This window comes from Abramis brama (assembly GCF_963993115.1).
Source record: "Abramis brama genome assembly, chromosome: 14".
Taxonomy (NCBI): Eukaryota; Metazoa; Chordata; class Actinopteri; order Cypriniformes; family Leuciscidae; genus Abramis; species Abramis brama.
In genome coordinates, this window is record NC_139976.1 from 3,638,457 (window position 1) to 4,215,172 (window position 576,716).

Genomic DNA, 576,716 nt, shown 5'->3' on the forward strand with positions numbered 1-576,716 from the left:
TTTTACAAAATACCCCTGGTATTGATAAACCACACTTGTGAGTGACTGACCACAGCAAAAATATATCTCTGTCTAAAACATCTTTTCAAATTATGTTTTCTGAAAAATGGTACTTTCACCCCTGCTCTCCTCTCTACTTGAATAGAGCAGATATTTATTTATTTATTGTTTATATATTTATAATCTTATAAGCTTGTTTCCGCCACAGAATAAAACATTTTAAAAGATAATTGCGACTTTTTATCTCACAATTGCGAGTTTACATTGAGATGTAAACTCGCAATTGTGAGTAAAAAAAGTCAGAATTGTGAGATTAAAAAGTCGCAATTACCTTTTTTATTTTTCACTCTGTGGCGGAAACAAGCTTCCATATAGCCAGGATAATGAGCGTTCGTTAGCCGCACTCAAGCACACGACCGCACGCGGAAGCTTGCCACAAAGAACCTGTAAAAGTAATGATTATGAATGTCTAAAATAGCAAGGAGACATTTAATTGTTTATTAATAAACTAGTGTTTTCTGTGTCGCTGCTAAGATGAAGTTGACGATGCGGATTCGTCATGAACGCCAGAGAGAAATGCACATTTCATATGGATTAGGGCTACATAATAAGAGAGTAGGCTAGCCTATTTTGGGGGTTTTTGAATATTTTCGTTTAAAAGTAGACATTTCAAGCTTTCTATAATTATAATAGATAGCCTATTTCTCAAATCTGTGAGGCACAAACTGAGTTTCGGCGCCCTCCAGTTCACGTGCAATGCAAGTGATCGTGCCAGCGCCTTATTACATTGTCTGCTATATATTTGCTTCTTATTTATTAAATACAGGCAATTGGTTGATAAAACATTGATCAAAATTAAGATACAATTTATACAAAACGAAAATCTTTTAAAAAGAGTCTTTCTACAAAACAAAACTCAATGAAGTGGTCAAAATAATGTTTTACCCACTCCATGTCTCCAGACAAATTAAAAAACATAATGACGTCACATATTTTGCAACTCAGCCCTCAGCCCCCGCCGCATTCCAGTGCTTATCGTTAGCTTGTGAAAGTGTGAAAATAATTCCCAGTAAAGGACAATGTTGCAACAGTCGTTGTTTAGGTACCTTAAACGCGCACGTACAGTCTCTGAGTCATCGCTGCAACCAGGAGATGAAGGAGAGCTGAGATCCACAACACCTAGCACATCTTCGTCTCTGCCACCGCAGGATGCTAGTGCGACTAGCGCAGCTAGCGCGACCAGCGCAGTTGCTATGAGGGCGCCAGCGCCTCTACCTCTCAGCGCCTCTGCATCGCGAGTGGATGATAGCCCAGTCGATCTGTCTTCCGTGGATGAGCCCGCAACTCAACCAGTGCTAAAGTATCCGGTCACAGTGATAGGTGAGAAAGCAAGGAGTTTCTCCACAAACTGGTATAGCAGATACAATTTCCTTGAGTACAGCATTAGGAAGGATGCAGTCTTCTGTAAGATGTGCAGGCACTTTGGTGAGCGGGGCAGGGAGGAGAAGTTTAGCCAGACTGGATACCGGGACTGGAAGCACCTCAGTCACGCTAGTTTAAAGCACCAGAATAGCAAATCGCACACATTTGCTCTGGATAAATTTAACAATTACAGGCTGTAAATGTCTGAGCGCGGCTCTGTCATCCATCAACTGAACAACACAGATGGTAGACAGGGTGAAATCATATAGAGAGGAATCGGGAGCACATCAAAGTAATTCTGGACGTTCTGATCACTTGTGCCAAACAAGAAGTACCCCTGCGTGGCAACCGGGAGAATGATGAGGTCAAAAACGCAGGTAATTTCCTGGAATTTTATAGACTTGCTGGATGCTTCTACTTTTTTTGACACTCTCAACACCTTGCACACCTTCATGTGCGGCAGCGAACGTCATGCCCGTTTCCTTAATGCGCAAAGAGAGATGCGGCCCGATCAGAGGTCATTGGAATTGGAGCGAGGGTGTGACACCAGGTGGGATTCAAGATCGGCCGCAGTGACAAAAGTTTTCACTCTGTATGTATGATGTTATCGTGGAGGTGCTGGCACAGTATGCGGAAGAGGGGGGGCAGAGTGAGATTGAGGCACAGTCACTCCTTCAGCAGATCAGAACAAAAAAGTTCATATTCCTCCTTGTACTTTTCAAACAGTTGTTCAGTAAATCAGACTTCACGTCTAAAAGCCTCCAGTCCATCAACACATCAGTGACAGACACGGTTGATTTGATTGAGAACCTCAAACAAGAACTGACAGACATTCGCTCCGGTGACTCTGCGTTCTCAAATATGTTGGCAACAACAAATAAGATGATGGAGGATCTTGATGTCGAGAACTGGGATGTACCCAGTTTGCCCCGCTCAAGAAAGCTCCCAGGCCGATTTGAGGAAAGTATTGTCACGTGCACATTGGGGAAATCAACAAGGGTGAGGAGTGATAGTGACCTGCGCAACATTTCCAACACGCTAATAGACTGCCAGCTTAATGAACTGAACACTCGATTCCACAGTGACACCTATGGCCTCATGGCATCTGCGGCAATCCTGATGTCCCCTAGCCTATGCAGCTTCAGTCCAACTACAGCAGTAATGGGAGAATTCAGATTCTTTTTGCAAACAAATTGTGGAAGTAAAAGAACAGAATTCACTGTGGATATAACAGGTACAGTATATAATACTGTTAAAATTCAATAAATGTTTGCAACTGTACTTTTATTTTCAATCTACTAACTGGTTTAAAATCTGTTTTAGAAACTGTCACTGAAGATCCTGGAAAGAAAGGTAATATATTGTATTATACCACAGGACTGTTGAATGCTTGATACTGATTGGTTGACGAATGTCAAGGTGTGAAATTATTTTAATTGACCGCATTACAGTTCCATATAAATGTCTTGAAATAAAAGACCTGTGATAAGATTCAATAAATGTTTGAAACTTTCATTTTCAATGTACTAACAGTGGTTTAAAATCTGTTAACAGAGACCAGTAAATCTGGACCTGTCACTGAAGATCCTGGAAAGAAAGGTAATATATTGTATTATACCACGGGACTGTTGAATGATTGGTTGACGAATGTCAAGGTGTGAAATTGTTTTCCAGTAAACGCACTCAGTTATTTCATTCAAAGACACTGACCACAACAAATATGACAAACAAAAGGATAAAAATGACAAACATCTTCAATGTTTTCCCTTCTAAATGACCTTTTATTATCTATGTAAATCACGCTGTTGTTCTTCAGCTCTGTCTCTGCACACACACACAGATGAGATGTTCACACGTATTGAATCTTGTCAGTGCTGGCCGCAAATTATCAATAAAATAGTCTAGCGACTGAAAAGATACATGACATTTCTTAGTTGTGAGTTGGTAACATCACTGTTTTTGAAGTAGTTAAACAGCTTTAAATGGCTCAACTGGTATGAAAGTAGTTCTACACGCAAGAGCATTTTAAGGACAAAAACTCAACAAATGTCTTGAAGTAAAAGACCTGTGATAAGATTCAATAAATGTTTGAAACTTTCATTTTCAATGTACTAACAGTGGTTTAAAATCTGTTAACAGAGCCCAGTAAATCTGGACCTGACACTGAAGATCCTGGTAAGAAATTACATATGCCGTTAGATATTATTACATATGCCTAGTATAGATATTGATTATTGAGCTCCAGGTTAATTATGAAAACTGCTCGTTAGTCTCTTTTCAGCATATTTAGCATTTTAAATCACCTGTGAATAAATGGTTTTAAACAATGTCATGAAACATTTTAAATGTACTTTTCCAGAAGAATCTGTCTTGGGTCAATCAGGAACATCTCAACATGAAAAAGATCGTGGATTTAAAGTTGCTGTCATCGCTGCTGCTGTAAGCTGTTTTATCATCGTCATTATGCCAATCATTTACAAAATTAAACAATACTACAAACAGAAGAGGATGTTTCCGGACAACAATACAGAAAATGTGATCAATGTCACTGACTCAGCCGTATGAAAACATTGAGTTTTGTTTGACTTTTAATGAAAGACACAAACTTTATAGGAACTCCATAAACTATATTTGTACATGCATTACTATCCAGGCACGTGCACACATAGACATAAAAGGGGGCTTGAGCACCTGCCCTTTTTATTTCTGGAGAGAAAGTGCCCTTTTTTCTGGGGTGCTTTTTTTTTATTTTTGAAAAATAATATATATTTCTGTTTGCGCACAGCTTCCCTGTCAAACAAATATATTTTTTGAAGAATAGTATATCTAAATATCAGGTCAGGAGTTCTGAAGCGCTCCCTCTCCCTCTCCCCCGATTGTTAAACCCGATTGTATTGCTTCCGCTAAAGAAAATAGTACGCTCCGTCTCTACGGTTAGAATCCTGTGAGTCCATAGCAACGCTCTGTTTTTCATGGCAACGGTCTGTTATACTCCGCACAGCGGTCTGTTATCAAGAAATAACAGACCATGGAATTCAACCAAGCCATGTAATAAAATAAGTTAATAAAATAAGCATATATCACCACCAGGTGATATGCTTTAGTTATTTTGTTTATCCTATTTACCTGCATTGCCCTGTTAATTAGATGCAAATGTGCGCATTTTAACTAGTTGACGCCTAATTTGCATACAGAACGTCCCCAGTTAATGACTTACATCAAGAGTCTTTCCCCCTGAAATTTAGAAATCTAAATTGGTGAATTTAGAAGAAATCTACAGATGCAAACAGATGGAGGATACACTCTAAAAAATGTAGTAAATCTGAGTAACTGCATCTGGTACATTAATAAATAAAACTGAGTAGAAATAAGTAAACATTAAACATTCAAAATAACAATATTTATAAATTAACTTTTTATTTATGAGTAATTTAACTTTTTTTATTTCCTCTAAACCTTTATAAAATAGTATTCCATACAACCACAAATACATACTTGACATTGGCTTTTATTGAATTTTTACTCAATTATTTTGGGAAGTTTAATTTTAAAGTGTTATGTATTCTGATAACACCAAAATAATTAAAACGATGTAGTGCCTTGTGCAAAAATAAACAAATTATTAGTAAAACACGCCCCTCTGCTTGATGCAGTTATTTAGGTTATTCTAAATATGAAGAGTTCAGATGAAAAAGCCTCTAAGTGCCATCTGAAATTTCCTTATAATTATCATTTTTTATCAAGCTTGTATGTTTATGTTCACTTATTTCACATTACTGGCAATGAAAATTACCTATTAATTGTCATTTAAGTTAAATTACTGAACTTGAAAAAAAATGCTCAGTTTAGAAGAAAATTTCAGATGGCACTTAGAGGCTTTTGCATCTGAACTATTCATATATACTTGAAACTAGTAGCATAGAAAATGTTTTCAAAACATGCACATTGTGGAATGGTTTGCTTTGCTGCTCTATAAACCTAGTGAATACTAAGGAGACCATGGTTTCTGTGTGAAATGATTATTTTGTAGACATCTTTTGAAAATGAAACAATTGCGTGAGTTTGAGGAAGATAAAATTAATTAACTTTTTTAATTAATTTTTTAAAAAGGAAGTCAGAGTTGCGTTAATATATATACTTTTTTGTTTAAAAAAATAAAAAAAATACGTAATTATGAGAAGTGCCCTTTATTTCACTTGAGCCCCTGCCCCTCAAAATGTCTGTGCACGTCCTGTCACAGTGTGAGACTGTGTTTTGTGTTTATTGTATTGTATTAGTGTTGTTCCCTGAGTTGCCACCAGATGTCTCTTCCCCTCACTGTCATATGTATCATGAACTGCATTTCCCATACTCCTGTCTGTTAATCATTGATCATTTGTCACCAGCTGTTTCCCATTAACCTGCATATATAAGCTGCGTCTTTGTGTGTGTCTTTTGCTGGTTCATTGTTTGATGTCACTGGTTGTTCTGTTGCCTTCTCTGTGTCACCTGTTTGGATTATCACTTTGAGTACGGCTGTGAGTCTTATGTTTTTATTAAACACCGTTAACCTGCAAATCCTTCTCCTCATTTGATACCGTGACAGAATGAACCAGCCATTAAGGAAGGAGCGGGTTATCAGCCACAGGAGTTATTTGTAGCCGGAGTTATTTTTGTATCACTGCTATGGATCTGACACAGGAGAGCAACTTGGAGCGGGTGAGAGAGGCACTGAGTACCAGGGTGGCGGATTTGCAACAACAGCTCCTGTTGTTGCAGAGTGGTTCCGTGTCGCCCACACCATCCATTTCCCCCAACCCCACGGAGTCGAGTGGTCAGCCGGAGCCTAGCACGGACTTCCCTGAGAGATACGCTGGTGAGCCTAAGTTATGTGAAAACTTTATTAATCAGTGTTCTCTGCATCTAGATATGCATCACAGGACTTTCGAAACTGAGGAATCGAAAGTAGCGTTCGTGCTACTGCTGCTGACCGGTCCAGCAGCCATATGGGGAACAGAGGTGTGGGAGAGACGGGACCCATGCTGTGCCTCTTTCAAGGCACTTACCGGGGAGATGATTCGGGTCTTTTCCAAGACTAAGGTGAATTCTTCTCGGAGGTCAGGGAGGAGACCCCGTCCAAGCAATTTTTTGAGGGGAGGTAGTGCGCACCGGTCGTTGTGTGTTGGGACTCTGGGCCTGCGGGAATGCACACCCGAGTCATATCACAAGATGGCTGCCACACCTGAGCCTCTTCACAAGATGGCTGCCACACCTGAGCCTCTTCACAAGATGGCTGCCACACCCGAGCCAATTATGGATGTAGCGAGTGCTAGAGACATGATTGTTTCACTCTTTCCCGAGCGTCGGCCACGAGAGAGGGAGATGGAGAGGAGACCCAAGCCACTTCACAAGATGGCTGCCGCACCAGAGCCACTTCACAAGATGGCTGCCGCATCAGAGCCACTTCACAGGATGGCTGCCTCACCTTTCTCTCCTATCCATGCCAGAACCCAGCGTCTGAGGTCTAGTCTGGCAGAGACTCCATTAAGGTCAGTGCGGAGGGCTGGCCTTCCAACCCCGATGCCGGTTTTCACGAGGGCCACTGCCAAGCCTGCACCCGTCCTCAAAATGGCCGCCGCCAAGCCAGCAGCAGTACCCAAGATGGCTGTCACTATGCCTGCACCTATTTTTGAGACTGCTGGGGTTATACCTGCCCCTACACTCCAGATGGCTGTTGTCTCAGCGTCACCTGTTCTAAGGAGGGCTATCATCATGCCTGCACCTGTTCTCAGGAAGGCACCAGAGGTATGTTCATTGGACTCAGTATTTCCTGTGTTTACCATGGCTCTGTGGTGTGTGTGGTCTGCTTTCTGCTCTTCTGTTCAGCAAGATGTCTCTCAAGCCCATGAACCTGAATCGGCCGTTAAGTCTGAATCGGAGTCTCTTGAACTTCCTGTCACGGCTGAGGAAGATGAACCTGAGTCTCTTGCACTTCCTGTCACGGCTGAGGAATATGAACCTGAATCTCTTGCACTTTCTGTCACGGCAGAGAGGTCTGAACCTGAGTCTACTGCACTTCCTGTCACAGCTGAGAGGTTTGAACATGAGTCTACTGCACTTCCTGTCACGACTGAAAGTCTCTCCGTCCTGCCCAAGATGGATGATCCTGAGCTCCCTGAACTCTCTGCCCGGCCCAAGATGGCCGTCCCTGAGCTCCTTGAACTCTCTGCCCGGCCCAAGATGGCCGTCCCCGAGCTCCTTGAACTCTCTGCCTGGTCCAAGATGGCCGACCCCAAGCTAGTTGAACTGTCTGCCCTAGCTAACCTGGCCCATAGGGCCTCTTGTGCTTCTTTGCCCAGGTTCCTGTTACCGCCAGCACCACCATGGGTTGCAGCTCGGCTCTGGTGTCTGGAGATGCCTGCAGCACCACCCTGGTCTCCAGCGCCGTTCTGGTCTCTGGTCCCGCCTGCGGCCCCGCCCTGGCTCCCTGCACCGCCTGCGGCCCCGCCCTGGCTCCCTGCACCGCCTGCGGCCCCGCCCTGGCTCCCGGCCCCGCCCTGGCTCCCTGCACCGCCTGCGGCCCCGCCCTGGCTCCCTGCACCGCCTGCGGCCCCGCCCTGGCTCCCGGCCCCGCCCTGGCTCCCGGCCCCGCCCTGGCTCCCTGCACCGCCTGCGGCCCCGCCCTGGCTCCCTGCACCGCCTGCGGCCCCGCCCTGGGGTTCTAGACCCTCCATCCCTCCCCCAGATCCACCCCCGTTCCTCCACCCACCTGAACTTTTGTGCTTGGTCTTATGGAGTGTCTGGAAGCCACTCCTTTTAGGGGGGAGTACTGTCACAGTGTGAGACTGTGTTTTGTGTTTATTGTATTGTATTAGTGTTGTTCCCTGAGTTGCCACCAGATGTCTCTTCCCCTCACTGTCATATGTATCATGAACTGCATTTCCCATACTCCTGTCTGTTAATCATTGATCATTTGTCACCAGCTGTTTCCCATTAACCTGCATATATAAGCTGCGTCTTTGTGTGTGTCTTTTGCTGGTTCATTGTTTGATGTCACTGGTTGTTCTGTTGCCTTCTCTGTGTCACCTGTTTGGATTATCACTTTGAGTACGGCTGTGAGTCTTATGTTTTTATTAAACACCGTTAACCTGCAAATCCTTCTCCTCATTTGATACCGTGACACGTCCCTGTTACTATCTGTTAAACCTCAAACTACTGAACTATATAACTCTGATTTCTGTGAAGTATTGGTATATTATTGATCTCTTTGATCAGTGTGTGTGTGTGTGTGGCTTTAATGAACTTAAGCCTGTGTGAACATTTAACATGGGGTAAAGAAGCAAAAACCAAACTGCGTTTTTTTTGTGTTTTTTTTGCTCTTTTTTTATTATTATTCTGACATTCAAAGATTCATTGTATATAATGAATGTTAATTTTGTATTTGGTACATATATATGGAAATGATTTTTTACTTTTATTATTCTTCACATGCAATTTTGATGTATGATGTAAACGGTGTTGTATTGCACAGCATGTTTTATTGTTTTAAACGCAATGAAATGAGGAAACATTTGTGTTTTATACAAACACAAATGGACAAGTTGTACCAGTGAGTGGGTGAGATTCATTTTCTGAGAAATGAATTACTGTTCTGAGAAAGTGAGAAAAAGAAAGACTTTACACAAAACTTAAATTAAATTCCAGTGTGTAGCAGTCAGTTATTTGAATATAACAGAACTGTTGCAATGCATTATAGCAGAGTCATATATATATTGTTATATAATATGGCATTATTCTATTATAATTATGCCTTTTTGTGTATGAAGCAGGGGTGTCAGACAGGGGGTAAAAGTGGAACTGAGTAACAGGGGCCCTCGGCGAAGGCGGGGGGCCACAAAGATATAATGATATATATTGTGGTGTTGTGATGAGCCCACCCCTGGTTCTGTAAAACCTAACACTGAAAGTCACTAAACGGAATGAGTACATTTAATTTATCTTTTTAAAAAAAGTTAATTTAACTTAATAAAAAATGTGATATGAACTCAAAAACTGCAATGCATTAAGCATAACTTAAACTTAAAGGGGACCTATTATGCAAAATTCACTTTTGTATGGTGTTTGGACATAAATGTGTGTTGGCAGTGTGTGTACACAACCACCCTACAGTGATAAAAATCCACTCACTCCTTTTTTTTTAATCCCCATAAATCATAAGCAGTCACTCCAAACGACCCGTTTTCAGAGTGTGGCTTTAGTGACATCACTAAAGCCACAGGCCCCGCCCACGAGTGTTGACTGACACTGCCGTTATAACTTAGACCCGCCCTGATCGAGTTCACTGCGAGTTGTACACGTCAGCCATTGCTGCAGCAATGCACTCACGAGAAGCGTCGAAGCATCTCCCAAGCGTTGAAGGTGTTGTAGCTGGATGTATTCATTCACATAGCTCTCTCTATTTACTCTTGAAATCTGCCAGCCACTGAAGACGAGGTGGATTTATTTTGTTTTCAAAGAAAATGCTCCCTCAACTCTACAGAAAGTTACTTATGCAGTTCTTATACTGTTTACTCAGCTCTAACAGTGATTTTCTGAAGAAAAACTGATGCTTCATCTTTTGTGTGACATACAGTAAACTTTATTAAACTCATCAGTATATTTTGTGTCATCATTCAGACAATTCAGATCGTCAGACGGAGTCCTACAGCAGGCTTGCATTAATAGTGTATACAAGCAATGCCAAATAGGTTATAATCGTAATTAAACTAAACTATACCTGTTCCAACATATATTCTCTGACTCTGTAGGCATTTTTATGGTCGAAATGAACACCATTACTGTGACTGTCTGTTTTATTATTATCATCTTCCCTGTTCTGGCTCTGATCGCGGCTGCTTAGGCTCCGCCCCCTGTGACGTGAACCAGCAGTCCATTAGCATTAAAGGGGAAGCACTAAAACAGTGCGTTTTTCACAGACCCCAAAAATGATGATTTAAACGTGCTGTAAATAAAATTCTGTTGGGTATTTTAAGCTAAAACTTCACATACACACTCTGGGGACATCAGAGACTTATTTTACATCTTGTGAAAAGGGGCATAATAGGTCCCCTTTAAGTTATGAAAAACCTATTTGTTATTTTAGCTCCATTTAAGTTGAATTCAATTAATTTTAATGTAGTATACGTTTATGTTTGAAAATAAAAATAATATTAAAAGTAAACTAGAAACTAGAGGGTGGGTTTACAATTTGTACTTTTTTTGGGGGGGGGGGGGGGGGGGTCTATCTAAAATATAGACACACTGCATTCATATTTTGACATGGTTTAAGGATTGCATGTAGAGGTAAACTATTAAAAACCCTGTTTACCTTTGATGAGGGAGAGATTTTGCAGTGGTAGGTTCTCATGGGTGGATAAGGGTTACTCAAATGAATATGATTGTTTTAAATATCACTTTGTTGTTCAAAAGCAGCTTTACTAAACAATGTGCTTCACTAAGAAAAAAAAATGTGTTCAAGTTTACAAAATAAGCAACACCACCTCCTTGATCAGGGGGTTCTGCATTGTACAACCATCAAATACTGTATATTCATCTAGGCTACATATATTAATTTATTAAAAAAAATATTTACATTTCATATTAAATAGTGTAACACATCGATGACATTGGTAGCTGAACAGAAAGGGAAACTAGAATGGTAAACAAACAATAGGCTATGATCTTTTTCTTTTTTTTTTTTTTGTAAAGTAATACATTTGAACTATTTGTAAATATCTTTTCATTTTAAAATATATAATATTACCGTAATAACATATAATAGCCTATATAACATATAATAATATATAAAATATTAAATGTTTAGCCCCTTCATTCATTAAACGTCGCGCTGGAATTCACGTTCGGTCTCTGATAATATGTGAACACTTAAGAAGCCTTCTTTGATTTGATTGGTCATCTAAATTGGTCAATCACAATTGTTGAAAATTTTAAAACTTGTTGTGTTCCTGCAACAAACAGAGAGGCTATACGACCCTGTCGGTATCTCCACTATTATTTGATATTGCGTCATGAAGGGGAGATTTGCAAGTCGTGAGTGACAGCACCGACTGCTGACTCGAAATGACTTTAATTTTGAAAGTGAAATTTGAGTAGCCTGTATTTAATACACTAGTGAGCTGTAGAGAGAGTCATTCTGAATGAACTCACGCGCTGAAGACACACAGACCAGAGGTGAGCAATAACTCTCTCTTCAACAGGGAAATAATCTCCTTTAGATTTACTGATCCATAACCAGCCACAGGAAAATCTTCAGCACATGCATGGTATCTTTGTATTATGTGATTTACACATTTTGCAGATTTTTCAATATGTCTTTTAAATAGACTATATAGAAAACATTTTTTTCTGCGTGTTTGTGATCATTTTGTCTGATTAATGTTGCAGTGTTGGTTCTATTTGTTTTTGCGTTCAGCCAGGGAAGACAATGCAATAGAACATTATTTCATCACGTTCAATTTCTGTCGTGGCTCTGTAGATTCAGCAGCAATATTATCATGAATGGATGTGTTTCGTTGTTTTCTCTGTGCTTTATTGTACACGGTTCTGGTTTTGTGGTTGTAGTTTACACTCGTGAGTCTCTTCAGCCCCTCTAAATTAATGCATGATTCATTATATTGTGTGAAACTTCGCAAAATGATTTAATTAAATTCTGATATCTCTGCTGAGCTTACAGTAAATCATCTCTACTAATCTCTAGCACTTATTTGTCCTAGTTGTTTAAGTTTCACGTTTAAGTTATGCAACTTTCTGTTGTCATTTTTTTCTATTGCAGAATCAAAAGCATGAATGCTGTAAATGCAGTGCAACTGTTCATTCTGGTTTGGACTTTTACTGCTGTCTGTCAAGCTGATGGTAAGAGAATAAACTTTCCCCTAGAAATTGTGAGGAGGGACTAAATCTAAGGCAATAACAAGGCAAGGCAAGGCAAGTTTATTTATATAGCACATTTCATACACAATGGCAATTCAAAGTGCTTTATATAGAAGAAATTAAAATAATAAAAAGAAATAAGAATAATTAAAACGGTTTAGAAACATAAAATAAAATACAGTACAAACAGTCGGACGAACAGTGGCACAGTGCTCATTCATTAAATGCATAGCTAAACAGAAGTGTTTTGAGTCTGGATTTGAAAGTGACTACAGTAGGAGCACATCTGATCTCTTCTGGAAGCTGGTTCCAGCATAATAGCTAAAAGCGGACTCGCCATACTTAGAGTGAACCCTTGGTATTTCTAGCTGATATGATCCTAATGATCTGAGTGATCTGTTGGGTTTATATTCAGTGAGCATATCTGCAATGTATTGAGGTCCTAGGCCATTGAATGATTTATATACCAGTAATAATACTTTAAAATCAATCAAATTTAACTGGGAGCCAGTGTAAAGACCTGAGGACTGGTGTGATGTGTTCATATTTTCTGGTTCTGCTCAGAATCCTGGCAGCAGCAACAAAAAAAAAAGTCAAATCTTGTGTTTCTCTACTGACTCTATCTGATGTTCATGATTGAAAGAAACAGCCAGGGTGTTGCATGCAGAGACTGTAGTGTATTTATTACTATTGAATATATAAGCTATAATTAATTTTAAATAATAAAATATGTGACCATCCCATTACCACAGATTAAATCCTGTTCAAACTATAACGTACAAAAACATATAAAGTCTGATATGTAAAAAGTTTACTGAGATGTAAAGTAAAAAATAAAATAAAATAAAAATTATTATTCAGTTGCTGTATTATATGAAATACATTGTTATTTTTCAGATCACATCAGTGTAAGCTGTGAGGATGTGACTGGAGCTGTGGGTGAAGAAGTAACTTTCTCCTGCAGCGTCTCTCTGAATAACTCTGGATGCTGCATTACAGTGTATAAGTTTCAATACCCTGAGAAATATACTGACCCCGAAATCTGTAGAGAAAAGTTTCCTCCTGACCCCTGTGAACAGAGAAACAACTTCACATGCAGCTTCAGTCCAACTACAGTAATGACGGGAGAATTCAGATTCTTTATCCAAATAAATCAAGGACCGGGATCAGCTAAATTCACTGTGAACATAACAGGTACCATATAATACTGTTGTTTATAATTCAATAAATGTTTGCAACTGTACTTTTATTTTCCATCTACTAACAGTGGTTTAAAATCTGTTAACAGAGCCCAGTAAACCTGAACCTGTCACTGAAGATCCTGGTAAGAAAGATATTACTTTCTATTATAATTATTTTTACTGAGTATGAATTCAGGTTACTTACACAACACAGAAAGATGCTATATAGTTGTTTTATTTTATGTACATTTAGATATGTGTACAAAATCTAACAGCAGCAGAAATATATTGTGAAGTCTGTGATGTTACAAACAGCAACAGTGTGAACAGTGTTGTTACTGAATATTGCTGAATATTCTTAATTTTATTATAAATCATATTAAACAGGTCGTGGATCTACAGCTCTTATCGTCACTGGTGCTGTTGTAGGCTGTTCCATCGTCATCGTGATGGCAATCTTTTGCGTAAAGAGGTTCAAAACGCAACAACCCTTCTGGATTCCAGATGAAATATGAAAGATGTGCTTCTGCAGAACCAACAATGATGAGTGAAACTAAATGAAAGCAGAGAGTTTTGTTTTGTTTGTCATGTAAAGATCATGCAAGTGATAATGTTCAGTTTAAAGCTGCTCTATAAGCGATGTTGGCTGACGTCACTTCTTGTTGACGTTTGAAGTATTGTCAAACAAAACGGAGGCTAGCTCGACCCTCCCTCCTCCTCCACCCGTCCCCTCCCTTCCACGCGTTCCTTCTCCTTTTCCCTCTTCTTTGCAATTTGTTCATCGGAACGTCGTCTCTTTGGTCATGTGTCGGCCATATCAAAATTCAAGAGAATATAATTCTAAAGTTAGTCGTTGTCTAGGACATCTCTACTCTAGCTAACTTCATGCTTCTCTCTTCTCTTCTCCACTCCCCCCTTCATGTGCACGTGCACTAACCCCACCCTACCCCCCCTCCCCTAAAACTCATGTACTTGTTATTTTACAATGATAGATCAATATTGATCAGACCAATTATTTCGCCAGTATTTGGCCATGTTGAGATAATCTGCATCAGATAATAATTCTGCTTTTGTGTTTTCACAGACTTTAATAATTTGAGTAAAATATTGTTTTTATTTTAGCAGTTTTGAGTGTCATATATCCACATTGTATATGCCATTGATGATCTTTTATTTTAAAGTTAACATTATAATTGTATTTATTAAATGATTAAAGTCTCATGATACTCTCAATATTGTCCAAAGTCTCTTTTTAGAATTTTTGATGAACTTTAATGTCTGTGAAGGGAAAACTATACTAGTGACAATAACAAGTTAGTTTGTGGTAATTGGTGATGTAGGAATATAAAGTCAGAAAGCCGATGTTATACTGTATGAATATAATGTTTTAGGAAGATGCCTCTCTTAAGAACAATGTGGATTTACTTTTAATCTGTAACATATTTAAATATAAGTTTAGCATGTGCTGGATGATGATGATGCGTCAGCCAATGTGTTTTTATAGGAAATAACTAGAAACATTTGCTAATCTTTTATAGCACAAAATGACAAATATTAAATTAGGGGTAAGATGGTCCCTACTGGATAAACTTTTACAGAGTTTATACTTTACTTTTGATATATTTCTTATTAATATTTATATATTGTTTAAATGGCATTAATGTAAAATAATAAATCAGCTATTGTATTTAAAATTTTATTTGACATTTAGTTAAATAATTGAATAACCAATGACTATGAGACTATAACCAATGAGAATCCCAGTAACAGAGATTAATCTGAAAGGTAAACCCATATTTTAATTGAAGATATGTCATAATAGAAACACTGAAAGCGAATTGAATGATTTTATTCAATTAACCGATAGGTTTTAATAAAAGCAAAGATGTCTGAAATGTACATCTAATAAACCAAAAAATAAATAACCCCATAATTAGAGTTATAGTCTAAACATAATTACACAAGTAACAACATGACACTTTTTTATCTTTTTACATTAAAATATAAACTATAACTTTTACTCCACAAATCCAAAAAATCACCAAAAAATTGTATCCAAATGCAGCCCACATGAAGGGGAACTTCACCAAAAACCTCCTCCTACCTTATTCCCTTCATGGAATGTCAAATAAGAAAGATAGACCTATGTAAAATTATAATACTTTTTTTTTTTTTTTTTTTTTTTTTGTATTCTATTAGAATTTTCTTAGAGTGACCAAATGTAATTAATTTATTTTCTAAAAAAAATCTATCAAACGATACATACCTTTTGGCTCTCCTTGCTGTAGTTTTTGAGATATGAGTCTTTACTGTTTTTGTATGTCACTCAGAAAAAAAAAAGAAAAAAAATGTCTTCGGGGTTTAAGGGGTTAATCCATTCCCTGATCAGCAGTGCTAATTACTTCTGTCTGTCTCGCTCATCTTAATCCATTCGGTTCTCCAGCACTGAGATCAAACCTTCAGTTTCACGCGACAGGGAATCAGTTCAAGCATTAAAGCCTGACAAACACTGCGAGTATGATCATGAGAATCTGGTGGTCTTTTGCAGCTCCTCTGCTGATATAAGGAGGCAATGGCACGCTCTCCACAGAATAACAAAATAAGAGTCCTTTTTTAAATTCTGTCCATGTGAATCAATACACACTTTTTATACACTTTTTGATACTTAATAAAACAGTCGAGAACATCACGCGGGAATTTTGGTGCATTTCATTATAGTTTATTTATTTATGTATTCTCTAGTCAGTTAAAAAGAGAGGCTGTGCAAAGTAAACACGCTCCTTACAGAACTTTTTACAAGTGAACCACATACTGTATGAAAGACCAGGAGCAAAGTGAAAGAATAAAATAAACTTCAAAGAAAAAAAGTTGTTGTTCCTTCACTTTCAGTCTATATAACAGTGGTCTCATGCATATAAAGTAGTAGGCTAATCAAAAGTATTATTTTTAATTGGGGACGGGGGGTGAGTTTTACAATGCATATTTGTTAACTATGGTAACTATGCAGGTTTAAGGGTTAACCATGGATAACATGACCCCCCTTTAGAGTTTAGACAAATCCATGTCCAGGTCACAATCGTCCCGCAGCGAATATATTACAAAACAATGATTCCATAGCCATTTCAAATGCATGTTTACTGTGAAAGTCTCCCTTATGGAAGTAGGGGAGCGCGGGGCACAACCGCGGGGTTAGTTGTAACACACTTGTTTTAAATACTTCCGCACATGCGTGGATGACGAAACTTTGTGTATTTACTAGTTGCCATATCAACACTAGATAGAAAAAAAAATTCTGCCAAATTTTTTTTTTTTTGGGAAGATATCCATAGACATTTATTAAACCATATAGCAAAAGTAAATTTCTTACTTAAAGGGATACTTCACCTCTGGGAAGATGAATGTGTATTTAAAATAGGTCATTTAAGTAGAAGAAATGTGGAGAAATTTTTGAATTTGGAGCTTTCTAGACTGAGAAAAGCCAGAAAATGTATTTTTGGCTTATGTGGATGAAAGACAACAACTCCCAGAATGCACTTGCTTCGCTGCCTTAGGAGGCCACGCCTACCGGTTAGAGAGCACAGTTGAAAACAACAAGGCTAGCCTCAGTAAGTGATGAGTTTGCCAGGGATTTAGAGACCCAAAATGTCCGGGATTCGGCTTTTGCGTTCTACAGTCGCCATTCATCATGTTTACTGTGGCGAGCAGGACGAGGCTGACGGCCGCGGGAGAACGGCGCGAGGCCGGTGGCGTCATTACTGAGACGCGCCGGGTCTCGCATCTCTCACGGAGGAGCGGAAATTTTCTTAGCAAGGGTAAAGCGCACATCAACCGATCACTTGTTTAGCGTTCATGTAAACACTACAGTCAGATTCACCAATCGGAATGAATTCAGTTAGATTGAAACGAGAGGTGTGAGATCACCGGCGCCACCAGTCCGCCCCCAGCTCGAGCCAGTCTGGGCTTCTCGTCCGCGACAGGCAGGTCTTCTGCCTCGGCTGCTCTTCGCTATGCGACTTGTAAAGGTAGCCACAAACACCTGATTCAAGCATCAGACTTCCGAAATCCTCTTCCTCTATATCATATTGAGCACTCTCCTCCGCTATTGTCATATCTTCACATCTGTCTCCACAGCGCCTGTTAGCTTAGCTTCCAAACAAGATGGAGGATATTGCTTTCAGTTTCAGAAAGTGAAGTCCCACCCACTGATCTGTAATAGGCCTGTAGCGTGAGCGGGTCCCTCCCCCTGGAATAATGAGGAGCCAGTGTTTGTAGTCTCTACACTTTTCAATGAAATGTGACTTCCTGCTTATTATGACGCAAAATGATGATTTTTACGTCATAATAAGCAGGAAGTAAAACACTTAAATCCTTATTTCTCCCATCTCAGGGAAAAATGAATGAAAAATCCACGTTTATTATAATATATGACTGGGTTTCTAACAATACAAAGCTTAATGCAAATGGGTGAAGTGTTAATTTTTGATCTCTATTTTTTGTGTTTATTTAAAATAAGACAAATCTGATATTATTTTAATCTCCAATATGTTATTTAACAGTTGAGATAGTTATTTAATGCTTCGCTAACTAGCAGAAGACACTAGCAGGGTTTAAATCCCAGTTGTGCAGGCGGGGGCATGTTGTAACACTGCATTACAATGTGCCCCTATTAGAAATATGCTATTATATTCTATAATTTTATTAATTTTATTGAGAAAACGTGAGAAAAAGGTGAATAAAGACTGAGAGTCAATGTTCAGAAATTACTAATTATTTATTTGTTTTGAACTATGTTGTATAGCTGTGTTTTCATGTGTTCGTAGTCAAAACTCAAAAATTACTTTATATTTAATTATTAAAAATTGCCATTATTTTATATGAAAAGAGTTTTTTAATTGTATTTTATTTAGAAAATATTTTAGTTTGTTCTGTATTTTTTTTTATTAGATCAGATAACATTTTAAGCTGTCATATGTTATGTTACAATGTGCCCCACACATGTTACAATGTACCCCACCTATGGGGCATGTTGTCACATTTCACTTCCATTCTTTCGGGGTATATCAAGAAAAATGTATATACTGTATTAATAAAACAAAAACACATAATTGTACTAGACATGTGGGAAATTAATGTGGGAAAAACTAAATACTCTGAACCATAAGTAGATTTACACAAACTGAGAAAGTCAAAAAGCGTTACTTTGTGCCCCGCTCTCCCCTACCTCGCTCAAGGCACAACAGTTGTGTCTTGAATTGATTGTAATGATGGAAAATATTAGACAAACTGCATGCATTCATTCTTTGACACATGGTTTAACGACTTCATGTGATGCAATTTATTAAAAACCTGTTTAACTTTGATGAGGGAGAGATTGACAGGTTCTTTATTGGTGGATAAGGTTTCCTCCATTGAGTTTAATGCCTTACAAAGAAGAAAAATCTCCCTGTTGTTTGTTCATTTGTGCAATAGTAAAGGGAAACAACAACACCGCCTTGACTCTTTGAATGGCAGTCATGCATATTACTATTGTAATATCTGTTTTTCTTAATAGGATGCTGCCACCACCTTTAATTATTTTAGCCAGTATGGTCTGCCACCAGAAGACAACACACCACCACAACTTCAATCAAAATATGCAGTTTTATTAACAGAGGGGACTACAAGGACAGGCTAAACACAACCTGGAAAGCCGTAGAACTACACCGAGCACTACGTGAACTCACTCACTTCATTGGTGACAAACCCCAGAATCAATTACAGATAGTGCACTTCAAACTCGCTTTCACACTTGGTTCGATTGCCTGTTCCGAACCTGAGTTCGATTGCACCCCCGGCCCCCGGCGGACTGTGTTCACATTATATTATTTGTATCCAAACCTTGGTACGCTTGTGGCGCATAATCGTGTTGCTTGGTAACCGCCATGAATGAAAAGGCATCAAAATGGATAGAATTGCTCACTTCACTTTTTTTTTTTAACCTTTGGTTTTGTTTTCAAAGAAAAGATACAGAAACACACTTGCGTCTGTCTGCCGCAAAAGTACTAAAATCGTTCCAAAGACAGCGGGCTGTCCGCTGAAGACAATTTCATTTTGTCAGAAATCATCTCTCTGCTTGCAATGCGTCAATCACGCTTTTCTTCAAGGTAAGTGTACACACACACACACACACGCACCACATTATACGTCATCAATAGCGGTTCATTCACGCGATTTGCTACAATTGCGTTCATATCAGCAGCGAACCGTACTGGAGTTCACATGAACCGTAACCTACCCCAGACCACCCTTTTTAAGCGGCCTCGAGTACGGTTCGCGGGTGCGCACCCGAGTTCGGAGGACAGCGTTCACATCATCCAAACGAACCGAACTCTGACGTCATTCGAACCCGGGTGCGCACCAAAAGTGCTAGTGTGAAAGCGCCCTTATTGAAAATGTATGATCACCCATCATGAAAAGGAGAATCAGACAGCCATGGCCATGGACAGTTGTCTTATATCAGACAAGATGGGCAAATATTCCACTTGCAACATTTCAACAATTCGTATCCTCAATTCCCAAATGATTAAAAAGTGTAATTAAAAGGAAAGGTGATGTGACACAGTGGTAAACATGCCTCTGTCCTAACTTATTTGGAGTGTGTAGCAGCCATCAAAATCCAAATGTGTTTATCTTTACAAAATACAATTAAGTTGATCAGTGAAAACATTGGAAATCCTTTCTTGTTGCTTTTGTCAGTTAAATAAAGGTTAAAGATAATTAACAAATCACAGATTCTTTATTTTATTGCATTAAATAAAATGTCCCAACTTTTCTGGAAATGGGGTTGTAGTTTTCTGTTGATGTATTAAACTGATTTAAACTTTTTTTCAGATGACATCAGTGTAAGCTGTGAGGATGTGACTGGAACTGTGGGTGAAGAAGTAACTCTCACCTGCAGCGTCTCTCTGAAGAACTCTGGATGCTGCATTAGATTCTATAGGTTTCAAAACTCTGAGAAATATACTGACTCCACAATCTGTAGAGAAGAGTTTCTGTGAACAGAGAAACAGCTTCACATGCAGCTTCAGTCCAACTACAGTAATGACGGGAGAATTCAGATTAATTTTCTTTACTGTGTGTGGAGGGATATTATATACATTCACTGTGAACATAACGGGTACAGTAATACTCTTGTTTATAATTCAATAAATGTTTGCAACTGTACATTTATTTTCAATCTACTAACAGTGGTTTAATATCTGTTCACAGAGCCCCATAAACCAGAAACTGTCACTGAAGATCCTGGTAAGAAATATATTACATTGTATTATAATTATTTCTACTGAGAATGAATTCAGGTTACTTACACAACACAGAAAGATGCTATATAGTTGTTTGAATTTTATGTTTCTGTATAGAGTACATTTAGATATGTGTACAAAATCTAACAGCAGCAGAAATATATTGTGAAGTCTGTGACAGTAACAGTGTTCTGACAGCATTTGACTGCATCTAAAGAGATTACTGAATATTCTTAATTTTATTATAAATCATATTAAACAGGTCGTGGATCTACAGCCCTTATCGTCACTGGTGCTGTTGTAGGCTGTTCCTTCGTCGTCATCGTGATGGCAATCTTTTGTGTAAAGAGGTTCAAAACGCAACAACCCTTCTGGATTCCAGATGAAATATGAAAGATGTGCTTCTGCAGAACCAACAATGATGACAGTAAATGTTCAGAGAAACTAAATGAAAGCAAAGAGTTTTGTTTTGTTTTTCATGTAAAGATCATTCAAGTGATAATATTCAGTTTCATTTTACAATGATAGATCAATATATATTGATCAGACCAATTAATCAGCCAATATTTGGCCATGTTGAGATAATCTGCATCAGATAATAATTCTGCTTTTGTGTTTTCAAAGACTTCAATAATTTGAGTAAAATATTTGTATGTTATCAGTTTTGAGTGTCATATATCCACATTGTATATGCCATTGCATTTGCCCATTGATTTTGCAGGATCCATCTTGGAAAACAGTCTCGACTAATCGAGCCACGAACGCCGTCGATAGGATAGCTGGTCGATAGGAATTACGTTGTGAAATCTAACATAGCACGGCGTTCGTGGCTCGATTAGTCGAGACTGTTTTCCAAGATGGCTCCTGCATGTAAACGCGTAATGTACTGTCTTTATAAAGTATCTTCTTATTAAACTGTCTGTACACTTACAAAGTTCTCAATGTTTCGGTTTGTATGTAAGGACCCTCATTATGTTACCGTGTTAGTGTGAGGCTATTTTGAGCCTTGTTAGTGGTATTAACTAGCGATTTATTTTTACTTACTCTGTGCCCCATATACTAGTGTTATGAGCTAAAATGTTTTTAAAGATAAAACTCTATACATTCGATTTTCATGAAAACGCATCGCAGGGAACGATCGACTCGGTAACCATGTGTTAATTAAGCCCAGGTTCATTTTTCACTTGATTTGTCCTTTAATGCACACACATTAGGAGCAGAGTAGTGAGTAGTTAACACACACACTGCAAACGTGGATACACACACCCAGAGCAGCAGGCAGCCTTTGTGTGGCGCCCAGGGAGCGATTAGGGGTTAGGTGCCTTTCTCAGTCATTTCCCACCGGTTCTGGAATCGAACCAGCAACCTTTGGGTTACCAGTTCAACTCCCTAACCACTAGGCCATGACTGCCCCTTCAGACCGTTTAGCATCTCTCTCAAAAAAAATGACCAAAGGTTTCGATATTTTTCCTATTTAAAACTTGACTCTTCTGTAGTTACATCGTGTACTAATACCGACGGAAAATGAAAAGTTGCGATTTTCTAGGCCGATATGGCTAGAAACTATACTCTCATTCCTGCGGCCATGGGTGCAGCAGGCGCAATGATATTATGCAGCGCCTGAAAATAGTCCCCAGCTAGGTAACTTCCAAAGTGACCGGCACTAAGTTTGTAATATCACTGCGCCTGCTACAGCAAGGAGAGCCAAAAGGTATGTATCATTTGATATAATTTGTTTTAGAAAATAAATTAATTACATTTACATGCTAAGAAAATACAACAACAATTTTCTGGTGATACCATGAATATAAAGTAGTAGGCTAATCAAAAGTTAAAGCATTAGGAACCAAGGTAGCCTTTTTGTTTAGCCCTTACACCTGGAAGGCATTTTTAAATGGTTGTTCCTCGGTGAGGAATATCTCGTGATCGTTCTCACTACTTGATGTGTCTATTTAAATGTTATAAACTATGATGCAAAATAGTAACGCCTATGTTTCATGTCGCAGTTTCTCCCGGAGCTCGTTATAATTTGTTGTTTTATTTAACATGTAGTATTATTATTTTTAATTAGAAGATGTTTTAAGATATTTTGTTATAATTATAATAAAAAATTTATAATTGGGGGGAAAAAGTTTTACAATGCATATTTGTTAACTATGCAGGTTTAAGGGTTAACCATGGATAACATGACCCCCCTTTAGAGTTTAGACAAATCCATGCCCACAATTGTCCCGCAGCGAATATATTACAAAACAATGATTTCATAGCCATTTCAAATGCATGTTTACTGTGAAAGTCTCCCTCATGGAAGTACCTCGCTCAAGGCACAACAGTTGTGTCTTGAATTGTTTGTAATGATGGAAAATATTAGACAAACTGCAGGCATTCATTCTTTGACACATGGTTTAACGACTGCATGTGATGCAATCTATTAAAAACCTGTTTAACTTTGATGAGGGAGAGACTGACAGGTTCTTTATTGGTGGATAAGGTTTCCTCCATTGAGTTTAATGCCTTACAAAGAAGAAAAATTTCCCTGTTGTTTGTTCAGATGTGCAATAGTAAAGGGAAACAACAACACCGCCTTGACTCTTTGAATGGCAGTCATGCATATTACTATTATAGTATTGAAGAGTAGAGCCATTAAGTCCAAGTTACTAAAATCCTTGACATATAAGCAACGATTCTGATTGGTAGTAGGCTATATTCACTAGGTGGAATCCAAATAGTCATTTTGAAAGTGAAAGTAATAGCCTGTATTTATACACTGGTGATCGCTGTAGAGACAGTCAGACTGAATGAACTCACACTGAAGACACACAGACCAGAGGTGAGCAATAACTCTCTCTCGACAGAAAAATAATATCCTTTATATTTATTAATCCATAGACTCAAATGATGGCAGACTTGTTGTTTTTGGTTGGTCTATTAATGGACTTGATTTAATCCAAACAAACTTTTGCTGATAAATTCTGACGTTTCTGCTCAACTTTCAGTAAATCGTCTTAATCTACTATTTAATCTCTAGCACTTCCTTATTAGTCCTAGTTGTTTAAGTTTCACGCTTTATGCAACTTTCTGTCATTTTTTTTCTATTGCAGAATCAAAACCATGAATGCTGTAAATGCAGTGCAACTGTTCATTCTGGTTTGGACTTTTACTGCTGTCTGTCAAGCTGATGGTAAGAGAATAAACTTTCCCCTAGAAAGAGTGTGTGAGAATTTTAAGAAGGGACTAAAAAAAATGTTTTGGTTCATATATACACACACACACACAAAAAATAATAAAGATGCACAATATTCAGTGGAAGTGAATCTGATTTTCTTATTAAAGTTACAGACATTTTTTATTATTGTTCAGTTGCTGTATTATATGATATACTCTGTTATTTTTCAGATGACATCAGTGTAATCTGTGAGGATGTGACTGGAACTGTGAGGAAAGAAGTAACTTTCACCTGCAGCGTCTCTCTGAAGAAGTCTGAATGCTGCATTAGAGAGTATAAGTTTCAATATCCTGAGAAATATACTGGCTCCACAATCCGTAAGGAAGAGTTTCCTCCTGACCCCTGTGAACAGAGAAACAGCTTCACATGCAGCTTCAGTCCAACTACAGTAATGACGGGAGAATTCAGATTCTATATCCAAGCAAATTGTGGACGAGAACTAACAGAATTCACTGTGAACATTACAGGTACAGTATTTAATACTGCTTTTTATAATTCAATAAATGTTTGCAACTGTACTTTTATTTTCAATCTACTAACAGTGGTTTAAAATCTGTTAACAGAGACCAGTAAACCTGAACCTGACACTGAAGATCCTGGAAAGAAAGGTAATATATTGTATTATACCACGGGACTGTTGAATGCTTGATACTGATTGGTTGACGAATGTCAAGGTGTGAAATTATTTTCCAGTAAACGCACAGTGATGAAGTAGCTCAATGTCTGTCGACCGCATTACAATTCCATATCACTTCGCCAACTTATCTCAGCTATTTTATTCAAAGACACTGACCAAACAAATATGACAAACAAAAGGATAAAAATGACAAACAACTTCCATGTTTTCCCTTCTAAATGACCTTTTATTATCTATGTAAATCACGCTGTTGTTCTTCAGCTCTGTCTCCGCACACACACACAGATGATATGTTCACACGTATTGAATCTTGTCAGCGCTGCCCGCAAATTATCAATAAAATAGTGTAGCGACTGAAAAGATACATGACATTTCTTAGTTGTGAGTTGGTAACATCACTGTTTTTGAAGTAGTTAAACAGCTTTAAATGGCTCAATTGGTATGGAAGTAGTTCTACACGCAAGAGCATTTTAAGGACAAAAACTCAACAAATGTCTTGAAATAAAAAACCTGTGATAAGATTCAATAAATGTTTGAAACTTTCATTTTCAATGTACTAACAGTGGTTTAAAATCTGTTAACAGAGACCAGTAAATCTGGATCTGACACTGAAGATCCTGGTAAGAAATTACATTCCATTATAGATATTGATTATTGAGCTCCAGGTTAATTATGGAACACAGAAAACTGCTCGTTAGTCTCTTTTCAGCATATTAAGCATTTTAAATCACCTGTGAATAAATGGTTTTAAACAATGTCATGAAACATTTTAAATGTACTTTTCCAGAAGAACCTGTCTTGGATCAATCAGGAACATCTCAACATGAAAAAGCAGAAGGTCGTGGATTTAAAGTTGCTGTCATCGCTGCTGCTGTAAGCTGTTTTATCATCGTCATTATGCCAATCATTTACAAAATTAAACAAAACTACAAACAGAAGAGGGACAACAACCCAGAAAATATGATCTAATGTCACTGACTCAGCTGTACGAAAACATTGAGTTTTGTTTGACTTTTAGTGAAAGACACAAACTTTATAGGAACTCCATAAACTATATTTGTACATACAGTACTATCTGTTAAACCTCAAACTACTGAACTAGATAACTCTGATTTCTGTGAAATATTGGTATATTAATGATCTCTTTGATCAGTGTGTGTGTGTGTGTGTGTGGCCTTAATGAACTTAAGCCTGTGTGAACATAAAGCAGCAAAACTGTGTTTGCTTTTGCTATTTTTTTTTATTCTTCTGCCATTCAAAGAATGTATATAATGAATGTTAATTTTGTATTTGGTTCGTATGGAAATTTATTTTTTACTGTTATTATTCTACACATGCAATTTTCTAATGATGTAAACAGTGTTGTATTGCACAGCATGTTTTACTGTTTTAAAAAACAATGGAATGAGGAAACACTTGTGTTTCTCTCTAAAGATGAATATCTTAAACCTCATGGACAAGTTGTACCAGTGAGTGGGTGAGATTCATTTTCTGAGAAATGATTTACTGTCTCATAAAGTGAGAAAAAGAAAGACTTTACACAAAACTTAAATTAAAATCCAGTGTGTAGCAGTCAGTTATTTGAATATAACTGTTGCAATGCATTATAGCAGAGTCATATATTACACACACACATGAGGACAAAAATAGAGTGAAAATGAAGGAAACACTAACTTGTTTTGTTTACTTTTTGTTTCTTTGACTTTCTTTATTCTTTAACTTTGTTCCTGGTCTTTCATACAGTATGTGGTTCGCTTGTAAAAAGTTCTGTAAGGACCGTGTTTGTACATGATGGCCTAGAATAAAGAAATAAATAACTATAATGAAATGCACTTGATTCTTGATTGTGTTTTAGTAGGTAATAATACAGCACTATAGGTCAATTTGTTAAATAGTTTCAGAATTGTTCATTTGACAGTAAGAAGGCTACTTGATTACGTGAATAATTAAATCCCTTTTTTTAATTATAGGTCATTTTTAATTTATAGGTCATTTTAAGGGTGTTTAGTAAATGCACTGACGCCTCAGACTAAACAAAGCTCATACCAACTCTGAATTTCAATATCATACTCATGATTAGGCCTATTTATTAGCCAACTTTTAAGCTTGGACTGATTCGCTGTCGAGTGATGCTGAAGGTCTGAACTCAGTGTAGAATGAATGGGAAAAAATAGATGAGACATACAGACATTTAGCATTAAGATGTAATGAGAATTAGCCATTTTAAATGCATGTTTATTACAATGAAAGCCTAAAGCATCATGGGAAGCACCTCGCTTGAGGCACAACTGGTACATTGTATTGTTTGTAATGATGGAAAGTTTTATACAAACTGCAATCGGACTTAAACCAGTTAAACGACTGCATGAGGTGATGCAATCCGTTAAAAACCCTGTTTACCTTTGATGATGGAGATATTTTACGATGACAGGTTCTTTCATGGGTGGTGTTTAAGTTTATTAGCCTGCGTTTATACACTAGAGTGAGCTGTAGAGAGAGTCAGAGTGAATGAACTCACACGCTGAAGACACACAGACCAGAGGTGAGCAATAACTCTCTCTCAACAGCTAAATAATATCCTTTAATCCATAACCAGCCACAGCAAGATCAGTACATGCATGGTGTTTTTGTATTTTGTGATTTACACATTTCAGATTGCAGATATTTCATAATGCCTTTGAAAATAGAAATCTTGTGATTTTGCGGTTATATTTTGCACTCATGAGTTCATTCAACACCTCAAAATTAATGCATGAATCATTATGTGTGAAAGCCCGCAAAATTATTTAATTGTGACATTAAGTTTTTTTTTTCTCATTTTCTTATGCTTGAAGTGAAGTTATTACTGTGCAATTATCATTCTCAGTAGTATTAGATCAATTATAAGTCATTAAAAATGCATTAGAATATGCTGCCGTTTTTTTAAGCATGCATGAAGAATAATTAATTAAAGAAAAATTAAATTGTCATCCTTTAATCACACAGTTGTCATTTTAAACTACTTTAAATCACGATAATAATTGTCCATGTTCAAATGATTGCAGAATTTTTGTTTCCTAAAAAAACTGATTTAATCTAAGCATTTATTGATTGAATTAATCCTGATAAATTCTGACATTCTTCTGAGTTTTCAGTAAATTGTCTCTACTTTAGTAGCCTACTTCCTTATCAGTCCTTAAGTTTCACTCTTTGTGGTGTTTATTGATCAAACACTCTGAACAAATAAATTGTTTGAACTGGCGTGTAGCCTCTTTATTCTCAGAACATACAATTCCTTATCAGTCCTTAAGTTTCACTCTTGATGCAAATTTCTGTCATTTTTGTCATTCTGTCCTATTGCAGAATAAAACCATGAATGCTGTAAATGCAGTGCAACTGTTCATTCTGGTTTGGACTTTTACTGCTGTCTGTCAAGCTGATGGTAAGAGAATAAACTTTCCCCTAGAAAGAGTGTGTGAGAATTTTGAGGAGGGAATAAATATAAGATAATGAAGAAAAAAGATCAAATCATATTAATATATATATTTAGAATTAAGATGTAATGAGAATTAACACATATAGATTTAATCATAGATCTACATATTGACCTTATATAGGCCTATAGATTTACACAATAGAGGGAAATCCATTAGAGTCAGGGAGCAGTGTCACCCATAGCTAAAGATCAAATTATATTGATGTTCTAATGTACAAAAACTCACCGTATAATTTTTATCTTACTGACATGGACACAGACACAACAGGTCTGGATGTGTTGTGTTCAGTTGCTGTATTATATGATATACTCTGTTATTTTTCAGTTGACATCAGTGTAAGCTGTGAGGATGTGACTGGAGCTGTGAGTGAAGAAGTAACTCTCAACTGCAGCGTCTCTCTGAATAACTCTGGATGCTGCATTACAGTGTATAAGTTTCAATACCCTGAGAAAAATGACTCAATCTGTAGAGAAGAGTCTCCTCAGCGCTCCTGTGAACAGAGAAACAGCTTCACATGCAGCTTCAGTTCAACTACAGTAATGATGGGAGAATTCAGATTCTTTGTGCAAACAAATTGTGGAAATAAAAGAACAGAATTCACTGTGAACATTACAGGTATATAATTGTCACGTTTTGAGCTTGTTTGTTCATGTTTAGAGTATGTTTCGGCTCTGTTCTGTAGGTTAGTTTAACTTTATAGTATGTGTTAATTGGTTCTTCCCATGTTCCCAGCCTGTTTGTTGGGAGTTTGCTACTTTTGGAACACAGTAAACAGCTGTTTAGTGTCTAGGGATATCATTATATTTATCATTTTAAATAGCCTGTGAATAAATGATTTAAGATGTTAAGGTCTAAGAAGGAAACTGATGATCATAGTTTCCAAATTGTGAAATCTCTCTAGATATTTCAGTCAGAGTGATTTTAGAGATATTTAGATTTGGTCTGTCAAGAAATCAGTTTGATCAGATTCTCAGCAGCAGAAATGTTTTGTGAAGTTTGTGTGGAGAATCTGACTGATGTTTGATAGGCTGAAGTTGAGTTCATGATTTAAACAATTATTTAAACCGTTTAATTGCACCTTTCCAGAGTCAACATCAATAATAGTAGAGAAGCAGAGAAGAGAAGGAGACGATACAAGATCTAAGAACGCTGTCATCGCTGCAGTTACAGGCTATTTCATCTTCATCATCATCCTCATCATAATGACAATCATTTACAAAAAGATGCTTCTGGGCGAAAAACCTGATGATGACAAGAGCAACTGTCCAGAAAATGAGATCTGACTCAGCAGAATGAAAGTATTGAGTTTAGTTTGACTTTAAATGTGAAGATCATGAAAGACAAAAGCTTTATAGGAACTCCAGTAAACTATATCTGTACAGTACTATCTGTTAAACCTCTAACTACTGTACTATAAAACTCTGGTTCTAGGTTTTCTGTTGCTGTTTTATATTGATTTCTGTGAAACAATAGCATATTATTGATCTCTTTGATCAGTGTATGTACAGTATTTGGCTTTAATGAAGTCAAGCCTGTGTGAACATTGAAGCGGTGCAGCAAAACCCAAACTGTGTTTGGTGTCGCTCTTTTTTCTGACTTTCAAGGAATGTATATAACGAATGTCAATTTGGTAAGAGATATTATACCTTAAGTATGGAAATGATTTTTACTTCTAATATTCTGTATCTGCAATTTTCTTATGGTGTGAACAGTGAGTCTTTGTACAGCTTCTTTTTTATTATTAAAACAAAAATAAAATTGGAATGAATAAACACGTGATGCTCTCTAAAGATGAATATCTGGAAACTTTTTTATCAGGTGATGGGAACACAGAACAGTATTTACAGTATACAAGTTAAACTAGTAAAGTGGGTGAAGGGTAGCTGCACATAGATGATCTGAATTTATGCCTTATTTATTTAAGTAAAATGTACTGTTTGTCCAGTAAATATTTAGATATTCATAGATTTTAGAAGAGATTTGCATGATTTTAGTTTTAGTATTAGCCAAAGCCTAATGATTTTAGTATCATTATAAGTTAGATTAACCTTGAGATTGCATCTTTGAAATATGATAAATGAATTGTATTTATGCATTTGGCAGATGTTTTTTTTATCCAAAGCGCCTTACAATCAAAGTTTACATTTGATCAGTTCATGCATTCTCTGAGAATCGAACCCATGATCTTGTCTAACCTTTATCACCAGATACTCTTCTGTTTGAGTGACATGTTTACTGAGAAATAAAATTCCTAATGATCCAGCTGATAAAAGCAAACTGTCTAGTGTTGAGCATTCAGAGTTCACATGAGATCACTTAAAATGTGTGTTAAAGCAACACCAAATAACTTTTCCTCTTCGGTCGCCCTACAGGTTGAAAGCGGAATAGTCCATTACCGCTGTCGAAAATACTTTAGCCTACTGCAGCCTACCGTCGCTGTTTATGGAATGAACGATGTCCACAGACAAGGTAGAGTATGTTGCATGATTTTATGAAATGTATTGCGACATCAGAAACGAAGAAAAGCTAAATAATGACTATTACAACGCTTGCCGTAAAGCAAGTCAAATTTGCAGTTTCTTATGTCTCATTCAAACTACAGAAACGCAACCTGGTCTGGCAAACTTGCGATTATAGCAGATATAGGGCCGCAAAGCGAATGCATAAGTGCCTTTTACCCTGTTACGACTTGATGAACCACTGAAACGATTTTTGAAACATTATTTTAAGGTAAAAAAATCATCTTTAGTGTTGCCTTCAATCAGTCCAAAACAACTGAAACGATCAGATGAAAGGGCCACCATAGAGTTTTCAGAGAAATTCAGTCTGGAACATATAAGAACATTTCATCAATCACAGCAGAAGAGGGTCATAGATCTGAGGTTGCTTTCTCAAAGTCATTTGAGCATAGGACCTGGCAGTGGCTGACAGTCTGCCTTGGCAAGTTTCAGAAACCATTTATTTTTGCCAGTTTTTCTGTTCCTCCCTCTCTAGCTCATTTAATATGCATCTGTTGAAATGATTATGTTATTTTGTATGATTGATGTTTTGTGGCCGGTTATCCCAATTAAAGCAGTCAAATGGCTGTGATCACGACTGGTTGTTTACTGACGTTGCTGGACGCTCAATATAACGCGTTGTCTGTCACACTCACTGCAAGGAAATAAATTGTTTTCTTTCTTTGAATATGTTCTCTTGCATTAATCCTTGTGTATGATTCATGTTTTAGCGCCGGTTATCCCAGCTGAAGCAGTCAAATGGCCTTCAAATGCATGAAGCCAAACATTTTTAGGTCAGTGAGGATGAACGAATGGAAAAGTATCGGTGAGGCACACTATTATTGTACAAATCCCCAGCCGAACTTGAGTATACTTGGCTGATGTATGCGCAAAAAAGTTTAATTCGGCAGCGTGCAGTTAAGTTATGGGTGATTCTCCAACTAGGAGCACTTTTGGCACTGTGAGTTTATGGAAAATTCACTCTCTTAAAACACTCTTAAAACAATCTTCCTAGCTTCATTCATTTGTCTTCTAACACAATATAACAGTAGGCAGTTTTAGAATTCCATGGATTATTATTATTTTTAACTGTTTTTCTGAAGACAGCACCCCATATTGACTGAAAAACACAGAATTGTTGACATTTTTGCACATTTATTAAAAAAGAAAAACTGAAATATCACATGGCCCTTAGTATTCAGACCCTTTGCTCAGTATTTAGTAGAAGTGTTACACTTTTAGGAATGAAGCGATGTCACTTCCCGGGTCAACACATTTATTTATCTGTATAAAACACATAGAAAGCATTGTTCAAACATGGAGCACATTTCTCTGCACTTGCGCGCTTCATCTCGTGCTGAATATTACTTCTATGCTCTTATCCTGTGATACCTTTACAAATTATAAACAATCACATGTCTGATTGTCTGAAAATGTCTAAGCTGGTACGTAACACTAGGCGCATTACTCTTTATACAATACTCAATTCTCAAGAAATACATGCCCTATATACACAAACATTAACATAGATCTAAACATGTGCCGTGCCTGCTATAAAACGACATAAAAGGAAAGGTCTGATGAATACCATCATTAAAGTATTACAAACTCTCTTTTTAAAATGAATACAAGTGAATCATTAAACATAACCATGAAAATAGCATTTGGAATTAGTAAACAGTAGATATTCAGATCTCAGTAATAGTTTAGTCTACATTCACATTACTCTAGCATTTATAACTGCACACATATTTTAATACTCTTTCATATCACTGTTTTAATTCTCTTTTAATCCGTTTTTACTCTTTCATGAAATATGCTAATGAACTGACTATATCATGAACTATGTTTCAACCGTTTAACAGTTACTGTGTTCTCACTATAAACTCAGAAAATGATTAATAAAAATGTTTTACCTCTGAATCTGACTGGAGTTCTTATTTAACAGTACTGAAATCGTTTTTTACATGTAATGGCTGACAAAGTAATGCTAAATGAGGGTAACAGGTCTATGCACGTGGACTAAGAACAGACACGTGTGCCTCGTTAACTCAGACTGCCCAGACACGTCACTACACACGACTTAATAATGTTCGTACACATCTATTTGGTTAATTATCTCTCATCACGCACTCACATGTCGAGTATATATCTTTTTAGGCCTTTATTCCTCTGTTTTGCTCACATTAAAAGTTACTAATTTTCCTCTTGAGTTGTTAACACTATCGTCCGCCATTTCACGCACGACACTTGTAATCACAGTAAAAACTCAACTTTTCTTCACGTCTCAGGCACGAACTACAGCTCTATAAGAATACAATACTGTTATGAATTTACTAGTATAAAGATTATTGTCAGCTTACCTGTATAAAACACATAGAAAGCATTGTTCAAACATGGAGCACATTTCTCTGCACTTGCGCGCTTCATCTCGTGCTGAATATTACTTCTATGCTGCTAGCTAGTCAGCCACTCATGCGCCGTGCAACTCCCGGCTGCCCCCTGCTGATGACTCCGAGTTTCACCAAATTGAACACCATGCAATAAAGTAATACAAGTAAATAACAATAACTTTAACAGTTCGAAATTTAAAGGGGGGTGCACTGATATCTGTCCCGTTTTACATTCTTAGTGCTACACTCTCCCCCACAAAATTAAATGTCTCCTGACATTTCTGGGAACAAATGAACATTTCTTTAGAACACCTCAGCCATCCAAGGCCTCCAGTAACCCTTAGTCTGTGTTACCTGACTCTCTGTTACCTTACAGTCTCTTTTTACCAAGGACGGTTGACCCAATGTATCATAACTCAGTACAACAGGCTGATGTCTCAGTCTCTGGGGTCGCGGTCCTACCGCCTGTCGCTCTCCTAGCGTCCGAACCAGCGGGTCGGCCTCTGATTCAACATTCTCAGACCTGTCAAAACTCACATCAGGTCTCTGAGATTGTAGTGGCACATCCTCTTCGCTATGTAGTGGCACATCCTCTTCGCTATGTAGTGGCACATCCTCTTCGCTATGTAGTGGCACATCCTCTTCGCTATGTAGTGGCACATCCTCTTCGTGACGCTGTGGACTCTGCTGAGGCTGAAAAGGCTCTGCTAGAGGATTCAGTGAACCCTGTCTTTGCCGTCTCCCTCGGCCAGGTCTGAGATGCCACTGGTAGCGGCCACTGTATTCGTCGCTGGAGGTATCACTCTGCTCTAGCTGTTGCTGTCGTTCTGGCTTGGTTCTTTCCTTTGGAAAGCTCTGGGAGTCCTTCTGTGGCTGACGAATCTCTGCTGGTGGCTGGTCAAGAGGAAGGAAATCACAGGGCAGCAGAAGATTTCTGTGAACCACTCTGTCTCTTCCTTTACCATTTTCTGGACTGATCTCATAAACTGGGCTGTCATCAGCTTTTCTCTCCTTCACCTTGTACACTTGGCCCTCCCAGTAGGACTGGATCTTTCCAGGACCCCCTCTGGGAGTGAGGTTTCTGAGGAGAACTCTGTCGCCGGGGTGAAGGTCTCTCCCCTGGACTTTTCTGTCGTAGAGAACTTTTCCCCGAACCGCCCCCTTGACAGCTGTTTTTGCCGCAATCTGGTATGCCTCTTGCATTCTCGTCTTCCAATGACTCACGTAGTCATCATAGGTGTCATGGGCCTCATCTTTTTCCAGATTGAATAAAAGATCAATAGGCAGGCGAGGAGAACGTCCAAAGGTAAGGAAATAAGGCGCGTAACCCGTTGCCTCATTCTTTGTGCAGTTGTACGCGTGGACAACTTTCGCGAGGGACTCCTTCCAATCCTCCTTCTCCTCGTCCTCCAAGGTACGCAGCATGGACAACAGGGTACGGTTAAACCTCTCCACCTGCCCGTTACCCTGGGGGTGGTATGGTGTTGTGTGTGAGCCCTGGATGCCAGAGAGTTTTTTCAAGCTAGCCATCAGTCTGTTCTCAAACTCTTTGCCCATGTCGTGATGTAGTCTGCTTGGGAACCCGAACTTGAGTGCAAAGTCGTTGAAAATCTTGTCAGCTACTGTTTTGGACGATTTATTCCTTGTCGCGTAGGCCTGCGCAAACCTCGTAAAATGGTCCATGACCACTAATATATACTCATAGCCATGCTTGCATTTCTCCAAATGCAGGAAGTCTATGGAGACGAGCTGGAAGGGATAAGTGGTCTGGATGGGCACAAGAGGTGCACGGCTCTGCTTACTCGGTTTCTTCTTCTTGAGACATTCGCACACATTACTGACAAAATGTTCAACATCTTTGCTCATCTGTGGCCAGTAAAACCGTTCTCGTATCAGGTCAAGTGTCCTTTCGACCCCCAAGTGACCCATGTCCTGGTGCAGTTCTTTAAAGACCAGCGGATGATAAGCTTTGGGGAGCAGCAGTTGTTCTCGACGGGAAGTTCTGCGGCGCAAGACACCATCTGGACCAACTTGAACCTTGAGCCATTGTTTCAGCAGTACGGCCACTGCAGGGTTCTCTGCTTTCACTTCAGTTCTACTTGGCCTCCTGCTCTGTGACTTGTACCAGAGGACTCTCGACAGGATTTCATCCTCCTCCTGTGCTTTGCGGATTTGATCTGTGGTGAGAGGTTGGCTGGTTCCACTGTCCTTCACCATGCTCAAAGCACTGACCTGAATCAACCCCACACCCCGGCAAGGGTTTCTCCTTTCCGTTATGACCCTCTCCATGGATGCACTGATTACATCTTGACTGGCCTCAGCCGTACAGCAACGCATGTAGTCCTCAATATCCAAGGGCATCCGTGACAACCCATCTGCATCGGAGTTGTTCTTGCCTGGGCGGTACCGGATGGTAAAGTTATAATCGGCCAACTCCGCCACCCATCTGTGTCCTGTTGCGTTGAGTTTTGCGGTGGTGAGTACGTATGTTAGTGGGTTATTATCTGTATATACCACAAACGATGGGGCATGGTAAAGATAATCCCGGAAACGTTCGCAGATGGCCCACTTCAACGCTAAAAACTCTAGCTTTCCAGAGTGCAGATGGTACCTCTTCTCTGCTGGACTCAGGGTGCGGGAGCCATAGGCGATCACTCTCATCTTCCCCTGCTGTCTCTGGTATAACACCGCGCCCAGACCAACTTGGGATGCGTCACAATGTAATACGAATGCCTGGGTGAAATCCGGATATCCAAGGACAGGGGGCTTCGTGAGTGCATCTATTAACTGGTTCAACACTTCCTGGTGCGAGTTGGTCCACTGTACAGGTGTCTGCGATGGTAAGTGACCCTTGTTTTTCTTTCCTGTTTTACGGGACTTCTTCACAGTCGGGTCTGGAGTGCACTTCTCGGGGTTGGGGACAGTAAGTAAGTTATACAGCGGGTGGGCCACACGGGAGAAATTGGGGATGAAGGGTCTGTAGTAGGAGAGGAACCCAAGGATCTGGCGCACATCACCCACTGTGGCAGGGGTCTTCTCTTTTAACACCTGCACCGGAGCCATCTCTGCAGGGTCCATTGTGTAACCCTCTCCTGTCACCAACTTGCCAAGAAACCTCACACTCGATCTAAACAGCTCACATTTCTTTGGGGTCAGCTTCACACCATGTTCCTTGTAACGCTGGAGAACAAGACGGATGTGCTCCAAGTGCTCCTTAAAACTCCTACTGTGTACCAGGTTGTCATCAAGGTACGGGAGGCAAATTGTGTCTCTCAGGTCTGCCAAACAGTGCTCCATACTCCTCTGAAACTCTGCGGGTGCCGAGCTCAGGCCAAAGGGTATGCGCACCCATTCATAAAGCCCCCAGGGTGTGATGAAAGCTGTGAGAGGGCGGCTCTCCTCATCCAGATAACCCTGGTGGTACGCTTTACCCTGGTCTAAGACCGAGAACCATGAGCTCCCACCCAAAGCATCCAACATATCCTGAATCCTCGGTATCGGATGGCGGTCGGGGACTGACTTACGGTTGAGTTCTCTGAAGTCAACACAGAGACGAAGACTGCCGTCTTTCTTGCGGACACACACCACCGGCGACGAATAAGGGGATCGAGAGTGTGTGATCCACCCTCTTCTCAGTAGATCCTGCAAGTACTCCTTAACCTCATTGTGAAGAGGCTTTGGAACGGACATGTAGGTCTTTTGGACAGGGCTGGTATCTTGGAGGGTTATATGCATCTTGAGGGATGGTATACAGCCCACATCATCACTGTCAAAGGAAAAGGCTTCACATTCCTCCCTCAACACCCTCCTTACCGCCTCCTGCTGTCCTTCTGGGAGATGACAGAGATCTACAGGGGGGTCCCATGACATTGGTCTTCCTGCCTGCTTGTTATCTGGCTGTGTTCTACTTGCTTCGCTAGACTTTGTCTCTTCGTTGTCCTTCATTACGGCCGTCGTCTCATTCTCTGTTGTTCGCACAGGTGCTGTGTATACTGTCTTGATGGGCTCCAGGTGACCAATCACTCTGTGACGGTCGAGATAGATGGTGCGATCTGTAGTGTTGGTCATGGAGATGGGTATGTATGGCACTCTTTTTTCTGGGATCTGCACCAATACATCATTGTATATCACGCCTTCTGGTGGAGGATTAAGCATGTCAGGTGAAAAGAACATCTGTTGGCCTTGGGCTCGTGAACTTACATGCGCTCTTATATAGACAGTGGTGACTTGTTTTGCTGGTATGGGTACTCTTTTTCCGCCAGTACGAACTACTCCAGTCTCTGAATCAGCGTTCTGCATCAACTTCACCACACGATGAGCAGTCTTCACTGTTATCGCAAAAGCTTTACTCACTTTGTGCGCCAGCTGCTTCCTTTCACCTTCAGTGTCTTCCTCTTTTCTGTTGAGGATGGCCTCAATGACGTTGTAACCGATAATGGGGTCACTGGCAACTGCTGGGTCGCTTGACACTAGTACTGGCACTTGTAAATCATTTGTCTTGGTGTGGTCACTGCCTAGTCTGAAACTGACTTCAATCCAGCCGATATATGGAATGGGGGTGTCATTAGCAGCAAAGACTGTCAGTGTCTCATCTCCCAATAACTCTGAGATGGGTTTGACAACAGTGTGGGGTAGGTGGTTCAGTCGCCAGAGGTCATTCACAATGCTGGATTGTGCTCCCGTGTCCCACAGAGCTCTAACTGGGCAGTTGTCCATAACACAATCTACAATGCATCGGCTACCCACAAGGCTTATCAACTGTGGCTGGTGTCGAGGCGGTATGTAGTTAATCACACTTACAGCTGATGAGGCTCCAGCTGCTCTCTTTTCCAAGGCTGTTGTTGGTTGCATAACTGGGCTAGGTGGTGGCTGCTCGTTTCGGGGCAATTGGCTTTGGACTACTGCTGGCCCCACCTCAGTAGTCCCTGCCCGTTTCCCGACGTGGTTCTGCACCCGCGAGAGAAGTGGCCCTCCTGCCCACATTTGAAACAGTGCGAACAGTTCTCACCTGTTCCTTCCTCCTTGCACTTTTTGCAGCCTCTCCCTCCCGGCTTCAGTCCATGAGGGCGGGGACTTGCCTCCATTACAGCCCGAAACATCTGCTGCATTTCCTTGCGAAGCTCTTCCATCATCTGCTGCGCGTTTATGCTGTCAGGCTTAGTCTCATTCCGCTTTACTGTTTTAATTGACGCTGTTGAATCGGACTCCATGTGTTTAGAGGGACTCTGGCCAGGCGTGGATTTTACCTGAGATTCTGCTTGAAGCTCTTGTACTTTGGGAGTTTTACTAGCAGTGGATCTTTTTCGTTTCTCCTGTCTCTCACTTTCGACTTTGGCCGCCTCATCCACTTGCTGTATCAGTTCCTCATCTGTTATGCTCACATCGCTGAGATGGGGTAGAATTTGGAACTTTACAGAATCGCTCAACAGTCCAGTTTCGATCGAGCGGAGGAACTTGCGCTGAATGACAGCTCTGCTGTACTGCTCATCGGTGTCTTCGTTCGCGGCTTTCCACAACAGTTTCTCTTTCAGCTCGATCGCACGGAATACAAAGTTCAGGGCAGTCTCTTTGGGCTCTTGGGAGATGTTAAGAAGCTGGTGGTAAAGCTCTGTCGAACTGTCTACTCGGTAGTGGCCCTTTAGGATGGTGAGGAGTGCACTGAGCGTCAGCCCACGCTTGATCTCTAACATGTCTCTCAACGGCAGTCCTGGACTGACAGCCCTGATTACAGCCTCAACCACTTCAGTCTGTGTGTGCCCCTTTTGTATTCCCAGCTCAATCTGGCGGACTAAACTGAGATACGACAATTTGTCCCTCTGACCACTCTCTCCAATTTGCCCACAAATTTTAAACTCCCTTCGCATCGTTACCTCCGGCAATGGGCTAACTGGCTCTAGCCGGCTCTTGAATGGTGAATCAGTCTTTAAAAGAGAGGTGTGTGGTGAGAAATCTTTTTTTAGTTCTTCTTTTGTAGCTGGCTTCTCTGATGGGAACACTTTATCTGACTGACTACGCCCCCTACTTTGTCTTTCAATGAATGATAATAAATCAACACAGTACTGTTTACCTTCATCACCATCTAGTTTCTCATCAAGCTCATCCAATTGACACTCGGCCATCCTGATGAGCGCCCTCCGTGTCCTGCTGCGGGACTCTCCACTGTCCAGGCTATCACATTTCAGGTACCTGCAGACGTCAACGAGAGAATCTTCCCCTAGCTGCCACAGAGCTGCACTCACTTTATCACGTACGTTCTGACTGGCGTCCATTTTGTTCAAGGTTCGACTCGTTGGGAAGGAGGGGGTTAATGGTGCTGGTCACTCTGTCGCCTCCTCCTGGCTGGCTCGCCAAAATATGTTACACTTTTAGGAATGAAGCGATGTCACTTCCCGGGTCAACACATTTATTTATCTGTATAAAACACATAGAAAGCATTGTTCAAACATGGAGCACATTTCTCTGCACTTGCGCGCTTCATCTCGTGCTGAATATTACTTCTATGCTCTTATCCTGTGATACCTTTACAAATTATAAACAATCACATGTCTGATTGTCTGAAAATGTCTAAGCTGGTACGTAACACTAGGCGCATTACTCTTTATACAATACTCAATTCTCAAGAAATACATGCCCTATATACACAAACATTAACATAGATCTAAACATGTGCCGTGCCTGCTATAAAACGACATAAAAGGAAAGGTCTGATGAATACCATCATTAAAGTATTACAAACTCTCTTTTTAAAATGAATACAAGTGAATCATTAAACATAACCATGAAAATAGCATTTGGAATTAGTAAACAGTAGATATTCAGATCTCAGTAATAGTTTAGTCTACATTCACATTACTCTAGCATTTATAACTGCACACATATTTTAATACTCTTTCATATCACTGTTTTAATTCTCTTTTAATCCGTTTTTACTCTTTCATGAAATATGCTAATGAACTGACTATATCATGAACTATGTTTCAACCGTTTAACAGTTACTGTGTTCTCACTATAAACTCAGAAAATGATTAATAAAAATGTTTTACCTCTGAATCTGACTGGAGTTCTTATTTAACAGTACTGAAATCGTTTTTTACATGTAATGGCTGACAAAGTAATGCTAAATGAGGGTAACAGGTCTATGCACGTGGACTAAGAACAGACACGTGTGCCTCGTTAACTCAGACTGCCCAGACACGTCACTACACACGACTTAATAATGTTCGTACACATCTATTTGGTTAATTATCTCTCATCACGCACTCACATGTCGAGTATATATCTTTTTAGGCCTTTATTCCTCTGTTTTGCTCACATTAAAAGTTACTAATTTTCCTCTTGAGTTGTTAACACTATCGTCCGCCATTTCACGCACGACACTTGTAATCACAGTAAAAACTCAACTTTTCTTCACGTCTCAGGCACGAACTACAGCTCTATAAGAATACAATACTGTTATGAATTTACTAGTATAAAGATTATTGTCAGCTTACCTGTATAAAACACATAGAAAGCATTGTTCAAACATGGAGCACATTTCTCTGCACTTGCGCGCTTCATCTCGTGCTGAATATTACTTCTATGCTGCTAGCTAGTCAGCCACTCATGCGCCGTGCAACTCCCGGCTGCCCCCTGCTGATGACTCCGAGTTTCACCAAATTGAACACCATGCAATAAAGTAATACAAGTAAATAACAATAACTTTAACAGTTCGAAATTTAAAGGGGGGTGCACTGATATCTGTCCCGTTTTACATTCTTAGTGCTACAGAAGCACCCTTTTGATCTAATACAGCCATGAGTCTTTTTGGGAAAGATGCAACAAGTTTTTCATACCTGGATTTGGGTATCCTCTGCCATTCCTCCTTGCAGATCCTCTCCAGTTCTGTCAGGTTGGATGGTAAACGTTGGTGGACAGCCATTTTCAGGTCTCTCCAGAGATGCTCAATTGGGTTTAAGTCAGGGCTCTGGCTGGGCCATTCAAGAACAGTCACGGAGTTGTTGTGAAGCCACTCCTTCGTTATTTTAGCTGTGTGCTTAGGGTCATTGTCTTGTTGGAAGGTGAACCTTCTGCCCAGTCTGAGGTCCAGAGCACTCTGGAGAAGGTTTTCGTCCAGGATATCCCTGTACTTGGCCGCATTCATCTTTCCCTCGATTGCAACCAGTCGTCCTCCAGTCCCTGCAGCTGAAAAACACCCCCACAGCATGATGCTGCCACCACCATGCTTCACTGTTGAGACTGTATTGGACAGGTGATGAGCAGTGCCTGGTTTTCTCCACACATACCGCTTAGAATTAAGGCCAAAAAGTTCTATCTTGGTCTCATCAGACCAGAGAATCTTATTTATCACCATCTTGGAGTCCTTCAGGTGTGCTTTCATGTGTCTTGCACTGAGGAGAGGCTTCCGTCGGGCCACTCTGCCATAAAGCCCAGACTGGTGGATGGCTGCAGTGATGGTTGACTTGCTACAACTTTCTCCCATCTCCTGACTGCATCTCTGGAGCTCAGCCACAGTGATCTTTGGGTTCTTCTTTACCTCTCTCACCAAGGTTCTTCTCCCCCGATAGCTCAGTTTGGCCGGACGGCCAAATGCATCTTGATTTAAAAATGTTTGACTGGAAACAACAAGACAACAAGGTTAGGATTAGACAATCAGGTACTGACTTCAACAGGGTGGGAATTCAGCACAACACCTGTTCAAGTCGAACAAGCCTTTTGACAAACGTGACAAAAAGTCCACGCCTGTGATACTCTCAAAAGATGAATATCAGGAAACTCTCATCACATACAGTATACCAGTAAAACTAAAGTGGGTGAAGAGTAGCCGCATAGAGATTATCTGAATTTATGCCAATAGATATTCATAGATTTTAGAAGAGATTTGCAGAATGATTTCAGTTTTAGTATAAGCCAAAGCCTAATGATTTTACTATAAGTTTAGGTCGACCTTGAGATTAGTTTTCTGAAATATGAGCAATGAAGTATATTTATGAATTTGGCAGATGTTTTTATCCAAAAGCGCCTGACAATCAATGTTTACATTGATCAGTTCATGCATTCCCCAAGAATCGAACCCATGATCTTGTCTAACCTTTACCACCATATACTCTTCTGTTTGAGTGACATGTTTACTGTCCTGAGAGAGAAAACTAAATGACCCTACAGCTGATAAAAGCAAACAACTGTCAAGTGTCAAGCATTCAGAGTTGAGATCAAATCACTCATTCATCAGATAAAATCAAGTGTGATGAATTCAATCACTCATTTTGAGTCCTCCACAACAAAAGAGAAACGATCAGATGAAAGGGCCATAGAGTGTGTGTGTGTGTGTGTGTGTGTGTGTGTGACAACATGCCAGTGAGAACAGATGGAAAAACTGACTGACTGATTTAAAAACTGAACAAATAATTACATCTTATTTTCATTTAAGTTTTTAGGTACCTATTTAATATCTACTGCAAATTCACGAAATTGCTAAATTCAAAACCTTTTTTACTCATATAAACCATATTTACTGAAATAAAGGGCCTTCTATATAAACAACAAAATATAAAACAAAATATGTATATAAATGTTAAAAAGGACAAAACACAAATAAAAAACATTTAAATTAATAATAAATACAATAATAATATTTATTATTTACAATATTACAAATAAATAATAAGTGAGGTCATCAAAATGTCACTCAGCATTGTAATAAAATAATGATTCACTCTTTTTAGTTTGTAAACATGCCTGAAACACGCACAGCTTTGTGAAATATTTGAGCTTTTCTTTCACTTCTCTGAATCACCACAAAGCTCCAGTTTACTTTCTCCGGATATGTTTCATCATTTCATAATCTATCATTATATAGCAACAACAATAACACCACAGTGATATTAAAACACTTAAGGGTTCAGCTTTTTAAAAGGAGTGGTCATTTTCAGGTGACACCCCATAGACACAGCTCGATTATTATTTCTCATTACTCAAAAAAGTTTGTTTCCAGAAGAAAATAGCGTCACAGTCCAGCTTAACTAAGTTCAGTGATGTTTCATTTTTGTTTTAAAAAAGTTATTCATTTAGTTAATTTATATATATATATATATATATATATATATATATATATATATATATATATATATATATATATATATAAACAGAAAGACTAACATTAGCGTTGATGCTATACTTCTTATGATGAAACGGGTACATCCGGTGTTATAGGAAGTGTTCCCGGTTCCGACAGACCTAGTTTATGCAGCCTAATAATCATTTAACTGATTTGAATAATGAATGTATAATTTTCTATGTGTATGCTAGGTCAAAGAGATGTGTTTTTTAGTCTAGCTTTGAACTGACAGAGTGTGTTTGCTTCCCGGACAATGTCAGGAAGACTATTCCAAAGATTTGGTGCTAAATAGGAGAAGGATCTACCGCCAGCAGTCGATTTTGATATTCTAGGTATTATCAACTGGCCAGAATTTTGAGATCTCAATAGACGTGAAGGACTATAATGCGTTAAGAGCTCGCTCAAGTACTGCGGAGCTAAACCATTTAGTGCTTTGTAAGTAATCAGCAATATTTTAAAATTTATACGATGTTTAATAGGGAGAACCGGGCTAATACGATCATAGTTCCTGGTTTTAGTAAGAACTCTAACTGCTGCGTTTTGGACCAGCTGTAATTTGTTTATTATGCGTACAAGGCAACCTCCCATAAGAGCATTACAATAATCTAGCCTTGAGGTCATGAACACATGAACTAACTGTTCCACATTTTTCATTGAAAGCATATGTCGTAATTTAGATATATTTTTAAGATGGAAGAATGCAGTTTTACAGATGCTAGAAACATGAATTTGAAACGAAAGATTGGTATCAAAGAGAAAACCCAGGTTCCTAACCGACGACGAAGACTTGACAGAGCAGCCATCAATTGTAAGACAGTATTCTAGGTTAGTACGTGTGGAGGTTTTTGGTCCATTCATTAGAAACTCTGTTTTTTTCAGAATTAAGTAATAGGAAATTACTAGTCATACAAATTTTTATATCAGCCAATGAATTCTGTTAATTTCTTGAATTGGAAAGTTTCGTCGGGGAGTGAAGAGATAAGCCCCGTTCACACTACAAGCGACAAAGTGACACGATACCATTCATTTCAATGGGGAGCGGGCGATTTCCGGCGACACGCGCGACAGTGACCGTTGGCGACTGGATGGGGCGTGTCCAGCGACGCGACAAAGTTGAGATCTGTTCAACTTTATGCAAATGAAGAGCGACTTTCGGGAGCAACAACCAATAGGAGTGAAGTCAGTGGAGCACACGTGATCCGTCACTCTTCAGTGCTGAGTCTGACCAAGGCAAGATGAATGAGAAGTTTATTTTAGCAGTCAGAAACTGTCCAATAATTTATGATATGTCTCCGTGTACATACAGTGGTACTCGCCGTGCTGACTCCGAGCCTGAATGGTTTCGTGAACTCAGAAAGACCAGTATTTGCCCATTTGCTGCAGTTAAATAGCCGTGATAGCAAAAAGCACTCGCTGTTTCTCATTCATCTTTAATATTATGCATTTTATGTACTGATTCCATTTATATTTAGACTTTTCCTTCCAAAATGTAAGCTTGTAGCGGCAAGAAAACAGATTTGTTGTCTACAACATGGAGTAACATCCGTGAATGTCACTCTCAAACATTACTAGGCAGCCAGTAGTGGGAACGCCCACTAGCGACCTCACCGCCAGCCACTGGCGACATGCAGCGACAAAGTCGCTTGTAGTTTGAACGCAGCTATATAGAGCTGAGTATCAACGGCATAACAGTGAAAACTAATCCCATGCTTCCTAATGATATCTCCCAAGGGTGGCATGTACAGAGTGAACAGCAACGGTCCTAGTATTGAGCCTTGTGGTACGCCATACTGAACGTGTGATTGATGACATTTCTTCATTTACTGCTACAAACTGATAACGGTCAGATAAGTACAGTATGATTTAAACCATGCTAGTGCAACTCCACCAATGCCAACATAATTTTCGAGTCTATTTAAATAATGTTGTGGCCAATGGTATCAAATGCAGCACTAAGATCAAGTAACACTAATAGAGAGATACAACCACAATCAGAAGATAAGAGCAAATCATTTGTAACTCTAATGAGAGCAGTCTCAGTACTATGGTTCGGTCTTTTACTATTACAGTGAAAGTTCCCCTAAAGCATCATGGGAAGCACCTTGCTTGAGGCACAATGGTCGTGGCTTGTATTGTTTGTAATGATGGAAAATTTAATACAAACTGTATTCATACTGTGACGCATGATTTAAGACTCAGTTTGCATGTAGAAGTGATGCAATCCATAAACCACCCGTTTACCTTTGATGAGGGAGAGATTCTAGATTAACAGGCTGGTCCTGTCATGTCACTGCTGTAAAAATACTACGTACATCAAACAATCAGGTCATGATTTTCTTTACATTTCTGTTTTTTTTTGTTTGTTTTTTGCATGTGATTCAACTGTTAAAGAAAATGTGTCCAATTTAAAAAAAAAAAAAAACAAAAAAAAAAAACAGATCATCTTTAGAACAAAAAGCCACTTTATCAAATCATAATCTTATCAAAAAGTCACCAGTTGGGATTGTTGATGTTCAACACCATTTTCCAGAAACAATATTTACCCTTTTGAACCACAGAGATCAAAGCAATCTCAGTCTGTTGGAGAACAGATAGACAGACATGTCGTTTGAGTATCAGCCAAAAACTCCTACAAAGACACTGAGGAGAATATCACTGTCTCATAGGCTGAAGTTGTTTTTGATGGTTTAAAAAAATTAAATGCACCTTCCCAGAGAAATTCAGCCTGGAACATATCAAGAACTTTTCATCAATTGACAGCGGAAGAGGGTCATAGATCTGAGGTTGCTTTCTCAAAGTCACTTTCCAGACCCTTCACCCTCTCTGCTCCTCTCAGGTGGAATGAGCTGCAAAACCTCCACCTGAATATGATTATTGTTGGTTCTATGATAAATTGCTTTTGTTCCTCTATTGTAAATCACTTTGGATAAAGTGTCTGTTAATGCATGATTGTAATGTAATTTCACCTCATTATGTATGTTGTGCAGACTACTCTTTGACCAATGTATTTTTCAGTGGCTGATGCTGATACTGATGCAGTGATGTAAAGATTATGAACTGCACCTGTTTGTGTTTTGTTTTGTTTTGACTTTCTTTTAAACCAGGTAGCTGTCAGTCAGTGTGCCTCAGACTATAACATCTCACACTGACTATTATTAGCTCAACCAAGCTTTCACACTTGAACTGTTTGCCTGTCCCAATGCCAGGAATTTGAGCCCAGTGGGGTGAATGGAAAACTGTGGGCGAGACACAGTACTGCTATTACACAACAAGGATTCCAAAGTGATTATAAATGAGTGTTTATTACAGTGAAAGTCTCCCTAAAGCAGTGGTTCTCAACCTCTCCTGCAGGGACCCCCTGACAGGCCATGTTTCTGTTTTAACCCTGAAATGGCACACCTGATTCAATTAATTAAAGGCTTAATGAGTAGTTGACTAATTGATTAATTGACTAATTCCTACTCTTCCTACTCTAATAACTACTCATTAATTGAATCAGGTGTGCCATTTCAGGGTTAAAACAGAAACATGGCCTGTCAGGGGGTCCCTGCAGGAGAGGTTGAGAACCACTGCCCTAAAGCATCATGGGAAGCACCTCACTTGAGGCACAATAGTTGTGGCTTGTATTGTTTGTAACGATGGAAAATATTAATTAGACAAACTGCATTCATATTTTGACACATGGCACAACTATTGAAAACCTGTTTAACCTTGATGTGGGAGAGATTTTGCAGTGACAGGTTCTCTCTCTCTGTGTGTGTGTGTGTGTGTGTGTGTGTGTGTGTGTAAAGTATTAAATTTGAACCATTTGCAAATATATTTTTATTTTAAAATAATAGAAGTTAAGTAGTTTACATCACTGTATACTGTTGGTCGTTTTCCATTTCTATCTTAATATTTAATTAACATTTAAGCCCCGCCTTCTTTGATTAGATTGGTCATCTCATTTGTGTGACATTGATGAGTGCTGTTAAACTGCTTGAAACTTTTAAATCTTTTTGTTTTCATACATACAAACAAACTGGGAAGTTATAAGACCCTGTTGGTTTCTTTATTATTATTTGTCATAGGCCTACTGAAATGCAAAGTAACTGAATTTACAGAAACAGAATTCAGTAACAGAATTCTGCAAGCAGTTGTCCACATAGAAGTTTTTCTCTACTGTAGCTCTGACATCATCACTGGGATTGCAATGGTCCATGATGTGCCGTTGAAGGGCGTAAATGGCACAGCACGGGCTACAGGTGGTGCCAAAGGGTAACACCTGCCACTCGCAGACATCAGGAGGTTTGGTTCTATCCAGGTCCCGCCACACAAAGCGGAGGAAATGTTTATCTTCAGGAAGAACGCGGACCTGATGAAATATCCCTTTGATGTCACCACTTAAGGCTGGCGAATTCACCTGGGTCTCGACGGGAAAAATCCGGTATAGTTGGCTGAGGACCTCTATAGGTTGTCTCCTGTCTATTCACATTCATCTGCCACCTCGGTGGGTTTTCTTGTAACCAGTAGGGCTGGACGGAATAATGCGCCACAGGCATGGAGGGAGCAGGGGCTGATCTATCCATCTCTGAATGCTGTTGACTCAGGTAATGTCTGTAGGGGTCAGGCGTACTGGAGGGAACCTGGGCTGCTACTCTACCAGTAGAAAGGTTGTCATAGTACTGATGCTGACTGGAGTCCTGAACTCGGGCCACGCCCGAAAACCGCCATAGGCCAATCGTTGCTTGGCAACCGTAACTAAGCGCAGGAGGTCTGGCAAGCTTTCGGTCGAGGGAAACATGCCGAAGCGTTGTTGTGCGAATGGATTGTGCAAATCTGATACCTGGTATCCTAAAAGTTTGGACAGGGGGGTGGAATTTTTTCCCTTCGCGAAACCTAAAACCCAAGGGGAGAAATGCTGGGATGACAGGATTAACAAAAACACCTACATTTGCTCCACAACGTGTGAGCGGTAGCCTGGTGCGCTAAAAATATAAGAGGGAGAATGTTATCATTGCAAAGTGGTCAGGCTAATGTCTTGCGTTTATTCCACAAGATTTATGGATAAGCTGTTTGATTTATAATTATTATATTATTTTCAAATTTCATTCACGCTGCTGTGCATGCACATAGCTGTTCCTCAATTTGTGTGTTTCGCATTTGAATGGTCAGCGTACGAGGTGGCTGCTGCTTACACTGGGACCTATAGGCTTTAGCTTCAATTTTGATTAAATTATTCTCTAATCGGTTGCATATTATGTCGTGGATATATCCCTCGAATGCATACTGCAGCCCCTTTTGTCTTGCTCTCTCAGATATTTCACCTGTTCGCCAAAAATTACTAATTATCTCCTTGGGAATGTCTGACACCGGTGCATTATGCACAGGTGTTTCTGACTCCCTGTAAATAGTTCTAGGTGAGGGCACCGGAGATGTTTTTTATTTTTATTTATTTTTTTTATTTCAAGCATACAATGAAAAAGTGTACAGTATGTACAACATAAGACAATAATCAAAAGAACACTTGTTAATTCCCACCCCCTCTTTCAAACTCTTAATACATTAGTTTACTTCCTTTGGTATTATCCACTTTTTTACAAAACACAAGCACATAAATCTTCATACATTTATAAAATATGTTAGCAACAAAATTTCTGACTTAACCAACTCATTTTCCTTCATTTTTATAACGTTCAAAAATCATTTCTTTAAATCTTTTCCTGAATTGTTTTATATTTGGACATTCCTTAAGCTTCTCATTTAAGTTGTTCCACAGTTTCACCCCTTGTATGGAAACACAAAAACTTTTCTTCCTACTGTGTACCATTGGTAATATGAAATTTAATTTTCCTCTCAACACATACCATCCTTCTCTCCGAGTAAATAACTTTTGTACATTTTGAGGTAAATCATTACGCTTTGCCCTATATGGAATTTTCACAGTCTGTAAATCCACCAAATCTTTACATTTTAGTAATTTGGATTCCATAAAAAATATATTGGTATGTTCCCTATAACCCGCCCCATGAATGATCCTTAAAGCTCTCTTCTGTAAAATGACAAGTGGCTGAACTGTTGTTGTGTAATTGTTTCCCCATATTTCTACACAATAAGTGAAATATGGCAAAACTAATGAAAAATAGAGCATATGTAAAGACTTCTGATTTAAAACTTGCCTTGCTCTACCAATTATTGCTATACTCCTTGAAACCTTACTCCTAACATGACTAACGTGAGGTTTCCAGTTCGCTTTATTGTCAATTATGACTCCTAAAATTTTTATTTCATTAACCTTTTCAATGTTCATTCCATCCAGCTTAATTTCAATTTGCTAATTATTTCGACCATTACTAAACATCATTAATTTTGTTTTCTTTAAATTTAGTGATAATTTGTTTGTATCAAACCATAATTTAATCTTCTCTAATTCCTTATTTGTCTCCTGCACTAGCAACTGAAGATCACTGCCTGAACAAAAAATATTAGTGTCATCAGCAAACAACACTAATTTCAATACTTCTGACACTTGACATAAATCATTAATGTAAATAAGAAACAATTTCGGGCCTAACACTGCCCCCTGTGGGACTCCACAAGAAATTTCCAGGCATTCAGAAAAATAATCTCCCAGTTTCACAATGGTATCAAACGCCTGGTATTTGATGGTATCAAACGCCTTCTGTAGACCAATAAATATTCCAATAGTATGCATTTTGTTATCTACTGAACTTGATATTTCTTCTATAAAGTCTAACAATGCAAGTGATGTTGCCCTTTTTGCTCTAAATCCATACTGGCATTCATTAAATATATTTTTTTTTTCCAAAAAAATTGTCAAGACGAGTGCTAAAAAGTTTTTAATTTTTTTTTGAGAATTGTGGAAGCAGAGAAACCGGTCTATAGTTTGTAAATTGATGTTTGTCTCCTGATTTATAGAGTGGAATGACCTCTGACTTGACTTGCTCCTCGTTAACATGTCTTGCATACCTTGTTGGATTTCTGTCAGTCGTCTGATCTCCTCCTTCATTGATAATTGAGATTGACAGAGTTCTCTATTCTCCTTTTCAAGGTCATGCACTGTCTTGTGAAGATCCAGAGGTAAGGAATGGTATAGTCATCTTGTGTACTCCACTGGTCTCTAATGAGGAACCATGGCTGTGTTTGTGGACCTGTTACCTCTAAAGAATCAGGTGTTCCACTTTCGGCTCCCCTTTCTGAGCTGTAATCTTGGGAACTCTGCAGACGAGCCATTGGGGTATTGTCCCACTGATTGTCTTCTCGCCCTTGTGTCTGCTGTGCTGTCTGTATTAAAGGTACAGTAACTTGAGGGTTCCTTGGATACTGAACTTCGAAGTCTTGGAGGTATGCTGGCTGGCGAACTGAACGTCTAGGCCGTGCACCTTGTATCTGATATTCTATACTCTGGGGTTCTGACATCCTGGGTGTAAACACACTATCCGGCTCGAAGAACCAATGTGAAAAAGGGATTTGTTTTATATGTGCAGTCAGGACACCTGAGGCAGGATTCAGTTCCATAATTTAATGAAATTCACGAGTTCACACTTACAAATGATCAGAGAATGAATAGTTATGCGTATTTGGCGTGCTGTTCGGGGGGAAATTGGGCCCGAACCCAGAGTACTCCCCCCGTATCTCTTGGTTAGGAAGATAACCAGGCAAGTGTGAGGAGATGGGGTGGTGGAGGGATGCTGAAAACTGTCAAGGAATATGCGTGAGTCGACTATGTGTATTTATAGGCCTTTAGTCATGCTGATTGAGTGGAACTGTTGATTACTGATTGCTGACAGCTGGTTGAAATGACTTGATTGTTTGATCATAAGAACGTGTTCTTCCTGAACCTTGTTAATAAAACATAATTTAGGCCCCGTTTACACGTACATGGCTATTTTGAAAAACGGAGACATTTCCCTTCGTTTGTGCCCTTCGTTAACACGCAAACGGAGAATTAGCCTCTGAAAATGATTCTTTCAAAAAACTCCGGCCAGAGTAGAGATTTTGGAAAACTTTGTTTGCACGTTTGCATGTAAACTGAGAAAAACTGAGTTTTAGGCAGCGACGTCACAGAATGTGACTATTTTCGGGATTCTGATTGGCTAATGTGGGCTTGAGCTTCTCGTTACACTGCCACCTACAAGTTTGGCATGCTCTTGACAGCATATACACGGGTTCGTGTGCACAATGTTATTTTTGAAAACGAAGAGGGGTGAAATGTCCGTTTATGAAAATAGCCATCCACGTGTAAACGTAGCCTTATTCAGAAATGACAGCACAATACCACTTGAGTTAAGAAGAGAGAAATTAGCGTTGGCGTATTGGATCAGATTAAAAGGAAGTGGGAAAGAAAACCCAACAAAAGAAACAATACAGGAATGTTGGGAATATTCCAAGTTTCAGGGGCTTGGGTTTGGATGGACAAGGGGAAAAAGAGTGAGGGAATATTAAATGGAAGCCTTAGATTTCACCACGGCCAATCCAGTTAGTAACATATCACCATGGCTTTTTCCAGAAGTAAAGGTCGATATTAATATTCTGGAAAAGAAAAGAGAATGGAGAACTGAGGAAGTGGAAGTTAAAACAAGCATTTACATGAGAAATAGTTATTATAATTATTTAAAGATTTACACAGACGGATCCAAGAACAAACAGGAATGTGTGGGAGTTGGAGTTCATATCCCAGAATTTAAAATAAATCTCTCCAAAAGACTATCTGACTGGTTATCTGTATATACAGCAGAAATAGTGGCAGTCATTATTGCATTACAGTGGGTTGAAGAGGTCAGACCTGATAGGGTGGTACTATGCACAGACTCGTTAGCTATCATAAAAAGCATACAGTCAATGACATCAGTCAGAGAAGACCTACTAATAGAACTTTATAATAGTTTGCTAAGATTACATTGGGGTGGCATTGTTGGGTGCCAGCACATGAGGGGGTTAAAGGGAACGAGATTGCAGACAAACTGGCTAAAGAGGCATTACTAAAGGTAATTACAGTTACAATTCCACTAGGAAAAGTTGAAGGGAAAGAGGTGGTTAAGAAAAAAGGACTTAAATACAAAAATTTGTCAGTATAAAGAGTTACATGGAAAGGACCAGGAGAGAGGAAATTGTAATGACTAGACTCAGGGTGGATCATACAGGGCTGAATGGCACACTGTTTGTAATGGGGAAGAGGAATAGTGAGAATTGTGAAAACTGTGGGGTTAAAGAAAATGTAGAACATGTAATATTGTACTGCACATTGAATGAGGTGGAAAGACGGGTGTTTAAAGATAAGGTTCAGGAGGCAGGGTGGGAGTGGAATCTGGCAGGGATACTGGGATCAGATGGAGAGGGAGAGGAGATAAGAATCACCAGGAAGGCACTATTTAAATTTTTAAAAGATACAGGGTTATGGAGTAGAATTTATATAATTGTAAAATGACATGATGATACACACTCCAGTACAGTAGGTGACTATATGCAACTAAAAGTTGTTTGCAATCCGCCATTAAATAAGAGAAGAAGAAGAAGAAGAAATGACAGCACAATCAGACCACAGGGCATTTATTGCTCTAAAGTCGCATATAGTGGACATTTACATAGATGTGGTATATTTTCAATGACTCACGAAAGGGAATGTCCACTTTATGGAAAATTATTGCTATTGTTCAGCCTCAGAAAACTTAATGCTTATCTCTCTTCAGCGGGCACACACTGGCTGACGTCACACAGTGAAGAGCGCGCTTATTGGCTGTGCCTTCTTAAAAACTTGTAAATAATCTTAAATGTCTTGCTGTACACTGCTATGGTGGCGCTGTTGCTTATCCTACATCTGAACTTTACTATAGTAACCTCTGTGATTTCAGAGGCACGCTCTCAGCTGGAGAAATACAACAGCATGAATTGCTGTATGAAAGTTAGAGTTGAGTAACCTGTATTTATACACTAGAGTGAGCTGTAGAGAGAGTCAGAGTGAATGAACTCACACGCATGAAGGCATACAGACCAGAGGTGAGCAATAACTCTCTCTCGACAGGAAATAATATCCTTTATATTTACTAATCCATAACCAGCCACAGGAAAATCTTTATTAGTAAATGCATGGTGTTTTTGTATTGTTATTTACACATTTTGCAGATATTTCAAAATGCCTATGAAAATAGAAAACTCATTTTTGTGATAATTTTGTCTGAATAATGTTGCAGTGTTTCCTACAGAGTTATATTTGGATTTCTTTTTGCGTTCAGCCAGTGAAGACAATGCAATTTTATTTCATCATGTTCAATTTCTGTCGTGGCTCTGTAGATTCAGCAACAATATTATTATGAATGGATCTTTTTCATTCTGTTCTCTGTGGTTTATTGTAATAAATCTTGTGGTTTTGCGGTAGTATTTTGCACTCATGAGTGCCTTCGACACCTCATTGTTGTGTTAAACCATGCAAAATTAATTGAGACATATTGAAGAAGTTGGGTGTTTTCTCAGGCTTGAAGTTAAGAAAAGATTTTACTGTGCTATTATTCTCTGCATTATATCAAATCTACATGCAAGTCACCTAAATATGCATCAGAAGATGTTGGTGTTTCCTGAAGCATGGAGTAATTTCTTTTTTTTTAAGAATTTCAAACTACTTTAAACCATCGTAAAAGTAGTCCATGTGGCTTTTTTTTTCTATTGCAGAATCAAAAGCATGAATGCTGTAAATGCAGTGCAACTGTTCATTCTGGTTTGGACTTTTACTGTTGTCTGTCAAGCTGATGGTAAGAGAATAAACTTTCCTCTAGAAAGAGTGTGTGAGAATTTTGAGGAGGGAATAAATCTAAGTTCATGACGAAAATAAGGTCAAATTTGATTAAAGCACAAGTGGCTCTTTAAACCTTTTGAAGTTTATTCAGTTCCATCCAAGTGTTTGAACAATTTCCTTTTGAATGATGAACACAATAGAGGGAAATCCATTAGAGTCAGGGAGCAGTGCATTTTATGTGTTTACACACACACTCTTTTACATAAAATAATGTGTTCACACAGATAAGCACAAAATCACATTTTCAGTCAAGACTACATGATCTTGTGTTTCTCAGCTGACTCTGATGCACATGATTAAAAGAAACAGTCAGGATGTCGCATGCAGAGACTGTAGTGTATATATTGCTATTAAATATATACTGTAAGCTATAATTCATAATAAATAATAAAATGTGAACCTCCCATTACTAGATATTAAATCTTATTAAAAATCTAATGTACAAAAACACATAATGCAGTGGTTTTATATGAATAGGTTCATTGATAACTGTTCATTATATGACTGACATAGACACAAACACAAGAAGTCTGATATGTTAAATGTTTACTGAGATGTAACAAAAAACAGATCTTCATTATTGTTCAGTTGATGCATTATATGATTTACATTGTTATTTTTCAGATGACATTAGTGTAATCTGTAAAAATGTGACTGGAACTGTGAGGAAAGAAGTAACTTTCACCTGCAGCGTCTCTTGTAAGAAGTCAGAATGCTGCATTAAATTGTATAAGTTTCAGTATCCTGAGAAATATACTGACTCCGAAATCTGTAGAGAAGACTTTCATCAGCGCTCCTGTGAACAGAGAAACTGCTTCACATGCAGCTTCAGTTCAACTACAGCAATGACGGGAGAATTCAGATTCTTTGTTCAAATAAAGGGTGGATGGAAAGACACAGAATTCACTGTGAACATAACAGGTACCATATAATCCTGTTGTTTATAATTCAATAAATGTTTGCAAATGTATTTTCAATCTACTAACAGTGGTTTAAATGGTTTAAAATCTGTTAACAGAGACCAGTAAACCTGAAATGTATTATTGATTATTGAGTTACTTACGGAACACAGAAAACCGCTGTTTAATTTCTTGTCAGAATTTATATTTTTAAAAATCTCCTGTGAATAAATTATTTTAGTTTAAGGTAGAAACTGATGTATGATCATGGTCTCCAAACAGATGCATCTCTCTAGATATTTGACTTAAGATATGTTTAGATCTGGTCTGTCTGTCAAGAAATCAGTTTAATCAGATTCTCAGCAGCAGAATGTTTTTGTGAAGTTTGTGTGGAGAATCTGTCTGTCTGATGTTTAATAGGCTTGAGTTTATGATTTAAACAATTCTTTTAATTGCACTTTTTCAGATCCAAATACACAAATATTTCTATCAACAACAATGGTGGGTTCAGTAACAGAGCACAGTACTAAACCAGACAAGGTTTTTGGATCTAAGAACGCTGTCATTGCTGCAGTTACAGGCTGTTGTATCATCATCATCCTCATCATCATCATAATGACAATCATTTACAAAAAGAAACCAAACTACGCCAAATCTTGTGGATTCCAGAGGATGTTTCTGTGCCATGAACATGATGATAACAACAGCAATTTCCAAGAGCAAAATCCAGAATCTTTCTAATGGCACTGACTGCAGTATGAAAGCATTGAGTTTTGTTTGACTTTAAATGTGAAGATCATGAAAGAGACAAACTTTATAGGAACTCCATAAACTATATCTATACAGTACTATCGGTTTTACCTCAAACTGCTGAACTATATAACTCTGGTTGTAGGTTTTAAAACTGTCGGTTTTATATTGATTTCTGTGAAATAATGGTATATTATTGATCTATTTGATCAGTGTGTGTGTATATATATATATACAGTATATATATATATATATATATATATATATATATATATATATATATATATACACTATATCAAGCGTAGCATTAGTTCTGGCAGGTCACGTTAGTCAAGCTGACTCTCTGCTGATCCACATCTATCTATAGGAATACGACGCCTATCACCGTATACATATATAAGCTCCTTCAGTATTATCAGCAGCTATCGTGTTTCTCAGGAGCGAATTACCCTCCTCCCTCCCCAGCTCCTCCTCTCGCCCAGTCAGGATTTGGCATTCTGAGTGCCCTCGAATCAGAATAAATTCTCAAATTATGTTGTACTTTAAAATCTTGAATTAAATATATTTGCAAACATTCATGTTGGTTCTGTTCTGTTTACCCTAAGGGGGGTTATTGCTCGTATTAATGCTAGGCTGCATGGATGCGCAGGGAGTTCTCGCCAAGAACGGAACCATACCGCCAATCCAAACTGTATGCTAATTGTCAATCGTATTTGACGGTAGTGGTCCTGACAGAAATATATATATATATATAGTAGGGGTGCAATGGTACGTATTCGTCCAGTTAGGTGCGTACAAGTCAGACAACGAATACAGTCAGTCACAGGCGATCTACACTCCAATCCAGAAGGGGGCGAGCACGGTAATGCAACACTGTTTGCTAGCCGCTACAACAGGAAAAGAGCAGAAGAAGCAGAGACAATATATGCACCAATCCAAAACAAGGGCCCAGTCCCAAATGACTGACTTAAAGTCGTTTGGACTTACAATGGCTGCTGTGTGCCCATTAAGTCCACAAGACCACAGGGTGCACACTGTGTTTACTCACTGTCTACCATATATTCCTTATTAGCTACACATGCCACAAACAGGTATAAGTTGCTCTACATATTACTGTATATATAACCTAACAGACTCTCAAGCTATCATTACATCTTCCCCTTTTGTTCAAATATTCTGTATTAACATGTGAGCATGCCACAAACAACACCAATAAAGATAATAAACAAACAACAATCTCTCAGTGTCTTCTTTCCTTGTTTTTTTTTTTAAGCTGCAGTCCGCAATCTGCAATTGCAGTTATTCGCGGAAATATCAACTTTACGTGAGTTGTGCCTCGACACGGCAAATCGCGGATGAATCCAATGTTTTGAGGAGAATGTGCCATTCGGAATCACAGATTCTACTTTTTGAAAGTATGACCAACATAAGAATTTTCACCGAAAAATGTCATCTGAAAAAAGCATTGCAGTACATCGCGCTGATTAAATCTAACAATCGCTTATCGTATCACATCAAACCGTGCAAATTATACTTTGTTCTCAAATTGTAAATGTGATACATTGCATGACTACATTTAATGCCCTGGTTGCAGTCTCTTTTTTTCTGTAGCCACTCCGAAGTCTAAAGTATTTTACATTTTACAGCAGGTGAATCTCCAGTTGTCACTGGTTATTGTCGTTTGAACCTTTCTGGATCCACCATCAAATTAATAAGTTTAATTATATCAAGTGCTGTGAGAAAAGGCTCAAATTCTCCTCCTCCAACATCCTCACATGCAATGTGGACAGATGTGACGTAATGACGCAAAGACATGCTCGAATTTCCCGCGGAAATCCACCAGGACCACTGGAATTAAAATCATTATTACAAGCTTACCGTTTTGAAGGCAAGCAGATAGTTTTGAACTGGTTATGTACTTGCTCAAAAATTTATTTTGGAAAATGTTTAACCCTAAAAAGTTACGGACTTAACCTTTAAACATCTTATTCAAACAACTGTTTAGAACTTAAATCTTCTTTAGAATCATGAATGACTATCTAGCGATTCCGGGTAGACTACCGGTCACACACGTAGATGCTGAGGATTATTCTGTCTCATGTAGGAATCTATGTACAAACAATGAAATCTTTCAAGTATCCAGGCTGTTTAACAACTCTTCCTTTAGATGTAACAACTTTTTTAGGTTGTTCTGGAACTTCTTGCTCTTTGTTTTGATCTTGATTACTTGGATGTTGTTCAGCTTGTGCCTGTTCCTCACCCACACCTCTCTCTTCATCGAATTCAGGTTGGTATGAAGATGGCTTGAAGAAGCGTAGATGCTTTCTGTTTCTTCTCAAGTCTCCATTCTCTGTGCGAATTATGTAAGATCTCTGTGTTGTGTGTTTACGTACAACCGTAGCAGTCTTGTTCCATCCTTTCTCATTGTCCGTTCTGACTGTAACAGGATCTCCAGGTTTGAGTTCAGGCAACGGTCGACAACCATGATGTCTGTCGTAATAAAGCTTGTAGTTAGATTTCGCCATATTGTCTGTTACTCTCACCTTTGAAAAATCAGGCCACTCAGGCATCAGTTTCTTTTCCAAGACAGGAACCGGTGTTCTCAGCTGACGTCCAAGCATCAACTGCTCAGGGCTGTATCCTGTGGCTTGGATCGGTGTAACTATACGACCCTGTCGATTTCTCCACTATTATTTGACATATAGAAATGCAAAAATGCAGCATCAGCCTACGTCTTGAAGGGGAGATTTGCAAGTCGTGACTGGCAGCACCGACTGCTGACTCGACATGAACGGCAGAACTTTCCGTTTCAAAATGTCTCTCGGTTGCTCTCAGAACACAGACAGCCGTTCATTTTGTAGGCCTTTCCTGTATTTTGAGTAGAGTGAGCTGTAGAGAGAGTCATTGTGAATGAACACATGCGCTGAAGACATACAGACCAGAGGTGAGCAATAACTCTCTCTTCAACAGGGAAATAATATCCTTTATATTTACTAATCCATAACCAGCCACAGGACAATCTTCAGCACATGGTATTTTTGTATTCTGTGATTTACACATTTTGCAGATTTTTCAATAGGCTAATAGAAAACTGCTTTTCTCTTGTTTTTCTGCGTGTTTGTGATAATTTTGTCCTATCATTGTGACGGTGTTGATTATATTTGTATTTGCGTTCAGCCAGAGAATACAATGCAATAGAAAAATATGTATACCATCAAGTTCAATTTCTGTCGTGGCTCTGTTCAACAGCAATATTATCATGAATGGATCTTTTTCATTGTGTTCTCTGTGCTTTATTGTTGTAAATATTGTGTTTGTATTTTACACTCGTGAGTCTCTTCAACCCCTCTAAATAAATGCATGATTCGTTATGTTGTGTGAAATCTCGCAAAATGATTTAATTAAATTATGACATACTGAGTTTACAGTAAATCGTCTCTAATTTAATCTCTAGCACTTGCTTGTTAGTCCTTGTTCTTTACGTTTCACTCTTGATGCAATTTTCTTTCTTTTTTTTTTTTTTTTTTCTATTGCAGAATCAAAAGCATGAATGCTGTAAATGCAGTGCAACTGTTCATTCTGGTTTGGACTTTTACTGCTGTCTGTCAAGCTGATGGTAAGAGAATAAACTTTCCCTGAAAAAGTGTGTGAGAATTTTGAGGAGGGACTAAATATAAGATAATGAAGAAAAAATTAAAAACTTGTTAATAGATATCATAACACAAGTTGCTCCTTTTGCAAGTGTATCCAGGTCAGTCCAAGTGTTTATGGCTCTGAGTATTTCATCCTTCCAGGGATTAAAATTCAGATTTACTATTTGAACAATTATGAACGATAGAGCGAAATCCAGGGAGCAGTGCATTTTCTGCTAATTTATGTTTATACACTCACACTCTATCAAGTAAAATAATGTGTTCATACAGAGAAGCAGAAAATCACATTTTCAGTCAAGACTACATGATCTTGTGTTTCTCTACTGACTCTGATGCACATGATTGAAAGAAACAGTAAGGGGTTTTGTGTGCAGAGACTGTGGTGCATATATTACTATTGAATATATAATCTATAATTAATTGTAAATAATACAATATGTGACCCTCCCATTACCAGATATTAAATCCTGTTCAAACTCTAATGAACAAAAACACATAATGCAGTGGTTTAATTGATGAATAGGTTCTCTAATGAAAGAGTCACTGTGTGTTTATTACAGGTGCTGGTCATAAAATTAGAATATCATCAAAAAGTTGATTTATTTCAAGAATTCAACTTAACAGGTGAAACTAATATATTATATAGACTCATTACATGCAAAGTGAGATATTTCAAGCCTTTATTTGTTATAATTTTGATGATTATGGCTTACAGCTTATGAAACCCACAAAATCAAAATACCAGACAATTAGAATATTACATGAAATCACACAGTAATTACACAGTAATACCATGGTCATTGAACCAGGTTTTGGTTATTTTGGCAGTGTGGGCAGGTGCAAATCCTGCTGGAAAATGAAGTCAGCATCTCCATAAAGCTTGTCTGCTGAAGGAAGCATGAAGTGCTCTGGAAATGTCCTGGTAGACGGCTGCGTTGAGTGGACAGCACAGTGGACCAACACCAGCCGATGACATGGCTCCCCAAACCAACACAGACTGTGGAAACTTCACACTGGACTTCAAGCATCTTGGATTGTGTGCCTCTCCATTCTTCCTCCAGACTCTGGGACTTTGGTTTCCAAATGAGATGCAAAATTTGCTCTCATCAGAAAAGAGGACTTTGGTCCACTGTGCTTTATTAAATCCAGAGTCAACGCAGCCGTCTACCAGGACATTTTCAGAGCACTTCATGCTTCCTTCATTTTCCAGCAGGATTTGCACCTGCCCACACTGCCAAAAGAACCAAAACCTGGTTCAATGACCATGGTATCACTGTGTAATTACTGTGTGATTTCATGTAATATTCTAATTGTCTGGTATTTTGATTTCATGGGTTTCATAAGCTGTAAGCCATAATCATCAAAATTATAACAAATAAAGGCTTGAAATATCTCACTTTGCATGTAATGAGTCTATATAATATATTAGTTTCACCTGTTAAGTTGAATTCTTGAAATAAATCAACTTTTTGATGATATTCTAATTTTATGACCAGCACCTGTATATGATTGACACCACGACAAGAAGCCTGATATGTTACAAGTTTACTAAGATATAAAAAAAACATTTTTTTTTTAAAGATTATTATTGTTCAGTTGCTGTATTATATGATATACTCTGGGTTTTTTTTCATTTTTTTTTTTTTTTCAGACAACATCAGTGTAAGCTGTGAGGATGTGACTGGAACTGTGAGGAAAGAAGTAACTTTCAACTGCAGCGTCTCTCTGAAGAACTCTGAATCCTGCATTAAATTGTATAAGTTTCAATACCCTGAGAACTATAATGACTCTGAAATCTGTAGAGAAGAGTTTCATCAGGGCTCATGTGAACAGAGAAACAGCTTTCCATGCCTTTTCAATCCACCTACAGAAATGACAGAAAATTTCAGATTCTTTGTCCAAACAAATCAAGGAACGGGATCAGATGAATTCACTGTGAACATAACATGTGTCACATGTAATACTGCTGTTGTATGCTCTTGTATGTTTGGACTTTCAGTTTGTATTTTGATTGGTTCCTGCTCTCCTTTGTTCTTTTCCCGCCACTCCTTCATTTCCATGGTTACTGTCATTATCAGTTCAGTTGTATCACCTGTTTAGTCATCATCGTCATCTGTATCACCTGTGTTCTGTTAATCAGTGTAATCTGTGTTTGTATTTAAGTTCTGTCTGTTCTGTCAGTCTTGGTCTGATCTCCGTCGCTACCTGTTCTGCCATCCTGTGTTTCTTTGCCAATAAACCTTCGTTTTGGAATTATATCCTCATCTCCGTCTGCCTTCCTGCAACTGCCCGTGACAGTTGTTTATAATTCGATAAATGTTTGCAAATGTACTTTTATTTTCAATCTAGTAACAGTGGTTTAAAATCTGTTAACAGAGACCATAAAATCTGGGCCTTTCATTGAAGAAATATATAACATTGATTATTGAGTTACTTATGGAACACAGAAAACTGCTCTTTAGTCTCTTGTCAGAATATTTATCTTTTTAAAAATCACCTGTGAATAAATTATTTTATAGTTTAAGGTCTAAGAAGAAAACGTATGTATGATCATGGTCTCCAAACAGATGCATCTCTCTAGATATTTGATTTTAGAGATGTTTAGATTTGGTCTGAGTGTCAAGAAATCAGTTTGATCAGATTCTCAGCAGCAGAAATGTTTTGTGAAGTTTGTGTGGAGAATCTGACTGATGTTTGATAGGATGAAGTTTATGATTTAAAAAATATTATTTTAATTGCTTTATTTAAAAGAAGAGTCCTGGAACAGAAAATGACTTTGGATCTAAGAACGCTGTCATCTCTGCAGTTACAGGCTGTTTTATCATCATCATCATCATCATAATGACAATCATTTACAAAAAGAAACCAAACTACAGCCAAACCAAACTGAGGATTCCAGAGGAGGATGTTTCTGTGCCATAAACATGATGATAACAACAGCAATTTCCAAGAGCAAAATCCAGAAAATGTGATCTACATAAATTCATCAACTAGCCATTCAGAAATGTTGTCTACATGTTGTCACTTCTTCTTGAGTCTCTCCAACTTTGTCCGACTCCATTTTGAACATAAAAGGCTACAAGTTTGTGAAATTTTCAGGACACAAGCTCTTGAAGCTCCGCCCTCTGTGCCGGGAGCAGCAGCTCATTTGCATTTAAAGTGACAGTCACAAAAAAGTGCATTTTTGCTCACTCTTCCAAAGTGACAATTTTAACATGCTATATAAAAATATCTGTGGGGTATTTTGAGCTAAAATTTCACACACACACTCTGGGGACATCAGAGATTTATTTTGCATCTTGTGAAAATGGCATTATACCACCCCTTTAAATGTGAAGATCATGACAGACAAAAGCTTCATAGGAACTCCATAAACTATATCTGTACATACACACTATCTGCTTTACCTCAAACTACTGAACTATATAACTCTGGTTGTAGGTTTTAAAACTCTGTGTCTGTTTTATATTGATTTCAGTGAAATAATGGTACATTATTGATCACTTTGATGTGTGTGTGTGTGTGTGTGTGTGTGTATGTATATCTATGAACATTAAGAGACAATGCAACAAATCCCAAACTGTGTTTGGTTTTGCTCTTTTTTTGTGACTTTCAGAAATGCTTATAATGAATGACAATTTTGTATTTGGTAAGTTATACCTTAAGTATGGAAATTAAATGTTACTTTTATCATTCTCTGTACCTGCAATTTTCTAATGCTGTGAACAGTGTGGCTTTGTACATTGTCCTTTATTATTAAAGCAAATAAATGAATAAAGTCTTGTAATACTCTCTAAAGATGAATATCTGAACAGTTTTTTATCACCACATGATGATGGGTAAATTACAGTCGGCTACCAGTAAAACTAGTAAAGCGGGTGAAGGGTGGCTTGAAAGGGTGATTTCAAAGCAGCTTTACAGTGATAACAGGAAAATAAAGCTACAAAGTTTGTTTCGGCTGTACAGCAGAGATAGAGGAAAGTCATTGTCCAGCTTAAAGCTGGAGTCTGTAGTTTTTCTTCTTTGTCGTCATCTCTGTTCGAAATCTGCAATTGCAGTTATTCGCAGAATTATCAACTTTACGTTGTGCCTCGGCACGGCACAGCACGGATGAATCCAATGTTTTGAGGAGAACGTGCGGCTGTCAGTCACCGCCGGTGTGGATCCTAGCATTCGCAATCATAGATTATACTTTTTGGAAGTGTGACCAACATAAGAATTTTCACTGGAAAATTTCATCTGAACAAGTAACATCCATTTTTGTTCTGACCAACTAAGGGTGAAAAAAAGCATTGCAGTAAATCGCGCTGATTAAATCTAACGATCGCTTATCATATCACATCAAATCGTGCAAATTATACTTTGTTCTCAAATTGTTCATGTTAACAACAACAGCATTGCGTGACTACATTTAATGCCCTTCTGATATTTATCCTTGTTTTCGCATGGCCATGGTTGCAGTCTCTTTTTTTATGTAGCCACTCCGAAGTCTTTTGCATTTTATAACCGGTGAATCTCCAGTTGTCACTGGTTATTGTCGTTTGAACCTTTCTGGATCTGCCATCAGACTGATAAGTTTAATTATATTAAAGCTATGGTCTACGATTTCAAAGATTGTTCATTATTAATAACCTCGTTTAGATGCTGGTTATGGTTCTACAGTACAATCCTAACAATATGAAGAGAAAAAAGAATGAAAAAAATCCATTCACTCTATTGGGTGTACAGCTGCAGAGAAGTTGACCAATGTAAGCTGTCTGGCCGGACAGCTTACATTGGTCAACTGCTCTCATCCAATCCCCCGCTCCACTTGAAACTCCACGTGGCGCTCGCGTCTCCACCCCACCGCACCCCACCCCGCCCCCCTCCTGCGACATGAAATTTTGCGGGCAAGCAGCTGACAGTCTATGGTAGCTAGCAAAGTAGCATCAGCTCAGCAGTGGAGATTTGGGACTGAAAACCGATGCTGACACGGCTGACTTTTTGTTGAGCAGGTAAGCATTTATTTATACTTTTATGGTGTGAGGTGTTACATAAATAGCTTTTTATCATTCTGACAACATGCTCATGCTGCCGGTCGGCATTGGAATGTTAGCCGTTTAGCATCGCCTATCACGGGTCAAAGTAATTATATTTCTTGAAGTGCTTGAATATATTTCAGTAGGCCTAGCGGGTTTCTGTTCGAGCCGATCGGAATTTGAACAAGATGCGCTGTTTACTACTGGTGATCACAGCTTGACTGAGTGACGTTGTTCAGGTCGTTTCCCGGTGGGAGGGATCAGGTAGCACAGAGGGGAGGGGTGTGTGTGTGGAGGGGCGGGATGAGTTTTTTAAAACTTCCCAACCGTCTCAGGCTTTCTCGACCGATTTTCAACGTCGTAGACTACAGCTTTAAACTTGCTGTGAGAAAAGGCTATAAATCTCCACCTAAATCCTCACACCTACAACTGTCACATGCCTGTCCTTCTTCTTCTTCTTCTTCTTCTATAATTTTTATTGGCAGTTTGCAGTCAAAGTGCATTACCGCCATCTACTGGGCTGAGGTGTGATCACATAGGGATGTCAAAAAAAAAAAAAAAAAAAAAAGTAACTAAATAAACAATAAATAAAGCTTCAGCTGGCGCTGCGTGTTCAGCTCCTCCAGCTTCCACTCTTATAGCTCCTCATCTTGTAATAATATTATTAATTAAATAAATAAATAAATAACTAAATTCTTCTTGCTAGTTGGCTTTCTTTAAGATAATTAATAACTGCCCTAACTGTGGACTGTGTGCTGGTTACACTCAATAAATTTCCCATGGTTAACTCTCTGTCTATTGCTCTCTTCATATTCTCCCTTTCTCTGGTATATTGTGTACAATCTATAAGTATATGTTTTACATTTTCTACTACTCCACAATTTATGCATAGTCCAGTCTGGTGTTTCCCTATTATGTGTAATCCACTATTTAAACTTGTATGTCCCATCCTCAGTCTGGAAAACCATGTTTCCTCCTGTCTTTCCAATCCACTGAATTTTCTAGCTGTAACCTTTTTGTGTATATTATACAAATGTCTGCCTTTTCCCTCCTTATCCCATCTCTCCTGCCACTTTATGTTAATTTTGTTCTTAATTATACTTTTAATTTCTGACCTACTTAATTTAATATCGAGTTCAACCAGTTCTGATGTAATTGCTTCCTTTGCCAGCATGTCTGCCTTCTCGTTGCCCTTCACTCCCCTGTGTGCAGGAACCCATATAAATCCTACGCTTATGCTTTCATGCCTGTCCTGTCTTGTGCTACACATGGGTGTTTTGTTATGTTGGGCCATGTGCTCGTGTCATTGTCTGATCCCTCCCCCTTGTTATCTGATTATTGTTTGAGTTCATCCACCTGTTCCCTCCTGATTAGTTTCCCCTTATAAGTCCCCTCTTGTTTGCAGTCTGTGTCGGTACGTTGTCTTATGTTCCTGTTTCCCTGTGATCCTCTTGAAAGTTTATGTTCTGTTTTGGTTTTGTATTTATTAAGTTATGTTTTCCCCCTTGTGGGTTTTGTTTTGTGTTTAGTGTTTCTTTTGTAATATTAATTATTTCTGCACTTGAGTCCTCACACCTTTTTGCACTCAACCTTGCCGTGACAGAACGTACCGACCAATTAAGGACTCAGCAGAAGAGATGGGCACCCCTCCCTACCCCTCCGCTCAACAAGTGGATCCTCGCAGCAAACTCCTTTCGCTTCAACAAGGGAAGGCCAGCGTAAAGGAGTTTGCTCACCAGTTTGTGGTTGTAGCGGAGGGGCTTAACATCAGCGACGCAGAGCTCAAGGACATTTTTAACACCAGCCTTAATATGCCTGTGCCTGCCTGGGAGATGGGAATGCTGGGGATATTGTCATTCTGGCAGTTTGTGGGGTATGTTTACCATCACGGATGGGAGGGTGGTCTTCCGCCTCTTGGCCCACCTCCCATTTGCCTCACAAACTCCCAAGTCCCCAGTCCTCCGATGAAGAGATGCTCCGGCCCATCTGCCACCTACTCTGAGGTGGTCCCGAGTCCGGTGGACCCAGTTTTGGTGGTCCCGAGACGGAGTAGGAGAAGGAAAACCTCCTTAATTAACATAATTGCATTTTGCAAAGTATGTTGCAATCATTTTAGACATTTCTCCTCATCTAGAACCTTTTTGGCATAAAGGGCTCTTTACAACCGAATAAAAAACCTTTTAGAGCCCCATTGAGCCTTTTTTCCAAGTGAGTGCATCAGATAAAAAAAGTACAAATGTTTTTTTTTTCAGGCAACTGAGAAGGTGACAGCATAATCTGTGTGGTATATTGATCTTTATGGTGCTGTCTATGTCTTTGGACTCACTTTGAAATGTTGTTTTAGTTGTTTGAAGAGTTTCTTTAATGTTTCCAGGCTCTTCAGTTTTGCACTTCAATATATGCCCATCTGCTAAAGCTTTTTGTAAAGCAGAAGCCAGTTTTTCCTCAGTTTGTCCTGCCAAGCTCCTAACATAAACATGTCCCAAAGCAGTGTGTATCCGCTCTCTTTACTCAAATATGCAAGAGAGAATTCTGTACCACACTACATGTTGTTTTGTGTGTAAATCCAAGTATATGTCTAAAGTAATAGGTTATGCATTTATATATTTCTTTATATGTTTTATATTTTTATATTTGTTCCGGTATGTTTACAGGCTTTGCAGCACTGTGGTCCTGTGAGGCATTACATTTCATTGCTTTGTACATCTTTATAATTTTGAGGTTTATTTCATTGTGTAACACGCAAGAATCAGACGCACAATAACTTTAAACATTAACCACAGACATTTGACAGTAACAATTTTTAACCACTTACAATAAAAACTTGTTTTTAATCTATGATTTAAAAACTTTTCATTTAAAATGCCTGTAAAAAAAAAGGACCACCAAGTTTTGTGGTGTGTGGAATTTCTTAAAAAACTATTTAAAAGAGCAGAATTCTGATGTAGTTAATAATAACTGAGTAAAACACAGAGTGGCAGATAAATTAAAGCCATGTGTGGAGACTTGAACAGTTCAGCACTTCCATAAGACAAAATGTGTGTTGTGTAATTTCTGGCATGTCGTCACAGCTCATTTTATACATGGAGGTGAAATAAGGACAACTGTTTTACTGTTTTTGAGCATATATGAAACCTGCACAAAAACTAAAACCTGTTTTTATGCTGTATGTAAAACCAGCTGAATTCATAATTTGTTATTATTCATAATTTATATTTGTGGGTAGTGTAGTTCTGATTAAATCTGATTATTATCTTAAAACGCTGCTTTCATTAAAAGATTCTTAAAAAATGTCCTTTAGCGTTTCATTGAAAAAAATAACAGCAGGATTATTAGATTGAATTTTATTTTTATAGTGAATTGTTTGTTTCATGTTTCCAGGCTCTTCAGTTTTGCACTTCAGTATATGCCCATCTGCTAAAGCTTTTTGTAAAGCAGAAGTCTGTTTTTCTTCAGTTTGTCGGATGTTTTTATGCTTGTAAGGACATTAGCTCAAAGGGGAAATATTAATAATAATCCATAATTACCAATTATGATTAATTATTAATATTTGGGTCAGTTAATCAGATTAACTTTGAGGTAAGCCAAAGTAATATTACAATCAATTAATCAGTTCCAAAGAACTCTTTGATTATTCATTTATTCTAAGGAAAATGTATTGTTCATGGTCGCTGAAAAATAATTATTCCTTATGTACAGCAATTAGCATGTAGCAAGATCAAAATCGTAAAAGGGACTTTGTATGCAAACAGAGGATCAGAAACCAAATTCATAATCGTGCACAAATTTTATTAACTAAATCACAAACATAACTAACACTAAACAAACATAAATACATTCATACATCCATACATACATGCATAGGTAAAGGGGTGAGTGGTGTGGAACAGGAAATAGAACTATGGAATAAGATCTCAGTATGAGAAGAAGAACCATCAGCTTATTTCATAGCAATCTCATCAAAGAATACTTGCATGGCAGTTGCAATCGTGGAAAATTCTTGGATTGGATTGGATTCGTTGATTGGGTCTATGGCCTTGAAGAAAAGCATGGTGGCTTCGAGCACATGGCTGTTGTGAGTCGAAGCCTGCTGTCCTGGCTTGAAGACCAGGAGTGGATCGTTGAGTCAGTGATGGTAAAGTTGCAGTTGTTTTCTAGATTGAAGAAAAGTCTGACTCCCTTTTTGGAGTATGAATGCCTGAGGCATTGCTCAGGCCTGTTTGGGCCCAGGGAGCTGGGCCCAAGTGGGGGGGAAGGGGTCCAGCCCCTCCCCCAGTAACAGCAGAAGCTGCCTTGTTGTCGGATGAGAAGCGTTGAGAAGAGAGAACGGTCACTGTGGTCAGTCTCTAATAAAGCCTGAGAATGGCCACCCCTCTCTGGGTTTGCTGTACCAATGAGAAGGGTGGACTGTCTGGCGGGAGTTTCTTCTGTCACCAGGATTTACAAGCCTTTGTCTTAAGCGTGCTCACTCAGACTGGCATGCTGGATTGGTGTTTAATGACACTACTAAGGAAGATTCTTAGTAATTCTAATGTGTTGCACAGCTATTGGCATATCATGTACACAATCATTTCGATCTTCAAAGCACCAATTTATCGAGACCAAACATGGTTACATAGACAGTTGGTCTTGTAATAACTACATAGTATCAAAGAGATCATAGTATCAACAGAATTATTAAAAGACAAAACACACAACAGTAAATCATTCTCAAAATGTTCTGGAATGCCTGTTCATTTCATGTCAGTCAGTTCATCAATAAATGAATGCAGGAGAGTTTGTTCTGATATCTGTGGCAGAGTTAGTTACTTGTTAGCATGCCTGAGAGTCATAAAACATCCTATCTGATCGCGGCCATGGCAACCAGGCCCCTTTCACCCCGCCTGGGGGTTGGGACCCTGCTCTCGGATGGAAGTTTTAAAGATTGGTGTGTGCATATGGCAAATAATTGTGTCTGATTTGTCTCAGTCGCTACAGATTCCCCCCCTTTCGGTCGTTGTTGTCCCTCTCAAGGACAACCACGAACGATGTTGAAAGTGCAGAAAGATCAGACACTGTCATACAAGGCTGGAAGGCCATGGTGGCCTCTGGTTGCTGGTGTTTCCTGGAGCGGTGGTCGTTCCACCAGGTGTGGTAGACAGTAGCAAAGTACAGGTCTTTGAGTTGGTGCAGCAGGTGCCGAGGCAGCAGGTGCCTTGACAGGGTGTCACCGGTCATTCTGAAGTTAATTAGTTTCGGGGCAGGTGTTTGCCTGTGGTTGCAGGAAGGGGTTAGGGCTCTATGTATCATAGAGAGGTTTTCAGGCCGACCTAGTGCTGGTGGCAGGAGGTCAGAAGGTAGTCTGAAGAATTGAAGTGTTGCTCCGTCCTTATGGCGGTGCTGATGTGAGCTTGCCTAAGCTGGGGTAGGCAAGGAGTCAGATGCTTGTATTTTACAGGACTCCTCGGGTGAGTCCTGTTCAGGGAGCTGGTTTGCGTGTGTCAGCAGCTCCTGTAGTTCTGAGTCAGGTGTGTCCAGCTGTCCTTGTGGAGCCTCCGATTGACACCTGTGTGAATGGTGTGGAGGAGGATGTTGTCGTTGACAGCCTATGGTCATTTTGTGGTGTTTGCAGGTGGAGGGTGCTGTCCTCCATGGCTTCTCCAAGAGCTTGACTGTTACCTGGGTTACCTGGACAGTTCTGCGCTGGTGCTGGGCATGCTCAGTCCAGCTGCGTTGAATCTGGTTTGAAACTCAGTCTCTAGCTGGTGTGTGAGGCTTTGAGCACAGGTCCGCTCCTTGTGGGACGCTGTGATCTTTATAGAAGGTTGTGTACCTTCTGTTTCCCACCCAAAAGGTGGGGTAAGGAGATGATACTCTTGATCAGCCTGGTGAGGCTATAACTCTGGCTTGGGTCATGGGTCGTTGGTCCTCTTCTCTCAAGGTTCAGTAACGTTTGGCTCTGGTGCTGTAGGATGTCAGCAGCCTTGGTGGAACAGTGTTCCTTGTGATGGCTTGTCAGTTCTTTCGGTCTCCTGTCTGGTTAGGGTCAGATTGAACAGAGGATCTGCAACATTTTTGACACCCTAGGGGTGAGAGGCTAATGCATGACCCTAAAGAGTTCAGAGCTAAGGTTTGATAGGTTAGCTAGGTATGTAGCATAAAGCTAGGTGTTTATGTGTAGCTTGTCAAGTGTGTCTTGTATCCGTATCATCTTAGCTGTGGGTGTTAGTGTTAGTAGACCTCTTTTTTTTGAAAAGGGCATAAGCCAAGAGGAAATAAATGACTTAAGATGGTTCTTATGGCTAAATTATTTCTCTGGACTTAACTGGTTGTTCACAACGGGCTTGGCGAAGTGAATGATAGTAGGAAAAGGACAGTTTTCCTATTCAGATTATGCTTATTATCAATCCTCAGGACTATAGTTATGCCCTAGTAATCGTTGAGATTACTTGTTTTGCAGGGTCATAAAAATGAGTGCACTTGTTGAAAATAAACAAAATCACAAATAAAGGTGTCTCTGGTTCCTTTCTGGGCCCTATGGGGACTGGAACCACATTAGAACAAGAGGGGAAATGTAAATAAATCAAATAAATGAAAGAATAGACAAGTGAATAGCTGACGGCTATTATCAAAGTAAAATAATAAATAAAAAGGACTTAAATAAGTGATAAAAACCGCAGGAATCATCTGAAATTGGGAATAATCAATGGCACGAGTGGCTAAACTTTGCACTGTGCACAGCACAAGCTGTAGAAAAAGGCTTCAAGTAAATGATGCTAACCGCTAACTGTAGCAGTTATTATTTAGCTTGGTCTAAGCTGAACGGACGCTAGGTTAGGTTGGCTTAGCTCTCTAGGCTGATTTGTTTACAATATGACGTTATGCGTTTGCACTTCCTGTGACAAGTCGTTGTCAAGGGAACCATGTCAGAGCAATTCAACAGTCTATGACGAATGTCTGTACATTTGAAATGAGTCATACATGTTTAAACAAGTTAAAATGTGGTGCCTATACTTTGAGTCTTTCCAAAACTTGATGTTACATTCAGTAAAATGCAAATGTGGTTTGGCATTTGAAACTTTTACTCATGTAATGCTTCTCTTTACTTTAAACAACTTCTTCTAATTGTTTAAAAGTGAGGAAATGGATTTGCTGTAAGTTAAAGCTTGTCTAAGCATACAAGGTTACGTCCATCTCATGTATAAATATTGACTTTCAGCGAGTGAAACAATCTTGATCACTAAGTAGCTCTGCTTGTAGATGCAGCCCAAAATCTAGATGAATTACATCAATCTAACAATAATTTGTAAGGCCTTTACATTGTAGAAAGGAGGGGACATCACCCAAGTCTACGTGTATATAACACTGTACTGAGATTTCTTCGTCCGAACAGATTAAACAATGCTGCACTTTGGATTTCTCCAGTCAAGGCAGAATAATAAATACCGGCACAGCATGCCGCTGAGTTGAGCTTCCTTTGTCAAACAGACTTAAGCTTTAATGCTGAAATTGCCGATACTAGTTAAAAATCTATGACTTTTTATTCTTAGTAGAGATGTCGATTACAGCTATCGTTTTATCTGCACTTAAACAAGCCAGTAACTAGTGATCAAAGTGCGTATCGCAGGTTGTATCCTATTTGGATTGCAATGATCAAATGTCTGTATGGTTCGAAAGCAGTGCATAGTCTGTTGGCGCGTTGGGCTTACGTATGCATTCAAGATTTTCTTTAAGTCAGTAAAATTCTAATTTTACTAATGCCACTTCCTGCTTCTTTTGAGCACACATTTTCATCTACTTTAAAAGTCCTATGTCCTATGCTGACTATGAGCTTTGTAGCAGCGGTTTGCATTATGGTCGGGCTGTGTGTCTTCTGATCTTTGCCGTTCAGAGTCAGTGGGGTTTATGAACCCTTTCTGATGAGGCCTCGTGTGTTAAAGGCATTCTACGTCAGGTCACACATTGTTGAGTGGGCATTGCATGGAGCTGCCAGGAATGGTGACTAACTGGTTTTGGAGAAAAAGGTTCTTGGAGCATCGCTTTATGTGTCGTTTCAGGGTTTGTCTGAATTAAACCTTTTCCTCTGCGCCTGCAGAGCCTCTCAGGACACTGGCGGGTGACTGTCGAGCCAAGGGTTTGACTCCTCCCCCCCTTTGTACAGGGCTGGGGGAGCTTATGCGGCTGATGTGAAGTTTAGCTTTAGCAAACTTTAGAAGTTTATGTGAAGTCCATTTGCAGGTGGTTGGACTGTTTCAGTTCTGTTCAGGGTCACATTCTGTTTGTCTATAATGTTGCAGCATTGTTGAGTCAGTGTTTGGACTTCAGCTCTGACTGGACACTGATGGCTTTAGTGTCTCTCTTTGAGCTCAACCAGTTTTTTAAGTTCATTTACCTCCTGTTTAAGGCCTGAGGGAGCATGGCTAAGGAGAAGATGATGCTGGTCAGCTCTTGGTGACTCAGGCTGGGTGTCAAACGTCCGCTTTCGTTGTCGTCTAACGGTTCCCTTCTCTGCCTCGGCAGGTCGTTGTCTGCTTCAGGCTGGAGGATGTCGAGGACGTGGCTCTGCCGGTCTCCAGGTGGTTCTGGTGGGTGGCAGGGCTGGATGTCTGAGGCCTACTGGCATACTTTGTGGGAACACAAGAGAGAAGTGACAAAGGCCAATGCAAGTTTCTACAGAGGTGGCTCTGTGGGCCATTAAATTTAGTGTTGGTGAGCACACAACAAAAGGGTTTTGAGTATTCAAGTTGATGTTGCTTTAAGCAGCATCGACTGATGACTGGCCTCTTACATGTCCTAAAACTATTACTCAAAACTGATGGTTCTTTTCACGTTTTACTACGAGAGTAGCAAATAGAGAAAAACAAAATAGAAACAATAGAAATCTGAAAGGGAAGGGAAGGTGTGTTCTACCTATTTAAGTTTAGCTAGGAGACATAGGTAAACAGGTGTCACGTATGGGTTAAGCTGCTGTAAGACGAAGCTAGCAGGGACACATCAAACATCAGACAAAAAGGTCAAAAGAAGAAGAAACAGCGGGAAGTGTCTCCCGTTCTGTCTTTTGCCTACTGTGCGTTTACGTTAACCGTACTTCATGTACTTAACTTGGTGCTAAGGAGTAAGGAGGGTTAAAGCACAGACAGGGGTTAGGATTCTAATGACCTGGGTCGTTACAGAAACAACAGTTGCTATAATTACTGTAATCCTATAGAGAGAGGGAAGATGTCGATAGGAAGTACCTAAGATAAGGTATAAGTAAAGGTAGAATGTCCTTATAGCTCAAAACCAAAGGAAAGGGAAACAATTGATTTAGTTAAATCTCAAATTTAATTAAACTTTATTTAGCTGAATATGGAAATTCAGGCTAAAATAAAGTAAGTAAATAAATTGAATAAAATCAAAATCAAAAGTAAACAGGGATTGTCCTCATAGCCCTGGTAACTAAAAGGGAAATTGAATAAGCAAATTGATTTAATTAAATCTCAAATTTAATTAAATTCAACTTAACTGAATAGGAATATTCAGGCTCATCAGGTGTAAATACACAAAATAAAATAGGGGTAGACTTAAGTCGAAATAAATGAAACAAATAAAACCAAGGTATCTGGGTTTCAACTAAAGTGAAACCAAAAAGGGGGGGTCGAGAGAGGGAGAGAGAGAGAGAGAGAGAGAGACAGAAATAGAGAGAGGGCGGAGTAGTTTAAACCGCCTATGATACGTGCTTCGTGAAGCTCGGAAACCGGTGTGAATCATTTGTCTCAAATCAGTGATTCTGAGCATGTATCAGACTGTTAAAGTCACAGGATTTCAGTAAACAGGCTTTGTTGCGCGTCATAGATATTTAGAAATTATTCTAAATTTCAACGGTTCGTGAAACAATGTGTATTTGATTTCTATGTGATCTTGTATCACTTTATAGATTCGTACACATTTAATGACACATTTGATAAAAGGAAGAGGCGAATTTAATAGTCTCTTTCATAAACGAGCCCTACAGTTTATTAAATTATTGTGCCTTGAAAGACACCTCATAGTATTAGATAGTTTGTGCGTTGCTATAACATGCTTACACCTTTGATCAAACCTTTGCGATTGGTTTGTTAAAGGTGTTTCATTACGCTGAGTTCTCTACACTTACACTGTTCTGACCAGCAGGGGTCGCCAAAGAGGGCGCTTCAAAACAAAGAATCATTTGTGATGCAATTGACTCCTTTGATTCAAAGCCTCGAGAAGCTTTGACTCTTGTGTTCAAAACACTACCCCTTTGTTTCAAGGGCCACGGTCCAAAGTCTGTAGTCTTTGGTTTAAAGGTTACACTTTACGCTCGCACGTGTCTAAGTTTTAGTCAGTGCTAAAAGCTATCACTCGAGGTAAAGGGGCTTGTATGCGCGTAGGGTTGCTAGCGAGCTGGCTTTGGCTACACGCATTCACTTGTTTACACAAGGGGTCTGTGAGATTGGTGCTGTTCTTCACGTAAACAGAAGTGCCTGCTCGCACTTCAGACACACTGCCAACCAGCAACACAAGTCGAACGGAGCAGCGTTCGCATTGTGCTGAAGGTTTGCACTGAGTCAGAGATTGTCTAGTTTAGACACATGACGTTGCATGTAAGTGATTCTTTCACAAATCAAACAGCACCGTTCTTTCACAGACAATGGCAAATTCCTAGTTAGCTAGGCTAGAATTTATACCACTAAATCGACGCGATTGTTTCATATGTGCGGTTTAGCAGTTTACTATGAATACAATGACGTGACGAATAATAATAAGGCCTTAAATCGGTGAGGAGGAACATCGCTCAAACACCTTAAAAATTGCTGAAAATGGGGATTTCTTCGCCCATCTCAGACTACTTTGTTCTGGTACCATCTATACGTGCGGCTAATCTGAGATTTCTTCGTCAGAGAAGGCTTACGATCACTTTAGAACTGAAATTAGGGTTGCTTCGCTAATATCAGGAACCATTTATACGCGCGGCTAATCTGAGATTTCTTCGTCAGAGAAGGCGTACGCACGCTTTATATCTGAAGTTAGGATTTCTTCGCTAAAATCAGAAGTTTCTTATTGTACGATTTAAACATGCATAGTAGCATTGAGAAACTTTCTGCCATTCGTAGGAAGGCATATTCAAGCAATAGTTTTGCTGATTTTATCAGAAACTTGTACGTGCATGTATGAGATGTTAATAAAAACTTATGGGACAACATATGATTGATTAATGTCTGCTTGCATACAATGTTTAATACAATTCCCAAAATTCTCCACCATATGTAAGGACATTAGCTCAAAGGGGAAATATTAATAATAATCCATAATTACCAATTATGATTAATTATTAATATTTGGGTCAGTTAATCAGATTAACTTTGAGGTAAGCCAAAGTAATATTACAATCAATTAATCAGTTCCAAAGAACTCTTTGATTATTCATTTATTCTAAGGAAAATGTATTGTTCATGGTCGCTGAAAAATAATTATTCCTTATGTACAGCAATTAGCATGTAGCAAGATCAAAATCGTAAAAGGGACTTTGTATGCAAACAGAGGATCAGAAACCAAATTCATAATCGTGCACAAATTTTATTAACTAAATCACAAACATAACTAACACTAAACAAACATAAATACATTCATACATCCATACATACATGCATAGGTAAAGGGGTGAGTGGTGTGGAACAGGAAATAGAACTATGGAATAAGATCTCAGTATGAGAAGAAGAACCATCAGCTTATTTCATAGCAATCTCATCAAAGAATACTTGCATGGCAGTTGCAATCGTGGAAAATTCTTGGATTGGATTGGATTCGTTGATTGGGTCTATGGCCTTGAAGAAAAGCATGGTGGCTTCGAGCACATGGCTGTTGTGAGTCGAAGCCTGCTGTCCTGGCTTGAAGACCAGGAGTGGATCGTTGAGTCAGTGATGGTAAAGTTGCAGTTGTTTTCTAGATTGAAGAAAAGTCTGACTCCCTTTTTGGAGTATGAATGCCTGAGGCATTGCTCAGGCCTGTTTGGGCCCAGGGAGCTGGGCCCAAGTGGGGGGGAAGGGGTCCAGCCCCTCCCCCAGTAACAGCAGAAGCTGCCTTGTTGTCGGATGAGAAGCGTTGAGAAGAGAGAACGGTCACTGTGGTCAGTCTCTAATAAAGCCTGAGAATGGCCACCCCTCTCTGGGTTTGCTGTACCAATGAGAAGGGTGGACTGTCTGGCGGGAGTTTCTTCTGTCACCAGGATTTACAAGCCTTTGTCTTAAGCGTGCTCACTCAGACTGGCATGCTGGATTGGTGTTTAATGACACTACTAAGGAAGATTCTTAGTAATTCTAATGTGTTGCACAGCTATTGGCATATCATGTACACAATCATTTCGATCTTCAAAGCACCAATTTATCGAGACCAAACATGGTTACATAGACAGTTGGTCTTGTAATAACTACATAGTATCAAAGAGATCATAGTATCAACAGAATTATTAAAAGACAAAACACACAACAGTAAATCATTCTCAAAATGTTCTGGAATGCCTGTTCATTTCATGTCAGTCAGTTCATCAATAAATGAATGCAGGAGAGTTTGTTCTGATATCTGTGGCAGAGTTAGTTACTTGTTAGCATGCCTGAGAGTCATAAAACATCCTATCTGATCGCGGCCATGGCAACCAGGCCCCTTTCACCCCGCCTGGGGGTTGGGACCCTGCTCTCGGATGGAAGTTTTAAAGATTGGTGTGTGCATATGGCAAATAATTGTGTCTGATTTGTCTCAGTCGCTACATGCTGTATGTAAACACATTAACACACATAAACACAAAATCATGGACGTTGTAAATTCTGTGATGATGATAATACTGGTTTGGACCTTCACCTCTGCCTGAGAAGTCAATGACTGCAAGAAAATTATTCTTGGAAATGTTTCAGTTCTCTAATGTCTGGGAATGTTCGTAAGGAGGGTCAGTTTGAAGAGCTGCAGTGTGTGTCCTAAAAAGCATTTGAGTCATGGAAAAACAGTATGTAGTATTTTATCAAAGCCACTTTGTTCTGATGTTCTCATTTCTTCAGGTGTTTCATTTAGGAGCACAAATTTTTATTTTGTTCAGTTGCTGCATTAAATAGATAAAATGTTATATTTCAGAGTCGTGTGGGCCTGCTTTCATTATAAGCTGTGCTGAATTGACTGGAACTGAGCATGAAGAATTAACTCTAAGCTGATTAAAAAAAGCTGATCAGTGCTGCATTAAATTGAACATGTTTAAGGATGCTGAGGATGAAAATGAAAGGATATATATATATATATATATATATATATATATATATATATATATATATATACACAGTGAGGAAAATAAGTATTTGAACACCCTGCTATTTTGCAAGTTCTCCCACTTAGAAATAATGGAGGGGTCTGAAATTGTCATCGTAGGTGCATGTCCACTGTGAGAGACATAATCTAAAAAAAAAATCCAGAAATCACAATATATGATTTTTTAACTATTTATTTGTATGATACAGCTGCAAATAAGTATTTGAACACCTGTCTATCAGCTAGAATTCTGACCCTCAAAGACCTGTTAGTCTGCCTTTAAAATGTCCACCTCCACTCCATTTATTATCCTAAATTAGATGCACCTGTTTGAGATCGTTAGCTGCATAAAGACACCTGTCCACCCCATACAATCAGTAAGAATCCAACTACTAACATGGCCAAGACCAAAGAGCTGTCCAAAGACACTAGAGACAAAATTGTACACCTCCACAAGGCTGGAAAGGGCTACGGGGAAATTGCCAAGCAGCTTGGTGAAAAAAGGTCCACTGTTGGAGCAATCATTAGAAAATGGAAGAAGCTAAACATGACTGTCAATCTCCCTCGGACTGGGGCTCCATGCAAGATCTCACCTCGTGGGGTCTCAATGATCCTAAGAAAGGTGAGAAATCAGCCCAGAACTACACGGGAGGAGCTGGTCAATGACCTGAAAAGAGCTGGGACCACCGTTTCCAAGGTTACTGCTGGTAATACACTAAGACGTCATGGTTTGAAATCATGCATGGCACGGAAGGTTCCCCTGCTTAAACCAGCACATGTCAAGGCCCGTCTTAAGTTTGCCAATGACCATTTGGATGATCCAGAGGACTCATGGGAGAAAGTCATGTACAAATAAATAGTTAAAAAATCATACATAGTGATTTCTGGATTTTTTTTTTAGATTATGTCTCTCACAGTGGACATGCACCTACGATGACAATTTCAGACCCCTCCATGATTTCTAAGTGGGAGAACTTGCAAAATAGCAGGGTGTTCAAATACTTATTTTTTAACTATTTATTTGTATGATACAGCTGCAAATAAGTATTTGAACACCTGAGAAAATCAATGTTAATATTTGGTACAGTAGCCTTTGTTTGCAATTACAGAGGTCAAACGTTTCCTGTAGTTTTTCACCAGGTTTGCACACACTGCAGGAGGGATTTTGGCCCACTCCTCCACACAGATCTTCTCTAGATCAGTCAGGTTTCTGGGCTGTCGCTGAGAAACACGGAGTTTGAGCTCCCTCCAAAGATTCTCTATTGGGTTTAGGTCTGGAGACTGGCTAGGCCACGCCAGAACCTTGATATGCTTCTTACAGAGCCACTCCTTGGTTATCCTGGCTGTGTGCTTCGGGTCATTGTCATGTTGGAAGACCCAGCCTCGACCCATCTTCAATGCTCTAACTGAGGGAAGGAGGTTGTTCCCCAAAATCTCGCAATACATGGCCCCGGTCATCCTCTCCTTAATACAGTGCAGTCGCCATGTCCCATGTGCAGAAAAACACCCCCAAAGCATGATGCTACCACCCCCATGCTTCACAGTAGGGATGGTGTTCTTGGGATGGGACTCATTATTCTTCTTCCTCCAAACACGTTTAGTGGAATTATGACCAAAAAGTTATATTTTGGTCTCATCTGACCACATGACTTTCTCCAATGACTCCTCTGGATCATCCAAATGGTCATTGGCAAACTTAAGACGGGCCTTGACATGTGCTGGTTTAAGCAGGGGAACCTTCTGTGCCATGCATGATTTCAAACCATGACGTCTTAGTGTATTACCAACAGTAACCTTGGAAACGGTGGTCCCAGCTCTTTTCAGGTCATTGACCTGCTCCTCCCGTGTAGTTCTGGGCTGATTTCTCACCTTTCTTAGGATCATTGAGACCCCACGAGGTGAGATCTTGCATGGAGCCCCAGTCCGAGGGAGATTGACAGTCATGTTTAGCCTCTTCCGTTTTCTAATGATTGCTCCAACAGTGGACCTTTTTTCACCAAGCTGCTTGGCAATTTCCCCGTAGCCCTTTCCAGCCTTGTGGAGGTGTACAATTTTGTCTCTAGTGTCTTTGGACAGCTCTTTGGTCTTGGCCATGTTAGTAGTTGGATTCTTACTGATTGTATGGGGTGGACAGGTGTCTTTATGCAGCTAACGACCTCAAACAGGTGCATCTAATTTAGGATAATAAATGGAGTCGAGGTGGACATTTTAAAGGCAGACTAACAGGTCTTTGAGGGTCAGAATTCTAGCTGATAGACAGGTGTACAAATACTTATTGGCAGCTGTATCATACAAATAAATAGTAAAAAAATCATATATTGTGATTTCTGGATTTTTTTTTTTAGATTATGTCTCTCACAGTGGACATGCACCTACGATGACAATTTCAGACCCCTCCATGATTTCCAAGTGGGAGAACTTGCAAAATAGCAGGGTGTTCAAATACTTATTTTCCTCACTGTATATAGAAAGGTGCCACGCATTAACTTGTCACAAACCTGGTTTAGTTAAACGGTCATCTGTAAGTCATCTGTGGGACAAATAAAAATAATTGTATTTGCTGCATTCTCGTTTTCTGTAGTGTTTTAGCAAAATATCTATTTTGCTGCTCACTGTGATTCTGCAGATCTTCATGTGGCTCTTTACGTCTTTTCAGAGAAGCAATGCATTGTTGTGGAATCGGACCGCAGTCCACCATTGAAACACCACTGGCCTCATGTTTTTTTTCATTTGGCCTCATGTTTTTGAGGGCATGTTGGTCTCTGTTTGTTTCGTCTATCATCTATCACGTGACCGATGAATTTGCTTTCAGAGTTTCCTTAAGCGAGATGCAGTTAAACAAATCATTCATTATCCATTTAAAGTCTGGAAGTGAGCAGTTACAGTAGTTAAGTCCACTTCAAAAGACAAACAACAATGGTGAACAAATAATACAGCGGGGGAAATAAGTATTGAACACGTCATCATTTTTCTCAGTAAATATATTTCCAAAGGTGCTATTGACATGAAATTTTCACCAGATGTTGGTAACAACCCAAGTAAGCCATACATACAAAGAAACAAACAAAAATAAGTTCAGAAATTAAGTTATGTGTAATAATGTGAAAGGACACAGGGAAAAGGTATTGAACACATGAAGAAAGGGAGGCGCAAAAAGGCATGGAAAGCCAAGACAACTGCTGAAAACTTACAGTAATTAAAAAGCAATCCAGCCCCCTGTCAGTGGAAATTAATAACAGCTGGTTCAGTCCCAAATGATGGCCTACAAAAAGGTCTCATTGCCAAGGTGTCACACAAGACACATCTCATGATGGGTAAAAGCAAAGAGCTGTCTCAAGACCTTCGCAACCTAATTGTTGCAAAACATAATGATGGCATTGGTTATAGGCGCCATTCTAAGCTCCTGAATGGTCCAGTGAGCACTTTTGGGGCCATAACACGGAAGTGGAAAGACAATAATTTCACCATAAATTTGCCTCGACCAGTGCTCCTCGCAAGATTTCTGATAGAGGAGTGAAAAGAATAATGAGAAGAGTTGTCCAAGAGACTGTCGCAGATGTTCATTTAGATTACTTTTGTTTTATTGACAGTTTAATTAAAAATGAACAAGTCATGAAGGTTTTGCCTCACTTTCCAAAAGAAGTCAAAGAATAAGAGTGATGTTTCTTCTTTAAATAAGGCACTTCCTCAGCTGTTTGTTAGTAAGATGCTTAATTTGTTTCTGAAATGTAATCCTAAAATAACCTAACACTGAAATGCATGTTCCTTGAAATCTCATCTTCATGTTTGAACATGCAAGAGGAAGTTGTTCACATTCTTTGTATTGTAAGAAAGATAGCCTATTCTTTCACTCAAGTTTCACTCAAGTTTTGTTTCTAACTTCAATTATCCAGCCATGCGTGTTTGACAACAGCTTCAGTCCAGTGCACTCAACCCAAGGAATGCATCATTTGTTCTGCGATATTTAGTGGTTCCTAAACTAATAAGAACAATAAAAGTTGCTATTTATTTGGTGTGTGTTCACTTCTGTCGCTTCCTTTGCATGGTAAAAACCACCCATTGAGTTGAGGATATTTACCTTTATAGTTATTTACATTTACATTTACATTTAGTCATTTAGCAGACGCTTTTATCCAAAGCGACTTACAAATTAGGACTAAATTAAGCGAGTCATCATGAAGGCAAAAACAACAGCAATGCAAGAAGTGCTCAAAATACGAAGTTCAAGCATTATTCAGAGTAGCATAAGCCCGATAAGTGAGGTTTTAAAGGGAAAGTTTTTTTTTTTTTTCATGAGGTTAAGTGCTCACGGAAGAGATGGGTTTTCAGCTGTTTTTTGAATGTTGTCAAAAAAACACAACATTGTTGTTGTGTTGCAACATTGTTGTTCAATGTTGTTGAAAATGTATTTCAAACCTATTCGCTAAATCTTGTTGCCGCATCAAAAAAATAAAAAAAAACCCTCATCTGGAGGTGTTGCTGTCTTTCTTATCGCCTGTGATCTTCATTTGACTTCTTATCATGTCTCTATGTGCAAAAAATAAACACAAGGACACCTGCGGCCGCATTCAAGGTGACTTGCTGAATAATTCACAGTTGAGTTTCTCTTTCAAGGAAAATCGCCCATAGCTAAAAAAACGAAACTGTCACAGGCATAAGCTAGAGGCCATGAATGCAGTGATTAATGGATGCTGTTAGGCACAACACAAAGTGGAGTGCATGCATAATCGAAACAGCATGGCATTGAGTGCCTTTATGATTTTATAAAATGTATGAAATGACAATAAATACGGAAGAGGATTAGGGCCAAGCAATAATAAAAATAATAAAACCATCTTGAGATTAAAGTCATTATAATGCGAAATTAAACTCGTTAAATTTCGAGAGAAAAAAAGTCGAAATACAATCTTGAGAATAAACTCATTAAATTTCGAGAATAAAGTCGTTGTGTACAACAATCATTATAATAGATTTGTGTGTAGGCTAGGCTATACGTGGAGCTATAACCAGGTCTGTAGGGTTTGTTCTTGGACCATTTAGGAACTATTGATACGGTATATAGCACTATTGCAGCGCACATGGTATACAAAGTCACCAATAATCAACAAGATACATGCATGAAGTCAAAATTCACTCACTCGCTCCCGTGTCGATGGCTGAAACACATGCAGTAGGCACGATGTTAGGATGAATGTGGCCTCAAATCGATCTCAAAATTTAACGCGTTCATTCTCTAAATGTAATGAGTTTATTCTCACGATTATTTCGACTTTTTTCTCGAAATTTAACGATTTTTTTCTCGAAAAACAACAACTTTATTCTCGAAATGTACTGAGTTTATTCTCAAGATTGTATTTCGACTTTTTTCTCGAAATTTAACGAGTTTTTTCTCAAAAAACAACGACTTTATTCTCGATATTTAATGAGTTTATTCTCAAGATTGTATTTCGACTTTTTTTTCGAAAGAGTTTAATCTCGCATTATAATGACTTTAATCTCGAGATTTATTTTTTTATTATTGCTTGGCCCTAATCCTCTTCCGTACAATATTACATAGCCAATGATATACATTTTTATTGTTTCATTAACAGCAACAAAAACTTGATGACTCCCAGTCGCCTAACATTGGTGCAAACAGACTCTCCTCTTCACAGCAGACTTTTCCCTGTCTTTAAATAAGTCTAGGTTTACCGTAATACCAACTCCATCCAAAACATCCCTGCAGTGGATTCCACTGGGTCAATGTAATCTACTGGAAAATATTATTTTAATACCACACGCATATTTACTCAGCTGTCTAAATAAGATCATAGACTTCTCAAGGCCAGACTGTAATCAAAGAATAATTGTGGAAGTTAAAAAACACAGTGGTTACATAACCCCATTAAGTTTTCAGTGCAGCCTACATTGTGTATTTATTGCTTTTTATAAAAACCACATTTTAGCTAAAGGAAATGATCCAATTTCTTCTGTAATTGAAAGCATGTGTCTTGCGTAAGTGCAAAAAAGTACTGAGAAACTGTTAAAGTAGAGGTGTTATTTAAAAAAGCTATTAAGATTCCAGTAAAGTGAACGTGAAAAAGTATTCACATTTGGCCGTACTTAGGGATTTGAAAATGAACACATAGCTTTTTTAATTGACTTTTGAAAACAAGAGAAAGAAGATTTTCCTTTTAGTATTTTTTATTTTCTTTGAAAACATTATAAAGAAACCTGTCAAAACCATTTACTCATTGTTCTGCTTCTGTACAACTAAACAACTGAATAGAAAACCTGGCTATGTCAAACCAGATTTTACAGGGAAGTGAATATACAACATCAATTTCATACTTTTCCCTACATAAAGCTTTGTATGACTTCAAAAGAATTGGAATACATGACTTGAATGCTATTTTTATAATGCTTTCATGCTGATATGATTCATGCTATATGATGCTTTGTTAGTCATTTTTGAAACTTGAAACAGGACTGCCAACTAGTTTAGCTTGAAGTGAGAATTATGGAAGGGGGGGGGGGGGTTGATTGTCAAAACATTTGGTAACTAAATAGAATTTTATAAAGTTTACCTTACACAACACAGAAAGATGCTATATAGTTGTTTGAATTTTATGTTTCTGTATAGAGTACATTTAGATATGTGTACAAAATCTAACAGCAGCAGAAATATATTGTGAAGTCTGTGATGTTAGAAACAGTAACAGTGTGAACAGTGTTGTTACTGAATATTCTTAATTTTATTATTATAAATCATATTAAACAGGTCGTGGATCTACAGCTCTTATCATCACTGGTGCTGTTGTAGGCTGTTCCTTCGTCATCATCGTGATTGCAATCTTTTGTGTAAAGAAGTTGAAACGCAACAACCCTTCTGGATTCCAGATGAAATATGAAAGATGTGCTTCTGCAGAACCAACAATGATGACAGTAAATGTTCAGAGTGAAATTAAATGAAAGCAAAGAGTTTTTCATGTAAAGATCATTCAAGTGATAATGTTCAGTTTCATTTTAAAATGATAGATCAATATTGCTCAGACCAATTAATCAGCCAATATTTGGCCATGTTGAGATAATCTGCATCAGATAATAATTCTGCTTTTGTGTTTTCAAAGACTTCAATAATTTGAGTAAAATATTGTTTTTATTTTAGCAGTTTTGAGTGTCATATATCCACATTGTATATGCCATTGATTATCTTTTATTTTAAAGTTAGCATTGTAATTGTATCTAAATTATTAAAGTCTCTCAATATTGTCCAAAGTCTATTTTTAGAGTTTTTAATCAACTTTAATGTCTGTGAAGGGAAAACTATACTAGTGACAATTACAAGTTATTCTGTGGTAATTGGTGATGTAGGAATATAAAGTCAGAAAGCCGAGTGTTATACATATATGAATATAATGTTTTAGGAAGATGCCTCTCTTAAGAACAATGTGGATTTACTTTTAAACTGTAACATATATAAATATAAGTTTAGCATGTGCTGGATGATGATGATGCTCCAGCCAATGTGTTTTTATAAGAAATAACTAGAAACATTTGCTAATCTTTTATAGCACAACATGACAAATATTAAATTAGGGGTAAGATGGATAAACTTTTTCAGAGTTTATAATTTACTTTTGATATAGTTCTTATTAATATGTATATATTGTTTAAGTGGCATTAATGTAAAATAATAAATCAGCTATTGTATTTAAAATTTTATTTTGACATTTAGTTAAATAATTGAATAACCAATGACTATGATACTATAACCAATGAGATTCCCAGTAACAGAGATTAATCTGAAAGGTAAAATTATTCTATGACTTATATACATGCTAATGAATATTTACATATTTAATTGCCCATATTTTAATTGAAGATATGTCATAATAGAAACACTGAAAGCGAATTGAATGATTTCACTCAATTAACCGATAGGTTTTAATAAAAGCAAAGATGTCTGAAATGTACATCTAATAAACATTAAAAAAAAAAAAACCATTAATTACAATAAGTATTAATTCTAAACAATAACACAAGTAACAACATGCCACTTTTTATCTTTTTACATTAACATATAAACTATAACTTTTACTCCACAAATCCCCCCAAAAAACACTAATGTGTCCACAAATCACTCATTAACAAATAGACGTAAAAAACTTTGATATTCAACACAATACAGTGTCATAGATCACCATTATCCTGAGACACAAAATTTGACCAATTATCGTTAGCTTTGTTTTGGCTGACTAAATCTCACAAATGTTAATATTCAGATGAAATGACAAAATTGAAAATATTATAGCCATTCATTAAAAGTGTTGAGATGAGATTTTGTGGCCTCTATTGTCAGGAGAAAATCATTCTGCCCCATGTTACCCAGCTGTTGCAATGCATTCTCCTGCCAGCAGAGGGCGTGTCCGGCTGTGATTAAATATTTGTCTTTGACCAATATGATTATCGGATTAAACTGTTGTTGTTATAGACTGAAAGTGAAGGAACAACCACTTTTTTTTCTTTGAAGTTTCTTTATTCTTTCACTTTGCTCCTGGTCTTTCATACAGTATGTGGTTCGCTTGTAAAAAGTTCTGTAAGGACCGTGTTTACTTTGCACAGCCTCTCTTTAGACTAGAGAATACATAGGCTAAATAAATAACAAACTATAATGAAATGCATCAAAATTCCCGCTGTTTTATTAAGTATTAAAACAGCACTAGGTCAATTAAATTTGATTTTTAACAGTTACTGATGCTTTACTTGATTTTCACAAGTTAAGTTAGATCAAAACATGTTTTTAAATAGTAAACTTTTTAAAAGGGGTTTCTAGAGGTCATTTTCAGGGTGTTGATGTGATACACACAAAGTATATACACAACTGTTAAGTTTTTTCTAAGTTATTCGGATTTTCCTTATGAAGTTCCGATTAACAAGTGTATATTGATTCACATGGACAGAATTAAAAAAAGGACTCTTATTTTGTTATTCTGTGGAGAGCGTGCCATTGCCTCCTTATATCAGCAGAGGAGCTGCAAAAGACCACCAGATTCTCATGATCATACTCGCAGTGTTTGTCAGGCTTTAATGCTTGAACTGATTCCCTGTCGCGTGAAACTGAAGGTTTGATCTCAGTGCTGGAGAACCGAATGGATTAAGATGAGCGAGACAGACAGAAGTAATTAGCACTGCTGATCAGGGAATGGATTAACCACTTTTTTTTCTTTTTTTTTCTTTCTGAGTGACATACAAAAACAGCAAAGTCTCATATCTCCACAACTACAGCAAGAAGAACCAAAAGGTATGTATCGTTTGATATATTTTTTTTTATTTTTTAAATAAATTCATGTATTATAATTTTACATAGGTCTATCTTTCTTATTTGGCAATCAGTAACTCAGGAATTGAATAAGGTAGGAGGAAGGGTTTTGGTGAAGTTTCCCTTCATGTGGGCTGCACGCATATGATAGTTAGCCTACTACTTGGCTAATCAAAAGTTAAAGCATTAGGAACCGATGTAGGGTTTTTTTTTTCTGCCCTTACACCTGGAAGGCATTTTTAAAATTGTTGTTCCTCCGTGAGGAATATCTCGTGATCGTTCTCACTACTTGATGTGTCTATTCTTTATGCATTACGCCATGTTTCATGTCGCAGTTTCTCCCGGAGCTCGTTATAATTTGTTGTTTTATTTAACATGTAGTATTAGGCTATTAATGTTAATTAGAAGATGTTTTAAGATATTTTGTTATAATTATAATAAAAATGTTATATCATTGGGGGAAAAAAGTTTTACAATGCATATTTGTTAACTATGACAGGTTTAAGGGGTTAACCATGGATAACAATCTATTAAAAACCTGTTTAACTTTGATGAGGGAGAGATTGACAAGTTCTTTATTGGTGGATAAGGTTTCCTCCATTGAGTTTAATGCCTTACAAACAAGAAAAATTTCCCTGTTGTTTGTTCAGATGTGCAATAGTAAAGGGAAACAACAACACCGCCTTGACTCTTTGAATGGTAGTCATGCATATTACTATTATAGTATTTAAGAGTAGAGCCATTAAGTCCAAGTTACTAAAATCCTTGACATATTAAACCGAGTAATAATAAGCAACGATTCTGATAGGTAGTTGGCTATATTCACTAGGAGGATGACTGACACAGCACCGACTGCTAGCCATAAATACAGTGAAATGAACGACTGACTTTGTCCTGAGAGCAACGAGTCATTGAAAGTGAAAGTAATAGCCTGTATTTATACACTGGTGATCGCTGTAGAGAAAGTCAGAGTGAATGAACTCATGCGCTGAAGACACACAGACCAGAGGTGAGCAATAACTCTCTCTCAACAGGGAAATAATATCCTTTATATTTACTGATCCATACACTATGTTCAAATGATGGCAGACTTGTTGTTTTTGGTTGATCTATTCCTAATGGATTTGGTTTAATCCAAGCAAACTTTTGCTGATAAATTCTGACGTTTCTACTCAACTTTCAGTAAATCGTCTTAATCTACAGGGTGGGCCATTTATATGGATACACCGTAATAACATGGGAATGGTTGGTGATATTAAAGTCCTGTTTGTGGCACATTAGTATATGTGAGGGGGCAAACTCCTCAAGATGGGTGGTGTGTACTAATATATACTAATGTGCCACAAACAGGACTTTAATATCACCAACCATTCCCATGTTATTACGGTGTATCCATATAAATGGCCCACCCTGTACTATTTAATCTCTAGCACTTCCTTATTAGTCGTAGTTGTTTAAGCAACTTAAACTTTCTGTCATTATTTTTCTTGCAGAATAAAAAGCATGAATGCTGTAAATGCAGTGCAACTGTTCATTCTGGTTTGGACTTTTACTGCTGTCTGTCAAGCTGATGGTAAGAGAATAAACTTTCCCCTAGAAAGAGTGTGTGAGAATTTTGAGGAGGGAATAAATCTAAGATAATGAAGAAAAAAGATCAAATCAAAGTTTTAAGAAGGGACTAAATTCTAAAATAATGGAAAATGTTTTGGTTCATATATACACAAAAAAATAAAGATGCACAATATTCAGTGGAAGTGAATCTGATTTTTTTTTTTTTTATTGTTCAGTTACTGTATTATATGATATACACTGCTATTTTTTTTCAGATGACATCAGTGTAAGCTGTGAGGATGTGACTGGAACTGTGAGGAAAGAAGTAACTTTCACCTGCAGCGTCTCTCTGAAGAACTCTGAATGCTACATTACATTGTATAAGTTTCAATACCCTGAGATCCATAAAGAATCAGATATCTGTAAACAAACTGTTTCTAAAGGCTCACAGAGAAACAGCTTCACATGCAGCTTCAGTCCAACTACAGCAGTAATGGGAGAATTCAGATTCTTTTTGCAAACAAATTGTGGAAGTAAAGGAACAGAATTCACTGTGGACATAACAGGTACAGTATATAATACTGCTGTTTATAATTCAATAAATGTTTGCAACTGTACTTTTATTATCAATCTACTAACTGGTTTAAAATCTGTTTTAGAAACTGTCACTGAAGATCCTGGAAAGAAAGGTAATATATTTTATTATACCACAGGACTGTTGAATGCTTGATACTGATTTGTTGACGAATGTCAAGGTGTGAAATTATTTTCCAGTAAACGCACTCAGTTATTTCAAGACACTGACCACAACAAATATGACAAACAAAAGGATAAAAATGACAAACAACTTCCATGTTTTCCCTTCTAAATGACCTTTTATTATCTATGTAAATCACGCTGTTGTTCTTCAGCTCTGTCTCCACACACACACACACACAGATGATATGTTCACACGTATTGAATCTTGTCAGCGCTGCCCGCAAATTATCAATAAAATAGTGTAGCGACTGAAAATATACATGACATTTCTTAGTTGTGAGTTGGTAACATCACTGTTTTTGAAGTAGTTAAACAGCTTTAAATGGCTCAATTGGTATGAAAGTAGTTCTACACGCAAGAGCATTTTGAGGACAAAAACTCAACAAATGTCTTGAAATAAAAGACCTGTGATAAGATTCAATAAATGTTTGAAACTTTCATTTTCAATGTACTAACAGTGGTTTAAAATCTGTTAACAGAGACCAGTAAATCTGGACCTGACACTGAAGATCCTGGTAAGAAATTACATTCCATTATAGATATTGATTATTGAGCTCCAGGTTAATTATGGAACACAGAAAACTGCTCGTTAGTCTCTTTTCTTATCATTTTAAATCACCTGTGAATAAATGGTTTTATCATGAAACATTTTAAATGTACTTTTCCAGAAGAACCTGTCTTGGATCAATCAGAAACATCTCAACATGAAAAAGCAGAAGGTCGTGGATTTAAAGTTGCTGTCATCGCTGCTGCTGTAAGCTGTTTTATCATCGTCATTATGCCAATCATTTACAAAATGAAACAATACTACAAACAGAAGAGGATGTTTCTGGGCAACAACACAGAAAATATGATCTAATGTCACTGACTGTATGAAAACATTGAGTTTTGTTTGACTTTTAATGAAAGACACAAACTTTATAGGAACTCCATAAACTATATGTGTACATACATTACTATCTGTTAAACCTCAAACTACTGAACTAGATAACTCTGATTTCTGTGAAATATTGATTTCTGTGAAATATTGGTATATTAATGATCTCTTTGGTCAGTGTGTGTGTGTGTGTGTGTTTAATGAACTTAAGCCTGTGTGAACATTTAAAAGGGTAAAGCAGCAAAAATTCGAATGTTATTTTTGTATTTGGTACGTATATATGGAAATGATTTTTTTACTGTTGTTATTCTTCACATGCAATTTTCTAATGATGTAAACCATGTTGTATTGCACAGCATGTTTTATTGTTTTAAAAGGCAATGGAATGAGGAAACATTTGTGTTTTATACAAACACAAATGGACAAGTTTTACCAGTGAGTGGGTGAGATCAGCCCGTTCTCATCCCAAGTCGTCATATACTGACGCTTTCAAAATTTCTTCAATATCTGACGCACAAAGCACCCTTTAGCGTCCATATGAGACGCATAACCCTACCACAGACCCAAACCTACCCATAACCGAAGCGTCTCATATTGACGCTAAGGGTGCTTTGTGCGTCGGATATTGACGAACTTTTGAAAGCGTCAGTTACATGACGCCTAAACCCACCCATAACCGAAGCGTCTCATATGGACGCTAAAGGGTGCTTTGTGCGTCGGATATTGAAGAATGTCTGAAAGTGACGATTTGGGGATGAGAATGCGTTGGTGAGATTCATTTTCTGAGAAATGAATTACTGTTCTGAGAAAAAGAAAGACTTTACACAAAACTTAAATTAAATTCCAGTGTGTAGCAGTCAGTTATTTGAATATAACAGAACTGTTGCAATGCATTATAGCAGAGTCATATATATATATATATACAGTGAGGAAAATAAGTATTTGAACACCCTGCTATTTTTCAAGTTCTCCCACTTAGAAATCATGGAGGGGTCTGAAATTGTCATCGTAGGTGCATGTCCACTGTGAGAGACAATCTAAAAAAAAAAAAATCCAGAAATCACAATGTATGATTTTTTTTAACTATTTATTTGTATGATACAGCTGCAAACAAGTATTTGAACACCTGAGAAAATCAATTTTAATATTTGGTACAGTAGCCTTTGTTTGCAATTACAGAGGTCAAACATTTCCTGTAGTTTTTCACCAGGTTTGCACACACTGCAGGATGGATTTTGGCCCACTCCTCCACACAGATCTTCTCTAGATCAGTCAGGTTTCTGGGCTGTCGCTGAGAAACACGGAGTTTGAGCTCCCTCCAAAGATTCTCTATTGGGTTTAGGTCTGGAGACGGGCTAGGCCACGCCAGAACCTTGATATGCTTCTTACAGAGCCACTCCTTGGTTATCCTGGCTGTGTGCTTCGGGTCATTGTCATGTTGGAAGACCCAGCCTCGACCCATCTTCAATGCTCTAACTGAGGGAAGGAGGTTGTTCCCCAAAATCTCGCAATACATGGCCCCGGTCATCCTCTCCTTAATACAGTGCAGTCGCCCTGTCCCATGTGCAGAAAAACACCCCCAAAGCATGATGCTACCACCCCCATGCTTCACAGTAGGGATGGTGTTCTTGGGATGGTACTCATCATTCTTCTTCCTCCAAACACGTTTAGTGGAATTATGACCAAAAAGTTCTATTTTGGTCTCATCTGACCACATGACTTTCTCCCATGACTCCTCTGGATCATCCAAATGGTCATTGGCAAACTTAAGACGGGCCTTGACATGTGCTGGTTTAAGCAGGGGAACCTTCTGTGCCATGCATGATTTCAAACCATGACGTCTTAGTGTATTACCAACAGTAACCTTGGAAACGGTGGTCCCAGCTCTTTTCAGGTCATTGACCAGCTCCTCCCGTGTAGTTCTGGGCTGATTTCTTACCTTTCTTAGGATCACTGAGACCCCACGAGGTGAGATCTTGCATGGAGCCCCAGTCCGAGGGAGATTGACAGTCATGTTTAGCTTCTTCCATTTTCTAATGATTGCTCCAACAGTGGACCTTTTTTCACCAAGCTGCTTGGCAATTTCCCCGTAGCCCTTTCCAGCCTTGTGGAGGTGTACAATTTTGTCTCTAGTGTCTTTGGACAGCTCTTTGGTCTTGGCCATGTTAGTAGTTGGATTCTTACTGATTGTATGGGGTGGACAGGTGTCTTTATGCAGCTAACGACCTCAAACAGGTGCATCTAATTTAGGATAATAAATGGAGTGGAGGTGGACATTTTAAAGGCAGACTAACAGGTCTTTGAGGGTCAGAATTCTAGCTGATAGACAGGTGTTCAAATACTTATTTGCAGCTGTATCATACAAATAAATAGTTAAAAAATCATATATTGTGATTTCTGGATTATTTTTTTTTAGATTATGTCTCTCACAGTGGACATGCACCTACGATGACAATTTCAGACCCCTCCATGATTTCCAAGTGGGAGAACTTGCAAAATAGCAGGGTGTTCAAATACTTATTTTCCTCACTGTATATATATGTACAAAGATATAATGATATATATTGTGGTGTTGTGATGAGCCCACCCCTTGGTTCTGTAAAACCTAACACTGAAAGTCACTAAACGGAATGAGTACATTTAAATTATTATTATTATTTTTTTAAAGTTAATTTAACTTAATAAAAAATGTGATATTAACTCAAAAACTGCAATGCATTAAGCATAACTTAAACCGAGTAAGTTATGAATAACCTATTTGTTATTTTAGCTCTAAGCATTTAGGTTGAATTCAATTCATTTAATCTAGTTTATGGTTGAAAATAAAAATAATATTAAAAGTAAATTAGAAACGGGGTGGGTTTACATATATATATATATATATATATATATATATATATATATATATATATATTATTTATTTATTTATTTTGGGGGGGGGGGGGTCTAATTTCTTTTAAATATTAAGAAATTACTTTTGTATAAGGCCTATACTTTTATAGTTTTCAAAGCTCATGAAATAAACACATAAATAAATACATTTCAAGTTTTCAGCTTCATTTAGCCTACATTTAGGTCTATTCACAGCGTTCTCCCTCACGCACCGGAAAACCCCTCATATTTAGTTCAATCTGCCCATCCTCCACTGCTCACAGCTGACAATGGTTTACTAAAACCATTTGAGTAGCTATATAGTTGTCTAGACTTGATTAGATTTATTAAATGAACTCAAACCAGTTAGTTTAAATTAATGGAATGAACTTAAAATATTCAAGTTACATATACTCAAAATCGACTAAACCAACACTAAATTATGAGTGAATATGACTCAATATATATAAGTTCACAATACTCATATGTATTTGTTTTAAACTTAAATGGTTTAAAGCAATTCCTCAGTTTCAAGCAATTCAATCAGTTTGAGTTGAGTTAACTTTTTGGGTTTTACAGTGTGTGACCTGGGTCCAACATTTGGTGCTACGCCCCTGGCCCCATGTATTGTAGTCAACCATAATTGTAACCTTATATAATGAAAGTGTTGTTATAAAGCAAAACACCAGAAGTTGTTGTTGTAAAGCGATTTATTAAGAAAATGGTTTATAAAGAAAACCATATACCACACTTAATGTTTTAAGCATTTAATAAAAAGCATAGTGAGGAACAAAACATGTATTAGAAAGAGCTTTGCTAAAGAAAGAAGAAAATGCAAGCATTACCGGCATATGTGTTGCCGATGAGGCACAGAATGCAACAAAGAAAAGGTCCGAAGAAGGAGGACGAAGAGGCGAAAGGCTTTATATAGACAGGTCTGAAAGGAATTTCCGGAAATTACGACAGTTCAAGACTTCGGATTGGATAAAGGCTAATGAATTAGGAGGGGATTTCCAAAGATGATGACCTCAACAATTCAGAAAGTGTATATAAGGCTGAAAGGAGAAGATGAAGGGAGACGCTCATAGATGCCTTACCATTGCACATCCTACAGTTAAAGCTTGTAAACGATTTGGTTTTGATTTACTTTTATTTTTGTTTTATATATTAGTACCTTTTATGTAAACTAGTTAACCTGTATTTAATAAAAAAATATATATAATTGAAATTAAGAAGCTCGCCTGCCATACGTCTCTGTTTTAAAGATTGAGCTGAACTGACCACGGAGAAGTCTTCTGTGATCTAAATCTTGTAAGTATGGAAATTCAAATGCTTATTATTTAGGACAGATTTGACTTACTTTACCTAACCTGAGAATAATTAAAATAAGGTAAAGGATGTATAGAAATTATGCACCATAAAAAAAAAAAAAAAAAAAAAATTATATATATATATATATATATATATATATATATACACTGTATATATATTATGAAACTATCCTTTTATTTAAGCAGCACCTGAATGTACATAAACAGTATGAAATTATTCTGCTCTCATCTGCATCTTGTTTGTTCTGAGGTGAATATATGCATCATTTCTGTTGTTGGTTGAGTGTCGTCTGATGACTCTTGGTGGAGGATTGCTGCTTGTTTAAGCTTGTTATAATTGTAAATGAGGACAAAACTGAAACTGTTATAGAGTGAAAGTGAAGGAAACACTAAGTTGTTTTGTAATACACACTAAGTCGTGATTCCCGCGAGATTTGGCGGGGTGCCAGCGGCTGCTTTGCTATTGGGATGGTTCGTCCTACTATGAGTTTGTTTACCATCGAAATGATTTCGAAGCTGTTATATTAAGGTACAAATCTTAAATAGTGTGCCTTTAAGTATCACTCTTGATACAAATTTCTATCATTTTTTTTCTTGCAGAATAAAAACCATGAATGCTGTAAATGCAGTGCAACTGTTCATTCTGCTTTGGACTTTTACTGCTGTCTGTCAAGCTGATGGTAAGAGAATAAACTTTCCCCTAGAAAGAGTGTGTGAGAATTTTGAGGAGGGAATTAATCTAAGATAAAGAAGAAAAAAAATCAAATCATATTAATATATATATATAGATAGATAGATAGATAGATACATAGATAGATTTTATCATAGATCTATTGACCTTATATAGGCCTATAGATTTACACAATAGAGGGAAATCCAATATAGTCAGGGAGTAGTGAATTTTTTATGCTAATTTATGTTTATACACTCACACTCTTTTACATGAAATAATGTGTTCATACAGATCAGTACAAATTTACTTTTAGAGATAAGAAACACATTTTCAGTCAAGACTACATGATCTTGTGTTTCTCAACTGACTCTATCTGATGCACATGATTTAAAGATATAATTACAATGAGTTTGGATGCAGAGGCCACTGTATTATTCTGCTTTTTGTAGATAAATAGTACATATTGCTATATTGTGCCTAGATAATAATAAAATGTGTGAGTCTCCCATAGCTAAAGATCAAATTATATTGATGATATAATGTACAAAAACATAATGCATTGGATTTATTTATGAATAGGTTCTCTAATAAAAGTCACTGTATAATCTTACTGACATGGACAGAGACACAACAGGTCTGGATGTGTTGTGATCAGTTGCTGACTGTATTATATGATATACTCTGTTATTTTTCAGATGACATCAGTGTAAGCTGTGAGAATGTGACTGGAACTGTGAGTGAAGAAGTAACTTTCACCTGCAGCGTCTCTCTGAATAACTCTGAATGCTGCATTACGGTGTGTAAGTTTCAATATCCTGAGAAATATACTGACTCCGAAATCTGTAGAGAAGAGTTTCCTCAGCGCTCCTGTGAACAGAGAAACAGCTTCACATGCAGCTTCAGTCCAACTACAGTAATGATGGGAGAATTCAGATTCTTTGTGCAAACAAAGGGTGGATGGAAAGACACAGAATTCACTGTGGACATTACAGGTATATAATTGTCACGTTTTGAGCTTGTTTGTTCATGTTTAGAGTATGTTTCGGCTCTGTTCTGTAGGTTAGTTTAACTTTATAGTATGTGTTAATTGGTTCTTCCCATGTTCCCAACCTGTTTGTCGGGAGTTTGTTACTTTTGGAACACAGTAAACAGCTGTTTAGTGTCTAGGGATATGAGTATATTTATCATTTTAAATAGCCTGTGAATAAATGATGTTAAGGTCTAAGAAGGAAACTGATGATCATAGTTTCCAAATTGTGAAATCTCTCTAGATATTTGATTTTAGAGATATTTAGATTTGGTCTGTCAAGAAATCAGTTTGATCAGATTCTCAGCAGCAGAAATGTTTTGTGAAGTTTGTGTGGAGAATCTGACTGTCTGATGTTTGATAGGATGAAGTTGAGTTCATGATTTAAACAATTATTTAAACCGTTAATTGCACCTTTTCAGATCCAAATAACAGAGGGGTTTCTGGATCAAGAACAGGAGATAATCATGGATTAGAAGAGGATCCTCCATCTAATAATTTTGTTATCGCTGTAGTTGTGGGCTGTTTCATCGTCATCATCCTCATCATAATGACAATCATTTACAAAACAAAACTAAACTACAGAAAACCTTGTGTATTGCAAAAGAAGATGCTTCTGGGTGAAAAATATGATGATGACAAGAGCAACTGTCCAGAAAATGAGAGATCATCAGCAGAATGAAAGTATTGAGTTTAGTTTGACTTTAAATGTGAAGATCATGAAAGACAAAAGCTTTTATAGGAACTCCAGTAAACTATATCTGTACATACAGTATCTGTTAAACCTCAAACTACTGAGCTATATTAATGGTTATTTATAATGAAGTCAAGCCTGTGTGAACATTGAAGCGGTGCAGCAAAACCCAAACTGTGTTTGGTGTCGCTCTTTTTTCTGACTTTCAAGGAATGTATAACAAATGTCAATTTGAGGTATTATACCTTAAGTATGGAAATTATTTTTACTTTTAATATTCTGTATCTGCAATTTTTTTAATGGTGTAGACAGTAAGTCTTTGTACAGCTTCTTTTTTTTATTAAAACAAAAAGAAAATTGGAATGAATAAACACGTGATGCTCTCTAAAGATGAATATCTGGAAACGTTTTAATCAGCATGGTGATTGGACCACAGAACAGTATTTACAGTATACAAGTTAAACTAGTAAAGTGGGTGAAGGGTAGCTGCACATAGATGATCTGAATTCATGCCTTATTTATTTAAGTAAAATGTACTGATTGTCCATTAAATATTTAGATATTCATAGATTTTAGAAGAGATTTGCTGGTAGAATGATTTTAGTTTTAGTATTATGATACTATGATAATCATTATTACTAATGATTTTAGTATCAACCTTGAGATTAGATTTTTGAAATATGATAAATGATTTGTATTTATGCATTTGGCAGATGTTTTTATCCAAAGCGCCTTAAAATCAAGGTTTACATTTGATCAGTTCAGTTCATGCATTCTCTGAGAATCAAACCCATGATCTTGTCTAACCTTTACTGCCATACTCTTCTGTTTGAGTGACATATTTACTGAGAAATAAAATTACTAATGATCCTACAGCTGATAAAAGCAAACTGTCAGGTGTCGAGCATTCAGCGTTCACATGAGATCACTTAAAATCAAGTGTGTTAAATTCAATCAGTCCACAACAACTGAAATGATCAGATGAAAGGGCCATAGTGGGGAACAAATCAAGAACATTTCATCAATCACAGCAGAAGAGGGTCATATAAGGTTGCTTTCTCAAAGTCACTTTCCAGACCCTTCACCCTCTCTGCTCCTCTCAGGTGGAATGAGCTGCAAAACCTCCACCTGAATATGATTATTGTTGGTTCTATGATACATTGCTTTTGTTCCTCTACTGTAAGTCACTCTGGATAAAGTGTCTGCTAAATGCATGATTGTAATGTAATTTCATCACACTGCTGTCGTCTGTTGTCTATGTCCTCTTTATTGAGGTGTGTTTGTCTGCACAAAAAATTACCACAGCGCTTGTTTATGATCACTCATTTCTCCTCAATATACGAAGGACTGTTGAAATTTTCTCAGATCCGAATTACGGAGAGTACAAGATTCCTGATCCTCCTTTTTCGACCTTCCTGCCATCTGAAATATGTCGATTACCGGCCTGCAAATACCACCAGAGGAAGAAACGGTATAGAAGACGGGGAATACGTGGCGGTGTGTTGGTACGCGTAAGGAGGCACCTCCGTGCCTCGCTGCGCGAAGGCCCGAGTCACGCAGTTTTGAAGCACAGCTATTTAAGAAGGATGGCTGTAATTCATTTTTATGTATATTAGTTTACAGACCCCCAAAGTATAATAAGGATTTTATAAGGATTTTATAAGTGAATTTTCCAATTTTTTATCCTCTGTTGTGCCAAATTTTGATATTGGGCGATTTTAAAGGTGCCATGTGTTATGTCTGGCAAAAAAATCAAGTCATACTCCACATTCCATACCAGATGGGGGCAGTATACCTCCAGAAAGTGAATTGGTCTACTCTAGAGTAACAAACGAGAAACGACATAGTCTCTATGCTCCGCCCCTACCTTCACAACGACCCTAGAGCCATAGCCGAAGCCTAATAGAGGACATTTTGCCTTGGGGAAACTTGACCGCTCTGAATATAGTGAGTGAGTGAGTGCGCGCGCGCGGCCGGGGCGCTCTCTCTCTCTCTCTCTCTCTCTGCTCGTTCTTAGAGGCAGAAGAGCGCGTGCGCGCTTAAAATATCATATTTTAGTATGAACGTCTTCGATACATTTCTATGTTAGAACTTCCCGAAAAAACTACACAAACATATAAAACAAACTTCTAGCGAAATACTAACAGCATCTTACTTACCAATCCAAAAGAAATGTTGCAAGTCAGAGTCGAACCTCATTTCTTTCATGTCCATCAGTTGTCTCCAGCGATGGAAAGCAGTGCCAATGTTTACTCGGGTTCGGCTCCTTTTCTTATATGATTTTATTTGTGCTTCAGAGCGCGGTTTTTTCCTTGCAGCGGGTGGTGGTGGTGGTAGGGGTCTCTTGCCAAGGGCTTCAGCCATCCGCTCTCTTCCCTGAACTGAAATGTAGTAGTGGGCTGTACTTTCCACACGATTGACATCAGGTTCAAGTACGCCCACAAGCCGTGCAAGTTATTCGTGTATTGCAGGTTGGCTGGTGGTTATGTTGCCCGTATACCGCCTCCCATGGCCGAAACTGGTATTACGACACCTGTCAGGCCGTGGCTAGTAATGCTAATGCTAATTAAGGTTGATATCTCTGCAGCACTATAACTTGACATTTTTTTAATGACATCATCGCCCTTATTTCTTCTCATTCTTTTGATGCGTGTAACTCATTTTTTTTATATTTTTACCTCAATTTTTACACATGGCACCTTTAAAGGACAATTCCGGTGAAAAATGAACCTAGGGGTAATTAACACATGGTTACCGAGTCGATCGTTCCCTGGGATGCATTTTCATGATAATCAAATGTAAAGAGTTTTATCTCTAAAAATAGATTAGCTCATAACGCTAGTATATGGGGCACAGAGTAAGTAAAAGTAAATCGCTAGTTAATACCACTAACAAGGCTCAAAATAGCCTCACACTAACACGGTAGCATAATAAGGGTCCCTACATGCAAACCGAAGCATTGAGAACTTTGTAAGTGTACAGACAGTTTAATAAGAAGATACTTTATAAAGACAGTACATTACGCGTATACAGGCAGGAGCCATCTTGGAAAACAGTCTCGACTAATCGAGTCACGAACGCCGTGCTAAGTGAGCTGGTCGATAGGAATTACGTTTTTTAAATTATTTTTTATAATAATTTGTATTTATTTATTTATTTTCTCTGTTGCATTCAGTGCTTTCTTCCGGAAACAACGGACCATATGAGATTCCAAGTCACAGTTCATCTCACTTAGCACGGCGTTCATGGCTCGACTAGTCGAGACTGTTTTCCAAGATGGTTTCTGCCTGTATATGCGTAATGTACTGTCTTTATAAAGTATCTTCTTATTAAACTGTCTGTACACAAAGTTCTCAATGCTTCGGTTTGCATGTAGGGACCCTCATTATGCTACTGTGTTAGTGTGAGGCTATTTTGAGCCTTGTTAGTGGTATTAACTAGCGATTTACTTTTACTTACTCTGTGCCCCATATACTAGCGTTATAAGCTAATCTGTTTTTAGAGATAAAACTCTTTACATTCGATTATCATGAAAACGCATCCCAGGGAACGATCGACTCGGTAACCATGTGTTAATTACCCCTAGGTTCATTTTTCACCGGAATTGTCCTTTAATATACATGTTTGTTGTCCTTCTAAACCTATGGTTAAAGAATTTCTACAAACTATTGATACTTTTAATCTTACACAGTCTGTTCTTGGTCCTACTCATAAACAAGGGCACACACTTGATTTGATCTTATCATATGGCTTTTCAGTCAGCAACGTAGTTATCAAAGAATTTTTTCTGTCTGATCATAAGATTATTTCTTTTAATATAGATGTTCCTAGCCCTGAACCACTCTATGTGTAGGTAGTCCGGTATGCTCGTTCTTTTAACTCATCTACATCTGAAAAATTCCTGGATGCTTATATTAGTTCCCCAAAAACTCACGAAATTGAGTCGAACTGTCTTGGAGCAAACCCAGATGAGTTAGTGAATATGTTCAATATGTTATGTTCAAACATACTGGATGTCGTTGCCCCGTTTAAATTGAAGAGAACTAGAAGTTGTGCACACCCTTGGTTTAATGATGATACTAGGGTTATTAGACAGAAATGGAGAAAAGCAGAAAGGAAGTGGAAGAAGGACAAATTACAAATATCTTATGAATGTGTTAGAGATTGTATGATCCAATATCAAAAAGTTGTTAATTTTGCAAAAGCAAAATATTTTTCAGAGCTCATCGCTAAAAATGCACACAGCCCAAAAATACTATTTAATACTATAAATAATGTGCTGAATCCGATTTCTAATTTATATCCTGATCCCTCTCCTATGGCCTGTGAAAACTTCCTTAAGTTTTTTTGTGACAAAATTGATGCTATAAGATCATGTTTTTGGACTCTTCTTTGGACCTACCTCAGTCAACATCGTCACAGATTTTAACAAATTTTTCGACAAATGAAGTTCACCTTTTGCTCACTGGATGTTTTTTATCCTCGCCTTTTATCAGATATACTTGATTCTATTACTCCTAGCTTATTGTCAATAATCAATAGTAGCTTAGTTAGTGGGATAGTTCCATCTCATTTTAAACATGCCATTGTGCAGCCGCTGCTCAAAAAGCCAATCTTTGATCCAACAGTTTTGAATAACTATCGTCCCATCTCTAAATTGCCATTTTTATCAAAAGTTTTGGAGAAGGTTGTGTTTAATCAGCTTTCTTCCTTCTTACAGGAAAATGGTATTTTGGATAAATGGTTTCAGATCACAGCACAGTACAGAGTCTGCACTGCTTAAAGTATTAAATTACTTATTTCTGATTGTCGACTCTGGTAAATGTGCTGTTTTAATTCTGCTGGATCTTAGCGTGGCATTCGACACTCTCGATCATGGCATTCTTTTAAATCGTTTACAGCAAATTGGTATCCAAGGTTGTGTTTTGAATTGGTTTGCTTCATATTTAAAGGATCGAACCTTCTCAGTAGAGACGGGCAATTACTTATCACCTCGTGCACCAGTTTTATATGGGGTTCCGCAGGGCTCGATCCTGGGTCCTGTTTTATTTTCCTTATACATGCTTCCATTGTATACTATTTTTAGCAAGTATAATGTATCATACCACTGCTATGCAGATGATACTCAGTGTTATGTTCCTTTACATCCAAAGGATGACTCTACATTGCAGTGTTTATTTGATTGTTTGATAGACGTTAAACAGTGGATGTCTGCCAACTTCCTTCAGTTAAATGATTCCAAGACGGAAGTCTTAATTTTTGGCTCATCTATGTTCACAGAAGTTGTTGCCAGTAAATTGGGACCTTTATCTGACAATTGCCATACACATGTTCAAAATCTGGGTGTTACTTTTGACTCTGCTCTGACTTTTGACAAACAGATCAATGGTGTGGTCAGAAGTTGCTTTTATCAGTTAAAGAATATTGCGAAAATTAAGGCATTTTTATCACCCAGAGACATGGAGTCTGGGATACATGCTTTTATTTCATCAAGATTAGACTACTGTAATGTACTATACTTGGGTGTCTCACAGTCCCTACTGTCACGTCTTCAACTAGTCCAAAATGCTGCTGCTAGATTGTTGACAGGAACAAGGAAAAGAGAACATATTTCGCCAGTATTGTTCTCCCTCCATTGGCTTCCAGTTAAACATCGTATTGAGTTCAAAACACTGTTGTTTGTTTATAAGGGATTGCATGGACTGGCTCCTCCATACATCTCTGATCTCCTTTCATCCCACCATAATGTTTTTAGAAATCTTAGGTCAACCAGTAGTCTACAGCTGACTGTTCCAAGGACACGTTTAAAATGAAAAGAAGATTGTGCCTTTTCAGTGGCCGCTCCACAGCTTTGGAACAATCTGCCATCTTACATAAAGACTGCACCAACATACATTGATTTTAAATCTTTGCTTAAAACCCATTTATTTACTGCTGCTTATGGTCATAAGCGGGCGTAGTGGTATTGCATTGTATTGTGCATTGTTTATTTGTGGTTTTATGTTTACTCATTAGGATACTTGTGTACACTTTGTACAGCACTTTGGCCAACAGCTGTTGTTTTTAAATGTGCTCTATAAATAAATATGACTGACTGACTGACTGTTTGTTGTGCAGGCTACTCTTTGCCCAGTGTATTTTTCATTCCTGATGCTGATACTGACTGACAATGATGTACAAGATTGTGAACTGCACCTGTTCAAGTCTTTTGTTTTGACTTTCTTTTAAACCGGTGGGTGTCAGTAATCTGGCGGGGGTCCAACCCAGTCTCACGGCAGTTCATGATATGGTCACGTAATTTAATCTATTGATTCGTGCCACGGACACGTTTATTTCGTTATTTTCGTAATACCAGCACGTTTTTTAAACTAATGTATTTTCAATGGGAAGCGTTTTTCGTGATAACAGCACGATTCTTTCTGCCTGTCGGCTGCAGCAGAGAAGCTGTTTAATCAACATTTATTCACGAGATCTTATGTATTTTTATGTATTTTTTTTAATGTTATTATTTCGGTCTTATTGCCAGGGAAGCTGGATTGCTTTGCTGTTTATTGATATTTTTAAAATTATATTTTATCATTAGGAAATCGCGCTGAAGAAGTCTCGTTCCGAACACATCGCGATATTTGGCATCAGTTCACGTGTTTCAGATGTTGGTAAGTAAATACCTAAATACGCTGTCCTAATAATGTGTGATATCATGTCTTTTCTGTTTGTCGATATTAATCTGCCATTATATCTGCCATCTCCACGGAGACTTTGCGTTTCATTGCTTTCTAATTCAAAACAGGGTGATTAACACTGCCTGTCACGTGACGTGCTATAGGCCTAGATATTCATATCAGATTAAAAATAGTACAATTAGTTCCAAAGTTGTATTTGTAGTAGAAGCACAGTAAAAACAACACTTACCATGCTTTTACCACAGTAACATTAGTTTTACTGTGATAAGTGTAGTAAAAAGACAGTAATCACAAAACTTACCATGCTTTAAACGTACAGTATGGGATTTTTTCTCCACTAGGGGTCGCTAACCTATTTACAATACAAAGGCGTAGTTTGATGACGCAACATTTGCTAAGAATTATAGATGTTGTCGTCAACGTCAAGCCGACCGATCTAATAATGTTTATGGATGACTGAATACATCAATGTTTTTATCATGACTGTGATATGAAGCAGTTCGGGATTGCTAAGAGACAGCTATCAGATCCACACGCAACGCGAGTCCCGCGGATATAAAAGGAATATGGACATTTCATTCTACCGAACTACATGCAGAATCACTACTCACAGGTCAGTTTATTAGACAAATTAAACTTCTGAGGTAACGCAGCGCTGTTTCACTTGGTCTAACATTACACTATCACACTAAACTGCATTTGAATGTGTTGAAATGTAACTTATGTGTTAGTTTGTCTGTATGAGACTAACGTTAGCAGTAACGTTAAGCTAGATCAACATTAGAATAACATACAGATCATATTCTGACATTTTATCATTGTTGAACTATATAACATTGAATAGTTTTATGTAAATGTGCTCACCTGTTTAATAAAGTACATGTAGGAGCAGTCGAAGTCTCGGACGTGGAGCTCTCGTTTATATACTGTCTATGGGAGCTCTCGGCATCTCGAAAACACCGCGCTGATATTGATTCTCGTTTTAGTTCTCCTTTTTTATCCAAAGTCTGCTTGCCATGGTCCATAATGTTTGAACGAAACAACAACAGCGTGCAAATAGACATTGCGAACAGTGGTCCACGTCTGTCGTCTTGGTTACTATCAGAGGGCTCTGGTTCATAGCTCTGGTTACCATGGCAGCACGAGCGGAAACCAGGGACAACGCGGATATGACGCCATTGACTGCGACATAACGGAAATAAAGACATGGTCCGTGTCTTCGAATTAAAATATTAATTTCTCTGGATTTAGAAGTTAATTGGAACTGTCGGGATAATGTAAATACACAACTTTAAAAAATATATAACATAGATATAGTGATTTTTATATTTTTAAAGCAAAAAAAATACATATTGTGCCTTTAAACCTCAGTAACCTTAGTTTTACTGTGATTGGTTTAGTAAGGACAGTAATCACAAAACTTACCATGCTTTTACCTCAGTATTGATAGTTTTAAAGTGATATTTGTTGTAAATGCATATTAACCACAACACTTGCCATGCTTGTAAGGCTTTATAATGTAACATCCAATATTTGTAAGGTAAATCAGTACTTTTTCCTTTAAATAATCCTATATATTATACATAATGATATTTTCTTTTCTCTTTTTTCAGCTGAAAAGACCAAAAGGGCCTTTCGGACTCAGTCAGCCCATTATTGTTTGAGGAGAAGTAAACGGAGGAGACGGACAGCTGCAAAGGCAAATATTCACAATGGTATGTATGTGTTGGTTTTAACCCTAAATCAAACATTTTATCAAGCATTTGTTGTTTCTTAAAACTTTTCTCACAAAACCCTTAGCCCAATCAGTACAAACATAGTCTGAAAGTCTTAATAATTCACAAGATTTAACAAGTTGTCAAATCCGTATGATAATCGTACATATTTGTATACTCGTACACAATCCTGCAGCTTTTACTCCTAGTGCTGTCATTGGCTACTGCCTCAATTCCTGTACATATTTATCGCGATATTTGTAAATCAGTTGCGCCACTTCTTGGAAAGTAGTCGGATGTCCCACACACTGTCAGAAAGTTTATATTAATTGCAAATTGGTCCCCGTCTGTTTATGTTCCAGTGATACATGATGTCTCTCCACACCTCATAACCTACCTCTGTTTGCAAGAGTGGAAAAGCTTATCTGACTTGTCACATGACATCAGATACTCGATTATTTTGTCATAATCAGATCAGTTACACTGCTGATAACTGTCCCGTTTGCATGTAAATCATTTTCATGTGATTATTGCTTGCTATTAAAGACATACTTTTATTCATAGAAATGCCCACATATCAGTGAACTTATAACATAAAAATGCTTTTAACATTTAATTATGCAACACTCTTTACAGAAAACATATCCCACGCTTATGGATAAACTCACAACGTCATCATCAAGTGCTGTGCTGGGCACATTGGGCAACAAGTGTCCTCCAACGTATTCGATCCGTAACCAAGTTCTTCACATCTTCCCATGGGACACTGACATTCTTCAGATCTTCGTGGAACATCTGTCTCCGTATCTTCCTTGGTCTTCCCTGTCTCCTGCATCCTCCTGGTGGTGTCCACTTCATCACTGTGTTTGGGTGGTGTTGTTTGGGCATGCGTGGAATGTGTCCAGCGAGGTGCACCCTTTGCTCTGTCTCAGTTTCTGAAAGTCTTCATGTGGAGTCCCACTCCTCCTCAGGATCTCTTTGATATATGCAGAACCAATATTGAAAATAGTGATTTATCTTTTTCCATGTTGTTAAAGCATTTTGTTTTCTCTTTTCAGCTTCATAAACTGTACTTGATTTCTGCCTAATGCCTTTATAAAAAAGGGTCAGTGCTCATCAGGTGTTTTGCTAAAGGACATATTCATTGCATAGTTACAATAAAAGTGACCAATAATCACAAGGATATAGAATGAAAGATGAGAATGTAAAATGTTGTGCTTATGTTTTTGCCTATTTGTTCTTTAAAGCGAAGAAACAAATGTATTTTCACATTTTCACAACTAAGTTGAATCTCATCTTTTGGTTTGTAAATATATAACTTCATCTGATTATGACAAAATAATCGAGTATCTGATGTCATGTGACAAGTCAGATAAGCTTTTCCACTCTTGCAAACAGAGGTAGGTTATGAGGTGTGGAGAGACATCATGTATCACTGGAACATAAACAGACGGGGACCAATTTGCAATTAATATAAACTTTCTGACAGTGTGTGGGACATCCGACTACTTTCCAAGAAGTGGCGCAACTGATTTACAAATATCGCGATAAATATGTACAGGAATTGAGGCAGTAGCCAATGACAGCACTAGGAGTAAAAGCTGCAGGATTGTGTACGAGTATACAAATATGTACGATTATCATACGGATTTGACAACTTGTTAAAGGGATACTCCACCGTGTTTTCATATTAAACTATGTTTTTCCCTTAACTAAGACGAGTTGATACATACCTCTCTCGTCTCAGTGCGTGCACTCAATCGCTTTGGCGTGCGGTGACACTTTGAAAGCACTTAGCTTAGCCCATTCATTCAATATGGGCCAAGCAGAGAAGCTACCAAACACCTCCACGTTTTCCCTATTTAATTACAGTTACTCGCGTAGTGTAACTCGACCTAGGACGGTAACACAAAACAAAACGTTGCGCTTTTCTAAGCGTGTAAAATGGATAACTATATTGTATGGCGGAATACCATGGCAAGTGCTTGTAAGCACTTCGACTTCGGCGCAGTAATATCTTCACTAGAGGGAGCGGGGGCCGGTGAGAGGATTTTTCACGAGTGAAGATATTACTGCGCCAAGACGAAGTGCTTACAAGCACTTGCCATGGTATTCCGCCATACAATATAGTTATCCATTTTACACGCTTAGAAAAGCGCAACGTTTTGTTTTGTGTTACCGTCCTAGGTCGAGTTACACTACGCGAGTAACTGTATTTAAATAGGGAAAACGTGGAGGTGTTTGGTAGCTTCTCTGCTTGGCCCATATTGAATGAATGGGCTAAGCTAAGTGCTTTCAAAGTGTCACCGCGCGCCAAAGCGATTGAGTGCACGCACTGAGACGAGAGAGGTATGTATCAACACGTCTTAGTTAAGGGAAAAACATAGTTTAATATGAAAACACGGTGGAGTATCCCTTTAAATCTTGTGAATTATTAAGACTTTCAGACTATGTTTGTACTGATTGGGCTATGGGTTTTGTGAGAAAAGTTTTAAGAAACAACAAATGCTTGATAAAATGTTTGATTTAGGGTTAAAACCAACACATACATACCATTGTGAATATTTGCCTTTGCAGCTGTCCATCTCCTCCGTTTACTTCTCCTCAAACAATAATGGGCTGACTGAGTCCGAAAGGCCCTTTTGGTCTTTTCAGCTGAAAAAAGAGAAAAGAAAATATCATTATGTATAATAATATATAGGATTATTTAAAGGGAAAAGTACTGATTTACCTTACAAATATTGGATGTTACATTATAAAGCAATAAAAGCATAGCAAGTGTTGTGGTTAATATGCATTTACAACAAATATCACTTTAAAACTATCAATACTGAGGTAAAAGCATGGTCCGTTTTTTGAGTACTGTCCTTTGCTACACCAATCACAGTAAAACTAAGGTTACTGAGGTTTAAAGCATGGTAAGTTTTGTGGTTACTGTGCATTTACAATAAATATCACATTAAAACTACCAATAGTGTGGTAAAAGCATGGTAAGTTTTGTGATTACTGTCTTTTTACTACACTTATCACAGTAAAACCAATGTTACTGTGGTAAAAGCATGGTAAGTGTTGTTTTTACTGTGCTTCTACTACAAATACAACTTTGGAAAGAATTGTACTATTTTTAATCTGATATGAATATCTAGGCCTATAGCACGTCACGTGACAGGCAGTGTTTAATCACCCTATTTTGAATTAGAAAGCAATGAAACGCAAAGTCTCCGTGGAGATGGCAGATATAATGGCAGATTAATATCCACAAACAGAAAAGACATTATATCACACATTATTAGAACAGCGTATTTATTTACTTAACAACATCTGACACACGTGAACTGATACCAAATATCGCGATGTGCTCGGAACGAGACTTCTTCAGCGCGATTTCCTACTGATAAAATATAATTTTACAAATATAAATAAAATATACAAATATAAATTTTATGATGGCAGGACAATGCAATAGCTACAATAACAGAGAGGTTAACGTCTTTATGGTATTTGGCCGTTTTACCTGCAGTTGAGTGTTGTTAAATTCACCGCTGCGTTGTTAAACTCACCGCTGAACGTGCTAAACCTTTGCGGGGACTTTGATATCAGATTGCGAGGGGTTTTAAACATCAAAAACCAGTTGGAGGGCCAGATAAAAATTATCTGGGTGCCGCCATTTGACTCGCCCTGGCATAGATAATAATTTTGTAGCCCAATGAGAAAAAAGGGAGTAAATAATTAAAACAAAATGAACAGCATTAGCTGCTACGTGTGAAAAGAAACCTGCTTTGGATGTATTATGTTCAGGACAAACGTAATAGCACTGCAATAGATTGGCTATATTAGGTTAAGGACCAACGTAATAGCACTGCTTATATGTTGGCATGTAACGTAATTGCGATTTGCAAAATAGTTTCCTCAGAACGTATTTCATGTGATACAGGGTTGCCATTTTCCAGAAACAATATTTACCCTTTTGAACCACAGAGATCAAAGCAATCTCAGTCTGTTGGAGAACAGATAGACAGACATGTTTTGAACCACAGAGATCAAAGCAATCTCAGTCTGTTGGAGAACAGATAGACAGACTTGAACCACAGAGATCAAAGCAATCTCAGTCTGTTGGAGAACAGATAGACAGACATGTCGTTTGAGTATCAGCCAAAAGCTCCTACAAAGACACTGAGGAGAATATCACTGTCTCATAGGCTGAAGTTGTTTTTGATGGTTTAAAAAAGATTAAATGCACCTTCCCAGAGAAATTCAGCCTGGAACATATCAATAACTATTCATCAATTGACAGCGGAAGAGGGTCTAAGTTTGCTTTCTCAAAGTCACTTTCCAGACCCTTCACCCTCTCTGCTCCTCTCAGGTGGAATGAGCTGCAAAACCTCCACCTGAATATGATTATTGTTGGTTCTATGATAAATTGCTTTTGTTCCCCTATTGTAAGTCACTTTGGACAAAAGTGTCTGATTATAAAAAATGCATGATTATAATGTAATTGCATCTCATTTTATATGTTTGTTGTGCAGGCTATGACCAATGTATTTTTCAGTGGTTGATGCTGAAACTATAGTGTTGATGTACAAGATTTCATTCCGTCTCATTAAGTCTATTGTTTTGACTTTATTTTAAACCAGTTAGGTGTCAATAATTTGCCAGTGTGCCTCAGACATCTCACACAGGCTCTGATAGCACAAACAAGCTTTTGAACAGATTGCCTGTCCTGATGCCAGGAATTTGAGCCCAGTTGGAGGAATGGAAAAGTGTGGGTGATACACTGCTTCTAGTTTACACAAGGATTCCAAAGTGATTATTATTACAGTGAAAGTTTCCCTAAAGCATCATGGGAAGCACCTCACTTGAGGGACAACAGTTGTGACTATTAAAAACCCTGTTTACCTTTGATGAGGGAGAGATTTTGCAGTGGTAGGTTCTCATGGGTGGATAAGGGTTACTCAAATGAATATAATTGTTTTAAATATCACTTTATTGTTCAAAAGCAGCTTTACTAAACAATGTGCCTCACAAAGAAAAAAATGTGTTCAAGTTTACAAATTAAGCAACAACACCTCATTGATCAGGGGGTTCTGCATTGTAGAACCATTAAATACTGTAGCCTATTCATCTAGGCTACATATATTAATTTATTTAAAAATATTGACATTGCATATTAACACATCGATGACATTGGTAGCTAAAGAGAAAGGGAATCCGAGAATGGTAAACAAACAGCTATGATCTTTTTTCTTTTTCTTTTTTTTTTTTGTAAAGTAATAAATTTGAACTATTTGCAAATATCTTTTCATTTTAAAATATATAATATTACCGTAATAACATATAATAGCCTATATAACATAGGCTATAATAATATATAAAATATTAAATGTTTAGCTACATCCCCTCCCCAATCTCCTTCATTGTTAAAGCGTCGCACTAATTCACGTTCGGTCTCTGATAATATGTGAACACTTAAGAAGCCTTCTTTGATTTGATTGGTCATTTCAATTGTTTTGACATTGACGAGTGCTGTTAAACCGCTTGACATTTTTTAAACTTTTTGTGTTCCAGCAACAAACAGAGAGGCTATTGGCTACGGCCCTCGGTATCTCCACAATTATTTGACATATAGAAATGCAAAATTGCAGCATTGCGTCATGAAGGGGAGATTTGCAAGTCGTGAGTGACAGCATCGACTGCTGACTCGAAATTAACTCTCATTTCGAAAGTGAAATTTGAGTAGCCTGTAGTAGGCTATATACACTAGAGTGAGCTGTAGAGAGAGTCAGAGTGAATGAACACACTCGCTGAACCACAGGCTACAGACCAGAGAGCAATAACTCTCTCTTCAACAGGAAAATAATATCCTTTATATTTACTGATCCATAACCAGCCACAGGAAAATCTTCAGTAGGCCTACATGGTATGTTTGTAATATGTGATTTACACATTTTGCAGATCTTTAAATAGGCTAATAGAAAACTGTTTTTCTGCGTGTTTGTGATAATTTTGTCTTATCAGTGTGACAGTGTTGTGCGTTCAGCCAGAGAATACGCAATAGAAAAATATGTATATCATCAAGTCCAATTTCTGTTGTGGCTCTGTAGATTCAACAGCAATATTATCATGAATGGATCTTTTTCATTGTGTTCTCTTTGCTTTATTGTAGTAAATATTGTGTTTGTATTTTACACTCGTGAGTCTCTTCAACCCCTCTTAATGCATGATTCGTTATGTTGTGTGAAATCTCGCAAAATGATTTAATTACTTTATGACATACTGAGCTTACAGTAAATCGTCTCTAATTTAATCTCTAGCACTTGCTTGTTAGTCCTTGTTCTTTAAGTTTCACTTTTGATGCAATTTTCTGTTAATTGTTTTCTATTGCAGAATCAGAACCATGAATGCTGTAAATGCAGTGCAACTGTTCATTCTGGTTTGGACTTTTACTGCTGTCCGTCAAGCTGATGGTAAGAGAATAAACTTTCCCCTAGAAAGAGTGTGTGAGAATTTTTAGGAGGGAGTAAATATAAGATAATGAAGAAAAAAGTTAAAAACTTGTTAGATATCATAACACAAGTTGCAGTTCCTTTTGCAAGTGTATCCAGGTCAGTCCAAGTGTTTATGACTCTGAGTATTTCATCCTTCCAGGGATTAAAATTCAGATTTACTATTTGAACAATTACTTTTGAACATTAGAGGGAAATCCATTAGAGTCAGGGAGCAGTGCATTTTCTGCTAAATTATGTGTTTATATACTCACACTCTTTTAAGTAAAATAATGTGTTCATACAGAGAAGCAGAAAATCACATTTTCAGCCAACATGATCTTGTGTTTCTCAACTGACTCTGATGCACATGAAAGAAAGACTGTGGTGTATATATTACTACTGAATATATAAACTATAATTAATTGTAAATAATACAATATGTGACCCTCCCATTACCAGAGATTAAATCCTGTTCAAAATACACTGTAAAAATAAAAGTTGCCTGGAGGAACCTTTTGGGGTTCTTCACTTTGCCACACCGGCGGAACCGTCTGTAGACAGGCACCCTTTAAAAAGGGGCAGTTCTCTGAGGAACCACACAGGTTTCCTGAGGAACTCTTATATTAGGCACTGTGTGGAACCACTTTGGGTGCCTCCAGGAACCAATTTTTTTTTTTTTAAATATTAATTTCATGTTGTTACTATGGTTACCTTTGACTTCTATTATAATAAACAAATTGAACCAAATACAAAATAAGAATTGTTTATTACATATTTGATATACATTTTTATACATACACTTTCATGCACATGGGAAAAAAAGTTAACTATAGATTAATATCAATGAATACGCAAAAAAATAGTATAATACATAAGCAACATGTATAATCAACCATGTATATACAATAGAACAAGAAAAGACATCTCAACAAAATGCATGGAAACACATATATTCCTCGAAATAAATCAATGTAAAAAAATTACATTTTGACGAATTAAAAATGTCCATCTTAACTTTAAAACATTTGTGTTTCAGTCCGATGGTAAGTCTGACATCACTGTTTCCAAGTACAAAAGCTCTATCAGATGCCAAAAACAAACAAACAGTGCTAATATGCACTCATTGCGCTGTAATATTCCTGAAAATTATGATCCTAACCTTTATCTCTATACCGAAATCTTAGATGGTTAGATATTCAGCTATTTTTAATCATAAAATGTTGAAGTCTGGGATGCCATTAGACTGGAGACTGTAATGTACACTATGGCTTTTGAAAAGCTTAAATGTGTGACTTGAATCAACAGTGTTCATAAATGGTTGTTGCGTATTCTCATGAAACAAGATAGAGGAAGTAGAAGTAGAGGCTTCGACCCGGAAACAGTATTAAGGTGCAGTACAATTATCTGTTGTTCTGTGAATGTTCACTGGTGAATTCAGTCATTTCAATAAGAATTTACATGGTCAGCAATTTCGTTTGTGGTCAAAAATGTCACTATGGGACCAAGTTGGTGTGAGGTACTTAAAGAGTTAGAAAAGTGAAAAGGTACAGCAGATTCGTTTTCCGTTTGTTTTTCCTCTGTTCTGGTTGATGGTCCAGGCACTTCAGTGATTTTCAGGTCTACAGGAGGATTTTTATTCTTGTTCAAACTTGTATTTTAGCTTACCGAGATCCCTGCAAAGTACAAAATTTACTGTTAGTAAGGTTATTAAAGTGATAGTTGTGAAATTTAAATAATTTCCTCAGCCTTGTGACGTTCCAAACCTGTTTGACTTTCTGTCTGTGGAACCCAAAAGCAGATCTCAGGCATAATGCAAGCCCAGTCACCGATCGCTTACCGATCACTGCATGAAACACAAGCAGAAAAAAATTGTGTAAATCATTCATGAAACCATTCTTATGTACACTTGTCTAGTTCAATTCAATGCAACAATTTATGTAAAAATGGTTAAGCTCCAAAAATGTCCCAGAAAAGATCCTAAAAATAATCAATGAGTTCACAACTCATGTGTTATGGGTTGTGTTGTAAGTCTTCTGAAGCCATATAATAGCCTTTTCCTTTTTCTTTTTCTTTTTTTTTTTGTCGAAAAAGACTAAACTTGAAGTTATAATTCAGAGTTAAAATGTCATATATTCAAATGCAAATGATAAAGATATAAGAAAAAATGCATAGCATTATTTGTGAACCAAACCTGTGATATTATTTTTCTGAGTAACATGAATGAGATTTGAGAGCATGAGGGAAGATTTTCAGAGAATAACTTATTAAAAAAACACAGTCAAACAATACAATTTCACACAGAGAAAGTTCATAGTAATAAAGTACTTGCATGTGGTGCAGGTAACTTACTGTAATTCAATGTTGCCACTGAAATGTTCAGATTATTTTAGAAATGTAATGGTTGTTCTGGGGAAAACAATAAACGAGTGGTAAACACTGTAAAAACGTAGTAATGTACAGGGTGGGCCATTTATATGGATACACCGTAATAACATGGGAATGGTTGGTGATATTAAAGTCCTGTTTGTGGCACATTAGTATATGTGAGGGGGCAAACTCCTCAAGATGGGTGGTGACCATGGTGGCCATTTAGAAGTCGGCCATCTTGGATACAACTTTTGTTTTTTCAATAGGAAGAGGGCCATGTGACACATCAAACTTATTGGTAATGTCACAAGAAAAACAATGGTGTGCTTGGTTTCAACGTAACTTTATTCGTTCATGAGTTATTTACAAGTTTCTGACCACTTATAAAATGTGTTCAATGTGCTGCCCATTGTGTTGGATTGTCAATGCAACCCTGTTCTCCCACTCTTCACACACTGATAGCAACACCGCAGGAGAAATGCCAGCACAGGCATCCAGTATCCGTAGTTTCAGGTGCTGCACATCTCGTATCTTCACACCATAGACAATTGCCTTCAGATGACCCCAAAGATAAAAGTCTAAGGGGGTCAGATCGGGAGACCTTGGGGGCCATTCAACTGGCCCACGATGACCAATCCACTTTCCAGGAAACTGTTCATCTAGGAATGCTCGGACCTGGCACCCATAATGTGGTGGTGCACCATCTTGCTGGAAAAACTCAGGGAACGTGCCAGCTTCAGTGCATAAAGAGGGAACTGGATATTTGAAATTGCTACATGATGATGTGTTTCCCTCTTTATGCACTGAAGCTGGCACGTTCCCTGAGTTTTCTATTCCTAGATGAACAGTTTCCTGGAAAGTGGATTGGTCGTCGTGGGCCAGTTGAATGGCCCCCAAGGTCTCCCGATCTGACCCCCTTAGACTTTTATCTCTGGGGTCATCTGAAGGCAATTGTCTATGGTGTGAAGATACGAGATGTGCAGCACCTGAAACTACGGATACTGGATGCCTGTGCTGGCATTTCTCCTGCGGTGTTGCTATCAGTGTGTGAAGAGTGGGAGAACAGGGTTGCATTGACAATCCAACACAATGGGCAGCACATTGAACACATTTTATAAGTGGTCAGAAACTTGTAAATAACTCATGAACGAATAAAGTTACGTTGAAACCAAGCACACCATTGTTTTTCTTGTGACATTACCAATAAGTTTGATGTGTCACATGGCCCACTTCCTATTGAAAAAACAAAAGTTGTATCCAAGATGGCCGACTTCTAAATGGCCACCATGGTCACCACCCATCTTGAGGAGTTTGCCCCCTCACATATACTAATGTGCCACAAACAGGACTTTAATATCACCAACCATTCCCATGTTATTACGGTGTATCCATATAAATGGCCCACCCTGTATAATAAATTTAGTTTATATATATATATATATATATATGTGTGTGTTTGAATATATAGTGTGTAGACTAGACTCTGTATTTATATTTATTTGGCGAGTTTACAAACCTTGTAACGGAGAGCCGAACAAATGGCGGAAGCTTTGATGAGAGGAGCCGTTACTTTCAAACCCGTCCCGATGACGTCAATCAGCTGAGCTTTGTTGCGCGCGAGTAGTGCGAGCATCACTGAAGCGACGACAGCAGAGGGATAGCAGCAGTTTCGTGACAGAATAAAACTTCTCTCCTCCTGGTTGTTCTTCTTCATATTATTAATATTATTATTTAGTGTTGTTGTTTAAGGTTTAAATTACTTAATAAAATAGGCCTATACTAAATAAATGTAAGCTACCCAAGTGAAAAAGATGTATAGGCTATATGCATTAAAGTATATTTGTATTGTAGGTCTACTAAAAACACACTCAAGTACATTTTTAATACATTTAATAGTACGTCTTTTTCACCTGGGTATGTATACTGAATCAAACTTAAGTAGCCTATAATTATAATAATAATAATAATAATAATAATAGGATAATAATAATCTTATTCTGGCCTCACTGAACCATTGGGTTCCTCCAGATGCTGGCTTTAACATAAGAGATCTTCCAGGAACCACTTAAATGTTAAAAGATCTTCCAATAACCCTTTTATCGCATTCAAGTTCCTCTATTTTCCCCCAAAGCACTTCGAGGTCTCATGGTAATGAAAAGGTGAGTCCAGAACCTCTGAACTAAATACAAAGTGCTTAAAGGATCCCATAAGTTCCAGCAAGAACCTCAAAGATTGTCAATGCTCCTCCAGTAACCCTACTATAGGAGAAAGAGCTTTGAGGCACCTAAATTACATTTTGAAGTTCCTTGAGTATCCAACAGGATATTTGAGGCTCCTTTAGTTTTTACAGTGTATAATGAACAAAAACACATAATGCAGTGGTTTAATTTATAAATAGGTTCTCGGGTGAAAGAGTCACTGTGTGTTTATTATATTGCCATGGACACAGACACATAAAGTCTGATATGTTAAAAGTTTACTAAGATGTAAAAAAAAATCTTTATTATTGTTCAGTTGCTGTATTATATGATATTGTATAAAAGGCTCTGACATTTCTGGGTGCCTGCCGCTTTAAGACTCTTCTTCGGTGGTTACGGTAGAGGAAGTGTGTAGCTAGTGTGTTGGTTGTGGTTATAGTGAGTTCGGAAATGTATTCAAGTTCAGCAGCATATGTACCTGTGTTGTGTAGTTTCCTTAATCTGTTCTGAATGATCCAGCTTCCAATATTCATGTGTTGAGTTCATGACGAAAAGTAAGTGACTGTCACTTCGTTGTGTTTATGTTTCTATACTGTAGAATTACAATGCATTAACGTGCCCAGCGTGATGAGTGAGATTTATAGCAATAGAAAAATGTTTAAGCTGTAAAACACTGTAGGAAATAATAATTTAACTAATGTGAGCTTTCTGATTTCTAAATTACGTAGTACGTTTATAACATTTAATTAAGAGTTAATATCGTGCTCAGGAGACCATGTGCAGATCCTGTTGTGCAGTAGCCTTTTCTCGCCAGAGGATGTCGCCATTTCTCCTTCTGTAAACCCCTTTTAATATAGTTGAATGTAAACTGGTCAGTGATATAGGAGGTGAAGCTATTATGTGAAGGAAGTAATATCCTCATGTAATTGTTGATTATGTTTAAAGGGACATAGCAATGTTTATTGATATATTTATGTTTGATGATCCTGATTTGTATTATTTGTGTGGATTTATTATTTACGTTGCATAGTAATTTAAGTACCTAATGGTGATTTATTTGTTTCTTTATCAGACTATGACAATATTGGATATTGGAATGTTCTGATGAGTACTGCTGGATCTCAATACAGTTAATAGAAGAAATTACATCTCCTCGTCTTTATTCCTGTGTCCTGACCGATACACCATCCTGTTTACTGGCTAAAACCCTTAATGAACTAGCCCTGCTAGATTACCTCACTAACATTGGTCCTTCGAGCCGGATTAGCAGTATTCAGGATGGAGTCAGATGAAGAGATGTATCCTGATGTGAGACCTAAACGTCAAATACGTCGACCGGTCAGACTTCAGGACTTCGAAGTGGACTATATGGGATATAGTCAACGAGATCAGCATCAATGGGGCCTCTCATCCCCTGCCTTGGATAGGAGGGCGTTCCTCACTCGGGAGGGTCCAGATCAGATGACCACTTTCCAGACAGCCCACCCTCACTCTAGTGGCTTCCCTGGGAATGCTGCTCACCCGGAGATTCCTCAGCTAGCCCCAGACCACAACCAGAGGAGAGATTTGGATGGGCTTATCCAGCCTGCGCGAACACCCTCATTCCATCAGAGCCCATATCTGGATTCTCGTTTCTCTGAGGAAATCAGAGCTATTCGAGAGGAGAATACTAAACTGCTCCAAACACAACAGGCCTTCCAAACGGGCATAAAGGAACTCAATGAAGCACGGCGCGAGATGAAGGAGCTACTGGAGGTAGCCCGCTCACTGAGAGCAGACCTGGTCCAAGTTAATAGCCCAGCCTCAAACTATAGTAATCCCACATCTCCACAAGCCGATGCTGTAGCCTCAAGGAGTTTCACTGTTGCACCACACTCAAAGGAAATGGAGCAGGAGGACTGGCCTGATCCTCCACCCTGGCCTGAACCTGATGAGAACCTTTCAAGAGGGATGTACAATCTCAGGGTCGAGGAACAAGGGCTAGACAGTAGACATCACGGCCTTTCCTCTGAAGTTAGAGTATGTATGCCTTGTGAGCCTCCACTGCCTCCTCAGTATCCCCCTCCTACTTATGATAAAGGGATATCACCATACCCCTCTACACGACCCTCTCAGTTGCTCACACACCCTGCCCCAGCTCATGCACCTGTAATGCAATCAGCGCCTGCCCGAATCTACCATCCTTTAGCAGCCACTGGAGCGGTACATGGCATGCCACCACCTAATCAGTTTATGCAGCCGCCAGGGAATGAGCAAGTGTATCGAGGGCCTCAACCCACAATCCCAAAGTTCATTCACCCGGATCCCAGCGAATTTGCACGGCTTCGCATAGCTCTAGAAAACCTACTCCCATCTAATGCTACAGAACTCTTCAAGTATCAAATACTTGTGGATCATTTAAAGCTGGAGGAAGCTAAGCTTATAGCTGATGCTTATCTAAACTCGCCAACCCCCTACAGTGACACTATGTCAGCCCTACATGACAAATTTGGTCAGCCTCATCAACTTGCCTTAAAGAGGATAGCAAGTGTTCTAGAAACCCCCGAAGTAAGGCGTGGTGATACGATGGCATTCCAGAAGTTCTCTCTCCAGATACAATCTTTAGTGGGTTTGTTGCGGACTCTGGGTCCTGAAGGGGAGATCGAACTCAACTGTGGCTCACATGTTGCTCGTCTGCTGAGTAAGCTCCCTCCGGAACAGAGAGCTGATTTCCGTCGACATCAGTTCAAGCAGTTAGGGGCGACCCACACTCTACATGATTTGGCAGAATGGCTCCGCTATGAATCATGGTGTCAGGGCTTCGACAGTCAGGCTACTGGACGCAGCATAAAGGAAAGGCAAAATGTGAAGACTGATGGTCGTCCTGGAAGACAAACGGTGACCGTCCTACATGGAGCTGGTGAGTCAAAAGAGACCGCATCTTTGTACCACAAAGAGAGTTCAGCCAGCAGAGGGGCCAAGAGTAAAGCTTACTGTGCCTACTGTGAGAGTACTGAGCATTATCTTAGTCAATGCAGTGCGGTCACCAAACTCTCCAAAGAACAGCTTAGAGAGTGGATACGGGTTAACAAGCGGTGCTGGCGCTGTGCACGAACTCATCAAGCCGCTCAGTGCACATTGAAGAAACCTTGCAACATCTGTCAAGGAAAACATCTACTGGCTCTTCACGAGATAAATACAAGAGCAGAGATGGGAAATAAAGATGTAGCCGTTAAAGAAGAGAGCTGCTTAACCAGCTCTGCGGCTGACTCGCTCTACCTGGACAGACCTGGAGCCGGGAATCGAGTCATGTTAAAGGTCGTCCCTGTGCTTGTACATTATGAGGACCGGACACTTGACACCTTTGCGATCCTCGATGATGGGTCAGAGAGGACCATGTTGTTGCCAGCAGCAGCTAAGTTTCTTGGCATAAAGGGCACTCCTGAAGCGCTTCCTTTGCGTACAGTCCGACAGGACATCCAGATCCTCCATGGCCACACAGTGTCTTTCCGTGTTTCACCAGCTACAAACCCTCACACCAGCTATAAGATCAATGGTGCTTTCACAGCTGGCCGCCTCAGCCTAGCACAGCATACTTACCCTATTGATCGCCTGAAGAGGAAATACAAATACCTAAGTGGCATTCCCCTACCTGCCTTAAGAGATGCTCAGCCAACACTCCTTGTAGGCTCTGACAACCCTCAGCTGATAACACCTGTTGAACCAGTCAGACTTGGTCCACCAGGTGGCCCAGCCGCAGTCCGCACCAGGCTTGGGTGGACTCTTCAAGGCCCTACCCCATTCATGGGGCGGCCAATCCAACCTGCACAGTGTCTGTTTACTTCATCTACACCACCAATGGATGAGCTTTACAAGCATGTGGAGAGGCTCTGGCAAGTAGACACTGTACCTTACCGACATGAAAGAGAGGTGACTCGATCAAAGCAGGATCAGCAGGCTGTAGCATTGCTTGAAGCCAAGACGGTTCGTACTAATGTAGATGGAATTCTTAGGTACGCCACACCATTGCTGCGCCATCCAAGCATGCCACCTTTGCACTCGCCAAAGGAGTCAGTTATGCCCATGTTACGTAGTATTGAGAGGCGACTTTTAAAGGACTCCAAGCTAGCGGATGCATACAAGATGGAAATGCAGAAGCTCATTGAAGCAGGTGCTGTGAGGGAAGTAACTGAGGAGACCTCTACCAAAGAAGGATGGTACATCTCACATCATCTCGTCAGCCACAACGGAAAGAACCGCCTGGTTTTTAACTGCTCTCACCAGTACCTTGGGCAGACCCTGAACCAGTACCTGCTACCTGGCCCTACCCTTGGCGCCCCCTTGCTGGGAGTATTACTGAGATTTCGTGAACATCCCATAGCGGTTAGTGGAGACATCAAGGGGATGTTCCATCAAGTCCGCCTCATCCCTGAAGATCGCCGCCTTCTAAGGTTCCTGTGGCGGGACCTGAAGGTGGAAGAACCCCCAAGAACATTTGAGTGGCATGTTTTGCCTTTCGGCACAACCTGTAGCCCGTGCTGTGCGACATACGCCCTGCAGCGCCATGTTGTTGACCACTGCCAGCCGGACGATGACCTGAGATTCTCGGTTGAGAACTGCTTTTACGTAGATAACTGCCTGCAGAGTGTGGGTACGCCGGGTGAAGCTAAACTGCTGGTGGATCGTCTCAGGGATCTTCTGATTTCTGCAGGTTTTGAGTTGCGTCAATGGGCTTGCAACAATCCAGGCGTCCTGAGTCATTTGCCTCAAGAGGCTAGATCTGAAAGCCTGGACCTGTGGCTGGCACAGGATAAGTCCAACCCTCTGGAATCAACACTCGGTCTCAGCTGGAATTGGGCAACCGACTCCTTGGGCTACAAACATAGGCCTGTGTCCTATGAGGTACCAACTCTGAGGAACATTTACAGAGTATTAGCTACTCAATATGATCCCTTGGGTTATATGTTACCTTTCTCCACCCGAGCGAAGCTCATCATCAGGCAGCTGTGGGATAAGAAGCGAGGTTGGGATGACTCTAACTTACCCGCCGAACTCCTGCAAGCCTGGTCCAGCTGGGAGGCTGAACTTGAGTCCTTACCTCTCCTTACATTTCCACGTGCATATGTTCCGGCGGATGCCAACCTTGAGGGTGCCACCCGTGAGGTGCACATCTTCGCAGATGCGTCTGAGCAGGCTTATGGAGCCGTAGCCTACATGAGAACTGAGGACATGGAAGGCCAGATCCACCTGTCTTTCATCCTTGCTCGTTCACGAGTAGCTCCAAGACGTCTGCATTCTATCCCACGCCTGGAGCTTTGTGGAGCTCTGGTTGCAGCGCAGCTGGCTCATGTCCTCGAGAGGGAACTTACCTTGACAGTGGCTCGAACTGTGTTGTGGTCAGACTCCACTACAGTACTAACCTGGCTACACTCCCAGTCTTGCCGCTACAAGGTCTTCGTAGGCGCCAGAATAGCTGAGATACAGGAGTTAACAGAGAAGTGCACTTGGCGCTACGTGGACTCAGCGAATAATCCTGCTGATGATCTGACGAGAGGGAAGACCCTGGAGGCCCTAATAAATCCCAACCGATGGTCTCAAGGACCCCCCTTCCTTCTCCAGAACCCAGCCACCTGGCCAGAGAGACCCAGCACCGAGCCATTTGAGGACAATGTGGAACTCCGGAAGACCACCTTCTGTGGAGTAACGATTACCTCACCAATGTCGATCAGCAGGGATGATAAGGTGTACCAAACCTGGCAGGAGCTCATAGATGCCACTGCTCAAGAAATCCTAGGACAAAACCCTTCAAGCTCACCACCTAATGCTGAAGAGTACCAACAGGCAGAGATGATTGTTCTCCAGCGAGCCCAACAACAGTCATTTCCAGAGGACTACAAGCTCCTTGCAGTTGGGAAACCTGTCTCACCTGGGAGTCGATTACTCACCTTGGCTCCGGAGTTAGATAAATCCACGGACCTCATACGAGTAGGAGGTCGGCTACGACGTTTGGAAGGTCAAGATGACATGACATTGCACCCTGTAGTTCTGGATGCCTCACACCCAGTTACACGCTTGCTTATCCAAAGGTTCGATAGCAACCTGCACCATCCTGGTCCAGAGCGGGTCTTTGCAGAGATGCGGCGGTCATTCTGGATAATCCATGGAAGGGAGGCGATTCGCAGACATCAGCGTTCTTGTGCCGAATGTCAGCGCTGGAGAGCTCAGCCTTCCATTCCCCGAATGGCGGACCTTCCCGTTGCTCGTCTCCGATTACACAAACCCGCCTTCCATTCCACTGGTGTGGATTGTTTTGGACCCATGTTGGTGAAGATGGGCAGACGCCAGGAGAAACGCTGGGGGATAATATTTAAGTGTTTAACAACCAGGGCGGTACACTTGGATCTCCTCAGAAACATGGATGCGGATGCTTACTTGATGGCCCTAAGACGGTTCATCGCCAGAAGGGGGACACCTGCAGAGTTGTTGTCAGACCAGGGGACCAATTTCAGAGGAGGAGAACGGGAACTTAGAGAGGCTTTTGCCAGTATGGAGCCAACCTTGCGGGAACGACTCGCACGTCAGAGGATTAAGTTTCAGTTTAACCCCCCAGCGGCTCCACACTTTGGTGGAGTGTGGGAGAGAGAGGTCCGCTCCGTAAAGTCTGCACTTTACACCTGTGTGGGGGCACAACCTGTTCATGAAGATGTCCTTCTCACCGTTCTCCTGGAAGTTGAGGCAATCCTCAACTCTAAACCGTTGGGTTATGTATCCGCCGACATTGCAGATATCGACCCTGTGACACCCAATAGTCTGCTTATGGGGCGGCCTGATGGATCTCTTCCCCAAGTGGTCTATCCTGAGACGGAGCTCCTGAGTCGCAGACGCTGGAGGCATTCACAAGTTCTCGCTGACCAATTCTGGTCCAGATTCATCAGAGAATATCTCCCTGGGCTGCAGACCAGACAGAAATGGCACTCCACTTCTCCTGAATTACTGGATAAGGCTGTTGTCATGCTGGTGGACCCGCAGCTACCTCGAGCCCTGTGGCCCATTGGGCATGTAACCAAGATTCACCGCAGCGATGATGGATGCATTAGATCCGCTGATGTGGATATCAGAGGACATGTGTACACCCGACCGGTAGCTCGGTTGGTGATGTTGCCAGCTCTCCCGTCAGGGGAGGACGATGCCTCGGTGAGCCCCCCCTCAGCCTGACTGATGAGCTTTTTAATGGAAGCAAATGTGCTTGCACATTTGGGGGCGGCTGTATAAAAGGCTCTGACATTTCTGGGTGCCTGCCGCTTTAAGACTCTTCTTCGGTGGTTACGGTAGAGGAAGTGTGTAGCTAGTGTGTTGGTTGTGGTTATAGTGAGTTCGGAAATGTATTCAAGTTCAGCAGCATATGTACCTGTGTTGTGTAGTTTCCTTAATCTGTTCTGAATGATCCAGCTTCCAATATTCATGTGTTGAGTTCATGACGAAAAGTAAGTGACTGTCACTTCGTTGTGTTTATGTTTCTATACTGTAGAATTACAATGCATTAACGTGCCCAGCGTGATGAGTGAGATTTATAGCAATAGAAAAATGTTTAAGCTGTAAAACACTGTAGGAAATAATAATTTAACTAATGTGAGCTTTCTGATTTCTAAATTACGTAGTACGTTTATAACATTTAATTAAGAGTTAATATCGTGCTCAGGAGACCATGTGCAGATCCTGTTGTGCAGTAGCCTTTTCTCGCCAGAGGATGTCGCCATTTCTCCTTCTGTAAACCCCTTTTAATATAGTTGAATGTAAACTGGTCAGTGATATAGGAGGTGAAGCTATTATGTGAAGGAAGTAATATCCTCATGTAATTGTTGATTATGTTTAAAGGGACATAGCAATGTTTATTGATATATTTATGTTTGATGATCCTGATTTGTATTATTTGTGTGGATTTATTATTTACGTTGCATAGTAATTTAAGTACCTAATGGTGATTTATTTGTTTCTTTATCAGACTATGACAATATTGGATATTGGAATGTTCTGATGAGTACTGCTGGATCTCAATACAGTTAATAGAAGAAATTACATCTCCTCGTCTTTATTCCTGTGTCCTGACCGATACACCATCCTGTTTACTGGCTAAAACCCTTAATGAACTAGCCCTGCTAGATTACCTCACTAACAGATATACTCTGTTTTTTTGTTTGTTTGATTTTTCAGATGACATCAGTGTAAGCTGTGAGGATGTGACTGGAACTGTGAGTGAAGAAGTAACTCTCAACTGCAGCGTCTCTCTGAAGAACTCTGGATGCTGCATTGCAATGTATAAGTTTTATTACTCTGAGAACAAGAATGACTCAACAATCTGTAGAGAAGAGTTTCCACAAAAACAGAGAAACAGCTTCACATGCAGCTTCAGTCCAACTACAGTGACGGGAGAATTCAGATTCTTTATCCAAACAAATCAAGGACACAGATCAGCTAAATTCACTGTGAACATAACAGGTACAGTATATAATACTGTTGTTTATAATTCAATAAATGTTTGCAAATGTATTTTCAATCTACTAACAGTGGTTTAAAATCTGTTAACAGAGCCCAGTAAACCAGAACCTGTCCCTGAAGCTCCTGGTAAGAAATATATAACATTGATTATTGAGTTACTTATGGAACACAGAAAACTGATGTTTAGTCTCTTGTCAGATTTTATCATTTTAAAAATCACCTGTGAATAAATTATTTGGTAAACTTTATTTTGATGGTCCCTTTTGAACATTCTGTTGACTATAAGTAGCTTTGCAACTACATGTCAACTATAACTTTCATTAGTGTCTGCTTAATATCTACTAACTCTTTATTGTGATGATCCTCCATCAGACATTTTACTGACTATAAGTAACTTTGCAACTACATGTCTACTTATTCTAACTCTAACCCCAGTCTACTAATACTCTACTAACACTCTAATGAGAGTTAGTAGACATGTAGGTGCGACGCTACTTATAGTCAACAGAATGTGTTAAAGGGACCATCAAAATAAAGTGAAACCAATTATTTTATAGTTTAAGGTCTAAGAAGGAAACGTATGTATGATCATGGTCTCCAAACAGATCCATCTCTCTATTTGATTTTAGAGATGTTTAGATCTGGTCTGAGTGTCAAGAAATCAGTTTGATCAGATTCTCAGCAGCAGAAATGTTTTGTGAAGTTTGTGTGGAGAATCTGTCTGATGTTTGATAGGCTGAAGTTGACTTTATGATTTAAAAACTATTCTTTTCATTGCACCTTTTCACATCTAAAAGCACAGCGAGATATAACAACAGTGGCGAGTCCTGGGACAGAAAATGGTTTTGGATCTAAGAACACTGTCATCGCTGCAGTTACAGGCTGTTTCATCTTCATCATCATCATCATATGACAATCATTTACAAAAAGAAACCAAACTACAGCCAACCATTCCAGAGGATGTTTCTGCGCCATAAACATGAAGACAACAACAGCAATTTCCAAGAGCAAAATCCAGAAAATCTAATATCACTGACTCCAGTATGAAAGCATTGAGTTTTGTTTGACTGGGGGGGTTGATTATTCACTTTTCTAACTTTAGTTAGTGTGTAATGTTGCTGTTTGAGCATAAACAACATCTGCAAAATTATGACGCTCAAAGTTCAAAGCAAAGGGAGATATATGCTTTTAAAGAAATCGCTTTTTAAAGACTACAACAAACGGCTGGTAGAGACTACAAGAGCTTCCTCCTGAGTTAGTGACATCATGAACCCTAGAATTTACATAAACTCCGCCCCCGGGAACGTGATTTATAGATTATCAAGACAGAATATGCTAATCAATGACTAGAAGATAACTACACATAAGCTACATACATTCTGCTATAAATGCTATATAAAAATATCTGGGGGGTATTTTGAGCTAAATCTTCACACACACTCTGGGGACATCAGAGATTTATTTTACATCTTGTGAAAATGGCATTATACCACACCTTTAAATGTGAAGATTATGAAAGACAAAAGCTTAGGAACTCCATAAACTATATCTGTACATACACACTATCTGCTTTACCTCAAACTGCTGAACTATATAACTCTGGTTGTAGGTTTTAAAACTCTGTTTCTGTTTTATATTGATTTCTGTGAAATAATGGTACATTATTGATCTCTTTGATCTGTGTGTGTGTGTGTGTGTGTGTGTGTGTGTGTGTGAGTGTGAGTATATGTGTGTGTATATATATATATGTGTGTGTGTGTGTGTGTGTGTGTGTGTGTGTGTGTGTGTGTGTGTGAACATTAAGAGACAATGCAACAAATCCCAAACTGTTTGGTTTTGTCCTTTTTTTTTAACTTTCAGAAATGCTTATAATGAATGACAATTTTGTATTTGTATGGTAAGTTATACCTTAAGTAAGGAAATTAAATTTGACTTTTATCATTCTCTGTACCTGCAATTTTCTAATACTGTGAACAGTGTGGCTTTGTACATTGTCCTTTATTATTAAAACAACAAATAAATGAATAAAGTCTTGTAATACTCTCTAAAGATGAATATCTGAACAGTTTTTTATCACCACATGATGATGGGTAAATTACAGTCGGCTTCCAGTAAAACTAGTAAAGTGGGTGAAGGGTGGCTCACAGAGATCATCTGAATGTATGCCTTATTTATTTGTTATGTGTCAGATCATCTTTATTTATATAGCGCTTTTTACAAATACAGACTGATTCATTTCAAAGCAGCTTTACAGTGATAACAGGAAAATAATGCAAGTTTGTTTCGGCTGTACAGCAGAGATAGAGGAAAGTCATTGTCCAGCAGTTCAGCATTGATTCATTTCCACTGTATGAACTTTTTGTGCAGATAAATATTAGATCTAGATTGTTGTTGTTGTTGTTGTTGTTTTGCAGGTGATAAGAGATTTGAAGGTAGGATGATTTTACTACAAGTTTAGATCGACCTTGAGATTAGTTTTCTGAAAAAATGAGCAATGAATTATATTTATGAATTTGGCAGATGTTTTTATCCAAAGCGCCTTACAATCAAGATTTACATTTGATCAGTTCATGCATTCCCCAAGAATCGAACCCATGATCCTGTCTAACCTTTACCACCAGATACTCTTCTGTTTGAGTGACATGTTTACTGTCCTGAGAGATAAAATCACTAATGATCCTACAGGGGAGATTTCCCAGTGACTGACAGCACCGACTGCTGGCTCGAAATGAAAGGCTGTGTGCGTTCTGTGAGCAACTGAGTCAATTTGAAAGTGAAAGTCTGTATTTAATACACTAGAGTGAGCTGTAGAGAGAGTCAGAGTGAATGAACTCACACGCTGAAGACACACAGACCAGAGGTGAGCAATAACTCTCTCTCAACAGGGAAATAATATCCTTTATATTTACTGATCCATAACCAGCCACAGGAAAATTTTCAGCACATGCATGGTATCTTTGTATTTTGTGATTTACACATTTTGCAGATTTTTCAATGTCTTTTAAATAGCCTAGAAAACATTTTTTTCTGCGTTTTGTGATCATTTTGTCTGATTAATGTTGCAGTGTTGGTTCTATTTTTTTTTTGCGTTCCGCCAGTGCGACAATGCAATCGAACATGATTTCATCACGTTCAATTTCTGTCGTGGCTCTGTGTATTCAGCAGCAATATTATCAAGAATGGATGTGTTTCGTTGTTTTCTCTGTGCTTTATTGTACACGGTTCTGGTTTTGTGGTTGTAGTTTACACTCGTGAGTCTCTTCAGCCCCTCTAAATTAATGCATGATTCATTATATTGTGTGAAACCTCGCAAAATGATTTAATTAAATTCTGACATCTCTGCTGAGCTTACAGTTAATCATCTCTACTAATCTCTAGCACTTCCTTATTTGTCCTAGTTGTTTAAGTTTCACGTTTAAGTTATGCAACTTTCTGTTGTCATTTTTTTCTATTGCAGAATAAAACCATGAATGCTGTAAATGCAGTGCAACTGTTCATTCTGGTTTGGACTTTTACTGCTGTCTGTCAAGCTGATGGTAAGAGAATAAACTTTCCCCTAGAAATTGTGAGGAGGAACTAAATCTAAGGCAATAATAAAAAAAAGTCAAAACTTGTGTTTCTACTGACTCTATCTAATGTTCATGATTGAAAGAAACAGCCAGGGTGTTGCATGCAGAGACTGTAGTGTAAATATTGCTATTGAATATATAAGCTATAATTCATTTTAAATAATAAAATATGTGACCATCCCATTACCATACTGAGATGTAAGTAAAAAAAAAAAAAAAAGATCTTTATTAATATATAGTTACAGTATTATATGATACACTGTTATTTTTCAGATGACATCGACGTCCCTTGTGCATGAGTTGAATGTGTGAAACGAAATTATTTAAATGTGATTATATTGTAATCGAGACGATGAGATATGGCGAAATCTGTTAGGGAGCTTTTGCGGGAAGCTGCCGCAGCATTAGAACATGGAAACAACCAGCCTGACCATGTTAGTTATGATGTTAGACTCAGAATAGACCATAATCGACGATGAGGTTCATTCATGTATTAGGCTGTTTTGGAAATTCAACTATTTGGGTGTACAGAAGTCTTAGTAACACAATTTCTACAACAATTATAGCCTATGTTTTTATAGACTGAAAGTGAAGGAACAACCACTTTTTTTTCTTTGAAGTTTCTTTATTCTTTCACTTTGCTCCTGGTCTTTCATACAGTATGTGGTTCGCTTGTAAAAAGTTCTGTAAGGACCGTGTTTACTTTGTACAGCATCTCTTTAGACTAGAGAATACATAGCAGGCTGAATAAATAACAAACTATAATGAAATGCATCAAAATTCCCGCTGTTTTATTAAGTATTAAAACAGCACTAGGTCAATTAAATATGATTTTTAACAGTTACTGATGCTTTACTTGATTTTCACAAGTTAAGTTAGATCAAAACATTTTTTTAAATAGTAAACTTTTTAAAAGGGGTTTCTAGAGGTCATTTTCAGGGTGTTGATGTGATACACACAAAGTATATACACAACTGTTAAGTTATTCGGCTTTTCCTTATGCAGTTCCGATTAACAAGTGTTTATTGATTCAAATGGACAGAATAAAAAAAAAAAAGACTCTTATTTTGTTATTCTGTGGAGAGCGTGCCATTGCTTCCTTATATCAGCAGAGGAGCTGCAAAAGACCACCAGATTCTCATGATCATACTCGCAGTGTTTGTCAGGGTTTAATGCTTGAACTGATTCCCTGTCGCGTGAAGCTGAAGGTTTGATCTCAGTGCTGGAGAACCGAATGGATTAAGATGAGCGAGACAGACAAAAGTAATTAGCACTGCTGATCAGGGAATGGATTAACCACTTTTTTTAGTTGTTTTTTTTTTCTGAGTGACATACAAAAACAGTAAAGTCTCATATTTCCAAAACTACAGTGAGGAGAGCCAAAAGGTATGTATATTTTTTTTATATTTTTATTTTTTAAAATAAATTCATGTATTATAATTTTACATAGGTCTATCTTTCTTATTTTCTTATTCTTATCTTATTCTTATTTATCAGTAACTCAGGAAGGGAATAAGGTAGGAGGAAGGGTTTTGGTGAAGTTTCCCTTCATGTGGGCTGCACGCATATGATAGTAAGTAGTAGGCTAATCAAAAGTTAAAGCATTAGGAACCGATGTAGGGTTTTTTTTTTTTCTGCCCTTACACCTGGAAGGCATTTTTAAAATTGTTGTTCCTCCGTGAGGAATATCTCGTGATCGTTCTCACTACTTGATGTGTCTATTCTTTATGCGTCTATTTATAACGCCATGTTTCATGTCGCAGTTTCTCCCGGAGCTCGTTATAATTTGTTGTTTTATTTAACATGTAGTATTAGGCACAGTTTTACAATGCATATTTGTTAACTATGACAGGGGTTAACCATGGATAACAATTTATTAAAAACCTGTTTAACTTTGATGAGGGAGAGATTGACAAGTTCTTTATTGGTGGATAAGGTTTCCTCCATTGAGTTTAATGCCTTACAAAGAAGAAAAATTTCCCTGTTGTTTGTTCAGATGTGCAATAGTAAAGGGAAACAACAACACCGCCTTGACTCTTTGAATGGCAGTCATGCATATTACTATTATGGTATTGAAGAGTAGAGCCATTAAGTCCAAGTTACTAAAATCCTTGACATATTAAACCGAGTAATAATAAGCAACGATTCTGATAGGCTATATTCACTAGGTCTAGGAGGATGACTGACAGCACCGACTGCGTCGAGTCATTTGAAAGCGAGAGTTTAGTAGGTCTATCCGGTACACTGGTGAGCAACGAGTCATTGAAAGTGAAAGTAATAGCCTGTATTTATACACTGGTGATCGCTGTAGAGAAAGTCAGAGTGAATGAACTCACACACTGAAGACACACAGACCAGAGGTGAGCAATAACTCTCTCTCGACAGGGAAATAATATCCTTTATATTTACTGATCCATACACTATGTTCAAATGATGGCAGACTTGTTGTTTTTGGTTGATCTATTCCTAATGGACATGGTTTAATCCAAGCAAACTTTTGCTGATAAATTCTGACATTCCTGCTCAACTTTCAGTAAATCATCTTAATCTACTATTTAATCTCTAGCACTTTCTTATTAGTCCTAGTTGTTTAAGCAACTTAAACTTTCTGTCATTATTTTTCTTGCAGAATCAAAAGCATGAATGCTGTAAATGCAGTGCAACTGTTCATTCTGGTTTGGACTTTTACTGCTGTCTGTCAAGCTGATGGTAAGAGAATAAACTTTCCCCTAGAAAGAGTGTGTGAGAATTTTGAGGAGGGAATAAATCTAAGATAATGAAGAAAAAAGATCAAATCAAAGTTTTAAGAAGGGACTAAATTCTAAAATAATGGAAAATGTTTTGGTTCATATATACACAAAAAAATAAAGATGCTCAATATTCAGTGGAAGTGAATATGATTTTCTTATTAAAGTTATAGACATTTTTTTTTATTATTGTTCAGTTGCTGTATTATATGATATACTCTGTTATTTTCAGATGACATCAGTGTAAGCTGTGAGGATGTGACTGGAACTGTGAGGAAAGAAGTAACTTTCACCTGCAGCGTCTCTCTGAAGAACTCTGAATGCTACATTACATTGTATAAGTTTCAATACCCTGAGATCCATAAAGAATCAGATATCTGTAAACAAACTGTTTCTAAAGGCTCACAGAGAAACAGCTTCACATGCAGCTTCAGTCCAACTACAGCAGTAATGGGAAAATTCAGATTCTTTTTGCAAACAAAATGTGGAAGTAAAGGAACAGAATTCACTGTGGATATAACAGGTACAGTATTTAATACTGCTGTTAAAATTCAATAAATGTTTGCAACTGTACTTTTATTTTCAATCTACTAACTGGTTTAAAATCTGTTTTAGAAACTGTCACTGAAGATCCTGGAAAGAAAGGTAATATATTTTTTATACCACAGGACTGTTGAATGCTTGATACTGATTGGTTGACGAATGTTCCAAGGTGTGAAATTATTTTAATCGACCGCATTACAGTTCCATATAAATGTCTTGAAATAAAAGACCTGTGATAAGATTCAATAAATGTTTGAAACTTTCATTTTCAATCTACTAACAGTGGTTTAAAATCTGTTAACAGAGACCAGTAAATCTGGACCTGACACTGAAGATCCTGGAAAGAAAGGTAATATATTTTATTATACCACGGGACTGTTGAATGCTTGACACTGATTGGTTGACGAATGTCAAGGTGTGAAATTATTTTCCAGTAAACGCACTCAGTTATTTCATTCAAAGACACTGACCAAAACAAATATGACAAACAAAAGGATAAAAATGACAAACAACTTCCATGTTTTCCCTTCTAAATGACCTTTTATTATCTATGTAAATCATGCTGTTGTTCTTCAGCTCTGTCTCCGCACACACACACAGATGATATGTTCACACGTATTGAATCTTGTCAGCGCTGCCCGCAAATTATCAATAAAATAATGTAGCGACTGAAAAGATACATGACATTAGCCTGACTGCGTCAGACTTCGTACTTCCGCTCAATTTCATTTCGCTTCTGTACTCAGTCTGAGACAGCGTAATAGCTTTCCGTTTTCCTCCGGCCTGAAAACAGCCGGCCAATCAACGAACAGAGGGCGGGCTGAGAGCCGTGACGACGTAGACACTGATTGTACCGTGGATGCGTAGATTTACTTCACATAATCTGCAAAAGTCGTTCACAGCCATGTTCACTCCGGTATTTCGCTCGATGGTTTTGTTTTCGCATCATACATGTTTACAGTGGAAGTTAGATGCGGCTGAGCATGCGCATAACCAGAGGTGGAAAGAGTACTGGAAATTTGTACTCAAGTACAAGTACCGTTACATTGCTGAAATAATACTCAATTACAAGTAAAAGTACTGGTGTCAAAAAAGTACTTAAGTAAAAGTACAAATTACTCTTCTCAAAAACTACTCAGAGTACTAGTTACTAGTTACTTTTTAGCTGGCGATAGTTAATGGATTACCAATAAATATTCAACCAAATCATAGATTTATGTAGAAAATAGCTACTTTTAACACGTTTTTACCTTATTGTCGAAGGACATTAATTAGTGGTCATGATACTGGAATTTCTAACTTCAATATGACACCTTGAAATATGTCAATATTCAGTAGGCCTAGCCTATAATTTTCAATACCATCGGGAAACCTACCACATACTAAATATTTTAATATCTACATTTTTGTCCATCCATTTTGTCAAGGCAATCATTATTTTCAAGCATCGAAAAGCACAACACTCATTGTAACAGTAATCTATTTGAATGGAAAAGTTTAATTCAAGTCTTCTGAAGAGACACGTCCACTTTATATGGTGAGATTTTAATTTAGGCTTTTGTTTACATATTTACACATTGATCAATAACCATTACAATAATCTAACTTAAATATTTACTCACTCAGTGTATTTGTCTTTACAATAGGGTAACGTTAACTGTTGCAATAGCTCACACACAGCACAAGGAAGCTTGATTTCAAGCTGAATTTAATTTGCAAAAAAGACTAGATTTTACATAACTTTTGACAGCGTTTAATTCAAGAGCATGGAGAGATTGGAGCTGGACGTCATTTGAGTCTGCAGTGAGAACCACTTGTAAAGATTCGCGATTGCACATGATATGACACAGTCCGAGAGCGCACACTCAATATCAGAGTCTAGTTCATTCGTATATTTGAGAGCTCGCATCCAGTTTTCTGCGATCACATGAATGTGCCCTCGCGTTATAATATTGCACTCGTGACATTTGCCATTAAAATATGCCATAAAAACTTGCAGGTATTAATAAAATTATGCGTAATAGGCCAATCCCGCGCTGAGAGGAGGCAGGTGTGTCAAACTCGCTGTCGTTGAGATGGGAGAATGAGAACGTACAGCTGGTATCGTATCGGTGAATAGGCCTATACTGCAGAAAATGAGTATTGACAGATATTTCGGTATTGATATGTATCAAAATATAGATATTTTGACAATACTACTATGTAGTTTGTTGTTTCTCCAAACTTTCAGTCCAGCCATTAATCACTCTGAGCTCCTCGCCTCCTTCACTTATGATCAGCTCTTCAAAACCTGCTGCGACTTCATTGGCTACCGAAATGCCGGGCAAAGATTTGAATATCAATTCAAATTGTAGGCTACTCAGTAACGAAATGTGATTTTACAAGTAGCGAAGTAGATTACTTAGCTTAATATGTACTTGAGTACAAGTAAAATTACAGATTTAAAAATATACTCAAACAAGTAATAAAAACTCAGTGAGTGTTTTAGCGCAATTTTCTGACGTCATGGGATCACAACACTAAGAGATAGTAAATCTTTTTATGTTTTCTTTTTTTTTTTTTTTTTTTTTTTTTTTTTTTTTTGTGCGTTCCCGAGATTAGACCTTCCTTAACATAATGCCGAAAACCCGAAGTCTCTAGGTGGTCTGGTTGAGGAGGAGATAGAAGTGCAAGATTGGTGCGCACAGACAGAACAGAAATCATGAGTTAACAATCGCAATTTTGTCCATTGGAAAATTGCGCTAAAAAGTACAAGTACCCAAAAAAACTACTTAATTACAGTAACGTGAGTAGTTGTAATTCGTTACTTCCACCTCTGCGCATAACACACGCCATAACCAAACGTTATGTGATTGGCTTACGGGTAACCAATGATTTTAAACTTCAGACAAGCGCCCCCCTGCGAGAAAGAAAACGCTTTTCAATTATGCCATGCCAGTAGTGATGGGCGATACTGCAAATTTTGGTACCGATCCGATACCAAGTAAATACAGGGCCAGTATCGCCGATATCGATACCGATACCAATACTTTTTAATTTTAAAAGCATGCACTTTAACTTGTATGCACTTTCCTGTGCTAGAGCAGTGTGTCATGATTTATGAGGTGAATGCATCATTAATATGATAAATCTGAAAATGTTTTCATGACTACTAGGCCTACATATTTTGTGATTTGTGCTCTCAACTCGCCTGTAATTAGTCAGTGACTTTTACAAAACTACCCTAATTATAGTATTAGCCTACTAGTACTAGCCTACTGTTCAAAAGTTTGGGGTCTGTAAGATTTTTAATTCTCTTCTGCATTTATTTGATCAAAAAATACAGTAAAAACTGTAATATTACAATTTAACATAGGCTATCTGTTTTCTATGCCAAAGTAAACTAATTTATTCATGTGATCAAAGCTGAATTTTCGGCATCATTACTCCAGTCATGATGATAATTAATTTTAATATGCTGATTTGCTGCTCAGGAAACATTTCTTATTATTATCAATGTTGAAAACAGTTTCATATTTTTGTGAAAACCATGATACATTTTATGCAGAATTATTTGATGAACAAAGTTGAAAGAACAGCATTTATATGAAGTAGATTTTTTTTTAACAGTGTAAAACCCTTGACTGTCACTTTTGATCAATTTAATGCATCGAACCTTGTTGAATAAAAATATTAATTTCATTAAAATCTAACTGACGTCAACATTTTGAACCGTTATGTACACTTTTGGTTTGTTTATTGCGAAATAACTCCCGATTGTTTCTCTGTCATCTAAGCAAGGCTTCGTTTCCCAAACGCACTGGGCCTGTGAGCTCAGCGAAGCACCAGCATCGAACGCTCTCTGTGATTGATTGGTTTCGTCTTGTATCCAGATGACTAGGAGAAAAAGTTCTATCCTACACAATTATCCGCTAACATTCGCTTATTTTTCCACTTAGAAGCTTATTTTAGGCACTGAATTGCGTGCTAAATTAATAAAAAATTACTGGTAAAAAAAAATCGATATTTTTATGTGAGGATCGATCCTTTTTGATACCACGTCAGTATCGAAGTATCGATACTTCAGGATCGATCCGCCCATCACTACATGCCAGACTCTGTCTACGAAGCAAAGCGAAGTAGCAGAGTTTGGTATTACCAGGCTAACATGACATTTCTTAGTTGAAAAGATACATGACATTTCTTAGTTGTGAGTTGGTAACATCACTGTTTTTGAAGTAGTTAAACAGCTTTAAATGGCTCAATTGGTATGGAAGTAGTTCTACACGCAAGAGCATTTTAAGGACAAAAACTCAACAAATGTCTTGAAATAAAAGACCTGTGATAAGATTCAATAAATGTTTGAAACTTTAATTTTCAATGTACTAACAGTGGTTTAAAATCTGTTAACAGAGACCAGTAAATCTGGACCTGACACTGAAGATCCTGGTAAGAAATTACATTCCATTATAGATATTGATTATTGAGCTCCAGGTTAATTATGGAACACAGAAAACCTCGTTAGTCTCTTTTCAGCATATTTAGCATTTTAAATCACCTGTGAATAAATGGTTTTAAACAATGTCATGAAACATTTTAAATGTACTTTTCCAGAAGAACCTGTCTTGGATCAATCAGGAACATCTCAACATAAAAAAGCAGAAGGTCGTGGATTTAAAGTTGCTGTCATCGCTGCTGCTGTAAGCTGTTTTATCATCGTCATTATGCCAATCATTTACAAAATGAAACAATACTACAAACAGAAGAGGGACAACAACCCAGAAAATATGATCTAATGTCACTGACTCAGCTGTACGAAAACATTGAGTTTTGTTTGACTTTTAGTGAAAGACACAAACTTTATAGGAACTCCATAAACTATATTTGTACATACAGTACTATCTGTTAAACCTCAAACTACTGAACTATATAACTCTGATTTCTGTGAAATATTGGTATATTAATGATCTCTTTGATCAGTGTGTGTGTGTGTGTGTGTGTGTGTGTGTGTGTGTGTGTGTGGCTTTAATGAACTTAAGCCTTTGTGAACATTAAAAGGGTAAAGCAGCAACACTATGTTTGCTTTTGCTTTTGCTTTTTTTCTTCTGCCATTCAAAGAATGTATATATTGAATGTTAATTTTGTATTTGGTTCGTATGGAAATGTATTTTTTACTGTTATTATTCTACACATGCAATTTTCTAATGATGTAAACGGTGTTGTATTGCACAGCATGTTTTATTGTTTTAAAAGGCAATGGAATGAGGAAACACTTGTGTTTTATACAAACACAAATGGACAAGTTGTACCAGTGAGTGGGTGAGATTCATTTTCTGAGAAATGAATTACTGTTCTGAGAAAGTGAGAAAAAGAAAGACTTTACACAAAACTTAAATTAAATAGTGTGTAGCAGTCAGTTTTTTGAATATAACAGAACTGTTGCAATGCATTATAGCAGAGTCATATATATAACAGGGGCCCTTGGCGAGGGGGTGGGGGGTATCACAAAGATATAATGATATATATTGTGGTGTTGTGATGAGCCCACCCCTTGGTTCTGTAAAACCTAACACTGAAAGTCACTAAACGGAATGAGTACATTTAACTTTTTTTTTTTTTAAGTTAGTGTAACTTAATAAAAAATGTGATATTAACTCAAAAACTGCAATGCATTAAGCATAACTTAAAGGGTAACTAAACCCTAAACCAACTTTTCTTAGTTAATGATCTGTAAGAATGGGGCTTTATTAGTGCTGTTCATTGATTCGAGTAACTTTTTTGACATTTGGGTATAAAGTGTTTTAATTCTACAATATATGGTGTAAAAACGTCTGAGTGCTGCCCTCTTCAGGTTGAACGGTGGCTACTGCAGTTGAATTTTCCTATTGGATGTTGCGGTACTGCGTGACGTAAGCGGTACTGTGTGACATAAGCAGGTTCCAGCTCACCACGCCCTCCCTTGGTACGAGCTACCACGCCCTTGGATGAGCTAGCATAGATTTATCTGTATTTAGTACAGTGGTCAGGAGGGTATACTTAGGTGTAGTGTTGCTGGTTGCAACAGCACTGCTGGGCTGCATAGCTTTCCAGCAGACTTGGAAATTAGGCGCCAGTGGTTGCATGAACTTGGCCCGGAAGACCGTGAGTGAAACCTGCATTTTACATGGAATTGCTTTTGAAACGCAATAGAGGTGGACATGGGCTTCTCCACACAGCTCCACCACCGCAACGACTCCACCACCGCAGCGGCGTCTTGATGTGAGTGATCATATACAGTATATAATCACAGTTTACGGTTATGCTAAAGTTAATCCTCTGGGGTCGACAAACGCGTCGGCGCATTTTGCTGGATTTTTTCACATAGTGGCAAAATATGAAAATGCCTATAGAGAGCGCGCGATCAACTCGATAAAACTCATCAGATGCATGTACTTTACGTCGGCTCGCGACCCTGCGAGTCACTCTCCATTTTAGAGAGTCTGACAGCAGGTCTCAGGTGCACGCCCCCCCCCGCTCACAGTTCGTCCCCTGTATCTCCGCTGGGGTCTGCCCACTTTTTATGCATTTTTCAAATATTGCCAGTGGGTGGAGTCAGGCTCTGACCAGGGGTTTAGTTACCCTTTAAACCGAATAAGTTATGAATAACCTATTTGTTATTTTAGCTCTAAGCATTTAGGTTGAATTCAATTAATTTATTCTAGTTTATGTTTATGGTTGAAAATAAAAATAATATTAAAAATAAATTAGAAACCAGAGGGTGGGTTTACAAATTTTTTTTTTGGGGGGGGGGGGGGGGGGGGGGTCTAATTTCTTTTAAATATTAAGAAATTACTTTTGTATAAGGCCTATACTCTTACAGTTTTCAAATCTCATGAAATAAACACATAAATAAATACATTTAAAGTTTTCAGCTTCATTTACCCTACATTTAGGTCTATTCACAGCGTTCTCCCTCACGCACCGGAAACCCCGCATATTTAGTTCAATCTGACCATCCCCCACAACTCACAGCTGACATGGTTTACTAAAATCATTTGAGTAGCTATATAGTTGTCTAGACTTGATTAGATTTATTAAATGAACTCAAACCAGTTAGTATAAATTAATGGAATGAACTTAAAATATTAAAGTTACATATACTCAAAATTGACTAAACCAACACTAAAGTATGAGTGAATATGACTCAATATATATAAGTTCACAATACTCATATGTATTTGTTTTAAACTTAAACGGTTTAAAGCAATTAGTTTCCTCAATCAGTTTGAGTTGAGTTAACTTATTGGGTTTTACAGTGTGTGACCTGGGCCCAACATTTGGTGCTACGCCCCTGGCCCCATGTATTGTAGTCAACCGTAATTGTAAGTGTTGTTATAAAGCAAAACACCAAAAGTTGTTGTTGTAAAGCGATTTATTAAGAAAATGGTTTATAAAGAAAAACACTGCAATTATTTTTGTAAAATGGTTTACTGAGAAAGTGGTTTATAAAGAAAAACAAACCACACTTAATGTTTTAAGCATTTATTAAAAAGCATAGTGAGGAACAAAACATGTATTAGAAAGAGCTTTGCTAAAGAAAGAAGAAAAATGCTAGCATTACCGGCGTATGTGTTGCAGATGAGGCACAGAATGCAACAAAGAAAAGGTCCAAAGAAGGAGGACAAAGAAGCGAAAGGCTTTATATAGACAGGTCAGAAAGGAATTTCCGGAAATTACGACAGTTCAAGACTCCGGATTGGATAAAGACTAATGAATTAGCAGGGGATTTCCAAAGATGATGATCTCAAGAATTCAGAAAGTGTATATAAGGCTGAAAGGAGAAGATGAAGGGAGACGCTCATAGATGCCTTACCATTGCACATCCTACAATTAAAGCTAGTAAACAATTTGGTTTTGATTTACTTTTATTTTTATTTTATATATTAGTACCTTTTATGTAAACTAGTTAACCTGTATTTAATAAAAAAAAAAATATATAATTGAAATTAAGAAGCTCGCCTGCCATACGTCTCTGTTTTAAAGATTGAGCTGAACTGACCACGGAGAAGTCTTCTGTGATCTAAATCTTGTAAGTATGGAAATTTAAATGCTTATTATTTAGGACAGATTTGACTTACTTTACCTAACCTGAGAATAATTAAAATAAGGTAAAGGTTGTATAGAATAGGGATGGGACGATTACCGGTTTCACTATAAACCACGATAAAATGTACTGACGGTTAGTAATATCGTTTAAAATTTAATTATCATTAAAACCGTGTTTGATTATCGCGATTTTAGATCCTGTTCAGCCAGCAACAGTCTGACGCAGGCGCAGCGCTTAATGTTGTTGTTGTTTTGTTTTTTTATTCAAGAAGGAATTGCGGAAGGCAGTGACCGTGCTCGGGAGATTTTTCAGAACCAACTCTGAGGTGTGGTCATATTTTGGCTTTAACAAAAGTCCTGAGGGAAACTTAGGCTAATCGAGGATGGTCACCCTGTCAGCAGAACATGCACAAGAAAGGTCGCTGCAATAGGGGGGAACTTCAGATCTAACGAGTCGTCTTGTGTGACCATTAACTGTTGTATAGCGAACGCAAGGCAAGTTAACTTTGACCTCAATACCAAAACTACGTCTGGGAAATAATTGGGCATAAAATGTTGTTTTAAGTTGAACTATTTTATATCAATCACTTGAAATAAAAGCTTACACAAAGAAAAGTTCGCAGCAGCTTTGAGCCAAAGACGAACGAACAAGTTCTAACAAGACTTAAGAGTGACATTTAAGGGATAATAATATATAATCATTATACACTTATTACACCGATTTTTTTTTACCACATAATTATGGGGACATTGAATTGAGATTAATGTTTTAAATCTTACCTGTTTATAAATAAGCGTACAAAACAATCGTTCAGACAAGATGATCACAACAATATTATCAAACTCTGTAAACAATAAATCAACTCTGATATAATTTTCAATACAATTAAAAACGGAGACGCAAGACGGCAAGTTGTATTTGAATGAAACGAGAGAGCGCGTCCGTTGTGATACATGGTGTAACGTCTGTCAGTTTGAAGTCTGCCCAGATGAAGAATACAAGACAGTGCAAATGAACTGGTAACGTTAGTTCCACGAGACTTTTATAGATGTTTTCTCTCAGTTAAGCACACTCTTCACATAGCCTACATGTTGAAAAGCGAATGTTAAAAGGGAAAAGAAAACACTCTAAAACACGCTACAAATCAAAGTGGAAGTAAACACATTATAATAAAACAACGGCCAGCAGTAGAGCGGCCATCTTCCTCTTTGCGCGAGCAATCTCACTCTCACTGTGCGTGCGCGCTCACATAAAAACAGCATACATACAATAACGTACGCCATAGAAGAAGTTATCTTAAAGGCACATCAACATTCATGTCATGAACACTACTTAACACTAGGTGGCCGTTACAATGGATGTGCGCGGTGTTATAATGCGTTGCTATTGACGACCGTCATTATAAGGAAGGAAATGCTACATAATAGAATCTTGCTCTAAAAAGTGCATAGAGCTGCTTGTTTTATTTGTTGTTTGTTGATTTTCAAATATAAAACTTGTTGAAATGTCTTCAGTGTGATCATCAACTCTTTTTGAACACTTTCATCTCGTTTTAACAACACCGTGATAATATTGATAATCGCGATAATTTTGGTCACTATAATCGTGATATAAAATTTTCATACCGTCCCATCCCTAGTATAGAAATTACGCACCATAAAAAAGTATAAATATATAAATATATATATATACTGTATATATATTATGAAACTATCCTTTTATTTAAGCAGCACTTGAATGTACATAAACAGCATGAAATTCTTCTTCTCTCATCTGCATTGTGTCTTGTTTGTTCTGAGGTGAATATATGCATCATTTCTGTTGTTGGTTGAGTGTCGTCTGATGACTCTTGTGGAGGATTGCTGCTTGTTTAAGCTTGTTATAATTGTAAATGAGGACAAAACTGAAATTGTTATAGAGTGAAAGTGAAGGAAACACTAAGTTGTTTTGTAATACACACTAAGTTGTGATTCTCGCGAGATTTGGCGGGGCGCCACTCACCGCTGTTATATTATTATTATATTATATTATTATATTAAGGTACAAATCTTAAATAGTGTGCCTTTATTTTAAAAAAATTCTTGCAGAATCAAAACCATGAATGCTGTAAATGCAGTGCAACTGTTCATTCTGGTTTGGACTTTTACTGCTGTCTGTCAAGCTGATGGTAAGAGAATAAACTTTCCCCTAGAAAGAGTGTGTGAGAATTTTGAGGAGGGAATAAATATAAGATAATGAATAAAAAAAATCAAATCATATTAATATATATATATATATATATTTAATCATAGATCAACATATTGACCTTATTCACCTTATTTTTAACGGAAATACGGACGCAGCCAGTTGACGGTATTTTGTGCGAGACTTCCGGTCAGGCACTTCCGGTCACTGGCGAGCGTTGTTCGTAACAACTAACTCATCGTTATGGCTTCGAGGAAGACCGGGATTGTTTGTGCAGTTAGAGGTTGTCATAATAACTGGCACAAAAGAAAGATTTACTTGGAGCAGGAGTGTTTTAATCATCGAAATCATTGACATTTTAATAATCAGGCGCCCTACGACCGGCGACACACTGGCTGCGTGGCGTTTCTGTTGCGTGGCGTTTTCTATGTCTTTGCACACCAGAAACGTGTCTGACGCAGCGTTGCTGCTGCTAGGTGACATGATAAGCCTCATTGGTGATATATTCGACATATGGGGAGAGAGTTGTGGAAGGCACTTAATGTTAAACATAAATATATAGCAGCAAAGACAACGTCGGCAGTATTGACGGCAAAATAGGCTACAGAATATTTCGTTCTGTATTGACAGGTGCAATATTTGAAAATCGATCATATTTTTTTTTTTTACATTTATATCTGCATTTATGTTAAAACCTAAATTCAAACATCAAAATGTCATTTATTAATATGTATTCATATCAAAATGACATACAAACATATTTTCCTATTCTATTTTGCCTGGAAATGCTTCCGAAACGCTTCCAAAACGCTTGCGTGTCGCGTGAAGAATAGGCGTCGATTCTATTTCTAGCATGCACGCGTTTTCCCTGAGACGCGCGCGTCACGCAAGCAGTGCAAGCTCTAAATAACCTGTTAACATGGGAGCCGAAATAACGGACATGCCACGCAGCCAATTTGAAGAACCGTATGTTTTTTTTTTTTTCATTTCGTGAACACAAGACCTAGGCTACAGAAGACCACCCGATACCAGAAAAGTGGCTGGGCTACGAAGTCTGAATAAAAACTCCAAGGAGAAACAAAATATAGTAACCCCTGTATAAAATCTAGTCATCATGGCATGATCATGGCATTTATTTTGTATGATTTATAATTATTTATAGCCATCTACTTATTGCTATCATGTGCTTTGGTTGCATTCTGATGACATTATTAATACATTTGACATGACAAAATAGCCTACCTCCATAGATATATTAACTTAGTCCAGCGTTGGCTCGACCGTGTTTAGGGCGGTGCTGAAGGCGCCGGCGAAGTTTTGGCAATCTGCCAGCTAGATGCACGAGTGTTTTCAACTAGGTCCGGTACCCGACCTGGGTGAGGCGGGGCTTTAGTTCTTTGTTGTATTCATCTGCTAAGGCCATGTGTAACATTTTGCTGTCAACTCTGCATAATCCTTCGCAATCGATATCGTTAGTTAGCCCAGAGAAGCGAGGAAACGGAAGTGCCGCACAAAAACCGGAAACTGGACCCATATTTACTTCCGCGTTCGAAAATAAGGTGAATATAGGCCTATAGATTTACACAATAGAGGGAAATCCATAGTCAGGGAGTAGTGCATTTTTATGCTAATTTATGTGTTTATACACTTACACTCTTAATATGAACATAATGTGTTCATACATATCAGTACAAATTTACTTTTAGAGATAAGAAACGCATTTTCAGTCAAGACTACATGATCTTGTGTTTCTCAACTGAATGACCCACAGCTGATAAAAGCAAACTGTCAGGTGTCGAGCATTCAGAGTTCACATGAGATCACTTAAAATCAAGTGTGTTAAATTCAATCAGTCCACAACAACTGAAACGATCAGATGAAAGGGCCACCTAGTGGGGAACAAATCAAGAACATTTCCAGCCTGGCAAGCCAGACCTACATCAAGATGTTAGGTCTGGCAACTCACCATAGACACGGCTCAATCCGAGGGGCGGGATAAACGGCTGTCTTTCAAATTCCCTCGGCATGCAATAGGACAGCGCTTCAACCAACCAGAGCGTTTTCCCAACACCGGAGCTAACGTTAGTTAGTTGATAGATTCAACTTTTGAATCTGGCCGGCAAAACTACGAACACATCTTCCTTTTTTTAAGAATGACTTAAGTGCCGTTCTATGCTCTTTTCTCAAAGAAAAACTTAACTCCAAGTCCTCCAGAGTCGCGGCCAAAGCCGATTTGAAAGACTGTTCGCCAGCAGCAGCCGTCATTCAGTGTTTTCAAGCAGGGAACCGTCGCAACTCTGTCGTCATTATGTTAAGCCCGCCCCGCCTACTCTATACACAATGTGATTGGCCTGACCCAATTTAGGTTTTTACAGCTCCGAAAGTCAACTGAGAGTTGCTAGACTGCCCTGGCTGCAAAATAAATTTTGCTGCCGCTAGGGTGCATCTAGATTTCTAGGTTAGAACATTTCAGCAATTGACAGCAGAAGAGGGTCATAGATCTGAGGTTGCTTTCTCAAAGTCATTTTCCAGACCCTTCACCCTCTCTGCTCCTCTCAGGTGGAATGAGCTGCAAAACCTCCACCTGAATATGATTAGTGTTGGTTCTATGATAAATTGCTTTTGTTCCTCTACTGTAAGTCACTCTGGATAAAGTATCTGCTAAATGCATGATTGTAATGTAATTTCATCACACTGTATATGTTTGATGTGCAGACTACTCTTTGACCAGTGTATTTTTCATTCCTGATGCTGATACTGACTGACAATGATGTACAAGATTGTGAACTGTCTTTTGTTTTGACTTTCTTTTAAACCGGTGGGTGTCAGTAATCTGGCGGGGGTCAGAATTCTCAGACTATAACATCTCATGATTTAGCCTACTTTTAATGTGATTATAAACATTTAGAATGTACAAGGAAAACCCAAACATGGCAATTAAAGAGGATCTTCTGAAATTTAAACACACAGTAGATACACTGGCTGTGAGCACCGCTGAGTGTGAAAGGGGATTTTCAGCGATGAATACTATTGTTTCACCACTGAGAAATCAGCTGAAGATTGTCAATGTGTCCTCTTTGATGTTCGTAAAGTTAGTGGGTCCACCACTAGAGTTGGGGAACACAACTAAGTTTGTTAGGAAGTGGGTGAAGGAGGTCAGCAGACCATGCCTGTAGGCAACGGCAGCATAAACCAGAGGAGCCTGCCTTTACCCCTATTTGGAAGCTGATGAATGCATGAATTGTTGTAGCCTATGTGAATAAGTAAATGTGATGTATTTAAAGTGTAAACTGTTATGTCAGCACACAAGTGCCTCAAGTGTTCTTTGGGTTGTTTCATAATGCATTGAGTTGAGTAATTACCTCCCATGTCGGTGTGATTAAATCAAACATAACATAAACTGCCAAAGAAATTGGCCTCTTAAATCAACATAATTTTCTTGTTTAAAAGGATGTTTACATAGTTGTGATTACATTATGTTCAATTTCATACATTTTGCGAGGGTGAAATCCGTTGCCTGCCTGTTAACATTAAAGGTAAAAAAATAATAATAAAGTAAGTGAATTGTAAAGTATTTCTCTTTGTTTGAATACAACCCTACCTTACACATTAATACTAGAAAAGGAGCCCCTTTGGTGTAAAAACACATTAAGTCATTTTACGGGGCGATTTTGAATGATGACCATTTACCGTTAATAAGGGCTCCTCTCTACAAAAGCCATTTATTATTTTGTATGATTGATGTTTTGGTGCCGGTTATCCCAAATAAAGCAGTCAAATGGCCTTCAAATGCGTAAAGCCAAAGGTTTTTAGGCCAGAGGGGATGAACGAATGGTATCGGTAAGACACACTGGGTACTTCTCAATATCCCTCCTCGTCTCCTCTCTCCTCCGTCCTGCATCCTATGACCTGGAAACCGATCGAGCACAGTCATCTTGAAGGACATCTCAATTCTCTAATTGCACCGCTAGAGGAGTCGAGGATCGAGGAGTGAGGAGCTTCCTGAGGGGTGATGAGCGAGGATACACAGGTGTATCCTATGCGGAAGAGCATTGACTAAACGTGATTATTGACTAAACTTGACGCACGTATAAATTCTCCTCCCCCTTCACGTTGGTCACACTAATTTTTATAATGAATTTCTTAAATAAATTGGAGAGCTCTTGTCGGCGGCCTATGCCCCAGGAGGGGTAGCAGGCATAAGTAAGTAAGTCTTAAATAAACAAACTTCAACAAAATAAGGACAGATCCTTTGAGCGCTGCTGATGACGCGGTGAAGTGATGCTCGAGTGATCAAGTATTCCAATGTATAAAAAAAAGCTTCAGGCTTGTTTGAGATGAGCAAAATCTGCGCAGAACCGATCACCGGTGATCAGCGCGAGATGCATGCCGGTTAGAAATGTGTCCTGTGCTGCGTTCCAGTCCACTTTTAGACACGCACTTGCGAACTTCCCTAAGCACTTCCCCTCGAGGGAATCCCCGCCGCCATTTTGAAGTGCGTTCCACTTCGTGAAGTGGACGAGGGAAGTTTAGATGGACAGACCCTCGTTCCCTCGATTTTGATCTACTTCATACGCGAGTCTACTTCATATGTACACTTCAGGCACCTAAATGTCCCACAATGCAGTACGATTGTGACGTCACCACAAATCTCGTCTAATCACCACCACAACAAACAACTCTATGATATATTAATTATATATATTTTTAATTTAAAACAACCCACACACACCTATATACATTTGGATGCTACATTAAACAAATTCTTAAAGGGAAAAAATGTAAATCAACTTTTAGCTGATTCCAAGTGATCAAGGGCTTAGGACGTTCCAGTTCAGCCCGCCGCAGTTTCCGCCAGTAGTGGGCACTCGTGCATTGTAAGCAATGACGTACATCCGAGTGAACGAGACGGAGGGAAGTTAGCGAGTGAAGGGCATGACAATTTTGGACTGGAACGCAGCCCGAGTGCGGTCCGCCATGCTCTGATGTCATGCTGAGTCTGACGTATGTCAAAAATCTTTCGCGAGAGCAAGGCGGACGTGTCGGATTCTGCAGTCAAGCGCAGTTGCTCTCCACTGATTGCGCTGATCAAAAGCACGATGGGAAACGACTTGCTTGACGACACAGCTTAATGCTCATTGGTTTAAACAACCGTGATGTATTGTTCTCTTTTAAAATGTTTGATTTTAAAACTCTGATATCATGTTTTATGTGTATACGTTATGTGTGAATATTCCCAAACTATCTGACAGTGCGATCTCTATGGGTTATGCAATGTAATTTTTATTTTTAAACAACAACAAAAAACACATATGTCTGTATTAAAGAAAAAATTATTGATAAACATGTATTTGGAATGGAATTAAATAAGTAGGCCTACTTTGGGTGTCTTGTTCATATTTTCATATAAAAGCAACAGAACTTAAATTGCATCCAGTTTATTAGCAACACTGTGCACGAGCGTGAATCCCGCGATATCCATCTTTGATCTCACAGGTGTCAGATCCACTGCGAGAAGAGAGAACTGTCCGGCTTGCCTGCACTTTTTTCACTCCTCCTCTCACTGCAGCCGCCTACTCTCACCTGAAAGGCACATCCTGAAACAAGCCTTTTCATTCGATTCCTCTGTCCTCCTTTTCTTTCCTTGCAGCCTTCCCTCGTATCCTACAGGGGGAGGAGCTGAGAAGCGAGGAAAGTAAACGTGGATGCACAAATAAGAAATGAGAAGCACCCAGTCTTATTGTACAAAATCCCCAGCCTCACGCATGCGTGAGTCGAACTTGATCATACCTGATGCATACGCAAAAAGTTTAATTCGGCAGCGTCCAGAACCACGGAGTTTTCCTGCATTGTTTATTTTCTAAAAGTCTTTTTCCTTGTGTGGTATTGCTGTACGTTCATAACTACGTAAGTAAAAATATTTAATGTCATTGTAGATGTTTAGCTATAGAGAGAGTCAGACTGTAGTCAGAGTGAATGAACTGACGCTGAAAAGAGGTGAGAAAAAATTGTGTTTGTATAGGCCACTATTCAATTCTTAGGAATGCAGGATCGCTAAACTTCTCGTTAACAAACAAAGTGTAGACAAGATGTGAGTAAGATATTTATTGTTCATTGCTGGCAACTTCATTGATGATAACGGAACTTTGTGTGAACTGACAAAGCGAGCACGTTATTGATTGTAAAGAGAGCGGTCTAGGCTTTCAGTCTGTTTTAATGCTGAGGACCGACAGACAGTTACAGCTGCAACGTTTTGGAAGTGACAGATTAATGCTGGATTCACTCTGCACGGGACAGGAATTTGATATGTTAGAATAGTAGCCTAAGTAACGCGCTAAAGCAATATAAAGGCAGACTAATAGATTAATAGATAAATATTAACTGTAATATTAAAAATGAAGTAGGCTACCTTATTGAAATTTGAAATGGTTGGGCTGGGTGCTTGAGCACCTGTCCCTTTGCCCCTTGGTGCCCAAAGTGCTCTTTTGTCAAGGTAAAATGTCCTCTCCTTTTTTTGTAATTAAAGGCACTTTTGTGGATGCATCCCCAATCTAACTATTAGTAAAATTAATGAATAATAATTTAGCCGTAAATAAAATGACCCACATGATGACCTTTCACCGAGACGCACGCCGCACGCGCATTTTTTAATTTAGCGCGGCCGCGCGCACTACCAGAAGATCTTCAACTCTGCGGCTGCTAGTAAGTGGTGTTTCATTCTCAGCGAAGAGATTTTGATGTTTGTTTACTTATTAATGTTATTATTTTACAAGACCGACGTGAAGAGAGCATGCAGAGATGTTGTTAAATATTGCTGTGTGTATCCTGTAGAAGTAACGTTATCTTGCTGTTTAAGGGAGAAAAGTTTCACGGGCGTCGAGGGGTCTGGTCTTTTTATGTTATTTGACTAAAAACTATTCATACTTTATTACATTATTATTTAATTAAAAAACGTAGAGTGCCTTAAAAGTAATTATCACAACACTGTAAGGCTTGCAGTATCTTGTTTTTTTTTCTCTCTCTATCTCTCTCTCTACCTGCAGCTCTTGGTGTGCAGCAGCTTCTGTGTGCATCTGGGCAAGTCAAGTCAAGTCAAGTCACTTTTATTTACATAGCGCTTTTTACAATACAGATTGTATCAAAGGCAAAGCAGCTTCACATTGATAACGTGAAAATAATACAACAAAGTTTGTTTCTAGAAGAAAATTGCATCATCGTCCACCCTAAGTAAGGCAGATCAATAATATCATTGAATATTAAATGTCCCCAACTAAGCAAAGCCAAAAGCAAACAAAGGCAACAGTGGGAAGGAACCAAAACTCCAACAGGTGACAGAATGGAGAAATAAACCTTGCTCTTGCGAGCGAGCAAGAGCGCGCATGCGAGACAGAGACTGTGTTCCAAACCGTGTAGCGCGCGCACGGCGGAGAGGGAGCGAGAGACCCTGCGTGTGTGTGCTAGAGTGCGTGTGTGCATCATGATAGAGAGCGCATGTAAGATAGAGAGCATCCTAACTGGCCTGTTTCGGTAAATAAACAAATTAATTGTAAGTGTGGGTGGGCTTTTATCTCTTCTCCCGAACCGAATTAATCAGTTCAGTGTATCTAGAAACAGGAGCGCCATTGCAGAGGGAGAGTGCCACATAAAATGAAAGTATAACAGGGTTCCCACGCGTCCTGGAAAACCTGGAAAATGAAAGACCAATTTTCCAGTCCTGGAAAACACATGGAAAATGGGAAAAAAAGTAATATGTCCTGGAAACGTTTGGGTTGTCCTGGAAAATAATTTTCCCTCCTTGTGGATGAACGCAAACGGGTTAAACATTTTACGCATGAATGTCTGTTTTCTGCTGCCTTCAACGGGTAATATTGGGCTGGAGCGCTGGTCTGCTTTCATTTCTGCATGTAGCCAGCACAGCGGCCCACGTGACACAAACCTGCCAATATATACACATTTTGCGTAGCAAGTATGCAATTTGACATCTCAGTACGCTGGTAAAACTTGCCCCTCTAAACTACGGACATGTGAGTTCTGTGGCAAATGTGCACGTGCGGTACTCCTGTCTGACAACACGATGCAGCAGCGTGGTGAAGCAGTTTCAGCTAATCATTGTAGAAAAGCGGAGAATAACGAGTCTACCGAACCTACAACGTAACATTCCCGTCCCTCTCCTCCTGCCCTCTGCCTCAGCACCGCTCTACTCAATGGCACTGCTCTGCCTCACTCTCTGTACCCCGTTCCCCATTTGCTGCAGCTGGGCTTAAAAAGGTAAACTGTGTGTGTATGTGTGTGTGTGCGCGCACACACACACACACTTGTTCAGCAGGTCTGCTGCTGAACATGATTGATAGATTTGCTAAGAAAAAACACCTCCCAAAACTTTATTTTTCTTTTTTCAGACTTCGGCTCGAATGTTTCCACAGTGAAAGTAACCTTACGCGTAACGGTTCACATTTACCAAAAGCTGGCAGGTCCGCTCACACACATGCGTGTGCGTGTGTGTGTTTGTTTTGCAGACTGTCGACGCCATGTTGAGGGCAAAAAACATTTAAAGATTGTGGCCAGTACAGTACAAATTGTCTATATTTTCTTTATTAAAAGTATTGTAATCAAAAATATAGGTTTTATTGTTTGTTTTTTATAACCAATTTCTAGCCAGTGAATGGGGAAATTACTGCGTTTAAAGTAATGGAGTTGCAAAAGTCTGCCAAAAGCTAGCGACTTTCTGTTAAAGAGTGTTGCTGTATCGCAGTATATCGAGTGAGAGGTTTTTCTCCCTCTTTCTGTTGAGTGACAGAGGAGCAGTGGAGAGCTGTGGGCGTGTCGTCACTCATACCTTTGCGTGAAATATATTTTTGGTTTTAGTGGAGCCGTAGCGAGCACGATGACAGCTTCGAGATAGCGACGGGTAACAGGTAGTCTTACCGGGCCACGTTCCACTCAGTATTTCATACTTGTTCTATTGTCCGACAGCAGAAACAAAAAACATGTGAATGAGAAAAACGTCATGAATTCAGCTCTATCAAAATACTGTGTATGTGCACAGAGCCCCAACTTTTCATGCTGTTTTTAGCTAGATACACAGACCGCAGAGAAGAGGCAGTGAGAACTGAAGACTTGCATGTTCATTTGAACACAGTTGTTTAAACGTAAATTTTGTTTTGGTGATTTATTGAACATAAAATATTTTGTGGAGAAAGTACAAGAGAGAAAGATTGAGATGAATAAACATTTAAGCAATCTGGTTAAATGTACAAAATATAAGGTACAACTGTAGAAAATAGCAATTCTCCAAAGCCTGGGATATATGATATATACCGGTATTTTACCCTAGTTTGTCAGAATATTTTACTTCAGATCCATTTCATACACAACACCAGTAGGCTAAATGGATTTAGCATTTAAACACATTTAGCTTTACAAAAGGTCTATCCATTTCAGCAATATAATTGACAAAAACGGTTACAAAGATTTGATAAATCAAAATAATTTAGAGTCAAAAACACATAACTCATCAGTTTATGCCATTATGTATACCAGATGCGTAATGTGCCTTGGTGCGAGCAAATGCAATTAATTTAGAAGTCCGATAATAGTTAATATTTTCTAACGTTAGTGACTGATTGCGAATACAGCTTGACTGTGAGAGTTTGGACTTTTAAACTGATACCAGCAAGTAAAATAGCAGTGTATGAACTAAAGTAGAGAATAACTTCTGTTTTAGTAGTGTGGCATTGCAAGTAGAGGAAAGCAGGTGGCATTGTGAAAGACAACAATCTTTGCACAACTATAATACAGATATAACGGTATAGGTACAATATTACATTGTTTCACTCTGTTTCAAAATATATCTCGATATGATAATATCGGTATATCGCCCAGCCATAGTTGTGATAACTTGACTCGCACTGTAGCAGCTGAAAAAGTCTTGAAAATGTCCTGGAAAAGTCCTGGAAAATCATTTCAAGAAAAGAGTGGGAACCCTGTATAAGACACATTTTACTCCAGACTACACGAAAGTGTACCCCTGTCTTATAAGAGTAAAACACAATGACAGTCTTGCACGCTGTACAGTTTGTAACAGTGACTTCAGCATTGCCCATGGCGGGTTAAATGATTGTAAAAGACATGTTGAGGTGAGTTCAACAAGTTTCATTTCATGTGCGTTCTTTCAGGCCGGCTAGTTGCCAAGGCTACATGAAAACAACAAACTCCTTAGACCTGTTTAAAGTTGCAATGGAATAATAGTCCAGTAATTTTATGAAAAAAGGTTGAACAAATTGCAACAGAAGCAAACTCAACTGATTTTGTATCCTCAATATGTCCTGAGTAAGGAAAAAACAGTCCAGAAGAATCCCATTAGGGGAAAGTTTGGAAAAAGACCCAAATATAGCCTATACCTATTCATTCTTTTTCTTACTTGAATAGGGTACAAATTTTACCCTTTAGATATCACCATGAAAATCAGTGAGTTGATTACTTACACCAAGACAAACAAAAAATGTATTACAAGTTTTTTGAAATTGTTTGTTAACATGGACAAACGGTGCATAATCTAATTACGTATGTGCTAATTGCATAAATACCACAACAGGTCTAAACATTGGGTCTAGCCAGGCGAAAAATGTCTTGTTGAATCTTGTTGACACATAACAGTAAAATACTTAATGTTAAGGTCTGAATGGAACCCATTACGGCTACCCATGAGCATTAATACATAGAGGCAGGAAGAAGTACTTTAGAAACCAGCCTTTATTCATTTTTAAGAGATGGGTTTGGGGCTGGGTCCATGGGACTGTTTCTGTGGGACGAGTCGAGGGAAGAACAGGAGACAATGGTAAGGAGAATGCAGAAGACAAAAGGTAGGCAAAATAAAAAGTGAATCCCCAAAAACAGTCCCACGGACCCAGCCCCAAACCCCATCTCTGCAATAATGATTAATAAAGGCTTGTTTCTAAAGTACTTCTTCCTGCCTCTACGTATTAATGCTCATGGGTAGCCGTAATGGGTTCCATTGAGTTATATTTGGATTTCTTTTTGCGTTCAGCCAGTGAAGACAATGCAATATAATTCATTTTATTTCATTATGTTCAATTTCTGTCGTGGCTCTGTAGATTCAGCAACAATATTATCATGAATGGATCTTTTTCTTTGTGTTCTCTGTGCTTTATTGTAATTGAAGAAATGAGTTGGCTGTTGATAGCACAATCACATTTATTTAAATTGCCAGTGTCTGGTAAAAGACTGGTCAGTAGATGTCCGATATTTGGGAATAACCCGTTTATTCGCCACCACATCAACTCCGATAATAAAGTAGTTGTCCTTAATTAGGGTGTATAAGTGGATGTGGTTTTTCTGTAAAAACAGAAAATGTAGGCAAGTGTAAACCTTTTCTTCTCTGGACAATCGATTTTCCAGATGTTCCAAACAGTCAGAAGGATGCTTCATCAGATACAATAACTTTGCTGTCTTCTGCTGTCCAATTCTTGTACTTTCTGCAGAATTTCAGTCAATCTTTGATGTTTTTATTGGAGAGAAGTGGCTTCTTTGCTGCCCTTCTTGACACCAGGTCGTTGTCCAAAAGTCTTGGCCTCGCTGTGTGTGCAGATGCTCTCACACCCTCCTGCTGCCAATATTGAGCAGTTCTGCACTGGTGGTGACACGATTCCCTTGCTGATTCCTCAGGAGGAGAAGTTCCTGGTACTTGCTGGACACTCTGGGACATCCTAAAGCCTTCTTCACTGCAGCCGAACCTCTATTCTTGAAGCTCTTGATGATCTGGTAAATGGTTCTTTCAGGTGCAAAATTCTTTGCCGCTATTTCCTTACATGTGAGGCCATTTTGATGCAAAGATGATCCTCCATCTTTCTTTGGAGGAAACCATTGCTAACAGAAGAACAAACTGATTAGAAGCACTTCTTCCTTCCTTTTATAGCAATCATGTGCTGATGATATGATTAGTAAAATGATGTTAGCTGGTCATTTGGTGCCAATGACATAAACAGTGAAATTTGGGGTTTTGTGATAAAACTTTTTGAAATTATGTAAAATGCCTCTGATCACTCTGCACAATAATCTAGAAAAATGTTAATCAACATCATAACAACTGAAGCAGCAAAACTTTCACATTTGGCCACAGCTTCAAGTGGGAAGTGGGATCATAATAACGTTCCATTTTTGGAGGGTAATTAATCTGCTAGACAACATGAGGGTCAACACTAGGAGTCTCATGCTCACCTGAGGAGATATGCTCATGGCTCATATGAGTTATCATAATAAGGGTCCTCCTCGACATTATCGTCTATTTCAGACGCATTCTCCTCTGTCACTGTCACTTTCAAAGAACTATGACAAAATCTAATTGACAGAAAACCTTTGCTTAGAGGTAATTTTCAATTGAGAAAGAGCATAAAGAGAGAGAGAGCTCACAGAGCACAAAGAGAAATGGTTTATAGGCTTCTGTGGAAGCTTTCATACATTTGCTCCTCCCCTATATTATGTTTTCCCCTCCCCCACGGCACAAAATATCAAAGTTCTTGCGAGAATTTTCCCTTCCCTGGAAATATATAATTGGCACTGGAAATATCAAATTTCTTGTGAGAAATTAACATGCATGATAATAACATTTTGTGTTTTAAAACATATACATGATGGATATGAACAAAATACAGAAATTAAATTAATAATGAAAGAAAAACTACTGCTATGTCATGCATTCAATTAAACTGTAAACAGTTTCTGCTTCACATAGTTTTTCAGCGGTGCTCTGTCTGGACTTGTTACACGCACACGCATGAAGTTTTTTACAACTTCAGAATACCTCAACCACAGACTTTGACCATTGAAATGCACCAAACACAGATGAAATATACATAAATTACATCAATATAAACAACTAAGCATAAAGATAATATCCTATATACAGCGCAACATCGTTCCAAACACGTGACAACTCCTATAATTAACCTTGACGAGCTAATGCACGTTATAACAGCAAAACTAAATATTAAAAAGGTCTAGTATTGCACATATGATTGCTAGAGATCAAATATAATACACTTTTGCATTGAAGCACAACACCCATGAAATTAACAAACAATATGTTATTTACAACGGCCTAGTTCAGCATTAGCATCAGCTAAGATGATGCCAGAATTATTGTTGTTGGTTTATCTATTCCTAATGAAACTGAAACTGTTTAAGTTTCACTCTTGATGCAAATTTATGTCATTTATTTTTTCTATTGCAGAATCAAAAGCATGAATGCTGTAAATGCAGTGCAACTGTTCATTCTGGTTTGGACTTTTACTGCTGTCTGTCAAGCTGATGGTAAGAGAATAAACTTTCCCCTAGAAAGAGTGAGAATTTTGAGGAGGGAATAAATATAAAGATAGTGGGAAAAAAAGGTCAAATTTGATTAAAGCACAAGTGGCTCTTTAAACCTTTTGAAATTTATCCAGTTCCGTCCAAGTGTTTGGACAATTTCCTTTTGAATGATTAACACAATAGAGGGAAATCCATTAGAGTCCGGGAGCAGTGCATTTTAGGTGTTTACACACACACTCTTTTACATAAAATAATGTGTTCACACAGATAAGCACAAAATCACATTTTCAGTCAAGACTACATGATCTTGTGTTTCTCAACTGACTCTGATGCACATGATTAAAAGAAACAGTCAGGATGTTGCAAGCAGAGACTGTAGTGTATATATTACTATTAAATATATACTGTAAGATATAATTCATAATACATAATACAATGTGAACCTCCCATTACTAGAGATTAAATCTTATTAAAAATCTAATGTACAAAAACACATAATGCAGTGGTTTTATTTATGAATAGGTTCATAGATAAATGTTCATTATATGACTGATATAGACACAAACACAAGAAGTCTGGGCTGGGTTTCCCGAAACCTTCTTAACACTACGTCGTTCTTAAATTACACCTTATGCTGTATCTTATCGTTAATACGTGTTTCCCGAAACGTTCTTAGTTAAGTAACTTCTGTAAGTCATACGTTCGGAAGGTTGGTCTGGACCACTCTTAGCTTTATCACTGTATATGAATATAATTCTGAAGTTTTAATACACCCAGACAGTGTTCAGTTTGGCTAATTCAAGTGTTTTCATGCAAAGAAGAAAATTGTCATTACACTAATTGTTGTTAGATTTTTAATTATATTATCCAAAGGTACATCAGCTGGCAATCCATTAAAGGCTTAATAATCTATTTAAAGGGAATGATTGTGGTGGGGAGTTTGCTCAAACTATGGCAGCGATACAGAGAATAGTTGTTCTAAAGACGGCGCGTCCGCGGAGCGCTTTCAAAGGCCAGTGAAAGCAAACTGTCAGTTAAGTCCTATTTGGACGCTAATTGTTTCTCATGGGCTCGTATGGTATTTTAAACATTTACAGGGGTAAGTCGGTGATTTTATTGCCGTATGAATCCATAATGTCAGTGTTTTTTCTCACCCAACCCACGTAAAAATCCCTGGCCAAATTACCTACTGTTTTTTGACAAATAGGTCGTGTGATAGGCTAATTTAATTGCCGTCTGAATCAACATCTCTGAGTTTACAAGAAAAGATTCAAAATTCACTGTTTAAATCATTTTTGATCACTGCTGAGCACCGTACGTATTACGTAAGATGTACACTTTTATTATTGAAATGCTGGAAAGTATTTACAAGAACAATATTTCATCGCAGCTCCACCTCAGTGAACAAAAACGGGAAAGAGAAGAAAACACGTAAACATTTGAAATGGTTATTGTGGCAGCAATATATGATACAATTTTAAAATATGTAGGCTAGGCTATTATAGCTTGGATTATTTTTTATAATATCCCATGAGTCCTAATAAATGCAATTTCAACTATTTCTGAAGTGTTTCTTTTATAAAGAACACCGCTTTCTCACATAACGCAGTGAAGCAGCCCCTGCACGAGAGAATAATCAATTCTCGAGCCATCGATATCAACCAATTCAGTAGCATCGCCACGGACAGCACCGGGTAACGTCGCACGTAAGAAGGAATATCTTAAGCAGATTCCTAAGGGATGGTTCGGGGAACGCCTAGAATTGGTATACCTTTAGTTAAGTTATACCTTAAGAGTCTTCGTAGCGCGCTAAGAGACAACGTTATCGGGAAACGCAGCCCTGATATGTTAAAAGTTTACTGAGATGTAACAAAAACCAGATCTTCATTATTAATCAGTTGCTGTATTATATGATATACACTGTTATTTTTCAGATGACATCAGTGTAAGCTGTGAGAATGTGACTGGAGCTGTGGGTGAAGAAGTAACTTTCAACTGCAGCATCTCTCTGAATAACTCTGAATGCTGCATTTTGTATAAGTTTCAATACCCTGAGAAATATAATGACTCCGAAATCTGTAGAGAAGACTTTCCTCAGGACTCCTGTGAACAGAGAAACAGCTTCACATGCAGCTTCAGTCCAACTACAGTAATGACGGGAAAATTCAGTTTCTTTATCCAAACAAATCATGGACGGGGATCAGCTGAATTCACTGTGAACATAACAGGTATAGTATATAATACTGTTGTTTATAATTCAATAAATGTTTGCAAATGTATTTTCAATCTACTAACAGTGGTTTAAAATCTGTTAACAGAGCCCAGTAAACCTGAAATCACTGAAGCTCCTGCTAAGAAATATATAACATTTGATTATTGAGTTACTTATGGAACACAGAAAACTGATGTTTAGTTTCTTGTCAGAATATTTAAAATTTAAAAAATCACCTGTTAATTAATTTTTTTAGAGTTTAAGGTGGAAACTGATGTATGATCACGGTCTACAAACAGATGCATCTCTCTAGATATTTGATTTTAGAGATGTTTAGATCTGGTCTGTCTGTCAAGAAATCAGTTTGTTCAGATTCTCAGCAGCAGAAATGTTTTGTGAAGTTTGTGTGGAGAATCTGACTGTCTAATGTTTGATAGGCTGAAGTTAACTTTATGATTTAAAAACAATTATTTTAATTGCACCTTTTCATATCTAAAAGCACAGCGAGATATACCAACAACAGTGGCGAGTCCTGGATCAGACAGTGGTTTTGGATCTAAGAGCGCTGTCATCGCTGCAGTTACAGGCTGTTTCATCTTCATCATCATCATCATCATCATATGACAATCATTTACAAAAAGAAACCAAACCTATAGCAAACCTTGTAGATTCCAGAGGATGTTTCTGTGCCATAAACATGATGATAACAACAGCAATTTCCAAGAGCAAAATCCAGAATTTTTCTAATGTCACTGACTCAGCACTACGAAAACATTGAGTTTTGTTTGACTTTAAATGTGAAGATCATGAAAGACACAAACTTTATAGGAACTCCATAAACTATATCTATACAGTACTATCGGTTTTACCTCAAACTACTGAACTATATAACTCTGGTTGTAGGTTTCAAAACTGTTTCTGTTTTATATAGATTTCTGTGAAATAATGGTTTATTATTGATCTCTTTGATCAGTGTGTTAGTGTGTGTGGTGTGTATATATATATATATATATATATATATATATATATATATATATATATATATATATATATATATACACTGTATATATAGTAGGGGTGTAGCTGCTACAACAGGAAAAGAACAAAAGAAGAGACAATATATGCACCAATCCAAAACAAGGGCCCTTTCCCAAATGACTGACTTACGGTCTGTTGGACTTGGCTGCCGTGTGCCCGTTAAGTCCACAAGACCACAGGGTGTCCCATTTGTCATTTTAGGTTTCAGAAGGTGCTTGCTTGCCTTTGCAGTCGATATGCACCCTCGATGCAAAGCAAGTCACAGCTGAATTACGTCACGAAAGTGGGGACTCGTAGGAAGGAGACCGTGAGTGTTTAGGGTGTCATTCGGGACAGGGCCAAGAGTTCATATTTCATGCAAGAGTTTGCAAGTAGCCTATATAAGCTGAGTTTAGATACATTTTTGTGACGCGTTCCACTAAATTCACGGAAAGGAAACTGGGATGCCAGAAAGCGTCATCCTGTTTGTCTTCTTTATTTTACAAAAGCACAATGCTTTGTTTTTATTGTGAGTGTACATAAATAAAAATAGACTATTTTGATGGTGTCTTACTCTTAACTGTATGACCATAATTTATGCCATGACAGAGTTTTTTAAGTGGTTTCTGCTGTTATAATGAGACTAAATCATTTGGCATTGTGCCGATTTGTGTCGTAAGTCTCACTACTGTCCAGTTATGAAATATGCGTGTCCTGGAAATGAGAAGTGCCAGGTGCCGCTTGTGGAAAAGTGAAGCAGGCTCAGAAGTGGATGCCACTTTTTCTCCTTCATGGGAAGAAATAATTTTCCGTGATTTCTTCAAAAACATAATAATGAACTTTGTGCTTCCATCATTTTCAGTGCATCATTTCAGCGCTTCCATCATTTTCACACACATAATGAACTCTCACACGTAAAGAAAACATGTTTTATGTAACATTTTTCAATAAATGTTGTACTTTTATAACAAAAGAGATGCTTTTCAGTTTTTCAGCTGATTGTGACCAAATACCAAATACTCTTTTGCAAGAGTGCATTCTGTTTACTGCTTATAGTGTTTGAAACATTAAAGGAGCTTGCACTGTATTTTGTACTACTGTCTGATAAAAAAGTAAATGAAAAGAAACCTTGCATTGGGGATTTATTGCTTTTTCCTGTTGAACTGTACCCCCCTGTACATAACTGTACATAAAATATGGAGCAGAACAAACTCACTGTTGTCTCTGTGACGGTCTCTTGTATATTGCACATCCCTGTTGCCCAGAAACCCTGGACCCTGCAGTCAATCACAATCTCCTGTGTACACATATCCTTTCACATCCCCCCTCATTAAAGTTCCACTGCCTCCTAAATATTTATTTCTCTGAAACAAAGGAAAAGGCTTCTATAATCATGTATCTAATCACCATTATGTACATAATCTATGATCACATAACAGATATAGAACAATATCAACTGTTTACAACAGCCAATATCTTAAGCATAACATGTCGATAAACAGAACTAACTTTTATTAGAGTAATATCTGCTAACTCTTTATTGTGATGCTCCTCTGAAGACTAAAATTTAATCTTTGAATATAATTTCATTATTTAATATTATGTTTTTGTATTATTATTCTTTATTACTATTCATCATCAGTTGTATTATCTTATGAAGTTTAAAATGGACGAGACTGCATGGACACGTGTTTAAGGAACATATTTTAGACACAAGGAGGGTAGCTGGGATGATCATGTATTCTGCTTAAAGGTATGTGTAAAATGCAATGTTTACTTAGCAGAGACTTCCAATGATGATGATACTTCAAATGTGTACAGTTGGTATGATCTTTGCAAGAAAAGGAATGTTTCAACTGATGCAAATGTACCATTTGTATACCACTAATATACACCGAGAAATAGTTTCTTAATGTGGAAGGTGGATTGTATCATGTATAAGCATTAGAATATACGTTCCGTCTTTAAACAATATGTTTTTCTACCTTACAAGGAAGTCGAAAGTCGCTCAGTTGTGTATTTAAGCTCAATCTTACTGTACTACGGCAGAGAAACACGGAAACGCATAGACCTGGCATGAACATAACATCATCTTCTCAGAGTTTCTCTCCTGACATATAAGAATAAAGATTTACTGGTGATTTCTTGGCAAAATAACTGGTGTCCGGTCCTGTGAATCAAATAATAACGGGGAAAAGGCTTAATTCCAAGTCTACATCCTCCAACAAACATTCTACTTACTATAAGTAACTTTGCAACTCCATGTCAACTTATTCTAACCCTACCAGTCTACTAATACTCTAATGAGAGTTAGACATGGTCGGTGCAACGTTACTTATAGTCAGCAGAATGTGTTAAAGAGAGCATCAAAATAATGAAACCGAAACTCATTAACTTATTAATACCTTCCCCAAAGCATAATCCTTAAGCTTTGCAGGCTGTTTTACTTCTCTACTAGCAAGGTGAGTGTATGTGTATGTGGTGTGATGAGAAGTGGGGTACTTGACCTATTTATATAGTTTGTGGTTAAATCAGTCTCAAGAAACCAGGGCCCGTATTCATAAAGAATCTTAATGCAAAGAGTAGCTCCTAGTGACAAAATTCTAAGAAAATTCTTAGAAATGTGGGCGTTTACTCTTAAAATTAAAGAAAAAATCCTAGTAAAGAAAAAAGTAATTCAGGAAGCATCTTAACCCTTAAAAGAGGTTTTAAGGTTAAAATTGTTAGGAGCACGGACGAGGACTTTTAAGAGGCTTAAGAGTTTCTTTAGCAGAGGAGAAAATGGCAGAAAGACGAAGAGGGAGAAGAAATGTGTTGCAGACAATGGATGACAGTGAGTTAATAAGACGCTATAGATTAGATCGTGCAGGGACCATGTTTGTGACAGATCTTTTTAGAGACACGCTAATATCTCCAGCACAGCGCAGAAATGCCATAGCGCCAGAAATGAAAGTAATCACTACATTACGATATTTGGCAACTGGGAAAATTCCATGTTTGATACATTAAAACCAACATTCAAACCACCACTTAAATAGACATGCCAACAATCAGTGTAATTGGAAAGAGTGGAACAATTTTTATCATTCTAAGCAATCAAATACCTTATAGGAAATTAACAGCATACTTAATATCTTAATACTTGATACCTGATACTTAAAATCACTTTTTTTTTTTTCCTTCTTGGACAACCAACCAATCACAGTCTTCAAAAGATTGTGTCATAGCAACGGGGTCAACCCCGCCTCCTCACTAAGATAAAAGTTTTTGTCTTTTCCTTACTCAGAGTTGCTCTCAGATCGGTCCCGAATCGCTTTTAAGCTAAGAATCCTACGTAAAAGTTTTTAAGCTAAATTAAGAGTTTTCTGAGAGGATTCTTAGAATCTTTATGAATATGGGCCCAGGTGTTTCTGGAGTCTGGGGAAACTCTCAGGATATGTCTCCGGTTCCAACGAGAGTTTGTTTGTACAATGTATGACCTGGGTTTGTGAGCTTTTCCAACGATTGTTGCCAATGTTTTTTATCCCTTTTCTCCATCCAACTTGACATTCACACATTGCCTTGTATGTAAGCCAGGTAAACTGTGTGTTGAGTGGCATAGTACTGGTACGTCTGTTTGTTTGTTTTTTACTTCATTCTGACTTGTTCGTATAGTCAATTGGACTTAATAGTAGGATCTTTGTCAGCAACAGAACTGATGGTGTCTGATTATAAGTTGAGCTTGGCTCAATCCAGTGGCACTCACTGGTGTAGAATGAAAGCTCATAAGTGATATGACCTGGCTGTCTCCCTGCTGAAAAAAAAACAAAAAAAAACAGCTAAAACCAGTCTCAGCTGGTTTAAGCTGGTCTACCAGTCTGGCCAAGCTGATGTTCAACATGTTTTAGCTGGTATCCCAGCCATTCCAGCTAATACTAGCCTGAGTAAGCCTTCGGCAGGGTAAGCATCCGCTTTTCAATAGCAACACTTCTTTTGGTTGCACCATTAGCCAAGTCAAGACAAGTCATCTTCATTTATATAGCGCTTTTAACAATGTAGATTGTTCCAAAGCGGCTTTACATTGATAATAGGAAATTAAAGTAACAGAGATTGCTTTGGCTTTACAGCAGCTCTAGAATAAAGTTATTCTCCAGCTAAAGTTAGTTTTGATTGATTCACTTCCATCGCAACGATCATTAGTTATTAACTTAGGGGCCGCTAACACAACACCATAATAACTGGTTATAATTGATTATGAATATTTGGATCAGTTAATATAATTAACTTAATGTTGTAAATTAATATTACAATCAATTAACCTGTTTGTCCCGTGAACACTGTGTTAATTCTAAGAAATGTACCGGGGCATGGAAAATGTCTTTATTACTTTACAGTACTACTAAGAGCAAGTAGTCAAGATCTATGATTAGGGACTCCAGATATGAGCTTGAGACACGGACAACTTTACGTGTGACATGAACAAGACTTTATCTGTCCTGATGCAATTTGTTGAGGCTCCAGTTGATCTGTGGTCTTGATGAGAGAGAACCAGTGGGAGTCAGAGGATCTTTGGTGAATGGAAAGACAAGGCCGCAGCCTGGCACAAGCTTGGGGGTCCTTAGAAAATTCTTGTTCAGCATCATCTTCACATCAGGATTCCAGAAAAGGACAAGAGAGTAAGAGGGCTGATCTTATGATCCGTGATTTTTAAAGCGTGAAGATGTCACACCCGGAGGTGTGTGAGCCAATAAGAAGTTTTCCCTTTGGAGGGAAAGTTTTACGACCCATCTGAATATGTAATTTCATTGGGTGTTTAAGAAAAAAATCTTCAAGATTCTTACAATACTAATGCGTCACAAAGTTAGGAAAATGTAATATAAATTAACAAATGGGGGACGAAGATTGGAGTGTATAGAGACCAAACATGACACACATATGATTTTGGTTAACCATAATATGCAAGTCTGAAGCATTAACCCAAAAGAGTTTAAAATAATACATAGGCCAAATCACATAAAAGGAAAATCATGAGATGGGAAAAGTAGATACATGTTTATACATTTCTCAAGTGGTTATATATAGACTATATAGGATTAACAGGGTTTATTTCTCCTTCTCAGCAAGAATTAAGTGAGCGTCACAGCCCTCTGCAAATTCCTTTTTGGGGTCGTAAAAGGTCTTATCAGTCTTAATGTGTCCTGTAACAGGACACCGAGTTCTGCCAGTGTGTTAGCTTCATTTGGGATGTTAGTTTTAGGGGACGTTTCATAGGCCTTTGTTGGGAGGTGAGTTTGCTGGATTATTCATCAAATATAATGAATAATTTGTGTGTCTGATTGGTCCAGATGCTACATAATGCATATTACGAGTTCAGTCTATAGGTATGCGTGTTTGAATATATGTGCGCAGCGCAGGTCCTTCCCTACAAACCAACCCTCAACAAACTACTTGTCTGGCCTTAAAATTTATATTAGCCTGTGGATAATGTGGATAAAGTGTGAGTGAAATTGATGTCATTTTAAATTCCTCAAACTCAGTAGTGAACTGAGTAGCATTGTTTTTCAAGTTCAAATGCTTTCCCCCATAGAACAAACATGTTTTCAGAAGTGTAATTACTTGCTGGTTTGTAATGGCTTGCACATGTGCAATCTTAACATTATCAGAATAATACTTCACGACTATCAGGCATTTCCTGCCATCTAGTTGGCAGATGTCTGCAGAGATTTTGCCATGGACAGCTAGGAAAATATGTACCCAGATCTCTCTTTTATGCGGGCTTATTGACTTGGCAAAACTCAGACGCTTTGCTGATGTGATCTTGATGGCTTGTATGAACCTGAAATAACATGTCTTGTCCTGTGAACTTTTTTTTGAGACAGAGTGTAGGCCACCACAAGATTTTGCCTGGCACATGCGCTGCTTTGAGATTAAAGGTGCTATATGAATTTTTTTTTTTTTTTGGACTATACTAAGGCATAAAAATACCATAATATGTTTCAGATATTTAGGAAACATGCCAAGTTCACATACAGTACATGTTTCACAGAAAATCAATGTTACCGCCAGCTATTCTACTTTGGAATATGTGTTCCGTGTCGGAATGTCTGTTTTTTTTTTTAGTCTGTGTGATTCCACCCACTGGCAATTTACCCAATAGTATTTCGACACCCCAGGTTGTTAGTTGCCGTAAAACATGGTGTATTGCAGCCATGGAAGCCAGCAAACAAACTGGGTCAGAGATTGCAGATTATACCTGACCTAAAAAGCCTCTGCATCCATCTAATAAGCTTTATGACCAGAGGCATATTACAATTGTTTTCAATTGCTAACAAGCATTGTTCAAAACTGAAACTCTTCACACATTCAGCGACACACAAGTGTATACAGACCAAACTGTGAATAATTTTTCATTGCTTTCAGACAAAATGCATTCAATCACCACATTTTTCAAAATCCACAAACTGCAAAAAAATATATATTTGGAGGATATTTTTCATATGCTAACACACTGCTTTCAAAACTGATAAAAGCACATTCAAATCAGAATGACGGCAAATTTCAAGCATTTCTGCAGTAATTATTTTGAAATTAGAAAATCTTAGCAGAAAATGAAATAATAATTGCAATAATTGCTAATTGCAATTTCAGCTCAAAGCCAAACCAGGTGTCCTGCTTTAGTCTCATTACCATGTTTTAGTAAAAGAGGATAGAACTGATTTTGTTTGGAAATATGGATCACAGAAGACAGGTTGGTGGGGAAAGAGGAGTGGTACGAGGGAGAGTGTGTGGAGGACAAAGGAGAGGAAGACCAAGAGCGGTGATATCTGATGAAATAAGGGCCACAATTATTGACCATGTTGTGAACCATGTCTCACTTTGAGAGAGGCCAGTCTAATGGTGCAACCAAATCTGCAACGCTCAACAGTTGCGTCAAATTTTCCGGCAAAACAACAGGTGCAATGATATTACAGTACAATACAGTATGTCTAAATTTCAAAACCTATTACAATACAGTAATTCTTGTTTTTTAGGATCCAAAGGTTGCCTCAGAGAGGAGGGAGAGGCAGAATCTTTTCAGATGTGCAGGAAATTGCAAGGAAATGTCCAGGTAAGATGTCTGTTCAGTAACCAAACAGGGTATATACACATGCAGGTATGCATAATGTAAATTACTGTAAAACTGTCTGTAATTTGGAGGGTAATGGAGATGGAAGCAAGCCAAACTACACACACTTTTATTTTTGTGGATGAAGCTACATTCAACTTGGCAAAAACATGACGCAGGGGAAGAAATGTGATTGGACAGAGAGCAACCGTGGATGTCCCAGGCCAGAGAGGAGCTAACATCACGATGTGTGCAGCACTGTCCAATGATGGTTTGCTGTTACACAAACCACTCACACCCCTTTTCCACCAAGGCAGTGCTGGTGCCGGTTCGGAGCCGGTGCCTACTCGCGAACCAGTTCTTTGTGTTTCGACAGCCAAAGAACCGGTTCTCGGCCAGGAAAATTGGTTCCAAAGCGGCAACAACTCTTTGCTGGACTAGAACCATTCTTTTACCACGTCATGCTTACGTCGGAGGCTGGGGGCGGGGTTGTTGTCGAAATTCTTCTCGAACGTAACCTATGTTCCGATAGTCTATGGTAATCCAGACGAGCAGCACAAATGTGTTCTAAATGTCTTCTTCTGACCCAATATAGGATCGCAAAGCCAGGAGAAACATTTGAAGAAAGTCGATGTAGTCCGCCATTGTAATTGTTATGCTTGAAGTTGGCGCAAGCGTTTCTGGGAAAGCTAAGACGTATGGCAACGTACACAGTGACGTAACAATGTCGCTCGCTGGACTCTCTAGTCAGTGGAAAAACAAACAGGTTCTGAGAAGGTTCGCAAGTTGAACCAACTTTGAACCAGCACCAGTTCCGAACCAGTTCTTTTTTGGTGGAAAAGGGGTATCATTGGCCCCTACAATACAGAGAGGCTTATTTCTTTTCCGAATGACCTGCATAATCAACTTGTGCCAGCAGAGGAGAGAAGGCGAGGGGCATCAAACTGCCCTACCTTCGATTGTTGTGTGGGGTTGTGTGGGATAATGTGGCATTACACCACTCAGTCACAGACTGGTTCGCTGCACATCCCATGTCAGTATTATTCGTGCCTCCATACTCCCCCTTCTTAAACCCCATAGAGGAGTTTATCATTGCATGGAGGTGGAAGGTTTATGACCACCATCCACTGGAGGCAATGAATGGTTAGAGAGAGGTGGTTTGAACCCTCTCTACACAGTCTCCATTGATGTAGAGGGGAGCGGGGTCTGCCCTGTGCCTTCTAAAGTCGAGGATGATTTCTTTTGTTTTGGTGATATTTAGTGTCAGATTATTGGCTGAACACCACTCTGACAATCTCAGGATCTCATTTCTATAGGCAGCCTCGTCCCCCTTTGAAATTAGACCCACCACCGTAGTATCATCTGCGAATTTGATGATGTTGTTCTGGTGATGGACTGGACGGCAGTCATGCGTATAGAGAGAGTATAGAATTGGGCTCAGCACGCACCCTTGAGGGGAGCCAGTGCTGAGCGTGCGGGTGGAAGAGAAATGGGGACCAAGTTTAACAGTCTGAGGGCGGTCCGTCAGGAAGTTCCGGATCCAATTACAGGTGAGTAAAGGGAAGCCCAGATCTGTGAGTTTTCTGAAGAGGATGTCCGGTAAGATGGTATTAAAGGCTGAGCTATAATCAATAAAAAGCATCCTCACATAGCTCTCCTGATGTTCCAGATGGCACAGCGCATTGTGGAGAGCTATGGCTATTGCATCCTCAGTTGATCTGTTAGCTCTATAAGCAAACTGATGTTCATCAAACGTGGAGGGGAGGCAGGTTTTCAGGTGGTGCAACACCAGCCTCTCAAGGCACTTTGTGATGATTGGTGTAAGGGCGATAGGGCGATAGTCATTAAGGCTATCCGTGACTGATTTCTTTGGTATGGGAATAACTGTGGAGGATTTCAGGCAGGATGGAATTGAAGCTTGTGTCAGAGAGAGGTTGAAGAGGTTTGTGAAGACTCCTGAGAGCTGATTAGCACATCCCTTGAGCACCTTCCCTGGGATGCCATCAGGGCCAGAAGCTTTCCGTGTGTTCACTGATCTAAGCACCCGCCTCACTTCATGCTCCTGGACAATGAGTGGGGGGGTGCCGGAGTCTATTGTAGGCTGAGGTGGTGTGGTTTTTTGCAGCTGTGGTTTGTCAAAACGAGCAAAGAAGCAGTTCAGTTCCTCTGCCAGTGGAGCCGAGCTGTTTCCAGCTGCACAGCTGCTGCCTCTGAAGTTTATTAGGTGCTGGAATCCCTGCCATACCTGTCGTGGTTTGCCGTCTGTAAAATGATCTTCTACCCTATTTTTGTAGTCCCTCTTTGCATCCTTAATTCCTCTCTTCAGGTTGGCTCTAGCAGCACTGTAAAGAGCTCTATCACCTGACCTGAAAGCAGCTTTCCGATCTTTGAGGAGCTTATAGACTTGGCTGGTCATCCAAGGCTTCTGGTTGTGAAAAACCCGGATAATTTTATTCACTGTGACGTTGTCCATGCAGTACTTGATGTAGGCCAGTACCGCCTCAGTGTGAACAGCCAGGTCATGATGTTTAAAGACTTCCCATCAGTGTGTGTAAAGCAGTCCTGGAGCTGAGAGAGTGCATTTTCGGGCCAGATAGAAACTCTTTATGAGTGGTGTTTTCCATCTTCTGAGGGGATGTATGCTGGGGTAAGAAGCAGAGAGAGGTGGTCTGAGTGGCCTAGGTGAGGGAGAGGAATAACTCTAAATGCATGTTTAATGTTGGTGTACACACGGTCCAGTGTGTTATCCCCTCTGGTCGGACATTTAACATGTTGGAAGAAATGTGGAAGTACTGTTTTCAAATCTGCCTGGTTAAAATCTCCAGCTATAATGTGTACTCCGTTTGAATGAGCACATAGCTGTTTATTTATTGCATCTAGCAAGAGAGCGAGAGCTGTGCTAACATTGGCGTCGGGTGGTATGTAAACAGCGGTGACAATCACTACTGTTAGCTCTCGCGGTAAAAAGAACGGTCGAATTGGGTGAGACGTTATGGATTTGTGTTTATAGTTTTGAGAATACGAGGCATAGTTTCAAGAAATGTGTTTAAGCAATCGAGAAAAACTGTAATGTGTCGGGCCGGTGTGGTGAAGTATCCGGTAACTCTATAGTGATGGGTCCGGGCTTAGGACCCAAGCAATCCGATTGGTTCAAAGCACGTTTTATGGGTAATTTAGTGCCTGGTTACAAATCATACAAAATCACTTTATTATAGAAGACGTTTGTACTACGTTATAACGAGTCATTAATGTATTTAATGTATTTTAAATTATACGTTTCATATACTAGTATTTAACCGAAGCTATAGATTGTGAAATTAAACAGATTGAAAAGATAAAACAGATAAAAGATTGTGTTTTTTAGTTAGCTTAGATAGTAGCATAGCATACAGCTTACGTTATCCGATGATCATGCTATGAGCTTTACCTGATATTACTGCACTGATACTGCCTTACCGTATCGCGAGAACAGATTTAGATCAGGCATATACTGGCATACTAATTGGGTCCTCGGCCCGGACCCATCACTATAGAGTTACCGGATACTTCACCACACCAGGCTCGGACACAACGGGCTCAGGTAGGGTCGGGCTTGATTTTTTGGGCCCGATCTAAGCTTTACTCCTCATTATCCAAGCAAGTTGTTTGGGCTTGTTGAGGCTCTCTGATAGCGGTATCTTCAGGCTAACGTAAACCGGAAGTTCGTTACCGGCTTGTTCTACGTTGCCAGAGCGATCACGGGAAAGGTCAAAGTTCGGGAAAGTCGTGGATAGGCTTGTATGAGATGCGCCTCACCTGAAATGTATGTGAGAGTAGGCGGCTGCAGTGAGAGGAGGAGTGAAAAAAGCGCAGACAAGACAGACAGTTCTCTCTTCTCGCAGTGGATCTGACACCTGCGAGATCAAAGATGGATATCGCGGGATTCACGCTCGTGCACAGTGTTGCTAATAAACTGGATGTAATTTAAGTTCTGTTGCTTTTATATGAAAATAATTATAATGAACAAGACACCCATTTAATTACATACCAAAGACGTGTTTATCAATCATTTTTACTTTACAGTTTTTTTCAATCGCTAACAAGCGCTTACCCATACTTCAGATACTTTTTCTAAACTCTTAACACAGACTCACACCTACAAAACACAATTGGCCAAATGGATAATTTTCTTCTCAAAAACACATTTTGTTAAATATATACTAACTCTTCATTTCAAAATAAACACATCTTTCTCTGCACACACTAACTTTACCAAAACACTGGAAATCTGACTCAAAATTAAATTCAACTTGTTTTCACTTCACAAGGTACATGCAGTCAATCACAGTACACGGTTTCAAAATACTGGCTATTGTTGACATTACAAAAACTGCATAGACTTTTATGTTTCAGTTCTACAGGTATTTGCAATCCATCATTTTTACACTAAATTTCTTGGTTGGGAACTGTATGTCCTATACTATAAACTACCTGGACATATTGTCGTCGTAGCTCCTTTGACTCTCTCACTGTTCCTCTCAAAGGGAACAGTGTAGAGCTGCTTCATCCGCACTCTGTGTTTGGAAAATGTCCGCGTAATGGTTGTGAGGCTGATGCTATCGATATTGTCAAATATCTCATGGTCCTCCACAATTCTAGTTTGAATATCATGCAGTTTTATTGCATTATTTGCAACAACCATTTCTACAATGGTAAGCTCTTGATCATTATTGAGGAGCTTTCCTCTTCCCCCAGAGGGTGGACGATGTTGCATTCTTTAGTGGGACAAAAAATTCAACATATGCATTACCTTATTGACATGTCAAGTGAGAATAGAAACAATCCATGTAAACTGCAATACTTACCTGTTGGTTTGTTGAAAGATGCGTATAATGGAGGCAACCGTTGACCGCCTCAAATTGGGCTGCACTCTTTCACCAGCCTCTCTTAGTGAAAGACCGTGGTTGATTACATGGTCAATGATAGTGGCACGAATTTCATCACTGTCTACTGTTCTTGCAGCCCTTGGAATGCCACCACCACGCATTCTTACACCTCTACCTTGCCCTCTTCTTTGGGCCTGCTCTTCTCCCTGGCCCTGCACCTCTCACTGCTCTTGCACCTCCTTCTGCATCTTTCACTGCATCTCTCCCTGGCCCTGCACCTCTCACTGCTCTTGCACCTCCTTCTGCATCTCTCACTGCATCTCACCCTGGCCCTGCACCTCTCACTGCTCTTGCACCTCCTTCTGCATCTCTCACTGCACCTGCACCTCCTTCTGCACCTCTCACTGCACCTGCACCTCCTTCTGCACCTCTCACTGCACCTGCACCTCCTTCTGCATCTTTCACTGCATCTCTCCCTGGCCCTGCACCTCTCACTGCTTTTGCACCTCCTTCTGCATCTCTCACTGCATCTCACCCTGGCCCTGCACCTCTCACTGCTCTTGCACCTCCTTCTGCATCTCTCACTGCACCTGCACCTCCTTCTGCACCTCTCACTGCACCTGCACCTCCTTCTGCACCCTCTCACTGTACCTGCACCTCCTTCTGCATCTCTCACTGCATCTCTCCCTGGCCCTGCACCTCTCACTGCTCTTGCACCTCCTTCTGCATCTTTCACTGCATCTCTCCCTGGCCCTGCACCTCTCACTGCTCTTGCACCTCCTTCTGCATCTCTCACTGCATCTCTCCCTGGCCCTGCACCTCTCACTGCTCTTGCACCTCCTTCTGCATCTTTCACTGCATCTCTCCCTGGCCCTGCACCTCTCACTGCTTTTGCACCTCCTTCTGCATCTCTCCCTGGCCCTGCACCTCTCACTGCACCTGCACCTCCTTCTGCACCTCTCACTGGGCCTGCTCTTCTCCCTGGGCCCCTTGCTCTTACTCATCCTCGTCCAGCAATTACAGTGTTTGTCTTTTTCTGTTTCTGTTTCCAAAAACATCACTCCTTAAAGTCCTCCTTTTACTGTATAAGTGTCAATGTAATAGAAAAAAATAACCCCTGCCACTGAGTCTAAGCCAGACTGGAATCAGCTGTGGTTGGCCCAATTTACCCAACATAAATCAGCTGTGTGTCAATTATTCAATTGTTTGTTTATTATCAGCTGAGATATATTGTTTTTGAACTGATATCATTGCAGAAGCAGAGGTTTTTATACTGTATCTAAGGTTTGGAATATTGTTTTTGCTTGTGGGATGTTGTGTGTTATCATTCGTAAATACTAAAAACAATCCATAATTTTGTTGGGAGGTATAGCTTGTCTGTTAAGAAAATGTAAGCATTGTGGAAATGTGTTCACTGACTGCATATTGTGTGAAAAAGACATGAAATGTGTGAATGGTATGGCCACAAAAGACCGATGCTGTGCTAATTGTGTTTAAAGTTTTGAAAATGTGACAACTGGTTGGACAAACGCTTGTTAGCGACTGAAAAAAACTGTAATTACAGACATGTTTTATATATATTTTTATAAATATGACAACAATCAAATAACCCATAGATCACACTGTCAGAGAGTTGGGGAATACTAACACATAATTTATACACATAAAAACATGAGATCAGAGTTTTAAAATCAAACAGTTTAAAAGAGAACAATACATCACGGTTGTTTAAACAATGAGCATTAAGCTGTGTCGTCAGCAAGTCGTTTCCCATCATGCTTCTGATCAGCGCAGTCGGTGGAGAGCAACTGCGCGCGACTGCAGAATCCGACATGTGCGCCTTGCGTTCGCGAGAGTTTTTTGACATACGTAAGCATGACATCAGAGCCAGGCGGACCGCACTCGGACACATTTCTAACCAGCATGCATCTCGCACTGATCACCGTTGATCGGTTCTGCGCAGATTTTGCTCATCTCAAACCAGTGGCGGAGCCAGGATTTTTTCATAGGGGTGGCCAGGCAAGGGCCAGCAACCAGTCTGGGGTGGCACAGAAATCTTAATTATTTTATCATAAAAAATAATTTGACTATAATGTATTGGACTGTTTTAGTTCCTACACAACTGAATAAAGTTATTCTGTACTTAATTGTAATTGAGATAGTAGTGAATTAGGAATCATGGAATACATGAGTGATTTTTTTTATTTTTTATTACCCACCACCTCATGTTAAAATTAATTAAATAGTAATAAAAGGGCACACACTATAGCTAAAGTTCAACTTGCTCAGTTAGCTTGGTTCTGGTTCTCAAAATCTCTAATAGCTTGTTCTACATTGTTGCATCTTCATGGATGAGATAACATGCAGATAATACTGTAGTCCAAATATTATTCAACCTTCAATACGTTTTATATAATCAATAAACTCTTCAACCAATTCTGAGTTTGTCAAAAAATTTGTAACTTTCTATATTAGTTGTCAAAATAAATAATTGCAACCGTTCTATCATACCTAAATTAAAAAGGAAAACAAAAGTTCTCTTTTGAATCCCCATGTGCAAGAATGTGAACAAGGCGGAAGTCAACAGCACATAATGTAAAATGTTATGTTTTTCATAATGTAATGTTGCCAGAATGTAAAATTAAGTTATTTTATGGATTTAAAAATTATCCATTTTTGTTTGTCCTTTACAAATTAACTCAAAATGAATGCCTATTGCACAGTGCTCACATTTATTTGGACATTAAAACATTACATATCCATGTGTGCCTTATATTGTGATCTCACATAGCAGAATATTTTAATCCAGACACATGTGACACATGTATAACAAATAGATGCATGCAGTTTTGACCGCTTTAATCGCCGTTTTGATACTTACATGAGTTAATTGACGATAGAACTACGGCTACAGCGCGCCGCATTTGCGCGTGATGTGCGTACCGCAAGCACAGTACAACTTTCAGCCGTATGACAGGAAAGTTCGTTAGTTTTACTGACATTTGGCCTGACAACATCTCATCTTACCGAAGATAGCCAACTGAATAAGGACAATGCGCTTTTCTCAGCATCTGACAGAAGTGTCACAAGCTTTCACACACATTTTCTAAAATAAAAGTAGCATCAGAAAAAAAGAGAATTACGTTTGTTGTTGACTGCACACTATTCGACTTACTCAAAACGGTCTTGCAACCCACCAGTTGAGAAAGATTGACTCTATATTTACTATGTGTATATCACTGTCTGATGTTCTGCTGAAGCTCATTCGGCACTTGCACATTTCCGCACTCGTTTGGCTTGCGCCTGGCGCTGAGGTGAAGTTGGAGTGTGCGTCTGAAAAGTCTCACGTTTTTTGTGGTCTTAAAGAGACGGTTCAGCGTTTTAAAAAACGCGATTATTGTCAATAAAAAAAAGGGACAGAAACAGCAGTTGTGAGAGGGGTGGCCAAAGGGGTGGCCAAGCTTAGACCAAGGGTGGCCACGGCCACCCCTGGCCACCCCCTAGCTCCGCCCCTGTCTCAAACAAGCCTAATACTTTCCAAGATGCATTGCCAGAGAAGACATCAGATGTGATGTTGATGAGAACTCGTGGCCTAATGCAAGAGAGAGGGAGGACTAGAACCTTCACAGGACTTTACAATGAGTGTTGTTGATGTGTTGACTTTTTTTTCTGGAATTTCAGGATTTGTTTTTTCTTTTCTTTTTTCATCTATTTACAGTATTTTCACAAATAAAGTACTATATTCAAAGAAAACCAATTATTTCTGATTCATTCTTGTTACATATGTATGCTTTAGTACATTCAATAAATTAAAAATGTGTTATTCTATAATGAAATCTGTTTATGTGAAAATTCATTCATTCTTTAAAAATAAGAGTTCATAATTTATGTAATGCTCCCTGTTGCTAGTGTTTTTTAGGTCAGTGTGTTATGAGTGACATGCATGTTTTCTGAATGAGAATTTGTTGCCAGTGATTGGTGGAGCGAGCTTATTTAGAGACGTGTATGAAGTGTTTTGTTGGTCTGAGTGAGTTTTGGAGGTTAGATTAACTGTTTGGCCAAAATTAATGTTGGTAATGCAGACTGTATGAAGAGTTCTGAAAATGTGGTTTCAGTATTGAACAATGCATGTTAGCAGTTAATAAAAACTGTAATTGTGCAGTCTCTTGTCAATAACTTAAACCATTTCACATGGTAAATACAATTTGCAGATCTCACTTTGACTTTTCAGCAAAACTCTAAACACATTCTCATTCTCAAAACACATTCTGCACTCTAATGCACATGTCATCCATACTGGTAAACACAAGTGGCAACAATCAAATACAAATAGAGAACACGTCATTGATTGAACACAACCACTCAAAACTGATTTAACCTGTTTCAAATGATGCCCAAAGACAAGAAGAAGCACATTGATCACGTTTACTCCTTTGATTTTTGTCCCTGTTGTATACTGTAGTTGTAGGCTGTATACTGTACAATGAACAAATTGTATGGCCCTGAACATTGTGCTTTCCATTTGTTAACAGCACTGACTGCTCAATAGATTTTGACTGGTTGCAGGTTCATATCAACAAAGAACAAGAATTACAGTATCACAGAGACAAAGGACAAGTTTGTGAGATGCAGGGTACAGTACTGTAAAAATAGCAGTACAAGGAGGAGGAAGAACAAAAAAAAATTGCAAAGAGCAAAGCAGAGTAGTAATTTCTGATCAATTTTGAGCTACTATGATAGAACGTTTTAGTTCATCAAAAGACAATGACAGAAAAATATGAAATTTGTTTTGAGATTAAAAATGTACTTCTCCCTGAGAACTATATGTTTTGAACAGCGTGTTTTCTATTTTTTGGTGTATTGTTTACTGACTGTATATCATTTTGATCACTTTGTTTGTGATTTGAGAGCAGAGTTTGATTTTGAACACAGGTGAAACTGTTTTGAGGCGAAAGTTTCATTTTGCGAGAGGAGTCAGAGGTTTTGTGAATAGTGCTTGAGATGAAGTTTTGTGTTTAATGTTTTCAGAAAATGGAGCAAGCTTTCAGAAATTCTGTTTTAGCAATTGAGAAAAACTGTAACCTCGAACGTTGGACAGACGAGTTGACGTCAGAATCCAACATCAGTCGGGTCTGATATCAACCCGACTTTCATTTCCAACCAAAATCCAATGTCTGCCCGACTTTATTTGTACTTTACTTGAGTATTATTTTTTTCAAAACTTTTTACTTTAACTTCACTACATTTAAAAGACAAATATCATACTTTTTCCTCCACTACATTTTTGTCAAGGTCCTTGATTGTGTAGTGGGAATGCCCCCTTTAACAATAGTCTGCGTGGCCCCTTTAAAAATAGCGCACGGATTGCATAAAGTGGGTGGGTAATCACGTAGCTATATAGACACAGGTGAGAGTTAGTATCTTGCCGACTACGCCACTTGTGACCGTATGACTCGATCAACTTACACTAGTAAGGCCCATACTCAAGACCCCAAATTTTCAAGCCTCCCCAAACAGGCTTTCAACTAAAGGAAAAGGACGAGCAGAGACAAAACCACATTTTTCCATAAAGAACATACACACGCAAAAGCTGGCGATAGCCAGTATACTGTATACATACACACATGTACGTGCATACACACACACATAGTATATATATATCAGTTATACCAAAACAGAAACAACATCTTGGATTCTGTCAAAGTAGAAGACATTCTCACAGATGAAGAGATAAAGGAAATTAAGACAGGACCACTTTGGCAAGTTACTTTGAGATTATTACAGTTTTTTACGATTGCTATGACAGATTTTTCAATACTTTTAACAATTTTCCAAAACTCTTAACACAGTTAGCACTACATCCGCCTGTGTAAGCTATACTATTAACACATTTCTTGTTGCTTTAACACAAAATGCATACAATTAACACAAATTTAAAATGCTTGAACTTCTTTTACACACAAGCTCAAACAAGACCAAAACAATGGATTTTTACTGCCAAATTTACCAATGATTTAACACTGTATGTCAGAACAGATAACACCATGTTCTAAACCTAACCTTACAGGCTAAAGTCAAGGTAAACAGCTGTTCATATTGTGAATTGAAACACAAATATATTCCCTGTATTTTATTCCATTGCTAATGAGAAACAGCTTATTGAAGTTATGCAAATATATAAATCACAGCTGATTCCCATCTAGGAAGCACACTCAGGTGTTGAGGTTCTTTCAATCACATGATCATATGTTCTAAAAGAGGACTCTTTGGGCTGATCTTGTGTGGAAAAGAAACAATATAGAGCAACACAAAGAAAGAAAGAAAGAAAGAAAGAAAGAAAGAAAGAAAGAAAGAAAGAAAGAAAGAAAGAAAGAAAGAAAGAAAGAATGCCTGCGAGAGGGAGAGGAAGACGAGTACCAGGACAAGGGAGAGGAGTGGGGCAAGGACAAGGGCAAGGGAGAGGAGTGGGGCAAGGACAAGGGCAAGGGAGAGGAGTGGGGCAAGGACAAGGGCAAGGGAGAGGAGTGGGGCAAGGACAAGGGCAAGGGAGAGGAGTGGGGCAAGGACAAGGGAGAGGAGTGGGGCAAGGACAAGGGAGAGGAGTGGGGCAAGGGCAAGGACAAGGACCAGGGAGAGGAGTGGGGCAAGGACAAGGGAGAGGAGTGGGGCAAGGACAAGGACAAGGGAGAGGAGTGGGGCGAGGACAAGGACGAGACAGAGGAGTGGGGCGAGGGAGAGGGAGAGGAGTTAGAATGCGTGGTGGCGCTCAAAGAAGGACCAGAGCTAGGGTAACTGATCAAATAAGAGCAACTATCATTGACCATGTCATAAACCATGGGCTATCATATAGAGAGGCTGGTGAACGAGTACAACCAAATCTCAGCCGGGACACAGTGGCATCCATTGTCCGTATTTTCAGAGAAACCAACAGGTAGGATATTGCTTCTCCTACAGCAAAGTGTACTGTAAATACTGTAATATTACCATTTACAGTATTAGAGTGACTGTATGCCTCCGGTCTCTAATATGTAACTGTATTTTGTTCCTCTAAGGATTCAACGTCTACCTCCCTCAGGGGGCAGAGGAAAGCTCCTGAATGAAGAACAGGAACTTGCTATTGTCAACATGGTGATTGCTGACAATGAAATAAAACTGAAGGACATTCAGTCCAGAGTTGTAGAGGACAACCTTGTCTTTGGGAACATTGCAGCAATCAGCATAACATCCATTTCTCGGACTCTAGCTAAACACAGAGTCCTAATGAAACAACTATACAAAGTTCCTTTTGAAAGGAACAGTGAGCGCATCAAAGAACTCCGTCACCAATACGTCCAGGTAAGGTTATGCAATACAGTCATTACTGTACTATACACAGTGTGTTTTGCAGTAAACTACTCTATAAACCTGGAGTACATTAGGACATACAGTAGATATACAGTACAGCACAGCATGTACATACACTGTGTCTAATTACTTTCAGAGAGTCATGGAGTTGGAGGCCAATCAAGTCCCACATGAAATTATCTATGTTGACGAGGCTGGCTTCAACTTGGCGAAAAGGCGTCGCCGTGGGAGAAACATAATTGGCAAAAGGGCCACAGTTACCGTGCCGGGCCAGAGAGGAGCCAACATCACCATGTGTGCCGCAATCTCCAACAATGGTGCACTCCTGCATAAATGTGAGATTGGCCCCTACAACACCGACCGCCTTCTCCTATTTTTAGAAGACCTGCACGAAAGATTGGTGCCAGAGGTAGAAAGGGGACAGGTGGGAGACCACTTGCCAATATATGTGATCACATGGGACAATGTGGCATTCCACCATTCCCGTGCAGTCACAGCATGGTTTGACGCCCATCCTAGGATGGTGTCCCTTTTCCTTGCTCCTTACTCCCCTTTCCTCAACCCCATTGAGGAGTTTTTCTCATCCTGGAGATGGAAGGTTTTTGACCATCGCCCACATGACCAAATGTCCCTCCTGGATGCAATGGATGCTGCATGCCAAGACATCACAGCTGAACACTGCCAGGGGTGGATAAGGCATGCAAAAAGATTCTTCCCACGATGCCTTGCCAGAGAAGATATCAGGTGTGATGTGGATGAGAACATGTGGCCAAATGCAGAAGACCGGGCAGATTAGAAGTTTACTTTGTTTTTTTTAATTATTATTCCGGTGCTTTTTCTGTTTGTATATCTTGCAGTAATGTAATGTACATTCTATAAAGCTACTCTGAGATGGTCATTCATTTTTTGTGACAAAATGCATGCATTTACTAAACCCAACAAAACAAAAATGTAGAGAGGCTTCAAAAGAAACTACAGTGCAAAACACAATCTCTGATCAATACAATATACTGTACTGTCCATTGTATAAGGGCAGACCTGTCACATAAAATAATGCAGTTTCTGTAATTTCAGCTGATGATAGTGTTTTTTTTGTCATTGTGTTATGATTGACTAAATGTTCCTGTTGGAAGAGAACATGTGTTAGTGTTTTGAATAATTATTTGATTTTGAAACATGTTTGCAGTGTTTTGGTAGACATAGTGTATTGTGTTAGTTTATTATTGTATTTTGAAAATTAGATTTGGAGTTTAGTTTACAATGTGTGATTTTGAGCATGAAATTAACCGTTTTGCCAATTGTGTGTTTTAGGTGTGTTGGTGTGTTAAGAGTTTAGGAAATTTGTTAAATGTATTGAAAAATCTGTCATAGCGATTGTAAAAAACTGTAAAACACAATTTATCTTTGTCGGTATGGTTCCTTATGGGGGTTCTTGCTCCATAATTAATGAACATACAGAGCTTTAGCATAAACCCCCCATATAACCATCAGCTTGAGTGATATACAGACGATTAAGACACTTTAGTAATGTATTTAAAAGCAAAACAGTATTAACAAGTAGATGTGGCAGTAAATCCCGGGACGTCTAAACTGTAACTTGGCTATGAGGATGAGTGTCTCTCAGCAATTATGTCCATGACAGCTAGGACTTGAAAGCCTTGGTAATCTGAAAGAAAAGAAGATGACAGCCAGAAGGTGGACAGTAATATGCGTGATACCAGTATATGGAATATAAAACAATGTTTCCATGTTTCTTCTTTGAATTGTAAGAACTGATTTTCCTGCTAAGACAAAACTCACCCTGCAATAAAGCCATAACACGCACCCTGGACAGAACAGAGCACAGGACATTGTCCTATCCAAACTTTTCTCTTTTCTTATCTCAGCATCCCCCTCTCCCTCTCCCTCCCTAACCAGGAACGACCCCCATACAGTGCTGATTCAGTGTTTTCCTGTTGGAAAACACTCACACACCACTGTATCCCTCTGTCAGGAATACATTGCTTACTTTTAGAGTCATCTTTGAGTAAATGATGTCATGTATTTATTATTTCTGAATTGGCTTTTAATCATTTACTTGTGTAATTGGCATGATACATTTTTACCTGACAAATAAATGTTACATCTTGATTTATTCTGAAGTTTTCTGAAATCATTATTTTAGTAGTTTATGAGGAGCCTGGTGCTACCGTAGCTCTGTGTCCAGGATAGGTCAAACTAAAGGCGCATATGAACGGAGCAGTAGGCACACCATAAACTACACTTTTTTGTATGTGTGAGCAGTAGGCAACCGACTTAAGAGGTATTAGCAAACCCTGCACCCTCTGACCAAGATCAGACTGGCGAGGCTGTGTCCGGGAGATCCACGTAAACCCGGGGCGTGTGACTCTGTGCGGCATCAGGTCCCTTAGTGAATGAATAATTGAAAGTATGGGATACTCAGAATAATCAAAGATCTAAATTAATTCATAATCAATATTTATGACTATTTTCTAATAAGAAACACAATCTAAATTTGATTATCATTTGAAATTGGAGTCAGATTAAGCGCAGAGCTAAAGTAATATTGAAACTAAATTCCAATAAATTAAGTGAACTTCACTGGAGCGCTGAAAAGACATACACGCATTATTCCTTCGCCCAGGCCATTGGATTCCGTCGTTGGGCCAATGGGTGGTCTTTACAGCATGTTACCTCACAAAGAAGACATAATCCAGCAACTGGAAAAAATCATGTTTGCCTGAGGTCAGCTATAGAGGATGTGTACTGAATTAACAATTTCCTTTACTGCAAGAATTTCCTTTTCAGCAAAGAAATTGATAAGCGATTTATAAGTTAATATTGGCAACATAATTTGATTGAACATGATGCAGTACTTCAGTATAAGTACCAACTTAAGTAAAAAGAAAGTGTGGTTTAAAAAATGTTGTTACAGTTTTCACATTGATATGAATACTGTACATTCTTAAGGTTGTGATTTATTGGTTGCAAACCAATCTCAATATGTGCCATACGTATGACTAAATCTGCGTGAGTAGTTATTAAGAGACGGCACCTGTCAAAAATGATTGATGGTTTTTTAATTAATGATGATTGATGGGTTTGACCTTTTGACCCCCCCCCCCCCCCCCCCCCCCGCCTTGTGTGTAATTGTATAATAGGATAATTGGATAATTGGATAATATGTATATGACCTCGTGAGTATAAGGGGATGTATTGTTTAATATTTGAACTTTGATATAATGGCAGTGATAAGGGTTATGTTTGAGCTCTGACATCAGGATGTGTGTGATATACTAATGGAAGTGATGAGGGTTATTTTAAGCTCTGATATCAGGATGTGTGTCACATGCCATCATCAACATCGCACTCCCTTCCACCCTCCACATTTCAGAGCGGTGTTTTCCAAGCGCTAAATAAAGCGAGGGGATGGGTAGGTTTAAGGTTGAGGTTAGGGTTAGCTGCCTGGAAGGAGCAATTGGGGGCTTAAAACACCATCGAGCTTCCAGAGCACTGTGGGATTGCTGGGGACAGTGGAAGTGATAAAAAGAGGTATTCTAATAATGCTGTATATATCAGACTAACTAAAACATTGAAAAACATTCTGTTCTTTAAAAGAATATAAATGAAATGGTTATAATATAAAATATATAATATAAAATAAAATAAATATCTTGCTAATTTAACTAAAGTTGAAAGACATTCTGTTCTTTAAAATTATATAAATGAATTGCTTATAATATAAAATATATAATATGAAATCACAGAGTGTTTCTCTCTCACAGCTCCGTCTGTCGGTCTCTGAGCCAGAGGGCTTTATTCATTGATCAGGATGAGACATTGTGAATGTTTTGGTAGTGCTAAATTTATTTCAAAGTATAATCTTAAACGTTTAAATTATATCTTTTAAAAATAAAAGATGTTTTAAATGAATTATTAAAAGTCTTAATAAAACAAATATTCTACATCGATGGTCTGTGGAAAAACCTCCTCTTCATGCTTTAAAAATCACTGACCACAAGATCAGCTCTCTTAGCTCTCTTCTCTTCGGACCTCAACTGCTGCTTCTTCAAGTTGATACTGTGGGGCAAAAGTGTCTGTTAAATGCATGATTGTAATGTAATTGGATCTCATTTTATATGTTTGTTGAGCAGGCTACTCTTTGACCAATGTATTTTTCAGTGGTTGATGCTGAAACTATAGTGTTGATGCACAAGATTTCATTCCGTCTCAGTAAGTCTATTGTTTTGACTTTATTTTAAACCAGTTAGGTGTCAATAATTTGCCAGTCTGCCTCAGACATCTCACACTGGCTCTGATTGTTATTAGCTCAACCAAGCTTTTGAACAGATTGCCTGTCCAGATGCCAGGAATTTGAGCCTAGGAGGAGGAATGGAAAAGTTTGGGCGATACTCTGTTTCTAGTTTAGAAAAGGATTCCAAAGTGATTATTACAGTGAAAGTTTCCCTAAAGCATCATGGGAAGCACCTCGCTTGAGGGACAACAGTTGTGACTTGTTTGTATGATGTATTTAATGATGGTAAATAGACACACTGCATATTTTGACACATAAGGACTGTATGTAGAGGTGATGCAAACTATTAAAAACCCTGTTTACCTTTGATGAGGGAGAGATTTTGCGGATAAGGGTTCCTCCAATGAATATAATTGTTTTAAATATAACTTTGTTGTTCAAAAGCAGCTTTACTAAACAATGTGCCTCACAAAGAAAAAAAATTGACATTGCATATTAAATAGTGTAACACATCGATGACATTGGTAGCTAAACAGAAAGGGAAACGAGAATTTTAAACAAACAATAGGCTATGATCTTTTTTTTATATTAATTAATATTAATAAATATATTAAATATTAAATGTTTAGCTACATCTCCACTATTATTTGACTTATAGAAATGCAAAATTGCAGCATTGTGTCATGAAGGGGAGATTTGCAAGTCGTGAGTGACAGCACCGACTGCTGACTCGACAATGAACTTTCATTTTGAAAGTGAAATTTGAGTAGCCTGTAGGCTATATACACTAGAGTGAGCTGTAGAGAGAGTCAGAGTGAACTCACGCGCTGAAGACACACAGACCAGAGGTGAGCAATAACTCTCTCTTCAACAGGAAAATAATATCCTTTATATTTGCTGATCCATAACCAGCCACAGGAAAATCTTCAGTACATGGTATTTTTGTATTTAATGTGATTTACACATTTTGCAGATTTTTAAATAGGCTAGAAAACTGTTTTTCTGCGTGTTTGTGATCATTTTGTCTTATCAGTGTGACGGTGTTGATTCTATTTGTATTTGCGTTCAGCCAGAGAATACAATAGATAGGCTATGTCATCAAATTCAATTTCTGTCGTGGCTCTGTTCAACAGCAATATTATTATGAATGGATCTTTTTCATTGTGTTCTCTGTGCTTTATTGTAGTAAATATTGTGTTTGTATTTTACACTCGTGAGTCTCTTCAACCCCTCTAAATATGATTCGTTATGTTGTTTGAAATCTCGCAAAATGATTTAATTAAATTATGACATACTGAGCTTATAATAAATCGTCTCTAATTTAATCTCTAGCACTTGCTTGTTAGTCCTTGTTCTTTAAGTTTCACTCTTGATGCAATTTTCTTTTCTAGAAAAAAAACTTTCTTTTTTTTCTATTGCAGAATCAAAAGCATGAATGCTGTAAATGCAGTGCAACTGTTCATTCTGGTTTGGACTTTTACTGCTGTCTGTCCAGATGATGGTAAGAGAATAAACTTTCCCTGAAAGAGTGTGTGAGAATTTTTAATAGGGAATAAATATAAGATAATGAAGAAAAAAGTTAAAAACTTATTAATAGATATCATAATATGGAATGCCAAAGCTGACTTAATTATAAATAAATAAATACATAAATAAATATACGAAGAAATGTAAAAAAGTACAAATAAATGAGTATTTATATTTTTATTTACTTATGTATAATTGTATTTTTTCACACATTTATTTATTTATTTTATTTATACATTTATACATTTATTTATTTCCACTTTTATTTCCACATTTATTTATGTATATGTTTTTATGTCTACGTTTATTTATTTTCACATTTATTTATTTATTTATACATTTATTTATTTCCACTTTTATGTATTTCTACATTTATTTATTTATACATTTCTTTGTCCGTATGCTAATGAGGGGGGCGTGTTTTACCTCAGACATCAGCAATCGAGCTCAGAGTGGCAGTGCTGAAGCTTTGAGGCCACAGTGACACCTTGTGGTGTGACCAAACGAAACGCAAGAGGTGTGCGGACAATATCACATTTTAAGTCATGTAATATCACCCTAACTGTATGTAGGGTAGACTATATAGGGTTAACACACATAGCACACATGAACAGAAACTGCACTTCAACGGGTCTGATAGCAGACACTTGGACATGGAAGCGCATGAAAGTATCCACTATTAATAACAATGTAAATGCGGTGGATAGGGCTAATAAGAGCTTGCGTTTGGCTTGCGTATATTGTCGATGAGACTCGCACACCAGCGCAGAACGCAGAGAGAAACCAGCGCACATTTCACTGACTCCTACGCAAGCAAACAATGAGTTTGAAACGCGACTCAATCAGGGCCGGCGCTCCGCACACGCACATCACGCACTGCGCGTAGGGCACCAAGTGCTTGGGGGGGCACCAGAAAATCTGGGTCGTGAAAAATCATCACAATAGGCTACTAGTATAAATAACAAATAAAATATGTCTAAAGCATGTTAATATTGGGTTTAAGTGGTAGTTCAATGAGGCCTATTATATGTTGATCCGACGAAATAAAGCGTGTACTTAAGTGGTCCAGGGGTAGAATTTTTGCCAAGCGTGTCAGAGGTTCTGAGTTCTAATCCGCACTTATATAGTTTTTTTTTTTTCTCATCAAAACCGTTTTTCAGTGGTTGTATATCAGGCAGGGACACTTTTTTTGTGCTTTTTGTTTTCTAATTGTACCGGAACGAATAGAGAGTCTCTCCACAACGGATTGAAGCGCGCGTCTGAGTGAAGGCTGTGCGCGAGCCAGAAACAAACATAGTATCCGCGCCACTGATCGCAGCGGCAACGAGCACTTTGATCAGTTGATTTAAAAAAACAACACATTTCAGCGCTAGATCGCCTCTTATTTAAAAAACGAATGAAATGAATGCTCTGCTGTTCAACTGGAGATGTTTTGTTTATTTGTAGGTACATTCGTGCCGCGAGATGTTTCATCAAGCATTTGTGCTTAGGGCACCCAAATGGCTAGCGCCGGCCCTGGACTCAATACACAGTTTACATTCGCGTTTCCTAATTTCGTATGCATAACAGGTGACAATTCAAATGCTTAAAACACAACCCATATTTCATAGATGCTGCTCTTAGATACTGATTAATCACAAGTCATCAATTTGGAATTATTCTTAAATCAAACAAAAGGGGCTCATGTAAACGCATCTAGTAAGCCACGCATTGGAGCACAGAAGCATCATCATGCCCATTCAAACAGCACCTGTCGTCCCATGGTCGTGGTGATATTTCCCCCTATAAATTGATTTCCAGGGGCGTTTTTCCCACAAACCCCCAAATTAAATAGGTATACATCATCATATCAAGTTCTTAATATTAATCGATAAACTACTCAGTTATTATAATAATAAGGCACTATGGCTGTTATCAGTAAAATAAAATTAACAAAAGTCATTAAGTCATTAAAAGTCAAAATCTTAATACAGAGGAGAATGCTTTTACACTGCAATACAATTGCATAAAAATCGTTATGAGATTAATGTTAAATAAAACCTGTGGTAAACATAACTTGATGATAATTTGTTTTGTTGTACAGCATTAACTGATTAATATTAAGAACTTGACATATATGATGATGTATACCTATTTAATAGGGTGATATTACATGACTTAAAATGTGATATTGTCCGCACACCTCTTGCGTTTTGTTTGGTCACACCACAAGGTGTCACTGTGGCCTCAAAGCTTCAGCACTGCCACTCTGAGCTCCATTGCTGATGTCTGAGGTAAAACACGCCCCCCTCATTAGCATACGGACAAAGAAATGTAGACATAAATAAATGTAGAAATAAATAAAAGTGGAAATAAATAAATGTAGAAATAAATAAATGTGAAAATAACTAAATGTAGACATAAAAACATATAAGTATGTAAATAAGGTTCCTTTATTAAACATTAGTTAATGTATTAACTAACATGAACTAACAATGAGCAATACATTTATTACTGTTTTTGATAATCTTTGTTAATGTTAGTTAATAAAAATACAGCTGTTCATTGTTTGTTCATGTTAGTTCACAGTGCATTAACTAACGTTAACAAGATTTTAATAAAGTATTAGTAAATGCTGAAATTAACATTAACAAAGATGAACAAATACTGTATAAGTGCAGTTCATTATTAGTTATGTTAACTATGTAGTTAATTAATGAACCTTATTGTAAAGTGTTACCAACATATATACATAAATAAATGTGGAAATAAATGAATGTATAAATGTATAAATAAAAAATTAATAAATGTGTGAAAAAATACAATTATACATAAATAAGGAAATAAAACTATAAATACTCATTTATTTGTACTTTTTTACATTTCTTTATATATTTATTTATGTATTTATTTATGTATTTTTGCTTTTTTACATTTCTTTGTATATTTATTTATGTATTTATTTATTTATTTATAATTAAGTCAGCTTTGGCATTCCATAATCATAACACAAGTTGCTGCTTTTGCAAGTGTATCCAGGTCAGTCCAAGTGTTTATGACTCTGAGTATTTCATCCTTCCAGGGATTAAAATTCAGATTTACTATTTGAACAATTATGAACAATAGAGCGAAATCCAGGGAGCAGTGCATTTTCTGCTAATTTTTGTTTATAATTATACAATTATCAACATATATTTGTTATTATATAACAATAATATTATATATGCTAACTAGAATTAGTGTCACACTCTATCAAGTAAAATAATGTGTTCATACAGAGAAGCAGAAAATCACATTTTCAGTCAAGACTACATGATCTTGTGTTTCTCTACTGACTCTGATGCACATGATTGAAAGAAACAGTCAGGGGTTTTGTGTGCAGAGACTGTGGTGTATATATTACTATTGAATATATAAGCTATAATTAATTGTAAATAATACAATATGTGACCCTCCCATTACCAGATATTAAATCCTGTTCAAACTCTAATGAACAAAAACACATAATGCAGTGGTTTTATTGATGAACAGGTTCTCAGGTGAAAGAGTCACCGTGTGTTTATATTGCCATGGACAAAGACACATAAAGTCTGATATGTTAAAAGTTCACTAAGATGTAAAAAAAAAACAAAAAAAAACATCTTTATTATTGTTCAGTTGCTGTATTATATGATATACTCTGTTTTTTTGTTTGTTTGTTTTTTCAGATCACATCAGTGTAGGATGTGAGAATGTGACTGGAACTGTGGGTGAAGAAGTAACTTTCTCCTGCAGCGTCTCTCTGAAGAACTCTTCATGCTGCATTAAATTGTATAAGTTTCAATATCCTGATAAATATACTGACTCCGAAATCTGTAGAGAAGAGTTTCCTCTGGACTGTGAACAGAGAAACAGCTTCACATGCAGCTTCAGTCCAACTACAGTAATGACGGGAAAATTCAGATTCTTTATCCAAGCAAATCAAGGACTGAGATCAGCTGAATTCACTGTGAACATAACAGGTACCGTATATAATACTGTTGTTTATAATTCAATAAATGTTTGTAAATGTACTTTTATTTTCAATCTACTAACAGTGGTATAAAATCTGTTAACAGAGACCAGTAAACCTGAACCTGACACTAAAGCTCCTGGTAAGAAATATATAACATTGATTATTGAGTTACTTATGGAACACAGAAAACTGATGTTTAGTCTCTTGTCAGAATATTTATCATTTTAAAAATCACCTGTGAATAAATTATTTTAGAGTTTAAGGTCTAAGAAGGAAACGTATGTATGATCATGGTCTCCAAACAGATGCATCTCTCTAGATATTTGATATTAGAGATATTTAGATCTGGTCTGTGTGTCAAGAAATCAGTTTGATCAGATTCTCAGCAGCAGAAATGCTTTGTGAAGTTTGTGTGGAGAATCTGACTGACTGATGTTTGATAGGCTGACGTTGACTTTATGATTTAAAAACTATTATTTTAATTGCACCTTTTCAGATCTAAAAGCACAGCAAGATATACTAACAACAGTGGCGGGTTCTGGATCAGAAAATGACTTTGGATCTAAGAACACTGTCATCGCTGCAGTTACAGGCTGTTTCATCTTCATCATCATCATAATGACAATCATTTACAAAAAGAAACCAAACTACAGCACACCATTCCAGAGGATGTTTCTGCGCCATAAACATGAAGATAACAACAGCAATTTCCAAGAGCAAAATCCAGAAAATCTAATATCACTGACTGCAGTATGAAAGCATTGAGTTTTGTTTGACTGGGGTGGTTGATTATTCACTTTTCTAACTTTAGTTAGTGTGTAATGTTGCTGTTTGAGCATAAACAACATCTGCAAAGTTACGACACTCAAAGTTCAAAGCAAAGGGAGATATTTGCTTTTAAAGAAATCGCTTTTTAAAGACTACAACAAACTGCTGGTAGAGACTACACGAGCTTCCTCCCGAGTTAGTAACATCATGAACCCTAGAATTTACATAAACTCCGCCCCCGGGAACGTGATTTATAGATTATCAATACAGAATATGCTAATCAATGACTAGAAGATAACTACACATAAGCTACATAAATTCTGCTATAAATGTTATATAAATGCTATATAAAAATATCTGTGGGGTATTTTGAGCTAAAACTTCACATACACACTCATCACAGATCACAGATTTACATCACAGATTTATTTTACATCTTGTGAAAACGGCATTATACCACCCCTTTAAATGTGAAGATCACATTTAAACAGACAAAAGCTTTATAGGAACTCCATAAACTATATCTGTACATACACACTATCTGCTTTACCTCAAACTACTGAACTATATAACTCTGGTTCTAGGTTTTAAAACTCTGTTTCTGTTTTATATTGATTTCTGTGAAATAATGGTACATTATTGATCTCTTTGATCAATGTGTGTGTGTGTGTATATATATATATATATATATATATATATATATATATATATATATATATATATATGTGTGTGTGTGTGTGTGTGTGTGTGTGTGTGTGTGTGTGTGTGTGTGTGTGTGTGAACGTTAAGAGACAATGTAACAATCCCAAACTGTTTGGTTTTGTCCTTTTTTTTGTGACTTTCAGAAATGCTTATAATGAATGACAGTTTTGTATTTGGTAAGTTATACCTTAAGTAAGGAAATTCAATTGGACTTTTATCATTCTCTGTACCTGCAATTTTCTAATACTGTGAACAGTGTGGCTTTGTACATTGTCCTTTATTATTAAAACAACAAATAAATGAATAAAGTCTTGTAATACTCTCTAAAGATGAATATCTGAACAGTTTTTTATCACCACATGATGATGGGTAAATTACAGTCGGCTACCAGTAAAACTAGTAAAGCAGGTGAAGGGCTGCACAGAGATCATCTGAATGTATGCCTTATTTATTTGTTATGTGTCAAATCATCTTTATTTATATAGCGCTTTTTACAAATACAGATTGTTTGATTTCAAAGCAGCTTTACAGTGATAACAGGAAAATAAAGCAACAAAGTTTGTTTCGGCTGTACAGCAGAGATAGAGGAAAGTCATTGTCCAGCTTAAAGGGATAGTTCGCCCAAAAATGATATATAAGCCATGATTTACTCACCCTAAAGCCGTTCGAGATGCATATGTCAATCTTTTTTCAGACGAACACATTTTCAGTTATTTTAGAAAATGTCTTAGATCTTTCAGTGGTTATAATGTGAAGCAATGGGGTCCACAATGATGAAGTCCCAAAATGTGCATGCATCCTTCTCAAAAATAATCCATCCGGCTCCAGGGGGATAAACAAAGGCCTTCTGAGGGTAATCCGTGCGGTTTTGTCGTAAAAATATACATATTTAAAACTTTATAAACTAAAATAACTGGCTTCCGGTGGCGGTCGCTTAGGAAGCGTTGTGACGTAGAACGAACGTTGAGTTTTGTTTTGCTCTGCTCTCTGGCTCCACTGTCACGTTCGTTCTACGTCACAACGCTTCCTACGCTACGTCATACGCCAGCATCCATCGCTGTGAACGCGCACCGACCGCCACCGGAAGCCAGTTATTTTAGTTTATAAAGTTTTAAATATGTATATTTTTACGACAAAACCGCACGGATTACCCTCAGAAGGCCTTCGTTTATCCCCGTGGAGCCGGATGGATTATTTTTGATAATCTTTTGTCACCGTTTGATTATTTTTGTTACCGTTTTTATGTGTGCCCCTTTAAATACAAATGAGCTGCTGTTCCCGGCACAGGGGGCGGAGCTTCAAGAGTTCATTTGTGTTAGCAGCTCCTCACACAGACATGCACTGAAAATTTCTAAAACTTTTAGCCTTTTATGTTCAAAACGGAGTCAGACAAAGATGGAGAGACTCAAGAAGAAGTGACAACATTTAGAAACAACAGGACATTTCTGAACGGTTAGTTGATGAATTTATGTAGCTGATGTGTAGTTATCTTCTAGTCATTGATTAGCATATTCTGTCATGATAATCTATAAATCGTGTTCAGGGGGCAGATTTTATGTAAATTCTAGGGTTGGTGATGTCACTAACCCTGGAGGAATGTCATGTAGTCACAACCAGCCATTTGTTGTAGACCTTAAAAAGCAATTTCTTTAAAGGGGAACGTGGCAACTATTTCAACGTAATAAATCCGTTTAGAAATCATTTGGATGGTTAAATAACCTGTTCTGGTGAGAATGGTGAATTTTCCCGCACACCCCCAGCGTTCCCCGGCGGAAAACCAACCTTGCAACATGCACTGTAAAAATGAAAGGTGCCTGGAGGAACCTTTTGGGGTTCTTCACTTTGCCACACCGGCGGAACCGTCTGTAGATCCTCTAGGCACCCTTTAAAAAGGGGCAGTTCTCTGAGGAACCACACAGGTTTCCTGAGGAACTCTTATATTAGGCACTGTGTGGAACCACTTTGGGTGCCTCCAGGAACCAATTTTTTTTTTTTTAAATATTAATTTCATGTTGTTACTATGGTTACCTTTGACTTCTATTATAATAAACAAATTGAACCAAATACAAAATAAGAATTGTTTATTACATATTTGATATACATTTTTATACATACACTTCCATGCACATGGGAAAAAAAGTTAACTATAGATTAATATCAATGAATACGCAAAAAAATAGTATAATACATAAGCAACATGTATAATCAACCATGTATATACAATAGAACAAGAAAAGACATCTCAACAAAATGCATGGAAACACATATATTCCTCGAAATAAATCAATGTAAAAAAATTACATTTTGACGAATTAAAAATGTCCATCTTAACTTTAAAACATTTGTGTTTCAGTCCGATGGTAAGTCTGACATCACTGTTTCCAAGTACAAAAGCTCTATCAGATGCCAAAAACAAACAAACAGTGCTAATATGCACTCATTGTGCTGTAATATTCCTGAAAATTATGATCCTAACCTTTATCTCTATACCGAAATCTTAGATGGTTAGATATTCAGCTATTTTTAATCATAAAATGTTGAAGTCTGGGATGCCATTAGACTGGAGACTGTAATGTACACTATGGCTTTTGAAAAGCTTAAATGTGTGACTTGAATCAACAGTGTTCATAAATGGTTGTTGCGTATTCTCATGAAACAAGATAGAGGAAGTAGAAGTAGAGGCTTCGACCTGGAAACAGTATTAAGGTGCAGTACAATTATCTGTTGTTCTGTGAATGTTCACTGGTGAATTCCAGTCATTTCAATAAGAATTTACATGGTCAGCAATTTCGTTTGTGGTCAAAAATGTCACTATGGGACCAAGTTGGTGTGAGGTACTTCAAGAGTTAGAAAAGTGAAAAGGTACAGCAGATTCGTTTTCCGTTTGTTTTTCCTCTGTTCTGGTGGATGGTCCAGGCACTTCAGTGATTTTCAGGTCTACAGGAGGATTTTTATTCTTGTTCAAACTTGTATTTTAGCTTACCGAGATCCCTGCAAAGTACAAAATTTACTGTTAGTAAGGTTATTAAAGTGATAGTTGTGAAATTTAAATAATTTCCTCAGCCTTGTGACGTTCCAAACCTGTTTGACTTTCTGTCTGTGGAACCCAAAAGCAGATCTCAGGCATAATGCAAGCCCAGTCACCATTCAATTTCACTGCATGAAACACAAGCAGAAAAAAATTGTGTAAATCATTCATGAAACCATTCTTATGTACACTTGTCTAGTTCAATTCAATGCAACAATTTATGTAAAAATGGTTAAGCTCCAAAAATGTCCCAGAAAAGATCCTAAAAATAATCAATGAGTTCACAACTCATGTGTTATGGGTTGTGTTGTAAGTCTTCTGAAGCCATATAATAGCCTTTTCCTTTTTCTTTTTCTTTTTTTTTTTGTCGAAAAAGACTAAACTTGAAGTTATAATTCAGAGTTAAAATGTCATATATTCAAATGCAAATGATAAAGATATAAGAAAAAATGCATAGCATTATTTGTGAACCAAACCTGTGATATTATTTTTCTGAGTAACATGAATGAGATTTGAGAGCATGAGGGAAGATTTTCAGAGAATAACTTATTAAAAAAACACAGTCAAACAATACAATTTCACACAGAGAAAGTTCATAGTAATAAAGTACTTGCATGTGGTGCAGGTAACTTACTGTAATTCAATGTTGCCACTGAAATGTTCAGATTATTTTAGAAATGTAATGGTTGTTCTGGGGAAAACAATAAACGAGTGGTAAACACTGTAAAAACGTAGTAATGTACAGGGTGGGCCATTTATATGGATACACCGTAATAACATGGGAATGGTTGGTGATATTAAAGTCCTGTTTGTGGCACATTAGTATATGTGAGGGGGCAAACTCCTCAAGATGGGTGGTGACCATGGTGGCCATTTAGAAGTCGGCCATCTTGGATACAACTTTTGTTTTTTCAATAGGAAGAGGGCCATGTGACACATCAAACTTATTGGTAATGTCACAAGAAAAACAATGGTGTGCTTGGTTTCAACGTAACTTTATTCGTTCATGAGTTATTTACAAGTTTCTGACCTTGGGAGACCTTGGGGGCCATTCAACTGGCCCACGATGACCAATCCACTTTCCAGGAAACTGTTCATCTAGGAATGCTCGGACCTGGCACCCATAATGTGGTGGTGCACCATCTTGCTGGAAAAACTCAGGGAACGTGCCAGCTTCAGTGCATAAAGAGGGAACTGGATATTTGAAATTGCTACATGATGATGTGTTTCCCTCTTTATGCACTGAAGCTGGCACGTTCCCTGAGTTTTCTATTCCTAGATGAACAGTTTCCTGGAAAGTGGATTGGTCGTCGTGGGCCAGTTGAATGGCCCCCAAGGTCTCCCGATCTGACCCCCTTAGACTTTTATCTTTGGGGTCATCTGAAGGCAATTGTCTATGGTGTGAAGATACGAGATGTGCAGCACCTGAAACTACGGATACTGGATGCCTGTGCTGGCATTTCTCCTGCGGTGTTGCTATCAGTGTGTGAAGAGTGGGAGAACAGGGTTGCATTGACAATCCAACACAATGGGCAGCACATTGAACACATTTTATAAGTGGTCAGAAACTTGTAAATAACTCATGAACGAATAAAGTTACGTTGAAACCAAGCACACCATTGTTTTTCTTGTGACATTACCAATAAGTTTGATGTGTCACATGGCCCTCTTCCTATTGAAAAAACAAAAGTTGTATCCAAGATGGCCGACTTCTAAATGGCCACCATGGTCACCACCCATCTTGAGGAGTTTGCCCCCTCACATATACTAATGTGCCACAAACAGGACTTTAATATCACCAACCATTCCCATGTTATTACGGTGTATCCATATAAATGGCCCACCCTGTATAATAAATTTAGTTTATATATATATATATATATATATGTGTGTGTTTGAATATATAGTGTGTAGACTAGACTCTGTATTTATATTTATTTGGCGAGTTTACAAACCTTGTAACGGAGAGCCGAACAAATGGCGGAAGCTTTGATGAGAGGAGCCGTTACTTTCAAACCCGTCCCGATGACGTCGATCAGCTGAGCTTTGTTGCGCGCGAGTAGTGCGAGCATCACTGAAGCGACGACAGCAGAGGGATAGCAGCAGTTTCGTGACAGAATAAAACTTCTCTCCTCCTGGTTGTTCTTCTTCATATTATTAATATTATTATTTAGTGTTGTTGTTTAAGGTTTAAATTACTTAATAAAATAGGCCTATACTAAATAAATGTAAGCTACCCAAGTGAAAAAGATGTATAGGCTATATGCATTAAAGTATATTTGTATTGTAGGTCTACTAAAAACACACTCAAGTACATTTTTAATACATTTAATAGTACGTCTTTTTCACCTGGGTATGTATACTGAATCAAACTTAAGTAGCCTATAATTATAATAATAATAATAATAATAATAATAATAATAATAATAATAATAGGATAATAATAATCTTATTCTGGCCTCACTGAACCATTGGGTTCCTCCAGATGCTGGCTTTAACATAAGAGATCTTCCAGGAACCACTTAAATGTTAAAAGATCTTCCAATAACCCTTTTATCGCATTCAAGTTCCTCTATTTTCCCCCAAAGCACTTCGAGGTCTCGTGGTAATGAAAAGGTGAGTCCAGAACCTCTGAACTAAATACAAAGTGCTTAAAGGATCCCATAAGTTCCAGCAAGAACCTCAAAGATTGTCAATGCTCCTCCAGTAACCTAGGAGAAAGAGCTTAGAGGCACCTAAATTACATTTTGAAGTTCCTTGAGTATCCAACAGGATATTTGAGGCTCCTTTAGTTTTTACAGTGTATAATGAACAAAAACACATAATGCAGTGGTTTAATTTATAAATAGGTTCTCGGGTGAAAGAGTCACTGTGTGTTTATTATATTGCCATGGACACAGACACATAAAGTCTGATATGTTAAAAGTTTACTAAGATGTAAAAAAAAATCTTTATTATTGTTCAGTTGCTGTATTATATGATATACTCTGTTTTTTTGTTTGTTTGATTTTTCAGATGACATCAGTGTAAGCTGTGAGGATGTGACTGGAACTGTGAGTGAAGAAGTAACTCTCAACTGCAGCGTCTCTCTGAAGAACTCTGGATGCTGCATTGCAATGTATAAGTTTTATTACTCTGAGAACAAGAATGACTCAACAATCTGTAGAGAAGAGTTTCCACAAAAACAGAGAAACAGCTTCACATGCAGCTTCAGTCCAACTACAGTAATGACGGGATAATTCAGATTCTTTATCCAAACAAATCAAGGACACAGATCAGCTAAATTCACTGTGAACATAACAGGTACAGTATATAATACTGTTGTTTATAATTCAATAAATGTTTGCAAATGTATTTTCAATCTACTAACAGTGGTTTAAAATCTGTTAACAGAGCCCAGTAAACCTGAACCTGTCCCTGAAGCTCCTGGTAAGAAATATATAACATTGATTATTGAGTTACTTATGGAACACAGAAAACTGATGTTTAGTCTCTTGTCAGATTTTATCATTTTAAAAATCACCTGTGAATAAATTATTTGGTAAACTTTATTTTGATGGTCCCTTTTGAACATTCTGTTGACTATAAGTAGCTTTGCAACTACATGTCAACTATAACTTTCATTAGTGTCTGCTTAATATCTACTAACTCTTTATTGTGATGATCCTCCATCAGACATTTTACTGACTATAAGTAACTTTGCAACTACATGTCTACTTATTCTAACTCTAACCCCAGTCTACTAATACTCTACTAACACTCTAATGAGAGTTAGTAGACATGTAGGTGCGACGCTACTTATAGTCAACAGAATGTGTTAAAGGGACCATCAAAATAAAGTGAAACCAATGATTTTATAGTTTAAGGTCTAAGAAGGAAACGTATGTATGATCATGGTCTCCAAACAGATGCATCTCTCTATTTGATTTTAGAGATGTTTAGATCTGGTCTGAGTGTCAAGAAATCAGTTTGATCAGATTCTCAGCAGCAGAAATGTTTTGTGAAGTTTGTGTGGAGAATCTGTCTGATGTTTGATAGGCTGAAGTTGACTTTATGATTTAAAAACTATTCTTTTCATTGCACCTTTTCACATCTAAAAGCACAGCGAGATATACTAACAACAGTGGCGAGTCCTGGGACAGAAAATGGTTTTGGATCTAAGAACACTGTCATCGCTGCAGTTACAGGCTGTTTCATCTTCATCATCATCATAATGACAATCATTTACAAAAAGAAACCAAACTACAGCCAACCATTCCAGAGGATGTTTCTGCGCCATAAACATGAAGATAACAACAGCAATTTCCAAGAGCAAAATCCAGAAAATCTAATATCACTGACTCCAGTATGAAAGCATTGAGTTTTGTTTGACTGGGGGGGTTGATTATTCACTTTTCTAACTTTAGTTAGTGTGTAATGTTGCTGTTTGAGCATAAACAACATCTGCAAAATTACAACACTCAAAGTTCAAAGCAAAGGGAGATATATGCTTTTAAAGAAATCGCTTTTTAAAGACTACAACAAACGGCTGGAAGAGACTACAGGAGCTTCCTCCTGAGTTAGTGACATCATGAACCCTAGAATTTACATAAACTCCGCCCCCGGGAACGTGATTTATAGATTATCAAGACAGAATATGCTAATCAATGACTAGAAGATAACTACACATAAGCTACATACATTCTGCTATAAATGCTATATAAAAATATCTGGGGGGTATTTTGAGCTAAATCTTCACACACACTCTGGGGACATCAGAGATTTATTTTACTTCTTGTGAAAATGGCATTATACCACACCTTTAAATGTGAAGATTATGAAAGACAAAAGCTTAGGAACTCCATAAACTATATCTGTACATACACACTATCTGCTTTACCTCAAACTACTGAACTATATAACTCTGGTTGTAGGTTTTAAAACTCTGTTTCTGTTTTATATTGATTTCAGTGAAATAATGGTACATTATTGATCACTTTGATCTGTGTGTGTGTGTGTGTGTGTGTGTGTGAGTGTGAGTATATGTGTGTGTATATATATATATGTGTGTGTGTGTGTGTGTGTACGCCTATGGAATGTCCTCACAAATCACATAAACATGGCTGTGTGTGTGTGTGTGTGTGTGTGTGTGTGTGTGTGTGTGTGTGTGTGTGTGTGTGAACATTAAGAGACAATGCAACAAATCCCAAACTGTTTGGTTTTGTCCTTTTTTTTTAACTTTCAGAAATGCTTATAATGAATGACAATTTTGTATTTGGTAAGTTATACCTTAAGTAAGGAAATTAAATTTGACTTTGATCATTCTCTGTACCTGCAATTTTCTAATACTGTGAACAGTGTGGCTTTGTACATTGTCCTTTATTATTAAAACAACAAATAAATGAATAAAGTCTTGTAATACTCTCTAAAGATGAATATCTGAACAGTTTTTTATCACCACATGATGATGGGTAAATTACAGTCAGCTACCAGTAAAACTAGTAAAGTGGGTGAAGGGTGGCTCACAGAGATCATCTGAATGTATGCCTTATTTATTTGTTATGTGTCAGATCATCTTTATTTATATAGCGCTTTTTACAAATACAGATTGATTCATTTCAAAGCAGCTTTACAGTGATAACAGGAAAATAATGCAAGTTTGTTTCGGCTGTACAGCAGAGAGGAAAGTCATTGTCCAGCAGTTCAGCATTGATTCATTTCCACTGTATGAACTTTTTGTGCAGATAAATATTAGATCTAGATTGTTGTTGTTGTTGTTGTTGTTGTTTTGCAGGTGATAAGAGATTTGAAGGTAGGATGATTTTACTACAAGTTTAGATCGACCTTGAGATTAGTTTTCTGAAAAAATGAGCAATGAATTATATTTATGAATTTGGCAGATGTTTTTATCCAAAGCGCCTTACAATCAAGATTTACATTTGATCAGTTCATGCATTCCCCAAGAATCGAACCCATGATCCTGTCTAACCTTTACCACCATATACTCTTCTGTTTGAGTGACATGTTTACTGTCCTGAGAGATAAAATTACTAATGATCCTACAGGGGAGATTTCCCAGTGACTGACAGCACCGACTGCTGGCTCGAAATGAAAGGCTGTGTGTGTTCTGTGACCAACTGAGTCAATTTGAAAGTGAAAGTCTGTATTTAATACACTAGAGTGAGCTGTAGAGAGAGTCAGAGTGAATGAACTCACACGCTGAAGACACACAGACCAGAGGTGAGCAATAACACTCTCTCAACAGGGAAATAATATCCTTTATATTTACTGATCCATAACCAGCCACAGGAAAATTTTCAGCACATGCATGGTATCTTTGTATTTTGTGATTTACACATTTTGCAGATTTTTCAATGTCTTTTAAATAGCCTAGAAAACATTTTTTTCTGCGTTTTGTGATCATTTTGTCTGATTAATGTTGCAGTGTTGGTTCTATTTTTTTTTGCGTTCCGCCAGTGAAGACAATGCAATAGAACATTATTTCATCACGTTCAATTTCTGTCGTGGCTCTGTGTATTCAGCAGCAATATTATCATGAATGGATGTGTTTCGTTGTTTTCTCTGTGCTTTATTGTACACGGTTCTGGTTTTGTGGTTGTAGTTTACACTCGTGAGTCTCTTCAGCCCCTCTAAATTAATGCATGATTCATTATATTGTGTGAAACCTCGCAAAATGATTTAATTAAATTCTGATATCTCTGCTGAGCTTACAGTAAATCATCTCTACTAATCTCTAGCACTTCCTTATTTGTCCTAGTTGTTTAAGTTTCACGTTTAAGTTATGCAACTTTCTGTTGTCATTTTTTTCTATTGCAGAATAAAACCATGAATGCTGTAAATGCAGTGCAACTGTTCATTCTGGTTTGGACTTTTACTGCTGTCTGTCAAGCTGATGGTAAGAGAATAAACTTTCCCCTAGAAATTGTGAGGAGGAACTAAATCTAAGGCAATAATAAAAAAAAGTCAAAACTTGTGTTTCTACTGACTCTATCTAATGTTCATGATTGAAAGAAACAGCCAGGGTGTTGCATGCAGAGACTGTAGTGTAAATATTGCTATTGAATATATAAGCTATAATTCATTTTAAATAATAAAATATGTGACCATCCCATTACCATACTGAGATGTAAAGTAAAAAAAAAAAAAAAAAAGATCTTTATTAATATATAGTTACAGTATTATATGATACACTGTTATTTTTCAGATGACATCGACGTCCCTTGTGCATGAGTTGAATGTGTGAAACGAAATTATTTAAATGTGATTATATTGTAATCGAGACGATGAGATATGGCGAAATCTGTTAGGGAGCTTTTGCGGGAAGCTGCCGCAGCATTAGAACATGGAAACAACCAGCCTGACCATGTTAGTTATGATGTTAGACTCAGAATAGACCATAATCGACGATGAGGTTCATTCATGTATTAGGCTGTTTTGGAAATTCAACTATTTGGGTGTACAGAAGTCTTAGTAACACAATTTCTACAACAATTATAGCCTATGTTTTTATAGACTGAAAGTGAAGGAACAACCACTTTTTTTTCTTTGAAGTTTCTTTATTCTTTCACTTTGCTCCTGGTCTTTCATACAGTATGTGGTTCGCTTGTAAAAAGTTCTGTAAGGACCGTGTTTACTTTGTACAGCATCTCTTTAGACTAGAGAATACATAGCAGGCTGAATAAATAACAAACTATAATGAAATGCATCAAAATTCCCGCTGTTTTATTAAGTATTAAAACAGCACTAGGTCAATTAAATATGATTTTTAACAGTTACTGATGCTTTACTTGATTTTCACAAGGTAAGTTAGATCAAAACATTTTTTTAAATAGTAAACTTTTTAAAAGGGGTTTCTAGAGGTCATTTTCAGGGTGTTGATGTGATACACACAAAGTATATACACAACTGTTAAGTTTTTTCTAAGTTATTCGGCTTTTCCTTATGCAGTTCCGATTAACAAGTGTTTATTGATTCAAATGGACAGAATAAAAAAAAAAAAGACTCTTATTTTGTTATTCTGTGGAGAGCGTGCCATTGCCTCCTTATATCAGCAGAGGAGCTGCAAAAGACCACCAGATTCTCATGATCATACTCGCAGTGTTTGTCAGGGTTTAATGCTTGAACTGATTCCCTGTCGCGTGAAGCTGAAGGTTTGATCTCAGTGCTGGAGAACCGAATGGATTAAGATGAGCGAGACAGACAAAAGTAATTAGCACTGCTGATCAGGGAATGGATTAACCACTTTTTTTAGTTGTTTTTTCTTTCTGAGTGACATACAAAAACAGCAAAGTCTCATATCTCCACAACTACAGCAAGAAGAACCAAAAGGTATGTATCGTTTGATATATATTTTTTTATTTTTTAAATAAATTCATGTATTATAATTTTACATAGGTCTATCTTTCTTATTTGGCAATCAGTAACTCAGGAAGGGAATAAGGTAGGAGGAAGGGTTTTGGTGAAGTTTCCCTTCATGTGGGCTGCATGCATGATATAAAGTAGTAGGCTAATCAAAAGTTAAAGCATTAGGAACCGATGTAGGGTTTTTTTTTTTCTGCCCTTACACCTGGAAGGCATTTTTAAAATTGTTGTTCCTCCGTGAGGAATATCTCGTGATCGTTCTCACTACTTGATGTGTCTATTCTTTATGCATTACGCCATGTTTCATGTCGCAGTTTCTCCCGGAGCTCGTTATAATTTGTTGTTTTATTTAACATGTAGTATTAGGCACAGTTTTACAATGCATATTTGTTAACTATGACAGGGGTTAACCATGGATAACAATTTATTAAAAACCTGTTTAACTTTGATGAGGGAGAGATTGACAAGTTCTTTATTGGTGGATAAGGTTTCCTCCATTGAGTTTAATGCCTTACAAAGAAGAAAAAATGCCCTGTTGTTTGTTCAGATGTGCAATAGTAAAGGGAAACAACAACACCGCCTTGACTCTTTGAATGGTAGTCATGCATATTACTATTATGGTATTGAAGAGTAGAGCCATTAAGTCCAAGTTACTAAAATCCTTGACATATTAAACCGAGTAATAATAAGCAACGATTCTGATAGGCTATATTCACTAGGTCTAGGAGGATGACTGACAGCACCGACTGCGTCGAGTCATTTGAAAGCGAGAGTTTAGTAGGTCTATCCGGTACACTTGTGAGCAACGAGTCATTGAAAGTGAAAGTAATAGCCTGTATTTATACACTGGTGATCGCTGTAGAGAAAGTCAGAGTGAATGAACTCACACACTGAAGACACACAGACCAGAGGTGAGCAATAACTCTCTCTCAACAGGGAAATAATATCCTTTATATTTACTGATCCATACACTATGTTCAAATGATGGCAGACTTGTTGTTTTTGGTTGATCTATTCCTAATGGATTTGGTTTAATCCAAGCAAACTTTTGCTGATAAATTCTGACATTCCTGCTCAACTTTCAGTAAATCATCTTAATCTACTATTTAATCTCTAGCACTTTCTTATTAGTCCTAGTTGTTTAAGCAACTTAAACTTTCTGTCATTATTTTTCTTGCCGAATCAAAAGCATGAATGCTGTAAATGCAGTGCAACTGTTCATTCTGGTTTGGACTTTTACTGCTGTCTGTCAAGCTGATGGTAAGAGAATAAACTTTCCCCTAGAAAGAGTGTGTGAGAATTTTGAGGAGGGAATAAATCTAAGATAATGAAGAAAAAAGATCAAATCAAAGTTTTAAGAAGGGACTAAATTCTAAAATAATGGAAAATGTTTTGGTTCATATATACACAAAAAAATAAAGATGCTCAATATTCAGTGGAAGTGAATATGATTTTCTTATTAAAGTTATAGACATTTTTTTTTATTATTGTTCAGTTGCTGTATTATATGATATACTCTGTTATTTTCAGATGACATCAGTGTAAGCTGTGAGGATGTGACTGGAACTGTGAGGAAAGAAGTAACTTTCACCTGCAGCGTCTCTCTGAAGAACTCTGAATGCTACATTACATTGTATAAGTTTCAATACCCTGAGATCCATAAAGAATCAGATATCTGTAAACAAACTGTTTCTAAAGGCTCACAGAGAAACAGCTTCACATGCAGCTTCAGTCCAACTACAGCAGTAATGGGAAAATTCTTTTTGCAAACAAATTGTGGAAGTAAAATAACAGAATTCACTGTGGATATAACAGGTACAGTATTTAATACTGCTGTTAAAATTCAATAAATGTTTGCAACTGTACTTTTATTTTCAATCTACTAACTGGTTTAAAATCTGTTTTAGAAACTGTCACTGAAGATCCTGGAAAGAAAGGTAATATATTTTTTATACCACGGGACTGTTGAATGCTTGAAACTGATTGGTTGACGAATGTTCCAAGGTGTGAAATTATTTTAATCGACCGCATTACAGTTCCATATAAATGTCTTGAAATAAAAGACCTGTGATAAGATTCAATAAATGTTTGAAACTTTCATTTTCAATGTACTAACAGTGGTTTAAAATCTGTTAACAGAGACCAGTAAATCTGGACCTGACACTGAAGATCCTGGAAAGAAAGGTAATATATTGTATTATACCACGGGACTGTTGAATGCTTGACACTGATTGGTTGACGAATGTCAAGGTGTGAAATTATTTTCCAGTAAACACACTCAGTTATTTCATTCAAAGACACTGACCAAAACAAATATGACAAACAAAAGGATAAAAATGACAAACAACTTCCATGTTTTCCCTTCTAAATGACCTTTTATTATCTATGTAAATCACGCTGTTGTTCTTCAGCTCTGTCTCCGCACACACACACAGATGATATGTTCACACGTATTGAATCTTGTCAGCGCTGCCCGCAAATTATCAATAAAATAATGTAGCGACTGAAAAGATACATGACATTAGCCTGACTGCGTCAGACTTCGTACTTCCGCTCAATTTCATTTCGCTTCTGTACTCAGTCTGAGACAGCGTAATAGCTTTCCGTTTTCCTCCGGCCTGAAAACAGCCGGCCAATCAACGAACAGAGGGCGGGCTGAGAGCCGTGACGACGTAGACACTGATTGTACCGTGGATGCGTAGATTTACTTCACATAATCTGCAAAAGTCGTTCACAGCCATGTTCACTCCGGTATTTCGCTCGATGGTTTTGTTTTCGCATCATACATGTGTTTACAGTGGAAGTTAGATGCGGCTGAGCATGCGCATAACCAGAGGTGGAAAGAGTACTGGAAATTTGTACTCAAGTACAAGTACCGTTACATTGCTGAAATAATACTCAATTACAAGTAAAAGTACTGGTGTCAAAAAAGTACTTAAGTAAAAGTACAAATTACTCTTCTCAAAAACTACTCAGAGTACTAGTTACTAGTTACTTTTTAGCTGGCGATAGTTAATGTATTACCAATAAATATTCAACCAAATCATAGATTTATGTAGAAAATAGCTACTTTTAACACGTTTTTACCTTATTGTCGAAGGACATTAATTAGTGGTCATGATACTGGAATTTCTAACTTCAATATGACACCTTGAAATATGTCAATATTCAGTAGGCCTAGCCTATAATTTTCAATACCATCGGGAAACCTACCACATACTAAATATTTTAATATCTACATTTTTGTCCATCCATTTTGTCAAGGCAATCATTATTTTCAAGCATCGAAAAGCACAACACTCATTGTAACAGTAATCTATTTGAATGGAAAAGTTTAATTCAAGTCTTCTGAAGAGACACGTCCACTTTATACGGTGAGATTTTAATTTAGGCTTTTGTTTACATATTTACACATTGATCAATAACCATTACAATAATCTAACTTAAATATTTACTCACTCAGTGTATTTGTCTTTACAATAGGGTAACGTTAACTGTTGCAATAGCTCACACACAGCACAAGGAAGCTTGATTTCAAGCTGAATTTAATTTGCAAAAAAGACTAGATTTTACATAACTTTTGACAGCGTTTAATTCAAGAGCATGGAGAGATTGGAGCTGGACGTCATTTGAGTCTGCAGTGAGAACCACTTGTAAAGATTCGCGATTGCACATGATATGACACAGTCCGAGAGCGCACACTCAATATCAGAGTCTAGTTCATTCGTATATTTGAGAGCTCGCATCCAGTTTTCTGCGATCACATGAATGTGCCCTCGCGTTATAATATTGCACTCGTGACATTTGCCATTAAAATATGCCATAAAAACTTGCAGGTATTAATAAAATTATGCGTAATAGGCCAATCCCGCGCTGAGAGGAGGCAGGTGTGTCAAACTCGCTGTCGTTGAGATGGGAGAATGAGAACGTACAGCTGGTATCGTATCGGTGAATAGGCCTATACTGCAGAAAATGAGTATTGACAGATATTTCGGTATTGATATGTATCAAAATATAGATATTTTGACAATACTACTATGTAGTTTGTTGTTTCTCCAAACTTTCAGTCCAGCCATTAATCACTCTGAGCTCCTCGCCTCCTTCACTTATGATCAGCTCTTCAAAACCTGCTGCGACTTCATTGGCTACCGAAATGCCGGGCAAAGATTTGAATATCAATTCAAATTGTAGGCTACTCAGTAACGAAATGTGATTTTACAAGTAGCGAAGTAGATTACTTAGCTTAATATGTACTTGAGTACAAGTAAAATTACAGATTTAAAAATATACTCAAACAAGTAATAAAAACTCAGTGAGTGTTTTAGCGCAATTTTCTGACGTCATGGGATCACAACACTAAGAGATAGTAAATCTTTTTATGTTTTCTTTTTTTTTTTTTTTTTTTTTTTTTTTTGTGCGTTCCCGAGATTAGACCTTCCTTAACATAATGCCGAAAACCCGAAGTCTCTAGGTGGTCTGGTTGAGGAGGAGATAGAAGTGCAAGATTGGTGCGCACAGACAGAACAGAAATCATGAGTTAACAATCGCAATTTTGTCCATTGGAAAATTGCGCTAAAAAGTACAAGTACCCAAAAAAACTACTTAATTACAGTAACGTGAGTAGTTGTAATTCGTTACTTCCACCTCTGCGCATAACACACGCCATAACCAAACGTTATGTGATTGGCTTACGGGTAACCAATGATTTTAAACTTCAGACAAGCACCCCCCTGCGAGAAAGAAAACGCTTTTCAATTATGCCATGCCAGACTCTGTCTACGAAGCAAAGCGAAGTAGCAGAGTTTGGTATTACCAGGCTAACATGACATTTCTTAGTTGAAAAGATACATGACATTTCTTAGTTGTGAGTTGGTAACATCACTGTTTTTGAAGTAGTTAAACAGCTTTAAATGGCTCAATTGGTATGGAAGTAGTTCTACACGCAAGAGCATTTTAAGGACAAAAACTCAACAAATGTCTTGAAATAAAAGACCTGTGATAAGATTCAATAAATGTTTGAAACTTTAATTTTCAATGTACTAACAGTGGTTTAAAATCTGTTAACAGAGACCAGTAAATCTGGACCTGACACTGAAGATCCTGGTAAGAAATTACATTCCATTATAGATATTGATTATTGAGCTCCAGGTTAATTATGGAACACAGAAAACTGCTCGTTAGTCTCTTTTCAGCATATTTAGCATTTTAAATCACCTGTGAATAAATGGTTTTAAACAATGTCATGAAACATTTTAAATGTACTTTTCCAGAAGAACCTGTCTTGGATCAATCAGGAACATCTCAACATAAAAAAGCAGAAGGTCGTGGATTTAAAGTTGCTGTCATCGCTGCTGCTGTAAGCTGTTTTATCATCGTCATTATGCCAATCATTTACAAAATGAAACAATACTACAAACAGAAGAGGGACAACAACCCAGAAAATATGATCTAATGTCACTGACTCAGCTGTACGAAAACATTGAGTTTTGTTTGACTTTTAGTGAAAGACACAAACTTTATAGGAACTCCATAAACTATATTTGTACATACAGTACTATCTGTTAAACCTCAAACTACTGAACTATATAACTCTGATTTCTGTGAAATATTGGTATATTAATGATCTCTTTGATCAGTGTGTGTGTGTGTGTGTGTGTGTGTGTGTGTGGCTTTAATGAACTTAAGCCTTTGTGAACATTAAAAGGGTAAAGCAGCAACACTATGTTTGCTTTTGCTTTTGCTTTTTTTCTTCTGCCATTCAAAGAATGTATATATTGAATGTTAATTTTGTATTTGGTTCGTATGGAAATGTATTTTTTACTGTTATTATTCTACACATGCAATTTTCTAATGATGTAAACGGTGTTGTATTGCACAGCATGTTTTATTGTTTTAAAAGGCAATGGAATGAGGAAACACTTGTGTTTTATACAAACACAAATGGACAAGTTGTACCAGTGAGTGGGTGAGATTCATTTTCTGAGAAATGAATTACTGTTCTGAGAAAGTGAGAAAAAGAAAGACTTTACACAAAACTTAAATTAAATAGTGTGTAGCAGTCAGTTTTTTGAATATAACAGAACTGTTGCAATGCATTATAGCAGAGTCATATATATAACAGGGGCCCTTGGCGAGGGGGTGGGGGGTATCACAAAGATATAATGATATATATTGTGGTGTTGTGATGAGCCCACCCCTTGGTTCTGTAAAACCTAACACTGAAAGTCACTAAACGGAATGAGTACATTTAACTTTTTTTTTTTTAAGTTAGTGTAACTTAATAAAAAATGTGATATTAACTCAAAAACTGCAATGCATTAAGCATAACTTAAAGGGTAACTAAACCCTAAACCAACTTTTTTTAGTTAAAGTGTGTATGTCAGGTTAAATTTTTTTTTTAGATATATTAAATAATGTTTAGATGTCTGAGTGAAAATGTAATTATCATTAAAATCATTACTGTAATTGCCCTACAGTAAGCTTTATAGCCATTTCTGTCAAGATCATATTTTTAAAACGCCGCTGAGCTGTGACGTCATAAGAGGGAGACGTGCCAAAAAAGTTCTATTCAAGTATGGAGAGTTTTGAGTCTGAGGAGATCCAAAATCCCCCTCAAACTTACGATGGCCCACAGCCATACAATTTTGAGCCTCCCAGGCGTGAGACGGATGAGGAGCCAAACAGAAATTTAACTACTTCCTATCGAAGAACCATAAACATCTGGTGTGAAGAAAACCAGTGGAGAGTTGGTCAGGTGTCTTGGTAAGTATAGGCATAACTTAGAGGTGGAACGGTACATGTAAAAGCATTGAACCGAAACGGTACGGTGCATGAATATACACTGAGAATACACGGTATAAAAATAAATAAAACTCGCGTGCAAATGAATTAATGCGGAACTACTGTTAGTCACGCGGGTTATTTAGGGACGCCAAATCTGTAGCTCCGCCTCAGCTCTGAAGCTCCGTGGCTATAATGAACAGGCTGCGATGTCAAGATTGCAATGCTGGAATATGTTGGTTGGTTGGTGGGTGTGTGTGAGTGTGAGTGTGAGAGAGAGAAAGAGATAGGCGCGGACGCGATCGAACAGTGGAAACATAAAAACATTCTCCGTCATTTTGTTCAGGACATCATTCAAACTGCAAAGTGTTTACTTATATTTGTGTACACTCTCAATAAAACAAAACATTATGCTTACACAATTACTTAATCTCATTATTATTAATAAATATTAATAAAAAATTGAGCAAAAAAATATTTATCGTTTTGATTCATAGGTGTCTATGTGGGCAATGCCAGCCCATGGCCTCAGCTGTAGAGAGCATGTGCTGCAGAGAGGTGGGTGCATTCTGGGCCCTGGTTGAACAGCTTACCCCTCTGCCAGATCATATAACATGCCTCACACAACACCCTAGTTTTGAGGCATGCTGTCTGAACCCCTTTGTTCTCAAGATTGCCTACTTGAACTTCAGGCAGGAACATGGACCTCTAGAGGCTAGCAGTCATGAGTACGTTTACACATTTACATTTTTTTATGAACAGTTTCATTTTCATCAGAAAATTTGTCTAGTGAACCACAATAATAAGTGGTTCTGCAACTGCATTATAATAAAACAATTCAGTTATCCATATCCAGTTAAACTGTTACATCCCCCTATCCTTAGGCAATACCGCTACACAGCATATAGACAGGTGGTACGTTGGGCCTATGGCATTCTGGGGAGGCACATCCGGAGGCCCTTGCCTTCTTGTGTTGTTTCAGACATCAGAAGACAGTTTCAAGAAGGTGGAACATACAAAGGTTTTGATTGGCCTCCTTTGGGTGAATATTAATAAAAAATAATTCTTATCACAAGCTGTCATATAGTATGACTCGTACTGTATAGCAAGGCTTACTTAGCCTACTACTCGTCCTACATTTGACATGCATAAAATAAACCATACTGGCAGTCAGGATTAAAAAAAAACACACTACACAGAAGACAATTCTATTTACAGAAAATGTGTTTATTGACAGAAGGTTATGAAATAAACAAAAGTAGACAAAACCAAAACATGCAGCATGCAAACAGGATTAGTACCCAGAGACAAACTTTACACACACACACCACAGTGCATAAACAGAAAGCAGATACAATAATATGTGAAACACAGAAAGGTAATAAGGCACTACCCACAGTTACCCACAATTAGGCACCAACAATTACGTGCAAACAAAAGTAGACAAAACCAAAACATGCAGCATGCAGACAGGATTAGTGCACACACAGACAAACTCAGTTGAGTTACACAGAAACAAGGGTTGAGAACAGCACACCAAAAAAAGTTCGAAAGTATAAAAAAGAATCCACAATACATACCCACTCTTGACGTTGTCATGGATCATAACTATAAACACATGTTATTCAAACAGCAAGATTTTTAAAATTGGTCAACTTTGCAAAATCACAGTACTGTATTAGAGATGGTGGAAATAGGGAGATTACCCAGAAGAATGCAGTAAGCAAGATTGTGTAACAATAAAAACAAACATTTATACAATCAAGATAATAATTAGTAAATTAATTATAAAATCTAATGGCTTTTGCTAAAGCGTGATTGTTGAGCTAGGTGAAGACTAACTGCCTCCTCCTTTGAAATTATGTGGCCAGATCTGGAGAGGGGAGCAGGTGCATCAGAACCCAAGGCAGCACTGCACTCTTGTAGAGCCTTTGGTGATCTAGAGTACCTGTCTTGGAGAGATTCCATGAGTGCTGATGCATAACCTGGGTTATAGAAAAACATGTATATTCAGTAACATTACCAATGACTCATGCACTAAAACAAGTACATCTCACAATATGACAGAACTGATTGAAACTGCTAACCATATGAAGGCTGCTGCTTGATGGGGCGCACAACCCAGCCACCTTTACGGAACCTTGGGTAGCTCACAGCATAGCACTCCTCACCGTCAGCCGTCCGCGCAACCTCTCGACTACTATTGTAGTTGTAATGAAGAGCTGCCAAAAAAAGCCTGAAGAAAAGCAAAAAAAAAAACAGTATGAGACTGACATGTCTAGAATGATGAAATAACGACACAGGTTATTCCATTGCACACCTACTGTACATTCCAAGATATGAAAACCCAGTGTGTTTGGGTGCAAAGTGGAGGATGAGGGAGTGAAATGCCTCCAACGAGTATGTCTGGTACTGTGGGGATAGCTGCCGTATATCCTTCAGTAGTGCTGCCCTAGTAGTCACACTCTCCAATTTCGTTGCTACTGTTGAGCCTGCATGGACATGTTTTACTGATATTACTACATGTTCTTTGACTGTACACACAGATGAGGAATAGCAGTATAATTTCTTTCTTAACATTTACCAAAACCATACAAATATGTTATAGCTGGAGTACACCTGTAGCAAAATATACCAAGCATAAACCACGACCTTGAATATCAGAGCATTATTGCATTCTTTAACATACTGATGGTGTACCTGGTTCTAGCCACTGCTTGTTTCGCTGTTCCCCCTCCAGAGGTGGGTGTGAACAGCAGGGAAATGCAGGGGTGTCATGTTCATGAATGTCCTGAACATGGTTCACCAGGCTTTGCCATTTGGCCTTCATCACATCTGGATCTCCATCAGGAGTTGAAGCAGCAGTCCAGTACAGGTGGTTGACAATGGCTGGCTTCCACAGCTTCAGGTCCTCACAGTGCCTTTCTTTAGCGGCAGCATCCAAAGCCTTCCCTAGACCTGTTTCAGAACCAAAACAAAGTATTGATGGAAATGTATTTACAAGACTTAACTTTATAAAAGGCTACCAACAACAGGATACATACTTTTTCCAACATGCCAGACATCAAAGAAATGTTTTGTTCCTTCAGAACACAGCTCCTCTCGCACCCACTTGGCAATCTGTGTAGAAAGACACAACCCCTCAAATACAGAAATAAAAACTAATGACTCACTCAAAAAGTGCACCTCTACCAAGGCTCGAATAACTATTTGTGGTTGTGTCAGTCTGTCAGGAGTTTGTCTAAATGTGAAAATACTACAGACATTGTATTACTATAAATATACAACTTTACCTGCCGATGTCTGTCTGTGGTGAGGGTTGACACATGTAGGTTCTGTTTCTTTAAAAAAACCATGCTGCGCTTCAGACCCTCAAGCTCACACCAGGTGCTGTTTGGGACCTCAGAGCTCTGTAACATGTCACAGACAGTGTAACACTTGAAATCTGGTAGTGGAACTGAAAAATTTTTTTTTATAGCATAATACTCACCTGGACAAGCTGAAGATCTATGATCTTGTTTGTTCTCTCCTCTATCAAGGAGTAAGTGCCATACTTTGCACAATGCCCAGGGGAATCTGACCTAAGAATGTTAAAAATTGAATTAATGAGTTGCAATGTAAACATTTTCCATCTTAGATGATGCCAACAGTGCATTTACCTGCAGTCACCAGAGATTGCCAGTCCGCCGCCCATCTCCTTTAGTTCCCTAATGACCCCTGTCTGTTCATTCTGCCAGGCCTGCATAACGACTGGGATTGTGTAGAGGTGCTGGTGGCGGAAGAAAGTCCTCGCACTGATGCACTGAAGACCAAACAGTGTCAGCATCCTCAGCGTTTGTGTGGCCATACAACCCGAAAAATGTATGGCCCCACTGAGAAGAAGGTTGCAAACAGGCATATTTCTATGCAACATGGGCTGATTCTGCCAATAACGCTCATAGCCACATGTTGCACAGACCTAGATGTATAGAATGCAAAAAAAAAAAAAAAGAAAAAAAGTACAACTATGTTAGGAGTCACAATTACACCTTGAAATATATAACTCAATTTCACTAAAAACTATACGGTTTATTTAAATTGTATAAACAGTGGAATTTACAAACATCATCTTACTTGCTTTATTTTGATAAAAGTTCCCTCCTTCTGGTTCATGCTACCCTTGCTTTCCCCACAACATGCAGGGCAAATTGTGAATAGGGACATCAACTGGCTTTCACAGACAATAAACTTATCAGCCATGCTGAAAAACAAACTCATTCCTGTTATTCTCTAACTGTCCTATCACAATAAAGGCAAAAATGCTCAACAACTATACTTAAAGCACACATTCACAGAACCTTCGAACCACAACAGAATTTCTTGACAGTCAAAATCTAAAACCAAAGTAGTCTAATTGCCTTACTTGAGTTCTGGGTTAGACTCCTGTGGCAGTGATGAGTCACTCATCATCTCCTCCTCCTCCTCTGGCATCCATGACATATCATGGTCGCTGTCTATGAGAGAGCTGGTCTCATCGTCACTTTGAACAGGACTGGGCAGAGGGGTTGAAGTGGTCTTGACTTTTGGTGTTACTGTCTGTGTCCCCACACTGACCATCTTTGGCCTTACCTGAACAGCTGTGATTGAATGAAGGCCTTGCATTATAAAAAGACACAACCAAACCAATATGACAGCCTGGGTTACACACTCTAGAGTGGGTTCGCCAACTAGAAACTAACTCTGCGTTAAATAGCGCCACAGTGACAAGTCAACCTCAGATATAAGACCAATTATATCCTACCTGCTGAACGTCGCAAAGGTCTAATGTTGCACTGTGAGCCACTGTGATGGACAGATGCTGGTGGGTAATAGGCATCTGGGTCTACCTCTGGTTCTGGGTCAACATCCACTGTATGGCTGACTGTGGGTGCATCCATCCGTGACGGTCCCGCTGCATCTTCCAAAAGCTGAAGGAAATAAAGCAGTCAACAATACTGCCCTACAAAGGCAAAAGACCTTAACTCACCAGAGTGTGAAACTGAGAAAAATGACTTTAAAGTTTTCTTGTTGTCCAGCCAATTGTATGATAGGTAGGACACTGAAAATTTTCCAAGTAGTTGTCATAATGAATATATTTATCTACATAAAAAAAATTGAGCTCAAACTTGACCTTTGACCCTTATTCGGAAGTTACTGCATTCTGCCTTTGCATTATCTGCAAAACAGTAATGGCTCATACAAAGGCAAAGTACCTTAACTTCTAATTTATTGACCATTTTGACTTTTATCACTCTATAAAAACATTTATATGATAACAATGATAGTCTTAAAATGACATTTAGTGGGTTATAAGGTTGCTGACTATGATCACAACGCTAACGTTAGCTAGGCAATTGCTACAATCAAATGAGTATTTATAAGAGTAAGGCCATACGTATTTTTGACATCAAATCGTGTTTTCACATAAACCACGCAATTATCTTATTACTAGACTTACAGTGAGCACTTTCCGCTTCATCAGGGCATTCGACCGTCCGGCTCGTTGTTGACCAGCTCGCTGTCCCTCGTCGACCTCTTCTACTAACGTTACAGTAGCATACACCGTAGGCACCGCGTCAGCTACCAGTCTCATTCGGGTTTTAAATCCCATTTTATAACCCATGAGATCTCCAACAGCGTAGTCCTTCTCAGTGAAATGGGCGCTACAAATGACCGAAGACTTGGATACGGAAGCAGCACTGAAATCAGCGCGTTTGGTCCGAACAAACTTGACCCAGGCACGGAACACAGACCTGCTTTTTGGGAAAAAGTGGACTCTGTGACCGGTTTTAACGGTGTTTTTGCACCCAGCACAAACGCAGTAATTCACCATCGTGAAAATACGCCTGCGTATACCTAACTAACTAACTTAAATAACTAACTAACTTAAATAAATAACTAACTAACTTAAATAACTAACTAACTAAATAAATAAATGTCCTAATCACTAATTCTCTCGCTCTATCACTCGTACAATTATCAACACAACTCACAAACTTCTCCTCAACTCTGAACTGGGGAGGCGTCTCCCTCTTATGACGTGAAGCGATTCGTTTGAGGGGAGGAGCAGTTTTAAGCGAGTACTGAAAATAACGAACTTTTTCATCTTATATTCTGCCTTTAGGTATCGAAAAACATTAAAAAAAATACATCAACTTGTCAAACGTGTATTTCCCCTAACTATTTTGTGTTTATCTAAAAAAAAAAATTAACCTGACATACACACTTTAATGATCTGTAAGAATGGGGCTTTATTAGTGCTGTTCATTGATTCGAGTAACTTTTTTGACATTTGGGTATAAAGTGTTTTAATTCTACAATATATGGTGTAAAAACGTCTGAGTGCTGCCCTCTTCAGGTTGAACGGTGGCTACTGCAGTTGAATTTTCCTATTGGATGTTGCGGTACTGCGTGACGTAAGCGGTACTGTGTGACATAAGCAGGTTCCAGCTCACCACGCCCTCCCTTGGTACGAGCTACCACGCCCTTGGATGAGCTAGCATAGATTTATCTGTATTTAGTACAGTGGTCAGGAGGGTACCCAGATAGCAAGGTGACATTGATTAAATGTTGAAATTCCATCAGAATCATCATTTTGGTTGAGGTTGAAAATTCAATGCTAAATAATATTGGATCAATGTTGAAATATCAATGCTAAAATAATATTGGAACAATGTTGAAAATTCAATGTTAAAATAATATTGAATCAATGTTGATAATTCAATGTTTTTCATTGTTGAAAAGACGAACGTTGAATCAATGTTGATTTTTGGTCAGCTTAAATTTCTCCACTGGTTGCCTAGAGACAATCCTAACATTGGTTGCCAACCAATCAGATCAAAGCGCTGCATAACGGTCAACAGATTTCAAGCGCGGCATAACAGATTTCAAGCGCGAAACAGACAGACGAAGCATTCGGGCAACGACAAAGTGATTTTTAGAGGTAAGTTGATCTTAAATCTCTAATCTTTCATTTCTCAATTGTATTTATCTATATTTCTTACAACTTGTTTGCTTTTCCTGGGTGAGTCGGAATTAACTGCTATGTTAAATGTAGGCCTATTAGTAACATGAACACAAACCAACGGCCGGGATTTTCCCTAATAATATATTGAATTTCAATTTGTCTTTTACCAAACGCCGTGGGTAAATTGTTCATTTTCATTCTAGGGCGAACTAACCCTGAAGTTAAAAAAAGTGCAAAGAAGCGGGAGTTCTTTGGGCACGCAAATGGAAGACGACGTGTACGATGGGTAATATATTTTTTGTATTCAAATAATAAAGCTTTTTTTTTATTTATTAATTCATAGCTGAGTTCTGATTTCTGTTATGGTTCTTTTGTTTTATGGTTTTCTCAGCTATGTTGCTCTTGTTTTTGTTTTATTTTATAATGCATGTTATATCTTTTTTTATTTTATAATGCATGTTATATCTTGTTTTATTTTTTAATGCATGCTATATTGTTTAATGTTGTTCTTCTGTAAAGCATTTTGGTCTGTTCTAAATGTGCTAAATAAAATTGAATTTGAAAAATTTATCAGAGTAATGTTTCATTCTTTCTTACCATAGTAGGCCTACTGTGCTGTTTTTGTCTTTGTCACCACGAAATGCAATTTTTTTCTGAATGTGATATTTCCTGTTCAGTTTTGGGGGCATAAATAAATATATTTACTTGTAAACTGAAGGATGTAGTTTACTTTGAATGACATTTTGATTAAAAACATATTTAATTGCAACCGTACATGGTCTCTGTCTGAAATGAGTCATTTAAAAATTCAAGCACAGTATGAAGTATGATAAACTAGCATAGAATCTTGCTGTACATAAAGCAAGATTGATTTTATATTGTTTCTATGTTGATTCAATGTTAAATATGTGATTTAATTATGGTTGAAATCATATTGATTTTATGACCATATTGATTGATTTTTCATCGTTGAAATAACATTATTTGAGGGTGCAAACCTGATGAAAAATCAATGTTAAATTTCAACATTGATTCAATGATCTTTTGGTTAATACATTAACATTGATTCAATGTAGATTCAATGTTGGTCTGCTATCTGGGTACGTAACTTAGGTGTAGTGTTGCTGGTTGCAACAGCACTGCTGGGCTGCATAGCTTTCCAGCAGACTTGGAAATTAGGCGCCAGTGGTTGCATGAACTTGGCCCGGAAGACCGTGAGTGAAACCTGCATTTTACATGGAATTGCTTTTGAAACGCAATAGAGGTGGACATGGGCTTCTCCACACAGCTCCACCACCGCAACGACTCCACCACCGCAGCGGCGTCTTGATGTGAGTGATCATATACAGTATATAATCACAGTTTACGGTTATGCTAAAGTTAATCCTCTGGGGTCGACAAACGCGTCGGCGCATTTTGCTGGATTTTTTCACATAGTGGCAAAATATGAAAATGCCTATAGAGAGCGCGCGATCAACTCGATAAAACTCATCAGATGCATGTACTTTACGTCGGCTCGCGACCCTGCGAGTCACTCTCCATTTTAGAGAGTCTGACAGCAGGTCTCAGGTGCACGCCCCCCCCCCCGCTCACAGTTCGTCCCCTGTATCTCCGCTGGGGTCTGCCCACTTTTTATGCATTTTTCAAATATTGCCAGTGGGTGGAGTCAGGCTCTGACCAGGGGTTTAGTTACCCTTTAAACCGAATAAGTTATGAATAACCTATTTGTTATTTTAGCTCTAAGCATTTAGGTTGAATTCAATTAATTTATTCTAGTTTATGTTTATGGTTGAAAATAAAAATAATATTAAAAATAAATTAGAAACCAGAGGGTGGGTTTACAAATTTTTTTTTTTGGGGGGGGGGGGTCTAATTTCTTTTAAATATTAAGAAATTACTTTTGTATAAGGCCTATACTCTTACAGTTTTCAAATCTCATGAAATAAACACATAAATAAATACATTTAAAGTTTTCAGCTTCATTTACCCTACATTTAGGTCTATTCACAGCGTTCTCCCTCACGCATCGGAAACCCCGCATATTTAGTTCAATCTGACCATCCCCCACAACTCACAGCTGACATGGTTTACTAAAATCATTTGAGTAGCTATATAGTTGTCTAGACTTGATTAGATTTATTAAATGAACTCAAACCAGTTAGTATAAATTAATGGAATGAACTTAAAATATTAAAGTTACATATACTCAAAATTGACTAAACCAACACTAAAGTATGAGTGAATATGACTCAATATATATAAGTTCACAATACTCATATGTATTTGTTTTAAACTTAAACGGTTTAAAGCAATTAGTTTCCTCAATCAGTTTGAGTTGAGTTAACTTATTGGGTTTTACAGTGTGTGACCTGGGCCCAACATTTGGTGCTATGCCCCTGGCCCCATGTATTGTAGTCAACCGTAATTGTAAGTGTTGTTATAAAGCAAAACACCAAAAGTTGTTGTTGTAAAGCGATTTATTAAGAAAATGGTTTATAAAGAAAAACACTGCAATTATTTTTGTAAAATGGTTTACTGAGAAAGTGGTTTATAAAGAAAAACAAACCACACTTAATGTTTTAAGCATTTATTAAAAAGCATAGTGAGGAACAAAACATGTATTAGAAAGAGCTTTGCTAAAGAAAGAAGAAAAATGCTAGCATTACCGGCGTATGTGTTGCAGATGAGGCACAGAATGCAACAAAGAAAAGGTCCAAAGAAGGAGGACAAAGAAGCGAAAGGCTTTATATAGACAGGTCAGAAAGGAATTTCCGGAAATTACGACAGTTCAAGACTCCGGATTGGATAAAGACTAATGAATTAGCAGGGGATTTCCAAAGATGATGATCTCAAGAATTCAGAAAGTGTATATAAGGCTGAAAGGAGAAGATGAAGGGAGACGCTCATAGATGCCTTACCATTGCACATCCTACAATTAAAGCTAGTAAACAATTTGGTTTTGATTTACTTTTATTTTTATTTTATATATTAGTACCTTTTATGTAAACTAGTTAACCTGTATTTAATAAAAAAAAATATATATAATTGAAATTAAGAAGCTCGCCTGCCATACGTCTCTGTTTTAAAGATTGAGCTGAACTGACCACGGAGAAGTCTTCTGTGATCTAAATCTTGTAAGTATGGAAATTTAAATGCTTATTATTTAGGACAGATTTGACTTACTTTACCTAACCTGAGAATAATTAAAATAAGGTAAAGGTTGTATAGAATAGGGATGGGACGATTACCGGTTTCACTATAAACCACGATAAAATGTACTGACGGTTAGTAATATCGTTTAAAATTTAATTATCATTAAAACCGTGTTTGATTATCGCGATTTTAGATCCTGTTCAGCCAGCAACAGTCTGACGCAGGCGCAGCGCTTAATGTTGTTGTTGTTTTGTTTTTTTATTCAAGAAGGAATTGCGGAAGGCAGTGACCGTGCTCGGGAGATTTTTCAGAACCAACTCTGAGGTGTGGTCATATTTTGGCTTTAACAAAAGTCCTGAGGGAAACTTAGGCTAATCGAGGATGGTCACCCTGTCAGCAGAACATGCACAAGAAAGGTCGCTGCAATAGGGGGGAACTTCAGATCTAACGAGTCGTCTTGTGTGACCATTAACTGTTGTATAGCGAACGCAAGGCAAGTTAACTTTGACCTCAATACCAAAACTACGTCTGGGAAATAATTGGGCATAAAATGTTGTTTTAAGTTGAACTATTTTATATCAATCACTTGAAATAAAAGCTTACGCAAAGAAAAGTTCGCAGCAGCTTTGAGCCAAAGACGAACGAACAAGTTCTAACAAGACTTAAGAGTGACATTTAAGGGATAATAATATATAATCATTATACACTTATTACACCGATTTTTTTTTTTACCACATAATTATGGGGACATTGAATTGAGATTAATGTTTTAAATCTTACCTGTTTATAAATAAGCGTACAAAACAATCGTTCAGACAAGATGATCACAACAATATTATCAAACTCTGTAAACAATAAATCAACTCTGATATAATTTTCAATACAATTAAAAACGGAGACGCAAGACGGCAAGTTGTATTTGAATGAAACGAGAGAGCGCGTCCGTTGTGATACATGGTGTAACGTCTGTCAGTTTGAAGTCTGCCCAGATGAAGAATACAAGACAGTGCAAATGAACTGGTAACGTTAGTTCCACGAGACTTTTATAGATGTTTTCTCTCAGTTAAGCACACTCTTCACATAGCCTACATGTTGAAAAGCGAATGTTAAAAGGGAAAAGAAAACACTCTAAAACACGCTACAAATCAAAGTGGAAGTAAACACATTATAATAAAACAACGGCCAGCAGTAGAGCGGCCATCTTCCTCTTTGCGCGAGCAATCTCACTCTCACTGTGCGATCATCAACTCTTTTTGAACACTTTCATCTCGTTTTAACAACACCGTGATAATATTGATAATCGCGATAATTTTGGTCACTATAATCGTGATATAAAATTTTCATACCGTCCCATCCCTAGTATAGAAATTACGCACCATAAAAAAGTATAAATATATAAATATATATATATACTGTATATATATTATGAAACTATCCTTTTATTTAAGCAGCACTTGAATGTACATAAACAGCATGAAATTCTTCTTCTCTCATCTGCATCTTGTGTCTTGTTTGTTCTGAGGTGAATATATGCATCATTTCTGTTGTTGGTTGAGTGTCGTCTGATGACTCTTGTGGAGGATTGCTGCTTGTTTAAGCTTGTTATAATTGTAAATGAGGACAAAACTGAAATTGTTATAGAGTGAAAGTGAAGGAAACACTAAGTTGTTTTGTAATACACACTAAGTTGTGATTCTCGCGAGATTTGGCGGGGCGCCACTCACCGCTGTTATATTATTATTATATTATATTATTATATTAAGGTACAAATCTTAAATAGTGTGCCTTTATTTTAAAAAAATTCTTGCAGAATCAAAACCATGAATGCTGTAAATGCAGTGCAACTGTTCATTCTGGTTTGGACTTTTACTGCTGTCTGTCAAGCTGATGGTAAGAGAATAAACTTTCCCCTAGAAAGAGTGTGTGAGAATTTTGAGGAGGGAATAAATATAAGATAATGAATAAAAAAAATCAAATCATATTAATATATATATATATATATATTTAATCATAGATCAACATATTGACCTTATTCACCTTATTTTTAACGGAAATACGGACGCAGCCAGTTGACGGTATTTTGTGCGAGACTTCCGGTCAGGCACTTCCGGTCACTGGCGAGCGTTGTTCGTAACAACTAACTCATCGTTATGGCTTCGAGGAAGACCGGGATTGTTTGTGCAGTTAGAGGTTGTCATAATAACTGGCACAAAAGAAAGATTTACTTGGAGCAGGAGTGTTTTAATCATCGAAATCATTGACATTTTAATAATCAGGCGCCCTACGACCGGCGACACACTGGCTGCGTGGCGTTTCTGTTGCGTGGCGTTTTCTATGTCTTTGCACACCAGAAACGTGTCTGACGCAGCGTTGCTGCTGCTAGGTGACATGATAAGCCTCATTGGTGATATATTCGACATATGGGGAGAGAGTTGTGGAAGGCACTTAATGTTAAACATAAATATATAGCAGCAAAGACAACGTCGGCAGTATTGACGGCAAAATAGGCTACAGAATATTTCGTTCTGTATTGACAGGTGCAATATTTGAAAATCGATCATATTTTTTTTTTTTACATTTATATCTGCATTTATGTTAAAACCTAAATTCAAACATCAAAATGTCATTTATTAATATGTATTCATATCAAAATGACATACAAACATATTTTCCTATTCTATTTTGCCTGGAAATGCTTCCGAAACGCTTCCAAAACGCTTGCGTGTCGCGTGAAGAATAGGCGTCGATTCTATTTCTAGCATGCACGCGTTTTCCCTGAGACGCGCGCGTCACGCAAGCAGTGCAAGCTCTAAATAACCTGTTAACATGGGAGCCGAAATAACGGACATGCCACGCAGCCAATTTGAAGAACCGTATGTTTTTTTTTTTTTCATTTCGTGAACACAAGACCTAGGCTACAGAAGACCACCCGATACCAGAAAAGTGGCTGGGCTACGAAGTCTGAATAAAAACTCCAAGGAGAAACAAAATATAGTAACCCCTGTATAAAATCTAGTCATCATGGCATGATCATGGCATTTATTTTGTATGATTTATAATTATTTATAGCCATCTACTTATTGCTATCATGTGCTTTGGTTGCATTCTGATGACATTATTAATACATTTGACATGACAAAATAGCCTACCTCCATAGATATATTAACTTAGTCCAGCGTTGGCTCGACCGTGTTTAGGGCGGTGCTGAAGGCGCCGGCGAAGTTTTGGCAATCTGCCAGCTAGATGCACGAGTGTTTTCAACTAGGTCCGGTACCCGACCTGGGTGAGGCGGGGCTTTAGTTCTTTGTTGTATTCATCTGCTAAGGCCATGTGTAACATTTTGCTGTCAACTCTGCATAATCCTTCGCAATCGATATCGTTAGTTAGCCCAGAGAAGCGAGGAAACGGAAGTGCCGCACAAAAACCGGAAACTGGACCCATATTTACTTCCGCGTTCGAAAATAAGGTGAATATAGGCCTATAGATTTACACAATAGAGGGAAATCCATAGTCAGGGAGTAGTGCATTTTTATGCTAATTTATGTGTTTATACACTTACACTCTTAATATGAACATAATGTGTTCATACATATCAGTACAAATTTACTTTTAGAGATAAGAAACGCATTTTCAGTCAAGACTACATGATCTTGTGTTTCTCAACTGAATGACCCACAGCTGATAAAAGCAAACTGTCAGGTGTCGAGCATTCAGAGTTCACATGAGATCACTTAAAATCAAGTGTGTTAAATTCAATCAGTCCACAACAACTGAAACGATCAGATGAAAGGGCCACCTAGTGGGGAACAAATCAAGAACATTTCCAGCCTGGCAAGCCAGACCTACATCAAGATGTTAGGTCTGGCAACTCACCATAGACACGGCTCAATCCGAGGGGCGGGATAAACGGCTGTCTTTCAAATTCCCTCGGCATGCAATAGGACAGCGCTTCAACCAACCAGAGCGTTTTCCCAACACCGGAGCTAACGTTAGTTAGTTGATAGATTCAACTTTTGAATCTGGCCGGCAAAACTACGAACACATCTTCCTTTTTTTAAGAATGACTTAAGTGCCGTTCTATGCTCTTTTCTCAAAGAAAAACTTAACTCCAAGTCCTCCAGAGTCGCGGCCAAAGCCGATTTGAAAGACTGTTCGCCAGCAGCAGCCGTCATTCAGTGTTTTCAAGCAGGGAACCGTCGCAACTCTGTCGTCATTATGTTAAGCCCGCCCCGCCTACTCTATACACAATGTGATTGGCCTGACCCAATTTAGGTTTTTACAGCTCCGAAAGTCAACTGAGAGTTGCTAGACTGCCCTGGCTGCAAAATAAATTTTGCTGCCGCTAGGGTGCATCTAGATTTCTAGGTTAGAACATTTCAGCAATTGACAGCAGAAGAGGGTCATAGATCTGAGGTTGCTTTCTCAAAGTCATTTTCCAGACCCTTCACCCTCTCTGCTCCTCTCAGGTGGAATGAGCTGCAAAACCTCCACCTGAATATGATTAGTGTTGGTTCTATGATATATTGCTTTTGTTCCTCTACTGTAAGTCACTCTGGATAAAGTATCTGCTAAATGCATGATTGTAATGTAATTTCATCACACTGTATATGTTTGATGTGCAGACTACTCTTTGACCAGTGTATTTTTCATTCCTGATGCTGATACTGACTGACAATGATGTACAAGATTGTGAACTGTCTTTTGTTTTGACTTTCTTTTAAACCGGTGGGTGTCAGTAATCTGGCGGGGGTCAGAATTCGGCACATGTGCCTCAGACTATAACATCTCATGATTTAGCCTACTTTTAATGTGATTATAAACATTTAGAATGTACAAGGAAAACCCAAACATGGCAATTAAAGAGGATCTTCTGAAATTTAAACACACAGTAGATACACTGGCTGTGAGCACCGCTGAGTGTGAAAGGGGATTTTCAGCGATGAATACTATTGTTTCACCACTGAGAAATCAGCTGAAGATTGTCAATGTGTCCTCTTTGATGTTCGTAAAGTTAGTGGGTCCACCACTAGAGTTGGGGAACACAACTAAGTTTGTTAGGAAGTGGGTGAAGGAGGTCAGGAGACCATGCCTGTAGGCAACGGCAGCATAAACCAGAGGAGCCTGCCTTTACCCCTATTTGGAAGCTGATGAATGCATGAATTGTTGTAGCCTATGTGAATAAGTAAATGTGATGTATTTAAAGTGTAAACTGTTATGTCAGCACACAAGTGCCTCAAGTGTTCTTTGGGTTGTTTCATAATGCATTGAGTTGAGTAATTACCTCCCATGTCGGTGTGATTAAATCAAACATAACATAAACTGCCAAAGAAATTGGCCTCTTAAATCAACATAATTTTCTTGTTTAAAAGGATGTTTACATAGTTGTGATTACATTATGTTCAATTTCATACATTTTGCGAGGGTGAAATCCGTTGCCTGCCTGTTAACATTAAAGGTAAAAAAATAATAATAAAGTAAGTGAATTGTAAAGTATTTCTCTTTGTTTGAATACAACCCTACCTTACACATTAATACTAGAAAAGGAGCCCCTTTGGTGTAAAAACACATTAAGTCATTTTACGGGGCGATTTTGAATGATGACCATTTACCGTTAATAAGGGCTCCTCTCTACAAAAGCCATTTATTATTTTGTATGATTGATGTTTTGGTGCCGGTTATCCCAAATAAAGCAGTCAAATGGCCTTCAAATGCGTAAAGCCAAAGGTTTTTAGGCCAGAGGGGATGAACGAATGGTATCGGTAAGACACACTGGGTACTTCTCAATATCCCTCCTCGTCTCCTCTCTCCTCCGTCCTGCATCCTATGACCTGGAAACCGATCGAGCACAGTCATCTTGAAGGACATCTCAATTCTCTAATTGCACCGCTAGAGGAGTCGAGGATCGAGGAGTGAGGAGCTTCCTGAGGGGTGATGAGCGAGGATACACAGGTGTATCCTATGCGGAAGAGCATTGACTAAACGTGATTATTGACTAAACGTGACGCACGTATAAATTCTCCTCCCCCTTCACGTTGGTCACACTAATTTTTATAATGAATTTCTTAAATAAATTGGAGAGCTCTTGTCGGCGGCCTATGCCCCAGGAGGGGTAGCAGGCATAAGTAAGTAAGTCTTAAATAAACAAACTTCAACAAAATAAGGACAGATCCTTTGAGCGCTGCTGATGACGCGGTGAAGTGATGCTCGAGTGATCAAGTATTCCAATGTATAAAAAAAAGCTTCAGGCTTGTTTGAGATGAGCAAAATCTGCGCAGAACCGATCACCGGTGATCAGCGCGAGATGCATGCCGGTTAGAAATGTGTCCTGTGCTGCGTTCCAGTCCACTTTTAGACACGCACTTGCGAACTTCCCTAAGCACTTCCCCTCGAGGGAATCCCCGCCGCCATTTTGAAGTGCGTTCCACTTCGTGAAGTGGACGAGGGAAGTTTAGATGGACAGACCCTCGTTCCCTCGATTTTGATCTACTTCATACGCGAGTCTACTTCATATGTACACTTCAGGCACCTAAATGTCCCACAATGCAGTACGATTGTGACGTCACCACAAATCTCGTCTAATCACCACCACAACAAACAACTCTATGATATATTAATTATATATATTTTTAATTTAAAACAACCCACACACACCTATATACATTTGGATGCTACATTAAACAAATTCTTAAAGGGAAAAAATGTAAATCAACTTTTAGCTGATTCCAAGTGATCAAGGGCTTAGGACGTTCCAGTTCAGCCCGCCGCAGTTTCCGCCAGTAGTGGGCACTCGTGCATTGTAAGCAATGACGTACATCCGAGTGAACGAGACGGAGGGAAGTTAGCGAGTGAAGGGCATGACAATTTTGGACTGGAACGCAGCCCGAGTGCGGTCCGCCATGCTCTGATGTCATGCTGAGTCTGACGTATGTCAAAAATCTTTCGCGAGAGCAAGGCGGACGTGTCGGATTCTGCAGTCAAGCGCAGTTGCTCTCCACTGATTGCGCTGATCAAAAGCACGATGGGAAACGACTTGCTTGACGACACAGCTTAATGCTCATTGGTTTAAACAACCGTGATGTATTGTTCTCTTTTAAAATGTTTGATTTTAAAACTCTGATATCATGTTTTATGTGTATACGTTATGTGTGAATATTCCCAAACTATCTGACAGTGCGATCTCTATGGGTTATGCAATGTAATTTTTATTTTTAAACAACAACAAAAAACACATATGTCTGTATTAAAGAAAAAATTATTGATAAACATGTATTTGGAATGGAATTAAATAAGTAGGCCTACTTTGGGTGTCTTGTTCATATTTTCATATAAAAGCAACAGAACTTAAATTACATCCAGTTTATTAGCAACACTGTGCACGAGCGTGAATCCCGCGATATCCATCTTTGATCTCACAGGTGTCAGATCCACTGCGAGAAGAGAGAACTGTCCGGCTTGCCTGCACTTTTTTCACTCCTCCTCTCACTGCAGCCGCCTACTCTCACCTGAAAGGCACATCCTGAAACAAGCCTTTTCATTCGATTCCTCTGTCCTCCTTTTCTTTCCTTGCAGCCTTCCCTCGTATCCTACAGGGGGAGGAGCTGAGAAGCGAGGAAAGTAAACGTGGATGCACAAATAAGAAATGAGAAGCACCCAGTCTTATTGTACAAAATCCCCAGCCTCACGCATGCGTGAGTCGAACTTGATCATACCTGATGCATACGCAAAAAGTTTAATTCGGCAGCGTCCAGAACCACGGAGTTTTCCTGCATTGTTTATTTTCTAAAAGTCTTTTTCCTTGTGTGGTATTGCTGTACGTTCATAACTACGTAAGTAAAAATATTTAATGTCATTGTAGATGTTTAGCTATAGAGAGAGTCAGACTGTAGTCAGAGTGAATGAACTGACGCTGAAAAGAGGTGAGAAAAAATTGTGTTTGTATAGGCCACTATTCAATTCTTAGGAATGCAGGATCGCTAACTTCTCGTTAACAAACAAAGTGTAGACAAGATGTGAGTAAGATATTTATTGTTCATTGCTGGCAACTTCATTGATGATAACGGAACTTTGTGTGAACTGACAAAGCGAGCACGTTATTGATTGTAAAGAGAGCGGTCTAGGCTTTCAGTCTGTTTTAATGCTGAGGACCGACAGACAGTTACAGCTGCAACGTTTTGGAAGTGACAGATTAATGCTGGATTCACTCTGCACGGGACAGGAATTTGATATGTTAGAATAGTAGCCTAAGTAACGCGCTAAAGCAATATAAAGGCAGACTAATAGATTAATAGATAAATATTAACTGTAATATTAAAAATGAAGTAGGCTACCTTATTGAAATTTGAAATGGTTGGGCTGGGTGCTTGAGCACCTGTCCCTTTGCCCCTTGGTGCCCAAAGTGCTCTTTTGTCAAGGTAAAATGTCCTCTCCTTTTTTTGTAATTAAAGGCACTTTTGTGGATGCATCCCCAATCTAACTATTAGTAAAATTAATTAATAATAATTTAGCCGTAAATAAAATGACCCACATGATGACCTTTCACCGAGACGCACGCCGCACGCGCATTTTTTAATTTAGCGCGGCCGCGCGCACTACCAGAAGATCTTCAACTCTGCGGCTGCTAGTAAGTGGTGTTTCATTCTCAGCGAAGAGATTTTGATGTTTGTTTACTTATTAATGTTATTATTTTACAAGACCGACGTGAAGAGAGCATGCAGAGATGTTGTTAAATATTGCTGTGTGTATCCTGTAGAAGTAACGTTATCTTGCTGTTTAAGGGAGAAAAGTTTCACGGGCGTCGAGGGGTCTGGTCTTTTTATGTTATTTGACTAAAAACTATTCATACTTTATTACATTATTATTTAATTAAAAAACGTAGAGTGCCTTAAAAGTAATTATCACAACACTGTAAGGCTTGCAGTATCTTGTTTTTTTTTCTCTCTCTATCTCTCTCTCTACCTGCAGCTCTTGGTGTGCAGCAGCTTCTGTGTGCATCTGGGCAAGTCAAGTCAAGTCAAGTCACTTTTATTTACATAGCGCTTTTTACAATACAGATTGTATCAAAGGCAAAGCAGCTTCACATTGATAACGTGAAAATAATACAACAAAGTTTGTTTCTAGAAGAAAATTGCATCATCGTCCACCCTAAGTAAGGCAGATCAATAATATCATTGAATATTAAATGTCCCCAACTAAGCAAAGCCAAAAGCAAACAAAGGCAACAGTGGGAAGGAACCAAAACTCCAACAGGTGACAGAATGGAGAAATAAACCTTGCTCTTGCGAGCGAGCAAGAGCGCGCATGCGAGACAGAGACTGTGTTCCAAACCGTGTAGCGCGCGCACGGCGGAGAGGGAGCGAGAGACCCTGCGTGTGTGTGCTAGAGTGCGTGTGTGCATCATGATAGAGAGCGCATGTAAGATAGAGAGCATCCTAACTGGCCTGTTTCGGTAAATAAACAAATTAATTGTAAGTGTGGGTGGGCTTTTATCTCTTCTCCCGAACCGAATTAATCAGTTCAGTGTATCTAGAAACAGGAGCGCCATTGCAGAGGGAGAGTGCCACATAAAATGAAAGTATAACAGGGTTCCCACGCGTCCTGGAAAACCTGGAAAATGAAAGACCAATTTTCCAGTCCTGGAAAACACATGGAAAATGGGAAAAAAAGTAATATGTCCTGGAAACGTTTGGGTTGTCCTGGAAAATAATTTTCCCTCCTTGTGGATGAACGCAAACGGGTTAAACATTTTACGCATGAATGTCTGTTTTCTGCTGCCTTCAACGGGTAATATTGGGCTGGAGCGCTGGTCTGCTTTCATTTCTGCATGTAGCCAGCACAGCGGCCCACGTGACACAAACCTGCCAATATATACACATTTTGCGTAGCAAGTATGCAATTTGACATCTCAGTACGCTGGTAAAACTTGCCCCTCTAAACTACGGACATGTGAGTTCTGTGGCAAATGTGCACGTGCGGTACTCCTGTCTGACAACACGATGCAGCAGCGTGGTGAAGCAGTTTCAGCTAATCATTGTAGAAAAGCGGAGAATAACGAGTCTACCGAACCTACAACGTAACATTCCCGTCCCTCTCCTCCTGCCCTCTTTCTCAGCACCGCTCTACTCAATGGCACTGCTCTGCCTCACTCTCTGTACCCCGTTCCCCATTTGCTGCAGCTGGGCTTAAAAAGGTAAACTGTGTGTGTATGTGTGTGTGTGCGCGCACACACACACACACTTGTTCAGCAGGTCTGCTGCTGAACATGATTGATAGATTTGCTAAGAAAAAACACCTCCCAAAACTTTATTTTTCTTTTTTCAGACTTCGGCTCGAATGTTTCCACAGTGAAAGTAACCTTACGCGTAACGGTTCACATTTACCAAAAGCTGGCAGGTCCGCTCACACACATGCGTGTGCGTGTGTGTGTTTGTTTTGCAGACTGTCGACGCCATGTTGAGGGCAAAAAACATTTAAAGATTGTGGCCAGTACAGTACAAAATGTCTATATTTTCTTTATTAAAAGTATTGTAATCAAAAATATAGGTTTTATTGTTTGTTTTTTATAACCAATTTCTAGCCAGTGAATGGGGAAATTACTGCGTTTAAAGTAATGGAGTTGCAAAAGTCTGCCAAAAGCTAGCGACTTTCTGTTAAAGAGTGTTGCTGTATCGCAGTATATCGAGTGAGAGGTTTTTCTCCCTCTTTCTGTTGAGTGACAGAGGAGCAGTGGAGAGCTGTGGGCGTGTCGTCACTCATACCTTTGCGTGAAATATATTTTTGGTTTTAGTGGAGCCGTAGCGAGCACGATGACAGCTTCGAGATAGCGACGGGTAACAGGTAGTCTTACCGGGCCACGTTCCACTCAGTATTTCATACTTGTTCTATTGTCCAACAGCAGAAACAAAAAACATGTGAATGAGAAAAACGTCATGAATTCAGCTCTATCAAAATACTGTGTATGTGCACAGAGCCCCAACTTTTCATGCTGTTTTTAGCTAGATACACAGACCGCAGAGAAGAGGCAGTGAGAACTGAAGACTTGCATGTTCATTTGAACACAGTTGTTTAAACGTAAATTTTGTTTTGGTGATTTATTGAACATAAAATATTTTGTGGAGAAAGTACAAGAGAGAAAGATTGAGATGAATAAACATTTAAGCAATCTGGTTAAATGTACAAAATATAAGGTACAACTGTAGAAAATAGCAATTCTCCAAAGCCTGGGATATATGATATATACCGGTATTTTACCCTAGTTTGTCAGAATATTTTACTTCAGATCCATTTCATACACAACACCAGTAGGCTAAATGGATTTAGCATTTAAACACATTTAGCTTTACAAAAGGTCTATCCATTTCAGCAATATAATTGACAAAAACGGTTACAAAGATTTGATAAATCAAAATAATTTAGAGTCAAAAACACATAACTCATCAGTTTATGCCATTATGTATACCAGATGCGTAATGTGCCTTGGTGCGAGCAAATGCAATTAATTTAGAAGTCCGATAATAGTTAATATTTTCTAACGTTAGTGACTGATTGCGAATACAGCTTGACTGTGAGAGTTTGGACTTTTAAACTGATACCAGCAAGTAAAATAGCAGTGTATGAACTAAAGTAGAGAATAACTTCTGTTTTAGTAGTGTGGCATTGCAAGTAGAGGAAAGCAGGTGGCATTGTGAAAGACAACAATCTTTGCACAACTATAATACAGATATAACGGTATAGGTACAATATTACATTGTTTCACTCTGTTTCAAAATATATCTCGATATGATAATATCGGTATATCGCCCAGCCATAGTTGTGATAACTTGACTCGCACTGTAGCAGCTGAAAAAGTCTTGAAAATGTCCTGGAAAAGTCCTGGAAAATCATTTCAAGAAAAGAGTGGGAACCCTGTATAAGACACATTTTACTCCAGACTACACGAAAGTGTACCCCTGTCTTATAAGAGTAAAACACAATGACAGTCTTGCACGCTGTACAGTTTGTAACAGTGACTTCAGCATTGCCCATGGCGGGTTAAATGATTGTAAAAGACATGTTGAGGTGAGTTCAACAAGTTTCATTTCATGTGCGTTCTTTCAGGCCGGCTAGTTGCCAAGGCTACATGAAAACAACAAACTCCTTAGACCTGTTTAAAGTTGCAATGGAATAATAGTCCAGTAATTTTATGAAAAAAGGTTGAACAAATTGCAACAGAAGCAAACTCAACTGATTTTGTATCCTCAATATGTCCTGAGTAAGGAAAAAACAGTCCAGAAGAATCCCATTAGGGGAAAGTTTGGAAAAAGACCCAAATATAGCCTATACCTATTCATTCTTTTTCTTACTTGAATAGGGTACAAATTTTACCCTTTAGATATCACCATGAAAATCAGTGAGTTGATTACTTACACCAAGACAAACAAAAAATGTATTACAAGTTTTTTGAAATTGTTTGTTAACATGGACAAACGGTGCATAATCTAATTACGTATGTGCTAATTGCATAAATACCACAACAGGTCTAAACATTGGGTCTAGCCAGGCGAAAAATGTCTTGTTGAATCTTGTTGACACATAACAGTAAAATACTTAATGTTAAGGTCTGAATGGAACCCATTACGGCTACCCATGAGCATTAATACATAGAGGCAGGAAGAAGTACTTTAGAAACCAGCCTTTATTCATTTTTAAGAGATGGGTTTGGGGCTGGGTCCATGGGACTGTTTCTGTGGGACGAGTCGAGGGAAGAACAGGAGACAATGGTAAGGAGAATGCAGAAGACAAAAGGTAGGCAAAATAAAAAGTGAATCCCCAAAAACAGTCCCACGGACCCAGCCCCAAACCCCATCTCTGCAATAATGATTAATAAAGGCTTGTTTCTAAAGTACTTCTTCCTGCCTCTACGTATTAATGCTCATGGGTAGCCGTAATGGGTTCCATTGAGTTATATTTGGATTTCTTTTTGCGTTCAGCCAGTGAAGACAATGCAATATAATTCATTTTATTTCATTATGTTCAATTTCTGTCGTGGCTCTGTAGATTCAGCAACAATATTATCATGAATGGATCTTTTTCTTTGTGTTCTCTGTGCTTTATTGTAATTGAAGAAATGAGTTGGCTGTTGATCGCACAATCACATTTATTTAAATTGCCAGTGTCTGGTAAAAGACTGGTCAGTAGATGTCCGATATTTGGGAATAACCCGTTTATTCGCCACCACATCAACTCCGATAATAAAGTAGTTGTCCTTAATTAGGGTGTATAAGTGGATGTGTTTTTTCTATAAAAACAGAAAATGTAGGCAAGTGTAAACCTTTTCTTCTCTGGACAATCGATTTTCCAGATGTTCCAAACAGTCAGAAGGATGCTTCATCAGATACAATAACTTTGCTGTCTTCTGCTGTCCAATTCTTGTACTTTCTGCAGAATTTCAGTCAATCTTTGATGTTTTTATTGGAGAGAAGTGGCTTCTTTGCTGCCCTTCTTGACACCAGGTCGTTGTCCAAAAGTCTTGGCCTCGCTGTGTGTGCAGATGCTCTCACACCCTCCTGCTGCCAATATTGAGCAGTTCTGCACTGGTGGTCACACAATTCCCTTGCTGATTCCTCAGGAGGAGAAGTTCCTGGTACTTGCTGGACACTCTGGGACATCCTAAAGCCTTCTTCACTGCAGCCGAACCTCTATTCTTGAAGCTCTTGATGATCTGGTAAATGGTTCTTTCAGGTGCAAAATTCTTTGCATTACATGTGAGGCCATTTTGATGCAAAGATGATCCTCCATCTTTCTTTGGAGGAAACCATTGCTAACAGAAGAACAAACTGATTAGAAGCACTTCTTCCTTCCTTTTATAGCAATCATGTGCTGATGATATGATTAGTAAAATGATGTTAGCTGGTCATTTGGTGCCAATGACAAAAACAGTGAAATTTGGGGTTTTGTGATAAAGCTTTTTGAAATTATGTAAAATGCCTCTGATCACTCTGCACAATAATCTAGAAAAATGTTAATCAACATCATAACAACTGAAGCAGCAAAACTTTCACATTTGGCCACAGCTTCAAGTGGGAAGTGGGATCATAATAACGTTCCATTTTTGGAGGGTAATTAATCTGCTAGACAACATGAGGGTCAACACTAGGAGTCTCATGCTCACCTGAGGAGATATGCTCATGGCTCATATGAGTTATCATAATAAGGGTCCTCCTCGACATTATCATCTATTTCAGACGCATTCTCCTCTGTCACTGTCACTTTCAAAGAACTATGACAAAATCTAATTGACAGAAAACCTTTGCTTAGAGGTAATTTTCAATTGAGAAAGAGCATAAAGAGAGAGAGAGCTCACAGAGCACAAAGAGAAATGGTTTATAGGCTTCTGTGGAAGCTTTCATACATTTGCTCCTCCCCTATATTATGTTTTCCCCTCCCCCACGGCACAAAATATAAAGTTCTTGCGAGAATTTTCCCTTCCCTGGAAATATATAATTGGCACTGGAAATATCAAATTTCTTGTGAGAAATTAACATGCATGATAATAACATTTTGTGTTTTAAAACATATACATGATGGATATGAACAAAATACAGAAATTAAATTAATAATGAAAGAAAAACTACTGCTATGTCATGCATTCAATTAAACTGTAAACAGTTTCTGCTTCACATAGTTTTTCAGCGGTGCTCTGTCTGGACTTGTTACACGCACACGCATTACGTTTTTTACAACTTCAGAATACCTCAACCACAGACTTTGACCATTGAAATGCACCAAACACAGATGAAATATACATAAATTACATCAATATAAACAACTAAGCATAAAGATAATATCCTATATACAGCGCAACATCGTTCCAAACACGTGACAACTCCTATAATTAACCTTGACGAGCTAATGCACGTTATAACAGCAAAACTAAATATTAAACAGGTCTAGTATTGCACATATGATTGCTAGAGATCAAATATAAAACACTTTTGCATTGAAGCACAACACCCATGAAATTAACAAACAATATGTTATTTACAACGGCCTAGTTCAGCATTAGCATCAGCTAAGATGATGCCAGAATTATTGTTGTTGGTTTATCTATTCCTAATGAAACTGAAACTGTTTAAGTTTCACTCTTGATGCAAATTTATGTCATTTATTTTTTCTATTGCAGAATCAAAAGCATGAATGCTGTAAATGCAGTGCAACTGTTCATTCTGGTTTGGACTTTTACTGCTGTCTGTCAAGCTGATGGTAAGAGAATAAACTTTCCCCTAGAAAGAGTGTGTGATAATTTTGAGGAGGGAATAAATATAAAGATAGTGGGAAAAAAAGGTCAAATTTGATTAAAGCACAAGTGGCTCTTTAAACCTTTTGAAATTTATCCAGTTCCGTCCAAGTGTTTGGACAATTTCCTTTTGAATGATAAACACAATAGAGGGAAATCCATTAGAGTCAGGGAGCAGTGCATTTTAGGTGTTTACACACACACTCTTTTACATGAAATAATGTGTTCACACAGTCAAGACTACATGATCTTGTGTTTCTCAACTGACTCTGATGCACATGATTAAAAGAAACAGTCAGGAGGATGCAAGCAGAGACTGTAGTGTATATATTACTATTAAATATATACTGTAAGATATAATTCATAATACATAATACAATGTGAACCTGCCATTACTAGAGATTAAATCTTATTAAAAATCTAATGTACAAAAACACATAATGCAGTGGTTTTATTTATGAATAGGTTCATAGATAAATGTTCATTATATGACTGATATAGACACAAACACAAGAAGTCTGTGCTGGGTTTCCCGAAACCTTCTTAACGCTACATCATTCTTAAATTACACCTTATGCTGTATCTTATCGTTAATACGTGTTTCCCGAAACGTTCTTAGTTAAGTAACTTCTGTAAGTCATACGTTCGGAAGGTTGGTCTGGACCACTCTTAGCTTTATCACTGTATATGAATATAATTCTGAAGTTTTAATACACCCAGACAGTGTTCAGTTTGGCTAATTCAAGTGTTTTCATGCAAAGAAGAAAATTGTCATTACACTAATTGTTGTTAGATTTTTAATTATATTATCCAAAGGTACATCAGCTGGCAATCCATTAAAGGCTTAATAATCTATTTAAAGGGAATGATTGTGGTGGGGAGTTTGCTCAAACTATGGCAGCGATACAGAGAATAGTTGTTCTATGGCGCGTCCGCGAAGCGCTTTCAAAGGCCAGTGAAAGCAAACTGTCAGTTAAGTCCTATTCGGACGCTAATTGTTTCTCATGGGCTCGTACGGTATTTTAAACATTTACAGGGGTAAGTCGGTGATTTTATTGCCGTATGAATCCATAATGTCAGTGTTTTTTCTCACCCAACCCACGTAAAAATCCCTGGCCAAATTACCTACTGTTTTTTGACAAATAGGTCGTGTGATAGGCTAATTTAATTGCCGTCTGAATCAACATCTCTGAGTTTACAAGAAAAGTTTCAAAATTCGCTGTTTAAATCCTTTTTGATCACTGCCGAGCACCGTACGTATTACGTAAGATGTACACTTTTATTATTGAAATGCTGGAAAGTATTCACAAGAACAATATTTCATCGCAGCTCCACCTCAGTGAACAAAAATGGGAAAGAGAAGAAAACACGTAAAGATTTGAAATGGTTATTGTGGCAGGCAATATATAATACAAAAATATATAGGCTAGGCTATTATAGTTTGGAAGTTAAATAGTTAGAGTATAGTTAGAGTCCTAATAAATGCAATTTCAGCTATTTCTGAAGTGCTTCTTTTATAAAGAACACTGCTTTCTCACATAACGCAGTGAAGCAGCCCCTGCACGAGAGAATAACTGATTCTCGAGCCATCGATATCAACCAATTCAGCAGCATCACCACGGACAGCACCAGGTAACGTCGCATGTAAGTAGGTATATCTTAAGCAGCTTCCTAAGGGATGGTTCGGGGAACACGCCTAGCAATGGTATATCTTTAGTTAAGTTATACCTTAAGAGTCTTTGTAGCGCGCTAAGAGACAACGTTATCGGGAAACGCAGCCCTGATATGTTAAAAGTTTACTGAGATGTAATAAAAACCAGATCTTCATTATTATTGTTCAGTTGCTGTATTATATGATATACTCTGTTATTTTTCAGATGACATCAGTGTAAGCTGTGAGAATGTGACTGGAACTGTGGGTGAAGAAGTAACTCTCACCTGCAGCGTCTCTCTGAATAACTCTGAATGCTGCATTTTGTATAAGTTTCAATACCCTGAGAAATATAATGACTCCGAAATCTGTAGAGAAGACTTTCCTCCTGACTCCTGTGAACAGAGAAACAGCTTCACATGCAGCTTCAGTCCAACTACAGTAATGACGGGAAAATTCAGTTTCTTTATCCAAACAAATCATGGACGGGGATCAGCTGAATTCACTGTGAACATAACAGGTATAGTATATAATACTGTTGTTTATAATTCAATAAATGTTTGCAAATGTATTTTCAATCTACTAACAGTGGTTTAAAATCTGTTAACAGAGCCCAGTACACCTGCAATCACTGAAGCTCCTGCTAAGAAATATATAACATTTGATTATTGAGTTACTTATGGAACACAGAAAACTGATGTTTAGTTTCTTGTCAGAATATTTAAAATTTAAAAAATCACCTGTTAATTAATTTTTTTAGAGTTTAAGGTGGAAACTGATGTATGATCACGGTCTCCAAACAGATGCATCTCTCTAGATATTTGATTTTAGAGATGTTTAGATCTGGTCTGTCTGTCAAGAAATCAGTTTGTTCAGATTCTCAGCAGCAGAAATGTTTTGTGAAGTTTGTGTGGAGAATCTGACTGTCTAATGTTTGATAGGCTGAAGTTAACTTTATGATTTAAAAACAATTATTTTAATTGCACCTTTTCATATCTAAAAGCACAGCGAGATATACCAACAACAGTGGCGAGTCCTGGATCAGACAGTGGTTTTGGATCTAAGAGCGCTGTCATCGCTGCAGTTACAGGCTGTTTCATCTTCATCATCATCATCATCATCATATGACAATCATTTACAAAAAGAAACCAAACCTATAGCAAACCTTGTAGATTCCAGAGGATGTTTCTGTGCCATGAACATGATGATAACAACAGCAATTTCCAAGAGCAAAATCCAGAATCTTTCTAATGTCACTGACTCAGCACTACGAAAACATTGAGTTTTGTTTGACTTTAAATGTGAAGATCATGAAAGACACAAACTTTATAGGAACTCCATAAACTATATCTATACAGTACTATCGGTTTTACCTCAAACTACTGAACTATATAACTCTGGTTGTAGGTTTCAAAACTGTTTCTGTTTTATATAGATTTCTGTGAAATAATGGTTTATTATTGATCTCTTTGATCAGTGTGTTAGTGTGTGTGGTGTGTATATATATATATATACACTGTATATATAGTAGGGGTGTAGCTGCTACAACAGGAAAAGAACAGAAGAAGAGACAATATATGCACCAATCCAAAACAAGGGCCCTTTCCCAAATGACTGACTTACGGTCTGTTGGACTTGGCTGCCGTGTGCCCGTTAAGTCCACAAGACCACAGGGTGTCCCATTTGTCATTTTAGGTTTCAGAAGGTGCTTGCTTGCCTTTGCAGTCGATATGCACCCTCGATGCAAAGCAAGTCACAGCTGAATTACGTCACGAAAGTGGGGACTCGTAGGAAGGAGACCGTGAGTGTTTAGGGTGTCATTCGGGACAGGGCCAAGAGTTCATATTTCATGCAAGAGTTTGCAAGTAGCCTATATAAGCTGAGTTTAGATACATTTTTGTGACGCGTTCCACTAAATTCACGGAAAGGAAACTGGGATGCCAGAAAGCGTCATCCTGTTTGTCTTCTTTATTTTACAAAAGCACAATGCTTTGTTTTTATTGTGAGTGTACATAAATAAAAATAGACTATTTTGATGGTGTCTTACTCTTAACTGTATGACCATAATTTATGCCATGACAGAGTTTTTTAAGTGGTTTCTGCTGTTATAATGAGACTAAATCATTTGGCATTGTGCCGATTTGTGTCGTAAGTCTCACTACTGTCCAGTTATGAAATATGCGTGTCCTGGAAATGAGAAGTGCCAGGTGCCGCTTGTGGAAAAGTGAAGCAGGCTCAGAAGTGGATGCCACTTTTTCTCCTTCATGGGAAGAAATAATTTTCCGTGATTTCTTCAAAAACATAATAATGAACTTTGTGCTTCCATCATTTTCAGTGCATCATTTCAGCGCTTCCATCATTTTCACACGCATAATGAACTCTCACACGTAAAGAAAACATGTTTTATGTAACATTTTTCAATAAATGTTGTACTTTTATAACAAAAGAGATGCTTTTCAGTTTTTCAGCTGATTGTGACCAAATACCAAATACTCTTTTGCAAGAGTGCATTCTGTTTACTGCTTATAGTGTTTGAAACATTAAAGGAGCTTGCACTGTATTTTGTACTACTGTCTGATAAAAAAGTAAATGAAAAGAAACCTTGCATTGGGGATTTATTGCTTTTTCCTGTTGAACTGTACCCCCCTGTACATAACTGTACATAAAATATGGAGCAGAACAAACTCACTGTTGTCTCTGTGACGGTCTCTTGTATATTGCACATCCCTGTTGCCCAGAAACCCTGGACCCTGCAGTCAATCACAATCTCCTGTGTACACATATCCTTTCACATCCCCCCTCATTAAAGTTCCACTGCCTCCTAAATATTTATTTCTCTGAAACAAAGGAAAAGGCTTCTATAATCATGTATCTAATCACCATTATGTACATAATCTATGATCAATAACAGATATAGAACAATATCAACTGTTTACAACAGCCAATATCTTAAGCATAACATGTCGATAAACAGAACTAACTTTTATTAGAGTAATATCTGCTAACTCTTTATTGTGATGCTCCTCTGAAGACTAAAATTTAATCTTTGAATATAATTTCATTATTTAATATTATGTTTTTGTATTATTATTCTTTATTACTATTCATCATCAGTTGTATTATCTTATGAAGTTTAAAATGGACGAGACTGCATGGACACGTGTTTAAGGAACATATTTTAGACACAAGGAGGGTAGCTGGGATGATCATGTATTCTGCTTAAAGGTATGTGTAAAATGCAATGTTTACTTAGCAGAGACTTCCAATGATGATGATACTTCAAATGTGTACAGTTGGTATGATCTTTGCAAGAAAAGGAATGTTTCAACTGATGCAAATGTACCATTTGTATACCACTAATATACACCGAGAAATAGTTTCTTAATGTGGAAGGTGGATTGTATCATGTGTAAGCATTAGCATATACGTTCCATCTATAAACAATATGTTTTTCTACCTTACAAGGAAGTCGAAAGTCGCTCAGTTGTGTATTTAAGCTCAATCTTACTGTACTACGGCAGAGAAACACGGAAACGCATAGACCTGGCATGAACATAACATCATCTTCTCAGAGTTTCTCTCCTGACATATAAGAATAAAGATGTACTGGTGATTTCTTGGCAAGATAACTGGTGTCCGGTCCTGTGAATCAAATAATAACGGGGAAAAGGCTTAATTCCAAGTCTACATCCTCCAACAAACATTCTACTTACTATAAGTAACTTTGCAACTGCATGTCAACTTATTCTAACCCTACCAGTCTACTAATACTCTAATGAGAGTTAGACATGGTCGGTGCAACGTTACTTATAGTCAGCAGAATGTGTTAAAGAGAGCATCAAAATAATGAAACCGAAACTCATTAACTTATTAATACCTTCCCCAAAGCATAATCCTTAAGCTTTGCAGGCTGTTTTACTTCTCTACTAGCAAGGTGAGTGTATGTGTATGTGGTGTGATGAGAAGTGGGGTACTTGACCTATTTATATAGTTTGTGGTTAAATCAGTCTCAAGAAACCAGGGCCCGTATTCATAAAGAATCTTAATGCAAAGAGTAGCTCCTAGTGACAAAATTCTAAGAAAATTCTTAGAAATGTGGGCGTTTACTCTTAAAATTAAAGAAAAAATCCTAGTAAAGAAAAAAGTAATTCACGAAGCATCTTAACCCTTAAAAGAGGTTTTAAGGTTAAAATTGTTAGGAGCACGGACGAGGACTTTTAAGAGGCTTAAGAGTTTCTTTAGCAGAGGAGAAAATGGCAGAAAGATGAAGAGGGAGAAGAAATGTGTTGCAGACAATGGATGACAGTGAGTTAATAAGACGCTATAGATTAGATCGTGCAGGGATCATGTTTGTGACAGATCTTTTTAGAGACACGCTAATATCTCCAGCACAGCGCAGAAATGCCATAGCGCCAGAAATGAAAGTAATCACTACATTACGATATTTGGCAACTGGGAAAATTCCATGTTTGATACATTAAAACCAACATTCAAACCACACATATAGGCCTATAATGTGTGTGTGTGTGTGTGTGTGTGTGTGTGTGTGTGTGTGTGTGTGTGTGTGTGTGTGTGTGTGTGTGTGACTCTGAGAGAACGGTCAAATAGGAAAAATTACGCATGTAATTTCAAAGTGAAGGCTTAGAATAGACCCTATACTTAAAATCACTTTTTTTTTTTCCTTCTTGGACAACCAACCAATCACAGTCTTCAAAAGATTGTGTCATAGCAACGGGGTCAACCCCGCCTCCTTACTAAGATAAAAGTTTTTGTCTTTTCCTTACTCAGAGTTGCTCTCAGATCGGTCCCGAATCGCTTTTAAGCTAAGACTCCTACGTAAAAGTTTTTAAGCTAAATTAAGAGTTTTCTGAGAGGATTCTTAGAATCTTTATGAATACGGGCCCAGGTGTTTCTGGAGTCTGGGGAAACTCTCAGGATATGTCTCCGGTTCCAACGGGAGTTTGTTTGTACAATGTATGACCTGGGTTTGTGAGCTTCTCCAACGATTGTTGCCAATGTTTTTTATCCCTTTTCTCCATCCAACTTGACTTTCACGCATTGCCTTGTATGTAAGCCAGGTAAACTGTGTGTTGAGTGGCATAGTACTGGTACGTCTGTTTGTTTGTTTTTTACTTCATTCTGACTTGTTCGTATAGTCATTTGGAATAGTAGGATCTTTGTCAGCAACAGAACTGATGGTGTCTGATTATAAGTTGAGCTTGGCTCAATCCAGTGGCACTCACTGGTGTAGAATGAAAGCTCATAAGTGATATGACCTGGCTGTCTCCCTGCTGAAAAAAAACAAAAAAAACAGCTAAAACCAGTCTCAGCTGGTTTAAGCTGGTCTACCAGTCTGGCCAAGCTGATGTTCAACATGTTTTAGCTGGTATCCCAGCCATTCCAGCTAATACTAGCCTGAGTAAGCCTTCGGCAGGGTAAGCATCCGCTTTTCAATAGCAACACTTCTTTTGGTTGCACCATTAGCCAAGTCAAGACAAGTCATCTTCATTTATATAGCGCTTTTAACAATGTAGATTGTTCCAAAGCGGCTTTACATTGATAATAGGAAATTAAAGTAACAGAGATTGCTTTGGCTTTACAGCAGCTCTAGAATAAAGTTATTCTCCAGCTAAAGTTAGTTTTGATTGATTCACTTCCATCGCAACGATCATTAGTTATTAACTTAGGGGCCGCTAACACGACACCATAATAACTGGTTATAATTGATTATGAATATTTGGATCAGTTAATATAATTAACTTAATGTTGTAAATTAATATTACAATCAATTAACCTGTTTGTCCCGTGAACACTGTGTTAATTCTAAGAAATGTACCGGGGCATGGAAAATGTCTTTATTACTTTACAGTACTACTAAGAGCAAGTAGTCAAGATCTATGATTAGGGACTCCAGATATGAGCTTGAGACACGGACAACTTTACGTGTGACATGAACAAGACTTTATCTGTCCTGATGCAATTTGTTGAGGCTCCAGTTGATCTGTGGTCTTGATGAGAGAGAACCAGTGGGAGTCAGAGGATCTTTGGTGAATGGAAAGACAAGGCCGCAGCCTGGCACAAGCTTGGGGGTCCTTAGAAAATTCTTGTTCAGCATCATCTTCACATCAGGATTCCAGAAAAGGACAAGAGAGTAAGAGGGCTGATCTTATGATCCGTGATTTTTAAAGCGTGAAGATGTCACACCCGGAGGTGTGTGAGCCAATAAGAAGTTTTCCCTTTGGAGGGAAAGTTTTACGACCCATTTGAATATGTAATTTCATTGGGTGTTTAAGAAAAAAATCTTCAAGATTCTTACAATACTAATGCGTCACAAAGTTAGGAAAATGTAATATAAATTAACAAATGGGGGACGAAGATTGGAGTGTATAGAGACCAAACATGACACACATATGATTTTGGTTAACCATAATATGCAAGTCTGAAGCATTAACCCAAAAGAGTTTAAAATAATACATAGGCCAAATCACATAAAAGGAAAATCATGAGATGGGAAAAGTAGATACATGTTTATACATTTCTCAAGTGGTTATATATAGACTATATAGGATTAACAGGGTTTATTTCTCCTTCTCAGCAAGAATTAAGTGAGCGTCACAGCCCTCTGCAAATTCCTTTTTGGGGTCGTAAAAGGTCTTATCAGTCTTAATGTGTCCTGTAACAGGACACCGAGTTCTGCCAGTGTGTTAGCTTCATTTGGGATGTTAGTTTTAGGGGACGTTTCATAGGCCTTTGTTGGGAGGTGAGTTTGCTGGATTATTCATCAAATATAATGAATAATTTGTGTGTCTGATTGGTCCAGATGCTACATAATGCATATTACGAGTTCAGTCTATAGGTATGCGTGTTTGAATATATGTGCGCAGCGCAGGTCCTTCCCTACAAACCAACCCTCAACAAACTACTTGTCTGGCCTTAAAATTTATATTAGCCTGTGGATAATGTGGATAAAGTGTGAGTGAAATTGATGTCATTTTAAATTCCTCAAACTCAGTAGTGAACTGAGTAGCATTGTTTTTCAAGTTCAAATGCTTTCCCCCATAGAACAAACATGTTTTCAGAAGTGTAATTACTTGCTGGTTTGTAATGGCTTGCACATGTGCAATCTTAACATTATCAGAATAATACTTCACGACTATCAGGCATTTCCTGCCATCTAGTTGGCAGATGTCTGCAGAGATTTTGCCATGGACAGCTAGGAAAATATGTACCCAGATCTCTCTTTTATGCGGGCTTATTGACTTGGCAAAACTCAGACGCTTTGCTGATGTGATCTTGATGGCTTGTATGAACCTGAAATAACATGTCTTGTCCTGTGAACTTTTTTTTGAGACAGAGTGTAGGCCACCACAAGATTTTGCCTGGCACATGCGCTGCTTTGAGATTAAAGGTGCTATATGATTTTTTTTTTTTTTTTTTTTGACTATACTAAGGCATAAAAATACCATAATATGTTTCAGATATTTAGGAAACATGCCAAGTTCACATACAGTACATGTTTCACAGAAAATCAATGTTACCGCCAGCTATTCTACTTTGGAATATGCGTTCAGTGTCGGAATGTCTGTTTTTTTTTTTAGTCTGTGTGATTCCACCCACTGCCAATTTACCCAATAGTATTTCGACACCCCAGGTTGTTAGTTGCCGTAAAACATGGTGTATTGCAGCCATGGAAGCCAGCAAACAAACTGGGTCAGAGATTGCAGATTATTCCCAACCTAAAAAACCTCTGCATCCATCTGATAAGCTTTATGACCAGAGGCATATTACAATTTTTTTCAATTGCTAATGTTGGAGATTTTCCTTTGCCTCATGTAAAAGTCTGTATTGCTGTGTCTCAGTCAAAACCCAGGTTAAATCAGGATACATCAGGTTAAATTAGGTCAAGTGGTCTGTGAGGATGAAAGAGTACCTAACAAGCTCAGAGAGAAGATGTGTATAGGTAGCTGATAAGATGGTACTAAAAACGTTAATTAAAAATGATGGATGGCATTACAACACTGCAGGTACAGAGAATCATGTGACCAAAGATATTCTTTAAAAATGGGTATGACCAAAGATTTTTCCACCAATAGAATAATGTCTCCGGGAAAGATGATTGTGAAAAGGATTTCGTTCTATATGTGCACTAGTTCAGGTGGGTGCGTGTTCGCATATAGAACGAAATCCTTTTCACATGGTCCTTCGAGCCGGATAAGAGTGTTTACACTGGACCCAGGATGTCAGAACCCCAGAGTATAGAATATCAGATCCAAGGTGCACGGCCTAGACGTTCAGTTCGTCAGCCAGCATACCTCCAAGACTTCGAAGTTCAGTATCCAGCGAACACTCAAGTAACTGTACCTTTCAGACAGATAGCACAGCAGACACGTGGGCGAGAAGATAAACAATGGACATCCCTAGATTACAGATTAGAAGAAGGAGCTGAAAGTGGAACACCTGATTCTTTAGAGGTAAAGAGTCCACAAACAGAGTCATGGTTTCTTAAAGACCAGTGGAGTGCACAAGATGACTATAGCCATTCCTTACCTCTGGAACTTCACAAGACAGTGCATGACCTTGAAAAAGAGAATAGAGAGCTTCGTCAATCTCAATTATCAATGAGGGAAGAGATCAGACGACTGACAGAAATCCAACAAGGTATGCAAGACATGTTCATGAGGAGTCAATCAAGTCAAAGGTCATCTCCCATTGCTAAACAACAGTATATAGCCCAAACATCTCCGGTGCCGTCACCTAGAACCATTTACATGGAGTCAGAAAGACCTGTGCCTAAACCAGCAGCCCGTGCTCATCCAGTACCAGCACCGCGCAGAATTCCTACTCCGAAGAGTACAAACCCTTATAGTACAGACAGTAATGACCATCATGCTCCTCCTTCAGTTCAACATCAGTACGATGACACCCCTTCTACTGGTAGAGTAACAGCCCAGGTTCCATCCAGTACACATAACCCCTACAGTCATTACTCGGGTCGACAGCAGCCAGAGGTGGATAGCTCAGCCCCTACTCCCTCCATGCCCTCTGCGCATTATTCCGTCCAGCCCAACTGGTTACCAGCAAACCCTCCAATGTGGCAGAAGAATGTGAATAGACAGGAGACAACCTACAGAGGTCCTCAGCCAACTGTACCGTATTTCTCCCGGCGAGATCCAGGTGAATTCACCCGCCTTAAGTTAGCCTTGGGTAATCTGTTGCCAGAGGACGCAACGGAACTTTTTAAGTACCAGGTTCTAGTTGATCACTTAAAGTTAATGGAAGCCCGCTTGATAGCAGATTCATTCTTGAACTCCCTTACTCCATATTCAGACACTATGGCAGCACTCACTGAGAGGTATGGGCGACCTCACCAACTTGCTCTAAATAGAATAGCTGCTGTAATGGACTCCCCAGACGTCCATTCTGGAGATACTGCAGGCTTTGAACGCTTTGCGCTACAAATCCAGGCACTGGTAGGTCTCCTGAATACACTGGGCACAGAAGGAGAAGTTGAATTACGGTGTGGATCACATGTGGCTCGACTCCTGACTAAACTACCTCCAGAGTTGCGGTCATCCTTTAGAAGGCACATGAGTTATGAACCAGGTGTTGTGTACACACTCCTTGACTTTGCTAAGTGGCTCAAGTTTGAGTCATGGTGTCAGGACCATGAAAGTATTGGTGGAGACAAAGCTCACAGAGTCAAACAAAGAACAGACTTCCGCAGGGATTCCAAGATGAAATATCAACCAACCACAATACTCCATGGTGCAGATCAACCATCAGTATCGGTGCTGACACAGCCAGCTAAAGCCATAAATAAAAGCAACGCCTTCTGCCCTTACTGTGATGGCAAAGACCACTACCTGAGCCAGTGTACGTTCTTCCAAACACTTTCCAAAGACCAAGTGACTGACTGGATAAAATCGAATAATAGATGTTGGAAGTGTGGACGCTCCCATCGAGCTGCGCAGTGCACTTTGAAGAAGCCGTGTCGTTTGTGCAATGGTAAGCACTTGCAAATCCTCCACGATGTGAATAAGCCAACAAAGGAAGGCACCTGTCTTGTCAGCTCTACTAATACACCACTGTACATGGACAGGCCTGAAGGGTCCAATCGAGTCCTTCTTAAGGTCATTAGAGTCATCCTGCAACACAAGGGTCAGAGCTTAGACACATATGCCGTGCTCGATGACGGTTCAGAGCGTACAATCCTTCTGTCGTCTGCAGCTCAAAGACTAGGTCTCATAGGGCAGTCAGAGGACTTAGCATTGAGGACTATAAGGCAGGACATCACAGTGCTTCATGGTACAGCAGTTTCCTTCAGGATCTCAACACCCTCTCAACCTAATAAGAGCTATCTCATCGAGAGAGCCTTTACAGCCGACCCATTGAGCCTAGCAGAACATTCTTATCCGGTTGCAGCCCTTCAACAGAAATACAGCCACTTGCGAGGTCTACCACTTCAGCCCATCCATAAAGCCAGCCCACTGCTGTTGATTGGAGCAGACCATCCTCACCTAATAACCCCTATAGAACCAGTCCGCCTTGGTCCACCGGGGGGTCCGGCAGCCATTAAAACACGTCTAGGCTGGACTCTGCAAGGTCCAGCACGAGTTCTTGAAGAGAAATTGAAGTCTCAGCAGTGTCTGCATATCACTATTAATCCTTCAATGGTGGAGCTTTTTCAGAATGTCGAAAGACTCTGGCAGGCCGACATCCTCCCCATTAGATCCGAAGGGCTGGTCACAAGATCAAAACAAGATCAAGAAGCTCTTACCCTTCTACAGACTCAGACCACAAGAGTATTGGTTGATGGAGTTAGCCGATATGCTACACCACTCCTACGCAAGAGAGACATGGCTCTTCTTCAGGCTTCTAAAGAGGCTGTAATGCCAAACCTAAGGAGTACAGAGAAGCGTCTGGAAAGGGACTCCATTAAAGCTGCTGCATACAAGGAAGAAATAAGGAAACTTGAAGTCTCTGGCTATGCATGCAAACTTTCTCCTGAAGAAGTCAACGATGAGGGTGAGTCATGGTTCATTCCTCACCATATGGTTCAACATAATGGAAAGAATCGTGTGGTTTTTAACTGTTCCTTCCAGTTTAGAGGCCACAGCTTGAATGACTACCTACTGCCTGGACCAGCGTTAGGCCCATCCTTATTGGGCGTACTGTTACGCTTTCGTGAGCACAAAGTGGCAATAAGTGGTGACATCAAAGGGATGTTTCACCAGGTCCGCCTTCTTCCTGAAGACAAACATCTCCTCCGCTTTGTGTGGCGGGACCTCGACAGAACCAAACCTCCTGATGTTTACGAGTGGCAGGTGTTACCCTTTGGCACCACCTGTAGCCCGTGCTGTGCCATTTATGCCCTTCAACGGCACATCATGGACCACAGCAAGCCCAATGATGATGTCAGAGCCACGGTAGAGAAAAACTTCTATGTGGACAACTGCTTGCAGAGCCTACCGTCACCTGAGGAAGCAAAACAACTGGTGGATAAACTCCGCCAACTTCTGTCCAGTGGTGGTTTCGATATTCGTCAGTGGGCAAGTAATGTCCCAAGCGTGGTTGAGCACCTGCCAGCAGACGCACGATCCAACAGCACAGAATTGTGGTTGTCACAGGACCGGAGTGACATACAGGAATCCACACTGGGTTTAAAGTGGTACTGCCAATTAGACACCCTTGGGTATAAAACCCGACCAGTGAAGCCTGGACCACGTACCCTTCGTCATATCTACAAAGTACTCGCCACTCAGTACGACCCCCTTGGTTTCATCATCCCATTTACCACACAAGCTAAAGTTTTGGTACAAAAGTTGTGGGATAAGCAGAGAGAATGGGATGACCCCAATCTACCGGATGACCTCTTGAAATCCTGGAATGAATGGGAAGAACAACTCCCTACCTTAGCCAGCATTTCACTGCCTCGTTGTTTTGTATCTTCGGACACTGACCAGTTCCAGGTTACCAGACAGATACACATCTTCTGTGATGCCTCTGAGCAGGCTTATGGGTCCGTCTCATATCTGCGAACAGAAAATGATACAGGTCAAGTCCAGCTTGCCTTCATCATGGCCAGATCTAAAGTTGCTCCTAAGCGGAGACAAACCATACCTCGATTGGAGTTATGCGCAGCCCTGAATGGTGCTCAGCTAGCCAAACTGCTTGAGACTGAACTTACTGTGGGAATCAGCAGAGTGTTTATGTGGACAGATTCCACAACGGTACTTTCCTGGATCAAATCAGAATCTTACAGATTTAAAGTATTCGTCGGAACAAGGATAGCGGAGATCCAAGACCTTACTGCAGGATGTACGTGGCGGTACGTGGACTCTGATAGGAATCCAGCAGATGACCTGACCCGAGGTAAAACCCTCAAAGACCTGTCAGTGACCAACAGATGGAGTCAAGGACCAGCATTCCTCCTTGAACCTGAGTCAGCATGGCCACTAACTCCTAGTATCCAACCTCCGGAGGATAAAGTAGAGCACCGTAAGGGAATTTTTTGTGGCATTTCAACAGAAATTATTCTCCCGAGCATTCCTGATCCTGCCACCTACAGTTCCTGGAAGGAGCTAGTAGAGGCAACAGTCCAGAACCTTAAAGCAACCGAACAGCCAACAGCGGCAGATTATCAAGCTGCAGAATTACTCATCCTCCAGAAATCCCAGAGTGACAGTTTTCCTGATGAGTACAGATCACTTAAAGCTAGGAAGCATGTACAGTCAACCAGTCGGCTACTTACCCTTGCACCAGAATTCGACGAGTCCAGCCAGCTCATCAGAGTTGGTGGTCGCCTGCGAAGGGCTGAAGGACTGGAATCATCAGTAATCCACCCTGTAGTTCTACATCCTCATCATTTCAGCACTAAATTACTAATTCAGGATTACGACAGCAAACTCTGCCACCCAGGACCCGAGAGAGTTTTTGCAGAAATGAGGAGAAACTTTTGGGTATTGAGAGGACGTGAAGCCATACGCAAGCAGCAGCATCTATGCAAGGAGTGTCAAAAGTGGAAGAGCAAGCCAGTTGTTCCCAAAATGGCAGATCTACCGCCGGTCCGCTTGAGACTACATAAACCACCTTTCTACAGTACTGGCATGGATTGTTTCGGCCCATTTCAAATTAAAATCGGCCGACGCTGTGAGAAGAGGTGGGGAGTAATCTTTAAATGCCTAACTACAAGAAGTATACATCTGGATCTTCTCACTTCTATAGATACAGACTCATTCTTGATGGCCTTAAGGAGGTTTGTAGCCCGGCGGGGCACACCATTTGAGTTAATCTCAGACCAGGGTACCAATTTCCGTGGAGGAGAAAGAGAGCTGCAAGAAGCCTTTTCTTCTCTCAGCCCTCACCTACAACAACAGCTGGCCAAAAGGAAAATATCCTTCCGCTTCAACCCACCAAATGCTCCACACTTTGGCGGGGCCTGGGAAAGAGAGATTCGGTCAGTGAAAAATGCCCTACGCACTACCATTGGCTCCCAGGTTGTGACCGAAGAGGTTCTCCTGACAGTCCTCATTGAAGTTGAAGGCATTCTAAACAGCAAGCCACTAGGATACACCTCAAGTAATATAGCTGACATTGATCCTGTTACGCCTAACTACCTGCTCATGGGGCGGCCAGATAGTTCCTTGCCACCAGTGGTCTATCCAGACACTGAACTCATGGGGCGGCGGAGGTGGAGGCAAAGTCAGGTACTGGCTGATCAGTTTTGGTCAAGCTTCGTCCGCTACTACCTACCTACACTACAGTCTCGTAACAAGTGGCATTCTGAGGTCAGGAACATCTCCAATGGAGATGTAGTTATGGTTGTAGACCCACAGGTCCCACGTGCATTGTGGTTAGTGGGCAAAGTTATGAAAACCTTTCCTGGTTCAGATGGCTGTATCAGAGCAGCTGAGATCCAAATTAATGATAAGATCTATACCCGACCTGTTGCTCGTTTGATTCCCCTTCCTTCTTTCTCAGACGAGGATTTACCTGTCAAAACCTTAACCCCCACAAACTGATTAAGCCTGTAAATGAACAAATATGCTCAGCATATTTGGGGGCGGCAGTGTTAAGAAGACAGCCAATAAGCGTGCTCTTCACTGCGTGACGTCAGATAGTTTATGCCTGCTGAAGACAGATGAGAGTTAAGTTTTCTGAGGCTGAGGAAACAGTAGCGATCGTTAATCATAAAGTGGACATTCCCTTTCGTGAGTCATTGAAAATATGTAAGTTCAATTTGCTGTATTTACTAGGTGACTCTATATTTATGTTAGACAAGTAATTTATGACTTATTGGTCTGTTATCGCTTGCTTGTTATCTCGCGCGAGCAGAGTATACAGTAGCAATTCCCGTGTACAAGTTCATTTTCTGTATTGCTGCCTTACTAAGTTTAATTCATCATTCAGTGATATTAAGTGATGTTTGTAGGTTGTAAACTTATAGTATTTGATATTGTATATTAGTGGATTGTTAATTACTTGTCGATCGTCACATTTACCGTGCTGAGTGAAATTAGAATGACCTTTAGCCTACTTTCCTTCCGTGCGCTTCATGCGCCATCTAGTGACACTGCATAGTACTACAGTAATGTTTTTTCAGTACATATACTTCGAGAAAATGATTGTTTCTAGCCAATTGTGGAAAGTTATTGTTATTACTGTCTTCTCATTGTTATCTTTGTTATTCACAGACCACATCTATATAAATGTCCACCATATGAGACTTTGATCAATAAATGCCCTGTGGTCTGACTGTGCTGTCATTTCTGAATAATTGTATTCAATTCTGGGAACTGAATCCTGCCTCAGGTGTCCTGACCGACGCACCAATGCGAACACGCACCCACCTGAACTAGTGCACATATAGAACGAAATCCTTTTCACAATGATGCTAACGGTAGCGAGATCTTGATAGCTGATTGGCTACCTAGTGATAAGAAAAGGTATAAGACCTGAGGTTCTGACCAGTGCAGATCAGATGGTCAGCTGGCATCTCACTTTGTTGCTTGTCAATAAAGTTACTTCTGAGACCTGGAACTTCGACTCTTGAGAGATTTCTTCGAGACTCGATTTGAGGACTTAGAATTTGCTACAACATAATTGGTGAGCGAAGCCAGGAGTGGCGAAGGGGTCGAGGAGTGACCGGGGGTGCTCGCTGGCAGCGGCCTCACAAAACAAAGGCGCGCCATAAAATCAGGTAAGCAACTTTTTGCTTATATTTGTTTTGTGTGGCTCCTGGTAAGGGACTGTTCGTTTTTTATTTAAGGGGCCACCGGAGGAGTTTTGAGATCTGTTGTCAAAAAAGACTTCGCCAGCAATACATTTTTCTATGACCCTCCAAAATGATTGTGAAAAAAGGCATGACCCTCCCCAATAATTTATTGATTAGCCTACTTCTGTACTGGTTTGCGCTTGGCAAAGATGTTCAGATAGCCATTGTTTTTTTGTTTTTTAAAAAAAACATAAACTCTTGCTTTCTCATATAGGGCTGTAACGATAGACCAAACCTACGATTCGGTTCGTATCACGATTTTTGATTTTAGATTTGAAAAAAATCATGTTTTCGGTGCTGATGCGGTGTGACTCGTTCAACATGTGGGTGGCGTTGCGAATAAAGCATCTAAAAGCTGTCACAAAGAACCAGCAAAAGTAATGATTATTAATATGTCAAATATAGCAAGGAGACATTTTAATTGTTTATTAATAAACAAGTGTTTTCTGTGTCGACTGCAAAGATGAAGTTAACGATGCGTCGCGATCTTCTCAGAACGCGCCAGAGAGAAATGCACATTTCATAAGCAGAAAGCAGTCTGTTTTCCTTCGTTATGAATTGTTTTGTTTAAAAGTAGACATTTCAAGCTTTCAATATATTTCTCAGGTCTGTGAGGCAAGAAGCATAGCTACCTTACGCTGAGTTTCGGTTCATTTATGAGACGAGTCCAGTTCACTCGCCCGCGCCTCCCTGTCATGATTATCTATTTTCTACTATATTTACTTATTTATTAAATCCAGATGAAACATTGATTAAAATTAAGATACAATTAATAAATAAACGAAATTCCCTTTAAAGAAAGGCTTTGTGCTTTCGGTTTGAGGTCTCTGTAAAATGTTTAAAGTCGCTTTCAGAGCAGTCATGTCCGTAATGGAGAACTGTCACGTCCATAATTTTGTTTTTGTTTTGTTTTTTCACATAAATGCGAACACAAAAAATAAAATAAAAATAATATAATATTTTATGTTTTATCTTTATTCATCCGGTGGGTGTATATCTTTTGGTTTGCACAGTGTAATTTACTAAAAAATATTTTGCCACCTAAAAGTTAAAGATTTTTTGTGTCACGTCACATGTGTATTTCCCTCATATTAAATATAAAACGCATGTGTAGACTGATATTTTTCTAATGTCTTCACTCAGACGTTTCAAAATATTGGTATTAAATGCATTTTCTGAGAATTTATATTTCAAGTTGTCACGTCCATAACACTGGAATCGCCCAATTTTAACGAATTTATCCTCAACTAGTTTTTGTGGTGTAGGTCTACATATTTTATTATGTTAACTTAAATAATACTAATAGTAATTTAAAGATGTGGTAGCCCTACATCTTACACATCGTGGAAACAAAATAAGAATGGAAACTAAAATATGATAGTATCGTGCAACAGCGCACATTCTATCAGCTGCAGTTCTGGCGCCTCAGTCCCAATACTGTAAAACTCGATGTACATTCACATCACATGTTAATGCAGCGGTAGAGTTACACTCACAGGACACTGTGCACTTTCACAAAAGTTCATTATTTGCTCGTGCTTTAAAGCTTTGCCGGGTAAACATTTCTTTGGCATTCTGTTCTGACATGATGCACTTTTTCTAAGCGCGAACTGAAGTGCGCACGCACTGTCAAACAGCGCCAAACTGGATTTTTGTTGGGTCAGACCCATCTGATATCGAAGGGGGGCTGATAACGCAAGATCAACATGGAGCTAAATGGAAAAAAATAGCACCAAACAAGCCACTTTGAAATGTTGCTGTTTTCATGAATATAAAAGTTGGGTGACCCTCCCCCTAGACTAAAAAAAGTTGGATGACCCTCCCCTCAACAAAGAATAAAAAGACATGACCCTCCCCTATTTTCCTCCGGTGGCCCCTTCCATAAACACCGAACGGTCCCTAAACTAGCGCCTGGTTGGTAACGGCTTTAAATTAAAGACCCCACCAAAAAGAACCTAAAATTGATAAGGAATTAAAAGGAGGGTAATTTCCAGGTCTCAAGAAGGAGCGCATGCGTAAGTAGGCCTAAAGCAAGAAGTGCTTAAACGCAGGAAGTGCTTAAACGCAAGAAGTGCGAAACGCAGGAAGTGCGAAATAAATCAAGAAGTGCTTAAACGCAGGAAGAGCGAAACGCAGGAAGTGCGAAATAAAGCAAGAAGTGCTTAAACGCAGGAAGTGCGAAACGCAAGAAGTGCGAAATAAAGCCGGAAGTGCTTAAAACGCAAGAAGTGCATCAGTTAGATAAGATAAAGCGCTTAATAAATTCCGGAGCATAAAATTGGCTTTAAGAAAAATTTATAAAAGGCCAGGATCCAGAGATAAAGATCCAGGTTGTGCTGTGATCACAAATTGCGCTGCTGTAAACTGCTCTGCTAAGGGCCACTCATCCTCAAGTTGATTCAGATTTGTAATTTTTGTCAGTTTTTGTAAGAATTCATTTTTCTTTTGAGTCGTCAATTCTTGTCTCCGTCCTTCATCTATGAATTCTTTTTCAAACCAAAAATGATTTTTGATGCCTTTGGTTTGTCTTAATGCCTGTTTAAAGTCATTTTCTTCTTTTCTTTCTCTCGATTCCCTCCTATCTTCTTCCTCATAATGATCTCGTGCCCTAGTCAACATGTGTTTTCTTCTTCAAGCTTCAAAAAATATAATCAGTTGTTTTATTGCTATCACCTTTCTCCCTCCCTACTTCTTTATCTCAATCCAAATATACTTAGTTTGTTAGTATATTCATTCATACACCCTGGATTTCATTCACACACACATAAATACATACATACACACACACACAGTTATTTTTCCTTATAACAAATGGAGAGACAAAGTTCATTTATTCAATTTCTGTTCAGTGTGGGCTGTGTTTCCCTATATCTGGATCACAGAGTCTGCAATCTGGAACGTGACCAAACAGTCTACAAACCCAGTATCTGGGAGTGTTTTTATGAATTCTATATTTTCTTATATTCTTTATATTAATTTGCTTTTCACTGTTCATAGAATTTCATCAGTCTCGTCTCTCCATCTTTATAGATCTCACATAATATTCTCGTACACTTTCACTGTCTCAGCTTCTCTCAGTCTCAGTCTTATCTCAGGAGTGACTTCTCTCTCTTAATTAAGGCAGTTCAAAGCAGCGAGGTTAGTGCCAACACAAAACAGCTCAAAGCAACACGGTTAATTATCAGGCAGAGCAGTTTAAAGTAGCGTAGTTAGTGGCAAAGCAAAACAGTTTAACACAGCGCCATTAGTGTTACAGCAGGGCAGTTTAAAGTAGCGTAGTTAGTGGCAAAGCAAAACAGTTTAACACAGCGCCATTAGTGTTACAGCAGGGCAGTTTAAAGTAGCGTAGTTAGTGGCAAAGCAAAACAGTTTAACACAGTGCAATTAGTGATCCAGATCCAGACAAAAATTACAAATCTGAATCAACTTGAGGATGAGTGGCCCTTAGTGGATTGGGTTAAAGTGATCAAAAGACAGATAACCTTTGAAGCCTTAAGACCACACTTGAACAGATTTGACCTTCCCAAAACTACCCTTTTGGAATCATTGTTGATTAAATCAAAAATAAATCTGAATCCATTGTATATCCATACCTGAAAAGAGATGCATGGTACACTTGGCCTCGGGGTTTGGGAAGAGCCACAATTTTGAGGAACATGTATATGGTAGTGAGCTCATGTCTAAGACCAGTACAGTGGGAAAGTGACACAATTGTTGAAGTCGGACAGGGAGGGGAAATCAGACCAGCACTGGTAGATAATTGGACACTGGAAAGGCTGGAGGTAGTGGTAGTTTTGAGGAGCAACCCCAACCATACCAGTCATATGTGGGTAGAAATGTATGAAAACTGAGAAGAGACAGAAGAGCAGTCAGCTGTCAAAGAAGAGCAGTCAGTAACAACTGAGAATGTCGCAACGATGGACAAATAGGAGGGGCAGGAGAGGAAAAAATCTTAAAGAAAAAAGAAAGAAAAAATTTGATTGATTTATTTGCGCCATTAAAATTAGAAACATGCACTAGAGAGGAATTAAACATTTCAATCACCATGTGGGGAGGCCATGAAGTGAAATTGACCCCATCTATCACTTATCTATATTTAGGGCAGGAAGTGTAACTGCACGAAGATTCCAAAAAATTGGCTTTGTCGTCAATTTGGCCATTCTTCTGATTGCAAGAGCTGTGATCCAGCCGGAGAAAAACAGCCTATCCTGAACAATAATTCAGCTTTGTCTCTTCATTGATACAAGAAAAAATAACGAGTAAAAGTGTGTTTGTGTGCACGTAAAATGCACAGATTAGGACTGTTTGAAAAAGAACCATATTTATTTATAAAGAGAAACTAGAATTATGAAAGAACACTTGTTTCTCTCTCATATAGCAAAAGCAAACGGTGACTGATATGAGAAAGAGAGGCATAAAGGAGGGGCTGCCTCTGATAGAGAGAGGAGGGGCTGCAAGAAGAAAGTGAGACTGCATGTGTGTGTGTGTGTGTGTGTGTGTGTGTGTGTGTGTGTGTGTGTGTGTGTGTGTGTGTGAGGAAGAGTTCACCTTTCCTGGTTCTGACTAGCTTATGAACCAGAAAGTGAGTAACCATTTCCAACATACACTTTGAACAACACTTTGAGAGATTTTATTTGTAACTGTCATCCCCACCAGTGGACCTGTAATAGAGGAACTGCATTTTTAAAATACCTGAGAAAGACTAATCAGATATCTTAATAAATGTCTGACCATCTTGCTGAAAACTAGTTAAGAATAGATGCAAGCTGGGGCTAGTAAGGTATACTAAAAAGGTATGAAACACACTGATAATAATTAAGATTATAATGGCATCAACACCTGTAGAGATACCAAGATCAAAATTTTAATTTTGCAGAGATACTATAGGACAACCCTCCAAAAATGGGGAAAGAAGCCTAAAAACAAAATGACCAGCTGAGGGAACATTAGATGTGGCTATGTGCAGAGACACTGAAACATTCGTAAAAAATAAACTGAGCTCTATATCAGAAAAAAAAAAAAAAAAGAGAGGACATAATATGTTCAACAACAAAAATGTGGATGATAAAGCTATGGTGCTGGTCACTCCATCTTGGTCAATAGTTATTTTTTTAGGTTTAGAAATGAAAATAGTAGCTACACAAATTACAAACACATGATATCACAAATGCTGTCATTACCAGGGATTGCACGATGTTAATATTGTTGGTCATGAATTCGAGATTATGCTAAAATCTCCAGTCATTTAAAAGAGCATCTCATAAGCAACAGAAGAAAATATTATGAAGAGAAATTAAATTAACAGATGAATGACAAATCAGATAAGAGAAACTGATAATGGTTCTTTCAAACGACAGCATGTCCAGACCTACCAGAAAATTTTATCTATTAGATATTGTAAAATTTGGGGTTTATGACAGCTGTGTTTAACACAATCAAATGGCAACTGATATCGTCCAGCTGTGTTATTCTAAACATTTAGACACTGTTTCATGGGGAATGCCACATTGCCTACATTCAGTAGCTTTTGTCATCAGAGTTGTGTTAGCAATTTAAAATTGGTTGTATTCGCACCTTGAAATTTAGGATAGATAATTGACTATAAAATTAAGTCTATATCATAAGTCAAGAAGGCATAAGCAAAACCTTCAACTTCAGACTATTGGACAAATGAGGTATTAAAGGACAAATAATTACACTAGCAACCCTTTTTACTATTTTAATTTCAGATGTGCATGGTTTTGACCATCGCACAAAGGGGGGAAGTGAGTTCAGAATAAAAAATAAAAAACAGTTGATAGATGATTTTTATAGAAGACTGATAGATAGCCAAATGCAATATTTGTGTTCAAAAATGTCAGAAAAGGTGTGTATAGATTTTATTGGTCAACCATGTGGAATACCAATTGAGTTTAAGCATAGCTTTAAGCATGAAGTGAATCAGGCTTTGAGTATATTTGTATGCATAACTTGATAAAATGAAGAATGGATGAATTACATTTATTGCAATCAGAAGTTCATTCTGATTTGCAAGCAGAAGTTAATTAACACACTGAAGGCACATTGAGAGCCTTGGGGGAACAGTTGGGAACTTATAAGTGACATGATATGGCAAAACAGACCAACATTAAATTGGTTATTCGCGGAGAAAGAATGTGTTGTATAATTGTAGCAACAATGACAATGACATCTGGTCAGCTGCTGTTCAAATGAGTGCATCCTGATCTCGCAAACACATTCTTCGTTGTCTAAGAAGACAACGAGTCTGTTCATGGTGCCTCTAAGTCTGCTTGAACGGTCAAAATTGCATCTTTGTGGCTCCCCAGAGAAACATTTGAGTCATACATTGCTGGTAAACAGCACCCCTGTTGTTAAAATCACCCCTCTCTGTAAAAAAAACGCATGCCTTTGAATCACGTGCCAAGCCTCAAAGACATTCCAGATACTCCACACACACACACACACACACACACACACACACACCATTCATGGAAAAGTACCCCTAAAATGTTTGATATGTATTCCTTTGTAACGGAAATACTGACAATTTTATTGGGCCCTATCTTGCACCCAGCGCAATTGACTTTGTACATCGACGCATGTATCATTCCTATTTTGCACCCGCGCAAAGCGCGCTTTTCCCTCCACAAAAGCACGTCGCTAAACTAGGGAATGAACTTGCGCTCCCTGGGCGGTTCAGCGCAAAAAAGGAGGCGTGTTCCGGCGCAAACGTTCCTTCATGCTATTTTGCAGGTTTAGAAAACAATTGCGCCACTAACCAGGAAAAAATAGTTTAAAGTCAGTGGCGGGTTGCGCATGTTATTTATATGCTATTTTAAGGGCGCATGCTTGGCCATAATCAATGTAGCGTGTGCACAACGCCCATACACTTTGATTCTCTCATCTACACAGAAGCAGCAGTTTTCATTTTTGCAAATCAAATATTATTACGATAGATAGATAGATAGATAGATAGATAGATAGATAGATAGATAGATAGATAGACAATTTATTATAAAAGCATACATCTAGCTTACACATTTACCCAAATTATCATACGCCTTTTTAACCGAAGTTAATTTGGGTGGGTTTCTCCATCCCCAACGTCCCTGACGAGAGCGTTGCTCTCCTTGGCTGTGAACCGCTCCTGGCGTGCGTCTGGCAAATCCGCCGTTATAATAGGAATCCGCTTTAGAACAAAGCGCGCCTGCTCTTAAAGGGAATGTGAGATGTCGCTCTGATTGGTTTATTTCACGATACGCCCAAACCACACCTATGAATAATGAAGCTACTTCAGACCAACCCATTTTAGATTTGGCCTGGCGCAAGAGTCATTTATCCCGCTGGGAAAATAGCAACAACCCCAAGACCCGCCCACAAAGTTACTTGCGCTTTGCGCTTTGACACTTGCGTTTCAGATCGTTAAAATAGGGCCCTTTGTCTGTTAAATCAAACTTTATTTGTGTGTAATTATGCATATGAATGTAACGTTATGTTTTTCCTACCTTTACCTGTCATCCTTGGTATCTGTCTGACCGTCCTGTTTCGACTGAACCAGTCACACATAGGAGAGTACAGTAAAATGTATTGTTCTGTGTGTACAATCTTTCGGAAAGAGAAAATACGAATTCTAGCTCTCACATGACAAAGTCAAAGTAGGCGTTTCTTTACAAACAAAGGAACTTGTTCCCGCTTCCGATCAGAAGATACGATTGGCTGTTGTCCCAAAAAGAAGGGGGAAGCAGATTCCCTTTAAAAGTTCTTACTCGTCTCTCACCCCGCTCTCTATGGCAAGCCATTTTAACATTTAAAAGCTAGACTGGATATGTGTTGCAGATATCTGTAATTCAGTTTTGCCTAGTCAAAAAGAACATTTCAGATATCCACAACTACATTCTTCCTATCCATAATTGTCATTTCAGATATCCACAAAGACATTCTTCCTAGGACAAATGACGTCACTTTTGCCATTCATTTGTATGGGGTTTATCATTACAGATATCTACAATTCAGTTGCAGATATCCACTATGTGAATTACGGATATCTGCAACTGAATTGTAGATATCTGTAATTCTAGTTTGAGATATCTTCAATTTGATTCTGACTAGTCATAACTCCAGTTCAAGATATCGATACTTGGTTACTCACGTAACCTCGGTTCTCTCTAGAGAGGGAACGAGTATTGCGTAAGCTGTGCTTACGCAGCGGAAAAGCCTTCTTTTCTCGAGATACTGAAACCAAAAATTATCCTTAATTTCATATATTGTCAACGCAGTGCAGCTGCAGGCAGCTGAGCTAGAGCGGCATACTGCGCGCTCATTGGCTGCCGCGCGGCAACTGCTTAAGCCTACCAGTGAGCCTGGCGTGACGTCACGCCCAATGAGGGCGCGTGCGACCTCGCGCGTCACAGCCCGCCAGAATGGGCGGCGTCAGAGCGTATATAAGGAAGGCTCGTAGGCTATATTCTCTGTTTTCTGTCGACTGAAGCGACACGAGCGATAGGCTCAGCACGGTCAGGGAACGCAATACTCGTTCCCTCTCTAGAGAGAACCGAGGTTACGTGAGTAACCAAGTATCGTTCTCTTACGAGAGGTTCTCTCGTATTGCGTAAGCTGTGCTTACGCAGCGGGAACCCTTTGTCCACGCCGTGCGAGCCTAACAATCACATATGACTCATAGAAAAACATAGAGGTGATAAAACAGGTGGCCAGCGGTGCGGGCCAACACATGTTCATAAGCACACATAGGGAACACACCAGAACGGCACTGCCGGTCCATGTACACTGATACCCTGAGCGTGCAGCTCAGCAGACGAGCTAATCGGGAATACAGCCTGCGCATATGAGCAGGACATGAATCACGACTAGACTGTCAGAAGTTTAGCCTGCATGGCGGGAACTTCCAGGTTATAAAACCTAACAAATGTGGAGGGGGACGCCCAGCCCGCCGCCATACAAATGTCATGAATGGAAATCCCGCTGGACCATGCCCACGATGAGGCCATGCCTCTGGTGGAATGAGCCCGTATGCCCAACGGACATTGCAGGTCTTTAGACGCATAGGCTGCTGCGATAGCGTCCACTATCCATCTGGATAGCGACTGTTTCGAGGCGGCGCGACCCTTGGTGCGCCCACCGAACGAAACGAAAAGCTGCTCTGAGAGCCTGAACGCTGCAGAGCGCGTGACATAACACCTTAACGCCCTGACCGGGCAAAGGCGGTTAACCCCTTCCTCACTGCCGGAAGACGGCAGGGCCGATAGGGTAATGACCTGAGTCCTGAAGGGAGTGCCTAACACTTTGGGGACATAGCCGTGCTTCGGTTTGAGAATGGCTAACGAGTCGTTAGGTCCAAACTCGAGGCACGACGCGCTGATGGACAGCGCATGTAAATCACCCACACGTTTGACTGAAGCCAGAGCTAGCAGAAAAACGGTCTAAGCGTCAAGTATTTCAACTCCACAAGGTCCAAAGAGTCCAAAGGCTCGAAGGGATGCACTTTTAGGGACTCTAGGACCAGAGACAGGTCCCAATAGGGACCGACGGTGGCCGAGGAGGGTTCATCCTTCTGGCTCCGCGCAGAAAGCGCGTAATGAGTTCATTTCTGCCCAGTGAGCGGCCGCGCGCCGAGTCGGCGAACGCTGCTATGGCCGCGACATAAACCTTGAGTGTGGAGGGGGACCTGCCCGCGTCCAACATCTCTTGGAGAAAGTTTAATACCTGTGGGACTCCACAGGACTGAGCATTAGAACCCATTTTTACGCACCATTTGTTAAACACCGACCATTTAGACGCATAGAGCCGCCTCGTCGAGGGGGCTCTGGACTGCGTGATCGTGTTAATTACCCCTTCTGGCAGATCAACGAATATCCGTTGATTCTCCACGCATGCAGAGACCAGAGCTCTGGATGGGGATGCAGAATGGATCCTCGGGCCTGAGAGAGAAGGTCTCTCCTCACCGGAATCGGCCATGGGGCTGAGTCCACCAGACTCATTAGCTCGGGGAACCACGGCTGGTTTTCCCAGCGCGGGGCTATGAGGAGCACTGCGCAGTTCGCTTCCCTGATCCTCGCTAGCACTTGAGGCAGCATCGAGGTCGGTGGGAACGCATACAGCGGGGCGCTGGGCCAGGTCTGGGCCAGCGCGTCCTCCTGTTTCGAGAAAAACCTCTGGCACTGAGCGTTCTCGCTCATGGCGAAAAGGTCGATCTCCGCTTCGCCAAAACGACACCAAAGCGTTTGTACCGTCTGGCGGTGTAGAGACCATTCCCCTGGGGGAACGTTGTCCCTGGACAGTCTGTCCGGGCCGTCGTTCAGACGACCGGGTACATGAACAGCCCTTAGGGAGCGCAGCGGCCCCTGAGCCCAGGCTAGGAGGCGCTCTGCGAGAGCCCGCAGGGATCTGGATCTGATTCCGCCCTGGCGGTTCACGTAGGACACCACTGACATGTTGTCTGAGCAAACTAGCACATGGTGTCCCCGTAGAAGCGGTAGAAAGTGCTTCAGCGCTTTCTCGACCGCCAGCATCTCTAGACAGTTTATGTGAAGGCGTTTCTCCGTATTTGACCATGGGCCACAAATCGGACTGCCCTCGTGAGTCGCTCCCCAACCCATGCTGGACGCGTCTGTCGAGACCACTTTGCGGTGTGCGATGGCTCCCATCGTCACTCCCCGCTGATACCATTCGTCCGCCAACCAGGGCTGCAGGGCTGAGACACAGCGCTGAGTCACTCTGATTGGAATACGGCCCGAAATCCATGCTTTGCAGGGCACTTCCGACTTTAGCCAGCATTGAAGCGGGCGCATTCGAAGTAAACCCAGCTGCTGGACCGCTGCGGCTGACGCCATGTGGCCCAACAGCCTCTGAAAGGTTTTTAGGGGAAAAACTTTCCCACCTGAATGGATGCGGCGAGGTGTCGAACACAGCGCGCGCGCTGTGCCGACAGTCTGGCCGTCATTGCCGCCGAGTCCAGATCTATGCCCAGAAAGGTGATAGACTGGCTGGGGGTTAGAGAGCTCTTGTCCCAGTTCACAGAAAGACCCAGGCTTTCCAGATGACCGAGAAGCGCTTCTCTGTGGGAAACTAGTTCCTCTACTGAGTGCGCTATAATGAGCCAATCGTCCAGATAGTTCAGGATTCGCATTCCCCTTGACCTCAGGGGTGCGAGAGCCGCATCCATACACTTCGTAAATGTACGGGGTGCCAGGGACAGGCCGAACGGCAGGACGGTATACTGATATACCTGACCGTCGAAGGCGAATCTCAAGAATGGCCTGTGACGGGGTACAATCTGGATCTGAAAGTATGCGTCTTTCAGATCGAGAGAGACGAACCAGTCCCCCGGGCGAATCTGCGCGAGGATTTGACTGGTCGTGAGCATTTTGAACGGTCATTTCACGAGCGCTTCGTTCAAATATCTCAGATCTAATATAGGTCTGAGTGCTCCGCCCTTCTTGGGTACGAGGAAATAGCGGCTGTATAAGCCCGCCTCGGTAACCGGGGGGAGGACTCGTTCTATCGCCCCTTTGCACAGCAAATTCGCTATCTCTGTGTGAAGCAGATGGGCTGCATCCGCTTCCACTAGAGTCTCGACCCGAGCGCGAAGCGCGGAGGGCGGCGAGCGAATTGGAGCGAATAGCCCTTTATCACTGTGTTTAGTACCCACTTCGACACTCCCTGAATAGCTTTCCATGCATTCGCACTCATAGCTAGGGGTCGAATCGCCTCCGGGTCCCGCCCGCCGCACAGCGCGGGACGGGGAGCCTGTGGCGGTGTGTGCGCGAGTCGCGCAGTGGCAGTGAGAGGGGACGGGGGCTCGCCGATGGCGGCAGCCGGCTGAGTGACGCTGCAAGAGAGCGTTGTGTGTGACGGCTCGCGGGTCGGAAGCGGGGCGGGCTCGTGCGTGTTCACATGAGAGTGTGCGCGCTGTGTAGCGGGCACAGGGCTCTTTATTAACACACAGCCGGCGGCGGTCTCGTGTGTGTTTATATGAGAGTGTGCGTGCTGTGTAGCGGGCACAGGGTTCTTTATTAACACACGGCCGGTGGCAGAATGCTCTGTTCCCCAAGTGTGTGAGACAGAGCGAGCACTGTGTAGGTGTGAGCACTGAGGCGTGGGCACGTGACCTACAGTTATCACTCGAGCGGCCGTAGCGCGCTTCATGCGAGTGCACTCTGTGGGGTACACAGGGGAAATTGTGCTTGTGTGTAGCGATGAACACTGGGACGTGGGCATGTTTACTACACTCATAACACTGACGGCTTGAGCCGCACCGTCGGCGTGAGCCGAATAACCAGAATTAACACTCTTTTCCAGATTTTCTGGGCCGCTGTATGAACAGCGTTTGTGTGCAGGCGAGCGAGTTGTGTAACTGACTCATTGGCTGCAATACACATCTGCGGTCATCTTCTTAAGTGACTGACAGCACGAAACGCTTGAAGGCTCAAATGTTTAAACTCTCATAATTCCTCGCGCACCATCAGAGGGAGGATGCGAGGGGCGGGTTCACTTTCTGCGTGTGAGAAGCTGGCCGCGAGCTCGGATCAGCGAACAGCATAAAAAAATGTTTGCTGCCAGAGCCGGGATCGAACACGGGTCTCTGGTGTGAAAGCCTGTTATTCTGCCACTGAGCCACAGGGGAAGAGTGCATAGGCAATCGGTTCGCTCGAGCATAAGAGAGTGTGGGTCATGCTTTTCGTCGGCGATAGCGTGCAGACGTGCGTGTATTATAACAGGCTCGTTGCTGCAACATTAACATTTTCAGCCGCCTAAACTCAGAGGGGGCTGAGAAACGTACGGGAATTGGAGAATGGCCCGGCCTCAGCGGGGCTACAAACATCTCCCTCCTCCTTCCGCCGGTGAGTGAGGCACGCGGGGTGCTGAGCATTACTCGTGACCGTCCGCTCTGACATCCCTGAGAACGGCGCAGTTTGCGCGGGAAGCGGGGCGAGTAGCCGGAGCGTCATCATGTTTTGCAGGCGAGCGTGTAAGGTAACAGGCTCGTTTACTGCAATATTAATATTTCCAGCCGCCTGAACTTAGAGGGGACTGAGAAATATGTGAGAAGGCGGTAGCCAAGCCTCGGTGGGATTCGAACACTCTCTTTCCTCCTATCACCGGCGAGTGATGGACGCGGGGACAGTAGCTTTCTTGTAACGTAAAGAAAACTAACCCCGCGACTGTCAGCTTCTGCAATCCCTTGTGAGCGGCGCAGTGTGCGCGGCTCGAACAGAGGGAGAGAGTGCGGGGAGAGCGAGTAGCCAGAGAGCGTTATCATGTTTGCAGGCGTGCGTGTACTGTAACAGGCTCGTTTACTGCAGTATAGATATTCCCAGTAGCCTGAACTAGGAGGGGACTGAGAAATATGTTAGAGATGGAGGTTAAACCGGCCTTGGCGGGTCTAGAACACTCTTTTCTCCTTTCGCCGGGAGACGGCGGGCGGGGGGGGGGGGGGGGGGGTAGCTTTCTTGTAACGTAAAGAAAGCTAGCCCCGTGACCGTACGCGTCTGCGATCCCTTGTGAGCGGCACGTTTTGCGCGGCTCGAACAGAGGGAGAGAGCGAGCCCCGTAATCATCCGCATCTCTAACACACCTTCTGAGCGGCGCAGTGTGCGCGGCTCGAACAGAGGGAGAGAGTGCGGGGAGAGCGAGTAGCCAGAGAGCGTTATCATGTTTGCAGGCGTGCGTGTACTGTAACAGGCTCGTTTACTGCAGTATAGATATTCCCAGTAGCCTGAACTAGGAGGGGACTGAGAAATATGTTAGAGATGGAGGTTAAACCGGCCTTGGCGGGTCTAGAACACTCTTTTCTCCTTTCGCCGGGAGACGGCGGGCGGGGGGGGGGGGGGGGGGGGGGTAGCTTTCTTGTAACGTAAAGAAAGCTAGCCCCGTGACCGTACGCGTCTGCGATCCCTTGTGAGCGGCACGTTTTGCGCGGCTCGAACAGAGGGAGAGAGCGAGCCCCGTAATCATCCGCATCTCTAACACACCTTGTGAGAGGCGCAGTTGCGCGGCTCGACAGAGGGAGAGAGAGAGCGGGGAGTGCGAGGCATTTGAAACAACGCCTCGTGTAAAATACATCAGTAAAACACATAATGTAAATAGACATAGTGAGAAAGGATATGTATCGCCGGATAGCTGAGCTGGCACGGCAGGCTGAAGGCGGCGAAGAGATCGTCTGGCTTCCTCAGGCTGTCCTAAGCTGGCTCGTTAGCTTGATCCAAGAAGGCCACGGCGATGGTTTCCTCTCAGAGATCAGCGATGCGAGTGCTTCGCTGAAAAGACAGAAATCAGAGAATATAGCCTACGAGCCTTCCTTATATACGCTCTGACGCCGCCCATTCTGGCGGGCTGTGACGCGCGAGGTCGCGCGCGCCCTCATTGGGCGTGACGTCACGCCAGGCTCACTGGTAGGCTTAAGCAGTTGCCGCGCGGCAGCCAATGAGCGCGCAGTATGCCGCTCTAGCTCAGCTGCCTGCAGCTGCACTGCGTTGACAATATATGAAATTAAGGATAATTTTTGGTTTCAGTATCTCGAGAAAAGAAGGCTTTTCCGCTGCGTAAGCACAGCTTACGCAATACGAGAGAACCTCTCGTAAGAGAACTTTAATTCACCTCAATTCAAGATATCTACATGTTCCTTTTCAGATATCTTAAATTAAGTTTTGACTAGGCAAAATGACGTTGTAGATATCTTAAACTGGAGTTAGGGATAGTCATAATTTAATTGTAGATATCTATTATCAAGTTATAGATATCTTGAAATTAATTTTGATTAGAGATATCTGAAATTTGAGATATCTGTAACTTTCATTCTACCCTAGTCAAAATGTAATTACAGATATCTTGAATTAGAGTTTTGACTAGGCCAAATGACGTTGCAGATATCTGTATGCATCACACTTTAGGCGGGAGCAGAGCGTGTTGTTCAAATCATCAAATCACATAGCACCTGTTGCCTGTTAACTTTAATTAGCACTGATTAGCACCATGTCGGAGCAACCAGAGTTTTTAATCGTAATTTTAATGCTGTTAGATACTGTTTCAAACTGAATTTTTTTTTTTTTTTAAATAAGAACTAATCTGAACTAAGAACTTTTTTTCTCATCTAAGGAAGTTAATGTTATTGTACTTCCATGGCAAGAGTAGCATGCATGTCAGCATCTTTATTAAAGTGAATTAGTGTGAATCTCTTTCACGCATAAATCTTACGGCAACAATAACCTTTTAAGCATGATCATAAACATATATTGCAACATTTTTTTGTTTTTTTTTGTTTTTGTATATAAAAATCATTTTCTGGTGTTTTTTTCGATTACAGCCAACGCCATGACTGCTTCTTTCTTCTTCCATTCATAGAAATAAGGAAATTAACCCACTTCTTCTTTGAATATGGCGGGGAGGGGAAATGGATATCTAAAATAGAGCAACGTCATGCACAATAATTTGCACTAGTCATAATGACGTTTGAGATATCTTTAACTTTCATTCTGCCTAGTCAAAACTGAATTACAGATATCTGCAATTGTCATTTAAGATGTGTGACGAGTTGAATGTCATTTTCAATGACGTCATTGCAGATATCTGTAATTCAGTTTTGCCTAGTTAAAAATGAATTACAGCTATCTCTATCTGTCGATTCGACTAGTCACAATTACGTTACAGATATCTTGAATGACAATTCCAACTATCCAAAATGTAATTACGACTAGTCAGAAAGACATTGTTGATATCTACAATGTTAATTCCGGATAGTCAAAATTAGCTTTTAAATGTTAAAATGGCTTGCCATACGCTCTCTCACCCTTCCTCCTCTTCTCCACGCGCAGCGCTTCTCCTCCCAACGGAACCAGCTGGACCAGGCCTTGCCTTGGCTCCTCCTCTGGGACGCATACCCTCGCGTCATGTAGAAGCTGCCGTTCTTTGCAACTTATATATTTGCCTCTTAGGTTAGGTTTCTGTCTGTAATAATTACCATCTTTTCTTTCTCTCTCTCTCCTTATTTTTCTCTCTTTCATTTTATTCACTCTGATCACGTTATCTCTTATGTTCTTGTATGTTTAAATGTTTGTTCGTTTTATTGTTTGCATTTTTACGTACGTTTATATTTGTAGCTCATATAATCTCTCTAGTTTACATCTATTAAAATCCATTTATACTTTAACTGTCTCTGTGTTTGAAACCCCACCTTATAAAGTCAATGAAAAAAAAAAAGATCTAAGCTACACGCTCGATAGTATAGACTACTTTGAGTAGTTTTAATTCATAAACTTTTATGTTCGTGGTCAGAAGATAAACTTTCTTGGAGTTTGTAAACGGGATACCCCTTCTTAACTGTGATAATCTTACATTTATTCGCTGGACGAATGACTGATGACCAAACCAGTTACAGAACAAGGTAATCTCGAAAATTGATAAACTAAATATATATATGCGATTTATTAATTATGACCATGAGTTATGATTAGTAATATTTCCAAAATTCCCTATATTCTTGAGCTAATTCGCATTGACCCAGAGTCAGATGGTTCTCTTACGAGAGTTCTCTCGTACTGCGTTTGAAAAACGCTGCGGGAAAAGTCTCTTTTCACGAAACACTGAAGCAAAAATTATCCTTTAATTTTCATATATGTAAAACGCGTTGCGGCAGCAGCAGTCAGCTGAAGCAAGACGGCTTGTCCGCTCATTGGCTGCTCTGCGGCAACTGCATAAGCCTATCGAGCGAGGCCTGAGGTGACGTCAGGCCAATGAGGGTGCTTCGCGCCCTCCTCGCTGCTTCCCGCCGAGACGGGCGTGGCTTACCTCTATAAAAGGAGCTCGAGAAGGCTGATTCACTTGATTTTAATCTTTTCAGCGAAGCGCACGCATCGCTGGATCACGGAAGCAGCGTCGTTCGAAGCAAGCACTTCAGCGGGACGAGCCCTCGAAGCCGCTGGCCAACGCCGCCTTCTACAGCCGTACCTGCTGCGCTTTCCGACGCCGATATCCTTTACTGTTGCTCTGTTTTTTGTGTGTGTGTGAGTGTTCTCGTAGCACTCACCCCCTAAAAGAGCGGCGTCTTTCTAAAGATGCCTAAATCCTGCGGCTCGTGCAGAGCCCCACTCGCCGAGGGAGACAACCACGTCATCTGTGTTTCCTGCCTCGGTGAGGACCATGCAGCGCTCGCGCTCGCTGACGGCGGCTGCCCTCACTGCGAGCTTTTGCCTATGGTGGCTCTGAGGACCCGCCTGGCATCCTTTTCGAAGCCTGCATTCACCGCCGCGATGCCGCGCCGTAAGAAGTGCCGCTCGCAGCGGGTCCCGGAACCCGCTCCAGCCCGACCAAGCTCGCCGGTTCGCCCGCCAGCTTCACCGGCCTCGCCCGAATCACTTCCTGATGCTCAGCGCCCGCAGTCTGCCGCCGCTTCATCAGAGGAAGTTGTTTCAGAGGCCGCGTCGGGGGAAAAGGATTCCTGTTCTCTCCTGGCTTCAGGCAGCGAGGATTGGGCGAGCTCTGAGGATCTCGCGCCTCCTGCCCGAAAGCCCTCAGCGAGAGCCAACATCAAGACGGAGCTCATGCGAGTACTCGCGCTGCCAGCGGCGAGCCTCGGCCTCGAGTGGTCTGCACCGGAGCCCCCCTCTCGCACCCGGCTTGATGGTAGCTTCCTCCCCGGTGAGCGCACTTCTCCGGAATCTAAGCCCGCTCCTTTTCTTCCTGAGTTACATGAAGAAGTTGCGAAGGTCTGGAACGCGCCCTACTCTGCGCGAACGCGCTCATCTGTGTCGCCTGCATTCTCCTCACTGGACAAGGCGAATGACCGAGGCTACCTCTCTCTGCCGCCGGTGGAACAGGCTATAGCGACCCATCTGTGCCCGCCCTCTGCTGGACGGCGGACTAAACCGGTGTTGCCTTCAAAGGCCTGCCGCATGACGTCGACGCTGCTCGCGCGAATATTCTCCGCCGCTGGGCAAGCCGCATCAGCGCTACACACCATGGCTACCTTACAGATTTTCCAGGGTGATCTCCTCCGTAAGTGGGACGAGATTGGGCCTGATGCTGTCTGTATTGCGGATTTGAGGAGTGCTTCGGACCTCACGCTCCGAGCCACCAAAGCTGCCGCACAAGCCATGGGACGCTGTATGGCTTCCGCCACTGTCGCTGAGAGGCACTTATGGCTGACGCTCACGGAGATGGCCGATTCCGAGCGCACCGCGTTTCTCGACGCCCCGCTGTCTTCCGCTGGCCTCTTTGGTTCTTCTCTCTCCGAGTTCGTGGAGAGATTTACCGAAGCCCAGAAAGCGTCCCAAGCTTTCAAGCACTTCCTACCGAAGCGCTCTGGTTCCGCGACGAGTCGTGATAAACGGACCCCGCGGACCTCACAGCCTCAGCCCCCGCCTTCGGCCTCCTCTTCGCAGCAGCCACAACAGGGCAGCTCGAGACCCCGCTCTCGATCGAGCGCCCGGCGCCCCGCACGCGCGCCGCGACCGAGGATTGCGGTGAAACCAGAGGTCCCGAAGAAGTCCTAGCCCGCCTAGGAAAGCGCAGGTGTGTGAGTCCCGTTGCGGCCGGCCTCCCACCCAAGCGCCTCGCTGTTTCAGCCCCAAGATTTGCGGCTGTTCCAGCGTTTTCTGCAAAGCGCAAGCCTGTACAAGTGCCCGCTTGCCTGCACTCAAAAGCCGTTTTTACGGCTACCCAGATATATCCCGAAAAGAGTGTGATTTCTGGTGTCCCGGCCACGGCCGATGGTGCTATAAATGTAGTGTCGATGCCCACTCCTCAGTGCCCATCCCTACACACAAGCACAGCCCTGCACTTAGGGCTCGCGCAAATAAAATCGACTCAGGTCGATTGCGCTCCCCACATAGTAAAAGTGCCCACTACTCAGTGCCCACGAACACTATGTCTATCAGATCACAGGCTCTCTGTAAAAACGAGACCTGTGAGCGCGCGCGCTGCTTGCACAGGCAGTGCGCCACAAGCAGTAAATGTGCCCGCTCCCAGCCCACATCTACTCGCACACATGAGTCCCACGGGACTCTCGCAGCCCTCCCTCACTCAGCCAAGCACTGTTGTAAGGTCGAGGGCGAGCGCTCCGCCCGCTGTATTAAGCGCGCCTCAAATGCCGCAGGCATAACGCCTACGTTTGTGAGCCCCGTAGCACCTCTGTCGCACGGCGAACAGAGCGCGCTCTGTATCCGGCCCTTAGCCAACCATGCAGATGCATGGGCAGCGCTTCCAGGGGTTTCGGACTGGGTCTTAGGCATTATAAAGAGAGGCTTCTCGCTACAGTTTTATCTACGCCCTCCGCGCTTCACAGCGCGCGTCGAAACTTCGGTACCGCTGAAAGTAGCACACCTACTTCGCGCCGAAATATCAAAACTGATAAGCAAAGGGGCGATAGAGCTTGTTCCCCGAGCTCAAAGCGAACAGGGGATATACAGCAGATACTTTCTAGTCCCCAAAAAGGACGGCGGTATCAGACCCATTCTGGATCTAAGACGACTGAACAGAGTGTTAGTGAAACGCCGTTTCAAAATGCTCACGACCAGCAAAATTCTCGCGCATGTTCGCCGGGAAGACTGGTTCATGTCGATAGATCTGAAGGACGCGTATTTTCAAATACAGATAGCGTCACATCACAGGCGATTCTTGAGATTCGCCTTCGAGGGTCAGACATACCAGTATACAGTCCTGCCTTTCGGCTTGTCCCTGGCACCTCGTACATTTACGAAATGCATGGACGCAGCGCTCGCTCCTCTCAGACTCAGAGGCATGCGAGTGCTGAACTATTTGGACGACTGGTTGATCCTAGCCCAATCACGATCTCAGCTCGTAGAGCACAGAGCCATTTTACTCGATCACCTCGAGAATCTTGGTATCACGGTCAATTGGGCGAAGAGTTCACTGAACCCCAGTCAGACGATTCCGTTTCTGGGTATAGTTCTGGACTCACAGTCTATGACAGCGCAGCTGTCGCCACAGCGCGTGCTGAACATTCAGCGCGCGGCGAAGTCTTTCCGCCGCGGCGCTTTCACCCCGCTCAGGAAGCTTCAAAGGATGCTGGGTCTCATGGCCTCAGCATCGTCAGTTCTCCGGCTGGGCTTGCTCCGCATACGCCCGCTGCAGTTCTGGTTGAAAGCGCGGGTACCGCGCAGAGCGTGGGTGTCCGGTCAATTACGCCTCAAGGTCGATCAGGACTGTGTCACAGCCCTGGTGCCTTGGATGGCGAACGACTGGTACCAATCAGGTGTAAGCCTGGGGACTTCCTCGAGGGTGAGGATGGTGTCGACGGACGCATCCACCTCGGGATGGGGAGCGCTGCTCGAGGGCAGACCGTTCTTCGGCCTATGGTCGGAACGAGAAAAGCTCCAACACATAAACTGCCTAGAAATGCTGGCAGTACACAACGCGCTGACGCGTTTTTGTCCCCACATCAAGGACCAACACGTCATAGTCCGTTCGGACAACATGGCTGTGGTGTCCTACATAAATCGCCAGGGCGGTCTGAATTCCATATCCCTGTACAGGCTGGCGAAACGCCTCCTACTATGGGCTCAGCACAACTTACGCTCGCTGAGAGCAGTGCATGTACCCGGGCTTCTGAATGTGGGCCCGGACAGACTGTCCAGGAACAACGTTCCTACAGGCGAATGGTCTCTACACCCACAAACAGTCCGGCTGTTGTGGGAGAGATTCGGCAAAGCGGAGGTGGACCTATTCGCGTCCCACGAAAACGCTCACTGCCCCGCATTCTTTTCAAAGACCGACAGCGCGCTGTCCCAAAGGTGGCCGCGCTGCCCGCTATACGCTTTTCCCCCCGTCTCCCTCCTGCCACAGGTGTTGGAACGGGTCAGGAAAACAAAATGCCCAGTGCTGCTTGTAGCACCGTTCTGGAAGAACCAGGCATGGTTCCCAGTTCTGATGCAGTTAGCAGACATCGCTCCATGGCCAGTGCCGTTGAGGAGAGATCTCCTCTCGCAGGCCAGGGGCTCGATCTGGCACCCACACCCGGAACTGTGGTCCCTTCATGTGTGGGCGCTCAACGGATACCCGTTGGTCTCGCAGAGGGAGTCATGAATACCATCACTGAGGCTAGAGCGCCGTCGACCAGGCGGCTCTACGCTTCAAAGTGGTCGGTTTTCTCCGGCTGGTGTACAGCTCGGAGCCTTTCACCCCTCGAATGTGAGGTAGCGGAGGTTCTCTCCTTCCTACAAGAGCTGTTGGATAAGGGCAGATCCCCTTCCACGCTCAAAGTGTATGTGGCGGCTATTTCAGCGTTCTCCGGTTCAACGCTGGGTCAGTCACTGGGAAGGAATGATTTAGTCATCCGCTTCCTCAGGGGAGCTAGGAGACTGAATCCACCCAGACCTCCTTCAGTCCCTATGTGGGACCTTTCTACGGTCCTCGCGGCCATGAAAGGTGCCCCTTTCGAGCCTATCCAGTCTATCAGCCTCAAACATTTGTCTTTCAAAACAGTGTTTTTGATGGCTCTCGCTTCAGTGAAGCGCATAGGCGATCTGCACGCGCTCTCTGTGAGCCCGACGTGCTTGGAGTTTGGTCCTAATGACTCTAAAGTCATACTCAAACCTAAGCACGGCTATGTGCCGAAATCCCTCAACACGCCTTTTCGGGCTCAGGTTATTTCCCTGGCTGCCCTGCCGGCGTCGAGTGAGGAAGGGGACTCGAGTTTTCTTTGCCCGGTTAGGGCTTTAAGAACTTATATGTCCCGCTCTGCTGCCTTCAGACAGACAGAGCAGCTCTTTGTCTCGTTCAGCGGACGTTCCAAAGGAACGGCTGTTTCGAAACAGAGTCTATCCAGATGGATAGTTGACGCCATAGCGCTGGCTTATACTGCCAAGGGCATTCAATGCCCGTTGGGAGTCAGAGCGCACTCTACGAGAGGCGTTGCCTCCTCGTGGGCTTGGTCCAGCGGGATTTCCTTACAGGATATATGTACGGCGGCAGGCTGGGCCTCTCCGTCTACATTTATCAGGTTTTATAACCTAGAGGTTCTCGCCTTACAGGCTAAGCTTTTGTCGGTGTAATCCATTTACAGGCGCAATGCGCTACCGACTATACTGGGCAGAACTGTGTAAGACCCACGTTTTCCCACATTAGTGCAGGCTCCCTACCCTGGCTATGTGATGTCATACTCGCGTCTGTGGACATGTCCATATAAGGACGGAGGAAACCCCTCCTGTCTTTAGACTCTCCCTGTGAGGTCATGTTAAGCCTGCGGACGCTACAGTATAGGGAATTAAGGCTCCCCCCCCTTATTCCCTGACTCTGTGTGAGTCTATCTGGTGATTATGCACTGTATGCCTGAAATAGCTTCCGGTGATCAGTGTTTTTATCCCAGCACGCACGGCGTTTTGCAAGGGGTTCCCGCAGCGTTTTTCAAACGCAGTACGAGAGAACTCTCGTAAGAGAATGTACTCGGTTACTAACGTAACCTCGGTTCTCTCTAGAAGAGGGAACGAGTACTGCGTTCCCTTGCCGTGCGTTTGGTTCACTCTGGTTCGCTTCGGCGATCAAAATCAAGTGAATCAGCCTTCTCGAGCTCCTTTTATAGAGGTAAGCCACGCCCGTCTCGGCGGGAAGCGGCGAGGAGGGCGCTTCGCGCCCTCATTGGCCTGACGTCACCTCAGGCCTCGCTCGATAGGCTTATGCAGTTGCCGCAGAGCAGCCAATGAGCGGACAAGCCGTCTTGCTTCAGCTGACTGCTGCTGCCGCAACGCGTTTTACATATATGAAAATTAAAGGATAATTTTTGCTTCAGTGTTTCGTGAAAAGAGACTTTTCCCGCAGCGTTTTTCAAACGCAGTACTCGTTCCCTCTTCTAGAGAGAACCGAGGTTACGTTAGTAACCGAGTACGTTTTACATTACATAATATTTGAAGCTAACTGTTTTACTTATGTTCCGATTGTAGCAGGACGGTCTATCGCCCCTCCCACTCGTAATTGTTTAATGTGTGGCCAATGGCCCAGCGTCCGGTGCAAATAAGAGCACGGCCTACCTGCTCTTTGGCATGCGTCATCGTCCAGGGACATGATGTCATCCATGTGCCCTGCTGCTGTTTGATCGAGTCACGGCCAGCTGTGTTGCCGCTCGTAAAAGTTTCGTCGAAGCTGCTAGCCACTGACAGTGCTGTTTGCTGGTCACTGTTGTCGGGAGAGTTGAATGTGGACATCTGAGACAGGTAGGAGAAGCATTTGCGTGCAACAGCGTTTTGTAAACCACGTTTCTATGAGTTGGTTGACTGAGCGATTAGTCTGATTAATCCGTATGCCCACTGTAGTGTAAGATCTGTCTGCGCCGGTGAGCGTTGTCGGAGGCATTCGGCCCTATTCATCGCATATTGATCCCGACACAGCGTGCTCAGTTGTGAGTATAGAGTCACTGTTAGAGCATGAAGCCAAGGGGGAAGAACTCTCAGCGTAACATCCTCTGTTTTGTTTTTAGGCATGCGATAAGGACAATATCGCCATTCTGAACGAGAGTTATCTGCCTGGTGCTTCATTGTGGAGCCAGTTTGCGCTGTGCCTTACCAGCTGCTGTTCTGTTTTGTGCTGTTTGGTTTGTTTTGTTCTGTTTCACGCCAGGTGAATGGTTCTAAGTGAATCGTTTCCAGCGAATCATCCGAGCGAACTGTTTTTGAGAATCACTTCAAGTAACCCATTCTGGGTGAACCATCGCAAGTGAACCGTTTCGGTGAACCGCATTAAGTGAATCGTTTCAAACGAACTATTTCCACTGACGGTGACTTTGTAACCGTGGTATGTTTTGAGTTTATTTTGTTTTCTTTTTGTTTATTACTTTGATTCATGTTAATGAGTGAGTGGTTTTCTGAATTTATATTTGTTTCCGACTCAATTATTGTGTTGGTGAATTTATATATTATTTTTGGTTGATTTATGCTGCTGAAATTGTGGTCTTTTGTTTACAGAGTTTTCTTGTTTTTTTGGGGCGGTTTTGATTTGTGACGATTAGGTCGGGACCAAGGAGCTGGTCCCCTCCTGAAATTGTAAACCAAGTTTATTTTGTTTACTTATTATTTTGTTTATATATCATTTTGTTTACATATCACTGGTTAATGTCTCTTTTCTTTTGCTTTTTGGCAGGTCCTGGGCACCCGGGGGCAGACAAGTGACAAAATTAGGTGGTGGTCTCCTCACTGTGTGCCGTGGTCTTCTCTGACATGAGTCGCTGAGTGTGCTGTGCTGGTGTGTGCGTGCACTGAGTAGAGTAATTTCCAAAAAGGTGATATCCCGAGACTGCCCCCTGGGTGTGCCCAGGTCCCTCCACAGCCAACATTAGAATTTAGCAAATTGAAGTGATTGCTGGTCAACACCTTTTAATGACAAATGTCTTTTAATGTTTAATAAAATAAATGTACATCTTTTTTGCAATTCATCTGTGTCTCTGACTCAAAGTGATTAGGACCTGTGCGTGCCTTCTATATTAGAGGTACCGTTAGATTCCTGGGGTGAAATTCCCCAGGTGGCGTAGTCGAAAATAGGTTAATTAGAACTGCCTGAGCGAACACCGCTCCGCCACACAAATAATACAGCTCCTGATGAACCATTCACCAAGGCATTGAAGAAACTGAATAATAAGGGTCACTGAAGTCACGGAAAATAGGAGATAAGCATATTGGGAACTAGTTATATATTCATAGCATAAATGACTTACTAAAATAGGAATAATAACAGCCACAGTAGTTGTTATTTTGCTGTTGTTGTTTTTTCTTTTGCTGTTCTGTTGTGTGCCTTTCCTCAGATCTATGCTAGGAACGTAGCTGCCAAACGTCAATCGTTCCGGAGTTGACATGGGGTGCACTCAGGAGTGTGCCCTATTGAGCCAGGTCTGGACGAGTTGGATGACTTCCTGTGAGCAGTACTGATGAAGGAGTAAAGAAGAGAGTGCCTTGTTACTTTTATTATCTGATTATTGATTTTCACAATTTGCACTGTTTTTGATAGAGAGGGAGGTAGCCCCACTGTGTATTTTATTTTTGGGGTAAAATTAGATCATTAGAACATGGGTAGAGTAGGGAGTTAGTTAGAGGGGTTATTTTTTTATTTTATTTTTTTTGTTTTGTTTTTATTTTGGAACAAGGGCTCCTTCCAGAGTATATTCTTACATATATTCCTACATATAATCCTACTGAGTATATTTTATAGAATCACACTAATTGTTCACAAAATATGAATATGTGAATGAGAGGGGACGATACAAGGTTTGAAGCAGGTCATTGCCCGTGGTATGAGGTAATGTGACCAGATATAAAGGGAAAAGATAAGAATGTTTTTATTACTTTTTATCACTTTTTAACCACTTTATAAAAGAGTTATTTTTAATATTTTAAAGTTTTCTTTATGAAATATGTGAAGTAAATGCCTTAGGCAACTGGAAAATGTTTTTGCGGGGCAAAAGAGGAATTAATTACAAGCGCGGTCACCGATTGCCGGACCAGCAAGGGCAGACTCAACTGGTGGTTTAAAAACCCGCTGTCTGCTCCAACACCAGATAGCGCCCTAGGCAGGACCAGGGCACCTCTGGCAACGATGGAGCAACCCAGATAGCACTCCAGGCCACCGGAAGCGCCTGTGCAGTTCCTCTGGCACCGTGGGACAACTCTACCCTCAAGTCTGTACACTAAGAAATGTTGATTAAAACTGGATAACAGATGTTCATCTCTCCCTCAAGAATGATAATAGAAAAGGAAGGTGAGATCTTTTACTCCGCTCTAGTCAAAGAGGGGTGGAGATGTTTGGTCTCACTATTCCTCCAGAGTGTACCTTTGTGACAAAAGCCTATTGATAAGAAAGACGGATGGTCTATTTTTGGCCATGATTGATAGATAATGGAAGGAGGCTTGCGCATGAAGATACATTCTGGGACAAACACGAAGGTGGGACTAGAATAAGTCCCAAAGGGGGGATGTGTTGGAGATTTTCCTTTGCCTCATGTAAAAGTCTGTATTGCTGTGTCTCAGTCAAAACCCAGGTTAAATCAGGATACATCAGGTTAAATTAGGTCAAGTGGTCTGTGAGGATGAAAGAGTACCTAACAAGCTCAGAGAGAAGATGTGTATAGGTAGCTGATAAGATGGTACTAAAAACGTTAATTAAAAATGATGGATGGCATTACAACACTGCAGGTGCAGAGAATCATATGACCAAAGATATTCTTTAAAAATGGGTATGACCAAAGATTTTTCCACCAATAGAATAATGTCTCCGGGAAAGATGATGCTAACAGTAGCGAGATCTTGATAGCTGATTGGCTACCTAGTGATAAGAAAAGGTGTAAGACCTGAGGTTCTGACCAGTGCAGATCAGATGGCCAGCTGGCATCTCACTTTTTTGCTTGTCAATAAAGTTACTTCTGAGACCTGGAACTTCGACTCTTGAGAGATTTCTTCGAGACTCGATTTGAGGACTTAGAATTTGCTACAACACTAACAAGCATTGTTCAAAACTGAAACTCTTCACACATTCAGCGACACACAAGTGTATACAGACCAAACTGTGAATAATTTTTCATTGCTTTCAGAAAAAATGCATTCAATCACCACATTTTTCAAAATCCACAAACTGCAAAAAACTATATATTTGGAGGATATTTTTCATATGCTAACACACTGCTTTCAAAAATGATAAAAGCACATTCAAATCAGAATGATGGCAAATTTCAAGCATTTCTGCAGTAATTATTTTGAAATATATAAAATCTTAGCAGAAAATGAAATAATAATCATTCCAAGCTAATTGCAATTTCAGCTCAAAGCCAACCCAGGTGTCCTGCTTTAGTCTCATTACCATGTTTTAGTAAAAGGGGATAGAGGAAGACCAAGAGCGGTGATATCTGATGAAATAAGGGCCACAATTATTGACCATGTTGTGAACCATGTCTCACTTTGAGAGGCCAGTCTAATGGTGCAACCAAATCTGCAACGCTCAACAGTTGCGTCAAATTTTCTGGCAAAACAACAGGTGCAATGATATTACAGTACAATACAATATGTCTACATTTTGAAACCTATTACAATATAGTAATTCTTGTGTTTTAGGATCCAAAGGTTGCCTCAGAGAGGAGGGAGATGCAGAATCTTTTCAGATGTGCAGGAAATTGCAAGGAAATGTCCAGGTAAGATGTCTGTTCAGTAACCAAACAGGGTACATACACATGCAGTTATGCATAATGTAAATTACTGTAAAACTGTCTGTAATTTGGAGGGTAATGGAGATGGAAGCAAGCCGAACTCACACACTTTTATTTTTGTGGATGAAGCTGCATTCAACTTGGCAAAAACATGACGCAATTAAAATGTGATTGGACAGAGAGCAACCGTGGATGTCCCAGGCCAGAGAGTTCACAGAGATGGTTGCTGGCATATGACGTAGCGTAGGAAGCGTCGTGACGTAGACCGAGCGTGACAGCGCAGCCAGAGAGCAGAGCAAAACAAAACTCAACGTTCGTTCTACGTCACGACGCTTTCCATCTCTGTGAACGCGCACCGACCGCCACCGGAAGCCAGTTATTTTAGTTTATAAAGTTTTAAATATGTATATTTTTACGACAAAACCGCACGGATTACCCTCAGAAGGCCTTCGTTTATCCCCCTGGAGCCGGATGGATTATTTTTGAGAAGGATGCATGTACATTTTCGAACGTGAATCAGCTGGACCCCATTGCTTCACATTATAACCACTGAAAGATCTAAGACATTTTCTAAAATAACTGAAAATGTGTTCGTCTGAAAAAAGATTGACATATGCATCTCGAACGGCTTGAGGGTGAGTAAATCATGGCTTAAATATCATTTTTTGGGCGAACTATCCCTTTAATGGGCGTCGCCATGACACTCGATACTTCCTGTTGCCGGTATCTCAGTTCCGGTTTAGCCTAAAGCTTAATGAAGCTAGCACACAGGGGATACTCGCGTTGCGGTACAAACGGGTGAAACTGATTACTGACAAGTAGTAATGCTGACAGATAAGCAATGGCTCCTTGTGGCTCAACGTGTAGGGGAGAGGCGGGACGATTGAAACGCGGGACGGATGAAACACTGAGATTTTCTTGAAAACCACTCACGTCATGTACGTCAAATTTCGTCAGCACGTACAGCACGCAATGCCTAACATACACGCGAAAACATTTCTTCTTTACGTCGTGTCGTTTTAGAGTTAAAGCCGCAAAGCTGTTTTTGAATGCGGTGAGTGAATTCTTTCGTGCGGTACTTTTTTTTGACTGACAAGTTGGATTTATTGTTTCATTTGCCATTGTAATGATAATACGGCAGGTGTATCAGTACTGCAACACACCCTTAAGTGGGCAATATCAGAGTTTTTTAGTTTAAGAGCAAAAGAGGTTTAAATGACAGGATGCGCTGTCGGGACGGTTGAAACAGTGTTTAAACCGTCCCGCCCGCGCGTCCTGCCCGTTAAACCTGGTCATAGCCTATACTGTTCATAGATTCATATACTGTTTCTAGACTTGTGTTTCTTTTAATGCAAATTAATTTTCAATTACGCAACACATGCTCTCTGTAATAATCATCAATTGTCCAATCTTCAATATAAATTTCATTTATCGTCGTCTGGTTGACCTCGTTTTCTTCATAATAACAGGCTATTCAACTAGCAAACACTCAATATGACTCAAGGAAGAAATGTAAGAAAATTAATTGTAAACTGATTTGTCTGTCTTCGTCAAAATAGCCTGTTAGAAAGATTACAAAATGCGCATAGGCTTATCGCCTATTGTTTATCGGGCGACAGAACAAAAATGGTTAATATGAACCTTTAAATGAAAATAAATTACAAAATATGTTTGTACATAAGTTACTTGTCAGGTGTTGTTCACAAAAAAAAGCATTAGATGAATAGTTGCCGTTTAAACTGTTATGTTTCATCCGTCCCACCCCTGTGTTTCAACCGTCCCGCACAGGCGGGACGATTGAAACAAAGCACAACTCCCGTTCAAAGTCATATTTTACTTAAATCATTCTATATTTGTACCGAATAACACATGATACTAAGAGAACACATATGTGAGTTGTTAATCACAAAAAAATTAAAAATCTATCTGTAACCTTATCTTAGAAAACGACATTTATTTGAAAAGTGTTTCAACTGTCCCGGCTCTCCCCTACCGTTGTCAGGTGCACAAACAACACGCGAAAACTGAAGGATTTTATGAATGGGAGCTGTTTCCAACATTAACGGACCCTCTACGCAGAAAGAGTGTTTCTTGTAACGCTACTTAGAAAAACTGCAGTACAACTGCAGGGTTGCCAACTCTCACGCATCTCGCGTGACAGTCACGCATTCAGCCTCAGTCTCACGCTCTCACGCTCAACAAAGAAATCTCACGCAAAAATAGACAAATAGACACTTCTGTGCTGTATTTTTTTTTCACTCATGTGCACTAAATTTCAGAATTAATATAAACAATTCCGGCTCTTAACTACTGGATGGACCACTAGTTATGGCGCAAATTAGTTAAAAAATCTCCCAGAACCTAGAGCGAGCACGCATGCGAGACAGAGACTGTCGTGCAAACCAACCGATAGCGCGCGCACGCACGGCAGAGAGGGAAAGTCTTACAACTGCGCATTTTATCAGTTGCGGCGCCTTCATCTGCTACACTGCAGCACGACGTATATTCACATCAAATGTTAACGCAGAGGAACGGGACACTGCACTTCACAAAAGTTCATTATTTGCATGTGCTTTAAAGCCTTGCCGGTTAAACGTGTCATTCGCTGCTGATGCGCTGTTCAAATATGCGCTTTACTGAGCGCGTACACTCGACGCGCACATGCACTAAAAGCCTGTTACTGGACTAAAAGTTATCTTTTGAGTCTTATATTCAGTGTTCGAATTGAGGGGGGGCTGGGGGGGTCCGGGACCCCCCATAAGCATCAAGGGACCCCCCATAAGGCCCAAAAAAAATTACCTTGGGGGGTCCCCTGGTTTCTCATTAAAACCAAAATAATAGAAACATAATTTATTAGGTAATATATATATATATTTAATCAAAGTATTGCACTGCCGCTCCCATTAGAAAGTAATTAAAATTAGATTTGCGTCTGAAAAGACGCTCAAGTGCGCCACACGCTGTTTTCTGAAGGAATTTACAGACTGTTGAATTTATAAACAGACACATTTTATTTATCGTGCCATTAATACGCCAAAAATAGTTGTTGTTTTTTTGCGTGCAAATGATACGCACTGCAACACTGCAAACCCCTTGGGTAGGATTAGGGGTGTGGAGTACGTGCGTATTACACGCCATAAAGTGCGTATCATATGCACGCAAAAACTATTTTTGGCGAATAAATGGTACAAGAAATAAATTTCGTGCTATAGATAAGCACTTTCATGAAAGTCTGGCAGAGTGGATCCTCATTTTCACCTCACGATGACGGTAAAATAATATTTCTTTCTTTTATGATTGTTTGGTAATTTACTGATCTGAATAGAATTTCGACATTAACGACATTGTCTCAAATAACGTTTATTTTCAACAGAAGAAAGAAACTTATTCAGGTTTAAAACAACTTAAGAGAGTAAATTATGACTTTTTGGGGGGAGAACTATGCCGTTAATGTTAATAAAACAACAAAACACACAGAGGAAATCATTCACTGCTCCTGACTGAGAACTTTAAGTCTGTTGTGTTTTATTTTCATATTTGTCCATTTAATTACTTTCTTCAATTCTACTGTTAAATACACCTATAGCTGAAAAAATAAAGCACTGTTTATTTCATTTGTATATTAAGTTGTGTATGTGTAATATGTATCTCTGTTCTTAATTTTTAATAACAAAGAAAATAGTGACAAAGATTTTATAACGAGATATTGTGTTGAAATAACATTATTAATAATAATAAATCTTTAATAATATTCGATTGAATGCAGAATGTTGTGCTTGTTCAATTTAATAAAATTAATACTTTAATTGTGATCATTCAAATAATTGAATATTAAATATTAAGTGGCCAATTTTTGCTCATTTATTAAAAGTAGTATTTATATATAATATATATAGCACCCCCTCAGCACACGTTAAAAAATTATCTGGCGCCGCCCCTGGTTATAACGGCCCACGTATTACAGTTTTTCTCCTTTGGTTTGGCTCATTTCTTGAAACAGAAATGACATTCTCAAAACAACATGGACAAACCTCCAAACCACTTGGCAATTGTTCACAACAGAATTGAATTTCTCATTCATTTCATCAATTTGCAAATGTCTAAGTACATGTCTCAATGTCTCAGTACATCTTTGCAAATGATTAAGTACAGGTAGCCTACATTTAGCACAATTTCCAAGTGAATAGATCTTGTTGATCTAAACTGATTGTTGATTCTCAGTCTAATGGTTGTTCGCTCCAAAACATGTCAGCGTCATTTCATATATATATATGTACAGTGTATATATATATATATATGTATATATGTACAGTATATATATATGTATGTATATATATATATATATATATATATATATATATATATATATATATATATATAGGCCTATATATATATATATATTGTTTTATGGTGCTTAATTTAACCCCTTGTTTGGGTCTTAAATATAGACACCTGCTACCTTATTTTGTTTATTCTCAGATTAGGTAAAGTCAGTCGAATTCGTTCTAAACAATAAGTATATAAATTTCCATACTTACAATTCAGTCGAAAGACTGCTCCGTGGTTTAGTTCAGCTCAATATTTTGTAAAACAGAGACTTAAGGCAAGCGAGATTCTTAATTTCAATTATATGTATTTTTTATTAAATACAGGTTAACTAGTTTACATACACGGTACTAATATATAAAATAAAAATAAAAGTAAATCAAAAACAAATAATTTACAAGCTTTCATCTTCATGAGGCGCAATGGCAAGGCATCTAACACCGGAGAGGCCGTCCTTGGTGAACCAGCGTCTGACTGGACATGTCATTCCAGCTCTTTTAAAGTCCATCAACTTTTGGACATCTTCAGGAATCTCCTCCTGGAAACTCCCTAAAACTTGTTCATTGGTCATCCTCTCCTGGAAACCCACTAGGACTTGGTTATTAAAGCCTTTGTCTCTCCATCCTCCTTCTGGACCTTTTCTTCATCGCTGTATCTTCTGCATCTCGTCCGCAACACATAGACGGTTAGACGGTAATGTTTGCATTTTTCTTCTTTCTTTGGTAAAGCTCTTTCTAATACATTTTCAATTCCTCTCTACTTTGCCATATGCTTAATAAATGCTTACAACATTCAGTGTGGTCTGTTTTTCTTTATGAAATCATCTTCTCAATAAATGACTTTACATCACCAATTGCAGTGTCTCTTTTTTATAAACCATTTTCTCAATAAATGACTTTACAAACAACAGTTGTGGTGTCTTTTATATTAACCAATAAAACAATTTATCAAAACATGTCTCAGAGTTTTTTATATAAACCAATAAAACAAATTATAAAAACATGTCTCAGTGTTTCTATAAACCAGATTCAAGAGTTTCTTATAAAAACTCTTTATAGTGCTTTTCTTCATAATAAGGTTTCTTATAAAAACCTTTTACATTGTTTCCATATAATAAGGTTTCTTATAAAAACCTTATACCGTGTTTTCATATAAGGTTACTTATAAAAACCCTATAAAGTGTTTTTCTTAATAATAAGGTTTCTTATAAAAACCTTATAAAGTGTTTTTCTTATACAACACTTTTCTTACACAAAGTTACAATTACACTTAATACCCTATTAGAAGCCTATATATTATGAGGCATTACTCATAACAGAATAAATTGCATATTTCACACAACAATACACACTGTACATATATATATATATATATATATATACACTGTGTATATATATATATATATATATATATATATATATATATATATATATATATATATATATATACTGTACATATATATGTATATATATATACCATATAATATTATTGGCCTATTGGCCACCAGGCAATGGTGGATGTCCCAGGCCAGCAAGGGGGCAATATAACTATGTATTCTGCCATATCTGACAATGGTGTGGCCACTCACATCCCCAGTCTTGGCCCATACAATACACAGAAGCTCTTCATCTTCTTGGACCACTTTCATTTTTATTTGATCCCTGAAAATGAGAGAGGTCTCGTAGGGCCTCACCTACCACTATATGTCATTGTATGGGACAATGTGAATTTCCACCGTGGCCTGCTCATCAGGGCCTGGTTCACTATTCATCCAAGGATGGTCATGGTGTTCCTACCACCTTACTCTCCTTTCCTCAATCCTATTGAGGAGTATTTCTCCGCTTGGAGGTGGAGAGTGTATGAGCATCAGGCTCAAGATCAGAGGTCCCTGCTCCATGCAATGGACGCTGCGTGTGAGGATATTACAGGAGATCAGTGTAGGGGATGGTTGTGACATGCACGCCGTTTCTTCCCTCGTTGTATCGCAAGGGAGAATATACGCTGTGATGTGGACGAGAAGACAGACAGCAGCGTGTGGATGGCCAGGAGGGTGAGGACGGTGGCCAGGAGAGGGAGGGTGAGGACAGCGACCAGTGAAGAACTGTTAGTTGTGAAACTCCAGCTTTATTTACAGCACTGTAGGCTGCATATAATTTTCATTGTTTTTCGTTTGTGTGTTTATATTACAGTATATTATGCTGTATACATTTTCTTTTTACTCTGATGTATGGAAGTTACTTTATGTGTGTGAATGATAATGGTTACAATTTCCTTGGCAGTATGAGTGCAATGTGTGATGTCAAACCTTGTAGGCTACTCTTACCCTAAAATCCTATTTCTTTTTTTCAGTTTTATACACAATTGTATTCTGTTAGCTAGACAGAAAACAGTACAGTAACCATTGTCAATGAAGGACTGGGCTAAGACTGAAAGGTGGACATGAGGGATATTTCAATGGTCCTCTGCCATAGTGAAGAAAAATGAAACAAAGGCACGCACATCAGTCTCAAAAGGGTGCTCGACTAGAAAACAGCAAATAAAAAATAAAGTATAAAGTCGGCAACACCTAAGCTCCAAAATTATCAAAAATATTTATTTTCAAGACAACTATCGCATAGCATATGTAACGTTTCGAGCACGCAGGCTCTTCATCAGACAAATTGACTACAGATGTGCAACCTTTTATATCTCCAAGTGATCACATGTCCAAACATCATGTTACTAACCAATACAACAACTACAAAACGAAAAAAAGAAAAAAAGAAAAGAAAAAATACACACAAAAATATCTAAAAAACTATGCAAAATACAACAATATCATAATTAATATGCACTTCGAAAAACACTTTTCTTGATACCTGCAAAATATACATCAAAATAATTAAATTAAAATAATCACTCCAAAACCTTTGATGTATTATATACAAAAAGAGAGAAACACACACACATATATAACAATTCAAAGAAATGGACGAATATCAAAATCTTCATTAAGTCCTCTAGGGGACAACGTGTCTAATGTGAAAATCCAAAAAGCCTCACGCTGTAAAAGCAATTTATCAATGTCACCTCCACGACGTGGATACTTAACTACCTCGATGCCTATGTATTGAAGAGTAGAAACTGAATGTCTGAAAGCTGCAAAATGCTGTGCAACTGGACTTTTTGGATCATGGTGTCTAATTGCACATCGATGTTCAGAAATGCGATTCTTCAAAGGTCTACTAGTCTTACCAATGTAATATAAGCCACAAGGACAACGCAGCATATAAATAACATTGGCCGTCTTACACGAAATGGTGCCTCGAATTTTAAAAGTTTTTGCCGTGTGAGGATGTGTAAAAGTTGATGTCTTGTATGTAAAATTACACTGTTGACAGTTACCACATCTAAAATTACCATGAGGTATTTTATTCAAGAAGTGAGGAGCCGGTTTCAAATCCGCTCTAACTAAAATATTTCGAAGGTTAGGTGTTTTTTTATACACTAAACGAGGTGGTTTATCGAAGCATTTTTTAAGATTGGGATCACTCTCTACAATATGCCAGTGTTTAGATAAAACATTGTTAACATCCTTGGTAACAGGTGAATATTGCATATAACAATTAACACGACATTCCGTTTTTTTATGTTTTTTAACCAGACTCTCTTTTTGTGACACATCTTTAAAACGACTCGCTGCAGACTGAATCCACTCTTCTTTATACGATCGATGTCTGAATCTCTCTGATAAAATATGTGACTGCTGTTGGAAATCATCATCACTACTACAGATACGGCGAATCCGACTAAATTGTGAGATTGGTAACGAACGTTTTAATGGCACCGGATGATAGGATTGTCCGTGCAAGATAGTGTTACGATCAGTAGGTTTTCGATACAAAGTGGTCTCAATGCCCGACGTGGTATGAAGAACAAGCACATCCAAAAAATTCATTTTCTCTTGATGGAAATCAATGGTAAATGTTAACGCAGTACATTTACTATTTACCAAATTGTGAAACTCTAATAACTCAGCTTCAGTGCCACTCCATAATAGAAAAACATCGTCAATGTATCTTTTCCATAAAAGAATGTGCTTTAAAAAATCGTTAACAGGATTAAACACAAAATGATGTTCAAACATCTGGTTTTGGAGTGATTATTTTAATTTAATTATTTTGATGTATATTTTGCAGGTATCAAGAAAAGTGTTTTTCGAAGTGCATATTAATTATGATATTGTTGTATTTTGCATAGTTTTTTAGATATTTTTGTGTGTATTTTTTCTTTTCTTGTTTTCTTTTTTTCGTTTTGTAGTTGTTGTATTGGTTAGTAACATGATGTTTGGACATGTGATCACTTGGAGATATAAAAGGTTGCACATCTGTAGTCAATTTGTCTGATGAAGAGCCTGCTTGCTCGAAACGTTACATACGCTATGCGATAGTTGTCTTGAAAATAAATATTTTTGATAATTTTGGAGCTTAGGTGTTGCCGACTTTATACTTTATTTTTTATCCTCTGCCATAGTGACAAAACATCTAAACATTTTGACTTGCAGTGCTTACACAATGCCAAAGGGACAAAGCATTTTGGGGGCACTGACTGTTTAAATGAGAAGGAAATTTAGTTTTGACACATGAGTGAACTGTTTTGGGAGAGGTATGAACTTTTGCAGAGGAACCATGGCGTTGTGCCGAACCATCCACGTTATTTTGGCAAAAGCACCAAGAGTGTTGAGAATGTCCGGTCTGTTTCAAGAAATGAGCCAAAGCAATTGAGAAGGATCTTTGCCGTTTTCGTGGCACTGACTCTTTATATGGGAAACAGATTTAGTTTTGAAGCATGAGTGAACAGTTTTGGGAGAGATATGAGCTTTTGCAAGTGAGCTATAGTGATGTGCTGAACTGTAAGACTGTTTTGCCAAATGATCTTAGAGTTTTGAGAATGTAATTTCTGTTTCAAGAAATGAGCCAAACCAATGGAGAAAAACTGTAAAAATTATTGGGCTCGGGCTCATAATTACAGTTAATGTGTCGGGCCGGTGTGGTGAAGTATCCGGTAACTCTATAGTGATGGGTCCAGGCTGAGGACCCAAGCAATCCGATTGGTTCAAAGCACGTTTTATGGGTAATCACTTTAGTGCCTGGTTACAAATCATACAAAATCACTTTATTATAGAAGACGTTTGTACTACGTTATAACGAGTCATTAATGTATTTAATGTATTTTAAATTATACGTTTCATATACTAGTATTTAACCGAAGCTATAGATTGTGAAATTAAACATTTCTCGTTGTTAGTGTGTTTTTTAGTTAGCTTAGATAGTAGCATAGCATACAGCTAACGTTATCCGATGATCGTGCTATGAGCTTTACCTGATATTACTGCACTGATACTGCCTTACCGTATAGCGAGAACAGATTTAGATCAGGCATATACTGGCATACTAATTGGGTCCTCAGCCCGGACCCATCACTATAGAGTTACCGGATACTTCACCACACCGGGCTCGGACACAACGGGCTCAGGTAGGGTCGGGCTTGATTTTTTGGGCCCGATCTAAGCTTTACTCCTCATTATCCAAGCAAGTTGTTTGGGCTTGTTGAGGCTCTCTGATAGCGGTATCTTCAGGCTAACGTAAACCGGAAGTTCGTTACCGGCTTGTTCTACGTTGCCATAGCGATCACGGGAAAGGTCAGAGTTCGGGAAAGTCGTGGATAGGCTTGTTTGAGATGCGCCTCGCCTGAAATGTAGTCGAGAGTAGGCGGCTGCAGTGAGAGGAGGAGTGAAAAAAGCGCAGACAAGACAGACAGTTCTCTCTTCTCGCAGTGGATCTGACACCTGTGAGATCAAAGATGGATATCGCGGGATTCACGCTCGTGCACAGTGTTGCTAATAAACTGGATGTAATTTAAGTTCTGTTGCTTTTATATGAAAATAATTATAATGAACAAGACACCCATTTAATTACATACCAAAGACGTGTTTATCAATCATTTTTACTTTACAGTTTTTTTCAATCGCTAACAAGCGCTTACCCATACTTCAGATACTTTTTCTAAACTCTTAACACAGACTCACACCTACAAAACACAATTGGCCAAATGGATAATTTTCTTCTCAAAAACACATTTTGTTAAATATATACTAACTCTTCATTTCAAAATAGAACACATCTTTCTCTGCATACACTAACTTTACCAAAACACTGGAAATCTGACTCAAAATTAAATTAAACTTGTTTTCACTTCACAAGGTACATGCAGTCAATCACAGTACACCAGGTTTCAAAATACTGGCTATTACTGACATTACAAAAACTGCATAAACTTTTATGTTTCAGTTCTACAGGTATTTGCAATCCACCATTTTTACACTAAATTTCTTGGTTGGGAACTGTATGTCCTATACTATAAACTACCTGGACATATTGTCGTCGTAGCTCCTTGACTCTCTCACTGTTCCTCTCAAAGGGAACAGTGTAGAGCTGCTTCATCCGCACTCTGTGTTTGGAAAATGTCCGCGTAATGGTTGTGAGGCTGATGCTATCGATATTGTCAAATATCTCATGGTCCTCCACAATTCTAGTTTGAATTTCATGCAGTTTTATTGCATTATTTGCAACAACCATTTCTACAATGGTAAGCTCTTGATCATTATTGAGGAGCTTTCCTCTTCCCCCAGAGGGTGGAAGACGTTGCATTCTTTAGTGGGACAAAAAATTCAACATATGCATTACCTTATTGACATGTCAAGTGAGAATAGAAACAATCCATGTAAAATGCAATACTTACCTGTTGGTTTGTTGAAAGATGCGTATAATGTAGGCAACCGTTGACCGCCTCAAATTGGGCTGCACTCTTTCACCAGCCTCTCTTAGTGAAAGACCGTGGTTGATTACATGGTCAATGATAGTGGCACGAATTTCATCACTGACTACTGTTCTTGCAGCCCTTGGAATGCCACCACCACACATTCTTACACCTCTACCTTGCCCTCTTCTTTGGGCCTGCTCTTCTCCCTGGCCCTGCTCCTTTCACTGCACCTGCACCTCTCACTGCACCTCTCACTGGGCCTGCTCCTCTCCCTGGCCCTGCACCTCTCACTGCACCTGCTCCTCTCCCTGGCCCTGCTCCTCTCACTGCATCTCTCACTGGGCCTGCTCTTCTCCCTGGCCCTGCTCCTCTCACTGCACCTGCTCCTCTCACTGCATCTCTCACTGGGCCTGCTCTTCTCCCTGGCCCTGCACCTCTCACTGCACCTGCTCATCTCACTGCATCTCTCACTGGGCCTGCTCTTCTCCCTGGCCCTGCTCCTCTCACTGCACCTGCTCATCTCACTGCATCTCTCACTGGGCCTGCTCTTCTCCCTGGCCCTGCACCTCTCACTGCACCTGCTCCTCTCACTGCATCTCTCACTGGGCCTGCTCTTCTCCCTGGCCCTGCTCCTCTCACTGCACCTGCACCTCTCACTGCACCTCTCACTGGGCCTGCTCTTCTCCCTGGCCCTGCTCCTCTCACTGCACCTGCACCTCTCACTGCATCTCTCACTGGGCCTGCTCTTCTCCCTGGCCCTGCTCCTCTCACTGCACCTGCTCCTCTCACTGCACCTCTCACTGGGCCTGCTCTTCTCCCTGGCCCTGCTCCTCTCACTGCATCTCTCACTGGGCCTGCTCTTCTCCCTGGCCCTGCTCCTCTCACTGCACCTGCTCCTCTCACTGCATCTCTCACTGGGCCTGCTCTTCTCCCTGGCCCTGCTCCTCTCACTGCACCTGCTCCTCTCACTGCACCTCTCACTGGGCCTGCTCTTCTCCCTGGCCCTGCTCCTCTCACTGCATCTCTCACTGGGCCTGCTCTTCTCCCTGGCCCTGCTCCTCTCACTGCACCTGCTCCTCTCACTGCACCTCTCACTGGGCCTGCTCTTCTCCCTGGCCCTGCTCCTCTCACTGCATCTCTCACTGCACCTGCTCCTCTCACTGCATCTCTCACTGGGCCTGCTCTTCTCCCTGGCCCTGCTCCTCTCACTGCACCTGCTCCTCTCACTGCACCTCTCACTGGGCCTGCTCTTCTCCCTGGCCCTGCTCCTCTCACTGCACCTGCTCCTCTCACTGCACCTCTCACTGGGCCTGCTCTTCTCCCTGGCCCTGCTCCTCTCACTGCATCTCTCACTGGGCCTGCTCTTCTCCCTGGCCCTGCTCCTCTCACTGCACCTGCTCCTCTCACTGCACCTGCTCCTCTCACTGCATCTCTCACTGGGCCTGCTCTTCTCCCTGGCCCTGCTCCTCTCACTGGGCCTGCTCTTCTCCCTGGGCCCCTTGCTCTTACTCTTCCTCGTCCAGACATTACAGTGTTTGTCTTTTTCTGTTTCTGTTTCCAAAAACATCACTCCTTAAAGTCCTCCTTTTACTGTATAAGTGTCAATGTAATAGAAAAAAATAACCCCTGCCACTGAGTCTAAGCCAGACTGGAATCAGCTGTGGTTGGCCCAATTTACCCAACATAAATCAGCTGTGTGTCAAATTTCAATTGTTTGTTTATTATCAGCTGAGATATATTGTTTTTGAACTGATATCATTGCAGAAGCAGAGGTTTTTATACTGTATCTAAGGTTTGGAATATTGTTTTTGCTATTGTGGGATGTTGTGTGTTATCATTCGTAAATACTAAAAACAATCCATAATTTTGTTTGGAGGTATAGCTTGTCTGTTAAGAAAATGTAAGCATTGTGGAAATGTGTTCACTGACTGCATATTGTGTGAAAACGACATGAAATGTGTGAATGGTATGGCCACAAAAGACCGATGCTGTGCTAATTGTGTTTAAAGTTTTGAAAATGTGACAACTGGTTGGACAAACGCTTGTTAGCGACTGAAAAAAACTGTAATTACAGACATGTTTTATATATATTTTTATAAATATGACAACAATCAAATAACCCATAGATCACACTGTCAGAGAGTTGGGGAATACTAACACATAATTTATACACATAAAAACATGAGATCAGAGTTTTAAAATCAAACAGTTTAAAAGAGAACAATACATCACGGTTGTTTAAACAATGAGCATTAAGCTGTGTCGTCAGCAAGTCGTTTCCCATCATGCTTTTGATCAGCGCAGTCGGTGGAGAGCAACTGCGCGCGACTGCAGAATCCGACACGTGCGCCTTGCGTTCGCGAGAGTTTTTTGACATACGTAAGCATGACATCAGAGCCAGGCGGACCGCACTCGGACACATTTCTAACCGGCATGCATCTCGCGCTGATCACCGTTGATCGATTCTGCACAGATTTTGCTCATCTCAAACAAGCCTAATACTTTCCAAGATGCATTGCCAGAGAAGACATCAGATGTGATGTTGATGAGAACTCGTGGCCTAATGCAAGAGAGAGGGAGGACTAGAACCTTCACAGGACTTTACAATGAGTGTTGTTGATGTGTTGACTTTTTTTTCTGGAATTTCAGGATTTGTTTTTCCTTTTCTTTTTTCATCTATTTACAGTATTTTCACAAATAAAGTACTATATACAAAGAAAACCAATTATTTCTGATTCATTCTTGTTACATATGTATGCTTTAGTACATTCAATAAATTAAAAATGTGTTATTCTATAATGAAATCTGTTTATGTGAAAATTCATTCAATCTTTAAAAATAAGAGTTCATAATTTATGTAATGCTCCCTGTTGCTAGTGTTTTTTAGGTCAGTATGTTATGAGTGACATGCATGTTTTCTGAATGAGAATTTGTTGCCAGTGATTGGTGGAGCGAGCTTATTTAGAGACGTGTATGAAGTGTTTTGTTGGTCTGAGTGAGTTTTGGAGGTTAGATAAACTGTTTGGCCAAAATTAATGTTGGTAATGCAGACTGTATGAAGAGTTCTGAAAATGTGGTTTCAGTATTGAACAATGCATGTTAGCAGTTAATAAAAACTGTAATTGTGCAGTCTGTTGTCAATACCTTAAACCATTTCACATGGTAAAATACAATTTGCAGATCTCACTTTGACTTTTCAGCAAAACTCTAAACACATTCTCATTCTCAAAACACATTCTGCACTCTAATGCACATGTCATCCATACTGGTAAATACAAGTGGCAACAATCAAATAGAAATAGAGAACACATGTCATTGATTGAACACAACCACTCAAAACTGATTTAACCTGTTTCAAATGATGCCCAAAGACAAGAAGAAGCACATTGATCACATTTACTCCTTTGATTTTTGTCCCTATTGTATACTGTAGTTGTAGGCTGTATACTGTACAATGAACAAATTGTATGGCCCTGAACATTGTGCTTTCCATTTGTTAACAGCACTGACTGCTCAATAGATTTTGACTGGTTGCAGGTTCATATCAACAAAGAACAAGAATTACAGTATCACAGAGACAAAGGACAAGTTTGTGAGATGCAGGGTACAGTACTGTAAAAATAGGGGTACAAGGAGGAGGAAGAACAAAAAAAAATTGCAAAGAGCAAAGCAGAGTAGTAATTTCTGATCAATTTTGAGCTACTATGATAGAATGTTTTAGTTCATCAAAAGACAATGACAGAAAAATATGAAATTTGTTTTGAGATTAAAAATGTACTTCTCCCTGAGAACTATATGTTTTGAACAGCGTGTTTTCTATTTTTTGGTGTATTGTTTACTGACTGTATATCATTTTGATCACTTTGTTTATGATTTGAGAGCAGTGTTTGATTTTGAACACAGGTAAAACTGTTTTGAGGCGAAAGTTTCATTTTGCAAGAGGAGTCAGAGGTTTTGTAAATAGTGCTTGAAGATGAGGTTTTGTGTTTAATGTTTTCAGAAAATGGAGCAAGCTTTCAGAAATTCTGTTTTAGCAATTGAGAAAAACTGTAACCTCGAACGTTGGACAGACGGGTTGACGTCAGAATCCAACATCAGTCGTGTCTGACGTCAACCCGACTTTCATTTCCAACCAAAATCCAATGTCTGCCCGACTTTATTTGTACTTTACTTGAGTATTATTATTTCTGGAAACTTTTTAATTTAACTTCACTACATTTGAAAGACAAATCTCATACTTTTTACTCCACACCAATCAGAGGTGGACAGTAACAAAGTACATCTACTTGAGTACTGTACTTAAGTACACTTTTTGAGTATCTGTACTTTACTTGAGTATTATTTTTTTCAAAACTTTTTACTTTAACTTCACTACATTTAAAAGACAAATATCATACTTTTTCCTCCACTACATTTTTGTCAAGGTCCTTGATTGTGTAGTGGGAACGCCCCCTTTAACAATAGTCTGCGTGGCCCCTTTAAAAATAGCGCACGGATTGCATAAAGTGGGTGGGTAATCACATAGCTATATAGACACAGGTAAGAGTTAGTATCCTGCCGACTACGCCACTTGTGACCGTATGACTTGATCAACTTACACTAGTAAGGCCCATACTCAAGACCCCAAATTTTCAAGCCTCCCCAAACAGGCTTTCAACTAAAGGAAAAGGACGAGCAGAGACAAAACCACATTTTTCCATAAAGAACATACACACGCAAAAGCTGGCGATAGCCAGTATACTGTATACATACACACATGTACGTGCATACACACACACATAGTATATATATCAGTTATACCAAAACAGAAACAACATCTTGGATTCTGTCAAAGTAGAAGACATTCTCACAGATGAAGAGATAAAGGAAATTAAGACAGGACCACTTTGGCAAGTTACTTTGAGATTATTAAAACACAATTTATCTTTGTCGGTATGGTTCCTTATGGGGGTTCTTGCTCCATAATTAATGAACATACAGAGCTTTAGCATAAACCCCCCATATAACCATCAGCTTGAGTGATATACAGACGATTAAGACACTTTAGTAATGTCTTTAAAAGCAAAACAGTATTAACAAGTAGATGTGGCAGTAAATCCCGGGACGTCTAAACTGTAACTTGGCTATGAGGATGAGTGTCTCTCAGCAATTATGTCCATGACAGCTAGGACTTGAAAGCCTTGGTAATCTGAAACAAAAGAAGATGACAGCCAGAAGGTGGACAGTAATATGCGTGATACCAGTATATGGAATATAAAACAATGTTTCCATGTTTCTTCTTTGAATTGTAAGAACTGATTTTCCTGCTAAGACAAAACTCACCCTGCAATAAAGCCATAAAACGCACCCTGGACAGAACAGAGCACAGGACATTGTCCAGTCCAAACTTTTCTCTTTCCTTATCTCTGCATCCCCCTCTCCCTCTCCCTCCCTAACCAGGAAGACCCCCATACAGTGCTGATTCAGTGTTTTCCTTTTGGAAAACACTCACACACCACTGTATGCCTCTGTCAGGAATACATTGCTTACTTTTAGAGTCATCTTTGAGTAAATGATGTCATGTATTTATTATTTCTGAATTGGCTTTTAATCATTTACTTCTGTAATTGGCATGATACATTTTTACCTGACAAATAAATGTTACATCTTGATTTATTCTGAAGTTTTCTGAAATCATTATTTTAGTAGATTATGAGGAGGCTGGCGCTACCGCAGCTCTGTGTCCAGTATAGGTCAAACTAAAGGCGCATATGAACGGAGCAGTAGGCACGTCATCTGAAGACCTTTTGATTTCTGTCTATCACTGACTTGGCAAGTTGTACGGAAATGGCTAAATAAACTACACTTTTTGTATGCGTGAGCAGTAGGCAACCGACTTAAGAGGTATTAGCCAACCCTGCACCCTCTGACCAAGATCAGACTGGCGAGGCTGTGTCCGTGAGATCCACGTAAACCCGGGGCGTGTGACTCTGTGCGGCATCGGGTCCCTTAATGAATTAATAATTGAAAGTATGGGATACTCAGAATAATCAAAGATCTAAATGAATTCATAATCAATATTTATGACTATTTTCTAATAAGAAACACAGAGTCAGATTAAGCGCAGAGCTAAAGTAATATTGAAACTATAATTCCAAAATTAAGTGAACTTCACTGGAGCGCTGAAAAGACATACACGCATTCTCCCTTCGCCCAGACCGTTGGATTCTGTCATTGGGCCAATGGGTGGTCTTTACAGCATGTTACCTCACAAAGAAGACATAATCCAGCAACTGGAAAAAATCATGTTTGCCTGAGGTCAGCTATAGAGGATGTGTACTGAATTAACAATTTCCCTTATTGCTAGAATTTCCTTTACAGCAAAGAAATTGATGAGCGATTTATAAGTTAATATTGGCAACATAATTTGATTGAACATGATGCAGTACTTCAGTATAAGTACCAACTTAAGTAAAAAGATTCAAGTGAAACTTGTGGTTAAAGTTTGGTTTAAAAAATGTGGTTACAGTTTTCACATTGATATGAATACTGTACATTCTTTAAGGTTGTGATTTATTGGTTGCAAACCAAGCTCAATATGTGCCATACGTATGACTAAATCTGCGTGAGTAGTTATTAAGAGACGGCACCTGTCAAAAATGATTGATGTTTTTTCAATTAATGATGATTGATGGGTTTGACCTTTTGACCTTGCCCCCTGCCCTTGGGTTGAACTTGACCCGCCCTTGACCTGACCCTGGCCTAGCGGTGACCTTGCCCTAGCGGTGACCTTGTGTGTAATTGTATAATAGGATAATAGGATAATTGGATAATATGTATATGACCTTGTCAGTATAAGGGGATGTATTGTTTAATATTTGAACTTTGATATAATGGCAGTGATAAGGGTTATGTTTGAGCTCTGACAACAGGATGTGTGTGATATACTAATGGAAGTGATGAGGGTTATTTTAAGCTCTGATATCAGGATGTGTGTCACATGCAAGCATCAACATCGCACTCCCTTCCACCCTCCACATTCCAGAGCACTGTGGGATTGCTGGGGACAGTTGAAGTGATAAAAATAGGTTTTCTAATAATGATCAGACTAACTAAAGTTGAAAAACATTCTGTTCTTTAAAAGAATATAAATGAAATGGTTATAATATAAAATATATAATATAAAATAAAATAAATATCTTGCTAATTTAACTAAATTTGAAAAACATTCTGTTCCTTAAAAGTGTATAATATAAAATAAAATAAATATCTTGCTAATTTAACTAAAGTTGAAAGACATTCTGTTCTTTAAAAGTGTATAAATTAAATGTTTATAAAATAAATATATAAAATATAATATAAAATAAATGTCTTGCTAATTTAACTAAAGTTGAAAAACTTTAAAAGTATATAAATGAACTGCTTATAATATAAAATATATAATATAAAATCACAGAGTGTTTCTCTCTCACAGCTCCGTCTGTCGGTCTCTGAGCCAGAGGGCTTTATTCAGTGATCAGGATGAGACATTGTGAATGTTTTGGACTTAGGTAAAGTTGGTTTTATATTCGCACATTCACACTTTTTTGCTTAAAAACTGTCTCAATAACAAGCGCAATAAAGCACATTTTTGCAAAATAAAAGCAGCTACATGATCTTTAGGACAAAGATGGTGAACTACAACACTCTCCACAATCGATCACAATGGGCAAATATTGTTTTAATGGCATACAATGTTGCGAATGTCCACTGAATGTCCAATGTAGTGTGGGAAACAAGATAGGGACCGTCTAAAAAGTTCTATTTTTTTTCATTGTGTGCAAACAGACAACTACATTTTTGCAAAGTACAGATGTACCAGCAAATATCTCTCACATTATGTCTTCTAATGCTATTGATTGTACTTTAGCAACAATAAAAAGTGAATTATAATGATTGTATTTAGGAAACCTGCCTCACTATACATAATGTACATACATATTTTTAGAATAAAATTACATTAATTCACCAAAAGGATTTTTTACTATCCAAAGGTTGTAGCATGTTTCTAGTGACCAGTCTGACTTACTACAGGTGAGATTTTGACAAAAAGTCCCTTACTGTACGTACAGTTGACAAATATGTTTTTAAAAAAATTACTGTAATTCACCCTAAGTATTTTTTCGTGTTCCAAAGGCTGTAGTGCTTTCCTAGTGACCAGACTGACTTACTACAGGTGAAATTTGGACAAAAACTCCCTTACTGTACGTACAGTTGACAAATATGTTTTTTTTTAAATTACTGTAATTCACCTAAATCATTTTTTCGTGTTCCAAAGGCTGTAGTGTTTTCCTAGTGACCAGACTGACTTACTACACGTGAAATGTTGACAATACCTCCCTTACTGTACGTACAATTATCAAATAAGTTTATGAAAAAATTACTGTAATTCATCTAAATCATTTTTGCATGTTCCAAAGGTTGTAGTGCTTTCCTACGGACCAGACTGACTTACTACAGGTGAAATTTTGACAAAAACTCCCTTACTGTACATACAGTTGACAAATATGTTTTTAAAAAAATTACTGTAATTCACCTAAATCATTTTTTCGTGTTCCAAAGGCTGTAGTGTTTTCCTAGTGACCAGACTGACTTACTACAGGTGAAATTTTGACAAAAACTCCCTTACTGTACGTACAATTATCAAATAAGTTTATGAAAAAATTACTGTAATTCATCTAAATCATTTTTGCATGTTCCAAAGGTTGTAGTGCTTTCCTACGGACCAGACTGACTTATTACAGGTGAAATTTTGACAAAAACTCCCTTACTGTACGTACAGTTGACAAATACGTTTTTTTAAAAAATTACTGTAATTCACCCTAAGTATTTTTTTGTGTTCCAAAGGCTGTAGTGCTTTCCTAGTGACCAGACTGACTTACTACAGGTGAAATTTGGACAAAAACTCCCTTACTGTATGTACAGTTGACAAATATTTTTTTTTAAATTACTGTAATTCACCTAAATAATTTTTTCATGTTCCAAAGGCTGTAGTGCTTTCCTAGTGACCAGACTGACTTACTACACATGAAATGTTGACAATACCTCCCTTACTGTACGTACAATTATCAAATAAGTTTATGAAAAAATTACTGTAATTCACCTAAATCATTTTTGCATGTTCCAAAGGTTGTAGTGCTTTCCTACGGACCAGACTGACTTACTACAGGTGAAATTTTGACAAAAACTCCCTTACTGTACGTACAGTTGACAAATAAGTTTTTTTTAAAATTACTGTAATTCACCCTAAGTATTTTTTCGTGTTCCAAAGGCTGTAGTGTTTTCCTAGTGACCAGACTGACTTACTACAGGTGAAATTTTGACAAAAACTCCCTTACTGTACGTACAGTTGACAAATATGTTTTTTAAAAAATTACTGTAATTCACCCTAAGTATTTTTTCGTGTTCCAAAGGCTGTAGTGTTTTCCTAGTGACCAGACTGACTTACTACAGGTGAAATTTTGACAAAAACTCCCTTACTGTACGTACAGTTGACATGTTTTTTTTTTAAATTACTGTAATTCACCCCAAGTATTTTTTCGTGTTCCAAAGGTTGTAGTGCTTTCCTAGTGACCAGACTGACTTACTACAGGTGAAATTTTGACAATATCTCCCTTACTGTACAATTATCAAATATGTTTATGTAATGAGCATATTATTACATATGTTTATTACATATGTTTATGAAATAAACTGTAAATCACCTATAGTGTTTTTTTTTTTATATCCCAAAGGTTGTAGTACTTTCCTACAGACCAGACTGACTTACTACAGGTGAAATTTGGACAAAAACTCCCTTACTGTATGTACAGTTGACAAATATTTTTTTTTAAATTACTGTAATTCACCTAAATAATTTTTTCATGTTCCAAAGGCTGTAGTGCTTTCCTAGTGACCAGACTGACTTACTACACATGAAATGTTGACAATACCTCCCTTACTGTACGTACAATTATCAAATAAGTTTATGAAAAAATTACTGTAATTCACCTAAATCATTTTTGCATGTTCCAAAGGTTGTAGTGCTTTCCTACGGACCAGACTGACTTACTACAGGTGAAATTTTGACAAAAACTCCCTTACTGTACGTACAGTTGACAAATAAGTTTTTTTTAAAATTACTGTAATTCACCCTAAGTATTTTTTCGTGTTCCAAAGGCTGTAGTGTTTTCCTAGTGACCAGACTGACTTACTACAGGTGAAATTTTGACAAAAACTCCCTTACTGTACGTACAGTTGACAAATATGTTTTTTTAAAAATTACTGTAATTCACCCTAAGTATTTTTTCGTGTTCCAAAGGCTGTAGTGTTTTCCTAGTGACCAGACTGACTTACTACAGGTGAAATTTTGACAAAAACTCCCTTACTGTACGTACAGTTGACATGTTTTTTTTTTAAATTACTGTAATTCACCCCAAGTATTTTTTCGTGTTCCAAAGGTTGTAGTGCTTTCCTAGTGACCAGACTGACTTACTACAGGTGAAATTTTGACAATATCTCCCTTACTGTACAATTATCAAATATGTTTATGTAATGAGCATATTATTACATATGTTTATTACATATGTTTATGAAATAAACTGTAAATCACCTATAGTGTTTTTTTTTTTATATCCCAAAGGTTGTAGTACTTTCCTACAGACCAGACTGACTTACTACAGGTGAAATTTGGACAAAAAGTCCCTTACTGTACGTACAGTTGACAAATGTTTTTTTTAAAAATACTGTAATTCACCCTAAGTATTTTTTCGTGTTCCAAAGGGTGTAGTACTTTCCTAGTGACCTGACTGACTTACTACAGGTGAAATTTTGACAATAACTCCCTTACTGTATATACTATTATCAAATAGGTTTATGAAAAATTTACTGTAATTGACCGTAACTATTTTTCCGCGTTCCAAAGGGTGTAGTACTTTCCTAGTGACCTGTCTGACTTACTACAGGTGAAATTTTGACAATACCTCCTTTACTGTACAATTATCAAATATTTTTATGTAATAAACATTATTACATGTGTTTATTACATATGTTTATGTAATAGACTGTAATTCACCTATAGTGTTTTTTATATATATATTCCAAAGATTGTAGTGCTTTCCTAGTGACCACACTGACTTACTCCAGGTGAAATTTTGACAATACCTAATAATACTGTTTTACATAATATATATAATAACTGTAATTCACTAAAAGGGGTTTTGTTTGTTTAAGGTTGTAGTACATTAATAGGGGCTACATTATTATCAACAGTAGTGACTGAACCTGTACGCATTGGTGCAGCAAATCTGACAGATAATGAACAGCAAGATCATGGAGGCATTCAAGATACTGTACAGTGTTATTTCTGTACATAAAACTGTACAGTTTTATTTCTATTATCTTTCTAATTGTTCCACTGAGATTATACATAAAAGTTGTAATTAATTCCTTGTGGTTAGAGTAATATTTCAATATCACCTCTTCAAAATTTTGCTGTTGTTGATCCTCTCTTGGTTTAAGTTGTTCTTATATTATCATAAACCCTTTAATTGATTGTTTTGTCAAGTACTTTTTACTTTACTATATTTTCTTTTAGTGAAGTGATGTAAAAGTTTAAGTAAAACAAATGTGTGTGTTTGAATACATTTTTTTCAAATGTTTCCAGTCAGGACTACTTTGGGTAAACAAAAATATTTAAGCAATTGAACATGTTATTTAATATTTATTCATTGCATTATGTAATTGGTTAACACACATAACTATAACTGTTAGTGGTTTGTTACATAGTTAATCCTTGTCATGTTTACCAACGTGAACAGTGCCAAAGATGGTACCCAATGTATGCTGCATTGGACTATCACCAGACAAGCTACCTGAAAAAGATGCCCAATGGTTGTGCTCACTGTGTACCTTAAACAGTGGAACATCATTAAAGAATATCTGTTGAAACTTCTGCTTTATTGTCCTTGTTGCAATATGGATTACCATTGTATATCTGTATTTTGGGACTTACAGTTAAAGACCCATGGACCAGATATGATTTATTAAGACCAGGAGTTAGAAGTGCACTCAATTTAAGACAAGAGTCAGAATTATAATAAATTAAAGGAAATTTTACTGAAGAATGTTTGCAGTTTATTATCAGGCAGAAGTCAAGAATCAGAACCAGTGATCAAAAGTAGGTTCTGATTGGCTAATAAATAATCACACATTTTCTACACATAGATAGACTGAAGCATATCTCCATCAATTATGCGGCTGACATTCGGACCCTGAATTTAGGCACGTCGTGACCTTCCACACTTGTAGTGATTGTAATGAATAGTAATTGGACCAATTTTTGAGTCTCCAGTCTAGGACCAACTCTATAGCGCCACCACCAGTTCAAAAATTCAACATTAAAAGGATTATAGCTTTTGAACCCTTTGATCTAGATGTGAATGTAAATAGATGTAAAATGACACTTAGTACACCTGATTCCACTCATTATGGTGATCACAATCAATATCTTACATTAAGACTCTGCCCATTACAGTAGTGGCCATTTTGAAAAGTACAGTGTTCAATTTTTTTGTGCTACTCCTCATTCAAATTTTGTTCAATTTTTACAAAAATTGGCTCAGATGATCTTTGGACCAAGCCACACAGAAGTGACTGAACAGATTTTTTATTTTTGCTATCGTTCCTGCTTTTCGCTACTTTTCTCCAAATTTGACCCGTATTTGTTGCCTTATGGTAGTTAGCTTAGCATGCTAATTGGTTAGCATGCTAACCTGATGCCATTCTTTCTAATGTGGCTCTTCAGCTATAAGGCTAACCATAAACTACATTAGCATTAAGCTAACTTAACTTGCTAACTTAACTAATCTGGTTAACATGCCTTTGTGTGCTCATTCTTACACTTAAGCCTCTCCTCGGCAGCTTGGTAAGACAGCGTCAACTGAGTGGTGCGCTAAACCACGTGCCACGAGCCCTGAACCATTCCGGTTGTGGGTTTGAATCCTGTGTGGCACATTCCCAGACCGCAAGAGGTATTGTGGTGTAAAAGTTGCTTCTGTTCCAGACATGGTGTCTATATGTGAGCGAACTCGATAAATACAACATGCAGCGAATTTATACAAAAATTATTCATTTTGAATTGCTTCTCACTTGAACTACTGGACCTTCTTCATCTTGCTAAAAACGCAACTTCCCAGTGGCGCAATGATATGAGTGACAGGTATCTGACCCAGAGATAATGGGTTTGAGCCCCGTGTGGGATGATTTAAAAAAAATTGTGTGTAATGTTGTGTCATGTCGATTCCTTTATTATTCAACGTTGTACTAATCTTTCTTCCTCTTGGATTAATGTATGTCTTGTTCATTATATGTTCATTCTCATCTGAACTTCTGTTCATTTTGAGTTCATTTTCACCTATACTTCTAAACCAGCTCTTTTTTCTTCAATTTCTGCTGTTTTTACTATTCCTGCTCTTGCTGCTGCTTCAGCTTGGCCCCGTAACGCTGCTTGCAGCTATATTTCCACTTGTTCCTTAACATGTAACCAAAATACTAACACACACAGACACAGTTTCTTCAAGATTGGATTTGGTGAGGAGGAGAGTCTTCTCAAAACATTAATATAACATGTTATTTATCTCAAGGAGAGGATACTTTAAATCTAACTGTAAAGTAAAGACTTTAACTAAGAAATGGTCTCTCAACTATAGGTTTCAATGACTCCTGAGACCATTGCTATCAGGGTAGCCTAGAAAAGCAGATGGATGTAGTGACACCTGTTAAAGAAATCCATATTTCATCTCTGGAAGCCAGGCTAAATGAGCAAGCACTTTTACTGCATTCCTGGCATGGGCCAGACCCATACGTTACACCTCAGATATCAAATACAGACATTTAAAGGATACATGAAATAACATTTTTGATAATCACACTGATAATTTCTATAACAAAGTAAAATCTCATAAGCCTAGAGAATTCATTCAACTCATTTGATATATAGAAGGAAAACTATTGATTAATACCTTGATTATAATCACTCATTAGATGTACATTGAAGCAGCAGTGTGTTCCAGAATCCACTTCTTCATAACAAAAACTTAACTTGAATAATTACAATAAGGGTGTTGCTTATTTATAACATTGAAAATATTATTAACCTAAAATATCTGCTTTTTTTAATCAATGAAAGAATTGTGTTGTACAAGGAACAGCAGTTCTAATACATACTTTTACCTAATACATTTATCCAAGTTAATTGAGTAGAGTGATCACTGGGAACATACTATAACCTTTGGAACATGAAAAAAGGAGAAATTATAGTAACTTTTTAATAATAATATGTTTGTACTATACTTACAGTAAGGGAGGTATTGTCAAAATTTCACCTGTAGTAAGTCAGTCTGATCACTAGGAAAGCACTACAGCCTTTGGAACAGGAAAAAATACTTTAGGGGAATTACTGTAATTTTTTCTTAAACGTATTTGTTTATTGTACGTACAGTAAAGGAGGTATTGTCAAAATTCCACCTGTAGTAAGTCAGTCTGATCACTAGGAAAGCACTACAGCCTTTGGAACAGGAAAAAATACTTTAGAGGAATTACTGTAATTTTTTCTTAAACATATTTGTTTATTGTACGCACAGTAAAGGAGTTATTGTCAAAATTCCACCTGTAGTAAGTCAGTCTGGTCACTAGGAAAGCACTACAGCCTTTGGAACAGGAAAAAATACTTTAGGTGAATTGCTGTAATATTTTTTAATTAATATTTGTATACTGAACGTACAGTAAGGGAGGTATTGTCAAAATTTCACATGTAGTAAGTCAGTCTGGTCAGTAGGACCATACTACAGCCTTTGGAACATGAAAAAAATCCCTTTGGTGAATTACTGTAACTTTTACATAAAACATATTTGCGTACTGTATGTACAGTAGCCTACACAAAAGTAAAAATATGCAGCAAATATCAAACCTGAAACTATTTCTACCCAAGTTGGCAACTTGGGTAAAGTTGATTTTATATTCGCATATTCGCGGAGTTCCGCGTTCAATATCTCGTGAGCTGAATATTGTTACTACACAAATAACATTGTTTTAATATTTAAATCTTCTTCTTAAAACGAGCTTTCCTTCGGGTTTGCACTTTGCAGATGGTCCCTTCTTAGCAGCCTGCGCAGAGAGATCAATGTATTTTGTCCAGTGCGAAGGAAAGATCGTTTTGAGGAAAATTATGTTGTAGCTTCTGGTGTTTAATCTGTAGTTATATGTGATAGGTGTTTTGTGTAGCAACAACGTTTAGTTCACGAGTTATTGAACGCGGAAGTCCGCGAATGTGCGAATATGCGAATATAAAACCAACTTTACCTAAGTATGTTTTGGTAGTGCTAAATTTATTTCAAAGTATAATCTTTAAATTATTTAAAAACTAAATTAGTTTAAATTATACCTTTTAAAAATAAAAGATGTTTTAAATGAATTATTCAAAGTCTTAATAAAAACAAATATTCTACATATTTATTTTATTTTATATTATAACCATTTCATTTATATTCTTTTAAAGAACAGAATGTTTTTCAACTTTAGTTAGTCTGATATATACAGCATTATTAGAATACCTCTTTTTATCACTATAGCGTCTGGACCAATCAGACACACACAAATTATTAATTTATTTAATGAATAATCCAGCAAACTCACTCTCCCAACAAAGGTTTATGAAACTTCCCCAAAAACTAACATCACAAACATGACTAAACACGTTTAGTCTCTATAAACTCCAATCTTCATCCCCCATTTGTTAATTTACATTACATTTTGCTAACTTTGTGACGCATTAGTATTATAAGCATCTTAAAGATTCTTGTGTTAAACATCCATAAAGAAAACTGATGACTATCAATCAGTTTGGGGTTGCCAGTGGGGGATTAGTTCACCACAGATGTCCGGTTAGAGACATGAAGAAGCAGCAGAAAGTTTTCTTTGCGGCTTTATTTTCTCCACAACAATTCCACATGCTTCAATAAAGATTTAGCACATAAGTGCAGATGAGTACATTCGTGAGGCCATGAGTATATATCTCAATATAACATAACAAAAACAATTCAATAACAAGATAAATACATACAATGAGATGTAGCAGAAATGCTTCCATGAAACATAAGCAACATCATGTGAACACAAATTAATCCCTACTTCCATGTGAAGCATCCCCAAACAAGGAGCAGACAAAACAGCACCAAACAAACAGATACATTTCATCAAACAGTCAACATGAGTTGAAATACATAAACCAACTTACTTGTATTCTATACGCACACGCACACATCAATGGCAAGAAAGCATAGAGTCTGTTTGCTGCACTCACCCCATGCAGAGCTACTAACTACAAATGCTAATCAATGCCACCTGCTGGAGATGGGCAGAGCCTAGTGTCTTCACTTTGCTGCTTTGACAGCGTGCTCTGAGATTGGCTGATTGCCAGAGCAAGTCTCACACTCAATACAAAATACACTTACAATGGGCCTTTTTAACAATCCAATCAAATTACATGTTCAAAGGCCTTCTTGAACAATGGAATTTTTAAAACGAAATTAAGAAATTTCCGTAAAGAAATTTCCCTCCAAAGGAAAACACTTCTTATTGGTGAACACCGCCTGCCATCCTTTCATTCTCCCAAAGGGAGTCAGACAGCCTTTTCTTAAATCCAACCAAGAAGAAAACTGTAACCTTACCATCACACTTGCAACTCCCAATCATTGGAAGCACCTTGCTGGAGGCACAATGGTCGTGGCTTATATTGTTTGTAATGATGGAAAATTTAATACAAACTGTATTCATACTTTGACGCATGATTTAAGACTCAGTTTGCATGTAGAAGTGATGCAATCCATAAACCACCCGTTTACCTTTGATGAGGGAGAGATTCTAGATTAACAGGCTGGTCCTGTCATGTCACTGCTGTAAAATCACTAAACAATCAGGTCATGATTTTCTGTACATTTTGGGGGTTTTGTAAGTGATTTAAGTCTTAGAAAATGCATCCAATTTGCGCAAAAAATGGCTCAGATAATCTTTATTCACATAAAAAAGTCACCAGTTGGATGTTTGATGTTCAACACCATTTTCCAGAAATAATATTTACCCTTTGAACCAAAGATATCAAAGCAATCTCAGTCTGTTGGAGAACAGATAGACAGACATGTCGTTTGAGTATCAGCCAAAAGCTCCTACAAAAGATGTGTTGAATTAATCAGAGACATTGAGGAGAATATCACTGTCTCATAGGCTGAAGTTGTTTTTGATGGTTTAAAAAAGATTACATGCACCTTCCCAGAGAAATTCAGCCTGGAACATATCAAGAACTTTTCATCATTTGACAGCGGAAGAGGGTCATAGATCTGAGGTTGCTTTCTCAAAGTCACTTTCCAGACCCTTCACCCTCTCTGCTCCTCTCAGGTGGAATGAGCTGCAAAACCTCCACCTGAATATGATTAGTGTTGGTTCTATGATCAATTGCTTTTGTTCTCCTGTAAGTCACTTTGGACAAAAGTGTCTGTCAAATGCATGATTATAATATAATTGGATCTAATTTTATATGTTTGTTGAGCAGGCTACTCTTTGACCAGTGTATTTTTCAGTGGTTGATGCTGAAACTATAGTGTTGATGCACAAGATTTCATTCCGTCTCAGTAAGTCTATTGTTTTTACTTTATTTTAAACCAGTTAGGTGTCAATAATTTGCCAGTCTGCCTCAGACATTTCACACTGGCTCTGATTGTTATTAGCTCAAACAAGCTTTTGAACAGATTGCCTGTCCAGATGCCAGGAATTTGAGCCCAGTAGGAGGAATGGAAAAGTGGGCGATACTCTGTTTCTAGTTTACACAAGGATTCCAAAGTGATTATTACAGTGAAAGTTTCCCTAAAGCATCATGGGAAGCACCTCGCTTGAGGGACAACAGTTGTGACTTGTATTGTCTGTAATGATGGAAAATATTAGACACACTGCATTCATATTTTGACTGTGACACATGGTTTAAGGACTGTATGTAGAGGTCATGCAAACTATTAAAAACCCTGTTTACCTTTGATGAGGGACAGATTTTGCAGATAAGGGTTCCTCCAATGAAAATAATTGTTTTAAATATAACTTTGTTGTTCAAAAGCAGCTTTACTAAACAATGTGCCTCACAAAGAAAAAAATTATTGACATTGCATATTAAATAGTGTAACACATCGATGACATTGGTAGCTAAACAGAAAGGGAAACGAGAATGGTAAATGTTAAACGTATTGCACCCTTATACATTGTATTACGGTATTGACTACCTGTATTGTTTTATTTGGAGGTATACGGTTATGTACGTGATGACGTTACGTTTTACGTCACATGCTTCTAAGTTGAGAAAACTGAACTGATGCTATGTTCAAGTGAAGCTTGCTAAATAAAAATCCTGCCAAGAGGATAAACAGCACTGAACAGTTTTCGTTTGTTTTTCCTGCACGCGAGTGAGGGTGAATTGCGCACTCGGATGCTCAACAGGTTATGGGCCCAGGCACGGAAACAAACGAGCGTGAGTAAGACAGACGCGACGTATTACGCGTTCTATGAAGCTAGCGATGAAGCTAAAACTGAAGTGACATAAGAAGAAAAGTCGGCGAAAATGGCAAACAGAGTGGTAAACAGAGCGGTAGGAGTCCTAGCAACACAATCTTTGTTTGATGGATCCGAAGATAAATATGATCTTTGGGAAACGAGATTCTTAAGCTGTCTACACACTCTAAAGTTAAAAGAGACTATTTTGCACGAGCCCACTGATGCTAACGCAGAACAGCTAGCCGAAGACAGACGGAAGAATGCTGATTGTTATGCTGAACTTGTAAGACTGATAGATGATAAAAGCCTATCACTGATAAGACATGAAGCTGCTGACGATGGCAGGAAAGCCCTTAAAATACTGAAAGAGCATTATTCAGGGAAAAGCAAGCCACGGATAATAAATATGTACACATCCTTAACTCAGCTACGCATGGCAGACAACGAGAGTGTTACTGACTACTTGATAAGAGCAGAAAACATCATCACAGCACTGAGAGATGCAGGTGAAGCCATGAGTGATGGATTAACCATAGCAATGATTCTCCGTGGATTACCAGATTTTTTCAAGCCGCTAGCCATCCACATAACACAGAATGAGGACGACGTTACGTTCACAGATTTTAAGAGAAGACTGCGGATTTATGAAGAGGCGGAAAAAATGAAAGGAACTGAATCCACAGATAATGTGATGAAGACACAGACGAGACAAGGAAAAGGTCCTGTCAGGTACCACACTAAAGAAAGAAAAGAGGAAGACACAAATGTGACATGTTACAAATGTGGAATAAAGGGACACAAAGCGAGAAAATGTTACAAGAGAGTGTGGTGCAATCATTGTAAAAATAGTACACACGCAGAGTTCCTGTGCAAGAAAAAGGGCGACCAAGATGGCGTCAGAAAGGTTACAGACGAACACGATAATGACCAAGATCATCTCTTCAAAGCTGAACACTCAGAAAAACCACAGAACAAAGTGAAGATGAAAGGCATCATGGTAGACGCTGGAGCGACATCTCATATTGTGAGCGACATCACAAAATTCAGAAGTTTTGATAGCTCATTTCAACCAGAGAACCATTCAGTAGAATTAGCCGACGGAACGAAGTGCAGTGGAATGGCGCAACAAAGAGGGACGGCAGTGATTTATCTAATAGATGACGCTGGAAAACAGCACACTGCACAGCTTCGGGACGCACTATACATGCCTTCATACCCACATGACATTTTCTCGGTAGCTAGAGCAACAAATGGAAGAGCAACAGTCATTTTCAAAAGAGGAGACAGCCACTTGATTACCAAAAACGGAAGCAGGTTTGATATCCATGAAAGTGGAAACTTGTACTATTTGCCAACACTAGAAGAGGGCGTTGACCAGTGCAAAGTGTGTCATGATTTACAAACCTGGCATGAAATTTTGGGACATTGTAACCATGAAGATGTACAGAAGCTACAAGGTGTAGTAAGAGGCATGGAGATAAAAGGATACAAAATGAGACAGGAACAGTTATGTGAAGTGTGTACAAAAGGAAAATTCACGCAGACAAGAAACAGGGAGCCAGACAGAAAGGCAAAGAAACCTCTTGAACTGATTCACACGGATCTGGCCGGTCCCATGCCAACACAGAGCAAAGAAGGACACAAATATGCACAGTCGTTCACCGATGACTATTCAGGTACTATGTTTGTGTACTTCTTGAAAACTAAAGGTGACACAATACAAGCTACTGAAAAGTTTTTAGCTGACATTGCACCTTTTGGAGAAATCAAGTGCATTCGTTCAGATAACGGCACTGAATTCATGAGTCGAGATTTCCAAACGCTGTTGACAAGGAATAAGATTAGACATGAAACATCTGCACCTTATTCGCCACATCAGAATGGCACAGCAGAGAGAGGATGGAGAACACTCTTTGATATGAGCAGATGCTTGCTGATTGAGAGTGAGCTACCAGACGAGTTGTGGAACTACGCAATGCAAACATCAGCCTACGTGAGAAATAGGTGTTACAGTAGACGTACAAAGAAAACACCATACGAGTTATTCACAGGCAAAAAGCCAGATGTTTCAAAAATGCAGAAATTCGGATCAATCTGTTTTGCGTACAAACAAGAGAAAAGCAAACTGGACTCAAGATGCGAACAAGGTGTTTTTATAGGCTACGACAAGAACAGCCCAGCCTATCTAGTGTACTATCCTAACACCGGAAAAGTCCAAAAACACAGATTGGTGAAGTTCACAACACAGACAACCAGTGAAAGAGAAAAACAAACATCTGACACACACACAAGATATGAAAACATGGATCCAAATATCTTCAGCAGTGAAAGCAGTGCTGCCGATAATGTGGAGGATGAACCAGATAATGGTGTTCAAAATGATGTTCCAGAGACTTTGCCTGAACAGGCTGCTCCCAATCAGTCTGGTAGAGCTACAGAATCCGAGACCAGAAAGAACCCCCCAAGAACCAGGAAGAAGCCAGCTTACCTACAGGATTTTGAAACTGAGGATGCTGAAGACAAACTGCAAACATGCATAGATTTTTGCTACAGAGCAGTATGTGATATACCTCAAACCTACCAGGATGCCATAACATCAACAAAATCCAAGCAATGGAAGGATGCTATGGACAAAGAAATGCGATCATTGGAGGAGAACAAGACCTTCACACTCACTAAATTACCACCAGGAAAACAACCAGTCGGAGGAAGATGGGTTTACGCACTTAAAAGAGACATTGACGGATCTGAAAAATACAAGGCAAGATTCGTGGCAAAAGGATACAGTCAGAAACAAGGGACTGACTATGATGAGACATTCTCACCCACAGCTGACATGACAAGTGTGCGAGTAGTTTTGCAGAAAGCAGCACAAGAGAACCTGATCTTGCACCAAATGGACGTTGAGACCGCTTACTTGCATGCACCTATAGATCATGAAATCTATATGGAACAACCGGAGGGTTATGAGCAAAAATCTGAAAAAGATGGAAAATTAGTATGCATGCTAAAGAAATCTCTCTATGGCCTTAAGCAATCTGGCAGAAACTGGAATGCTGTGTTACATGTATGTTTGACAGAGAACGGTTTTACACAGAACCCAGCTGACAATTGCGTGTACACTAAAGAAAAGCCAGATGACAAAGTAATCCTGATAGTATGGGTTGATGATTTAATCCTAGCTGCTAACAGAGAAAGTGTTCTGGAAAGTGTAAAAGAAATGCTTACACAAAGGTTCAAAATGAAAGACATGGGAAGGTTGAAACATTTCCTGGGCATAGATTTTGAACAAGCAGAGGGTCTAGTCAAAATGTCACAGGAAAGATATGTGAGAAGAATACTAGATCGTTTCGACATGCAGAACTGTAAATCTAGGGAAACTCCATGTGAACCAAAGCTTGATTTTACAGAAAATGCAGAAAAAATGAAAGAGCCAAAGAAGTTCAGGGAGGCAGTAGGAAGTTTAATATACTTGTCCACTTGCACAAGACCAGATTTGAGTTTTGTCGTCAGTAAACTATCTCAGTATTTTGCTGAACCAACAGAACAGCACTGGAACACAGTAAAACATGTGTTCAGGTACCTTAAAGGTACAGCAGAACAGCAATTATGCTTCAGGAGAAATGAGACAGAGAGGCTAGGTCTGAGAGTGTATAGTGACGCTGACTGGGCATCTGATACGAAAGACAGACGTAGTACTTCAGGGTACTGTGTTAATTTGAGTGAAGAAAGTTTTTTGATCTCATGGAAAACCAGAAAACAACCGACAGTAGCATTATCTACTTGTGAAGCGGAATACATGTCTTTAGCATCAGCCATGCAGGAATGTATCTACCTAGAGCAGTTGCTTAAGGGTATAGACACATACAAATATGCACAAACAAAGGTGTACGAAGACAACCAAGGTACCATTGCACTAGCCAGAAACCCAATTTGTAGGCAAAGGTGCAAGCACATTGATATCAAATACCATTTCATAAGAGAAATTGTAAATGATGGCAAGGTTATCTTGGAATATTGTCCTACAGAGACAATGGTTGCTGACATAATGACAAAGCCAGCCACCAAGCAGAAGTTAAAGCGGTTTAGTCGGGACATGTTTGGAGCATAAAAGTGTAAAAAAATTTATATACACTAAAATTTGTGTAAAGGAGAAAATTTTATTTGATGTCTAATTTGTTGTTCTAAAAATACAATGGGCTAAGAGTGAGTGGGGGTGTTAAACGTATTGCACCCTTATACATTGTATTACGGTATTGACTACCTGTATTGTTTTATTTGGAGGTATACGGTTATGTACGTGATGACGTTACGTTTTACGTCACATGCTTCTAAGTTGAGAAAACTGAACTGATGTTATGTTCAAGTGAAGCTTGCTAAATAAAAATCCTGCCAAGAGGATAAACAGCACTGAACAGTTTTCGTTTGTTTTTCCTGCACGCGAGTGAGGGTGAATTGCGCACTCGGATGCTCAACAGTAAACAAACAATAGGCTATGATCTTTTTTTTTTTTTTTTGTAAAGTAATAAATTTGAACTATTTGAGACTACAGAGAGGCTATAGGCTACGACCCTGGTGGTATCTCCACTATTATTTGACATATAGAAATGCAAAATTGCAGCATTGCGTCAAGTCGTGAGTGACAGCACCGACTGCTGACTCCACAATGAACTTTAATTTTGAAAGTGAAATTTGAGTAGCCTGTAGGCTATACACACTAGAGTGAGCTGTAGAGAGAGTCAGAGTGAACTCACGCGCTGAAGACACACAGACCAGAGGTGAGCAATAACTCTCTCTTCAACAGGAAAATAATATCCTTTATATTTACTGATCCATAACCAGCCACAGGAAAATCTTCAGTACATGGTATTTTTGTATTTAATGTGATTTACACATTTTGCAGATTTTTTAATTGGCTAATAGAAAACTGTTTTTCTGCGTGTTTGAGATAATTTTGTCTTATCAGTGTGACGGTGTTGATTCTATTTGTATTTGCGTTCAGCCAGAGAATACAATAGATATGTAGGCTATGTCATCAAATTCAATTTCTGTCGTGGCTCTGTTCAACAGCAATATTATCATGAATGGATCTTTTTCATTGTGTTCTCTGTGCTTTATTGTAGTAAATATTGTGTTTGTATTTTACACTCGTGAGTCTCTTCAGCCCCTCTAAATATGATTCGTTATGTTGTTTGAAATCTCGCAAAATGATTTAATTAAATTATGACATACTGAGCTTATAGTAAATCATCTCTAATTTAATCTCTAGCACTTGCTTGTTAGTCCTTGTTCTTTAAGTTTCACTCTTGATGCAATTTTCTTTTCTAGAAAAAAACTTTCTTTTTTTTCTATTGCAGAATCAAAAGCATGAATGCTGTAAATGCAGTGCAGCTGTTCATTCTGGTTTGGACTTTTACTGCTGTCTGTCAAGATGATGGTAAGAGAATAAACTTTCCCTGAAAGAGTGTGTGAGAATTTTTAATAGGGAATAAATATAAGATAATGAAGAAAAAAGTTAAAAACTTATTAATAGATATCATAATATGGAATGCCAAAGCTGACTTAATTATAAATAAATAAATAAATACATAAATAAATATACGAAGAAATGTAAAAAAGCAAAAATACATAAATAAATATACAAAGAAATGTAAAAAAGTACAAATAAATGAGTATTTATACTTTTATTTACTTATGTATAATTGTATTTTTTCACACATTTATTTATTTTTTTATTTATACATGTATAAAAAAAATTATTTCCATTTTTATTTCCACATTTATTTATGTATATGTTTTTATGTCTACATTTATTTATTTTCATATTTATTTATTTCCACTTTTATTTATTTCTACATTTATTTATTTCTACATTTCTTTGTCCGTATGCTAATGAGGGGGCGTGTTTTACCTCAGACATCAGCAATCGAGCTCAGAGTGGCAGTGCTGAAGCTTTGAGGCCACAGTGACACCTTGTGGTGTGACCAAACGAAACGTAAGAGGTGTGCGGACAATATCACATTTTAAGTCATGTAATATCACCCTAACTGTATGTAGGGTAGACTATATAGGGTTAACACACATAGCACACATGAACAGAAACTGCACTTCAACGGGTCTGATAGCAGACACTTGGAAGCGCATGAAAGTATCCACTAATAACAATGTAAATGCGGTGGATAGGGCTGATAAGAGCTTCATGCCTTTGGCTTGAGCATATTGTCGATGAGACTCGCACACCAGCGCAGAACGCAGAGAGAAACCAGCGCACATTTCACTGACTCCCACGCAAGCAAACAATGAGTTTGAAACGCGACTCAATACACAGTTTACATTCGCGTTTCCTAATTTCGTATGCATAACAGGTGACAATTCAAATGCTTAAAACACAACCCATATTTCATAGATGCTGCTCTTAGATACTGATTAATCACAAGTCATCAATTTGGAATTATTCTTAAATCAAACAAAAGGGGCTCATGTAAACGCAGCTGAGCCACGCATTGGAGCACAGAAGCATCATCATGCCCATTCAAACAGCACCTGTCGTGCCCATGGTCGTGGTGATATTTCCCCCTATAAATTGATTTCCAGGGGCGTTTTTTCCCACAAACCCCCAAATTAAATAGGTATACATCATCATATATGTCAAGTTCTTAATATTAATCGATAAACTACTCAGTTATTATAATAATAAGGCACTATGGCTGTTATCAGTAAAATAAAATTAACAAAAGTCATTAAGTCATTAAAAGTCAAAATCTTAATACAGAGGAGAATGCTTTTACACTGCAATTACAATTGCATAAAAGTCGTTATGAGATTAATGTTAAATAAAACCTGTGGTAAACATAACTTGATGATAATTTGTTTTGTTGTACAGCATTAACTGAGTAATAACGCCGACTGTCGCGAATTCGTAACAAACCCCTTCCATTCAGACTGCAGGCGAGATAGCGTGTGTTTTCCCCCAATGCCTGTTTGTGCACATTCGATACATACCTAGGAACCTTTTGCACGCACTGGTTTCTCGTAGGAGCGGTCGGAGTGGGAACTACATCCGGTTCACGGTTTGCAAAATCCGCATATCAAGGGCGCAAATGTGGAGAAATTGGCCAAAATGAGTTAAGTTCTGCTAAGATAAAAATATGTACCAACTTATTGATTGCTTCTATAGCTATGTTATTCATATAGACTTCATGTGACGAATATTTTTTACGTACTTTGTAGATTTCTGTTTGTAGCAAATTCGCGACATTCGTCCATAACGGCTGGATTGGGCTATAATGGCTACATATAATAATGCTGTATTTAGATGGTTTCAGGCCAAAAAATATATATATTTTTTTTTTTACAAAAAATAGCATGTTAGGATATAACACTATAAGAATATATAATGTATGCACTGGAGAAACAAGGAAAGAGTTAAACAGTGTAACATGAAATGTATAAAAACTACTGTCAATGTTAGGGAGTAGGAGAGTGTTTTGTTTCTTGCTGTTGTCAAGATTCATTAATTTGTCAATTAAAGTTTATAAGTTCTAACAACTTTGTGCCATGAATAAAATCTACATACCTGAGATGGGAAAATGTGTTTTATTAATTTTACCATTTTGTAAAAAAAATTGCCCTAAATGCCTGTTGTCGCTAATTTGCAACATACCTAAATTTATATCTATTCTATATGGTATAGACAAATTAACAATCTCAACTTAATTTAGCATCAGCTTGGAGCCAGAAACACACATAATACATTTTTTTATTTAATTGTAAATAAATTCAGGCGTCAAGGGGTTAAGAACTTGACATATATGATGATGTATACCTATTTAATAGGGTGATATTACATGACATAAAATGTGATATTGTCCGCACACCACTTGCGTTTTGTTTGGTCACACCACAAGGTGTCACTGTGGCCTCAAAGCTTCAGCACTGCCACTCTGAGCTCGATTGCTGATGTCTGAGGTAAAACACGCCCCCCTCATTATCATATGGACAAAGAAATGTAGAAATAAATAAAAGTGGAAGTAAATAAATGTAGAAATAAATAAATGTAGACATAAAAACATATATACATGAATAAATGTGGAAATAAATAAAAGTGGAAATAAATTAATAAATAAAAATTAAAATAAAAAGTATAAATAAAAAATTTATAAATGTGTGAAAAAATACAATTATACATAAGGAAATAAAAGTATAAATACTCATTTATTTTTACTTTTTTACATTTCTTTATATATTTATTTATGTATTTATTTATGTTTTTTTGCTTTTTTACATTTCTTTGTATATTTATTTATGTATTTATTTATAATTAGCTTTGGCATTCCATAATCATAACACAAGTTGCTGCTTTTGCAAGTATCCAGGTCAGTCCAAGTGTTTATGGCTCTGAGTATTTCATCCTTCCAGGGATTAAAATTCAGATTTACTATTTGAACAATTATGAACAATAGAGCGAAATCCAGGGAGCAGTGCATTTTCTGATAATTTATGTGTTTATACAGTCACACTCTTTCAAGTAAAATAATGTGTTCATACAGAGAAGCAGAAAATCACATTTTCAGTCAAGACTACATGATCTTGTGTTTCTCTACTGACTCTGATGCACATGATTGAAAGAAACAGTCAGGGGGTTTTGTGTGCAGAGACTGTGGTGTATATATTACTAATGAATATATAAGCTATAATTAATTGTAAATAATACAATATGTGACCCTCCCATTACCAGATATTAAATCATGTTCAAACTCTAATGAACAAAAACACATAATGCAGTGGTTTAATTGATGAATTTTCTCAGGTGAAAGAGTCACTGTGTGTTTATTATATTGACATGGACACAGACACATAAAGTCTGATATGTTAAAAGTTTACTAAGATGTAAAAAAAAAAAACACATCTTTATTATTGTTCAGTTGCTGTATTATATGATATACTCTGTTATTTTTCAGATGACATCAGTGTAAGCTGTGAGAATGTGACTGGAACTGTGGGTGAAGAAGTAACTTTCAACTGCAGCGTCTCTCTGAATAACTCTGGATGCTGCATTAGAGAGTATAAGTTTCAATACCCTGAGAAATATACTGACTCCACAATCCGTAGAGAAGAGTTTCCTCAGGACTCCTGTGAACAGAGAAACAGCTTCACATGCAGCTTCAGTCCAACTACAGTAATGACGGGAGAATTCAGATTCTTTATCCAAACAAATCAAGGACACAGATCAGCTGAATTCACTGTGGATATAACAGGTACAGTATATAATAGTGTTGTTTATAATTCAGTAAATGTTTGTAAATGTACTTTTATTTTCAATCTAACAGTGGTTTACAATCTGTTAACAGAGACCAGTAAACCTGAACCTGAAACTGAAGCTCCTGGTAAGAAATATATAACATTGATTATTGAGTTACTGGAACACAGAAAACTGATGTTTAGTCTCTTGTCAGAATATTTATCATTTTAAAAATCACCTGTGAATAAATGATTTTATAGTTTAAGGTCTAAGAAGGAAACTGATGTATGATCATGGTCTCCAAACAGATGCATCTCTCTAGATATTTGATTTTAGAGATGTTTAGATCTGGTCTGTGTGTCAAGAAATCAGTTTGATCAGATTCTCAGCAGCAGAAATGTTTTGTGAAGTTTGTGTGGAGAATCTGACTGATGTTTGATAGGCTGAAGTTGACTTTATGATTTAAAAACTATTATTTTAATTGCACCTTTTCAGATCTAAAAGCACGGCGAGATATACTAACAACAGTGGCGAGTCCTGGGACAGAAAATGGTTTTGGATCTAAGAACACTGTCATTGCAGTTACAGGCTGTTTCATCTTCATCATCATCATAATGACAATCATTTACAAAAAGAAACCAAACTACAGCCAACCATTCCAGAGGATGTTTCTGTGCCATAAACATGAAGATAACAACAGCAATTTCCAAGAGCAAAATCCAGAAGATGTGCTCTAATATCACTGACTCCAGTATGAAAGCATTGAGTTTTGTTTGACTGGGGGGGTTGATTATTCACTTTTCTAACTCTAGTTAGTGTGTAATGTTGCTGTTTGAGCATAAACAACATCTGCAAAATTACAACACTCAAAGTTCAAAGCAAAGGGAGATATTTGCTTCTAAAGAAATCGCTTTTTAAAGACTACAACAAACGGCTGGTAGAGACTACAGGAGCTTCCTCCTGAGTTAGTGACATCATGAACCCTAGAATTTACATAAACTCCGCCCCCGGGAACGTGATTTATAGATTATCAAAACAGAATATGCTAATCAATGACTAGAAGATAACCACTCATAAGCTACATAAATTCATCAACTAACCAATCAGAAATATCCTGTTGTATTCTACATGTTGTCACTTCTTCTTGAGTCTCTCCATCTTTGTCCGACTCCATTTTGAACATAAAAGGCTAAAAGTTTGTGAAATGTTCAGGACACAAGCTCTTGAAGCTCCGCCCTCTGTGCCAGGAGCAGCAGCTCATTTGCATTTAAAGTGACAGTCACAAAAAGGTGCATTTTTGCTCACCCTCACAAAGTGACAATTTTAACATGCTATATAAAAATATCTGTGGGGTATTTTGAGCTAAATCTTCACACACACACTCTGGGGACATCAAAGATTTATTTTACATCTTGTGAAAACGGTATTATACCACCCCTTTAAATGTGAAGATCATGACAGACAAAAGCTTCATAGGAACTCCATAAACTATATCTGTACATACACACTATCTGCTTTACCTCAAACTACTGAACTATATAACTCTGGTTGTAGGTTTTAAAACTCTGTTTCTGTTTTATACTGATTTCTGTGAAATAATGGTACATTATTGATCTCTTTGATCAATGTGTGTGTGTGTGTGTGTGTGTGTGTGTGTGTGTGTGTGTGTGTGTGTATATTAAACATTAAGAGACAAGGCAAAAAAAAATCCCAAACAGTCCCTTTTTTTTTTCTTTTTTTTGTGACTTTCAGAAATGCTTATAATGAATGACAATTTTGTATTTGGTAAGTTATACCTTAATAATGGGAATTAAATTTGACTTTTATCATTCTCTGTACCTGCAATTTTCTAATACTGTAAACAGTGTGGCTTTGTACATTGTCCTTTATTATTAAAACAACAAATTAAATGAATAAAGTCTTGTAATACTCTCTAAAGATGAATATCTGAAAACTTTTTTATCACCACATGATGATGGGTAAATTACAGTCGGCTACCAGTAAAACTAGTAAAGTGGGTGAAGGGTGGCTCACAGAGATCATCTGAATGTATGCCTTATTTATTTGTTAAATATCAAGTCATCTTTATTTATATAGCACTTTTTACAAATACAGATTGTTTCATTTCAAAGCAGCTTTACAGTGATAACAGGAAAATAATGCAACAAAGTTTGTTTCGGCTGTACAGCAGAGATAGAGGAAAGTCATTGTCCAGCTTAAGTAAGTTCAGCATTGATTCATTTCCATTGGATGAAGTTTTTGTGCAGTTAAATTTTAGATATACATTTTTTTTTTTTTTTTTTTGCAGGTGATAAGAGATTTGAAGGTAGAATGATTTTATTATAAGTTTAGATCGACCTTGAGATTAATTTTCTGAAAAATGAGCAATGAATTATATTTATGAATTTGGCAGATGTTTTTATCCAAAGCGCCTTACAATCAATGTTTACATTTGATCAGTTCATGCATTCCCCAAGAATCAAACCCATGATCCTGTCTAACCCTTACCACCATATACTCTTCTGTTTGAGTGACATGTTTACTGTCCTGAGAGATAAAATTACTAATGATCCTACAGGGGAGATTTCCCAGTGACTGACAGCACCGACTGCTGGCTCGAAATGAAAGGCTGTGTGTGTTCTGTGACCAACTGAGTCAATCTGAAAGTGAAAGCCTGTATTTATACACTGGTGATCGCTGTAGAGAGAGTCATTGTGAATGAACACTCGCCCTGAAGACACACAGACCAGAGGTGAGCAATAACTCTCTCTTCAACAGGGAAATAATATCCTTTATATTTACTGATCCATAACCAGCCACAGGAAAATCTTCAGCACATGCATGGTATCTTTGTGTGATTTACACATTGTGCAGATTTTTCAATATGTCTTTTAAATAACCTAGAAAACATTTTTTCTGCGTGTTTGTGATCATTTTGTCTGATTAATGTTGCAGTGTTGGTTCTATTTGTTTTTACGTTCAGCCAGTGAAGACAATAGAGCATTATTTCATCATGTTCAATTTCTGTCGTGGCTCTGTAGATTTAACAGCAATATTATCAAGAATGGATGTGTTTCGTTGTGTTCTCTGTGCTTTATTGTACACGGTTCTGGTTTTGTGGTTGTAGTTTACACTCGTGAGTCTCTTCAGCCCCTCTAAATTAAAGCATGATTCATTATATTGTGTGAAACCTCGCAAAATTATTTAATTAAATTCTGATATCTCTGCTGAGCTTACAGTTAATCATCTCTACTAATCTCTAGCACTTCCTTATTTGTCCTAGTTGTTTAAGTTTCACGGTTAAGTTATGCAACTTTCTGTTGTCATTTTTTTCTATTGCAGAATCAAAAGCATGAATGCTGTAAATGCAGTGCAACTGTTCATTCTGGTTTGGACTTTTACTGCTGTCTGTCAAGCTGATGGTAAGAGAATAAACTTTCCCCTAGAAATTGTGAGGAGGGACTAAATCTAAGGCAATAATAAAAAAAGGTCAAATCTTGTGTTTCTCTACTGACTCTGATGCACATGATTAAAAGAAACAGCCAGGGTGTTGCATGCAGAGACTGTAGTGTATATATTGCTATTGAATATATAAGCTATAATTGGGGTGGTGGTGCAATGGATAAGACACATGCCTTTGGTGTGAGAGACCCGGGTTCGAATCCACTGTGAGACACCAATGTGTCCCTGAGCAAGACACTTAACCCCTAGTTGCTCCAGAGGCGTGCGACCTCTGACATATATAGCAATTGTAAGTCGCTTTGGATAAAAGCGTCAGCTAAATGAATAAATGTAAATGTATAATTAATTTTAAATAATAAAATATGTGACTATCCTATTACCAGATATTAAATCCTGTTCAAACTATAATGTACAAAAACATATAAAGTCTGATATGTAAAAAGTTTACTGAGATGTAAAGTAAAAAACAAAACAAAAAAAACAGGTCTTTATTATTATATAGTTGCTGTATTATATGATATACTCTGTTATTTTTCAGATGACATCAGTGTAAGCTGTGAGGATGTGACTGGAACTGTGAGTAAAGTAACTTTCACCTGCAGCATCTCTTGTAAGAAGTCTGGATGCTGCATTACAGTGTATAAGTTTCAATATCCTGAGAAATATAATGACTCCGAAATCTGTAGAAAAGAGTTTCCTGACTCCTGTGAACAGAGAAACAGCTTCACATGCAGCTTCAGTCCAACTACAGTAATGACGGGAGAATTCAGATTCTTTATCCAAACAAATTGTGGAAGTAAAAAAACTGAATTCACTGTGAACATAACAGGTACAGTATATAATAGTGTTGTTTATAATTCAGTAAATGTTTGTAAATGTACTTTTATTTTCAATCTACTAACTGTGGTTTAAAATCTGTTAACAGAGCCCAGTAAACCTGAACCTGTCACTAAAGCTCCTGGTAAGAAATATATAACATTGATTATTGAGTTACTGGAACACAGAAAACTGATGTTTAGTCTCTTGTCAGAATATTTATCATTTTAAAAATCACCTGTGAATAAATGATTTTGTAGTTTAAGGTCTAAGAAGGAAACTGATGTATGATCATGGTCTCCAAACAGATGCATCTCTCTAGATATTTGATTTTAGAGATGTTTAGATTTGGTCTGTGTGTCAAGAAATCAGTTTGATCAGATTCTCAGCAGCAGAAATGTTTTGTGAAGTTTGTGTGGAGAATCTGACTGATGTTTGATAGGCTGAAGTTGACTTCATGATTTAAACAATTATTTAAACCGTTTAATTGCACCTTTCCAGAGTCAACATCAACATTAGTAGAGAAGGAGAGAAGAGAAGGAGACGATACAAGATCTAAGAACGCTGTCATCGCAGTTACAGGCTGTTTCATCTTCATCATCATCATCTTCATAATGACAATCATTTACAAAAAGAAACCAAACTACAGCCAACCATTCCAGAGGATTTTTCTGCGCCATAAACATGATGATAACAACAGCAATTTCCAAGAGCAAAATCCAGAAGATGTGCTCTAATATCACTGACTGCAGTATGAAAGCATTGAGTTTTGTTTGACTGGGGGGGTTGATTATTCACTTTTCTAACTTTAGTTAGTGTGTAATGTTGCTGTTTGAGCATAAACAACATCTGCAAAATTACGACACTCAAAGTTCAAAGCAAAGGGAGATATTTGCTTCTAAAGAAATCGCTTTTTAAAGACTACAACAAACGGCTGGTAGAGACTACAGGAGCTTCCTCCCGAGTTAGTGACATCATGAACCCTAGAATTTACATAAACTCCGCCCCCGGGAACGTGATTTATAGATTAGAATATGCTAATCAATGACTAGAAGATAACCACTCATAAGCTACATAAATTCTGCTATAAATGCTATATAAAATATCTGGGGGGTATTTTGAGCTAAAACTTCACATACACACTCATCACAGATCACAGACTTACATCACAGATTTATTTTACATCTTGTGAAAACGGTATTATACCACCCCTTTAAATGTGAAGATTATGAAAGACAAAAGCTTCATAGGAACTCCATAAACTATATCTGTACATACACACTATCTGCTTTACCTCAAACTACTGAACTATATAACTCTGGTTGTAGGTTTTAAAACTCTGTTTCTGTTTTATATTGATTTCTGTGAAATAATGGTACATTATTGATCTCTTTGATCAATGTGTTTGTGTATATATGTGTGTGTATATATATACTGTATATATATCTGTGTGTGTGTGTGTGTGTGTGTGTGTGTGTGTGTGTGTGAACGTTAAGAGACAATGTAACAATCCCAAACTGTTTGGTTTTGTCCTTTTTTTTGTGACTTTCAGAAATGCTTATAATGAATGACAATTTTGTATTTGGTAAGTTATACCTTAATAATGGGAATTAAATTTGACTTTTATCATTCTCTGTACCTGCAATTTTCTAATACTGTGAACAGTGTGGCTTTGTACATTGTCCTTTATTATTAAAACAACAAATAAATTAATAAAGTCTTGTAATACTCTCTAAAGATGAATATCTGAACAGTTTTTTATCACCACATGATGATGGGCAAATTACAGTCGGCTACCAGTAAAACTAGTAAAGTGGGTGAAGGGTGGCTCACAGAGATCATCTGAATGTATGCCTTATTTATTTGTTATGTGTCAAATCATCTTTATTTATATAGCGCTTTTTACAAATATAGATTGTTTCATTTCAAAGCAGCTTTACAGTGATAACAGGAAAATAATGCAAGTTTGTTTCGGCTGTACAGCAGAGATAGAGGAAAGTCATTGTCCAGCTTAAGTGAGTTCAGCATTGATTAATTTCCATTGGATGAACTTTTGGTGCAGGTAAATTTTAGATAGACATTGTTTGTTTTTTTTGTTTTGTTTTTTGTTTTTTGTTTTTTGCAGATGATAAGAGATTTGAAGGTAGGATGATTTTATTATAAGCTTAGATCGACCTTGAGATTAATTTTCTGAAAAATGAGCAATGAATTATATTTATGAATTTGGCAGATGCTTTTATCCAAAGCGCCTTACAATCAAGGTTTACATTTGACCAGTTCATGCATTCCCCAAGAATCAAACCCATGATCTTGTCTAACCCTTACCACCATATACTCTTCTGTTTGAGTGACATGTTTACTGTCCTGAGAGAGAAAACTAAATGATCCTAGCAAACAACTGTCAAGTGTCAAGCATTCAGAGTTGAAAATCAAATCACTCATGCATCACTTATAATCAAGTGTTGAATTCAATCAGTCATTTTGATTCCTCCACAAACGAGAAACGATCAGATGACAAGGTCAGAGACGACATGCAGTCTAGCAGTCAGAGCAGATGAAAAACTGAATGATTTCAAAACTAAAACAATGTCATATTTTCATTTAATTGTAAATGTTTATTGTGCATTCACTGATCAACATGATTTTTTCATTGTCTGCTGATTAACCACTGTACTGCAAGGTGGCCGACAGCTGATATAACATTTTTCTCAATTGCTAAAACACTAAAACCCATTGGCTGAACAAAGTTCTCAGCTGCCTGAACTCATTTAGCTAATTGTGCAGTCTGTTGTCAATACCTTAAACCATTTCACATGGTAAAACACAATTTGCAGATCTCACTTAGACTTTTCAGCAAAACTCTAAACACATTCTCATTCTCAAAACACATTCTGCACTCTAATGCACATGTCATCCATACTGGTCAACACAAGTGGCAATCAAATACAAATAGAGAACACGTCATTGATTGAACACAACCACTCAAAACTGATTTAACCTGTTTCAAATGATGTGACACAACCAATATAAGCCAGTTCAGAGAGCAAACAGGTTGTTGAAGGTGGGAAGGAGAAAGTCTGAGAATGGATAGAAGAAACAATGTGAGAGAACAAGGACACTATACAATAACAGAAAACAATTCTGTTATTGTATAGTGCATTGTAGGCTGTACTGTACAATGAACAAATGGTATGGCCCTGAACATTGTGCTTTCCATTTGTTAACAGCACTGACTGCTCAATAGATTTTGACTGGTTGCAGGTTCATATCAACAAAGAACAAGAATTACAGTATCACAGAGACAAAGGACAAGTTTGTGAGATGCAGGGTACAGTACTGTAAAAATAGGGGTACAAGGAGGAGGAAGAACAAAAAAAAATGTGCAAAGAGCAAAGCAGAGTAGTAATTTCTGATCAATTTTGAGCTACTATGATAGAACGTTTTAGTTCATCAAAAGACAATGATGGAAAAATATGAAATTTGTTTTGAGATTAAAAATGTACTTCTCCCTGAGAACTATATGTTTTGAACAATGTGTTTTCTATTTTTTGGTGTATTGTTTACTGACTGTATATCATTTTGATCACTGTGTTTATGATTTGAGAGCAGTGTTTGATTTTGAACACAGGTAAAAACTGTTTTGAGGCGAAAGTTTCATTTTGCGAGAGGAGTCAGAGGTTTTGTGAATAGTGCTTGAAGATGAGGTTTTGTGTTTAATGTTTTCAGAAAATGGAGCAAGCTTTCAGAAATTGTGTTTTAGCAATTGAGAAAAACTGTAATACAGATAAAATACAATTGAATGATGGCCAGTAAGATATACACATAAAACCGCTGACTTAAAAACATATTTTACACTATATTTCTTGAAACAAACAACACAATTTAAAACAAAATATTTATATCAATGTGTCAGAAGTTGTAGTTTTAACTATCTGAAATCTCAGCTTAGTCCAAAAAAGCTTACATATGCATGCAGTATAAAGGTTCCTTTTTATGAACGTAATGTCCACATCTGTTATCCATTAATGTGGACTCCAGTGTTCGGCTGGTGAAATCTCCCCATCATATACATTTAAGGCCTTACTGGAGGCACAGAAGGATATCTAGCCGGACACTGACCATTTATAGATTTTTTATACAACGTATATATATATGATATGATATGATATGATATGATGTAATGTATGGTTTTATTGGTTGAAGTGGTAAAAACTCCCCTTATACTTTCACTATTCCATATCTAGAGTTTTGGGTTCTCCCCAGCGCTGGTTCATTGTTCATTCCTATGCCTGATTAAAGACATCATTGATTGGTTTGTTCTGTGTATTTTAGCCCTGTGTTTCGTTCAGTTCTTGGTCCGTTCTCGTCTTATGTTTGTTTGTTCTGTTCCTGTGTTTTTTGAGTATTTTGTTCTGGTCAATAAAGAGAAGACTGCTGCATTTAAATCCATTTTTATTTCTCCCTGCTTCAACAAGACGTGACAAATAAAATACATTTACAATAGTATAAAAATAACATTTGTCATCAATAAGGTCTTGAAAACTTCACTCAGCACTCTATATAACGATTCACTCGTTTAGTTTGTGAACATGCCTGAAACATGCACAGCTTTATATGAAATAAGCTTTTCTTTTCTATCACTTCTCTGAATCATGGCTCCTGTTTCCGTTTCTCCAGAAGTGTTTCTTCATTCCATCATCAATCATTCATGTGAACTAGTGACTCAGACAGAGAAGTGCCTGAGATGTGTGATGATGTTTAGATCCTAGATTGGACAGAAGATGTTATGAGAAGCTGAAGTCCACAGTGATGTCATAAAAATCCATGATCTATTTTAGGAAGTGAGAGACTGTATGCTTACATCTCCTAAACGCAAATTGTATCACTGTTTTGGAACACACCAGCATATTCATAATCTTAAGGCTAACACATTCATGCTTAAGGCTAAAAAAAAAACATTTTGATTTCAGGGGGCCTTTAAATACACTGGCAAACAAGAGGAACTAATGAGCCTGATTAACAAGACACACCTGAACTCCACTAACACAATCAGTAACCATAGAAACTAACAGGGAGAGAAGGAGTAATTAAGTGATTAGAAGATAAACTGAGAAACTCACTTTTTGAGGGTGAACAAAAACACACAGTTTTTATGTGTGTCCCTTTAAATGCAAATGAGCTGCTGTTCCCGGCACAGGGGGCGGAGCTTCAAGAGTTAATTTGTGTTAGCAGCTCCAATTACCTCACACAGACATGCACTGAAAATTTCTAAAACTTTTAGCCTTTTATGTTCAAAACGGAGTCAGACAAAGATGGAGAGACTCAAGAAGAAGTGACAACATGTAGAAGCAACAGGACATTTCTGAACGGTTAGTTGATGAATTTATGTTGCTTATGTGTAGTTATCTTCTAATCATTGATTAGCATATTCTGTCATGATAATCTATAAATCGTGTTCTGGGGGCGGAGTTTATGTAAATTCTAGGGTTGGTGATGTCACTAACCCTGGAGGAATGTCATGTAGTCACAACCAGCCGTTTGTTGTAGTCCTTAAAAAGCAATTTCTTTAAAGGGGAATTTGGCAACTATTTCAACGTAATAAATCCGTTTAGAAATGATTTGGATGGTTAAATAACCTGTTCTGGTGAGAATGGTGAATTTTCCCGCACACCCCCAGCGTTCCCCGGCGGAAAACCAACCTTGCAACATGCACTGTAAAAATAAAAGGTGCCTGGAGGAACCTTTTGGGGTTCTTCACTTTGCCACACCGGCGGAACCGTCTGTAGATCCTCTAGGCACCCTTTAAAAAGGGGCAGTTCTCTGAGGAACCACACAGGTTTCCTGAGGAACTCTTATATTAGGCACTGTGTGGAACCACTGTGGGTGCCTCCAGGAACCAAATTATTATTTTTTTAAATATTTAATTTCATGTTGTTACTATGGTTACCTTTGACTTCTATTATAATAAACAAATTGAACCAAATACAAAATAAGAATTGTTTATTACATATTTGATATTCATTTTTATACATACACTTCCATGCACATGGGAAAAAAAGCTAACTATAGATTAATATCAATGAATACACAAAAAATAGTATAATACATAAGCAACATGAATAATCAACCATGTATATACAATAGGCTATACAAGAAAAGACATCTCAACAAAATGCATGGAAATGCATCTGTTCCACGAAATAAATCAATGTAAAAAAATTACATTTTGATTAATTAAAAATGTCCATCTTTACTTAACTTTAAAACATTTGTGTTTCAGTCCGATGGTAAGTCTGACATCACTGTTTCCAAGTACAAAAGCTCTATCAGATGCCAAAAACAAACAAACAGTGCTAATATGCACTCATTGTGCTGTAATATTCCTGAAAATTATGATCCTAACCTTTATCTCTATGCCGAAATCTTAGATGGTTAGTTATTCAGCTATTTTGATTCATAAAATGTTGAAGTCCGGGATGCCGTGAGACTGGAGACTGTAATGTACACTATGGCTTTTGAAAGGCTTAAATGTGTGACTTGAATCAACAGTGTTCATAAATGGTTGTTGAGTATTCTCATGAAACAAGACAGAGGAAGTAGAAGTAGAGGCTTCGACCCAGAAACAGTATTCCTTATGTCACAACAAGCAGAAAACATTTTCCATTATAACAGAGTTAAGGTGCAGTAAAATTATCTGTTGTTCTGTGAATGTTCACTGGTGAATTCCAGTCATTTCAATAAGAATTTACATGGTCAGCAATTTCGTTTGTGGTCAAAAATGTCACTTTGGGACCAAGTTTGTGTGAGGTACTTAAAGAGTTAGAAAAGTGAAGAGGTGCCGCAGCTTCGATTTCCATGTGTTTTTCCTCTGTTCTGGTGGATGGTCCAGGCACTTCAGCGATTTTTAGGTGTACAGGAGGATTTTTATTCTTGTTCAAACTTGTATTTCAGCTTACCGAGATCCCTGCACAAAATTTACGTACAAAATAAGTACAAATTAAGTACAAAATTTACTGTTAGTAAGGTTATTAAAGTGATAGTTATAATATAAATAATTTCCTCAGCCTTGTGACGTTCCAAACCTGTTTGACTTTCTGTCAGTGGAACCCAAAAGCAGATCTCAGGCATAATGCAACCCCAGCAGGCATTGCCCCCCCAAATGACATATATATATATATATATATATATATATATATATATATATATATATATATATATATATATATATATATATATAATCATGCAATTCATTTAGTTAAGCATACACTATTGTTTATACGTAATTATTTTGCGCAGTTGCGCATTGCATGCGATCTCAGAATCAAAATTTGGCAGTTTTGTACTGCAAAGCTATGGATATAGGAAAGTGGTTTAAAGATTCGTCGTTGACAAAGACTACTTTGACCAACAACAACGTGTGTGGAGACGACTCTGGAGCTATTTTTTACAGTCTATGCTCTGGAGCTAATGAGATGGTAGGAATGGAGAATTTGTCTAATGAGACACAAGTTCACAGCGTAAACAGAGCAGCGGGTGTAATTATGAATGGGCCTAGTGACGTGATCGCCATCGCTGTGGCTGTGACATTGATCTTGGAAATGAAGGACCGAATCAGATCATTTTACAGCGATACCCTGCTCGCTTGTATAATAATAAAAATTGCTCCTTTGTGTCTTCATGGCAAGCGTGCCGCACAAGCCCTGAAAAGTGAAGCCAAAACGTCTCGATCGCCCAACGGTGACTGGTCCTAGTATAGGTCATAAGCCCCGCCTCCCCGTATTATTCAACTGGACGTGAGACCAACTAAACAATTAAATTACACTTCAAATATCTTTTTTCCAAAGGTGGTTTCTTTCATTTTCTTTCGTTTTTATCACGCTGATGTAAGTTCAAGTGTCTGTTTCAAAAATAAGTTGTTTTTTAGTTAGTTACGTGATGCGGTGGTGTAACGTCATGATTGACAGCTGTGATTGACAGGTTCTCTGAGCGAAGTAGTCACTGAAGCACCAACGGACATTTTTTCGGGATCTTCGGAGGACTGAGGAGATTGTATTTACTTTATTTTAACAAGCCTCTTGTCATACTGCAATCAATTTTTAAAAAAGTGTGCAGAATCCTCTCTCCCTGAGTGCATTCTGCGAGAGTGAGGGCGGAGCGTTGATTTCGCGGCTTTACTTCCTGCTCACTACTGCGCAGGTCTGGTCCCGAGATCGCTACTGCGCAGACTCAAGTTCCAATATGTCAGCCCCATATCGGGACACTGGCGGCTTCAGTTCTCATCAATGGAAGAGAGCGAAAGGGCGTCGTCCATCTTTTTTTACAGTCTATGCTTCATGGTATCAGACTAATGATATACATTACGTTGATTGTGCCTGTTACTCAAGAAAGCCACTAGATGGCACTGTGTTGTGTATGTGACGAACAATGCAGATTAACAAAAAATATAGGCTACTAGCTAAATGTGGAAATGTTAAGAGAAAATAAACAGACGTTGAGATCATAAGGTAAAGCATTTTATTTGAATAATTGAACAAAACAAGACTATTGTGGACTATTTTAGTTATGGGTTGTTGTTTTGGTCTGTCTCAGATCATTAAAAAAAGTGTGCCCCCCTATGAAAATTAAATGCCCCCCCATTTGGTTTGTTCTGGCGACGGCCCTGAACCCCAGTCACCGATCGCTTACCGATCACTGCATGAAACAAGCAGAAAAAATGTGTGTAAATCATTCATGAAACCATTCTTATGTACACTTGTCTAGTTCAATTCAATGCAACAATTTATGTAAAAATGGTTAAGCTCCAAAAATGTCCCAGAAAAGATCCTAAAAATAATCAATGAGTTCACAACTCATGTATTATGGGTTGTCGTAAGTCTTCTGAAGCCATAATAGCCTTTTCCTTTTTTTTTTTTTTTTTTGAAAAAGACTAAACTTGAAGTTATAATTCAGAATTAAAATGTCTTATATTCAAATGCAAATGATAAAGATATAAGAAATAACCTAATATTATTTTTCTGAGTAACATGAATGAGATTTGAGAGCATGAGGGAAGATTTTCAGAGAAAAACTGATTAAAAAAACACTAGTACACAGTCAAACAATACAATTTCACACAGAGAAAGTTCATAGTAATAAAGTACTTGCATGTGGTGCAGGTAACTTACTGTAATTCAATGTTGCCACTGAAATGTTCAGATTATTTTAGAAATGTACTGGTTGTTCTGGGGATACAAAAGAAAAAAAGCTGATTATTCACAACATAATATTTATTGACCAGTAAATGGCTTTAAAATTGTAACGTATTTGAGAGAATGGTGGCACATGTAGTAAGTAAAGTTAGGCTAAACAAAAACAGACCAAACTATATTAACCTGCTTTTGTTATTCATAACAAACGCCAATGACGACAGCAGGAATCAGCTAAATTAGTTAGGCTATATCAGCAATTTGACGACACAGTTGTACAGAATATGTTGAATTGAATGACTAAATCAATCTAAGACAATAAGTCAATCATTTCCATTTGTTCATTACATTAGATCAACGTAACGTTAGTTAGCATCGCGGCTAAAACCTTCATACCAGATACTGTGCAATAAACGAGTGGTAAACACTGTAAAAACGTAGTAATGTATAATAAATTTAATTTATATATATATGTGTGTGTGTTTGAATATATAGTGAGTAGACTCTGTATTTATATTTATTTGCGAGTTTACAAACCTTGTAACGGAGAGCCGAACAAATGGCGGAAGCTTTGATGAGAGGAGCCGTTACTCTCTAACCCGATGACGTCAGTGGATACGCGCGAGCAGCGCGAGCATCACTGAAGTGACAACAGCAGAGGAATAGCAGCAGTTTCGTGACAGAATACAACTTTTCTCCTCCTGGTTCTTCTTCTTCATATTATTAATATTATTATTATTTAGTGTTGTTTTTTAAGGTTTAAATTACTTAATAAAGCCTATAGAGAGCCTAAGTCCCTCCCCTTCCGGTCGACCACCATGGGACCTTATTTCGGAAAAATATTATATGGTAGCAAAGAGTATAGAAGTACCAAGAGGCGAAACTCAATAGAACGTTCCATTGCAACAAACTCACCCATGCGCAGAGCTGCAGCTCCGCCATCTTGGACTGAACGCAACACAGCTGTCATAGAATTGAACGATACCGGTTCAAATTCAAAAGCGGTTAAATGAACTAAAAAGTAGTTTCTAGTTTTTAATATCTCTAGAGCAGACATCCCATGTCTCCCGGAAGATCCGGGAGTCTCCCGCATATTGATAGCGGCTCCCTGATGCCCACAAATTAGCTAAAATCACCCGGAATCTAGAGCGAGCGAGCGAGCAAGATGGTCCATCGGCAGCTCCAAACCGTGAAACAGCGAGATATCAACATATCAACCTAAAATGTGAAACACAACTTGTTCAGATTTTTTGCTTTCATTTTCTTGCAGTTCTAGAGTAAAATATATTTTGTAATATATATATTTTATATTTTATATAAATAATTATATTTTAAATTTGTACATTTTAATAAACTCAAACTTTTATAACTTTTTTCTGTTTCACTTTCATAATTTATTTCACTTAAACAATAATCTGACAAATTAAAACAAGACCAACCATAGGTCTAAATTCTAAAGCATTCTTGAATTACAACCATTTAAGTTTGGATAGTGATTTTCATTTTATGCGAAAAAAAGGTGACACTAGTTAAAGGGTTAATTTAGTGATAACAATGAATTAATAAAGCGGTCATTTGCCAGGTTAGGTGTTCATATATCTCTGAAAGTATGCGATTTAAAAAGCCCATTTCGAGTCTTGACAATTTCGACCAAATACATAACATTAGCAAACTGTTACTGCGGTTATGGGATAGCTTACATTAACGTTACAGCACCTGTTATCGTTGACGTTAGCTCACTTTAAAGTTAATAAAAACCTTTTCTACTTTACCTCTCTGGATCGTTGGGGAATCTATGAAATGCTAGTTGATTGGTTGTACACTGGTAGTTGTTGCAGTTGATGGCAGAACACTGTTTTCTTTGTTTCCAATTATTTCCAGACATAATGTTAATGCTGTACAGTAGTTGTGCTAACGGTAAAGCCGTTGGTTCAGTCCAAAATGGCGGCCGCGCTACCGAAGCGCCACCTAGTGGCTGTTGTCAAAACTGCAACGGAGTTTCGCCTCTTGTTACTTCTATACTCTTTGATGGTAGTCAATGGCGAGAGACAACAAATATTTTGATCTCGTTTGAATTGTGCCCTAATTTACACATATGATGTTTGTCAATTTAAAAGATACATTTTAAAGTCAAGAAAGTCGCAGCTTGATGTAAAACTGCTGAGGTATAAGACTGTGAAAATACGTAATTACAAAGACTACAATTTAACCCAGAAGGCGCACATGCGACGTCATACCTTTTCTCTCAATGAATGAAGCTAACTTTACTGAAGCTAACGTCTGTAATTTTTTCTATAGTCTTACATTATAATTGTAAAGTTACGCCATCATGCCTGAGTGTTTTGAGCCAGAATACACACATACGAGCAACGGATCTTGTGACGTATACATAGTGCGAGACGAGAGATGTAGTTCATTGAGCAATTTTCACATAAAACTAAACGTTACTCTTCTGTTTTATGACAAACTGCGACTTTCTTGACTTTCATAATTACCTTTTAAATTGACAAACATCATATGTGTAGTTCAGGGCACAGTTCAGACGGAATAAAAAGATAATGCAGATCAGTAGTGAGTCTGGCACCATCCTCCTACCAGGTTCCAATATGACTCCAGGAGAAATCCAGTCTAAGCAGTTGCTTTTTACGGAGTCATGTGCAATTCAATAAGGACAGATATATGACTACACTTTTTTTTTTTTTATCTCGGCCTTAGTGCAATGCTATGATTGGTTCAACACAATTTGCTCAGCAGAAAATAAGGACATTATGAATCATGGGAACCAGTCATATCATGTACGTCTACACTTTCAATTTAAACTGGTCTATGTATGTATAGATCAGTTTTAGTGGAATTGTCGGTTACACTATGTTTTACGGTGTCCTTTTTACACAGTTGTAATTGTTATTTAAGAACAGAGTAAAATTATGTATCATGTACTTACTATAGTGTTAGTATTAAGGTTTGGTTTAAAGTTACTGCATGTAACTATTCATAATTCACTTTTATTATTACATTAAGTACATGTAACGTAGCAAGGACACTGTAAAATAAAGAATAACAGAATTGTTTTTCTTCTCTCCCCCATCTACCTCCTCTACATATACCTTCTTCATGTCCCCTCCTCTCATCTTTTTCTTTCCTCATCCCCCAATTTCTCCACCCTCTCCTCTTCCTCTGACTGCTTTTTTTCTCAAACCCCCTTTCCATCCCTCACATTTCCATCATCTTGTTCTCCTCTGCTTTTTTGTAACCTGAATTTAAATACATTTTAATTATTCTTAAAACTTAAACCACTCTTATGGCATTAAGTAAAACTTACCAATCACAACATCCCGTAAACGCAAGCGCTGGAAACCAATTTTTCCATTTATTCCTCTCATATTGATTTTTTTGGCCAAATCGTTAGTAACCAGTCCATGCATAATCCTCCAAATGCACTCATGAACATCCACCCCACCTTTGAGAGCCAGTGCGTGTACCTGAAATCATAATAATTTTTTTTTAAAGCAATGGTTTAATACATCATGAAATGCTACGAATACTATAGGTGACACTGGTAACATAGAGTTATCTCTCTCTCACACACACACACACACAAAAAAAATACATTACAAATTACATCAGTCTGTTAGAAAAGATGACCATTTTGATGTAATTTTGTCTGTATTTGTTCATACAAGCACAAAAAGAAGCAGAAGAGAACTCAATTCAGTATTTTCATGCATCTGAGATGTGGCTGTCTGTGTGTGAGTGCTTTGAATGTGTGCACACATTCATGTCTTTACTGTTCCCACATTTAACAGGGGAAGTGCCACCACAAATAGATTGCAAGTCTGTGGAAAACACTGAAGCTAGTCAATTTAGTTTTGATTTGTCGCAGTTGTTCCTCCATGTCCTGAAGAGAACTGACGTCTTTAAGTGGCAACACATTTTGAGCCAGGTCTGTCTGTGACTCATCAGTCGATTTCATACTTTGCAGGGTCTTGAAGATGATTCGCAGTTGGTCCATCATCATTTCCTGTTTTGTTAATATATTACGCAGGAGAGCTAAGAAAAAAAAACAAGTTCAGTCACTTAAATTAGGTAAAATATACTATTTGCTGGTATCTTACTAAAACTATTCCAATGAAAATCAAATTTAAAAGTTAACATGCTAAACCAACCTTCTGGAACATCACAAATAAAAAAAAATAAAAAAAAATTATTAAAAACAAACAACTTTAATAAACATTAATATACTCACATGATTGCAAACTAGATGTCTGCTCCCTGGACTGGTGTGGCTCAGTATGTTTCAATGGGTCTGGAGAAGGTGCAGTGTGGCATGGTCTACGGGTATCAGAGCTGGCATGGCATGATCTAAGAATTTCCCTGCTGGCATGATTTGGTCTACTTATCTCACTGCTGGTGTTGCTTGATGAGTGAATCTCACTGCTGGCATGCCTTAATGGACGAATCTCAGGGCTGACGTGCCTCGATGTACAGCGCTCAGTGATGGTGTGCCTGCTTGAAGATAACTTGGTGCTATAGTGATGACTTGAATGGAGCTTATGACTGTTGAGGCCTCTTGGGTTGGGCTCAGGACTGCTGTGGCCTCTTGGGTAGAGCTCAGGAGTGCTGTCGTCACTTGGGTAAAGCTCAGGACTGCTGTGGCCTCTTCGATGGAGGTCAGGAGTGCTGTGGTCTTTTGGGTGGAGGACAGCAGTACTGTGGCCTTTTGGGTGGAGGTCAGCAGTGCTGTGGCCTTTTGGGTGGAGGTCAGCAGTGCTGTGGCCTTTTGGGTGGAGGTCAGCAGTGCTGTGGCCTTTTGGGTGGACCTTTACTGGTTCTAATGCAGGACCTTTGTGCTGCCTCACGATCTTTGGAGCACTGGGCAACTTTCTGCTCAGACGTACAAAAGATCTTAGGACTTTATCTGGTATGATAAAATAAACTATAATTTAAAATTGCAGAAGATTCTTACCCTTTCTTTGACTTTTTTTCTTTCAGAGTGCTTTCCATCTCATCATCATCCTCTCCAGGGAAAATATTGTTTTTAGGTCTAAGAACATATTCCATAAATTCAAGATATGCAATTATTAGTAAATGTTGTGCACCATCAAATCATTTCAAAATAAAATAAAACTTCCCCCTACATTCTTTTTCTTTTAAATTGAATTGGCGAGTTCCCTCTATCACTTCCAATGTCAGTGTGATCAACAGCTTGAGGAAGTTTTCTTCTAGCTTCATTGTAGTCATCTGGGTAAGTAATTTTAAGTAATACATGAGGGTTTTAGTAATACATAACATAAGTTCAGTTTATAGGAAGAAGTGAAAGAATGTTACTTACGGGATGTGAATATAATTCTGGCCTTATGGGGCTTCCATTCATCTCCAGGACATTCTTGCAATTTTACAGCTTTTGCTACATCAATTTTATTTGGAGGCCACATGCACTCTCCATTTTTTATCCAGATGGAAGGCACAACTTCTACCTCATTGGTGTTGTCAAAAACAACTATGTGAAACATCTAAAGATAAAACAAATCAAAACATACTCTTTAGCCTTCTGAACAACTATGTGAACCATCTAAAGATAACACATATCAAAACATACTCTTTAGCCTTCTGAACAACTATGTGAACCATCTAAAGATAACACAAATCAAAACATCCTCTTTAGCCAACTGAAATACTAAACTAAAAGGGCTATTTGTCTCAATGCAATAGTGGAAAAACAACAAATCGGTTTTGGAATGGTAATCTCACAAACTTCTGGGGCTTATTTCGAATCATGAAACTTTTGATGTTGGTAGAGAGGTTGGAAACAACACAAATTCCCATATTCTTTGGCCACAATGTACACTACTCCTTTATCCTCAACAATGTTCTGGACCAACACCAACTTGTTTTCAATTTTGATGCAACAATCTCTCTCTTTGACCTTCACAACTACATCATCTGAAACAAGCACTTTATATTGATGAACTTGTCGTGAGAAGCATTCTGGCACTGGCCCATCCATGTGCTCATTTTCCAGTTTTTGAGTTGCCTCTTTAACATTAGGACTGTAGCTGCCATTTTCCATCTCTGATAATCTGCGCATCACCTGAGTCAAAGGATTAAGTGGCCCTCGAACCAATTTTTTAAGTTTTCCTAAGAAATTTTCAAAGGGAAATGCTGATATACAGTCTAAATTGCCATGGACTTTGACATCTTCACTGAGATGCACCAGACCATGAATATTGTAAACCAAAAACTCTTCACCGTAAAGCTGGCCAAAGTGTTCAACGAATGACACCAACAGAGTTTTAGCAAAGTCATTCAACTCCAAACAATATTTTGGACTTGCCAAAATGTACACACTTACTGACAACAGCATGAAGTTGTCATAGATCTGAGGCTGTAGAACACCCCTCAGCACAACTGGACCAGTGTACAACAAGAATTGGCGTAGTTCGGTGGCTTTCCACCTACATCGTTCAACCAGAGCCCGTGGCCTTCGAGCAAACTCGCTTGGTATGTAATTTCTCAGTGCAAGAAGTCTATCTGTAACCATGGAAGCTTGACTAGATGAAATGCGACAGTGCAAGGGACCAGTGGTGCTGATCCACAAGTCTAAGAGACGCCTCATTACACCCAGACAAACAAGATGCATATAATCGTATGGAAAACAATTGATCATGTCAATGCCAACCTCTGTAAAAGGTGAGTGTTGGACATGGTGTTCTTCATCTGTTTCTTGCCTAAAACTATCATCAGTTCTGCGCCTTGCATTGACCTCAGGAAATGTCATTCTATTCGATTTTCGGACACCTGATTGGTGACACTTGTCACATCCATAATATGCAGTGTGGGACTTTACACCTCTGATGAAGGCTTGGGCTGGGGTGTCACACACAACAGAAACAACATTCAAAAAGAAGGTTTTCTGCTTGAATAGAAACCCACCTTTCAACACTTTCAGCTCTTGAACCAGATCATGAAGATATTCAGTCAATGAATTTGGCTTAGAAGTACCACAAAACAATCCAATCAAAATTGGTTTCTTGGTGTATCCTTGCAACAAACCAAGAATTGGCCAAAACTGTGTAGAAGTACTCTTGAAGAGGGGCAGACCATCAAAATTCAACTGTAATTTAAAAACATGTCTGTCTGGCACATTTGACCAAATTGCATCTAGAATTTTCCAAATAGAATTCAGAATTCCACAATAATGGAACATTCCACCAGCTACACTGCTAATTTTGAAGCTTGCATTTGTTTTCAGCAACGTTCGTCCATCCTTTGGCAGAGAGGGATGATAGATTTTGAGGATACTGAGAAGCGCTGACAGAGCTATAAGAGATATTCCAAATTCAATTGCCCAGTCTGCCAGAGAACTCTGCAAATCACCATCCATCTCACTACACTGTTCTCCAAGATCAGGAAGATCCTCAACAGAAGCTGCAGTCTTTTCATGTACTTCCTTATCATCAATGCCATCAACTAGATCCTCATCACTTTCATCACTAATTTGCATGTCAGATTCCTCTGCATCATCAACATAAACACTTGTCTCATCATTCACGTTTCCTTCCCTATGGTGCTCATTTTCCATTAGTTTACCGACTAGCCTTAATGCCCTTCTTCGTGAATTACCCCTATCATTGTACATCCAAGTCTTTTCCATACCGTGGCTTTACTCAGGTCTTTTGTTCTTCAACCTGAAACAAACAGAAGAGAAAAAAATATTTATATAAATTATTAATAATATAGAAAGCAAACACACACCAAACAAAAACAATAAAGAAAATTATAAATTAATTTGACTACAAGGCCCGTGAACATTTTGATAAGTTTGTTTGTTTTTCAATTTAAAATGAAATAAGCAGAAACAAGAAAATGGTGCCTTAAAGGTGAACTAAGTAACTTTTTTACCTTAACTGAACAGCTTCGGAGTCACTGGAATGGTTATATTACTTATTTCGGGTTGAATGGTGGTCGTTTCGCACCCCCCTGGTGCCCGTGAGCGGAAAATCCGCACTTGCAACTTTGAGCCGGCGGCCGCGTCAGGAAGTATCGCGTGATATCAGGTCTCGCGATGTAACAAATTGCTTTACGGCCAAAAGAAATCTGCTAAAATGTTGTCATTATTGCGCTCCCTCACGCTGTTCGAACCCGAATGAAGAAGACGTTTTAAAGAATGTCCCTTCTGCTTTGATGTCGTTGATCTACTAGCCTCTGGTGTCTGAGAATCGCCAACGAGTTTTTACAACAGTGTTGTCAAATAATATCTATTCCGAAGCTGTAGGGGGAGCTCTAGAGAGAAACCTGCGAGCAAAAAGCGAGAATACAGCGAAGAAATCCCGAAATTACTGAGCCCTGCTTTAAATAGTTTTTTTCATTTGTTCCAAAAATAACCAAAAATGTAAGATTTTGTCAGTTATTCATGGTTTTATTCATGATTTTACAAACGTAAAAACATGAATAAAGGGTTTTTTTATTTAAAATTGAAAGACAAACTATCAAAACACATAAACCCATTTGATCACTTGCTACATAATTTGTCACAAAAAAACTACAATGCAGAACAAACTGCAGAAATTAATGAGTGACACCACAACAAAATCCACAATGGATAAGAATGCAAACACACACACACAAACATACACTTGATGTCAAATGTTAGGAGGTCCAAAACTAAAACCTTTTCACTTTTACTCACCATGGCTACATTTACTTGCTAAAACTTGTCAAACTGTAGCCTATTCCAAACGGTTATTCCAGACTGCTAGTGTGTAATACATATGATAATACCATGTAAAACATGTAATGATAGCATAATTGCAAACAAAACCTGATGCTTCATTTATGTTATGTTTTTTGTTTGTTACAATACTTATTTTATCTCTCTGTATCTCTGTGTATATGAATTTTTAATAGGGCTTTGTGGGGTTTATATATAACACAAATTAGCATGAAAATGATCATCTCTATAGATATAAATATCATAAGGGAATACACATTAAAGAAAATATATCTCTCGCCATTGACTTCCATACATATTTTTTCCGAAATAAGGTCCCATGAGCCGGAAGCGGAGGGGAGGGACTTAGGCTCTCTATACTCAATATATGTAACCCACGTGAAAAAGACGTAGGCTACTGTTAAATGTATTAAAATGCATTAAAGTATATTTGTATTGTAGGTCTACTAAAAACACACTCAAGTACATTTTTAATACATTTAATAGTACGTCTTTTTCACCTGGGTATGTATACTGAATCAAACTTAAGTAGCCTATAATAATAATAATAATAATAATAGGATAATAATAATCTTATTCTGGCCTCACTGAACCATTGGGTTCCTCCAGATGCTAGCTTTAACATAAGAGATCTTCCAGGAACCACTTAAATGTTTAAAGATCTTCCAATAACCCTTTTATCGCATTCAGGTTCCTCTATTTTCCCCCAAAGCACTTCGAGGTCTCGTGGTAATGAAAAGGTGACTCCAGAACCTCTGAACTAAATACAAAGTGCTTAAAGGATCCCATAAGTTCCAGCAAGAACCTCAAAGATTGTCAATGCTCCTCCAGTAACCCTACTATAGGAGAAAGAGCTTTTAGCTTTAGTTTTTACAGTGTAGATTTGAGCATTTTCAGAGAGTGGGGCTTGCTAGTGCAAAACTTTCTGCTGAAACGCTAGGGCATTGTGGGTGGTTTTAACGAGCTATCGAGTGGGTGGTTGATAGGTAGTTGCTTACTTAGTCGTCAAAAGGTTCCACTTTCAAGTATTTCTGGTATAATATTCTGGTCTCTAGATATGGCTCGGTTCCCTCCTTCATTATAAATTTACTGGATTTTTTTTTTTTTTTTTTCATTATCCGCCAGGCAAAAAAACTCTGATTGCTTAGAAAAGTAACAGCAAAACTTTGTTTAACAAGCTTCACAACTTAAACATCCATTTATGTCTTTAGAACAAACTGAGTGGAAGCTGTTTATTTATACTTAAAGGGATGGTTCAGAGTAAAATCAACCTAGGGTCCTTTGCACTATGTCCTCGAGCCAAACACCCCCCCAGAAGCCTTTTTTTCCCTTGGACGAACATTATTAAAGTTAGAGCTTATTTAGAGATATCAGCCGAATGGCTTAGTGCAGGCACTAATGGATCCAAGGATGTATCTCGTAAATTACCCCACTAATAATGCCCAGAATGGTACCAAACTTATACAGTAGTACAAATAGGTTCTGTACTCATAAAAAGAGGCATTGGAAAGTTTGTAAGTACATCAGGAGTTTATTTAAATAACAGAAGTAAATAGAAAATAGAAGTTTAGTACCATTCTGGGCAATATTAGTGGGGTAATTTACGAGATACAAATTTGTATCCCCCCCCCCCCCCCCCCCCCCCCCCCCCCCCCCCCAGAAGCTTTTTTCCCTTGGTTGAACATTTTTAAACTTAGAGCTTATTTAGAGATATCAGCCGGGTGGCTTAGTGCAGGCGCTATTGGCTCCAAATTTGTATCTCGTAAATTACCCCACTAATATTGCCCAGAATGGTACTAAACTTCTATTTTCTATTTACTTCTGTTATTTAAATAAACTCCTGATGTACTTACAAACTTTCCAATGCCTCTTTTTATGAGTACAGAACCTATTTGTACTACTGTATAAGTTTGGTACCATTCTGGGCATTATTAGTGGGGTAATTTACGAGATACATCCTTGGATCCATTAGTGCCTGCACTAAGCCATACGGCTGATATCTCTAAATAAGCTCTAACTTTAATAATGTTCGACCAAGGGAAAAAAGGCTTCTGGGGGGGTGTTTGGCTCGAGGTCATGGTGCAAAGGACCCTAGGTTGATTTTACTCCGAACCATCCCTTTAAACTTTGGAGTTTGTTCTAATCACTAACCCTTCATATGAGCAATCATAATAGTGATGCTTGCCATAGCAAATGCCACTAATGATTAAAAAAAGAACACTTGCTTTCACCATCTTTACTACAAAAATCTTACTACAAAAGTACCATGGTACAGTTAGGGTATCAGATGACGATGCCATATTCATGTAGCATAGTACATGTAACACTAGCATGGTAAAAATTAGGGCTGTGAAAAGATTAATCGCATCCAAAATAAAAGTTTGTGTTTACATAATAAATGTGTGTACTGTGTATAATTATTTTGTATATATAAATACACACACATGACATGCATGTACATAATTAAGAAATATTTGCATGTATATACTGTAAAAATTCATAACAACCACACAGCAACATCCTGGAAACCACCCACATTGCTCTAGAGTCACATTGGAGAGATTTCCCTCGGGCAAACACCAGTCAGAATATCTTCAGAAAATCTAGTTTTGGACCTGCAAACTCATCTCTGGGTTAGAACCGTAACATCTAACACACACAGAGCAGCTGTGTCCAATGTTTTGGAGCAGGGCATGTGATCGCCAGGGCTGCTGGGTAATTAGCGCTTCAGGGAGTTGAATCAGATGATGAGGTTGTTAGTGTTTGTGTCGGGCCACCCACATGATCTCTCAAGACCACGCAGGCAACGAAAGCACACACATCTTCAGGGTGAAGACGCTCTGTCCCGCTGTTTCTGTAACCCTTCTGTTCTGCTGCTTCAGAACTGTCTGCATGTCTATAGACCTGTTAGAGAAATCGCAAATGATATCTCTTTAATATCTCAGTTGTTTCTCTACACATAAATAGCATTAAATGGGTTTTATGTAGTAAAATAGGACTTTTTCTTGTGTCTTCAGATGTTTCTTCTGAGAAAAAGACACCAAAAAAAAACTTGAGTTTAAGAGTTATAGAGTGTGGAGTTTCTCAATAATGTCTAAAACTTTGATCGGATTTGTCTGCAATCAAATATCAATTGGAGTTAATAAAAATATCTCATCAAATTCTCCCAAACCAAAATGATCTGAGCTGCTATTCTATAATTTTATAGTTTTACACAAATTCTGATCCGTGAACAATGTATCTGGCCAAACCTTTACATGAATATATTCAGCATTTAACAAAGTTTATTTTCATTTAAAAATCCTAGTTAAAGCCGTTCACACACTGAGGATTCATCTGTGCTGTGTGAACTGGGACAATCTGCCGCAGTAAAGACATTAAGCTTTCTTAAATAGCTCACCATTTTCTTCTCAACGTGAATACAGATTTCCGTCTCATGTGACATAGACATGCGGCTGTTCCCAGATGTTACTGCATCTAACCTACATCATTATTGTAATTACACTGGCTGTTGTGTTTCCTGTCTGCCCTTATGGACTCGGAAAGAAAAACTGTTCGTAACAGTATTCTACTTATTCTACTCTTTGTATAGTATGCATACAGTGTCATTTTTCAAAATAAAATGTTTCTATAAAACTTCTGATTGCATGGCACCTTGGAAATAAAAATGTTTTGTTAGCAAATTTAGTATAAAAATGTCTTAAGATAAATATTGCATGCAAAAAGAAGATTTGCACACAATTTATGCATACTATGTTCAGAATAGTATACTACCATACCATACTATTGCATGCATAAAAATATATGCATACTATGTACTGTATACATACTAGGTTTGTAACAGTATACTACAGTACCATACTGCTAACTATTTCTGCAGTATGCATACTGAGCACACCATATAATTTTTATTAGCATTTGTGGTAAAAAAGAAAGAAAAAAAAGATTGATATTGCATGCATAAAAATATATGCATACTATGTACTGTATACATACTAGGTTCGTAATAGTATACTACAGTACCATACTGCTTACTATTTTTGCAGTATGCGTACTGTGCACACTGTAATTCTTTCTAAAATGTTTCTTTTAATCTTCTCACTACATGACACTTTGCAACAAAAAAAATAAAAAATAGTTCCTTGAGTATCCAACAGGATATTTGAGGCTCCTTTAGTTTTACAGATAGAGGAAAGTCAATGTCCAGCTTAAGTAAGTTCAGCATTGATTCATTTCCATTGGATGAACTTTTGGTGCAGTTAAATTTTAGATAGACATTGTTTTTTGTTTTGTTTTTGCAGATGATAAGAGATTTGAAGGTAGAATGATTTTACTATAAGTTTAGATCGACCTTGAGATTAATTTTCTGAAAAATGAGCAATGGATTATATTTATGAATTTGGCAGATGTTTTTATCCAAAGCGCCTTACAATCAATGTTTACATTTGATCAGTTCATGCATTCCCCAAGAATCAAACCCATGATCCTGTCTAACCTTTACCACCATATACTCTTCTGTTTTAATGACATGTTTACTGTCCTGAGAGATAAAATTACTAATGATCCTACAGGGGAGATTTCCCAGTGACTGACAGCACCGACTGCTGGCTCGAAATGAAAGGCTGTGTGTGTTCTGTGACCAACTGAGTCAATCTGAAAGTGAAAGTCTGTATTTATACACTGGTGATCGCTGTAGAGAGAGTCATTGTGAATGAACACTCGCCCTGAAGACACACAGACCAGAGGTGAGCAATAACACTCTCTTAAACAGGAAAATAATATCCTTTATATTTACTGATCCATAACCAGCCACAGGAAAATCTTCAGCACATGCATGGTATCTTTGTGTGATTTACACATTGTGCAGATTTTTCAATATGTCTTTTAAATAGCCTAGAAAACATTTTTTCTGCGTGTTTGTGATCATTTTGTCTGATTAATGTTGCAGTGTTGGTTCTATTTGTTTTTACGTTCAGCCAGTGAAGACAATGCAATAGAACATTATTTCATCACGTTCAATTTCTGTCGTGGCTCTGTGTATTCAGCAGCACTATTATCATGAATGGATGTGTTTCGTTGTTTTCTCTGTGCTTTATTGTACACGGTTCTGGTTTTGTGGTTGTAGTTTACACTCGTGAGTCTCTTCAGCCCCTCTAAATTAATGCATGATTCATTATATTGTGTGAAACCTCGCAAAATGATTTAATTAAATTCTGACATCTCTGCTGAGCTTACAGTTAATCATCTCTACTAATCTCTAGCACTTCCTTATTTGTCCTAGTTGTTTAAGTTTCACGTTTAAGTTATGCAACTTGTTGTAATTTTTTTCTATTGCAGAATGAAAACCATGAATGCTGTAAATGCAGTGCAACTGTTCATTCTGGTTTGGACTTTTACTGCTGTCTGTCCAGATGATGGTAAGAGAATAAACTTTCCCGTAGAAATTGTGAGGAGGGACTAAATCTAAGGCAATAATAAAAAAAGGTCAAATCTTGTGTTTCTCTACTGACTCTATCTGATGTTCATGATTAAAAGAAACAGCCAGGGTGTTGCATGCAGAGACTGTAGTGTATTTATTACTATTGAATATATAAGCTATAATTAATTTTAAATAATAAAATATGTGACTATCCCATTACCAGATATTAAATCCTGTTCAAACTATAATGTACAAAAACACATAAAGTCTGATATGTTAAAAGTTTACTGAGATGTAAAGTAAAAAAAAAAAAAAGAAGATCTTTATTATTATATAGTTGCTGTATCATATGATATACTCTGTTATTTTTCAGATGACATCAGTGTAAGCTGTGAGAATGTGACTGGAACTGTGGGTGAAGAAGTAACTCTCAACTGCAGCGTCTCTCTGAAGAACTCTGGATGCTGCATTACATTCTATAAGTTTCAATATCCTGAGAAATATACTGACTCCACAATCTGTAGAGAAAAGTCTCCTCCTGACCCCTGTGAACAGAGAAACAGCTTCACATGCAGCTTCAGTCCAACTACAGTAATGACGGGAGAATTCAGTTTCTTTATCCAAACAAATCAAGGACACAGATCAGCTAAATTCACTGTGGACATAACAGGTACAGTATATAATACTGTTGTTTATAATTCAATAAATTATTGAGTTACTTATGGAAAACAGAAAACTGATGTTTAGTCTCTTGTCAGAATATTTATCATTTAAAAAATCACCTGTGAATAAATTGTTTTATAGTTTAAGGTCTAAGAAGGAAACTGATGTATGATCATGGTCTCCAAACAGATGCATCTCTCTATTTGATTTTAGAGATGTTTAGATCTGGTCTGTCTGTCAAGAAATCAGTTTGATCAGATTCTCAGCAGCAGAAATGTTTTGTGAAGTTTGTGTGGAGAATCTGTCTGATGTTTGATAGGCTGAAGTTTATGATTTAAAAACTATTATTTTAACTGCACCTTTTCAGATCTAAAAGCACAGCGAGATATAACAACAGTGGCGAGTCCTGGGACAGAAAATGACTTTGGATCTAAGAACACTGTCATCGCTGCAGTTACAGGCTGTTTCATCTTCATCATCATCATAATGACAATCATTTACAAAAAGAAACCAAACTACAGCCAACCATTCCAGAGGATGTTTCTGCGCCATAAACATGATGATAACAACAGCAATTTCCAAGAGCAAAATCCAGAAGATGTGCTCTAATATCACTGACTGCAGTATGAAAGCATTGAGTTTTGTTTGACTGGGGGGGTTGATTATTCACTTTTCTAACTTTAGTTAGTGTGTAATGTTGCTGTTTGAGCATAAACAACATCTGCAAAATTACGACACTCAAAGTTCAAAGCAAAGGGAGATATTTGCTTCTAAAGAAATCGCTTTTTAAAGACTACAACAAACGGCTGGTAGAGACTACAAGAGCTTCCTCCTGAGTTAGTGACATCATGAACCCTAGAATTTACATAAACTCCGCCCCCGGGAACGTGATTTATAGATTAGAATATGATAATCAATAACTAGAAGATAACTACACATAAGCTACATAAATTCTGCTATAAATGCTATATAAAAATATCTGGGGGGTATTTTGAGCTAAAACTTCACATACACACTCATCACAGATCACAGACTTACATCACAGATTTATTTTACATCTTGTGAAAACGGTATTATACCACCCCTTTAAATGTGAAGATCATGACAGACAAAAGCTTCATAGGAACTCCATAAACTATATCTGTACATACACACTATCTGCTTTACCTCAAACTACTGAACTATATAACTCTGGTTGTAGGTTTTAAAACTCTGTTTCTGTTTTATACTGATTTCTGTGAAATAATGGTACATTATTGATCTCTTTGATCAATGTGTGTGTGTGTATATATGTGTGTGTATATATATACTGTATATATATGTGTGTGTGTGTGTGTGTGTGTGTGTGTGTGTGTGTGTGTGTGTGTGTGTGTGTGTGTGTGTGTGTGAACGTTAAGAGACAATGTAACAATCCCAAACTGTTTGGTTTTGTCCTTTTTTTTGTGACTTTCAGAAATGCTTATAATGAATGACAGTTTTGTATTTGGTAAGTTATACCTTAAGTAAGGAAATTCAATTTGACTTTTATCATTCTCTGTACCTGCAATTTTCTAATACTGTGAACAGTGTGGCTTTGTACATTGCTCTTTATTATTAAAACAACAAATAAATGAATAAAGTCTTGTAATACTCTCTAAAGATGAATATCTGAACAGTTTTTTATCACCACATGATGATGGGTAAATTACAGTCGGCTTCCAGTAAAACTAGTAAAGTGGGTGAAGGGTGGCTCACAGAGATCATCTGAATGTATGCCTTATTTATTTGTTATGTGTCAAATCATCTTTATTTATATAGCACTTTTTACAAATATAGATTGTTTGATTTCAAAACAGCTTTACAGTGATAACAGGAAAATAATGCAACAAAGTTTGTTTCGGCTGTACAGCAGAGATAGAGGAAAGTCAATGTCCAGCTTAAGTGAGTTCAGCATTGATTCATTTCCATTGGATGAACTTTTGGTGCAGTTAAATTTTAGACTTTAGACTTTTTTTTTTTTTTTGCAGATGATAAGAGATTTGAAGGTAGGATGATTTTATTATAAGTTTAGATCGACCTTGAGATTCGTTTTCTGAAATATGAGCAATGAAGTATATTTATGAATTTGGCAGATGTTTTTATCCAAAGCGCCTTACAATCAAGGTTTACATTTGATCAGTTCATGCATTCCCCAAGAATCAAACCCATGATCTTGTCTAACCTTTACCACCATATACTCTTCTGTTTGAGTGACATGTTTACTGTCCTGAGAGATAAAACTAAATGATCCTAGCTAGCAAACAACTGTCAAGTGTCAAGCATTCAGAGTTGAAAATCAAATCACTCATGCATCACTTATAATCAAGTGTTGAATTCAATCAGTCATTTTGATTCCTCCACAAACGAGAAACGATCAGATGAAAAGGTCATAGAGACGACATGCAGTCTAGCAGTCAGAGCAGATGAAAAACTGAATGATTTCAAAACTAAAACAATGTCATATTTTCATTTAATTGTAAATGTTTATTGTGCATTCACTGATCAACATGATTTTTTCATTGTCTGCTGATTAACCACTGTACTGCAAGGTGGCCGACAGCTGATATAACATTTTTCTCAATTGCTAAAACAGTAAAACCCATTGGCTGAACAAAGTTCTCAGCTGCCTGAACTCATTTAGCTAATTGTGCAGTCTGTTGTCAATACCTTAAACCATTTCACATGGTAAAACACAATTTGCAGATCTCACTTAGACTTTTCAGCAAAACTCTAAACACATTCTCATTCTCAAAACACATTCTGCACTCTAATGCACATGTCATCCATACTGGTAAACACAAGTGGCAATCAAATACAATCAAATACAAATAGAGAACACGTCATTGATTAAACACAACCACTCAAAATTGATTTAACCTGTTTCAAATGATGTGACACAACCAATATAAGCCAGTTCAGAGAGCAAACAGGTTGTTGAAGGTGGGAAGGAGAAAGTCGGAGAATGAATAGAAGAAACAATGTGAGAGAACAAGGACACTATACAATAACAGAAAACAATAAATTCTGTTATTGTATAGTGCATTGTAGGCTGTATACTGTACAATGAACAAATGGTATGGCCCTGAACATTGTGCTTTCCATTTGTTATAGTTTTTCTCGATTGTTTACACACATTTTCTGAAAGCATGCCTCATATTCTCAGAACTCTACACACAAATCAAAAAACACACACACAATGGGCAAAAGCCCTCAATTCTCCTGCAAAATGAAACTTTACATTCAAAACAATGTTATTTCTTCTCAAAATGTTTTTTTGTTTTCAAATGACACACACAAACCATCATATGAACAGACATTTATAAGAACCAGTTGAACACTGATGTGCTCAATGTAAAACACTATGATGAATGGAAAACACTTCATCTCCATTCATCATAATGACTTAGGCCTTTTTTTTTGGCTCAGTGTTACACTTTCTACAGACAGTACATATATAAGTGTGTTGTAAAATATTTGAGAATATTGTTTTTATACTCAGAGCACACAAATACACGGTAACAAATATATTTTATTTTTCCCACAAAAACAATATACACAGTGTACATCCCAACCAACACAAAGTTGTACATACAGTGGTCTACATACAAAACAACAGAAGAATTGACTGTATACAGTTAAGGTGATGATACACAGGGCAACTTTTTGAGCAATGTTGCAGGGCAATCTTGCCGAGTGATTGTTGCTTGGGCACTTTCCCATTGAAAATGGGCAATACATTTCTATCTGGATAATTTAGATCGGTCGTGGGCTCTGTGTCTCATCTGGTTGCCCGTTGACGGCAACATTGCCCAGCAACATTGCTCAAAAAGTTGCCCTGTGTATCATCACCTTTACAGTAAAAAAAACAAAAACAATCCAATGTTGGCATCCATTGCTCCATTGAAGAGCTCACCTGTTGCTCTTTTATGCTAAAGCTCTGATTGTAAAACTAAAAATTGTAAAACTGTGTGACGGGTGTTTGCCCATGTGATGAGTCAGTGTGCATATTTGAATGGCAGTGTGTTCCTTGTGAAAACAAGAGATTTTCTGCATGAAAATTGTGCCAAAAGCAGAGAATTGTGTGTAGTGTTTTGAAAAAAGTGTGTTTTAGAACTGCAATTTGAGTGTAAAGCAGGAATTGTGCTTGTAGTTTAGCAGAATTGGTTCAGGGGGTTGGTGAATGAGTTACATGTTGTGGTCATTGTGTCTCAAGTACCAGTATTTGTGTGTAAACAATTGAGAAAAACTGTAACAGCACTGACTGCTCAATAGATTTTGACTGGTTGCAGGTTCATATCAGCAAAGAACAAGAATTACAGTATCACAGAGACAAAGGACAAGTTTGTGAGATGCAGGGTACAGTACTGTAAAAATAGGGGTACTAGAAGGAAGAAGAACAAAAAAAATGTGCAAAGAGCAAAGCAGAGTAGTAATTTCTGATCAATTTTGAGCTACTATGATAGAATGTTTTAGTTCATCAAAAGACAATGATGGAAAAATATGAAATTTCTTTTGAGATTAAAAATGTACTTCTCCCTGAGAACTATATGTTTTGAACAATGTGTTTTCTATTTTTTGGTGTATTGTTTACTGACTGTATATCATTTTGATCACTGTGTTTATGATTTGAGAGCAGTGTTTGATTTTGAACACAGGTAAAACTGTTTTGAGGCGAAAGTTTCATTTTGCAAGAGGAGTCAGAGGTTTTGTGAATAGTGCTTGAAGATGGGGTTTTGTGTTTAATGTTTTCAGAAAATGGAGCAAGCTTTCAGAAATTGTGTTTTAGCAATTGGGAAAAACTGTAATACAGATAAAATACAATTGAATGATGGCCAGTTAGATATACACATAAAACCGCTGACTTAAAAACATATTTTACACTATATTTCTTGAAACAAACAACACAATTTAAAACAAAATATTTATATCAATGTGTCAGAAGTTGTAGTTTTCAAGTATGTTTTCTATCTTTGAGAAAATTACGTATTAATACCTACGTATTACAATAACAAGGTAACGCTTGAGAAATTAGTGAGTAATTAGCATGTTTTTCACTTTAAAATAATGGGCCACATCACTAGTAGTTCCTGCAGGATGACAAGGTAACGCTTGAGTAATTAGTGAGTAATTAGCATGTTTTTCACTTTAAAATAATGGGCCACATCACTAGTAGTTCCTGCGGGATAACAAGGTAACGCTTGAGTAATTAGTGAGGAGTTAGCATGTTTTTCACAAGTAATACAAGTTATTTAATTTTATATTTAACACATACTGTACAGGCATACATTTCTGTGAGGCACTAGTAATATTCTAACAAACATTGTAATCTGGAAGATGTGGTTTTGCGATTATCGCAACATAAATGCAGCCAATTTCTTCATTAAGGATGCAAATTGTTTTTGACAAGAGAACATCAATGTTTATATTCATATCCTAAAGAGAAGTCCTCCTCTGGCGGCTACTGTAACATAAAGGTAGGTCTTTGGAGTCTGAGACATATTGAACTGACACTCAATAGAGCTCATAATAGTGAACTAATCCAATCATGAGTGTCAGCATCACTTCCTAATTATTTAAAATTTTAAACAAATTATCATTATTAGTATTATTCTATGTTTAAGTTTGAAATAAACAGAGAACATGCATCCATCCTTTGGCAAGAGTAGTAGTCACAATCTCAACCTGTAGCTAATGTATTTGGGGGAATATAATATTCATAAACTGGTTTCCACTAAGAACCCATTTGAGGCACAAGCTTCTGAGATGTTATGACCATGTTAAGAGTAAAAAAAAAAACCCCACAACTGTTCACTTTTTAGACCTGTTACTTTTGTGATTAGTAATTAATTGGTTATTCTTTCTTAGTTCACAAGTAGTTCTCAGTGAGGATACATTTCTTTAGTAATAATCAAATACCTACCAAGGAACTACCTTTGTACTAAATTAGATATTACTTACTGCTTAGTTAATATTGCTTCCATATTAGTTAATAGTATTAAGTTCGGTGTTAATGCAGTACTACCTATTACTTCCTGCATAGCTACTTGTTAACTACGGACCATTATTCTAAAGTGTTACCGTTTTAACTATCTGAAATCTCAGCTTAGTCCAAAAAAGCTTACATATGCATGCAGTATAAAGGTTCCTTTTTATGAACGTAATGTCCATATCTGTTATCCATTAATGTGGACTCCAGTGTTCGGCTGGTGAAATCTCCCTATCATATACATTTAAGGCCTTACTGGAGGCACAGAAGGATATCTAGCCGGACACTGACCATTTATAGATTTTTTATACAACGTATATATGATATGATATGATATGATATGATATGATATGATATGATATGATATGATATGATATGATATGATATGATATGATATGATGTAATGTATGGTTTTATTGGTTGAAGTGGTAAAACTCCCCTTATACTTTCACTATTCCATATCTAGAGTTTTGGGTTCTCCCCAGCGCTGGTTCATTATTCATTCCTATGCCTGATTAAAGACATCATTGATTGGTTTGTTCTGTGTATTTTAGCCCTGTGTTTCGTTCAGTTCTTGGTCCATTCTCGTCTTATGTTTGTTTGTTCTGTTCCTGTGTTTTTTGAGTATTTTGTTCTGGTCAATAAAGAGAAGACTGCTGCATTTAAATCCATTTTTATTTCTCCCTGCTTCAACAAAACATGACAAATGAAATAATACATTTACAATAGTATAAAAATAACATTTGTCATCAATAAGGTCTTGAAAACTTCACTCAGCGCTCTATATAACGATTCACTCGTTTAGTTTGTGAGCATGCTGAAACATGCACAGCTTTATATGAAATAAGCTTTTCTTTTCTATCACTTCTCTGAATCATGGCTCCTGTTTCCGTTTCTCCAGAAGTGTTTCTTCATTCCATCATCAATCATTCATGTGAACTAGTGACTCAGACAGAGAAGTGCCTGAGATGTGTGATGATGTTTAGATCCTAGATTGGACAGAAGATGTTATGAGAAGCTGAAGTCCACAGTGATGTCATAAAAATCCATGATCTATTTTAGGAAGTGAGAGACTGTATGCTTACATCTCCTAAACGCAAATTGTATCACTGTTTTGGAACACACCAGCATATTCATAATCTTAAGGCTAACACATTCATGCTTAAGGCTAAAAAACAAACAACAAACAAAACATACATTTTGATTTCAGGGGGCCTTTAAATACACTGGCAAACAAGAGGAACTAATGAGCCTGATTAACAAGACACACCTGAACTCCACTAACACAATCAGTAACCATAGAAACTAACAGGGAGAGAAGGAGTAATTAACTGATTAGAAGATGAACTGAGAAACTTAAACATGAACAGAATTCAAAAAGTGACAATATGTGAATGAAATTAATCAAATGTATTATTACACAAAGTTATTTTTTATAGTGAATTGTGTGTTTAAAGGGGTGGTATAATGCCCTTTTCACAAGATGTAAAATAAATCTTTGATGTCCCCAGAGTGTGTATGTGAAGTTTTAGCTAAAAATACCCCACAGATCTTTTTATATCGCATGTTAAAATTTTCACTTTTTGAGGGTGAGCAAAAATGCACCTTTTTGTGTCTGTCCCTTTAAATGCAAACGAGCTGCTGCTCCCGGCACAGGGGGCGGAGCTTCAAGAGCTCATGTGTGTTAGCAGCTCCAATTACCTCACACAGACATGCACTGGAGATTTGTGATGTCTTCTAGTCATTGATTAGCATATTCTGTCTTGATAATCTATAAATCGTGTTCTGGGGGCGGAGTTTATGTAAATTCTAGGGTTTGTGATGTCACTAACCCTGAAGGAATGTCGTGTAGTTCCTTCCAGCCGTTTGTGATAGTCCTTAAAAAGCAATTTCTTTAAAGGGGAATTTGGCAACTATTTCAATGTAATAAATCCGTTTAGAAATCATTTGGATGGTTAAATAACCTGTTCTGGTGAGAATGGTGACTTTCCCCGCACCCCCCAGCGTTCCCCGGTGGAAAACCAACCTTGCAACATGGCGAATAACGTCCCGGTAAGTTGGAAATAGGAAGTCTCGTGAGAAGCGAGAATGAGCGAGAAACAAGAACTGCTTCACGGCAATTCAACATAAACACACGCCATATGATACTGTGTATGATGTATTACCCACCTCGGTAGACATAGCTGCACATGATAAAGTTGGCCGACTCCCATAACAACAGATGCACATGAGCGGCGGTAGAAAGGGGGAGGAGGGTGCCGCAAGTGATATTTTTTTAACTACAGTGTTGTGAAATATACGACCCACAGCTGTAGGGGGAGCTCGTTGAGAAAACCATAGATATCATATAATAATGGCTAGATGTCTCGTCAGCGCTGCTGGCCAATGGAGGTCGACGTCCGCACACGGCGGCCATCTTGCCACAGGGAGCTCGCTCACTCGTAACATGGTGCATGTACTTTTAAATAACCATAACTTGCTCAATCTTCTACCGATTTTCAAACGGTTTGGTTTGTTATAAACGTCAGAGAAGTAGTTATGACACTGCATACATATGAATAATTATAACAATGGACTTCCATATGAAAGAATTATAGCCACGTTAATAACGTTTGTAAGAAACCAAACCGTTTGTAAATCCGTCAAGATTTCAGCGAGATAAGAGGATTTGTGTGCGTGCTGATCACTCACCTTAATTCACAGCTTCCCTGTGGCAAGATGGCCGCCGGTGATGCTGGAAGTGACTCCGCCTTAAGACATCTAGCCAACAAAAGGGAAAATCAGCAAAGAAATGGCTAGAGTTGCCTTGTTCCCCTTTAAAAGCAAATATCTCCCTTTGCTTTGAAATTTGAGCGTCGTAACTTTGCAGATGTTGTTTATGCTCAAACAGCAACATTACACACTAACTAAAGTTAAAAAAGTGAAATCATAATCAACTACCCCTTTAATGTTTCCAGGCTCTTCGGTTTTGCTCTTCAGTATATGCCCATCTGCAGTTTTTCCTCAGTTTGTAACATAAACATGTCCCACAGCAGTGTGTATCCGCTCTCTTTACCCAAATATGCAAGAGAGAATTCTGTACCACACTACTTGTTGTGTTGTGTGTAAATCCAAGTAATTGGTTATATGTTATATATATATTTCTTTATGTTTTATATTTTTATATTTGTTCAGATATGTTTACAGGCTTTGCAGCACTGTGGTCCTGTGAGGCATTACATTTCATTCCTTTGTACATCTCTATAATTTATTTATGTAGGCTACTTATTATAAATCGGCAGCATTAGTAGAACAATGTAAAAGAAATAACACAATGTATTGTGGTGTGTGGAATTTCTTAAAAAACTATTTAAAAGAGCAGAATTCTGATGTAGTTTAATAGCTATAACTGAGTAAAACACAGAGTAGCAGATAAATTAAAACCATGTGTGGAGACTTGCACAGTTCAGCACTTCCATGAGACAAAATGTGTGTTGTGTAATTTCTGGCATGTCGTCACAGCTCATTTTATACATGGAGGTGAAATAAGGACACATTTTTTGAGCATATATGAAACCTGCACAAAAACTAAAACCTGTTTTTATGCTGTATGTAAAACCAGCTTAATTCATAATTTGTTATTCATAATTTATATTTGTGGGTAGTGTAGTTGTGATTAGATCACTGCTTTCATTTTGTGTTTGGTTTTACTTTTGGTCTCTTGTCATATTTGTCATCAGCACTTTCTGTCAGGTGTGTATGAAAAAAAACTTGCTAGTTCAACATACTCTGGCACTGCTAGAGCTGCCCTGCTAAGATTCACACGTCAGCTGATTGTAATCGGTTTTGCTAAGCAAACAAAATATACTATACTCTATACTTTTCATTATTGCCTTTTGGAAAGACACTATTCAATTATTTTCATTAGTGAATTAACTGTATTTATAATAAGAATCTTTCTCATGTGAGAACTGGTTGCAATGCCTTGTGAAGTTTTTATTTGTTGTAATAATAATGTGTAATAATGTAATAATGTGGTTAACAGAATATGATACATTCAGCGATATCTCACGACCAATTCGTACGAGTGATTAAAAGGTGGCCAATTCGTACAAATTGCCGTGAGATCAGGTTGGATACATTATGTCATCTTGTCAGTTATGTTTCAATCTTGGAGCTTATAATGGAAGTTTTCAATATTTTATGAAGTTTTAATGCAGGTTTGCACATTTTTCTGTTTTATGATGCTCTGTAATCTGTTTTAACGATCTAAGCACATAGTCTAAAGTGCACGGCACAAGTGCACTCAGGGCGTGTCCAAATTCACAAAGGGTCGGTGCTCCCGGCTCATGGTCTAAAAGTGTTGTCCCTATTCTCTTAATGAGTAATGGGTGTGCTTTGGGCTTAACGTGCAATAGACCAATCAGAGTCTCATCTCCCATTCCCTTTAAAAGCCAGTTGTGCTCGCGCCATGGCGGATTCCCTATTTACATGACGGAATTGTCAAGCGGAAAAACTGAACACGTCTCCAGAGAGCATCTGGTCTGCTCGTGCGCGAGGTTAAAGCGTGCAAGCAGACCATCTACGGGACTAGCCGGATTCCACCATATTTTTATGTAAACAATAATAATCTTTTGCATTATAATCCTTTTATTTTTAATATTTGGCATGTTTGTGTGCTGCTGTGCGTCCCTGTGTGTGTAATAAGCAGAGGATACGCGCGTTGTGGACCCGCCTATAGGCGCACATTACTAACGCGCTCTTTAAATAAAAAAAAAAAAAAATTGCGCCATTGACTTTAGAGCAGGTTTCAGTTGGTCAATGGCGCAGTCTATTTCAGTTCCTCAAAATAGCAACACGCCAACAATGCACCAGAACACGCTTCGTTTTCAGACCAGCAGCTCATGGGCGCACAGATGGGCGCAAACACAACGTGGCGCAGGACGTGAAAATGATAACTGTATATGTATAATGAACTGTATAATGATAACGCTGTATTGGGCCATGTGAATGATAGGGCCCAAGGTCATTTGTTATTATAGTTTATTTTAGTTAATGTCATTCTTTTATTGCAGACATAAAATCATGGACATTGTACATGCTGTGAGGATGATAGTAGTGGTTTGGACCTTCACCTCTGCCTGAGAAGTCAATGACTGCAAGAAAATTATTCTTGGAAATGTTTCAGTTCTCTAATGTCTGGGAATGTTCGTAAGGAGGGTCAGTTTGAAGAGCTGCAGTGTGTGTCCTAAAAAGCATTTGAGTCATGGAAAAACAGCATGTAGTGTTTTATCAAAGCCACTTTGTTCTGATGTTCTCATTTCTTCAGGTGTTTCATTTAGGAGCACAAATTTTGATTTTGTTCAGTTACTGCATTAAATAGATAAAGTGTTATATTTCAGAGTCGTGTGGGCCTGCTTTCATTATAAGCTGTGCTGAATTGACTGGAACTGAGCATGAAGAATTAACTCTAAGCTGATTAAAAAGCTGATCAATAACACAACAGTCTATAAAAACGAGTTCCGCGTGTGTTTACAAGCCAAACATGACAGTAACATTTATATTCTTTTTCCAAGCATGTTGTGGAATGAAACAACAAAAATAACTCTCACCTTAACAGGGACTTTTTTATTTATTATGCATCAAAGCATTTCAATAAATATTAAACACAGTTTTGGATGAAAATATACATTGTGTGCCTACTTTATGAATGACCTCATGAAGTTTTAAAATCTGTTTACAAAGAACTTCAGTATAAAGTGAATATATGAATCTGATCATGGTTTCAACTATGTCATAACAGAGTTTGAATTCACTTATAAAGATTACAGACTTTTTTGTTGATGTTGTTGCCAAAAAGACTGAATCTGAAATCACTGTCATTGTCGGTGGTGTAATCTGCTTCACCAACATAATGTTAGTCATTTAAAAGAAATGCAATTGCACAAACCCTTGTGAATTATAAATGGGTTATAAAACAGCTGATTCGGACAAGGATAATGATGACAACAGTAAATAGTCAGAAAGAACCTCTCAACAACATGACGATTGTGGCAATTGTGTTTCACATCCAGTGAATCTCATGCAGGATCAGGAGCATTTTGTCACAGCAGTCAACAATAAACCCAATGTGAAAGCTTGTACAGAGAAAACATATGCAACCATATGGTACAGGGCCTACTAACACTATAGTTCTAAGCTTTATGTTCTCGTTCATATTGATTTCTGATAAATAACAATGTTAAGGGATAATGTACATCCAGCCGATTGTTATCTCAGAATAAACCCTGACAGGGTGATCAGGTCTTGCATCAGGGGTTTATTCTGAGATAACAACCGGTTGGATGTACATTATCCTGCTTATCACCCGGCTACTTACAACATTAGTAAATAATTAGACATGAAATATTGATCTGAGTAGAAATATTCTATAAACTCTTTTAACACAAAGCTTCCGCGGAGAAAGCAGTTCAAGACGGACATTTAAGAGATACGGGATACAGTCATATCACTTTTTACATGGCATCTCACCTCATAAATAATTAGGGGTAAGATATTTGATTTGAGATGAAACTGTTTTAAAATTGTTCCCGTTTATCTTTTTTGCTGTAATCTATTGCTGTAATACAAAACAATCGTCTCAAAATGGCAGCAGCTGCATTTGTATGAAACAAGAGAAAGTGAGCCTGCGATACCGGATGACATAATTAAATAACTGTATAAACAGAATGTTGATTTGAGTTTCAATATTTTATTAACTAACCAAACGCAAAACTTCCACGATGGAAAACCATTCCTACTAGCAAGCGTAAATCGTCGACGTCAGTTACCCGGATGAGCCTGTGTTATCAGTTTTTACCAGGGAATGGTGCGATTGACCAATCAGAATCAAGTATTCCACAGAGCAGTGTAATAATGAATGTTATGGTATAGTAAATATAGTAAACTACTTTATAATCATCTTTTTTTTTTTTTCTGTATCCTCTAATTATTATTATAAAATACACATAGGTTTTCATTCTGTTTTATAGTCTTTTGGTTTCGTTTTTCATTGTTTCCCTGCGTTTCTGTTCCTGTGCCTTTTGTTCCCTATGTTACCGCCTCTCATTTGTTTACGGATTTGGTTTCCCTCGTTATTGATAATTTCACAGGTGTAGTTTCCTATTGTCCTTTGTTGGCTAGGTCTGGTTTAAGTCCTCAGTTTCAGTTCATTTTTCTGTATGGTCTATGCTGTTGCTTAGTTGTTGTGTCAGTTTATCCCTGTAATTCGCATACGTTTCTGGTTTTGGCTGCAGTTTGGATCCGCCTCTCCTTCTCCTCTTTCTTGCCTGTCCTGCATGTGACAGACAACAGGACCTAGAGAAGATAATGGGTCTGCCAGCAAACTTTGCATTCCCATACCAGGCAGTGAACTGATTTCCTTATTTTGTACTGGCTTAAATGAACAAGTGAAACAACTAGATCCCCTGTCCCCTTATGCAATCCTTGAGGGAAATTTTTAAGCATTTGCCCATAGTACTGTCAATGAGTGGTTCCTGATTTGCTTTGTGTCAGGCGGAGGTGGGCGTTGACCTGAGGGAAATGCAACTGGTGCGTCCGCTTCCATGTCTCCAGGTTCTGTGGAAGTAATGTTAGGTTTTCATTCTGTTTTATGGACTTCTTTGTTTGATTAACTTTTTTTTCCTTTTTTTCTGTTCCTGTGCCCCTTGTTCCATATGTTTCCGATTCTCAATTGTGGTCATGGTTTCCCTCTTTATTGATTCCTTTCACCAGTGTTTTGGTTTTAAGTTTTCTTTCTTAAGTCTGTATTTAAGCCCTCAGTAAGTATTTTTTATTTAAGCCCAAGCTGTGCATTGTAAATAATATAATGATATATACTTAAAATAATTGTTTAAGTAGTAAAACAATACAAACACACAAAAAAGAACAAAACAAAAAAAGTTTAGAAACATTTTGAGTCCCCCTTCCTTTCCTCACATGTCCTTTGGTCCACTGCCTGCTTTCTTCCATTACTTACACACACAAGTCCGGTGGGAGAGAACAAAGTTCTTCAGTTGTGCAACTACAGTAAGTAGGCTGTCAAGACTTTAAACATCAGAATGGTCATTAATAAATAAGTCATGACAAAAAGATGATAACTGATGAATTTTTCCATGAATTCATTATGTTAGCAATGATAGCTTTACCTAGCTTGTTTTATACCGTAGCTTGTTGGATAGTAAATCACACTACAACTAACAAGGCGATAAAAACTTCAAAAAGATTGCAATAAATAAATGGTTTTGAAGAAGAATATTATGGTAAATTTTGTCAGCTTTTTCATTGAACCAGAGAGAAACGTTGAGAAGAAGGATAATTGCACGGTGTCCATGCTACACTAATAATAGTAGTAAGCCTTTCCTCTGTGTAAACATATCCTTACAAGTACAATTTTGGCTTTTATTATTTGTGTCCCTTCACAAATTGATCTTGAGAAATTATTGACGCCCATGTGTGTTGCATTAAACTTATCAGAATGACAGAAAGTCTTTGTGTCATTACAAACAAGACATTCAAAATGCTAGCCATGTTGTTAATATAACAGTGTACTCTGACAGTATTTCCCAGGGGCGTAGCACAAGATCCCGGGCCCTATGCATAGGCAGTCCTGATGGGCCCCCATGTTCCTCAACCCCCCTGGAAATCACTCCGCAGAAGTAGCAGTGCTTCGCCTTCTGAGAATATAGTTCCCATCCGGTTAGAAGATGGCTGTGTCTCATGTGTCCTTGTTATTTGTACACGCTGTGACTATGCAAATCACAACATGTAAATAGGGAAATTTTGGCGTTATTTTGTCACTTATTGGGAGCAGTATGCTAGCTGGAGCCGTTTACCTCCAGTCTTTGTGCTAAGCTAGGCTAGCGGTGGGTGCGTCAGACAGAGTTACGGCATGCACGGAGATGAGAAAGGTATGAATGGACTTATCTATCTCTGGGGCATACGGCGAATAAGCTAAAGTCCCAAAAAGTCGGCGTGTTCCTTTAAGACTTATCATCCTGATTTGAGAATTCGGCCAACTCTCAGAATTACTCCCTGAGAGGAAGTCCCTGGTGGAGGAGATCGATGAAGGCTGCGGCTAAATCCATCAATAGGGGTCCGGTAATCCTCTACTGACAAAAACAGTAGTGTTTTTGCGCTGCGCGTCTGTGTTACACGTCATCACGCATCACACACATGACCAGCGTCGGCCAATAGTGAGCCTACGTGGTGACGTGCAACACAGACGCGCAGCGCAAAAACACTACGTGAACCAACTAGAGGCCCAGAGAGAAGGAAATGAATAGTGGAATAAAGTCGTTATTTTTGTTTGTTTTTGCGCACAAAAAGTATTTTCGTCGCTTGATATACTTAAGATTGAGCCACTGGAGTCACTTGGACTGTATTAACGATCTCTTTAATAACTTTTCTGGGCCAGCAAGTTTCGGTCACCTAGCAGCCAATGGAGGAGTGATCAGCTCTCAGATTTCATCAAAAATATCTTAATTTGTGTTCTGAAGATGAACGAAGGTCTTACGCGGTTGGAACAACATGAGGGTGAGTAATTACTGACAGAATTTTCATTTTTGGGTGAACTAACCCTTTAAGCAAGACAATTAACCCCGACATGCTGGATGGCGCCTTGCATGGCTGATGCCATCGGTGTATTCTTGGAAATGTTTCAGTTCTCTAGTGTCTGGGAATGTTCGTAAGGAGTCAGTTTGATAAGCTGCAGTGTGTGTCCTAAAAAGCATCTGGAGTCATGGAAAAACAGCATGTAGCATTTTATCAAAGCCACTTTGTTCTTATTTATTCTGCCATTTTATTTTTGAGCACAATGTTGTTCTGAGTCCTCCATGGACAGCAATTTTATTACCACTTTCAAGGCCCTGTGATATTTTGAAGCTTGGTGGCTGAGAGATCAACACACTGCAACTGAAGAAAACACATAAAAATAGAAAAACACCTGCAAATTAAGAAAACATCATCAGTTTCACAACACAACACAAAACAGCCGGGTTCGTCTCTTATTGGGGTCCCCTGGAAACATTTCCATTGTGGTCTGCTATTTGCAGTACGTTTCTGTATTTGGTTGTGTTGTGAGTATTTGGAGCTCACGTGTGTTGTGAAACTGATGATGTTTTCTTAACTTGCGGGTGTTTTTTCTATTTGCATGTTTTCTTCAGTTGCAGCTCTCTCGGCCACCGTTGTACTCTGTGTAAACATCCTTATAAGTACAATTCTGTATTATTCTCTTACATTTTTTTAATGTTTCATGTCCCCAGAGGCATCACAATAGGACGGGCCTCGCATTTTGAGGGGGCCTCGGAGGGCTGATCATTTCAACAATCAGAAATGTTAACGTCTCCCTGTGGTGAACATCAAGTTTGGAATGTTGTGATATTTTTAATATGCTTTAACCCTCTATGGTACGGTGTTGCCTCCAGGCAACATAGTCTATTTTAATTGATTTTAAATAAAATTGGACACCCACTTATAGGTCAAGCCTATCTCAGGGGAGAAGAACTAAATACTAATCAATTAAAGTGCAAAAAAGAGGTCACATGACCCACAGGGGTCCATTTTGTGTCTTGTTTCATCACGTGCACAGGTCACATGGCTCCATATTTTCCCCAATGAAAATGGGGTAATATTACACACATTATGATCTGCACATTTTCTAGCACCTAAAAAGGTATAAAACACAACAGTCAGTTGATGAAGGTGAGGATGAGGTGTCACACTGTGATGAGGAAGATGAGGTCATAGTGACATATGAATCCTGCAGGGAGAGAGTGAAGATGGAGATGAGGATGAAGATGGATATGATAACTTTATGATATGATGGTTTGGTAATACTTGAGTTCCACTATGTTGCATGAGAGCAACAGCTGGATATGAAATGTTACTTTTTATTAAATATGAAATTTGTAATACATTAAAAACTGGATAAATGTGTTCAAGTGTCTGGTTAAAGAAATTGATGTTTATTTCTTTTTTCTTGGTGAAAATGTCATATGTTTCCATTTGTCTGTTGTGGTACAATATTGCCTTAAGGCAACAAACTTTTACAAATTAAATAAATTAATGAAAATATTTATTGATATTGTTATAGTGTCCAATTTTAAGCAGGAAAAACACCACAAATATTTTTTTTCCTCATTGATATCATATTGCGTACCATAGAGGACAAACCATGTGCAAATTCATAAGTCGACACCATCCCTGAGTATTTTCTCCTTAAAACTGCAGTGAACCAAAGACAGTCTCAAAAACACGGTTTGAAATCGCTGGTGTTTCTGACGTCACAAACTACCTTGTAACCAATCAGGTCAACGTGCCGATATGAAAAATCAGGTAGATTTGTATATTTCGATGTTATGATGAACTATATGCCTTTCTCCACTGACGTTCTGAGTTGTTCAAAGCATTACTGATGATTGTTAGAAGGCAGCTGTCTGACTCTGAGACGGCGAACAGGAACATTAGTAACACATTATTAGCTGTTTGAGAACATAGTCAAGCAAAAGGCTAATCATATTAATAACCGTTATGTATCCTACATGGTAATAATCGATACCAAGAGCGTTTACCTCAATAAGTTGGCCGAGTGAATCTCAGAGCTGGTGTGAGTGAGTGGAGGCGGGGCTAATTAGCATCTGCATATAGTAAATGAAGCATGGGTGTAGAGTTGCATTCAAACTATTTTTTTCACAGGAAAAAACGTTTAAATATGTCATTTTGGTGATCAAAGATGACTTTTAAGGGATACAATTGCGCTACGTTACGTTACATTATGCTGGTTATGCCGCTTCATCACGGTACTGTATGCATGATTTGATTGGTTAAACATGAAGAGGAATTATCCGTCTAGCATGCCCACTTGCTCTAACATTAACCTAAATAAATATGCGCTATTAATAGGCACATGTCCAAGTGTTTGTGTGGAGTGTGGAAGCTATATGTATTAGCACGCATACTGCATGACATGGAGAAGCCGGGGTGATCAAACGCAAAACGTTTTTGGGTTCAAACCTTCATCAGTGTCCAAAGGTGTGCAAATGTTTTTTTGCACGTTTGCACTTTATTTGTGGCCTCTGGACAATACAATTTTGTGAGCTTTTTGGCCAGTTTTCAGTGATTTTTTAGTGTTTTTTTGTTTTTTGTTTTTTTAATCTACGCAACGCAAGAAGTTTTTTCATTTATCATGAAGAATTAACTCTCGCTTGCAGCTTCTCATGGAAATGCATTAAAAAAGCTGATCAATGCTGCATTATTATATATGCAGAGGATGAAAATGCCACAACAGTCTATAAAGACTTGGCTGGCCCTGTAAACGAGAAACCAACATCACATGTGTTTACAAGCCAAGTACAAACATGACAGTAACATTTATATTCTTTTTCCAAACAAGTTGTGGAATGAAACAACAAAATTCACTGTCACCATAACAGGTACAGTTTTATTTATTATGCATCAAACGATTGTAATAAATATCAGACACAGTTTTGGATGAAAATATCAATTGTGTAACTCCTTTGTATGACCTTCTTTACAGGGAACATTCCATCATTTTACTTTAGTTTACTGTTCCAGATTACTTGCATAAACAAAGGGAGCTGCTCTTAACCATTTGGCAGAATATGTGTAACTCCATATATCATGATTAGTAAATGTTTTCAGGAGTCAAAGTCCATAGATCATAGACATATTCTATCTAATCATTAGCAGAACTTCAGTATAAAGTGAATATATGAATCTGATCATGGTTTCAACTATGTCATAACAGAGTTTGAATTTACTTATAAAGATTACAGACTTTTTTTTAATTTATTTTGTTGTCAAAAATGTAAAGCAAAGCTGACTGAATCTGAAATCACTGTCATTGTCGGTGGTGTAATCTGCTTTACCAACATAATGTTAGTCATTTAAAAGAAATGCAATTGCACAAACCCTTGTGAATTATAAATGGGTTATAAAACAGCTCATTCAGACAAGGATATTGATGACAACAGTAAATAGTCAGAAAGAGCCTCTCAACAACATGACGATTGTGGCAATTGTGTTTCACATCCAGTGAATCTCATGCAGGATCAGGAGCATTTTGTCACAGCAGTCAACAATAAACCCAATGTGAAAGCTTGTACAGAGAAAACATATGCAACCATATGGTACAGGGCCTACTAACACTATAGTTCTAAGCTTTATGTTCTCGTTCATATTGATTTCTGATAAATAACAATGTTAAGGGATAATGTACATCCAGCCGGTTGTTATCTCAGAATAAACCCTGACAGGGTGATCAGGTCTTGCATCAGGGGTTTATTCTGAGATAACAACCGGTTGGATGTACATTATCCTGCTTATCACCCGGCTACTTACAACATTAGTAAATAATTAGACATGAAATATTGATCTGAGTAGAAATATTCTATAAACTCTTTTAACACAAAGCTTCCGCGGAGAAAGCAGTTCAAGACGGACATTTAAGAGATACGGGATACAGTCATATCACTTTTTACATGGCATCTCACCTCATAAATAATTATAGGGGTAAGATATTTGATTTGAGATGAAACTGTTTTAAAATTGTTCCCGTTTATCTTTTTTACTGTAGTCTATTGCTGTAATACAAAACAATCGTCTCAAAATGGCAGCAGCTGCATTTGTATGAAACAAGAGAAAGTGAGTCTGCGATACCGGATGACATAATTAAATATCTGTAAACAGAATATTGATTTGAGTTTCAATATTTTATTAGCTAACCAAACGCAAAACTTCCACGATGGAAAACCATTCCTACTAGCAAGCGTAAATCGCCGACGTCAGTTACCCGGATGAGCCTGTGTTATCAGTTTTTACCAGGGAATGGTGCGATTGACCAATCAGAATCAAGTATTCCACAGAGCAGGGAATACGGTATAGTAAATATAGTTAACTACTTTATAATCATCTATTTTTTTTCCTGTATCTTCAAACTATTATTATAACATACACATAGGTTTTCATTCTGTTTTATAGTCTTTTGGTTTCGTTTTTCATTGTTTCCCTGCGTTTCTGTTCCTGTGCCTTTTGTTCCCTATGTTACCGCCTCTCATTTGTTTACGGATTTGGTTTCCCTCGTTATTGATAATTTCACAGGTGTAGTTTCCTATTGTCCTTTGTTGGCTAGGTCTGGTTTAAGTCCTCAGTTTCAGTTCATTTTTCTGTATGGTCTATGCTGTTGCTTAGTTGTTGTGTCAGTTTGTCCCTGTAATTCGCATACGTTTCTGGTTTTGGCTGCAGTTTGGATCCGCCTCTCCTTCTCCTCTTTCTTGCCTGTCCTGCATGTGACAGAAAACAGGACCTAGAGAAGATAATGGGTCTGCCAGCAGACTTTGCATTCCCATACCAGGCAGTTAACTGATTTCCTTATTTTGTACTGGCTTAAATGAATGAGTGAAACAACTAGATCCCCTGTCCCCTTATGCAATCCTCGAGGGAAATTTTATGGATTTGCCCAGCTGGAACTCTCAATGAGTGGGTCTTGATTTACTGTGTGTAAGGCGGAGGTGGGCGTTGACATGAGGGAAATGCAACTGCTGTCTCCATCATCAGTAATCAGGGGGAATAATGTTTTTCATTCGGTTTTATGGACTAGTCCTGTATTGTCTATGCTGTTGAGTTATTGTCCCCATGTGATTTCTCCTACGTTTCCGATTTTGGACTATTTTTGTTTGTTTGATAAATCATTTGGGTCTGCACATAGCAGGATGTTATTCTTTGAGTCTTTTTTTTTTTTTTAAATACAATGAAATTATTAAAGCCTTTTGATTCTCAGACTCTTTATCAAACGATTTTATTGTATTGTGCAGCATCACAATAGATGCCCAGAGCTGCATATCTGCATATTTTGGAACACTAGAGATCTGGACACATGTTCATCCGGATTCCTATAACATACGACCTCATAATCACAAACTCGTCAGTCTTGGTCAATAACAGATGCGATTGACTACTACTTTTTAGATAACCGCACCATGCGTGTTAATTTCTAAAAGTATATTATGTAGTCCCCATAGATCTGTACACACTTAAGTTAAAACTATATCTAACCAAACCAGAGGTCACGACCATTACCATTGAATAATCATGCCATGGTTTCCCACGTACACTTAGTTAGAGTAAAATTACAACACGGTCTCTGTCTCTATCTTTGACGATTAGCTTTCTATCCCAAATGTAGTTTAGCCTGCTAGCCTACACAGCACAGGACTATACAACGACTAAAACTATCACACAACATACTCACAGTCATGATAACCGAGTTGATCATTGTCCTTGTAGTATGCGATTGGCTGAAGCCTTTTCTGTCGCCGCAAAAGTAAAAAAAAAATCGAAACGAAAAAAATAAAAGTAGTTTTTTCGCCACAGCACATTCGCGTTCGGTGTGGAAGCACTCATTACAAACAGCTGATAAAAAAATAAAACCATCGCGCGAATTATTCGTGCGTCAAAATCGCGTCCAGTGTGAAAGGGCCTTTACCCTATTTAGATTGGTCTAACAACACACGGTTGCTCTAAATGGAGTCTAAATATAGGCTACATTGACTAATGCCCATACGTTAGTCTGAGCTCTAAAACATCAGTCGCGTGCCACAATGCTCCACTAAGTTTTAGTCTGATACTATCCTGAGCATAGATCTGTGGTGTTATGGATTTAACATAATCTACTTAATCATTGGTGGTTGAGGAGATTCCCCCCCTTCTATGTAAAGCGCTTTGAGTCTCGAGAAAAGAGCTATATAAATGTAATGAATTATTATGATTATTATTACTTGAGTTAATAATTTCAGAGTAAGTCAGAATAAATCCAAATGTAACAATTTATTATTAGTCAGGTAAATGCATGTCAATTACACAATCAGTTCAAAATCAATACAATAACATCAAATGCTCAGAGATAATGAGTGAAAGATGCATACCTGACATTAGTAAATACACTCAGCATACTGAGACCAAGACAGAAACCTCTTTCAAATGGAAACATGAGCTCGCATTGGGAATTTGCATTACTGAAGTCTCCAGACCTGGGGTGCGTTTCCCAAAAGCATCGTTAGCCAACTATAGTCGTAAGTTCCATTGAACTCTATTGGTAATGACAGAACTTGCGACCATAGTTGGCTTTAGGAATCGCACGCCTGGGTAGTTTGCACCTTTTAAGGACAGAAGACAACTTGCATGAAAGACCAATTGGCAGAGGATTCACCCTCCACAGAAAGCAAAATATCTCTAAACTCTAAAAAGTTATGACTTGCTCATTGATCTGACACGACACTACACGGTTGAATTGTGAACACATTCATGAGTATTTTAAACGTGGTTAATTCTTGTCTTAGAAGCAAAAAGGCATAAAAAGCTCTGAGCAAACGCACTCTTGAAAGGATTTTAAGCAAGAACAAGCTTTGATGCAGCAAGTCATAATTTCTATTTAGTTGTGTCATAATTTCGACTTTTGAATTCATAATTTAAATGTTTTAATCTCATAATTTCGGCATAGTAGGCTATGTCATAATTTCGATTTGGTATGTGAAAATTTGATTTTTATGCTCATTTTTTTATGTGGCGGAAATGGGCTTCTTATACCTATCTAGGCTATGGAAAAAAAATATATCAAAAGGCGCCACGCATTAATTTGTCACAAACCTGGTTTAGTTAAACAGTCTGAGTCATCTGTATGACAAATAAAAATAATTGTATTTCTTGCATTCTCGTTTTCTGCAGTGTTTTAACAAAATATCTAATTTGCTGTTCACTGTGTTTCTGCTACTGTTGTTAAAATAACTGCGTCATCTGCAGCTCTTCATGTGGCTCTTTACATCTTTAGAAGAGAAGCAACGCGTTGTTGTGGAACCAGACCGCGGTCCACCATTGAAACACCACTGGCCTAGTGAATAAGAAAACGTCCTTATTTGGCCTCATGTTTTTGAGGGCATGTTGGTCTCTGTTTGTTTCGTCTATCATCTATCACGTGACCGATGAATTTGCTTTCAGAGTTTCCTTAAGCGAGATGCAGTTAAACAAATCCTTCATTATCCATTTAAAGTCTGGAAGTGAGCAGTTACATGTCACGAAACAGTTAATGTGAGACGAGGATACAGATGCAGAGGAAATTTATTAGTAACATGCAGACAAGGTACAAAAACTCAAAAACTCAGGACTCCAGGAACGGGGAAACTCGGACAACGAACCAGCACAAGACTACAAACACAAGGAGGCTGTGGGAATGCAAATGTATTAAAATGTTTCATTTAGGTTTACATTGAATTTAGCATGTTAAGGTTAGGTATAAATTATGATTATCAGAGTTTTCTAGCAAACGACTCTGGTCAGTCCTGTTTTACTGACACTCTTGGAGTTTGTGTTTTAGCAAGAAAGTCCAGCCAGTCCTGTACTCGGGTTTCAGTGTTTGAATAGATATGCTGAGTGGATTAGGGTGGGCAATGCTCTCAGTCTAAAACCAGTTCCTAAACCTGTCTTTTTCGGTTCCTGCCCCTAAATGTATATAAACTGTAAATGTATAATGTTTGAGTTAGATCATGTTGGAAGTTTCTACAGCCGCGTACAGCGGAGTTCTCAATAAAGAATAACTTCTGTTGAACGCGATCCCGACTGTCTCACTGGTTTCTGCTTTGAAGAAAGAAAACTTTACAACAGATGGTGCTGTGAGCCGGATGGAGAAGAAGGAAACTCAAAGAATTTTAAGCTCAAAGCATCTTGAAACTTCAAGCTCAAAGATCTCAACAAAGCTGACTGAGTTCCAGACTGAATCTTCTGAATCCAGATTGAAAACTTCAAGCTCCAAAAAGATCTCAAAGACTGAATTTTTCCAGACGGAATCTTTCTCTACAAATGAAAGACTCGGTGAGTTTCACTCCATTAAAAGAACCAATGCAGACCAGTACAAATGTTTTCCTCTGCACCGTTCAGAGAAGTAGTTAACAAACTTCTGTAGAGTTTGGTTAACTAAAGATAAGCCTCTAAAAAGTTTTCTTTTAGAGATGAAATTGACCCTCTGTTGGTCAGCTTTAGAATTAGATTTAGCCTCATGTGCTAATAAGATTGTACCCTCTGTTTGCAAGACAGTAGAGAGAAGTTTTTTTTTTAAGTGTTTGTTTGTGGTAACAGAAATTCACAAAATGTTTAGGAAAAGTACTAGACAGATTACACCTTTTTCGACAGATAGTGAATTCAAGTCTTTGTTATCAGAGCACATGGACTCAATCGTGACTGAGGAAGTCAGATTGAATTTAACAAAGAAATTTGGCATTGATCCAGTCAAAGTTTGGTCAATCGAAGATTGTAAGAAGGTACTAGGAGAAAGTATTCGCAAGAACAGTGTCAAAGGCATTATCTTCTGTCACAGAGAATTTAGTTTATCCATTGTACAAGAACAAGCTCGTTGTATAGATAAGTTGAAAGAACAGAACAAACAATTGCTTACTCAAGTGTCCTGTTTCACGAAAACGGTGGGCCTCAAGGCCTCAACCAAATGTGACTCAGAAAACCAACAGTCAGATGAAAGCTATCCTGATTTACAGTCTTTTGATAGTATAGAGGACAATGTAAATGCAGATGTAAATGCAGTTGAAGTGTGCGTAGCTAGACAAAAGCCTCAGGGAAAAGGTGTTGATACAGTTTCATTTGCAACCCCCATATTTCAGCCACAAGCAGTCAAAACATCTTTAGGTCCTAAGGATTTAGATAGACTCTCCCAGAGTTTACCCTCAGCACGCACAAATTTTTCTGAATTTAGAAGAGCATTGTTCAGTAAAATGCATCTTTACGACATGTCGTTGCCGGAAGTCACACAGCTGATGTCACAAATTCTAACTGAATCTGAATTCAACAATTTTGAGTCTGCTGTTACTTCCGAACTGCAACATGTCAGTAAAGGCGATTTGAGAGAAGGTGTTTTGAAAATCCTAAAGAATATCTTAGGACCCAAAATCGATTGGTCGAGAGTTACTAGCTGTGTACAAGAGAAAGAAGAAACTGTGAGTGAATATACTGAGAGGTTCTGTCAGGTAGCGGTAACGTACAGTGGAATAGTGGATGATTCCGAAAGTGTGTTAGCTGACAAAGGAGCTCTAATCCGAATTTGGGCAGATGGTCTTGTAGCTGAGTACAGAACAGCCTTGCCATTCCTAGATATTACGTGGGCTAAAAGAACTCTCAGAAGTAACCTAGAAAGTTTAGCTATTTGGGAAAGAAATTCTGATGTCAAAGAGAGAGTAAGAATTGCAGCAGCATCCATTAAGGTCAACTCAGAGAAGCCAAAGAAACGCAAAAGTCCTAGAGAAGCCAGTTGTTCTTACTGTGGCAAGCACGGACATTTTGGAAAAGAATGTAGAAAAAACAAAAATAACTTAAGACAAGTTAACAATGTTATGCAGCTCTTACTACATTTGTTTGCTACTTTAAAGCAGCCCCTCCCCTCCTCGTTAAACTCGTGGGGCAACTTGATAGAGGTGTTAACCATTTAGGCTGTGAGTGCTTAATTTCCCCAGTAACTCACAACAAAGATGAAAGACTTATTTTTGTTTAATAGAACAAAAGGAAAGTGACTGTCACAGCCTTTGTTTGGGGGACATTCAGAAAACTCACAGCCATAAATGTTACACTGCAGAACACTACAATCAGACCTCCATGCTCTATATGATGTCTATTAAGACTGATGTTTCACTGGAGAATGAAAATGTGCCAATTTTCTCACACACTGTACAGTGTGTACACAACACAGGGACAGAATAGGACACGGTTCAGTGAGGGCCCTGGAAAGAACTGACGCAACAGGTGTCGGGGGCCAATCCAGGGTGAAGACAACCTCATAGGCCTTTCCCCATTTAGTCCATCCTTACCTCACTGGTCCATAGGTGTCAAATCAATTAAGAAATAGGGAAAGAATGAAACGACAACAGTAGACTCTGAAAACGATAGAACCATAGTGTTTAAACTGCTACAACCGTAGTGTTTTGAAGAAATACTGCTCTCTGTTTTTCTGTTTTCTGTCTTACAGTGTGCAGATAAAACTTGATGTTTTTTTCGAGATCCATATGCAACGACCGTCTCATCTGCGTATGAAGCCCCAACCTCAAGAAGACAACCAGACCCACTGCTGAACGAACTATCACAAGAGAAAATGAAAAATACACAACGCAGAGAAATTCACGGACCCTAATTGCATGTTATGTTTCTGTGTCAGCATGCAATTACAGATGAACAACACAGAGCAAGTTATATGTGCCTGTAACTTACACAAGTTACAAGAATTAACTTTTAAGTGTATAAATTTGTATTTTGTGAGAGTTTTTTTAAGACTCTCAAAGGGGCAAGTGTGGGAATGCAAATGTATTAAAATGTTTCATTTAGGTTTACATTGAATTTAGCATGTTAAGGTTAGGTATAAATTATGATTATCAGAGTTTTCTAGCAAACGACTCTGGTCAGTCCAGTTTTACTGACACTCTTGGAGTTTGTGTTTTAGCAAGAAAGTCCAGCCAGTCCTGTACTCGGGTTTCAGTGTTTGAATAGATATGCTGAGTGGATTAGGGTGGGCAATGCTCTCAGTCTAAAACCAGTTCCTAAACCTGTCTTTTTCGGTTCCTGCCCCTAAATGTATATAAACTGTAAATGTATAATGTTTGAGTTAGATCATGTTGGAAGTTTCTACAGCCGCGTAAAGTGGAGTTCTCAATAAAGAATAACTTCTGTTGAACGCGATCCCAACTGTCTCACTGGTCTCTGCTTCGATGAAAGAAAACTTTACAACAAGGCTAAATAGGGGAACAAACAAAGACTTTAGACTTTAGACTTTATTTGTCCCCATAGGGCAATTGGTTTTTCAGCAAGATAAACACAGGACAGTCACAGAATGCACAAATACAAGACAAAAACACATAAGAAATACTTAATGTAACAGGCCCTTGTTAAAGTAACATCTGACAATTTCATAGTATAGCAACATTTCCATAACCATCCCCATTTCGGCAACAACATCATCAAAAACAAGCAATACTATACATATTATAATAATAATAACCCCATCACTATTTAATAGTTATAGTCTGTCTACTCCTCCGGGCTGAATTCATAAACAGGATGGCTCTCGGGACAAATAGACACCACAGACACCACCGGCTCAGACACCACCGGCTCAGGAACAGACACCACCGGCTCAGACACCACCGGCTCAGGAACAGATACCACCGGCCCAGGAACAGACACCACCGGCTCAGACACCACCCTCCTCTCCCGCGGGACAAAGGAGGGTAACGAGACAGACAGGTGGGACAAATTAACCAATAATCAGATAACAAGATGGGAGGGACTAGACAATAGACACGAGCACATGGCCCAAAATAACAAAACACCCATGTGCAGCACAAGACAGGACAGGCATGTGACATTACCCCCTCCCTACGGAGCGGCTACCAGACGCTCCATAAGACCAGGGTGGGACGGGAGGGACAGACCATGGCGGGACGGGAGGGACAGACCAGGGCGGGAAGGGAGGGACAGACCAGGGCGGGACAAGGGGAATGGACAGTTCAGAAGGCCAGGGAGGCACACAAAGTTCGAGAGTCCAGGGCGGAGCAGACAGTCCATCTGGCGGCCAGGGCGGAGACGACAGTCCATCGGGCGACCAGGGCGGAGACGACAGTCCATCGGGCGGCCAGGGCGGAGACGACAGTCCATCTGGTGGCCAGGGCGGAGACGACAGTCCATCGACCGGCCAGGGCGGAGACTCTCCCTCGGGCGGCCGGGGCGGAGACGACCCTTCGGGCGGCCGGGGCGGAGACGACCCCTCGGGCGGCCAGGGCGGAGACGACCCCTCGGGCGGCCAGGGAACAGGCACCGGCTCAGGAACAGACACCACCGGTTCAGGAACAGATACCACCGGCCCAGGAACAGACACCACCGGCTCAGACACCACCGGCTCAGGAACAGACACCACCGGCTCAGACACCACCGGCTCAGGAACAGATACCACCGGCCCAGGAACAGACACCACCGGCTCAGACACCACCGGCTCAGGAACAGACACCACCGGCTCAGACACCACCGGCTCAGGAACAGATACCACCGGCTCAGGAACAGACACCACCGGCTCAGACACCACCGGCTCAGGAACAGACACCACCGGCTCAGGAACAGACACCACCAGCTCAGGAACAGACACCACCGGCTCAGGAACAGACACCACCGGCCCAGGAACAGACACCACTGGCTCAAGTGTGTGCGCAGCCCACACACACCACATGGCTGTGGCCATAATGGCCAGTGTCGCGGTCACTGAGGGCTCAGGCGGCGCATCCATGGATTGAACAGTCTCTGGCTGGGCAGACGTGACGTGAACAGTCTCTGGCTGGGCAGACGTGACGTGAACAGTCTCTGGCTGGGCAGACACGACGTGAACAGTCTCTGGCTGGGCAGACGCGACGTGAACAACCTCTGGCTGGGCAGACGTGACGTGAACAGTCTCTGGCTGGGCAGACACGACGTGAACAGTCTCTGGCTGGGCAGACACGACGTGAACAACCTCTGGCTGGGCAGACGTGACGTGAACAGTCTCTGGTGACGTGAACAATCTCTGGCTGGGCAGACGTGATCTGAACAGGTTCGGCGGCGGCCATCTTGTCCGAAGACACAGGCTCGGCAGACCCACTGTGTCTCCTCCACGCATGCAATACCGTTACTGCATAGAAGAGATGCACGGCCCTCTTGGCCATGGCAGGACTGATGATAGGGAGTTCTGGGACCACCGGAACTGGGACCACCGGACTCGGGACCACCGGAACTGGGACCACCGGAACTGGGACCACCGGACTCGGGATCACCGGAACTGGGACCACCGGACTCGGGACCACCGGAACTGGGACCACTGGACTCGGGACCACCGGAACAGGCATGGAGGAAGTCTTCCTTCTCCTCCTCCGTTTCGGGGTCACCGGAACTGGGACCACCAAACCCGGGTCCACCGGAACTGGGTCCACCGGAACTGTCACGGAGGGGTTCTTCCCTCTCCTCCGTTTCGGAACCAGCGGTGAAGGCTTTCCTTTCCGCTGACTGCCATCTGCCGTGGTCCTCTCCTCCTCCATAGTCCTTTGAGCGCACCTGGCGAAATACTCCAGCAAAGAAATAGAGGATCTTTTCTCCTCTCCTTGAGGAAAAATCTCACTCCGCTGTATCCACATTTAGGCTGGTTTGTTCTGTCACGAAACAGTTAATGTGAGACGAGGATACAGATGCAGAGTAAATTTATTAGTAACATGCAGACAAGGTACAAAAACTCAAAAACTCAGGACTCCAGGAACAGGGAAACTCGGACAACGAACCAGCACAAGACTTCTTCTTCTTCTTCTTCTTTTTGATTTTTAACGGCGGCTGGCAACCAACTTAAATAGGTGCATTACCGCCACCTTCTGCTCCGGAGTGTGGAACAGAGTTTTACAATCTATTCACCAAACCCGTTTCTCTAATAAAATCGAAGAAGACTTTACTATTTATTTCACTTGCCCATTTTATTAAAACCTTAAAATGTATTTCCTGCTTTACATTCTTTCTTATTTCTTCTATCATTGTTCCTCTTTCTTGCTCATATCTTCTACAATCAAGAAATACATGAGTTAGGGCCTGTTCACATATCGCGTCTTTTGCGCGCGCAAGTTCGTTATTTCAAATGTAGGCGCGCGGTATGCGCGCTCATAATGGAAGCGACGCGCTCGTTTTTTCCAAGCGCGTCCGCGCCGCATCGAGATAAAAACATCTCAACTTTTCAGAATGCCGCTAGCGCACCGCAGGTCACGTGACAAGAACCAAGCTTAGCAACGACAGACGCCTCCGGAGCGCAACCACCCGAGCGCTTTGGAAAAAGGAGAACGCGGCGCGCATAGCGTTTTCTATGCGTTTTTAGGCGCGATATGTGAACGCCGCCTTACTGTTTCTTCAACCTTACAGATTTCACATAACCCATTTGGGTGTTTCCCTATTATTTTAAGTGTGCTATTTAAATTTGAGTGCCCTAATAATATTCTGCTGAAAATAATCTCTTCTTTCCTTGACTTACCTATACACTTTATATTTTGATTTACCTTGTTTAATAAGCTGAAAAGGAATCTACCCTTTGTCCCATTGTTCCACTCTACTTGCCATTCTTCTATCAATTTACTCCAGATTAAAACCTTCATCTCTGATTTACTTAATGGAACTTGTAACTCTATTATATCTTTCTGTAAAGCTTGTTTTGCTAATGTGTCCACTTCTTCATTTCCCCTTATTCCTATGTGTGCTGGAATCCACATAAAACTGATTGATATACCATTTTGGACAATTCTTGAATGTATATGTAGTATATTAAAAAGAATATCTTGGTGACTAGATTTGAAAGATCTCAAGCTCTTTAAAACTGAAACTGAATCTGTACAAATTAAAACATTCAGCACAAGACTACAAACACAAGGAGGCTAAATAGGGGAACAAACAAAGGAGGGTAACGAGACAGACAGGTGGGACAAATTAACCAATAATCAGATAACAAGATGGGAGGGACTAGACAATAGACACGAGCACATGGCCCAAAATAACAAAACACCCATGTGCAGCACAAGACAGAACAGGCATGTGACATTACAGTAGTTAAGTCCACTTCAAAAGACAAACAACAATGGTGAACAAATAATAAATCATGTTAAAGGTGCAGCAGAGGCACAGTCTGTGATCCCTGAACAGGTGTAAACGTGAGATGGAAAAAATGACTCATTTGGAAAGTGAAAGAAATTTCATTAAGTAGCCTAGAGCATTTGTAAATATTACTGCATCCTGGATACTTGCATACTGTAACCACAAATTAACACATTCTCGCATGTGTTCAAGTTCATGTTTGTAGTGCGTTAAGTAAATTGCACAGAGCTGCTCTATTTATGTGTGTTATTCATTCGAGATAATTTGATAGCTTTTAAATCCACATGGCCAGTAAACTGTAAACGATAAAATCTTGATACAGACGCCAGCCTTTCGCTGGTGTTCATTTAGATTACTTTTGTTTTATTGACAGTTTAATTAAAAATGAACAAGTCATGAAGGTTTTGCCTCACTTTCCAAAAGAAGTCAAAGAATAAGAGTGATGTGTTTCTTCTTTAAATAAGGCACTTTCTGAGCTGTTTGTTAGTAAGATGCTTAATTTGTTTCTGAAATGTAATCCTAAAATAACTTAACACTGAAATGCATGTTCCTTGAAATCTCATCTTCATGTTTGAACATGCAAGAGGAAGTTGTTCACATTCTTTGTATTGTAAGAAAGATAGCCTATTCTTTCACTCAAGTTTCACTCAAGTTTTGTTTCTAACTTCAATTATCCAGCCATGCGTGTTTGACAACAGCTTCAGTCCAGTGCACTCAACCCAAGGAATGCATCATTTGTTCATGCGATATTTAGTGGTTCCTAAACTAATCAATAAAAGTTGCTATTTATTTGGTGTGTGTTCACTTCTGTCGCTTCCTTTCGTGATTGCATGGTAAAAAACACCCATTAAGTTGAGGATATTTACCTTCATAGTTATTTCAAACCTATTCGCTAAATCTTGTTGCCGCATAAAAACAAAACAAAGAAAAAAAAAACCCTCATCTGGAGGTGTTGCTGTCTTTCTTATCGCCTGTGATCTTCATTTGACTTCTTATCATGTCTCTATGTGCAAAAAATAAACACAAGGACACCTGCGGCCGCATTCAAGGTGACTTGCTGAATAATTCACAGTTGAGTTTCTCTTTCAAGGAAAATCGCCCATAGCTAAAAAAACGAAACTGTCACAGGTATAAGCTAGAGGCCATGAATGCAGTGATTAATGGATGCTGTTAGGCACAACACAAAGTGGAGTGCATGCATAATCGAAACAGCATGGCACTGAGTGCCTTTATGATTTTATAAAATGTATGAAATGACAATATTACATAGTCAATGACATACATTTTTATTGTTATATTAACAGCAACAAAAACTTAATGACTCCCAGTCCCCTGACATTGGTGTAACAGACTCTCCTCTTCACAGCAGACTTTTCCCTGTTTTTAAATAAGTCTAGCTTTAATTCCAACTCCATCCAACTAAATAAGAACATAGACTTCTCAACCCCAGACTGTAATCCGAACCATCAAAGAATAATTGCATTAAAAAAAAAAAACCTTGCATCGTGTACGTTTTGATAGTTTGTTTTCCAATTTGAAATGAAATAAGCAGAAACGAGAAAACGGCCCCTTTATTCGTTTTTTCGTTTTTTCAAAAAAACGAAAAAACGAGATTTCGGCTTGATTTTTCGTTTTTTAGTTCACAGGCAAAAAACGAATAAATGACTTCAAAATTCGTTTTCCACATGTGGGCGGCCTGACACGCCCCCTTCCGCCGATTGGTCAAGCAAATCTGAGCATGTGACGTCATCAGTTGTCGCTCAGGTCAGGGTCTGTTCAACAAAATAATAGTCCTTTACTATGGCTACAGATTCTTAAACTGTACAGGGCAGGTCCGGGCTTTCTTCTGTGCAACTTTACGCGTTTCACAGAAATCTTTACATCAGAAATATTAATTATTAGTCTGCCACCAGCCTGTTTTATTTAGCTGTGTGTGGTGAAGCTGCGCTTGACAGCGCCGAGTGGGAGAAACTCACTGACCAATGTTCAGTCAGCAGTCAGAACTTTTCTTTTAGACGCTCCGTTTTGCCACGGGATGCTGATTGCAAATACTGTAATGCCAATCGGCTGAGGGTGGTACCGATGATGGTGAAATACATTTTTACTGAAACTGTAATCATATCCGCGACCCGTGAGAATGAGACAGATGATTGACAGGACGATAGCGGAGGCAATTAAAGGCGCAAGATAACTTCTGTTAACAACAACATAAATAAAAAAGTGTTTAATATAAGTGACTTTGTCTTTGTTTTATTGTTTTTGTTGTTTTTAGTCAAATAATTGTGAACCACAAACTGAGCCTTCGTTTTAAAGGGCAATTTCCAAATATATTTTATTTATTTGTTATAATATGGGTATTTTATAATACAGCATAAATAAAAACAAGCACACGTAATATGTATGCCTATAGGCTAAACACCACAGTTTTTTGGTTTTGTTTGTGTGAACTTTTATCCCCAACCATATTTCTTCATGGGCTCCACGCCAGGGGTCACGCTCAGCACCCCTATACTTCCCATGGTAATTAACAGTATGCTGACCCAGTTTATATGTAAAATCTTTGGTATGTGTAATCTATATGTAATATCTAAAAACACTTCACAGTGTGATGGAAATAAACTTTTCTTAAAGCGTCTTGTATATCACCACAGATTTATTGGCACCCTTCTATCTGTGTTGTACTGTATACTGTAATAGACAATTGTCCTGCAGAATGAGCTGAAAACGTGCTGTCAATTTCCACCAAGAAGAGTTCCAAAATGCTTTGAAAATTGTAATTGATCCTGTTTGAGTTCATGCTTAATAGTTTGCCTTACTGTTCTCTGAATTTACACAAAGTAGTTATTAGTAAAAATGGGGGAAACTGGATCAAGTTCCTGTGGATTCAATGAATGTTCTTGATGGCATGCATTGTTTCTCGTTTTTATTGTTTGATTATACAGCCAGGACTGAACTTTCATTTGGGTTCCACCAGTAAGTGATTCTGCCTTTATATGTGTATATATATATATATATATATATATATATATATATATATATATATATATATATATATATATATATATTTTTTTTTTTTTAATGGTATAATTATGTAATCTGCTTATTGTGAGCCTAAATGAGTAAATTGTCAAGTCAAGTATAATTGTATAGCGCTTTTCACAATACAGATTGTATCAAAGCAGCTTCACAGTATTAAATTAAAATAATACAACAAGGTTTGTTTCTAATGGAATTTATTGATTGATAAAATTAAAATTAAATATCCCCAAAATATCCCCAACTGAGCAAGCCAAAGGCAACAGTGGCAAGGAACCGAAAAACTCCATCAAGTGACCTAATGGTGTCCTAAAACTCCATCAAGTGACCTAATGGTGTCCTAAAACTCCATCAGGTGACCTAATGGAGAAAAAAAAAACCTTGGGAGAACCCAGGCTCAGTCGGGGGCCAGTTCTCCTCTGGCGTTTATGAACTAGAGACCGGATTTAACTAAGATTAAAAATATTATATGAATGCCTGGCTGAAGAGATGCGTATTTAATCTAGTTTTAAACTGGGAGAGCGAATCTGAGCAACGAACAGTATCAGGAAGGCTATTCCAGAGTTTTGGAGCTAAATGTGAAAATGCTCTCCCTCCTTTGGTTGATCTGGATAAGGTATGACCAAAAGCCTCGAATTTAGTGATCTTAAAGAGCGCGATGGATTATAGGGCGATAGAAGATCCGTTAAATAGACTGGAGCTAAGCCGTTTAGGGCTTTATAAGTCAGTAGCAGTACCTTGTAGTTAATACGGGACTTTATAGGTAACCAATGTAGTGATGATAAAAGCGGTGTTATATGATCATATTTTCTTGAGTAAGAACAGCGGCTGCATTTTGGACTAACTGTAGCTTGTTTATTGAGGATGCAGGACAACCAGCTAATAAAGCATTACAGTAATCTAGTCTCGAGGTCATGAATGCATGAACTAACTTTTCTGCATCAGAAACTGAGTGATCTGATGGGGATAAAATTGGTATTTAATCATTATCAGGCTGACTTGCCACCAACTACTGGTGTTTTTTTTATATTTTGAAAGTAGTGTTTCATGTTGTCACTTCACATTTAATAGCCTCTTAGAATGAAATTGCTATGCAAATTCACAGTGCCTCCTTTGAGCTGCATTAGACAGTGTGTAATGTAAATCTAAATGCAGGGTCAGATGCTGCTTCTGTGCCACCTATACTGCAAAGCTGGGTGTTTGTTCATACAGAGTTAATCAGACAGCCTAAAGCCTCTTACGTTGTTAATTTAAATTTCAAAAAACAATTTGACATTTGCTCGCAATGTTTTTCTTACAAAAAACCTCATCATTCTGCAGGACAATTGTCTATTACAGTATACAGTACAACACAGATAGAAGGGTGCCAATAAATCTGTGGTGATATACAAGACGCTTTAAGAAAAGTTTATTTCCATCACACTGTGAAGTGTTTTTAGATATTACATATAGATTACACATACCAAAGATTTTACATATAAACTGGGTCAGCATACTGTTAATTACCATGGGAAGTATAGGGGTGCTGAGCGTGACCCCTGGCGTGGAGCCCATGAAGAAATATGGTTGGGGATAAAAGTTCACACAAACAAAACCAAAAAACTGTGGTGTTTAGCCTATAGGCATACATATTACGTGTGCTTGTTTTTATTTATGCTGTATTATAAAATACCCATATTATAACAAATAAATAAAATATATTTGGAAATTGCCCTTTAAAACGAAGGCTCAGTTTGTGGTTCACAATTATTTGACTAAAAACAACAAAAACAATAAAACAAAGACAAAGTCACTTATATTAAACACTTTTTTATTTATGTTGTTGTTAACAGAAGTTATCTTGCGCCTTTAATTGCCTCCGCTATCGTCCTGTCAATCATCTGTCTCATTCTCACGGGTCGCGGATATGATTACAGTTTCAGTAAAAATGTATTTCACCATCATCGGTACCACCCTCAGCCGATTGGCATTACAGTATTTGCAATCAGCATCCCGTGGCAAAACGGAGCGTCTAAAAGAAAAGTTCTGACTGCTGACTGAACATTGGTCAGTGAGTTTCTCCCACTCGGCGCTGTCAAGCGCAGCTTCACCACACACAGCTAAATAAAACAGGCTGGTGGCAGACTAATAATTAATATTTCTGATGTAAAGATTTCTGTGAAACGCGTAAAGTTGCACAGAAGAAAGCCCGGACCTGCCCTGTACAGTTTAAGAATCTGTAGCCATAGTAAAGGACTATTATTTTGTTGAACAGACCCTGACCTGAGCGACAACTGATGACGTCACATGCTCAGATTTGCTTGACCAATCGGCGGAAGGGGGCGTGTCAGGCCGCCCACATGTGGAAAACGAATTTTGAAGTCATTTATTCGTTTTTTGCCTGTGAACTAAAAAACGAAAAATCAAGCCGAAATCTCGTTTTTTCGTTTTTTTGAAAAAACGAAAAAACGAATAAAGGGGCCGTTTTCTCGTTTCTGCTTATTTCATTTCAAATTGGAAAACAAACTATCAAAACGTACACGGACCCGATCACAAATAAGTGTTTTGTGATTGTTTTGTGACTGTCAAAACATTTGGTAACTAGATAGAATTTGATTAAGTTTAGTGACAATATGTTAACAATGGATGGTACTGTTTTTATTATTGCTTGACACAAATTTCATGATTTCAATTCAATTCTTGTGATTTGATTCCGATCTTGATTCAATATCAATTCGTTTGGATAAATATTAGGTACAGTAGATAGGCTACATGTTCATTTTTCTCAAAAAAAAAACAAAAAAAAAACCAAATAAATCACTGTAAACATAGCCTACAGGGAGCCCTGTAAGCTGGTAGGCTATTATTATTAGCCTAAAGGTTAAAAATAACAACTCAAATATAATGCGGTTTTTATAAGGCTATAATAACAATGTTATAATATTTTAATGATATCTAAAATAGCCTAGGCCTATGTAATATAGTGCACATTAGCTAAATAGGTCTACTCTATATTATGAGGAATAGGCCTATACATTTCGGTAAGTCTGTATCTTTCAACATACCTATTGCTCATTCGTGTTTATTTAACCTAGCCTACTATTATCTGGTAGTAAAGAGTAAGAGATCGGTTCACGTGCCGCTTGATCTGACTCACTATAGCCTACAGCGATCTGCCACATCACATTTACAAGCGCCAGAACGGTATTGCTTGAATTTCGTAAGAAAATTGACAGAATCTGAGAGTGGATAATTTGCTTCATAATTACAGTAACCTGCGTTCACTTGTCTGTCGGTGTTAGACTAGTGTCATCTTTTCTTTGGGATTTTTCTCTGCGTGAGAAAATGAATGTGTGGGGTCGTGAGAGCGTGTGAAATGTGACAATGACGTGAGCTGAAAGCATGAGAGTTGGCAGCCCTGCTTGAAAGCTGACAATCATCCAAATTTCATAATGGGAAGGAAAAACATGAACAGTCAAGAACTTCTGCTTTTGTGGTCCACGGAAGAAAGTCATGCTGTTTGGAATGACAACGATGTTGGGAAAATTATGAAATTTATTTTCGCTTACTACTCTTCAAAGAAATGAATCCTTATCACTCAACATATACACATCAAAATAAATGTCCTTGTTGAGCAATAGCTGTAGACAGTTGAGCAATAGCTGTGTTATTTCATTTTTTACAAAGAAAATGTCTGGCACATGCAGTAACTTAAGGACATAAACCGAGAAGGATTGTACTGAGCAGACACGACAACACAAACACACACACACACACACACACACACACACGATCAATGGCCTTGATGATGGCCTCTACAAGAGAGAGACCTTCAGTCAAGGCTGAACTGATAACCTAAAATCACTAAGATGAACAGTGAAAGCACAAACTACGAGGAATAAAGAGCAGTTATAGCCCTACATGAATTGGGGGAATCGGGATCAACAAAAGACAGAGGAAAGTGGCACATTTAGAAAGGAGGAACGTTTAATCGGAGCATTTGTTCGTCACGGTGAACTTTAAGTGATGCACACTTTGAACAGAAGTAAGATTTCCTTTATAAATGCGCTATTTTTTAATTGTCACGTTTTCATGCAGTATTTATTACTAATTAATCGACTGATGTTGTCGTATGCAGCGTATTTGACGTGCCTGAATTGACTGCGTGTTATTGGTGTTTTATATATATGGTCAGCTCTGCTGTGATACTTAAGTCGGCATGTCCACATCTAAATATTTTCACCTTTAGCCTTTATTTTTGCACTCAACGTCTCAAAAGCCTACACTTTTATTCTACTCTTAATATACCGAATGCAAAATATTTAGTGCAATCGGAAGCAGAGTCAAGTTATGGATCATGCAAATCTTCAATGCAGATCTATTTCAGTTTTATTTCATGAAGTTTCAGAAATGAATACATAAATACAACTCCACGGATTGTGATCCAAGAGCACGCGCTGAGGGATCAAAGCTCCATAAGCCGCTTTTGGGTTCATAACAGAGTCATTGTTGGACTTGGACTGCTGTTTTTGACCGCATTCCGTCTGATGAAGAGGATGACAATGATAAACCTTATGAAAGGGTCTGTAAAGAAGATCCACAGCCTGTCGCGCGCATATCGGTGTCTGCCAGCTGAAGGCGGTGAGTTTATAATGTAACACTCTTGTTTCTAGCGATGACGTCATGACTCTTGAGGGAATCTGTATTTTTGTAAACATATTTAAAGTGTGTGGGTCATTACTGCTGCAATACTTCTACCTGTCATCATTATCATATGCATGTTAATATATTGGATACAGTATTAAACTTGGCATGTTTTAGGATTAACGTTTGATAAAAATAAAGTTTGCCAACTTTGCCAAGATTGTTGGCTGGACAGCCATGTGTGAAGTTTAGAAAAGTGTAAAAATGTCTGTAGTTTGAATGTTATAGAGGGCTCACAGACAGGTGGTAGATAGATAGATAGATAGATAGATAGATAGATAGACTCGTCTGATAAAAATCTGATAGCTCTATGCATTGTTGCATAATGTCAGATTATTAAGGACAAGTGTTTCTGTCATCTGTCAGGTGTGCGTGGGTTTTCCTCTGCGTCCGGTCCAAGAGTGTGTATTGTAGGAGGAGGTCCTGCTGGATTTTACACAGCACAACAGCTCTTGAAGGTTTGTGTTATTAATATCCAGGGTCCACATAACGACTGTCTGACCAGGAAAGATATCATCTTACAGTAGCAGTTTTAGGTCGACTAACTTTACTGAAAACAGCTAATACATTTTCCCACAAGATTCCCTATAGTAAGTGTCCTGTGGCTTTAGTGTACTCCATGTGCAGTGCGTATGCGGTGCAGGAGCAGCACGCGCTATAGTGCTTTCACATATGCTGCGTTTGCAGTGTGCAACTGATCCACGGCTGTACCACAAACACATACTCACTATTTGTATTTCAAATCCAGAAGTTATCAGCAACTTTTATTTAAAAAAAAGTTTTGTCAGCATTGATTCTCTTTGTGCACATATACACTATTTAATAGATGTTTAAACGCAATTTAAACAACGTAATATTCAATGCTACTTCTATATAGATTTATATATTAAGTTGCTCAAGCAAGTGGTAAATAACCATGTAGCCTACTTTTAATAAAATCGGAAAAATTTAAATTAAAACTTAAAATTGACTAAAACAGCCGACTCTGGTGCCTTTTCTTTTGCATTTAAATTTTAATAGCCTACAATAAATCTTGCATGTCACAAAGAACTTGTTTTTCCACCTCCATGAATGAGACAAGTGTTGTTTATTATGTCGCCTTGTTGAGGTAAATTGTAGTTTTCCTTGCTTTATCCCGGTCTTAAAGTAAAAAAGATGACTGTGAAAAATAGTAGTATTAAATACATTTATGGTGAGATTACTACATTTTATTTAATTAAATGCACTTATTGCATTTCTGCTGTGCTGCATGCGCTGAATAAAAGTGACAACGCATGGTTCGTGGTCAAAATGAACACAGATTTACATGAAAATATAATAATCTCACCATAAATGCATTAATTAAATAAAATGTAGTAATCTCACCATAAATGTATTTAATTTAATTCTACTATTTTTCACAGTCATCTTTTTTACTTTAAGACCGGGATAAAGCAAAGAAAACTACAATTTACCTCAACAAGGCGACATAATAAACAACACTTGTCTCATTCATGGAGGTGGAAAAACAAGTTCTTTGTGACATGCAAGATTTATTGTAGGCTATTAAAATTTAAATGCAAAAGAAAAGGCACCAGAGTCGGCTGTTTTTGTAAATTTTAAGTTTTAATTTAAAATGTTTGCGATTTTATTAAAAGTAGGCTACATGGTTAAATATTTTACCACTTGCTTGAGCAACTTAATATATAAATCTATATAACGTTAGAAGTAGCACTGAATAATACGTTGTTTAAATTGTGTTTAAACGTCTATTAAAGAGTGTATATGTGTACAAAGAGAATCGCAATGCTGACAAAACTTTCTTTTAAATAAAAGTTGCTGATAACTTCCGGATTTGAAATAAAAATATTGAGTATGTGTTCAGCCGCGGATCAGTTATTCACTGCAAACGCATCATATGTGAAGCACTATAGCGCGTGCTGCTCCTGCACCGCATACGCACCGCAACACGGAGTGAAACGGTAAACGTGCGTGAGCTTATTGTTGGACGGCATCCAGCAGGGCTTAATATTTTACAGCAGCTCTCTTGAGATTACCTTTACACTACATCGGCAGATCTTATCTCTGTTTTCCACAGAATATAATAATGCTGCAACATTACAGGTTTTGACATAAACGCAGAACACACTGTTCTGGCACTTGGGTGATGACTAACAATCCAACCACAGAAATGTAAAAAAAAGAGGAATTGCAGGTTGAATCACAAGTGCTTCTGAGAAATAAAGAGCCTTCAGAGGGTTTTAAATGCTGATGTTTAGTTCTGTGTTCTGTGTGATACAGTCAAATTCATCACTTTCAGTTTCTTCCATTGTTTATCACAAACCACAATTGCGGTTGTTTATGTCACTTTCAGGCTCGGAAAGATGCAGTTGTAGATATCTATGAGCGGCTGCCGGTGCCGTTTGGACTGGTGCGGTTTGGGGTCGCGCCTGATCACCCTGAGGTCAAGGTCAGGCCTTTCTTAAAGCACCATTTATCCAAACATACATGCATACTGTATGTAGAAATGTTGGTGCATTATTAATCATAACTTGTGAAGGGTTTTAAGCCAGATTACACAGAAATAGGCAGCTTAAATCATATTGTAAAGAAAACAAAACAAGTTTTTCCATGAACAATACATCAATATTTTCTCACCACAGCTGGTTAAAGGGCAATTTACAGGAAAAATATTAAGTATTGGGGACATTTGTTTCAACTACAGTTTCAAAAGTCTATTATTGTTATTATTTTAGTGCACATTATGATTGGGCATTAGAACTCCTGCCTAGTTTTATGATCCTTTTTATCTTGTGACACGTGATTATGAAAGATTTCTGAATCTCTGATCTAAACCTTAAAGCAAAAATGATTCATGTCTATCTCAATCAGTCAATTTAAAACTCTGATTTAACTTTTTGGTTGCAATGTCATGGCAATTTTCACGTCTTATATTACATCTTGCATGAGGTTAATTATATTGCTTTTTATTACTATACATTGTTATTTGGTGCATGTTAATTACAAAAGCGTCACCTTCCTAAAATAATTGACTTGGGCAATTATTTTAGGAAGGCGACTAAATGCTGTTTCATGTTGACTTGAGTTGATTCGATGTTATAATACTTTATCACCTTTATGTGTAATATATAGCCTCTCATTATAATGATAAGATCTGTTTGACTAACAGCAGGGCTTGAAAAAATATTTGAAAATGAAAGTACACAGATATGACTTTACCTTTAAAAAAAACAATTAGGTAAGATGAAAGCATGGACAGACTCTGTTTGTGTAGCATATGTGAGTAAACAGTAACTATCTGATGTGGGAAACAGAAGATGAAACATCAAAGTATTCATGTCATTGTCTAATTGTTGCAAATATGTTATGAATGTTTGTTTATGTTATGAAGATTATTGTGACAATGTTGCTATGGGTACTTAAAGGGTAGTTCACCCAAAAATGAAAATGCTGTAATCATTTACTCTTCCTCAAGTTGTTCCAAACCTGTATGACTTTATCTTCTTCTTTTGTGTTCAGCAGAAGTAAGAAAGTCATACAGGTTTGGGGAAGACAACTTGAGGAAGAGTAAATGATGACAGCATTTTCATTTTTGGGTGAACTATCCCTTTAAGATTTTACCAAATGCCATCTGTCTGTGAACCTGCATACACGTGAGTTCCATGATAAAAATCATGAGCGTTTCAGACTGTTGCCATATAATTATAACCCAAACAAGCTCTTCTGCTGCTGGACAAAGAATTTCCTCAAGCTGAAGAATGTTTGTGTATTAGCTTTATTTTTCATGATCAGCTTTATTTTTGTATTAGCTTAATTTTTCCAATGCATGAGTCACTGCTATAAATGCATACTACTAAATTAATGTATGTTTTTTTTATTCCTCATTTTAATGTTCCAGAATGTCATTAACACTTTCACCCAGACGGCCCAGCATGAACGATGCAGTTTCTATGGTAATGTGAATGTGGGCAAAGATGTGACGATTGAGGAGTTAAGACAAGCGTATCACGCCGTAGTGCTGGTGAGGAAGCCACTCGCAACACCGTAACAGTTGGGTCATTACGGGTCAACTCCGCCAGAGGTCCCCTGCTAAAAATTAGATTTTGATAGTTTTTATTTTTTATTTTTAAAGAAAAACATAAATGAAGAAGAAAGCCAAAATATTAAATGTCATGAATGTATATCGACTGAGTAATCCATTATTGGATTGACAATTTTCACCTGAGATTTGGAGTCAAATTACAGGGGTGTAAAAATGACTTTAGAAAGATGTCAGCATCATTATTTTATTTTTTACACAGAGATTAGTAGGTATATTAGTTAAATCTGTTGACTTTGGCAATCTTTGTTGTATTATATGCCAACAGTGACAGTTAAAAAATGGGGAAAAAGCACTTCTTGTGTTTTTTTACCCAAGTTTGCATGCCTTTACCTTAAGAAGTATTATAAGATACCTTAATATTCTTTTAGATTCTGGTTCTTATCAAACATTTATATTGGTATCTTCATTTTAAAGGCCCTCTACAATTCAATCCCAGGTATATGGAGATCTTAATGCGGTTCCATGAGTAAATTGGTCAATTTACATATTTTTAGTGGTCAAAACAAAATGTGGGTCTCCTTGCATACAATTGATACTTTTTTCTTTTAAAGAGGAATGTCTGAACAACAAATAATGTTGAAACTAGAAATGTATCTCATTTTATATATGTGTGTGTGTATATATATATATGCTACCGTTCAAAAGTTTGGGGTCAGTAAGATTTTTTAATGTTTTTAAAAGAAGTCTCTTCTGCTCAACAAGGCTGCATTTATTTGATTAAAAAAAAAAAAATAATAATAATATTGTGAAATATTATGACAATTTAAAATGACTGTTTTCTATTTTAATATATTTTAAAATGTAATTTATTCCTGTGATTAAAGCTGAACAGCATCATTACTCCAGTCTTCAGTGTCACATGATCCTTCAGAAATCATTCTAATATGATGATTTGATGCTCAAGAAACATTTGTGTACAAATTTTTTTCGAAATTCTTTGATGAATAGAAAGTTCAAAAGAACAGCATTTATTTAAAATAGAATATTTTCTAACATTATAAATGTCTTTACAGTAACTTTTGATCAGTTTAACTCATCCTTGATGAATAAAAGTATTGATTTATTTTATTTCTTTCCCCCAAAAATAAAATTAAAAATCTTACTGACCCCAAACTTTTGAACGGTAGTGTACCTGTCTGAGAGCCATAAATATTATTTTTCCAAACTTTGCGTGCCTGTAACTCTAAAAGTATTAAACATATCTTTATAGATTCTCATTCTTAATAAACTTTTTTCCCGGAATCTTCATTTTTTAAGGCCTTATATATTTCAATCCCAGAGATACTGGGATGTCAGTGTGGTTACATGTAGTTACGATACTGTGCATTTAAACTCTTGTTAGCTTCAGAAGCAAAGAACAAAATCCTTTCTTCCAAATATCCATGATACTGATTCAAATATAGATTCTTATGAATACACGTTTGACATACATTTTTGGAAAGTTGTATTTCTAACCTGTGCAAAGTCAGAAAGTAAACTAGCATTTTTTTCGGGAAACAAAATTGTCTCTGGGTCAAAATGACGATGAACCCAATGTCCTCTGCGTCTGTTTTCCCAGAGTTATGGAGCCGAGGGAAACCGCTCCATGAAAATTCCTGGGGAAGATTTATCTGGTGTTTTTTCAGCTAAGGACTTTGTTGGCTGGTACAACGGACTTCCCAGCAATAAAGAGGTGCAGTTTGATTGAAACAATAAGATTTATCTGGGTTTGAAGTGAAAAGCCCATAAACAGCTCTGTAATGTAAGTATCTTTCCTTCTGCTTTGCAGCTGTGTCCTGATCTCAACTCTGAGACCGCAGTGATTCTGGGACAGGGAAATGTGGCTCTGGATGTTGCCCGAATACTTCTCTCCCCTGTGGATATGCTGAAGGTAATTTATTAGGGGTTCAAGCATGAAATGCTGAAACCCTATTGTAATTGTAAGGATTCGTAAAACGCATCGTGCAGGACAAACCGTAAGGCCTAGAGACTTGAAACCTGGCCAGATGGTAGGCCTCAATTTGGGGACAACCTATCAGAGTATGACCCCGATTGGCCCATAGGTGGCGCTACAGCAACCAAAAGTTCAAAATCGCTCATAACTCTTAGACCGTTTGTCCCAGGATCAAGTGTCTTATATCGTTGGAATCCTTGGCTCAAGGCGGACAAAATGGCTATCTCCGATTTGCTCGTCCTTCAGGCGCCAATTTCAAGTAAATTGCATTTTTTTTTTAAACCTATTTTTGCAAACTTCTCCTAGGTTTTTGGCCCGATCGGAACCAAACCACTGCAAGAGTATTCTCTGGAGTCTGACAATCAATAATCATCCAAAAAATTAAAAATTTCAATTAACGGTCGATAAGGGGAACCAAAATATTTGATGGCACCAGGGCCACTTTTACTAAAATGGTTATAAATTGTGAACGGAAAGAGATTTTTTTTGCTAAACTTGGGATACATCTTCCTGAGCTCAACCTGAGATCACTTGAAAAAAAATCGCAACAATTGGCCACTTGGTGGCACTATAAAACGGTTATAACTTGTGAGCGGAAAGAGATATTTTATAGAGAGATATATTATAGTTGACATGAAAAAAACCGTGACAATTGGCCACTTGGTGGCGCTATAACAGTGAAAAAAATCATGAAAATAGCTATAAGCGCACCCAACTGTTAGTCTACTGAAAATTGGCACGCAGTGTCTTTGTCCAGGGTGCCATGATAGTCTATGAGAACATTGGTGTATCTCAAAAAACTCAGTATACGTCATTGGCACAATGCCTTGAAGGAGCCTTAGAAGTTTCAAGCCAGTGTTTTTTCACAGGAGTGACCTCCTAAGACTCCTGAATCCTTGCAGAGTCCAACAATACCAAACATGACAGGTTTCGCCTTATGGTTTTTGTAAGTGTCATTTAGAGCTTTAAAAAATTGTGTTTATCTTCAAAGCCGTTAGTCCGATCGAGACAACAACAAAAAAACACAGGAAATTTGAAAACATAGGTAAATAGCTAAACAATAACGCCAAAATGTTAAAATTATGATAGGAACTGACAAAAAAATGAATTAAATCCAATCAATTTCACCCATGGATCATTTTGATGCTCTCACATGTTTGAAACAAACAATGATGGATTGTCATGAAATTTGTTTTGAATTGGGACTGGCGAATCCCCGTCCATACTGTCAATGACCATTCGCAAAGACTCGCCCACTTTAGTTACTGTCTGACAAGCGACGCCACTCTCACACCACACCAAGTTCTCACGCAGTGAAAAATACATTGCGGATCAGAGAGGAGTACTTTTGATATGAAACAAATGGCGCTTTTCCACTACAGCCAGCTCGGCTCGGCTCGGCTCGGCTCGACTTGACTCAGCTTTGTTTGGTTTTCCACTGTGTAAAAGTTGTACCTGTACCTGCTTCCAGTTACTTTTTTTCGTACCACCTCCGGCGAGGTTCTAAGCGAGCTGGGGCAAGCTGAGGCGATACTAAAATGTGACGTGAAAACACGGCAGACTGCTGATTGGTCAGAGAGAATCGTCACTATTCACTGCGTCATCATTGCACGCGCCAGACGGAGTATCCTGAATAAAAAACAGCAAAAACAAAAACATCCAGAAACAGCATACACTCGATTTCCTTCATTGTCCATTGTGTGTGGCAGCGGATGTATCTCGCGTAGAAGATTAAGTCACGGCAGTTTCCTGCAGCGTCGCTATGACGACCAGGTACTATTGTGGAGGTACTATCTGCAATGGAAAACGGAGCGAAAAGCGAGCCGAGTCGAGTCGAGTCAAGTTGAGTTGAGCTGGTACTGCTAATGGAAAAGCGCCAAAAGTCTCACCTTTCAAATGTAGTCATTTTTTAGAGACATTTAAACAATAAATACCGTTTTGTGACTCTTTAATGTGTCTGACAGATCGCTGTAGACTCAAGTCTCATTACTCACACCGTGTGTCGGTGTGACTTTCAGAATGGAAGATATCCCTCTTTGGATTTTGGTTGGGGTACTCTATTTGGTTGATAGGGAGTGGCTTGGCAGCTGCCAATCATGAAACTCCAAAGGCTGCTTGTCAGTATGAATGATATAAACCAACTCCCATGCCCCTGTGACATTCAGAATGGAAGATATGCCTCTTTGGATTTTGGTTGCTAGGGTACTCTGTTTGGTTGCTATGGAGTTGCTTGGCAGCTGCCAATGATGAAACTGCAAAGGCTTCTTGTCTTTTTGGTTGCTAAGGTGCTTGACAGTGGTTGCAAGGGAGGGGCTAGGAAGTGTTGAGGTGATTCATGATTGGCTCAGCTGTTTGCTGCCCTGAGTCAAATGAGACCACCCTCATGTTTCTATGACAATTCAGTCCGGAGATATCTATGGAACTTGTTGCTAAGGTGCTCTAAATGGTAGCTAGGGCGTGGCTTGATAGCTTCACAATGATCCTGAGAGACTGATTGGTCGTCTGAGTAAAATGAGCCCGCCCCCTTGTCTCTATGACACTGTGATCCAGATCTACGTTCAATACAAAATCCCTATGCAATTTACCATAGTAGGTGAAACACATGCATTTCATGGGCCGTCCTACTCCATAGTAAGTCAATGGGAAATTTTGGGCAGCTCCTGCCCCCCAGGGGTGCAACTTTCACCCCATTGTGAGGTATGTTACAGAGCCTGCCAGCCTCTTCAAATGTGGCAAATCACAAGTTTCTGTGAAATTCTCGCTTGGAGCTATGACTCGTCAAAGTTTGTCGCAATGTTAAGTCTACGGGATTTTTTCGGCCGCTTTTTCGCCCCTGGGGCGAACACCGTACCCCCGATCGCTTATAAAAGTCATAGCACACCTCTCCTCAATAATCCGCACGATTTGACGCCTCATTCGTGGGTCTGTGACAAAAGCTGCGGGAGGAGTTATCAAAACAGGAAAGGGTCGATTAAAAATGTAGCTCTGTTCAGCAGGGATGTTTAAAGATTATTAGTTATCACTATGTATGGAGAATAACAACAGTGAGTGCCTTGCCTTTGGCAAGCACCCTCTAATAATATTTAAACATCCCCGCTGAACAGAGCTACATTTTTAAACCACCCTTTCCTGTTCTGATTCTCTAATGTGAATCCAATTGCTATTCTCTCTGACTTTTGCTTACAGGAGACAGATATTTTCCAGAATTACACTGCATTTACTTTCATGAAGATCTGAGAGATATCCACCTTATTTTTACCGTAATAGTGGGCGAGGCCATTTGTAATTTAAATGTGCGAGGCTTCTGGTGTCATTCGCCTCTAGTTATTTTAGCTCTACAAAAGCAGTCCGTTATGCTGCTTGATTCGTAAAAGGCTGGTTTGTAGTGCAGATAGTTTTAGCGTTAACTGCACTTTATTCTTTTAGTTATTTACCTATAGTGACTAATGAATTGGAAGTCTCGCACATTCACAGAAAGTAGGTTTCATGTTGCAAAACAAGGTGGATATGCGAAAAATACATGGTTGCTGCTAATCGATTTGTAGTAGTTTAGGGAATAGAGTTATTTTATTTACAAAACAAAAACATTCATTTCACTTTCGTTAATAGAGCTTCTTGTATATCATCTTCAGTGGATGTGGTTGGATCACTGTACTAAAACACTCTGCATTACTTGTGAATCTCTTTGGCAAAAGAGATGTTTTATAAAATATCAATGGTGAGTTTGTAGTTAGAATTGAATGTGATGATGGAAAAAGACTGTGTGCTGGGAAATAATACAACCAGTCTAGTGCCATTTATGACATTAATCTCAAATCCATCAAACGTTAATGGCTTGAATCAGTCAAATTACTCACTCTCTATATGTGACCCTGGATCACAAAACCAGTCACATGTCACACTGGTATATTTGTGGCAATAGCCAACAATACATTGTATGGGTCAAAATTATTGCTTTTTCTTTTATGCCAAAAATCATTAGGATATTAAGTAAAGATCATGTTCCATTAAAATATTTTGTAAATTTCCTACCGTAAATATATAAAACATTTATTTTTGTGAGTGAATGCAGCACAATCACCAACATAAACGGTCAACTTTAAAGGAGATTTTCTCAATGTTTAGATTTTTTTGCACCCTCAGATTCCAGATCTTCAAATAGTCGTATCAAATATTGTCCTATCCTAACAAACCATACATCAATGGAAAGCTTATTCATTCTGTTTTCAGATGATGTATAAATCTCAATTTCAAAAAATGTCCCATGTGACTGGTTTTGTGGTCCAGGGTCACATATGTCAAAATATATGTGCATTAAACAATGTGAATGCTGACTAGAGTAATAGAAAAATATTAGAATTTTCGTATTAAAATTTGCCATTCAGAAAAGCTGAGAAAAGTGCATTTTTTTTTACTTTAAACCACACTTTCCTGTTTTAATTACACAATTTACCTAATGTATGTGTAGTAATGTGAACCCAACTGCTATCCTCTCTGGCTTTCTCTTACAGGAGACCGATATTACCCAGAATTCACTGGCAGTGTTGGCGAGCAGTAATGTGAGAAGGGTTTTGATCGTAGGCCGGCGAGGGCCTCTTCAAATCGCGTGTACCATCAAGGTATGACTCCTCCTGTTTTACACCCTCGGAGTGAATGAATTCAGTTGGCAGGTGATAAGCAGAAGATTAAGAAGATTAAGCAGAGGTACCTGTTCTTCAACATTTAAAATGCATGGGAAAAAAACAATGTCTTGCATAATGGAAAAACACTCATAAAATATGATACATGATTGTATTGTTTATTGACTTTGCAAGTGAAAGGTTTCGTAAAGATTTTATAAGGCTGCAGGGAATAGGACTGTTTATTTGGTCTTCAGGAACTCCGAGAGATGGTGAATCTGCCGAACACCAGAGCCGACATGCTGCCCAATGACTTTGAGGGCATCGCAGAAGCTTTGAAAGGTAAAAGCATCACAACTGAAGGGTTTGTTCACCTAAAAATAAAAATCTGCCATCATTTACTCACCCTCTTGTCAATCCAAACCTGTATGACTTTCTTTCTTCTGTGAAACCCAAAAGAAGATGCAATGCATAATGATCAAGGACAGGGAATTATGTTGTTGGGCTCCACAAATGAAAACATAAAACTGCCATAAATGCATTTAACATAATAGTTAATGATATACACTCACCTAAAGGATTATTAGGAACACCATACTAATACTGTGTTTGACCCCCTTTCGCCTTCAGAACTGCCTTAATTCTACGTGGCATTGATTCAACAAGGTGCTGAAAGCATTCTTTAGAAATGTTGGCCCATATTGATAGGATAGCATCTTGTAGTTGATGGAGATTTGTGGGATGCACATCCAGGGCACGAAGCTCCCGTTCCACTACATCCCAAAGATGCTCTATTGGGTTGAGATCTGGTGACTGTGGGGGCCATTTTAGTACAGTGAACTCATTGTCATGTTCAAGAAACCAATTTGAAATGATTCGAGCTTTGTGACATGGTGCATTATCCTGCTGGAAGTAGCCATCAGAGGATGGGTACATGGTGGTCATAAAGGGATGGACATGGTCAGAAACAATGCTCAGGTAGGCCGTGGCATTTAAACAATGCCCAATTGGCACTAAGGGGCCTAAAGTGTGCCAAGAAAACATCCCCCACACCATTACACCACCACCACCAGCCTGCACAGTGGTAACAAGGCATGATGGATCCATGTTCTCATTCTGTTTACGCCAAATTCTGACTCTATCATCTGAATGTCTCAACAGAAATCGAGACTCATCAGACCAGGCAACATTTTTCCAGTCTTCAACTGTCCAATTTTTGTGAGCTCGTGCAAATTGTAGCCTCTTTTTCCTATTTGTAGTGGAGATGAGTGGTACCCGGTGGGGTCTTCTGCTGTTGTAGCCCATCCGCCTCAAGGTTGTGCGTGTTGTGGCTTCACAAATGCTTTGCTGCATACCTCGGTTGTAACGAGTGGTTATTTCAGTCAAAGTTGCTCTTCTATCAGCTTGAATCAGTCGGCCCATTCTCCTCTGACCTCTAGCATCAACAAGGCATTTTCGCCCACAGAACTGCCGCATACTGGATGTTTTTCCCTTTTCACACCATTCTTTGTAAACCCTAGAAATGGTTGTGCGTGAAAATCCCAGTAACTGAGCAGAATGTGAAATACTCAGACCGGCCCGTCTGGCACCAACAACCATGCCACGCTCAAAATTGCTTAAATCACCTTTCTTTCCCCTTTCTGACATTCAGTTTGGAGTTCAGGAGATTGTCTTGACCAGGACCACACCCCTAAATGCATTGAAGAAACTGCCATGTGATTGGTTGATTAGATAATTGCATTAATGAGAAATTGAACAGGTGTTCCTAATAATCCTTTAGGTGAGTGTAATTTAATAAGGCACACTGACTGCTTTTGTAGTAGTTTTTGTTGTGTGGACAAATTTCAGTGTGAAACACTGATGTGGCAATGAACTTAAAAACTATCAGTAATCTTTTCCAGCTGCCTTGTCTTTAGCCAAGCTTTGGCTCTGTACTTTCAGAAATTACACATGACAAAAACACAAACACAAGTTAGCTGTTGTTTATAAGCAGGGGTCTTGGGGACTTTTTGTTGTGAAACAGATGTCGTGCAGATACAGGAGACAGGAAGATGTTTACAGATAAAGAGAATGAGAAAAACGTTTAGTTTAAAATCGTTTCTGTGAATTCTGTCCTCCAAACTTTCGATATGATGCTGTTTTTGTAATAGTTGATCGGTCACAGATAAGAATAACTTTAACTTCTAATAACTTTTTTTGCATAAACTACCATCTTAAAAGCTTGGAGTCAATGGGATTTTTTTATTAAAGAAATGAATATGTTTATTCAGCAAGGATGCATTAATTTGATGAAAAGTGTCAGTAAAGACATATATGATGTTTTAAAAGATTTCTATCTAAAAAATGCTGGGTTTTTTTTTACTTTCTTTTAATTCAAAAATGTATCACGATTTCCTCAAAAATATGAAGCATCACAATCATTTTCAACATTGATGATAATAATAAATGTTTCTTGAGCAGCAAATCATCATATTAGGATCATGTGACATTGAAGACTGAAGTAATGATGCTGAACATTCAGCTTTCATCACAGGAATACATTACACTTTACTATATATTCAGGTCGTAAACAGTCATTTTAAATTGCAAAAATATTTCACAACATTACTGATTTACTGCATTTTTGATCAAACAAATGCAGCCTGGATGAGCAGAAGAGACCGACGTCAAACTTGGTGCATTTGTGAAAACATAAACGTATATCTTAATGTTATTTTATTACATATATATATATATATATATATATATAAAATTAAAAATAAAACTGTCTTAAGTAAAATCAAAAGACAATAAAAGATATAATATAATATAATATAATATATATATATTATATTATATTATATTATATCTTTTATTGTCTTTTGATTTTACTTAAGACAGTTTTATATTATATTATATCTTTTATTGTCTTTTGATTTTACTTAAGACAGTTTTATTTTTAATTTTTAATCTTTATGTTCCTTTCAAAAACATCAGCCAACTGTAACGATCTGCTCTATACAGTGAGTGACTTTCCAAAATAAATAAATAATCTAAGTTCTAGTTTAGTTTATCTTAGTTTATCTAAGTTCACATCTTTGAAAACCTGATATTCTGGGGGGAAACCTGATTTAATCTTCTGGATCTAGATCTACTGCATTCCTCCTGGGACTTTAGGGACTTTTACTCCTCTTTGCATTCCTCTAAATAAACATTTCCAGATTGGAAAGTTCATTTGATGGTTGAGATGTAGTGATCTAGGGCATAAAGACTTCAAAGTGTGTGGTTTACACTCAAGGTTCAGGTCATGAGGACATTCCTATGTCATTGTAATTTATAACGCTAAATAAACATACTAAATAATTTTTCATTAAAAATGTAATAATGCAGATCAGTTTTGTGTGATGGGTAGGGTTTAGGGTTATGGACTGGAAATGTCATTAGGAATGTCCTCATAATGATAGATGTGCCAACGTGTGTCTGTGTATGTGTATGTGTATGTGTCTGTGTTTGTGTCTGTAGCCCTATTCGCACTGGATTAGTATTATCTGGGGACCTCGTGTGATTTAGAAATTACCCACCCACATCTGAATTTCATGTGGTGCATTCGCACGGGATAGCCTAAACAAAGCCTGTGATTTTACTCGAAATTACTGACTTATCTCCCGGATATGATGTCAATAGACTATTGCTTGGAAATGTCTTGTCGTTATTATAGGTCTAGCTGTATGATGTATCATAAACAGAAGAATGTTCCTCACCGCATACATGTCATCCATCTCCATCTAATCATTCTTTTTGTTTTTGCTCTTCTGATGGTTTTCAGCTTTCTCTTTCTGCAAATTGTGTAGTTGTATCGTATGGTGTATAGCGATATGACCCAGTACCCAAAATACTATCAAAACACTCCAACACAGCCTCCATTCCAAAAAAAAAGCCTCCAAAAAGCGCACAGGAAACAAAAACCTTGAAAAAATTATAAACGACCCCGCCAAATCACAGAGATGCCGATTCGCACGGGACTAATATTATCACAGGACCTCGGTGTTCGGCGGAATATGGTAGGATATTTGCGGGGGAATTTTTACTTTACAAATTACAGACATGGCCGATTCGCACGGGATTAAGATCACAGACAACCTCCGCAATTATTACAAATGACTAGAGGTCACCAGGTAATACTTATCCCGTGCGAATAGGGCTTGTGTGTGTGTCTGTGTGTGTGTGTGTGTGTATGTGTGTCTGTGTGTCTGTGTGTGTGAGTGAGTGAGTGTTCCTGGTAAACCCTATGTTATGGGGACGTCTCCACAAGAATAGTAATACCAGACATTTTTTTGGTCCCCATAACGAAAACAGCTTATAAATCATACTAAATTGTGTTTAGTTAAATACAATTTAGTATCCATCAAAGAAAACTTTCTGCATTTTTACATTAAAAAAAAAAAAAAAAAAAAAAAAAAAAAAATATATATATATATATATATATATATATATATGTTTTTATTTTTTTTTTATTTTTTTTTTTTATGTAAAAATGCAGAAAGTTTTCTTTGATGGGTAGGTTTAGGGTTAGGATTAGGGATAGAATAAACAGTTTGTACAGAATAAATATCATTATGTCTCTAGAAAGTCCCCATAAGACATGGAAACTCAGCGTTTGTGTGTGTGTGTGTGTGTGTGTGTGTGTGTGTATGTGTGTGTTCATTAGACCTTCCCAGACCGAGAAAAAGACTGACGGAGTTAATGATGAAGGCTGTAAAGGAAGGAAGAGATGATAAAGTTGAGAAGTGCTGGGGTTTCCGCTTCTTTCGCAGTCCCGTGGAGGTTCTCGCCGGGGCTGATGGGAAAAGAGCTACAGGAATCCGATTGGCTCTTAATAAGCTTGAGGTAAACGTGCAAGACCAAACAACATCCATAATATCCGATTATGTGTGCTCTGTCAACATACGTTAAGAATAGATGTTGAGAAGTCAAAATTGACCGAATTTACTTCCTTAAAGGAACACTCCGCAGAAATAGCAGTGCTTCCCCTTCTGAGAATATAGTTCCCAGTGTGTATCTGGTTAGAAGATGGCTGTGTCTCATGTGACCTTGTTATTTGTACATGCTGTGACTATACACATCACAACATGTAAATAGGGAAATGTTGGCGTTATTTTGTCTCTTATTGGGAGCAGTATGCTAGCTGGAGCCATTTACCTCAAGTCTTTGTGCTAAGCTAGGCTAGCGGTGGGTGAGTCAGACAGAGTTACGGCACGCACAGAGATGAGAAGGGTATGAATGTACTTATCTAACTCTGGGGGATACGGTGAATAATCAAAAGTCCCAAAAAGTCAGCGTGTTCCTTTAATACATGTTTGTGGTCTAAATGTGAGCAATTCATCAACGTTTGTTATTTTTAGTGTCTCAGTGTTCACAATCTAATCTTCTCATCCTTAATTCAACAAGCTTGAATAATTAACTGTATCTTTCCTGTAGCTCAAACAGCAACGCCAAGGTCATGGGTTCGATTCCCAGGGAAAGCAAGAACTGATAAGAATGTAAATGTGTAGCTTGAAATGCAATGTAAGTCGCTTTGGATAAAAGCGTCTGCCAAATGCGTAAATGTAAATGTAAATGATTTTTAGTGTTTATAATCAATCACTCCCCTGACCGGAATGCAGATTGTAAACAAATCTCTAGTCATTAATTATTCTATTGGTCTGTTTATATATGATAATATTACTGAAATTAATATTTCATTATCATACTAATGAAAATGAAAGGAATTTGCTCTCCCACACGTAGCTTTTAGTAATTTAAACCAAAATGTTTTTTGAGTTCTTCATGGTTTATGGAGATGACTGCACAAGTCAAGACTCAAAGTATTTTTTACTCCACCTGAAATCTGGAAAGTCCTGATGTGCTTGAGAGAGAAGAACGACGTCAACCAATCGTGCGTCATAACGCTTTCTATTCTGTCACATTGGAATTTCTGGAGTTGGAGAGTGTTTTGCTTAAAGTTAACTTTACGGAAACGGTTCATTGGATTTAAATGTGAAGTTTACTTTTTCATGCAATGAAACTGAAATTGACAATGATTAATCTTTATCTTAATAGTTTTTATCCTTTTCATAATATGCACTACCATTCAAAAGTTTGGGGGCAGTGTTTTTTTTAAAGAAATTTATACTTTTAAAGGGGCTATATGTAGTTTTTCTACTAAAATGAATCCTTTTTTTATTGCCTGTGTGTGAAGGGGTTGTAATCTCACATTAAAATGATCCACTTGGCGGGTTTTGCTATTACCTCTGAAAGCAAGTAGGCTATTCCTATTTCTATGTTCCTTTCGTAAGGCTCCGGGTCGGATTTACCGCGAAATCCAGAGACGTGACTGAGATCTGCATGCGCGCTCCCGAGCCTCAAGCCTCGTCTACTGACTTTGCACTCAACGGCGATGACACTGCAACTTATGACATGGAGTCTGCTAACACCAAGAAACGACCTGCGCCCAGCACAACACAGACTCCAACACAAACTCCACATAATGATAAAAAACAAAACAAAATCTGATGAAGCTCGTCAGGCCAAACGTGAATCGGATCAACTTCCAGGGGGCCAATGTTTCGGAAAACATTGAAGCTTCCTCGGGCGCCGCCATTGATTAGCAGACCATCACCTGCTGTTAGCGTTCCATTGACTCCCATTCATTTTGGCGTCACTTTGACAGCGAATAACTTTACATCTGAGGCATTTAAAGACTCCATTTGTCCATGATGTGGCAAAATCAATAGTTAACAAACAGCATCAGGCATAAGAAACATTCAAGTCAATTTGTATTAAAGAGAAGAAGTTTTATTCTCTTTAAGAGGTTTGTTCACAAAAAGTACCACGACAGCTACCTCGTGATAGGAACAAGACCTAATCACACAGAAACCAGACAGTCTTTTATACAGTCTCTTCTCCTGTAATTTTCCTGCTCCCCCCGTAAAACCAGATCGAGACAATGGTTCTTCAACCCTCTCTGTCTTTCCTGAATAGGAACTCGTTCATGCCAGGTGACATACATGCACACTGAGAGAGAATCACAATCTAAATCAAAGGAAAACCGACACAATATCTGAGAAGTAAATGGGAAAGAGTAAAATATAAAATTTCCATAACATCCATTATTTATTTCTAAAGAAACACGAAAATGTATAAAAGGCTCCATTACCTTGTATCTTACGTTATGGCCCCGTAGAAGCAGTTTTTGTAAAAATAGTCTAACAATTGCGTCATAACCACGCGACTCTCTGTCGCACAGTAGAGAGATTACCGTATGGAAGCTCGCGGGCAATCGGGGGGACGTGGAGGCAAAGTGACAAAGTAATTAATCAGAATACTTAGCAAAAGTTGCTCCTGCTCCTAGCTCATGGACAGCTCCTACTCACACTCTCCGTCTCTGCAAGTTTCGGAAGGGAATGATTCAGATTTCTCACGTCACATCTACGTCGTCAAGCTCAGTTTGAGTCTGCGCAGTACGCTCGACCATCAGGAAGTGAGAGCTTTTAATTGACTTCACTTTTCTCCGTTGAAACCTATGGGGTCGCTGTGTCCATTTATTTTACTGTCTATGTCAACTTCGGACGAAAACACGGATCAGCATCGGCAGGGCTTTTGAATCATGCACTCTAAAAAATGCTGGGTTGTTTTAACCCAATTTTGGGTCAAATATGGACTAACCCAACGTTGGGTTAAAAATGCAATTTAAAAAATGGACAAATTGCATTTTGAACAAAATCAAAAATGGACAAAAATGTAATTTAAAAATAGACAAATTGCATTGGTTACATTAAAAATGTAACCCAACGGCTGGGTTTGTCCATTTTTAAATTGCATTTTTAACCCAACGTTGGGTTAGTCCATATTTGACCCAAAATTGGGTTAAAGCAACCCAGCATTTTTTAGAGTGTGGAGAAACCTCCGCTTTGTATTGGTTGCAATCTGAAACATCACCGCTAGAGGCCGCTGAAAACTACATATAGCCCCTTTAAAGACATTTATGAAGTTACACAATATTTCTATTTTAAATCATATTAGAATGATTACTGAAGGATCATGTGACACTGAAGACTGGAGTAATGATGCTGAAAATTCATATTTGATCACAGGAATAAATTACAGTTTACAATATATTCAAATAGAGAACAGTTCTTTTAAATTGTAATAATATTATATTTCAGAATATTACTGTTTTTTATTGCATCAAATAAACAGCCTTAGTGAGCAAAATAGACTTCTTTCAAAAATATATTAAAAAAAATAAATAAAAAAGACCCAAAACTTCTGAATGGTAGCGACACGCGTTTGCTAAAGTCAGTTTGCTTTTTAAAAAACAAAATCTAATTAATTACATGATGTGCCGATTAATTTATTTAATTACGGTAATCACAAATCAGTTTTAGCTGAGAAATTAACCAAAGTATAATTTAAAGAAATTGTGTTAGATGAGAAACGTGTTAAATAGACATTACAAAACATTACAAATAAAATGTAGTCTATTCAAAACACTTACAAAAGTGTTGAATAGACTACATTTTATTTGATTCAACATTCAATTTATTACACATGAACTTTTAGGCTACAATGTGTCTATAACATTTTTTCTTTATTGTTAAACATAAGACGTTTAAGCATTGTAACAAAAAAAATGACAGGCTCTGAATATTTTCTGAATCCAAATTTAGATTTAGATTAGAGTGTTTTGTAAACTGGTGCTACCAATTCTTTGAAATGACCAACTCTGAACAATGGCTTATTGTCATCTCATACTTAAGAATGGCAGAACAAAAAGAAGCGGCGGAAATTGTAATCTAAACACCATTTCTGCTTCCCTTTTTTATTTTGATGTTTTTGTCTGAAAACTTCAGTGTGAAACACTTTATATCTGGTTTCCGGACCAAACTATCAAACAGATTTTAATAGTTTCTTTATTTGGTCTTTTACAACATCTGTCTTTAATAGATTTTGAAGTTGACATGCTGCCAGTAATCCTTTCAAAGCCTTCCTGTCATAAATCAAGCATTGGCTCTACTAAACTAGACAAAAACAAAACAAACAGAAAAAATTGTTCTTGTCATTTCATGAACAGATTACATCTGTGCAGATACAGGAGACATGAAGATGTTTATAGATAAAAAGAAACACGTCTAGTTAAAAATCGTTTCTGTGAATTCTGTCCTCCAAACTTGAATTTTGATATGATGCTGTTTTTGTAATAGTTGTTCGGTCACAGATAAGAATAACTTTACAATGAAGGAACATTTAAATGAAAGACTATATTTTATGAATTCAAAATTAGGGCAAAAATGTTTTAGCATACACGACCACATGCAAGCTTGGAGTCGATGAGATTTTTTATTGAAGAAATTAATGCGTTTAATCAGCAAGGATGCATTAATTTGATGGAAAGTGGCTTTTATAATGTCAAAAAAGGTTAATGCTGTTCTTTCTATTCATTCAAAAACGTATTAAGATTTCCACAAAAAATATGAAGCAGCACAACTGTTTTAAACATTGATAATAATATTTCTTGAGCAGCAAATCATCATATTAGAATGATTTCTGAAGGATCATGTGACACTGAAGACTGGAGTAATGATGCTGGAAATTCAGCTTTCATCACAGGAATACATTACATATTAACATATTCAGTTTTGAATATATGTTCATGAATATTTCATGAATAATCAATATGTTGTCCAGCTCCAGAAATATTAGAATATCTTCTAACATCTCTTGTATATTCCTTATATATCAAGCAATATTTCCTGGTTCTACCATTTTGTTAGGGGTCTAGCCCCCAAGGACCAGATGTTTGAAAGTAGACCCGGAGTCAGAGTTATAAAAAACTGAAGAAATGTTTTTTCTGAAGATAGTGTGCAGTTTTCACACAGCTTTTCCAAGTTGGATTTGGCCAGGCTCTAATTATAAACAGGAGAGTCGTCTCAAAACATCAAGATAATGTGTTCTTTCTATTAAGGAGAACTACACTTTAGTCTAACTGGAAAATATAGGCTTTAACTGAGAAATGGTCCTTTAAACTATAGACTTCAATGACCCCTATATGTTTTAACACGTTGAAGACCTTTCTCAAACACAAAACAAGTCCATATTTCATTTCTGGAAGCCGGGATAAATGAGCAAGCACTGTTACTGCAGTCAGATATCAAATACAGACATTAGAGAATACATGAAAAGAACATTTCAGTAATCACACCGGTAACTTCTATAACAAAGTAAAATCTCCAGAGAAGTCATTCAACTCATTTGATATTTAGAAGGAAAAATATTGATTAATACCTTGATTATAATCACTCATTACATATACATTGACGCAGCGGTGGATTCCAATATTTCTATAATGTAAAACATCTGTGCCAGTTTTGTGCAGGAGTGAAGTCTCTCTCTCTGTGTGTGTGTGTGTGTTGTTTGTCAGGGGTCGGGTGAGGACACGCGTGCGGTTCCCACCGGTCAGCTGGAGGATCTGGAGTGTGGTCTGATCATCACCAGTATCGGCTACAAGAGCTTTCCCATTGACCCCACGGTGCCCTTTGACCCCCGAAAAGCCATCGTGCCCAATGTCATGGGAAGAGTGCAGGACACAACAGGTGAGAGGAGTGTGTTTGTCCACTGGCAGGGTCCTGAAACCAGAAGCCATGAGGGACATTTTTTACAAGAATGTTATTCTTTTTACTTAAAAATGAAAGCCAGAAGGCTTTTTCAGAAAAGATGCAGCAAAGGGCATCACATTAGGTGAAATTTATTCTTTATGTCAGGGGTATTATGTCAGGGTCTCTATATTTCCTTCCCAGCGGAGGTCCGGACAATACTTTTCTGGACCAGTTATACATTTCCATCAGGGCAGCCGTAGTACTTTGTAAAAGAAAATATCCTAAACACTCAAAAGATTCATCAAAGATGAGAATCTTGGGCCCCGATAGATCAATATTATTATTTTTTAACCAATATTTACCAAAAGAAGTACATATTTCTGCTAACTGGATATGAATATCAAAAGGTAAGATCAGGCTATTATTTATTTATGTATTTATTTTTACGTTTAGAGACCTACGTGTATGGCACATAGAAGGGGACTGAGAAAACTATGGACCATTTTTATATTTTGCTCAAAGTAATAAACTACTTAAAACAAGCAACGTACATAATCTAATAAGCAAAACTCTCATCATGAGCACAAAATAACGTTAACTAGTAATTTCAAAGGTTTTTGTCTTCCCTTGCAATCTCTAAATCTCTAAATAATTTTCCAATTTATGATATTGTGATATTATGATTATTATCAATGTTGAAAACAGTTTTTTTTACATTTTTATTTCATGATGCTATGATGAATAGAAAGTTCAAAAGAACAACATTTATCTGAAATCTAAAGCTTTTGTAACATTAAAGACTACCGTTCAAAAGTTTGGGGTCAGTAAGAATTTTATTTTTATTTTTGGGGGAAATAAATAAAATAAATCAATACTTTTATTCATCAAGGATGAGTTAAACTGATCAAAAGTTATAGTAAAGACATTTATTATGTTAGAAAATATTCTATTTTAAATAAATGCTGTTCTTTTGAACTTTCTATTCATCAAAGAATTTTGAAAAAAAAATGTTTTCAACATTGATAATAATAACGAATGTTTGTTGAGCATCAAATCATCATATTAGAATGATTTCTGAAAGATCATGTGACACTGACGAAAATAACGTGAAAATAACTTTATTAAAGAACCGCTACAAAGCCAAAATAATCTCTGTTACCTTAAATTATACGTTTATCTCTGTAAAGCTGCTTTGAAACAATCTACATTGTTAAAAGCGCTATATAAATGAAGATGACAGAAGACTGGAGTAATGATGCTGAAAATTCAGCTTTGATCACAGGAATAAATTACACATAACTGTATATTCACATAGAAAACAGTCATTTTAAATTGTCATAATATTTCACAATAATACTTTTTTTTTTTTTTTTTTTATCAAATAAATGCAGCCTTGGTGAGCAGAAGAGACTTCTTTTAAAAACATAAAAAATCTTACCGATCTAAAACTTTTGACCAGTAAGGAAACCACAATTTGTCTGTCGAAGAACAGTAAATATTTTTTTTGCGGTCATATTTATGTGGCAATTCTGATAAATATTTGTGAGTCCAAGTTGTGGGATATAAACTTTTAGGAATTAGGCGTTTATATCTCACAAAGCGCTGCAAATAAATTTGGCTTGAGTTGACTGGATTGGATGTTAAAATAACTTCTGACATCTTATCCTGGTGGGAAAGGGGTGTTTATGTTTGTGTATAGATAGTCATGGAGTGTGTAATTGTAATTGTGTGTGTTTATTTTGCGCAGGCCTGTACTGCAGTGGCTGGGTGAAGCGGGGTCCCACCGGTGTGATCGCCACCACGATGAACGACAGTTTCGATACGGCACGTGTTTTAATTCAGGATATGGAGGCTGGCGAGGTCGATCTGTCGGTCAACAAAGCGGGCGCTCAAGCGATCACTGCTCTTCTGCAAACACGAGGTCATGTTCACACAGACACGCTCGATACTAAAACCTAGAGGGCTGCAGCATCCTAATCAAAGTCAAACGAACATGTGACTGATTACGAGCGCTCTATATAGGTGACGCGTGTCACACAAGTGCTGCTCTTCACATTCATTGTTGCCAATAGTATTTTCCATTAGCATGCTGCTAAACTAGAAATGACAATATGCATAAAAACATACTTTTTAATGATTTTTTTTTTTTTTTTTTACCATTTATTGTGTAAAATAGTCATTTTTTATTTATTATAAATTCCTAAGTATCAAATATCAAAAAAGAGGAAGTACATTTAAGCAGCATCACACATGAGTATGATGGTATTTTAGTGCCATGGTACGATTATTAAAAACAAAATAATAAGAATTTAAGGAAAAGTTTGTAACATTATAAGAATAAATCAATGTTTTGAGAATAATTAGGAGATTAAAAGCAAAGTATTGTGTGAGCAAAGTCTGAGAAATACCACAATATTACGACTTATAAGCGAAGACATTAATTCAAATAGTTTTTTATTTTAATTTTAATTTAAATTAAAATTTCAACCTGGCACTAAAATGCTGAGCAAAGGCATTTTTTACATTAAAATAAAATTAATACATTGTTGCATTAATACAAATAGATTTTTAATTGAGTTTAATGTATTTGTTAATGCCTTTATACATTTCATTAAAATAAAATGAATACATTAAAACCTTGTTTTTATCTTAACGTGGCACTAAAATGCTGTGCAAAGGCATTTGTACATTTAAAAATAATCACTGCATTAATACAAATTTACTTTGAGTTGTTTTCATATTTTAATTTGAATGTTTGTATTATTTTAACATGCCACTAAAATGCTGTCGTACTGTTTAAGTGCTGTTATTCTAAATATCAGCATGGCCGTGATTCGGCTATAGATATGAATTATAATCATAGATCTAATCATATAATTAAGATCTGAGACAAAAATCTTTTTCAATTTTGTGGTGTATCTTTTTCTTTGTGCTCACCGTAATGCATTCTTAGATTGCCTTATGTGGTTCTGTCTTAGAGCATGTTAGTTGGCGCTTGTTTTAATTATTTTGGCACATATTCAGTTGGTGTTTGTCAGGCTGTGAAACGCCTAAGATGCAACCTTATTTTGCCATTGTCTGTCGGTACAGTGGGAATTTGGAACAAATTTAACGTTGGGAATGGATTTAGGCTTCCTCATGACACAGCTCACTACTTTACACACGTTTATCTGCTGTTGCGTAATTTTTATGGCTCTGGGTGTGGTGTTTTTGTCATGGCATGTTTTTGTTCCAAGATAATAGATTCCCTGTTCTCTTTCAGTTTACTGCACAGTAATCATTAAAATGAGTTCATCACTGGGTCATGTTTGTCAACAGGTGTGAGAACGGTGCTATTTCCACAATGGGAGAAGATTAATGCGGAGGAGGAGAGGAGAGGCAAATCCCTGGGAAAACCCAGGGAGAAACTTCTGGATGTGGACGAGATGCTGAAGATCGCCTGGTCCTGAGATCTGACCCGATGGAGTCTGCAGAGCTGTGATAAACCGTCAGAACTGTATGACTTTCTTCTGTGGAACACAAAAGATGACGTTTGGCAGAATGTGCACGCTGCTCTTCTCCATTCAATGAAAAATTACAAATAATGACTGAAAATTTGGGGTTCTTACACAAAAGAACACTGAATAGCGCACAAATTATGTTTATGGTACTTTTCTTGTGCATTGTTGTACTTATTCTGAGCGCAACAGCCTCCCTTTCACTAATAAGAGCATCTGAGGAATTCTTCTTCAGAAACAAAGTGGAATGATATGGCGGTGGATAAATGATGACACATGTTTCCTATCATTTATGAGCTGTTCTTTTAATTGAAGGTTGTTCTGGATTTTATGGTTCATGCCTTTGATGTTTAACAAGTTCATGCTGTATTATGAAAGAATCAAGTCTTAAGCAACTTGGGTTACTTGTTAATGAATTGTTTAGCTATCATGTCAGGACATGGACTTGCAATAATCACTACTATTGCCCTTTACTACTGATGCCAACATGTCTGACAATGAAGCTGGCCCAGTCTGTGTGAAAGTAGGTTAGGCATGGCTTTCTTATCGTTTATTCTTGCCAGAACAAACAAACTGAACCTATTTTTACACAATAAATAATATACAAACACTATTGTTATGACTGCTGTTGTTGTACCTATTAACCAGGGTTGGCAACTTTTAAATTAAGCTTGGAGTGAGAATTATGGAAGAATATGCTTGAATAATTTCACAATTTCAATTCAATTCTTGTGATCACACATGAGCTCGTCTGCTGCGCCGTGTTTGTAATTATGTGAGTTGAGCTCTTTCCAAAAACTAAAATCATTATGTACAAACATTAAACCATGTACAGACATGTTCTCTGATCTCAGATGGCGATGGAAGACTGTTGCTCTATTGTTGAACTGGATGCAATAGTTAAAAGTGCCCTATTAAGCTATTTTAAAGGCTACTAATGTTGTTTTGGCGTCTCCTACAACAGGTTCACATGCATCCAAAATCAAATCAGCTCTTTTCTCTCAGTGTCTGAAACGCTTCCATAAAGATTCAGTCTCTCTAAGCCCCGCCTCTCTGAGAGCGGCTCTGCTCTGATTGGTCAGAAAGCAAACGCTCATTATCATATCTGAATCTCAGCTCTTGATCTCAGTGATACGAACAGTAACGATGGCGTGGGTTTTACCGTATCAATCTCAGAAAACAGAGTCTTCTCCACATGAACAACACGAACCAAACTCTTCCAGTCTCAGATACACTACAGTGTTTGAGGGCGGGGCAAATAGACGCTGTTCAGCCAATCAAGACCACAGGCTGACATTATGCTAATTAGTTACAAACCTATGTAGGAAGCGAGACTGAATTACTGACGACTCGTTTCAGTTCAGAATCGATTCTTTCTTTTAGGAGAGAAAAACTACATTTATCTGCATCTTTTACATTCACAAACAGCTTTATTACACACTGCATGAAAAAGCATAATAGGGGCACTTTAACTTTACTTATTCCACACAATTTCTCATTGCATGATTTTACTGTTGTGTGTTCAACACAAGTGAAGCTCTATCGTCAGCAATAAAGAAGAACTTTCAAATTATTATAAATCTAATCAAATACATTTTTAATTTTTTTATAAAATAATGAAGAAATAATTGATAAAACAATGTCTTTAGTATTGTACAACAGTAGACAAAGTTTCCATAGCTTAAGTTTATTTTTTGACATAACATTCAAGCATTTGCATCCATTTGATCAGTTCATGTATTCTCTGGGAATCGAATCCACAACCTAGGGTTGAACGATATGGCCGAAATTCATATCACGATATATATTTCTTAATTTCGATACGATACAATTCTGATATCGATATGAACAAACAATATAAAAGCCTAAAAAAAACTGCCAAGCACGCCCACAACGGATGTCGAGACCTACAAACGTCTGAAAAATGAATTTGCAAAGTCATGAAACCTCCTATAAAACCATATAACATTTTAGAAATAAAAATGGTACAAATAAATTAATGTTCATCTTTTATTTGAGCCTTCATACAGACAAGAAATGTGAAATCACCGTCAAATAAACAAGCATCTCCACTTTATTAATATTAATATATTTAACTCTAAACAATAACATAGGCTGATTATATTATTATTATAGATTGAAACAAAAGTGCTTCAGCCAGGATAAAGAATATTAAAAAAGCTGCCAAAAATAAAAAAAAAGAGACAAGGAGACATATGACTCTCCTCTGTGCGATGACAACTCAAGTTACGGGATGTTTGCAGGAAAGACGGCAAGACACATACTTCCTGATCTTTAAGTCAGTGTGAAGCATGAGCTCAAATGCACAAATATAGTATAGGCAGAGCCCGTCTATTCTCTGGTATAGGCCTATGTCACTCTTCCTGCTTCCGGAACGCGGAGTAGGGATTCAGAACTTCCGGTCAACAGTATTTCTCGATAAGGATTTAGATTATCAGCCATAATGTCTAAACCATCCGAGGTAGACTGACCACGAGCTATGAGGTTGTGAAACGAAGGTTTTTGCTCCTGTAGAAGCTATAAGTTCGTATGAAATCAACCTTGTTTTAAGAAAAACATGTTTTATCCGCTATCTTATGAAAAAAAAAAACTACACTACCCACAATCCTAAGTGTAGCAGCAACGTCTGCTGATTGGTCCAACTCGCTGTTACCATAGAAACGTTTACCTTACTGGCGAACGGCCCGCCGCTGTTGTTGTAGTGTACCGGGTTGCTCTGCGTCAGGACGTAGACAGCCATACCTCAGCTTTCACGCTTTTCCACTTGGGAGTTTTCATTTACCATCCGAACCACATCGTCATATGTGACTTCAGGCAGGTTGCGGAGAGATTTGGTCCAGCAGTATCTATCAGACTCCGCCATTGTAAAAAGCTAACCGGAAGAGCCGTATCCCTACTAAAAGACGTACGTCCGGTCTTCAATTTTTTCGTGACATAGGCCTATATTGTGCAACTTTTCTCATTTGCTCTTATAATGCGGGAAACTCCCGCAAACATACAAGACTTTCGCTCATGTTTCAGGACATTTTACTAAATTGTCACTTGCCTTAATATTGCGCGCTGTGAACTGATCAGTGCACAGAATATGAAGAATAAACGCCTCAGGAGTCAGCTGTCAAAAACGGGCCTAAACCAGCACAAAAACACACTCAAACCGGAACAAAAACACACAAACCAGCACAAAAACACACTCGGCAATCGACAAAAACACAGAAAATAGACATTATTTTTTGTCAACATCGCACAACCCTACTTCAAACTCGTAAAACCGGCAGCAGTGCAACTCATATTAGTCCAGTCATTTTAAGCCAAAATGGGGGTCAACCTTGAACAAATTGCATATGCCGGCATATGAATATTATATATAATTTGTGTCTTTTTCGAAACTTTCCCCTAATGGGATTCTTCGGGACTTTTTTCAAAATCGATCATTTCTTTTAGGAGAGAAAAACTACATTTATCTGCATCTTTTACATTCACAAACAGCTTTATTACACACTGCATGAAAAAGCATAATAGGGGCACTTTAGCTTTACTTATTCCACACAATTTCTCATTGCATGATTTTACTGTTGTGTGTTCAACACAAGTGAAGCTCTATCGTCAGCAATAAAGAAGAACTTTCAAATTATTATAAATCTAATCAAATACATTTTTAATTTTTTTATAAAATAATGAAGAAATAATTGATAAAACAATGTCTTTAGTATTGTACAACAGTAGACAAAGTTTCCATAGCTTAAGTTTAATTTTTCACATAACATTCAAGCATTTGCATCCATTTGATCAGTTCATGTATTCTCTGGGAATCGAATCCACAACTTAGGGCTGAACGATATGGCCGAAGTTCATATCACGATATATATTTCTTAATTTCGATACGATACGATTCTGATATCGATATGAACAAACAATATAAAAGCCTAAAAAAAACTGCCAAGCACGCCCACAACGGATGTCGAGACCTACAAACGTCTGAAAAATGAATTTGCAAAGTCATGAAACCTCCTATAAAACCATATAACATTTTAGAAATAAAAATGGTACAAATAAATTAATGTTCATCTTTTATTTGAGCCTTCATACAGACAAGAAATGTGAAATCACCGTCAAATAAACAAGCATCTCCACTTTATTAATATTAATATCTTTAACTCTAAACAATAACATAGGCTGATTATATTATTCTTATAGATTGAAACAAAAGTGCTTCAGCCAGGATAAAGAATATTAAAAAAGCTGCCAAAAAGAGAAAAAAAGAGACAAGGAGACATATGACTCTCCTCTGTGCGATGACAACTCAAGTTACGGGATGTTTGCAGGAAAGACGGCAAGACACATACTTCCTGATCTTTAAGTCAGTGTGAAGCATGAGCTCAAATGCACAAATATATTTTTAGTGCATGTATAGTAATAGGCCTATGTCACTCTTCCTGCTTCCGGAACGCAGAGTAGGGATTCAGAACTTCCGGTCAACAGTTTCTCGATAAGGATTTAGATTATATCAGCCATAATGTCTAAACCATCCGAGGTAGACTGACCACGAGCTATGAGGTTGTGAAACGAAGGTTTTTGCTCCTGTAGAAGCTCGTATGAAATCAACCTTGTTTTAAGAAAAACATGTTTTATCCGCTATCTTATGAAAAAAAAAAAACTACACTACCCACAATCCTAAGTGTAGCAGCAACGTCTGCTGATTGGTCCAACTCGCTGTTACCATAGAAACGTTTACCTTACTGGCGAACGGCCCGCCGCTGTTGTTGTAGTGTACCGGGTTGCTCTGCGTCAGGACGTAGACAGCCATACCTCAGCTTTCACGCTTTTCCACTTGGGAGTTTTCATTTACCATCCGAACCACATCGTCATATGTGACTTCAGGCAGGTTTCGGAGAGATTTGGTCCAGCAGTATCTATCAGACTCCGCCATTGTAAAAAGCTAACCGGAAGAGCCGTATCCCTACTAAAAGACGTACGTCCGGTCTTCAATTTTTTCGTGACATAGGCCTATATTGTGCAACTTTTCTCATTTGCTCTTATAATGCGGGAAACTCCCGCAAACATACAAGACTTTCGCTCATGTTTCAGGACATTTTACTAAATTGTCACTTGCCTTAATATTGCGCGCTGTGAACTGATCAGTGCACAGAATATGAAGAATAAACGCCTCAGGAGTCAGCTGTCAAAAACGGGCCTAAACCAGCACAAAAACACACTCAAACCGGAACAAAAACACACAAACCAGCACAAAAACACACTCGGCAATCGACAAAAACACAGAAAATAGACATTATTTTTTGTCAACATCGCACAACCCTACTTCAAACTCGTAAAACCGGCAACAGTGCAACTCATATTAGTCCAGTCATTTTAAGCCAAAATGGGGGTCAACCTTGAACAAATTGCAACAGAAGCAAACTCAAATGATTTTGTATCCTCAATATGAAAAAAAAGTCCCGAAGAATCCCATTAGGGGAAAGTTTCGAAAAAGACCCAAATTTTATATGATATTCATATGCCGGCATATGAATATTATATATAATTTGTGTCTTTTTCGAAACTTTCCCCTAATGGGATTCTTCGGGACTTTTTTCAAAATCGATCATTTCTTTTAGGAGAGAAAAACTACATTTATCTGCATCTTTTACATTCACAAACAGCTTTATTACACACTGCATGAAAAAGCATAATAGGGGCACTTTAACTTTACTTATTCCACACAATTTCTCATTGCATGATTTTACTGTTGTGTGTTCAACACAAGTGAAGCTCTATCGTCAGCAATAAAGAAGAACTTTCAAATTATTATAAATCTAATCAAATACATTTTTATTTTTTTTATAAAATAATGAAGAAATAATTGATAAAACAATGTCTTTAGTATTGTACAACAGTAGACAAAGTTTCCATAGCTTAAGTTTAATTTTTCACATAACATTTAAGCATTTGCATCCATTTGATCAGTTCATGTATTCTCTGGGAATCGAATCCACAACTTAGGGCTGAACGATATGGCCGAAATTCATATCACGATATATATTTCTTAATTTCGATACGATACGATTCTGATATCGATATGAACAAACAATATAAAAGCCTAAAAAAAACTGCCAAGCACGCCCACAACGGATGTCGAGACCTACAAACGTCTGAAAAATGAATTTGCAAAGTCATGAAACCTCCTATAAAACCATATAACATTTTAGAAATAAAAATGGTACAAATAAATTAATGTTCATCTTTTATTTGAGCCTTCATACAGACAAGAAATGTGAAATCACCGTCAAATAAACAAGCATCTCCACTTTATTAATATTAATATCTTTAACTCTAAACAATAACATAGGCTGATTATATTATTCTTATAGATTGAAACAAAAGTGCTTCAGCCAGGATAAAGAATATTAAAAAAGCTGCCAAAAATAAAAAAAAAGAGACGAGGAGACATATGACTCTCCTCTGTGCGATGACAACTCAAGTTACGGGATGTTTGCAGGAAAGACGGCAAGACACATACTTCCTGATCTTTAAGTCAGTGTGAAGCATGAGCTCAAATATATTTTTAGTGCATGTATAGTAATAGGCCTATGTCACTCTTCCTGCTTCCGGAACGCAGAGTAGGGATTCAGAACTTCCGGTCAACAGTTTCTCGATAAGGATTTAGATTATATCAGCCATAATGTCTAAACCATCCGAGGTAGACTGACCACGAGCTATGAGGTTGTGAAACGAAGGTTTTTGCTCCTGTAGAAGCTCGTATGAAATCAACCTTGTTTTAAGAAAAACATGTTTTATCCGCGATCTTATGAAAAAAAAAACTACACTTCCCACAATCCTAAGTGTAGCAGCAACGTCTGCTGATTGGTCCAACTCGCTGTTACCATAGAAACGTTTACCTTACTGGCGAACGGCCCGCCGCTGTTGTTGTAGTGTACCGGGTTGCTCTGCGTCAGGACGTAGACAGCCATACCTCAGCTTTCACGCTTTTCCACTTGGGAGTTTTCATTTACCATCCGAACCACATCGTCATATGTGACTTCAGGCAGGTTGCGGAGAGATTTGGTCCAGCAGTATCAGACTCCGCCATTGTAAAAAGCTAACCGGAAGAGCCGTATCCCTACTAAAAGACGTACTTCCGGTCTTCAATTTTTTCGTGACATAGGCCTATATTGTGCAACTTTTCTCATTTGCTCTTATAATGCGGGAAACTCCCGCAAACATACAAGACATTCGCTCATGTTTCAGGACATTTTACTAAATTGTCACTTGCCTTAATATTGCGCGCTGTGAACTGATCAGTGCACAGAATATGAAGAATAAACGCCTCAGGAGTCAGCTGTCAAAAACGGGCCTAAACCAGCACAAAAACACACTCAAACCGGAACAAAAACACACAAACCAGCACAAAAACACAGAAAATAGACATTATTTTTTGTCAACATCGCACAACCCTACTTCAAACTCGTAAAACCGGCAACAGTGCAACTCATATTAGTCCAGTCATTTTAAGCCAAAATGGGGGTCAACCTTGAACAAATTGCATATGCCGGCATATGAATATTATATATAATTTGTGTCTTTTTCGAAACTTTCCCCTAATGGGATTCTTCGGGACTTTTTTCAAAATCGATCATTTCTTTTAGGAGAGAAAAACTACATTTATCTGCATCTTTTACATTCACAAACAGCTTTATTACACACTGCATGAAAAAGCATAATAGGGGCACTTTAGCTTTACTTATTCCACACAATTTCTCATTGCATGATTTTACTGTTGTGTGTTCAACACAAGTGAAGCTCTATCGTCAGCAATAAAGAAGAACTTTCAAATTATTATAAATCTAATCAAATACATTTTTATTTTTTTTATAAAATAATGAAGAAATAATTGATAAAACAATGTCTTTAGTATTGTACAACAGTAGACAAAGTTTCCATAGCTTAAGTTTAATTTTTCACATAACATTCAAGCATTTGCATCCATTTGATCAGTTCATGTATTCTCTGGGAATCGAATCCACAACTTAGGGCTGAACGATATGGCCGAAATTCATATCACGATCTATATTTCTTAATTTCGATACGATACGATTCTGATATCGATATGAACAAACAATATAAAAGCCTAAAAAAAACTGCCAAGCACGCCCACAACGGATGTCGAGACCTACAAACGTCTGAAAAATGAATTTGCAAAGTCATGAAACCTCCTATAAAACCATATAACATTTTAGAAATAAAAATGGTACAAATAAATTAATGTTCATCTTTTATTTGAGCCTTCATACAGACAAGAAATGTGAAATCACCGTCAAATAAACAAGCATCTCCACTTTATTAATATTAATATCTTTAACTCTAAACAATAACATAGGCTGATTATATTATTCTTATAGATTGAAACAAAAGTGCTTCAGCCAGGATAAAGAATATTAAAAAAGCTGCCAAAAAGAGAAAAAAAGAGACGAGGAGACATATGACTCTCCTCTGTGCGATGACAACTCAAGTTACGGGATGTTTGCAGGAAAGACGGCAAGACACATACTTCCTGATCTTTAAGTCAGTGTGAAGCATGAGCTCAAATATATTTTTAGTGCATGTATAGTAATAGGCCTATGTCACTCTTCCTGCTTCCGGAACGCGGAGTAGGGATTCAGAACTTCCGGTCAACAGTTTCTCGATAAGGATTTAGATTATATCAGCCATAATGTCTAAACCATCCGAGGTAGACTGACCACGAGCTATGAGGTTGTGAAACGAAGGTTTTTGCTCCTGTAGAAGCTCGTATGAAATCAACCTTGTTTTAAGAAAAACATGTTTTATCCGCGATCTTATGAAAAAAAAAACTACACTTCCCACAATCCTAAGTGTAGCAGCAACGTCTGCTGATTGGTCCAACTCGCTGTTACCATAGAAACGTTTACCTTACTGGCGAACGGCCCGCCGCTGTTGTTGTAGTGTACCGGGTTGCTCTGCGTCAGGACGTAGACAGCCATACCTCAGCTTTCACGCTTTTCCACTTGGGAGTTTTCATTTACCATCCGAACCACATCGTCATATGTGACTTCAGGCAGGTTGCGGAGAGATTTGGTCCAGCAGTATCAGACTCCGCCATTGTAAAAAGCTAACCGGAAGAGCCGTATCCCTACTAAAAGACGTACTTCCGGTCTTCAATTTTTTCGTGACATAGGCCTATATTGTGCAACTTTTCTCATTTGCTCTTATAATGCGGGAAACTCCCGCAAACATACAAGACATTCGCTCATGTTTCAGGACATTTTACTAAATTGTCACTTGCCTTAATATTGCGCGCTGTGAACTGATCAGTGCACAGAATATGAAGAATAAACGCCTCAGGAGTCAGCTGTCAAAAACGGGCCTAAACCAGCACAAAAACACACTCAAACCGGAACAAAAACACACAAACCAGCACAAAAACACACTCGGCAATCGACAAAAACACAGAAAATAGACATTATTTTTTGTCAACATCGCACAACCCTACTTCAAACTCGTAAAACCGGCAACAGTGCAACTCATATTAGTCCAGTCATTTTAAGCCAAAATGGGGGTCAACCTTGAACAAATTGCATATGCCGGCATATGAATATTATATATAATTTGTGTCTTTTTCGAAACTTTCCCCTAATGGGATTCTTCGGGACTTTTTTCAAAATCGATCATTTCTTTTAGGAGAGAAAAACTACATTTATCTGCATCTTTTACATTCACAAACAGCTTTATTACACACTGCATGAAAAAGCATAATAGGGGCACTTTAGCTTTACTTATTCCACACAATTTCTCATTGCATGATTTTACTGTTGTGTGTTCAACACAAGTGAAGCTCTATCGTCAGCAATAAAGAAGAACTTTCAAATTATTATAAATCTAATCAAATACATTTTTTTTTTTTTTATAAAATAATGAAGAAATAATTGATAAAACAATGTCTTTAGTATTGTACAACAGTAGACAAAGTTTCCATAGCTTAAGTTTATTTTTTCACATAACATTCAAGCATTTGCATCCATTTGATCAGTTCATGTATTCTCTGGGAATCGAATCCACAACTTAGGGCTGAACGATATGGCCGAAATTCATATCACGATCTATATTTCTTAATTTCGATACGATACGATTCTGATATCGATATGAACAAACAATATAAAAGCCTAAAAAAAACTGCCAAGCACGCCCACAACGGATGTCGAGACCTACAAACGTCTGAAAAATGAATTTGCCAAGTCATGAAACCTCCTATAAAACCATATAACATTTTAGAAATAAAAATGGTACAAATAAATTAATGTTCATCTTTTATTTGAGCCTTCATACAGACAAGAAATGTGAAATCACCGTCAAATAAACAAGCATCTCCACTTTATTAATATTAATATCTTTAACTCTAAACAATAACATAGGCTGATTATATTATTCTTATAGATTGAAACAAAAGTGCTTCAGCCAGGATAAAGAATATTAAAAAAGCTGCCAAAAATAAAAAAAAAGAGACAAGGAGACATATGACTCTCCTCTGTGCGATGACAACTCAAGTTACGGGATGTTTGCAGGAAAGACGGCAAGACACATACTTCCTGATCTTTAAGTCAGTGTGAAGCATGAGCTCAAATGCACAAATATATTTTTAGTGCATGTATAGTAATAGGCCTATGTCACTCTTCCTGCTTCCGGAACGCAGAGTAGGGATTCAGAACTTCCGGTCAACATTTTCTCGATAAGGATTTAGATTATATCAGCCATAATGTCTAAACCATCCGAGGTAGACTGACCACGAGCTATGAGGTTGTGAAACGAAGGTTTTTGCTCCTGTAGAAGCTCGTATGAAATCAACCTTGTTTTAAGAAAAACATGTTTTATCCGCGATCTTATGAAAAAAAAAACTACACTTCCCACAATCCTAAGTGTAGCAGCAACGTCTGCTGATTGGTCCAACTCGCTGTTACCATAGAAACGTTTACCTTACTGGCGAACGGCCCGCCGCTGTTGTTGTAGTGTACCGGGTTGCTCTGCGTCAGGACGTAGACAGCCATACCTCAGCTTTCACGCTTTTCCACTTGGGAGTTTTCATTTACCATCCGAACCACATCGTCATATGTGACTTCAGGCAGGTTGCGGAGAGATTTGGTCCAGCAGTATCAGACTCCGCCATTGTAAAAAGCTAACCGGAAGAGCCGTATCCCTACTAAAAGACGTACTTCCGGTCTTCAATTTTTTCGTGACATAGGCCTTTATTGTGCAACTTTTCTCATTTGCTCTTATAATGCGGGAAACTCCCGCAAACATACAAGACTTTCGCTCATGTTTCAGGACATTTTACTAAATTGTCACTTGCCTTAATATTGCGCGCTGTGAACTGATCAGTGCACAGAATATGAAGAATAAACGCCTCAGGAGTCAGCTGTCAAAAACGGGCCTAAACCAGCACAAAAACACACTCAAACCGGAACAAAAACACACAAACCAGCACAAAAACACACTCGGCAATCGACAAAAACACAGAAAATAGACATTATTTTTTGTCAACATCGCACAACCCTACTTCAAACTCGTAAAACCGGCAACAGTGCAACTCATATTAGTCCAGTCATTTTAAGCCAAAATGGGGGTCAACCTTGAACAAATTGCAACAGAAGCAAACTCAAATGATTTTGTATCCTCAATATGAAAAAAAAGTCCCGAAGAATCCCATTAGGGGAAAGTTTCGAAAAAGACCCAAATTATATATAATATTCATATGCCGGCATATGAATATTATATATAATTTGTGTCTTTTTCGAAACTAAGATAAAATTAATTGTTTGATTTTGGTGTACCATTTGGCTTTTTTGTGTGTGCTTCCCTTGCTATGATACACATTTCTGATGGGATTGCCATGCTTTAAGTGTATGTTTACATTTTTAATCATGTAATACTAACAGTCTCAAAGATGACATTACTCAGTTCATGTTGTGTGAATGTTAAAATGGCAAACGTTTTTACAATTTAAATCAATTTTTAAGATTGTTTAAAGGAATGGTAAAAAAATTATATATATATACTGCTTTTTAAGGACTTTTCATTGAATAATTTCTTCTTCCCCCCCTTCAGATTCGCCATGGATCCAGATGATTACTGGCAATTTGGTGGAGGATTATTCTTTAGCTGCTACATTGCATTATCACTTGCACTATTTAATAAGTTACTTTTAATTAGTACAATGTATGGTTAGGATTCTGAATTAAAACAGTGTAATGTTTCTCCACAAATATTATCAGAAATATACAGAAATATATAATTGTTGAAACAATATAAACCTGCATTGAAAGATATAAAGAACAACAGACCTCAACCCTCTCAGCTCAACACCACAATTTGTTGATTTCTTCATCTGTTTTAAGGATGAAATCATGACCTTATGATTATAGTAACCATAACTGACACATGGGAGTAATATTACATTTTTTACAATTCCACCTTGGGGCTCTGAAGAATTTCTTGTGTAAATGTACATCTGAATACATAAAATATGTGTTTTAGAATGGATAGTGTTGCATGCTTTGTTTTCTACCCGACAAATTGAACTGTAAAGTGAAAATCTTGTACATGATTTATTTTGTATTCAGTGTTTTCAGTTTTCAGTGTTTTTGCTTTTTTTTATAGGATAGTAGCAGACAGCGGGCAAGAAGTGAAGAGGAAGTGATGGCATTGGAATGGACCTGGAGCTGGGACTCTGTCGGAGCACTGCACAAGGCTGTCACAAGGAAGGTTATGTCCTCCATATGCGTTGTAAACTTAAGTGGGGTTAAAAAAAGATTAAACTCTTAGTTGTGCATTCACTGTTTAATTTCCACTACTGCCCAATTAGTTGTTAATTTGCAGTTGCTGTGTTTTTTCAGGACACTGTTATGTACATGTATTTTATCCTGTGTCCTTCAAAGATCTTGCACTTTGTGTGTGTGTTTAAATAAATGTTTATTTTGTATTGAACCACATAAATTGGCATCCATTTTATGAGGGTAAACTTTAACACATTTTTATTCTTATGTCGGCTGACATTTTCAGGAATACATAGTCATGGAAATGTGCCGAAAAGTCATGGAAAAGTATTGGTTAAAATGTGTATGAACCCTGACGTGCTGAAAGTCCCAGGGACTTTGCAGACCTGTTACTCTCCTGGAAGCATTTTCCAAATGTCTGTGTTTATGATTTCACAAGAGGTTTGGCGACACACACCAATTTGCTGGTTCCTCATTTACTGCCTTTCCAGCCTTTTGAGGGCAGACTGTCTGAGCCCACAGAAGAGAATGTGAAGGGGCTGCCAGGGATGGAAAATTGCTGGTATCACTTAGCCTAGAAATCTAGACGCACCCTAGCGGCAGCAAAATGTATTTTGCTTCCAGGGCAGTCTAGCAACTCTCCATTGACTTTCAAGCTACAAAAACCTAAATTGGGTCAGGCCAATCACGTCGTGTATAGAGTAGGCGGGGTGGGCTTAACATAATGACGACAGAGTTGCGACGGTTACCTGCCACTTGAAAACAAAGAATGACGGCGGCTGGAGAACAGTGTTTCGAATCGGCTTTGTCTGCGACTCTGGAGGACTTGGAGTTAAATTTTTCTTTGAGAAAAGAGCAAAGAACGGCACTTAAGTCATTCTTAAAAAAAGGAAGATGTGTTCGTTGTTTTGCCGGCCAGATATGGCAAAAGTTGAATCTATCAACTAGCTCCGCTGTTGGGAAACCGCTCTGGTTGGTTGAAGCGCTGTCCTATTGCGTGCAGAGGGAATATGAACGTTTATCCCGCCCCTCAGACTGAGCTCTGTCAATGGTGAGTTGCCAGACCTAACATCTTGATGTAGGTCTGGCTTGCCAGGCTAGGTATCACTGCTATGGCTACATGAAAGTGTGCACTGTGGGGAGGATAATGCTCATCCGGTCACTGGATCATCTGAGCACAATGTCTTATATGACTGCTTCCATGAGCAGAACGCCACAGATCCAAAGGACATACTACGCAGGATCCAACTTGTCCCTGAGCTGAAAGGGTGGTTGAATAGCCAAGTTGCTGAGCAGTTCTTTGCCAAAATTCGTAAAAGCAACTACTTCTTCAATAACATGATTCCATCAACCCATGCATTTCTTATGAGAAGTGTTATCCATCGTCATAACACCTCCACAAATAGAGGACTTGTGGAGAGGCAGTTAAACTCTGGATGTCGGCTTGAACTTCTAAACACCATCACCTTGGGACAAGCTGTCATAGCTGATGCATCAAAACGACAAAGCACATCTGTGGTGGCTCAGGCATCTTCAGCAACAAGTAAATTGCTTTAACATTAATGATCATACAAAGTCATTCATAGGGGTGTAACAACACCCTCATGTCACGATTCGATACATATCACAATACTGAACTCACGATATGATATTATTGCGATACTCCAAGACATATGATAAAAGGTTAACAAAAAATGTACTGTTTATTAAACTGATAAATTTGATATTACATAGTGTATAAATGAATATTCTTGGACTTGGTGCTGGAAACCCAAACCACAGGACAATAGAGACACCAAAATAAAAATATTCATGATTCTGAAGCTGAAAATACAGTTATTTTAGATGAATATGTTTCTCTGTCACTGACTAGATACATTTAAAATAATGTAGGCCACTTTTTTACACAGATATTCCCCTATTGCATTATTATACATTATATTGAACATATAATATTTTAATGTAGTACTGACACTAAAACTCTGAAAACTTGAATTTTTTCTCACATAGTAATTTTTATTTTGGGTGAATTATTCACGATACATACTGTCACTATTCACGATACATGTTGCATTTTTGTATTGCGATATATTGTGACACGATATATTGTTACACCCCTAGTCATTCATGTAATTAATCTTGACCCATGTGACGGAATTGTTTGTTTTGTCTAAAAGTTAAAAACTTCACTGAAATGCATATTCTAGTCATTTAATTGGTTCATAACATCAAATGTTGTTGTACTCAAAACCTCACTCCAGCCGAGCCAAGGTCAACTGAAAGCATAGCTGCACAACCACCCTTTGATGAAGCACCAACACAAAGTGAGCACTATGAATATGAGTTGAAACAATAACTAATGCCTACTAACTGGGAGGAGTTGGGGAAATGTTGGGGATAGGTGAATGCTACTGTCAGATCAAATGCAGTGAGATTAATGTATATTAGCATTAATAAGACTAACTGTTTCATTTTTCTTGTAGATGTTGGCCCTTTGCACCATTGTGGGCAGCATTGTGCAACACTTACTGCCATCAGCAACCTCAGGCCCTGCAGAACAATGTGGGCAGCTGGAGGAGATCATCCCCTCCAGGAACAGCTGGTACATAAATGCATAGCTTATTTGACAATTTAATTTCTTCTTCTTCCATTGAAGTAATTAAAGGATTTTGTTGATTGTATTATTATTATTTAATGCTACTTTTAATTTGTCTTACTTGTAGGTCAGCTATGTTCTGGATGAGGGTAGGCCTGCCAATGAAATTATGATTAAGGATGGCCCTACATGTTTGACCAGGGAGAACCTGTTATCTTTAGGTCTAAACAGGGAAATTGACTCAATGGTGGGTGAAAGACTTTGTTGGAATGTTAAAGTACTCAATATGTTTTAATTATTGAATTGTAAATACAGTAAAAAAACATTAAATCATATGAACAGGTGGGAAATGCTTGTCTGAGGCTTGTTAAGGAGATAGTCGAGTTACAGGTATGTATACACATGTATAAACGTATATATTTTGGAGAGACCTATGTGAGCTCTGTGTAGTACAACAAAGTCAGCTGTCTTTCTGTAGGGGGAAAATGTCTTTATTATGGACCTCCACATCCCCCCAACATGGCTCCCACCCTTGAGTTGTGACCCTCTAGGCAGTCTTCCTGTAAGTACCTACCCATTGGTACAGCCAACCCTCTACGCACACCTTGGCAATAGAATCGCCATTGGCTAGTAATTTTAATTTGTAATTTTCTAATTGTCGCCCAGACTGAAATATACTTGCATATGCGAGTGATTTGCTCGCATTGTAGAGGGTTGACAGCAATAATTAAACTGATTTGAATTAACAGCATAACTTGCTTTCTTTTAAGGTCGACTCCACCGAGAAAGATGCACTTATATTCCCGCTGTGGACACAAGGCCATTTTTTGCTGTGTGTAAGTAATGCATGCTTTCAAAGAAAGTTTGTCGGACTTCCGGTTTCGACATGAGAGAGTAGTACACGCTTCACGACGACTCCGTATATTTTTTTATATAACTTCGTCAGAACATCTTTTTAGTACTTGTTAACACTAATAAAATTACAGTCCCGCACCCTGCAAACTACTAGCCGACTTTAGGATTCAGTTTGTTCAGTTTTCTAAACATGCCGGGCAAATCTCGAAAAGCTCCAGACCAGGCCTCGACATCCTCCGACGCCAATGCGGAGGAAACGCCTGAGAAAGTCACTCCAGAGTCCGATAATTCAGCTATCCTCAATGCGATCTCCTCTCTTCGCGCAGAACTTCTTTTAATCAAATCTGACATTGGGGAAATTATTGACTCAAAAATCGAGCAGCTCGCTGTCAATATCCGAGGGGAATTATCAACATTCAAAAACGGGGCCAACGCGGCAATTTCGGAGATTAAAGTTACGGTGGACGATCATGCCGCGAAATTAACGAGCCTGGAAAATCATGCTTCCACCTCCTCTGACACGATGGTTAAGATGGAACAAGATTTGGGAAAGCTAAAGCTTACAGTGGAGCAACTCACAGAAAAATGCACAGACCTCGAGAGTCGCAGCAGAAGACAAAACATCCGCATATTGAACGTTAAAGAGGGTGCTGAATCCTGAGTTAAACCTAGAGATTTCGTTGCCCAACTCCTTGTCACTAGACAAACCTCCGCACGTGGACCGCGCCCACCGAGCTCTACGTGCCCGTCCTGGAAGTGATGAACCACCACGGGCCTTCATTTTGCGTTTGCATTACGTCCATGAGATGGAAGAAATAATGCAAAAAGCTGCCAGGATGCAACAGATTTTCTTTAAAGGCCAAAGAGTTAACATTTACCCGGACTATCCGCCTGCTGTGGTAAAGCGCCGCGCACTCTTCAAACGTGCGAGTGAGTTGTTGAAGGATAAGCCCGGTGTTAAGTACGGACTGCAATATCCAGCGAAACTGAGAGTCTCACATAACGGTAAAGAGTATTTCTTCACCGATCCGGACAAAGCGGTCAAGTTTGCTGAACGTAACTTTGAAACTCCAGGACCAGTCTAAGGGATGCTGGTGGTCAAGTAAGATCAACATAACGTAACTGACGAAAACGTATTGACTGTTTACATGATGTTTCTAAAACTCATGTCGTGTTATTTACATTGAGATGTTCTCCCCTAACTCTTAATTACGGAGTTGTGCTCATACGATTTTTTTTGAGAGGCGGTATTAACATTAAGTGACATGGCATCTGACGCACAGAAGCCAATGGCACATGTCACTATGCGTATTGGCACATCCGGTGGCACATCCGGTCTTCATTGGCATGTGCCAGCTGGATAGTGGCATGTGTCACTGACATTATTGGCATGTGCCAGTGGTGGATAGTGGCATGTGTCACTGACATCGCGACACACTGACACTGACATGACACCTGACTGACACCGAGTCGCGGAACATGTCACCGTGTTGCGACACTTCCAGTAGTGACTGACAGATTAATCGAACACCTAGTACTGACATAATTGTGGCACAAAATCCTAAATAAATAGCCTAATTTTGTGATATTTAAAATATCAATTAAACGAATTAAAGTGCATTAATATTTTTTCAAACGTGTTATTTGTGTCACGTCTGTATTTGATTGGTATGTGCCACTAAATGTTTTGTAATACCAGAGCTACTTTATGTTGTTTATCTCGCAAAGTCACAAACTGCCCATTCTAGGAAAGACGCGAAATAAATCTATCATGGGTCACTACGAATAACGTATTAACAGTCGCGTCCATAAACCTTTATTTTTGCGTGATGCTGCACAGACGCACGCCAGTAGGTGTCAGTATAAGTGAGTGTAACACTGGCCAGCGCAAGATTCTCATCTGTGGCTTTAATATTTCAAAAATAATTTGATCGAATTATGTATGTTGTAGGCTACACATTAACTTAGCGATGTTATAAATCATTTTTTGACAGCATAAAGCAAATTGTTATGCAAGTGGCATATGACGCAATCCATTTGGCACATCTCACGTTTTAGTGACACATGCCAATATCCACTAGTACATGCCAGTTGGCCTGTGTCACTAAAACTGACATGTCTCTTTATGTTGTGGCACCTCCAGTAGTGACACCTGCAGCTGTCTGCCGGAGTATAATGTAGATTATGTAACATATAATGCACATAGTTAATTTGTACAACCAATAAAATATTTTATTTATTGAATAATTCCATACAATTATTTTTGAAATATTAAAGGTACTGAGGAAGGTCCTGCGCGACCGAACGTTTGTTGAATTTTTAAAATGCACTGAGCACTTTTTTGCACTTGTATAAATAAAGAATATTGCTAGTAGCTCGGTATACTCCTTTTCAGATACATAGCCTAACAAACAAATGATTTTTAATAATTAATTTTTTTACACTTTTTGGAAGGACTTGAAATATTAAAGCCACAGATGAGAATCTTGCGCTGGCCAGTGTTACACTCACTTATACTGACACCTACTGGCGTGCGTCTGTGCAGCATCACGCAAAAATAAAGGTTTATGAACGCGACTGTTAATACGTTATTCGTAGTGACCCATGATAGATTTATTTCGTGTCTTTCCTAGAATGGGCAGTTTGTGACTTTGCGAGATAAACAACATAAAGTAGCTCTGGTATTACAAAACATTTAGTGGCACATACCAATCAAATACAGACGTGACACAAATAACACGTTTGAAAAAATATTAATGCACTTTAAATTCGTTTAATTGATATTTTAAATATCACAAAATCAGGCTATTTATTTAGGATTTTGTGCCACAATTATGTCAGTACTAGGTGTTCGATTAATCTGTCAGTCACTACTGGAAGTGTCGCAACACGGTGACATGTTCCGCGACTCGGTGTCAGTCAGGTGTCATGTCAGTGTCAGTGTGTCGCGATGTCAGTGACACATGCCACTATCCACCACTGGCACATGCCAATAATGTCAGTGACACATGCCACTATCCACTGGCACATGCCAATGAAGACCGGATGTGCCACCGGATGTGCCAATACGCATAGTGACATGTGCCATTGGCTTCTGTGCGTCAGATGCCATGTCACTTAATGTTAAAACTGCTGCTGTTTTTTTTGTGTGTGTTTGGAAGTTTAAGGTTTGATACCATTTTGAAGGTATTTGTTAGGTTTTATTTGACTATTTCGGTTATATACTTTGTCATTATATTCAATTTGTTTTGTAATTTCGTGTCGCGCCGCGAGTTCTGTAGTCGGTCAGATGACGGGATTCATGTTTGAGTTTTGGGTGGGCCTGTTTAAAAAGGTGCAAGGTACGAAACAAGCAGTGATGATGACTAGCCTGATTTTCAATCACATAAAGAATAATGACAACTCAAAGTAACAGAAAGGGTCTCAAATTTACATCGTGGAATGTAAAAGGATTAAACCATCCGGTTAAGAGAAGCAAGATATTATCACATCTAAAATCTCTCTCCTCAGACATAATCTTTTTGCAGGAAACTCATCTCAAAGTGGACTCTAAAGACAAATTAAAATCCGGATGGATAGGACAGATCTATCAATCTAATTTTTTACATAAATCTAGGGGGGTAGCTATCTTATTACGAAAGGGGGTCCCATTTAAACAAAAAGCCCTGCGTACTGATCGGGATGGCCGTTATGTTATTCTATCTGGTGAGGTTTATGGCTTCCCGATTACGTTGATAAATGTATACGGTCCAAATTCTGACGAACCAGACTTTTTTAGAAAGGTATTTTCTCTTATCCACAATATATCCCAAACAAATCTTGTTATAGGCGGGGACTTTAATTGTGTCCTTGACGCATATCTCGATAGATCATCGTTTAAAATCTCCCAGCAATCTAATTCAAGAAATGTTTTGAATGCATTCATTAATAATTCTAATTTAGTAGACATATGGAGACTTATGCATCCAATCGAAAGAAATTATACATTTCATTCGCATGTACATAATGTATACACTCGTATTGATTATTTCTTGGTGGACAACAGTCTTATTTCTAATATCCTAAATTCCAAAATTCACGATATACTGATTTCAGACCATGCCCCAGTTTCATTTGAAGTTGTCCTTGATCAAACATCTTCTCTCCGCCCTCTATGGAGGATGGACCCTCAACTTATTGAAGACCCTAAGTTCATTGATTTCATGAGTTCACAACTGGAAATTTTTTTTGATAGCAATGATAAGCCAGAGACATCACCAGGACTGCTCTGGGAAACTTTAAAAGCTTATATAAGAGGTTGTGTTATATCATATCAGGGGTCCCGAAACAAACTATACAAAACAAAACTAATTGATTTAGGGAAACAAATTCATCGGTTAGACAATGAAAACGCACTAAACCCCTCACCAGATACTCATAAGAAAATTTTACAGTTAAGGTTTGAATACAATAAAATAGTCTCTACTAAAATAAATAAAACGTTTCATTTCGTCAAACAGAAATACTTTGAATTTGGGGAGAAGCCCCAGAAATTATTAGCCAGACAATTGCGAAAAATAGATAGTGAAAGAACAATTCATAAAATACAGACAAAATGTGGGACACAATGTATCGCAAATAAAGAGATAAACCAATGTTTTAAGGAATTTTACTCAAAGTTATACTCTTCAGAAACTGATTTGGACCCACAAACAATGGATGAATTTTTACGTAAATGTACTCTTTATCTCCAGATGATCGGGCATCTCTTAATAAAGATATTTCTTTAGAGGAATTGAAGAACACAATAAACTCTTTAAAGAGCATGAAAACTCCTGGCCCAGACGGGTTACCAGCCGAACTATATAAAAAATTCAGCGACATCCTTACTCCTTATTTGCTTAAAACTTATCAGCAAGCATTAACAACTGGATTACCACCGACTTTTTCTGAAGCCATTATCACAGTAATTCCTAAAAAAGGTAAAAATCCTGAAGAAGTTGAGGGATACAGACCTATCTCCCTTATTAATGTTGATCAAAAAATATTATCCAAGACACTTGCTAATAGACTTGGCAAATTAATTAACAAACTGGTTAACACAGATTAGAATGGATTTATTCCAGGAAGAAGTACCATACATAATACTAGACGCCTGTTTAATATAATTTATCATCCCAAGGCAATCCGAGACAATTTGGTTGTAATCTCATTGGATGCCGAAAAGGCATTCGACCGAGTGGAATGGCGTTATTTGTTTGCTATCCTTGAGAAATTTAATATGGGGGATGAGTTTATAAAATGGATTAAAATTTTGTACAGTAGTCCATCAGCACGGGTTTTAACAAATAAAACAATATCGGACTCTCATATCGGACTCAATATCTTCAAAGAGGAACCAGACAGGGCTGCCCCCTCTCACCCCTTTTGTTCGCTTTAATAGTAGAGCCCCTGGCAGAAACCATTCGATGTAACCCATGCATACATGGCTTTAATACTTCACTGTATTAACACTGTTAACAAAATATCACTCTACGCGGACGATATTTTGCTTTATATTACCCAACCTCAGGTGAGCCTTCCTGTTGTACTTGAAACTATTACTAACTTTGGAAAGTTTTCTGGCTTTAAAGTAAATTTTTAAAAAAGTGAACTCATGCCCATTGGTCTAAAGGATTTATCTGTAATACACTCTTCCCCATTTAAAGTTTCCACGGAAAAAATGACATATTTAGGAATAGTGGTTACTTCTAAATATAATTTACTCCTCAAAGCTAATTTCAACCCCTTACTATCCAAGTTACAAACCTGTATACACTATTGGAAAACTCTCCCGATCTCCTTAATTGGCAGAATAAATGCGATAAAAATGATATTTCTACCTCAAATATTATATCTATTTCGTAATATTCCAATACTTTTGCCCAAGTCCTTCTTTAAACACCTTGATTCGATTGTTCTTCCTTTTCTATGGAACTACAAGGGTCACAGAATAAAAAAAATACACCTTTGTAAACCCAAACATGAGGGGGGGTTGGCCCTTCCGGATTTTCGCATTTATTACTGGGCCACTCACTTACAAGTTTTTGCACTATGGTTGGAACAGTCGGCTATTGCCCCGCAAATAACCCATTAGGCGGCGAGCTACATAGGCCTACCGTGCACCCCCCCCACCTCCCAACAAAACCATACTTTTTTGAAAGGTCTGGATGTGTAGAATATGAATCTGAATGTTAAAGATATTTCTTTAGAGGAATTGAAGAACACAATAAACTCTTTAAAGAGTTTAAAGAATCTCAAAAGACTCGACCAGAAGCCTGAACTATTAGCAGCAAGTTCATGCTGTCAAGACATGCTGTCTGGAACAGCTGCAGAAACCAAGCATCATGAGCTTCGTCCAGCTGAGATGTTGAAGAGTGAAAAGTTGGTGAGAAGAACAATTGAGGCAGTGGAGAGCTTCCTTATTAGATGGAATTACAATGTTCATGCTTACAAGATCCTGGGCAGAGGGTGGCCATCTCAACTCATCAGCTTTTGCAAAGCTTTCCAGAATCTCCTCATGTAGATAATGGCCAGTCTCCTGGATCATGTCTTTGGAACCAAGTTCATATGCACACTGCACTAGGTTTGTAATGTCACTTTGTGAGTTGTACACAATGTATGTCGAGAAACAGCCTTTTTTGTTTAGCTTGCAGAATGGCACCTTTTCCTTGTATTGTCCATGTGTTTCTAGCTTAGCTTTGAGCTTTTCCCCACGAAATTTGGGATTGGGGAAGTTTGCATTCCAGATGAGCTATGTAGATTTTGGTCAGACCAGTCAATTTCATCATTTTGTTGCTGCCGATGATTTCCTTGTCAATTACTCGAGATACAGCACCAAATGCCTCACCATGAGCTTCTACTAGTTGGAAATTTTTTGGCCTTGTTTTCTGTGCTTGCACTTCTCCATTTTTTTTTTTTTGTGTATACTGGACTCTACAGGATTTGTGGTATTTAGCTTCTGTAGCAAATAGATCCTTTCCTCTAATTCTGAGAAGCAAATTTTTGTTCTGCAACTTTGAGGACTGTTCTCCACCCATCACACTCAAACTTTCTTAACCCCTCAGTCATCCATATCCCTTTATTTTTGACCTTCTTCCGTGTAATTGAGTTGCAGAATATACAGTCAGGTGTGAAGAACACCTTGTCACCAGTTGAGGCCCTATGACTTTGCCTTGAACTTGCTGCTAATAGTTCAGGCTTCTGGTCGAGTCTTTTGAGATTCATGGTGAATCTTTGGTAGCATTCTCTGTGATATCCATCACCTTCTGTAATGGTGTTTGGTATAAGTTCACATGTTACAGTCATTCTGTGAGCAGATTCCAGTGGTTCAGCTTATCTCTTGTCACGTATTTCTTTCATTCTGGCTAATCTTGCATCAGAATCTGCGTTTGCCCATAACTGCACGAGTGGTCCATATACAAGACCAGGGACATGCACAATGCATCTGGACTTTGGTTTTGTCCCATGACATCCCCTATGCCTTGAAGGACCTGCAGTCACTTGGCCCACTGACTCATGTCTTGACTCAGACATAACTGAGCAGTTCAACTATGTTGAAGAAACCAACTACATAACCGACTAGATTATCTATGTGTGTGAGATATGTGTGTGTGTGTGTGTGTGTATGTATAAGCTACTGGACGTCTAAAATTTCCCTTTGGGATGAATAAAGTATATATCTATCAATCTATCAAATGTCATTTAAAATAATTAAAAACAAATATTTAAAGTAAGCATCAATGTAGTGTAGTAAGAGGGGTCAATTATATTAAATTGTAAACTAAAATATCAAACATCGAGCAATTCAGTGAAACAAATTTCTTGCTGTATAGGCAGAGGATGCAGACTTGGAGGATCTGTCTGTGTGAGTAAGAACAGTCTTTCAGGACAGTCTTTATATACCTGTCTGACACAGAGGAAACTGTTAATGAAAATTCAAAAAATATCTTATTTTGTCATTGGATGAACAACCCAGACAGGTTTGGAAATGGTCCTTGATCGATTATATCCATACAAGGCCTTGACTATATTAAATTAAAAATAATTAAAAACAACTATTTAAAGTAACTATCAATGTAGTGTAGTAAGAGGGGTCAATTATATTAAATAAAGATGGGGAGGGTGAGGAGGAGCTGTGAATAATTTCGTAGTCAGCTTTTACATGTTGGAATGTTAGCACATTAGCATATTAACTGATGCTATGGAAAAGGTCCTTGATCGATTATATCCATACAAGGCCTTAACTATATTAAATAAAAAATAATTAAAAACAACTATTTAAAGTAATTATCAATTTAGTGTAGTAAGAGTATTGGGTCACCTAAAAGCTGTTCTGATTGACTAGGCCAATCTCGACATGTTCAAATCGCTTAAAATCGTTTTTTAGGGTTTCCCTATTCACAGGGCTAAAACAGGTAGTGTATCCCAAAAATGTCAATGTTAACATTCAGATTCATATTCTACACATCCAGACCTTTCAGAAAAGCATGATTTTGTCAGGGGACGGGGTTGGGGTGCATGATAGGCGAATCTAGGTCGTGGCCTATACATGAAATGGGCTCATTATATCAACATAAAGCCTTACCTATGTTAATTTTAGACACCTACCAATAAGCAGCATGGTAGATATTTGACCTAAGTCACCATATGTTAAGTTTGAGTGTGTATTGGATCACCTAAAAGCTGTTCTGATTGACTAGGACTATCTCGATGTGTTAAAATTGCTTAAAATCGTTTTTTAGGGTTTCCCTATTCACAGGGCTAAAACAGGTAGTGCAACCCAAAATTTTCAGTGTTAACATACAGATTCATATTCTACACATCCAGACCTTTCAAAAAAGTATGGTTTTGTTGGGAGGTGGGGGGGGTGCACGGTAGGCCTATGTAGCTCGCCGCCTACATCATTTCCTCCCTCGAGGTTGGATTCAACCTTTAATCAATGGAAGGAACTGGGTATATGCACAGTCAAGGACCTTTATTTGGATGGGGCGTTAGCTTCCTTTACGCAACTACAACAGAAATACACTCTTCCAAAAAATAATTTTTTCAGATTTTTACAGATAAGGAATTACTTGCATACACACAATGTCGCCCTGGATGAGGTCCCGCCCTCAATCAGTGATGTTTGTCTCACTCAGTTTAGAGGCAATAAAAATCAGTTATCTTTAATTTATGGAAAGTTAAGAGAGATGGGGATTGGAATCTCTGAAGAGATTTGGCAGAATGGTTTAGAGGATATTGATAAACAGTCGGTCAATACAAGATTATGCCTTATTCAATTTAAGGTCTTACATAGATTACATTTCTCAAAAAAGAAATTACATAGGATTTTTCCCAATGTCTCGCCTCTTTGTGATAAGTGCAAATCAGAAGATGCTGATTTAGCCCATAGTTTTATTTTCTGCCATAAAATACAGGGATTCTGGTGTGAGGTTTTTAAAATGCTTTCTGATGTACTTAATGTAAACTTGGAACCAGACCCAGTGCTCATTATAGTAGGTCATTCTAACCATATATATTCGTTGAACAGTGCTTAACAGAAATTTCTCACATATTGTCTGATAACAGCCAAGAAACAGTTGCTACTGTTTTGGAAAAAGGTTTATCCTCCTGATGCTAAATTATGGCTTGAGGAACTGACGTCTACTCTACACCTGGGGCCTGTACCATGAAGCCGGTTTAGGTGGCTAGCCAGCTATGTTTCAGTTTAGTTTCCGCCAACCCTGGGTTTTAGGTACTATGAAAGTAGCTCGGCTTTAATCGGTGTTCGTTGCCATGGTATCTTACGCTGCACGGCTAACCTGCTCCGGGGCAGGTTATGTTCTGGATTCGAGATCTCAGACTGAAGTTTGACCAATCAGCTGAGAGCAAAGAAACATATAGGTGACGTAACTTATTCACCTTTTCTTCCAAATCCGGTGACATCTCAGCGCAAATTGTTAGACGAGTACTTCGTAAAGAAATAATTTTTAGCATGACAAAATCCCCTTGCCTTTCCTGATAATTATTTGTATGAAAGATACAGCAATGTCTTATCTTTACGAACTTCTTGAGCCGCACATAAAGAATTTAACACGTCGAATTCATGCACTTACTGTACCGCAAATATTGCGTTGCGTTTTTTTTTTTTTGCAAGTGGTACATTCTTGCACGGTGGGTGACGCACAGAAGCTAGGAGAAAACATATGTTTGTCGAACCATTCGCAAGGTGGTCCTCGCTCTGCAGGAGTACATTAATAGTTTCATTAATAGTGTTTCCCGGACATTTATCGACCATGTCCATAAAAGAGGACTTTTATAAAATTGCCGGTAAGATATATTGATAGGATGACATCACATGAACACTTTTTTTTTTTTTTTTTTTTTTAAAGAAGCAAATTTCACAAATGTAGGCTACTATACAATACATGTTAAGAATTATTTTAAATATTTTTTATTATTATTCTGTTAATCTTATGATAGGATTCCCTAGAGTCATTGCAACATGCAGTCTATTGCTCCAATCTCCACTGCTCTAGGGGAACATGAGGCAGATTATGTTAATAGGAAGTCCTATCACAGCCTTAATGTTCAAGTAGAGATGATGTGAATATGTGAGATGCAGTAACGTGCGGTGAAATCTTGTCATGGGTAGGCTGTGACCTATCAATGTGGCATATATGTTCATATATTCATTCAGTTAATTTAGCAACCCAAGTTCATATCAGGCATCATCAGATCGCTGCCTGCATTCAGCAAATTCAGTCATATGTGAGGCTAATGCACAATCAAATATAATAATCAAATTAATGGACACATCTATCTTATGACTTATACAACAAACAAATGTTTTGTGCGGGACACAGAGAAGGAGGCGGCGCGGCAGCTAGTCACTCCTTCAAAATGCGCAAACGCGCACAGACAGCCACGGCACACACACACACTATTGGTCTGGTGACGGCGCACCAGGATTTGAATAGGCTACAGTCAGAAAACATTGCGTCAGCAGTACAGCTTTAAAGTACAAAAACAGCTTATTCGCTCCTACAAACTGCGCTAGGCGCACACACCGACACGCAATGAGCGTCTGGCGACGGCGCACCAGGATTAAAAAAAGAGAACTACAAAACAGCATTTTAACCCTTAGACATAAAGTACAAATGTGGCTGAGGTGACGTGACGGCGCACCAGGGTATGGAAGAGAACATTTTGGTGTCAGCGCACAGCAGGCCTATAGCCCACCATCAGACAACACACACAAGCCAATATAAGGGTTTTAAAAATAATAAATAAATGAATAGTTTACGTTTAAATGGGGTGCTTACTTTTATTTGTAGACGAAGTCCATGCGTCTATCCCTCTGGACAAAGATGTCAATTACTTTGTTGTAAAAGTCCTCTTTGTTGGGTGTATTTCTCAATTTCATGAGTCTCTCCTTTTCAATGGAAATAAGAGCCAAGGAGGAAAGTCTGTTCTGCTCCATTCTGTTACGGCTGTAGGTTTTTATGCGCTTTAACGCAGAAAAGCTCCTCTCCACAGATGCGGTAGTAGATGGTATAGTTAAGACCAGCTTCAAAAGTTTTGTGGCCTCAGGAACAGTCTCCTGCAGATCGTGCTCGGTCAAAAAATTAAGCAGCTGCACAGGAGTTTTTCCTTGGACAGTTTGTGAACAGTATAGGCCCACCAAATCAGACTTTAAAGGGTAACTAAACACTAAACCAACTTTTTTTATTTAATGATCTGTAAGAATGAGGCTTTATTAGTGCTGTTCATTGATTCGAGTAACTTTTTTGACATTTGGGTATAAAGTATTTTAATTTTACAATATATGGTGTAAAAACGTCTGAGTGCTGCCCTCTTAAGGTTGAACGGTGGCTACTGCAGTTGAATTTTCCTATTGGATGTTGCGGTGGCAAGTGACGTAAAAGGTGGCAGGTGACGTAAGCAGGTTCCAGCTCTACCACGCCCCTGGTACAAGCTCACCACGCCCTTGGTATGAGCTAGCGTAGATTTATCTGTGTACAGTGATGCTGGTTGCAACAGCACTGATTGCTGGACTGCATAGCTTTCCAGCAGACTTGGAAAATAGGCGCCAGTGTTTGCATGCACTTGGCCTGGAAGACCGTGAGTGTGAAACCTGCATTTTCGCGGGATTGCTTCTCCAACGCAATAGAGGTGGAAATGAGCTTCTCCACACAGCTCGCGCTGAAAAGCGACGCAGTGACAAACGCACGCTGCTCCTCCTGCATGGACTCCACCACCGCAGCGCCGTCTTGATGTGAGTGATCATATATATTTTAATCACAATTTATGGTTAGGCTAAAGTTATTCCTCTGGGGTCGACAAACGCGTCGGCGCATTTTGCTGGATTTTTTCACATAGCGGCAAAATATGAATATGCCTATATAGAGAGCGCGCGCTATTGACATCAACTCGATAAAACCTGAGAATGACGGGCTCTGATAAAACTCATCAGATGAATGTACTTTACGTCGTCTTGCGACCCTGTGAGTCACTCTCCATTTTAGAGTCTGACAGCAGGTCTCAGTTGCACGCCCTCCCGCTCACGGTTCGTCCCCTCTATCTCCGCTGGGGTCTGCCCACTTTTCTAGCATTTTTCAAATATTGACAGTGGGTGGAGTCAGGCTCTGACCAGGGGTTTAGTTACCCTTTAATCTAATCAGATCAAAGAATTTTGCATATGTGGACAGGCTCTCTAATTTTTGATCATCAAATTTACTCGACATCTCCGTGAATTTTTTGCAGTCAACTAAGCCAAGGAAATTAAGCTCCTCCAGATGGTCAAATCTGCTTTTCATTTGTACAGTGATGTTGTCATGAACACTATAGAATAATCTTCTCCTCTCATCTCTGACAGACGTCTGGTGGCGCGTCTCCTTATTGATCAGTTTTAGATCGTTACTTTTCTCTTCAAAGCGATCATAAAAACTGTCAAACTGCTCTCGCTGATCGTTCAAAGCACGCAAAGTGTCTCTGATGCGCACAGAGCATATGCTAATGTCCATTGCCTTGTTTTGAAGCAGACGAAAAAGCGCATCAGTCAAATTGAATATGCCACTGTATAACATAAGGAGAAAACAGGTGGATGCTTTTGAGAGCCAGAGATTAAATCCTGAGGCCATAGCGAGGGTCTCTCCATCCCAGTCATCTGAGTTATCCCTCATCTTCTGGAACATTTGGCAAAGATCTGGTAGGTGTTGGAAGATAGTTTGTACCAACCTAGAATTTGAATTCCACCTGACAGATGATGCTTTAGGGATGCGACATTTCACAATTTCATCCAGTAAATGTGTGCGCTTGGTAGACTTGCTGAAAAATGATGCTAGCCCTTCAACAGTCTTGAAAAAAACTTTACACTCCGGAATGAATTTAGCTGATTGTGAAAGCACGAGATTCAATTTATGCGCATAGCAATGCTTAAATAAGGCTTCAGGTACTCTCGCTTTGATTTTTGCCTGTACTCCGTTAAGCTCTGAGGCCATCACTGCAGCTCCATCATAGGTTTGTGCGATCAACTTTTCAACACAGTTATACTTTTCTAATACATCTAATACATACTCTGATATTCCCTGTGCACTTCTGTCACTGCTCACGTCATCAAAGCCCAAAAAAGCTTATTTTACTTCACTTGCACTGTTGACATATCTCATTACTACTGATATTTGAGCCTTATTTGTAATGTCCGTGGTCTCATCCACTTCCACTGCAACAAAGGATGCTGCTTGAATGTCATTTTTTATATCGCCTCTGATAACCTCAGCAGTGGCTTCAATTAAGTCATTCTGAATCCGATTTGATGTGCCGGTAAACACATTTGAGGAGCTTAAGTGTGCAGCTAACTTGACATCTTTTTCTGCCAACACATGTAACAGTTCAACGTAATTTCCTTGATTGACAGAACTACTGCTCTCATCGTTTCCCCGAAAAGCCAGCTCTTGTTTGGAAAGGTAGCATGTAACATCTATGAGGCTTTTTAATATCTCCCTGTTTCCCTTTACCTTTGAATTGTGCACGCTTATCTGGAGCCTGCGCTGCTCATCCAGGGCCATGTCAATACGACTTTTGCCGAATGTTTTCAAGGCGATCTGGGAGTGGACGTGGGCCGTAGATTTTTCATGCTTCAGCAGAGCTCTTGGTAAATTGTTAAGGTCACTATATCCCGCTTTTACCCACACACTGTCGGTGCTGGAGGAGAACAGGAGGCATGGAAAACAAAAAAGTTTGTTAGTCTGTTTGCAGCCACACAGCCAGTCCTTCTTTTGATACCACTCAGTTTGAAAGGTTCGTGTTATTTTTTGTCCCTTCTGTTGGATAAGATCCTGTAGGGCAGGTGTTGGTTTCCCGTTAGTGACCACAGCTCTTTTTTCTTCATAGGACAATGTTGAAAATCTTTTTAAGTAATAAATATCCATATTCATAATATCCAAATATCCACAGCCGACGAACTAGGTTGACACTTGACAGACAATGCTAGTCGCGGACTCGCGGGCGCCGCTAGATGCTAGTATTCGGGAAGCGCGCAGATTGAGTGAGAGCGAGTAGATCACGTGACATGAAGAGAGCTCGGTCTCTGCCTCAATGTTGATCATTCAAGACAGCATGAGAACTGACTGCGCATGCGCAAATCTACATAAACTACGTTCTATGGACCAAAGAGGCACTGCTAACCTCTGCCTCAATGGCCATGGCTTTTGAATTTCCTGCATGAAACAACGGTTTTTAGGAGCAAACAATGGCAAAATGAGTATATTATGTGTATTCCTGAAAATTTTTGTTACAAAAATTAATATTTGGAATAAAATAAATGCAATTAATAATGTGGTGAATTAATAAAGCTCTTGGAATTAATAAATGTAATGTCAACATTTCCTTTGGTGAGGCACTGCCTACCCTGCCTACCCTGACCGCACGTCCCTGGTGAGATGATTATTTTCTGAGAGATGAATCTTTAAATTAATAGTAGCCTAACATTAACAGATATAACAATGATCTACTAAACATTTCATCTGCAGACGACTTGTGGTCATGAATGTATGATCACAAGTTTGGATGCCAAATGGCCTGGCTCCAGTGCTTGTCTCACAAATTTTCCGTGAGTCTTTGTTGTGTCAGCGCTTTGAGGAAAGCAAGTTAAATTTGGTACAGTACAAAACACTGTTAATTTGAACTGAGATAGAAAAACCTACACAATAACCCCCTATCATGACCCTCAGACAGGGCCACAGCACCGCTTCAATGTGGCCCTCAGTAAAACCAGAGTGAAGATAGAGATGACCTTTGGCATCCTAAAGGCACATTTCAACTGTGTTCGACGCTTCAGAGTCACCAGAGCGGCCCACCCAGCTGGTGCAGATGTAGAGGCAATCACCATACAATATTACACTTAATAAAAGCACATTGAAACTGCAGATAGGTCTCAAACTGTTTTATTGGTTTTGTGGGATGGGAGGGAGAAAGAGCAAGAGAAAGTTGCATTAATAAATATTCATACTAAAGTGTTACTTGGTTAAATAAATTCACATACTGAGATCAGTTTTATCCAGCTGTTTGATCTCCAATATTTTTTTTTTTGGAGCCTTCTCAGCTCACAGTCCAGTCTAGTTCGTCTCCTTTAGTGAACAGTCTAGTTCAAGACTCCTTTAGTGAGCAGTCTAGTTCAAGACTCCTTTAGTGAGCAGTCTAGTTCAAGACTCCTTTAGTGTGCAGTCTAGTTCAAGACTCCTTTAGTGTGCAGTCTAGTTCAAGACTCATTTTGTACAGGGCCCTGACTGAGTCTGTTTCCACCTAAAACATAATTCCACCACAAACATGATCATTACAAGTTTTCTGGAGGCTCAGAAAAAGTTCCTTGACTTCCTACAAACACAGGACTGACTGTAATTTATGTCAAGGGTTTTAAATCCTTACACATTTCTTCTGAAGCCCATTGAGGTAGAGGCCTCCATTTCTGGGGCAGGTTCTGAAAAATCCTACAATAAAAGAGATGTGTAAGGGCCAGTCCCTTTTTTATGCCACACATTTAAATGTTTGCCATAATAAAAAGCCCAGTGCATTCACATCAGCAACTGTCTGAGAACACACAGACAGAGTGTCTTCATTTCCTCCACCCTAATAAATAAAAATAGGCCAATGTAAAGCATAACTGTTGTAAAGCAGGTTATGTTTGGTGTTCTGTTTGCTGCATACTGACCTCTGTGTGGGAGACTGTGTGTGTGTGTGTGTGTGTGTATGTGTGCTGGCTTCAACAGGGACACTGTATTTCCCTGCAGAACATACAGTCAGCCATATTTAAAACTTAAAAAAGTAGTAATGTATTGCACACGTACCCAGTGTTACTTGCTTAGAGGAGCCAGCACCAGGGTCAGACTGTACAGCACCTGTAATCACATCCATAATCGGCCGTCCCTTATTGCCTACTCAGAGCCAACTCCTCCGCCAGTGTATTCTGGTTTTCTGAATTTAACTCTTTATTTCTGTTTGCTGCAAACAAGTGTTTATGATAAAATGTTCACAAAAGTAATAAAAGGTTGCGGTAAATACTCACCACTTTGAATTATATTTTTATATTTTGTCTTTATCTGCTGCCAAGAACATTTGGAGTTGGGGTTGCATCTAAAAATCAATGAATATTAATCTTTCTTAGTACATCCATGCACATTTTTATATATTATAAAAATAGGCTATAGGCTATATTACACGTATAGGCTACACATACATAATTTTACATAAATATATAACGTATTTGTTTAACTTACACATTAACATGAATCAGCAATCTTTCTCCAACAGTCTTCTCTTGCTTTGGCAGCAGAGAACGTATTGTTTCGAGCTTGAAATACATATTTAAATTCATCGTAATTCTGAATGATTATCTCTCGTTCCTCCGCGGAAAAATATATCGCTCTCGCTCTACCCGCAATTGGTTGTTCAGTGCCGACGTCACTCTTTTATGTGCACGCGCGCGTGGAGTAATCATAGCTTGAGGATCAAAGCCTGAGTTGACAGAGAAAGTTGATGAGCTGCATCATGGTACCAATAAAGCCTGATTGCATCGGTTTGGTTTTGTCAACTCAAAACTAATCCTGTAACCCCGAGTTTGTTCAGCTACCTTCATGGTACAGGCCCCTGGAACGAACTAGATACCTTTTGAAAGACAACATTGGACAATTCCACAAGATTTGGGACCCTTTCATCTGCTACCTCAATAGGAATGTTACTCCTTAATGCAATGTATTGTAGGCTGACTTAAGTGCTGTGTATTAATGTCACAGGATTGTATATTAACAGGCGGGGGATGGGGTTTTGGTTATTGTTTTTATATTTTTTTATTTTGTTTTTTGTTTTGTTTGTTTTTTTTGCATGTAAGAAAATTAATCCTGGAACCTGTAATTATTTCAAGGTTATTTGTTGTTTGAATAAAAAACCCATTTGACAAAAAAGAAAGTTTGTCAAGCAAGCTTGACGACGTAGATGTGACGTGAGCAACCTGTCTGTCTTCTAGTAGCTGTGCCAAGAGAAATCTGAATCATTCCCTCCGAATCTTGCAGAGACGGAGAGTGTGAGTAGGAGGTGTCCATGAGCTAGGAGCAACTTTTGCTAAGTATTCTGATAAATTATTTTGCCTCCACGTCCCCCCGATTGCCCACAAGCTTCTCCTCCTGTCCATACGGTAATCTCTCTACTGTGCGACAGAGAGTCGCGTGGTTATGACGCAATCGTTAGCATATTTTTACAAAAACGGCTTCTACGGGGCCATAACGTAAGATACAAGGTAATGGAGCCTTTTATACATTTTCATGTTTCTTTAGAAATAAATAATGGACAAATGGAGTCTTTAAACGCCTCAGATGTAAAGTTATTCGCTGTCAAAGTGACGCCAAAATGAATGGGAGTCAATGGAACGCTAACAGCAGGTGATGGTCTGCTAATCAATGGCGGCGCCCGGTGAAGCTTCAATATTTTATGACACCCTGCCCCCCTGGATATTTTGCGTTTATATATCCACTCGGCGCAGTGGAGGTGACGTATTTCCGCTATTGAGTGGAGCTCCACTCGCCCCGTAGTCTGCAGCCAGACCCTGTTGAGTTGGTTGGAGTAAATCACTCCACACTTCGCCTTCTGAGAATATAGTTCCCAGTATGTTTACGGTTAGAAGATGGCTGTGTCTCATGTGACCTAGTTATTTGTACACGCTGTGACTATACAAATCACAACATGTAATTAGGAGAATGTTGGCGTTATTTTGTCACTTATTGGGAGCAGTATGCTAGCTGGAGCCGTTGACCTCCAGTCTTTGTGCTAAGCTAGGCTAGCGGTGGGTGAGTCAGACAGAGTTACGGCACACACAGAGATGAGAAGGGTATGAATGGACTTATCTAACTCTGGGGGATACGGTGAATAAGCTAAAGTCCCAAAAAAGTTGGCGTGTTCCTTTAAGCACCTTGTATGAACACTGCATTGATTTTTGGCAGTTTTTGTGTTCCTCCCTCTCTAGCTCATTTATTATGCATCTGTTAATATGATTGGCGTTTTAGAGAAGTCAAATGGCTGTGATCAGACTGGCAGCTTACTGACGCTTTTACTGTCTATGACTGCAATGCATTCTCTATGGGTTCCGGGAGGGCTCGCACTAACGTGCTTTCGTCATCATACGTAAACTTCACTTGTGTAGCGATTGGTGGAAACAAATATACCTCTATTAATAATTGAAGTGACATTAAATAGGCGAAGCACTGCTACTTGAGCACAGAGATATCAGATATCTTGGGCACAGAGATAGCGGATTTCAGGTGTTGCGTGATATCTCTGCACCCAAGTAGAAGTGCTGCGCCCCAATAAAGTCCCAAATCAAATTGGCTAGTCTTAATCTGCATTGCCATTTGTACTCGTTGTGAATGCGCAAGCCACAAGAAGTAATTAGGTTTTTTTTTTTATATCACTTTTACTCACGACATGCTATCTGGCAACAAAGGATTCCATTCATTATGCTAAGCTAGCGGCGGCGCTGCCAGACTAAGGCCTCATTTACACTGTCAGTGAAATGTGACCCAATTCTGATTTTTTGCTCATATGTGACACAGATCGGATGTGAAAAAAACATGCATTAAAAAAAAAAAAAAAAAGAATTATCAATTTTGATTTCATGGTGACTTTAAAGGAAGATCACAACACAATGGATGACATATTTAGTTTATTACAAAGGAAAAAACCCTGATGTTTCAGTTGAACAGTGAACATGATCCATGCATATGTGTTTAATAAATCCCATAAGTGTGCTGTGCTCCATCTCTGTAGCGGTCCAGGTATCTGAGAGGCTGTCCGTGAGGGTATTTCTTCTGAGGTGGGTGATACACCAGAGGTCTATTGTACTCAAACACCGGCTCTCTCATATCTGTGGAAATAAATCAAGCACGACATGACATAATCTGTTGTTACAAGCCAACACTCATGACCCTGTTCTCACGATGGACTTAGAAACAGATGTCATCACTGGATGGTGAACAGATTCACTGGAAAAAAATGCAACCTCGGGCCAGCTGCATAAACTTAGCTACTATGTTAAAGTCCCCCTGTGGTGAAAATCAAGTTCAAGTTTCCATAAAACGGCAGCAGCTGACCAATGTGCTTTACAACATCAAAGCAAAAAAAACAACTAATATCACAAATAAAATCATAGACTATTTTCAAACTAAGAAAATCGTAGTTAGATTTTTTTTGCAGCAGTAAGATCCAACATCACCAATATTACACTTTCACCCTGGTCAGTTACCATATAGATATTGTTTAAAACCTTTAATAAAGAAGACTCAGTACTGTGAAATGTTCTGTGAATTTTTTTTTTTTATGTTGTTTATGTCTATGTGGTGTTTTTAATGTGATTTAAGACAAACCATGTGTAAATTCATGAGTCAACATCATTACTGAGTATTTTCTCCTTAAAACTGCAGTGAACCAAAGACAGTCTTAAAAACACGCTTTGAAATCGCTGGTGTTTCTGACGTCACAAACTACCCTGTAACCAATCAGATCAACGTGTGATCGTCAACCAGTGGATCTCTGAGCTGAGTGAGTGAGTGGAGGCAGGGCTCATTTGCATATTCATAGAACCGCGTATACTAAATGAGGCAAGAGTGTAGAGTTACATTCAAGATATTTTAAGGCATGAAGAATTTTTTTTTCAAGAAAAACAAACGTGTAATTTTGACGATCAAAGATGAGTTTTAAGGGATACAATTAAGATTGTGTCTTAAGAACTATTTTGACCAACTAGCAGTAAAACTGAATAAAGTTTATGAATAAAATTAGACTGGTTCTAACTTTTTAAAGTCTGTAACATAAAAAAGCAGATCAGTCTCGAAGAAGAAAATTAGATGACTAACTTTTAAAAGGTAACTCTCACCAAATTGAACCTAGGCTCTTTTTGTTAATCTACCCGAGTCAAACATTCGTGTAAAAGCATAATTAGGATGGAAACGCCACTTTTAAGTTTGACCGTATTTTCGTTTTCGGTCAAAATGCCTTTTGAATGGGAGTGCTAGGGGCACTACAGTGTTAGCATCAACATCTCTATATTTGAAACACTAAGGAGCCTCACTTTATCAGTGTTTCCGGTGGCTGGAATTTTGTCAGTCAAAAGTAGTCGATCTCCGAATGCAACGTAATGAACTGAGCTTTCCATCTTTACTCTCCTCATGTTACGTTGCATTCGGAGATCGACTACTTTTGACTGACAAAATTCCAGCCACCAGAAACACTAACTGATAAAGTGAGTCGTACAAAACCTTTATTTTTAGTAAACTCTGTGTTCACAAACAATGTAGTCAATGCTGGAGTTCATGTGTAGAGTGTGATAAACATTGTTTTGAGACATGGCAAAAATAGACTAACTGGAATTTCCAGTAAACCTGCTCTTCAATGCAACAAAAAAGGAAGTTTACTCACTAAGGAACTCATGAAAGGTCTCAGTGACAGATTGATCCCATTGGCACTGGAAAAATGCAAGGCCAGCCGGCGTAATAAAATCCTGATATTTCCTGTAGAAGTCCACCGTTCGGAAAGTCCGTTGCTTCAGACAGTAGCTATAAACGTGACAGAGAGATGAATACATATTTTACTTTGGAAATCACCCTGCTTTTTACTGAATATTTTCTATTTTTAAATCCTATGCAAGTTGAAGGGTCTTTCTGTGGGGTTTTTAAGCAGTTCAAAAATAAATACAAAGAACATCTGTTTTATTTCAAAGGCTGTATTCCTCATCAAAGATGTCTCATTTCAGAAAACCAGCCCTTATAAAACTGACTGTTATTCCTTATGAGCCATAATTACTTTAATTCATTCTCATTTTGAAATGTAATGATTGCTTTTCTGAAATGATGTATTTCGTAAGACAAATACAAACTCCATAGGACAGTGCTTTCGAAACCAGTTCAAATGAAATGCAACTACTAGTTTGTGGGAGGAAATTCGGGAAGTATTGGGTGAATCTCAAGAAACCTTTCAAGAACATGTCCAGGTCAAATTTCACCCCCAAAAATCACAAGAAATTAATCAAATGTTACTTAAAGTTACACATTTAAATTTTGTTAATGAACAAAAAAGTCAATACCTCATCAATCCTTCTTCCAAAACTTGTTTTTGTCTTGCCCTGATTCACAATGGTAAGCATTTATATTTTAGACCTGTCGGGATGGTTTTCAAGCCAGCCAGCTTGACATCATTTTTAACTAAACTGGTTATATCTCTTAAGCCTAGTAGTGAATGTTTTGTTAGCAATAGGATAATCACTCTCTTTTTTTTTAGACGCATATTCATCAGTCACGCAGAGCCAAAACACACCACCCAAACAGGGCCGTACCCACCATTGAGGTCCGTGCATGAAATAAATATATTAGAAAACGTAATATTTTGCAGTTTGTTTAGTAATGAAGGCAATTTCGTGATTTTAAACATCATAAAATGTTAAAACCAGCCATAAGACTCCCGGATTTACGTGATTCACGTGGGTCATACTTTTAAGGTTGGAAAATATGGGAATCCGTAAAAAAACATCCCTGAAAATCCATCCGCAGTCATGCAGAGCCGAAGCACAACTAAAAGAATGTGTATTTTTGTTTTGAAAACACTGTAATAAGCAAAATGCTTTAATGGTCAATTTTCTTAATGCAAAATATAATTTTGTATTTTCTTTTAATAATAGGGTGAAAAATGAGCCGGAATTGTTTTCATGAGACGTATAAATCAGTGTAAATCAACTCTGAGTAACACTACCCACCACGGCGAGGACCGGAGATCAGCGCTGAAATCAACCGGACCATCTTGTTTTAACAGGATGAAGGCGTATCTGTGAAACCCAGTTCCTCTGGCAGGAAACGGGCTGATGTAATGACAGACCTCTTCTCCTGACGTCACAGCATTTCCCGGGATATTCCCACTATAATGTTTAACAGATTAAAACTGACATAAAAATATCCGTTTATCTCAAATAATTATGTCTTCAGTTCTGGTGTTTCCAACCGGGGCTGGATGAGACCGAGGTCAGACAATGCTGTCATGAATTTTGGCATTTAATACAAGCGTACTCACACTAGCCAATGAAGATACTCCTGCTCAGCATCCAGGAGGTGTTCATCTGCACAAACACACACACTGCTTACTTCACTGTATCTCCATCTAGTGGAGGAACTTGAGAACTTAAAACTGCATTCTACTAACTGCTAACTAAAGTGACATTTCTGCAGGTCAACTGACCAAAAAGTATTTAACATCTCAAAAAATAGAATAATGATGTCAATTTATGAATAAAAACCCCCTCCAAATATCATTAAAAACTATATAATGACAATTTATATATAATAATATGAATCAATAAATTATTAGTTTATATATATATATATATATATATATATATATATATATATATATATATATACACACACACCACCGTTCAAAAGTTTGGGGTCAGTAAGACTTTTTTATGTTTTTAAAAGAAGTCTCTTCTGCTCACCAAGGCTGCATTTATTTGATAAAAAACAATAAAAAAACAGTAATATTGTGAAATATTATGACAATTTAAAATGACTGTTTTCTATTTTAATATATTTGAAACTGTAATTTATTCCTGAGATCAAAGCTGAATTTTCAGCATCATTACTCCAGTCTTCAGTGTCACATGATCCTTCAGAAATCATTCTAATATGATGATTTGATGCTCAAGAAACATTCATTATTATTTTCAATGTTGAAAACAGTTGTGTACAATTTCTTTCAAAATTCTTTGATGAATAGAAAGTTCAAAAGAACAGCATTTATTTAAAACAGAATATTTTCTAACATTATAAATGTCTTTACTTTAACTTTTGATCAGTTTAACTCATCCTTGATGAATAAAAGTATTGATTTATTTTATTTCTTTCCCCCAAAAATAAAATTCTTACTGCCCCCAAACTTTTGAACGGTAGTGTTTAATGTTACAAAAGCTTTAGATTTCAGATAAATGCTGTTCTTTTGAACTTTCTATTCATCATAGCATCATGAAATAAAAAAGTAAATAACTGTTTTCAACATTGATAATAATCATAAATGTTTCTTGAGCATCAAATCATCATATTAGAATGATTTCTGAAGTCACACATCATGTGACACTGAAGACTGGAGTAATGATGCTGAAAATTCAGCTTTGATCACAGGAAAAAATTACATTTTAAAATATATTCAAACAGAAAACTATAAATAAATGCAAAATATACATATGGATATGCACTTTAAAAACTGAAAATACAGAAAATGTACTACAGATATTATTAGATAAAAATATGAATTTGATGTGAATAATTGGATGTACCTGGGCTGGTCAACAACAGCGTCCAGAGTGAATTCTCTTCTGCTTCGAAGCGTACCCGAGGTGCTTGTGCCGCCTGTGGATTTCACACAAACAGTGGAAATCAAAGCCTGTTTCCTTTATTTCAGGCTCCACGTGTTCTGAAGCCTCACCTGACTCGGCGTTAAGTGATTCCCAAAATGCACGAATGCATCGCTGTCATCCCCGTAAGCCACATGCAGCATGACCCGCGGAAGAAAATACGCCATGGGAAAGAGGTCCTGGTAGATTCGGTAGTGTTCGGCGAGCCTCTGGATGTGGAACGGCCCGTTTGTCTTCTCCCATTGCGTCTTTACTCTGTCCAGGGAAATGCGAACTGGAAGCCATAAAATAAGACAAGGTTACATGACATGTCCTACTGCTGATTAATATGATGTAATGTCTAGACGGGGCAGCCTTTGCAGTTTCTATACCACTAAACATTATATAATTATCATCACTAATATTTTTTTAATTGCGACATTGTTTTCTCATAATGCAAAAACGTTACATTTGTAATGTACAAATGTAAGTATACATAATGATCGTATTTGTTGTACTGGATTTATTTATTTATTTATTTTTAAATGGAAAATGTTGGAAAATTTGCATAAAAAATAACAACGCAAATACTCCTAAAAACAGGCTTCATTGTTTTGAATATTTTTATTAGTTTCTTTTGATTTCTGATGCACCAAACAGATTATTAAATGACATAACCCTGCAAACAAAACAAGATGTGCACATCTCAGGACACTGAAAAATGTGACTACACAAAACCCGCAATTTGACAACAGTGATGAGATGCATCCAAAATCTCATACTTCCCTTCAATATAGTAGAAAATTAAAAATTTTGTGAAAAAAGTAGTATGTCCAAAATGCACAGTACTCATAAAACAATAGGCAAAACGTTTCCGAATGACTCCGGTGAGATTCTGAAGTGTGCATACGATGAACACTTTACTTTCCCATGAGGCTACGGGAGAGGATTTATGAATGGCATTGAAGTGACACAGCTGAGGCTAGTAGGTATAGTATAATGACAAATTCAACGTCAAGTTTAAGAGGTCAATGATTTGATCTTGAACCTCGAGATTTTCATTAGATACTTAAAGGCGCACTGTGGAGAAATTGTGTTTTTGTCAAACAGCGACCCCTAGAGTCGCTGTGGAATACTTGCACTGTTGTAAATACCCCTCCACCACCTCTACGTTAGACTTTTTTATGTCCTGATATTTATGTGAGATATTGAAAACTGTTTTCATGATAATCGCACGAATCAACGTCAACAGCGTCGTCTGATATCCCTCAGGACTACGTGATAAATACACCTCACAACACCTGAGGTCAGCTGGCAAACTAGTTCGTGAGGCAAGCTAGGCAATAAAACATAACGCAAAAAACGAGTGTTTGTTAGCAAGTCTGTTAACAGCTCTGATAATCGAAAGCTAGCTAGACATATGTGGAAATTGTTGGACTGGTCTAATTATCAGCAATAAATGAATGAACAGCATATAAAAAAATGACATACAAGCAAGCGCAACAACACACAACATAGAATGCAAACAAGTTTACAAATACAAGATTTATTTACTGGCCACTTCATGCGTTTTCTCAGATCGGATAGCTATCAGATTTATCAAAACGATTCCCTTTACACCTGGTCACATAAATGTGTTTTTGCGAAACGGATTTAAATCCGATCTTCAATTCCCACGCTGTATGCAGATTTAATGGAGTGCACGTCACCGAAAGCAACAGATATGAACTGCATTATTGATCATCAGCTAAAATTTCAAAATCAAAGACCGCAATAAGAGAGAGCAGTAACAGCCCTGGTAAGATCATTTCGTTTCTTTACTTTTAATGATGATGATTGTGTGTTAAGCGTCTGCGACTTACTTTCACTTTGATTTGTGATAGTTTGCACGTTGGCTTGATGAATCGATGCTCAGCTGCTCATCTGCGGTGATGCGTGTTCCAGCGCGTCGTCATATCTGGCAATAACATATAGACTATAACACGCTCTCACACGTTTTTTTTATTTGTTTTTTTAACATTTTTGGGAGGAGTACACATATGTGGTTTCAACAACCAGATGCACACTTGTCCAGTTTCGTCTGGAATGCGTCTCAGACCTCCTCCTGAAGTGGTTTGAGCGATCGGATTCAAATCCGTCTTGAATGCGTTTCGGAGGACATTTACACCTAGTCTTTTCACTAGGGCTGTAGTCAAGACCACCTTTGTCGAGTCCAAGACATGTCCAAGACCAGGACTAGTCGAGTCCAAGTCAAGACCGAGTCCAAAGAGGTTCGAGTCCGAGTCAAGACCGAGTCCAGGACAGGAAAAAAAAAGTCTGCTAAAAAATATAGGCTAGCCTATAGAAATTAAATCATTATGTAATAATGAAATAATGAATAATTTTAATTTTATTTAAAATAATTGACTAATTCAAAGAACAACAAAAAAATAATAATTATATAGCCTAGGCCTAACACATTCGTTTCGACTGTCTGATCAGCCTTACATTCTGTTCCTGTCAATCATACACGCGATGTCAACCAATTAAACTGCATGAGGGAAGACCGAGACAACTCACAGACACACACATACACACACACAAGAGATGCGGATAAACCGCGGATCGGGCAGATGACGTGACAAAAAATAATATTTTAATTAAATTCGGGCGGGTGGCGGCTGAAGCAATCAAATGAAAAAAGTTAGCCAATAAGCAAACCTGCAAGTTATGAGCTAGCTGGGTTATTTTGTTTCGATATTAGCTATATTTTAAAACAGCCAGTCATTGCGCCTACCACTCATGGAGGCAAAGAAAGAAAGGTAAGAAAAAAAGTCGGAAAACTTTGCCCATTAATTAGATATGCAAGGCAAGCAGGCTAGTTTTCGGGTTGTTATGGACAATTAAAAATGTGAATATTCACGTTGCACTAGCGGTGGACTTTCAGCGAGTTTATTTAAACATTTATTTTTTAAAGAGCTGTTTGTGAGTCAAAAGTGCCGGCTCTTTCAGTGAGCTGAGTGAAACGAGCCGGCTCACGAAAAAGAGCCGAAATACTTATTAGGTGGCCAGTGTTTCACTTTCCCTCCAATAATATATTGTTTTAATATCGCGGCGACGCATGTGTGATTACTGGGAACATAATAAAGAAACCTGGACTCGGTCGAGACCAAAAGCCATATTTGGCAAGACCAGTGGCCGAGACCGAGACAAGTCCGAGTCCGAATACCAGCGAGTCCGAGACAAGTCCGAGACCATAGAAAAGCGGTCTCGAGTCCGGACTCGAGTCCAAGACCGGACTCGAATACTACAGCCCTACTTTTCACGATCAGATAGCTATCCGATCTGAGAAAACGCATGAAGTGGCCAGGTGTAAACAGCCCCCATGACAAAAACATACGCACGAAAGCCGAAAACAAACGCTGGTTGGCCTCTCACGTCCATAGACAGTATATAAACGCTCACGTCCGAATTTGAGGAAGTGGTGGGGGAAGTGACGTATGCCGTAAAGCAGTCGAATTTTGTAGTTCTTTTTGTCTTCTGGTTACTACCCGGCGAACCCCGAAGTTACGTAGTGCCAGTAAAAGCGATACAGACCCCGTCAGGCTCTGGCAAACGTGTCATTCAACCTATTGTAAGTCGATGTACCATCACAAGGGTCTTGGAAATATATTATGAAGGTTGAAAAGCTACATAGTGTTCCTTTAATAATATACGCTTAGCAATTAAACCCCGCTTTCATTCACTGTGTGAAGATTTTTCATCATAATTCTGCTTTGAATGATCCTGCTCTGCTTCCCCTTTAGGCCATGTCCACACTAATACGTTTTCGTTTGAAAACGTATATTTTTCTCTCCGTTTTGGCCTCCCGTCCACACTTTAATTTTTATTAATGAAAACGAAGCTTTTTTGAAAACGCACTCCAAAGTGGATACATTTGAAAACGCCGTTTTCACGTTGTAGTGTGGACTGAGAAACCGGTGGTGTTTAAAAACGATGACGTAAATTTAGTCATGTGACGCATATTGTACCAATAGATATTCATGTTCATACCAGTGTTGTGCCTGTTATGTGCTGTTCACTTTCACACTGTTGCTAAAAATATTCAACATTGCACACTCTTTATATCACAGTCCTGCAAAGATGACAGAATTTACTCACATTTGCTGTCCTGCGGCAATACATGAGAGGCGAGCAGTCGCGTTTTAGACCAAACATATGGTGACTGCGTGTGACCTGGACCGCATCAGTGAATGGTGAGATAACTTCATTATTTATTTTTCCATCTGAATCATATCGGTGATCTTTTGTGGGGTTTTACGCATGCGCAGTAAAGGTGAATTTAGCGTTTTCAGGCGTTTTTCAAAAGTTTCTCATCCACACTGAAACGTCCGAAAACGACTGAAAACGCTAGTGTGGACGGGGAGCGTTTATAAACAAAAACACAGTTTTCAAATGTATCTGGATAAATGTAGACGTAGCCTCAGAGATCAATCATAATGATGCATTGATGCTGGAGTCACTCACATGTTCGTAGTCGATTTTCTCTTTCAATCTCTGGGCTCTTTTTGTTCTCCTGCATGATCTTCTTCCTCTCCTTCAGCTCTGTCTTCCTGGAGGGCCGCTGATACGGGAGGCCGATGTTGACCGGCGCGACAGCTGTTCACAAAAAACAATCAAAACCACATGACAGGTGAATGTTCACTGACAGCCAGAGCAGAAATCAATGATGTCCCCCAAACAAACCCACACCAATGCATCTAGATTTGATATTATGGGTTATGTCAGTGTTTCAGGGTAAATTCACAACTATGGATTTAAAGGGGTGGTTGATTATGATTTCACTTTTTTAACTTTAGTTAGTGTGTAATGTTGCTGTTTGAGCATAAACAACATCTGCAAAGTTACGACGCTCAAAGTTCAAAGCAAAGTTGAGATATTTTCTTATAAAGAAATTGCTTATTAAGGACTACAACAAACGGCTGGTAGAGACTACACGACATTCCTCCCGGGTTACTGACATCACCAACCCCAATATTTACATAAACCCCGCCCCCAGAACACGATTTATAGATTATCATGACAGAATATGCTAATCAATGACTAGAAGATAACCACTCATAAGCTACATATTCATGAACTAACCATTAAAAAATGTTGTCTACATGTTGTCACTTCTTCTTGAGTCTCTCCATCATTGTCTGACTCCAGTTTGAATATAAAAGGCTAAAAGTTTTTGAAATTTTCAGTGTATGTGTGTGTGAGGTAAAAGGACACAAACTGTTGAAGCTCCGCCCCCTGTGCTGGAAGCAGCAGCTCATTTGCATTTAAAGGAACAGACACAAAACGAAACATTTTTGCTCACCCTCAAAAAGTGACAATTTTAACATGCTATATAAAAATATCTGTGGGGTATTTTGAGCTAAAACTTCACATACACACTCTTGGGACATCAGAGATTTATTTTACATCTTGTGAAAAGGGCATTATACCACCCCTTTAATGGGTGTGTATTCATATCTCAGTGATGACTTGCCTTCTTTGGTCTCCTCCTCTCTGTATTGCCTGTAGGTCTTCCACCAAACGTCTCTCCGGTCGGCCTCCTCCGCTGCTCTCACATAGCGAGTGTAACTGCGGTATTTCTCCAGAGAGTCCAGCTGGGTCCCGTCGATGTCCTCATTGGGCATTGGACCCAGAGGAGGGGACCAGTGACACAGAACAGCTACAGAAGACCCAATAGAGGATTTATTAGTGTAAATGTAAATGTGTAATGTAAATGCATTATTAATAATAAACACAACAATTATAAAAAGATTTGCAATATAAATATTATAAAAACAACAACAATAATAATAAATATCATAAATGTTATATAGTAATAATAATAATTTAACTTTCATTTAGAGCATATCTCAAACAAGCAGTAACTCAAAGTGCTTCAGAAAAGATAGGAAAAATAGATAAATGACAGAAAGGTTAGACAGAAAATACAGACTAATCAATAAGTAGACATACAAAATCAATACATATTGACAATGTATTGTACATATCAAGGTGTAAAATATACATGTAAAGGTCATTCAGACCAGCAGACACACACACGCACAGCAGCCGCACTGCTGATTAATTAACTCATTAACTGCACATTTACACAAATATCCTCCAGCACCCCTCACCGGTGGACCGAAGACCCCTCGCAAGAGGCTTCAGGCTCACATCACCCGCCGCCCGCAGGAGAACACACGCCGCTCCGCGCAGCGCCATGATGGACCGCTCCAGCAGAGACGCAGAGAGAGGGACGTCAACACACAGAAACGTGACGTAACGTGCGTACTCGTCACCGCGTCTGTGCGCTCCTGCATATGGAAGGCGACGAGATTCGCTCACGAGAAAGTCAGCGCGCGCAGGAATCGGGATTTTACGTTTCTTCACATCTGATGAGTAAACAATCCTGTGAGTTTTATGAAAAAGGGGTTTGTCGATTGATAAATAGATGTTAAATAGATGAATAGATGTTAATTAGTGGTGATGAAGGGGCAGATGAAGTTTGTTTATTTACTGTGTCTCGATGTTTCCAGCACATCAATTCACCTAACAATTAATAATGACTATAATTCACGAGTCAAATGTATTTTATTCAGTTATACATTATATATAGCAGTTATACTTCAACATGAACACTGATATAGGTGCTCAAATTCATCCTTCCATCCTCCCATCTATCTATCTATCTGTCTGTCTGTCTATCTATCTATCTATCTATCTATCTATCTATCTATCTATCTATCTATCTATCTATCTATCTATCTGTCTATCTATCTATCTATCTATCTATCTATCTATCTATCTATCTATCTATCTGTCTATCTATCTATCTATCTATCTATCTATCTATCTATCTATCTATCTATCTATCTATCATCTTCTGTGACAACATGAACCAAGAGTGATTCTCTGCAGTCTTTAACATTGTTTATTTATGAAAAAGGTGTTTGTTGATTGATAAATAGATGTTAAATAGATGAATAGATGTTAATTAGTGGTGATGAAGGGGCAGATGAAGTTTGTTTATTTACTGTCTCGATGTTTCCAGCACTATCTATCTATCTATCTATCTATCTATCTATCTATCTATCTATCTATCTATTGCTTGTTTGTCTGTCCTTCTATCTATCTATCTATCTATCTGTCTGTCTATCTATCTATCTATCTATCTATCTATCTATCTATCTATCTATCTATCTATCTATCTGTCTATCTGTCTATCTGTCTGTCTGTCTCTGATCTTCTGTGACAACATGAACCCAAGTGATTCTCTGCAGTCTTTAACATTGTTTATTTTATAATTTTCCAGGCTTCCAGGTTTATGATGGAGGATCACATGCAGTGCACAATCTGCTTAGATTCGTTTAAATTCCCTGTGACCATCCCGTGCGGTCACACTTTCTGCAAGGTCTGCATCTCCAAATTCTGGGAGGCCAAGGACAAAGACTTCCACTGCCCCGTTTGCAACAAAATGTTCGACACGAGGCCTCAGCTGAGTCGCAACGTGTCTCTGTCGGTGTTATCGGAGGTGGCCGCCACACACAGTCCAGCGAAGAGAGATCTGTGCACAGGAGCCTCGCTCCACACGGAGCCGGAGCAGATCTGTGAGCGGCACGGGAAGCCTCTGGTCATCTACTGCAGGAACGACAGCATGTGTGTTTGCTATGAGTGCTCTGTGATCGAGTGTAAGGGACATGATGTGATTCTGGTGGAAGATGAACGGAAGAATAGAGAGGTACAAACACACACTACCAGGATGTATAAATACTGTATAATTTAAATAGTATTACAATATTGAAAATTTGGGGTGAAACTAATTCACTAATAATTTGGAAATATCACAATGCTATGTTTTCATTAAAATATGTTTTTTATTCCTTTCTTTAATTTTAGAGTGCAATATTTTGATCTTCAGGTTTTGTGAGATTCAATCGGTTGTCCATTTTAAATATTTGTTGTTGCTGACCGTTTTATGAATTTGCATGATAATGTTTGTACCTTGTTGTTTATGAGACAACATTAATATTTTTCACATTTTTCTTTTGGTATGCAGGCAGGATTAAAGAAAAAGAGTGCGGAAATCAAGAAACTCCAGGAAGCCACTGAGAGGAACCGTCTGGAGCTCATGGAGAACATGGAGAAAGCGAAGGCAAGGCATCTCCATCTTCATTAGAGACTTTTTCCAACTATGAAAATGTACTCTTTCTCATATCATCCCAAAACCAGATGATGGTGACCATTCAAAATAAGGTTGCATTCGTTAACGACATAAGTTAACATGATCTAACAATAAAAAATACTTCTAAGGATTTAATAATCTTAGTTTATGTTAATTTCAACAATTACTAACACATAATTAAAAACAAAATTTGTGTCTGTTAATATTATTTAATGGACCTAACAAGCTATATATAATTCATAATACATAATAATATAATTTGATATTTGTATTTTTATTAACTAGCGCTTACAAAGATTAATAAATACTGTAAAAATGTATTGCTCATTGTTAGTTAATGCAGTAATTAATGTTATCTAACGGGACCTTATTGTAAAGCGTTAGAAAGATGTTTCTTCCATGAATAACAACAGGAGATGTTTTGAAGAATATTCACATCACACTTTTTCATTTAATGAAAGCAAACAGTGACCAAGAGCTGTCGTGCTTAAATAAGGACTAAAAAGCAACATAAAATGAGCATAAAGTAGCCTATGAAAAAAAAAAAAGTCAATATTTGACAAAAATCTTCCATTCTGCCACAACTCTCATATATCTGAGTTTTGCATTTTAAACACATGCAAGGACATGTAAGACTCGATACTTTTCGGCACGATGAAATTAAATTTTTGAGAATAAATGCCCAAAAATACACATTAATATATAAGAGAATAGGCGTAGATGAAGGATGCAGTGATATAATCGCATGCATCTCATGTTGTTCTCCCTCTACTCTATCAGGTCTCACTCCAGCAGACGTCTCAGTGGGTGGACAGCAAGTTCTCACAGCTGATAAAGGTGTTGGCAGAGAAGCAGGAAGTGACACAGCTGTTTGTGGAGCAGCAGCAGGAAGTGACCGTGATGCAGGCTGAGGATAGGCTGGCTGCGCTGGAGGAGAGAACCATGCAGCTCGTAGCCCTTCAGGAGGAGATCAGCAGCCTGTGTTCGCTCCCCTCATGCCAGCTCATCAAGGTTACAGCATTCGTATTTTAGAAATGAGAGGCGTGACTCACAAAATAAAAGAAATAATACATTAATAATTAATAATTAAATATAAAAATAATAATAAATGGCCCCATTTGCTTTTCTATTGATGCTACTAAAGGTCATTTGGTTGTGGAAAATATTATTATTTATTGTTATTTTATGAATTATTTTACAAAATTGTTGCTTTTTAATTTGTATATATTTATTATTATTATTTATTGGGTCACACTTTAGATTAGGGTCCAATTCTCACTATTAACTACGACTTTTGCCTTAATAAACTCCTAACTACTGCTTATTAATAGTTTGTAAGGTAGTTGTTAAGTTTAGGTATTGGGTGGATTAAGGGATGTAGAATATGGTCATGCAGAATAAGGCATTAATATGTGCTTTATAAGTACTAATAAACAGATGATATCCTAGTAATATGCATGCTAATAAGCAAGTGAGAATTGCACCCTAAACTAAAGTGTTACCATTTATTGTTAATGGTTAAAGGGATATTTCACCGCTGGAAAGATGAGTGTGTATTTAAATTGGGTCATTTATGTAGTAGAAATGTGAAATTATTTTAGAAGTTGGTGCCTTCTTGCATCTAGAAATGTATTTTTGGCTCATGTGGATGAAAGACAACAACTCCCAGAATGCACTTGCTTCGCTGCCCTACGAGGACACTCCCAAGCCACGCCTACCGGTTACAGAGGGCCGTATCGGAAGAAATGATACAGCTAGGCTACTAGTGACTCGAAACTGAAAAGACAGCGTTTTATCGTGAGATCCCCCTATGGGCGGGTTGAAGACATGCGGGACGAGCTCCTCCTACTGGCTGGAGTCTCTCGCCTCTGGACTAAAAAGGCCTCAGATGACGATAAATGACGATTTTTGCCTCATCCGAGTTTTTTTTCCAGACACACAATACAGAAATCTCTCGTCTCAGGGGGACATGAGGGAGGGAAGCACGGTCATTCGAAGATACTACCGGGTTTCTACTGATACAAAGCTTAATGCTAATCGGTGAAGTATCCCTTTAATGGTTTCCACAGGTGTACGTCACATGTTTGTTTATGTCGCTCATGCAGGACTCCAGGTTCATAGAGGTCCCACGCTTCAGTGACTATCCTGTGGATGTGCATGTATGCGCACAGGAGAAGCTGACCCCCGTCACAGATGTCCTGTCCCGCGTGTCTAAGCTGGTGTGTGAGGATCTGGAGAGAGCCACACAGGTGTCCGGAGGACCGGAGAAAGAGGGTGAGTCGGGATCACACTGACCGCTTGATGCATGCTACACAGAAATGGCTAACATCTGATTGGTTGGTACTTTGCAACCTTCACAAGTGGAGGAACACAGATTTTATTTATTGTCAGCCAGTGAACAAAGTTGTATTTACAAGCTATCAGTGGATTTGCCAAAGTTAGCCAGGTTAGTAGCATCACATCTTTCAAAGATATTCAGAGTTTAGCTTGAGGTGTTTAGTAGCAAGTAAACTAGAAGCAGAACTGTATATTTTATAATCTAACAAAAAATTTATTTCACAATATTTTTACACTTTTGGTTGATAATGCTATGTATCACAATACATACACTTTTTAATGAAAATTAAAAAAAAAAAAAAAAAAAAGAATTGTCCTTATGACAATTTTAAGTAATGGTAGACCTATTACTAATTTGATTAATTTATTTATTAAAACTGTCATGAACATATAAATGTACTGTTTAAAGCATGATTTAATTTTTTTTCTATGTAATATATAATCCAATATCGGATAAAACTACATGTAAATGGAACATAAACACACACACACAAAATCTAAGTTTATGAAAACTGAGGTGTGTAAGCAAAAAAATATATATATATATGTAATACATCACAATATTTTTAAAAATTTGGTTGATATCTCAATGTACACATTTTTATGGAGACTGAAAAATACTGAAAGATTTTTTAAAATACTGAAAAAAATGAATGTTCTTTGTGAGAATTTCCAAAGTAATGCTACAATTTTGATATTTTTTAAATATATATATTTACATTTATTTAACCAGTCATGAACATTGCAATGACACAGTTGTATAAATAAGTAATTATTTAAAAATAATATTAGCTTAAAATGACAGGAGGAGTCATGATGAATCAGCATTGCTTTTTCTTTGTCTTTCTCGTAGGCTCTCCTCAAGATAAGAGGCCAGTTCTGGCTGTTGTTCCCAGTCCTGCAACTCCATCATATCCAGCAGAGAGGGAGGGGCTAAACGCATGTACGCTCATATCATATCATATCATATCATATCATATCATATCATATCACACGTATGACAGTACAGTGTGTAAAAAGTCACATTATTCTCAGATTATTGTCTCATACATCATATATAGTCTTGTTTATATTCTCATATAAACAAGTATTCATTACTTCAATGAGCTCATTGTATCTGCATTAAATTACAACATTGTTTAAATTAATACATTTTTAGCTTACTGTGATTTTGTATATGTACACTTCTGAAATACATAACTTAGACAGTCACCTTGGATAACAGGACACTCTAAATTGTAATGTGGACTCATGCACTTTCTGCTTTGATTTGATGTGTATTGTGAAAAGCGCTATACAAATATTCGTTAATTTAATTGAACGTATTGCAATTCTTCTCTTCCCCCCAGACCGCTGCAACCTGACCTTTGACCCTCGTACCGCCAACGCTCACTTACGCCTTTCCCAGAGCAACAGGAGGGCGGAGCATCTGAGCTCTGGGCCCCGCCCCGTCCCGGCCGACGAGTCCCGCTTCGACCACACCTGGCAGGTGTTGTGTTTCCAGAGCTTCACCCACGGACAGCATTACTGGGAGCTGGAGGTGTCCAAACCGTGGGCTTACGTGGGCGTGACGTACCCGAACATACCGCGCAAAGAGAAGGGCAAACGCTGCATGGTGGGGATGAACGAGCTGTCGTGGAGCCTCCAGCTGGACGAGCGGCAGCTGAGCGCGTGGCACGCCGGCTGCAAGGAGTCCGTGGCGGGACAGCTGCAGTTAAACGCTCAGCCGCTGCGCATCGGCATGCTTCTGGACTACGAGGCCGGTACGCTGACCTACTACGGCGAGGGACAGGTCCGGCTGCACGCCTTCCACTGCGCGTTCACACAAGCCCTGCTCCCGGCCTGCTGGATCGGGGAGGGCGTCACTGTTACGCTCTGTGAACCGAGAGCCTGAACGTTTGTACGCCGGTTTGTCCCCAACAGGATTGGTCCTGAGGAAATAGATGCATCCCTACTGTAGCCGGACCTGAGACGTGTGGCCTTCCTTCACAATCATTTACTCCTCGTGTTTTTGAGCTGTGATGAGATTTGATGAGCTCAGGGTTTACTCTGGGATGGTGCTGTTAAAGCTCTGTTGATCTGTGGAGAGTTATACTTCACGCAAGTACGTGAACACAGATGCTTTTATCTGCACTGGCTTGATGTGTCAGTCATAAGTTAAGATATTTCCCAAAAAATAATCAATGACAGTTGTGTTTAAATATATATATATATATATATATATATATATATATATATATATATATATATATATATATATATATGTCAAATTGATTTATCATTATTAATTGCATTTAACATAAAAGTTTGTGTTTACAAAATATATGTGTGTGTATATTTATATATATCATATATGTGTACATAGGGGTGTAACGATTCGTTTTAACAACGATTCGATTCGTATCGCGATTCGTGGTTGTCCATATGATTCAAGGACGACGATATTGGTTCATTTGGAACGATACGATCCGAAATGATTCAGTGACTTGAAATCGATTCGGTGACTTTTTAGCCAAAAATTCTTGTAAGGGAATCAGGTATCAATTAATTATGGATATAAACAAACAAGTAAACAACAATTAATGTCAAATGCATTCACATTTTATTTGAATAAAGTAGGGCTGCACGATTATGACAAAAAATTATAATCGTCGACTATTCCCTTGAAATTGTAATTGCGATTATTACGATTATCACAACATTGAATGATGTTTTGAATAGTTTGGCCATGGGACCCACATTTCCTCATGGTCATCAAGCCACGACCCACCTTTTTAGGAATTATATAGGCCTATTATAATACATTTGTTTACACAAAAATTGTTGACACACAAGTTCTGTCCCCCTTTACTTAACATACAAAAAAAAAATTGTAAGAATATGACAAATACAGATAAACAGTAGACACTGCGAGGTTAAGCTATTAAATAGCAGTCCCAAACTAGTTTTTGTTAATACAATCTTGGTATGCGCCACCACAGTCATATACAAATATACAAAATAACCAGTAAGTGGCATTTATATGGAAACAAACAACAATTAGGCTACCATGGTGATACACAATACTTAGAAGAACTGGTAAAGAAACATGGAAACTGCTCCTGATAAATAGCAACACACATGACGTACCAATAACGTAATTTATTGGTATTTTACTTTTATTTCGTAACTTACTAATTTACGACGTTGCATACTCGTATTTCTTTTGCGATTTAGTGAAGTGATACAGCGCGCGCCGGCGCATTTGCGCGTGCAATTAAAGAGTGCACTGCACGCTATAACAGGACATGAAATTTCGTTTTTCTGAGGTGAGAGACTTTATTTCGTTACAAGTTGAAAATAATAATAGAATAATGACACGGACATATAGCCTGACAACTGAATCTGGACAACGCGTTTTTTTTTTCTAATTTAAAACGTAACGACGTTGCATGCTTGTAGTTTACTTTGTGCTTTATATATAGTGAAGCGATATAGGTCTACAGAGGACAGGAAAGTCCGTTTTTCTGAGGTGAGAGACTTTGCACCGCTTGTTGTCTTTGCGCTGCTGCTGGCGCGTCACGTATGGCGATGACGTCACAGATAGGCAGACTGAATCGAGTAACGTTTAACGCCTTTATCATTAAAAGTGCTAAGAAAAAACATCCATATAAAGTCTGACGTGCTTAAATCCAATGCGTTATTTCCTAGTATCGATACAATCGATTGATTACATTTTAAAACGATGTTAGATCGATATATGTCGTCCGGAAGGCCAACTTGCCGAGCACAGATCGATGTAGTAAATCGATACATCGATGTAGTTGATGAATCGTTACACCCCAATATATGTACATACACACACACACACACACACACACACACACACATATATATATTCCATATATATATTCATGACTATACTGTAATAATATATACATATGCATATGCTCAATATACAACACCTGTCAGAGGTTTGTAATAATCAATATTTTATTTTTGTTTTAGAACTGCATTTATTGCATTTGCTGCATTTATTTAATCAAAAATACCAAACAGTATTATTGTGAAATATTACAATTTAAAACAACTGTTTTCTATTTGCATATACTTCATACTCAGCATATTAGAATGATTTCTGAAGGATCATGTGACACTGAAGACTGGAGTAATGAGGCTGAAAAAAATCAGCTTTGATCACAGGAATAAATGACATTTTAAAAGATAATACAATAGAATAAAGTTCTTTTAAATTGTAATAATATTTCACAGTGTTACTGTAAATCTGCTGACATCTGTGTTCACGTACTTCGTAAGGTGTGTTTCTAAGGCATATTCTTACTTGTGGCCAAATTATGGAACTTTTAAGAAGTTGAGTTTGCATTTAAGGGCCAGATGTGCACTTTGTGTTTATGTTGTGTGTTCAAGAGACATCAAAATTATTATCTGCTGTATCCGCTCTAGTATAGGATTCATATTTTTAGTTTTTAAATATTAAGAGTCAGATCTGTTCGCCTGCAGTCGCGGAGGACAAACATCTATGTTGTGTTCATTTCCATGTTCAGTTTTCATGTTGGACAGGATTCTCGTAGTAGTGATTTTGTATTTGTATGTATTTCTACTGTATCAGTTTTAGTAGTATTTTATTTTTGCAGAGTTTAATGTGTCCATCTTTCGGTCCTTATCTTTTAACATTTCAGAAACTGACATCTTAAATTATGAAATTAAAGGGATACTTCACCGATTAGCATTAAGCTTTGTATCAGTAGAAACCCGGTAGTATCTTCGAATGACCATGCTTCCCTCCCTCATGTCCCCCTGAGACGAGAGATTTCTGTATTGTGTGTCTGGAAAAAAAACTCTGACGACACAAAAATCGTCATTTATCGTCATCTGAGGCTTTTTTGTCCAGAGGCGAGAGACTCCAGCCAGTAGGAGGAGCTCGTCCCGCATGTCTTCAACCCGCCCATAGGGGGATCTCACGATAAAACGCCGTCTTTTCAGTTTCGAGTCACTAGTAGCCTAGTTGTATCATTTCTTCCGATACTGCCCTCTGTAACCGGTAGGCGTGGCTTGGGAGTGTCCTCGTATGGCAGCGAAGCAAGTGCATTCTGGGAGTTGTTGTCTTTCATCCACATGAGCCAAAAATACATTTTCTGGCTTTTCTCAGTCTAGAAGGCACCAACTTCTACAATAATTTCACATTTCTACTACATAAATGCAATTTAAATACACATTCATCTTTCCAGCGGTGAAATATCTCTTTAAATTTCATACTCTTAATACTCGCCATTGGCTGTGTTCATAATAGAGTACTTGCGTACTGCACACTATGTGCCATATACGAAACACTATTATTGGTTACGCAACAGTAATGCTGCTTTGCTTATTGCTATTTTAATTTTGCAAGTTATCCCACATAAATGAGGTTATTTTGTCAAAAACAAAGTTGATTGCGGTTCATTTATCACTTTTTAATTGAAAGTATGGGATTGCAGTGTCTTTTTCAGTTTACTCTGCTGTATACTGTATTTTTTGGCAAAGTTTTGTGTGCACAGTATATATAATGCATACTGCTATTCTGAACATAGCCAATCTATAAGGAACTATTGAGTGTTTGAGCACTGTGTGCGTTATGGGATCATAATTAAGTGAACTCATTCCTGTTCTAGCGTACTTGAGGTCTGACTTTATGCACTAACTAGTATAAGGTAGAATTGTGCTTAATATTGGGAGATTGTCTGAATATTAGAAAAATTATGTACTATGCTTGCACAAGCCATTTGGGCTACATGAGTGAATGGAAAACTGGAAAAGCACATCCTTTGGGAACAATGAAGTCAATCTGTATCGTCTGGACCCGCTGTTCACAGGTTGATCTCCTGAGAGACTTTTACCGATTAATGTGCCCTTCTTTGTCTGCTTTTGAAACCCTCTGGACATTAGGTACATAAATAATGAACACAAGACATTCATAAAAGATTATCAAATCAAATCAAATGCATCGTTCCACTTGTGTACATGTTTACTTTAATAAAATACACTTCAAATAACAATACAGTCAAGACCATGCGTAACTGATTTAATTGTAGAATTAAATAAATTAGGGAAAAGATGAATCAATAAACGAGACTGAAGGTGCATGAAGGGTTAAAGTGCATCTAGCTGCTGCATGCTACAGAGACGCCAAGACGAGTACACACTGCTGCAGAAAACACGGTCTGAAACGAGCTTGATCTGGATATACTTTGCAGTGAACATGAAGGTGATTTTTATGGCAAGCCGTTTTAGCTTAAATTGTACCCAGTGTTACTCGGCGTAATTGCATTATTACTAGTAGCAATTACAATTAGAGAGCTCTACAATTCAATTATTACTAGTAGCAATTACAATTAGAGAGCTCTACAATTCAATTATTACTAGTAGCAATTACAATTAGAGAGATCTACAATTCAATTATTACTAGTAGCAATTACAATTACAGAGCTCTCTAATTGAATTTTTACTAGGAAAAACAAACAAATTAAAGATATGTATAATTGCAGAGCTAATTGAATTAAAGAGCTCTGCAATTGCATTCTTAATAGTAACAACTGAATTAGAGAGCTCTCTAATTGGAATTGTTCCTAGTAATAATTCAATTGTAGAGCTCCGTAATTAAAAATGAATGGAAGTCAATGGAGACATATGACTAGTAAAAATTCATTAGAAGAGCTCTCTAATTGTAATTGTTACTAGTAAGAATTTAAATAGAGAGCTTTGTAATTGTAATTGTTACTAGTAATAATTGAATTGTAGAGCTCTCTAATTTAATTCTTACTAGTAAAAATGCAATTACGACGAGTAACGCTGGGTACAATTTAAGCTAAAACGGCTTGCCATAGATTTTAGACACGGTATGGTCAGTTGTTTTGATTACATTTTTTGAAAATGATTCCAAAAGAAGCCGAAGTGGAACTCGCAGCACGATAGTAGTGTCAGTTAAGCGATGCATTTGACGGAATGCGCAGTAGAGGGGCGTTCACATTGATCTGCAGCGAATAAGTGTCCGGAAGTGTTTCATTTTTAAAGGCGTTTGAGACGACTGCTTGAGTGTTTGTTTAACAAGTGGAGCAGCAACAGCCAGTGAAGCTCAGGGGATCTTGCATCTAATGTAGTCGGATGCATGAAGCGCTGTTAATGTGAACACCCACGTTTTTTTGGGCCTTGTCCTAGACTCTTGTGCAACTAGCAAAATACCTCTCAAATCTATCAATCTATACAAAATCAGGTCATAAATAAATTTAGAAAAGCTCAATCATTTACTGTCGGATTTTCTCTCCGGCTGGAAATCTTAACAGTAGGTCCCTTTCATTCACGAGCTATGAATTCATTAAAGTTGTTTTATTCATGTGTGTCTCTCGTCCCTCTACACAGGCCAGGTCATATTAATGCCCCCTACTGGTCTGTTCAAGTGGGCGTTATCTGTGGCGGGAGACGGTGAGAGGATGAAATGAAGGGTACGGAGAGAGGAGAGGATGTGTGTGCAGACACGCGTCTACTGGTTCTTCTTGTCATCAGGTGGGGAGTAGGGTGGGGGTTTGTCCTTCAGAAAAGAAGAAAAAAAAAACAGTATCCTCAAATTATTACCCAGGTTAATATTTTCTTTGCTTTGATGCAACTCTACACTCTGGACTTGAGCAACAGGTTGAACCTGGTTATAACGTATATGGACGTTGAACTTTGTTATATATGAACTTGGTTAACAGGTTGGACCTGGTTATATATGAACGGTTGACAGGATAGACTTGGTTAACAGATTTAACCTAGCTATATATGGACTTTTAACACATTTAACTTGGTTACATATGAACTTTATTATATATGAACTTGGTTGGACCTGTTATATGTGGACTTTGTTTACAGGATAGACTTGGTTGAACCTAGTTATATATGGGCATATGAACTTCATTAACAGGTTGGACCTGGTTAAAGTCCTCCTGGGAAGTTCGTACGTACGAGGTGGGAAGTCGTGTTTGCGACAGCAGGTGCGTTCAAGTCACTTTCGTCGGAGTAAGATGGCGGAGTACTTTCTCTTTATTAATTACACAAAAATACAGTAAGGTTCTTAAACTCTTGTTCTAGAAAATGAAGAACAAAGAAATGTGCATTAGGTGTACTTTGTTTTTTTATGTTTTTAATTAATTTATGAAGCCAATGCCAACTTTATCCGCCATGTTTCTCAGTGACGCCCTCAACTTGTAAAGATCGGGGCTTAGAGAAAATCCCGAGCTCCCCACTGGTATTTACGACATTGTGGTGGCGTTCACTATTCACCTCGTAAATACGATCTATACGAGATGACTTGAACGCACCAATTTATGACTGTTAACATGATAGACTTGGTTAACAGATACCTAGTTATATAGGAACTTTAACACATTTAACTTGGTGCATATGAACTTTACTAACAGGTTGAATAACCGGTTGGACCTGGCTATAAATGGATTGTTAAAATCCCCCTGCGGTGAAAATCAAGCTTTTAATGTTGTTTATATGTCTATGTGATGTTTTAATGTGCTTTAAGACAATCCATGTGTACATTTTATTAAAAAATAAGTATTTTCTCCTTAAAACTGCAGTGAACCAAAGAGATCATATCAACGTGTGATCGTCAACCAGTGGATCTCTGAGCTGAGTGAGTGAGTGGAGGCGGGGCTCATTTACATATTCATAGAACCACGTATACTAAATGAGTGAAGGGTGTCGAGTTACATTCAAGATATTTTAAGGCATGAAGATTTTTTTTCAAGGAGAAAACTTTTAAATATGTCGTTTTGGTGATCAAAGATGAGTTTTAATGGATACGATTATTGACTACAAGGGGATTTTAACAGGATAGACTTGGTAAACTGGTTGGACCTAACACAATTAACTTGGTTATATGAACTGTTAACAAGTAACAGGTTAGCGAACTCACCTCTGGCAGGTAGACCCGCATCGGAGCATAAGTAGTCGCAGTGGAACTCGCTGCAGCTTCAGCTGCCTTTGCCTCCGCTAGAACAATAATTACAGTCATTTTAATGGGAGCAAAAATTAATTAGGAATCAATTAACAATAAGTCAGTCAAACAGTAGTGACATCTTAAAACAGCTCGTCTGTAACTGGTGGAGTTATAGCTCATACCTGCAGGGGTTCTGGGCAGGTCTGGGTCGAGAGGAGCTTGGTCCACTGGAGCTGTATATGGGGGAGGAGGCATGTAGGCCGCGGGTCCATCAAACCAGGAGCCACCTACAGAACACAAGTGTACAGCAGAGAGTTTCAATGCACTATTTAGCAGTGTATCCGCATGAAAAGATAAGTTGTGTCATTACCTGGAGGTGGAGGTCCAGGAAAGACATATCCAGGAGGAGCGGGTCCGGAATAAATGCCATTAGCAGGAGGAGGTGGAGGGTAAGCGTACGCCCCGTTCGCCATGTAAGGACAGCCGAAATTTCCGGTCACTGGTTGCCCTCTGGATGCTGACATGAATGAGAGAGGTAATGCTTCCACATCACATCAACAGTTTGATGCTAAAAAGAGTGTCTTTTTAAATCAAATTATATTTTAAAACTGTTAAAATGTCCAAAACAAACGTACCCTGTGCTGCCACCTGTAGCATGTACTGTCCAAACTCAATCGCTCCTCCAGCAGAAAAGATCAACTTGAAGGTTGCAGAACCTTCCCAGCCACCTGGAACAGCGACGGAAACACACTTTTAGGGTTGGATATCGAGAACTGGCTCCAAATCTCCAAGAACTGTGGATTCGATAAGACACACGTATGGCAAGCCGTTTTAGCTTAAATTGTACCCAGTGTTACTCGTCGTAATTGCATTTTTACTAGTAAGGATTAAATTAGAGAGCTCTCTAATTCAATTCTTACTAGTAACAATTCCAATTAATATGTAATATATAATAATTTAATTAAATTACAGAGCTCTGCAATTATACATATCTTTAATGCGTTTTTTTACTAGTAACAATTCAATTGTAGAGCTCCGTAATTAAAAATGAATGGAAGTCAATGGAGACATATGACTAGTAAAAATTAATTTGTAGAGCTCTCTAATTAGAATTTTTACTAGTAAAAATGCAATTACGACGAGTAACGCTGGGTACATTTTAAGCTAAAACGGCTTGCCATACACACGCATTTCGATTCCTCTTATCGATTCATTTCTGTGCATTTTAATCTGACTTTAAACCATTCAGGCGCAAGAAGACCTGCACGCTGTTTTCTGTTCTGCACACACATCCAGAGAGAAAACTGCCTCTCATATGTTGTGGCAGATTCAAAGTCTTTCTTGGCTCAGGTCTCAAAGAAGTTTCTCAGAGTCGAGGTTCCAGGTCAGAAGAATTAACTTTATTGTACAAACAATAAAGGAGAAGCCGGCTGGCCATCCGGACATCTGAAGTTACAGTATCCAGCACCCATTTTTTATACCTTTTTCATATCATCAAGTCTCCAATGGATACCCTCAAATCTATCTTTTCCCCTCTGTCACACCTGGTGACCTTGACACAATTAGACATGTCTTCTCTATTGGTCAAACATCCCAAAACCTTACATAATGGTGTTCTGTTTCATACTGTATTTTGACACTTTACATTTCTTATGCATACTAGGTATTTTTCCATTCTCTCATCCTTTTCGGACCTATTTTTTCATGCTTGTCATTTTCATTGCATCATACTTAGACATGAATCAAGGGAAAATTCTCCAACATATACTGTTCCTGAAGTTCTCATAAGCATCTTTTTACACTTGAACGGACAAATACTCACAAAAATATTTCAAAATATCCTCGTAAACACAGTCAGTTATGTCTTAAGTGAACGTAAACCGTTGACAAATAAATCACGTGTAACAGTATATTGGATCCGTGCAGCTCTTAAAGTGACAGCAGCCTAATATTCCTGCTGCCGTCTCTATAATAACGTTAATCAAACAACAAAAGACAGAGAAAATTCACTCTTCTGTAACTATATTTGTAATGCATTTTTTTTATATAAAGTGCAGTTATTTTACATTTGATTACAGTTTCTGTACCTGACAATCTTAAAACATTTATTTCAATCGCATATTTGTTCAGTTGTTATTATTTGTGCGATTGCTCATTTTTTAATTTGTTCTTTTTTTAATTACTGAGTGTTTACTTGTTTTTAATAATGCTTGAAATTTATATTAGTTAGGCTAGCTGTTTTTACTATGGTATTTTTAAACCACTGGCAAAAGTTCATTGTGTAAGTGTTTTTAGCCAGTTGATTTTTGTTCATAGTATTCAGCTACAATTAAATATTTTGCAATAAGACTAAGATTTAAATTTTTATTTTTACCTTATTGGAATCGAAATTAGGAATTGATAAGCAGAATCAGAATCGTTAAAGGTCCCGTATTATGCCCCTTTTCACAAGATGTAAAATAAGTCTCTGATGTCCCCAGAGTGTGTATGTGAAGTTTCAGCTCAAAATACCCAACAGATCATTTTTTACAGCATGTTTACATTTTTTTGGGGCTCAGAAAAACGTTCTGTTCTGTTTTAGTGTGTGCCCTTTAAATGCAAATAAGCTGCTGTTGGACGACCCAGGGGGCGGAGCTTCACGAGCTCGCGCTCAGTCTATCAGGACAATTATAGGTGACAATCCGTTATACATTTGAAGATTGTAGGCTGTAGGCTATCTTGAAGATTTTTGCATTGTATCTTCTGTTATAAAGACGAAAATTGACATTTCGTTAATTAAAAAAAAAAATAAGAACACAATGTAAAAAATAAATATTGTTCTGTTAGATGTGTTTTGACTAGGCTACTTGTTTAATTTAACTTGTTTAATACTTTGTTTAATTATATCTCTAGGTAATGAAGATAGCCTATTAACAAAAAATAAATCTTATAGTATATTATATATATAAAAAAAACTTAGTAGGCTACTGCCAGTAGCGGCAGTGTAATTAGCATCGGCTACAAACAAACGTGCTACTTCTAGCGATCTTAAACGTCAGGACCTCTACGTGTCAAATAGCATGCATCCACTTCTTTGTCAGACAGTCATCGCTTGGAAAAGCATTAAAACTCAAATATGGTTGTCAGTCACTGATTATTATTTGTGCAATGAGGGATGCTACAGTGACACCACGATGTTGCTTCAGCCATTGTTGTTTCGACCGGAAGTCGCTTTACACAACAAACGCTGAACCGGATGTGCGTTCTAACTTCCGTGAAAAAGGCCTATTTCATCTCACGAAATGATGATAATATCAGAAACTCTCAGTAACGGTGTTCATTTCGAGTCGGACAATAATGCCTACAGAGTCAGAGTGCTGTATAGAGATGAAACAGGTATAGTTTAGTAGTTTAATTACGGTTATTATAATAGGGTGACCATATTCCAGGACATGTCCGGCCGGGGTTTCGAGATCGCCCAAAATATCCGGGATACGGCTTTTGCTTTATCGTCGCCATTCATTTTGTTTACATGCACACCTTTTGATTCAGTAGGACTGAATTAATTCCGATTGGTGAATCTGAATGTAGTGTTTACATGAACGCTAAACAAGTGATCGGTTGATGTGCGTTTTAGCATTGCTAAGAAAATTCCTGTGTTTTCGTCTCGATCGGGATCTGTGTGAAGCAGAATGCATGACCTGCAAAGCTGGCACGTACGTGTCAGTGTCAAATAATGTAATAATGTAAACATAATGAATGGTAGAAAGCAAAAGCCGAATCCCGGGCATTTTGGGCGATCTCGAAATCGTGGCCAAACATGTCCTGGTTAAACAGGACGTATGGTCACCCTATATTATAACGTATTTGTCATCTGCTTGTATGTATCCATTATTTATTAATAGCCTACAAGTCTGCTGTTTCAGACCAGGTCCGAATGATGATCAAACATATACTGATGAGTTTAATAAAGTTTATTGTACATCACACAAAAGATGAAGCGTCAGTTTTACTTCAGAAAATCACAGTAAGAGCTGAGTAAACACAGTAAGTTATAAGAAGTGCGCAAGTACGAATTTCGGTAGAGTTGAGGGAGCATTCCTGTGGGCGGAGGTTAGTCACAAAACGGTTCTAGTGACGTCATTAAAGAAGGAAGTACCGTATTTTCCGGACTATAAGTCGCACTTTTTTTCATAGTTTGGCTGGCCCTGCGACTTATATTCAGGTGCGACTTATATATCAAAATTAATTCAGACTGAGATGAACCAAGATAAAACATTACCGTCTACAGCCGCGAGAGGGCGCTCTAGTTGGCGGAGTTATTCAGAAGCGACACCATATGAAGAAAATTTAATGGATTCAGTGATGTGGAATGAGATCGCGGGAGCTTGTTGAACTTGTTTACTGGTAACTTGCTTGTTGGACTCCCTGGCTTATGTTAATTTAGCCTATTCAGCCTCCCAGGTATATGTTCTTTATGCTATTGTGTAGCTGAATAACTGTTAATGTGTTGCGTTAACACACCGGACACCTACTCAGCCTGTTGTTCTGTGTGCTACTGTGTAGTTAAATAACTTGCCTTTCCAGATTAAATGTATGTTCTTGGTCTTGGATTTTGTGAAATAAATTTCTAAATAAATGCGACTTATACTCCAGTGCGACTTATATATGTTTTTTTCCTCTTCATGACGCATTTTTTGACTGATGCGACTTATACTCCGGAGCGACTTATAGTCCGGAAAATACGGTAGAGGGATGTAGTCCAAACGGGCCGTTCGCTGTAGGCGACTTCTGTTAAATAAAATATCTCGCTTGGCATTGAACTTTGAGCTTTATAATTTTACAGATATTATTTATACTCTAACAACAACATTACACACTAACTAAAGTTTGAAACATGGGATCACGAAGAACGGGATCTTTAAAATTCAAACAATACCCAACCCTACACACTTTTAGTGTACTTGTATGCCGTAGTCTTTGCCACGAGTACACAACTTTAGATTACCTGAAACCAGGACTCTTCGTGTGCTTTCTTCAGATTATCCAAATGAAAACTCAAGAAGAGTCTTGATTCTGATCTGACGACTCTTTTTTTGAAGACGCCGACCGATGGCAACAGACACATTTTGTCGGATCAGTGTGTTACCTCTGTTGGCTACGGTTGGAGCTTGTTTTCTCCGATTGAATATCTGAGAAGTGACTTGCTGTAATCTGGTGACTTTCACTATGCCACATTTATTTATTTCGTTTCAGTTTTGGGCCGTGATTGAGTTCATTCCCTCACTGCTCACAGCAGCAGTGTTATATTTAGGTCCGGTGTTCTTACCTCCAGGCTCGGCGCTGATTGTGCCCTTGACGTAGTTTGCGCCAAGTACTGGCTGTTTGACCTCACAGCCCTTTATAAGATAAAAGGGCATCATGAAAGACTGAAGAGGGTCCTTCCCTTTAGTCAAGAAGATCACCTAAAGACCCAACCACATGAGCAGTTACAATAGTGATCATAATGCGGAGAACTGAGGTTATTTACAAAGACCAAATATCAAAACTGTATGTATCAGATGCATCCTACAGCCAATCACAAGACCGTAAAGGCCAATCAACTCTACAATGGATTGCTCAGGTTTGGGGTTTACCATATTTGTTTAAAGATTATGTACTTTTTTTTTTTTCTTTTTTTTTAAGTAACATGATGATCTAAACTGTTTTTCTTGCATCACCTACCCTGTAAGGTGTCAGGTAGATGCTTCCCTTCTTGCTTTTTCTGAAGGGTTCTGGCAAGTGCTCTGCGTCACTGAACACCAGCTCCACATTCTCATATGACATCAAGACACTGTAGGAAAACACATTCGGTTTAATACAGTCAGCACTTTCTGTGCCAACATGATCAAAGCCAGCTTTGCCATCGTTATACACTGTAAAAAGGATTTTTCAAAGTTGTAAATAAAACAAGTAGATTGAGTACATTTTACAATAAAACACTGTTTCAGTCTTTACTATTTCACGCTTAATTCAATGTGTTTCACGTTTCTTTGTAATTATTTGTGAAATGTTCCGAGTGAAATTTAATCAGTCCTACACCTAGTTGTTTTTTAACCACCTTCAGGGTTCTGCTAAAACTTGATTGAAGGTTTTTAGGATTGAATGACTTTTGTTTATAGTTTTCAAGAATACCAGCATCAAACAAAGGACATTTGTCTCTAGTGTTAAAATAGTTAACTATAAATAACAATACATATATAACAATTACCTTTTAAAAATATACATTAATATAATTTTTATTATAAATAATAAAAGTAATAATAATAATATAGTGGAAGTAATTTAGGAAATACAGTTTAAGATTTATTTAAGTGTAACGAAGACGGTTATTTTAAGAGTAATGAAGAAATAACGTAATGTAGAGGAAATTAAAATAAATGAAAAAGACCATATCAGACGCGGTGTCAAATATATTTGTGTACTTGTATACTATTTTGGAAATGTTAAGAGATATGATGTCATTCCTGGAGTTAGCTATAATCTCATTGTGAAACAGTGTAAGAGCATGTCATTTCTTTTAGAAGAAGGATAAGAAGATTATTGTTGAACTAGCGCGACTACACACAGCACTTGTTCACAACAGAAATACTAATCGTACTATGGCGAGGGCTTAGCTCATTAATATTAATTACGTAACGCCTGGCTGTGATTGGCTGAAAGACAAGAGGGGGCTTGACTCAATTAATATTCATAGCTCAGATTTCGCCATAGTATGATTTTGAAAGCTGCGCAAGATCCATGTTTTATATAGATAGCAACTTATCTGACTGAATATGGATTTAATTTTTATTGTTTAAACATAATATTGCATATAATAAGTACATAAACCGCAGACAATCTGATTACATTGCAAATTGAATAGAATGGGTGTGATCTAACGGTTCACGCGATGTTATCCAACACATGACACTGTGTAGACTGTACTAGTCATATTAGTATGCAATGCATACAAGAACACATAACATAGAATAATCAGTTCAATAGGTCATTTTGGACAAATCCGTGAAATAGAACAGCACCAGAAAAAATAATAACGCAATAACAATCACTGAGTCTGAATCCGCGACAATACCTTTCGCTGTTGTTGATGATAACTCCTCCAGATTCAGAATGATTGTTGTTAAGGGCCATGTTTGATTTCTGTTAGCGTAAAATTGACGTTCTACATTCTACGAGCGGAGCTCAATGATCCACCTGCACTTCCGCCATAGGCCACGCCCCCGGTGACGTCATCATCGGCTTTAGTTTGAGACGTTTCCCGAACCTTCTCAAATAAACAGTTTGTTTTAATCTGATAGATAGATAGATAGATAGATAGATAGATAGATAGATAGATAGATAGATAGATAGATAGATAGATAGATAGATAGACTCGTCAAATATCAGATCCTGTTTGGAGGGGAAAAAAACATTAATTTTAATTATAAGAGATTCATCACTAGGTTTAATTTGTAAAATGACCCAAACTCAATGCTTGGGTAAAACGTAAATAACCACGTAAAATATCGGGGCAATATTAATATGTCTATATAGGCCAAACATTATTATTTAAAACATCATTCATCGTCATTGCTTTCTTAATAAATAATTAATGATTTTCACGCAGCACCCCTCTGTAAAATATGGTATGTTCTGCTTCCCAACACAGTGATCTGAAACAGACGCCATTGTGGATCTTGTGCAGGGGGGTATTGTGCATGTTGCCCATGCGTCTACTGTGAGCCAAGATGGCCGACAAGACTCATCAGTTTCCTAACATGTGGATAACACAAAACGTCGCTGTGCGTGAACTCGTGTCTGTTTCCTGCGTGCTATATTGGAGCAGCATGGCTTCATCTGCGAAGCGGCGAGCTATTGAAACGGGTCAAAACCCCCAAGACAGCAATGAAAGCTCGGACGAGGGTCTGGAAGACTCTGGGGACGAGGGAAGTGAAGATTCAGAAGAAGAAATAAACGAGGTAAGTTGCTATTTTAATTGTTATTGCAACCCAAAAAATATCGTGATGCGCAGGCCAGGCTGGTTTTGCGTTTAAACACGCTGTTTAATGAGCAATATATGTATTTTGCGTTTAGGAAGTCGTCGTGGATTTTGAAGCGCACGCGATATCTGACAACGACTTTCATGGCATTAAAACCCTTCTGCAACAGGTAACGTTACGGACGTCAGTGTTTGTATTGCACTAAATATACAGAAGTTTGCACTTAAATAGAGATTAAAATGGCAACAACGACACAACATACATTATTTATATCTATATTTATATACATATATTTATGTTTTTGTTTTTCCAGCTGTTCCTGAAGTCTCACGTGAACACCTCTGATCTCACTGACATCATCATTCAGCAGAATCACATTGGCAGTGTTATCAGGGTGAGAATATTAATATAATTTTACTGTCCATAACTGTATATTTAATTAACAGATTTACAGTAATGTTATGTAACGTTACATTCATTGTAATCAGGGTGGTCCGTGGAAAGGTTTAGAGAAAAATATGAAAATAAACTCATAATAAAAAAAACAAGTTTTATATAAAATTATTAAAATAAATAAAACAATAGTGCTTTCAATCGATTAAAAATTAATCTGTAATTAATCACACCTAACATTAATGTTTTTTTTTAATATATTTTTATATTGTAATAATTTCACATTTAATCTCCAAATTAATGTAGAAACAAAGACCGTAGCCTATATTTTAAATATTTGTTTAATGTCAGTGCCATTCAGCATTAAAGCTATCAATTTTAACATTTATTGTTAGGCATTAACAACATTTAATTTAAGTGAACTCAAAACTTCTTCCCATATTAATAAATGTCCTGTGCCTTCAGTATAAGGGCTTATTTATTTTTTCTTTTGGTCTATTCAGAACTCTTCAGATTTTTACTTGTTCTGTCAAAATGCACAAAAACTTATTGTTCTCGTTGTTTTTGAAACCATGTAACCTTGTAAACAGTGCTTTAAGATTTTCAGGTAGGATAAATACAGAAAATGAATAAAGTTATCAAACACTGCACAGTCTTCACTGCATTAAATATAGATTAATCCATATTAAAGCTGCCAAAGTTATTTAGTCAAGAGCAGTGAGTGGTTTTCTCTTTTTGTTTTGTTCTTTGATTATCATTAATGACAGACAGCTGCAGGTTTATTAGGCGTCTGTCACTTTAAGATCTGACACGCATACCATTTTCTCATAACTCTTTACATTCATTTTCATATAGGATGATCACATTTGGGGGTCCGTGGCCTCTAAAAAATGTAGTCTCTTCCTTAAAATACATTGATAATAACCATAAGAATATTTATAATATTCATTAAATGTATTGAACATCAGGATTAATCTGGTTGTGCCCTTAATGATCATATTATCATATTATCAATGCATGTTTTTGAATATTTTCTCTGTTTTTGCTCCAGCAAGCTGAGGTACTGGAGGACAGTGATGACGAGGGCGACACAGATGAGGTGTTTGGATTCATCAGCATGGTGAACCTCACAGAGAGACAGGCGAGAGACTGATAATACTCATATTTATGAATGCTAACATGAATAGGCTTTATGTTGGGGATCTGGAATTTGGTTTCTGATGGCTGTGTGTGTGTTGAACAGGGTGTGGAGTGTCTGGAGAAGCTGAAGGACATGATTATAGAGCAGTGTGTGAACTCCAGCTCCCTGGATGTTCAGGAGAGGTTTGAGCAGCTTCTGTCGGGTAACGGCCCGTCAGTCGGGCTGCTGCTGAGCGAGAGATTCGTCAACGTCCCGCCACAGATCGCCCTACCGATGCACAAACAACTCCAGTAAGTGTTCAGTAGATCTAACCAGCAGAGGGAGTGTGTGGATCTGAAGATAATGCAGCTGCGCGTTACAACTACAGCATGAAATAGGGTTAAAACATTCAAATTGTTAAAAAGGGGATGTTATAAAAAAATTGAAAAAAAACTATATTTTATCAAAATCTCAACAAGTAGGAATCACACTTTTTAAAGTGCCTATTTTTAATTAGAGTTTTTTGATCTTGGATGCATGTGAACTAGAGTGCGGATCGGGCCGAATTTTTCTGTCTGAACCCGACCCGAGCCCGACAGGCATAAAGATATTTATGTCCGAGACCGACAGTTAAAATCCCATTTTTTTCCTCATACTAATGACACATGTACATTTTGTTTGTGTGGAAAGCCCGCTTTTATTAAGGAACTTTAGGAAGGCATTGGGAAATGTCAACAGGATGAGTGCATCAGCGCGCACGGAGCAACAAGCGCACTTAACACAGGCGCGCATGCACGTGTTTCGTTGTCATGGCTACATAAACAAATTTCCGCACACATGAAGACAGATGTTATGGCAGGCCTAATATTTTACATGTATTTTAATCACAAAAATGAACGTTTGCATCAAGTGAAAGCATCAGGCACATTGGCTACCTACAATAATAAGCTGTTTTAAATTTAAAATGTTCAATGCCTTATCGCGCTGATGTGACCGAACCCGACCCGAACCCAAACATAATTTCTAAATATCGGGTCCCGTCGGGCTCGGGTCAGGTATCCATCCTCTAATGTGAACCTGTTGTAGTAGACTCCAAAACAAAATTAGCAACCTGCAAAAATAGTGGCACTTTAACAATTACCATCCCGTTTTTCCATTGTTACTCACTGTCATCCAACTAGCAGATGCGCAGATATCCGTCACTCTCGTGATGCTCTCATGTTGTCTTAGGCTGAAGGTGTTTTGCTGTTTTTGACTGTTTGCGGGCGGCACTAATACCATCACGTGGCTTTTTAAGGATCTTATGTAATAGTATCTCTTATGTGGGTCAACGCGTAGACAAGCAAAATCACATCCCCAAAATCCCTGTTTCCATCTGGAAAAATGTAACTGTGTGTATATACCACTGATATACAATGTTTTCTGAAATGATTCAGTTCTGCTAGAACATTCAATATCTGCTTGACAGAACTAGTTTGATGTATGGCAAGCCGTTTTAGCTTAAATTGTACCCAGCGTTACTCGTCGTAATTGCATTTTTACTAGTAAGAATTCAATTAGAGCTCAACAATTCAATTATTACTAGTAGCAATTACAATTAGAGAGCTTTCTAATTCAATTATTACTTGTAAGATTTCCAATTAGAGAGCTCTACAAATGAATTTTTACTAGTCATATGTCTCCATTGACTTCCATTCATTTTTAATTACGGAGCTCTGCAATTATACACATCTTTAATTTGTTTTTTTACTAGTAATAATTGAATTGTAGAGCTCTCTAATTGTAATTGCTACTAGTAAGAACTGAATTGTAGAGCTCTCAAATTTAATTCTTACTAGTAAAAATGCAATTACGACGAGTAATGCTGGGTACAATTTAAGCTAAAACGGCTTGCCATATTGATGTGTTTCTGATTTGGAGAAGCAATTATTGAGCGCATGTTGATGAAAATGCTGTTGTTTGGTTGTACAGGAAGGAAATGGCCGAAGCACAGAGGACCAATAAACCCAGCGGTAAATGCCAGTTCTACCTGATGATCAGCAAAACCTGTAAACCAGCCAAGAAGAGCATATCTGGACAAGCTCAACCCAAAGAAGAGATCCGGTTTGTGAACGATGAGGAGGAGTTCTTCTACGAGGTAGTCAATGTGAAAGCATAATTGACGTTTGCTTTATTAATACATATTCTTGGTTTAATTCGGAATATGAACATCTCTTAACACTTTTTTTCTTCACAGCAAGCCACGCTGAAGTTCAGCTACTCCGTTCAGGACGAGGCCGATTCCTGCGCGACTGGAAAGTGGTCGTATGACGACGTACCGCTGAAGCCGTTCCGTACCGTGATGGTGATCCCGATGGACAGGATGGGAACCATCATAGATAAAATGACTGAATATCTGACCGTCTAAACTGAACTCTGCTCCTCTTGTGGTTTATTTTTAAACGTTGTTCAAGAAAAGAGTTTCAATGAGATGTTAAAGGGTTAGTTCACCCAAAAATGAAAATTCTGTCAGTAATTTCTCTCCCTCATGTTGTTCCAACCCCGTAAGACTTTCGTTCATCTTCAGAACACAAATTAAGGTATTTTTGATTAAATCTGAGAGCTGGCTCACTCCTCCATAGGCTTCTAGGTAACTGATATCTGCCGGCCCAGAAAAGTTAGAAAAGACATTGTTAAAATAGTTCAAGTGACTACAGTGGCTCAACCTTAAGTTTATCAAGCGACGAGAATACTTTTTGTGCGCAAAAAAAACGAAGACTTATTCAACTCTTCATTTTCTTCCGAGTGAGTTCACGTAGTGTAACAGCGCAGCGCTTCTGGGTTGTATGTCAGAACGGAGGCTCACTATTGGCCAGCATCACACACATGACCAGCGTCGGCCATTTTTAAACTTAAGGTTGAGCCACTGTAGTCACTTGGACTATTTTAACAATGTCTTTACTAACTTTTCTGGAATGGCAGATATCAAATACATAATCTATACATGGAGGATGGATTACTATGAAGGAGTGAGTCAGCTCTCAGATTATCAAAAATATCTTAATTTGTGTTCTGAAGATGAACGAAAGTCTTACGGGGTTGGAACAACATGAGGGCGAGTAATTACTGACAGAATTTTCAATTTTGGGTGAACTAACCCTTTAAATGTCCCAGGTCGAGTTTTCAAGGTTGTAATAAAATGTTTAAAAACAGATTGATAACAAATCACCCCAAACCAGTGAAATCATTTATTAATTCTGTACATAATCAGTTGAAATTACCCACAAAATAAATGACCAAAACATGATTCTTGAGTGTCTTTTTCAAAAGGAACAATACAAAACATTTGAGCTCTATTTACACAAGCATGTTTTGATGAGGTCACTGTATGACACATCGGTCATGTGACTCGGCCTCTTCCGTCTGTGGCGCAGCTGGTTGAGACTTCGCTCTCACGCGCCCCGTCCTGTCACTGTCCAGAATGAGCTGCAGGATCTCTTTACTCTCACTAGGGGGCAGGTTACAGAAGAAGTACTGTGGTGCCAGTTGAGTGAACCTGAAAACACAGAAGGGAATAAGACGTACTACTGTTTATATAGGGTTTTGTTTTTAAAAGAAAGGAAAACTTGTATTCTGCAGGAACAATTACATTTATTTAGACATTTCTAACATTATTAATGCTGTTCTTTTGAACTTTCTATTCATCAAAAGTATCCTGGGTAAAAAAATTGTTTCCACCAGAATATGAAGTGTGTCTTGAGCAGCATATTATAATGATTTCTGAAGGATCATGTGACATGATGCTGAAAATTCAGCTCTGATCACAGGAATAAGTTATATTTTACCATATATTCACATAGAAAACAGCTATTTTAAATTCTAATAATATTTCACAATATTACTGGTTTGGTTTTATGGTATAATTGATCAAATAGAAAGAGATCTCAAACTTTTGAACAATATTATGGCAATATTCATCAACATTTTTTTGATTCAACAGCCAATTAGCAAACTGAATTTATTAAAGGTACAAAAATAATTAGTTTTTATTTCCAAAGATGATAACTGGACACCTTGGCTGAATTAAACATGCAACTTAAGATCATCCATACTACAGATTAAAATGTTTATTGTTGCATGAAGTGTTCTGTTTTTATTTATTTTTTGTCAGTGTTCATTGTGCTGAATTCATTAATTAAAAAGCTAGTATTGCATTCTGGACACCAGAATTGTAACATTTATAATAATATCCAGGATGTTCACAGTGGTTGTGTTTACATCTGCTAAATGAATAAATGTGCAAGAATAGCACAGGTGAGCTGAAGCTGATCTGGTTTAATCCTCAATGCATCATGTAATCTGAAAAGCTCTCCCTTGTAAATCCAGATTACTAATGATGACACATCAAAAAACATGATTACTCTGGATGACGTGGCATAATAATGTTTGTAGCAGTAGGCAAGCCTGAGTCGGAGGAAAGGACTAAAGAAAGAGCTGTACATTGATAGGAGGAATACGTACGCCTGCGGCGAGATCTGTGTGACGGTCCGAATGCAGTTGTCGTCGGAGAGGTTGTACTCGTGGAACAGAACCCACTCCGGCAGACCCAGTTTATGAGCCTTTGCTCCGTAACCAGACAGACGGTGAACCTGAGCCACGTGTTTATTCAGCAGCATGAAGTAATTCCCCGAGCCGTCCACATCTCTGGCAATCTGAAGAACACACGAGACGCTTCATAAAACATCATCAATGACTGACACTTCAAATTCAAGCCCAAAACTTACTTAAATGAGACTACATTGAGTCCTGAGACAAAGAAATATTCTGATTAAAAAAGGGGCTATAATTGTTTGTTCTAATTATAAAATTTAAAATACGAAGATAAAATATAGACAAATCTGTCTAAATCTGTGTTAGTGAGCAGTTCTCCTTTGCCGAGAAGTCCGAATTCATCCACGACCATCACCTCATGTTGCAGCATGATAATGCACGGCACATGTTGCAAGGATCTGTACACAATTCCTGGAAGATGAAAACATCCCAGTTCTTGCATGGCCAGCATACTCACCGGACATGTCAGCCATTGAACATGTTTGGGATGCTCTGGATCGGTGTATACGACAGCATGTTCCAGGGGTCCGTTCTTCGTACGTTGCTTAAAACATCCGAGATCAAACGAGACATCCAAGATGATATCATCGTGCTAATCGTGATCTGGCTAATGGGGTTCTTCGAACACACCTGCCGGATATGATTAGTATCGCTGGATTGAGTTATCTGAGATAATTGCGCGTTCATGCGCTGGTTTAAAAGGGGATATGTATCGATAGTAGAAACATTGATCAGCAACGCTGCTATTGGCTGCTCAGCGTGGCCGAAGAGCGCGCTCAGTTTTACTCAGCAGAGCAAGAACTAATAGTCGAAGTTTATTTGGAATTTTAATGTTTAACCAAAACGCCAGGGAACACCTCAAAGTCTGCAAAAGCCAGGAGAGAGGGCTGGCAAAAAGTAGCAGACAATTTAAATCCGTTAGAAGTGGCCATGTTAGATATTTTTATCACTTATTAGCCTATATTTTTTGTATTTTAATATAATTGCATAATTACTTTGTTCATTGTAATGTCAGAGTCACCACACTAGAACATGGGAACAAATAAAAGTGAAGTACAAAAATATTATACATAATGGTAATTTTTAGTTATATAGTCTCTTTTATAAAAGGCACTGTTAAATAAATGGTTGTCTGTTTATAAAAGCAGCCAAGAAAAAGGCTGAGAAATATAATGGCCGTATAGTCATTTCAACTGTTAAATCTTGAGTAATGATGAATTGCTTTGACTTGTGAAAGTGAAAACTGATAAACTTATGTTAATGTAAAAATATTTTGCCATGAGTTATTGATCACATTTTTCCCGAGTGTAGTTCATTGTAATGACGTGTTTTCCTCTTTTGTGCAATTTTACACAATACACCAACACTTGTATCTGTTCCCAAGAAAGTGGTGGCTGAAATATGTGCAGTAAGTGGACATTTTCTAACTTTCCAAAGGAAAGAAAGTATAAGACTTTGTAATGTCCATTTGTTTCCATTGCACTGGACAGTGAATAAACCCTCTCAGATAACTGTCATATGAAGGGACTAGCCTACCTGCAAGTGCATAAATAACTTTACTTAATTTATACTTGCATATGGCTGCAATATAAGTTGCAGGATTCCACATCTACAGAAAGGCCTACAGAAGAGTCTGCACAGACAGAGGAGACATAGGCCTACTGGTGGGCAGTGTATAGCCAACTTTTCCTTTTTATTTGTTGCATGAGGCATGTGTCTAATATCTCTTGTTGCAGGCACTTGACTGGCTTTTCCTGACAAAGAACAATTGAAATAAAACTCAAGGAACTAAGCATATTTGTCTTTTATTAAACATTTAATGAAAAGTTTTTTGCAATGTTGTGTAATATGGCACATGCAACAATGTCACAGGCCCTGTCAGGTGTCCAACCCTCAGACTTTTCAGACACTGAAATCTTCCCTTTAGTTAGCCAAAGTTCATTTCATTGTGTGCCCTTGTCCTGGCTAGAGCTGCATTGTAACTGGTTTGGGTCAGGGAATGGGGTCATGACACACCTGTCTGCAGGCAGGAACATGTCATAATCAGCTATGAAGAAATGCAGCTCTGTTAGGATCAGCATAAGTGTATGTAATACAGTGAGCTTGATATTTAATTGTGGAACTTTCCTTAGCACTTTCAAATAATGTGCATAAATGTGAGTCTCTGAAAATGCTTAAGTCATGCACAGATCCTGGCCATTTTGCTTTCACATTTGTGATATGAAAAGATTTTTTTTTTGATATATTACTACTAATCTGGAATATTAAGAATCACAATAGTAACTGGGCTGCACATTTACATTGTGAACCCCCTTTCTGTTCACATAATCCCCTTCATTGAGGCCTTGATGGCAGTCTATGGTAGCCTATAGTCTATGGTACCAATCACGTTAGTGAAGCCTGAGTGACATATGGTCATGATTGCATGATCTTCATAAAAAATTATGATAGCCTAAAAAAAAAAAAAAAAAAAAAAAAAACCTGCTTAAAAAAACAACTCCTTTACAACATTGGGTCTTAAGTGGCTTGGAAATGCCACAAAAAAACCTAAAACTGTTTTTTTTGGTTTTTTGGGGTTTTTTTGTGGTTAAACTCCGAATGACACGACAGACAGCACTTTCCATCAAGTTCTCCGCATCAGTCGAAAATAAATGTGCATTTCCAACAAATTAATAATGTAAACGACAATTTCACGAGTCACGAGAAAAAATATATATCTCAGAAAGTGCACTATCGCGCTGCGCTGGACTTCCGTATCAGCTCCGCTTATGAAGCCGCAGTCTAATCCTGTTAACATGAAATAAGCCTGCTCTCGAGCAGGTTTAAGATTGCGCACCTGTTGCTATGACAGCAAGTCAAGGATGAGCGTCGAAGAACCAAACAATCCAAGATCATGCCAAATCGCCAACAATCAAATCCAGCTAACTGAGTTAGCGACGTACGAAGAACGGGCCCCAGGTCCTGCCAATATCCAGAAACTTCGCATAGCCATTGAAGAGGAGTGGACCAACATTCCACAGGCCACAATCAACAACCTGATCAACTCTATGTGAAAGAGATGTGTTGCACTGCGTGAGGAAAATGGTGGTCAAACCAGATACTGACTGGTTTTCAGACCCCCCCAGTACAGTAAAACTGCACATTTTAGAGTGGCCTTTTATTGTGGTCAGCCTAAGGCACACCTGTGCAATAATCATGCTGTCTAATCAGCATCTTGATATGCCACACCTGTGAGGTGGATGGATTATCTCGGCAAAGGAGAAGTGCTCACTAACACAGATTTAGACAGGTTTGTGAACAATATTTGAGAGAAATAGGCCTTTTGTGTACATAGAAAAAGTCTTAGATCTTCGAGTTCAGCTCATGAAAAATGGGGGCATAAACAAAAGTGTTGCGTTTATAATTTTGTTCAGTGTATGTATTTTAATTAATATACAAACATACACAAGGCGTAAAACTATTCAGACCTGCATGAAGTAGCCAGCGAGCAGCGCCCTCTTGATATTGAGTGCGTTGGTCTTGGTGCCAAAGGCAGGTTCAGAGATGGGAAGCTCGATCCTCTTCAGAATGTCAGTGAGTTGGGCTCTGATGGCGTCTGCCGTCTGCAGCGAGGCACAGCTCAGGAAGTATTCCTCACACCACTGCTCCTGGCTGAAATCTGTCACACACAAAACTGTCAAAAGGGCTCGCTCTTCCACCTGAGCATTCATGAGTCAAAGCGTGTCGCTCACATGGTTCCTTCTGGCTGCGTTTGAAGGTGTTGTAAATGTTGATCAGGGTGAAGTGGTCGCCCTCGGGATGCTGGAACTTCATATGACACCGCATGACTTCTGTTACCATGCCAACAGGAGGCTCAATGAAGCAGCTTGGTGCTGATGGAAACAGATGTAAATTATTACATAAGAAAGGGATAATGTACATCCAGCCGGTTGTTCTCTCAGAATAAACCTTGCATCAGCCTGAAGGGGGTTTATTCTGAGATAACAACCGGCTAGATGTACATTATCCCGCTTATTACACGGCTACTTGCCACATAAGTAAATAATTAGACACGAAATATTGATCCGAGTTGAAATATTTTATTAGGTCTTTAAACGCAAAGCCTCCATGAAGAGAGAGCAGTTGCAGTTGCAGCGCGGCAAGTTCAAACTAGACGGACATTTAAGAGATACGTTATACAGTCATACCACTTATTACACAGCATTTCACCACAATAATTATTATGGAGATAAGAGATATTGAATCAAATCGTACCGGTTTGTATTTTATAATCCAACAGTGTACAAAACAATAGTCACAAAATGGCAGCAGCTGCATTTGTATGAAACAAGAGAGAGCGAGTCCACGATACTGGATGGCATAATTAAATAACTGTACACAAAATATTGATTCGACTGAGTTTTAATATTTTATTAGCTCACCAAATGCAAAACTTCCACGAAAAAAAAAAAACCCTTCCTAGCACTGCTGACTTCAGTAACCCGGATGAGACTGTGTGTTATCTGTTTTCAGCGGTTGTTATCTGGGAATAACATACCGCTGGATGGCGCGATTGACCAATCAGAATCAAGTATTCCACAGAGCCGTGTAATGATATACGTTAAAACATAGTTAAAACATTACCTGTGAGCATTGCAGCGATGGTTAGCATCTCACTGGCGCAGTCAAACTCACAGGACGCCAGCAAAGCTTTGGCCATCTGTGGATCCAGAGGAAGCTCTGACATGATGATGCCCATCTCAGACAGGTTTCCATCATTGTCCAAAGCAGCGAGATAATCGAGCTCCTCCAACGCCTGCATGAGCCCCTCCGGATCTGGACGGGAAAAGTGTAAAGCAACGAACATCATGCAAATGTGCTTCCTGTGACTTATTAAACATGTGCTAACTAATGAAACAAGAGTGGGCAGTTGTGTCTGGCATTTCTAAAAAATAAATCACTTGATTTAAAGTCCCCATGACTTTGAAGTTTTTTGGCTTTATATGTTAGCCTTACCGTTATCTATAAGCTAGTGTGTTCCAAAATTTGCATTAGAAGATATAAGCATTCAAAACTTAGTCAAAACTTAAACAATATGGATCAATGATTATGATGACATCGCACTTCAGCTTCTCATCAGATTTTCTGTCCAATCAAATGCTCTCTAGAATCTGAAGCTCCGCCCCCCTACTTCATAAATAGACGCTGAAGCTGCAACTGAAATCGTTCACTCATTCACACATTTACTATTTTCTACGTGGTGAATGGCACATAGCGCACTATATAGGGGATAGGGAACAATTCAGACAGTGTAAATATGCTTTCCATCGGGGAGAATAAAGTATGGTTTCACATTAGTGTCACGTGAAGCGCCACAGCTTCGGTCCAGAGACACGATAGCACAGAGTGGATCATATGATCCCGCAGACCAGAAAACATACCAGACCCATTTGAATTTTGCACTGAATGCTGTATTTTAAAGCGATATGGAGGAGACTAGGAGGAGAAACGGTTCGAGACTAGGAGGAAATTGCATGTAAACAAAACGCTATTGGCTATTTTAAACAAGGGGAGGAGCTTGTCGATGTCCCGCCCTGTCTTCCTGTTTCAGTGGAAATTGCGTCGAAACATTAAAGGGATATTTCACCGCATGTGGATGAAAGACAACAACTCCCAGAATGCACTTGCTTCGCTGCCCTACGAGGCCACTCCCACGCCACGCCTACCGGTTACAGAGGGCAGTATTGGAAGAAATGATACAGCTAGGCTACTAGTGACTCGAAACTGAAAAGACGGCGTTTTATCGTGAGATCCCCCTATGGGCGGGTTGAAGACATGCGGGACGAGCTCCTCCTACTGGCCGTAGTCTCTCGCCTCTGGACAAAAAAACGTAAATGACGATTTTTGCGTCATCAGAGGTTTTTTTCCAGACACACAATACAGAAATCTCTCGTCTCAGGGGGACATGAGGGAGGGAAGCATGGTCATTCGAGAATACTACCGGGTTTCTACTGATACAAAGCTTAATGCTAATCGGTGAAGTATCCCTTTAAATAACGCTGCACGTTTCAAGGCACTTTAGTGGGCCATTAAGCAGGCAGTTCTCCACGTTTCCACCATCACGGAGCTTTTCTCTTCCTGTTTATATCATGTCTGTTGGCTGTGCTTATGTCACTAATGAATATCTCTCTTTCTCCTCTGAGCTTCCCGCAGTCCAAACAGTGACCAGAAACAATGAGTCTAAACCCAGCAGACACAGAGTTGTCAGTTCAGCAAATGCACGCATGCCTGAACACCAACCAGCAAACCCGTCTGTGCACGAGCACACCTTCACATATGAGCAACTGTTATAGATTACATTACAATAAAGGCCCGATTTACTTCAAAGTGAAATCGAAGAACGAACTGGTGTGACATTTTGAACAAAATCAGAACAAAACTAATTTTGTTTTTGGTTCATTTCGGGAGTTCGAAACAGCTTGTCAAAACTAACTTTCTTGAAATACCACCTTTGAACCTATTGGTCCGTGGCGATGATGTAATAGGTGGGCGTGGCTCTGAGGCTCCGCCTTCTTCTCCAGTCCATTTCCACAAGTAAAAACATGAATACACTGGAGAGCTGCTTTATACTAGAAAATTAAAGGATAATTCCGGTATTTAACACCTTGAGTCTCTTTTCTGGTTTGTTTTGGATGAACTAGAGTGGTGGACACAAATGTTGACGATGGGTCCTGTCTCGACTTTTTGACTCGTTTAGAGTCGCCTTTGACGGCTTCAGAGTGGCTGTCTATGGGAATGCACGAACATGTCCTCAAAACAACCCTTAACGCTCGTTTTCAAAACTGTGCAACTCACCGAGTGGTTAGTGGTGTTCGTTGATGATTTAAAAACAAGTAGCGTAGCGAAATACAGTTTCTGTCGTGTTTTATTTGGCATTTTGTAAAATCCCATTGATTTCTGTTGGAGGACTCATTGCTCGTTGATATTACTGCGCTTCAGACTCAAATATCGAGCGGAAGTTTCTACGCGGTTGTGAGGTATCTGAAAAAATAGTTCCACTATAGCAAATAACACGGATTGAAATCATACATTGCGCCGATATATTTGTTTTTAATCATCAACGAACACCACTAACCACTCGGTGAGTTGCACAGTTTTGAAAACGAACGTTAAGGGTTGTTTTAAGGACATGTTCGTGCATGCCCGTAGACAGCCACTCTGAAGCGGTCAAAGGCGACTCTAAACGAGTCAAAAAGTCGAGACAGGACCCATCGTCAAAATTTCTGTGTCCACCACTCTAGTTCATCCAAAACAAACCAGAAAAGAGACTCAAAGTGCTAAATACCGGAATTATCCTTTAAGTTCTAATTGAAAAAGATGTTTAATACTGTAAAGCTGCTGCTTTTAAGCAATCTATTATATAAAGTGTCATGTAAATACACGTGACGTGACTTGACTGGAGTGCCGAATTGCAGAGCTGGTGCAAACATCCACATCATTATGATCAGATGCTTTCTTAACTGTTGTTTTCTCACCGCTGGCATTTTTGTTGTGTGTTTATTTTGTTGTTGAAAGGAAAACCTGCACACATTTACATATTCATTTTAACGTGCGGCATCCGGATGTTCGCTAACAGTTTATCGCTGCTCACATATTTCAAACTTCTTTTTACCCCAAAGCGAAGAACGAAAAAGAACTTCGCCATAAGACTTTTAGTAAAGACTATGCAGACTGTGTGTGTTCATGAAGAATCTCATTTTTAGCTGATCTGTCCGCTTAGAGACAGATAGAGAAATGTGTTTAGAGACATTTCTCTAATCTGTAAAGTTAGATGTTGAAGAAGATCCTCTCTAAAGTTCTTTTATGCCACTGTGAAATCCTAGCCCAAAATAAATGTAATCTCACCCACCAGGTCTGCTAATGAAGTCACAGTGTCCGATGCCGGCCACCTCCATCCTCTTCAGAAAGAGCGCTGTGGACGTGATGTTTGAATCCAGGATCCGAGGAGGGATCTCAGCGGGCAGCTGAATGCCCTCAGGATACAAACAGAAGCACTTCCCTTCAAACCAACAGATTCAACATCGATTCACTACTGACAATATTTACGTTTTCATCTAAAATCGCGAATTTCACTTTAAATGTTGCATAAAACATTTACGAATAAAGCACCGTTTTCCATCCCATGAGTTCAAGAGTACAAAATCATCACTTCCTGGGAAATTGGTGCAAAACATCTGTAATAACGCTGCAATCGTGGAAGTGTTCAGGCGTAGCGCAATAAACGCTGTCATGTGATCTTGCGTTCAGAATGCTGCTGTTTGGGAACACAATTGTGCGAGACGCTTCGGGAGGAAATTAAACCAATCATTCTGATGACAGACTTTGGCTCAGGCGTTTCAAACCAACATTTGAGACGCTGTGCGTTGTGATTGGTCCACTGGTTAGTCCAGTTATCTAATCCCATCCTCTGTTGAGGCAAAGTCACATGATTTTTTTGTTGCACATCGAGGGATTTATTCTGTAAATGTGTTTCCATCAAACTTTATATGCATGTCTTCTTATTGGATAAAGAAATTAAACGCCTCAATTGAGCACATAAGGGTTTTTTGTGCATTTTTAGAATTTATGCGCATCTTGACATTTCTATCCAGCATTTTTTTTTTTTATGTGTGATATCCCATAATTCACATACAAATAGGTGGATGGAAACAAAGCTAATGACTCTCTACAGAACAGCCAAACAAATTAACGTTAAATGTAGTTGCACTAAGAATTATGACAATTCTGTTTTATTCTTCTTCACAATTAATTCAGCATGAAGGTCATAATGTCAAACTTTTACAGATTTGTTGGTTTTTGAAAATCTCCTATTGACTTATACTTAAATTTAAACTTTGCCATTCAAGAAGTAACCGACGGTGATGATATTATAATATTTGCATAGTGAATTGCAACTGGTGCAACATATTTGCATACAGAATTGTGATTGGCACAATGTTGCTTTGCTTAAAGCTGCTCTAAGCGATGTTGGGTGAAGTCACTTCTTGTTGACGTTCAAAGTATTGTCAAACAAAACGGAGGCTAGCTCGACCCTCCCTCCTCCTCATCCCGCCCCTCCCCCTCCCTTCCGTACTTCCTGAAACAGTCATGAAACATTTAGAAAAACCAAACTGATTTACCCTGTCCAGCAGAAACAGAGCCACCTGAATGTCGGATCAGAAGCCCTTCTGCCGGCGGAGTTCTCGCCTCCTTTTGAACGCTTTTCCGATGTAAATTCGGGACTTCGCGTTCCTTCTCCTTTTCCCTCTTCTTTATTATTTGTTCATCGGAAAGTCGTCTCTTTGGTCGTGTGTCGGCCATATCAAAATTCTCAAGAATATAAAATGTGTAACGTTAGTCGTTGTCTAGGACATCTCTCCTCTAGCTAACTTCCCTCTTCATGCTTCTCTCTCCTCCACCCCCCACACCCCGCTTCATGTGCACGCGCATTAACCCCCCCCCCAAATCATTCTCGTCGGTTATTGGCTGGAACACTGTTTGTTATGTTTCGTGGTCCAGGCTGGGCCAGTTTGTTTTTCTTGCCGTTTGTGGAGCCTGGGCTGTCTACAGAGACCGTGTTTTTTTACAGTGTGTTCAGGGGACAGGCAGCGAGCGGAGAGTGAGGAGATGTTTGCTGTATGTGACAAAAAATGTTTTGGCCTAAAAAACAAGTGACATCGCTTAGAGCACCTTTAAGTAAACGCAATTTTTAAGTCTTAAAGAAACCGTTGCTTGAGCACAGATTCTGCTGAAAGTTAACGCACCTGTTGATCCAGTCAGTCGTTTGCGGATTTCGGCTTGACATCTACTGATGGGTCGGATGACCTCTGAACTGGCTCTCACTCGTGGGTTATATACCTACAAAAACAATGCCACACAGAAAATATTAATTTATTGTTACAAGACTTTTCACTCATATTGTTGGTGCAAATATAAAAAGTAAAAGGTGAATTCATTTTTTGGGACATGATTTTCAGCACACTCACTAATCTCTTCTCTACTCCAGTATCAATGACAAAACTAATAGTGTCCACCGGCCAGAAGAGATCCTCTGATTGGCTACAGGAAATGAAGACCCGCCTACTCGTCTGTTGGCTTTCTGTGATTGGTGGACATATTCCGGTGTGTCCGGGGAACAGAGGAACCACTAACAGCTCTCCCAGAGATGCACTCATTCTGGACGCTTCTTTAGTGAGAATATTACAGGCACACACAACCTCCTGAAACACACACACACACACACACACAGACACACCATTATCAACAACAACAACACAAAATGTGTCCAACAGGTTAGAAAAGTAACACCTTAACTCAATAAGACATATGATTCGAGGTAACATTCCTGTCCGTCCGATGCACAAATGCCATCTAAATGCCAAACGTATGCCAAAGTTGAATACTCAGGCTCACAAGTTTGTTCAAGTCACAAACCCCAAATATGAGCAAAAACAGTTTAGATTTGTGAGAGGCATTAATGTGATTTTACGGAGAAGAGAGTCAGTAACAGTGGAAGAGCTGAGTGGACTCATTCATTCAGACGCTGCTGATTCTGCTGAACATAACAATGTCATTGACTTCATGCAGAACATTGTGTTAGTGCTGCATCACTGTTAGCTACTGTTGCTACTGCTAAAAGTTATGATTAGGGATTTGAACAATCTCTAACCCATCTTCTGCGTGCAACTTGTTCCCTTGTTGGTGTGCGATTATTTTTCTAAAAGATCAGACTTATAAGACAATAAGAGTGAAAGAAAAAGAGTGAAACAACATTGAAGAAGGGACTCAAGCCATATCTACAGACCACAATATCATAGAGACTTGAACTTGAAACCTACACTACTGTCATTTGAGAAAATAAATGGATGCTTTTATTCAACAAGGATGCATTAAATTGATTTAAAAAAAAGACAGTAAATACATTTATATTGCAAGAAAATATTCTTTTAAACTTTTTACTCAAAGCTCATTCTAAATGTATCACGGTTCACACAAAAGCCTTTCACAGCACAACTGTTAATAATACGACAATAATCAGAAATGTTTCTTGAGCAGAAAATCATCATATTAGAATGATTTCTGAAGGATCATGTGACACTGAAGACTGGAGTAATGATGCTGAAAATTCAGCTTTGATCACAGGAATCAATTACACTTTACTATATATTCACATAGAAAACCCATATTTTAAATTGTAATAATATTTCACAATATTACTGCATTTTTGATCAAATAAGTGCAGCCTTCGTGAGCAGAAAATACTTCTTTCCAAAAACATAAATAAATCTCACTGACTCCACACTTAAAAGGAAGTATACTAGTCAGCACATAAATGCTCCCATCTAAGTGGTCAGTGAGAATATCTAGAAGACTATACATTCACTCTTGGTGTGAACATGAGCTCTCCAGGTTCTGAATCATCCCTGCTTAGGGTGGAATTTGCAACAACTCTGGTTAACTGCCCAAATACTCAATGCTTATATTTTTGCTCCCATAACATGCAGTGCATGAGCTGTTGTAATGCACTAGCGCACGTCACCTCACCTGCTCAGAAGCTAAAAACACTGCTACGTCTCCAGGCTCTCTGGACCGATGGACCTCCAGAGCGAGTCTCAGAGCCGAGTAGAAGCTCTCAGAGCTGATGCTGTTGCTGTGGATCACTTCACCAGCGCTCGGGGCGTCCACCTGCAGGCGCGGGGCGTTCCCGTAGTGTGTGAGGAGAGTGTCCGAGGCGGGCGGCGCGGACAGGACCACCACACGCAGCTCGGGCCGCTGGAGAAGCACCTCTCTGAGCAGACCCAGGAGAACATCAGTGCTCACGGTCCTCTCGTGGGCCTGGTCTATCACCACCACCCCATAATGCTCCAGCATCGGGTCAGACATCATCTCACGCAGCAGTATGTCATCAGTGCAGTACCTGCAGCCAAGGACGTACATTTGGTTTTGACATTTTATGCTACAAAATAGGTGCGCGCACACACACACACACACAAAATGTTTATCAGCATTATTAGTGACCTGTTCAACAGAAATACAAGCACCCAGAACACCCTAGCAACCACCCAGAATACCCTAGCAACCACCTAGCAACCACCCAGGATACTTTAGCAACCCACTAGAAACACCCTAGCAACTTTTTAACTTTAAACTACTTCAAACTTTAAACTACTTCAAAATTGAAACTTCAAACTACTTTAAACTTCAAACTACTTTAAACTTCTTCAAACTTTATGGTCCAAACTTTCTCAAGCCAACTTAAAGTTTGTCTCGACGAACTTTTTAATCTAGTTATTATTATTATTATTCTGGTTTTGAGACATATTTGACAAGACAAAGTTCTTTAAAATAAATAAAATACATTTTCTATAATAAAATGAAATAAGACATTTGATTTAAAAAAATAAAATATGGATTTTTATCTAATGTTTTTCATTAATCGATTTTTAGTAGTGCTGCCAAATCAATTCATCATGATTAATCATATCTAACAAAAAGGTTTGTGTTTTAATAATATTTATAATATGAGTGTGTGCGTAAAATACATGATAAAAGACATTTGATTAGACACATTGCTTTATAAATTAAAATATGCCTTTTTCTTTTATTATTTGTTATTAATAGGTTTTAAGACATTTATCTAGGCACATTTCTATAGTAAAATAAAATAAAATAAAATAAAAAATGAAATAAAAGATACTTGACTAGACACATTTAAATAAAATAAAACAAAAATATTTTTTGGTAAATTACATGTTTATTTATTATATGTTTATTTATACATTATTCAGTAGTCCTCCATAGAGAAGTCATAGCCAGAGAAATGCCTCCCTGAACTTGTGAACCTGACCCGTATAATAACGCAAAGAGGCCTCAAGTATGTGTCATGCATTTGAGGAGCACATTCTTCTCATACTTTAACTGGGCAAACTAAACCACAAAACATAAAATATCACCAACTTGAAAACCTTTGGTAATAGTGAGCATTTCAGTGTGAGTTTCACACAGACCTGAGAATCGTGTCGTTGGAGCAGCACGTCTCCAGCGGGATGCTGTATCCGATCTCGTGGCCGATGTTGATGTCCATCTCGTCTGCAACGCGGAGGGCCAGATCTACAGCCTGTCGTCTCTGGATCTGACTGCACACCACCACACCGTTCTGGTACTGCGCACACAGACAGAACTCTGCACACCACTGAGGGATCTACAGGACACAGAGAATACACATTATAGTGCATGTGGAAGCCTTCAGGTAACGATTATGACAACTGTTGGCCTGTTGCTCTCCTCTCTCTATGTGCCACACACACTGCTTTGGTGTCAGTCTTTCTCTGCCGGCGGTCGACATTAAAATCTGTCCTCGACTGTGTTTAACAGCTGCGGGTTTGAGATGTCTGCGCATCTGCTAAAGACAGGTCGGGTCAACTTAACAGATGCACGGCTACATATCTACTTAATACACATTTACAAACTGCAAAATCATAATACCAGAATTCATGCAAAATCAACAAATCAAAGATTTTTCAGATGATAAAACTGGACAACTGTAATATATATATATATATATATATATATATATATATATATATATATATATATATATATATATATATATATATATATTACAGTTGTCCAGTTTTATCATCTGAAAAATCTTTGATTTGTTGATTTTGCATGAATTCTGGTATTATGATTTTGCAGTTTGTAAATATATATAATTCAGGACTCAAAATTAGGGCATATAAAAAAAAAAGAAGGAAAAAGTTTAGTCTGACAAAAACCTCCTCACATTTTATTTTTTTATTTTTTTATTTAGTTAATTTTAGCTGATCTAAAAAAAAAATCTGTTCTTAATCAGTATTACTTGGTTTCAACTATTCTTAGAACAGAAAAAAATGCACAAGATAAGACTTCATAATAAGATAATCATGTTTTCATAGAAATGTATTTTGATCAGTTCCATTGTTAGATTTTTGTCTTGTTTTAAATCTAGCACTAATGTATTATTTCTAGTGCTGTCAAATCAATTAATCACATCTAACATAAAAGTTATATATATACACACACACACAAACACCATACATACACACACACACATACATATATATACATACATATATATACATACATATATACATATATATATATATATATATATATATATATACACAAACTTTTATGTTAGAAGCGATTAGTTGATTTGACAGCACTATTTCTTATTTTCTAAAAACTATTTTGAGGTGCACAACACTCAAATGATCTAAAAATGAAAGCAGAGGCAAAGTTTTGTCCTCTGCTGAATGAACACTGTTTGTTCAAACACAATGGTTGTAGCTGACTGACTCACTCCACAGCAAACATCCTCATGATACACAACTGATGACCTCATTTAAAACAAAGTAAAGTATATTTGCTCAGATTTAAGAATCACGATCAGGCCAAATGCAAACAGCAGGTCTGAGACTCATATCATGCAATGGAGAAACAGTGTTTAGTTTATCTATTATTATGTGCAATTTCTAGAATGTCTGGAATCTAAATGAAATTGGCCGCAACCCACAGGATTTTGAACTGGAAGAGGGATTTACTGAATTAAAATGAAAAAGAAATTAAATACAGCTCATTATTCCCAATACAAGTTTTGCAACAACACACAGTAATTTGGATTCATTATGCATAGTTATTATTCCAAGATATGTAGAATAGGCCATTTTCTCAATTGATTAGACATAAAACACTGTCAAAACAATTAACAGACAGACTTAATTTTCTCACACAGTGACTATAATAAAGCAATAATTATTATTATTGACAACTGTGACAGACCTCAGTCCAGTTCAAAAGCATATTGATTTTCATAGAAAAGATGAGGAACAGTAAAGCAAGAAGTTCAACCTCTCAAACTCATGGCAGTGTGTAGGCTTTATGTTTCTCCAGACTATTTTTAGTGCTTCTTATTAATGTGCTGAAGTTAAAACTGATGCTATATTTACACACTTTCCTGAGATTGCTAAAATGTCAATGAAGTGTCTCGGCTTGTTTGCAGTCCAGCCGAATGTAAAATCAATGGCACATTTTAGACAAGAAGAAACATCCAAATATAGTAAACAAATCTTCATAAAAAAAGTTTACTATGTTGACATTTTAAAAAGAGCACAAAGTGATGTGTAAATACAGTAAAAGCGTGATAAATAAGCATGCTCACCTGTGTGCTTTTGCCAGTCTTGGTTGTTCCTGAGACTATAACAATCTGATTCTTTTCCAGCAGAGTCATGAATTCATGTCTGTATTTCCAAACAGGCAGAGTTTTCCTCTCCTGCAGGAGTCTGTAATATCTGGAAGAGTATGGCAATCCATCAAACTGATTGAGCTCCAGATCATCTCCAAACTCGAACAGATCACAGTCAGATTCCTCCTCCTCCTCTCTCTTGAGTTCTCCTTCTGATATCTCACTGTTTCCAGCCATACTGACCAGTTGAACACATGTGATTATTATAAAGTCACTCGATCAGATCCTCCACACCTCCGTGCTCGTGCATGTGTCCTAAACACCCTTAAAAAGCTCGCTATAGTTGGATAGCTACGCGTTGGAAATCTCACAGCACTGTCTGGAAACGCTGGTGTGCTCTCGTGCGCGCGCACAGTGGCGCTGTCGTAACCGCGGGCGCGTGACCTGCCCAGTTAATCCAGTTAACTCACATCGCAGCTGCGCGTGATCACAGATATATACAACCACATGTTAGACTGTCATCACTATCAGTTATTTTATTTTATACATTGGTTATATATTAATTGACTACCAAAAACAAACTTTAACTGTCAATAAGAAATATTCACTAAAAAGTGTGACAACTAGCCCCGGCCTACCAGCATTATATAAAATGTTAAAGATCATCATCATCTAGCCTGGAAATCCAGACCCAAATCTGAAAGATTAAGTTCAGTTAAATTCAATTTGTACTCTCGCGAGAACTCTGGATTTCCAGGGTAATCATCAGTGTTCGACATCGGCTGCGGCTGGATGTATCCGATCGGCGAGAGTAGTCACTTTCTGGTTCCCGTAGTGACCGCTCACGTGGTGTTTGCATACTTTACCACAGCTGAAGTGAAATAAATGCAATAATTGCCAAATAATACACAGATGTTTCAGATACATTTTCATTCAATACTTTATGTACTGCTTCATACAGCGTCTGTTTGAACAAGAATAAAGTTCAACATAAGCTACTATCAATGAAGTGGAGTCTACGTTTTTTAATCAGTTTTAATTTGATAAACATGACACAATATAACATCGCAACTACATGAAAGGAGTGTTTACTGTTATAAAAAAACTGATTTGTGAGCTTTTAGGTGTAACTAAAGGTGTTCGAATAAACACAAAACACACGTGATCGTTGTCATGCGGTGAATCCGGCCAATGGTGGAACAGCTGTGTCGTCATCAGACCTCGTGCAGCCGCTCTTGAGAAGCTCAAGGGGGTAATCTTTCAGCCAAAACTGAAGCTTCCCCGGGGGCCGCCATTGATTAGCAGACCATCACCTGCTGTTAGCGTTCCATTGACTCCCATTCATTTTGGCGTCACTTTGACAGCGAATAACTTTACATCTGAGGCGTTTAAAGACTCCATTTGTCCATTATTTATTTCTAAAGAAACATGAAAATGTATAAAAGGCTCCATTACCTTGTATATTACGTTATATGGCCCCGTAGAAGCAGTTTTTGTAAAAGTAGGCTAACGATTGCGTCATAACCACGCGACTCTCTGTCGCACAGTAGAGACATTACCGTATGGACGGGAGGAGAAGCTCGCGCGCAATCGGGGGGACGTGGAGGCAAAATGACAAAATAATTAATCAGAATACTTAGCAAAAGTTGCTCCTAGCTCATGGACACCTCCTACTCACACTCTCCGTCTCTGCAAGATTCGGAAGGGAATGATTCAGATTTCTCTTGGCACAGCTACTAGAAGACAGACAGGTTGCTCACGTCACATCTACGTCGTCAAGCTCAGTTTTGTTATAAATTCGAAATTGCGAGATAAAAGTCAGAATCTTGGAATTGTAAAAAAATTCATTCAATTTATAAATTATAAACTCAGAATTGTGAGGAAAAAAAAGTTGGAATTACCTTTTTATTTATTTTTTATTCTGTGCCGGAAACAAGTTTCCACATTAATCTCCATTGACGCATAAGGATTTATCAGTAGGTTAATATTTTACTGGGGCCTGAGTATGAACATGTTGGTCTCCTGTGTGTGTGTGTGTGATCAGCCTGATGTTAGCGTGTTTCCACGGGCACCTGGACGTGGTGAAGGTCCTGTGCAGCTGTGGGGCGTCCTACAACTCTCAGGACAGATCGAGCTGCTGTGCTCTGCACTGGGCCACAATCGGAGAACACCGATTGCCCCCTTTGGACATTCACAATAGCGTGCCGCACGAGTGCTATTTTTAGACCGCAAGGCCGCGTGACGTCAGCAACGTAAACCGGAAGGGGGTCAACATAGAAGCGCGCTCGCTTATGATTCATGCTAGTACTGCTTGTTTTCTGCCGGTTATCCCTCAAATAAGAACATGCCGAGTAAACACTGCTGCTATGGAACTTGCAGAAACGACTCCAGACACTATGACCGTCCACATATGAAGGATGTATTCTTTATTCGTTTCCCGAAGCCAAAAACCCAGAGGGATAAATGTGAACGATGGGTCAACTTGTGCGGACGTCCAAAAGACCAGTTCAATGCCAGCAACGTGAAACCATTCACCTTCATATGTTGACAGATCATAAATCTGACAGATTTACTTTTTCTGTAGTAAGGAAACAGCCTTAGGGGGGAGGGTAAAATAATTGAGAGAATTTAGATTTGATATTAATTAAAAATTAAGTGTTGTTGGTTGTGACCAAGTAGCATTAGCGATCGCTAAACAAAAAATAAATACATTAATAATAATAATATAAATTACCCCCAACAACTGTCAGACATAAGACAACCAGAGGACATAGTATATATGACAGACAGGACATAGGGTGGTAAAAGATAGCTTGTTGAAACTGCAAAATGTCACTGTCAGTGGCGTAAGGCGATGTTTTTTGGGGGAGAAATTCTGTCGATAACAATCTACCTCTGGATCAGGTCGGCTCTTTTTCCCGTCTTTTTCAGCCCTCTACACTCAAGCCATCTCTTCAATTGAATATTTGTATGTTCTTCTACTTCTATACCAGTGAATTTGGCACCGGGGACATCATTCTCGGACAGAGTTAGCAGGTTTAGCTCAGTAGACATCTCGTCCGTAAACTGTTTACATGCGTCTAGCATGAGTGACACGCGCGAGTTTGACCCCCCTAGCAACCGTCGCTAGCTTAATGAATATTAATGAGAAAGGTGACGTATATCGTGCGGTACGCTATTGGTTACTGATAGAAAGGAAATGCCCATATTTGGGTTGCATAGCGTTGTGCAGGAGACTCTGAGCTTTACAGCGATACCGGTCATGACAGACTTCAGTAAACAGACGGAGCTCGGCATGTCGCGTTGGAATGCTAACCTCTTGGTAAATTCGGGAGAAACTTACTGCCGCAAGTAAACAAAATGTAATAAAATAAACATCTTAATGTATATTTTCAACGTTTTCTTTATAGCAGCTTGAAAGAACACATATTGAAGGAGTAAACTAGCCCAAAATCTCAAAACTGACCACTTCATGAAAAATCGATGTTTTTGCCTGCCGTGTCTCGCCTTAAGAAAAGGCTGAAGCTGCTCGGTTGGTTTATGTCATGACCTGCAGTGCGCTTGTGGAATTCTGAAAAGTTGAGATATTTTCATCTCGCTGCGGTGTAGACGTGCCCCGGAAAAACATCGCTCTCTATTCGAGTGCGCTTGTCGTGATCTATATTTAAGATCACGAACTTGAGCGTGCAAAAGACACGACATGTGAACTGCCCCTTAGACTGCAGTCCTTGTTAGTACGCTGCCTCACATGCCAGAGACGCCGGTTCGAATCCCGCTCTGAGTGGGTCGAGTAGGACCGGTTACATTGGTTCCTTGACCAGGATGGAAGTGTGGAAAAGATAACATTCTCTATTCCTAACCTTCTCTCTTTCTCCTCATTCTCCTCAAATCCTTGATGTTCTCAAAAAACTCAATCTCTATACGGGCCAGCAGTTCCTCTATGTCTTCTTCCGGCCCCTTATCCTCTTCGGAGCAGCTTTGTTTCATTTGATTCCTATCTTTGTACTGAGATTCCAGAACCTTCCCTCTCCGGGTCTCACGTTCAAACATCTGCAATGAAGCAAAAATCCACTCCAACAACAGTTCAGTGTACATCTACACAACTAAAAGTTATTTTGTGTTTTAGAATCTTTTAAAGGAATATTTCATTCATAAATAAATATCCTGTCATCATTTACTCTAATTTCATGCCAGTATGAATATTAAAGAGTGAATGTGTTTGCACATGTGAAAGACGGTGTATTAGTGTCCCACCTCTGAGACCAAGTCCTTCTCATTGTTCTTCAGTCTGAACAGGCTTGGCGACATCCTCAGCAGACTGACGGTTCCCAGCCGAGATCCACAGCACACCAAACTGTCTTCATTTTGTACACGGATGCTGTACAAAGCTTCGTCACAAACCTGTGAAGAAGAAAAAACACAAACAGTATAAACAAATAATAATTAGACATTTAAGCGGGAGACATTCTCAGTATGAAAAGGAGATATTTAGGACTGACTTTGAGACTGAGACTAGGGTCCTTCTGATTAAATAGTATGTCCCATACATCCAAGGTCCCATCCATCTTCACCGTAAAGAAGACAGAGGGTCTGACTGGACTCCAACAGCCATCTAACAGATAAGTCATGTGATTTCTGTAGAAACAGATAAGAAATATTGGCTCTTTTGAAAGTAGATGCACCAAACAACTACTAAAAGCAGCGGTTTTCAACCTTTTTGACTTTCCAGACATTTTTATTGATATATTAAATCAATTTGCTTGATTACTGTAATATATTAACCATAATTAATTCTGTAATTCCAGAAGTTATGTTCTATATACCAGTAACCATTGTAATTTCATTTAGGAAATATATATATATATATATATATTAAATATTAAGTCAATAATTAAGATAGGAAATCTCTGTAATACAGGATCTGTTCATTCTTTAATAGAAACAAATGTTATATCAAACAATCAATAAACACTGAGAACAATCAATAAAAAGATTGTTTTTTACATGTTGATTTTATGCATTTTTGAGCTTTTTAAAATTAGAGTTCAATTATTCTAGATTCATAAAATAATAATAATTTATTAATTTAAATACTTTTTTAAATCAATTAAAATTAAAATTAAAATCATCCTCCCTGATTGAGAACCAATAACTTAAAGTATAGTTGATCTAAATGTACATCACACATAGTAAAATATAAAATGGTATAAATGCTGCTCTGTCAGTATTTCATAACAACAACACAGAGGTTCTTACTTGGTGGTCATGATGGAGGTCTCACTGATGTCCTCTGACCAGATGCGGGCAGTGCAATCACCCACGGTCAAGAAGTTCTTCGGAAAGAAGGGGTTCCTCTGCAAGGCGTAAATGGGGCCATGGTGTCCGTGGTATGTGCCAACAATCGACTCGTTTGGGGTTTCTAACTTGGATACTTGGTTTAAATTGGGGTTTCTGCATGAGACCACAACCCCCTGCTCGGTGCCCACCATAAACTTGGCCTTCTGTAATCAAAAGGGAAAAAAAACGTTTACGTTTTTAACATGAGTTTCCACAAGGGAATAGGCCAAACAAAATGAGAACTGCTCTTACCATAGTCTTCTCAAACTCCATTGAGGTGGCATCTGATGGCTCTTACTGATGGCTCGGCTTTGTTTTCTGCTCCACCATGTTAGCTTGATAACTTTCTGTGTAGATGCCAGCTTTGTTCTGCTTGAGACATTTTTCTATGACCTGCAGCGGACAGGAAGACAATACTCCGACTCAGAATTACAATCACTTCATGAACTCTACTGAGGACCAGGTACCTACTGCCTCTGTGAGATTTAAAGAGCAGTTCTGAGAAAGATGGAGATAAAATCTGGAACCAAATTCAATTTAATTATCTCCCTGCTGTCTTAAAGGACTTGTTCACCTTGAAATTAAAAATCTGTCATTCTTTACTCCAAAACTATGTGACTTTCTTTCTTCCATTGAACTCAAAAGAAGTCTTGAAGATTGTAATTTATCTATACAATTGCACTGTCAATGCCTAATGCAATTGCATTGAATGGAGACTACAGCTTTCAAGCTTCAAAAGGCAAAAGCACCTAAAAGTATAAAAGAATCATACACATGGTGTTGGCACTCACAGTAGCCATTTTCATAACCGTTTGCTGATAACACTCATCCTTCTGCACTTTCTTCCTGTAGCGGCCAGTTGCCTCAATGTCGTCTGCATTAATCTTTTCCGGCCACCCCCCCCCCCTCTGTATGGTTCATTCCACGGGACACTGTCTTAGACTCAGTGTCTGCATTCACCTAAACAGTACAAACAGACATTTTCATGTCTCCACCATGCCCTAATATACTGGATAAAATATTAATAAATAAAAAAAAGGATGGAAATATATCTTGAATTAAGTTCATTTTTTGTATCGCATTGGTAATTAGATTTTCCATGTAGTAGTTTATGCTTTAAAAAAGGAAATGGGGCAAGAAAATATAGTCTGAAAAAATTAATAAGATTTTTTTTTAAAGCCATTTAGCAAATGTATCATGTTTAGTTATAATTAAGAGATTTTTTGCATGTAACCTATAGTAAAAGACAAAACAGTCATATTTGACAAATCTCACTGATTTACACATTGTTGCAGGCTTCTCAAGTTTTATCAAAAGCTTGGAGTGAGATCACATGCGGTTAGGGGAGGAGCCCTAATGGGATTTACCCAGGCTTCTGGCCTGGTTGCAAAGTAAGTTAGTTGTAGAGTTTTTGACTGTCTGCATCAATAATGATGTATACGATGGGCTGTATATTAAATGTTCTAGCCTAAAAATGTTAGACGAGCTTTCTAACTTACCTTCTCCATCAAAACGTGTGTTTGCACAATTGTTGTTGTTGGTTACCTAGGATTATCACACAACGCGTAGTCCGCTAATGACACGTCCGATTCGCGAACTGATGACTCCTTTGAACCGATTCACTTTAATGAATGGTTAAAACAACGGATCTGTCCAACACTGAATCGGTGTATTACAATTCGCTAACACTTTACAATAAGGTTCCATTTATTAAACTCTAGTTAACTACATTAGTTAACATTAACTATTAATAAACTGCACGTCTACAGAATTAATTAATCTTTATTAATGTTAATTTCACCATTTACTAGTAGCCTACATTATTTAAATCATTAAATGTATTTATTAGCATTAGTTAGCCTAATGCTCTGTGTCAAGTAACAATAAAAATACAGCTGTTCATTGTTTGTTCAACTAAGATTAACAAAGATTAATAAATACAGTAACAAATGTATTGCTCATGGTTCATGTTAGCCTAATCTAATGTAAACAAATCAAACCACATTTAACACCTCTTAAAATGAGAATGTAAATGTGCTTACCCCATTTTTTTAGTAAGACTGGTTTAGCAAGATTTAACCTTAATAAACTACTGTATTTTCAGGTTATCTATATGACAATGTGTAGAACAATTAACAAAACAATCTTTTAGTTTAGACTGGTTGCGGTAAATGCAGTTGGGTTGTCGAGGTCAAAACTCTAAATAAGCTGTGGATCAAATAAACTTACTATAAATAATGTTATGCCATTTTTTTACTCTTACACTGAATGTTTGGATTTTGTGAAGGTGTGAATCATTTTTGATTAATATTTAATATAATAAAGTTCTGTGTAACAAATTATTAACGAAGGAACCCTTCGTTAAATCAGGATTTTTTCCAATGTGTCTGTCCATTAGAATGGACAGTGGGTTCAAAAGCCTGTTACTGAAATCACATTCCAGTAACTGAAGTCCAATAATGCACATTGTCTGATTTTTTAATAATTTATTTGCAAATATGGTGGAAAATAAGTATTTGGTCAATAACAAAAGTTCATCTCAATACTTTGCTATACCCTTTGCTGGCAAAGACAGAGGTCAAACGTTTTCTGTAAGTCTTCACAAGGTAACTGAAGGTAAATACACAAGTAAAAAACAAGGTAAATACACACTGTTGCTGGTATTTTGGCCCATTCCTCCATGCAGATCTCCTCTAGAGCAGTGATGTTTTGGGGCTGTCACTGGGCAACAGATTTTCTATGGGGTTGAGATCTGGAGACTGGCTATGGCTTGAGGGTGAGTAAATCATGGGCTAATTAAAATTTTTGGGTGAACTATCCCTTTATAGGTATAGTACACCCAAAAATTGTATTTGTCTTCACTTACTCATCCTCATGTTGTTCTAAATCTGTGTGAGTTTCTTTATTCTGCTGAACACAGAAGATATTTTGAAGAATGTCGGTAACTAGACAGTTGACAGTAGCCATTGACTTCCATAGTATTTTTTCCTACTATAGCCTATATTTTCCTAATAACTACATATTATATTATTATGATATAATATTATCATTATTAGTAATTATTTAGAAAATTATAATAATATTAATGTATCAATATAGATATTACAGTACAATACATAATTAATTACAGCAAAAGCAGAACAAATGACGAAATACATTACAAATACATAAAGTACTATTTGGTAGTTTACAGTACTGATCTTGTGTACTGTAAAGTGAATTACAGTACAGTTACTGGAAATCGAAATACAGGCATCATGCATGGCAAACATGCTGCCAGTAATGTACTAAATCGTTTACAGAGAAATTGTTTCAAAGATGCACACAGGAAATTACTCTAACGTGAATGCATTGATTGATTCCTAGGTTTATTTTGTTATGAATAAACAAATGTGGGATCTATAAAGCAAAAACCATAAAATTGAAATGTTGTAATGTTCAAGTTTTTGATCTAAAAAAAGAAAGATGCGCAAAGAAAATGACTCTAACATGACCATATTGATTGATTCTAAGATATTTAGTTTGACAAACAATGTGCAATTTGTAAAACAAAAAATTCAAAATTAAAGTTGAAATGGTATAGCCTACAGCAGATACCTGAATGAGTCCTAAACTTGAATTATCAGGTTTGTTAACAGCTGGATTTCCCTCTCCCTCAGGAGGTGGGCACTCCACTCGAAGAGGTTCGGGCTTCGTCCACAAACAACTCTACCCTCAAACTTCTGGTCAGCTCTGCAAGTCTCTCTTTCAAGGAGTTAAATTCCTTGTAGAGGTCATTTAGGGCTTCAGATAATGGGTGAATTCTGAAAAGACCTCATTAAATGGGACATTACATTCTGAAAAGAGACACGATTCCACACTTTAGTTCTGTTTTAAAAGTAACTTTTCTTTTTCTGATTTTCTTCTCTTTAGTAAAAGGTCCAATAGCACACACACACACACACACACACACACACATACATATATATATCTCACGCACCATAACACCATTCTTCTTGAACTTGTGCAAGTATTTAGATCATTGATTAGCCTATATTTCTTTATCATTTCCTTCAGAACATCATCAGTCTGTTTTTGGAAGAGTCAGAGACTAAATGAGACAAACCACAAATGGATTTCAGAAACAACTTTACTAGCGCTGCCCTTTATGCCGACCGTATTTGTGTGTTGCAGACATCAACGTACAGCATCTTGTTTCACATTGCTTGATTATTCGAAGATTTATCATTAAAAAAAAAAGCAGTTTACACCCGTGACAATGAATAAAAAGAACGTTACATGAGTAGATTTACTGAGATACAACATGATTGAAAGTGAATAATAGTAAATGATAACTGATTAAAACAAGCAAGGCAGTTAACCTAGAAACACGTGATCTTCATATAATCAATCAGCGTCTAGATCTGAACAGTCTCTACTGTAATGCACTGTGTGGTTTAACTGTAAAAAGGCAACAGGACACTTCAGATGTCGCTAATACAGTGAAAGAAGATGGATTTACAATGTAAACAATGAGAAATAATGGCACTCATTCTGTGTCCAGTATACAGGCCTAAAAGACCCACGTTTGAGATCATAAATGGCTCAAATACCAGAGTTTCAGTGCCAAACATCAACTGCCAATGGAGGGTGAAATATCCCAAACGAATTTATTTATTTCCAGGCATTTCAACTTTTTTGCAGCATTTATTAAAGTGCACCACCATTCAAAACGTTGGGGTCAGTAAGATTGTAATACCTTTATTCTGCAAGGATGCATTAAATTGATCAAAAGTGACAGTAAAAACATTTATAATAATTTATAATTATCAAATAAATGCTGTTCTTTTGAACTTTCTATTCATCAAAGAATCCTGAAAAGAATGTATCATGTTTTCCTCAAAAAATCTTGTTTTCAACACTGATAATAATCATAAATGTTTCTTGAGCAGCAAATCATCATATTAGAATGATTTCTGAAGAATCATGTGAGTAATGATGCATATTTAACATTTTACAGTCTACCACAATAGAAAACAGCTATTTGAAATTGTAAAAAATATTTCTATTTTTACTGTATTTTTGATCAAATAAATGCAGTCCTGGTGAGCAGAAGAGTCTTCTTTAAAAAAAATTAAAAAAAATAATAATAATTCTTACCAACCTTAACTTTTGAACAGCAGTGTTTATATTTTTGAGTCTCAAACTCTCGGTGAAACATCAGGACCCAAGAGTCGTGAAAGATGTTTGCATGTCTGTTATTCATCAGCGTGCATCAAACTATCATTCTTGCTATTCAATTAAACCGTTTATGATCTTTTAGTCTCTCAAAAAGTTATCAGAAAACAGGTGAGTTACAGGAAAAGCCAGTTTGCACTTGTTTTTCATTCTGACCCAGTTGACAGTAATTCATGACCATAATGACTCCTAAACCTCTATTTTTAAATCATTTGTGCACATCCTTTTCTTTTAGTGCAGCGTTTTCATTTACCCTGACAAATCGCCCATGAAACTCTGCCAGTGACACAAACCCACTGACCACAGCGTGTTTGAGGGAGACCAAAGGGATTATGGGAATATTTAGAGAAGGATTCATATGTCTGTTTTCATAAACCACAATCCCGTTATAATGCTCCATTATTTAGGTTGATAAGACAGAAAGTCTAAATGAATGTAATTCATTTGCCCACAATGACTATTTTTCAAAGAGCATCCCGTATATGAGCATATGCATGGCCAAAAAATCAGGGCCGCCTTTCTGTCTCAGATCTGTCCAGTAAACACATGCTGGTCAGTACAGGTTACTCTCATCTCTCTGAACACAACTGCATTACGACATCTGTGTTCCTCTATCGTCCTCACGAGCTTTGAAATCAACAAAAACTGAGATTGGTGCATAACATGTGTTACAAATGTTTTCATCCTCACCAAAAAAAGAAAGAAAGAAGAGAAACAAGACTCGTTTAGACGTGAAATGGAGTGAATTCAGAACATTATTCAGTATGTGTCCCCTCTGCGCATGTCCAGCTCATATTTCACCTCAAAATCAAATATGCCAGAAATGTTATTTTTTACAATTAAGCTTGTTTTAAAGACCCTTATGATTGTTTGCATTGTGATATTTTAAGCACATTTTCCAGACAACTTATCATTATTGCAATACAGTAATGAACATCATCTTGCCCTGATAATTTTCCAGATATTTTGTTTTATTTAGCATAAATATATTTAGATATTGGATGTATATTTTTAGCATGGATAAATTTAGACTTTATTCAGAATTTAAATCTGCATAAAATTTAAGTTTGCACCATTACATTCAATCATTTAGCAGACGCTTTAATCCAAAGCAACTTGCATTAATTATGTTACTTTGCATTTTATTATCTACTGTATAAAGCGTTATAATAATAAAGCTGACTTGACCTTAAAAGAAAATGAAGCTCAGTTTTAAGAATATTAAGATTTCCATGACAATTGTCATTTCCACTTTCAATCTCATTAATGCAAAACCAAAAAAATAAAATAATAATAATATATTTTAAACTGTAATATTTATAAACCATGATAGTTTTTATGACAGTATTTATTTTACTGCTTTTAGATAGTTCTGTTTTAAATAAAAATAAAAAATCAAATCAAAATCAAAAACTAATTTGTCTTTTTTTCTAATTCTAATTATCTTTGATGATTTTCATTAATGATATACCCAATCTCCTTCAAAGCTGCAGGTCCTGGGAGATGAGGGTGGACGTGGGCAAAGGGTGGCGCTCACAGCCCTCCGTCCAGACATTGTCTTGTGGTCAACGGAGTGCAAGAAAATTATTCTGGTTGAGCTGACGGTGCCTTGGGAGGAGGGATGTGACGTTACCCATGAGAGGAAGGCCTTGAAGTACCGGTCCCTTCTTCAGGACTGCAAGGACGAGGGATGGCAGGCATGGCTGTTCCCGGTGGAGGTCGGCTGCAGAGGTTTCCCCGCCAAATCAACCTGGCGGTTACTATCAGCTCTGGGCCTGGACGAAAGGAGTGAAAAACAAGCAGCTCGTCGGATGGTGGAGGAGGCAGAACGCGCCTCCTGCTGGATATGGAATAGGAAAGGAGGAAAGCTGGAAGCCAGGAGCAGATGGACAGTGACCTGGTCATCACTGCTGGCCCACCAACTGGAGGGTGTTGTGGTTGAGGGCCGAAACGCCCAGTGAAGGTTGTACCACCTGACGACATCTGCTCCTGGCTGATGAAGAACGCACCCACCAGGTGTATGTCACAAGTACAGTATTTTTTTTACTGTACTAACAATGACTATATATCAGTGATAATACACAGATTATAATTGGAATTTAAAAAAATATTAAAATATTCAGATGTATTACAGTCATTAGAATATAAATACTTAAAAAAATCACAATGCAAAAATTAAAATTTAAAAAAAAAAAAACGTTTAAAATGGCTATTTTTCCAATGCAAAATTTCATTTATTCGTTTTTCTTTCACTTTGGGGTGAAATGTGACCCGGACATGTTTTAGTGAGATTCAACCTCATATCAAAGTATTTTCATGCAAGTTCCTTCAACATCCTTTAAGTATCACTGCATTCAGGTTAAATCATGTCTGAAATAGATAATAAAAATGGCTATTAAATCATATAAAATTGTTAAAAAGCCCTTTTCATATACCAAAAGACATCACAGACTCAGAACCATTAGCAAAGTACAAATCCCAATTCACGTTTCCATTTAAATCTGGTTCCAGTCCAGTTTAGCGTCCACGTGATGTGGTTCATGTTCACAGATAACACGTCTTCTCTTTCCTCCGCTGGTACACAGTCGAAAGAGGTCCAAACAACAACAATAGCAACAACAACAAAAGGTCAATCAGGTAAACGTGGGCGAACCACCGATTGCTACGATTGAGAAAGTGTCAACCACAGTGCACTGTGCTCAAATAAATACGCTCGTAACCGACATAAATAACGCGTGACATGTACCTGAGCTTGGACTCATAGCACCGTTTAGAGGGAGAGCACCGCAGGGGTCAAAGGTCACCCCTCACATCAGGACTCTGACACACCACGTGTCCCACAGAGGTTCATAGTGCAAAAAGCGAGTGTCTCCAGGGCCGAAATCCCTCAGTCCGGCTCTCAGCTGCTGAACTTCACTCCGGCCGGGAACTGAGGCTTCGGCAACGTGGGCGGCTGTTTAGGAGGAGGCCTGCAAATCCGTTCATAGGAAACAAAAGGTTAATCATAAAATGCATCACTTCATCTTTGGGTCATTCCTATAGGATGGTGTATTTTGGACTGAGCAAGTTCGGTGAATTTTTTTTTTTTTTTTTTTTTTGATTTTTGGGAAATTCCCTTTCATGTAGTGTGTGATATAGCCGTTTGTGAATGTAAAAGGTATGTTAAGTTTCACAGATCAAAGTGCAGATGAATGGAGTTATTGTCTTCCGAAAGAAAGAAGTGATCGTGAAGTGAGTCGTCAGTAATTCCAGTCTCACTTCCTGCTGTATGTTTGTAACAAATTTGCATAATGCCAGTCTCTGGGTCTTGATTGGCTGTCGGCGAACAGCGTCTGCTTTGTCCCGCCCTCAAACACTGTAGTTTATCTGAGACTGGAAGAGTTTGGTTCGTGTTGTTCATGTTGAGAAGACTCAACTGACGCCATCGTTACTGTTTGTATCAGTGTGTATCAAGAGCTGAGGAAGAGCTGAAATTCAGATATGCTAATGAGCCTTTGGTTTCTGACACACGCTGTAAGCGATCGACCAATCACAACAGACTGGGCAATCTGACCAATCAGAGCAGAGCAGGCTCTCAGAAAGGAGGGGTTTAGAGAGATGAATCCTTGATTAAACTGTTTAGACCCTGCAGAGTTGTGACGGGATTTTTTCTTTCATGTACTTCAGTTTTTTTTTTTTATTCTTAGTTGCTAATCATTTTGACTTTGTGTTAATGGGATACATCTACGCCATGTGGCATGAAAGCTGATTAACATTTTATGTAAAATATGCAGTATTGTTTCATGGGGACATGGGGTTTGTCAGGTGTGTATGAGTGTGTGTGTGTGTACCTGCAGGGCTGTGGGTGAGGTGGAGCGGGATGGGGTCGGGCCGGGGTCGGGATAGGAGCTGGGAGTCGGACCGCAGACGGGTTACGCATCACCCGGATGTTTCGACCCAGCGGGTCAGCGGGAAGAGGCTTCTGGGGTGGACTGGGCTTCTCGAACGCCTGTGGTAGACATGAGGGAGTACACAGTCTCACATGGGATATATTTATTCATTTAGCAAGCATGATTAGTGAACATTTGTGACAGATGAGATCTTTCATATCTTAATTGTTTTTCCAGGACAGCAATGAGATTTTTGGAGACTTTTCTTACATCTCTTGATTCACTGATGTTTCTCCTGGGAAAAAGATTCCAGTAAATCAGTATTGCTATTGTTAACTAAAACTATCAAATAATAATTAATCATTTTTAAAATAATTTTTGCTGAAATAAAATATAATGCAAAAAAAAAAAAAACTTGTGATCTAAAAGAAAAACTGTTCAAAATTATTTTTAGTAATTGAAATAAAGATTAAATAAAAGAAAAAGAAAAACTTAAAAAAAGTTTAAGTATTAAAATTACTATAACTAAACTAATCCTGATTAAAAAAAATACAAAAGCCCATAAAAAAATGACTAAAATGTAAACTGACAATATTAAAATAGCTAATTCAAAATATTAATAAATACACTATAGTAATAAGTACTATTATTAATAATACTATAATAACATGAATAAGAATACAAAAACAATACTGCAGTAAATCGTGTATCCTCGAGTTTCAGAAGAGGTTTAAATTACCCAAGATACTAAAGTCTACATACAGAAAAAAAGGCAAAATAAACAAACAAATGAAAATAAAATAAATACAATAATAAATATGAAAAAATATATAATATTGTATATATATAACTTAATATTATTATTATAAGATTATTAATATATTTAATTTTCTCCTGTTTTGAGCGTCCACCAGAGGGCAGTGAAAGCTAATCAAACTTCACTGCAGTGTGTGGCTTCACTGCTGCCATAGCAACTCTCTCCAGAGGTCATGTGACATGCTCACGTGTTCCTAATCTCCCCGCTGACTATGAGGTAATGATAACCTGCTACCTGCTCTCCATCTGGTCCTCATTCTCTCATCATCATCATCTTCATCTTGCTTCAGATCCAAACATGATTTCATGTCCCACTTCCCTCTGAATTGCTCTGAACTGGTCATATCTCAAGCGTTGCATGATTGCTGACGACAGAGAGTTGTTTTATAAAAAGGTCTTGAGAAACTTTGCAAGGAGTGAGTCTAATGTCTAATGCTTCCCTGATGGAAAGTTTTGAAGAGCTGCATCAGGGATGAATGTCCTCTCACACACACACACACACACACACACACACACACACACACACACACACACACACACACACACACACACACACACACACACACACACACACACACACACACACACACACACACACACACACACACACACGATTCATTCACCCAATGACTCAGGATATTGTGTTTAAAGGGATAGTTCACCCAAAAATGAAAATGCTGTCCTCATTTACTCTTCCTCAAGTTGTTCCAAACCTGTATGACTTTCTTTCTTCTGCTGAACACAAAAGAAGATATTTTGAAGAAAGTCGGTAACCAAACGACTGATGGACCCCATTGACTTCAGTAGGAAAAAAAAATACTATGGAAGTCAATGGGGACCAGCAACTGTTTAATTACCAACCTTCTTTAAAATATCTTCTTTTGTGTTCAGCAGAAGAAAGAAAGTCATACAGGTTTGGAACAACTTGAGGAAGAGTAAATGAGGACAGCATTTTCATTTTTGGGTGAACTATCCCTTTAAGTTTAAAGGTATATTCCAGTTTAAAAGTTTGGGGTCAGTAAGATTTTGTTTCTTTTAAAGAAATGTGGTCAAAAGTGACAGTAAAGACATTTATAATGTCACATAAGATTTCTATTATTTTTTTGTATCATGGTTTCCTCAAGAATATGAAGCAGCAAAACTGTTTTCAACATTGATAATAATCATAAATGTTTCTTGAGCATCAAATCATCATATTAGAATGATTTCTGAAGGATCATGTGACACTGAAGACTGGAGTAATGATGCTGAACATTCAGCTTTCATCACAGGAATAAACAATTATTGACCTAATAATTAGTTGGCATAAAACATAAAAGTGTGTGTTTAGGTTAATTTGCTGAATTGCATAACAATTAAAATATAAAAATGAACATTAATTTTACTAAAAGTATATTAATTTAGTTAACATTAATTAATTTAAAAATAAATAAAATACAGGCTGAAATTTGAACCATAAATTGTGTTTTAGAGTCTGGTGCTTTAAGCTCCATGAAGAACCTTTTATTCTCGTTATTTAAACAAACAAACAAACAAACAAATAAAATAAGAAAATAAAAATCAGTAAATAAATATGGCCAAGGCCATGGTTTCATTTTCCAGGGAATGCATGATCTGCTAAAATGTAAACCTTGAATGCGATGCAAGTCACTTCTGATAGAAGTCTTAGTGTGATTTGTTGGTTCATGGCTGTTTTAATGAGGTTTTGTGTTGTTTCTCTTGAGACGGATCATCCTCACCTATCCAGTTCCTTCCTCTTTCTGCTATATGTCTCTCCACAGGGCTTCATATAAAAAAGACAAAGACTCTTCTTTTACAAGCAGGTTTTTATGGGACAAACCAACAAATTGCGACAATTTATCAAACAACAGAAAGGCGCATGTCATCCTCACCCATCCACATATAATCCTCAGGGAATTAACTCCATTCTAGTCTGAGTTATTTAATGTCTTTAACACTGTCTTTGTTGTCACTGATCGTAAAAGAGCCACATTTAATGAGATTTTTTACAAATGCAATTTAAAGGCAGGGTAGGCGATTTGTTCCAGAAACATTTTTTGTTATGCTGGTTGAACGCCTCTTCACATCCAGATAGTAATCACTAAGTTAAGTGGTCTAAATTAATGCATGTATATATATATATCATCTGAGGAAGGTGTAGGACCTCCGCGTACCTGCTCGCACAGACCTCACACGTCATCAGCTCATTTCATGCTATGCAGAGTTAAGGTCCTTGCACACTGAGTCCGAAATTTTCGTATGCGTTTTTTCGTATTCGTGATTCGGTGGCTCTGAATTGTCAAAACACCATTCAAAATGCTTGCTACGGATGCGAAAAACGCAGAAAATCGAACTCGGTCCAATTTTTTTTATGACGGACGAAAGTTTCGGAGGCAGTGTGTAAGCGTGATTGACATAACGTGAGGTTGTATTTATTTTTTAATGAGCGAAAATTCCAGACGCGAATTTCGGACTCAGTGTGCAAGGGCCTTTAGACAGACGTCAGTCACCGAGCAGCGCAAACGAAACCGCAGCACCTTTTACAGTTCCTCCTGAACCAAAACAACCAGCTTTTGCTGCGTTCACATCATAACTACTGTAATTTGGAAGAGATGGAAACCCGTGACGTTATACTCAGAGCGGTTTGTGACTCCAATTTATGCCTTTCAATAGACCTTATTCACAGCAGCGCCATCTTTGATTTTTAATGGGAATGAAAGCGAGGCTGTGAGGGACAGACATGCATCTCTTCAATGGGCTGTACTGTTATTTAATGTGTTTTTGGATTGTTCTGCTCACGAAACACTGGAAAAATATCTTTCCAAGAAATATCCGTTGACAAAAATCTTATGCTTTCTAAGCTTGCTATTACTAGCCTCTCCAAACTTGCCTACCCTACCTTTAAATTGAGTTAGTCAATTTGTCTGAGGCAGACTATTTTAAGCCATGTCAAACCTTGAGCTTTCTGTTCCATTCTGATCGACTCACGTCACGCGGTCTCTACTGGCCCGCCAGAGGCTTGCATGAACCTCTGAAAACACTTGAGATTTACTACAACACAGTGGTCTAATGAAAGAGGCCTGTTCACACCACTGGAGCTCCAACATTAAACTGTAAATCTATTACCGTGTGCAAGAACAATGAGCTCTGACTCGCCATTGCAACACTGCTGGGGAATGAGAGAACGATGAAAATAAATGAAATAAGAAATACATGAACCTGCTGACATGTATACTGCCGTGCAAAGGCAAAAGACCGTAACTTCGTTTTTGGTCGAAAATGAGTTATTTATATTTTTGGCACATTCAAGACCTGCTTTATCATGTGGATGAGTATCTTGAATCAATTGCGTTGTTTTTTCGAGAAAATAATTAGTTGTCTTAACAGTAACTTCCAAAAGCCCATGAGAAACCTAGGCAGAACACCGTAACATCAGTTACCGCTCTTTGGCTTTGTTTTGGAGCGCTCAAATTGAGTTACGGTACTCTGCCTTTGTTTAGCCAAGCGTCAATATGAAGTTACTGTGCCGGTGTTCTATCAAATAATGCTACCTACCAGATTGTACGGTTCTGCCTTTGTTTTAATGTCCATTAAAATTAAAATTACGGTGTAGCCTGTGTACTTTGAACAGCTGCCATCAGTCCCTCAGTCCAACTTCTGATGTCCTCAGAGCTTTGTCCTGCACAAATGCGGTCAGAACAGTATGGTCTGACTCTGAAACCGCTCCATCGACAAACGTGCGATATCGATCGTGAAGGATTATGCAGCGTTGACAGAAAAATGTTACACATGCCGTAGCAGATGAATACAACAAAGAACTAAAGCCCCGCCTCACCCAGTTCGGGTACCGGACCTGGTTGAAACACTCATGCATCAAGCTGGCAGAGTGCCAAAACTTCGCCGGCGCCTTCAGCACCGCCCTAAACACGGTCGAGCCAACGCTGGACTAATATATCTATGGAGGTATTTTGTCATGTCAAATGTATTAATAATGTCATCAGAATGCAACCAAAGCACAGGATAGCAGTAAGTAGATGGCTATAAGTAATTTTAAATCATACAAACTAAATGCCATGATCACTAGATTTTATACAGGTGTTGCTATAATGATTTTGTTAATGGTGATCAGCAACCAAATATTGATAATGTGGAAGTTACTGCCTTTTGCCTTGGCATGACTTCTCACTTTTTGCTGACAATACAAAGGCAGAGTACAGTAACTTTAAAATAGTGGTCAAAAGTCAAGTTTGAGCTCAAGATTTTTTTATGTAGATATTTTTTTTATGTAGATAAAACATCTATTTGCCAGATTTCCAGTGTCCTGCCTATAATTAATTTGGCGGGACAACTAAAAATCTTTAAAGTCATTTTTCTCAGTTCCACACTCTAGCGAGTTAAGATCTTTTGCCTTTGTAGGACAATGTAGAAGTGTATACCATGTTCTTATCAGTGGTGCTGTTGCTCATTAATTTGAACAAGCCCCCAACTGTAAGCATCAAACTGGGTGTGCTATTATTTTTCTCAGTATCACACCTGACTGCTGGATGATAAAACAGGTGGAAGGAAAAAAGTTTCATACATGCACATTGTAGGAGGGACCCAAGTCAGCTTTTCACTTGAACCAGTAAAAAACCACCTAGCAACCATACAGAACACTCTAGCAACCACCTAACAACACCCAAGAAACCATTCATACCATAGCCATAACACACAGAACCACTTAGAACGTCCTAGCAACCACTCAAAACATCTTAGCAACTTAATAACAGCCATGCAGAACACTAGCAACCATCTAGAACACACTTGAAACCACCCAACAATACCCTAGCAAACAAACAGAACCACACAGAACATCCAAGCAAACACCTAAAATATCAAAGCAACGCCCTAACAACCCAGCAGAACACCCTACCAACCACCCAGAACATCTTAGCAACCCCCTAGCAACCATATCACACACTTGAAACCACCCAACAATACCCTCGCAAACGAACAGAACCACAGAAAACGTCCTAGCAACCAAAACGAGTTTAGCCAACCAAAAACATCTTAGCAACCACCTAGCAACCATGCAGAACACCCTAGCAACCACCTAGCGATATATTCAACAATATGATTGATCTGCCTGCACTGAGACCATCAGAACAGAACAGAACTGAGCCAGATGATAACATCACGGTTTTCTCCTGAGTGGCTGTATAGATAAATGAACTAAATTAATAACTTTTTTTTACAACAAAAATGAACCATCACTGAACTTACTTAAGCTGGACAATGACACTATTCTCTTCTAGATCTGCTGTATGATATTGCATTATCTTCCTGTTATCTCTGTAAAGCTGCTTTGAAACAATCTGTACTGTAAAAAGCGCTATATAAATAAAGGAGACTTGACTTGACCTAGCAACATTCTAGCAACAACTCAGAACACCCTCGCACTCACAACAAAATCTAGTTTCTGCAGCGTTGTAATTATCACAGGCATATTTACACACCCACGCACACACACACACACACACACACACACACTCACCATGGCGATCTTGCAGACGTTCTGGCAGGCAAGCGCTGGTGCGGGGGCTCTGGGTGGAGACGAGTGTGTGTGTGTGTGTGGTGGCGTCAGTGGCAGCGGGTGAGAGAGGTGCACTGGAGGGCACTGGGGCAGTCGGCGGAGACCATGAGACGGGACCACAGATCCCACCGTCTGGAGAGGAGACTGAGGCTAGAGAGAGAGAGAGAGAGAGAGAGAACACACTTCACAATGGATTCATGTCACACAAGCTTCCAGTAATATTTGGTGTACATTATGAACATTCTGTCTAACATCTCCTTTTCTGTTCCACAGAAACAGGGTGAGTAAATGATGACTCATTTTTGGCTGAACTATCCTCTTAAATGATACAAATGAGTCTCATATGAGCGCACACACACACGCCAGATGTGACGAACAAAAGGAGATGAGAGACAGAAACTCTGTGTGTGTGTGTGTGTGTCTGTTTAACCTCACCTTGCCTAACATCAAACAGACCTACATCCTCTATCCTGTTACCATCATCACACATTATGAGGACCAGATACTGCAGTCGCTCTTAAAAGAACAGTACACCAAAAACAAGGATCATGTGACACTGAAGACTGGAGTAATGATGCTGAAAATTCAGCTTTGATCACAGGAATAAATTACAGTTTACAATATATTGAAATAGAAAACAGTTCATTTAAACTAATAATGTTTCACAATATATATATTTTTTTAACTGTATGTCTGATCAAAAATGCTGCCTTAATGCGCATTAGAGACATAGGCGTAATTTGCGGGTGGGACGGGTGGGACATGTCCCCACTACTTTTTGCCAGGGTCGATATTGTCCCCACCACTTTTTAAAACATCTCGCGGCACGAATGTACCAATTCTACAAATAAATAAAACATCCCAAGTTAACTGGCAGAGCATTCATTTCGTTCCGTTTTTTAAATAAGAGACGATCTAGTGCTGAAATGTGTTTTTTAAATCAAGTGGTGCTCGTTGCCACTGCGATCAGAGGCGTGGATACTGTGTTTTCTCGTGTGGTTCGCGCACACGCCGCACTGTCTTCACTCGGACGCACGCTTCAATCCGTTGCGGATACTCTCTATTCATTCTGGTGAAATCACAAAACACAATGCAGACAAACGTGTCCCTGCCTGTTTTAATGAGAAAAAAAAAAACTATACGAGAAAAAAAAAACTATACAAGTGCAAATTAGAACCCAGAACCTCTGACACACTTGGCGAACGGTCTACCACTGGACCATTAAATTACACGTTTGTCAAATAGGCGGATCTATGTATTTGTTCACACGAAAATTCTCGGCACTGAAAACATATATTAGGCTACATCTCATTAAACGACAAATTAAACCCCATGTAGCCTACTATTTAAATCGATTGCTGGACATCGTAATGTTATTGTACATATATCTGATTTAGCATTGTATTAGCAACCCCCACCCCACATGTCCCACCCACTTTTTAAAACAAAGTTACGCCACTGATTAGAGACAAAAAACAAAAAACTCACTGACCCCAAACGTTTGAACACACTCGCAGCAGGGCATCCGCTGCACCACAGGGGTCAGTCGTGGTCCTTTACACATCCTCTAATCACAGATCTCAACTGCTTTTCTCAACAACAGCCCTGAGATCAAAATTGCATGTACAATCCATCTGGCTGACAGGCGTCTCTACTGATTTTCCAACAATTTGTAATTGCTGTATAGAGCATGTGTGGTCTGACAGCTAAAGAGCAGGTTTCAGATGCTCAACGCTCAATTTATCTTTGTTGTGCTTTTTGTTAAACAAACCTCTGGAGCTTGAGATGAGAGCCAATTGTCAGTATATACATATGAAATGCATATCTCTCTCTATGTGTGAGGGGATGTGTAATATATATATATGTGTGTGTATGCATACGTATGATATATGCAAATGAGTGATGAGGAAGGAGAGCAGGAGGTACATACACACACACACACACACACACACACACACACACACACACACCTTATATATGCTGGCACTTTGTGGTAAAGCTCTAGTCTGACGTTGAGGAGACGTTCTGTACATCGAGTGTGTTTGAGTGCCAGTGTGTGTGTGAGCTGGACTGTTCAGCCTGTTGGGTCCGACAGACCTGCAGCAAAGTAAAAACAGAAAACACTCTTTAGAAAAAAAGGTTGAATGGTGTTTTAAAGAACACTTTATGCCAAAAACATTCAATAAGGAGTGATTGCATAATACTTTCATGTTAATGGGTTAACAGGTTAGCTGTTTAATAAAAAAAAATTACCTTCTTTTTCTAAGAGTGACAATGTAGGACATTGCATTAATGATGTGCATTATTGTAACATTAACAACGTGAAGCCATTCCCAGACTGCAAAATGGAAATTTGTACGGTTATGGCATTGCAATCATGTGCAAATTAACCCACATTTACATATCAATGCATATTCAGAATTTGTGAACTTCCTCTCCCCAGATTCACATCATGAACTACGGCAGTACACACAGAGTTTAGCCAATCACAATGCAACTCATTTACATATATAATTCTCGACGACAGAGTAGCAGAAACAGCCTGTTTAGTTCTAAGGGTCAGAAAATGGTCTTGAAAAACTTACACTTTATTTCGATAGTCCACTTTTGTCATTCTACTGATTATAAGTAACTTTGCAACTACATGTCAACTAACTCTCATTAGAGTATAAGTAGACTGTTAGGGGTATGGGTAGGGTTAGTAAAATAAGTTACAGTTGACATGTAGTTGCAAAGTTACTTGTAATTAGTGGAATGTCTAAAGTGGACTAACAAAATAAAGTGTTGCCATATTATGACTTTGTGGACTTCAAAAGGAACAAAACTAAATACTGTTATCTCCTTTTATATTTTAGCATGGCCTCTTGCTCCTTCAAAGTGATTGTTTATTTCAGCTGTGCAGGTTTAATACCTCAGTTTTTCGATGGTGTTCTTCTTATTGCTGAAGAACAGGCTGAGCAGAGTTTTCCTCTTAATGCACGCGATTATTCCAACACACAGCAGACACAGAAACGCCACCAGGATTCCCACCGTCACACTGCTGCTGTCTGCATGTACACACACACACACACACACATCTGTGAAGTGAACAGACACTGTTGAAGAGCAGGACAACAATCACACACACACGTTTAATACCTGCCGGTCTCATCGGGCCGCTGTCCATGCTTCCTCCAAATCCAGCTTTATCACAGAACGGAGGAGCCCACAGAGCCTCACAGTGACAGTTCTTATTATTATTACAAACCTGCACACAAGACAATAGCACAGCCGTCACATCACACCTGCATTAATACTCAGATGGATCTACTTTACATTACAGAAAAATTAAAGAGCATAGGTTTAGCTAACAGACATAAGAACACCTACCAATGTAAATAAGAGAAACATAGTTGCAAAAATGTACTATCATTTATTCTTGTTTAGAAAGAATATTTATGTAAATATGCAAGTATTTCTCCACTACCTTTACCAAAGCTGTAATATTTTTTTATATATATATATATTATTAAATATTATATATATATATATATATATATATATATATATATATATATATATATATAAACGAATAATTGTAAGAAAATTTATGTAAATATGCAAGTTTTTGTCCACTACTTTTGCCAAAAAGTATATATATATATATACGTATATATATACAAAATAAGAAATATATTTAAGAATATTTATGTAAATATGGAAGTATATGTCCACTATCTTAGCCAAAGCTGTAAGAAAACAATAAGATATATAAATACGATATATTATTATTAAATAATATATATAAAATAAGAAATAAATGTAAGAATATTTGTGTCAATATGCAATTATTTGTCCACTACCTGTTCCAATGAAAAATAAGATGTATAAATATATTATTATTAAATATTATATATATATATAGTTTAAACGTGGTTGATTATCATGGAAGTAATTACAATGACAATGTAAAAATTATCAAAGGCCCTAAAATACAGTAGGTTTAATTTGATATAAGATGAAATATTACCTGGACATATTCTCTTGAACATTTTAATTGCTAAATGTAAAATACAACTTTGGTAGGAACATGTCTTCATGGTCTATACATGTGTGTTTGCATGCTGTAAGTCTCGGAGAGCACCTCCTCAACATCCACCAAACACTCAAACACTTCCTTTCTTCTCCATTTGGCAGCATTTGTTTCTGCTTCTTCTCTCTTGGTGCTGATGAGCTGCAGATGTTGAACATCTTGATCTAATCTGGAGATTCATGAGCTCATTCATCGACGTCCACTATCTGTTTCTCACTATCTCTGCACAAACATGTAACCTGTTCCTCTGGAAGACTTGTTTTATTGTGAGATAATGCTGGAGCTAAAACACATTCACTCCGTCAGGTTTCGCCCCCCGATATTTACACAGATCTCATCTGGACTCATTTTTACAGTAATCTATACAAGCTTTTCCTAATTGAATGAAGATTTTCAAAAAGCAGGAACTCGTACAGGCAATCTAAATGTGTAAAACAGACCGTGGTTCATAAAACCTACCCAGACTAGCCTGTAGATGTTTTTTTTATATGCACATTATCAAACAGGTCATTGGGTAAAGTGGAAAAGCACCTGTCACACAAACATGCATCATGATTTTGTTCCTCAGATTTGTATTGTAATGTGAGGAATATTCCTAATAGATACTAACAAGCTCCACAAATTGCGCTCATTTGTGATAATAATATAAATGTCTTGCTACTCTTTAAAAATAAAAGGGCTCTTGCATAGCTCATAAGTGAGTGTTTGACAGCAGAAACCTGATGAACGGCACTTTGAGCTGGACATAAATGAGGTTATTGAGGCTGATTGATTGACCCATTCAGAGGGATCCTATGCTTCTGCGTGTGTGAGTCTTACATCACAACACAGAGAGAGAACCACGTGAAATATAAGTGGCTTTTAGTTGCATTCAAGTCATGTCAGAATTACTATAATTATGTTCAGCATAACACAGATTATTTCTAGAAACCATATTTCCAATAAGCAAGACATTTTCAATTCTCTCTCTGAGACTTTCCATTCAAGAATTCACAACAACAACGGAATTACTATAATTTTGTGTTTCTAACTTTGTAAAAATCACATTCACATCAAATTCAAACTCATAATTATGAGCGGGAAGCACAATTTGTCATTAAAGCTCTGACTTTAACCATTGATACGTCAGCAGTTAATGGTAGTTACAGCACCTTCAACACATATTTCTGTTCCATAGTTTCCATATAACATATGGGTTCTTCAATATTACGTGAGAATGGATAGGTGAATAAAGTAAATCTCAACTGCCTGATTTTTTTTTTTTTTTTAGTTGCAGAATGTAATTATATCATCGCTCAGCTCTTTATATAAAGTTGGATATATAAGTAACCAACTATATGCACATACATACAATCATGTAAAGCGATGTATAATATATAGCAAATCTCAAAAACCGTCCAAAAATGTAATCCAGATCTAATCTGATAATAATATATGATGATATATTAATATATATACATATATACAAACCTCTGGAGCTTGAGATGAGTGCCAATTGTCAGTATATGTATACATATGAAATGCATTGATCTCTCTCTATGTGTGAGGGGATGTGTAATATATATATATATATATATATATATATATATATATATATATATATATATATATATATATATATATATATACACATATATCATACGTATATATATATATATATAGCGATATATATAGCGATGATATATTAAGATAATATAAACATTAAGATCTTTTTTCTGTCAAGCTGCTTTGAAACAATGTGTATTGTGAATAGTGCTATACAAATAAATTTGACTTGAATTAATGCAGTCATCATTACTAACAAAGTCACTCTAAGCCTATTTCAGTGTTATGAGTGAATTTTTCAGACTCATTTATGAGGACATTGTGTAATTATGGTAATCCTGGCATGAACGCCACATTAGATTCAGCAAAGATCCCTCATGTTATCAGGAAGATTTCTCCACTGTCTGGGCTTATTAAGTTGCTTATTAAGTTGCTTATTAAGTTAAGTCTATGGAGATGAAGCTCTCACGATAAGTTCAGATTGGTTTCCGGGTTACACATGAAATGATGTTCGCCATTCAGATATATTTCCAAGTGAAACTGTGATGTTGTAAAGACAGTCAGACGTTGTGATAAAAACTCACCCCATGTCCGCTGCACTTGTCTGAACAGTCGTGAACCCCGAGCACACTGATGTTCTGACACTGTCTGTTCACACACATCTGGAGACGCACAGAGAGACACTTTATTTAGTGATGATTGTGTCATCAGCTCAACTCCACCCAAACATACTGTCATCCAGCAATGATCCATCCAAATGGAGGAAATTTCTTGTATGTGTCACATGCAATTCAGTTTGACACACATTTACTGGTTTACTGTAATACTGTGATGTCAGGGTAATTTCCAGTTGTCAATGAGGACACTTTTTCCTTAGTTAACATCCCTGATTTAATTTGGTGACTCAATTCTGACTAAATGTGCTGTTATTGCAGTTTACCTTTGCATGGGAGCTAAGACTTCTTACTGATTTTTATATATTCTACAAATGAATTATAATGATAATAGATCAGGGTCAGAAATAAGCTAGGGATTGGGGTAAAAATGACACCAAAAGTGACAAAAACATGCTAGATATTTACAAAGCATGGACAAATAATACCACCATATAGTAAACTCCTTTTTTGTTGCTGTTGTTTTGCCATGATGTGACCTTTGACATATTTCATAATACACTATTATAGGCATATTTGTAAATCTATAATGAGCCTAATTTACATTTTAAATGTGACGTTTTGCATCGAAAAGAATGAGAATGAAATTCAGCATTTAAAATGATTGTATGTGGTTAATGAATAAGAAGCCGCACTGTTGTAAATGTTTAGTGAATTTGCATGCATACATACAGTACTGTGCAAAAGTCTTAGGCATGTTAATATCCAGAAGAACTGCGGGAACGTCTCCGAGACGCTTGAAGAAACCTTCCTGCAAAGCTACCTGAAAAACTATGCGCAAGTGTACCTGGACAAAAGCCGTTTTAAATGCAAAGGGTCGTTACACCATATATTGATTTGAATTAGTTAATAGAAGTTAAATCATAAATAAATTCAATTTGTGATTTTATTTTTGAAAGCATTCTCACTTTACAGCATTTTAACACAAGTGCCAGTATTTTCACAGTACTGTAGCTTTGCAGGAAGATTTCTTCAAGCGTCTCGGAGACGTTCCCGCAGTTCTTCTGGATTTAGTCTGTCTCAGTTTTTTCTGTTTCTTCATGTAATCACAGACGGACTCGATGATGGTGAGATCAGATCATACCGGCTGTTGTCAGATTCCTTGTGCATACACAATCGGATTATTACAATTAATGGCAAAAAGAATGTTTGGAGATGTTAACTGATATTTCCTACTGACACACTACAGCAAAAGATAGAAATAACTGACTTAAAAACATTTTTTTTTTTGGATATTAACATGCCTAAGACTTTTGCACAGTACTGTACATATTATGGGTAAAAATGCTCATGAAAATCAATTCTACAGAGCAAATATTGTCCCTTAATATATATATATGTATATATATATATATTAGAGGTGGAACGGTACATGTATTTGTATTGAACCGAAACGGTACGGGCGTCACGGTTCGGTCCATAAATTTTCACGGAGAATACACGGTATAAAAATAAATAAAACTCGCGTGCAAATTAATTAATGTAATGCGGAACTACTGTTAGATACGCGGGTTCTTTAGGGACACCTAATCTGCGGGCGTAAAGTGTTTACTTATATTTGTGTGCGTGTGTGTGTGTGTGGTGTGTGTGTGTGTGTGTGTGTGAGGCACGGGCGCGATCGAACAGTGGAAACATAAAAACATCCGTCATTTTGTTTATGCAGGACATCATTCAAACTGCAAAGTGTTTAATATATTATTATATATTATTATATTTATTATTATATGTTATAAATATATTATATTTAATACAAATATATTAATCTGAAATGTAGCAAATTAATGTTCAATTAATTCAGGTACAATTACCAAACATATCTACGGAAGAGGATTAGGGCCAAGCAATAATAAAAAAATAAAACCATCTCGAGATTAAAGTCATTATAATGCGAGATTAAACTCATTAAATTTCAAGAAAAAAAGTCGAAATACAATCTTGAGAATAAACTCATTAAATATCGAGAATAAAGTCATTGTGTTTCGAGAAAAAAAGTCGAAATGAAATGTAGAGAATAACGCATTCGATCAGTGTTCATTGCATAGGCTACTGATAGAGGACATGGCAGAGTTGGATCACTTAGTCAAGCTATATTTTAGACTTTCTTTCAGTAACAAAGAATAGAACATTCTTAGGTCTAGGTCGGCTAGGTCTTTTTAGAAGAAAAAATCAGTCCAATTTGCACGATGTACTCGCTTTTGTCCAACATGAAATTCATGGAGGTTTCGTGGTTTCCCAGGATACCATAAGACGCATTATTAAACTTGTTGATCCTCAAGATGTGGAATTTCGATGAAGGAGAAGACGCCAGTACACTTGCGCTGGCCCAAATGCACTCATATGGACAGCTATGATAAATTAAAACCGTACGGCATTGCCATTAATGGCTGTATAGATGGTTACAGTCGTTACATTCTGTGGATGGAGGCGTACACAACCAACAACGATTAATAATGCGTCTTATGGTATCCTGGGAAACCACGAAACCTCGATGAGGTTGATATCAGTAGGCTATGCAATGAACACTGATCGAATGAGTTATTCTCTACATTTCATTTCGACTTTTTTTCTCGAAACACAACGACTTTATTCTCAAGATTGTATTTCGACTTTTTTTCTCGAAATTTTACGAGTTTAATCTCGCATTATAATGACTTTAATCTCGAGATGGTTTTATTTTTTTATTATTGCTTGGCCCTAATCCTCTTCTGTACATATCTCAAGAAGGTCTTTTTGTCTTTTTATTAATTGAATTAATAAACTAATTACATAACACTATTGTCAGTGCACTACAAATAAACTGGTTCTATGCCTTTACTTTATTAATAAAACTTATTAAAAAAATACAAGGCTTAAGTAATTTATTTTCCTTTGGTGGTCCAGCCTGAGACATGCACAAGCCTTCTGCATTTTTGTTTTGCTTTTCCCTCCATTGTACCGAACTCGTACCGAACCGTGATGTCTGAACCGAACCGTGACTTCTGTGTACCGTTCCACCCCTAATATATACAGTATATACCTTAAAATAATATAATAATAATAGTAATACTCTAGCAAAAGAATAGCAAAGCAATTCAACCCACTGCAGTCCTGATGTTGTTGATCCACACAGGCCTGATTTGAATTAAAATATTTTTTTAGTAATGGTCTGATTTGATAAATAAACATCTTCTCATTATTTGCTCTCTTTACCATGTTTTCTCCACATTTGGTGCCGGTGAGCACGAGGCCCGGATCCGGCATGTCGTCTCCCAGGTACACGTGAGTCCCGCGGCAGAGGATACGCCCGCCCTCCTGGAGTGGGATGTTGGTTTCTATGGAGACGGCATTGGTGCCGATCACCGGCCGGTTGGCTCCGCCCTGACACTGGATCTTCCCACATTTAGCATCCCTGGAAAACAACAGCAAGAAAACGTTTTGAAATGCAAAACTTATTACAAAGAAGATTGGAGAATATAAGCGCATTCACTATACCTTTTGTAGTTAAAAAAGGCTTCAATATACAGTAAAACCAAAATTTACTCAGACACCTTCAACACTTATCTCACATTATCACAGTTTATTTGCTATAGTTTAGAAAATGGTAATAAAATGGAATTCAGAGTTATGAAATCAGTTGATATTTCACTGGTTTTTGGTCATCCTTCTGTTAGACTGTCTCACAAATGAATTATGTTGAATATCTGTCAGTGTTAAATTTAACTACACAATTAGTTAATACCAATTTAGCTCAACAAATTCTAAAAGCAATGCTTAATTTTGTTCAGTCTGTGGTGTAAAAAGGTCGCATTAGCAATTAAAGAAAAAACACTTAAGCAAACCACGGTCAGGTCAAAGTGTCTGAATAATAATTGGTCCCAAAATTTTTATAAATTTTACTGGTAGTCACTGTATGAAGAATTTTTGGGTATAATATGTCACAGTTTACTTTATTTTGCTCTCCTCACTTACATAAATTAATTATAGTGTCCTGCACACACTAGTAAAACAATCTCAAAAATGATATCTGGTGTCTGAATAATGTTTAGTTTGACGGTATATATAATTGTATATGCATTTTATTATTTACATCTAGCCTTGTTTTTTCCTAGCTGTCCGAACTGACCCGTGACCCATTTCAGGGTTGTGACCCCACAGCGGAGAAGCACTCATTTAAAATTTTGTATAACGTTTTTTCCATAGCTAACAGATCCCATGTTATGAATTATCCAGTTTCCCAGACTGACACATATGCCGTGTTTTCACAGCGCTGAAGTGTGATTCCTCCACAGAGGATCATGGTAATGGGACATACATCTTTTGATTCCAATGCAGCCAAAACATGGAGAAATAATGAGGCATCCTCTCCAATGAAGACCAATTACTGCATTCACAGGGCAGTTTCTCACGCAGTCGAGTCCAAAAAGAGAGTCAGACAGTCAGACAGACAGACAGAGAGCAGGACGTGGCTCAGGTCCCTTTGGCCAAAATAAAGAGTCATTAGCGTCTGAAAACCGTCCGTTCCCCGTTTCTCTCTCCGTCTGTCCACTTCAGTCATTACAGTGATTACTTCATCAAGGATATGATCCGTGAAGCAGCCAATTTGAGCTCAATTAAAACTAAATGTATGACGGGTGTTACCTGCAAATGCTAATTACTGTGACATTCTCAATAGGCTTCTGTTTTCTTCCACTTTTAAAGGCTCATGAGGTTATTTGTCCGGCTGTACTAGCGCTTGATTTCTCAGTGGATTGATCAGTCAATAAAGAACAGGACGAGAGGAAAATGCATTACATTTAACATGTAATTTAAATCTAAAAAGTAATTTTAAGAGAAAAACACTCTCACTTAAATAAACACTCAAAGGATTTGAAGGCTCTTTTCATTTTCTGGCGACCGACTCCTGAAGTGAACTCACTAAAAGCAACATTCTTCCAAAAAATCTGAAATATTCAATACTTAATTTAGCAGGAAATCAACAACCATCTGCTGCAATATAATAATAATAATAAAAAATCCCTCATGTACTTGATTTCAGTTATGGAAGACAGGGGCTAGTTGTCACACTTTTTACACCTGTGAATTTTTACACCTTTCTTTTTTTTTAAAGTCAATTTCTGTTACACAAACCTTAAAGTCTTGGCTTCAAAAAAGCTATTGAAGTTTTGTGCCCAATACCGGGGCATGTTGTCACAAAATAAAAAAGCAAGTTTTTACAATGGAATCTACCTATTATAGGCTAAATCTAAACAATTATGAAACAGCAAAAATGTAAAAAAGTAACATACAAAAATATGAAACTATTGGTTATATATAAATATATTAATTAGTAACAATTTCTGTAATAATATTCCCAATTTCTGTAAAAAAAAAATAATAATAATTAATTTTTATAATGGTGTTTGTCATCAAATAAAAAATTTCACTTTGACTTTTTCACATTTTTCAGTTATTTTGTTTTTTCTTGTGATGTTTTGTATTTTATTATTTCTTTATTTATTTCTATTACTAATGTATAATGTATATTCATTACTTCTGTATATAAACTCACATATTGCTCCAGCAATACTGAACTCAAAGTTGATATTTTCTCCTACCGTGCTTCACATTTGGCAAATGACCCCTTTGCGTCTTTTCCACAGTTTCCGTACGGATCTCCCGCCGAGTTGACTCTTTCGAAGCAGATTCCTGGAGCTGGTTTTGCACCTGCCAAATGCACACACATTTCTCACAGAAAGGAATTGACATGGCTGATGCGTATGAACTGTTTTCACAGATGCAGCCGTGGCTCCTCCAGGCCAGCGGGTGGCGCTGTACTCACCCTGTCCCCAGAGTGTGATGCACTGCTGCTCGTGTGTTTGGCAGATGCCGTTGTAACAGTGCCCATCTACACCCTGGCAGGTGTGTCCGTCGTGCAGGTAGACGTTAGCAGGGCAGTGAGGGTCGGCGCCGGTGCAAAACTCTGGCAGATCACAGGAGTTACTGGATTCACGGCACGGAGTCCCTGGAGGCTTCAGCTACACAGACAAACATATACAATATGAGTCCTTTAATACTTTTATCTCAATTTCTTAATGTTCCCGGCCTTATTGCGAATGATTCATCAGTGCATGTTATTCTAAAGAATAAAAATCAGTATTGCTTTCGGATAATGTGGACTTTTATTTACTTATTTTGTAAAATAAGTGCAATAAATAAGGTGAATTATGATGGATATCACGAGTCACCTGACAGTTTTCACAGCACTGTCCATGCGCACACACAGCCTCCTCCTTCAGTGTGCATGTGCTGGCATTACAGCAGGGATTCAGACACTCCTACAGACACACAGATTCAAAACAATTCCTCAACAGAAAAAATGTTTTCAACATTGATAATAATCAGAAATGTTTCTTGAGCAGCAAATCATCATATTAGAGTGATTTCTGAAGGATCATGTGACACTGAAGACTGGAGTAATGATGCTGAAAATTCAGCTTTGATCACAGGAATAAATGACAGTTTAAAATATATACACATAGAAACAAGTTTCAAATTGTAATATTTCACAATATTACTGTTTTTACTGCATTTTGATTAACTGAAAGCAGCATTAGTGAGCAGAAGATTTCATAAACATAAAATAAAATCTTACAGATTCCAAACAAAAAAAATTGCCAGCCAACGCCAGCATGTTACACCGAAAAAATAAAATATAGTTTTTTTTTTTTAAAAAGCTGAGAAATGTGCATTTTTGTCAAAGACTACAACATGCATAAGCAATGCTTTTATTGCATGTTTCTGCCTCTTCTTCGCCTGTGTTTTGATGCAGAGGTTCTGTACTCTTTCAGAAGACAGCGCCCTCTACAGTATAACAGTGAAAACAGTGAAAACTCCATCCATGGTGGGGAAGCACTGTCTGCGTCGAAATCACATCCTCTCTTGAGTAGGCACTTATTTTGAATAAGTAATTACTTCACAATCATTCTATATAGTATGAATGTGTGTAGTATGAATGCAATCTGGACGTTATACATTCGCCATGTTGTCATTATCATGTGACCTCCCAGAGTCATGACAGAGATCGATTATAACAGAAACGATTTTGCACAATCAATTTAACCAAACTGATGATGTTTTGATAGCTTTATGCAGTGACAGCATCCTGGGCCATTACTTTTTCTGGCCATAAACCACATATCTTTTCTATATTTAGTACGGAGAAGCTGCTTTGAAACAATCTGTATTGTATAAAGCGCTATAAAAATAAATGTGACTTGGCTAGATTGGGCACCAAAGGTGTGACAAAGGTGATTGGGTGGTAAAGGTGTAGAAAACTCCAGAACTTTGTCCTAATTGAAATGTGACTCAAGTACATTTGCATATGTGTACAAGACTTTCAAATACTTGAATAATTTCCCAGATGCTTCTTTCTGACTGCTGACTACGTGGAAATTCATGTGACATAAATTTAACATGAGGGTTGTTGACGGATGCACACACACAGAACATTGTTATGTCTTTGCTATGCTACACTGCACTGCCAGCGACGTTTCAGCAAAGACATCAATGAACAGATTTAACCCCCCAGGAAACACCTGAAGCGCTCTGACACAAACACAGGCTTCTCTCTGCTGTCCTCTCCAAAGCTCCCGGTCCGGTGTGACAGATGCGTCTCATTTCCAAACCACATCTTGTGCTTCTTCTCACAGCACGCTCGCAGAAAACACTGGGCTGCGGAAACTGTTTATTTCGCGATTGCTAATGATGCACGACTCACTGGAGAGAGTGGAAATGTGTAGCACTTGTGGGAAACATGTAAATGTCTGAATGAAATATGTTTTTAAACACAAAACACACACACACACAGGCTCTCATGTACCTCCACATCTCCGCAATCACACTGCTCTCCCTCCTCGACGTATCCGTTTCCACATTTCTGGCCTCCATAGAGCACTTTCACCTCCGGCATGTTGAACAAACACATGCCCACACCTTTCTCCAAGCTCGCGGCTAGATCCTTCTTACTGCACGTACTGAAGACTGTAGGGAACGGGTACCTGAAAGAAGAAATATGACCTCAGTGATGATTGGAAAGAAAACTGACTGTTCAATCTTGTGACATTCAACATATGCACAAATAAATGGACCAATCAGCCAGTAGAACTAGTGCCAAGGAAATTACATCATCCTGTCCCAGAGGAAAAAAACAGCGAGATAAGAGATATTTATGAGTCCTGGGCCTGTAAAAAATTCACACTGACTGCATTCACCAGCTTCTCTGAGCTGTAAATTGGAGACAGCGGGAAGTGTGTGTGTGCGCACTAACACTTCATATTGGCTAGTTTAGGTTCATTTGGACTGAATTATCCAACAAACCAAGATTCTAATAGACTGGTTTGTGTTCATTTGTAGTGTTTGTGTACGCAAATATCACTGTTACAACCTAGAAACCACATAGAAACAAAAAAAAAAAAAAAAAAACTTTAGCAGCCACCTAGCAACACCCTATCAACCACCAACAAGACACTAAAAAACACTCAGATCACCAAATCAACCACCAACGACATGCTAAAAACCACTCAGAACACAATAGCAACCATTCACAGTGCCCTAGCAATCACATAACATCTTAAAAATCACTCGAAAGTAAAACTACTGAAAATACCATAGCAACTCCCTAGCAACCACCCAAAACAGCATTGCAGCAACGATACAAAATGTGATAAAATCACCATAGCAATGCTGCAGCAACCACCAAACAACATTTTAAAAAACACTAAGAACATCACAGCAACCACCTGGCAAGTCCCTGGCAACAGTCCACAACACCATCGTAGAGGTGGGATTTGTATGTGCAAACATCTTATTTTCTTCAGAAAATGTAAAACTATAGCCCTTATGTAGCCCCGTCCCTTTGCAGCGCTGCGCCCGTTGTGTTGTGTTTTCTGGTTTGTATTTCCACAGCCTGAAGGTAAGAACTTATGGATTTATGAATAAACCTCTCGTTTTAAAATCTTTCCGGTATACTGACATTTGTCATGGCATCCGCTTCAAACAATAAAAAGGTACCTATTATGCCCTTTTTTACAAGTATAATATGCATCTCAGGTGTTCCCAGAATGTGTCTGTGAAGTCTCAGCTCAAAACACCTCACAGATCATTTATTATACCATGTTGTAAACACCCAATTTCTGAGTGAAAGGAAAAGCATGCTGTTTTCGTGCATGTATCTTTAAATGCAAATGAGCCGCTGCTCCCCACTCCACTTCCCAAAAGGGGGAGGAGCCTACAGCTTGTTCCCTGGATACTCTTAAAAAAATTAACAAAACTTGATTATCATCTATATTGCGGTCACGATCATGTGACACTGCAGTTCTTCATCATCATGAAAGTTTATTATCTGCATGCGATTTAAAGCCATATCAGTTTAAACTTATGATATATGGTTTTCTGAACGCACACTTCTGAAGCACAGAAAGCTGGATGTCAGACGACGCTTCCTGTGAGTATTAAACTAAGTTCTCTTTCACGTCTTATTGCGCTTAAACTGTCAAATACACAAAATGTTATGTCAAAAACACACAAAGTACACAAAAACACAGTCGGTTATGTCCAAGAATGTAAACAGCAAGCAAAGAAATCGCATGTGTATATTAGATATGTGTATTAAAGTAAAAGCAGCGTAATATATAGTACCTACTGCTATATGCTGTTAATATGAATCAAACAATAAAAGAAAAACAGAAAATCACTCACTGCACTTGATTGAATAACTTTAAAAAGAATACATTTTTTACTTGAATTCTGCTGTTAAATGCTCTAGCGAGGAGATAAACATGGCGTACTGTGTACAGATCATTTAGGGCGGGTCTATGCTAATAAGGCGGAGTCTGTCAGCAATTGTGGGCGGGGCTTAATCATGTCACGTCACATTGCTAGAATCTGCAAATGGCTTATTCTGAGACACTGCTTATTATTTGTGGAGATTAAAAAAGAGTGGGTGGATTTTTACTATGATAGAGTCGTTGTGCCGACATACATTTATGTCCAAATCAAATGTTCAACTTAATATTTTGCATAAAATTGCTTTAACTCTACAATAAGTAAATAGAAGTCTGTTTGCACAAGACACACAACACTGGGTAACACTAACAGAAACACTTCCAAGGATGTTGTTGATGATTTCACTGCAATTACACACACACACACACACACACACACACACAGTAAAAATGGCCCACAAATCCACTCAGAATATCAATGCTCCCCTGCGGAGCATAACAAAATATTTAGCCGCAGCGTCTACATGATGAAATCTCGAGTTTACAAACAGCCCAACTCACAGCTAGAGACTCTGGGAGAAATTACAACCCACATTTCTGACTGACAGCGACGTGAGAGCTCCCAGCAAGAAGCATATGGCACATATTATGATACTGGACTGATGAGCTCATGATGGTGGAAACCATCTGTGATCAGTGAGGGTCTTTAGGAAGATTTAGTGATGGTGATTGCAGGATCTGAACTGAATCATTGGTTTCATTAACACACTGAATAACATCGATAAACATCCTGAAGGATTAAATCAGTTTGACTGATTGAGATACAACATGCTGTTGAACTGGAGGTTGAGCATTAAACACCCAGACACTCATAGATGTTCTTACATCCTTATTGTTACTTCCTAGTATGTAACTAAAGTTATTTGCAGTGCATGTTTAGCCAAATATCACAATAAAGATTTATTTGCTTTCTATGAAATTTTAAAGTGAATGAATGAATGAATGAATGAATGAGTGAGTGAGTGAATGAATGAGTGAGTGAATGAATGAATAAATGGAGTGAGTGAGTGAGCGAGTGAGTGAGTGAATGAGTGAGTGAATGAGTGAGTGAATGAATGAATAAATGGAGTGAGTGAGTGAGCGAGTGAGTGAATGAATGAGTGAATGAGTGAATGAATGAATTAGTGAATGAATGAATGAGTGAGCGAGCGAGCGAATGACTGACTGAGTGAATGAGTGAGTGAGCGAGCGAGTGAGTGAGTGAATGAGTGAATGAATGAATTAGTGAATGAATGAATGAGTGAGCGAGCGAGCGAATGACTGACTGAGTGAATGAGTGAGTGAGCGAGCGAGCGAGTGAGTGAATGAGTGAGTGAGTGAATGAATGAATGAGTGAATGAATTAATGAGTGAGTGAGTGAATGAATGAGTGAATGAATGAATGAGTGAATGAATTAATGAGTGAGTGAGTGAGTGAGTGAGTGAGTGAGTGAGTGAGTGAGTGAGTGAATGAATTAGTGAATGAATGAGTGAGTGAGTGAATGAATGAAGCGAAAGATTGTACTTTTGACTGGAGTAATGACATTGAAAATTCAGCTTTGATCATAGGAATAAATTACATTTTATAATATAATTATAACAGTTTTTATATTTGTAATTATATTTCACAATATTTCATATTTCATTTTTGATCAAATAACTAGAATAAGAGAAGCTTCATATATTTAAATAAAAAGAGATTGACCGCAGTCCCAAGACGCCTCAGTGCTTTTGCATGAACACAAACACAGCCAGATGTCCTGTTCAGACCGCACTGCTGTTTCTTTAAATGGTCACACACATCAACATAAAGATGAAGCACGGTCTGGACACTTTAATGCGTGTTCCTCAGACGGAAAGCTCATAACACGCCTGTTGTTGCTTGTTTTTCTTCTTGGAGTTGAAGATTGCTCGAGTCCTGTGTGATTGTGATGAGTTTGTATTTGGTAATAGCTCTTGAATTATTGAAATTGTTTGGCACAGGCGTGTTTGATTGGCTCTGATGTGATTGTGAAGCATGTGGCGAGGCTGCTGCGAGATGTCATGCGGCGAGAAACATCTGTCAATGCTGTCAAACATAGGAATAGTGGTAATCCGTCCAGGTCGTCTGGTTCTGGTCTGGATCTCAAACATCAGCCAGCAAACACCTCTCAGAGAGCACATCATAGGATATGACTTCATGAAATTAATCATTTTTGGTTTGTGTTGAATTATTTTGTTTATAAATGAACATTTAAATCCCATCTGTCTGTATGTTTTCCAACAGATGTGCTTTGGCGTCTCAATTATCTTAACAAATACGGCTTCCCTTAAAAAGAACTGCAAACCATGCTGGGGTGCGTTTCCCGAACAACGGCGTAACTCGCTGCTTAACTACCGTAGTGCGATGCATCGTTGAAGAAATCAACTAGCGAGTCACAACTGTTTCCCGAAACCATATTGTCGCAAATTGCTCGTTCAACCACGTTGGTTAATGAAGTCACGCACGTGGTGGAGTAATAACTTCTTTTAATGAAACTGTTTGAGTTCGAATTAACGCTAGATGTTTTGATATAAATTATAAACATGGCATTTGAGGACTATTTCTAATTTTTCTCAGTTATTTTGCTTTATTTCCAGATTCAACCATAGGCTCGTTCTTACATAGTCGAGCACGTTCGCACATGCGCACTCGGTGCTTTAGATCTCTTGACAAACTAAAAGATGTAAATGACATTTTTATGAATTCTAAATTAAAGACACAGGTTGTACTGAATGTCAGCTTGCTTATTATGGCTCAAGATAAGGATTTATTAAGTCCACGTCATGCAAAATAGAAACTATGCTTCGTCTTTTGGGAAACGCACTCCAGGTTGATATTTACCAAAAGTGGGTGATTCAGTTACTGTTCTTTCTTTTTGATCCAATTCCAAGTACTATCAAAGAAACCAATAATGCTATGAAATCAAAAATGGGTAATTATATTCAATTAACAAAAATTAGCCAAAATTAACATGATAAATTAACATGATATTTGAAAGCCATCATTTGTCAAATTTAAAAGACCTAATATGCAAATGATCACACTTCTGATTTATGTTTATCATTTACTAACACTTTCAGAATATGGATAATCTTATAAAACTTAATTTAAATGCATTTAGATAAACGTAAAACATTTAGCGAAAAGATAAAAAGCAACAAAATATATTTAAGATTCATATTTTTATTATTTCATTATAGAAAATATTACTACTTGTCACCCATTCCTGGCAGTGCCAGTTTAGCTGGTAGACCAGCAGAAAACCAGCTCTAAACCAGCCTGGACCAGCCTGGCAATTCATACTCGGTTGTAAAACCTGCAAATGATCTGCTAATTTGAGTTTTACATTTCTGGAGACGAACAAGCATGTGCCACAACACTATCGGATGATGCGAGCGGTTGCCAGGGTTCTGTGTTTCTTTTCTCCTGTGTGACTTTTATAGAGGTTTGCAATGAACAAATGATGACAGCACTATCATTTCTCTTTAAACTGAACATGTAACAAGTGTTTAATAAATTCAGTTTCCAACCATCACACAAAGAGCTGGGCACCTTTTATCTTTTCAGCATTCGCTTCTGAATCCAGTTGGCTTTGCTGAGGCCATTCGTATGCAGCAGAATACTGTGGAAGAGACGAGTGATGTTCGCTTCATTCCTGGCACACTTACTAAGACCACGGGGTAAACGCAAGCATGGAAATCTGGCTAGCATCGTCCCCCCCGCTCGCTGAACCAACTGTACCCACGACACCCGTGCCAGGGTGGCATAAGCCTGCGGGAGGATGAGAGATAAGCAGATGCTTTCTCTTGCCTCCTGATGCCAACCCAGAGATCAGCGCTCAGCGATAAGCCACAGTGACTCGAGTGTGTCTAAGCTTTTAAAACACCTCCTCTGGATTGGGCTCAACAGGAGGTGACAGTAATAGCAGTGCCACGGGCACAGAGCATCTCACTGTGAGTGGGGTTTGTTCTCTATGAGGGTATGAGGAGCTTCCAAAGACTATAGAAACAGGAACAAATATAGTAGCGTTAGGAGCCACAGAACCTGCATGTGTGTGTGTGTGTGTGTAGGCACAATGGAGAGGAAGAGAAAGTCGCCTACCAGAGTCCTTCTGTTACACTATATCACATACAGTGATTTTTAAAGGGATAGCTCACCAAAAAATGAAATCTCTGTTCATTTACACACCTTCGTGTCATTCTAAACCTGCATGACTTTCTTCTGCTGATCACAAACGATATTTTAAAGGATGTTGAAGTCCAAAAAAATGGTTTATTGTATTGTCATACAAGTTTGGAATGGCATGAGGGTGAATAAATGATTGTCATTTCTCTTTAAAGTGCTTATCTGTGAAAGCTAATCCATCCACTTTATTTTCCTCATCCATCTGAAATAAAAAGTTAAATGATTTTAGGGCCCTATCTTGCACCCAGCGCAATTGCCTTTGTACACCGACGCATGTTTCATTCCTACTTTGCACCTGACGCACAGCGGACTCTTCCCTCCACAGACGCACGTCTGTAAATTAGGGAATGATTTTGCGCTCCCGGAGGCGGTTCAGCGAAAAGAGGAGGCGTGTTCCGGCGCAAACGTTCCCTGGTGCTATTGTGCAGTTCCAGAAAACAATTCCGCCACAGACCAGGAGAAACCTAGTCTAAAGTCAGTGGCGTGTTATTCAGAGGCTATTTTAAGGGCGCATGCTTGGCCATAATGTAGCGTGTGCACAACAGCATACACTTTGCTTCTCTCATCTACACAGACGCAGCAGTTGACATTTTTGCAAACCATACATAATTACAAGGAAAAATGTTCCACACGAGGGAAATCATTGTGGTGTCCATGAAGGTGTGAAAAAATAGGCATAAATCTAGCTTACACATTTACCCAAATTATTATACGCCTGTTTAACCGAAGCTAATCTGGGTGTGTTTCTCCATCCCCATACAATGTCACTTCTCTGTCTTTTACGGCCCTGACGAGAACGTCGGTCTCCTCGGCTGTGAACCGCTCCTGGCGCGCTCCTGGCAAATCCGCTGTTATAATAGCAATCCGCCATGGAACAAGAGCATCTGCTCTTAAAGGGAATGTGAGATGACGCTGTGATTGGTTTATTTCACGTTTAGCCCAAACCACATATGAGTAATGTAGCTACTTCAGACCAACCCATTTTAGATTTGCGTCGGGCGCAAGAGTCATTTATCCCGCCGGTATAATAGCAACAGCGCCCACAAAGTTACTTGCATTTCGCGTTTGATACTTGTGTTTCAGATCGTTAAATAAGGGCCTTACGTATTAAAAGTAAAAAAAACCCTAAAAAAAACAAACAAAAAACTTTTGATTGTTATGTCAAAGCTTGTCTTTGGTCTCTGGCTTTCTGGTTTAAATCATTTTTTGTTTCTAACCACAATTTATTAAAATTAACTTTAGAAATTAACAGAAATTTTCACCCATTTGATCAAACTCACACTCATTTCAGATCTATCTGCTCCAAAACATCACATTAAAAATCACGCTGGTGGCTTGAGCTGTCAATCTCTTCCTGTCTTCTTCAGAGTAAGTCTCTGACCACACACGTTGTGCAAATAAAGTCTGGCTACTTGAGATTAGATTCATCAAACCTGAAGCCGCTTCAGATCTCACAACTGGGATTTTTCACCACTCATGTCTTAATTAATGCAATTATATAGATGTGAAGCTGCAAAACGAGCACCTGCTGTGATGTTAAATTCATTTATGCTTTGATCTATGAAAGCTCTGTGAGAGGAGGCACAGACTAATGTGCAGTAATGGAAAAAATATCCATCTTTAATTGTTCGATTCCAGACTCTCATTTGTTTAAGGTCTGAAGGCAGGTGGAACAAAACTGACAAATAAGTTTCTTATTTTCTGTCTTTCTTTCTACTTGTTCTGTTTGAGATCTGTTTTTCTCGTCTAGTCACCAGGGCCAGGTTCTTCATGACACCTCTTTATGAGCATATAATCGAGCGTTTATCATGGGTGCAGTCCAGGTCACACACACAGGACACAGTCCAGCTAAAACACTTGTGCAGATGAACTGATACACACTAGAGAATGCTGGGATTGAGTTGGCCGCTGCGCAACCATCTGCCTCCTGAGAAAATGTAACATGGCCTGCAAATGTGTGATTTATTCCCTAGAATTAAACAAGACAACTGCTATTACAGACTCAAAAACTGCTGCAAGCGAATTCCTTGGAATAGCACACATTAAATGTCTCTGCTACCTGACGGATACCACTGAGATTGGTCTCGTGAGAAATCACACCAGTTTCTATAACAGCACTGACACTTCGCCAGTCAGAAACACCCAGTGCCTGTCAATCATTGTGCATGTTGATTCCTGACCCCATTTCCCCTCGTTTTGTGCTCAATTTCTCATCACTCTTTGCTATTTCTGTCTAATAAAAAGTCAGAAGTTCAACAATAAAGTTAGTGCTACCTATAAGTGTTTGTTTGTTTCACACGTGTGCTGAAGATGCATGACGTTTTCATTTTTACCAGCTTTTTTCTAAGTCACTGATATGACCTTTTTATAATATAATGTAATATAATATAATATAATATAATATAATATAATATAATATAATATAATATAATATAATATAATATATCACAACTTAGAATAACATGTTTATTTATTCCACCAATGTTTTAGCCATTAACATTTGTATTTTATATACAACATTCACCATATATATATATATATATATATATATATATATATATATAGTCCACGACTGCACATATTTACTCTGGTCAGTAAATATGTGCTCCAAAACATGTGTGATGCAATTTATTCCTAAAAAAGGTTAACTAAACCCTCTATTGTTTCAAGAATTGAATCAGTATGAACTAAAATTGTCTCCATGTTTTGTACGGATGCATTTAATTTCATGTGTTTTGAGTTGTCAGAACATCTGCCCATAAAACCAGGCGTCTCGTATAACAGCACAACAGATGACAATAAATCAGACACAAGTTGCACAAGCTCTGATGTTTATGAAATAGCTATCAGACATGTACCAGTGGGGTCAATTGGGAGCATGTGGCTAAATGCTAATGCCGTCCCGCCGGGTGGGGTGTTGAAGTCTGCTGTTGTGCAGATGACCAAATGGAGCTCATTATAGAGTAATGAGGCAGAAATACAGCTAACCTCTAACAAACAGACTGAGTCGTCATATACTGAGGAGGCCGGATGAAGGTGACATGAAATCCTAGGTAAAACGGAATAAGAAAATGATTCACGCTCACAATGTCAGCTGATGAGTTACAGGATTTTCTGCTGAACACAAGATATTTTGAGGAACACTTGTGTCCAAACAACATTAAATCCTATTGACTTTCACGAAAAAAAAAAAAAAAATGATGATGAAAAAAACTTAACACACATTAAGCAGACAGTCTACTAATACTCTAATGAGAGTTAGTTGACATGTAGTTGCAAAGTTACTTATAGTTAGTATAATGTTCAAAAGGGATCATCAAAATAAAGTGTTATTGTAAATTGTAATTTTTTGGTTCTAGTAAAACCTCACTTACTTCCTTTAAATGAGTTAATGAGCAAGAAAATATAATATTTAAATATATTCATATAGATTTTCTTAAATATTTAAATATTCACCTCTATATGGCACCAAAATATATCCATATTTGTAAGAAATATTAATATTAAAAACAACTCACCACAATAAAACATCAACATATATTGATATATATATTGATTTTATATATACAGTCGTGCTCAGAATTAATCATACCCCTAGTAAATATGATCAAAAATGGCTGTAAAAAATAAATCTGCATCGTTTATCCTTTTGATCTTTCATTCAAAAAATTGGCAAAAATCTAACCTTTCATTGAAGTAAAAGAATTGAAAGTGGGGGGGAAATCACATTATGAAATAATAATGTTTTTCTCCAAAACACGTTATATATATTTTTTTTTTAACACAAGATGGCACTAAAATATTTAATAATATATAAATAACTTTTATTTTTTATTTTTTTATAATATTTTAAAAAGGAATCATAATACAGGGACCGACTATGTGTCCAGGGTGTTTCCCCAACCTGCGGCCCGGGACGCTGTGATACCAGAGGATAAGCGGTTTGGAGAATGAATGGGTTGATAATAATATATTAAAAGAAATTCATCATTAGATGACATCATACGGTATTGTAAAAAAACAAAAAAAGGCAAGTTTATATCTCGCAATTAAGACTTTGTAACTCGCAATTGCGAATTTATATCACAATTCTGAGAAAAAAGTCATAAATATGGGATATAAACTTGCATTTACCTTTTTAATTATTTTATTCTCTGGCTTTCATAGACTGCTACTGCAGAACGGACACTTTCTGACACCAGGCCCACAAAAAAAACATCATCACTGTTTACAAACACCAAAATAGTCTATATAGATGCAGTTTTTTGGTAGCTCTCACCCAGTGGAGGGGGTCATGATACATCCGCCTCGGTCCACAGTCGCTCTGCACCCGCACCCGCGCTCCGGCGTGTCATGATTCATGCCGAAGTTGTGTCCGAGCTCATGGGCCAAAGTAACCGCAGCGCCGAGGGGGTTATCAGAGTGATCCTAAAACACAGAGAGCAAAAAAAAAAACATAAGTTCTATTTTTTGGCAAACGTTAAGGCCCTTTCACATGAAAAGTGCAAATGCAAATTCACGTCTGCACATTTCAGCGTTGCTGCCATTCTGGATTGCAGAAGAAAAGGTCAGCACTGCAGAAGAAACTTCAGCACTTTGGCTGCATCCGAAATCGCATACTTCCATACTATGTAGTAGGAGAAAAACAGTTTGTGGCAAAATAATTATGTCCGAATTCATAGTACTTATAAATGAGTAGGAAAAAAAAGTACCCGGATGACCTACTTTCTTCCGGTGAGATTCTGAAGTGATACCTTCAGCAATAAAAACAAAAACAAAAATTAATAAAACAAATGCTTATTTACGTATTGGTTGAATCTGATCGAAGGTCAGCAGCAAAGACATTGGTTAATAAAGTGAGATTAAATACATAAAGTAGTTTTGTGTAATTTAACAGATTTAATTATTGCAGTTTTGCGTAATAGTCTGAGTTTGCATTTCCTGTTTTTATTCATTTTGAGGAATACTGAATCTGTTTTTGTGCAAGTGAGATGAGTAAATGCTCACATTTAGTCTAGAACTACAATAATCATCATGTTTACTCTGTGCACACATTTTTCACACACGCCTCTGAACGATTTCTGTCAACATGGGGACAGGAGAGCTGTCAGCCAATACATGCGAAAACAAAGAAACTTATACATATGTGACCCTGGATCACAAAACCAGACACATGTCGCATGGGTATATTTGTGGCAATAGCCAACAATACATTGTATGGGTCAAAATGATAGATTTTTCTTTTATGCCAAAAATCATTAGGATATTAAGTAAAGATCATGTTCCATGAAGATATTTTGTAAATTTCCTACCGTAAATATATAAAACATGTATTTTTGTGAGTGAATGCAGCACAATCGCCAACATAAATGAACAACTTTAAAGGAGATTTTCTCAATGTTTCGATTTTTTTGCACCCTCAGATTCCAGATTTTCAATAGTCGTATCTCGGCCAAATATTGTCCTATCCTAACAAACCATACATCAATGGAAAGCTTGTTTATTCATATTTCATATGATTTATATATCTCAATTTCAAAAAATTGACCCTTGTGACTGGTTTTGTGGTCCAGGGTCACATATTTGAAAAAGTAAGTCAGATATTTTGTTGTAAATTTATAAGTAATGTTTACCAGTTACGTGATGTTTACTAGGTAATGCTTTACCCCAAACGTAGACTTTTTTTTACTGAATTCTCGGTTTACATCTCGAAATTCTGTTTTTCTCTTTCTGCCACGGAATAAAAAAAAAGAAAAAAAATTTAATTGCGACTTTATCTCACAACTATGACTTTTTTCCCCTAGTTTTTTCCCCAAGTTTACTTCTCGTATATATCTCAAAGTTCTGAGAAAAAAAGTCAGAATTGTGAGATAAAGTCGCAGTTACCTTTTTGTTTTTATTTTTTTCCATGGTGGAAACATGCATCGATACGGAAAGTGAAATCAATCCACATCCTTGAAAGCAGCTTGGTGATTTAAAATAAGCAATCAATTTCAATTTAAAACAAACAAGAGCAATTTCTTCCTCTGTGACCCCAGAGAGACGAAAGGCGTTATCCGCTCTGTTCCACCTTCCCTCCCCAGATTAGATTTATCCACACATCTCTCCTCTTGCACGTTTGTTTTTCTCTCAGAAAACGGTTTCACATGAGATCAGTAATGAGCAGACACTAACGGCCTTTATAATTACTTTTCCACAAATCCGTCAGAGCAGCATAACTCAAGATCCGTGCGCTGCTGTAATTGCTCGAGCGCTGCCAGAACACAACCAAACCGTTCTGCAGGCTTTGTTTGGGGAAGGGTGTGTGTGTGTGTGCTGATGAGGCAGGACAGACACAATTACAGTCATTCCTGTAAGTCGCTTTGGTAAGGATGCGTCTGCCAAACACGTGAAAATCAAATTAAAATGAAGAAAATCACCAGCTTCAGTTCAGTTCTGAGCGTCTGAGTGATTATTCGTGTCAGGTGGTTTGTGCAGAAAAAGGTTGAGCGGAGGAAAGTTTTAATGCCCAGAAGATGCTCTTTCAGAGCTTATGATTTAAGAAAAAAAAAAAATACTCAAACCAAATGATTCAGGGTCAAGAAGTATTAAGAAATTATTACTTTTATTCATCAAGGGTGCATTAAATCAATCAAAAGTGCGAGTAGGATTTCTATTTCAAATAAATAATGTTCTTATGAACTTTCTATTCGAGATTTCCACAAAAACATGACGCATCACAACTGATTTCAACACTGATAATGAGAAATGTTTCTTGAGCAGCAAATCATCATATTCGAATGATTTCTGAAGGATCATGTGACACTGAAGACTGGAGTAATGATGCTGAAAATTCAGCTTTTATCACAGGAATAAATTACATTTTAACATGTATTCAAAAAGAAAACACTTCTTTTAAATTGTAATAATATTTCACAGTATTATGGTTTTTACTGCATTTTTGATCACATTAATGCAGCCTTGGTGAGCAAAAGAGACTTATTTAAAAACATATCAAATCTTACTGACCACAAACTTTTGAACGGTAGTGTATGTTGTATATAAGGTATACATTTTATCCAAAAAAAAAAACTTTAGCTGGCTACAGACAATACACTTTTTCTTCCAGCCAGCTTTCCAAGCATTTAATAAGTGTATCGGGCAAAAATGCTGATGCTTATAAATCTGGCACGTTCAATAATGAGCTTTATTTGCATAGAAAGAATGCATGTTTGTCGAGAAAAGTATGACAATGACTTCCATTTAAATATGAATGATGCAATGCTGCACCAGTGAATGCACACTAGATGAAGTTTGATGGAGCGTTATGATGGAGGACAGGAGTGTGTAAAGTCCATTTAGCAAATGTGAAAAGAACCAGATCAGTTTGAAACCAAGTGGGAATACAGCAAATTGGATTTGCAAAAGCCTCATTGGTTAAAGGATGCTTATGCACTGTGGCAAAAGTTACAATTTTCTCACTCTAGAGGAGACACATTTAAGATTACAAGCATGTTTTTTGCAGCAGAAAAATCAGAGAAGCAGGAGACTCAAGGAAAAAGTCTCCATTTGCACTCCATTTAATCTCATTTCTCTTCTTTTGATAACATTTGTGAATTTTAGTTACAATGGATGTTTGACTGGATAATTCTCAGCTGAACATAATCATCTATAATTTTTGTATCTCATTCACCATCAATTGCATTTTCAGGAAGCTTGATTCCTATTATCACTCATGATGTTTAGTGAGAACTGGTCAAATGAGGACAAAACCTCTCCGAACACAATGTCATGAGATCGTGCCATGCTTCTGTGAAATGTTGAGGCTTTTATAGCAGCAACTCCACTAAATCAAACAGCAAAAACAGAAGTCTATCATGCAACCAGTCTGCAAGAGGCGGCCAAAGGGAATAAAATGCCTCAGACGAATGAGTCAATGAAGAAAACATGCATGACTTTTGTTGTTTCGTCTGAAGAAGATAAAATGTTTTGATAGAAACTGCATGCGACACATGATCCATAATGGAGAAGCTCCACATAATGGGATTCTCAATCGAAGCACAAATACTGAGATGGTCCAATTTACTCCAACCTTAAAGCCAAAAACACACTGCAGAACGAAAGCGATTGGTTTCCTTCGAATGCTTGTGTTATTAAACTGAAGGTGTTATTAGTCAGGTATCCAGCCATAAGTAAGTCAACAGTTTAATGACTGTAACTTCAAATGATTTGCTGAGCAAGAACTCATGCAGCTCTGTCCTCTGACCACAGACGCTCTGTATCTCAGAGCTGCTTTGATTTTAGGCCTCAGTAGAATGTAATCGTCGTGTGCTGTGATCAATGTGTTGGTTTGATTTATGTGGAAGCGCCTCTAGATGTCTGTGCTGAGTGAGTTAGTGTCCTCATCTGAACTACCTGGAGCTTGCAATGCGACTAAAATACATAAAACAGAGATATGATGTGACAAAATGGTCTCAAATTAAGCAACTGAGACAAACTAAATCCAGAAGAACTGCGGGAACGTCTCCGAGATGCTTGAAGAAACTCAGTTTTTTCTGTTTCTTCATGTAATCACAGACGGACTCGATGATGGTGAGATCAGATCATACCGGCTGTTGTCAGACTCCTTGGACTCCAGACTCCAAATTTCACTGGATTATTACAATTAATGGCAAAAAGAATGTTTGGAAATGTAAACTGATATTTCCTACTGACACACTACAGCAAAAGATAGCGGGGGGGGGGGGGGGGGGGGGGGGGGGGGGTATTAACATGCCTAAGACTTTTGCACAGCACTGGATATATACATATATATATATATATACACACATCTCAATGAAGCTGACAACATTTTAAATACATGAGTTGAATCAACCCAGCGTTTTTTTACAATGCAAACATTCTAAAATGATCATTCATCAGGAATGATTGACAGATGTCACTCACCATGACGATTCCCCCTGACTGCTCCGCAGTGCACATGCTCATAATGGGAGCCATGCCGATGGTGGTGCCCTGAAAATAAACCCCACTGAGGAGGGAAAACAGGAAGTCATATGACACAGATGTTCATCTACAGCATCATACATCAGACTGGGTAAATTTTCAATAAAAAATGTTAACAAATAACTACAAATATGTGAATAAAACCTCATGCAGTTTTCAACGTTTCAAAACAAGAAATGGCGAAACAGTTTCCTGGAAGCAAAAGTGCATTGATTCTAGTGGTAAACCGCATAGTGTGTTTTCCACCTGCAGGCTCTCAGTGGTTACCTGATCAGCTGAGCGTTATCGTGAGGTCTCTGCGGGAGCAGCTTGAGTTTTCTCCAGTCCAGGAACTCGTGGAGCGATGTAAACGGATCCTGTGTGATGGAGCATTTGTCTCCGTCACTCCACACCTCCAGCCCCACCAGAGCCACACGGATATTCAGTGACCTGTAAAACTGAAACACGGCAGCGCTAACATTAGCTAATCAGGTTAAACCAGAACAGCAATGATGTTTCAAGGGACTTAAAACCCAACAAAATCTGGCTTTAGATACACAAGTTGCAAAAATATGAACATTTGTATAATTACAAAGATTAGAATTTGAAACTGAGATATATAAAGTTGTTTGAAGGCTTGAATGCAAATCAGAACTATATACATACTGGGAACTATATTCTCAGAAGGCGAAGCACTGCTACTTGGGCGGAGTGATTTGCTCGCAGCGCCTGAGAAGCCCTGTGGTGAGGAGCAGAGTGTTCGCTCAGAGTTGGAGTAAATCACTCCGCAGAAGTAGCAGTGCTTCGCCTTCTGAGAATATAGTTCCCAGTATGTATATAGTTAGAACAGGGATGGGCAACTTCGGTCCTGGAGGGCCACTGTCCTACAGAGTTTAGCTCCAACCCTGAAAAAATCACCTGCCTGTAATTTTCTAGTAATCCTGAGGACCTTGATTAGCTTGTTCAGGTGTGTTTGATTAGGGTTGGAGCTAAACTCTGTAGGACAGTGGCCCTCCAGGACCGAAGTTGCCCATCCCTGGGTTAGAAGATGGCTGTGTCTCATGTGACCTTGTTATTTGTACACACTGTGACTATGCAAATCACAACATGTAAATAGGGAAATGTTGGCGTTATTTTGTCACCTTATTGGGCGCAGTATGCTAGCTGAAGCCGTTGACCTCCAGTCTTTGTGCTAAGCTAGGCTAGCGGTGGGTGCGTCACACAGAGTTACGGCACGCACGTTCAAATTTCAAGTTAACAAGCATTTTCCTACAAAAATGATCCTACACCTATTTGATTTTTGAATTAATGTGTGTGTATACATTTCTTTATATAATGCAAAAAAAATATCAAATCAAGTACCATTTATTTTAAATAAATATAGCAATATATATATTGCCCCATCTTTCTTCCCTCATTACCTGCCTTGTTTGCTCCCTATTTATTCTCCTTGTGTTTGCAGTCCTGTGCTAGATCGTCGTCGAATCGAGTCAAGTCAAGTAATGCAGCTGGTCATGTTTTCCCCCTCTGGGTAGTTTTTGTTTGGTTTTGTTTTATTTTTATTATTAATAAAAAGCCTGTTAATCTGCATTATTGAGTCCTTTCTCCTTTCATCACCTCAAACCAGACAGAAACCAAATGCACTCATTTGCATTTAAAGGGACACACACAAAAACGGCGGCGTGTATGTATGTGTGTGTTAGAAAATTATCTCTTATGTGGTGATATTAATTTTTAATTTCCATTTTAATTTTAATAAAATTTTACCTTGTCCACATAGTTGGCTATTTCAGCAAGCCTCTGTTTCACTTTCTCCACGTCTTTCCCCTGTTTCTGATACTGAAATGCAAAGGAAAACAAGAAAGTCTTTAAACTGCAGCCAAATGTGTCATTCATTGGCCGACTGTGGTAAATGTCACATGAGGTAATCCATTTTCCACGGGCAGCGGCACACAGATGTTGAGCCAAACATGGCCAGAAGTGTTTGATGTCCAGAATGTCAGTCGGTGGATGTAAAAACGGCTTTTCAAAATAAAAGCACAGATTGGAAATGTGTCACTCATGATTGCTGCCTCTGGGTGTCTAGGGTGAGTGAAAATAATCAGGAAGGAAGCTTTCAATGCTGCAAAATGTACCTTTCCTTAACATCTTCCTGGTTTCAACAGGTACATCTGGAGAAAATAAAGCTCATTCAACAAACCAAATGATTAAGTTTTGTTATTTTCCTTAAAATATCACATGACAGGATATTTGAAAGGCCCCTCAATGACAGAAATAAGTTATTTTGGCAACAAAGCATTTCTTAAAGCACATTAAAAACACTGTTTGACAGGCAAACTACAAAGAGGTCAAGTGATCACAGCTGGGCGTCCTCACTTCCAGCAAACAAACAATCTAATCTTCTTTAACCTTTGACCTCTCACCTCCCTGACTCCCTGAACTCAAAGGGGTCATGACCTTGTATTTACAAAGAGGTCAGGATGTATGGAGCTGCAATGATGTAGTTCAGCTGGTTTTGCTTATTTTAATATAACCATTAAAAACATTTTGTTAATAGAAATTAAGCTGACAAAATAAAATAAACATTAGCTGAAAAACTTCAGCAGATATGTTGCCTTTCTAACTTACTGAAAGTTGAAGTTGAAGTACTAACTGAAATAAAACTAAACATGAAATTAAAATAAATTTAAACTATTTGGAATTATTTGTAAAAACTACAAAAGCACATTTAAAAAATGACTATAAATTAAAGATTTAAAAATACTATAATAGTAATAAAATATACTAAAATAACACTTCAATTGGACATCAAGTGGTGTCCCAAACACAATACCAAAAGTGTTTATAGTGCAATGTTATTTATATTATTCTTTGAGATTTATGAATATTCCCATGAATTCCATTTTTATTATTTGTTGTGGCGTGTTCAGATTCCCAACAGGATTTTCTTAGTCTGAGTGTTTGGTTTCTAAATGCTTCTTGTAATTTGCTGGTTTCATGCTTCTGGCAGCCAGTAATTCAGTGTATAAAACACCACATTGATCTTTGTTGCTCGTGCAACACTATTTTATTCTTTCTTTTAAACGCATGTAGTTTTGTTCTGGTTTTTGAGGACGAGAGCATGTCAACAACCTGTTGACATCTGCATAATTCATCTACTGTAGCTTCTACTAGTTGTGACTAATGAATCCGTGCCAAAATGCTTGTTGATAAACATATCCATATACATACATGCAGGATAATCCGGTTAGCTATTATTTGCACTGAGCATCATTGATGTCTGTGACCCACTTAGAACAGAAATGCATTTCATTTTTGGGTCACGACCAACTGGTTTAGAAGCGCTGATTTGGATGATTGAAGGTCGCAGATGTGTGTGAGGTCAACAGCATCTCTTCATTACCTCGCGGTTGTCTGCGACGATGATCAACTCCACATGCTTGGTGCTGCTCTGGGCGTCTCTTTTATTCTGCAGGGAAAGACAGACAGAACACGATTAAACTTCACCCTCTTCCTCTGAAGGACACAGTTAATAGAGGTTTCACTCAAGAACCTTTATATCCCAATGCCCCATTTTGCTGAGAGACTATATGGCCTTTAAGGCACAGAGGTGATGTCGTCACTTCTCTTCTAAATGTGGCCTCTATTAACAGATCAGAGTGTGATTGAACATCCTCTTCTGGTTTCAGCATTGCCTGCAAAATACATCTGATCTGCAGCGATGTGCGTTCCAGGAGACCGTTCACTTCAGTATTCAGATTGCCTGGCTATCTCATTTACTCGTGTGAAAGACCCACTTGTCTTTTATAGACGTCTTTTTCAAACGCAGAGTCTTACAAGCAGTTCTCACCTACTCATTCGTCGTTATCACTATTTTCCACATTTTAGAATAAAAGTCATCAACACTATGAAATGACACAAATGGAAGTATGGGAACAATATAGTGGAAGTAAATATTATACAAATGAAAATTCTCTTCTTTTGGAGATTTTTTTTTTGTCTAGAGACTCTAAAATAAAATGAAATAATAAAATGAAATAAAATAAAATGAAATAATGAAATGAAATTAAATTAAATTACAAATAAATAAAATAGTGCAATATAAGAAGAAGTCATCAAGTGTGTTTCTTAAAAGTTTGAGTGCTTCAGCTGAGGAGAAAAGTCTTTAAAGTAATTCTCAGCTTTTATGTTTATATAACTCTTTAATTGGTCATTCTTTGGTTTTCAACAATTGCTTTCTCACAATACATGTGGCAATGGCTTGCTTTACACAAATCTAATAAATATTACAAGCCTTCATTAATTCTGCATAGAAATGATGCATATATACCAGTGGTTGTATAATTTCCATCTAGTAAAGTCTTCATAGCTCAAATATAACCGCTAATTTTCATTTCAACACTGGAGTGTAAAAAGGAGGGTGTTATAATTCATGAAAACTAGTAAATCCCCAAGCTGTGAAGTGAACGTCTGCTCTGGAATGAGAATATTCAGGGAAATTGGTCAAGCCGGTCACTAGCTAAACACAACCTTAGACCAGCAAACCGCCTGGTTTAGGCCACAGGGATACAATATTAAGATTAATGAATGAGGTAAGAGTGTTCGAGCCATTCCAGCGTGTTGATAAAACCAAAAACTAAACATCAGCTGGACTGGAGATCATAAAAACCTGCTTAAACCAGCTTAGACCAGCTTAAACCAGCTTAGACCAGCTTAGACCAGCAAACCGCCCGTGTTGAAGCTATTTTTTCTGATTTAGATCCACATGGCAAATCAGATCTCTTGTGTTTTTAGGCTGTTTAAACACATGCAACAGTATCCGATCAGTGACGGATGCTTGTGAAAAAAAATGTATTTGATAGATTCTCGGCTTTATTTAAATAAATATTTACAGTATATAGGACAGGACACACTATCATGAAGGTGACCTTGACTTCAGCATGCATTCAGCATCACTCCTCTCGCTCTCAATGGAAACTGTCTCTTATTGTTTCCAGTGAATGGTTTTCCTTCAATGGGAATAAAAGGCTGGACTCATCTGTGTGAGGCTTCATGTTGAGAAGAATTAGGGTCGTAACGCCTAACAGGCTGTTTCACCTGTGCTGCGGATTTGAAGAGAAAAGCTGATAAGCGTCTAATTGAATAAAAAAACACTTGACTTCCACACAGAGACGATATCGCTGCGCCATGACGTCTGATGAAATGCAGGAGCTTAATTCAGTGAGCAGCAACATCAGGTTAAATCCTTTTCAAGAGAGAATAAAATTATACATCTCAGAAATGACTCTCCAGTGTGTAAAAAGGTGAGTTTGTATTGAGATTCTGACAGAAAGAATCTGGCAGCCTTTACTCACTGACAACATTCAGACACAATGATCATTTCTGCCACATGAAAACACTTCAGCGGCCACGGCGAGAGACTGGATGTGTCCTTAAAGTGACCAAACAAAGAGTGATCTGTGACCTTGTGCATCGCTTTCATGAACCTGTCTGTGATTGGTCAGGCATACTGATAGTCCCGCCCCTAAATTAACATCATTGGCTCAGTCAGTGTTACTGTGTTGGGATGCTTGAGAAACCAACTTTAAAAGCAACCCATTTTATTTACGAAATGTGAGATATTTCAAATAAAATAAATAAAATACAATAAAAATGTTTTTATAAATACAATAAAATAAATACAATAAAACGTGTTTTATAAATAAAGTAATCTTTTATTAAAAGTCATTTAAAAGTCATATTTTATATCAAATATAAAATACAATACAAATGTTTTATGAAAAAATACAAATAAATATAGTGCAAGTCAAGTGTGCAGTAAACTTTATATATATATATAGACCTAAAGCTGGAAGGAAAATCTTTCAAATAGTCTTTTATGGTTATAACTCTTTAAATTGTCATTCTTTGGCCTGTCATTGGTCAAGCAAACAGAGCCAATGCTACCGTCCCAAAGGTAAAGTTACTTCCAGTTGCCAAGGTGTTGCTACGCAGTTGCTAATGTGTTTTTATTTTGATATGTTATGACGTCCTCCTACATGTTTATAATATTCTGGTGTCCCTCTTTTAATCATGATGAGTAAAAGCACAACAACCCTACATTGTTTAAAGCTAAATATTCAGTATTATTCAGAAACATGTCACATTAGAGATTATGTTTCTACACGTAAAGAATGACTATTGGGTGCTGAAAGCTGTAATCTTGGAAGGTTTGTGGTTTTGTTTAACTCACCCTTCTGCTGTGAGAACTGAAGACGGCTCCTGGAGTGTTTGGGTATGAAATATTGTGACCGTGTCCACAGGTTCCCTGGCTGAATTTAAGATGTTCTCCTCTGTAAAGACGATGAGCGTTTCCCTCCTGCATGGGCTCCAGTACATATACTTTATGATCAAGTGAAATCAGTCCCCTGTAGAACGAGGCAATCAACACCATTCAGTTAACATTTGAATTTGTTCATATTACGATTATACATGCAATATACATATACAAAATTATACATATATCATGTAAACATAACAAGAAGTAACCAGAATTAACAATTACAAACAGCATGTATGAATTGTTTTTGGAATATGAGCAACTTGACATGCAGCTTTAATGTCATATAATGTCTTATATTTTCATAATTTGGTTTGACAGTCAATTTTATCTACAAAAAAATTCATATTTGTTAGCATGTGTAAATCGTCCTGTGATAAGATTGTCTCACCATGAACAGTGAAATATAGAAATATGTGTCAAAATAGAATTTATTGAATTTATCTATATGGGCTCTGATTTATTGTCTGGACTATGTACATATTATGTACATACCACCCCCCCCCCCCCCCACAAATGATAAAAAATGTCACACAATCCATTTCTAAATCAGCATCTCTTGGAAATAAAGTAAATCCAACATTTTCAAGCTTTTAAATTAGAAAGCAGGACTTTTACAGGATTTTACCTCGTGCTATGAAATACATTTGTGACATTTTTGTGGAACTACTTTGATCAAATTCTATTATAATTACAGTGCTTTTAGTTTGCCCTCTTATTAATTCAGAGGCCATGCAGAATATTTGCATTTATTTGAACAGCACTTTTCCCTTACCAAAAATGTGTTCAGATGCACTAATATTTTATGATTATTCAGAACTACACGCAGAAAGACACAGAAAAAAGGTGAGGGAAGAAGCTTTTAAAATAATAACACAAAATGGCAAATAAATGTGAGAAAAACTCTTCTATGAGAGGAAGTGGTTTCTCGTTTTCCCACAATATAAGACAGCGTGACGCTTTGGAAAGCGGCTTAGTTCAGCATCCAAGCCACTGTTGGTCAGCAGACGGTCCATTTTGTACGATATTTGGCTAAATAAATCTTCCCCCGAGCTCTAATATTCCCGCTCTGTGGTTTTTGGATCCGCATCCGCAAACCTTTCTCACACTTTCGAGTCGGACGCTGAATTTAAGTGACATTCTCCTCTGTTGGGAAACGGCCAGTGCTTTGGGCTTTTCCAGAAGTTTCAAAACTGCATTCCCCACTGCACGAGATCCCTGTGGAAACCCCACTCGCCAAAAAAATCAGCAGCAATTTGTTTTGGCCCGATTGGCGAGCGACTTCGTTTCAGTCGGAGGAGACCTTCACATGTGTGTGTCTGCCAGGCCGAGAGAGACAGGTTAATGCGGCACAAAGAGTGAGTCAAGGTGAAATAAAGAGCTGAACAATAAGTGCTGTGGCTCTGGGGACAGAGATATGTTTTGACGCTTTATCACACTCATAAATCCTGCATGTCCTGGCTGCTCTCATTCTCCCTATAGGTTGAAGTGTGAAAATCCTCTTTTTGCATCTCTTGTGGCACATGATATAAAGTTATTACGGTGATGCTCTGACAGAAACTATTATGGGACAACTTTCCTCCTTTATAGCTGAATCAGATTTGTTTCATAATTGATGAACTCTGCAACACTGACACAGTTATTGAACGGAAGTGAATCAACACTGATCTGACTTGAGCTGAATAATGACTATTGTCTCTGTAGAGCTTTTAATTAGTTTCATATTTGATGAAGTTTGCATCATTGATCATTTTTTTCCTGTTGATCACTGTGAAGTTTTCACTAGGGCTGTCACTTATGTGAAAAAATAAGACGTTTCCATTTTAAACGCCAAATATAGGCAAAAAACTAAAAGGCATTAGGATGAACGTAAAGAGGGCGCTTGAGACACGCACAAGTCAGCAATATTCCTGATGATTTATTGGCGTGAAGTTTCGTGCACGATGACAAACAGGAGTGCAACATTCTCGAAAAACAATAAGCAGAGTGGACTGCCATAACATCAATGAAACACATCACTGCAGGCTTCAACATGGCTGTGTTTACAGTTAGAAATCTCAAACAAATTTCGCCTACGTAGGCGATTGTAGACCGTAGCCCGAATCTGTATATGTAGGGCCTATGCATGAGACTGTCTGAATACCGGCAGAATTCACATTTCACAAGCGTCCACTAGAGTGCTTGTTCATAATTAAAACAGGAACCGTAAAGTGTCTCTGGAGGATGGCGAACTTCACACGTCGTTATTAAGATGCCCTTTCCTCGGGCCATTCTTGACTTCAGTCCCTAAGCTCATCATGGGAAGGCTGTGAGGTGAAGTCAAGGTACAAATTGTCCCATGTAGGAAGGGCATGACCGCTAACTCACCTGAGTCCTGTACAGGTGCTGAGGCTGACCTCTGACCCCAGGTGTCCCTCCACCTCGCCATGATAATAGCAGTGAATCTGGGACACAAAAGACAGGAATCTGCACATTCTTTCTTCACAAGTCAACATTCTTTCTTCTTGCCATTTTAAATGTAATTTAATAAAAACATTTATTTTATTTAATTACTGTTGGCCAACACAGTAGTTTAAAAAGAAATGTTTTATAATAAAACAAATCTGAAGCAATGACGAAACAAAACCATTTCCTTTTTAAACTACTGCCGTTAAATAGCCAATTGTGAAATAATAGTCAGAAAAACTGTTTCCTGAACCTTTGGACAAAATATATATATAAAAAAAAAGTTTGCATATGAATTTTATTTTGAGTATCACATATGATACATCATGCTTTTATGGCTATTATGATATTATATATTGATATTATGGCTTGAAAGGAGGGAACAAAACACCAATTGTATTCAGAGGCCCAAACTGAGCAAAAAATGTAGAATTTAGTGCAGTTGCTGATATTTATATGGGAAAAGATGAAATTTTGATGCTTGTAATGTAAATCAATGAGATCTATAGCAGAAAATGTTTAAAAATATCAGTCGTCTCTATATCTGCTAATAATATGTCTTAGTAAGATGATATTTACATGCTTAGTTTTATGGTCAGCTAGTTTTTATTGTGTTGGGCAAAACATATGCAATGCAATACAATGATGATTGAGAGATGAATAAATAAATGTTCCTCTAAACCTGTGTTTCATATATGATACTCACATTTGAACAGGATTTTTCTTTGTTTTGAAATATTACTACCAATATAATAAAAAAAATTATATTGGTAGTAATATTTCAAAACAAAGAAAAATCCTGTTCAAATGTGAGTATCACTTTATAAAAATCAGTAAATATTTCACAGCAAACTTTACTTTCTAAAAAAGTATAAACTATCAATCAGACGACAAAAGGCATTTAGAAGATTGTGATTTTGATCACATTGATCATTTAGAGGCCTTAGAAATTTGCATGTCAAAATATGATACAGTAAGCTTTATACTATTGTGACAACATGCCCCATTATATGTGTGTTAGATGACCAACTTTTTCAGCTGCCTTGTATCTGGAGGTATATTTCTCATTCGTTTTCTCAAAATGCAAGACAAAAAAGCCATGAACCAAACCAATCAGATCTGAGATGATTTGAGGGAAAAAAACTTTGAAAACAACCTGAAGAAAAACAAAACAAAAGATTACTTTCATTCTTTTATGATGGAATGAACTGCAATCAGATGAAACACTGCGAATGACATAATCAAATCAGATTAAAGCATGTTGACTGAAATCTCTTGACCGTACGTAAGGGTTAAACCAGAGCGCATGGACGTGCTTCACACACCGAATGTGCATTTCAGGGATTCGCTCCATTAGACTGCGACTGTCATCCCTAAAGCTTTGACGTGTGTATGTACGCAGCGAGAGGCACTTCAGGACGAAAGTAGTTTTGTCTGAGGAAATGAGCAGCACTTGTCTGGTTTGGACTGGGAACGGAGCTGGCACAGATTCCAAGAGCTTCATCCCTCTGAAAGCTCCTGTTCTCTCGGTCTACAGACCTCAGAAAGAAACATATTGTCCTGTTTCCAGCCGTGGCTCAATGGTTTTACTTTTCCTTTTTTAAAAAGACATTTCCATTTCTGAGCCCTTTCCTGTTGAAACGTGTTTTAAAGACTTTATCCCGTAACCACAGTGTAAACATATCACAAAAACAGCATATAAAGCAATGTAACAGTAGCCGCGTTTCCATTACCCTTCAAATCGCGCAAATTGAAATTGCGAATTGAAAATACGCCCAATGGAAAAACGTCAATTTAGCAAAAACTCCCATTTATCACAAAAATAGTTTTGGTTTTTCAGGCAATTCGAAAAAGAAATATTTCGCAAAACTGCAGTGGAAACAGTTTTTGCGCATTTACAGGTCACCTAACGTAGATGACGCAGTGTGTTTGGACAGAATACGAGATAGAGTTCTTTATTAAATTCATAATTTAGAAGAATTACAGGAATAATGGATTCTAAACCTCAAAGAAATGGCACAATCAAGACCTCGAAGCAGAAATGAGGGAGAAACACCCAGAAACACCTCATATGTGCTGCTCACAAGTAAGGGTTGTTCCTATACCATTAATGATTGGATAACACACATACGTCTCCTTCCATTAATAATAATGGTCAGTGCAGTGGCTGAGATGCATAAACCTACCAATGTCCGTTGCTATGATTTTTGGAACGACTTATCGCGAGAGGAAAAAATGAAGTTTTAGTCACATAACATCGGTTAATGGAAACGTCATTTCGCAATAGTTTTTTGTCGACGTTTAGAAAGAGTTTTGCGCGAATCTGTAATGGAAACGCGCCTAGTGATTTCACCCAGGGTGTTGTTGGGCATGATGCAAAGATTTTATAAAACAGTTAAGCAGAAGAAATATGATAAAAAATAAAATTACTCAAAATAATAATAATCCCCAAAACAGCTCCACCATTTAACATAGTGCATTAGCATGAATAAAGGCTTTTCTCATATACTAATATAGTGATAATGGAAATTTAACACAAAAACGAATGCTTAGCAAATAGCTAAAGTTAGATTGGTTTCATGGTTACCAATCAATCAAATATATGCTCATATATATATATATGCAAATATATGTAATATGCTCATCCAATCAGATTTCAGAGAGAGAACTGTCTGTTTTATAATGCTCATTTTAGTACACCAGTGACATTGGGGTTATTTTAACAGCATGACCTGGTGTAAACTACAGTCCTCAATATATCTTTGAGTCTCAGTCAAAGCAACACGAGGGAATCCATCACTGCACATGAGCCATGGTGTCTGTCAGAGCATTGTTTCCTGGGAGCCGTCAGGCAAAAAACACACTCCACTTCCATTAAAAAAGAAAACACACAGAGCCACAGACCTGTCAGCTGCATGAAAAGCATAACTCTATAAGTATACTGAATGAAAATATGAATGTTGAACACTGTGTGGATTTGCATCATTGTTTGCGTGCTACTCTAAAAAACTACTAAGGAATTGGTTTATAATTCCTGATGATAAATATAATAAATTGCATGAATTACCTTTGGCAGAAGCTGGCACTGAAAGCACAATTCATATAGTTTATCATGTCAATGTCAATGATGTAAAGGGTAACACATGGTGTGCGGCTCAGATCCAGTGTTAAATCACTTGGTCACTTCATTTAACATTTAATTTAATATTCAACAATAATATTGATCTGCCTGCATTGACACTATTATACAAGATCTGAACTGAGCTGGACGATGACATCACGGTTTACTCCAGAGCGGCTATATATATATATTGGTTTAGGTTAGTTAAATTTAATTATGCATAATTAGTTATTACTATAGTAACTACATGTAACATACAGTATGCAACAAGGACATAAAATAAAGTGTTACCTATAATAAAATAAAAAAATATATATATACAACAACCATTGTCAGTTTATCATTATTAAAAGTAAATTTTTTATTGTTTTGATGAATATTTCCATTTTAGATTTCTTTATGTAAGCTATTTGTAATCTAAAGTTGACTTTGTATTTCACAAACTCCAGAAGACCATGCATTGTACATGCACTTTCAGTGTATACACTAGGTTTATCAGATAAAAACTCATCTCACAACCTAAAATGAGTTTTCTAAGTCATTCTTAATCACGTAATATATCTGCGATTAAAGTGTTGCTCGGGTGTTGGGCAGCGTCCGACTGGAGCTACAGGAGTCCATGAGTGAGTCCAAACGGGCCTCAGAGGAGTTCTGCTTAAGGATGAAATAATGGCACCGCACATACAACCATAAAACAGACTTAATGAAAGGCAGAGGAGGTCTGGGAGAACAGACACACACTGACACACTCCTGAAGTCTTTCTGGAACAGAACACGAGCCCATAACTCCCTACACTCTGAGTGAATACACTCCATCTGCCCCAGCGGCCCTGGATCCCATCAGATCAGCACAATTCATCCAGATTACAGCGCAAAACATGCCGTTCTGTTGCCTGGTGCACAAATGTTTGGACACAGCAAATAAGTCAATCAGATAACAAATAAACTTTGTTTTAGGGCCGTGCGTATATGATCATGAAATAAGAAATAAGTCAAGCACATTTTGTGTGAAATATTTGCACGTTATTTACACACAAAATGATGAATTTGAAATTATGAAAACTCAGAGCTGAACATGGATGGATGGATGGATGGATGGATGGATGGATGGATAGATGGATAGATGATGGATGGATGGATGGATGGATGGATGGATGGATGATGGATGGATGGATGGATAGATGATGGATGGATGGATGGATGGATGGATGGATGGATGGATGGATGGATGGATGGATGGATGGATGGACAGATGGATAGATGGATTTGTATTGCATTGAAGGTATACATTTTTAAAGAATGTACTTTCTTCTGAACAACCTCCCAAAACCTAGACAGTAAAATTTAAATTTGTATATGAGTAAGTGTGTGTGTGTGTGTGTGTGTGTGTCATCAATCTCTGCACTCAGGTTGACAGAGCATTTGTCTTGTTTTGTTCTGTTCCTCCCAAATCAGTTTGTGAAGGCCAGATTCAGCTCTGCTCCCCCTGATGACACTCGGGTCGAGAAGTGCTGCTGTTTCTGGGTGACCTGCAACTCTCGTTTCCCATCAAAACAAAGCAGGACGCATATTGCCTCACACTGTTGAGAAAATCTACGGAACAAGCTGAAATAGTCACAGTGGTTTATGAAATCTCACCATACGGTGTTGTGAAACACCATATCTAGTGTTTAACAGACCCTTACTGGAGCATGATGGGAATATTGAGTTTCTTTCTTTCTTTCTTTTTGAAACTACATTTCAGTGGCTTTAGTCTGTTGCTATGCTGTTGCTGGGGTGGTCTAAATGGCTTTAGACTGTTGCTATACCGCTGCTAAGCTGTTGCTATGGTGGTCTAAATGGCTTTAGACTGTTGCTATACCGTTGCTATGCTGTTGGGGGGGGGGCACGGGGTGGCACTGGCCCCTCCTGGAATATGATTGGCTCCCCCCTGGTGACCCCACAACATCATTGGGCTAGATTTACTGTCAACATGACAATGCCCAATGCCATTGGATCAGAGCGCTGTCAATCACTGCTTGATTTGTGATTTGCAAAGCGGAATCACTGTTCCGCGTTTTCAAACAGATGAGAGAGACACCTCGACACGTCACTGTTTATGGTTTATATACACACTCAATTACAGTATATATTTTGAAATATCGCTTTGTATGTTAGGCTGATTACTTTCATGTGTGACTGATCAAGCTATTGTATGTCACCAGTAATGTTAGATTAGCTAACGTAACTTTGTCAGACTAACGTTACTGAATAGAGAGGACTTGTCAGTGTTATTCAGTGGCAGCGCGTCTGGGGTCTAAGGTGTTTTTGGGGCCCTTGGGATATTTTGACATGCCCTGACATTTGTGCTTTTTTCAGTTATTTATAAACATGATAATGGCAAAGGTGTAAATTCACTCTATATAGCACAAACAGGGCTACCATAATATGTAAGCAACATGAATGTAGATGTTTGTATTTTTAAGAGAATAATGTTTATGCGTGGTTATTGGAAAAAATAAAAATGAAAGTTGCTGAAATAAGACCACAAAACTCATACTAAATATGTCCCACCCACTCTGCATAATGAGCCATTCATTCAGGTGTGACACTGACTGAGCCACAATGCAAGGACAAAAGATATATTTAGAAGAAGACTTATATTGACCATTTAAGATTTTGCTTACATCTATCTTGTAAATATGTTTTGCTATTTTATTAAAAAGGTTACAATTACAACAATAATTACAATTTCAACAATATTTCAAGTGTACTCTTTCTTTGTAAAAAAAATGATTATAAGCCTACATTTTATCATATGTATTCATTAGTTTGAATATAGCCAACATTGGAACAGCTAACATCTTAGTTGATGACTTTATTTTTGACAAAAATAGTATTTTATATATATATATATATATATATATATATATAACATATGAGCAGAAATTGCTAAACAAAAGCTTATTTGATGTGGCAGTATATTCTAGAGTAAAAACTGTACCCAAATCTAGTCAACAAAATGTTGTCTTTCATATTTCGCCTGTCTGTAACGTTGTTTTTATGAAATATTAGGGCATATAAATGTTAATTTGCAGTTTAATACGTTGCTTATACAAATAGCCTACATTTTATTTCAACATATTTCAGTCGATTTTTACTCATCTCAGTATAGCAATACAGTTTGCTAAAACATCATCATTCATTCACACACAGAAACGCGATTTAAATTTAAACTGTCTTTTTGCGAGCTGTGGTAAACAGCGCGCATCTCTGTCGTTCATCCATTCACAAACAGAAACGCGATTCACTTGAGAAGGAAAAAAACTTACTACAGTATTCCTCAGCTCAGTCGGATATAGCTCAGCCCACCATCTATATTAGGGCACTGGGCATTGCAAAGATTTTTGAAATCGTGCTTAATATTTTCTAAACAAGTATTTATTTCCAGTTGAATTTTCTGGAAAAAAAAATCCTTTTTCTTTTTTGTAGGATTGCTGATAGCATGTGTTTTCTTCTCATAAAGTGTTTTGGCTCAAGCAGTCTGGCGGGGAAATGGGTCGGCCCGCTGGAGAGCAGATTGAGGATGACGGGGTCAGTGATTCAGAGGTGCTCCTCAGAGGTTTGGACTTACATGCCTTCAGGGCTCAATGTGTCTGTTGCGCTGACTAGTAATCTGAGCTGCAATCTAAACGCTTAAAACACACAGAGGTGCATCATGGGTGGTTCCTGCTCTCCTGGTGGCCCTCGTTTGACCGCCTCTCCTCTAAAGCTGTTGACACAAGATCATCCAGCAATCGCTGAGGGCGGAGATCAGTGATATTATGGGATCTTAACTGCAGGTCTGGTTTAGGTAAAATAGAAGGTCTGCCTTAATGATACTGCCTTAAAATTGGACACAAACCATGCAAAAAAGACCAAAGAACCCTTAGCATACTTCCTACATTAGTAGCTTGTTAAGTTTAGGAACAGAGCTTACATTTTTGTAAGGGACCGTCTCATAAAAACCAGTTCCACCTGATTCAGCTCCACAGACTAACCAAGAGTTTTCTGACAAACCATCAACCCAGCAGCTCAAATTAAACACTTTTCCAAGGAGAATAACAAGGGCTTGTTTCAGGAAGTGCACATGGCCATGTGTTCGGTGGGCGTAGGGTTTAATCTGGATGGAAACAGTGGTCGCTTGTAATCTTACCGTCACATTCGGTGAGGTGGTGACGGCACTTCCGTCCTCCAGGTAGTGTGTTTCTGTGTAGTGACTAGCAAACAACCCTCTGCAACACAAACACACAAACAAGTTACATTCACTCATTTCCACAAGTCATTTATTTTCTTGGTTTCATGTTCCTGGTCTTACTGTGAACATAACAATGCATTTTTTTGTCTTCAAAACTTGCTCGTTTTTGAAACAAAAGTTATTTTTCAGCTAACACCACTAAAATGAAGTTCCGCCCACTTTCACTCAGAAATGTGTTACGTTATGAAAAGTAAGAAAGTGTGAAAGTAAGATGAGTTGAGTTGAAAATGTTGTATGGTGAAACCAAGAATCTGTATCCTCCTTTTTTTTCCGTATAATGTGTATGTATGTAGTGGTTAGCAAACTACCCTCTGCAACACAAACACACAAACAAGTTACATTCACTCATTTCCTCAAGTCATTTTACTTCAAAATTAAAGGGGTGGTATAATGCCATTTTCACAAGTCTCTGATGTCCCCAGAGTGAAGTTTTAGCTCAAAATACCCCACAGATATTTTTAGATAACATGTTAAAGTTGTCACTTTTTGAGGTTGACCAAAAACACACCGGTTTTGTGTCTGTTCCTTTAAATGCAAATGAGCTGCTGCTCCCGGCACAGGGGGCGGAGCTTCAACAGCTTGTGTCCTTTTACCTCACACACACTTTTAGCCTTTTATGTTCAAACCGAAGTCAGAAAGATGGAGAGACTCAAGAAGAAGTGACAACATGTAGACAACATTTCTGATTGGTTAGTTGGTGAATTTATGTAGCTGATGTGTAGTTATCTTCTAGTCATTGATTAGCATATTCTGTCTTGATAATCTATAAATCGTGTTCCCGGGGGCGGGGTTTATGTAAATTCTAGGGTTGGTGATGTCACTAAATCGGGAGGAAGCTTGTGTAGTCCCTACCAGCCATTTGTTGTAGTTCTTAAAAAGCAATTTCTTTAAAAGCAAATATCTCCCTTTGCTTTGAACTTTGAGTGTCGTAACTTTGCAGATGTTGTTTATGCTCAAACAGCAACATTACACACTAACTAAAGTTAGAAAAGTGAAATCATATTCAACCACCCCTTTAAGTATTTATTTTCTTGGTTTCATGTTCCTAGTCTTTGAACAATGCATAGCACTTGCTCATCTCTGAAACAAAAGTTATTTTTCAGCTGACATCACTAAAATGAAGTTCCGCCCACTTTCACTCAGAAATGTGTCACGTTATGAAAGTAAGACGAGTTGAGTTGAGTTGAAAAAGTTGTAGTGTGAAACCAAGAATCTGAATCCTCCTTTTTTTCCTGTATAATCCGATCAGCAGCAAATGATCACGGATCAAAGACGGCTACAGAGATCCCCTCATCCTGTGAAAGGATGCCCTAATTCTCTCTCTTCCTCTCTCGCCTGCTGAGATAATGTTCTGATCAGACCATTACTAACATCTGCACTCGATCGGCCCTCATGCAGCTGTGCTTTCTTAACCAGAACTGCCCGAGAGAAAGTGACAAACTCATGAAGACGATTACAGCACTGCTGAGTCAGAGAACAACAACCTCCCTGAAAAACACACAGACTTCCGAAAGTGGAAAGTCTGGTTCACTTCATTATCCAAGTCAACATTTCCAGGAATAGACCGTCTATGTTTGGGGAGGGTTAACCTAAAATCGATGACACCACACAAAAAATCTGTTCAGTTTGAATGTTAAAATGTAAAACTCATTACACACTAGTTTTCAACTTCCAGGAGAAATTTGTTGTTCATCTCTTCTCGCCAAACTAAATCGAATTAGATGATCTTAAAGCCGACTCCGTGTGGAGGAAATCAATGAAAACCTTGCAGTGAATTTACAATGAAATATGAATGTTTTCCTGATACACTTTAAGTTAACAATAGCTTTTAGTATCTGAAAACCCCATCAAGGTGCTGTACTGCACCCTCAAAGAACTAGAAAATGAATTTAATTGATTTTTTTAAAAGATTAGACAGATCTTATTATTGAATGTAAATGTCTAATGCATTGTTCTGACAGCTGGAAAATTGCTTTCTGATTAATGTTTATTATAAAACCGATATTTCCTATCCTGGATCGCGTCCTGAATGCTGATTGGTCATTACATTATTACATCTGTGCTTACACAGAGTATCATTAAAAAGTTTGGGGTTGGTAAGATGTTTAATTTTTTTTTTTTTTTTTTGAAAGAAGTCGCTTATGCTTACCATTTATTTGATGAAAATGACAGTAAACACAGTAATAATGTGAAATATTATAACAATTTAAAATAACTGTTTTCTATTTGAATATGTTAAAATGTAATTTATTCCTGTGATCAAAGCTGAATTTTACTCCAGTCTTCAGTGTCACATGATCCTTCAGAAATCATTCTAATATGATGATTTAAAACATTTCTGATTATTATCAAAGTTGAAAACTGTTGTGCTGCTTTAAATGTTTGTGAAAACCCTGATACATTTTTTCAGGATTCTTTGATGAATAGAAAGTTCAAAAGAACAGCATTTACTTGAAACATAATTCTTTTGAAACATTACAAATGTCTTTGCTGTCACTTCTATTATATTTAATGCATCTTTGCTGCATAAAATCAATTAATAAAAACATAAATAAATCTTACTAACCTAAACTTAAACTTTTGAGTGCACTTGATTTATCTACTGTGCAATCAGATACCAATCATTAACTTCAGTTTAAGAAGGAATCGTTTCTCTTCTTAATGAATTTCCTCATGTTTGAATCATGTTGTGCATTTTGTGTTATGCATTTTTTAAAAGACACTTGAGGACAAGTGAATATAGGAATTTTAAAGGGGTTGCAGGAACTCAGCCGTGACTCTATTCTAACCTCTTGTCCCTTATCGCTTAATTATAATGGAAGGATGTTTAATTGGTCTCACCTCGCACTGTTCACGGCTTACAGGACTGTTTCACACAGTAAATGGGATTAACAACACATGTAACTACAAAACAGCATTTGGCAGTGGTGTCTAAAAAAACAGGAAGAGACGAGATGTCTTGAAATCTGCCATGCGATCACAGATGTTCTGACAGATGTTGCTCTTCTGATCACAGATGCAGCAGAAGCTTTTACAAGCAAGTCTTGAAGAAGCAGCAAACCGATCTGAGGTCTGAACCGCGGCCATAACGATTCCCTCAGGTGGGGTTTGGAGGCATAAGGTTGAGGCAGGAGGGTCAACTCAACATATGCTTGAGACGCTGGAGACCGTAAAGGCCAAAATGGGAATTATCCTTTTCTTTTCAAGCGCTAATTTGAGCTTTAGCTTAGTAAAGAATATTGACAAATCAACTTCATGACTTTTCTATGACTTTTCCAGCCATTTGTAATGGTTTTTAAAAGGATTTTTATAGAGAATGCACTCACAAAGAACAAAAAAATATAGGCAATGGATATAACATTATTATATACATTTGCAATGACTGTTGGATTCTGCAGTGCATTTCCATTAAAAGGAACATCTAATACCTTCCATAAACTACTAAACAAAAACTACTTCTTCTCTATCGAATCAATCAATAATGTTTTTCAATCATAAGACTAAAGACGCCAATGATGTGTGTGTGCGCACTTCATAATGGAAGATTTATTCATTTAGCAGATGCATTTATTCAAATCAGCTTACAAATGAGGAAAAATACAAACTCATTAATCATTAGGAAAACTTCTAAAAGAAACTTCCAAAATCAGCGAGAGAAATACTAAATGTATTCTGCATTTACAAATGAAACTTAGTTTTAGTCCCTCTACTAGCAGACAATTAGTCTCACAGTCGCCAACTCTCTTGGAATATAGTCATATGGACCACGACCACTTTTATGTTACTCTTGTGACATTTTAGGGAGCTTTTAGTGTTTGCAATCTACTGAATTTTCATTTTTGGGCGAACTTATACTATGTCACATCATCCCGCCACTACTAAGCGAGATCCATCCCAACTCCTCATTACATCTCATTAGATCATCATATGGCATCACTACCATGTCCTTGAGAAGATCTAGTTCCAGCGCAACAAACATTCAGTGGCTCAACGAGAAGTTAAAAATGACAAACAACCAAAAAAGTATTATGTTTCTGTGGCCATTTTCTAATTTATTCTTCAATTATTCACACGAGCAGAGACCAAGCAGAGCGAAAGATTACCATGTAGAAAAAAAGAGAAATACCTTTCATGCTGTGGAAAGACGACTGCAGCAAAGCCACAAGCAGAAAAAAACTAATCAAATCATCAGTCACTAGGGGAAAAAGACACAGCAGGGCGCTGTTGTTTCCCCTGGTCACTTAATGCTTTGTGTTCTCGCAAGATAACAAACTAGAAAGGGACATGACAGGAGTGGAATAAAAACAACAAAAGAGGTTTCTCTTTCAAGCATAGAACTTAAAGGAACGGTTCACCCCAATATGAAAATGCTGTCGTTTTTTTTTACACACCCTCATGCCATTTAAACCTGAATTATGTTAATCTGTTTTCTTCATAGTCTTCAACACTTCATAGTCATTGCATCTGTCAAGCTCCAAAAACCCCACCTTAAAACCATTATAGAAGCAGTCCAGTGTGTGTTAAGTTACATGACAACATCATGTGATGAACTAGCCTAGAAATCTAGACGCACCCTAGCGGCAGCAAAATGTATTTTGCAGCCAGGGGGGTCTAGCAACTCTCAATAGACCTTCTAGCTGCAAAAACCTAAATTGGGTCAGGCCAATCACGTCGTGTATAGAGTAGGCGGGGGCGGGCTTAACATATGACGACAGAGTTGCGACGGCTGCCACTTGAAAACAAAGAATGACGGCTGCTGATGGAGAACAATGGTCTTTCGAAACGGCTTTGGCCGCGACTCTGGAGGACTTGGAGTTAAGTTTTTCTTTGAGAAAAGAGCAAAGAACGGCACTTAAGTCATTCTTAAAAAAAGGAATATGTGTTCGTCGTTTTGCCGGCCAGATATGGCAAAAGTTGAATCTATCAACTAACTAGCTCCGCTGTTGGGAAAACGCTCTGGTTGGTTTAAGCGCTGTCCTATTGCGTGCAGGAATTTGAAAGACAGCCGTTTATCCCGCCCCTCGGATTAAACCGCGTCTATGGTGAGTTTCCAGACCAAAAAAAAGAAAAAAAAAAGAAGAAGGTAATCTCACAATTCAGACTTTTTTTCTAATTGCATGATATAAGTCAGTCTTTTTTCCCTCAGAATTGCGAGTTAATATCTCATAATTCTGAGAAAAGAAGTCAAAATTGCAAGATATAAACTCGCAATTGTAAGAAAAAAAGTCTTGCGAAATAAAAAGTCACTACCTTTTACATTTTTTTTATTCCGTGCCGGAAACAAGCTTCCATGATATATGCTATGTAAAGACTCTTACAGAAAGGAAAACAGCATGAATGTCAGGTTGGAACAAGATGAGGGTGAATCTCGACAGAATCAGCTATTACTTTAACACTGCCCCTGGCAGCTTTAAATGAAGAACAAACTGGAGCACATCAGCTTAAGTTTATTTACATGTGCATCCTGATGTGGAGTAACAGAGACACACACACATCCAGACTGGAAGCCCGCCATTCGCTAGAGAAAGAAAGATAGACAAAAGAGAGGGGAACGAACGACAAGGGGGGGTTGGATGGGGACAGAGTTTCTGCTCAAATTACTTTCCAGTCCTTGGCTGACTAAACGTGAATTCAGTGAACTCGTGCCCATCCTGTCAAGGACAAAACACAGTTTTTTCTTCATGCTACTTAGGAGAAATCAGGTCACGAGTCACGACTCATTCCAGAGCGTTTCCTCTTGCACAGAAATGAGTTCCTCTTTATCATCTTACACATCTGGAGTGTCCTCTTATCTGATAATTGGAAGATGGATCAGTAATGCAGAGTCTCTATTAAATACCTCTGTTTAGCACTGCTAAATGAATAATACCTCAAATCATGCGGCTTGTTGGGGAGATGTGTGCTGTTACTTCTATAAGTAATCAGACTTACAATTCTGCCAGGAGAAAGATAAAAAAAATTATAATCCCCACAGACTTTTAATATAGACCATAATATCCCAAAGACTTGGGGCTTTTTGACTTGGGCCAATAAGAAAACACACATATGATGGGTTTCCATGTCTTATGGGGACTTTCCATAGACATAATGATTTTTATACTGTACAAACTGTATATTTTGTTCTCTAACCCTAAACCTACCCATCACAGAAATCTCTCTGCATTTTTAGATTTTCAAAAAACATAATTTAGTGTGATTTTCCTCATGGGGACCAAAAAATGGCCACACAAGGACAAGGATTTTGGATGTTGCCATCACACACACACACACACACACACACACACACACACACACACACACACACACACACACACACACACACACACACACACACACACACACACACACACACACACACACACACACGTTATAGAAACCACAAGGCAACACCCTAGCGATTACCCAGATCACATACCTGAGCTTCTGTTTACCACAACTGATGTGTGAGTTGATCAATGTTTATATGTGAATAAAAGCTTAAATTCAATGTGTTCATCATATAAAGAGATTGAGTCTCTCCAGAAAATTTGGACTAAACCGCTCAATTCATTTGGATTCGTTTTACGATCTCTTTATGAACTTTTTGAAGTGTCAAAGTTTCAATGGAGGGACAGAAAGCTCTCAGATTTCATCAAAAAGATCTTCATTTGTGTTCTGAAGATGAACGAAAGTCTTATGGGTTTGGAACGACATAAGGGTGAGTAATTCATGCCAGAATTTAAATTTTTTGGGTGAACTATCCCTTTAACATGAATCTATTACCTCAACTTGCACAATGTAAATCTGCTGAGGTCATTTTAAACTTAAGACACGTTTCCAGCATCAAACATCTGCTTTGGAAATAATGCAAAACATCACATCCAGACGATCTAGAAGAGAGACCAACACTGAAATGTAACAAAAAAATATATTTTTTAAGGTGAATATTCTTCTCTCTGAACCCTGACAGACGGTTACATTGCCAATTACAGAAACTCTATTTTAGCAATTTATAGGCCTTTAAACTAATGTTCTGGGTTTCATTACAAAGTACAGCCCTCTGTTGACAGCATGTGTGGCATAACGTCAATCACCACAGACAATCATGGCAAAAACTGAAGTTACAGGTTTGGAAAAACCAAAGCATACTTTCAGCAAACCAAACCATTTTTTGCTACTTTCTAAATTATAAAGTACATTTTGTCATCAGCAGAGTCAGTCCTCAAGCTCGGTTCCATAACAAGTTTCAATGAAGGTATCTGATTTCTAAATGACTCACAGGAATAAACCAAATAACACTTGTGTGATGGGAGAACTGTTGACTTGGAATGCAATAATCCATGGAAATATTCAGAGGTTGATGTAATGACATCCCATGGCAAGACAGAGACTGCTGCCAGTTCTAAAGCTTTAGCTAATGAGGAGCGTTACACCCTTGGACCGGACGATGGACCGCTTGCCTCATCGCAGGGCTGAACTATTCCATCATGAGCTGGAATGAAGGCAGATGTAGTATACTGGGTCACGGAAAACACCTGAGGACCAGAATCCTTATCAACTGTGAAGAAAAGAAACCCACCTAAGGGTGTCTAGAGGTCATGGGTCAAGGTGTCACTGTCACATGATTGATTTCAATGCACTAGTGTGAATTAAACAACTCAAAAAAGCATTAAAAATGGTGAAAAGTGCTGGAAAAGCAGCAAAAGTCTCTGAGAGTTGAAGAACTATTTAGGAAGAATTACTGAAAAATAAAGGCAGATGTAGTATACTGGGTCACGGAAAACACCTGAGGACCAGAAGAAACCCACCTAAGGGTGTCTAGAGGTCATGGGTCAAGGTGTCACATGATTGATTTCAATGCACAAGTGTGAATAAAACAACTCAAAAAAAGCATTAAAAAAACCCTGCACACGTTACTAATGCTGGAAAAGCAGCAAAAGTCTCTGAGAGTTGAAGAACTATTTAGGAAGAATTACTGAGAAATAAAGACAACAACCGATCACCTCCACACTTCATCAAGAAGAAGTAAAAGAACTGGTCGAAACAAAACACACCAACTTTAATTAAAACAAGCAGAAAACACAAAATATATCAGACTTATTATCTGTATATTTCCCTATCTCTATATTGTCTTATTGTTGTGGGAATTTGTGGGTTGCATTTCAGATGTAATTTTAAAATGATTGTCTTCATATTTATTTAAAACATCTGGTGATTTATGAATGCATCATTGATAAACACATTTGAAATGTACAGTACCCATAGGAAATGTGTTGCTTAGACATTGCTTTTTTACAGTTTAGGAGACTTAATAGAGGTCTCGAGTATGAGTCTCAACACTGTAAAAAAAACAACACAAAAAAAATTGCTGCTCATGTGAAAACATCTGTTCTAAAGTAAATAGTTTTATGCGAGCCAAAAATATTGTTTAATTGCACTAAATTAACACCCACACAAGTCATTTTAAGGGTCAGATCAAGTAGATTTATCTCCTTCAACTTGATCTCAGATTCTTCCAATTCCTTCAGAGTAACAAAAACAGACATACATGACTTAGTTATTGATATACAGTTACAGTAAAGAGCTAGAAAATCATTTGATACAAGCAAATCATAGTTTGAGACAATGTTGAGATGTGTACGATTACTAGAGGAGAAGTAGAAGTCCTCATTTGTTCTCCATTTAATCTGTCTAGGAGAAACAGTTGAGACCTTATTTGTGATTTTTTGTTTCAATGCGCATGATGTGATTTCAAATATGATGTTTATTAATGATGTATTTCTCCATTGGCAGTCGTTGTACTGCCAAACAGAACAAATAAACTTCAGCATTAAAACAGCTCTTCATGAAACGTCAAACCCACAAGAATAAGAAAGTACAAAACGCAACCTCTCCTCTGAAGAGTATCCATCAATGCGGGATCTTTGGGCACATCTGGCCTCATTAACACATCTGTCATCGCGCACGCAAACATGACGAGTCTGGGCGTGCACGTTTCCTTAAATCACATCTCTTTTCATCTGATTTTTGGGTTGCGATCTTTGCCACACAACCTCTCCGAGACCAATGGAGAACTTTTAGAAGCAGGAAATAAAAATCATAAATCGAGAGGTTATTGCGAGGTTATCGTCTTTCATTCGTGACAAACATCTCTGGTTAATGATCTCAGCGCTCTCTCTGAGTAACATGTTAAAGGGTTAGTTCGCCCAAAAATAAAATTCTGTCAGTAATTACTCATCCTCATGTCGTTCCAACCCGTAAGACTTTCGTTTATCTTCAGAACACAAATTAAGATATTTTTAATGAAATCTGAGAGCTTTCTGTCCCGCCATTGACAGCTACTCAACTGACACTTTGACGCTTCAAAACGTTCATAAAGAGATCGTAAAACTAATCCATATGGAGAGAGCGGTTTAGTCCAAATTGTCTGGAGAGACTCAATCGCTTTATATGATGAACAGACTGAATTTAGGCTTAAGGTAATTAATGCAGAATTTTTTTTACATTTTTGGGTGAACTATCCCTTTAACAAAAGTAACAAATCAAACGTTTCTCGTAAGCATGCAAACGTATCGGGATCAATTCAGAGCTCCTGGAAGGCATCCCACAGATGCTAACACTTAAAACTCCTTCGCAGTGGTTTTGCTCCTCTGAAACTTGCGCAATGAGCATCACAAAAAAAATTGAAGTCAAAAAGCCTTTTTTATAAGTCCAAATTACATTTTAGGTAGTGTGAGAGTCTATGAAGTCACAGCCAAAGGTACCGAATTAGCCTGCACGTCAAGCCAAGGCCTAAACCTTTCTTAATCCCAATCAATCACAGCAATTCCTGGAAGATCTTTCATCTCCTTCTAGTATTTTGGGTCCAATTGTTGTTCTCCCTTTGGGCCTCAGCGTGTTCATTACATCCGGTTTGACCAAACATTCGGACGGTCTGCCTTTCAAGCAGCCTCACATCTGCTAAAAGTAGCAAGAATATGATATGTGAAAATAATCCTGCTCCGTGAGCCAGTCACAACCATCTGGGAATGCTTTATTTACAGATTCATTTGAACAGCATACAGTATAAGACATGCCAGTTCTGTCTCAACTGCTCATCTGGCGTCTAATAAATGCTGAATTAAACGAAAATCCCCACAAACAGCGTGAGAAACCTCTTTAGAAGGAATAATTTATGAAAAAGTGAAGATTCTGTCATCATTTACTCACCCTCATGTCGTTCAGAATATTGCTCTTCAGTGGAATCTTTTCTATACATGTAAAAGACATGGAAAATTGACAAAAACACTGTGCATTTTTCACAAAAGTAGTAAAAGGAAAGACATGAAGGTGAGTAAATACTGACAAAATCAACCTTGGTTAATTTTAAGCTGTGACTGTTTGCTTGGTCATAAGTGTAGTTACTTTCCTCTTTAATTTTAGTTTTTGTAATAGAGTGTGATATGTAGTTTCAGTGGCAAGCACTCTTTGGGCCCTATTTTAACGATCTGAAATGCAAGTAACTTTGTGGGCGGATCTCGGGCGCTGTTTGGTTGATTTAACAATGCATTTGCAATGACGCTGCATTCTGGTGATGATCAGCCATTCTCTCAGCATTGTGATAGCATCCAAATCAAATGTGGAATGGTGTGCTGAATCTTAAGTCGTCTGTTTGGTTGTGTGTCATGCTGAACCTTGAGTCCTGGAAACCCCTAAAGAGTGCTGTCTAGACGAGTCCTTCGGTTCAGGAGGAAAAATAGTGTTTTGTCCTCATAATTCACCTGAAGCCAAATGAACAATGCATTGTGTCCTGAACCACTCAAGTGTCCTTCACTCCAGCGCTCAAAAAACATTTCATTTGAGCTCAAGGAGCCTGTGTTCGTGTCTAAATGAACAATCTTATACGAATGCAAATGTGTGTGAATCAGAAGAACCACGACATCTATATTCATGAAAACTCTGCACTGGAACTAATGACTTCAAACCTTCAGCCTCATTATAAATCTGATGCAGCAAATGCATGCATTAAAGAACGGTTTCTAAACAAATGAATTCATAAAACACGCCATAACTTCCCAGACAGCAACATAGTGTCGGCCCAGATCCGGCTCACATCTGGTACGTGTGGAATCTACGTGTACCAGATGTGGGCCAGATCTGGGCCGACACTATGTTGCTGTCTGGGTTCTGCATTTACTAAATACTTAAGTAAAGAAAACAATAAAAACAAACAAAACAAAGTAAAAAAGTAAAATAAAAACAAGGCTATCTTGATTATTTTTACTCAACTAATACATTTTATTAATTTATTTTCTATAGCCCAAGCTAATGGGGCTTTATTTCTCAGTATGCAAAAGTGTTTAAACTTCAAATCTCATATATACATATATATATATATATATATATATATATATATATATATATATATGACTGACAAATCACACACATATATTATATAAACACAAACTTGTATGTCAGATGCGATTAATCGCAATATAGCCCTAATATATACATATTAAACTAATGTAATACAAATAATTGCATAACTTACATTATTATATAACAATAATAAATATTGTATTATTGTAAACATGATATGTTTATTATGTGTATAAAAATCATATCATTATATGTATCATATAATCATATTAATGCAAAAAGAGCATATCATGTATGCTAAGAAAGTGTATATCGGATGCACGTACTGTAAAAGGTCATTTAAAGAGCATGCAAAATGAAAGCATGAACTCGTGCTTTAGATACGCATATAAAAAAACACATTATCTGTGTATTACTCCAATGCAAAATCCTCATTAAATACTAACAGTACATCATCTCTGCACATGTTTTAATTTCCTCCAGTCTCAGTGATCTCTCACTAACACTCCCTGTGTTTCCCAGCTACACTCGTCCAACACTTCCTCTCAGTGTGTTCAGCTTTCATCGGCGTCCCTGTTGGGAACTCTCACACTCGGCTGTCTGAAGCCAAACCCCAGACTCGTGCTCAGCACCACACGACCGTGCGATTCAGCAGAACATCTGCTTTCTGCATGAGCACGAGGGAAAGAGCTCCCTCAAGTCCCCGCTCCTCTTTTATTGTGCTTTGAAGAGCGCGAGCGGTGCAAACGCTTCTCGAGAGCACCAAACCCCCTGAAGAACAAAGGAAAATCACTGAGGCAGGGTTCAGTTTCCTCAGCGGATCTTCAGGGCTCCTGGGAAAACATGTTCTGCTGGTCAAATCGGGCGGAAGCAAGAGATTTTGTTTGCTTGGTGTTTTTTAGTAATCTGCACAAGATAAAACTCTTTCAAACGCTTGCTCAGCACAGGCTGTCAGACTGATGGAGCGCATGGACCGCTGCGCAGAGGTCAAAGGTCAAGAAACTCTGCTGAGCGACAGGATGCTCCGACTGAGGTCAAGCTCTATGTCAGAGCGCAGACGAGCAAGTGAGGAAAAAGACAACGGCGCATGATCAAATAAACAGACAGTCTATAAAGACACAAGCTAATAAAAGCAGACACACAAAAACAAACAAACATTTACTTGAAAGAGAGTGCAAGAAGGAACATTTATGCATTTAGCAGACGGAACAAAACATTTCTCCAGGGAACAAAAGCAATATTTGCAATATGCAATGCCAGGTTTATTAGACAACTAAATGAAACAATATGCATTTCACACATGCAAGCCTGTGCTGTACATTTACAAGAGTAATTTGCTCCCAAATGAAAGATATTTTTGGTTATTTTCTTGCCTTAATGTCGCTCCAAACCCGCATGACTTTCTTTCTTCTGTGGAACACGAAAGATTCATTTTTGAAGAATATCTCAGTTGCTCATTTCTATATAATAGAAACGCATACTGGGATTATCAAACTCCAAAAAGACCAAAAAGCATCATTAATGAGGTCCATATGACTCCATTGGTCTATATATGCACTATATTCCACTCTTCTGAAGTCACATGATATCTTTGAGGAACAGACACAAATGTAAGTCCATATTCCCTGAAAGTCTTGAATATGGAATTAGATGAACATCATAGTTTGATAATCAAGAAGAACAAACCGGGTTTAACATACGTCACATGTATTTTTAATAACAATAATGCAAAATACTATTTCATGGCCAGTAAGAACTATTTATGGGCATTTTCTGAACTCATTCACTCACTTCAAACATATTAGCAGTTCACCAGGTTTTGAAACGGAGCTAATGTTTCTCTTTCGACACGGAACAATGCAAATGGCTCCATTTCAAATCACAAAATCCATCTTTTGCTTCCTCTGGTTCATACGTCCACCATATAAGGACAAAGAACTCAGTAAAAACATGAAGTCACTTTTAAGAACATAAAATATGGAGAAATGTTAATGAAAACGCTATTACGGCCATCTGACATGAGTAATGCCAGAATGCCATTCTGAGTGTGTAATTTAATGCTTTTAAAATGAAATCTGTTATCAAAAGAACAATTTTTGCACATCTGTAACACATTTAGTACTAAATAAAAGAAGAAACATATAACTTAAAGACACACACCACAACAATTAACCCAGTTTGCAACTACTACGGCTGTTATTTAAAAAAAAAACAAATCATATACAAAAGTTGCTGTTTTAATGTTGCTGTTACTTAATAATGCACATTAAGTCTAGGCATAGAATAAAATATTATTACAATAATATCTGGGGCATTTTCCCCCAAGCCCTGATTACTTTCTGACCCTGGATCAAATTTTTTTAGGTTTAATTTTTTTAAATGCATATTTTAACAACCTGTTCCACTGTAAAAAATGATCGTGATTTTAACGGTCAAATACTGTAAAAATGCAACAGTGAAAAACTGTTAATTGGTTAAGAGAAAGTTTCCTTACTATATACGGTAAACAACTGTGATAGATCTAACGGTACATTTAATGTAATTTTACTGTAAAACCGTTAAATTTACAAGTCATTGTATAATTTACAGTGAAAAATCGTAAATTGACATTCCCACAATTCCCTGCGTGACACTTCATATTTGATGTATTTTTGTTGAAATAACTGTTTCTTCATAGTTTTCTTAGTTTTTTCTAATCAGTTATGACATTAGGGTTTTATGTTACATTTAATGTTGTTAAATTAATGTTTATTGCATTTTTAAAATTTCACATGTGTTACCATGATGGTGTTTAGTGTTTGTATGAATGACACTGTGCAGCTTCAATATATTAGCATAACTTTCTTGTGAAAGAGCTGCTTGTGATGATCTTTAAATCATCATGTGATTTTCACCTCCACTGTGATTGGTGGTTGTCAGTGTATTGCTATGGTACAAAACAGATATAAATACTTCAATAGGTCAGTAAGTTAACATTATATCAGATAATTTAATATGGTTTATTATTGTAAATTTAAGTAAAGTCTGTAAAATCTAAAATGTTGCTACCGTATTTTTTACGGTAAATTTCTGGCAATCACAGCTGCCGGTATTTTACCGTAAATTTAACAGATTTTTTTTACAGTGAAATCACTAGATGCTTCTTCGTCTTTCTTGAACACAGACAGCATTTGTTCACTGCATGGTGTTTTTGTATGAAAAGAACTCAAAAAACACATGACGAGTAAATACTGAATATTACTTTAATTCTGCACAGCCATTTCTATCACAATCTCACAGACCCGTTTGGGGAAACCCATTCCGCTGCACAGACTGAAAGACGCTTACAGCAGCCCGTCCTCGGAGACACACGGTCTCATCTGGAAAAG

The 576,716-nt window shown here is 38.4% G+C and overlaps 21 protein-coding genes and 1 long non-coding RNA gene across 42 annotated transcripts in view; 16 read left to right on the top strand and 6 right to left on the bottom strand.

The window, feature by feature from the left end:
• Positions 1–2,464: 2,464 nt before the first annotated feature.
• Positions 2,465–4,043, top strand: LOC311096132 (uncharacterized protein). Its single transcript, XM_084135120.1, has 5 exons — positions 2,465–2,656; positions 2,746–2,775; positions 2,977–3,021; positions 3,562–3,597; positions 3,782–4,043. Exons 1-5 carry the CDS (start codon positions 2,521–2,523, stop codon positions 3,985–3,987), a joined length of 453 nt encoding a protein of 150 aa, XP_083991246.1. The 5' UTR covers positions 2,465–2,520; the 3' UTR covers positions 3,988–4,043.
• Positions 4,044–11,589: 7,546 nt separating this feature from the next.
• Positions 11,590–14,744, top strand: LOC311096128 (uncharacterized protein). 2 transcript variants are annotated; one of them, XR_014608960.1, is made up of 5 exons: positions 11,590–11,631; positions 12,233–12,384; positions 13,228–13,524; positions 13,619–13,654; positions 13,899–14,744. XR_014608960.1 is itself a non-coding variant. In XM_084135115.1 (5 exons), the coding sequence occupies exons 2-5, from the start codon at positions 12,243–12,245 to the stop codon at positions 14,024–14,026; spliced, it is 531 nt and encodes a 176-aa protein (XP_083991241.1). In that variant the 5' UTR covers positions 11,591–11,631; positions 12,233–12,242; the 3' UTR covers positions 14,027–14,744. The 2 variants fall into 2 exon arrangements, 1 of the variants encoding a protein (XP_083991241.1); XM_084135115.1 differs by having other exon boundaries at positions 11,591–11,631; positions 12,233–12,312.
• Positions 14,745–23,340: 8,596 nt separating this feature from the next.
• Positions 23,341–26,485, top strand: LOC311096123 (uncharacterized protein). Its single transcript, XM_084135107.1, has 6 exons — positions 23,341–23,621; positions 23,893–23,972; positions 24,188–24,484; positions 24,581–24,625; positions 25,239–25,274; positions 25,442–26,485. Exons 2-6 carry the CDS (start codon positions 23,903–23,905, stop codon positions 25,621–25,623), a joined length of 630 nt encoding a protein of 209 aa, XP_083991233.1. The 5' UTR covers positions 23,341–23,621; positions 23,893–23,902; the 3' UTR covers positions 25,624–26,485.
• Positions 26,486–27,150: 665 nt separating this feature from the next.
• LOC311096125 (uncharacterized protein) lies at positions 27,151–30,398 on the top strand. Its single transcript, XM_084135109.1, has 4 exons — positions 27,151–27,196; positions 27,997–28,075; positions 28,455–28,745; positions 29,217–30,398. The coding sequence occupies exons 2-4, from the start codon at positions 28,006–28,008 to the stop codon at positions 29,411–29,413; spliced, it is 558 nt and encodes a 185-aa protein (XP_083991235.1). The 5' UTR covers positions 27,151–27,196; positions 27,997–28,005; the 3' UTR covers positions 29,414–30,398.
• Positions 30,399–58,493: 28,095 nt separating this feature from the next.
• On the top strand, positions 58,494–189,248 carry LOC311096116 (uncharacterized protein). Of its 5 annotated transcripts, XM_084135090.1 has the most exons (7): positions 129,192–129,475; positions 130,719–130,798; positions 131,069–131,359; positions 131,452–131,481; positions 131,684–131,728; positions 135,772–135,807; positions 135,973–136,807. In XM_084135090.1, exons 2-7 carry the CDS (start codon positions 130,729–130,731, stop codon positions 136,152–136,154), a joined length of 654 nt encoding a protein of 217 aa, XP_083991216.1. In that variant the 5' UTR covers positions 129,192–129,475; positions 130,719–130,728; the 3' UTR covers positions 136,155–136,807. The 5 variants fall into 5 exon arrangements, with proteins under 5 accessions (XP_083991214.1, XP_083991212.1, XP_083991216.1 ...); XM_084135088.1 differs by lacking the exons at positions 129,192–129,475; positions 130,719–130,798; positions 131,069–131,359; ... (2 more) ...; positions 135,772–135,807; positions 135,973–136,807 and adding exons at positions 58,494–58,517; positions 183,153–183,232; positions 186,945–187,238; positions 187,335–187,370; positions 187,728–189,248; XM_084135086.1 differs by lacking the exons at positions 129,192–129,475; positions 130,719–130,798; positions 131,684–131,728; positions 135,772–135,807; positions 135,973–136,807 and adding exons at positions 127,962–128,056; positions 187,335–187,370; positions 187,728–189,248.
• LOC311096124 (uncharacterized protein) lies at positions 86,512–91,993 on the top strand. The gene is made up of 6 exons (XM_084135108.1): positions 86,512–86,796; positions 88,308–88,387; positions 88,641–88,931; positions 89,025–89,054; positions 89,604–89,639; positions 89,793–91,993. The coding sequence occupies exons 2-6, from the start codon at positions 88,318–88,320 to the stop codon at positions 89,981–89,983; spliced, it is 618 nt and encodes a 205-aa protein (XP_083991234.1). The 5' UTR covers positions 86,512–86,796; positions 88,308–88,317; the 3' UTR covers positions 89,984–91,993.
• LOC311096053 (uncharacterized protein) lies at positions 93,948–96,990 on the top strand. Its single transcript, XM_084134986.1, has 4 exons — positions 93,948–94,183; positions 94,804–94,883; positions 95,572–95,868; positions 96,326–96,990. The coding sequence occupies exons 2-4, from the start codon at positions 94,814–94,816 to the stop codon at positions 96,583–96,585; spliced, it is 627 nt and encodes a 208-aa protein (XP_083991112.1). The 5' UTR covers positions 93,948–94,183; positions 94,804–94,813; the 3' UTR covers positions 96,586–96,990.
• Positions 102,979–106,323, top strand: LOC311096594. Its single transcript, XR_014609058.1, has 3 exons — positions 102,979–103,253; positions 104,894–104,995; positions 105,632–106,323. It is a non-coding gene; the product is annotated as an uncharacterized lncRNA (long non-coding RNA).
• Positions 111,385–196,691, top strand: LOC311096120 (uncharacterized protein). The gene is made up of 4 exons (XM_084135102.1): positions 111,385–111,459; positions 124,236–124,520; positions 124,611–124,646; positions 195,830–196,691. The coding sequence occupies exons 1-4, from the start codon at positions 111,390–111,392 to the stop codon at positions 196,078–196,080; spliced, it is 642 nt and encodes a 213-aa protein (XP_083991228.1). The 5' UTR covers positions 111,385–111,389; the 3' UTR covers positions 196,081–196,691.
• LOC311095613 (uncharacterized protein) lies at positions 116,386–124,186 on the top strand. Of its 2 annotated transcripts, none has more exons than XR_014608874.1 (2): positions 116,386–123,508; positions 124,027–124,186. XR_014608874.1 is itself a non-coding variant. In XM_084134176.1 (2 exons), the coding sequence occupies exon 2, from the start codon at positions 117,324–117,326 to the stop codon at positions 123,237–123,239; it is 5,916 nt and encodes a 1,971-aa protein (XP_083990302.1). In that variant the 5' UTR covers positions 116,386–116,599; positions 117,118–117,323; the 3' UTR covers positions 123,240–124,186. The 2 variants fall into 2 exon arrangements, 1 of the variants encoding a protein (XP_083990302.1); XM_084134176.1 differs by having other exon boundaries at positions 116,386–116,599; positions 117,118–124,186.
• A 1,230-nt stretch (positions 196,692–197,921) lies between the features above and the next one.
• Positions 197,922–345,111, top strand: LOC311096117 (uncharacterized protein). 10 transcript variants are annotated; one of them, XM_084135095.1, is made up of 6 exons: positions 310,781–310,842; positions 311,422–311,501; positions 315,025–315,321; positions 315,415–315,450; positions 320,085–320,358; positions 320,589–321,623. In XM_084135095.1, exons 2-5 carry the CDS (start codon positions 311,432–311,434, stop codon positions 320,318–320,320), a joined length of 639 nt encoding a protein of 212 aa, XP_083991221.1. In that variant the 5' UTR covers positions 310,781–310,842; positions 311,422–311,431; the 3' UTR covers positions 320,321–320,358; positions 320,589–321,623. The 10 variants fall into 10 exon arrangements, with proteins under 10 accessions (XP_083991225.1, XP_083991219.1, XP_083991220.1 ...); XM_084135092.1 differs by lacking the exons at positions 310,781–310,842; positions 311,422–311,501; positions 315,025–315,321; positions 315,415–315,450 and adding exons at positions 318,012–318,057; positions 318,648–318,727; positions 319,306–319,343; positions 319,482–319,596; positions 319,693–319,728 and having other exon boundaries at positions 320,085–321,618; XM_084135093.1 differs by lacking the exons at positions 320,085–320,358; positions 320,589–321,623 and adding an exon at positions 315,801–317,551 and having other exon boundaries at positions 309,544–310,842.
• On the top strand, positions 200,364–206,185 carry LOC311096119 (uncharacterized protein). The gene is made up of 6 exons (XM_084135101.1): positions 200,364–201,350; positions 201,621–201,905; positions 201,998–202,027; positions 202,230–202,274; positions 205,158–205,193; positions 205,361–206,185. The coding sequence occupies exons 1-6, from the start codon at positions 201,281–201,283 to the stop codon at positions 205,540–205,542; spliced, it is 648 nt and encodes a 215-aa protein (XP_083991227.1). The 5' UTR covers positions 200,364–201,280; the 3' UTR covers positions 205,543–206,185.
• LOC311096131 (uncharacterized protein) lies at positions 200,787–236,608 on the top strand. 3 transcript variants are annotated; one of them, XM_084135118.1, is made up of 4 exons: positions 200,787–201,001; positions 218,819–218,898; positions 234,157–234,450; positions 234,934–236,608. In XM_084135118.1, exons 2-4 carry the CDS (start codon positions 218,829–218,831, stop codon positions 235,056–235,058), a joined length of 489 nt encoding a protein of 162 aa, XP_083991244.1. In that variant the 5' UTR covers positions 200,787–201,001; positions 218,819–218,828; the 3' UTR covers positions 235,059–236,608. The 3 variants fall into 3 exon arrangements, with proteins under 3 accessions (XP_083991244.1, XP_083991243.1, XP_083991245.1); XM_084135117.1 differs by lacking the exons at positions 200,787–201,001; positions 218,819–218,898 and adding exons at positions 224,668–224,834; positions 232,166–232,245; XM_084135119.1 differs by lacking the exons at positions 200,787–201,001; positions 218,819–218,898 and adding exons at positions 225,594–225,628; positions 232,166–232,245.
• On the bottom strand, positions 332,915–336,441 carry LOC311096322 (uncharacterized protein). Its single transcript, XM_084135384.1, has 5 exons — positions 336,425–336,441; positions 334,101–334,281; positions 333,907–334,009; positions 333,735–333,812; positions 332,915–333,652 (listed from the first exon to the last, which is right to left on the bottom strand). The coding sequence occupies exons 2-5, from the start codon at positions 334,279–334,281 to the stop codon at positions 332,992–332,994; spliced, it is 1,023 nt and encodes a 340-aa protein (XP_083991510.1). The 5' UTR covers positions 336,425–336,441; the 3' UTR covers positions 332,915–332,991.
• Positions 345,112–381,201: 36,090 nt separating the features above from the next.
• fdxr (ferredoxin reductase) lies at positions 381,202–407,398 on the top strand. Of its 2 annotated transcripts, XM_084135121.1 has the most exons (13): positions 381,202–381,362; positions 381,720–381,958; positions 382,388–382,479; positions 384,375–384,470; positions 385,920–386,042; positions 387,682–387,795; positions 387,892–387,993; positions 392,568–392,675; positions 392,933–393,017; positions 397,363–397,541; positions 403,114–403,285; positions 405,036–405,209; positions 406,607–407,398. In XM_084135121.1, exons 2-13 carry the CDS (start codon positions 381,865–381,867, stop codon positions 406,735–406,737), a joined length of 1,470 nt encoding a protein of 489 aa, XP_083991247.1. In that variant the 5' UTR covers positions 381,202–381,362; positions 381,720–381,864; the 3' UTR covers positions 406,738–407,398. The 2 variants fall into 2 exon arrangements, with proteins under 2 accessions (XP_083991247.1, XP_083991248.1); XM_084135122.1 differs by having other exon boundaries at positions 381,247–381,958.
• Positions 407,399–442,230: 34,832 nt separating this feature from the next.
• Positions 442,231–453,241, bottom strand: mrpl38 (mitochondrial ribosomal protein L38). Its single transcript, XM_084135123.1, has 9 exons — positions 453,106–453,241; positions 452,466–452,651; positions 451,457–451,588; positions 447,043–447,245; positions 446,894–446,966; positions 445,636–445,681; positions 445,325–445,483; positions 443,995–444,131; positions 442,231–442,444 (listed from the first exon to the last, which is right to left on the bottom strand). Exons 1-9 carry the CDS (start codon positions 453,191–453,193, stop codon positions 442,308–442,310), a joined length of 1,161 nt encoding a protein of 386 aa, XP_083991249.1. The 5' UTR covers positions 453,194–453,241; the 3' UTR covers positions 442,231–442,307.
• An 18-nt stretch (positions 453,242–453,259) lies between these two features.
• trim65 (tripartite motif containing 65) lies at positions 453,260–459,661 on the top strand. The gene is made up of 7 exons (XM_084135124.1): positions 453,260–453,382; positions 454,284–454,709; positions 455,028–455,123; positions 455,934–456,164; positions 457,259–457,427; positions 458,344–458,433; positions 458,840–459,661. Exons 2-7 carry the CDS (start codon positions 454,296–454,298, stop codon positions 459,382–459,384), a joined length of 1,545 nt encoding a protein of 514 aa, XP_083991250.1. The 5' UTR covers positions 453,260–453,382; positions 454,284–454,295; the 3' UTR covers positions 459,385–459,661.
• A 3,815-nt stretch (positions 459,662–463,476) lies between these two features.
• Positions 463,477–473,721, bottom strand: wbp2 (WW domain binding protein 2). The gene is made up of 8 exons (XM_084134945.1): positions 473,546–473,721; positions 472,156–472,264; positions 471,761–471,896; positions 467,088–467,180; positions 466,823–466,969; positions 466,635–466,739; positions 466,429–466,505; positions 463,477–465,054 (listed from the first exon to the last, which is right to left on the bottom strand). Exons 1-8 carry the CDS (start codon positions 473,602–473,604, stop codon positions 465,007–465,009), a joined length of 774 nt encoding a protein of 257 aa, XP_083991071.1. The 5' UTR covers positions 473,605–473,721; the 3' UTR covers positions 463,477–465,006.
• Positions 473,722–474,239: 518 nt separating this feature from the next.
• On the top strand, positions 474,240–479,251 carry bccip (BRCA2 and CDKN1A interacting protein). 3 transcript variants are annotated; one of them, XR_014608939.1, is made up of 8 exons: positions 474,260–474,431; positions 474,547–474,621; positions 474,766–474,846; positions 475,897–475,986; positions 476,089–476,276; positions 477,937–478,102; positions 478,202–478,476; positions 478,972–479,251. XR_014608939.1 is itself a non-coding variant. In XM_084134947.1 (7 exons), the coding sequence occupies exons 1-7, from the start codon at positions 474,300–474,302 to the stop codon at positions 478,370–478,372; spliced, it is 903 nt and encodes a 300-aa protein (XP_083991073.1). In that variant the 5' UTR covers positions 474,240–474,299; the 3' UTR covers positions 478,373–479,251. The 3 variants fall into 3 exon arrangements, 1 of the variants encoding a protein (XP_083991073.1); XR_014608940.1 differs by having other exon boundaries at positions 478,983–479,251; XM_084134947.1 differs by having other exon boundaries at positions 474,240–474,431; positions 478,202–479,251.
• Positions 479,178–496,212, bottom strand: dhx32a (DEAH (Asp-Glu-Ala-His) box polypeptide 32a). Its single transcript, XM_084134946.1, has 11 exons — positions 495,776–496,212; positions 493,581–493,774; positions 492,118–492,490; positions 490,560–490,793; positions 490,338–490,431; positions 488,444–488,593; positions 485,179–485,370; positions 484,287–484,427; positions 484,023–484,213; positions 480,466–480,656; positions 479,178–479,500 (listed from the first exon to the last, which is right to left on the bottom strand). The coding sequence occupies exons 1-11, from the start codon at positions 496,034–496,036 to the stop codon at positions 479,326–479,328; spliced, it is 2,196 nt and encodes a 731-aa protein (XP_083991072.1). The 5' UTR covers positions 496,037–496,212; the 3' UTR covers positions 479,178–479,325.
• A 3,331-nt stretch (positions 496,213–499,543) lies between these two features.
• LOC311096289 (dynein axonemal intermediate chain 2-like) lies at positions 499,544–502,731 on the bottom strand (the record flags this gene model as incomplete). Its single annotated transcript, XM_084135355.1, has 7 exons — positions 502,636–502,731; positions 501,389–501,529; positions 501,056–501,300; positions 500,299–500,434; positions 500,054–500,200; positions 499,660–499,849; positions 499,544–499,611 (listed from the first exon to the last, which is right to left on the bottom strand). Exons 2-7 carry the CDS (start codon positions 501,407–501,409, stop codon positions 499,544–499,546), a joined length of 807 nt encoding a protein of 268 aa, XP_083991481.1. The 5' UTR covers positions 501,410–501,529; positions 502,636–502,731.
• A 2,516-nt stretch (positions 502,732–505,247) lies between these two features.
• The window catches only part of adam12a (ADAM metallopeptidase domain 12a), a 125,325-nt gene continuing 53,856 nt past the window's right edge, over positions 505,248–576,716 (bottom strand). The window contains exons 4-23 of the mRNA XM_084135398.1: positions 561,910–561,988; positions 554,537–554,613; positions 552,083–552,257; positions 549,254–549,319; positions 547,618–547,689; positions 546,139–546,308; positions 545,812–545,896; positions 541,166–541,314; positions 530,739–530,916; positions 529,105–529,194; positions 528,699–528,894; positions 528,475–528,583; positions 526,091–526,289; positions 522,812–522,889; positions 519,749–519,857; positions 519,522–519,657; positions 518,581–518,707; positions 516,572–516,760; positions 510,184–510,341; positions 505,248–509,322 (exon numbers count right to left, since the gene is read on the bottom strand). Coding sequence (XP_083991524.1) covers positions 509,253–509,322; positions 510,184–510,341; positions 516,572–516,760; positions 518,581–518,707; positions 519,522–519,657; positions 519,749–519,857; positions 522,812–522,889; positions 526,091–526,289; positions 528,475–528,583; positions 528,699–528,894; positions 529,105–529,194; positions 530,739–530,916; positions 541,166–541,314; positions 545,812–545,896; positions 546,139–546,308; positions 547,618–547,689; positions 549,254–549,319; positions 552,083–552,257; positions 554,537–554,613; positions 561,910–561,988 — 2,512 coding nt within the window. The 3' untranslated portion in view covers positions 505,248–509,252. The remainder of the gene's footprint in view (positions 509,323–510,183; positions 510,342–516,571; positions 516,761–518,580; positions 518,708–519,521; positions 519,658–519,748; positions 519,858–522,811; positions 522,890–526,090; positions 526,290–528,474; positions 528,584–528,698; positions 528,895–529,104; positions 529,195–530,738; positions 530,917–541,165; positions 541,315–545,811; positions 545,897–546,138; positions 546,309–547,617; positions 547,690–549,253; positions 549,320–552,082; positions 552,258–554,536; positions 554,614–561,909; positions 561,989–576,716) is intronic.

What these genes read in the sequence shown, in the direction of transcription:
- LOC311095613 (XM_084134176.1), top strand. Translation starts at nt 117,324, where the DNA reads ATGGAGTCAGATGAAGAGATGTATCCTGATGTGAGACCTAAACGTCAA.
- LOC311096132 (XM_084135120.1), top strand. Translation starts at nt 2,521, where the DNA reads ATGGCATCTGCGGCAATCCTGATGTCCCCTAGCCTATGCAGCTTCAGT. An exon ending in ATTCACTGTGGATATAACAG is followed by an intron (nt 2,657 to 2,745) that starts GTACAGTATATA and finishes AATCTGTTTTAG; the next exon opens with AAACTGTCACTGAAGATCCT. An exon ending in ACCTGACACTGAAGATCCTG is followed by an intron (nt 3,598 to 3,781) that starts GTAAGAAATTAC and finishes GTACTTTTCCAG; the next exon opens with AAGAATCTGTCTTGGGTCAA.
- LOC311096119 (XM_084135101.1), top strand. Translation starts at nt 201,281, where the DNA reads ATGAATGCTGTAAATGCAGTGCAACTGTTCATTCTGGTTTGGACTTTT. An exon ending in TGAAGATCCTGGAAAGAAAG is followed by an intron (nt 202,028 to 202,229) that starts GTAATATATTTT and finishes ATCTGTTAACAG; the next exon opens with AGACCAGTAAATCTGGACCT. An exon ending in TGAAGATCCTGGAAAGAAAG is followed by an intron (nt 202,275 to 205,157) that starts GTAATATATTGT and finishes ATCTGTTAACAG; the next exon opens with AGACCAGTAAATCTGGACCT.
- LOC311096053 (XM_084134986.1), top strand. Translation starts at nt 94,814, where the DNA reads ATGAATGCTGTAAATGCAGTGCAACTGTTCATTCTGCTTTGGACTTTT. An exon ending in TGCTGTCTGTCAAGCTGATG is followed by an intron (nt 94,884 to 95,571) that starts GTAAGAGAATAA and finishes GTTATTTTTCAG; the next exon opens with ATGACATCAGTGTAAGCTGT. An exon ending in ATTCACTGTGGACATTACAG is followed by an intron (nt 95,869 to 96,325) that starts GTATATAATTGT and finishes GCACCTTTTCAG; the next exon opens with ATCCAAATAACAGAGGGGTT.
- LOC311096120 (XM_084135102.1), top strand. Translation starts at nt 111,390, where the DNA reads ATGAATGCTGTAAATGCAGTGCAACTGTTCATTCTGGTTTGGACTTTT. An exon ending in TGCTGTCCGTCAAGCTGATG is followed by an intron (nt 111,460 to 124,235) that starts GTAAGAGAATAA and finishes TTGATTTTTCAG; the next exon opens with ATGACATCAGTGTAAGCTGT. An exon ending in ATTCACTGTGAACATAACAG is followed by an intron (nt 124,521 to 124,610) that starts GTACAGTATATA and finishes ATCTGTTAACAG; the next exon opens with AGCCCAGTAAACCAGAACCT.
- LOC311096124 (XM_084135108.1), top strand. Translation starts at nt 88,318, where the DNA reads ATGAATGCTGTAAATGCAGTGCAACTGTTCATTCTGGTTTGGACTTTT. An exon ending in TGCTGTCTGTCAAGCTGATG is followed by an intron (nt 88,388 to 88,640) that starts GTAAGAGAATAA and finishes ATTTTTTTTCAG; the next exon opens with ATGACATCAGTGTAAGCTGT. An exon ending in TGAAGATCCTGGAAAGAAAG is followed by an intron (nt 89,055 to 89,603) that starts GTAATATATTTT and finishes ATCTGTTAACAG; the next exon opens with AGACCAGTAAATCTGGACCT.
- fdxr (XM_084135121.1), top strand. Translation starts at nt 381,865, where the DNA reads ATGAAGAGGATGACAATGATAAACCTTATGAAAGGGTCTGTAAAGAAG. An exon ending in GTGTCTGCCAGCTGAAGGCG is followed by an intron (nt 381,959 to 382,387) that starts GTGAGTTTATAA and finishes GTCATCTGTCAG; the next exon opens with GTGTGCGTGGGTTTTCCTCT. An exon ending in CAGCACAACAGCTCTTGAAG is followed by an intron (nt 382,480 to 384,374) that starts GTTTGTGTTATT and finishes TGTCACTTTCAG; the next exon opens with GCTCGGAAAGATGCAGTTGT.
- trim65 (XM_084135124.1), top strand. Translation starts at nt 454,296, where the DNA reads ATGATGGAGGATCACATGCAGTGCACAATCTGCTTAGATTCGTTTAAA. An exon ending in AGAACATGGAGAAAGCGAAG is followed by an intron (nt 455,124 to 455,933) that starts GCAAGGCATCTC and finishes CTACTCTATCAG; the next exon opens with GTCTCACTCCAGCAGACGTC. An exon ending in CCTCATGCCAGCTCATCAAG is followed by an intron (nt 456,165 to 457,258) that starts GTTACAGCATTC and finishes TCGCTCATGCAG; the next exon opens with GACTCCAGGTTCATAGAGGT.
- wbp2 (XM_084134945.1), bottom strand. Translation starts at nt 473,604, where the DNA reads ATGGCCCTTAACAACAATCATTCTGAATCTGGAGGAGTTATCATCAAC. An exon ending in TCTACCTGACACCTTACAGG is followed by an intron (nt 471,897 to 472,155) that starts GTAGGTGATGCA and finishes TTGGGTCTTTAG; the next exon opens with GTGATCTTCTTGACTAAAGG. An exon ending in GCTACAGGTGGCAGCACAGG is followed by an intron (nt 466,970 to 467,087) that starts GTACGTTTGTTT and finishes CATTCATGTCAG; the next exon opens with CATCCAGAGGGCAACCAGTG.
- LOC311096322 (XM_084135384.1), bottom strand. Translation starts at nt 334,281, where the DNA reads ATGTTTCACATAGTTGTTTTTGACAACACCAATGAGGTAGAAGTTGTG. An exon ending in CAGAATTATATTCACATCCC is followed by an intron (nt 334,010 to 334,100) that starts GTAAGTAACATT and finishes TTACTTACCCAG; the next exon opens with ATGACTACAATGAAGCTAGA. An exon ending in GAAAAAAAGTCAAAGAAAGG is followed by an intron (nt 333,653 to 333,734) that starts GTAAGAATCTTC and finishes ACGTCTGAGCAG; the next exon opens with AAAGTTGCCCAGTGCTCCAA.
- dhx32a (XM_084134946.1), bottom strand. Translation starts at nt 496,036, where the DNA reads ATGGCTGGAAACAGTGAGATATCAGAAGGAGAACTCAAGAGAGAGGAG. An exon ending in TCCAACGACACGATTCTCAG is followed by an intron (nt 492,491 to 493,580) that starts GTCTGTGTGAAA and finishes CCTTGGCTGCAG; the next exon opens with GTACTGCACTGATGACATAC. An exon ending in TGACTTCATTAGCAGACCTG is followed by an intron (nt 485,371 to 488,443) that starts GTGGGTGAGATT and finishes TTTCCCGTCCAG; the next exon opens with ATCCGGAGGGGCTCATGCAG.
- LOC311096116 (XM_084135086.1), top strand. Translation starts at nt 127,987, where the DNA reads ATGAATGCTGTAAATGCAGTGCAACTGTTCATTCTGGTTTGGACTTTT. An exon ending in ATTCACTGTGGATATAACAG is followed by an intron (nt 131,360 to 131,451) that starts GTACAGTATTTA and finishes AATCTGTTTTAG; the next exon opens with AAACTGTCACTGAAGATCCT. An exon ending in ACCTGACACTAAAGCTCCTG is followed by an intron (nt 187,371 to 187,727) that starts GTAAGAAATATA and finishes GCACCTTTTCAG; the next exon opens with ATCTAAAAGCACAGCAAGAT.
- LOC311096125 (XM_084135109.1), top strand. Translation starts at nt 28,006, where the DNA reads ATGAATGCTGTAAATGCAGTGCAACTGTTCATTCTGGTTTGGACTTTT. An exon ending in TGCTGTCTGTCAAGCTGATG is followed by an intron (nt 28,076 to 28,454) that starts GTAAGAGAATAA and finishes GTTATTTTTCAG; the next exon opens with TTGACATCAGTGTAAGCTGT. An exon ending in ATTCACTGTGAACATTACAG is followed by an intron (nt 28,746 to 29,216) that starts GTATATAATTGT and finishes GCACCTTTCCAG; the next exon opens with AGTCAACATCAATAATAGTA.
- bccip (XM_084134947.1), top strand. Translation starts at nt 474,300, where the DNA reads ATGGCTTCATCTGCGAAGCGGCGAGCTATTGAAACGGGTCAAAACCCC. An exon ending in CAGAAGAAGAAATAAACGAG is followed by an intron (nt 474,432 to 474,546) that starts GTAAGTTGCTAT and finishes TTTTGCGTTTAG; the next exon opens with GAAGTCGTCGTGGATTTTGA. An exon ending in TGAACCTCACAGAGAGACAG is followed by an intron (nt 475,987 to 476,088) that starts GCGAGAGACTGA and finishes TGTGTTGAACAG; the next exon opens with GGTGTGGAGTGTCTGGAGAA.
- LOC311096117 (XM_084135093.1), top strand. Translation starts at nt 311,432, where the DNA reads ATGAATGCTGTAAATGCAGTGCAGCTGTTCATTCTGGTTTGGACTTTT. An exon ending in TGCTGTCTGTCAAGATGATG is followed by an intron (nt 311,502 to 315,024) that starts GTAAGAGAATAA and finishes GTTATTTTTCAG; the next exon opens with ATGACATCAGTGTAAGCTGT. An exon ending in ACCTGAAACTGAAGCTCCTG is followed by an intron (nt 315,451 to 315,800) that starts GTAAGAAATATA and finishes GCACCTTTTCAG; the next exon opens with ATCTAAAAGCACGGCGAGAT.
- LOC311096128 (XM_084135115.1), top strand. Translation starts at nt 12,243, where the DNA reads ATGAATGCTGTAAATGCAGTGCAACTGTTCATTCTGGTTTGGACTTTT. An exon ending in ATTCACTGTGAACATAACAG is followed by an intron (nt 13,525 to 13,618) that starts GTACCATATAAT and finishes ATCTGTTAACAG; the next exon opens with AGCCCAGTAAACCTGAACCT. An exon ending in ACCTGTCACTGAAGATCCTG is followed by an intron (nt 13,655 to 13,898) that starts GTAAGAAAGATA and finishes CATATTAAACAG; the next exon opens with GTCGTGGATCTACAGCTCTT.
- LOC311096131 (XM_084135118.1), top strand. Translation starts at nt 218,829, where the DNA reads ATGAATGCTGTAAATGCAGTGCAACTGTTCATTCTGGTTTGGACTTTT. An exon ending in TGCTGTCTGTCAAGCTGATG is followed by an intron (nt 218,899 to 234,156) that starts GTAAGAGAATAA and finishes GTTATTTTTCAG; the next exon opens with ATGACATCAGTGTAAGCTGT. An exon ending in ATTCACTGTGAACATAACAG is followed by an intron (nt 234,451 to 234,933) that starts GTATAGTATATA and finishes CATATCTAAAAG; the next exon opens with CACAGCGAGATATACCAACA.
- mrpl38 (XM_084135123.1), bottom strand. Translation starts at nt 453,193, where the DNA reads ATGGCGCTGCGCGGAGCGGCGTGTGTTCTCCTGCGGGCGGCGGGTGAT. An exon ending in GAGGGGTCTTCGGTCCACCG is followed by an intron (nt 452,652 to 453,105) that starts GTGAGGGGTGCT and finishes GGTCTTCTGTAG; the next exon opens with CTGTTCTGTGTCACTGGTCC. An exon ending in GCTGTTGTTGACCAGCCCAG is followed by an intron (nt 445,682 to 446,893) that starts GTACATCCAATT and finishes GTGTTTGTGCAG; the next exon opens with ATGAACACCTCCTGGATGCT.
- LOC311096123 (XM_084135107.1), top strand. Translation starts at nt 23,903, where the DNA reads ATGAATGCTGTAAATGCAGTGCAACTGTTCATTCTGGTTTGGACTTTT. An exon ending in ATTCACTGTGAACATTACAG is followed by an intron (nt 24,485 to 24,580) that starts GTACAGTATTTA and finishes ATCTGTTAACAG; the next exon opens with AGACCAGTAAACCTGAACCT. An exon ending in ATCTGACACTGAAGATCCTG is followed by an intron (nt 25,275 to 25,441) that starts GTAAGAAATTAC and finishes GTACTTTTCCAG; the next exon opens with AAGAACCTGTCTTGGATCAA.